General features: G+C 44.3%; 5 protein-coding genes and 4 pseudogenes across 5 annotated transcripts; 6 read left to right on the plus strand and 3 right to left on the minus strand.

Moving 5' to 3' along the window:
• The first annotated feature begins 30577 nt into the window (after window positions 1–30577).
• LOC131482918 (SS18-like protein 2) lies at window positions 30578–30812 on the plus strand. The gene has a single exon (XM_058679149.1). The coding sequence runs from the start codon at window positions 30582–30584 to the stop codon at window positions 30810–30812; it is 231 nt and encodes a 76-aa protein (XP_058535132.1). The 5' UTR covers window positions 30578–30581.
• Window positions 30813–102495: 71683 nt separating this feature from the next.
• Window positions 102496–103288, plus strand: LOC131482919 (transcription factor SOX-2-like; annotated as a pseudogene).
• A 27275-nt stretch (window positions 103289–130563) lies between these two features.
• On the plus strand, window positions 130564–131256 carry LOC101522856 (protein SOX-15-like; annotated as a pseudogene).
• Window positions 131257–156228: 24972 nt separating this feature from the next.
• Window positions 156229–459374, plus strand: LOC131482920 (zinc finger protein 334-like). The gene is made up of 6 exons (XM_058679150.1): window positions 156229–156327; window positions 170229–170286; window positions 457987–458113; window positions 458246–458338; window positions 458947–459003; window positions 459295–459374. Exons 2-6 carry the CDS (start codon window positions 170251–170253, stop codon window positions 459372–459374), a joined length of 393 nt encoding a protein of 130 aa, XP_058535133.1. The 5' UTR covers window positions 156229–156327; window positions 170229–170250.
• LOC131482875 (zinc finger protein 420-like) lies at window positions 198185–199414 on the plus strand. The gene has a single exon (XM_058678831.1). It carries the CDS (start codon window positions 198185–198187, stop codon window positions 199412–199414), a length of 1230 nt encoding a protein of 409 aa, XP_058534814.1.
• Window positions 252925–253709, minus strand: LOC131482845 (ceramide glucosyltransferase-like; annotated as a pseudogene).
• LOC131482908 (zinc finger protein OZF-like) lies at window positions 301731–399865 on the minus strand (annotated as a pseudogene).
• A 5620-nt stretch (window positions 459375–464994) lies between the features above and the next one.
• LOC131482921 (zinc finger protein 883-like) lies at window positions 464995–467166 on the plus strand. Its single transcript, XM_058679151.1, has 3 exons — window positions 464995–465243; window positions 465364–466934; window positions 467016–467166. Exons 1-3 carry the CDS (start codon window positions 464995–464997, stop codon window positions 467164–467166), a joined length of 1971 nt encoding a protein of 656 aa, XP_058535134.1.
• Window positions 467167–501770: 34604 nt separating this feature from the next.
• Window positions 501771–523052, minus strand: LOC101516079 (zinc finger protein 260-like). Its single transcript, XM_058679152.1, has 3 exons — window positions 522773–523052; window positions 503923–504011; window positions 501771–503393 (listed from the first exon to the last, which is right to left on the minus strand). The coding sequence occupies exons 1-3, from the start codon at window positions 523050–523052 to the stop codon at window positions 501771–501773; spliced, it is 1992 nt and encodes a 663-aa protein (XP_058535135.1).
• Between the last annotated feature and the right edge of the window lie 27041 nt (window positions 523053–550093).

A 550093-nucleotide genomic window follows, 5' to 3' on the forward strand; every position in this document is an offset into this window, starting at 1 on the left:
AGGGGAAGAGGAGGGAAGAGGAAAGCACTTCTTGAGAGAAAACTAGGTAGTGGTGTGCTTCTTGAAATTGGAGACACCCAGTTAGTAACTTGAATGTTGTCCCAACCCTTGGTTACTGAAGCAGGATGTATAAGTGGAAAAAAGGACCCACTCCTCTGTTTTCTCCAAATTCCTGTGAATCCCATCCTTTCACCCTATTCCACAATCCTACATTTCTATACTAAGTTAAAGAAAAGAATCACTGAGCTTTCCTGGTAACATTTGGTTCAGTGCACAATGTGAGACTTCAAAAAGATTTCTAGCTATTATACAAGAGCTGTGTGGCTGGACTTAGCAAAGAGAAGACTCCACAAGTTTTGTATTAAATTTGTGGAAATAATCCGTGGCATCCCGTGCCTCTGCACAAACATGAACACACTCACCCACACACATAATCCCCAGTCACTGCCTACCTCCAGCAACACTTCCAGATTGATTGTGCTTTTAGGAAGTAGGGGGTAGACATAGGAAATATAAAAGTTTAGGACTTTAAAGTCTCTAATCACCAACTGCCATTTTCACTTTTGCTATCATGTCATTTTTCATTTTAGTCTCTGGGTCTTTATATTTTGAGCACTGTTGCATTGACAGTCCCCAGAAAAGGCCAATTTTCTTCATGACTTAATACTCTGTAAGCGGATCATGAATCCCATCTACCTGACATGGGACCAAAGTTCTGGCCTCCTTTTTCATGCTTCACATTGAGTTATTGTCATTGGGGGAGGGATGAGAGTCCAGGCACAAAAAAAATATTCACTTTGGTTTGAGTTTTAATGCAGCATTTTGAAGAGGTGTTCACATGAGTCCCCCCAAGGGCAAAGTGAAAGAAACATATTCACAATGGGCAATAATGTCTGCCATCTCACCCAGAAAAAAGGGTGAGACTTGTGGCTTCCTTCTCCCAATGTTATGGGCTAGGCAGCCAGTTCAGGGTCACCAGCTTGGGAGCCACACTCCCACTCCATCTAGGATTTCCCTTCTGCCCACCTGTGACACTCACCTATCATCACCTGGAACTGAGAGAGGAAGTGGTATTGCATTTTTTTGTAACAACTCCCCTCGCAAGCCTCCATAAAGGCCCATGATAGGGAGAGGCTTTCTGTCTTGGTCACATGTTTCTGAAGAATCTAGATGTTTTGTGCTTTTGTGATTCTACCTTAATTGCTTGGCTGGGAGCTGTGTGAACTCCTGGCCTGACAGTCTATGTGACAGCCACCCAGCAGGACACCTGCCAGGTCATGTACGTAGACCACTCCTCAGGAAGGAGGTCCCTTGTGTTTGATAAGAGTCATTGCCCTATAGCCCATCAATTTGTACCTTTTGAAAGTTGTTTGCTTCCAACCTACTATTACAAGCCTCTCAACTTGCTCATTTTGAAAGTTAACAGCTAAAACATTACAATCTTAACTGTATAATTATATGGAATTGTCCTGGCATGGGTTGGGGGCAGAACAGGCTGAATCAGTTCACATCATCCACTGGCAAATCCAAGCACCAGAACAGAGTGTGGGTCAAGCCAGAATTGGTTGCAACAAAAACCAGTACACATTACGGAATGCCAAGGTGAGGTGACGTATGCCAGATGTGAACACAGCATCCAACCAGCACACGTGAGAACAAGGAATGGAGGGGGCGGAGCTGGCAGGGGGAATATGTGAGTGGGGGTTTCCCTAGCTGGCCAGCTACTCCTACTGGAGATCATGAGCTGGGATGAGGACAGATCAGACAAGGCAGGGTACAACACCTGTGGGCCTCATGTAGACTAGATCAGAGAAAGGCTAGGCTGGGCGGATTATTCCTGCTGGTGTACACTACATCACAATGGTTGAGGGTTGTTTGGGCTTAGCCACAGCAACAGCTGGCAGAAGCTGGCACCGGGTGCTAATTCTGTCAAGTAGAACCACAGAACCACCTGGAGAGTGCATAATCCGGAGGTGGGAGTAGACTGGGAGGGAAATAGAAGGATCCTCTCTCTTGGGTTACCACTAACAGAGGAAGGCACAGAAACAAGGATAGGAGCAGGGGTGGCTAGACAGAAAGGCACCCAACAACATACATGAGGGCTGAATAGTTGAGCTGGTTAGATGGAACTAAGCTTTAATACCCACTGACATGTATGAGAGCTGAATGGGGTGTGGTACAGACTGGACTAGTCTGCTACACATACTGGAAAACCAGGGTAGGGGGCAAGCCTGGTGGGGGTTATTGTGGGTTGCTCTGACTAGGCTGCAACTCCCACTTGTTTGTGTGATGGCTGAGTATAAAGTGCGAATGATTCAGGCTAGACTGCAGCACCCATTGGTTCCAGTAGAAAACAGGGTTGGAAACAGAACCAACCCAGCAATTGCAACCACAAGCTGATTGAGGTTATGGAGTGTGCCGGGCCCTGTGCTTGCTAGTATACACAAGAATCTGGTCTGGAAACACCTCATACAAAGTTTCTTTGCGGATCCCCCCAATCAAACTGTCAGACTCAGAACCCTAACCATGAAAAGACAAGAGGACAGAACAAGTCAATCAACCACTTCAGCTATACGTTGCCAGTGAAAAACTGGGCAAATGGAGCCTCTATGAAGGACTGTGTCAATCAGTGGTTTCTTCAATGCCCTCATCATGCTTGGAGTGGCGAGACTGGCAGCAATTCATACCTGTTGAACTATCAAAACCACTTGAGCAAGACCCTCAGAGCATGCCCCACATCACGGACCTGGGATGGGTTGGAGACTGGGTGGGCTTCTCCCATAAAATCTTTTACCTCAGATATATGAAGGAAACAATATGGAAATAATAGTCTTACCCATTTTCCAGTAACCCTGGAACTTCTTTACCCTAATTAACTATGTAACAATTGTCAAAAATACAATTAAAAAATGGGAAAAGGAAAAAAAATTTTGTATTTATATTTACTGGAAATTTAGATATACAGAGAGGATGTGAGACACACAGGAAGATCTTCCATGTGGTGATTCACTTCCCAAAAATTTGTAACTTTCAGAGCTGAGCAGCTTTAAAGCCAAAAACCAGGAGCTTCTTCTGGGTCTCCCACGCAGCTGTATAGTCAGAAGCGTGTGGGGTGTCCTCAACAGTTTTCCCAGGCCAAAGGCTACTGAGGTCCATGCAGTTCACGTGAAAGACATGAAGTTGTGAAGAGAACTTTTCCATTGAAGGCAAGGCTGCAAGGAATTTCCCGTGTCTACAACCATCTGAAAAGCAGTTCTACCTCTCTTTGCATAGACACCAGACAACCCCACAGAGATTTCTGTAATCTATTTAGGCATTGTCAGACACTGTGGAGTTGCTTTTTACGATCAATATGAGCTTGGAAGATGATGTTACTTATAATGTCTTAGCAAAAAGGCCTTTTACTATTTTTGCTCTCTCGGATGCCCACTAATCATATGAAAAATCGAGGGAGTTAAGTCCCTACAGACAGCAGGAACATATGCTTAGGGTTGTCCTCCCACATTGACCATATCCTAATCAAGGATGTTAAGTCCCTAGTTGTAGTGGAAATCTATTCTTTCTGTCTTTCCTTAATCTTTAGGTCCCTCCTTCTGTGATACACTTCCTCCATTAACTAATTCAAGACCAAGTTGTAGACTCAGGAGTGTAATAGGAATATGTTACTGACTGACATGTACTATGTATTGAGAACTTCCTGACAACAGGATTAGGGCGGCTGATATCCTGCCTCAAGGGGAAACAATTGGCAGAACTATCCTTAGGAATGCCCCATTGACCAGGTGTGAAGAGTGGGTGCCAGAATTGGTGAAGGATTTTGTATAAAAAAATAGAGGACAGTTTTTAAAATTGTCCATTATGATCCTGAAACTGTAGCGGTCCATTTATTTTCTATGCCTACTCCAAGCACCCTTCTCAATTTCTGAACTTCACTTGAGCTGGACTCTGGCAATAGGCAGAGAGCTGGCTGTTAAGTGGGGCTGCCAGGGCACAAAACATTGTTCATATATGATCCCAGTGCATGCAAGGTGAGGGCCAGCCACTAGGTTACCATGTCATGCCATAAGGTTTAATCTTTACAAATGACTTATGAGGGCCTTTCGATGACCCCCTGTACATTTCATACATGAGTTGAGAAAAGCCAGTTTCTTGAACTTTCTCACTCATGTGCCTGCCTAGCTCTGAGAGCTGAACAGCCATAGAATGGCCGGTGCAGATTTGAAGCTGTGTAGTAGCAGCTATTTCATTGCTGGTTGAGAGCCAACCAATGCAATGGGAAGTGTCTTACCCATAGGTTCCTGTCCAGACAAGGAATGCTCAGGGCACACTCAAAAATCTGAGACCCTTCTGATAATGTTTGCTGTCTCCATTCAAGAGGCACACCATCTCCTGGCTCTCTCCCAAGAAATGCTATTTGATTCCCTCTGCTTTCTACATTCACCTGGTCACTTTGCAAATAAAACTACTGTCTGCAAATGAAAAAAAAAAAAAAAAAGAGAGAGAGAGAGAGAAAGAATGAAATCCTATTTCTCAAGTCTCATTTTTGTACAATTTCCCTTTCACGTTGTGTTTCAATTATGCCCAGAGCTAATGCTAAGCATCTTTGTGGCAATGCAGCTCTCTTTTCAGTTATTATAAAATTTTTGGAATTAAAACTTGCCTGAAGATTATTTCTTGACCTTTCTGATTAGCTCCAAACAGCTCATTCTTTCCATGGGGATCTGAAATGAGGAAAAGAGTAACCATATCTATGAATCACATCTAAATGTTTCTTTTCAAATGTTCCAGTGAAGCCAATGAGATTTGTTGCCAATCTAGATACAGCACATTTTAATATTAGTGAAATGTGGACATTTATGAGCATTTTTAAATAGGCATTACATCTCATCCATTAATGCCTTAACATAATACCTATTTTTTTAAAATAAAAATTTCAGTTACGTGAGATTGCGTATTTAACTTAAAGCAGGATATGACAGAAAATATGGTATAAAATTTCAAAATAAGGTTTGGAGTATCTTACATCCTATCTTAGCTCTAGTTTATCTTTTCCTGGCTACTCTGCTATCAATACAACTTCCTGAAAATGTATCTTGGGAGGTGGCAGATGTGATTCAAGTGTTTGCGATCATGAAAAGACACATATATTCTTCTAAATTAATGGTGACAGGCTGGCAAATTGCTAGAATAAACCTATTCATGGAGAATATAGAATTCCTATGTCTCACCAGCTGTCCTTCTGGAAGAAACTCAGAGTAAAAATCAAATATAATTCCAGTCAACATTTACTAAGCTATGTATCAATTCCCCTGTCCATTAAGTGCTGACCTACCTGGAAATCTCTGCTTCACAGGTTTCTCCACTGTCCATGGTGCTGATCCTTGCTCCAACCTGAAGATCACATCAGGCTTTGTCATGGAGTACCCTGTTCATGGAGAATGATGCAGATTTTCCAAAATCACCATTAGTCTTACCAACTACTACACTTTATAAGCTCTTCTTTCATTAGTAAACTATACAGAAGTGTTCTGCTTAGGCATGACAGAACTTCACTCACCCAAGGACAGCAGATTGTTATATGTCTCAAGCATCACCTCCTTATACAGGGTCTGCTGAGTACTGTCCATTGTCTGCCATTCTTCCTGGGTAAAGTCCACAGCCACATCTTCAAATGACACCAACACCTGTAACAGCACATGTCTCCTCAGTTCTGGATCATTAAACAGAAACAGTGACTGTGCATTTTTTATATATTTAATTTGCAACTTCTATGGACAGAATTTAATTTACAATTCATACAGCATCATAGAATAACAGTTAAATAAAAATACCTTGTGCTGTATTACTTTTGCAATTCCAATATTACAAAAGAATATTTCTTATTCTATTAAAGATTGGGGCTAGCTCTATTTGGAATGTTTTGTAGAAATCTGTGGTGAAGCCATCTGGGCCTGGGCTTTTCTTTGTTGGGAGATGTTTAATCATTGACTCGACCTCTGCTTTGGTTATGTGTTTGTTCAGGTCTTCTGTTGCCTCAGAGGTAAGTCTTGGTAAGTGGTGGAAGTCTAGGAACCTTTCTATTTCCTGGTTGTTTTCTGATTTGTTGGAGTATAGTTCCTTGTAGTAATTTTTAATAATTTTTTAATGCTTGCAGTGTCTGTTGTTATGTTGCCTTTTCATCTTTTTTTATAAGGTTTTATTTATTTATTTTTTATTACAAAGTCAGATATACAGAGAGGAGGAGAGACAGAGAGGAAGATTTTCCATCTGATGTTTCACTCCCCAAGTGAGCCATAACAGCTGGTGCTGTGCTGATCCGATGCCGGGAACCAGGAACCTCTTCCAGGTCTCCCACACAGGTCCCAAAGCTTTGGGCCATCTTCCACTGCTTTCCCAGGCCACAAGCAGGGAGCTGGATGGGAAGTAGAGCTGCCGGGATTAGAACCGGCACCCATATGGGATCCCGGGGCATTCAAGGTGAGGACTTTAGCCACTAGGCCACGCCGCCAGGCCCGCCTTTTTCATCTTTGATGCTGCTAATTCTCGCTTTCTCTCTCTTTTTTTTAAAAGATTTATTTATTTTCATTACAAAGTCAGATATACAGAGAGGAGGAGAGACAGAGAGGAAGATCTTCCATCCGATGATTCACTCCCCAAGTGAGCCGCAACGGGCCGGTGCGCGCCAATCCGAAGCTGGGAACCAGGAACCTCTTCCAGGTCTCCCACACGGGGGTTAAGGGACCCAAAGCACTGGGCCATCCTCAACTGCTTTCCCAGGCCACAAGCAGGGAGTTGGATGGGAAGTAGAGCTGCCGGGATTAGAACCGGTGCCATATGGGATCCCAGGGCGTTCAAGGCGAGGACTTTAGCTGCTAGGCCATGCCGCTGGGCCCACTTACTCTTGTTTTTTCCTTTGTCAGTCAGGCCAGTGGGATGTCTGTTTTATTTATCTTCTCAAGAAACCAGCGTTTTGATTCACTGATATTGTGTATAGTTTTTTTATTTCTATTTGATTTAGTCGTTCCCTTGTTTTGATAATTTCTTGTATCCTATTGTTTGTTAATTCTGCTGCTGTTTTTCCATTTTCTAGATGTGTGTGCTTAATTCCTGTATTTGATAACTTTCTTGGGCCTTGACATGAGCACTAATTGCAATGAGCTTACTACATAACACTGCTTTAGTGGTGTCCCGCAAGTTTTGGAATGTTGTATCTGCTTTTGCGATGGTTTCCATAAATTTTTTATCTCATCTTTAATTTCTTCTCTAACATATTCTTTCTCTAATAGCATATTGTTCATCCTCAAAGATTTTACATAATTCCTGGGATATTTTGAATTCTTGATCTCCAATTTTATTCCATGGTGGTCTGAGAAGATTCATGGTATGATTGTGATTTTTTTGAAGTTAGTTATACTTGCTTTGTGTCCTATCATGTAGTCTATCCTGGAGAAGAAGCTATGCACTACTGAAAAAAACTGTATAACCTCGAGCCTAAGAATGAAAGGTTCCATTAATGTCTACTAAGTCCAGTTGTTCTATTGTTTGTGTGAGCTCTGTAGTTTCTCTGTGGAGCTTTTGTCTCATTGATCTGTCTATTGGTGCTAATGGGTGTTCACATATCGCATGATTTTTGTGTGTTCATCTGCATATCCCTATTATTCTATAAGAAATTGCTTCACGAACTTGGGTGCATGTGAATTTGAGGCATACATATTACGGAAGGAAATCACTTACTGTTGGATCATTCCATTCAACAATATCAAGTGCCCTTCAGTGTCCTTTTCGATGTTTGTCACATTGAAGTCTGTTTCATCTGAAATCAGGACCACTACGCCAACCTTTTTTTCTCATCCACTGGTGTGAAATATCTTTTTCTATCCCTTCAGTTTCACTTTCTTAGCATATTTTCTGGTTAGATGTGTCTCTTGCAGGCAACAGATAATTGGATTTTGTTTGTTGATCCAATCTGCTAATCTATGTCTTTTGACTGATGAATTGAGGCCACTTATGTTAAGAGTTGATACTGAGAGACTGCGACTTTGTCCTGCTATGTGTCTGTGTGTTTGTGCGTGTTGGTATCTGATTGTTTTGCCTTGTGTGGACTTCAGTGCAAAGGTTTTCTCATGTGCCACCCTTACTTATGGTTTCCTATTTTTTTTTCTGGGATTAGCACATTTATAAGGAGATTTTGTAGGACTAGTTTTGTGTTGGCATATTCTTCCAGTTTCTCCTTGCTATGGAAGTATCTAATTTCAAATACAAATAAGATCTTTGCTGGGTATATTATTTTTGGTTGACAGTTGTTCTGTTTCAGGATTTGAAAGATTTTATTCCATTCTCTCTTTGCTTGGAGCATTTGAACTGAGAAATTAGCAGTGATCCTGATTGGCCTGTCCCTAAATGTCAGCTTGTCGATGTTTCGTGCTAGTCTCAGAATCCTTTCTTTGTATTCATTGGAGGGGAGCTTGAGTACCACATGTCTGCATGATTGTCTCTTTGGGTCAAATCTGTTGCGGGTTCTCTGATCTTCCTGAATTTGGGCTGGGTTCAGGATCTAAGCCTTTTGGAAGTTCTCCTGCATAATTTCACTGAGCACTGGTTACATACCTGTCTCTCTTTCTACTCCTTCTGGAAGGCCTATAATTCTGATATTTGATTTCTTCATGTTGTCATTCATTTCCTGTATGGCCTTATTGGCCTTGTTCAAATGTATCTCCTGCTGATTGATGATCTGCCTATTTTCATTCTGGGAATCTTCCAATTCAGAGATCCTGTCTTCTGCTGCATTAATTCTGTTGGATAGGCTCTCAACTCTGTGCTGCAGGTCAAGGATTTCATTTGTTGACTAATTTTGTTTCTGTGTTCATGTAGCTTTTGAATTCTTTAAGCTCCTCCCATCATTTTACATCGTCTCTGAAGAGTTTTATAATTATTTTCCTGAATTTCTTGTCTGATAGGTCATCAATTTCTTCATCTGTCATCTCTGTTATTGACCAGTCCTTTTGGCGACTTTTTGGGTTGGCACTGGCTCCTTCCTCTGACTCATTTCTTTTCCTATGAGTTCGCTGCATGTTTATGTGATCTGCTATTGCCGGCTTCTAATCCCTGACCTCTGCTGCCACCTAGTGCTGACCTGAGGTCTTGCTGACCTAGATTTTTCTTTTTCATTGTTTGTGGTGCCTGGGTTCCCCTGCCCCTTCTTCTTCAGTTTGCGGCATTGTGGGCTCCTTAAAACAGGGCAATATTTACGGTAGGTATTGAATCTCCCTTCTGTGGGGTACTCGTGGCCCTGGAATTGGCGCCACCCAGTGCTTGGGACTTCCAGGTCCCAGGTTCACCCAGGTTCTTTGTTTCTGTGCCTAGTCACCATCTCCAGCCCATCTGACCTGACCCAAGCTTGCCATAAATTCCTTAGTTCAGGCACCCTTCACCATGTTATGTTCCTAAGATTCGCCTACCCCTCACCTGCTAAAAGCGGCCACTTCCTTGTGTTAGAGGCTCCCTGAATTTTGCTCACCAGATTTTGCTCAAGTCTCTGCAGCCTGGGGCACCCTCCTTGTCCTTCTCAGGTTGCTGATCCTAGTCATTTGTGTCTGTTTTACTGCTGTGTTCCACCTTTCTCAGTCCTGGCTGCACTGGGAGATTTACCACAGTGTTCCCCGTGGTTCTTTTCCTTTCAGGCTCACTTTAGGTAATAACATGTTTTAAATTCACATTGTACTCAAGATCTTAATTTTTTATTAAGTGATTAAAACAATAGTAAGATGACCAATTTAATAGGTAAGTAGTATAAATATGATGAAATGAAAAGATATGCTTTAATCATACAATTTTCAGACACAGATTATTAAAACTAGGGTAGAATATCATAATTCGCTATTTAACAAACATATAAATCAAAAGTGATAAATCATGTTTGCAGCAATACTGATATATACCACTGGTCCCCCCTTTTGTTGTTGCTTGTGATTTCTTTTTGCTACTCTACAGAACAATTTCATGTTTGTATATGTGTATTTAGAATATTTCACTCAACATCTTGGCATCTAGTTATACTCATTTTGGTCTAATACACAGAATTCTGTTTCCACAACTGAATAACAGCCGGTTGTACACACATACTACATATTGCTTACTCAATTATCTAATGATGGACACCTCAATTCATTCCATATCAGTGTATTATGAATAGTGCTGTTATAAAAAAGATGGCATTTCTTTTACAAAATGTGTTAATAACTTTCAGAAAATATGACTAGTAATGAGATTACTCAAATGTACAGTAACCTCCTTTAAATTTAATCCTTTTAATTTTATTTAAGCTTTTTAATAATTTTAATCTTTTTTTAAAAAAATATTTGTTTTGTATTTATTGCAAAGCCAGATACAGAGATAAAGAACTACAGAGAGGAAGTTATTCCATCCGATGATTCACTGCCCAAGTGGCCTCAACGGCTGGTGCTGCGCCAATCTGAACACAGGAGCAAGCAGCTCTTAAGGGTCACCCAAGCAGGTGTAAGGTCCAAGGCTATGTGCCAACATCGACTGTTTTCCCAGGCCACAGGCAGATAGCTGGATGGGAAGCAGGGATGCTGGGATTAGAACCAGTGTTCATATGGGATCCCAGCACATTCAAGGCACGGAGTTTAGCTGCTAGGCTACAATGCTGGGCCCAGAAATCTTATTTCTAAACATTCAAGAAATTTTATGCTATTTTCCACGTGCTGACTTAATCTATAACTCCATCAGCATTGTATAAATAGTCTCATTTTTTACTTCCTCACCAGTATTTGTTACCCTTTCTTCCAAAAAATAATAGCCCTTCTGACAGGGTTGCTTAATTGGCTTTCCTTTATATGTCAGCTGACTTTTTTTTCACGTGCACATTGAAGGATCTCTTCATTATGTTCAACTGAAGAGAACTTGAAGATCATATGTATTGGTGAAGATCACTTTTGGTCAAGCCTGTTGGGAGTTCTGTGCCCCTCTTAGAACTTTCTCCAGATTAGGGAAATTTTCCTTTATTATTTCTTTAAATACATTTGCAAACTCAGTTTCTCCTTCTGCATCTTCTGGGACTACCATAACCCTCATGTTTGGTCTTTTAATATTGTCTTTCAATTTTTGAATACTTTCTTTGGCCTGATCCAGCTTTAATTCCAGGTTTTTGTTTGCTTCCCCATGATGACAGGAATATATATTCCAATTCTGAGATTATTTCTTCTGCTAGCTGGTTTCTATTTTGGAGACTCCCCACTGTACTTTTAATTTGCTCTACTGTGTTCTTAATTTCTCATATACTAGCCTTGATTTGCTTTATTGCTTCCTTAAATTCTTTGAACTCTTGCATGAGCTTCTCATTTTTGATCAGAATCAAAAATGTCCCCCATTTTCTCGATGTCTTCCTCAGCTAACTCTGAGGTTGGCATAGGGTTTTGCTCCTTTGCAGGGAAGTATTCAGTAATATTCATTGTGTCTTTGTCTCTTCTTTTGCTCTTGATCATTGTACTTCTGGTTACCAGAGTCTTCTCCTTGGGGCAGGTTTCTATGCTGCGTCACCCACAGGTCTACAATGCGATTTTACTTATTGCAGTTGGTACACAACTTTTTGCTTGCAGTCACTTGTGCCACAACCTTCAGCGAGTTCCAGGTCTGGGTTCTTAAGTCTGATTTCCACTGTGGTCTCCACAGTCCCAGCTCTTGGCTCACCACTCTCCACATCCTGTGATACCATGCTGAGGCTGCAATGTTGTCTCTGCAACCTTTCTCCCACTTCTGGTTTTAGCAGGTCCCATGATTGGGTGGCACTGATCTTGCCAGAACCTGTTGGATGTTAGATCTGGGTGCCACACGGACCTATTTTGACACATATGATGCCACTGTCGCTATATTTTCCTGCGGGACCAGTGCAATCTACTGACATCAGAGAGTTTTTGCGAGCTCAGAACATGCACAGTTCACTGTTGTCCCCTGCAGTCCCAAAGCTATTGCCACAGTGTGCAAAATGGCACCTCACATACCACCATTACAGTTCTTGATCTGCTGGCCATCATATCCGAGGGCTACCCAGACCTGCCCCAGGTGCAACCTATAGAATGCCACATCGTTGCAGTTCACTGAGTCAGAAATGCACTCACTCCCAGCTCAGTTCATGCTCCATCCCTTCTCTTGCCCTTTCCTCCTTACACAAAATGGCGCCCAATTCAGCTCTAGGGGGCTGACTGGGCTATGAAATCCACCCTGTTCTCACACTGCCCATCTGAGACCTGCTGCTTTGTCTCTGCTCCTGGTCAAATAAAACAGACCAGCAGGACGGACAGGTCTTTGTCTGGGTTTACCTCCCAAGCTCCCAGTGATAGTCCCTTCCCATCTGATTGCTGGTGGAGTTCTGGCTGCTGGTGGAGTTCACATCACAATGCTGGAGTGTCAGTCAATGCACCACCACATTGCTGTGCCTGCTGCTTTCCTGTGTCTGTCAGGCTCCAGGTCCAACTCTGCTGTTGTTCTGTCCTTTCCAGTTTCCTGAAATATCTCCTCTCTGTTTCATCCTGATTAAATGTTTTTTCTGTCCATTTAAACATGTCCTTCCCTTATTCTGCAATCTTGATTTTCTTGCAGGTTCCAACATTTGAAAGCAAAGGCCAAGACAGGTGAGGGACTATGCCAAGCTGGGTCAGAGAAACCACTGGCACAAGCAAGGTCTATGGCTGGGAACAGGCCTCGCTGGGGAGCTAAGTGTATATCCTGACTAGGCTGTGGTTCCTACTGGTAAGAGTGAGGGCCAGAGTAGGGGCTGTTATCTGGTCTGGACATGGTTGAAGTCTCTTTTGGCACAAGTGTGGACTAGATCTAATATGTGCCAGACTGAGCTAGACTCCAGCACACACTGGTGCTCGTGAGAACAAGGTTTATGTATGACGAACTAGGGTACATCTCTCCCTGCTGAGCTATGTATGAGCTATGTCTGGATGTGGACCATCCTGGGCTGGGCTGTAATACCCAACAGAAAAAAACAGGATGGGTTGAAGGCCAATCAGGAATGGCCACTGTTCCTGCTGAGGCAGGAGATAGACAAAGTAAGGCTGGACCATGAACCTGCTGATCCGGCATTGGGATAAGTTCTCATGGAAGAGCTTGTACAATTCCTCTGTTGGGACACAGTCCCTGCAGGTGAGAGCAAGAATCACAACAGGGAGCAAACTAGACCAGGCCAGGTTATGGTGCCCAAGGGCATACCATTGGCTCAGGTCTGGGGTAAGCCAGGCTGGGCCAGTCCATATCACCCACTGGCAAATCTGAGAGCCAGAATGATATGTGGTTCATGCTGTTCAGGGCCACAACACCACACAATTCACATTAGGGGTGGGACTGGCGGTTGGTTGTACTGGCTAGGCATAGCTCTCAAATATGTGAGCTTGAACTGGGGGCATGCTCGGTCGGGCCAGGCTCTAACACTCAATACCAAAGGTGAACTATGCTATGCCAGACTGGGCCACAGCACATAACCATCACATGTGAAATCCACGGGAAAACAGGCAAACCCAGAAGGGGGCTGCAGGGAGAATTCCTACTGAGCCACTACTCCCAATGGTGAATGTGAGAGCTGGTATTTGGGCAAACCAGTCCAGGCAGGGCTATAACACATGTTGGCCTGCATGTTTAATGGAACAGGGAACATCCAAGGTGGGCAGACTGTACCTATTGGTATGTGTATAAGCCAGAGTGGGTGAGGGTTGGGTTGGATGGGCTTTGTCACAGCATCACCTAGCAGATGATGGATCTGGCAGAAGGGGTGAGGCAAATTATTACAAACTAAACTGCAGAAACTCCTGGAGAGGACAAGATCAAGGAATGAGAGAGAGCCCATAAGGGAAACAGTGAACACCTCTCTAACAGACTGCTACACTCATTGGTTTGTATAGAAGAGAAGGCTGCAGACAGATCTGACCCAGCAATATCAACCACCAACATGTGCATAAGATGATTTGAGTGATGGAATGTTCTGGACCCTCTATTGGCATGCACACACAAGAATTAGGTCTGGGATCACATCAGATCAAGTTTCTTTGGGGACACCACCCCCCCAACCAACTGAATCACTGGATTCAGAACTCCAACCATGAAGAAAACTGCAGGTTCCATGGACTGACAATGGAGGGTATTTGATAGAACCAGGCCTCCGCAGTGGCTTTGATGGAGCAGTGAACAGCATGTTCAGGCACACATGGAGGATATGGCATAACATTGGAGCATTAGAGGATACACTATACCGTAACAGAGCATGAAGAACAGAACAGATCCACTACCCCAGACAAGTGCTGGAGGTGAATAGGTGGGCAAACAGAGACTAGGAGGAACTGTATCAATCTGTGGATTCTGGACACATTTCATTATGCTTGGAATGGTGAGATTGGCAGTAATTCCAAACTGTTGAACTATCAAAACCTCATCAGCACAACTCTCAGAGCATGCTACACATCAGTGATCATGGAATGGTTGGGAGGCTGTGTGTGGCTTCTCCCTTTATCTTCTCCATTTCCCCAGATACAGGAAGAAAAAGAAAGAGACCATGGAAATGGTGATCTCACCTAACTTCCTGTAGCCTTGACCAACCACTCTAAAGAACAATGTAAAAACCACCAAAAATTAAAAAAAAAAAAAAATTAAAAAAAAATTAAACAGTCCCCAATCCACAGAGAATAAAGTATAGTGGTTTTTTTTTTTTAATTCCTAAAAAAAAAAAAACCAATTTACTTACTTAAAAGTGAGAATTACAAAGCAGCAGTCAAAGCCAGCCAGACAGAAAGATCTTCCCTCCACTTGTTTACTCCCTATGGGGCCACAAGAGGCAGCAAGGTCCAGGACAAAACCAGGAGCCTGAACTCCATTCTGATGCTCCACAGGGGTGCAGGTGTCCAAGGAACTGACACATTTTCTGCTATCTCCCAAGCACATTAGCAGGGAAGTAGATCAGAAAGTGAACATCAGGGACTTAGCTAGTTCTTATATGGAATGCTGGCATTGCATTCAGCAGTGTAACATGTTATCTCAAAACATGCCACAGGGATGGTTTAAATAGATCTGGTAATCAAAAGTCAGATTTCTTTTCCCACTGTACCTTCTACTCATCCCATACCTGATATCCAATGATGTTATCTGGTATTTTGTAGAATGTAAATGTCACTGCTGAAAAACTAACCTTGAACCTAGATGGAAAGATACTTACACTACTTTTACAATGTCACTATTCACTTGACAGGATGAATGACAGAAAAACAGATGTTTTGTGCAGTTCTTGTTTTTTTTTTTTTTCTGATTGTGTTTACTAGCTGTGTCTGTGTCAGACTGACTCCAGGTCTCCCTCTTGTATCTCACCTGTGGGTGGGACATATGCAAGGACTTATACCACCACCACATGCTTCTCAGATGCTTGTTAGTAGGAGGCTGGATTGAAAGGGTGGAGTAGGGTGGACTAGAATCATGTGCACTGTAATTATATGCATTCACCCCACCACACTGACACACCCTTACACTGTTTTGTTCATTTTAATACCGCGGTCAACTTATTGCCAATATATCTCAGACAGGGCAAATCACAGTCATCTAGTGGCTTATGTCCTCACCTTGGAACATGCCATGGTTCCATATGGGCGCAAGTTCTAATCCCGGCAGCTCCACTTCCCATGCAGCTCCCTGCTTGTGGCCTGGGAAAGCAGTTGAGGACGGCCCAAAGCCTTGGGACCCTGCACCCATGTGGGAGACCCAGAAGAATATTTGGGCTCCTGGCTTCATTTTGGCAAACACGGGCCATTTCCGTCATTTGGGGAGTGAATCATTGGACAGAAGATCTTCCTCTCTGTCTCTCTTACTCTCTGTATATCTGACTTTGCAATACAAATAAATCTTTTCTAAAAAATAAATCTTTAAAAAAATATATATGTATAAATATAACACAGAAAACCTGGAGAGGAAGTTTCAATCACCTTTCACAGTTGCAATCTTTAGTTATCAAAATTTTACCTTCTTTCTCTCACATTTTTTTTTCATTTTAGCTTAAAAATTATCATCATGCTTCTCAGATACAATGTAAAGCAAGCTGAGAAGTAAACAAACAACTTACTGAAGGTGTGTTGGTGTTCTCCCGCCTGGGAAGCATGGAGCAGGCTGCAGGGCTACACCTGCAAGAGAAGGTGGAGACAGGGAGTTATGCATTGGTCTTGATTGTTCCTAGACTCTTCAGTGGTTCCCACTGTGCTAAGCAACGTCAACTTGGAGGCAGACACAGTGGCTGGAAAATAAATGTCATCAGCTTCCCTGGACAAGAATAGTGCCCTACAAGTGCCAAGAAGGCATCCTTGAAACAGTATCAATAATTTCAATAATTGGCAGTGATTAAAGCAAGTAATCATTAGGTCAATGCAAACAATTACCATTTACTTAAAGCTAATGTTACTGGGACTGGCACTGTAGCCTAGTGACTAAATTCCTCACCTTGCACATACAGAGATCCCATATGTATGCTGGTTTATATCCTGGCTGCTATATTTCCCACCAAGCACCCTGTTTGTGGTCTGTGAAAGCAGTCAAGCACAGAACAATACCTTGTGAGACTGCACCTGTTCAGGAGACTCACAAGAAGCTCCTGCCTCTTGGCTTTCATTTTGGCTCAGCTCTGGCCACTGTGGTGACCTAGGAAATTAGGCAGCAGATGGAAGATCTTTCTGTCTCTGCTACTGTAAATCTGACTTTCCAATGAAAATTTTTAACAAATTAAACAAATCATAATGTTACTGCAAAGCACTAACATTTTTTCAACAACTATTGTTCACATTACAAAATGCCAGAGAAAAACATATTGTCACTAAAACGTATGCTTCAGAAAAATAGCTGGATGGTATTAAGTACTTCAATATTTCTACATTCAAAGTATTTCTCTCTATAACTATATATGACAATTGAATGTAATATTTACTCTATAAAGTTTTCTAGTAATTTTTCCAAATGTAAGTTCCCATCTTCAATGACACTTTCCAGTTCCTGAACCCTCAACAACACTTGACTTTGCCATTTTATTTGACTTAGCCCATAGGACACCCATAAATATGACAGCAACATAATTTGAAAAGTGGTTTTACTTTACCTCATCGAATAGTTACATCATGGCAGCAGCCAAAGATAATCATCAGACTCAAATGAGTGAATGTCATGATACAGGAAGCTGGGTTGCTATTTGGGATAGATCAGATCTGATACCCAAATGCCTTATTTATACCTACTGGCTATGTTAACACTTTCAATGCGGTATCCTGTTACTGTGCCTGGAACACAGTAGGGGTTCCAAGGATGTCCTTGGAAACCTAGATGGATTCCTGTTGATGGACTAAGCATGGCAGAGCCCTGACATCTTGGGAGTGAATCAACCCATTGATGGAACATCTCTCTTCTTTCTACAATTTACCTTTGAAACATATATAGTATTTATGAAAATGATTGCAAAGAAACATACTGTATCGAGAACAACATATTTTTAGTTCATTTTGTGGGTATATCTTGGTGAGTAATAAAGAATTACATTTCAAATTCAATTAAGAGAACTTCACAAAGACACTTGAACAACTGACATTTTTATACATATTTGGGCATTCTATTTCCTTTTTACCCCTCTATTTTATTTTTAATTTTCTAATACTAATCCATGGGCTCTGGGATTTCCTTTATCCCTTGGCTCTGCAATATTCTATGCCGTATGACCAGCAGTGATCTAATACACTACACCACAATACAAGCACCAAAGGTTAGCCTTTTTGACTCTAGCCATTTTTACTGCTAAAAATGTTCTCATGTACCTTAGGTGTCTGATCATATATATTTTTTTAATATCTTCCAACTGATGATTCACTCCCAAAGTAACTGCAATGGCTGGTATGCACTGATGTGAATCCAGGAGCCAGGAAATTCTTCCAGGTCTCCCACACAAGTGCAGGGTCACAAGGCTTGCGGCCATCCTCGACTACTTTCCCAGGCCACAAGCAGAGAGCTGGATGGGGCTACCAGGGTTAGTACTGGTGCATATAGGATCTCGGCATGTTCAATGTGAGGATTTTAGTCTCTAGGCCAGCATGCCGGGTCCTGATTGTAGTTTTTTTTGAAAAAGAATTTATTCATTTTATAGCCCATTCTTCAAAGACAAGCACATTAATATATCCTAACCCAAAAACTGTGGACCTGAAACAATCACTGTAATTCATGTCATTGATGTGTGACCATCCCTTATGGTTTCAATTATATTCAAATGCAAAATACCCTATAGAGGAAAATCAGGTTTAATGCAGATTAGAGTTTGACCTAGTAAAAGGCACCTGAAAATTTTGAAATAATTTATTGCATCCATTTACAATGTTAAAAATCACCTAAGAACTCACCACAAAATTACAAATTATATTCCTTGTTTTTTCAATTATGACCATCACCATCAATTGTTTTTCTGCAAAGCCTTTCCTTTTCCTACCCCATTTTAAAAATTATATTTTTGACAATCTTTACATAGTTAATTAGGATAAAAATGTTCAAGGGCTTCATGTATCTGAGGTAAAGGGGGATTTTAAGGGAGAATCCCCAACCAGTCTCCCACCCAACCCAGGTCCCAAATGTGTGGCATGCTCCGAGGGTCTTGCTCAAGTGGTTTTGATAGTTCAACAATTCTGAATCGCTGCCAATTTCACCACTTCAAACACAAAGAAATTGCTACAGAATCCACTGATTGACATAGTCCTTCTTAGAGTCTATGTTTGTGCAGTTTTTTCTCTGCCAACATACAGCTGAGGCACACACCACCATCAATTTTTAGCTACTTTTACCTTGTAAAAACTGCTGGAGTTAATCATAGTGGCAAACTTTCTGCTAGGGAGCAACACAACCCAGAGTGCCTGTCTGAAAGAAAGCACCATGACTGATTCCATTCTACCTGCCTGCACAAATCCACCCTGAGGAATCACTGAAATATGAAGTTCAAGTAGACATTTCAGTTATGTTGAATACTTAGATTTAACACATAGCTTCCAGCTAGTAACAAATATTTATTTATTTGAAATGCAACAGAGCTTACATCTGGTGGTTCAGGCTAACCACACTTATAAGAGCCAAGCTTAGTCAAGCCAAATTTAAAAAGGAAGAACTCTTTTGTTACAGATTATTATTACTCTACTGCTACTACTACTACTACTACTACTACTACTACTACTACTATTATTATTATTATTATTATTACTATCATTTGGAAAGTCAGGTATACAGATGAGTTAAGCCTAAGCTAGAAATGAGGGATTCTATCCATGCTCCCCGAGGGATAGTTAGAAACCCAGTTTGGTGGCATAGTTTTGCTGTCTATCCAAGGAAGCTGTAATTAGAAGTAGCCATATCCCGAGCTAGCAATCTTGAAGGATAACATGCACATCTATATAACTTAATAAACTAGCTGTGATGCCATACATGCCTCATTAGTTCCCAATTTTAACTTAATCTAATATGGTACAAGAATCTGAATAGGGAACCAGCTTCTGAGAGTAATTTCTCTCCATGCTCTCTGTCCTGGCCTCTAAAAAACACACAACAAGATGGCACCAGCATCCATGGTTAAGCATCCACCATCGGTTTTGTCGCCCAATATGGATGCTGCTTCAACTTGGGCTGCTGTCCGTACAATCCAGCTCCCTGCTAATGGCTAGCAAAGAAGTAAGGATGGTCCAATCCTTGAGCACCTGTGCTTGTGTTGGAGGGCTAGGATAAACACCAAGCTCCTAACTAGCACCAACCACCTTCAGCTAGTGAGGACAGTTAGGGAGGGAACCACCAGATGGAAGATTCCTCTCTGTCTCTGCTTCTTTCTGTTTCTTTTTCTGTAATGCTGCCTTTCAAAAAAATACATTTTAAAAGAATGTTTATTTCAAAGAAAAAAAAAAAAAAAGGAAAGGAAAGAAAAGAAAGGAAAAGACAAGACCAGTCCTCTCGGGACTTCTCCCTAATACCTTTAATACTTCCAATCCAATGTCACTGCAAATGTACTTGTTCTATAGAGATTCACCCATAGTGGACGCTGCATATGGTGAAGATGGGATCTAGGTGTCCTCAGGATCATTAAGAGCCTCATCACCCTGGCAGGCCCTGGGCCCATACCTCTCAGCACCACTAAGCCTGAGCATGGTTCTAGCAACAGGCAACTGAGCACAGGAAAAGCAGAGATGTCATCTTCTGGCAGTCAGCAGGAGGTGGAGGGCTGGTTTCTCAGTTGCAATTGCCTGGAGTGCAGTTCAGGGAGCAACCAGTTCGAGGGTCAAATAACACTAAGTCTCCCTGCCTTGGTCAAATCTTTTACTTCAAATATGCTTCTTTTTAAAAGAAGGTAATGCCAGAAACTATGTTAACTGAGAATGTTTCAAAATGCCTTAGGTTCCTTTAGAAAAGGATGCACATGGACACAGGAAACACCACGTGAGGGTACAGGAAGGTGGAGGCTGTGAGTCGGCCAGGGAGAGACCTCAGCAGAAACCAAATCTATTACCACCTTGCTCTTAAATATCCAATCATTACAAACACAAGAAATGAATTACTATGATTCAAGACAGACATTCTATAGTGTATTTTTATGGCAACTACAGTACACTCTTATTTTCCACTATACTTCTTATTGCCAATAAGAAAGAACCCACCATCAGAGCAATATAGAAACCAAAGGTTATGACTTTAGATACCTAACACTTAAAATAACAACAGCAACAACAAAGTCAAATAAGCAACTTAATTACTGATCTCAAAGTCCCAGAAATATTTAAAGAACAAGACAACAAAACAAAACAAACAAACAAACAAAAAAACAATCTAGGAGTAGTTAAAGAAAATTCAAAATAATGATTGGTGAAGAAATGAATAAACTGTATTAAGCAATATTGAAGACATTGGAAACACTAAATTTTTTAAAGACAAAATTAATAAACCTTTAGCAAGATTAAGAAAAATTAGGGCTCTGCATTGTAGAATAGCAGCTAAAGTCCTCTCCTTGCAAGTGCCAAGATACCCTATGGGCACCAGTTCTAATCCCGGCAGCCCTGCTTCTCATCCAGCTCCCTGCTGTGGCCTGGGAAAACAGTCCGGGACGGCCCAAAGCCTTACAATCTTGGACCTGTGTGGGAGACCCAGAAGAAGCTCCTGGTTGATGCTTATGGATCAGTGCTGTTCATGCTGCTGTGGCCACTTGGGGAGAGAATCAAAGGATGGGAGACATTCTTCTCTGTCTCTCTACCTCTTTGTATATCTTATTTGCAATAAAAATAAAATCCAGGGCCATGTGCAGCGGCCTAGTGGCTAAAGTCCTCGCATTGAAGGCACCAGGATCCCATATAGGCACCGGTTCTAATCCCGGCAGCCCCACTTCCTATCCAACTCCCTGCTTGTGGCCTGAGAAAGCAATTGAGGATGGCCCAAAACATTAGGATCCTGGACCTGTGTGGGAGACCCAGAAGTGCTCCAGGCTCACGGCTTCAGATTGGCACAGCTCGGGCTGCTGCGGTCACGTGAGGAGTGAATGAGCACAAGGAAGTTATTTCTCTCTGTCTCTCCTAATCTCTGTCTCTCCTAAAAATAAATCTTAAAACTAAAAAAAATCTAAAAAAAGAAAGAAAAAAGTAGATTTAAGTACATGAAGTAGAAAATGAACACATTAAAACTGCACTCACAGAAGTATAGTGGATCAGGGCTATCTGGACCAAGTGGGTTCTGCCACTGCTTGTGATGTGACCCTCCCCTGTTGATGCCACTCCAAGTCCTGGCTGCTCCATTTCTGGTCCAGGTCCCTGCTAATGCATGTTGGAATTCAGAGGATGTCCCAAGGGCTTGAGTCCCTGTGCTGATGTGGGGGAACTGGAAAAATCTAATTATTGCTGGTTTCATCCTGGTCCTGCTTTAGTCATTGCCGTCACTTGCAGAGGGATAAAGCAAATGGAGATCTTGCATTCTAACTGTCTCTCTTCCTCTATAACTCTGCCTTTCATACTGACAAAATTGATCTTTTTTTTTTTTTGAAAAAAAAAAAGGAATACAATAGATCGCTAGGGATTACCAACACTAATTATAAACTAATAAGTTCATCATTTCTGGATACTTAGTATTAGCCTACGAAAGTGCTTCAGAAAGACATTAAAAGCTGACAAAACTAACAGTAGTAACAATGAATCAGAAATAAATTAAAAAAAAAAAAGAAAATCTCTTCAAACCAAAGGTCAACAGCAGGTGTTTCCAATTCTAAATTATACCAAAGTCACAACAAATTTTCTAGAAGTACTGTAAAAAATTGAAAGGGAAAAAAAGCAGTTCCAAATTTATCCTGGGCCTAACAATATTTAGATTCCAAAACTAGACTGAATCAACAGTGGGTGACTTAACTTGCATCGGACTGTGTTTCAAATTGAGAAACATGATGTAATTGCTCAGTCAAAATGCAATCTCCATTGTAGTATGATTAGACTTCAGTGTATTTATTTCTTAATGCTTCTTCTGAAATAACTTCATGCCCCGGAAGTCTAGACTAAAAAATCATTAACCAGTATGCAGGATAAAAATAAAGCTAAAAATCCTAACATAATACACATAAAGTGAATTCAACACACCAATAAATGCACACATGATAACCAAAGCTCATCTAGTCCAAGGATGTAGAAAATGGGGCAACAAATGCAAATCAACATACCAAATGCTTCACATAAGCAGGATGAAGGATAACATTATCAAAACCATCTTACTGAAAACATTCAGTAAAATGCTACATTTATTTCATAATATTGTGCATACATAAGTTGAGACAAATATTCAAAGATGCCTCAACTGAGGTATATTGACATATTTCTTTCAAGATACGCAATCAAATACGAATGCCAACATTTCACTGTTATTAAATATTTTCCCAAAGAAAGTAAATAAGAGAAGGAAATAAAATGCACAGAAATTGGAATAAAGAGACTCAACTTTATTTGCTTTTGAATGCTTTTTTCCTGATTTTGATAATTAAACTTAATGAACACCAAGACTGTATTCAGCTATTAAAAATAAAATATTCTTATTTGCTGCAAAAGAGGTGAAACTTGACATGATAAACTCAGGAAAATGTACAAATAGATCTATCTATCTATCTGTGCTGCTCTGGTGCCAGCAACAAGAAAACTGCCCCAGACCCTTAGGAGGAGCTTCACTGAGGACTCAGCTGGGCGCTGGAGACGCTGTTGCTCAAGTCAAAACATACCTTCACATAAAGAAAAAGGAAATCCTGCCCAACATGAAGGTCAAACTGTCCTGGGCACTCCCCCCTCCTCACTGCACAATGGGTTCAACTGGGAGGCCTAGTGTTCAAGGTCAGTGCTGCAGAGTGAGGACCCCAAGGGCCCCCTCCTGGCCCCCACCCACCCTGGGGACTCAGGAGATGCTCTCACACACTCACCCTTCCCAGCTTCTCACGAGTCGGGGGTCCTGCAGAGGCTCCTGCGGGGAGGGAGCTCACAGGGCAGCACTGGCTCAGCCACCTGCGCCTCTCCGCCAGCACAACCAGCAACATGGCTATGGCAGCGCCCACAACAACCTCCTGCCTGCTGCCACAGGGCTTCCTGGGAGTACCTGATTGGATCGCTCCCACAGACCTTGACTATGCAGGACGTCACAATGTGCAGCCAATCACAATGGGCACTCAGGTTGGATTCTGGAGGGAGGGGAAGTGAGGGGATGGCTTCACCTCAGGCTGGGAGTGGCCTCCTCTCTTGCAGCTTGAGCCTTCCAACAGCAGGGGCCGCTGTCGCCTCTCACATCAGTCCACCTCCTGGCCTCTCCTTCCCTCTCTGCTTCATGTTCAAGTTTGGTAACCCAAATATAGATGACAAGAGGCTGCAGATACACCTCACCGAATTTTCATTAGTTTCTGGGACTTTTCTTCTTTATATTGCCATTTTTTTATTAGTTCATTGCATATTTTAAACTGCAGAACAGAATGTTTGAAAATATTATATACACATTTAAGACTCTTTTATTCTACTCATGTTTATTTCACGATTTGTATATTTTTATTTTCATAGTGTTCCATATCTGTTTCTTATTAGTACATATTAATTTGATTCTCTATCTTGATCTCCTGCCCAACCCATCTTGCTTGAATCTCTCCGCTGTTTAAATTTGGCTTTCCACGAAAGTACCATTAGTGTTCATTGATAGTTTTGCTGCTTAAAACTTGACAATTCGGCTGCCATTTCTTTTCTGTGTTTAATTTCCTGATTACACATTCATAACAATTTGTGAGAAATAAAGGGAGAAGAGGGCGTCTCCCTATTTAATCTAGGAAAAAAAAAACCTGTAGTGTTACATGTGGATATACTATATTTATTTCCTGTTATGCATGGTATATGTATTTATTACTTGGTTTCCATAATGTGTGGCTTTTGGTTTTTTATTTATAACATATTTTTTGTAAGAATTTAAAAAAATTATATTGGAATGTCAGATATACAGAAAGGAGGAGACAGAAGGGAATATCTTCCTTCTGCTGATTTGCTCTCAAAGTGGCCACGATGGACAGAGCTGTGCCTGTGTGAAGCTAGGAGCCCAGAGCTTCTTCCCAGTCTCCACATCGATACAGGCTCTCATGGCTTGGGCCATACTCAACAGTTGCACAGCCACAGACAGGAAGAAGGATGGGAAGTCGGGCTGCTGGGATAAGAACTGGTACCCAAATGCAATCCCGCCACCTACAGGGCAAGGGCCTAGGCCACTAGGCTACTACACCAGGTCCTGTTTTAAAGCATATTACTCTTAAGTATTTCACAATATCCTCTCATAATCTTGAGATAGATTAAAAGTTTTATGAAAGATGATGATTATATCGCATAATTGTTTGTATTTCTGAAATTGATTATTTACATGGCATTTTATTTTTTAATGATGCCCACTAATTTATTTGGATATTTAGTTATTTATTGAAAACACAGATTTACATAGAGAAGAAGAGACAGAGAAAAAATGCTTGAATCTGCTTGTTCCCTTCACAAGTGGACACAATAACCAGAACTGAGTTGATGAGAAGCCAGGAGCCTCATCCAGGTACTCCATGTGTGTGCTCAGGGTCCCAAGGCTTTGGGCCATCATCTATTGCCTTCAAAGTCCACAGCAGGGAGCTAGATGGGAAGTGGAGCTGCCGGGCCATGCACTGGTACACATATGGGATTTCAGCAACGCAAGCAGAGGATTTAGCAACTGAGCCATCATGTCAGATCCTTAATTTTTGATAATTTTGTTAATGGATTGCCACAATGGCTGGTTTTCAGTATATACAACCAAACTCATTGGAGGCTATAAATGGATCCCCACCTACTGTGCTGGTTTTTGTGACATGTTCTATATTTCTTTCTGTGTTTTACAAACTTATGCAAGCCTTGTCTGCCTCTTCATATCTTGAACCCTATATGCCTGTAGCTAGGCCTGGTTTTCTGTATCTCTGATCTTATTCCTGGGACTATAGGTTATCTGCAGTTTCAACATCTCACATGAAGCTGGCCTGTGTTCATCCTTGCAGTTTGTCATTATAGAAATCTATCATTTGTGCCTGGCACAGTAGCCTAGTGGCTAAACGTCCTTGCCTTGCACTAGCAGGGATACAAATTGAGCAATGGCTCTTGTCATGGTGGCCCCAGTTCCCATCCAGCTCCCTACTTGTGGCCTGGGAAAGCAGTGGAGGATGGTCCAAAGCCTTGGAAATCTAACCTTTGTGGGAAACGTAGAAGTTCCTAGCATCTGGGTTAGGATCAGCTCAGCTCTGGCTATTGCAGCCACTTGGATATTCCTTGTGACTACAGCAGAAGCCAGCTGCCTGTAAAGCAATATTATGGGGGGGGGGGGAGAATTGCAGGGCCTATAAAACCATGTCACATAATGCAATGTAATCAAAAAAAAAAAAAAGAGAGAGAAAAATGTAATGCAACAACAAGGTGGAGAAATCTACCAGAGGAAGAGGGTACTGGGAGCAGTTGGGGCATCCACAGAGCCTATGAACCTGTGTCACATAATGCAATGTAATAAATAATACATATTATAATATATATATATATATAATAACAAAAAAGAAAGAGTATTGTGAAAAACTAAAAAAAGCAATATTATTTACTCTGACCAATAATTGATATTTCCCTCCACCCTCTCCCATCTCTCTAAGTCACACTGGGCTCCACCTACTTCTCACATCTCACTCCTTCCTTCACCCTCCTCTGTCTGAAGTTCCCTAGCTAGCTTTCCTCACTGAGAACCTGAGCGGCCACAACCACTTCTCCCCCTCCTCCTCCCTCTTCCTCTGCTTGAAACTAGTTTTTCCAAGATTTAAGCTTTTTTTTTTCTCTTTTGTAGACTTCACCCACACCCACCCCTAATCCAGAGGGATGGGGTACAGGACAAGCTAAGTAACAACTACTTACAAACAAAACAAAACAAAAATGTTACTTCCCAAACAGGTTCAGTAAATTCCTGGAAGAGAGCCTTCCCAAAGCAATGCATATTCAACTACAGATTTCTACACCTTAAATTTTGATTTAAACAGAGCAATATTTGTTAAATGTGAACTTAAGAATACCTAGCCTCTTGTATCCTATGAACAATGTTTGTACCTGGTTAAATGCAACCTTTGACGCAATCTCTAAATATGTAGCCATTATATCAAGGATAAACTGGCATTAAATTAAACTCTATCGCACTGTTACATTGTTCCAAGCTAATAGGGGAACTCACGTTCTCTATCTTGTAGATTTTATATTAGTATGCAAAATGGTTACATGCATGGTAATATGTTCTTGATGAGGAAGACTTTGAAACAAAAATAATCTATACATGACAGAGTTGATGATAGTCCTTAAGGTATAACTTGTAGCATTTTCTAAATAGTTACCATTGACACATGAAATTGAAGTCTGATTCTGTGATAAATAAACTACGTTTTACAATATACATGTTATTGCAACATCTCCTTTTAAATGCTCTTTATGGCAGCAACCTGAGGACCCAAGCTGCCCACCAGCCACTCTTCCAGGGCCAAACTAGACAAGCTGGTGCACTCTGCACCCACTGTCTGCCTGTCATCTGATTCACTGCCAAGTCATCCTTGCTGGTGTCCCTGTTTTCACAGGACGATAGTCATTGCCTCCATGGCCAGTCCCAATTGTGCTCTATAGAGGGCGCACCTCTAACTGATGCCCTCCACTGCCCCACTTGCTCATCCAGGGCCAGGCTTGGTGAGCAGGTTTGAGTGCGACTCTAGCCCATGAGCACTGCCACTCCATCCACCAGCTGCTGCTGAGAGCCAGGCAGGCTTAGCCAGCGGTCCCACTCCCTCAGCAGGCAGTGCACCCATAGCCATTCCAGGGTTTGGCCCGTTCTGCAGGCCCCAGTCTGCATACCTGAGTCCCCCACCCCATAGCCTCACCAGAACTCCCAGTGGGTTCTCCCACACCCCTGGCCTGCTGCAAGCTGCTCCAGGGCCAGGCTGGCTGGGCAGCTCCAACACTCACTTCTAGGCTGCCCACCCCCACAGACTTCCTGCTGCTCCGGGACAAGGCAGGCTAGAGTTGCAAGGAATTTGGAGCAAAACAATGCAGCAACCTGTTTCTTGTTTCACATGAAACAGTTTTCATGCAGAGAACTCCAGTTTGCAAAGCAGGATTTATTTCATAAGAGGAAGGAAAATGGCTTCTGTCCCAGTGGCAGGAGGGACTCCAAGAGAAAAGACCCAAGAAAATCTAGGAAATGGTGTCTTTTCAGCACCATGCTAGCGGGATCACAAGAGTCACCCCAGTAGAGAGAAAGAAACTCCAGAAAAGACAGTGAGGCTTGGAACTTCCTTCTGCCACTAATGTGAGGTAGGCAACTGGCTCATGGTCATGAGCTTGGAAGCCACGCCCACCCCGACATCTCGGCATTCTCTTCTGCACACCTGTGATGCTCCTTTACAAGCACCAAACCTGAGAGGGGCAGAATTGCATTGTTATAGCATCACTTCCTTCGCAAGCCCCCATGAAGGCCCATGAGAGGGAGGGGCTCAAACTTTTGGTCACGTGCTTCCCTAACACTTGTACTCCGACTTGTTCTCTGGCTTCCCATGGAAAAACTGCGAGGACAAGTAGTCCTGGAGTATGAACTCTGTGTGTCTGTATTCACCCTCTGTTCACTGCTTAGAGGGAACAGTAAATATGCTAATGCTAAGATGCTTTGTATTTCGTTTTTTATTATTTATTTATTTATTAAAGATTTATTTTATTTTATTACAAAGTCAGATATACAGAGAGGAGGAGAGACAGAGAGGAAGATCTTCCGTCCGATGATTCACTCCCCAAGTGAGTTGCAACAGCCGGTGCACCCCGATCTGAATCCGGGAACCTGGAAAATCTTGCGAGTCTCCCATGCGGGTGCAGGGTTCCAAAGCCTTGGGCCATCCTCGACTGCTTTCCCAGGCCACAAGCAGGGAGCTAGATGGGAAGTGGAGTTGCAGGGATTTGAACCGGCGCCCATAGGGATTCCAGGGTGTTCAAGGTGAGGACTTTAGCCGCTAGGCCACACCACTGGGCCCTCTTTTTTTTTTTTTAGCACAAAGTCAGATATACAGAGAGGAGAAACAGAGAGGAAGTTCTTCCATCCGATGATTAACTTGCTGAGTGACCACAATGGCTGGTGCTGAGCCAATCCAAAGACAGGAGATGGGAACTGTTCTGAGTCTCCCACTTAAGTGTAGGGTCCCACAGCTTTGGACCATGTTTGACTGCTTTCCCAGGCCACAAGCAAGGAGCTGAATGAGAAGCCAGGTTGCCAGGTTTAGAACCGGAGCCCATGGGTAATACCAGCGCATTCAAGTCGAGGACTTTAGACACTAGGCCACTGCGCTGGGCCCTGCTTTGTATTTCTAATTTACATATTTTCAAGAGTTGCAGGATAGGTGAGGCCTGGCAGTAATGGAATGTGGGCTGAGAAACCAGGGAAGGTGGATGTCTGCTGCTTTGTCAGTGTGTCCCTGTATGTCTCTTGGAATAACTTATATTGCTGGGAAAGCGGGAACGTAGGTCTTCATTTTCATGGGTGAGCTTCAGGGTAATGCCTCTTGGTGTTTCAGGGTAAAACCTCTTGGTGTTTCCTTTCAGACTGGATTGTCACATGGACTTGTGATTTGCTAATTTCAAGTGGGCCCCATAATCACCAATCTTGGCTTACAAAGACTCCTTAAAACACGCTAGATAGTCTGGAGTGGTCTTGCTTGCACCCCACAACACCATCCTGAACCAGAATGCTCAAGTGCAATTCCTTTGACAAGGACCAGAGCTGAGATTTGGGGGAGCTGGGGTGAGCCCTGTCTCACTGCTTTGGATGTGGCAACAGCTCTAAGAGATGGGGATTGATTTGCTGATTCTATCCTTTTGTTCCCTCCCAAAGAAGAGTTGCTCCAGGAAGGATAAGGAAATAGGGGAAAACCCAGTTCTTACAGTTTACAAGATAATTTTACCAGGTACCAGGGGATTCGAACTGCCTACTGTGCAGTCTGACTCCTCACATACTCCTCCAGTGCTTTTAAGCACACACCAGCCCTCTGCTTGTTCCAGGGCAGGCAGGCTAGGACAGCCTCCCCTTTCATTAAGCATGCCTGCCCCGCTGCCAAGCTTGTTGCTTAAAGGCCACAGGAGCTCTGGCAGTGCCCACCATACCCCCAGCCTGCCTGCTGTGGCTATAAGGCCAGGCCTTCTGAAAACACCCTAGGTTTGATTGGAGTGATCTTGCCCACACCCCAAAAACATTGCTAGTGCTTCAAGACAGGAAGATAGCCTTTGCTAATCTCTTCAATTACTTACTTCACTCATTTACAATAAATAAGTGAATTAATAATAAAAGGTATGTTCATTCTGCCGGGCAAAAAGACATTGGAAAATCCTGGAGATGAGTTTTGAGTGTAACACATGGGAAATCGATGTACAGGACAGCACCTCCAAATACAACAGAGAAGCAGGGACTGTGATGAAGGACAGTGGACAGAATTGGACATCAGTGATTCCTGCAGCTGCACCTGCTCATATCTAATGTTTCCCCCTCGTACATGTGCCAAACCCTCTGTGCTGTTATGTGAATTATTTCATTTTTAATACTCACAGGAACTGCATGAGGTCAAAACTACTTACTTTACACCAAAGAAATACAAGTTAGGGCCCACTTTTTTCCAATAAGAGACCAATAAAGAAGTCCACATCCCATGTTGGAGTTCTTAGGTTTGATTGCATGCTCTGAATCTAGCTTGTTGCTATTACACGCTCTGGGGAGGCAGACTCAGTGTTCAAAATGTTAGCTGCTGCTGGGCTCCACACACCCAGATTGAGTTCCTGGCTTTCAGCTCTGGCCAGCTCTGGCATGCCAGTCATGTGAACAGTGAGCCAGCAGGTGGAAGAACTCTGTTGTATTATCTCTGTCTTCCTCTCACATAAGTATTAACAAACTGAGATTTAAGAAAGAAGAGTTGCTGAGTGTCTGCCAGGCTCCCTGGCATGTCAGTGGCCTTCATTCCTGACTGGCTGTGGGGCAGTGCTGAAATCAATCAGGAGACGACCCAGCGGCTCCTGGAGGAGAATGATCAGCTCATCCGCTGCATCATGCAGTACCAGAACAAGGGCCAAGCCCACGAGTGTGTCCAGTACCAGCATGTGTTACATAGAAATTTCATTTATCTAGCTACCATTACAGATGCCAATCCAGCCAGTACCTCACAAGCCAAATAACCTTCCAGTTGGCTATTGTGAAAAGAAGCCAATATAATCCCTCTCCTACAAAATGGACACAAAATCTTTGCGAATTCAACTACTCAGAATGTGAATGAAATCCCTATTGTAAAAATATGAAGATTAGGGCCCGGCGGCATGGCCTAGCGGCTAAAGTCCTCACCTTGAAAGCCCCAGGATCCCATATGGGCGCCGGTTCTAATCCTGGCAGCTCCACTTCCCATCCAGCTCCCTGCTTGTGGCCTGGGAAAGCAGTCGAGGACGGCCCAAGGCTTTGGGACCCTGAACCCGCGTGGGAGACCCGGAAGAGGTTCCTGGTTCCCGGCTTCGAATCGGCACGCACTGGCCCATTGCGGCTCACTTGGGGAGTGAATCATCGGACGGAAGATCTTCCTCTCTGTCTCTCCTCCTCTCTGTATATCTGACTTTGTAATAAACTGAATAAATCTTTAAAAAATATGAAGCTTAATAACTTAATTATGTTTTCAATGTAAACACTGATTTTCATAATCAAGCAGAACCCTCAAGAGATTGGCTCAGATGTTGTCTTTCCTGAAACCAAAGTACGTTTGGAAACGACGGGCATCGTCATGGCCACATTTTTGTTGCACCTTAAGAAGTTTCAGCTGGGTTTGTGTGGTCAGACTCTGGCCTTGCCAAATGGACATGCCATTGTGCCTTCCTTCCTGCCAGTTTGTAAATACACACCCCTGACTGTTTTCAGGCTTGAAATAAAGCTTGCTTTTCCAGAAAAAAAAAAGTAAGATGAGTAATTTGCCCATGGTATATAATCAGTAAGTGGCAATGTGAGATGAACTTTCACTATTAAAATTTCATTTTAATCCCATTTTATACTACTTTCTAATCACTGAAGGGAAGAAAATGGTCACATCAGGCAAGTGACCCCCAACACAAACACACAGCTATACTGAAGCAACATCCAGACTGCAGAGACCAAGAGATCAAACAAGGTAAAGTTCAGTACATTGGTGGTAAGAGAACAACTGCTGGGTGGGAGACCCTGGAGGTGCTCCTGGCTCCTGGCCTTGGATCAGCTCAGCTCTGGCTGTTGCTGCCACTTGAGAAAAAGAACCAGTTGATGAAAGATTTTTCTTTCTCTCTCTCTGTAATCTGACATTCCAACAAAAACAAATCTTTAAAACAAACACCACCAGTGATGTTACTATGATTCTCCCATAAAACACACACAAACACACACACATGTTCCATCACTCTCTCTGCTCTATATTTATCTATATCTATATATATAGAGAGAGATATAAAGTTATAGATAGATAGATAGATAGATATAGATATAGATATACCAGCCTCCTTTGAGTCCTGTATGGATATATAGATATAACTATATAGATAGATAGATATAGATATATAGCAGAAAGCTTGACAGAAAGAAAACACTTTGTCCCAAAGCACTTGAATGGAATGGGAGAACAGTTACTTGCATTTCTTCCCTGCTGTGGATGTGCACATCACACAGATCCAGACTGCACAGCACCAAGTGGCCCATCAGGCTCTGTGTTGGCCCTTCTTGCACTGGCACAGCACTACCCACCACTCCTGGAGACTTTAAGGGAAGTTCTAAAATAACAGCTTCTTTTTTTGTTTGCTTGCTTGTTTCTTTCTTTAATGGTACTGTTACTGACCGCCTGCCCGCTGCTGGAATAATATCAGCAAATTGTTCAGAATTGTAATAGAAACTTTATTGGAAAATCCACTCCTGGGCCCCCTTTACGCAGAAGGGAAAGAGCAGGGAGGCGAAAAGGGCAACTGAGATACAGGCGGAGGAGTTTTATAACCCCCCGACACATGGGCAGGGAAAGGGACTGTCCGTGCCCCCAACTATGTAAGGAATGTCCATTCAGGTGTGCCACTGGTCAGTTGGAATCCCGTCAGGTTAGTGCCGTAACTGGCTCCTGTGGCACCTTGGTTCCAGGCTGAAGCCTGGGAAATACGTCAGGCTGGAGCAGACCAGCACCTGTCTCCAGTGCCCTGGGCAGCCATCAGGTACCTTGAGAATCTGATATGTGGGTCAAAGAACCCCACCTTTTTAAAAAGATTTTATTTATTTTTATTGCAAAGTCACATATACAGAGAGGAAGACAGACAGGAAGATCTTCCAATCAATGCTTCACTCTCTAAGTGACCACAATGGCCGGTGTTATGCCGACCTGAAGCCAGGAGCCAGGAACTTCCTCCAGGATTCCCACACAGGTGCTAGGTCCCAAGGCTTTGAGTCTTCCTCAAATGCTTCCCCAGGCCACAAGCAGGGAGTTGGATTGGAAGTGAGCTGCTGGGATTAGAACCTGCGTCTGTATGGGATCCTGGCGCATTCAAGCCGAGGATGCTAGCTGCTAGGCCATTGCACAGGGCCCAAAATAATAGCTGCTATACAATCCCTCTGAGCCTGTACTAATCCTCCACCAGCCTCACAACCACAACCTGCTGGCCCCCCGGCAATGAGTTCTACAGTTGTGGGGCTAGGAATTGCTGCCTAGGTAACTCCACGTTCAGCCCACTATACTTCTGGGTTGCAATTCAATCCTGAACACTCCCAACGACACAGTAACATTTCCTTTGAAGGTAAGCGAGGGTACTGAGACCTGGTAGTTTGGGGGAGAGGGACCAAATGATCTTCATGAGTCAGACTGATAATATCAGCCTCCTTTGAGTCCTATGTAGAACTTGTTATCACTGAACAATGTTGAGCACTGAACACCAGTCCATGCAAAAGCTAAGCCTGGGGGCTGGGTGGTTGTCTAGCAGGATCAGATCTTAGTACCTGACAGAATGATGGATAAGGATATGGGTCACATTGGGCAGGGCCATAACATTAACCAGCACATAAGAGAACGATTTCCAGGATAGATTCTGTGGAGCATGTAGACCAAACCCTGTGGAAATACTAGTCCCATGTAGGCCAAACCCTGTGGAAATACTAGTCCCACTGGTTAGCTCAAGAGTTTGGGCAGTGATGGACTAAGCTAGGTGTGATCAAGGAGCCTGCCATCACTCATGGGTAAAGGAATCAACAACAGTGTGGGCTGGTAAAGGCAGCAGCACTCAAATGTGCATCCTAAATAGGGTGTGGGGTGGTCCAGGCTACAATGTTCACCAGCTCATACAAGTCCAAATGGAAGGCTGGACTATGCCCAACAATGGCCTAACACCCACTGGCATGTATGAGAACTGGGTCTGGGAGTGGGTCAAGTGGAGGAACTTAGAAATTACCCTGGTGTGTCCATAGCTACTGCTGGTGAACACAGGGTCTAGGCCTGAGGGTTGGACAAGCTGGCAAAAGAAGTTCCAATGGCAGGCTAATGCGTGGGTCAGCAAAGGAATGGGATGGACCAGGCAGGTCCAAGAAAACCTTTGTTTACAAGCAAAAATATAAACCATGATGGAGCCCAAGTCATGCCGAGCTAGGCTCTTATACTTACTGGTCTGCACGAGTCAGGGATGCTAGACCACAGCATCAAAGGCAAAGACTAAGATAGGTGAGGGGCTGTGCCAAGCTGAGTCAAAGCAACCACTGACATATGTGCAATGTATGGCTGGAAACAGGCCTGCGTCAGGAGCTAAGGGGACATCCTAGCTAGGCTGGGGTCCCAACTGAGGAGCGCAGGGGATGGAGTGAGGGCTGCATTCTGGTCTGGGTATGGCTGCAGTCTCCCTTGACACAAGTGTGGACTGGGACTGGACGCACCAAGCCGGGCTAGACTCCAACACACATCTGGTGCTCTGGAGGACCAGGGTAGATATAGGTTGGACTAGGCTAGGTCTCTGCCCCTACTGAGCCATGTGTGAGCTGTGTTTGCATATGGATGAGCCTTGGCTGGGCTGAAACATCCAACGATAAGAACCAAAATGGATTGAGGGCCAGTTAGGGAAGACCAATGTTCCTGCTAGGACAGGAGGTGGCCTGAGTAGGGCTGGCTCTTGGACTAACCAGTATGTGTGAAATCTGGCATTGGAAAAGGTTCTGATGGAGCAATCTGGGCAACTCCTCTGTCAGTACAAAACCCTGCAGCTACCCACAAGAAGCACAACAAGGAACAGCCCCAGACCAGGGCAGGGAAAGATATCCACTGGCATACATTTGGCACAGGTCAGGGGTGGACCAGGCTGAACCAGTTCACATCAGCCATTGATGAATCCAAGCAACAGAACAGAGTGGGTCGTGCCAGATATGGTCACAACACATACCAGCACACATTACAGCTGGGATAGGGTACAAGCTGGGCTGGGCTTGACTGTAACCCTCACCAGCTGGAATTTGGGGTGAGCTGGCCTAGGCAGGTTACAGCACTCACAAGCAAAGGCTGAGATATGGTGGGCCATGCCAGACTGGGCTACAGCACTAGTAGGAACCAGACAGGGAGGGGGTAAAGCTGGTAGGAGGAATGTGGAGGACCCCCTGCTGGAACATCTCACCCACTGGACAACATGAATTGGGATGGGGACAGACCAGACCAGGTAGGGCTATAACACCTGTGGGCTTCATGCAAGCCAGAGCAGAGAAGAGCCAGGATTGGTTGACTGTCCCTACTGAGGCAAACAAAGCAGAATGGGTGAGGGTCGGATTGGTTTTAAAAAGCATCAGAAGGGCCCGGCAGCAGGGCCTAGCAGCTTAAGTCCTCGCCTTGAACGTTCCAAGATCCCATATGGGCGCCAATTCTAACCCCTGCAGCCGCACTTCCCATCCAGCTCCCTGCTGTGGTCTGGGAAAGCAGTCAAGGATGGCCCAATGCTTTGGGACCCTGTGGGAGACCCAGAGGAGGTTCCTGGTTCCCGGCTTCGGATCAGCGCATCAACCTTTGCGGCTCACTTGGGGAGTGAATCATTGGACAGAAGATCTCCCTCTCTGTCTCTCCTCCTCTCTGTATATCTGACTTTGTAATGAAAATAAATAAATCTTAAAAAAAAACAAAAAACATCAGAAAGCAGATGCTGGCATAGGTGGCTAATCTGTCAAGTTAAACTACACAACCATCTGGAAAGTGCATGATCTGGGAGTGGGATTGGCCTAATAAGGAAAAAGTGGGCACCTCCTTCTTGGGTTACCACACCCAATGGAAAGCATGAAATCCTGGACTGGGGCAGGGGTGACTCAACAGAATGGCACCCAATAGTATGTGTGTGGGCTGGATAGTGGACCTGGTTGGGGTGAACTAGGCTTCAATGCCCTTTGACATGTATGAGAGCTGAATGGGATATGGGACAGACTGAACTAGTCTGCTGCACATAATGGCAAGCATGGGAATTAGGGCAGGGGATGGTTCTGGTAGGGGTTATTGTGGCTGGCTGTAACTAGGATGCAGCTCCCACTGGTTTAGGTGAGGGCCAAGTGTGTGCTGGGCAGCATCAGGCTGGATTGCAACATTCATTGGTTTCAGTGGAAGACAGGACTGGAAACAGAAGTGACCCCACAGCTGATTGGGGTGATGGACTGTGCAGGGCCCTGTACTTGCAAGACACACAAGAAACTAGTCCAGCAGAACAATACCCAAGAAGAGAAGTGCAGGTTCCATGGTCTGCTATGAAGTGCAAGTACCAGAGCCGAGCCTCCTCAGAGGCTCAGAATGGAGCATTGGAGCATTGGAGAGCATAACCAGGTACACATGGAGCATATGGCAGTCTATCGGAACCAGCAGAGGGTACCTGGCACCACAACAGAGGACAGAATAAATCAATCCACTACCCCAGCCATATGTTGCCAGTGAAAAACTGGGCAAAGACTCTAAGGTGGACTACATCAATCCGTGGATTCTGCAGCGACTTCATTGTGATTGGAATGGTCAGACTGGCAGGAATTCCTAAGTGTTGAAGTATCAAAACCACTTGATCAAAACCCTCGGAGCATGCCCTACATCGGGGACCTAGGATAGGTGGGAGGCTGGATGGGACTTCTCCCTTTATCTTCCCCTTTACCCCAGACACAGAAGAAGAAAAAAAAGAGGGCCCGACGGCGTGGTCTAGTGGCTAAAGTCCTCGCCTTGAATGCCCCAGGATCCCATATGGGCGCCGGTTCTAATCCCGGCAGCTCCACTTCCCATCCAGCTCCCTGCTTGTGGCCTGGGAAAGCAGTTGAGGAAGACCCAAAGTTTTGGGACCCTACACCCATGTGGGAGACCCGGAAGAGGTTCCCGGCTTCAGATCAGCGCGCACCAACTGTTTCGGCTCACTTGGGGAGTGAATCATCGGACAGAAGATCTTCCTGTCTGTCTCTCCTCTCTGTATATCTGACTTTGTAATAAAATAAATAAATCTTAAAAAAAAAAAAACCGAGAATGTGGAAATAATTGTCTTACCCGCTCTCCTGTAGCCCTTGAACCTTTGTGCCCTCATTAACCATGTAAAGATTGTAAAAAAAAAAAAAAATGAGACACACATCCTGGTATCTTAATAAAGGAAAGAAAATGCAATCTACAACAGGAGATGTGGACATCTAGTAGAGTGGATGAGAAACTGCTTTGGAGACACTCACCCTACACTGGACTTCCTGTGTTTGTGTTATCACTCCACAACCAATTCCATCTTGCTGCTAACACACTCCCTTGGAAGCAGGCAGGGAATTTCTCAAGTATGTGAGTCATTGAAATTGCTATCATGGACACAGATTTAGTTCCTGGCTCCTGTTTTTGCCTTGAACATGTCACAATCTTGCAGGACTTTAAGGAGTTAACCAGATGATAGATCACTTTGCCTCTATGAGTAGTACAAATAAAATAAATGAACAAAAATTATTTCTAAAATAAGATAAAAAAGGTTTTTTAAAGATTTATTTTTTACAAAGTCAGATATACAAAGAGGAGGAGAGACAGAGAGGAAGATCTTCTGTCCCATGACTCAATCCCAAGGGACCGCAAAGACCAGTACTGTGCTGACCAAAAGCTAGGGGCCAGGAACTTCCTCCAGGTCTCCCACTCAGGTACAGGGTCCCAAGGCTTCAGATTGTCCTCAACTGCTTTTCCAGGCCACAAGCAGGGAGCTGGACAGAACAGGACTTTCCGGATTAGAACCTGCGCCCATATCGGATCCTGGTGTATTCAAGGCAAGGACTTTGGCCACTAGGCCACAGTGCTAGGCCCAAGAAAAGTAATCTAAAAACAACAATTGACATGGCTGCATAATGCAACTTTTCACACACAATTTAGAGGACCACAGGCTTCTTCCCAGTGATTCTAAATAAAGCATCACATTATTGAAGGGAATTCTCATAGACCAACTAGGGAAGGTACACACTGACTGGCAGTAATCAGGACAAGTTAATGCTTCAGTATCAGTGCCCAGCCAGTGGGAACAGCTACTGAGCAATGTGATCAGAGATCTCAGCTAACACTACATGAAGACAATAAAGTCTACCAAGTCCTAGAGAAACACAAAATAAGTGCTCATGGAGGAAATATTAGACTCCAATCCTTATACCCTAACAATACTTCATACACCATCAGAATTTACCCACCGTTTGCAACCTAAGAATATTGACCCATATGGAAAACACTTGACATAATTAGCATATGAGAAATAAAAAGCAAGAAAAATGTCATCACCAGTATCAAACGCTAAAGCAGGGCTCAGCCCTGTGACCTAGCAAACAGTCCTCGCCTTGAATGTGCCAGGGTCACATATGAGTGCCAGATCTTATCCCGGCAGCCCTGCTTCTGATCTAGCTCCTTTCTTGGATGCTGGGAAAGCACTCAAGGGTGGACCAAAGCCTTTGGGCTCTGCACACACAAGGGAGACCTGGAAGAGCCTCCTGCCTCCTGCTTTGAATTGGCATGGCTCCGGCCATTGCGGTCACTTAGGCAGTGCATCATCAGACAGAAGATCTTCCTCTATGTCTTTTCTCTCTATATCTCTGACTTTGCAATGAAAATAAATAATTCTGAAAGAAAAAAAGAAAGAAAGAAAGAAAGAAAGAAAGAAAGAAAGAAAGAAAGAAAGAAAGAAAGAAAGAAAGAAAGAAAGAAAGCTTCTTTAAACCCCTAACGCAAAGGCCAGCATTGGGGTATAACATGTAAAGCTACTAACTGCAACACCAGCATCCCATATGGAATCAGCTGTTCCACTTCCAGCCCAGCTCTCTGTTCATCTCCTGGGAAAAGCAGTGGAAGATCATCCAAGTGCCTGGGCCCTGATCACCCATATGCAAGGCCTGGAGGAAGCTGCAGGCTACTGGACTCAGCTTGGTGCAGCACTGGTTATTTTAGCCACCTGCAGAGTGAGCCAGTGGGTAGAAGATCTCTGTCTTTTACTTTTTAACTCTAACTTGAAAATGAACAAATAAAACAAACAAAAACATTTTTAAAAAAGAAAAGAAAAACATTTTTAAGGTTAATTTATTTATTTCAACGAGGGAGATGGAGATTCATTTTCTGGCTCACTTCATGTTTGGCAGCACTCTCTGGGCCAAACCAAAGCAAGGAAATTAGAGCTTCTTCTGGGTGTCCCACAAGGGGGCAGGAAACCAAGCATTTGGGACATGTTACACTGCTTTCCCGGACTTTGTAATGAGGAGCAAAATTGCAAAGGAAGCAGCCACATCTTGAACCCCTATGCAGGTGGCAGCTTGATTCACTGTGATACCACATTACTGAAAAATACAGTTTAAGACATCACAAACATCAAGCATCAGACAGTACTAGGATGTAGTCGTCCCTGGGGACGGAAGATCAAAGAGATCAAGGCCTGAACTGAAAAAGGCTTTTTTCTAGATGAGTATGCAGTTTATACTGTTTACAGTCTCACTGAAAACTTCACAGAAATTAAAGTTGTCAAGAATTTAGTTTTCTTTCTCTGAGACCATTGCATAAACTCTGATCCCATGCAAGAGAACAAAGATGTGACATGCCAATCAGGGCACAGCATTCCTGCCTAAGTGAGCAAACTGGAAATCAAAGCACCAGGACATGACAGAGAATGAGCTCTGGGAAGCAGCCTGTTTACACTTCACAGGGAGACCCACACTCAGCAGCTTCCCCATGTTCCCAGGCCTTGGGGATCACTCTCACTGAGGACACAGTGCCCAGGGGGGCTCACTGCACTGATGGAGAGAATCCTAAGCAGCCAGAAATGTGGCAGTGTGGACCTGGGAACTCCTCACAGCCTGCAGTGTCTCCTCCAGCATCTTCACTCTTTGCTGCAACCACACATTTAAGATCAAGTGAACGCTGTGGCCTCTGTGATTTTTTTTTTAACACCAAATATGTTTGCTTAATACCAATTTGCCACCAAGAATTAGTCACAACACAATTAAACTATTTCATCATCTGCAATTAGTAGAGGCCTCAGGGCCAAGGCTCAATCTCTATACACAGGAGCAGGCTAATGTTAGTGGATAGCAGGTGTTAGCTCTTCTGGGTCTTATGTCCCTTTTAAGAAGTTACCTAGGATGCCCAGCACAGTATCCTACTGGTTAGAGTCCTCCCCTTGCATGGGCCAGGATCCCAAGTAGATGCTGGTTGTAATTCCTGTGATTCCACATCCTATTCAACTCCCTGCATGTGGACCGGGAAGGCAGTGGAGGACAGACCAAAGCCGCCAAAATTTCACCTTCACCAAAATCATTTGTTGGTACAAATTATCCTCTGACTAAACCAACTTGTGGCTGCAAAATGAAACTGCTGTGTATCCCAATCTCACCACCCTAGGATTTACCTGGGCCTTTGCCAAGGTTTTACTCCCTAGGTAGCCAAGGCTGAGAGAACCCAGAGTACATCAATCATTTCTCTAGATGACATTAATATGTCACCAAGGAATGGAGCTCTGGATGGGTAAAGAATATATGAATGCTCCGAGAGGCTATCTATATAAAACAGATGGACCACTATAGACGCCCTCCAGTTTTAGGGCATCAGCTGCCACTCTGAATAGCAACCTCCAATCTACTGCTGTCTTTCAATGGGACTGAGTGAGCCACAGGATGAGATAGTCTGTTACACTTTTGGGCCTGGTGCAGTGGCTCAGCAGCTAAAGTCCTTGGCTGCAGCGTGCCGGGATTCCATATGGGCCCCGGTTCTAATCACAGCAGCTCCACTTTCCATCCATTCCCTGTTTGTGACCAGGGAAAGCAGTTGAGGAAGTCTCAGCTCCGTGGGACCCTGAACACCTGTGGGACACCTGGAGGAAGCATTGTGCTCCTGGCTTCGGATCTGCACAGCACTGGCAGTTCCGGTCACTTGGAGAGTGAGTCATCGGATGGAGATGTTCTTCCCTGTCTCTCCTGTCTGTATTTCTGGTTTTCTAATAAAAACAAATCAAGTTTTTAAATTAAAAAAAAACATGCAATAAAAAACCAATTGTTCTGAAGTCAGAAAAACAAGAGTGCAGTGGGGACCCTGTAAATGTTTCAATGGGGGATCATATGTTTGGACATTCTAATAAAATGTATGCACTTAAGTTAGATAAAAGGAGAAGAACTAAAATTTGGAAGATTAATTTAGTTTTTTTCTTGTTTACTGGGCAGACCTTTTCATCCACTCTCTCACTTCCCACATTCCTGCAACAGCCACAACACCAAAAATAAGTCAGGTTTTGCACACTGGTCCCCAAGGCACTGTCTCTACCTCCCAGCCTGGCCAGTAGCTGCACACTGCATTTGCACAGAAATGAAACCCAGGTATTCTGATGGAGACACAGGAGTCCCAATGTCATCTTAACCACTGTTACACACACCCACACAGGGCAGGGATGCCTTCCTGTGCTGTGTCAGGTGGGCATTCATTGCTTTTCTCCAAAGCCTTTTGTTCATAGTAAACAGTTCTTTTAAAGAGCATACACTTATTTTGTGGGGACAAAAAAGGACAGATTAGTAAAGTTGAATGAACTTTGTCTTGGGAGGAAATAGCGCATACTGTTGCAGATTCCCAGGGCAGATGTCAGCACTTGGCATTCAGGAGGAAGATCTGGACATTTAGGGGTTTATTCCCTGCCTTAATGTGCTCTGGCTCATCATCCTCTAAAATTCAGGTTACATCTAACCAAATTATAAGAACTTGAGAAGAGGGGACAGGTGGTAGCATATCAGAGGCCATCGGGTTAAGGTACTTCAGGAAACTGGCACCTGAAAGGTTTATTGCTCAGGGTTTCTTACAAAGCCCCTTTGCGAGAGTCCCTGTGCACTCCCTTGGCTTGTCTACAAGGGCGCTGTGCCAAGCACAGCACCAGCACCACATGCTGCCCCTCAACCTTGCAGCAAAACTTGGAGGAAAACAAGGCTGTTGGTTCTAACTGCTGGAGTCTGTGCTGCTCTGGTGTCAGCAACAAGAAAACTGCCCCAGACCCTTAGGAGGAGCTTCACTGAGGACTGAGCTGGGGGCTCCAGACGCTGTGGCTCAAGTCAAAGCATACCTTCACATAAAGAAAAAGGAAACCCTGCCCAACATGAAGGTCGAACTGTCCCTGGGCACTCCCCCTCCTCATCCTCCCTGCACAATGGGTTCAACTGGGAGGCCTAGTGTTCAAGGTCAGTGCTGCAGAGTGAGGACCCCAAGGGCCCCCTCCTGGCCCCCGCCCGCCCGCCCCGGGGCCTCAGGAGATGCTCTCACACACTCACCCTTCCCAGCTTCTGATGAGTCAGGGGGTCCTGCAGAGGCTCCTGCAGGGAGGGAGCTCACAGGACAGCACTGGCTCAGCCACCTGTGCCTCTCCACCAGCACAACCAGCAACGTGGCTATGGCGGCGCCCACAACAACTTCTTGCCTGCTGCCACAGGGCTTCCTGGGAGCTCCTTACTTGACTGCTCCCAGGACTACTCATGACACCATAATGTGCAGCCAATCACAATCACAATCACAAAGGGCAGTCAGCTAGGATTCTGGAGGGAGGGGGAGTGAGGGGCGGGGCTTCACCTAAGCCTGGAAGGGGCCTCCTCTCTTGCAGCTTGAGCCTTCCAACAGCAGGGGCCTCTCCTTTCCTCCCTGCTTCAGGTTCAAGTCTGAAAAATCAGAAACAGATCCCAGGGATCTGCAGGCGAACCTCACTGAATGTTCAATAGATTCTGAGACTTTTCTTCTTTACAATGGCTTTTTTTACCCATTAGTTCATTTGACTTTTTAAAATGCAGATCTGGTCCCGGCGATGTGCCCTACTGGCTAAAGTCCTTGCCTTGAATGCACCAGTATTTCATATAGGTTCCAGTTTTAATCCCAACAGCCCTGCTGTCTGCCCATCCTGCTCCCTGCTTGTTCCATGGGAAAGCAGTTGAGCACAGCCCAAAGCCTTGGGATCTGGAGGAATTTCCTGGATCCTGGCTTTGGATCAGCCCAGCTCCAGCTCATGTGATCACTTGGGGAGTGAATCAAAGGACGGAACATCTTTCTGTCTCTCCTCCACTCTATATCTTACCTTGCAATGAAAATCGGTAAATCTTAATTTAAAAAATGTGTAACTGAAGAACATTTGAAAAATATGACATAAAGTAATTTTTTCAGTCTCATTTCTCAAACTGTTGTTTATTTCCTGGACAATATTTTATGTTTTCACAGTGTTCCTTATCTGTTTCTTATTACTACATAGTAACTTGATGGTATATATTGATCTCCGGTCTGAAAATCTTGCTTAATTCTCTCATCAGTTTAAGTTTGGTTTTCCATAAAAGGCCCATTAGTGTATATTGATAGTTTTGTGGCTTAAAACATGACCATTCTGCTACAATTTCCTTTCTGTGTTTTATTTCCTGATTTCACATTCACAACAATGTATAAGAGACAAACCAAGAAGAGGGCTTGTCCTGATTCAATCAAGCAAAAGAAAACCGGCAGTGACATATGTAATTCATATTATATTTCCTATGTTACATTATGATATGTTTTGTTATATTATGTTATGTTATGTTATGTTATGTATTTTTGTAACTTAGTTTTCACAACTTATGGCTTTTGGTTTCTCTTTTAAAACATTTGTTTTAGGGATGTTTTAAAATTTTTTGTTGGAAAATCAGATATACATAGAGGAGGCGTGACAGAGGACAATCATCCATCTGCTGATTCACTCCATAAGTGGCCAAAATGGCCAGTGTGGGGCTCCTGCAAGTCTCTCATAGGTGTACAGGGTTCCAAAGCTTTTGGCTGTCCTCAACTGCTCTTCCAGTCCACAAGCTGGGAACTGCATGGGAAGCAGGGCTGCTGGGATAAGAACTGGTGCCCAAATGCAATCCCAGCACATACAAGGTAAGGACTTAGGCCTTTAGGCTATTACCACGGCACCTATTTAAATACATCTTGTGAACGATTACAAGTTTCATGAAGAATTGTGTTTATATTCCAGAAATTGATTATTTACATGGCATTTCTTTCTTAATGACTTCCAATAATTTATTTTGATATTTAGTTATTTAGTGGACAGACAGATTTACATAGAGAAGGAGAGACAGAGAGCAAAGGCTTGAATCTGCTTGTTCCCTTCACAAGTGGACACAACAGACAGAACTGAGTTGATGAGAAGCCAGGAGCCTCATCCAGGTACTCCATGTGTGTGCAGGGTCCCAAGGCTTGGTACCATCCTCGACTGCTTTCCCAGGCCACAAGCAGGGAGCTAGGTGGGAGGTGGAGTTGCTGGGTATGAACAGGTACCATTACGGGATCCCAGCACATATGCAAGCAGAGGATTTAGCAACTGAGCCATCATGCCAGACCCCTAATTTTTGATAATTTTCTTAATGGATTGCCACAATGGCTGGTTTTCACTAAATACAACACAAACTTGAGACTCTTATTGGATCCCCAGCTACTGTGCTGGTTTATGTGACATGTTCTGTGTTTCTTCCTGTGTTTTAGAAACTTATCCAAGCCTTGTCTGCCTCCTCATGTCTCGAGCCCTATATGCCTGTAGCTGGGCCTAGATGTGTATATCTCTGACCTTGTTCCTGGGACTACAGGTTTTCTGCAGTTTTAACACCTCACATGAATGTGACCTGTGCTCATCCTTGCAGTTTGTCATTAAAGAAATCTATCATTTGTGCCTGGCACAGTAGCCTAGTGGCTAGAAGTCCTTGCCTTACACTAGCAAAGATCCCATCTGAGCAATGGTTCCAGTTCTGGTTTCCCCACTTCCCATCCAGCTCCCTGCTTGTGACCTGGAAAAACAGTGGAGGATGGTCCAAAGCCTTGGAACTCTTACCAGCATGGAAAACCTGGAAGAAGTTCCTGGCTCCTCGGTTAGGATCAGCTCAGCTCTGGCTTGTGCAGCCACTAGGATATTCCTTGTGCCTACAGCATAAGCCAGCTGCCTGTAAAGCAATATTATACAATCTGATCAATAAGCAATATTTCCCTCCACCCTCCCCCATCTCTCTAAGTCACACTGTGCTCCACCTACTTCCCACATCTCACTCCTTCCTTCACCCTCCTCTGTCTGAAGTTCCCTAGCTAGCTTTCCTCACTGAGAACCTGAGCGGCCACAACCACTTCTCCCCCTCCTCCTCCCTCTTCCTCTGCTTGAAACTGCAGTTTTTCCAAGATTTAAGCATTTTCCTTTCTCTTGTGTATGCTTCAGCCACACGTAACCCTAATCCAGAGGGATGGGGTACAGGACAAGCTAAGTAACATCTACTGGCAAACATATCAAAATGTTACTTTGAAAGCTTGTTCAGTAACTTGCTAGAGCAGAGCCCTCCAAAAGCAGTGAATAGTCAACCAGAGATTTCTACACCTTCAATTTTGATTTAGGCCCTGGCATATTGGTCTAGCGGCTAAACTTTTCACCTAAAATGCAATGGAACCCCTTATGGGCACTAGTTCTAATCCTGGAGGTCCCACTTCCCATCCAGCTCCCTGCTTGTGGCCTGTGAATGCAGTTGAGGATGGCTCAAAGCCTTGGGACCCTGCACCTATGTGGGAGACGTGGAAGAAGTTCCAGGCACCTAGCTTCGGAATGGTGCAGTCCAACCATTGCGGTCACTTGCGGAGTGAATCATCAGACAAATCTCTGTGTTTCTTCCTCTCTGTATATTTGAGTTTCCTATAAAAATAAAATAAGTCTTTAAACATTTTTTATTTGAGATAAATATTGTCTAAATAAAAACATAAGAATAACTAGCTTCTTGTGACCTATGAACAATGTTTGTTCGTGATTAAATGCAATTCTTTGCTTTTTTGTAAAACATTGATTTATTTTTATTTCTAAGTAAGATACAGAGACAGGAGGAGAATCTAACCTGTACCCTTTTATGTAAACAGATTCTGTTGAAATCAGATAATTTCTGCCTTCAAGGCATTCTTGACAGGCATTCAGAAATTCATAAGCTTCAAATTCTGGCACTTTATTTAACTTCTGTAACAAGATAAATATTGGAATTAGCACTTGTTATTTTTTTTTAAAGATTTATTTATTTTTATTACAAAGTCAGATATACAGAGAGGAGGAGAGACAGAGAGGAAGATCTTCCATCTGATGATTCACTCCCCAAGTGACCGCAATTGCAGTGGCTGATGCTGCTTCGATCTGAAGCCAGGAACCAGGAACCTTCTCTGGGTCTCCCACATGGGTGCAGGGTCCCAAAGGTTTTTTGCCGTCCGCGACTGCTTTCCCAGGCCACAGCTGGGAACTGGATGGGAACTGGAGGGGCTGGGATTAGAACCAGTGCTCATATGGGATCCTGGCGCATTAAAGGTGAGGACTTTAGCCACTAGGCCATGCTGCCAGGCCTTTGGAATTAGCACTTGTAAAAATAGTTCAGGCAAGTTATGAAAGCCAAGTGCAAATGTCCTTTCCTTGCACATGCTGGGATCCCATATGGGTGCCAGTTCATGTCCCAGCTGCTCCGCTTTCCATCCAGCTTCCTGCTTGTGGCCTGGGAAAGTTGTGGAGGATGGCCCAAAGCCTTGACACCATGCAGTCACACAGGAAACCTGCTGAAGGCTCCTGGCTCCTGGCATTGGATCATCTCAGCTCCAGTGGAGGCTGCCACTTGGGGAGTGAACCAGCAGATGGAAGACCTTCCTCCATGTTTCTCATTATCTCTGAAATCTGACTCTCTACTTGGAAGCAAATAAATCTTTTTTAAAAATAATCTTTTTATAATGCACTTTGAAGCATGTATAAATCTCTGTGATGTTGAAATCATGTGAAACAAAAATGTGTACATGTATAAAATATGCATTTAAATTAACTTCAAAGGGCTGAAGTAATATATACACCTATTCAATGTAAATTTTGAAAGGTTTATTGACAGGTACACTTTTAGACAAGTATGATGAGTCTCTATATAAAGCCCAATAAACCAACCAGAAATGCAATTGTGTTCTCAGTGCTGACTGAATGACTGGGCTAATTTTCAACTCCAACTGAGAAGTATGCCTGTGGCTCTGACAGAACCAGTATTAGCTCACAGCACTGCTGTGGAATCAGTCAGCACCCAGCTGGGTCGCTGGACCAGACGCTGCCCTGCCCACATCTTACCATTGATGCTGAACAAGCAAGGCAGTGGTCCAATGATGGCCAGTCAAGTGAAAGGCCAGGGACTGGGAGGAGGGGAATCCAGGAGATCCCTGACACTGATGGAATTAGAAGTTTGGACATCCTGTTCTGGATGTAATAAGTTACATCCTAAATGTGATTATAAGTAGCAGTCGGGCCTGGTGGCGTGGCCTAGTGGCTAAAGTCCTCATCTTGAATGCGCCGGGATCCCATATGAGCACTGGTTCTAATCCCAGCCCCTCCACTTCCCATCCAGCTCCATGCTGTGGCCTGGGAAAGCAGTAGAGGATGGCAAAAAGCCTTTGGGACCCTGCACCCATGTGGGAGACCCAGAGAAGGTTCCTGGTTCCTGGCTTTGGATCGACGCAGCATCAGCCACTGCAGTCACTTGGGGAATGAATCATCAGATGGAAGATCTTCCTGTCTGTCTCTCCTCCTCTGTGTATATCTGACTTTGTAATAAAAATAAATAAATCTTTAAAAAAAAATAAGCAGCAGTCAAGTGAATGATTTTCACCACAGCCTTTGCCTCTTTTTGGTGCAAGGCTGTCTGCCAGTGCCACTGTCCTGGTAGCTGGTTTCCCCTGGAAGGTGCCAGTGACTTCAACCCCTAGTGACCATGCCAGTCACTGCATGTGCAGGCTTGCTCAGCAGCTGAGCGGCTCACCTCTAGGTTGCTGTCCCTGAGTGCCATTCCAGGATAAAAGTGTTTGTGCCTAGGTCCCCAGTGACCCTAACCCGCATGCCAGCCCTTCTAGGGACAGCTGGGCTGTGCTGGCCCACAGTGAGTCTCTACAATGACCCCTCCCACAAGCCGTCTGCACCACGGCCAGGTGGCCATGGCCAGCGCCCCAAGTGCTCACAGCCACTGCTGCACCTGTCCTGGGCCAGGACAGTTTTGCCAAAGTCCCTAGCACCGCTTCTCAGCCTACCCTGATACCCCACATGCTGCTCTAGGGCCAGGTTGGCCTGGCCACAGCCAACCCCCCCAGAGGAAGAGGTGAACCTCTTTTCCCCCTTCCCCTATGAACCTGTAGCATGTCTGCCCGGTCACAGCTCTAGTGCCAGGCGAGCTGGGCAAGGATCCTGTTCATTCACACAGCCTCTCCCTGGGTCGGGTATGCTGGGCTGGCCACTGGCCACCGGGTTCCAATCACTACGCCCCCTGCTCCAGGGTGGAGCCAGTCTCTCCCAGCCCTCCTGCATGACACTCTGCCTGCATTCCAGGGCCTGACCTGCCCACCCACCTTCACTTCCTTCTAGCACTCCTGCCCTGTCCCCTGCTGCAGGAACAGGCCTACTTGGAAGGAGACCCCTAACTTCCAGTCCTCCTGGCCCTCTGCTGCCCAGGTGGCTTTGAAGGCAAACAGAATCAGTCAGCACTGCCTGCTCACCCTGCACCTCTTGAACCCATCAGGATGGCACTGCAGGGTCAGGCCAGCATAGGTGGAGCCCACGCTGCTCTAGCCTGCCTGCTGAGTGCTCCAGAGCTTCAAGGACTAGGTCAACGATCCCCATGCATCTGGCCTTCCCACTCACTATTTCTGCTGCTCCAAGGTCAGGCAAATTCTGCCTGCAATCCACCACCACCCACCAAACACACACACAAAGGCTGGCTGCTCTACTTGCTGCAGAACCAGGTAGGCTCTGCCAGCCACCCAGCACCCTCAGCAGGCTGCTCACCCACCTGCTGCTCCAGGAACTCACCCAGCACAGGCAGCTCATACACCACTGCTGAAAGGACCTACCGTTTCAGCCAGCATCCCCGAACCCCCAGTCTGCCTGCTGTCCATTTCGCCAACAACCAATCCTCCAGCCCCTCTTCCCGGCTTGTCTGCAAGTCACTCAAGGTTCAGGTGGACTCAGCTGGTGCCTCACGCCCCTCTAGGCCTTCCTCTTTCACAGCCCCCTCCTGAGGTTCTAGGGCTAGGCCTATTCAGAGGTTGCTTCACGGGACCCAGGAAGCACGCCATCCACTCTAGGGTCACGTCATCCAAGCCACCCAGGCCAGTGCATCCTGAACAGCACCCTTAGCTCATAGACTGAGCAACCCTTACACTGTTTGCTCCAGGGTTAGGCAGGCTCAGCTAGCATCACACACCACACGCCCCCTCTCTGGGCCTTTGCCTGGGCCCTATCAGACAACATGCCACGCACCCCCAGTCCTCCCACTGTGCCAGCTGCTCACTTAGACCACACCCTGTGAGTCCACAGACGGCCCACCATCCACTGTCTCTTCCAGGACCATGCTACCCTGATTGCCACTGCAAAACCAGGCCGAGGCCAGACCCCATCAGCTGCAACCCACCTTCCTGGTGCTTCAGGGCCACGTGTGCTTGAACAGTGACTCCACTCTGCCAACTGTCCATTCTTGGGCCAAGAGGGCTTAGCTGGTATGTGTGCTCCAGGGACAAAGGTCACAACAACAACCAAAGACCAAAGGCACCCACTGGCAGCTTTTCCAGGGCCAATGCACTCTACACCCGCTGTCCTCCCACCATCTACTTCAAAGCCAAGTTATCCTGGCCAGTGTCCCTGCTCCCACAGCCATGTAATCGTCCACTTCAGGGCCGAATTGTGTTGGAGGGAAGGCTGCACCTCTAACACGCTCCCTCCATTGCCACACTTGCCCATCCAGGGCCAGCCTTGGTGAGCCAGCGCCAGTGCACCTCTAGCCCAAGCGCACTGTCACACTGTACACCATCTGTTGCCGAGAGCCAGTCAGGCTCAGTCAGTGATCCTGTTCCCTCAGTGCTGGGTCCCTTCTGCCGGCCACCCTGCATGCCTTGAGTCCCCCACCCCACAACATGCCCACCCTGTCACCTTAATTATCTGTCAAGTGGTGTGTTCCACATCCAGAGCCTGAAAGGCAGCCCCAACATTCAACTCTAGCCTGTCTGCCCATGAGGACTTCCTGCTGCCCCAGGGCAAGGTGGGCTAGAGTTGCAAGGCATTTGAAGCATAACACTGCAGCAACAACCTTGTTTTTTTTCTCATAAGACACAGTTTTCATACAGACATCTCTAGCTTGCAAAGAAGAAGTTATTTCATAAAAGGAAGGAAAATAATTGCAGCACTAGTGGCAGGATGGGGCTCCAAAGGAGGAAAGCCCAAAATAAAATGGTAGAAATGGTGTCTTTTATGCACCGTCGAGGGGAGGGTTTCACATGAGTCACCCCAACGAAACAGAGAATGAAACTTATTCGCAATAGGCAATAATGTCTACCACCATCCCAGAAAAAAGAGGGTCAGACTTGTGGCTTCTTTCTTGTGGTTAGGGTAGGCAGCCAGTTCAAGGTCTGCTGGAGTCCAGCTCCAGCCTGGGTTTCGGAACTCGGGAAGGGTGCATGGATGAGGCGCAGAAAGAAAGAGACGGACCACTAGAATTCCATGATGATAGTGGACTATGCAATAAAGCCGTCCGCTTTATTTATACAGTCAGTCAAACTCTGGCTCAGACTTTTTACGTCATGATCAAATGGGTGTTGCTAAAGATAATTCTGCTGTTTGTCTCACCTAAGGAAAACTCAACCAGTAACACATACCTCTTGAATCAGCTAAGGGAGGAATGTGTCCCGAGGCAGGACCCAAAAGATCAAAGAGAGAAAGAATGGGTTTCCCCTATACCTGGGAAGTTAGCACCCTTGATTAACATATCGTCAATGGGAGAGGAAAGGCTGTAAACACGTCCCCCGCAACCTGGGGACTGGACACCTTTGACTAACATAGCAATGGTGGCAGCCGTAGCAGTAGTAGGTTAAAACCTTTATGCTAGAAGCGAATATCAGTAACATTAACTTCCAAGCTCGCACAGATACCATACATCAACAGTTAACTCCGCAGGGGCAGACAGTGCCTAGGCAGATTACTGAAAACTCAGTGGGGAAGTCGGGTGTCCGGCAATGGAAAGCGGGCTGCATTCAGGTGATCAAAACAACGTCCCGCCGGAGCCCTGCTCAGCGGGGAGTTCCTTCGCGGCCTTGCCCGCAATGGAAGCAATGTTTCTCACACCTTCCTGTTTTTCTACATCCATCACATGGACCCCGGCAAAGGTCACCAGCTTGAAAGACACAGCCCCCACTCCATCTAGGCTTTCCCTTCTGCCCACCTGGAACACTCATCTATCATCACCTGGAACCTGAGAGGGGGAGGTATTGCATTGCTGTGCAACCACACCCCTCACAAACCCCAATAAAGGCTCCTGAACAGCTGTGGCTCACTCTCTTGGTCAAGTGCTTCCATTGCTCCAACACTCTGACTCTTGGCCTCCCCAGAACCTGCTTGTTCTCTTGATTCCTGCAGACAATCTCTGAGGACAGGTAGCCCCTGTGAATGGCCCCTGTATGTCTGTATTCCTCATTTTCTTTTCACTCTTTGAGCATGACAGTGCAGATGTTAATTCTAAGATGCATTGTATTACTAACTTGTCTACTTTCCAGAGTTCCAGGAGAGATGAGGCCTAGCAGTAATGGAATGTGGGCAGAGAAGGCAGGGAAATGCAAATGTCTGCAGCCTTGTAAGTCTGTCCTAGCTGTTCACTGTATGTCTCTTAGGATAACTTATATTGCTGGGGAAGCTGGAACACAGGTCTTCAGATTAACAGACAGACTTCAGGGTAATGACCATTTCTGCCTCTCAGGATTTAAGACTGGATTGTCACATGGACTTGGCATTTGTTAATTTCTAGTGGGCTCTGTTATCACCAAACTTGGTTGACAAAGACTCCTTAATAAACCTGAGATATGTCCGGCATGATCTTGCTTGCACCCCAAACAACATCCTGGAGATAAGCTGAAAGCTGAAGTGCAGTTCCTTTGACAGTGACCCAGAGACAAGGTTAGTGTGAGCCACATCTCACTGCGTTTGATATGGCAACAGCTGTGAGGGATGATTAATATGCTGATTCTATCCCTGTGTTCCCTCCCCAGAGGAAGGTAACAGGAAGGACATGGAAATAGGGGAAGACCCTGTTCTCACATTTTAAAGGATAATTTTACCAGGGACCAGAGATCCAGTCTGATTCCTCACACACTACTCCAGCGCCTTCATGTCCACAACTGCCCTCTGCTTGCTACAGGGTCAGGCAGGCTAGGACAGCATCTCCTTTCATTAAGCATGCCTGCCCACCATCCTGCTTGGCCCTTAGGAAGTATTCCAGCTCACGAGGTGTCCACTGTGGCCCCCAGCCTACCTGCTGGTGGCTATAGGGACAGGCTAGGTGGAAAAGCTTTCATAAGCCTCTAACACGCAGGCCCTCCAACCCTGCTCACCGCTTGAACCCTAGGCCAGCTCTGTGGACCACAAACGCACACAAAGCAACCCCCCCCCAGGTGCATTGTTGGCTGCTTCAGGTCTAGGCTGGCTCTTCCACAGACCCTGCCACCCCTGCCCTCCATTTTGCTCCTCAGGGCTAGCCTCACTCTCCCTGGACCCACAATGTCTCTAGAATTCCCACCTTGGTTGCTGCAGCAGACACAGGTCTTCTGGACAGGAAAAACCTGTGCTTCTACTTTGCCTGTCACACCTCCCTTAGGCTCCAGGTGGCTCTGCCTGCCACTCCAGTGACAGACTGGCATGGCCAGAATAACATGCCACAAAACACACCCACCCCACCAACCAGCCTTGGCATGTCAGGTCAGATGGGCCCAGATGGCACTTTCCGTGCTCCCAGTCTGCTTGTCAAACACTCCAGGGTTTGGAAGGCTCTGCCACCATCCGGTCAACCCCAAACATGCCTGTAGCAAGCCTGTCCGTCTGCCCCATCGGCAGCTCAAGACCAGTCTGGCTCAGCCAGCAACCTGCTGCCTCTGACAGCCGCTGAACCACCAGACTCCTCAGGACTGGTCAGAACTGCTCAGCTGCCAACCCCCTGGCACTCTGCCTCTGACGAACAGCCCTGATAACATGCCTATTGTTCCAAGGCCAGGACAGACTACTTGGGCCAGTGTACAAGCACTCCCTCCTGCAGGCACCACAATCTTTCTGAAGTTCCAAGCCTACTTTTCCTGTGCCCACTGTGCCTCTAGCACTCCTGCCAGTGCCTCTAACGCCAACCCCCCATGAGTCTACTCCAGGGTCAGACCAACATCCCCATGCCCCCGGTCCCCCTCCTCCACCACCTGTTTCAGGGCCATACAGGCCCTCCCAGCATCCCCACACACCCAGCACAACAGCCCTGCTCGTCTGCTGGCTGTTGCAGAACCGGGCCAAATTGGATGGCAACCCTACACCCAGGAGCACTAGCCAGCCACTCCAGGTCCAGGTGTGCTCAACCAGCCATGTCCCCTACCACCACTGCCACCCCAGCACTGAATGCCATCTGCTGCATCGCCAGAGCCTCAATATCTAGCATCTGCCTGACAGCAGCTGCCCAGGACCAGACAGAGTCAGTCAACAACGCACACAGCCAGCACACCAAGCAGACCACTGGCCCACCTGCTACTTTCCCTCTGCCAGTCGCAAATCTAGAACTCCCACCCTGCCTATTCCTATAAGCACAGGCTGGCTGCACTGGCCACCCTAAGACTCTAGCCTGCCCAGCCCATGGCAGTGCCTGCTGTTACAGAGTCAAGGCAGTTTGGGCAGCGCCCATGCCAGATGCCCACTCCAGGGCCAAACCACATCACTAACATCAATAAACCTTCTATGCCACTGCACTCCACATTCCCAGCAAGCCTGAAAGCCACCCCAGGGCCCGGATGAATTAGCTGAATCCCAGCTTGCTGCTCTAGGGCCACACCTGTTCTGTGGGTGCTTCACAAGCCCTGAGCACCCACGACATTCACCCCAACCTGAAGACATGGCTATGGTGCCCTCACATGTAGCCTGCCACTGTCCAGCTTGGTACTCCAGGACCAGGCAGACTTGGCCAGTGACACAGTACCATCTTCAGGGGACTCACCTGCCTGCCACCCCAAAGCCAGCTTTGTTCACCCTGCACCCACCATGCATCTCCCACTTCCACCATAACTGCTACTCCAGATCGAGGTAAGGGACTAACTCTGGAATTAGGGGCTGGAGTCTTCCACAGGGCCCATGTTACTTCCCTCAATCCCCTGCCCTGCCCTGTTCCCCATAAACCAGCTGTCTGGGTTATGGTCTTCCAGAGATGGGTACAGGTTCCCTGTGGGTAGTTTCCTCTGTTTTTCCTCAATGGCCCCTGCCTTTGCTGTCCGTGTGTGTGGCTGGATGCGGAGACTCATCACCCTTACTCTGGTGGTGCTTGCAAGATGGACTCCTGGTGCCATTTCCTGTGTGACTTCATCTCACAGCCTGCTGTGACCAGAGCAGGGATTGACCCAGGGCCAGCTGCACACTCCTCTCTGCCTGTCTCAGGCCATGCTGATGGGCACCTGCACCTTCCTGGACATCACAGTACAGGGAACAAGGGACCGTCCACTGAAGGCATGGCAGATTGATTGATTGAAGGGCATAGTAACACAGGGAAAGAGATCTTCCATCAGCTGGTTTATCAACTGTTTCAGAAACTTGGGGGTATTACAGCGAAGTGTTAAGGCCATTAACATAATCAAAAAGAGAGATTATTTGCAAAATGTCTTAGTTAAGAAAAAGTCAAATAATATGTTATGATCCCAGATAATATTACTGGTGGAATAAACAACATCAAACTGATTGACGATAAAGACCCTGAATCAAAGACACCAGCTTGGACCCAGCACAATAGCCTAGTGACTAAATCCTAGCATGGCGTGCCTGGGATCCAATATGAGTGCCAGTTGGTGTGTCAGCAGCTCTACTTAACTTCCAGCTTCCTGCTTCTGGCCAGAGAAAGCAGTAGTGTTTGGGCAAAAGCCTTGAAACTCTATACCCATGTGGGAGATCTGGAACAGGCTGCAGGCTCCTGGCTCCTGGCTTCAAAACGGCTCAGCTCTGGCTGTGGCTGCCACTTGGGGGGTAAACCAGTGGATGGAAGATATTTATTTCTCCTTCTTTCTGTAGATCTGACTCTACAATAAAAATGAGACAAACCTGTAATGTCACTAATATTCTCCTGCAACACACACACATTCTCTCTCATATACATGTATATTTAATAGAGAGTCTGTTAGTTAAGAAAACACTTGGATCCAAAGGGATCAAAATGCAATAGGAGATCAGTTACATATGTTTGGTCCTTATGGTAGATTGCACATCACAAAGATCCAGACTGCACAGCACCAAGTGGCCCATCAGGCTCTGTGTTGGCCCTTCTTGCACTGGCACAGCATTACCCACCATTACTGGAGACTTTAAGCGAAGTTCTAAAACAACAGCTTCTGTACAATCCCTCTGAGCCTTTATTAATGCTCCAGCAGCCTCACCACCACAGTTGGTGTGCTCCTCTAAGACAATTCCTTAAGGCTGACTGCAAAGCTGCAGCACCATTTTATGGCCGTTGTGAGCCACAGCAAGAAAGAAGTGATTGTATCGGGGAGAATCTGATTATGGAAAATCATTTCATCAGCAAAGTATCTGATGTTATAATACACTGTACTCTAGGCAGGCATCAGGCTCCACTCCCTCAATGAAGAAAGCTGCAATCAAAGGACTTCTCAGCTATACACTCTAAGACCTGGACTTAACAAAACACAGGCAAACCAAACACCTTAAAATGGCTGAGGAAGAGCAAGAGACAACTGCTTAACAGGGCCACTGCTGCCAAAAGGTTTCTCTCAGAAGTCAGAGAGGAGTTCACATCTCTGCTTTCGCAAACACATTTTTTTTTTCAACTTCTGCATGTGCAGAATAAATGAGGCTTCACTTCCTTCTGCTGCAGAGAAAAACTAGAAGAGCAGAGGGACAAAGGTTTCAGTAAGGTACCCCAAAGTTCAAATTTCCAGATCTAATTATGTACAAGGTAAGTAAATTGTCTAATTTCCTAGGCAATTCCGTTTCTTTAACTGTAAGTTAGGGATATCATCAAAACACTTAATGTGGTCAGGGGCAGGATTAATGAGATAACACAAATAGTGTTTGGCTTGCTGCCTGATTTGCACTAACTCCCTTTTCATTATCTAATTTATTGTTTGTGTCTCCAGGGACAGGCACTGTGGCACACCACGCAGAGCTGCTGGCTGCTTGTGGCACCCACTTCCCATATGAGCACTGCTTCAAGTCCTGGATGGTCCACATCTGATGCAGCTCTCTGATGTGCCTGAGAAAGCAGTGGGGAATGGCCAAGAGCTTGGGCCCTGCACCCATGGGGAAGGCCCTGAAGAAGCTCCTGAATCTTGGTGCTGAACCAGCCCTTTTTCAGCCATTGCAGCTATTTGGTTTGGGGAGTGAACTAGCACATGGAAGACCCTTCTTTATCCCTCTCTTTATTGTTCCAAATACAAAAACAAAGTGAAAAATTCACTGCCCAGCATGGAGGCCTAGCAGCTGAAGTCCTTACGTTGAACATATGAGTGCTGGTTCTAACCTTGGCAGCAGTGGGACCAGCCCAAAGCCTGGAATTCTGCAGCCATGTGGGAGACCCAGAAGAAGCTCTTGCTCCTGGCTTCAGGTCGGCTCAGCTCCAGCCATTGCAGTTACTTGGGGACTGAATCATCGGATGAAAAATCTTTCCCTCTGTCTCTCCTCCTCTCTATATTTCTCACTTTGTAATAAAAATAAATAAATCTTTTTGAAAAACTCAAGTTTTAAACAAAGGCATCTTTTTAAAATATGGAAATTCATGCAGTTTTTCATAAACTCCATTTGCATAAATTTCCAAACACTGCTTCATATGCATGCACTTAAAATGCAAATGAACTCATTATTATCTTCTTCATAATCATTGTTGAAGTATCGATCTATATTATTTTGTTGACCAGGAGCTAAGGAAAGTAGATATATTGCAATGGCCAAATCTTATGGATTACTTCTACTATTTAAGAACTTATCTGACTGGGCTCTAGCATGTGGCCTGCAGCCACCTAGAAAAACAGGTTTTTGAAATCCCAGTATTCTTTCTGCATTTCCTGTTTTGTTTTTGCTTGCTTGTTTCAGGTTAACTGTATCATGCCCATATTTCTCCACAGAAACAAACAGAGTAAAAAACTCTAGAATGAAAAGTGTTCATTTCCCCATTCCACATACAGAAATGGCATCTCCTCTGCATACCACGCACTGTTACCAAATGCACAAAAAATGAAAACCTCAGGTATAGCCAGCTTTTATCAAGCCACCCTGTATCTGAATTTCAGAGTGTTGGGCATACACTAGTATTTCATAAACATGCAAATGTTGGAAGACTAATTTAGTAAAATTCTCACTACCAAGCCCAGCATGGCAGCAATAGTGGCTCAAGTACTTGTCCTGCAAGCAGCAAATTCCATATGGGTCATGGTTCATGTCCCGGCTGCCCCACTTCCCACCTAGCTCCATACCTGTGGCCTGCGAAAGGAGTTGGAAATGGCAAAAGCCTTGGGACCTTGAACTTGTGTGGGGGATACGAAAAAGGCTCCTGGGTCTGATTACTTCAACTCTGGCCTTTGCAGCTACTTGGAGAATCAACTAGCAGATGGAAGACATGTATCTCTGTCTCTCCTCTTTTCTGTAAATCTGACTTTGCTAAAAATTTTTTTTAAATCTTAAAAATAATTCTCAATACAAAGAACTTGCACTTTTATGAGAAATACAAATCTTTAAATACACCTTGAAATAAATTTGCACAAAATCAAAAAACAAGAAATGTTATCATTTACCATCAGGGTGTGTGACCCAAAAAGTCAATTGGACTGTGTCCTAGTTTCTTCATTAAAACAACACACACACACTCTCCTACTATGTTCTCATTGCACTGAATTGATGCATTCAAAGGAACTCTGGGAAAAGCTGGCTCCATGCTGTTAACATTTCCTGCCCCTAAACTCTGAACAAATATCTTTATACATTTTTCATCCTCTAATAGTTCATTTCAGTAAGAATATACAGTGGCTGGCACTATGGCATAATGTGTAAGGCACCATCTGCAGCACCAGCGTTCTATGGCATGCTCCACTTATGATCCAGCTCCCTGCTAAGGTACTTGGGAAAGCAGCACATCATGGCCCAAGGACTTGGGTCCCTGCACCCATGCAGGGGACCTGGAAGAAGCTATGTGCTCCTGGCTTAGGACCAGCCCAGCTCTAGCCATTGTGTTGATTTAAATGGGAAGTGAACCATTAGATGGAAGACTCTCTCCCTCATTTAGTCTCCCTATGTAACTCTTGATTTAAAAATAAAAGAAATGATTTTTTGAAAATCAAATGTTTCAGAGATCTCTGCCTTCCACACCTTCCATCCTACCTTGTAATAAACAAACTCAATGCAAATAATTTGGGCCCAGCACGGTGGGTCAGTGATCAAATCCTCACCTTGCATGAGCTGGGATCCCATAGGAGTGCAAGTTTGATTCCTGGCTGCTCCACCTGCCTGTCAGATTCCTGCTCATGGCCTGGGAAAGCAGAAGAGGAGGAAAAAGACTCTTATCCCAGACATTGAGCACAAATGATACTTTTTAGTAAACAAATCAAATACACGCACATTTTTTTATTACCATTTCTGCCACCAGAATTAGCCCACTTGCAAATATTCAAAGAAAAAACTTATGAAACTAGTGACAAATACACTCACAAATTGAGAAGTGCTCTAGGCCACCAAAATTTCACCTTCACAAAAATTCTTTCTTGGTACAAAATATCCTCTAACTAAAGCAACTTGTGGATGCAAAATGAAACTGCTGTGTATCCCAAGCTCACTACCCTAGGATGTACCTGGGCCTTTGCCAAGGTTTTACTCTCTAGGTAGCCAAGGCTGAGAGAACCCAGGGTGCATCAATCATTTCTCTAGATAACATTAATATGTCACCAAGGAATGGAGCTCTGGATGGGTAAAGAATCTATTAATGCTGCAAGAGGTTAACTTTATAAAACAGATGGACCACTATAAACACCCTCTAGTTTTAGAGCATCAGCTGCCATCTGAATGGTAATCCACAATCTACTGCTATCTTTCAGGGGGAATGAGTGAGAAAGAGGATAAGATAGCCATGTCTGTTTGTTACAAACCGTTTCGAAACTCAGACACACAAAATGATTGTAGTGAGGACCATGAAACTGTTTGAATGAGGGATCAAAAGCTGAGGAGTTTCTAACAGCTTCATTTAGTATTTTCCTTATTTACTGGGCAGATTTTTTCATCCACTCTCTCACTTCCCACATGCCTGCCACAGCCACAAGGCCAAAAATAAGTCAGGTTTTTCACACTGCTACCCAAGCCACTGTCTGCTGCCTCCCAGCCTGGGCAGTAGCTGCACACTGCATTTGCACAGAACTGAAACCCAGGCATTCTGATGGAGACACAGGAGTCCCAATGTCATCTGAACTACTGTCACACACACCCACACAGGGCAGTGAGGCCTTCCTGTGCTGTGTCAGGTGGGCATTCATTACTTTTCTCCCACGCCTACTGTTCACAGTAAACAGTTCTTCTAAAGACCTAATGATTATTTTGTGAGACATAAAAAAAAAAAAAGAAAGAAAAAGACAATTTACTGAATTGTATCTTGCAGGAAATAATGACTCCTGTTGTGATTTTTCAGGATACAGAGCAGCACTTGGCATTGAGGCAAGAGTTCTGGACATTCACAGATTTATTCCCTGCCTTAATGCTCTCTGCTGAACCTGACTTATTCCCTCTACAACTCATGGGGACATTTAATCCCAATTGTGAGAACTTAAGGGAATGGGTGACAACATACCAGAAGCCATCAGGATAAATCAGTAGTGCTGCCTTTACCGCTTCATCGTCAGGTTCTTCTAGAGAAGCCCCTTTGCGTGAGTCCCCGTGCACTCCCTTGGCTTGTCTACAAGGGCGCTGTGCCACCCCAGGCCTCTGCCAAGCACAACACCAGCACCACATGCTGCCCCTCAACCTTGCAGCAAAACTCGCAGGAAAACAAGGCTGTTTGTTCTAACTGCTGGAGTCTGTGCTGCTCTGGTGTCAGCAACAAGAAAACTGCCCCAGACCCTTAGGAGGAGCTTCACTGAGGACTCAGCTGCGGGCTGGAGATGCTGTGGCTCAAGTCAGGAAAATAAGAACAAAATAGAAAGCAAATCCTGCCCAACATGAAGGTCGAACTGTCCCGGGCACTCCCCCTCCTCACTGCACAATGGGTTCAAGTGGGAGGCCTAGTGTTCAAGGTCAGTGCTGCAGAGTGAGGACCCCAAGGACCCCTCCTGGCCCCGCCCATCCACCTGCCCCGGGGCCTCAGGAGATGCTCTCACACACTCACCCTTCCCAGCTTCTCACGAGTCGGGGGTCCTGCAGAGGCTCCTGCAGGGAGGGAGCTCACAGGGCAGCACTGGCTCAGCCACCTGCGCCTCTCCACCAGCACAACCAGCAACGTGGCTATGGCGGTGCCACACAACAGCCTCCCGCCTAGTTTCACAGGGCTTCCTGGGCGCGCCTGATTGGACCGCTCTCACTACTACGCATGACGTCATAATGCGCAGCCAATCCAAATCACAAAGCAAGAAAGACAGTCAGCTAGGATTCTGGAGGGAGGGGGAGTGAGGGGCGGGGCTTCACCTCAGGCTGGAAGGGGCCTCCTCTCTTGCAGCTTGAGCCTTCCAACAGCAGGGGCCCCTCTCACATCAGTCCACCTCAGATACACCTCACTGAATGTTCCATAGCTTTGGGACTTTTCTTCACATTGGCTTTTTTACCCAGTAGTTCATTTTTGAAATGCAGATCTGTGCCTGGCGAGGTGCCCTGGAAGCTAAAGTCCTTGCCTTGAACACAGCAGAATCCTGTATGGGTTTCGCTTCTAAGCCCAGCCCATCCTGCCTGCCCATCCTGCTCCCTGCTTGTGCCATGGGAAAGCAATTTGAGCACAGCCCAAAGCCTTGGGATCTGGAGGATTTTCCTGGATTCTGGCTTTGGATCGGCACAGCTCCCACTGATCTGACCACTTGGGGAGTGAATCAATGGACAGAACATCTTCCTCTCTGTCTCTCCTCCACACTGTGTATCTAACTTTGCAATGAAAATAAGTACATTTTTTAAAATATATAGATATATAACTGAAGAATGTTTGAAAATATGATATAAATTAATCTTTTCAATCTCATTTCTCTGAGTGTTGTTCAGTTCCTGGTCTGTATTTCTTCTTTTCATAATGTTCCTTGTCTGTTTCTTATTAGAACATAGTAACTTGACTGCATATATTGATCGCCTGTCCAGAAACCTAGCTTGATTCTCTTATCATTTTAAGTTCGGTTTTCCAACAAAAGGCCCGTTAGTGTACATTGATAGTATTGTGGCTAAAAACATGACCATTCTGCTCTAATTTCCTTTCTGTGTTTAATTTTCTTATTACACATTCATAGCAATGTATAAGAGACAAAGTGAGGACAGGGTTTGTCCTGATTCAATCAAGCAAAAAAACCTGCAGTGACACATGTAATTCATATTTCCTATGTTATATTATGATATGTTATGTTATGTTATGTACTTTTGTAACTTAGTTTCCACAACTTATGGCTTTTGGTTTCTGTTTTAAAACATTTCTTTTAGCAATGTTTTAAAAATGTTTGTTGGAAAGTCAGATATACAGAGAGGAGGAGAGACAGAGGAAGATCTTCCACCCGCTGTTTCATTCCCCAAGCAGCCACAAAGGCCAATGCTGCGCCAGTCTGAAGCCAAGAGCCCAGAGTCTCCTCAAGGTCTCACATGTGGGTGTAGGACACCAAGGCTTCAACTGCTTTCGCAGTCCACAAGCAGGGAACTGGATGGGAAGCAGGGCTGCTGGGATTAGAACTGGTGCCCAAATGGAATCCCAGCATATACAAGGCAAGGAGTTAGGCCTATAGGCTATTACCCGGGACCCTATTTTAATGCATCTTACTCCTAAGTATTTCAGAAAATCCTCTCATAATCTTGTGAATGATTACAAGTTTTATGAAGGATGGTGATTATATCACAGAAATAGATTAATTGCAAGGCATTTCTTTCTTAATGACTTACTATTTTTATTTGATATTTACTTATTTATGTATTTATTGGAAAGACAGATTTACATAGAGAAGGGGAGACAGAAAAAAATCTTGCATCCATCTGCTGGTTCCCTTCACAAGTGGCTACAACAACCAGTACCGCACAGATCTGATGTCAGAATCCTCATCCAAGTATTGCATGTGTGTGCAGGGTCCCAAGGCTTGGTACCATCCTCGACTGCTTTCCCAGGCCACAAGCAGGGAGCTGGATGGGAAGTGGAGCTGCTGGGTATGAACAGGTACCAATACAGGATCCTAGCACATATACAAGCTGAGGATTACTCACTGAGCCATTGTTCCAGACCCCTATTATTTGGTAATTTTGCTAATGGACTGCCACAATGGCTGGTTTTCACTAAATGTAACACAAGCTTAAGACTATAAATGGACCCCACCTACTGGGCTGGTTTATGTGACATGTTCTGTGTTTCCTCCTGGGTTTTAGAAACTTATACAAGGCTTACCTGCCTTCTCATGTCTCGAGCCACATCCCCCTCCTGAGTTTCTAGGGCTAGGCCTATTCAGAGGTTGCTTCACGCGACCCAGCATGCACGCCATGCACAATAGGGTCACGTCATGTAAGCCACCTAGGCCAGTGCATCCTGCACAGCACCCTTAGCTCCCAGGCTGCACAGCCCCACTCACTGTATGCTCCAGGGTTAGGTAGGTTCAGCTAGCATCACACATCCCGCACCCCAACTCTGGGCCTTTTCCTGGGCCCTATCAGAGACAGCATGCCATGCAATCCCAGTCCTCCCACTGTGCCAGCTGCTCACTCAGACCACATCCTGTAAGTCCCCACACTACCCACCATCCACTGTCTCTTCCAGGGCCATGCTACCCTGATTGCCACTGAAAAACCAGACTGAGAACACAACCCATCTGCTGCAACCCACCTGCCAGGAGCCCCAGGACCATGTGTACTTGAACAGCGACTACACCCTGCCTGCTGCCCAATCCTGGGCAAAGAAGGCTTAGCTAGTACTCCCATGTGTGCCCGGCACACACACTGTTATGATCCAGGGACAAGGGTCACAACAACAAGCCAAGGACCAAAAGCACCCACTGGCTGCTTTTTCCAGGGCCAGGCAGGAGCAGCCGGTACACACTACACCCGCTATCCTCCCACCATCTACTTCAGAGCCAAGTTGTCCTGGTCAGTGTCCCTGCTCCCTCAGCACTGTAGTCGTCCACTTTAGGGCCGAATTTTGCTGGGGGAAGGCTGCACCTCTAACATGCTCCCTCTGTTTCCCTACTTCCCCATCCAGGGCCAGCCTTGGTGAGCCAGCGCCAGTGCACCTCTAGCCCAGGCACATTGTCACACTGTCTACCATCTGTTGTTGAGAGCCAATCAGGCTCAGTCAGTGTTCCTGCTCCCTCAGTGCTGGGTCTCTTCTGCCGGCCACCCTGCCCTATTGGCCACAGGCTGCATGCCTTGAGTCCCCCACCCCACAACACCCCACTGCATTAGATTACTTCTCCTTCCAGTGGTGTGTCCCACATCCATAGTCCTTCTGCAAGTTTTGTATTATTAACGTATTTACTTTCCAGAGTTCCAGGAGAGGTGAGGCCTAGCAGTAATGGAATGTGGGCAGAAAAGGCAGGGAAATGGGAAGGTCTGCAGCATTTTAAGTCTGTCCAGGCTATTCACTGCATGTCTCTTAGGATAACTTATATTGCTGGGAAAGCTGGAACATAGGTCTTTAGATTAACAGACAGACTTCTGGGTAATGACCATTTCTGCCTCTCAGGCTTTCACTCAAATGTATTGCCACATGGAATTGGCATTTGCTAATTTTTAGTGGGCCCTGTTATCACCAAACTTGGTTAACAAATATTCCTTAGAACACCCTAGACTTGTCTGGCTTGATTTTGCTTGCACCCCACAACACCATCCTGGAGATAAGCTGAAAGCTGAAGTGCAGTTCCTTTGACAGTGACCCAGAGACAAGGTTAGTGTGAGCCACATGCCACTGCGTTTGATATGACAACAGTTGTGAGGGAGGATTAATATGCTGATTCTATCCCTGTGTTCCCTCCCCAGAGGAAGGGAACAGGAAAGACATGGAAATAGAGGAAGACCCTATTCTCACATTTTTTTTTCCAGTTCTCACAGTTTAAAGGATAATTTTACCAGGGACAAGAGATCCAGTCTGACTCCTCACACACTACTCCAGCGCCTTCATGTCAACAACCGCCCTCTGCTTGCTCCAGGGTTAGGCAGGCTAGGCCAGCCTCTCCTTTCATTAAACATGCCTGCCCACCATCCTGCTTGGCACTTAGGAAGCATTCCAGCTCAGGTGGTGGCCACCATATCTTCCAGCCTACCTGCTGGTGCTATAGGGCCAGGCCAGGTGGAACAGCATCCACAAGCCTCTAACACGCAGGCTCACCATCCCTGCTCACTGCTTCAGGCCTAGGCCAGCTCTGTGGACCAACCACACACACAAAGCACTCCCCCCAGCTGCCCTGTTTTCTGCTTCAGGTCTAGGCTGGCTCTGCCACAGACCCTGCCACCCCTGCCCACCATCTTGCTCCTCAGGGCTAGCCTCACTCTCCCTGGACCCACAGTGCCTCTAGATGTCCCACCTTGGTTGCTGCAGCAGGCACAGGTCTTCTGGGCAGGAAAATCCTGTGCTTCTACTTTGCCTGTCATGCCTCCCTCAGGCTACACCTGGTGGCTCTGCCTGCCACTCCAGGGACAGATAGGCTTGGCCAGAATAACATGCCATAAAACACAGCCACCCCACCAATCAGCCTTGCCGGTGCCAGGTCAGATGAGCCCAGATGGCACTTTTCGTGCTCCCAGCCTGCTTGTCAAACACTCCAGGTTTGGAAGGCATCCTGTCACCCCCACACATGCATGTAGCATGCCCGTTCATCTGCCCCATCAGCAGCTCAAGATCTGTCTGACTCCGTCAGCAACATGCTCTGTCTGAAAGATGCTGACCCACCAGACTCCTCAGGACTGGTCGGGACTGCTCAGCTGCTGACCTTTTGCTACTCTGTGCTTTTGACTATCAGCCCTGATAACATGCCCACTGATCCAAGGCCAGGACAGGCCACTTGGGCCAGCATACAAGCACTCCATCCTGCAGGCACTACACTCTTTCTAAAGCTCCAAGCCTGCTTGTCCTGCTCCCACCATGCCTCTAGCACCTCTGTCAGTGCCTCTAACACCAATCCCTCACAAGTCAGCTCCAGGGCCAGACCAACTCCCCCGTGCCCCACGTCTCCATCCCTCCACCACCTGCTTCAGGGCCATACAGGCCCTTCCAGCATCCCCACACACCCAGCACAACTGCCCTGCTGGCCCGCTGGCTGTTGCAGAACTGGACCAACTTGGATGGCAACCCTACACACAGACCTACCACCCAGCTTCTACAGGACCAGGTGTGCTCAGCCAGCCATGCCTGCACCACCACCACAGCCCCAGCACTCAATGCCATCTGCTGCATCACCAGGGCCAGAAACCCAGCACCCCCAGCACAACTAGCCAGCCTGACCTGCCTCACAGCAGCTGCCCTAGGGCCAGGCACAGTCACTCAGCCACCCGGCACACCCAGCAGGCCATTGACCCACCTGCTGCTTTCCCAGTGTCAGTTGCAAATCTAGCACTCCCACCCTGCCCATTCCTACAAGCACAGGTTGGCTGCACTGACCACCCTGGGACTCTAGCCTGCCCAGTCTGGCAGTGGCCGCTGTTACAGAGCCAAGGCAGTTTGTACAGAGCCCCCTCAGTCCTTGAACCCCAGCTCGCCACTCCAGAGCCAGGCTACATCACTAACAACAATAAAACACCTACTCCACTCCAACCCACATTCCAAGCAAGCCTTCAAGTCACTCCAGGGCCAGGATGACTTAGCTGAATCCCAGCTTGCTGCTGTAGGGCCAGACCTGTTCAGTGGATGCTTCACAAGCCCTGAGCACCCACGCCGGCCACCCCAAGACTGGGGATATGGTGCCCTAACGTGTAGCCTATCCACTGCCCTGCTTGGTACTCCAGGACCAGGCAGACTTGGCCAGTGACACAGTGCCATCTTCAGGGGACTCACCTGACTGCCAACCCAGAGCCAGCTCAGTTCACCCTGCACGCACCATGCATCTCCCACTTCCACCATAACTGCTACTCCAGATCCCGGTAAGGGAATAACTCTGGGATAGGGACTGGAGTCTCCCAGGGCCCATGTTGCTTCCCTCCATCCCCTACCCCTCTCCTATTCCCCACCAACCAGCGGCCTGGGCTATGGTCTTCCAGAGATGGGTATAGGTTACCTGTGGGTAGTTTCCTGTTTTTGCTCCCTGGTCCCTGCCTTTGCTGTTCATGTATGGCTGGATGCGGAGAATCATCACCCTTACTCTCGTGGTGCTTGCAAGATGGACTCCTGGTGCCATTTCCTGTGTGACTTCATCCCACAGCCTGCTGTGACCCAGTGCAGGGTTTGACCCAGGGCCAGCTGCACACTCCTCTCTGCCTGTCTCAGGCCATGCTGGTGGGCACCTGCACTTTCCTGGAGGTCACAGTACAGGGAACAAGGGACCCTCCACTGAAGGCATGCAGATTGATTTGAAAGACATGGTAACAGAGGGAAAGAGATCTTCCATCAGCTGGTTTATCAACCGTTTCAGAAACTTGGGCATATTGCAGCAAAGTGTTGAGACCATTAACATAATCAACAAAGAGAGACTGGTTGCAAAATGCCTTAGTTAAGAAAATGATCAGGACCCGGCGGCAAAGCCTAGCGGCTAAAGTCCTTGCCTTGAATGTCCCTGGAATCCCATATGCACTCCGGTTCAAATCCCGGCAGCTCCACTTCCCATCCAGGTCCCTGCTTGTGGCCTGGGAAAGCAGTAGAGGATGGCCCAATGGATTGGGACCCTGCCCTCGGGTAGGAGACCCGCAAGAGGTTCCTGGTTCCCGGCTTCGGATTGGCACAGGATTTAGGCATCCCAACTGAGGTTTTCATTGTTGTGGCAAGAGCCCACCCAATAGTTGTTTAAAAAGAAAAGAAAATAAACAAATGATATGTTAATATTCCAGAGAATCTTAATGGTGGAATAAACAACATCAATCTGATTGATGGTAAAGACCCTGAATCAAAGTAACCAGCTTGGACCCAGCACAATAGCCTAGTGGCTAAATCCTAGCCTGGCATGCTTGGGATTCAATCGGGGTGGCTGTTTGTGTGTCAGCAGCACTACTTACCTTCCAGGTTCCTGCTTGTGGCCTGAGAAAGCAGTAGTGTTTGGGCAAAAGCCTTGAAAATCTGTACTTAAGTGGGAGATCTGGAATAGGCTGCTGGCTCCTGGCTCCTGGCTTCAGATCGGCACAGCTTTGGCTGTGGCTGTGGCTGCCACTTGGGGACTGAACCAGTGGATGGAGGAGATTTATCTCTCTCCTTCTCTCTGTAGATCTGACTCTACAAATAAAAACAAAAAATTTATGATGTCACTAATATTCTCCTGCCACACACACACATTCTCTCTCAACCTCTCTGTTCATATATATGTACATTTAGTAGATAGTCTGTCAGTTAAGATAACACTTGGATCCAAAGGGATCAAAATGCAATAGGAGATCAGTTACATATGTTTGTTCCTTATGGTAGATTTACACATGACAAAGATCCAGACTGCACAGCACCAAGTGGCCCATCAGGCTCTGTGTTGGCCCTTCTTGCACTGACACAGCACTACCCACCATTATTGGAAACTTTCAGGGAAGTTCTAGAACAACAGCTTCTGTACAATCCCTCTGAGCCTTTATTAACGCTCCAGCAGCCTCACCACCACAGTTGGTGTGCTCCTCTAAAACAATTCCTTAATCTGATGACAAAGTGGCAGCACCATCTTGTGGCTACTATAAACCAGAGCAAGGAGGAAGAGGAGAGGTTGTATGGGAGAGAACCTCAGACTGTGGCAAATCACTGAATCAGCAAAGTATCTGATGTTATAATACACTGTCTCCACTCCCTCAGTGAAGAAAGCTGCAATCAAAGAACTTCTCAGCTGCACACTCTAAGACCTGGACTTAACAAAACACAAGCAAACCACACGCCTTAAAATGATTGAGGAAGAGACAAGAGACAACTACTTAACAGGGCCACTGTTGCCGTAGGGTTTCTCTAAGAAGTCAGAAAGGACTTAACATCTCTGCTTTCACAAACCCAGTTTTTTTAAATCTCTGCATGTGCAGAATAAAGGAGGCTTCACTACCTTCTGCTGCAGAGATAAACTAGACAACGGGAGGGACAAAGGTTTCAGTAAGGTACCCTGAGGTTCAAATTCTCACCTCTAAGAATGTACAAGCTAAGTAAATTGTCTAATTTCCTACGCAATTCACTTTCTTTAACTGTAAGTTAGGAATATCATCAAATAGTTAATATGGTTATGGGCAGGGTTAATGAGATAACACAAACAGAGTGTTTGGCTTGCTGCCTGATTTGCATTAAGTCTCTTTTCATCTAATTTATTGCTTGTGTCTCCAGGGACAGGCACTGTGGCACACCACATAGAGCTGCTGGCTGCTTGTGGCACCCACTTCCCATATGAGCACTGCTTCAAGTCCTGGATGGTCCACATCGGATGCAGCTCTCTGATGTGCCTGAGAAAGCAGTGGGGAATGGCCAAGAGCTTGGGCCCTGCACCCATGGGTGTGGAGAGCGGGACTATGCCCCAAGATGGCGCTTGTTATTGTCTTCTCAAGGCACAAAGGCAGTAAATAAGTTTTAGGAAGTTGTAGAGGATTGGTTCAAGGTCTCATGCAGTCTGCATGGTGTGCGCATGATCAGATTTGTGATTGGTGTGTATGTGCGTGATCAAGGCTGTGATTGGTGTGTTTGATGCGTGGCCAAGCAGCCCTGTTGCAATTGGCTGTTGATAGGGTTTTAACCTAAGTTTGAGAGAGAACAAAGAAGAGAAGAAGAACAAAGAGGTGTAGTGGTAGAGAGTAGCAGTAGTAGTAGAAGAGGAAGCCTGTAAATATGCTGTAGTTACTGCCCTTCTGTATTATACTTGGATTTCTTGTTTTGTTATGTTATGTTATGTAATTAGTTTGTCCTTCAATAAATCCTCATAAGAGCAAGCACCTGTGTCGGAGTTTCACTCGCTGGACGAGGGACCCCGTTACATGGGGAAGGCCCTGAAGAAGCTCCTGAATCTTGGTGCTGAGCCAGCGCTATTTCAGCTATTGCAGCTGTTTGGTTTGGGGAGTGAACTAGCACATGGAAGACCCCTTTCTTTATCCCTGCCTTTAGTGTTCCAAATACAAAAACAAATTGAAAAATTCAGGGCCCAGCATGGAGGCCTAGCAGCTAAAGTCCTCACCTTGAATATGCCAGGATCATCTATGGGTGATGGTTCTAACCTTGGCGGCTGTGGAGGACAGACCAAAGCCTGTGACCCTGCACCCATGTGGGAGAGCCAGAAGAAGCTCTAGCTCCTGGCTTCAGATCGGCTCAGCTCGAGCCATTGCAGTTTCTTGGGGAATGAATCATCAGATGGAAGATCTTCCCCTCTGTCTCTCCTCCTCTCTGTGTATCTGACTTTGCAATAAAAATAAAGAAATCTTTTTTAAAAACTAAGATTTTAAACAAAGACATCTTTTTAAAATATGCAAAGTCATGCAGCTTTTCATAATATCCATTTGCATCAATTTCCAAACACTGCTTCATATGCATACACTTAAAATGCAAAATGAACTAATCATTATCTTCTTCATAATCAATGATGAAGTATCGATGTATATTATTTTGTTGACCAGGAGCTAAGGAAAGTAGATATATTCCGAGGTTCAAAGTCTTAGGGAATACTTCTGCTATTTAAGAACTTACCCAACTGGGCTCTAGCATGTGGCCTGCTGCCACATAGAAAGACAGGCTTTTGAAATCCCAGTATTCTTTCTGCATTTCCTGTTTTATTTTTTTTTTTTTGCTTGTTTCTAGTTAACTGTATCATGCCCATATTTCTCCACAGAAACAAACAGAGGAAAAGACTCTAGAATTAAAAGAGTTCATTCCTGCATTCCACATACAGAAATGGCATCTCCTCTACATACCATGCACTAAGGGTTAGCAAATGCACAAAAATGAAAACCTCAGGTATAGCCAGCTTGTATCAAGCCACCCTGTATCTGAATTTCCAAATGTTGGGCACTCACCAGTATTTCATAAACATGCAAGTGTTGGAAGACTAATTTACTAAAATTCTCACTGCCAAGCCCAGCACGGCAGCATACAGGGGTCAAGTACTTGTCCTGCATGCAACAATTTCCCATATGGTTCATGGTTCATGTCCCAGCATTCAACATGCAAGTGTTGGAAGTACTTGTCCTGCATGTAACATGTCCCAGCTGCCCCACTTCCCACCTAGCTCCATACTTATGGCCTGGGAAAGCAGTTGAAAATGGCCCAGAGCCTTGGGACCTTGAACTTGTGTGGGGGATACGAAAAAGGCTCCTGGGTCTGGATCACTTCAACTCTGGCCTTTGCAGCTACTTGGAGAATCAACTAGAAGATGGAACACATGTATCTCTGTCTCTCTTCTTTTCTGTAAATCTGACTTTGCAAAAAAAAAAAAAAAAAAAAATTTAAATCTTAAAAATAATTCTCAAAACAAAGTACTTACAATTTTATGAGAAACACAGATCTTTAAATACACCTTGAAATGAATTTGCACAAAATCAAGAAACAAGAAATGTTATCATTTACCATCAGGGTGTGTGACCCAAAATGTCAGTTGTTTTGTGTCAGTTTCTTCATTAAAACAGTACACACACACTTTCCTACTATGTTCTCATTGTACCTAAGTGAGGCATTCAAAGGAACTCTGGGAAAAGCTGCCTCCTTGCTGTTAACATTTCCTGCTCCTAAACTCTCAACAAATATCTTTATACATTTTTCATCCTCTAATAGTTCGATTCAGCAAGAATATACAGTGGCTGGCACTATGGCATAATTTGTAAGGCACCATCTGCAGCACCAGCATTCTATGGGATGCCCTACTTATGATCCAGCTCCCTGCTAAGGTACTTGGGAAAGCACCACATCATGGCCCAAGGACTTGGGTCCCTGCACCCATGCAGGGGACCTGGAAGAAGCTATGTGCTCCAGGCTTAGGACCAGCCCAGCTCTAGCCATTGTGTTGATTTAAATGGGAAGTGAACCATTAGATGGAAGACTCTCTCCCTCTCTCAGTCTCCCTATGTAACTCTTGATTTCAAATTAAAGGAAATGATTTTTTGAAAATCAAATGTTACAGAGAGTTCTGCTTTCCACACATTCCACCCTAGCCTGTAATAAACAAACTCAATGCAAATAATTTGGGCCCAGCACAGTGGGTCAGTGATCAAATCCTCACCTTGCATGAGCTGGGATCCCATAGGAGTGCAAGTTTGATTCCTGGCTGCTCCACTTCCCTGCCAGATTCCTGCTCATGGCCTGGGAAATTAAAAGAGGAGGCACCAAAGCCTTGGGACACTGCACCAACAGGGGAGCAGAAGAAAAGGCTCCTGGTTTTTTTTTTTCATTGTGGTCACTTGGAGAGGGAACCAGGGAATAGAAGATCTTTATCTCAGAATATAGAGAGAGGAGGAGACAGAGAATAATGTCTTCTGTCTGCTGGTTCACTCCACAATTGACCACAATGGCTGGAGCAGAGCTGATCTGAAGCCAAGAACTAATTTCTAGTGGCAAGTGAGATATTCAGAGAGGAAGAGAGAGAGAAAGAGGGCTAGAGAGAGAGAGAAAAGAATCTTTCACCCACTGGTTCACTTCTCCGGCGGCTGCAGTGGCTGAAGCTGAGCTAATCCAAAGTCAGCAGCCAGAAACTGTTTTTTGGTCTCCATGTGGGATCAACATTGCAAGGCTTTGTGCCATCCTTGACTGCTTCCCAACGCCATAAGCGAGGAACTGGATGTGCAATCCAGCCCCCAAAACATAAATCGACACCCATATGGAATCCTGGCACATGCAAGTACTTTAGCCACTAGGCTACCATGCTGGATCCTAAACAGTAATCTTGAAGAAAAATGAAAATGATTTGAGGAAGCACACAAGGGAATGGTCAGCTATGAGTGAGAGCCAGAGAGTGGCCTGAATGCATTGGGGGAGAGCTCAGCTCCATCTGCCACCCAGATAGAGACCAGAAAATATTACACCAGCAGTTTTCAAAGTTTCCGTTACACTGAGAAAAGGGGAAAAAAAAGAATAAACAATCCGCCACTTCTTTTCAGATAGTCAAGATCTGACATGTGATTCTAACAATTATATAAAATATAAAAACAAATGATAAAGAAAATATCACTCAATTTCCTTCCTCTCAGAAATTGTCCTGGAATTCTGCTGCCCTGGTTCAAGCTGATGCCTACAACACTGCCATCCCACATCAGAGCACTGGTTTGAGTCCTGGCTGCTCCACTTCCCACTCCAACTCTGATAATGCTCCTGAGAAATGTCCCTGCACCCACGTAGGAGACCTGCATGAAACACCTGTTTTCTAGCTTTAGCCTAGCCTAACCACGACTGTCCTGGTCAACCAGGGAGTAAAACCAGCTGATGGAAGATCTCTTTCCCTCTGTTATCATGCCCTTCAAATCAATCAATCTGCCATGCCTTCAGTGGAGGGCCCCTTGTTCCCTGTGCTGTGACCTCCACAAAAGTGCAGGTGCCCACCAGCATGGCCTGAGGTGGTCCAGGGTCAAACTCTGCGCTGGGTCACAGCAGGCTGTGGGATGAAGTCAAGCAGGAAATGGCACCAGGAGTCCATCTTGCAAGCACCACCAGAGTAAGGGTGATGAGTCACCACATCCAGCCACGCAGAGAGGCAGCAAAGACAGGCTCCAAGGAACAAAAACAAAGGACATTACACACAGGGAAGCTCGACCCACTTTTTAAATTGTAGCACTGATGTTCAGAGGCTGGGGTAGAGGGGAAGGGGGGGAGAGGGAGGGAAACAGCAGGACCCCTGCAATACTCCAGTCCCTGACCCGGTGGGAGGCATGGGATAGATGGAAGCAGGATCTACCACTGGAAGAACCCAGTCCCCAACATGGCCCTGGAAAGCAGGTGTGGTAGGGATGTGGGAGATGCATGGTGGGTGCAGGGCAAATGGACCTGGCTCTGGAGCTGCAGGCAGGCAAGCAGCCTGATGCAGACACCATGTCACTGGCCAAGGCTTCCTGGTCCTGGAGCAGCAGGCAAGGTGACTAGAGGACTACAGGTGCAGGGATCCTGGCTGTGCCCCCAAACCTGGAGCAGATATAGTTGGTGCTGGGGGCTGGTGGAGCACCCACAGAACAGGTCTGACCCTAAAGCAGAGGACTGGGCACCAGCTTAGGCAGCTTGGTCCTGGAGTGGCTTACAGGTAGGCTGGGAACTTGGGAACATTTTTTCACAAGACAGGAAATAGGTTGTTGCAGTGTTTCATGTTGATTTCCCTACCACACTAGCCTGCTTTGACCTGCAGCAGCGGGAAGGCTATGGGGGCGGGCAGGCTAGAAATGAGTGTTGTGGGGCTGAGCCCTCCTGGCCCTGGGGGAGATTCTAGGCAGGCTAGGAGTGTGGGAGATGACACTGGAGGGTCTGGTGAGGTGGCAGAGTGGACATGTTGTGGGGCAGGGGACTCAAAGCGTGCAGGCTGGGGCTGCAGGGTCATTGGCAGTAGAGGCCTACCCTGGAGCGGCTGGCACGCACACTGCCTGCTGAGGGAGCAGGATCACTGGCTGCCCTTCTTTTTCCTCTCCTCCCTGCAATTCAGTCTGGCCCTGAAATGGAGGACTACAGTGCTTCGGGAGCAGGAACACTGGCCAGGATGACTTGGCTATGAAGCAGATGGCAGGAAGAGGGGGGGCTCACATAAATAAATTAAAAAATAAATGAATAAATAATAAATAACAATAAATAAATAATAATAATAAAATAAATTTAAAAATAATAAATAAATAATAAATAACTAAATAAAATGAAATTTTTAAAGACTCTTATCCCAGACATTGAGCACAAATGATACTTTATAGTAAACAAATCAAATACGCACATTTTTTATTACCCTTTCTGTCACCAGAGTTGGAAAACTGAAAATATTCAAAGAAAAAACTTATAAAACCAGTGACAAATACGCTAACAAATTGAGAAGTGCTCTAAGCCACCAAAATTTCACCTTCACAAAGATTCTTTCTTGGTACAAATTATCCTCTGACTAAAACAACTTGTGGATGCAAAATGAAACTGCTGTGTATCCCAAGCTCACTATCCTAGGATTTACCTGGGTCTTTACCAAGGTTTTTGAGAGAACCCAGAGTGCATCAATCATTTCTCTAGATGACATTAATATGTCACCAAGGAATGGAGCTCTGGATGGGTAAGGAATATATTAATGCTCCAAGGGGCTATCTATATAAAACAAATAGGCCACTATAGACACCCTCCAGTTTTAGGGCATCAGCTGCCACTCTGAATGGTAACCCCCAATCTCCTGCTCTCTTTCAGGGGGAATGAGTGAGAAAGAGGATAAGATAGCCATGTTTGTTTGTTACAAACCATTTTGAAACTCAGACACACGAAATGAGTGTAGTGAGGACCATGTAACTGTTTGAATGAGGGATCAAAAGCTGAGGAGTTTCTAACAGCTTCATTTAGTATTTTCCTTATTTACTGGGCAGATTTTTTCATCCACTCTCTCACTTCCCATATGCCTGCAACAGCCACAAGGCCAAAAATAAGTCAGATCTTTCACACTGCTACCCAAGCCACTGTCTGCTGCCTCCCAGCCTGGCCAGTAGCTGCACACTGCATTTGCACAGAACTGAAACCCAGGCATTCTGAGGGAGACACAGGAGTCCCAATGTCATCTGAACCACTGTCACACTGTGCTGTGTCAGGTGGGCATTCATTACTGTTCTCCCACGCCTATTTACAGTAAACAGTTCTTCTAAAGACCTAATGATTATTTTGTGAGACATAAAAAAAAAAGAAAGAAAAAGACAATTTACTGAATTGTATCTTGCAGGAAATAATGACTCCTGTTGTGATTTTTCAGGATACAGAGCAGCACTTGGCATTGAGGCAAGAGTTCTGGACATTCACAGATTTATTCCCTGCCTTAATGCTCTCTGTTGAACCTGACTTATTCCCTCTACAACTCATGGGCACATTTAATCCCAATTGTGAGAACATAAGGGAATGAGTGACAACATACCAGAAGCCATCAGGATAAATCAGTAGTGCTGCCTTCACAGCTCCTTCGGCAGGTTCTTCTAGAGAAGCCCCTTTGCCTGAGTCCCCGTGCACTCCCTTGGCTTGTCTACAAGAGCGCTGTGCCACCCCAGGCCTCTGCCAAGCACAGCGCCAGCACCACATGCTGCCCCTCAACCTTGCAGCAAAACTCGCAGGAAAACAAGGCTGTTTGTTCTAACTGCTGGAGTCTGTGCTGCTCTGGTGTCAGCAACAAGAAAACTGCCCCAGACCCTTAGGAGGAGCTTCACTGAGGACTGAGCTGGGGGCTGGAGACATAGGAAAATAAGGGCAAAATAAAAAATAAATCCTGTCCAACATGAAGGTCGAACTGTCCCCGGGCACTCACTGCACAATGGGTTCAACTGGGAGGCCTAGTGTTCAAGGTCAGTGCTGCAGAGTGAGGACCCCAAGGGCCCCCTCCTGGCCCCCGCCCGCCCGCCCCGGGGCCTCAGGAGATGCTCTCACACACTCACCCTTCCCAGCTTCTCACGAGTCGGGGGGTCCTGTAGAGGCTCCTGCGGGGAGGGAGCTCACAGGGCAGCACTGGCTCAGCCACCTGCGCCTCTCCACCAGCACAACCAGCAACGCGGCTACGGAGGCGCCCACAACAGCCTCCTGCCTAGTTTCACAGGGCTTCCTGGGCGCGCCTGATTGGACCGCTCTCACGACTACGCATGGCATAACAATGCGCAGCCAATCACTATCACAAAGCACAGAAAGGCAGTGAGGAAGGATTCTGGAGGGAGGGGGAGTGAGGGGCGGGGCTTCACCTCAGGCTGGAAGGGGCCTCCTCTCTTGCAGCTTGAGCCTTCCAACAGCAGGGGCCGCCTCAGATACACCTCACTGAATATTCCATAGCTTTGGGACTTTTCTTCACATTGGCTTTTTTACCCAGTAGTTCATTTTTTAAATGCAGATCTGTGCCCGGCGAAGTGCTCTGGGAGCTAAAGTCCTTGCCTTGAACACAGCAGGAGCCTATGTGTGTTTCAGTTCTAATCCCAGCCCATCCTGCCTGCCCATCCTGCTCCCTGCTTGTGCCATGGGAAAGCAGTTGAGCACAGCCCAAAGCCTTGGGATCTGAAGGATTTTCCTGGATTCTGGCTTTGGATAAGCCCAGGTCCCGCTGATGTGATCACTTGGGGAGTGAATCAATGGACAGAACATCTTCCTCTCTGTCTCACCTCCACACTGTATATCTTACTTTGCAATCAAAATAAGTAAATTTTTAAAATATTTATATAACTGAAGAATATTTGAAAATATGATATAAATTAATCTTTTCCGTCTCATTTCCCTGGCTATTGTTCAGTTCCTGGTCTGTATTTCTTGTTTTCATAATGTTCCATATCTATTTCTTATTAGTACATAGTAACTTGATGGTATATTTTGATCTCCTGTCCAGAAATCTAGCTTGATTCTCTCGATTTTCCAACAAAAGGCCCATTAGTGTATATTGATAGTTTTGTGGCTTAAAACATGACCATTCTGGCGCCTGGCGGCATGGCCTAGCAGCTAAAGTCCTCGCCTCGAACGCCCCTGGAATCCCATATGTGTGCCAGTTCTAATCTCGGCAGCTCCACTTCCCATCCAGCTCCCTGCTTGTGGCCTGAGAAAGCATTGGAGGGCGGCGCTAAGCTTTGGGACCCTGCACCCGTGTGGGAGACCCGGGGGAGGGTCCTGGTTCCCAGCATCGGATCGGCGCACACCGGCCCGTTGCGGCCTACTTGGGGAGTGAATCCTCGGATGGAAGACCTTCCTCTCTGTCTCTCTTCCTCTCTGTATATCTAACTTTGTAATGAAAAATAAATAAATCTTTAAAAAAAAAAACATGACCATTCTGCTCTAATTTCCTTTCTGTCTTTAATTTTCTGATTACACATTCATAGCAATGTATAAGAGACAAAGTGAGAAGAGGGCTTGTCCTGCTTCAATCGAGCAAAAGAAAACCTGCAGTGACACATGTAATTCATATTTCCTATGTTATATTATGATATGTTGTGTTATGTTATATTATGATATGTATATTTGTAACTTAGTTTACACAATTTCTGGGTTTTGGTTTCTGATTTAAAATATTTCTTTTAGGGATGTTTTAAAAGTGTTTGTTGGAAAGTCAGATATACAGAGAGGAGGAGAGACAGAGGAAGATCTTCCACCCGCTGATTCACTCCCCAAACAGCCACAAAGGCTGATGCTGCACCACTCTGAAACCAGGAGCCCAAAGCCTCCTCCAGATCTCCCATAGGGGTATAGGACACCAAAGCTTTAGTCCACAAGCAGGGAACTGGATGGGAAGCAGGGCTGCTGGGATTAGAACTGGTGCCCAAATGCAATCCCGGCACATACAAGGCAAGAATTTAGGCCTTTAGGCTATTACCCAGCACCTACTTTCATACATCTCACTCCTAAGTATTTCAGAAAATCCTCTCATAATCTTGTGAATGATTACAAGTTTTATGAAGGATGATGTTTATGTCACAGAAATTGATTGATTGCAAGGTATTTCTTTCTTAATGACTTACTATTTTTATTTGATATTTACTTATTTATGTATTTATTGGAAAGGCAGATTTACATAGAGAAGGAGAGACAGGAAAAAATCTTGCATCCATCTGCTGGTTCCCTTCACAAGGGGCTACAACAGCCAGGACCGAGTAGATCTGATGTCAAAATCCTCATCCAGGTATTGCATGTGTGTGCAGGGTCCCAAGGCTTGGTACCATCCTTGACTGCTTTCCCAGGCCACAAGCAGGGAGCTGGATGGGAAGTGGAGCTGCTGGTATGAACAGGCACCAATACAGAATCCCAGCACATATACAAGCCGAGGATTAGTCACTGAGCCATCGTTCCAGACCCCTATTATTTGGTAATTTTGCTAATGGATTGCCACAATGACTGGTTTTCACTAAATGTAACACAAATTTGAGACTATAAATGGACCCCACCTACGGGGCCTACTGGGCTGGTTTATGTGACATGTTCTGTGTTTCCTCCTGGGTTTTAGAAACTTATACAAGGCTATATTGTACTCCCTATCAAGATCAAATCTGGTAATTCATAGACAACAGACTCAAAGCGGCACTAAACAACAATAAAACTACTATATCAATGCATGAGGGGGGAATCGGGTGCGATCCTGACAACCTCTTAACAGGAGGTCATGTGCGTGGAGCAGGAGGAGCACTCTAGAGTGGAGCAGGTGGTAAGGAGGAAGCTTGGATCCCAACCATGAAGACTCCCAGACCTTCACCACAAACTATTAATACGAGCAACAAGGGCTATATCCCAACTGCCAAGGAGGCCACAGGGAATTGGATGCCCTCGGAGGCCAAGTACTCTGAGGTCACCCACCCCCAACCGGAGCTTCCGCAGGGGATGGAAGAAGTCCAAACACTACCCTGCAGAAACCAACGTCATCGGAAAGACAACCAGAAGCCCTGAGCAGTTTGCAGAAACAGAAGAACAATAAACGTCCTTCGGGACCAGGGAGGAGAGCTTTCTCTGGTCTGAGCCTGGCTCCACCTCTGGATCCCCACCCTCCCTCGCAATGATCCTCACAGCAAACAATCATACAAACTAAAAAACCCTAAAATAAATAAACAAACAACAGAAAGTAGAGCTTGAAATCCGACAGGAAAGAGCTGGCATGGATTGGCTCATGCCTCGCTGGGTGGGACACAAAGATCAGTTACTCCTCACCATGGTGTTGAGGATTTTCCTGCACACCCCCCCCCCCAAAAAAAAAATGTTTTGCACCTTAAATGTCGAAAAATATCTTGTTAGAGTTACAAGCCAGTCCAAATTATCCCAAAATCTGCCAAGATCAACAAAATTATACTTCAACACAACAAATGGCTAAATACTAAAATGAAATAGACATGAGACAGCTGAATGGTACCCTATTGGCATTTTAAGGTATATAGCAGCCGGTCCTGTCCTGTATATAAACTAAAATTGAGATGTCAATGAGCTAATCATAGGTTGTGGTTAGGACTTGCTTTTTTTTTTTTTTTTTTTTTTAACATACTGGTTACTCAAAACCATGTCAATTCCATAATATTGCAAATTGCTGTTGATGTTATATAGGGATTCTTAATTGACTGTGATGATATTCTACCAGCTCTAACTTGGACCAGAAATGGTCTCCCCAAGAAGCTGTTCAACCCATCTGGACAATAAGTAGCTGGACTCCATGCTTGGTATATGTTTGCAATGAAACAATCTTGATTGAATTTGAACTGTAATACTGCATCAAGGTGGAGGAATCCACCAGTGGGGAGGGGAGAGGGAGGGGAGGGGGAGGGGTGGGGGAATTCCCAGAGCCTATGAAACTGTCACATAATGCAAAATAAATAAAAATATATATAAAAAAAGAAAAAAGAAACTTATACAAGGCTTACCTGCCTTCTCGTGTCTCGAACCACAGCCCCCTCCTGAGGTTCTTGAGCTAGGCCTATTCAGAGGTTGCTTCATGGGACCCAGCATGCATGCCATGCACTCTAGGGTCACGTCATGCAAGCCACCCAGGCCAGTGCATCCTGCACAGCACCCTTAGCTTCCAGGCCATGCAGCCCCACTCACTGTATCCTCCAGGGTTAGGCAGGTTCAGCTAGCATCACACACCCCACATCCCAAACTTGGGGCCTGGGCCCTATCAGAGACAGCATCACACACCCCCAATCCCAGTATTCCCACTGTGCCAGCTGCTCACTCAGACCACATCCTGTAAGTCCCCACACTACCCACCATCCACTGTCTCTTCCAGGGCCATGCTACCCTGATTGCCACTGAAAAACCAGGTTGAGAACACAACCCATCTGCTGCAACCCACCTGCCTGGCGCTCCAGGACCATGTGTGCTTGAACAGCGACTACACCCTGCCCGCTGTCCAATCCTGGGCCAAGAAGGCTTAGCTAGTACCCCCATATGTGCCCGGCACACACATTGTTGTGCTCCAGGGACAAGGGTCACAACAACAATCCAAGGACCAAACGCACCCACTGGCTGCTTGTTCCAGGGCCAGGCAGGAGCAGCCGGTGCACTCTACACCTGCTGTCCTCCCACCATCTAATCTACTTCAGAGCCAAGTTGTCCTGGTCAGTGTCCCTGCTCCCACAGCACTGTAGTCGTCCACTTCAGGGCAGAATTGTGCTGGGGGAAGGCTGCACCTCTAACATGCTCCCTCTGTTTCCCCACTTGTCCATCCAGGGCAAGCCTTGGTGAGCCAGCGCCAGTGCACCTCTAGCCAAAGCGCACTGTCACACTGTCCACCATCTGTTGCTGAGAGCCAGTCAGGCTCAGACAGTGATCCTGCTCCCTCAGTGCTGGGTCCCTTCTGCCGACCACCCTGCCCTGTCGGCCACAGGCTGCATGCCTTCAGTCCCCCACCCCACAACATGCCCACCACATCAGATTACTTGTCCTTCCAGTGGTGTGTCCCACATCCATAGCCCTTCTGCAAGTTTTGTATTATTAACGTGTTTACTTTCCAAACTTCCAGGAGAGGTGAGGCCTAGCAGTAATGGAATGTGGGCAGAGAAGGCAGGGAAATGCGAAGGTCTGCAGCCTTGTAAGTCTGTCCTGGCTGTTCGCTATATGTCTCTTAGGATAACATATTACTGGGGAAGCTGGAGCATAGGTCTTTAGATTAACAGACAGAATTCTGGGTAATGACCATTTCTGCCTCTCAAGCTTTCCACTCAGACTGGATTGCCACATGCACTTGGCATTTGTTCATTTCTAGTGAGCCCTGTTATCACCAAACTTGGTTAATAAAAATTCCTTATCACCCTAGACTTGTCTGGCATGATCTTGTTTGCATCCCACAACACCATCCTGGAGAAATAAGCTGAAAGCTGAAGCGCAGTTCCTTTGACAGTGACCCAGAGATGAGGTTAGTGTGAGCCGCATCTCACTGTGTTTGATATGGCAACAGCTGTGAGGGATGATTAATATGCTGATTCTATCCCTGTGTTCCCTCCCCAGAGGAAGGGAACAGGAAGGACATGGAAATAGGGGAAGACCCTGTTCTCACAGTTTAAACGGGCCAGGAGATCCAGTCTGACTCCTCACACACTACTCCAGCACCTTCATGTCCACAACCACCCTCTGCTTGCTACAGGGTCAGACAGGCTAAGATAGCATCTCCATTCATTAAGCATGCCTGCCCACCATCCTGCTTGGCACTTAGGGCTCACACCAGCTCAAGTAGTTCGCACTGTGTCCCCCAGCCTACCTGCTGGTGGCTATAGGGCCAGGCCAGGTGGAACAGCATCCACAAGCCTCTAACATGCAGGCCCTCCAGCCCTGCTCACTGCTTGAGCCCTAGGCCAGCTCTGTGGACCAACCACACACACAAAGCACTCCCCCCCCCCACCCAGGTGCCCTGTTTGCCACATCAGTTCTAGGCTGGCTCTGCCAGGGAACCTGCCACCCCTGAACTCCATCTTGCTCCTCAGGACTACCCTCACTCTCCCTGGATCCACAGTGCCTCTAGAAGTCCCACCTTGGTTGCTGCAGCACACACAGGTCATCTGGGCAGGAAAAACCTGTGCTTCCACCCTGGCTATCACGCTTCGCTCAGGCTACTCTGGGTGGTTCTGCCTGCCACTCCAGGGACAGACAGGCTTGGCCAGAATAACATGCTGCAAAATGGAGTCACCAGACCCACCAACCAGCCTTGGCATGCCAGGTCAGATGGGCCCAGATGTCACTTCCTGAGCTCCCAGCCTGCTTGTCAAACACTCCAGGGTTTGGAAGGCTCTGCCATCATCCTGTGAACCCCAACATGCCTGTCCATCTGCCCCATCGGCAGCTCAAGGCCAGGCTGGCTCCGTCAGCAACCTGCTCCCTCTGACAGCTGCTGACCCACCAGACTCCTCAGGACTGCACACCCCCTTGGCACTCTGTGCCTCTATCAGACCTGATAACATGCCCACTGTTCCAAGGCCAGGACAGGCCGCTTGGGCCAGTGTACAAGCACTCCATCCTGCAGGCACCACACTCTTTCTGAAGTTCCAAGCCCACTTGTCCTGCACCCACCATGCCTCTAGCACTCCCGCCAGTGCCTCTAGCGCCAACCCCCTAGGGGTCTACTCCAGGGACAGGCCAACTCCCCATGCCCCGATCTCCCTCCCTACACCACCTGCTTCAGGGCCATACAGGCCCTTCCAGTATCCCCACACACCCAGCACAACTGCCCTGCTTGTCCCTGGCTGTTGCAGAACTGGACCAACTTGGATGGCAACCCTACACACAGGACTACCAGCCAGGCTCTCCAGGTACAGATGTACTCAACCAACCATGCCTACACCACCACCACCCCAGCATTCAATGCCATCTGCTGCATCACCAGGGCCTCAAAACCCGGCATCCCCAACACAACTAGCCAGCCTGACCTGCCTCACAGCAGCTGCCGTAGGGCCAGGCACAGTAACTCAACCACCCGGCACACCCAGCAGGCCATTGGCCCACCTGCTGCAGTCCCTGTGCCAGTCACAAATCTAACACTCCCACCATGCCCATTCCTACAAGCACAGGCTGGCTGCGCTGGCCACCCTGGGACTCTAGCCTGCCCAGTCCGTGGCAGTGGCTGCTATTACAGAGCCAAGGCAGTTTGGACAGTGCCCACTCTGCCCTTGACCCCCAGCTCCCCACTCCAGGGCCAGGCCACATCACTAACATCAATAAATCCCCTATGCCACTGCACTCCACATTCCCAGCAAGCCTGCAAGCCACTCCAGGGCCAGGCTGACTTAGCTGAATCCCAGCTTCACGCTCTAGGCCAAGACCTGTTGTGTGGGTGCTCACAATCCCTGAGCACCCACGCCATTCACCCCAAGACTGAAGACATGGCTATGGTACCCTCACGTGTAGGCTGCCCACCGCTCTGCTTGGTACTCCAGGACCAGGCAGACTTGGCCAGTGACACAGTGTCTGTTTCAGGCCACTGGCCAGACTGCCACCCCAGAGTCAGCTCTGTTCACCCTGCACCCACCATGCATCTCCCACTTCTACCATAACTGCTACTCCAGGTCCAGGTAAGGGACTAACTCTGGGATCAGGGGCTGGAGTCTCCCAGGACCCATGTTGCTTCCCTCCATCCCCTACCCATCTCATGTTCCCCACCAACCAGCTGTCTGGCTATGGTCTTACAGAGATGGGTACATCATCTATTTTATTGCTTGTGTTTCCAGGGACAGGCACTGTGGCACACCACATACAGCTGCTGGCTGCTTGTGGCACCCACTTCCCATATGAGCACTGCTTCAAGTCCTGGATGATCCACAGCTCATGCAGCTCTCTATTGTGCCTGAGAAAGCAGTGGGGAATGGCCAAGAGCTAGGGCCCTGTACCCATGTGGAAGGCCCTGAAGAAGCTCCTGAATCTTGATGCAGAACCAGCCCTGTTTCAGCCATTGCAGCTATTTGGTTTGGGGAATGAACTAGCACACTGAAGACCTCTTTCTTTATCCCTCCCTTTATTGCTCCAAATACAAAAACAAATTTAAAAATTCACGGCCCAGCATGGAGGCCTAGCAGCTGAAGTCCTTACCTTGAGCATATGAGTGCTGGTTCTAATCTTGGCAGCAGTGGGGCCAGCCCAAAGCCTGTGACCCTGCACCCATGTGGGAGACCCAGAAGAAGCAATAGCTCCTGGCTTTAGGCCGGCTCAGCTCCAGCCATTGCAGTTGCTTGGGGAATGAATCATCGGATGGAAGATCTTCCCCTTTGTCTCTCCTCCTCTCTGTATATCTGACTTTGCAATAAAAATAAATAAATCTTTTTAAAAACTCAAGGTTTAAACAAAGGCATCTTTTTAAAATATGGGAATTCATGCAGTTTTTCATAATATCCATTTGCGTAAATTTCCAAACACTGCGTCATATGCATACACTTAAAATGTAAATGAACTCATCATTATCTTTTTCATAATCAATGTTGAAGTATCAATCTATATTGTTTTGTTGACTACGAGCTAAGGGAAGTAGATATATTCCTTGGGCCAAAGTCTTAGGGATTATTTCTGCTATTTAAGAACTTACCCAACTGGGCTCCAGCATGTGGCCTGCAGCCACCTAGAAAAACAGGCTTTTGAAATCCCAGTATTCTTTCTGCATTTCCTGTTTTGTTTTTGCTTGCTTGTTTCAGGTAAACTGTATCATGCCCATATTTCTCCAAAGAAACAAACAGAGTAAAAGACTCTAGAATGAAAAGAGTTCATTCCCCCATTCCACATACAGAAATGGTATCTCCTCTACATACCACGCACTAAGTGTTAGCAAATGCACAAAAATGAAAACCTCAGGCATAGCCAGGTTTTATCTAGCCACCCTGTATCTGAATTTCAGAATGTTGGGCACTCACTAGTATTTCATAAACATGCAAGTGTTGGAAGACTAATTTAGTAAAATTCTCACTACCAAGCCCAGCACGGCAGCCTAGTGGCTCAAGTACTTGTCCTGCATGCACCAAATTCCATATGGGTCATGGTTCATGTCCCGGCTGCCCCACTTCCCACCTAGGTCCATACCTGTGGCCTGGAAAAACAGTTGAAAATGGCCCAGAGCCTTGGGAACCTGAACTTGTGTGGGGGATACGAAAAAGGCTCCTGGGTCTGGATCACTTCAACTCTGGCCTTTGCAGCTACTTGGAGAATCAACTAGCAGTTGGAAGACTTTTGTCTCTGTCTTTCTCTCCTTTCAGTAAATCTGACTTTGCTAAAAATTTCTTTTAAATGTTAAAACAATTCTCAGTAGCAAGAACTTACAGTTTTATGAAAAATACAAATCTTTAAATACATCTTGAAATGAATTTGCACAAAATCAAGAAACAAGAAATGTTACCATTTACCATCAGGGTGTGTAACCCAAAAAGTCAATAGGACTGTGTCACAGTTTCTTCATTTGAACAGTACACACACACACATGCATACGCGTGCTCACACACACTCTCCTACTATGTTCTCATTTTACTTAAGTGATGCAGCCAAAGGAACCCTGGGAAAAGCTATCACCATGCTGTTAACATTTCCTGCCCTTAAATTCTCAATGAATATCTTTATACATTATTCATCCTCTAATATTTCATTTCACTAAGATAATACAGTGGCTGGCACTATGGCATACTGTGTAAGGCACCATCTGCAGCACCAGCGTTCTATGGGATGCTCCACTCATGATCCAGCTCCCTGCTAAGGTACTTGGGAAAGCAGCACATCATGGCCCAAGGACTTGGGTCCCTGCACCCATGCAGGGGACCTGGGAGAAGCTATGTGCTCCTGGCTTAGGACCAGCCCAGCTCTAGCCATTGTGCTGATTTAAATGGGAAGTGAACCATAAGATGGAAGACTCTCTCCCTCTCTTAGTCTCTCTGTGTAACTCTTGATTTCAAATTAAAGGAGATGATTTTTTGAAAATCAAATGTTACGGAGAGTTCTGCCTTCCACACATTCCACCCTAGCCTGTAATAAACAAACTCAATGCAAATAATTTGGGCCCAGCACAGTGGGTCAGTGACCAAATCCTCACCTTGCATGAGCTGGGATCCCATAGGAGTGCAAGTTTGTTTCCTGGCTGCATCACTTCCCTGCCAGATTCCTGCTCGTGGCCTGGGAAAGTAGAAGAGGAGGAACCAAAGCCTTGGGACATTGCACCAACAGGGGAGTAGACGAAAAGGCTCCTGGCTTTTCTTTTTCATTGAGGTCACTTGGAGAGGGAACCAGGGGACAGAAAATCTTTTTCTCAGATATAGAGAGAGGAGGAGAGACAGAGAATAAGGTCTTCTGTCTGCTGGTTCACTCCACAATTGACCACAATGCCTGAAGCAGATCTCATCTGAAGAGCCAATTTTTAGTGTCAAGTGAGATACAAGGAGAGGAGGGGAGACAGAGAGAGAGAAAGAATCTTCCACCCACTGGACCACTCCTCCAACAGCTGCAATGGCCGAAGCTGAGCTGATCCAAAGTCAGCAGCCAGAAACTGTTTTTTGGTCTCCATGTGGGATCAACATTGCAAGGCTTTGTGCCATCCTTGACTGCTTCCCAACGCCATAAGCGAGGAACTGGATGTGCAATCCAGCCCCCAAATCATAAATCGACACCCATATGGAATCCTGGCACATGCAAGTACTTTAGCCACTAGGCTACCATGCTGGATCCTAAACAGTAATCTTGAAGAAAAATGAAAATGATTTGAGGAAGCACACAAGGGAATGGTCAGCTATGAGTTAGAGCCAGAGAGTGGCCTGAATGCATTGGGGGAGAGCTCAGCTCCATCTGCCACCCAGATAGAGACCAGAGAATTTTACACCAGCAGTTCTCAAAGTTTCCCTTACACTGAAAAAAGGAAAAAAAGAAACCCCCGCTTCTTTTCAGATTATCAAGACCTGACATGTGATTCTAACAGTTTTAGAAATTGTAAAAACAAATGATGAAGAAAATATCACTCATTTTCCCTCCTCTCAGTAATTGTCCTGGAATTCTTCTGCCCTGGTTCAAGCTAATGCCTCCAACACTGCCATCCCACACCAACACATTGATTTGAGTCCTGGTTGCTCCACTTCCTATTCCAACTCTGATAATGCTCCTGAGAAATGTCCCTGCACCCACGTAGGAGACCTGGATGAACCACCTGGTTCCTAGCTTTAGCCTAGCCTAACCACGACTGTCCTGGTCAACCAGGGAATAAAACCAGCTGATGGAAGATCTCTTTCCCTCTGTTACCATGCCCTTCAAATCAATCAATCTGCCATGCCTTCAGCGGAGGGTCCCTTGTTCCTTCTACCGTGGCCCCCAGGAGGGCACGGGTGCCTGACAACACGGCCTGAGACAGGCAGAAAGGAGTGTGCAGCTGGCCCTGGGTCAAAACCCTGCAGGCTGTGGGATGAAGTCACACAGTAAATGGCACCAGGAGTCCATCTTGCAAGCACCACCAGAGTAAGGGTGATGAGTCACCACATCCAGCCACGCAGAGAGACAGCAAAGACAGGGGCCACAGATCAAGAACAAAGGACACTACACACAGGGAAGCTCGACCCACTTTTTAAGATTATAGCACTGATGTTCAGGGGTTATAGTAGAGGGGAAGGGGAGGAGAGGGAGGGAAACAGCAGGACCCCCCTGGAATACTCCAGTCTCTGATCCAGTGGGGGGCAGGGGTAAATGGAAGCAGGCTCTACCCCTGGAAGAACCCAGTCCCCAACTTGGCCCTGGAAAGCAGGTGCAGTAGGGATGTGGGAGATGCATGGTGGGTGCAGGGCAAACGGACCTGGCTCTGGAGCTGCAGGCAGGCAAGCAGCCTGATGCAGACACCATGTCACTGGCCAAGGCTTCCTGGTCCTGGAGCAGCAGGCAAGGTGGCTAGAGGACTACAGGTGCAGGGACCCTGGCTGTGCCCCCAATCCTGGGGCAGATATAGTGGGTGCTGGGGGCTGGTGGAGCATCCACCAAACAAGTCTGACCCTAGAGCAGAGGACTGGGCACCAGCTAAGCCTGCCTGTCCCTGGAGTGGCTTATAGGTAGGCTGGGAACTTGGGGTGGGTGGGATGGGGGATTTATTGGTGTTAGTGAGCTGGCCTGGCCCTGAAGTGGATGGCTGGCAATTGAGAGCAGAGGAGACACCACCCAAATCAGCCTGGTTCTGGAACAGCAGCTGCGGTGGTGGACCAGGAAGGCTAGAGTCCCGCAGTCAACAGTGCAACTAGCCTGTCCTCGTAGCAATGGTGGAGTTGGCATGTTAGATGTGCAGCTGGCACAGAGAAAAGTGGCAGGTTGGCTAGATCCCAAACTCGCCTGACCCTGGGGCAGTGAGAAGGGAGGAAGGAATGAATGACTAGATTTGTAGGGGTGCCGGGGTTGGGGCTCTGGAGGAACATAGGATGCTATTGAGTGCTGGGGGAACTTGGCTGGCTGAGTATGGAGATTCTGGAAGAGCTACCATGATTCAGGAGCAGGTGGTAGAGCTCAGACAGGTCGGGGGTGCAGGGGAACCGGCCAGGCCCTGGAAGGGCCTCATGGGGGCTTGCTAGATTCACTGACAGGAGTGCTAGAGGAACAGTATACACAGGGCAAGCAGGGCTCATAATGGAGCTGCAGGCAGAGCATGGTGCCTGCAGGATGGGGGGTGCTTGCACACTCGCTAAGCTGACCTGTCCTGGCACTGGAGCAGTGGGCATGGTGGCAGGGCTGGCAGCCAGAAGCACAGGGTGCAAAAAAAGCAGTAGCATAATGTTTCTGGTTAGGAAGTGGCTGGTCGATCAATAACTGTAAGGAGAGGGTTGCTGGCTGAGCCAGCCTGGCCCTCGAGTTGTGGACAGGGTGGGCAGGACAGGCCACGCCTTCCAAACCCTGGAGGGATTGATAAGCAGGCTTGGGCATGGAAGTTCCACCTGGGATCATCTGACCTGGCATTGGCAAGGCTGAGTGGCGCAGTGGGTGTGTTGTTGTACATGTTGCTCTGGCCAAGCTGCTCCATCAGTGGAGCAACAGGCAGAGCACCTGGAGAAGCCTGAGGGACTTGTGACAGGTGGGCTAGAAGCATAGGCTTTGCCAGCTCTGAAAGCTGTGTTTGCTGCAGCAGCCAAGGCGGGAATATAAGAGGTGCTGAGGGTCCAGGGAGAGTGAGCCTATTCCTGAGGAGCAAGATGGAGGACAGGGGTGGCAAGGTCCCTGGCAGAGCCAGTCTAGAGCTGACACCCTCCTGCAGTGTTACAGCTCACCCAATATGCACCCATTGTAAAGATGGCAACCTCCTGTGGCTGTCCAACGCTCCTGTTTCCTAAGGCTATATAACTCACTCTTTCCACAAAAATCTATCTAACTTTCACACTGATGCCACTCTCTGAAAGACAAAGAGCTGACCCATGCTGGTTGATCTGTTTACCTGCCTCCTTCATAAACTTTGCTGTTTAGCAAACAGGCTGGAACCACAGGGTTGCGGGCAGAAGGGGCCCAGCCCTGGGCTGCACTTCTTGAAAAGGGGCTCAGGCTGCAGACATCCACCTTTCCCTGGTTTCTCTGCCCACATTCCATTACTGCCAGGCCTCACCTCTCCTGGAACTCTTGAAAGTACAAATTAGAAATGCAAGGCATGCTGGAATTAGCATCTTCACTGTCCCACCCACACTGTGAACATAGGGTAAGGAATACAGACATACAGGGGACATCCACAGGGGCTTCCTGTCCTCAAAGACTGTCTGCAGGAATCGAGAGAACAAGCAGGTACTGGAGAGACCAAGAGTCAGAGTGCCAGAACGATGGCATCATGAGACCAAGAGAGCGAGCCCTCCCTATCAGGGGCCATTGTGGGGCTTGGGAAGGGCATGGTTACACAACAATGCAATACCTCCCCCACTCAGGTTCCAGGTGATGATAGGAGAGTGTTAAATGTGGACACAAGGGTGGGCCTATGTGCTGGGGTGGGGTTTTGCTTCCAAGCTGGTGACCATGAACAAGCTACCTACCCCACAACATTGGGAGAAGGAAGCCACATGTCTCACCTCTTTTTTCTATGCAACTTAGCAGACATTACTGCCAACTGAGAATAAGTTTCTTTCTCTCTGCCCTTGGGGTGAGTCATGTGAACCCCTCCCTGAGATGGTGCATAATAGACAATTTCCACCATTAACTCAGGTTTTTCCTCCCTTGGTGCCCCTCCTGTTGCTAGGGCAGGCCACCTTTCTTCTGCTTCTTAAATAAACCCTGCTTTGCAAACTGGAACTGTCTACATGAACCTTTTTCATGAGACAGGAATAGGTTATTGCAGTATTTTGTGTTGACTTCCCTACCACACTAGTCTACTTTGCCCTGCAGCAGCAGGAAGGCTATGGGGTGGGTAGGCTAGAAATGAGTGTGGTGGGGCCAAAACCTTCTGGCCCTGGAGGAGCTTCCAGGCAGGCAAGGGGTGTGGGAGATGACATTGGAGTGTCAGGTAAGACAGCAGAGTGGGTGTGTTGTTTGACTTGGGACTCAAGGTGTGCAGGCTGGGGTGCTAGGGTCACCAGCTAAAGGGGCTCAGCCCTGGAGTGGCTGGCAAGCACACTGCCTACTGAGTGAGTGGGATCACTGGCTGTGCCTGACTGGCTCTCGAGCTGCGGACAGTGGATGGTGTGGCAGTGCTCCTGGGCTAGAGGAGTGCTGGTGCTAGCTACCTGAGCCTGGCCGTGGATGGGCAAGTGGGGCAACTGAACACATATGTTAGAAGCAGGCCCTTCTTTCTGCTCTCCTCCCATGCAATTCCACGAAATGGAGGACTAAGTGCCACAGGAGCAGCAACACCTGCCAGGATGACTTGGCTATGAAGCAGATGGCAGGAAGAGAGGCGGCTCACAGTGCACCCACTTCTCCACCTTGTCCCTGGAATAGCAGCCAGTGGGCTCCTTGGGCTCTGGGCTTACTGTCATGACCCATTGGCTCTGGAATGCAGTGTGTGTACTAGGGCAGAAGGGGATACTGACCAAGCAGCACATGTGGCTGTGCAGCCTGTGAGCTAGGGCTGAGGGGTGCACTGGCCTAGGCGGCTTGGGCGACATGTTCCTGGAGCAGAAGGAGTATATGCTCAGGACTGTGAAGTGCTGTCTGAACAGGCCTGGCCCTAGATCAGCAGAAGAGGGCAATGGTAAGGTTGGGTTAGAGGTGTGTGGAGCACCAATTGAGCCCACCTGACCCTGCAGTGGCTTGCAGGCAAGCTGGGAATGGGGAGCGGTGTTAAGGGGAGCAGGGTTGTAAGCAGAGTGGACATATGTCAGGCTGGAGGCACAGGGGATGCCAGCTAAATGTGCAACAATGGCCTATGAGGTACCTGGCAGGGCAAGCCAACCTTGCCCTGTAGTGGAAGGTGGGCAAGCAGCCTGTTGGGGGTGCCAAGTGACTGGCAGAGTCCACCTGGTTCTACTGCATCAAGTGGAACAGCTGGGCAGGTGTGCTGAGGTCTTGGGAAGAGTGGGCCTGGCCCTGGAGCACTTCGAGGCCTAGAGGCATAGGGGTCATCAGACTGGCCCTTTTGGCTCTGAAGCAAGTGACAAGTGGGTAAAGACAGTGGGGACACCATGCAAGCTGGCCAGGCCCTGGAGTGGCCATCCTGGGGCGTGTTAGAGGTGCAAGAGAGGAGGCAAGCACTAGCTGATTCTTTCTGTTCTTGAGATACCTGCGGCAAGGAGGGTCAGGTGGGCTAGAGGTAAGGTGTCTCTCTCCAAGCAAGCCTGTCCCTGCAGCAGGGGACAAGGCAGGAGTGCTAGGGGAAGTGTAGGGGCTGGGAGGGGGGGGGTCTGGTGTTGGAATGTAGGCAGAGTGTGGTACATGAAGGCTGGGGTCCATGTACTCTGGCCCAGGAAGCCTGGCTTCACCCTGGACAACAGGTCATTGTGTTGGGTGGGGTGCAGGGGAGGCAGAGATTATTAGTCCAGGCTACCAAGCATGGCAGTGGCTGGTGGGCAAGAGGCTGTCTGAAAAAATAGGTGGCCGAATTGGCCTGGCCATAAAGCTGTGGACTGGGTGGGCGTGCTACAGCTACACTGGGGATGTAGGCAAGGGATGGGCGCAGCCTAACAGCCTGGGCCTGGATCCAGCTCCAGTAGGTTGGCAGGGTGTGCTTGCCGAGGAGCAGGTTGCTGTGTCAAAGATGACCTAGCCCTAGAGAGCCTGCAGAGTGACGGGGGGACTGAGAAGCAGCACAGGGGACACCGATAGAGCTCTCTCGGAGCAGGCAAGGGAGGCTGTGTGCAAGTAAGGCACTGGTTGAGATCATCTGGCCCTGGGGCAGTGGGCTTATGGGAGGGGGCATAGTAGAGACTCACTGTGGGCCAGCATAGCCCAGCTGGACCTGGATTGGCAGGCATGTGGTTTAGGGATGTTGGTGATGTTGGCAGGACCTCATGAGCCTGGAATGGCAGGCGGGGCGGGCTGGCTACAGATGCACCTTGCAGTGGCTCAGCCATGAAGTGAGCAAACTAGAAATCAAAGCACCAGGACAGGACAGAGAATGAGCTCTGAGAAGCAGCCTGCTTACACTTCCCAGGGAGTCCCCACTTACCTGATCTTCCACAGTCCCATCTTAGCTCTCCGATGCGACCACACATTCAAGATCAAGTAAACGCTGTGGCCTCTGTGATTTTCTTTTAACATCAGATGTGTTATATTTGCCTAATACCAATTTACTGCCAACAACTAATCACAACACGATTCCATTATTTCATCATCTGCAGTTAGTAGAGGCTTCAGGGTTAAGCTTGAACTCGACACACAGGTGCAGGTTAATGTTAGTGGACAGCAGTGTTAGCTCTTTCAGGTCTTTTGCTCCTTTAAGAAGCTATCTAGGGGGTCTATGTCAGTATCTCTGCAGTTAAAATCCTCCTCTTGCATGGGCCGGGATCCCAAGTAGGTGCCGGTTTTAACCCCAACGACGCTGTTTCCCATTCAACTCCCTGCTTGTGGCCTGGGAAAGCAGTGGACAGCTAAAACCCTTGGGACTCTGCACCCATGCGGGAGGCCCAGCAGAGGCTCTGGGTTCCTGGTATTGGATTGGCACAGCTCAGGCCTTGCAGTCACTTGGGGACTGAATCAATGAACAGAAGATCTTCCTCTCTGTCTCGCCTCCTCTCTGTGTATCTGCTTTCCAAGCAAAAATAAAATGGAATTTTAGAAACGACTCTTATCCCAGACATTGAGCACAAATGATACTAGCTTTTTTTAAACCAGTCAAATACACTCACAATTTTTTACCCTTTCTACCACCAGAATTGGAAAATTGCAAATATTTGTAGGAATTGCACGACAACAGTCAAAGATATGCTCACAATTTGATAAGTGCTCTAGGCCACCAAAATTTCACCTTCACAAAGATTCTTTCTTGGTACAAATTATCCTCTGACTAAACCAACTTGTGGCTGCAAAATGAAACTGCTGTGTATCCCAAGCTCACTACCCTAGGATTTACCTGGGCCTTTGCCAAGGTTTTACTCCCTAGGTAGCCAAGGCTGAGAGAACCCAGAGTGCATCAATCATTTCTTTAGATGACATTAATATGTCACCAAGGAATGGAGCTCTGGATGGGTAAAGAGAATATTAATGCTCCAAGGGGTTAGTTATGTGCAATAGATAGAACACGATAGATGCCCTCCAGTTTTAGGGCATCAGCCGCCACTCTGAATGGTAACCCCCAATCTACTGCTGTCTTTCAGGGGGAATGAGTGAGAAAGAGGATAAGATACTCATGTTTGTTTGTTACAAGGTGTTTTGAAACTGAGGAAAACAAAAAGAATATATTGAGGAACCTGTTAATGTTTGAATGGAGGGTCAAAGTTGAGGAGTTCCTAACAGCTAATGTAGATTTTTCTTAGTTACCGGCAGGCTTTTTCATCTAATCTTTCATTTCCCACATTCCTACAACAGCCACAAGACCAAAAATAAGTCAGGTTTTGCACACTGCTACCCAAGCCACTGTCTGATGCCTCCCAGCCTGGGCAGGAGCTGCACACTGCATTTGCACAGAACTGAAACCCAGGCATTCTGATGGAGACACAGGAGTCCCAATGTCATCTTAACCACTGTCACACACACCCACACAGGGCAGTGAGGCCTTCCTGTGCTGTGTCAGTTGGGCATTCACTGCTTTTCTCCCATGCCTACTGTTCACAACAAACAGTTCCTCTAAAGACCTAATGCTTATTTTGTGAGATAGGGAAATAAAAAGACAACTTATGGAATTGTATCTTGGAGGAAATAGTGACTCCTCTTGTGATTTTTCAGGGCAGAGAGCAGCACTTGGCATTAAGGCAAGAGTTCTGGACATTCACAGATTTATTCCCTGCCTTAATGCTCTCTGCTGAACCTGACTTATTCCCTCTACAACTCATGGGGACATTTAATCCCAATTGTGAGAACTTAAGGGAATGGGTGACAACATACCAGAAGCCATCAGGATAAATCAGTAGTGCTGCCTTAACGGTTTCTTCGTCTCATTCTTCTAGAGAAGCCCCTTTGCGAGAGTCCCCGTGCACTCCCTTGGCTTGTCTACAAGGTCGCTGTGCCACCCCAGGCCTCTGCCAAGCACAGCGCCAGCACCACATGCTGCCCCTCAACCTTGCAGCAAAACTCGGAGGAAAACAAGGCTGTTGGTTCTAACTGCTGGAGTCTGTGCTGCTCTGGTGTCAGCAACAAGAAAACTGCCCCAGACCCTTAGGAGGAGCTTCACTGAGGACTGAGCTGGGGGCTCGAGACGCTGTTGCCCAAACCAAGAAAATCAGGCCAATTAAAAAAGAAGTCGCAATGAGGTAGAAAATTAAAATAAAATAAAATAGAAAATAAAAAATGGAAATCCTGCCCAACATGAAGGTCGAATTGTCCCGGGCACTCCCCCCTCCTCACTGCACAATGGGTTCAACTGGGAGGCCTAGTGTTCAAGGTCAGTGCTGCAGAGTGAGGACCCCCTCCTGGCCCCCTCCTGGCCCCGGCCCGCCCGCCCCGGGGCCTCAGGAGATGCTCTCACACACTCACCCTTCCCAGCTTCTCAAGAGTCGGGGGTCCTGCAGAGGCTCCTGCGGGGAGGGAGCTCACAGGGCAGCACTGGCTCAGCCACCTGCGCCTCTCCACCAGCACAACCAGCAACGTGGTTATGGCGGCACCCACAACAACCTCCTGCCTGCTTCAACGGCTTCCTGGGCGCGCCTGATTGGACTGCTCTCACGAATACGCATGATGTCACAATGCGCAGCCAATCACAATCACAAAGCACAGAAAGGCAGTGAGGAAGGATTCTGGAGGGAGGGGGAGTGAGGGGCGGGGCTTCACCTCAGCCTGGAAGGGGCCTCCTCTCTTGCAGCTTGAGCCTTCCAACAGCAGGGGCCGCTGTCGCCTCTCACATCAGTCCACCTCCTGGCCTCTCCTTCCCTCTCTGCTTCAGGATCCTGTTCAAGTCTGAAAACACACAGAAATGTAGGACAATAGTCTGCAGATACACCTCACCGAATGTTCAATACTTTCTGGAACTTTTCTTCTTTGTATTTGCCAAGGTTTTTTTTCCATTAGTTCATTTCAGTTTTTGAAATACAGATTACACATTCACAATAATGTGTAAGACACAAACAGAGAAGAGGGCTTGTCCAGATTCAATCTAGCAAAAGAAAACTTGCCCTGATAGATGTAATTCATATTATATCTATATTTCCTATTTTATGCATATATATGTGTTTCTGTTACTCGGTTTCCAGAATTTGTGACTTTTGGTTTCTGTTTTAAAACATCTTTCTATGGGATATTTAATTTTTTTTTTTTGTAGAAATGTTAGAGATAGAGAGAGAAGGAGAGACGGTGAAGAAGGTCTTACATCCACTAATTCACTCCCCAAGCAGCTGCAACAGCCGGTGCTACACCAGACTGAAGCCAGGAGCCCAGAGCCTCTTCCAGTTGTCCCACAGAGCTGTAGGGTTTCAATATTTTGGGCTGCCCTAAACTGTGCTCTGAGGCCACGACCAGGGAGCTGGATGGAAAATAGTGCTGCTAGGATTAGAATTGGTGCCCAAATGCAATCCCGTCACGTATAAGGCAAGCACTTAGGCCACTAGGCTACTGCGCTGGAACCGTTTTAAAATAACTTCTAAGTATTACAGAACATCTCATAATTTTTTATTATTCATTAAATTATAAATTATTAAATTTATTCATTAATTACATTGTATTACGTGACACAGTTGAATCTCATAATCTTGTGAACGATTACAAGTTTTATCAAGGATGATGTTTATATCCCAGAAATGAATTATTTGCAAGGCATTTCTTTCTTACTGACTTTTAATATTCTTTATTTTGATGTTAATTTATTTATTTATTGGAAGACAGATATACATAGAGAAGGAGAGACAGAGAGATAAATCTTGATTCTGCTGGTTCCCTTCACAAGTAGACACGACAGCCAGAATTTACTTCATCTGAAGTCAGGAGTCCCATTCAGGCATTGTATGCGTGTGCAGGGTCTGAAGGCTTGGTACCATCCTCGACTGCTTTCCCAGGCCACAGGCAGGGAGCTGGATGGGAAGCGGAGCAGCTACATATGAATGGTGCACACATGGGATCCCAGCACTTGCAAACTAACACTTTAGCCACTGAGCCATTGTGCCAGACCCCTAATTTTTGCTAATTTTGTTAATAGATTGCCACAATAGCTAGTTTTCAGTATATACAAACACTCCTATGAGGCTATAAATATACCCTCACCTATTGTGAGTACCTTTGGAAACTTTACTGGTGTTGGAAACCTGGAAGAAGTTCCTGGGTCCTCGGTTAGGATCAGCTCAGCTCTGGCCATTGCAACCACTTGAATGTTCCTTGTGCCTACAGCATAAGCCAGCTGCCTGTAAAGCAATATTATTTGCTCTGATCAATAATCAATATTTCCCTCCACCCTCTCCCATCTGTAAATCACACTGTGCTCCACCTACTTCCCACATCTCACTCCTTCCTTCACCCTCCTCTGTCTGAAGTTCCCTAGCTGGCTTTCCTCACCGAGAATCTGAGTGGCCACAACCACATCTCCCCCTCCTCCTCCCTCTTCCTCTGCTTGAAATTGCAGTTTTTCCAAGATTTAAGCATTTTCTTTTCTCTTTTGTATGCTTCAGCCACACGCAACCCTAATCCAGAGGGATGGGGTAAAGGACAAGCTAAGTAACATCTACTTACAAACAAAACAAAACAAAATGTTACTTGCTAAATTTGTTCACTAAGTTGCTAGAACAGAGCCCTCCAAAAGTAATAATAATAATAAAAAGAAACAAACAAAAAAAACACACCAAGATTTCTACACCTTAAATTTTGATTTAAGCCCAGCTTGGAGGCCAAGCAGCTACAGTCCTTACTTGGAAAGCATCAGGATCCCATATGGGCACTAGTTCTGCTTCCTTACTGCTCCCTGCTTGTGGCCTGGGAAAGCAGTCGAGGATGGCTCAAAGCCTTAGTACCCTGCATGCACATGGGAGACCTGGAGGAAGTTCCTGGATCCTGACTTTGGTTTGGCGCAGCATCAGCCATAGTGGTCAGTTAGCGAGTGAACCATCAGATGGAAGATCTTCCTCTCTGTCTCTCCTCTTCTCTGCATAACTGACTTTGCTCTAAAAATAAAATAAATCTTTTTTTTAAAGATTTATTCATTTTATTACAGCCATATATACACAGAGGAGGAGAGACAGAGAGGAAGATCTTCCATCCGATGATTCACTCCCCAAGTGAGCCACAACGGGCCGATGCGCCCCGATCCGAAGCCGGGAACCTGGAACCTCTTCCGGGTCTCCCACGCGGCTGCAGCGTCCCAATGTATTGGGCCGTCCTCAACTGCTTTCCCAGGCCACAAGCAGGGAGGTGGATGGGAAGTGGAGCTGCCGGGATTAGAACCGGTGCCCATATGGGATCCCGGGGCTTTCAAGGCGAGAACTTTAGCCCCTAGGCCACGCCGCCGGGCCCAAAATAAATCTTTAAAAAATTATTTTTGTTTAAGTGAGATAAATATTTTCTTTTGTTAATTATTATTTCATTTTATTACACGATTTCATAATCTCTGGGATTCCCCCAATCCCTCCCCAAACCCTCCCCCAAATTGAATTCCTCCAAATTGTTACAGTAGTACAGTTCTTTTCCAGTCATGATTCTGTCTTTATAAGCAAGGTCCATGCAGAGAGTCCAGCATCCCATTGTCCAGATGTATTCAACAGTTTCATTGGGTGACCCTCCTTGGTCCAAAAGTAGAGCTGGCAGAGCATCATCCCCTCCAATGAAAAGCCACTACACAACTTCAGCAACAGGAAGAAACATGGAAATTCACAACATCACGAATTTGGTTAGCATGGTATTAAGTGACCAATTTGTTAGAAATCGCAAGATCTTAACCATATCATTTAACTACTCCATTGACATCTCAATTTTAGTATATACACAATCAGTTGCTCTAAGCCTTAAAATGGTTACATGGTATGACTCAGCTGTCTCCTGTCTATTTTCATTTTTATACTTAGCAGCTTATACTATTCAAGTGTGATGCTTCCTGAACTTCACAAATGTTAGGATAGTCCAAACAGGCTTATAACTCTCATAAGTCATATGTTAACTATTGAGCAGCAGAGCAATTTTAGGAGGGGTGTGCAGAGAAAGCTTCAATACCTTAGTGAGGAGTAACTGATCTTTGTGTTCTAACTAATAAGGTATATGGAATTCCAAGCTGACTTTTTCCTAACTATTCTAAGCTTTCCTTATTGGTCTCTCTCTGTCTACCTGATCTGTCTTTTTGGGGGGGAGGGGAGGATTGTGGAGCAACCCTGATGGTTATTGCAAGAGAGTGTGAGGAGCCAAAGTTGGAACTAAGTAAGGACCAGAGAAAGCTCCTCTCCTGAGTCCCGATGGAAATTCACTGTTCTTGTGTTTCTGAGGACTGCTCAAGGCTCCTGGCTGTTGTTCCAAAGACGTTAGATCCTGCGAGGAAGGACCTAGGCTTCTTCCATCCAGTGTGGGAAATCTGATAGGGAATAGTTGACCTCAGAGTTCTCAGCCTATGAGGGCACCCCAATTGCCTGTGATCTCCTTGGCAGTTGGGTTATAGTCCTTGGTGCCAATACTGATATTTCTTGTTGATGTACCAGGTTCTGGGGTTAGGATACAAGCCTCCTCCTGTCCTTCTGTTCCACTCTGGGGTCCCCTCCTGCTCTGCACATATGACTTCCTGTTAAGAGGCTGTCAGGATCGCTCTTGGATCCTACTGTATGTCTTTATACTTTTTGCTAATGTCAAATGCAGGTTCAAGTCTGGAGTCTGTAAATTACCTGTTACAATCTTGATAGATTATATTTAATTTCTTTCTCACACATTCTAAGAAGGTGCAAGATTCCTCTGCTCTCCTGACCCACTGAAGATTAACATAGGGTATTAAAAGCAAATCAAGAACTTCAGTTCGGCCCGGCGGCATGGCCTAGCGGCTAAAGTCCTCGCCTTGAACACCCCAGGATCCCATATGGGCGCCGGATCTAATCCCGGCAGCTCCACTTCCCATCCAGCTCCCTGCTTGTGGCCTGGGCAAGCAGACAAGGACGGCCCAAAACTTTGGGACACTGCACCCGCATGGGAGACAAGGAAGAGGTTCCTGGTCCCGGCATCGGATCAGCGCGTACCGGCCGTTGCGGCTCACTTGGGGAGTGAAACATCGGACGGAAGATCTTCCTCTCTGTCTCTCCTCCTCTCTGTATATCTGGATTTCCAATAATAATAAAATCTTAAAAAAAAAAAAAAGAATGTCAGTTCTTATATATATATACATACATACATATATATATATATATATATATATATAATTTTGAAAATTTGGATTATGTGTTACAGTTTTATATACACTGGAATTTTCCCCCAAAGTCCCACCCCCGACAAATTTTCCCCATTTTACTGCAGTGGCATAATCCTTCATGAGGAATTATAATTCCATCAGTCTCTTAGTTTACCCGAACTTTGCTGGAACAGACAAATGCAGACAGTCTAGCATTCCATTGTCTACACTTGTCCAACAGTTTCATTGGGAATTCATCTGTCATCTGGATGCAGGAATAAATGTTGCATTTTATCCCTACATCTGGATATGGTAGACCCCAGTACCCCATCACTATACATTTCCATAATTGAGAAACCATAAAACAAGGTCAAAAACTGGTATGAGCTAGAACAACAGCCTCAACTACAACAACAAAATACAGCTCCATGAAAAAACACGCCACTGAGTAACTAACACATGGGTGACAAGACGGAGATACAAAACTCAGTTCAGAAAAATGATGCACCATATAGTCCATGAGCCAGCAATGAATTTGACAAGAGAAAAGAGAGTATTTTTGCCGGGATCCCATGTGAGCACCAGTTCTAAACCCAGCAGCTCCACTTCCCACCAGCTCCCTGCTTGTGGCCTGGGAAAACAGTGAAGGATGGCACAGATGCTTGGGACCCTGCACCTGTGGGGTAGACCTGGAGGAAGTTCCTGACTCCTGGCTCCAGATTGGCACAGCACCGGCTCTTGTGCTCATTTGGGGAGTGAATCATCGGATGGAAGATCTTCCTCTCTGTCTCTCCTCCTCTCTGTATATGCGACTTTGCAATTAAGATAAATAATTTTTTTTTAAAAGAGAGAGTATTTGGAATAAATAAAACTGAAATAAAAAAACTTCAAAACACATGGGATGCAGCCAAAACAAAACAAAACAAAACAAAACAAAACAAAACAAAAACAGTGTCGATTGTATTACTGAAGTTATACATTCCACGCTGGTTTCCTTATATGAGAGAGAACATTATGGTATTTGTTCTTTTGTGACTGACTCATTTCACTGACCATAATGGTTTCTAGTTGGGACCACCTAGTTGTAAATAGTATAATTTCATTGTTCTTAATAGCTGAATAATATTCCATGGATTAGATGTACCCCAGTTTCTTTAACCACTCTTCTTTGAATGAGCATCTAGATTGTTTCCATGTCTTTGCTATTGTAGCTTGTGCTACTGTAAATAGGATTACAGATCCCCTTCTCACATGCAGATATCATTTCCATTGGGTATATTCCTAGCAGCAGGATAGCTGGGTCATATGGCAGATTTATTTGCAATTCTCCAAGCACTCTCCATACTGATTTCCACAGTGGTTGTATTAGCCTACACTCCCATCAGCAGTGAAGGAGGGTGCCTTTCTCCCCACATCCAAAGTATCTGGCACAAATGGCCAGTCCCAGCCTGTCTTCACCTCCTGAGCTCCCCATGTGAACTCAAGCTCCCATTTGGCTGCTGCAAGGGCTGATCTGTGGCTGCCTCTGGATCCCTGGTTATCCTTTGTGTCCAGATCACAGCTCACCAGTGGCTTCTGGGTTTACTGTTCCCTAAACACTGCTCAGCGATCGTCGCCTCCTCCCTGTGTCCGGGGGTCTTCAAATAACTCCCTGTTGACTTCCTGGCCCCTAACTTTTCCTGTAATCTGCTCTCTGTTCTTTACCCTATCTAATAGTTTTCCATCATCTCAAACATGTCTACACCCTTTGCCGACCAGTGAGATTTTCTAAATGTAAACTTAAGAATTCCTAGCCTCTTGTGCCCTAAGAACAATGTTTGTGCCTGATTAAATACAACTGTTCTTTTTAAGATTTATTTGATTTTGATTGCAAAGTCAGGTATACAGAAAGGAGAGACAGAGAGGAAGCTCTTCCATCCGATGATTCATTCCCCAAGTGACCACAAAGGCTGGTGCTTGCCCATAAAAAGCCAGGAGCCAGGAACTTCCTCCAGGTCTGCCAGAGGAGTGCAGGGTCCCAAGGCTTTCCCGGGCCACAAGCAGGGAGCTGAATGGGAATCATGGCCGCCTGGATTAGAACCAGCGCTGGACGGGTGTCTATTAACTTGTTCAAAATATTATGAGGAGTTGTAAAGGCAGAGAAGAGAGTGTTTGCAAAAGGGGGAGAGTAGGCTGCAGTCTCTTTAAAAACTGAGGGAACAAGAAGCAGAGAGAAAGAAAGGCAGAAAGAAGTTTGAGTCCGGGGCTTAAGCCTTTCCCCCCCCCAAAAAAAATTCACAACAATAACAATAATAATCACAGCTGGCAGCTGCGGCATCGGCCAGAGGTGGAGGGAAACTCTGCTTTTTTGATTCCGATTACAGTTTGCTTCTCTCTCTCTCTCTCTCTCTCTCTCTCTCTCCGCCATCTCTGTCCCCTTTCTTCCTCCCCTCCCCAAATTGCTCTCCTCCACCTGGTCTCCTCAAACCCTGCTATCTCCAATCACCCCCGCCCGCCTCCCCTACACCTCCTCCTCCTCCTTCTGTCGCCCCCCGGTTCCCCGCCGCGCCCAGAGTCTCCGGCTTCCAGGGGGCCGGGCCCACGCGGACAGCGCCTGCAAGGACAACAGATGGAGATGGAGCTCAAGCCGCTGGGCACACAGCCGAATTCTGGGGGAGGCTGAGGCAATGGCAACACCACGGCGGAGGCGGGCGGCGGCAACCAAAAGGCCCATGAAGGCCTTCATGGTGTTTTCCCATGGGCAGTGTCCAAGATGACCCAGGAGAACCCCAAGATGCACAACTTTGACATCAGCAACCGCCTGAGCCCCGAGGGGAAACTTAGTGGGAGATAAGCAAAGCGGCCATTCACCACAGAGGCCAAGCGGCTGCGGGCGCTACACAAGAAGAAACAGAGATTATAAATATCGACCTTGGGCGAAAACCAGGAAGCTCTTGAAGAAGGATAAGTACATGCAGCCTGGCGGGCTGCTGGCTCCCAGAGGCAACAGAATGGCCAGCGGGGTTGGGGTGGGCGCCGGGCTGGGGGCAGCTATGAACCAGCGCATGGACAGCTACACCCACGTGAATGGCTGGAGCAATGGCAGCTACAGCATGATGCAGGACCAGCTGGGCTGCCCGCAGCACCTGGGCCTCAACACGCATGGCGCGGCTCAGATGCAGCCCTTGCACCTCTATGATGTCAGGGCGCTGCCTACAACTCCATGACCAGTTCGCAGACCTACATGAACAGATCTCCCACCTACAGCATGTCCTACTCACAGCAGAGCACCCCTGGCATGGCACTAGGCTTCTTGGGCTAGGTGGTCAAGTCCAAGGCCAGCTCCAGCCCCTCCGTGGTTACCTCTTCCACTCCAGGGCGCCTGCCAGGCCGGGAACCTCCAGAACACGATCAGCGTGTACCTCACCAGCGCCAAGCCAACTGCTCATGTCGCAGCACTACCAGAGCAGCCCGGTGCCCAGCACGGCCATTAACAGCACACTGCCCCTCTCGCACATGTGAGGGGGGTCCACCAGACAGCGGACTGGAGAAGGATGGGGGGCGGGGTTAGAGGGGAGGTTGGAGGTGATAGTGAGGTTGGGAGTATGGGTGAAGACATTTTCAGAGGAAAAGGAAACAAACAAACAAAAACCCGGGAAATGGGAGGCGTACAAAAGTAGAGTGAGAAGGAAGCATGACGAAAAAAACAAGCGCATGCAACACAAATCCTGGTATGTGACAAAGAACATTTCATTACTCACAGCAAATGACGGCTTCAGAGGAGACCACCAATCCCTTCTACGCTCAATGCAAAACAATTTTTTCTGAAGAAAGCATATTTACTAGGTTGTTTCCATCTACTCAATGAAAAATTATTCAGCTGTCAAGAATGATATTATTCTATTTTAAACCAGGTGGTCCCAACTAGAAACCATTTTGCTCAGTGAAATGAGTCAATCACAAAAGAATAAATACCATATACTCTCTCTCATATAAGGAAGCCAACATGGAAAGGGTAACTCCAATAGTCCAATCTATACTGTTTTTTGAGTGTCTGTTTGTTCTTCTGGCTGTATCTCATATGTTTTGATGTTTCTATATTGGTTTGCTTGCTTCCAAATAATTCCTTTTCTCTAATAGAATTCATCAAGTGCCCATGAAGTATACAATGGCATCATAGTTCCTAAGAGAATTCTGTGTTTCCTTTTAGTTAAGCATGTGTTGCTTACTCAGAGGCACATTATTTTATCAAGGTGCTACAATTTGTTGTTGATGTTGTTATTGTTGCTATGATTGATGTGGCTGTTATGAAATAATGTCAATTCGAAAAATAGTAAAAAAAAAAAAAGTAATTTTCTTTGATGGTTTAATCATATTATGTCCCATTAATAGGAATATTTTCTTTTTTAAAAAATGATGAGTTCAAATTGTATGAAAGGGCCTTTCTTTGATGATGATGGTCATGGTTTTTATTTGCAAATTGTTATGATAATATTTTTGTTGTTTAGATAGGTATTAGAAAATGAATTAACCTTCCATTTAAGGGATATAAAATATATTGTCTTGATGTATTATCATTTTAAGTTTTGCCAGGCAAGACTTAACAACATTTTCTCAAGAATCTATCTTTGTTTATGTGTTAAGCTGCTTTATAATTTTACTTTGTATGTTGCTCCGATCATTTTTGGTATTTGAGGTATAATAATAATATATGTTAAATAAAAAAAAAGAAGCTAATGGGAACCAACATGACGTCTTGGATGCAAGAACCCAGACTGTGTGTGTCTAGGTGTGACTGATGTCCCTGAGTGGGGTGTGGAGGATGGAGTGCCCTGCCTTGAGTGCCTACCCAGCCGGGCTTCCTAAGGGACCCTGGACAACAGAGAATACTGGATAATGCAACACTGGGCTCAGCACTGAGTGACCCCCGTCACAAGCTTTGATTGGGTACAAGCACTGGTTTCTGCACTGGGAGTAAGTAAACTCGGTGCCAGAGCAGCAATGATTCAGCTGTTTGTCTTGGCCTGTGAAAACATCACACCAAGGACCCAGTGCAGAAGCCCAGGGGCTAAAAGTCCTTGCCTTGCAAGCACCAGGATCCCATATGGGCATGGTTTTGTGTCTCCACAGCCCCACTTGCCATCCAGCTCCCTGGTCTTGGACTGGGAAAGCAGTCAAGGCCAGTCCAAAGCCTTGGGACCCTGCACCTGTGTGAGAGACATGAGAGGTGCTCGTGCCTCCTGGCTTCAGATGGGGTCAGCTGCGGTGGTTGCGGCTGCTTTGGGAGTCAATGATCAGACAGAAGATCTGCCAGTCTCTCTTCCTCTCTGTACATCTGCCGTTCAAGAAAAATAAGTAGACTGAAAAAGATGGCCGACTGCAGAGAGCTGGTGTAGGGTGGAGTAGGGAAGGAGGGGAGCCGATCCAGCAGAGAAACAGGCCAGGAGGCGCGAAACTGTAGGAAGAAGAACGAGAAGGTCACTGGAGTTCACTAAAGCAAGAAGATCTACACAGCGTGAAGGAACAGCCGCAAAAAGTAGGAAAGAAAATACAGCACGCGGCGAGAAACCTGGTGAGTCACGATCCCAGGCAGGGGGAAGGCGGCAGAGGCTCAACCGCCCCAGGGAAAACAGAGGCGACTGGAAGGATAGGCGCCCACACCGACAGGGGCACCAGTCCCCTGGAAGGCAGGAGCCCCCAGAGGAGGCTACTGGACTGATCATTGGGTGCATTATCCCTGCAGAAGTGGAGGAAAAGCTGGGGAGATTTCCCAGAGGCTTGCCTACCCGCTGCTCAGCGGCTCTGGGAGAGTGCAGAGGGAACAGGAGCAGCACTGTGGGACTGGGGCTCAGAGATCCCCATATCGGCTCCGAGCTGTGGACTGGCTGCGGGAGAGTCAGTGGATCCTGTTGCTGGACTCGCCCAGAGCCCCAGAGGCTGGGCAACGCTCGACAGGGCCTCACGTCCTGGGCAGAGGAGCAGACTAGTGGGGGCACATCTCACCTAAAGGGCTCTGTGCCTCCAGAGATCCGCTTCCATCCTTGAGAGAGTGCAGCTGAGGAAGTGGCTTCTTCAGGGCGGAGTCCCCAGCTGGGCTCAGCTAGAGAGGCCAGACCGGAGCGGAGCGGGCTCAGCTGAACTGGCCGGACAGGTTTTCCCAGCAGGAGCCTGCTCGGAAAGACCTGCCTGTGGTGTTGCAGCCCTCAGTGGAGCAGCGCTTCCGAGTTTGGCACTGGGGCCGTGGAGATTTCCAACCCAGCACAGGCCGGGGTTGGGGATTTTAGGCTCCGAGCAGCAGGAGCCCTTGCTGTGCTAACCTCAAGCCCTGAAGGAGAGTCTCGGCTCAGCACTGAGGCAGAGACCCCCGCTGTATTAGCCTTGTGACCCAAAGACCAGGCGCGGCTCGGCAGAGTGAATCTGTAGGGCACTGCCTTTGAGAGGGAGCCACAGGGGAAGGGGCCTGGCACTAGGGCTGGCCCACAAAGCCTCCTGACCCAACTCGGGGCTGTGATCTACAGACCCTGAAAGCAGCTGGTGACTCAGGCAGTAAGCCCTGCTGGGCTCAGCCGGAGACCCCAAACCAGAGCCGGCTCAGCTGAATCACCGCTAAAATCTCAAAACAACAAGAAGTAAAAACACAATGAGGAGAAGTATCAGAAAAAGCAATGACCCAGAGGAAAGATCAAGCACTCCCTCCCAATACAACCAAAAACTAATCCCAATATCTGAGATGCAAGATGAAGACATAGAGGAACTATCAGATAAGGACTTTAAGAAGCTAATGATGAAATTCGTCAGAGAGAGTGAAAAGCGCTGGGAAGAGTCTAAGGCATTCGAAAACCATATCACTGCAGAAATAAATCAAGTCAAAAAGGGAATCCTTGATATAGAGAACAAAATTGAAAGCCTAACCAACAGAATGAACACAGCAGAAGACAGAATATCAGAATTGGAAGACAATCAGAATGAAAGGCAGCAGCTCATCAAACAGTTGGAGACAAATCTAGAGAAAGCCAATAGGTCCATACAGGAAATGAAAGACAACCTCAAAAAATCAAATATTAGAATAATAGGCCTTCCCGAAGGAGTGGAAAAGGAGACAGGCTTGCAACGAGTGCTCAATGAGATAATACAGGAGAACTTCCAGAATACTGGAAATATAAATCTAGCACAAATCCAGGAAGGACAAAGAACCCCCAGTAGATACGACCCAAACAAATCGTCTCCCAGACATGTGGTCCTCAAGCTACCTTCAAGTGAATACAAGGAAACCATTCTAAGACAAGTAAGAAAAAAGGATAAGATTACTTTCAGGGGAAGGGAAATCAGGATCACAGCCGACCTATCAGAAGAAACGCTCCAAGCAAGGAGAGAATGCGGTAAAACCTATCAAATCCTGAAACAAAACAACTGCCAACCAAGAATAATGTACCCAGCAAAGCTCTCATTTATATTTGAGAATGAAATCAAATACTTCAACAGTAAAGAGAAACTCGAAGAATACATCAACACGAAACCAGCTCTGGAAAATCTCCTCAGGAAGGTGCTAAACCCAGAAAGAAAAAATACAAACCAAAATCAAAGATGGCAAATGGGAAGACCTCCCCACTAAAATCCATACAAGAAAAGTCAACCAATCAAAAACTCTAATAGTCGCAAATACACACTTGCACACTTACACTCATGGCAGCCCAAAACCAATTCCTCTCAATATTATCTCTAAACACAAATGGCTTAAACTCACCAATCAAAAGGCATAGATTAACGGAATGGATCATCAAACAGCACCCAACTATATGTTGCCTACAAGAGACACATCTAACCAGAAAATCCTGTAAGAAATTTAAAGTGAAAGGATGGAAAAAGACTTTTCATGCCAATGGACGAGAAAAAAAGGCTGGTGTAGCTGTTCTAATCTCAGATGACCTAGACTTCAAGCTGACAGACATCAAAAAGGACAGAGAAGGACATTATATATTGGTGAAGGGACTGATCCATCAAGAAGTAATTACAATCGTGAACATATATGCACCTAATTCCAATGCGCCTAGCTTCGTGAAGCAACTACTTACAGACTTAAGGGGAGACATAGATACACACACAATAATAGTGGGCGATCTTAACACCCCACTAACAACTATAGACAGATCAACAAAACAAAAACTCAACAAAGAAACAACAGAGCTCGTACAAACATTAGAACAACTGGACTTGGTAGACATTTATAGAATTTTTTATCCTAAGACCACAGATTATACATTTTTTTCAGCAGTACATGGCACCTTCTCCAAGATCGACCACATGATAGGACACAAAGCAAACCTAAATAACTTCAAAAAGATAGAAATCATACCATGTACCCTCTCAGACCACCACGGAATGAAACTGGAAATCAGCAATTCAAAATGCCCAAGGAAATATAGAAACTCTTGGAGGTTGAACAATATGCTATTGAACGAACAATGGGTCAGGGAAGAAATTAAAGATGAGATCAAAAAATTTATGGAAACCAATGAAAACTCTGATACAACATTCCAAAACTTGTGGGACACTGCCAAAGCAGTGCTACGGGGTAAACTCATCGCAATTGGAGCTCATGTCAAGGCCCAAGAGAGGCGCCAAATACAGGAACTAACCACACACCTCCAGGAATTGGAAAAGCAGCAGCAGATGAGCCCCACACACAACAGGAAACAAGAAATCATCAAAACAAGGGAGGAAATCAACCAGATAGAAATAAAAAAAACCATACACAAAATCAACAAATCAAAAAGCTGGTTTTTTGAAAAGATAAACAAAATAGACACCCCGCTGGCCCGACTGACAAAGAAAAAACAAGAGAAAGCAAGAATTAACAGCATCAAAGATGAAAAAGGCAACATAACAACAGACATTACAACCATTAAGAACATAATCAGAAATTACTACAAAGCACTGTACTCCAACAAATCAGAAGACCACCAAGAAATGGAAAAGTTCTTAGACTCATACAACCTGCCAAAACTTAGCCCAGAGGCAACAATCAACCTGAACAAACCCATAACTGAAGCAGAGATTGAATCAGTGATTAAAGACCTCCCAACAAAGAAAAGCCCAGGCCCAGACGGCTTCACGCCAGAATTCTACAAAACATTCCGAACAGAACTAACCCCAATCCTCTACAAACTCTTCAAAACAATAGAAAAGGAAGCAACCCTTCCAAACTCATTCTATGAAGCCAACATTACCTTAATCCCAAAACCGGGCAGAGATCCTACAGAGAAGGAAAACTACAGACCTATCTCTTTGATGAACATTGATGCTAAGATTCTCAACAAAATCCTAGCCAACAGAATTCAAAAACACATCAGACAGATCATTCATCCAGATCAAGTAGGATTCATCCCTGGAATGCAGGGATGGTTCAACATTCGGAAATCCATAAATGTGATACACCACATCCAAAAACTGAAAAACAAGAATCACATGATAGTATCAATAGATGCAGAAAAAGCTTTCGACAAAATCCAGCACAACTTCCTGCTAAAGACCCTAACCAAGGTAGGCATAGATGGAAAAATCCACAACATAATCAAAGCAATATATGCAAAACCCAATGCCAGCATCATACTGAATGGAGAAAAACTGGAACCCTTCCCACTGAGATCTGGAACAAGATAGGGATGTCCGCTTTCTCCGCTGCTATTCAACATAGTTCTAGAGGTACTCGCTGAGGCCATAAGACAAGAAAAAGAAATCAAAGGAATCCAAATGGGAAATGAAGAAGTCAAGCTTTCACTATATGCAGATGACATGATTCTTTATATGGAAGAGCCAAAAGGCTCAACACAGAGACTACTAGAACTTATACGAGAGTTCGGTAGAGTGGCAGGGTACAAAATTAATGAACAAAAATCAACAGCCATAGTGTATGCTAACAGCCCCAAGTTGGAAAAAGATCTAACCAGCAAGATACCATTCAAAGTAACAAAGGAAAGCATGAAGTATCTGGGAATTAACCTAGCCAAAAATGTTGGAGACCTATTTGAGGAAAACTACAAACTACTTAAAAAAGAAATTGAACAAGATCTAGAAAGATGGAGTAACATCCCATGCTCCTGGATAGGTAAAATCAATATCATTAAAATGTCTATACTGCCAAAGGCAATATATACATTCAACGCAATCCCAATCAAATTGCCCAAAACATTCTTCACAGATCTGGAAACAATGATTCAAAGGTTCATCTGGAAACACAAAAAACCACGAATAGCTAGAACCATTCTCAAGAACAGGAAGTTAGCAGGGGGAATCACAGTCCCAGACCTCTGGACATACTATAGGGCAGTGGTTATCAAAACAGCCTGGTACTGGCAAAAAAATAGAGAAGAAGATCAATGGAGCAGAATAGAAACACCAGATGGGAACCCACACAGATACAGCCAAATAATCTTTGACAAAAAGACAAACGACAACCCAGGCAAATGGGAAGGTCTGTTCAATAAATGCTGTTGGGACAACTGGTTGATAGCCTGCAGAAACAAAAAGATAGACCCACATCTCTCACCATATACTAAGATCAAATCCAAATGGATAAAAGATTTAAACCTACATCCAGAAACCTTCAAACTTTTGGAAGCAAATGTTGGAAATACACTGGAACACTTAGGGGTAGGCCCTCACTTCCTAAAAAAGACTCCAAATGCAGTAGAAATCGAGACCAAAATAAACAAGTGGGACCTCATCAAACTAAGAAGCTTCTGTACAGCTAGAGAAACAATCAACAAAGTAAAAAGGCAACCCACAGAATGGGAGAAGATCTTCGCACACGACTTAGGTGATAGAGGGCTGATCTCCAGAATATACAAAGAGCTACAAAACAACCAAAATGTCAAAACAAACAAGCCACTCAAGAAATGGGCACGGGAAATGGGCAAACACTTCACAAAGGAACAAACCCAAATGGCAAATAAACATATGAAAAAATGCTCAAGTTCCCTGGCAATAAGGGAAATCCAAATTAAAATATCAATGAGGTACCACCTAACGCCAGTAAGACTGGCCCACATGAATAAAAGCACCAACGACACTTGTTGGCGAGGTTGCGGGGAAAAGGGAACCCTGCTGCACTGCTGGTGGGGCTGCAGGCTGGTACAGCCTCTATGGAAATCAGTATGGAGAACATTCAAACAACTCAAATACAACATACCGTATGACCCAGCAATAGCACTCCTAGGAATATATCCAGAACACTTGTTTTATGAGAAACCAACATGCACTCCTATGTTCATAGCAGCACAATCAGTAATTGCAAAAACATGGAAGCAGCCAAAATGCCCATCAACAGAGGATTGGATAAGAAAGCTATGGTTCATCTACTCCATGGAATACTACTCAGCTATTAAAAAAAACAAAATGCAGTTCTTTGTGGCCAACTGGGCCAAACTGGAAACCATAATGCTAAGGGAAATGAGCCAATCCCAAAAGGTTAAATACCACATGTTTGCCTTAATTTGATATGATGTTATGTATAACAAGTTATGTTATGAATGTTATATGTTGTGTATAAACCAAAATTGAAATGTCAATGAGGTGGTCACAGAAGGTGGATAAGAAATCGCATTTACTTTTACCATATTGGTTACTCATTACTATGTCAATTAATTCCATAATGATGTAAATTTTTGCAGATGGTATGTTGGAGCTTTTAATTGATCAGGATGATACTCTGCTGGCTCTGTCTTCAGACCAGAGAGGGTATACCTAAGAAGCCGTTGAACTTGACTAGACAATAAGATGCTGGACTCTATGTTTGGTATATGCTTGCAATGGGGGAATCTCAACTGAACTTGAACTGTGGTTATGCAACAAGGTGGAGGAATCCACCATGGTGGGCGGGTTTGGGGAGGGGTGGGGAGAATCCCAGTACCTATGAAACTGTGTCACATAATACAATGTAATTAATGAATTTAAAATAAAATTAAAAAAAAAAAAAAAAAGAAAAATAAGTAAATCTTTTTTTTTTTTTTTTTTTTAAAGATTTATTTTATTTTTATTACAAAGTCAGATATACTGAGAGGAGGAGAGATAGAGAGGAAGTGGAGCTGCCGGGATTAGAACCAGCAGCCATATGGGATCAAGGCGAGGACCTTAGCCACTAGGCCACACTGCCGAGCCCAAGAAAAATAAGTAAATCTTAAAAAAGAGAAAAATTCTCACTTTCCTATAGCCCTTGAACCTTTTTACCCTAATTAACTATGTAAAGATTGTCAAAACTATAATAATATTAATAGAAACATTCCCCAGTATATTAAAAAAAGAGAGAAAAATTTAATGTGGTGGGCACAAAAGATCACCACAGAGCCCTTGGCACTTGCTCTCTGTTTAGTCCACATTTTCTTTCTGTGTTCAATAGAACGGCCTTGTCTCTGCTGCCTCGGGGGAAGCGCATCTCCCCAGGTCCGCTGTGCAGGCTGTCCTCCAGGTGACCAACGTGTGAGCCTGTTGTTCTGGAAGGTCTTCAGGTGAGCCTGCTCTCCTTCAGTGCGTTGATGGTCACGTAATGGGGTGATAGACGCTGGGAGTGTTTCCTGGTGTCACCTCAAAGATTGGAATGTACTGGGTGGGATCCAAACTTCACCCCAGGGCTGAAGAGGGAACTGAACCTAGATGACAGGTGGAGGAGGGTGGAAACTTGAACTTCAGTCTAAATCATGGGATTATCAAAATGACTCCATGCAAGCCCTTCCCAGGTGATCTGATTATGTTAATAGGCTCCAGGGAACACATTCCAATCCAATGAGTTCACTGTTGACAGGCCCTGGGGGTTTCTCAAATGAACTCACAGGGCAATATCTCTTTCTACACAAACTACCTCAAGAGAAAAATACCGGGGATGGGGGTGAAGCTATTCGCAGCACAGGGATGAAAGGCATAAACAGATGCAGGGAGAGGGACACCCCCAGGTCTGCTTTGGATGGTGCCTAAGAGTGACCAATCAGAAGAGCAACTGCATGTGGGATGAGTCTAGGCGGCAGTTAGGCTGTCAGTTGACAGGAAGCACCGCCTCTTCCGCTAAGCCCTGCCCACCTCAGATACTTAAGGCCCTTGCCAAGGCAATGAGCTGGGATTCTCTCTGAGGAAAGTGAACTGCAGAGCCGGTTTCTGCGCTGCACAGCTTCCCAGAGCATCCTGCGAGCATCCTGCAACTTTGAATCGTGACACGGATCGACAGAGCACTTGGGTGAGTGGGCCTGTCTTTTGTGTTCTGCATATTCCCGCGTTTTTGAGAGAGGCTCTCCAGTAAGCCTCAACCAAATAACAACACACACAAAACCACACCCAAACACACAACCAACACACACACACAACCAAAACAAACACACAGTCAACAAACACACACACACACATACACACACATACACACACACATACACAGCCTGTCTGTATCCCACCACAGCCCAAAACCGGTAGCCACAGGCTCAAAAATCTTTTCACGCCCCTTACTTGTAGATTTGAACACAGGCCGGGGAATTGCAGCTTACTTCCTATAATGTCTTTCTCAATGAAAACTAGGAATCACTCTAGTTTTTCTGAAGGCTCATCCAGGCCTGACTCCCCAGATATTACAACAGAATCACCAACAGGATATTTCGAATATCCCAGTGACGCCAACACTGTGCGAACACCCTCCACAGGGAGCACAAACCGTGACGCCAATTCCCTAATGGCTTCACGCCACAGGTAATTGGCACCAACACAACCATTCTCATCGATGTATCATACTTTATCTTTTGGAATCTCCTCCCCTAGGACAACCAATAGTGCATTATCATTCCGAGGTTACAATGTGGCACCTAGCTACTCCCAAACTATGACCACACCCCTTCAGCCTGAGTCAGACAACCCACGCCATAGGATTCCTGCCAACTCAGGGAACTTAAGATCTCCCAGTCCCATGTGCCTCACTCTCTCTTCCTTCTCGTCCTGCTCCTTGAGTAGCAGTTGTATCATTGTGGGGGAATCAGCCCCCCTGAATGAGGGAGCTCCTAGTGTGGCAGGAAATTCACCCTGTTCCTCCCCCATGAACCCTCTCCCACCACTGTCTCCTCAGTCTCCCAGCTACTCGCCTACCGTCCCGAGATGTCCCCGTCAGGACACCAAGCAGAGGCAGTTCTGCCTTGAGGAGAGGCAGGCTCAGTGGGAGCAGTAGACTTGGCCCTCATGTCTTCCATGGAGGAGACTGGGGTTCCATCTGAATGTTCTTCTGAAGGCTCACCAGAGACTGACTCCACGGTCTTCAACCCACCTGAATCCCCTCACAATCCTTTCTTGAATCCCAGCAACCCCTTCACCATTCCAGATTCCCCCATGGGAAATCCCACATCTGCTACCATTTCCCTAATGGCTTCACACCACCCGTCATTGTCACCAACACGACCAAGCACATCTATACAAAATTTTCCCCTTCTGGTACCTCCTCCCCTAGGACAACCAATTCTGCAGTGTCATCCGGTAGCCATAACGTGGCACCTAGCTACTCTCCAACTATGCCCACACCCCTTCAGCCTGAGTCAGACAACCCATGCCATAGGATTCCTGCCAACACAGGGAACTTAATATCTCCCAGTCCCATGTGCCTCACTCTCTCTTCCATCTCGTCCTGTTCCTTGAGTAGCAGTTGTATCATTGTGGGGGAATCAGCCCCCCTGAATGAGGGAGCTCCTAGTGTGGCAGGAAATTCACCCTGTTCCTCCCCCATGAACCCTCTCCCACCACTGTCTCCTCAGTCTCCCAGCTACTCGCCTACCGTCCCGAGATGTCCCCGTCAGGACACCAAGCAGAGGCAGTTCTGCCTTGAGGAGAGGCAGGCTCAGTGGGAGCAGTAGACTTGGCCCTCATGTCTTCCATGGAGGAGACTGGGATTCCATCTGAATGTTTTTCTGAGGGCACACCAGAGACTGACTCCACAGACTTCACACCACCTGAATGCCCTCAGTATTCCCCCTTGGTTCCCAGCAACACCTTCGCTGTGCGAGTATCCTCCACAGAGAGCCACACATGTGTCACCATTTCCCCAATGGCTTCACACCACCCATCATTGTCATCAACACCACCATACCCATTGATACATCATTCTTCCGCTTCTGGCACCTCCTTCCCTAGGACACCCAATTCTGCAGTGTCATTCCCAGGGCCATACTCTGAGTCCTCAGGGGTCTCCACTATGTACCACATGTTCACCCTTCCCTCAACGTGCAGCCCAACCTCTACCCAAGGGGAATTTCCCAGCTCCCAAGAGCAGTTGTGCAATGACTTGGATAATCTGAGCAACATCACACATGACTCACTTGGGGATGCCCAGACCAACCGAGAGCACCCCATCCAGTCTTCCGTCCCCTCAACCCAACCCCACAGATTCTCTCCCGTGGCACCTAGCTACTCCCCAACTGTGACCACACCCCTTCAGCCTGAGTCAGACAACCCATGCCATAGGATTCCTGCCAACTCAGGGAACTTAAGATCTCCCAGTCCCATGTGCCTCACTCTCCCTTCCATCTCGTCCTGTTCCTTGAGTAGCAGTTGTATCATTGTGGGGGAATCAGCCCCCCTGAATGAGGGAGCTCCTAGTGTGGCAGGAAATTCACCCTGTTCCTCCCCCATGAACCCTCTCCCACCACTGTCTCCTCAGTCTCCCAGCTACTCGCCTACTGTCCCGAGATGTCCCCGTCAGGACACCAAGCAGAGGCAGTTCTGCCTTGAGGAGAGGCCAGGCTCAGTGGGAGCAGTAGACTTGGCCCTCATGTCTTCCATGGAGGAGACTGGGGTTCCACCTGAATGTTCTTCTGAAGGCACACTAGAGCCTCACTCCCTGGTGTTTACTTCTGCCTCCTCTGACTATGCCCCCTCATGTTCCAGTGCCCCATCTTCATTTGAACCCCGTTGTTCCTCTCCTTTTGCTCCTGGTCCATCACTGCCATCCCTCCTTCTATCTCCCATTTCACACTGCTCTACCCCAAGTGACTGTATGTTTAAGGAGAAGTTTGCTCTCCTGTCTCAGGGACCTGCTCTTTTCTCAGGCTTTTCAGATGGTTCTTCCACTATCCCCACTATCCCAGCATTCCCAAACCTTAATCCCCTTGCTGTTTCAACTAGCTATGCCCCAACAGTCCATGGATTTCCACCTGAGTCAGACCACCAGTTTCACGGATCTGCTTTTGAGTCAGGGCCTTCAAGAACTCCCTGTCCTGTGTCCCTCAGTGTCTCTTCTATCTCGTCCTCTTCATTGCCCACCAACATGACAGATGAGGGGGAGTCAGCCCTCCAGACTCAGGGAATTTCTGGTGTTTCCAGAACTTCACAATGTTCCTCTCCCCCGACTGTCATCACATCACACCCATCTCTCCGTCTTTCCTCCAACTCCTCTTGCACTTGCCCCACTGGCCCCACAATTCTGGGTGAATCAGCCCTGCTGAACTCAAGAAGACTCAGTTCTGCAGGAATTTTAGGCCCCTCCTCCCCATTGTCTGCCCTCACATCTCCAGCTCTCAGAGAATCTTCCATGTCCCTTAGCAACTCCCCAAGTGACCCCATGTGGACCATGGCTTCCAACCTCCAGGCACAGGCTACACTCGCCTCTCCTCATTTCCCAAGGGAGAATGCCCACCTGACAGGGCCGATACCTGCACCCCTGCAGGCCACTCTCACTTGCTTTGCCACATCCACTCCTTCTTACCCCAGAGTCCCTGGAGACTCTGCCATGCCCCACCTCTATGCTCAGATTCATCCATCTCATGGATTGCTTCTTGAGAGAGCCACACACACCCACAACCCCAATCCCAGTGTTCCCTGCAACAGAGACCATTTCAGTGGTCGCCCTCACACTCACAACTGCCCTGCCACTTGTTACTGTCATGGGGTGGCTCGCAGAAGAGGTGCTGGTAGCAGGCACCCTCATCACCCTGGCCGCTATGCTCCTTGAGCACCCAGGGTCATCTCCCTAGCTAATGGCTGCCAGTGCCCATGCAGCCAGCAAGCCCCAGCTGCCTTCATGCCTGCAGGCTACCCTGCCAGTGTCATGGCTGGCTTTATCCTCTTTGGCTGGCACTGACACTGAAGGAGGAGCTCCAGCAGAAGATCTCTGCTTGAGAAAGATGATCCTGTCCCCACTTATCATGCTTCTTTCATTTACATGATGTATGTTTCCTTTCTGGCTTCAGCAGAAATGACAGAGTTCACAACATTCCAATCCTGTTCTTGCTGTCATTGGGCAAGACTCTATTGGGTCCTGTGGTGTGATCATGTTAAGTTCTGTTTTGAATTACACCTGTGCCAGGTGACTAGTACTCTTGGGGTTCTCGTGGATGATTTTTGTGTAAATTGATGAGGAAGTCTGTGCATTGATTTCCTCTGTGCAGACTGATACCGTCTTGCAGTTTTTGTCTTTTATGGATGGATATGTTAGATTCATTGGGTTTGTGATGCTAAATCCACTTTGAAATTGGAGGTCATATCCTAGACGGTCTTGCTTTACCTCTGCATGCCGTACAGAGGAGCGCTACACACTGATTCTGATTTGGAAGTCCTGATTGCCAGCAGTGCAGAGGAGCTCGTGCTGAAAGACCTCTCAACCCCAAACTACAGAAACATTTGGTGTATATGTTGGCATGATTACAGAGAAAGATACCCACCCCTCTCTAAGGTCTGGCGATCTAAGTATCCATCTTGAAATTCCTTCAGAGTAGAATGAGTTTTTCATCTCAGAATCAAGGAGATATGACGGAATAAGACATGACTTGCAAATTTGTTTTCTGAATAATTAACTGAGAACTTAAGAATTTAACCTTTCTGTATGAACAACCTAGGAAAACGTTGACAAAAGTATCCAATGTTTCCTACAGATTTTAAGACTTGAGTACATGTATGGGAAACATGTATCTCTTAGATTTATGCATTTGAATGATATATGCACTAAGAGTAAAAAATGATAGATCAACATGGTATATTTTCAGTTATGAATTTAATCAAACAGATGTAGAAGCTAAATTTGATTTGATATTGAATGTGTAACACACAAGTATATTGTTTCCCCAGTAAACTAGATCACGAATGTGTAAATGACCTAAAAACATTTTGAATTCTTTCTACCATATGTCCAAAACAGCCTATATGTCACATGAATTACAAACATATTGAGCTATGTAGCAGTTTTAATTTATGAGTGTTCTTTTTTCAGCCAATTAGAATGTGTTCCTTCAATAAATTTTACCTTGTAGGAACACAGTAAGCACACATACAATACACATGATATGACAGAACAAATACTTTTTGTAGTATATATATTTTTAAGTCTTTAGTTCTTTAGCTGATGTTTGAAAATGACCACCAGTTGACACTGCTTTTATTAATGTGAATTAGCCCTATTTAAATGGTTGTGTGTTTTGAAGATGAGTACAGAACTGCAATTCACAAACACTTTAAGCATCCATGACTGAAGCATAAACTCATGAGCCAACAACAGGAGGGAAGCATTGACTCCATAGAGCGTTTTGAATGCAGCTGTAGGCTTTTAAAGCCACTTGCAGGATTTTGACCTCAGCGCCTTTGCTTTTTTTATTAAGACAGTAACTAAAACTGGTAGCAATGCATGATTGTCAGACTTTTTGACATTTGGACATTTGTATCAGAATGTTTCATATTAGTATAAGTTCAAATGTGCCCCCACCTGGCATCTGGGCAGTACCTTTGGTATAATCCCAACTGCCTGTTTGTGAATTTTCTCGACGGGCTGGGAAATACAGCCTTGGGTTGTACTTGGCCTTGTCTTACAACTTTTGTTAAAGTTTGATTGCAAACTTTGTGATTTTTTTTTTTCTGGCTAGCTTGCATAATATTTTTAGTTGTCTTAAGCTGAATAGAATTATTTTGAAAATATTCAGTTATTTGAAAGAGAGAGATTTCTCTCATAGGCTGGTTCACTCTTCAGATGCTTACTACAGTGAGAGTTGCTCCTAGCTGGGAGCAGGGATGGTAGGGACCCATAGATTGGAGCGGGACTGGCTGCCTCCCAGAGGGTACATTAGCAGGAAGCTGGAATTAGGCCTGCACCAGGAGCATAGCCCAGTTCCTCTGATTTGGATGCACATATCAAATGGCACCATAACTTCTGTGCCAAATGCCTACCATTGCTCCGACCCTCACATTAGCCAAATGCATACATGTTTGTCATGCTATTGGTAGTGACTTTTCCATGTAATGAATGTGCTTGCCTTTTGCCAGTTTGGGCATTATATTTCTTTAAAGGTGATCTGTCAGCTTTTGAATTTGTTTTGTAAATGCAGTCTTTATTTGCACTTGTGGAAAATATTTACATTTATCATGCTTTTTTCTGAGTTGTTCTCTACTATGTGTTTAAACTGTCATGTCCATTTAACACATTTGATCGATTGTTTTGGTGATTTCATTTTTTTCTAAAACATAATGTTTGCAAAAATTGTCCTACATTTCTGTACTATCATTTGAAATATCATATTTATTTAAATCTTTATTCATAGCAAATTAGCAGGTTTTGGCTATCCAAAAAATAAGGGCCTAGATAAAGCATAAAAGATTGTCTTTTTTCATTATTATTTTTTGATGATATTGACAGAGTTGTTCAGGGTGGAAAGTCTCAACTGTTAGGGGAAAGTGGGTGATACCATTGTTTCCAGATTTTCTTTTTCTTCTTGCTGCATCTGGCAGTAGAGAGCAGACCATGGGATAAGCCACACCCAGCCTCCTAAATGCCTTAGAACTCAGGGATGGGTAGCAGCCACCGTATGTCACCCAAGGGTCCCTGATGTGGTCCCTTCATACCTTGTCTCAGAAATGCTCTAGGTAAAACCAACTCATCCATGTCACATGCAAAAGAAATTTATGACCTCAAGTCTCACATCAATCATGAAACAAAGCATACTTCTTTTCTTAAAAAATATTTTTCTTTGATTTTTAAATTATATGTTACAGTTTCATTTAGACTGTGATTGTCCTCTGCCAAACTTCCACCTCCTGACAGATTTCCCCCGTTTTACTACAATGGTGTAGTCCTTCAGAAGGAATCACAATTCTATCAGTCTCTTATTTAAGTGCACCCCGACATTGTTGGTACAGGCAATGTCAGACAGTCCGGCATCTCATTGTCTACACATGTCCAACAGTTTCACTGGAAATCCATGTCTCGTTTGGAAGCAGGAATGCATGGTTACTCAGTGGCATGTTTTTTCATGGTGCTGTTATTTGTTGTTGTTGTTATTTGTTGTGCCTGGTGTTCTAGCTCATACCAATTGTTGACTTGTTTCATGACTTCTGAATTATGGAAATGTATAGTGATGTAGTACTGGGCTCTACCATATCCAGATGCGGGGGTATAATGCAAAGTAAATTTCAACCTATGATTTTCAGTTGGTTGTGGCTGTACTGCTTAGGCTCCTCCCATGGTGTTTTGGTAGATAGGTTGGGTGTTACTCAGTTCAGATCCTTTCACGTGTAGGCTTGTCCACTGTCAGGGTAAGGTCATAGTTCTTCTGCAGCTCAGTATTTGCTAAGTGAGTGCTTTATAATAGTGTTCAAACAGTTTTCAGAAGGTATCACCTTTTTTTAAACTTTCTAAAAAATGATGAAAATCTCAGTTTGGAAACATTTTATTGAGACATTGATTAAAAGTTCTGAAAATGATCCCTTCCTTTAAATACATTAACATACCACCAAGCAGCCTCTTACAAACTCCAGAGATCTGTGCGTGTGTTCCCTAATATTTAGATCTCGTCAGAGCTTGCTAAACATGATCTCAACAATCTGAAATAGTCATCAAGGACTTTTATTTTAGAAAGAGGCAGCTCTGGACTGAAATACAATTCAAAAAAAATACTGAATTAGATATTTGTGGAAGCACTATGTTTGCTTCAGTAAACGTAAAAGAAATAGCACCACTTGGTCAAGTTAGTTTTCAATTTTAGAAAACTAACACTTTAACAATATTCATTACACCCTACCATGCTGTTGAGTGTAATAATATTCATACTACCACCCATGGGCCCAGCTCCTCCTCCCACTTCCCCACCAGCACCAGAGTCTGGAACCAGGGGACTGGCCTGCCCCTCCCGCACTCCTGCTCCTGCCTTTTCCCTGTCCTGCCCTGTTGTTTCAACCTTTTTTTCTCCAGGGGAGGGATGTTAGGGGGGTAAACTAATAAACATCTCTAAAGGAGGGGAAAAAAAGAAGAGCAAAAAGCCTAAAAAAAAAAAAAAACTAACTTGTAACGAGTTCACAGCAATAAGCCTTTTCTTAAATGATTTTTTACTGTTATTAGAAAGTCAAATATACAGAGAGGAGGAGAGACAGGAGAAGATATTCCACCTGATGATACACTCCCCAAGTGACTGCAATGGCACAGCCAGTGCTGTACCGATCTGAAGCCAGGAGCCAGGAACCTCCTCCAGCTCTCCCACACGGGTACAGCGTCCCAAATCTTTGGGCCATTCTCCACTACCTTCTCAGGCCACAAGCAGGGAGCTTGATGGGAAATGAAGCTGCTGGAATTAGAACTGGCCCCCATATGGGATCCTGGCACATTCAGGGCAAGGACCTTAGCTGCTAGGCCATGCTGCCTGGCCCAGCAATAAGCTTTTTCTCTCAAAATTTTAAATTGACCTGGGTTAGCATAACTTTTCAGTTACTAATTTCAAGCAAGGATTACATTGCTGAGCTTGGTTCCAAAATGGGTGTGCGTGTGTGTGTGTGTGGTGCCACACAGAGTGTGCCTCAACATTTGTCTCTTGAAAAAGTTTGAAATTGTCATCATGTGTTATTATCTATGTTTATTGATCAAAACATGTTTTTGATCTTGTTAATTAACTTTTAGAGTCCTTGTTAGAGCGTTCTTTCCTTGTTTCAAATGTACAGCTGACTTCACTCCTTTGGTAAATGTTTTTAGAGTTTTTATTTGACAGTTTTCACTTTACAATGATATGTGATTAATCTGGTGTTTCCAACCCCTTTCTTCACCCCTCCTCTTGTCTCTCTCTTTCTGACACTGAGGACTCAGAGTGCACAGTTTGATCTCCAGACCTTAACAGTGTGGCTAAATTGTTGCCCTAATCATCTCCTCATGGACATCACCTTAAAACTGTCAGGATGTGTCCATGACTACAAATTTCTAGCTCACTGCATTAAAGAATTGAGGGATAGAATTGAACATCCCCTGGGCTGACACCCCAAGGCTGCCTCTGTGGCCCACTTCAACCAGGGCCCAGGGGAAGAGTAGTGAGCTAGACAACAGGAGACCTGTTCATGTGTCTTTATCCAGTAACCTGGTCTCAGGGAGACCCAGCAAGGCCAGTCCACCCTCAAGTCACACCTGCTTGCAACTTGGGAGGCCAGAAGACTGGACAACCAGCTACCAATCATAGAAGTGGCTTTCAAAGCATCTTATCAGCTCTGCCAAGAGCCAGGCCACTAGGAATGGGACTTTACTGGGGCTCAAAAAATCCCTGGATCAACCATGGTTGGCCACCAGCTAGAAAGCCCTTCACTCTGCCCAGCCCCTGAAGTGTTCATTGCCATGGAGAAACAGCCTACAGTCAACAGCATTACAGGTAAAGCTGTATATTCCATTCAGAGTCATCATCTGTTCTGTATCAGCCTCCCTTTCAAGGCCAAATTTCCTCTCTGTCCAGCCAGGCAATGGGAGTCAACGGGAGGTCTCCCCATGGAGTTTCACACTTCCTTTATGTCATCTCTTCCGGCACCCCACATGAAGAGAGAGATGGTCCTGAGCCTCTCACATGCTTAACCAACTTAAGAATATTCCTGGGTGCTTCAAGACTTAAAACTTGAGTGCACATGTATGTGAGAAATCAGAATCAGTGTTTGCTAGCTGTCACTGTAGCCTTGAATGTCACTGTCAACTGGAGCCCTGGCCTTACTGTAGGCCCTTACTTTGCTCCTGCTATGCTCTCAAAGACCAAAGCAATCACCCTAGCTCTTGCTTGCAGCCAGAGTCCCCATGAGCAGGGGGAGAAAAAGAGCATAGGACCAACAGCAGGCTAGTTTATCTCCACTAGAATACAGTCAGAAACGTTTCTCTTTCCCACAACCATATATGTTATTTTGTTGCTTCTTTTTCTATCTTGTTTCTTTCTTAAAGCCTTACTGGACAGTCTTCACCAGTCGTTCACACATGTTCCAGCCCAAGTCTCCCCACTAAGATCATACAACAAAAGGCTGGAATGTTTGGACTGAATACAAGTGACCGTAGCTCCCTGCCAAAGCCAAATGGACACTTCATCCGAAAATGATGGGAATGCGGAGTCTGCTCAGAAGGTCAACACTTGCCACAATGATCCATCTGCCAGCACAGAGGCACCGCGAGAATCTCCTCAAGACCCACCCTCAGAGATTGCATATTCCAGTGAGCTTCAGGAGGAACTCCAGCCATCCTTTCTTTTATTTATTTATTTATTTATTTAAGATTTATTGATTTTATTACAAAGTCAGATATACAGAGGAGGAGAGACAGAGAGGAAGATTCTCTGTCCGATGATTCACTCCCCAAGTGAGCCGCAACGGGCCGATTGGCGCCGATCCAAAGCCGGGAACCAGGAACCTCTTCCGGGTCTCCCATGCGGGTACAGGGTCCCAAGGCATTGGGCCGTCCTCGACTGCTTTCCCAGGCCACAAGCAGGGAGCTGGATGGGAAGTGGAGCTGCCGGGATTAGAACCGGCATCCATATGGGATCCTGGGGCGTTCAACGCGAGGGCTTTAGCCGCTAGGCCACGCCGCCGGGCCCTATTTATTTATTTTTAATTACATATGTTATGTGACACAGTTTCATAGGTACTGGGATTCTCCCGAACCCTCCCCACACTTTCCCCCCTTGGTGGATTACTCCACTTTGTTACATAACCACAGTTCAAGTTCAGTTGAGATTCCCTCATTGCAAGCATAGAGTCCAGCATCTTATTTTGCAGTCTAGTTCAACTGTTTCTTGGGGAGACCCTTCCAACATGCCATCAGCAAAAATTTACATCATGATGGGATTGACACAGTAATGAGTTATCAGTATTTTAAAAATAAATGCGAGTTCTTAACCACATTCTGTGACTGCCTCATTGACATTTCAGTCTTAGTTTATACACAGCATATAACATAACATTTTTAACATAACATGTTTTACATAACATCATATCATCTTAAATTAAGGCAAACATGTGGTATCTAACCTTTTGGGATTGGTTCATTTCCCTTAGCATTATGGTTTCCAGTTTGGCCCATTTGGCCACAAAGAACTGCATTTTGTTTTTTTTTTTTTTAATAGCTGAGTAGTATTCCATGGAGTAGATGAACCATAGCTTTCTTATCCAATCCTCTGTTGATGGGCATTTTGGCTGCTTCCATGTTTTTGCAATTACTGATTGTGCTGCTATGAACATAGGAGTGCATGTTGGTTTCTCATAAAACAGGTGTTTTGGATATATTCCTAGGAGTGCTATTGCTGGATCATACGGTATGTTGATTTTGAGTTGTTTGAATGTTCTCCATACTGATTTCCATAGAGGCTGTACCAGCCTGCAGCCCCACCAGCAGTGGAGTACGGTTCCCTTTTCCCCGCAACCTCGCCAAGTGTTGTTGGTGCTTTTATTCATGTGGGCCTTATTGCCAGGGAACTTGAGCATTTTTTCATATGTTTATTTGCCATTTGGGTTTGTTCCTTTGTGAAATGTCTGCCCATTTCCCGTGCCCATTTCTTGAGTGGCTTGTTTGTTTTGGCATTTTGGTTGTTTTGCAGTTCTTTGTATATTCTGGAGATTAGCCCTCTATCACCTACGTAGTGCGCGAAGATCTTCTCCCATTCTGTGGGTTGCTTTTTTACTTTGTTGATTGTTTCCCTTGCTGTGCAGAAGCCTCTTAGTTTGATGAGGTCCCATTTGTTTATTCTGGTCTTGATTGCTATCGCCTTTGGTGTCCTTTTTAGGAAGTCAGGACCTACCCCTAGATCTTGCAGAGTATTTCCAACATTTTCTTCCAAAAGTTTGAAAGTTTCTGCATGTAGGTTTAGGTCTTTTATCGATTTAGATTTGATCTTAGTGTATGGTGAGAGATATGGGTCTATCTTTTTGTTTCTGTAGGCTATCAACCAGTTGTCCCAACAACATTTATTGAACAGACCTTCCCATTTGTCCTTTTGTCAAAGATTATTTGGCTGTATCTGTGTGGGTTTCCTTCCGTTGTTTCTATTCTGTTCCACTGATCTTCCTCTGTATTTTTGTGCCAGTACCAGGCTGTTTTTATACCCACTGCCCTATAGTATGTCCAGAGGTCTGGAACTGTGATTCCCCCTGATAACTTCCTGTTCTTCAGGATGGTTCTAGCTATTCGTGTTTTTTTTTTGTGTTTCCAGATGAACCTTTGGATCATTGTTTCCAGCTCCATGAAGAATGCTGTGGGTACTTTAATTGGGATTGCGTTGAATGTATATATTGCTTTTGGCAGTATAGACATTGTATGAAAACCAATGAAAACTCTGACACAGCATTCCAAAATTTGTGGGACACAGTCAAAGCAGTACTACAGGGTAAATTGATCGCAATAGGAACTCATGTCAAGGCCGAAAAGAGGCACCAAATACAGGAACTAAACACACACCTCCAGGATTTGGAAAAATAGCAGCAGAAGAGCTCCACACACAACAGGAAACAAGAAATCATCAAAACAAGGGAGGAAATTAATCAGAGAGAAATCCAAAAACTATACACAAAATCAATGAATCAAAAAGCTGGATTTTTGAGAAGAGAAACAAAATAGACACCCCGCTGGCCCGACTGACAAATAGAAAAACAGGAGAAAGCAAGAATTAACAGCATCAAAGATGAAAAAGGCAACATAACAACAGACACTGCAATCATTAAAAACATAATCAGAAATTACTACAAAGCACTGTACTCCAACAAATCAGAAGACCACCAAGAAATGGAAAAGCTCTTAGACTTCTACCACCTGCCAAAACTTAGCCCAGAGGCAACAAATGACCTGAACAAATCCATAACTGAAGCAGAGATTGAATCAGTGATTAAAGGCCTCCCAACAAAGAAAAGCCCAGGCCCAGATGGCTTCAATGCACAATTCTACAAAACATTCCAAACAGAACTAACCCCAATCCTCCACAAACTCTTCAAAACAGTAGAAAAAGAAGCAACTCTTCCAAACTCATTCTATGAAGCCAACATTACCTTAATCCCAAAACCGGACAGAGAACCAACAGAGAAAGAAAACTAGGGACCTATTTCTCTGATGAACATTGATGCTAAGATTCTCACCTAAATCCTAAACAATATAATTCAAAAAATCATCTGGCAGATCATTCATCCTGATTCAGTAGGATTCATCCCTGGAATGCTAAAAACCCTAACCAAGGTAGGCATAGATGAAAAAATCCACAACATAATCAAAGCAATATATGAAAAACTCAAAGCCAGCATCATACTGAATGGAGAAAAACTGGAACCCTTCCCACTGAGATCTGGAACAAGACAAGGATGTCTGCTTTCTCCACTGCTGTTCAACATATTCATAGAAGTACTCACTGAGGCCATAAGACAAGAGAAAGAAATCAGAGGACTCCAAATGGGAAATGAAGAAGTCAAGCTTCCACTATATGCAGATGACATGATTCTTTATGTAGAAGAGCCAAGAGACTCAATACAGAGACTGCTAGAACTTATACGAAAGTTTGGTAGAGTGACAGGATACAAAATTAATGAACAAAAATCAATAGCCATCCTTTCAAAGGGACTTTTGATGAGTAACCCCTCCCTTCCCTTTACTCTTGTGTCACCACTCAATGTCTAGCCAATCCATTAATCAGTTTCTTTTGCAGGGCTAGCAGCCTCCCATTCTTCCCCCCACCAAACTGAAACCACCACCAAGAGAACACCGTGCCCAAACTCAGCTTGAAGAATCAAAAGGGAGAAATGTCCTTGACTCCTACTGGCCTCCACAGCCACCTGACCTCACTCTTTGTGGACTTTGGATGGCAGCTCAATGTGGGGCCCTGACAGTTGCTGCTACTTTTCATTGAATACCTGGACATCACTCTGACCCAATCACCACCACTCAATTCGGCCTCCTTTCTCCCAACCCCTAAGGAGCCACTCACTACACACCCCTGTCCTCAAATTACTGATTTTTATTTGTCTCCTAGGGACAGCCTACAGGATAAACTTCTCCCATCACCTGATCTCACACTCTTCGTGGATGGCAGTTCAGTGTGCAGGCCTGATGAACATCACTGTGTGACCTATGCGACAGTGACCTTGGACTCCATGCTTGAGGCACAGTGCCTCCCCCAAGGAACTCCTCCCAAAAGGGCTGAACTGTATGCACTGATTCAGGCGTGAACATTAGCTCAGGGAAAATGAGTCAATATCTACACTAACTCCAAGCATGCTTTTCTCATTGCTCACTCACACTCAGACATCTGGCAGGAGAGAGGATTCCTCCCCACCAAGGGTAATCCTATTGCTAATGCCTCTTTGATGAACAGATTTCTCCAAGTTCTCTGTCTCTAAACACAAGAGATAATTCTTCACTGCCGGGGACACCAGTCTTCAATGTACCCAGTGACACAAGGCAACAAGAAGGCTGACCAAACTGCAAAGCATGTGGCAAACCCAAGAGCAAGTACCCCATAATCTTCCTTTCTACTTCCCTTAAGCCTACCTACTCTCAACAGGAACGACAGGACCTGCTCACTTCCGGTGCCCAGGAACATCAGAGGCTGGATCTTCACGGGCAACAAGATAGCACTATCTTCTCATGCTGCCCTGCTCCTCCTCACTGATATCCACAATTCTCTGCATGTGGGGCCTGACTCCTTATTCCGGTTTCTTACCTCATTATTCTCGTGCCCTAATACATGTGGACTTCTCAAACAGATCCATGCTTCATGCCCAACTTGCTCCGTATTTTCCTCACAGGGAGCACTTAAACCAAGGGCACCCACTCAAAAACTTAGAGGTGATCAACCTGGGGAGGACTGACAAATAGATTTCACCCATATACTGACACAGAAGAAATTCATTACCCTACTTAAAAACAGGACTCCTTTTCCAGTTGGGTAGCAGCATTTCCAATGGCCAAGGAGACATTAGCAATGGTGGCAGAAACCCTACTTAACAACATCATTCCCAGGTTAGGATTGCCTCTGTCTATCCAGTCTGCCAATGGGCCGGCTTTCATGTCACAGATCACCCAACAAGTCTCAGAGGACTTATCCATCACCTGGAGCTCAGATCCTCATGGGTGGATGGATTCCCCTGGGCTCTAATATACATCAGGGTCAGGCCTAACAAGCCCCTTGGATGGAGCCCATTTGAGCTGATGTATGGCTGACCCTTCCTGCTTACCCACCAGCTCCCTACAAAGTCTCCTCCCTTGGCTAACTGTTTCCCTTCTCTGACTCTGATTCTCAAGCTTCTCCAAGAACATGCAGACCCGTGTCTCCCGTGTCCTGACCTGAATGCATCAGTGGACCCGGATGCCCTTCCTCTCCAACCCGGAGACTCGGTTCTACTCAAGACTCTTCACCCAGACTCACTACAGCCACGGTGGACTGGGCCTCACATGGTGATCCTTACCATGCACACTGTGGCCAAACTTCTTGGTCACACCTCCTGGTGCCATTGTTCCCATCTAAAACCTTTCCAAACCTCTATCTCATCTCAGTGGAAGGTGCAACAGACAGGGCCTACCACACTAACCATTCAATGCCAAAGTGCCTCCCCTGCCTCCGACCCTACTCCTAATAATTCTCTACCTCACATTAACCAAACAGATGAAATAATTCGCACAATTCAAGCAGCAACTTCAGTCTCGATATTAAGGCATCCACACTCATATCATGGCTTATTCCAATACTCTTTCTGCTAGTAATTATATGTCTCTTATGAACCCTTGCCCCTTGTTTTCCAAGGTTCTTTCAGAGGAAAATTCATAATGCCCCATGGACTGCCTTCAACTAGATGCTGCTCCACCCCTACACTCTGGTGCCCATGGAGCTTCTTCCGGACCTCACACAGAGACAACAACCCCCTTCAGCAGGAAGCAGCCAGATCAATTTCTTCGCCCTCTTTCCTATTACCAAGAGGCTGGAATGATGGCTACCAAGGTGGCCAGAGATGGGTGGAATTTACCTCCAAAAAACCCAGAATGAATGGTGGAATTCTGGCGGGCCCCTCAGGCACTGAGACCACTGTTGCAGCAATGAGGGGTACAGACCCATATTCCCCCACCAATAAGGGCCGAGGCGACCCCCGTTTCAGTTTCCATGTCAAGGAGAGTTTAAAAGGGCCCCTTCCCCATCTCTTCCATGCTCTTCTTCCTCTGTAGCCCACACCTTCCTGTCTGTCCTTTCTGCTGCATGGGGAAGTGAAGCCCGTGAAATAAAGGCCATCTAAATTATTTTCATATATTTGGCTGAGTTACTCTTTCCCTGGTAGTACGCGAATCTAACATTTGGTGAGCGGCGAATCTAACAATAGTTGATGCATGCATACACTCAACTGAAATCTTTAGCATTAATATTTTTAAGATTTATTTTGTTTTTATTGCAAAGTCAGATATACAGAGAGAGACAGAGACAGAGAAGAAGATCTTCCATTCATGGATTCACGCCAACAGTGACTGCAACATCCAGTGCTGCGTGGATCTAAAGTCAGGATTCCTCCAGGTCTCCCGCATGGGTGCAGGGGCCCAAGGCTTGGGACCATCCTCAACTACTTTCCCAGGTCAGAAGCAGTGAGCAGAAAGAGTAGTAAAACTGCCGGGGTTAGAACCGGTGCCCATATGGAATCCCAGCACATTCAAGGCAAGGACTTCAGCAGCTAGGCCACCGCACCTGGGCCAGCATTATTACTTAATATAAATAGTTTTGTAATATCCAATAAAACCATGGTTTTCCTACATGAGCTAAATATTCTGTTAGAGGGATAACAAAATCACTAAAATGAGAGCTATTGTTACATTATCTTAAGGAAATTCATTTATTTAACTGGTTAGGATTTTGACTTTAGTAACCGCATACAATTTGTTAGTAGGCTTGTGAGTTTTATGTACAGTGTTGATTCTGAAATAGAATTTCAGATGTGGTGTATTTCCTGAATTTAGTAGCATTCATGTGGAAGTCACTTTCATTGAAAAGAGAGTCCAGCTGCTAGGCCTGACTGCTCATATAGCTCAGCCTTGTGTGGTGAGGGGCTGTGGTGGCCTGTGGGAAGTGTTAGGGGCTGGGAAGAACAGGACACCAGCTTGGCCTCAGGGAGAAAGGGGTGTTGGAGGCCACGCTCTGGGAGGCGCTGGGAAGGAGTCAGTGTTTAAAGCTGTGTGCCCATCTGGCAGCCAGCCTCAGATCCAGCCCAGGTGCGAGAGGCCTGTGGCACCAGGGCGCCTTGGCAGCGGCTGGGATGGAGCAGCGCTTCTCACCTTCCCAGAAGGTTTGTCAGTCGGATCACAGCAGCAAGGACGGGAGCCGGTGGGCGGACTTTGAAAAAACAGTTAAGAACACCTCTCCAGGGACACCAGTCAGCAGGTCCTGCTTCTGACTCTACAAGGCGTGCCAGATTGGCTGGGAGCAAAGACTCCATTTCAAGAACTCCGGACTTGTAGGTGGCCTGAGCCTTCCAAGAACCCGGCTTTCCTTGTCTGTGACTCAGTTTGGGGAGGACACATATAAGGGTCCACAGCTCACCTGGAGGGGACCGCCTTTAGGACGCCTTTCTGCCTCCCCATGGCACTACCTGGATCCTCTCACACCCAGGCCTAGAGCCTGGAGCCTCCTGCTCCCACAGGAGACACCAACTCCCCAATTTTGGGACTCCAGGAGCCAAAGGGCGCTGGCGCCCCGGGAGCCCCGGTCTGTGCTGGGTTGCCCCAGGAAAAGGTGAAGCAGCCCATGAACGCCTTCATGGTGTGCAGCTCCGCTCAGCGCCGCCAGATGGCGCAGCAGAACCCCAAGATTCACAACAGAGATCTCCAAGCGCCTGGGCGCTCAGTGGAAGCTGCTGGGGGAGGACGAGAAGCGGCCCTTTGTGGAGGAGGCCAAGCGGTTCCACGCCCGGCACCTGCGTGACTACCCCGACTACAAGTACCGACCTCGGCGCAAGACCAAGAACACCAGCGCTGGGCTAACGAGCTCCTGCCAAGGAAACGGCAGCCAGCCCTGGGGACCAGGTTTCGTGACCACCCCAGTGAGCAGGGTTTTTTGGTACCAACGCCCCATCTATTCAGCCTACCTGCCGGGTCAGTACAGCTCCTCCCACTACAAAGCCGAGGCGCCCCCGCCCTGCTCTGTCCCTCAGAACGACCCAGAGCAGCTCAGAGCCCAGCTGCTGCCTTCCTACAACCCCTACCCATCCCTGCCTCCCCTGCTCACTACAGTTCCCCGCTGCCCGGCGCTCCCCTGCCCCTCACCCACCTCTGACCCACATGGATGTGGATCTAACAGTAGGACCGCCCCCCCCGCCCCCCACACCTGTTTCTATAAAGCAGTCTTGAATTAGCCAAAAAAAAAAAAAAAAAAATAGAGTCCAAACATTTGGGGTGTCTTCCATGACCTCTAATCTTATGATACAAATCTTTTAACAGGCTGATACCAGGACTCTATGGTCATAAAAACAACTCAACTGTAGTCAGTTTTCCTGCTCCATTAGGAATAGTGTATCTGACAGTAGGAAATTGTATGTGTGTGGAACAAAGCCATTCATTTCGAGATGACTGCTAGAGTTTAGACTGTCATGAGAATAGTTGGCTTGCAAAGCTCCCTGATCATTTGTCAAAAAACATTTTGTGTATTTATTTCCACAGAGAATTGCATATTTTGGTGCTCAATCACTCCAGCCAGCAGAGCCAGTACCATGGACAGGGCGAGAGTCTGGGGATGAAACACCCACAGGAGACCAGTGATGGTAGAAGCCTCTGTGAAGTCTCCCATCACTGCTCCTTGCCCTCTCTTTATGTACTCTCCCCTCCACATCTTCATTTAGCAGGAGATTGGATACAAATGAGTCCAATTAGTCTAGGTGTTTTGAGCCACAAGCCCAGTTTCCGTTGCTGCCCAGCTTAACGAGCGCTAATTAACTCCTTAGCCGACAACACTCAATAGATCCTAAAATACCTATTTAACCTTCAGAGCTTCTCATTCAGCAAATGCCAATACACTTGCTTAGTTTGCTTATTTGTTGCTATAATTACATCCTTTTTTTGTCAAACTTGTTCATGTTTCATTTTAAGTTGGGAGCTAGAAATGCTATAGTAAACTATATATTGTTCTAATTCTCCCTGATAGCAATTGTTTCAGCACCTGTTTCATTCTTTCAAAAATCTATTTTGCATCCTGTTCTCATATCTGGACTAGTGTTGTATTTTATAGCCACTTCCTTTATCATGGCCATTTACTTCATATTTATGTTTGATATTTGTCATCTGCTATAAATATAGCAATAAATGGTCCATTTGTATAGACTGAGATTATTATTTACTATATTGATACAGCAATTAAGAACAAAGCAAAACAAACATAAGAAGCTTTTGGTATATTTAAAATCTTTAAGTTCAGGATCAAGGTCAAGGAAATTTTAACCAAAAGCAGGCACAAGAAAAACTGATTATGTCACGAAATTATCAATGTTGATATTTCTGATGATATGGCCTAAGTAATTGTTATTATTCTCAATATATTTATAATCAATAAACTATTTTATAATCAAAATTAGAACTTCAACTTTGGAAATGTTGGATCACCATCTGTAACCTTTACCAACAGGTGTTTGTTGAGCTGAATGCCTTTCTTTAGGGGAAGCAGGAATGAAGGCTGTGGTTCAACTGTGTCTCTGAAGAACCCCAGAAGCACAGGCAATTCAAGCAAAAATAAACCAGTGTGATTGCCTGAAGCTCAGGAGCTTTTGCACTGTAATGGAAACCTTCCACAATGTGAAGGGGACAACAAGAGTGAGAGACACATTGCATTATTATGTGACTGCAACTCAACAACAAAAATGAACACCAAATGTGCCCAACTGGAAACCATAATGCTAAGGGAAATGAGCCAATCCAAAGGGTTAGATACCACATGTTTGCCTTAATTTAAGATGATATGATGTTATGTATAACATGTTATGTTATGTATGTTATGTTTTATGTTGTGCATAAACTAAAATTGAAATGTCAATGAGGTGGTCACAGAAGGTGGTTAAGAACTCGCATTTATTTGTTTTTTTTTATTTATTCATTTTATTACAAAGTCAGATATACACAGAGGAGGAGAGACAGAGAGGAAGATCTTCCGTCCGATGATTCACTCCCCAAGTGAGCCGCAACGGGCCGATGCACGCCGATCCGAAGCCGGGAACCTGGAACCTCTTCTGGGTCTCCCACGCGGGTGCAGTGTCCCAATGCATTGGGCTGTCCTCAACTGCTTTCCCAGGCCACAAGCAGGGAGGTGGATGGGAAGTGGAGCTGCCGGGATTAGAACCGGCGCCCATATGTGATCCCGGGGCTTTCAAGGCAAGGACTTTAGCCGCTAGGCCATGCCGCCGGGCCCAAGAACTCGCGTTTATTTTTAACGTATTGATTACTCAATACTATGTCAATTAATTCCATAACAATGTAAATTGTTGCTGATGGTATGTTGGAGCTTTTAATTGATCGGGATGATACTCTGCTGGCTCTTCTTTTAGACCAGAGAGGGTCTCCCTAAGAAGCTGTTGAACTTGACAGACAATAAGATGCTGGACTCTGTGTTTGGTAAATGCTTGCAATGAGGGAATCTCAACTGAACTTGAACTGTGGTTATGCAACAAGGTGGAAGAATCCACCATGGGAGGGGCAGGCTTTGGGGAGGGGGTGGGGGAAGAATCCCAGTACCTATGAAACTGTGTCACATAACAGAATGTAATTAAGGAATAAATTTTAAAGAATAATAAATAATTGTTCCCCAAAAACGATGAACAACACAGTTAAGAAATGGTTAAAGGACAGAAACAGGCAATTATCAAAGGATGAAATAGAAATGGGCAAAACTCAATTAAACATGCCATCGAAAAAATGCAAATAAAAACCACAGTGATAATTTTAAATCCCTCCAGAATTGCTCCCACCTGAAAATCAAACACCAACTAATGCTAATGAGGATGTGTGGGAAAAGTTACCCCGCCCACTGACTGTGTGATGCAAATCTGTGCAACCATTTTGGAAGACAGTTTAGAGATCTCTTACAAATCTGAAAACAGACCTAAAGACTCAGCCATCACACTCCTGAAATTTACCCACGTGACATCCACATTCAAATTACTGGACATGTTTATTGCAGCTCAGTTCACAAGGAGTAAGCTAGAGAATCAACCCAATTTCACCCAGAGATGACTAGATAAAGAAAATGTGGTCTATATAAACTTTGAAATACAATACACAGTCATCAAAAGCATGAGACACTATCTTTTGTGACCAAAAGATTAAAATGGAAACCATGATGCTTAGTGAAACAAGCAAATCACAAAATGACCAATATCAGCTGTGTTCCCTGAGCTGTGGTAGATAAACGCAGAATACAAAAAATACAAACACACAGCGTTCTGTGTGAGCAAATGGGCATTTTGAGATTTGATTTTCACAATGTTCTTCATTCTTGAGAAATTCTTTCTCTCTTTATTTGTTGAATGCTTTACCTAATGGTGCTTCAAGCCTAGAAATTGGAAGAGAAATGAAGTATTTCATTGGGAAAGTTTTTAAACAATGAGAGGAGCATGGTGGGAACATGAGCAGGAGGAGAGGGAGGGAAGAAAATATCATTTGCTTCTAAATTTCAATTGTTAAATGCACCAACAATGTTCACCTGACAAACATGCAATCTAAACAAGAAGAGCAAAGCCATGAATGAAGTAGCAGAGTAAACTCCATGTGAGAACTTGAGCAGAGAGCAGCGCATAGAAGCAGGTGTGTGAAGGCAGTGTAACCTCTGTGCTAAAGATGAACATGCCACCATGATGCACACGTCAACACTAATATAAAATAGAGTTAGTAAAAACAAAAGAAAAAAATGAAGGACATGTCTGTATCCGTATTGTTGCAAATGCAGTTTTGTGAAGTTTTTTTTTTAAGTAACATAATGTAACTGACAGAATATATTTCATTTCTTTTAAATGTAAACAACTATATCATGTTTTTCACAATTCAGGATATGTCAGTATTTCGTGTGACTGCACCACACTTGAATCATCCATTTTTTTGCCTGTAGAATATTCTTTAGTAGTTTTAAGTTTGTGCTATCATGAAAGATAGAATTGGATTTTTAGTTACATATCTGTAGGAGAAAATACTCTACATTAAAACTTCCCACTTCAACAATGCTCAATTTTCCAAACTGCTTGCCTTTAATTGTATCTTCATGGTAATTGTTATGGGGCGCAGCCAGTGATAGCCAGCACCCATTGACAGTGGGGAAATGAAATTTGGCTGAGTCCCCTATCCTCTGTCCTGAAGGTGGGTCCTAACAGCAATGGAATGCTAATTCCATCCTCAACCACTTCCCCCACATCCTAAATGAGCCAGGTTACTGGAAGTCCAATTAATCTAAGTGTTTTTAGCTACAAGCCCAGTTCCTGTTCCTGTCCATCCTAACGAGCACTATTCAACACTTCAGACCACAACACTTAGGTATTCGCTCCTGCCCACCTGTGACTCATCTATCAACTGAGAGGCGATGGTATTGTGCTGTTGTGTAACCACTCCCCTCACAAGCCCCTTTAAAAGGCCCAGGAAGCAGGGGCACTCACTCTCTTTCTGGCCAGGTGCTTCCATTACTCTGGCACCTCGACTCTTGGCTGACCCAGGAGAGGTAATCCCCTGAGCATGGTCCATGTGTACTGCTTAGATGAGGCAATGGTTATAATAATGTTGTTTCTGGTCTGTGTACTATCTGGAGTTCCAGGAGGGGTGAGGCCTAGCAGTAGTAGAATGTGGGCAGAGAAGCCAGGGAAAGGTGAATGTCTGCAGCTCTGTAAGTGTGTCCAGGTTCTTTGTGAGTGTGTCCAGGTTATTTCTTGCATGTCTCTTAGGATAACATATGTTGTTGGGGCAGCTGGGACATAGATTTTCAGCTTAATGATTGGAAATCAGGATAATGACCACTTGTTCCTTTTAGAATCATGATTGGGTGGATTATGATTGGTGGATTGCTGTATGCACTTGTGATTTGCTATTGTGCTCTGTTGTCTTCAAGCTTGATTAATAAAGACTCCTTAACAAACCTTAGACATGTCTGGTGTGATCTCACTCGCACCCTGCAACAGTAATGTGTATGTGTTCTAATTTCTCCAAATTCTCAGTAAGTATAGGAAAGTCTATTTCTTTGATTTTTTTCCATTTGATTGGATATACAATGTCCTAATGTTGTCCACTGTTATAATTAATAAAAGAAAGATTCTTTTCATGTACATTGTGAAAAAAGCTGTGTTAAAATTTATGCTAAGGTCCCAGTGCAGTAGCCTAAAAGCTAAAGTTCTTACCTTGTATGACCCGGATTCCCATATGGGTTCTGGTTCTAATTCCGTAAGCAGCCCTGCTTCCCATCCAGCTCCCTGCTTGTGGCCTGGGAAAGCAGTCAAGGATGGCACAAAGCCTTGGGACCCTTACCCATGTGGGAGACCCAGAAGAAGCTCCTGGCTTTGGATTAGCTCAGCTCTGGCTATTGTGGCCACTTGGGGAGTGAATCAACAGAAGGAAGATCTTCCTCTCTGTCTCCTCTCTGTATATCTGACATTCCAATAAAAATCAAATAAAAATCTAAAAGATGAAAATGAAAGAAATTTCAATGTTGCATAGAAATGAGTCCTTGCACTCCAATACAGCTCCCTATTCACATGCCTAGGAAAGCAGTAGGTGAGTGCTCAGATACTTGGGCCCTGTCAGCCCTGTAGGGATCTGAATGGGGCGCCCAGCTCTCAGCTTTGGGGAATGAGTCAGCAGATGGAAGATTGTCTCTCTATCTCTCGCTCTCTCTCTCTCTCTCTCTCTCTCTCTCTACCTCTTTCTCTCTCTCTCCTTCAGATAAGTAAGTACTTGAATCCTGTAATAGTCCTTTGTTTTATTCTGAGAAAGAAAAACAAAAATGAGCCTTTCTCCTTACTTGGTTGTGGACTAAGACTATTAGCACATAAGACTTTGTAAAGAAATAAATACATAAATAAATGGATAAATGAATAAAGAAAGGCTAAAATGCTTATGAATAAAATGACACAAGCCATGTGATTAATCATCCTAAACTACTTAGGAAGACAAAGTACTGAAACATTCCTCAGTAAAGTGACACTTGACATTAGCAAACTGTTGATTTGTCTTTGATTTGTCTTTGTCTTTCTGACATTAAAATGTGCACCTGACCTAAACAGACAGAGTTAAGAATTGTGTTGCTAAGCTGCCTTTGGCCCCACCTGCTGTCCCATGGAGCTGTCCCAATGTCAAGCTTGGCTGCCACACTCCACTGCAGGGACCTTCCTTCTCCTTTACCCGACGCACTTCTGAACTTGAAAATTAGACAACAGCATTTACAGAAGTTATAATGAAGTTTAACTTACAGGCAAGTGTTTATTCCATGTTATTACAAAAATAAAATGTTGAAATTAGTTTTAGTCAGTGACATGCCAATGTAATGTGAAAAACAATTTTAGAGGTAAATTATTGGCATCCTTGTCTCTGCACAATATTCTAGTGAATTAAATAATTTAATGTGGCATATTAGCTCAATGGCATTAGCACCTCTGCTTGTTTCAAATCCAAATTAGGGATGTGCTGACCTATCACAACTCCTATGCACAAACTACACTGTAGTTCTTCACACCCCTGTGAGTTCATATCAATCATTTGGAAATAATTTTTTTTTCTTCTCAGAATGAGCTGTCACTGTTACTTTGAATTTTGGCACTTAAACTGGACTTGATCCAAATTTTCAGCAAGCCATTTGATTCATTGTATCAGAAAGCAATTGATTTGCAAAATATATTTGTTATTTTGCTTTTGAAGCAAATACAATAATGTGTGTGCAAAGATTTCAGTAAAATTTTAAGGTAGCTATCGCAGATATATATTTAAATTCTTATCATCTCCTGTCTTCACGTTTTTTCATTCAGTTACAAATAATCAGCTGAGGGGTTTTGTGTGTTGGAGGCTTTAAATCATTTTTATTTGAAAGCAGATACAGATAGAGAGAGACAGATAGAAAGATATTCCATCTGCTGTTTAATCCCCAAGTGTTTGCAATGGCTAGAGCTGAGCCAATCCGAAGTGAGGAGCCAAGAGTCTCCTCCAGGTCTCCCATGAGGGTCCAGGGCCCAAAGGCTTTGGGTCATCCTCGACTGCTTTCCTGGACCACAAAGAGGGAGCTAGAAGGGAAGTAGAGCAACCAAGATACTAATGCTCACATGGGATCCTGGCACTTGCAAGGCAAGGACTTGAGACACTAGGCCTCCGCGCTGGGGCCCAACCTAATTTACTCTTTAAGACTGTGTTCAACCCTGGCCTGTGTCCTATCCAACTCCTCCTCTCTTACCAATTCTGTTTGGGACTAGTGGTGTGAGCCTCTAGCATCCCACATGGCTGCTGGTTGCTCCACTTCAGACTCAGGCACCTGCTAATTAACCACGCTATTGAAAACTGGCAGAAAGTGGCCCAAAACTTTAGACCCTGTACTTCCTGAAAGGAGAGCCAGGCTCCTGGATTGGCTTGGCCACTAAGGCCACAGAGATGTGAATCAATGGATGAAAGATCTCTCTCTCTGTTTTTTTTTTTTTTTTTAATAATCCATTTTATTGTATTGTTGTTGACAATCTTTACATAGTTAACTATAGTTGCAGGAAAATCAAGAAAGAGAAAAAAAAAAAAAAGGTTCAGGGGGATAGGGAGGTGGGCAATGCTATTATGTCCATATTGTTTCCATCATGTATCTGAGGTAAAAGGGGATATTGAGGGAGAAGCCCCACCCGGTTTCCCGCCCACCCCAAGTCCCGGATGTGGGGCATGCTCTGAGATATGTGCTCAAGTGGAGTTAATAGTTCTCCACTTATGAGTCACTGCCAGTTTCGCTCGATGAGGTGGTCCACTGATTGATATGGTCCATCATGAAGTCTCCATTTGTCCCATATTTCGCTGCCAACATGTAGCTGAGATGAATGATTGTCCTATTCTGTCTTCTGTCTTTTCTTGGTTAGAATTCTGAGTCCAGCAGTTCAAGTGGGGAGATCTCCAAAGATACTTTGAGGTATTCCCAGACCAGATTCTTGTATGTTCTAGTAAGCACAGGGCCCGGCACAGTCCATCACCCTGATCAGCTGGTGGTTGCAATTGCTGTGTTGGTTCTGTTTTCAGTCCCGAGTTGCACTGGAACCAATGGGTGTTGCAGTCCAGTCTGGTTCGGCCCTTACATCAACCAGTGGGAGCTGTAGCCTAGTTGGGGCGACCCACAATAACCCCCACCAGACCGCCCCCTACCCTGGTTTGCCAGTATGTGTAGCAGAAGACCAATCTGTCCCCCATCCCATTTGGCTCTGGTACTTGTCAATGGGTATTAAAGCTTGGTTTTATCTAACCAACTCAACCATCCAGCCCTCACAGATATTGTTGAGTACCTCTCTATCTAGCCATCCCAGCCCCCGTCCTAGTTTTCATGCCCTCCCACGGGAATAGTGACCCAAGAAGGGGGAACCCACTTTTTCCCTCCCAGGTCTCTCTGTCCCGGTTTATGCACTCTTTAGGTGGTCCTGTGATTTGACTCGACAGAATTAGTCCCCAGTGCCAGCTTCTGCCAGCTGATGCTGTGGCCCTGATCTTGTCCACATGCAGCGCACAGGTGTTGTAGCCTTGCTTACTCGGGTCTGTCTCTATCCCAGCCAACACTCTCCAGTGGGAGTGGTTGTCCAGCGAGGGGACCAGCCCCTTAACCCCCCCGCCAGCTCTGCCCCTCCCTTCCTGGATCTCACGTGTGCTGGATGGTTGCTGCATTCATATCCAGTACAGGCAACCACGCCCTGGCATTCCAGAATGTGTACTGGTTTTGTCGCAACCAAACCCGGCCCATTCCACACTCTGGTCTGGCGATCGGATTTGCCAGAGGATGACATGAACTGATTCAGCCTGGTCTGCTCCTGATCCATGTCGAATGCATGCCAGTGGGAAACTTTCCATGGCCTATTCTGGGCTGTTTCCAATCATGCTTCTCGTGCTTACCTGCAGGGACTGTGTCCTGCCAGAGGAGTTGCCCAGGCTCCTCCATCAGAACCCCTCCCAATGCCAGATTTTGCGCTTGCCAGGGGGTTCTTGAGCCAACCCTACTCAGTTCACCTCCTGTCCTAGCAGGAACAGTGGCTTTTCCTGGCTGGCTTTCACCCCATTCTGACTCTTGTTGTTGGATGTTTCAGCCCGGCCATGGCTCGTCCATACCCACATACAGCTCACACATGGCTCAGAAGGGGATTGAGACCCAGCCTAGTCAGTCCCACATCTACCCTGTTTCTCCATAACACCAGATGGTGCTGGGATCTGAACCGGCCTGGTGCATCCAATCCCAGCCCACACTAGTGCCTCGGGTGACTGCAACTGTTTCCTAGATAGAACGCAGCCCCCATTCCAGCACATACACCCCTTGGTGGGAACCTCATCCCAGCTGTGGCATCCCAGATTGGGACCGTTCCTAGCCGTAAATCACGCACCTGCACGTGGTTGCTCCGAGGACCATTGGGTGCCAGCCTGCTACACAAGCTGGAGCTTATCTTTTAATTGATAGGTGTTCAAAGCTCAGCATTATTAAGGGATTGGAAGTTCTTCAAAGGAAGAGTTACTGGCATTGGGAATCTTTAGGATTGACTCAGTTCCCAGAAACAGTGGGGTCACTCTAGAGCTATCTCAGCAGCGATTCAGATGTCCAATACCCCAGAGCTCCCCGGCCGGGTGGCCAGCAGGCACAGCCTGGCGCCAAATGGCACACTGGCCACCCGGGCCCAGCCTGCCATGAGCCATGGGCACATGGCGGACTGGGTTCGGGATCCGAGCTAGACGTCCTCTCCCGCAGCCCTCGGCTCGCCTCTGGCAGCCGGAGGTTAAATCCTGCAGGCCCAAGGTTGCGCCCCTCCCCAATCCCGTTCACCCACCACCCAATGAGGGTGGTGGGTGGATCCCGGACATGCCCAGTCACGGAGGCCTCCCCCCTCGGCGTACTCACCCCAGAAGGAAGCAGGCCGCACTCAGGCATGTCCGGGCCCAGCCCGCCATGAGCCATGGGCACATGGCGGGCTGGGTTCGGGATCCGAGCTAGACGTCCTCTCCCGCAGCCCTCGGCTCGCCTCTGGCAGTCGGAGGTTAAATCCTGCAGGCCCAAGGTTGCGCCCCTCCCCAATCCCGTTCACCCACCACCCAATGAGGGTGGTGGGTGGATCCCGGACATGCCCAGTCACGGAGGCCTCCCCCCTCGGCGTACTCACCCCAGAAGGAAGCAGGCCGCACCCAGGCATGTCCGGGCCCAGCCCGCCATGAGCCATGGGCACATGGCGGACTGGGTTCGGGATCCGAGCTAGACGTCCTCTCCCGCAGCCCTCGGCTCGCCTCTGGCAGCCGGAGGTTAAATCCTGCAGGCCCAAGGTTGCGCCCCTCCCCAATCCCGTTCACCCACCACCCAATGAGGGTGGTGGGTGGATCCCGGACATGCCCAGTCACGGAGGCCTCCCCCCTCGGCGTACTCACCCCAGAAGGAAGCAGGCCGCACCCAGGCATGTCCGGGCCCAGCCCGCCATGAGCCATGGGCACATGGCGGACTGAGTTCGGGATCCGAGCTAGACGTCCTCTCCCGCAGCCCTCTCTCTCTGTTCTTTTGAATTTCAAATACATTTTTAAAAATCTTTAAGAAACAAGAAATATGTGTCTAAGTTTTTAATTCATTCATATAAAATACTTATTGACCCTCTACTATATGATAATACTATGTTGGACACTAACATCAAAGAAGATAAACATATTTGTGCACTGCTGAGGTTCATAGTCTAACATGAGATAATAGACATGAGTATAAAAATAACACAAATGTCAGGTACAGAAATATTCATGTATTTTGAGAATAATCAGATATGAATCAAGGAGATAAGATGATTTTTCTGATGAAGAAATACTAAAACTGCAAACTGACAGATGAAAAGACATCAAAAAACATTTTAGACTTTGTATGTGAAGTGAACAAAGTGCATTTATAATTCATGTTACAGAAGTAGGAGCAGAGCGATTCTCCCCAGCTTCCCTCTAAGGTTCAGATTTTTCTAGGAGTGCACCAGGCAGGAGAAACCCATGCCTAAAGTATATGCACAAAAAATTGACATAAAGTGTTTTGTGAACAAAACACAGTGTTATATTTAGAATATATTGAGGTAAAGAATAGAAAAAATGTAAAATCATGCATTTGAAGAGGAGTCCACACTTGACATTATGGGATAATTAATTTGTATGATTTGGTGTCCACAGAAATATATTTTGCAGATTATTGACATTCTTCAAGAAAAGAAAAGAAATAACATTGAGATTTAAAGGGATCAAATGATTTTTCCTGTAATGGATATGAGTGGATGCTTTATTAGAATGAGATTCAATGTGGAAATGACATTTAAAATAGAATTAGAGTTGAGAGGTGTACAAATAACTAGAATGTTCAGTTGCTAATGATGATAAAATGAAATAATGTTTAAAAGATTTATTTTTGTGTTGCAAAGTCAGATATAAAGGAGTAGAAACAGAGAGGAAGATTTCTGTCTGATAATTCACTCCCCAAGTGGTCACAAAGACCGGAGCTGCACCTATCCGAAGACAGGATCCCTGAGCCTTCTCCAGGTCCCCTATGCTGTGCAGGGTACCAAAGCTTTGGGCCATCCGCAATTGCTTTCCCAGGCCACAGGCATGGAGCTGGATGGGAAGCACTGGTGCTGGAATTAGAACCAGTGCCCATATGGGATCCTGGTGCATACAAGACGAGAACTTTAGGAACCATGCTACTGCACCAAGCCTAATGTATTTGTATCATTTTATATGAACAAATCCAGGATCCAACGTTCAAAATCAAAGAGCACTAGACAATGCTTTTTGGGTTTTTGTCAAGTAAAATATAAATCACTCTAGAACTATGCCAGCTCCTATTGCAATCTAACCACTTAGAAAAAATGAAGAAAGATGATGAGGTATTGGTGCTATGAGCCTCAGCATCATTTGGGCATGCGTGCCAGGGAACAGGGAATATCCACTCCATGTCTCTCACGACCAACACTGATACTCCAGTCATGAAACATCCCTAACATGATTGCAACCCAACTCTCTGAGAACTGAAGAAACACCTTTTTCAACACACAACCATTTCAAAGTCATCAAATGACCTTGGACCCCCAAGGAGCAGCTGAAAACTAGACAACTGTGGCACCTGCTGACATCACTGACATTGAGCAAAACTCGAGAAATCACTCAGAGACTTCACTTTGGGTTCACTAGAACCAAAGTCAAGACTGACAACTCAGTTTATCTTTCAAAAATCTTTAATAAAATCTACCAGTAAAGAAGGAACTATTAGATATCCATGTAGGGCCCTAGGAAACACAAAGAACCAAAGAAGCACCTCCAAAGAGTACAAGTTCACCACAAAGATATGCTTCTCTGAAGGAAATTAGGAAAATGCCTGAAAATTCAAAAACAAAGGAAGTAATCCTAGCAAAATTCAGTGAGATTCAATAAGTTAGAGATACTCAAGGAAGAAAATGAAAGTGATATGAGAAATTCAAGAGAAGAAAAATTTTCAAAAGAACCCAACAAAACATTTGAAGCTTAGAGACTAATGCTGTGACGCGACAAGTAAAGATGGCACCCGCGGTACTGATATCCCTGATGGTCACTGGCTTAATCCCAGCTGCTTCTCTCTCTCTCTCTCTCTCTCTCTCTCTCTCTCTTTAACTTTTATTTGTTGGAAGGTCAGATCTACAGAGAGGAGAAGAGAAAGAGAAGATCTCCCATCCACTGATTCACTCCCCAAGTGGCCACAATGGAACTGCGATGATTCCAAGCCAGGAGCCAAGAACTTCTTTCGGGTCTCCCATGTTGGGGCAGAATCCCAACTCTTTGGGCCATCCTTGACTGCTTTACCAGGTCAAATGCAGGGATCTGGAAGGGAAGTAGGGCTACTTGCAATAGCTCAACCTCCATTCGGCCTCAGATATTTAGGCAGGTCGGGATGGGGTGGGAAGCGTAGGATTGCTGGATTCGCAAGGGCGAGGGTGACCCCCACTGTTGGGGGTCCCAGAGTGGCTAGGCGAGCGCACCTGGTCCTGGGGCAGCCAGTATGACTGCAGGGAGGCAGGGCAGGCTGCCTGCACACGCAGAAGGCAGGGAAGGAGGTTGGGGTGGAGCGCCAGGCCTGCCACCCTGGCCATAGAACATACTGGGTGCTGGGGGACGCATAGCTGGCTGAGTATGCCTGGTCCTGGAGTGGCTGGCAGGGCAGGCTGGGCCCGGGGTTGCCATCCAAGGTGGCCTGGTTCAGACAAAACAATCAGACCAGCAGGGCGGTTGTGTTGGGTGTGCAGGAGTACGGGAAGAACTGGCATGGCCCTGGCATGTGGCGGATGATGGGTGGGACTGGGCATGGGGGAGCTGACCTGGCCCTGGAGCAGCTTAGTAGGGGGCAAGCTAGAGGCAGGAGTGGGGAGGGAGAGGAACTGGCAGGAGTGCTAGAGGCAGGGTGGATGCAGGGCCAGCTCTGGGCAAGCAGATCTGGCCTGTTCCTGAAGCAGTGGTCATGGTGGTTGGGCTGGCAGTCCAGAGGCCCTGGGGGATGCCAGCTTAGAATGCTCAGCCTGGGAGCAGTGGTGGGCAATTGACTGAGTGAGCAGGATGGTGGCCAAACACTCTTGGCCCTGGAGCTGTTGTTGATGGGGTGGGCATGACGGACTTGCGTGGGGTTAGCAGGATGACTGCCAAGCCAGATGAAGCATGGAGGGACTGGTAGGGGAGCTGGGGACACTGCAGGCATTGGTTGAGCTCATCTGACCTGATAGCTCCAAGGCTCCAAGGCTGGTCTGTGGAGTGGGTGTGTTGTAGGGACTCTAGCCAAGCTGACCAAGCCTTAAGGTAGCCTGAGGGGTGGACTAGAAAGCAGGTTTTACTGGCCCTGAAGTGGTAATCCAGACAGCCCAGCCCTAGGGGAGGAGGCAGCAGGGATGGTGGGCCATCGTGGGGCGCTGTCCAAGTGTGCCATGCCCTGAAACAGTGGGCACCAGGGGAAGTCTGGGGACACAAGGGATGCATTCTGAGCAGGCCCAGACTCAGAGTGGCCATGTTGGGGTGCAATATAGGTGTGGGGATGGGGAATGGGGTGGAGTCAGCTGAACTTGCATAACCCTGGAGCAGCATGGGGTTTGTGGGGCCTGGGTGGAAGGGGTGTAGGGTGCATTGGCCTAGGTGGCTTGGACTGCTTGACCTTGGAGCCAATGGCTTGATTGCTCCAGGCCGGTGGAGTTCCTGGGCCTAGAGCAATGGGAAAAGGCAATGGTGCTGGAGGGATAGAGGCACATGGAGCATCAGATGAGCCCATCTCGCCCTGAAGAGGGTTGCAGGCAGGCCGGAATGGATGTGTGTGTGTGTGTGTGTGTGTGTGTGTGTGTGTTAGGAGGGTGTTGGAGAGCCGCCCTCGTCCTGGAATACACGGTGGTTGGGCTGGGGGCAAGAGGGTGCCAGCTGAAAAGGCCCATCCTTGCAGCATCAGGCATGCCTGGCTTGCTAATGATTGGCAGGCACAGGGGAAACCACCTGATTTGGAGTGGCAGGTGGGCCAGCAGCCTGCTGCAAGTGCCAGGTGGCTGACTGAACCCGGCAGGGTGGATGTGCTCGGTGTGTCAGGGTGCCAGGCCCTGGAGCATGGGGCATAACAAAAGGGATAGAGGTGCAGGGGCATCGGCCTATCTATTGTGGCTCTGGAACTAGTGCCAAGCGGGCTAAGGGTGCATGGGGTGCCATTGAAGTTGGCCTGGCCCTGCAGGGGCCAATGGAAAAGGACGCTACCGGTACAAAATGGGTAGAGAGTGCTGGCTGATTGTGCCTGCCCTCGAGCCACCTGTTGGGCATTGGGACAGGCAGGGTAGTCAGGGCTCACAGGCTAAGCAGGTCTGTCACTGCAGCAGCTGACATGGCAGGAGTACCAGAGGCACTGTAGGCGCTGGGTAAACAGGTCTGGCCCTGAAGTGCAGGCAGAGTGAGGGCTGGAGCACAAGTACACTGGCCTAGCCCGTGGGGCCTGACTCTGGAGCAGCAGACATAGTGGAGCGACCAGCAGGCCAGAGGCCCTGAAAGACACCAGCTGAACCTGCCCAACCAAGGAGCTGTCAGTGGGTGAGTGGCTGTCTGGTGAGTAGGTTGGTGGCCCAGCATGCTTGGCCCTAGAGCTGTGAACAGGGTGGGCATGCTAAAGGCATAATGCAGGGGGTGAGGGGTGAAGGTGGTGAGGGCTGCTGCCAAGCTGGCCTGGCCCTGGAGAGCCAGGCAGATCAACGGGGTGCGTCTGCTATGGGAGGATTGTTGTGGTCCTGTCGATCTGGCCCTAAATCAGTTTGCTAGAACGCAGGGTGGGTCCCAAGCCAAGCCAGTGTGGCCCTGGGGTGACGGTCCATGGCTGTGTGTTGCGGAGGGAGGTGCAGGGAGCATTGTTCACACACACCCGGCCCTAGTGCAGTGAGCTTGGGTAAGGTGGCATGTTAGAGGCTCATGCTGTGTCAGCACCAGCTGACCCTGAAACAGCTGGCAGGCAGATTGGGATATGGGGGGCATTGGCACAATCCCTGACTCTGGAGTAGCACAGAGGGTGACCGTGCTGTAGGACTGGCACCTCTCTCAGGGCACCTGGCCCTGGAGCAATGGGCGGGCTAGAGGTTCAGGGCTTGCAGCTGAGTGGGCCTGGACATGGAGTGATTGACATGGCCACCAGTAGGTCGAGATCGCTCTCGACATCTATGATAAGACAGCTGTGGCATCAGTGGCACTGGCAGAGGCAGCCATGGGCCAGAAAGAGGCAGAGGCTGCGGTGAAGAAATCATTCATTTGCGGGCCCGGCGGCGTGGCCTGGCGGCTAAGGTCCTAGCCTTGAAAGCCCCGGGATCCCATATGGGCGCCGGTTCTAGTCCCGGCAGCTCCACTTTCCGTCCAGTTCCCTGCGTGTGGCCTGGGAAAGCAGTCGAGGACGGCCCAAAGCTTTGGGACCCTGCACCCGCGTGGGAGACCTGGAAGAGGTTCCTGGTCCCGGCGCCGGATTGGCGAGTACCGGCCCGTTGCGGCTCACTTGGGGAATGAATCATCGGATGGAAGATCTTCCTCTCTGTCTCTCCTCCTCTCTGTATATCCGGCTTTCCAATAATAATAAAATCTTAAAAAAAAAAAAAAAAGAAAAGAAATCATTCATTTAACTACTGTTTACAATCACCTTTACAAAGTAACTGATTATAAGCCTCCTAATAAACAGTGAGGTTTTTGTCTGTAATATGTTCTCCTCAAATGAATCTTGCTTATTTTGTAGGATTCATTCTAAGCAAAGTGGTGTTCCTTTGTAGAATCACAGTGTGTTCTCTCAGGGGTCCTATTTGGTAGCAACAGAAATCTTTCCAACAATGATCCCTGTGCTCACGTTGTACCATTTCTCATGGAGTCCACATCCAGAACAGGATGTCTGAGCTTCTAATTCCATCAGTGTCAGGGATCTCCTGGATTCCCCTCCTCTCCGCCCCTGGCCTTTCACATGACTGGCCATCATTGGGCCACTGCCTTGCTTGTTCAGCATCAATGGTATGATGAGGGCAGGGCAGTGTCTGGTCCAGTGACCCAGCTGGGTGCTGACTGATTCCACAGCAGTGCTGTTAGCTAATACTGGTTCTAACAGAGCCACAGGCATACTTCTCAGTTGGAGTTGAGAATTAGCCCAACCATCCAGTCAGCACTGAGAACAACACAATTGTGTTTCTGGTTGGTTTATTGGACTTTATATAGAGACTCTTCATACTTGACTAAAAGTGTACTTGTCAACATTTTAAAATTCACATTGTGTATTTACATTATATTGTGCATTTATAAATTCACATTTTATGTTTATATAATAAATATAAGGCAGGAAGATGTAGGGCTGCTGAACAGAGACTTGGTATATTATTTCAGCTGTCTGAAGTTATTTAAATATATATTTTATGCATGAATGCATTTTTTTTTCACATGCTTCCAACATCACAGAGATTTGTAAATACTTCAAAGTCCTTCTAAGGTGCATCAGGAAAAGATTCTTATAAAACCTATTTAGGCAACAGATCCCCTAAGAGAAATGAAATATCACCATTGTTTTTTAGTAATACCTCCCTGCCAAAGCACCAGTTCCAACCGGGGCCACCAGAAACATGAGAACAGGTGACCATGTGGGGCCTTAGTTATGTGTTGTGGGACAGCCTCCTGGAGCTCAGCCAGCTGAATGAACAAAGTGACCCATGTGACATGCTGTGGAAAAGTCACACTTACAGCCTGGACATCCCAGGGACTGCATGAGGAAATTGTTGGCTGTTACAACTTCATGTACCCTTGTCCTGAAGATGCAACCATGAGAAAGGAGGTGGTGTAACTGTGGGGATGGATCTCTGGTTGGCAGCTGATGTGCAGATATTTGGCAACACAGCGACACAGATCTGGTTGTGTTTGGAAAGTGAGTGCTTCTTCATTTGCAGTTTTTGGAGCAGTCTTTGTGGAAGCACAACATGGTGAAGATATGTTCCACTGTTACAGAGTGTGAGAGAGATCATGCCAGACCCACGTGTAGGATGTTAGGAGGAGTCTTTGGCGACAGCAGCTCCTGCTACAATCCAGGAACCACTGCACCACATGGAGAAGTCAGGGGTTTTTAAGCTCTCACCCTCCAATCAGTTTGAAAGGTGCACAGTACAATGTCTTATACAATACAATACTTCCGATTGACTTCAATAACTGGTGGCAGGAAGGGAGGGGTGGGAGACACTGAGGGCTTCTCCCTAAGGATGAAATAAACATTCCATTGCTGTTAGGTTCCACCATCAGGAACTCTTTTGAGAGTACATAATTAGAAATATAAAGGACATTAGCATCTTCATTGACTCCCCAAATTGTGAACAGAGGGTGGGGGACACAGCCACATTCCATGGTTGACTGTGTTAAGGGGTGCTGGCTATCACTGTACCCCATAACACAACCAAGGTACTTTACAAAAACACAATAGTGGTCATGACATTCACACATCATGGGGCTGAAGTTTCAGTGGATAGCAGCTTTGATGTGGAGGCTGCTGTCTGGGCAACAGAGGCCATCAAGGACTGCATGAGGGAGTACTAATTGCTCTTTACTTGGTTTTAGTATTAAATCAGTTCCTGTTCACAGGGACCTCAATGAGTTTTGGCAGGTAGAATCAGCTGGTAATCTTTGTTTTCTCAGTCTTCCATTGCATTGGGATTATTTGAGCAATCACTGTGTCAATAATCAATTCATCAATATTGTGCCTATTCCAACCAGATGTTTTAAGCATTTTTGGCATCTATGAAAGTCATTTAAAAGCTCAGAAGTTTCAAATTTGTGGACTTTGGTATTCCCAAGGAGGCCTGCTGGTAATGTCAAAGGATTTATGCCTAATTTTGTGGGGATGACCACTGATTAGGCTCTTTGGATCATATTAAGAGATACTGTCAAGATGTTAAGTGGTACAACCTTAGGATATAATAGTAAAAGGTTAATGTGGGGCCTACGCCATGGCCAAGTGGCTTAAGCCCTCTCCTTGAAAGCCCTGAGATCCCATATGGGCACCGGTTCTAATCCTGGAAGCTCCACTTCCCATCCAGCTCCCTGTGTGTGGCCTGGGAAAGCAGTTGGGAATGCCCCAAAGTCTTGGTACCCTGCATCTGTGTGGGAGACCTAGAAGAAGTTCCTGGCTGCTGGCTTTGGTTTGACACAGCTGTTGTGCTCACTTGGGGAGTGAATCATCAGATGGAAAATCTTCCTTCCTCTGTCTCTCCTCCTCTCTGTATATCTGACTTTGTAATGAAAATAAAGTAAATCTTTAAAAAAATGATAATATAACAAGCTGTTAGCAGTACAAATGTTCAAACCTCACACAGGTCTAATGATCTGGTTGTATTATTTGTCACAATTGTTATCTTAATGAGAATGGCCTAGAGGCCTAAAGAGTACAAGTGTGTGTAAAGTCCTATCGTGAGTTTCACAGTGCTGTGTGAAATGTAGATGTCTGTTTCATATAGTTCTAATCATGGGTGCTGCATTTTCTAGGTTCCAATAGACCTATTGCATTCATTGGTGATAAAGTTGAAAGTTAAAGACTAAGCTACAGATTCCAGGGGAAAGTATCGTTAACTCAGGTTACTAAGAGCAAGGTGTAATTGCAAATAACTGGCAAGTTTAAAACACTTAACAGATTTTTAGAAAGCTGTTACAAACACTGTATTGTTTTGTAATGTGTGCTACCTGGTATACATCTACATGTCTATGTGGCAAGCTTTTGATATCTTTAATTGAGTAGTAGGTAAAAATGTTACCAATGTGGTCTGTTTTAACTGACTTATAGATAAAAATGCTAAAAATGAAGATTACTAAGCTAAATCTTTTCTTTTGGATTTAAATAAATCCCTGATAGATTGGGGGCATAGAATAATCTCCCACCTTACTAAAATGTTTGAGAAAGACTTTAAGTATATTCCATTAGATCCTAACTGTGTAGAGAGGAACAGGTGATGTAGGGATGACAGTTCTTTGCAATGGGACCTGAGAGCACCCTGGGCAACCTCTGAAAGGTGGCCACCATGTTTTTGTTTTGTTGTTGTTCATTTGTCTGTTTTTTTTTTTTTTTTTTTTTTAGATTTATTTTATTTTTATTACAAAGTCAGATATACTGAGAGGAGGAGAGATAGAGAGGAAGTGGAGCTGCCTGGATTAGAACCAGCAGCCATATGGGATCAAGGTGAGGACCTTAGCCACTAGGCCACACTGCCAAGCCCTGTCTGTTTGCTTTTAATCACAGAGATCAGGAGAGGATCCTGTGGCAGAGCAGGAGGATAAGAGAGGTGTATACTCCTGGTCCCAGTGAGATATCTGGAAGCCTCCCAAGTTCTTCTCACTGCAGAAGCAGTGGACACTTTGCCAAGGACTGTCAGAAAGTATTCCCAGCACCATGTCCCACTTGCTAAGGAGGTCCTTGGAAATTGGACTGTCCTCAAAGGCCAAGAACTTTGGGGTCAGGCATTTCCTATTGGAACTCCCACATGGACAGATGCAGCTCAGGAACCTCTGCAGGTTCAAGGCCCTCCACAAGCTTTGGTGACACCTCAGATCAGCACCAAGCCCCAGGTGGTTCTCATAGTGGAAGGGAAGATGAAGTTTTCCTCTGGGCAAAGGAAAGCAGATTTCTCTGTCCTTAGTTCTAGTTTTGGATCCCTTCCCTCTCTTACAGTCACCATAAGGGCCTCTCAGGAATCCCAAATTAGCTCAGGTGACAGAAAAAGACAAATCCAGAAGCTTTGTACATCTAGGTAAAAGTTAGCTTGTACTGGCTCAGCCTGTACCACTGACCAGGCTCTCAACAGGGCATGTTTTCCCTCTTTCTCTTCAGTTTTTGCTAGGCCTCATTGCTCTGAGGCAGTGTTCATGTCCTCCTCATTTACTAAATCATTAGGGATTTCTCTGCTCATTTACTCAAGTTTCTTCCATACACCAATTTTCAATACATGCCTTTGTTAGAACTATGCAACAAGTTAATCACTTACCTCTGCCCTAAGGTGCAAAGTTCTGTAAAGTCTTCCTAGAATACCACAAACTGCTGGATTATTATAAATAACAACTAGTTTAAATCTTTTCCAATCTATGCAACAATCCAGATAAGGCTTGTAATGAAACGTTTTTCGTTCTGTACTTTATATTCTTGGCTGAACATCTTCCCTAGACTGTTAAGGTTTACAACGATGGGGAAAGCATATATATTTTTCTTTTCTTTTTTTTTTAAGATTTATTTATTTTATTATAAAGTCAGATATACAGAGAGGAGGAGAGACAGAGAGGAAGATCCTCCATCTGATGATTCACTCTCCAAGTGAGCCGCACTGCGAAGCCGGGAACCAGGAACCTCTTCCGGGTCTCCCACACAGGTGCAGGGTCCCAAGGCATTGGGCCGTCCTCGACTGCCCTCTCAGGCCACAAGCAGGGAGCTGGATGGAAAGTGGAGCTGCTGGGATTAGAACCGGCACCCACATGGGATCCCGGCGCGTTCAAGGCGAGGACTTTAGCCGCTAGGCCACGCCCCCGGGCCCAAGTATATATATTTTTCTAAAACTACTGTAGCATTTTCAAAAGTCAAATGAGTTTAGATAATGATTTACAATTCTGTAAGTTTCTCAAAATAGTTTTTTTATATAAATTACAGTTGTAATGCTAGACAAAAAAGTAACTGCATGGACACTTTTTTTTTAATTTACTTATTTTTATTGTGAGGTCAGATATACAGAGAGGAGGAGAGACAGAGAGGAAGATCTTCCATTTGATGATTCACTCTCCAAGTGGTTGCAATGGCTGGTGCTGAACCATTCCAAAGTCAGGAACCAGAAACTTCCTCCAGGTCTCCCTCAGGGGTACAAGATCCCAATGCTTTGGGCTGTCCTTGACTGCCCTCCCAGGGCACAAGCAGGGAGCTGGATGGGAATTGGGGCTGCTGGGGTTAGAAGCGGTGCCCAAATGGGATCCTGTTGCACTCACGTTGAGGACTTTAGCCACTAGGCCTTTACAGCAGGCCCTCCAGGGATATTTTAAAGTTGACATACATTTACCTGACCTGTGATGAGTTTATATTCTAATGCTACATGCTAATACCTTCACTGTTTCTGTGCATGTCTTCTAATTGGCGGATTGCAATTTCATACAGCAAATATAATTTCACATGTTCCACTGTGTTGAGTTCAATTTTAAAATTTGTGACTTCAACATGTCAACTTAAACTAAAGTGCCCAGATCAAATGTTTACTAGAACAAAGGTTGAAACCTGACATTTTTTTTTTACTTGTAAGTTCTAACCCTCAAGTATTCAAATTGGGATTTCCAATTGAACTCATTACATACTAGGTTGGGAGAGATTATAATTGTCTAATGTTTTGTAATATAGGCTTAATTTGCATCCACTTTCCTCTAGCCCTAGCACATTTTTCACAGATTACATTAAAAGTTATATCCAGGGCCCAGTGTAGTTGCCTAGTGGCTAAAGTCCTTGCCTTGCTCATGCCGGGATCCCATATGGGCACCTGCCCTAATCCTAGCAGCCCAGCTTTCCATCCAGCTCCCTGCTTGTGGCCTGGGAAACAGTTGAAGATGGCCCAAAGCCTTGGGACTCTGCACCCATGTAGGAGATTCAGAAGAGGCTCCAGACTCTTGGCTTCAGATGGGCACAGCTCTGGCCATTGTGGCCACTTGGAGAGTGAGTCAATGGACAGAAGAGCTTCCTCTCTGTCTCTTCTCCTCTCCGTAAACCTGACTTTGCAATAAATATAAAATAAATATTTTTTAAAAAGATCAATTTAATCATACACAAATGTTGTTCATAGGGTACAAGAGGCTAGCTATTATGTTTGTTGTGGGATTTGAGTGAGATCACTCCGGACACGTGTAGGGTTTATTAAGCAGTCTTTATTAACTGAGCTTGGTGATAACAGGGCCTACTAGAAAGAACAAATTACAAATACATATAGCAATCCAGTCAATCAAAACCCCAAGAGGAACAAATGGTCATTAATCTGAAGTCTATCCATTAAACTGAATATCAATGTCTCAGTTTCCCCAGCAATGTAAGTTATCCTAAGAGACACACAGCAAATAATCTGGACACACTTACAAAGCTGCAGACATTCACTTTTCCCTGGCTTCTCTGCCCACATTCCATCACTGCTAGGCCTCACCTCTCCTGAAACTCTTGATGCTACACAATTAGAAATGCAAAGCATCTTAGAATTAACATCTTTGTTGTCCCACCCAAGCACTGAACAGAGGGTAAGGAATACAGACATAAATATTTGAACTCCACAGTCAGACCATACAACCTGTAATTCTCTCTGTGATTGGAGTTCTGAATCCATTCATTGAGTTGTCGAAGGGAGGGGATCCACAAAGAAACCTCATTTGGGGTAACCCCAAACCTGTTCCTGTGTGTGCTTGCTCATACAGGTCTGGCAGAATCTGTCATCCAAATCCACAAGTGTACACACTGGTGGTTGCAATTGCTGGGTCAGTTCTGTCTCCAGCCCTGGTTTCTATTGAAATCATGGGTGTTGCAGCACAGCCCTGTCCTGCCCCGCACACACTGAGCCTTCATGTAAACCACCAGCAGCTGCAGCCTAGTCAGAGAGACTCACAATAACCTCCACCAGGCCTGCCCCCTGCCCTGGTTCCCATGCTTGCTGGTATGTACAGCAGACTGATTCAGTCTGTCCCCCATGCCATTCAGCTCTTGTATATGTCAATGGGTACCTAAGGCTAGTTTATTCCAAAAAGCCCCACTCTCCACTTCAGTGCCACTATCCAGTAACCACTATCCAGTGCTTGTAGCTGCCACTCTGCCTAGCCATGCTTGCCCCAGTCCTGGTTCTCATGCTCCCCATTGGGAGTGGCAACCCAAGAAGGAAGTGCCCACTGTTTCCCTACTGGACCCTCTCACACTTTCAGGTCTTGTACTCTCCAGGTGTTTCTGCAATTAAACTTGACAGAATTTGCCAGTTGGTGCTGGGGTTAAGCCCAGCCAACCCACACCCACTCTGGCTTATGCATACACCACTATGTACAGTCCGCCCAGCCTGGCTTTCCACTGATTCAGCTCACATGAGGCAAACAGGTGTTGTAGCCCTGCCAGGTCTGGTCTGCCACCATCCAAGCTCTTAGGCTCACCAGTGGGAGGAGTGGTCCAGCATGGGAGCCCTCTCAGTCCTCCTACAGGGCTCACCCCTCTCCTCACCATCCCGGGGCTCACATGTGCTGCTTGAGCACTGTGGCCCAGACTGGCATGGCCCACCTCATCTTGGCATTAGCCAGTGGATGTTTTAGTCTGACCAGGCCTGACACATCCCCAGTTCCAGCTAATGCTGCGGGTAATACAGACTAGGCCAGCCCAACCAGTTCCCTACTATCAGCCCTAATGTGAACTAGCTGATATTGCAGCCCTAACCAGCATGTCCCACACACGATTCTGGTTCTCAGATCTGACAGCCTGGTTCAACCCCTGACCTAAGCCAAATGCATGCCAGTGGGTATCCTAACCTGGCCTGGTCTGGGTTGCTTCCTGTCTTAGTTCTTAGGCTTACCTGTAGGAACTGTGTTCCTACAGAGGCGTTCCCCAGGCTCCTGCATCAGAACCCCTCCCTGGCAGATCTCACGCACACCAGTGGGTCCAGGCCCAGCCCTACTTAGTCTACCTCCTGTCCTAGCAGGAACAGTGGCCTTTCCTGACCAGCCCTCACTTGTTCTCATTCTTATTGTTGGGTGCTACAGAAAAATAAATGAATCTTATAAAAAATTAGTCCAAGTCATTAAAAAGGACACACCATGCAAATAATCAATTTCAGGAATATGAACATCATCCTTTATAAAACATGTAAGCTTTCATTAGATTAGAACAGAATTTTCTGAAATATTTATGAGTAAGATATTTTAAAGCAGAAACCAAAAGCCACAAATTGTGGAAACCAAGTCACTGAAATACATGTATTTCATAAACAGGAAACACAAACACAATGTTTACCACATATAACACTTGAAAGTCTTTGGACGAAATTTTGACAAGCCTTCTCTCTTGGTCTCTTAAGTATTGTTGTGAATATATAATCACAATTTCCTGTCTGTGAATTTAAACACAGATAGGAAATGGTAGCATAGTGGCAGGATTATCAAAATATATTACTACAACAATTTATTGATTAATATATTGTAGCATAGTGTCAGAATTATCAATATATACTAATGGACCTTTTATGCAAACCAAACATAAACTGATGAGAGAATCAAGCAAGATTTCCAGGTACGAGATCAAGATATACAATCAAGTTACTATGCACTATTAAGAAACAATGTAGAGCAATATGAAAATTTAAAAATATACAGAAAAGAAAATAATCGTCACAGAAGTGAGATTTAAAGGTTAATTTATACTGAATTTTCAGTTCTGTATATTAAAAGGCGTATTACCTAACGTCGGAAAGCCACTACAAAGACGTCCCGGAATCTATTGAATATTCTGTGATTTGTAATTTGAGACTATTGTCACAGGTTTTTGGGATTCTAGACTTGAACAGGATCCTGAAGCAGAGAGAGAAGGAGAGGCCAGGAGGTGGACTGATGTGAGAGGCGACAGCGGCCCCTGCTGTTGGAAGGCTCAAGCTGCAAGAGAGGAGGCCCCTTCCAGCCTGAGGTGAAGCCCCGCCCCTACTGCCCCCCCCCCCCGAATCCTACCTCACTGCTCCTTTACTCCTTGTGCTTCTGATTGGCTGCGCATTTTCTGACGTGCTCATGGTCTGTGGGGACGGTCCAATCACGCGCGCCAAGGTAGCCCTGTGGCAGCAGGCGGGAGGTTGTTGTGGGCGCCGCCATAACCACGTTGCTGGTTGTGCTGGTGGAGAGGCGCAGGTGGCTGAGCCAGTGCTGCCCTGTGAGCTCCCTCCCTGCAGGAGCCTCTGCAGGACCCCCGACTCGTGAGAAGCTGGGAAGGGTGAGTGTGTGAGAGCATCTCCTGAGGCCCCGGGGCGGGCGGGCGGGGGGCAGGAGGGGCCCTTGGGGTCCTCACTCTGCAGCAGTGACCTTGAACACCAGGACTCCCAGTTGAACCTATTGTGCAGTGAGGAGGAGGGAGTGCCCGGGACAGTTCGACCTTCATGTTGGGCAGGATTTCCTTTTTATTGTTTAAAGATCTTGAGTTGAACAACAGCGTCTCCAGCCCGCAGCTGAGTCCTCAGTGAAGCTCCTCCTAAGGGTCTGGGGCAGTTTTCTTGTTGCTGACACCAGAGCAGCACAGACTCCAGCAGTTAGAACAAACAGCCTTGTTTTCCTCTGAGTTTTGCTGCAAGGTTGAGGGGCAGCATGAGGTGCTGGCGTTGTGCTTGGCAGAGGCCTGGGGTGGCACAGCGACCTTGTAGACAAGCCAAGGGAGTGCACGGGGGCTTATGCAAAGGGGCTTCTCTAGCAGAACCTGAGGAAGGAGCTGTTAAGACAGCACTACTGATTTATCCTGATGGCTTCTGGTAAGTTGTCACCCATTCCCTTAAGTCTCATGATTGGGATTAAATGTGCCCATGGGTTGTAGAGGGAATAAGTCAGGCTCAGCAAAAAACATTAGGCAGGGAGCAAATCTCTGAATGTCCAGAACTCTTGCCTCAATGCCAAGTGCTGCTCTCTGCCCTGAAAAATCACAACACTATGCACTATTTGCTGCAAGATACAATTCAGTAAGTTGTCTTTTTTTTTTCTATCTCATGAAATAATCATTAGCTCTTTAGAAGCACTGTTTGCTGTGAACAGTAGCCATGGGAGAAAAGCAGTGAATGCCCACCTGACACAGCACAGGAAGGCCTCACTGCCCTGTGTGGGTGTGTGTGACAGTGGTTAAGATGACATTGGGACTCCTGTGTCTCCATCAGAATGCCTGGGTTTCAGTTCTGTGCAAATGCAGTGTGCAGCTACTGCCCAGGCTGGGAGGCAGCAGACAGTGGCTTGGGTACCAGTGTGAAAAACCTGACGTATGTATCTTCAACCTGTGATCCTCTATTGAAACTTTTACATGGTCCTCACTAACTCTTTTTGTTTTTCTGAGTTTCAAAATACTCTGTAACAAAAAGCATGACTAACTTATCCTCTGGTTCACTCATTCCCCCTGGAGGAGAGCAGTAGATTGGGGGTTACCATTCAGAGTGGCAGCTGATGCCCTTAAACTTGAGGGCATCTGTTGTTTTCCATTTTTATTTAATATAGCTAAGCCCCTCGGAGCTTTGCTAATTCAGAACTCCATTCCTTGGTGACATATTAATGTCATCTAGAGAAATGATTGATGCACTCTTGGCTCTCTCATCCTTGGCTACCTACGGAGTAAAACATTGGCAATGGCCCAGGTAAATCCTAGGGTAGTGAGCTTGGGATACACAGCAGTTTCATTTTGCATCCACAGGTTGCTTTAGTCAGAGGATAATTTGTACCTAGAAAGAATCTTTGTGAAGGTGAAGTGTTGGTGGCCTAGAAAACTTAACAGTTTGTGAGCGTATTTGTGACTGGTTTCCTAAGTTATTTCAGTGAATATTTGCAGTGGTCCTGTTCTGGTGGCAGAAAGGTAAAAAAAAATGTGAATATATTTGGTTTAATAAAAAGTTAATATTATTTGTGTTCAATATCTGGGACAAGGGTCTTTTAAGTTTCATTTTATTTTTACTGGAAAGCAGATATGCAGAGATGAGGAAAGACAGAGAGGATGACCTTCTGTTCATTGATTCAATCCCCAAGTGACTGCAAAGGCCTGAGCTGTGCTGATCCAAGCCAGGAACCCAGAATCTGGTTCTTAGTCTCCCATGTGGGTGCAGGGCCCCAGGGCTTTGGGCTGTTGTGAGCTGCTTTCTCAGGCCACAGGCAGGGAGTTGAATGGGAAGCCGGGTCACCAGTATTAGTAATGGCATCTACATGATATCCTGACCGCTGCAAGGAGTGGATTTTAGCAGCTAGGATACTGCTCTGGGCCCTCTACATAACTTCTTAAAGGGGACAAAAGACCAGAAAGAGCTGACACCTGCTATCCACTAACGTTAACCTGCACCTGTATATAGAGATTGAGCCTTGACCCTGAGGCCTCTGCTAATTGCAGATGATGAAATAATTGAATTGTGTTGTGATTAGTTGTTGGTAGTAAATTGTTATTGAGCAAAAATAGCACAAATGATGTTATAAAACCAGTCTCAGTGAATGCAACCTTAAGTTGTAGTTAAATGTTCTGCATCAGACAGCTAAAATGCTGGAGGAGACACTGCAGGCTGTGAGGAGTTCCTGGACCCACACTGCCACATTTCTGGCTGCTTATGATTCCCTCAGCTAGTGCAGTGAGCCCCCCTGGGCACTGTGTCCTCAGTGAGAGTGATCCCCAAGGCCTGGGTGTGTGGGGAAGCTGCTGAGTGTGGGTCTCCCTGTGAAGTGTAAGCAGGCTGCTTCCCAGAGCTCATTCTCTGTGATGTCCTGGTGCTTGGATTTCCAGTTTGCTCACTTAGGCAGGAATGCTGTGCCCTGATTGGGATGTTACATCTTTGCTCTCTTGCATGGAACCTGAGTTTATGCAATGATCTCACAGAAAGAAAAGTAAATTCTTGACAACTTTATTTCTGTGATTTTTCAGTGAGAGTGTAAACAATATCAGCTGCGTACCTATCGAGAAAATGCCTTTGTCAATTCACGTCTCGGTCTCTCTGATCTTCCAATCCCAGAGGTGACTAAATCCTAGTACTGTCTGACAATTGATGTTTGTGATTCCGTAAACTGAAGTTTTTTTAAGTGTTATGGTATGGTAAATAAATCTTCAAAATATGTCTTTGTTTATTTTAAGAAAATTTTGTGTGTTTTATTTGTGTATGTTCAAATGAGAATTCAAGTAAGAGACAGGGCCCAGCAAGGTGGCCTAGCAGCTGATGTCGTTGCATAGAGCACTGCGTGATCCCATATGGGTGCAGATTCTAATCCCTGTGGCCCCGCCTCCCATCCAGCTCCCTGCCTGTGGCCTGAGAAAGCAGTCCAGGATGGCCCAAAGCCTTGGGACCCTGCATCCCTGTGGGAGACCCAGAAGAACTCCTGGCTTCAGATTGGCACAGCTGAACAGTGGCTGCACAGCCATTGCAGTCACCTGTGGAGTAAATTAGTGGACAGACTATATTTCTGTCTTTTCTCTTCTGTCTCTCTCTCTATGTATATATATGTGACTTTGTGATAAAAATTAATAAATCTTCGAAGAAAAATAGGAGGCTGTGGTCATCTTCCCACTGGTTCACTATGCAGGTGGCTAAAATAGCTAGTGCTGCACCAAGCTGAGTCCAGGGGCCTGCAGCTTCCTCCAGGGCTTGCATGTGTGTGATCAGGGCCCAGGCACTTGGATGATCTTCCACTGCTTTTCCCAGGAGATGAACAGAAAGCGGGGCTGGAAGTGGAACAGCTGATTCCATATGGGATGCTGGTGTTGCAGTTGGCAGCTTTATATGTTATACCCCAATGCTGGCCTTTGCTTTAGTTTTTGATGTGATGACAGTACTTGTCTTGGTTTTAATTTCTCATATGCTAATTCATTGCAAATGTTTTACATATGGCACAATATTATGTTACAGACTGTGCATAAACTCTGAAGTGTATGAAGTATTTGTAGAGTAGAAGAATTACAGTCCAACATTTCCTCCATGTACACTTATTTTGAGTTTTCTAGCATTTGGATTGACTTTATTTTCTTCATGTAGTGTTAACTGAGATCTCTGACCACATTGCTCAGTAGCTGTTCCCAGTGGCTGGGCACTGATACTGCAGCATTAGCTTGTCCTGATTACTGCCAGTCGGTGTGTACCTTCCCTTGCTGTTCTGTGAGAATTTCCTTTAAAGAATGTGCTGCTCTATTTAGAATCACTGGGAAGAAGCATGTGATCCTGAAAACTGTGTGTGAAACACTGCACCAAACATCCGTGTCAATTTTCATTTTGAAAATTTTTTTCTCTTGTCATTTTAAAAAAAGTATTAGTATATTTCATTTATAAAATTTATGGAGAGTGATCTACCATCTGCTGGTCAACTCCTTAAATTCCTGCAAGATTGTGACAAAGTTGAGGCCAAAACAGGAACCAGGAACTAAATCTGTGTCCATTTTAGCAGGTGAAAAGACTCGCATACGTGAGAAATTTCTTACTTGCATCCAGAGAGTGTGCTAGCAACAAGATGGAATTTGTTGTGGAGCCATAACACAAACACAGGAAGTCCAGTGTAGGGTGAGCGTCTCTTAAGCAGTTTCTCATCCACTGTACTAGATGCCCACATCTCCTCATTTTAACTGAATATTTTAGATGGTGCATATTCTGTCCTCTATGAAGATATCAAGGATGTATCTCCTGAATTTGTGGGTGTTTCCATAGAGTCTGTAAAGTATATTTACAAATAATCTAAACCCAATTATAAATAACACTGTCTCATTTCTGTAGAATTTCAGGTGTACTCCCAATTTCTTGAGAAGTTCAGGAATAGTCTCAACTGTTTTATCCTATGCTGTGTACAACTTTTGTCATTCTTTTTACTTAATATCAAGAGCAACAATCTTGTTCATTTTTAGTAGTATCCTTTTGAATAAAGATGTATATGTTAAAAGGCATCAGAATGGAGAAAGTAAATGTTTGTACCGTCATTTGATGTCAAACACTTTCAGTGACCCAACATTCAAAAATCACGTTGTACTTTTTGATTAATTTTTCTATTATTTGTTGAAAAGCATGTGAGAGACATCATTTGTAATGTGATGTTCACTTTCTGATGTGGTTCCCTGCTAGTGTGCTTGGAAGATAGAATAAAATGTCCTTGGACACCTGCACCCCTGTTGAGGATCAGAATGGAGTTCAGGCTGCTGGTTTTGGCCTGGACCTTGCTGCCTCTTGTGGCCACATGGGGAGTAAACAAGTGGAGGGAAGATCTCAGTCTGTCTTTGGCTCTTGCTGTGTAATTTTCACATTTAAGCAAATAAATGAATTGTTTTTAAATAATCAAAAAGGTAAGAGTAAGGAAAATTCCAGGGACTATGGAAATTTATCATAAAACGATAATAATGAAAGATAAAAAAATTTGATTAAGACTATATAAAATCCTGGGAAAAGAAAAGAACCTAGCATGATGGCCTAGTTGCTACAGTCCTAATCTTGCATGTGTCAGGGCACAAATTATTGTCCTGGCTGCTCCAATTACTATCCAGCTTTTTGCTTGTGACCTGGATAACATTGAGGACACCCCAAAGTCTTGAGACCCTGCATGTGCATGAGAGACCCAGAAGAGGCTCTTGGCTCCTGGCTTCAGATCAGCTCAACTCTGGCTGTTGTGGCCACGTGGGGAGTGAACCAGTGGATGGGAAGTCTTTCTCTCTTGTCTCCTCTCTGTAAATCTGAATTTCCAGTGAAAATGAATAAATACTGTACAAAACAAAAATAGAATAAAGAATTTAAAAAGCTCTAAATGTATTTTTATACTGTGTAGATTGGTACAGTTTAAATTTTTTAGATAATGTTACTGTGAAGGCATGATTCTGATTTCCTTTTTTTATATTGTTAAGATTTGTTTTATTACAAAGTCAGATATACAAAGAGGAGGAAAGACAGAGGAAGAAAGATCCTCCATCTGATGATTCACTCCGCAAGTGAGCCACAACGGGCCGCTGTGTGCTGATCCGAAGCCGGGAACCAGGAAACTTCAGGTCTCCCATGCGGGTGCAGGGAACCATTGCATGGGCCGTCCTCGACTGCTTTCCCAGGCCACGAGCAGGGAGCTGGATGGGAAGCAGAGCTGCCAGAATTAGACCTGGTGCCCATATGGGGTCCTGGGGCATCCAAGGCGAGGACTTTAGCCACTAGGCCATGCTGCTGTGCCCAGATGAATTTTATTTCTGAAACTTCTACATAATTTGGATCACGAAGTATTTCAATACTATTGCAAGGTACAGTGCAGTGTTTGTATACATATACCACCTAAGCTGAGTAAACCAGGTGCCCAGGCTTTCCATGTATCTTTCTTGTATAGTAAACAGGGTGCTCCCTTCCAGTTTCCTGCATAAACTTCTCGTATTGTGAACTGTAGTCACCACACACTGGGATGGGACACTGGATCCTGTTCCTTCTGTCTCACTTTCTTTGCTACCTGTTCTACCTCCTTCCTTTCCCCAGGCCTCACTCTTCTCAGTCTGTACAAATCACCACTCAAAGTGCAGCTGGGAAATTTTGACTTTTATATATATATATATAACATGCTAGATCTATTTGTACATTTTCCTGAGTTTATTCTATCCAGTTTCATTTCTTTTACAGCGAATAACAATATTTTATTTTTAGTGGCTGAATACAGTCTTGGTGTCCATTAGGTTTCATTATCAACAAAATCAGGGAAAAAGTATTCAAAAGCAAATAAAGCTGAGTCTCTTGATTCCAATTTCTGTTCATTTTATTTCCTTCTGTTATTTACTTTCTTTGGGAAAATATCAGCAGTGAAAAGTTGACATTCTTATTTGATTGCGGTTCTTGTAAGAAATATACCAATATACCTCAGTTGATGTATATTTGAATATTTGTAGGTTTGCTCAACTTATCTATCTACATTATTGTAAAATAAATGTAGCATTTTACTGAATGTTTTCAGAAAGATGTTTTTAATAATGTTATCCTTCATCCTGCTTGTGTGAAGCATTTGGTGTGTTGATTTGCATTTGTTGCCCTATTTTCTACATCCTCAGGCTAGATACGCTTTGATTATCATGTGTGCATTGAATGGTGCTGTTGAATTCACTTTATGTGTATTATGTGAGGAAATTTTACTGGTTTATGATATTTTTAAAGTTTTTTTTTTTTACATTTTATTAATATTGCTCTGATTTTATGATACTGCAGCATATTCCCTTATGCCCTTCCCATACCTCTCCCCCCCACCTAGTTCCTCTTACTAACATTTAGTTCTTCATACTCAGTCATATGTCCATCATTGTGGGCATGGACAATTGCAGAGAGTCCAGAATCCTATTGTCAAGATATAGTAAACAGTTTTGTTGTAAGTCCATCTTTGTCTGGAAATAGAGATGCATTAATTCTGTTCTCGCACTGCCCATCTGAGATCTGCTGCTCTGTCTCTGCTCCTGGTCAAATCAATCGGACCAGCAGGATGGACAGGTCTTTGTCTGGGTTCACCTCCCAAGCTCCCAATGAAAGTCCTTCCCCACCTGGTTGCTGGTGGAGTTCAGATCGCCATGCTGCAGGAGTATCAGTCACTGCAACATCACAACGTTGTGCCTGATGCTGTCCTGTGTCTGTCAGTCTCCAGGTACCCCTCTGCTGTTGTTCTGTCCTTTCCTATTTCCTGAAATATGTCCTCTCTGCTTCATCCTGATTAAATGATCTTCCATCCATTTAAACATGTCCTCAAAGAATTCTGCCATCCTGATTATCTCGGTTTATGATTTTTTAAACTAGACTTCCAGGGTATGAAGTTATTTTATAAGGAGCATTAAGAAATAAATACACTGAAGTCTAATCATGCTACAATGGAGATTGCATTTTGACTGAGCAATTACATTGTGTTTGTCAATTTGAAACACAGTCAGATCTAAGTTAAGTCACCCACTGTTGATTCAGTCTAGTTTTGGAATCTAAATATTGCTAGGCCAAGGATAAATTTGGAACTGTTTTTTTTTTTTCATCTTTCAATGCTTTATAATAATTCTAGAAAATTTGGTGTTAATTTGGTATAATTTAGTAATGGAAACACCTGCTGTTGACCTTTGATTTGAAGGCATTTTATTTCTGATTCATTGTTACTTACTGTTAGTTTTGTCAGGTTTTTAGTGTCTTTCTGATTCACTTTGGTAGGCTAATACTAAGTATCGAGAAATGATGAACAACTTATTTGGTTATAATTACTGTTGGTAATCTCTAGTGATCCATTGTATTTCTTTTTTTCTTTCCGGTAAAGATCAATTTTGTCAATAGGAAAGGCGGAGTTATAGAGAAAGAGAGAGAGTTAGAATGCAAGGCCTCCATCGGCTTTATCCCTCTCCAAGTGACTGCAATGGCTAAAGCAGGACCAGGTTGAAACCAGGAGTCAGTGAATTCTTCCAGTTCCCCCACATCAGCACGCAGACTCAAGCCCATGGGGCATCCTCTGAATTCCGACATGCATTAGCAGGGACCTGGATCAGAAATGAAGCAAGCAGGACTTGGAGTGGCATCAACATGGGATTGTCACATCGCAAGCAGTGGCAGAACCCACCTGGTCCAAATAGCTCTGATCACTATACTTTTGTGAAAGCAGTTTTAATGTGTTCCTTTTCTACTTTTATATACTTAAATCTGTCTTTTATCTTTATTTTTTAAGCTTTTTTTATGTTAAAGATTTATTTTTATTGTAAAGTCGTATATATATCATATATATATCATATATACCATATATCATATATCATATATATATTAGGAGAGACAGAGAGAAATAACTTCCTTCTGCTCGTTTACTGCTCAGGTGACCACAACGGCTTGAGCTGTGTTGATCTGCAACCATGAGCCTGGAGCACTTCTGAGTCTCCCACACAGGTCCAGGATCCTAAGGTTTTGGGCCATCCTCAACTGCTTTCTTAGGCCACAAGCAGGGAGCTGGATGGGAAGTGGGGCTTCCGGGATTAGAACCTGTGCCTCTATGGGATCCTGGCGCCTTCAAGGCGAGGTCTTTTTTGTTTGTTTGTTTGTTTGTTTGTATTTATTATTCATTAATTACATTGTATTAGTTTCATAGGTACCTGGGTCTCCCACACAGGTCTAGGTTCCTAAGGTTTTGGGTCATCCTTGTCTGCTTTCTAAGGCCACATCTAGCAGAGAGCTGGATGGGATGTGGGGTTGCTGGGATTAGAACTGGTGCCTATATGGGATCCTGGTGCCTTCAAGGCGAGGTTTTTAGCCACTAGACCACTGCACAGGGCCCTAGATTTTACTTTTATTGCAAATAAGATATACAAAGAGGCGGAAAGAGAGAGAAGAATGTTTTCCATCCATTGATTCTCTCCCCAAGTGGCCACAGCAGCATGAGCAGCAGTGATCCATAACCAGGAGCCAGGAGCTTCTTCTGGGTCTCCCACACAGGTCCATGCTTGTAAGGTTTTGGGCCATCCTTGACTGTTTTCACAGGCCACAGCAGGGAGCTGGATGAGAAGCGGGGCTGCAGGGATTAGAACCTGCACCCATATGGTATCTTGGCACTTGCAAGGTGAGGACTTTAGCCGCTAGTCTACCATGCAGGGCCTTAATTTTTCTTAATCTAGCTGAAGGATTATTAATTTGTCTTTAAAAAATTCAGTGTTTCCATTGTCTTCAGTATTGCTTAATATAGTTAATTCATTTCATTTCTTCACCAATCATTATTTTGAATTTCCTGTAACTACTCCTAGGTTGTTTTGTTTTGTTTTGTTTTGTTTTAAATTTTTCTGGGACTTTGAGATCAGTAATTAAGTTGCTTATTTGACTTTGTTGTTGCTGTTGTTATTTTAAGTGTTAGGTATCTAAAGTCAGAACCTTTGGTTTCTATATTGCTCTGATGGTGGGTTCTTTCTCATTGGCAATAAGGAGTATAGTGGAAAATAGGAGTGTACTGTAGTTGCCATGAAAATACAGTATAGAATGTCTGTCTTGAATCACAGTAATGCATTTCTTGAGTTTCTAATGATTGAAAGCTTAAGAACAGGTGGTAATAGATTTGGTTTCTGCTGAGGTCACTCCCTGGCCGACTCACAGCCTCCACCTTCCTGTACCCTCCCGTGGTGTTTCCTGTGTCCATGTGCATCCTTTTCTAAAGGAACCTAAGGCATTTTGAAACATTCTCAGTTACCGTAGTTTCTGGTAGTTCCATTCTTTAAAAAACATATTTGAAGAACATTCAAGATTTGATCAAGGCAGGGAGACTTAGTGTTATTTGACCCTAGAACTGGTTCCTCCCTGATCTGCACTCCAGGCAATTGCAACTGAGAAACCAGCCCTCCACCTCCTGCTGACTGTCAGCAAATGACATCTCTGCTTTTTCTGTGCTCAGTTGCCTGTTGCCAGAACCATGCTCAGGCTGAGTGATACTGAGAGGTATGGGCCCAGGGCCTGCAAGAGTGATCAGGCTCTTTATTAATCCTGAGGACACCTAGATCCCACCTTCACCATATGCAGCGTCCACTGTGGGTGAATCTCTAGAGAAGCAGCACATTTGCAGTGACTTTGGATTGGAAGTATTAAAGGTATTAGGGAGAAGTCCAGAGAGGACTGGTTTTCTTTTCTTTTTTCATTTCTTTTCCTTGAAATAAACATTATTTTAAAGTGTATTTTTATTTGAAAGGCAGCATTACAGAAAAAGAAACAGAAAGAAGCAGAGACAGAGAGGCATCTACCATCTGGTGGTTCCCTCTCTAACTGTCCTCACTAGCTGAAGTTGGGCTGGTGCTAGTTAAGAGCTTGGAGTTTATCCTAGCCTTCCACACAAGCACAGATGCTCAAAGACTTGGACCATCCTTACTTCTTTCCTAGATATTAGCAGGGAGCTGGTTTGCAAGCAGAGCAGCCCAAGTTGCAGCAGCACCCATATGGGATGACAGCACTGATGGTGGATGCTTAGCCACAGGATGCTGGTGCCATCTTGTTGTGTGTTTTTGTTTTAGAGGCCAGGACAGACAGCATGTAAAGATTACTGTCAGAAGCTGGTTCCCTTCCCAAATTGTTGTACCATATTAGATTAAGTTAAAACTGGGAGTTAATGAGGCATGTATGGTAGTACAGCATGTTTATTAGGTGATATGTATACCCATGGTATCCTTCAAATTGCTAGCAAAGGATTTGGCTACTTCTAATTAGCAACTTTCTGGATAGACAGCAAAAATGTCCCACCAAACTGGGTTTCTAGCTATCCCTATGGGAGCATGGATGCAATTCCTCATTTCTACCTTTGGCTTTAGTCATCTGCATACCTGTCTTTTTCCAAATAATAATAATAATCTCTAACAAAAAAGAGTTCCTCCTTTCTAATTTTGGATTGACTCAGCTTGGCGCTTGTAAGTGTAGGTAGCATGAACCACCAGATGTAAGCTCTGCTTGCAATTCAAATAAATAAATATTTGTTACTAGCTGGAAGTTATGTGTTAAATTCAACATAACTGAAATGTCTGCTTGAACTTCATATTTCAGTGATGCCCCAGGGTGGAGCTGTTCAGGCAGGTAGAATGGAATCAGGCATGGTGCTTGCATTCAAACCAGGCACTCTGGGTTGTATTGCTCCCAATCAGAAACTTTACCACTGTGATCAACTCTAACGGTTTTTACAAGGTATAAATAGCTAAAAATTGATGGTGGTGCTTCAGCTATATATTGGCAGTGAAAAACTGGGGAAATGGAGACTCTATGAAGGACCATGTCAACCAGTGGGTTCTGCAGCAATTTCTTCGTGCTTGGAGTGGTGAGATTAGCTGCAATTCATAACTGTTCAACTATCAAAAACACTTGAGCAACACCCTCAGAGCATGCTACACAACAGGGACCTGGGATGGGTGGGAGACTGGGTGGGGTTTCTCCCTTACAATCCCGCTTTACCTCAGATACATGAAGGAAACAATGTGGAAATAACATTCTTACCCACTTTCCTGTAACCCTTGAACCTTTTTACCCTAATTAACTATGTAAAGATTGTCAAAAATATATCTTAAAAAATGGAGAAAAAAAAGAAAGGCTTTGCAGAAAAAAAATTGATGGTGGTGATGGTCATAATTGAAAAACAATGAATTTAATTCGTAAATTTTGTGTTGAATTCTTAGGTGATTTTTAGCACTGGAAATGGAAGAAATAAATCATTTTAAAAATTTCAGGTGCATTTTACTAGGTCAAACTGCATTCTGCATTAAACGTGATTTTCCTCTATAGGGTATTCTGCATTTAATATAAATGTAAGCATAAGGCATTGTCACACATCAGTGACATGAATTACAGTGATTGTTTCAGGTCCAGAGTTTTTGGGGAAAGGGAACATTAATGTGCTTGTCTTTGAAGAATGGGTTATAAAATGAAGTAATAAAAAAAAAAAACTATTATCAGGGCCCAGCTTGCTTGCCTAGAGGCTAAAGTCTTCACATTGAACATGCCAGAATCCCATACGCATCAGTACTAATCCCAGCAGCCCCACTTCCCATCCAGCTCCCTGCTTGTAGACTGAGAAAGCAGTCAAGTACAGCCCCAAGCATTGGGGCCCTGCACTCGTGTGGGAGATCTGGAAGAATTTCCTGGCTCCTGGATTTGTATCAGTGCATACCAGCCATTGCGGTCACATGGAGATTTAATCATTGGGTGGAAGATATTAAAAAAATATGATCAGGGCCCGGCGGCGTGACCTAGTGGCTAAAGTCCTCGCCTTGAAAGCCCCGGGATCCCATATGGGCACCGGTTCTAATCCCGGCAGCTCCACTTCCCATCCAGCTCCCTGCTTGTGGCCTGGGAAAGCAGTCGAGGACGGCCCAAAGCTTTGGGACACTGCACCCGCATGGGAGACCCAAAATAGGTTCCTGGTCCCGGCATTGGATTGGCACGTACCGGCCCGTTGCAGCTCACTTGGGGAGTGAAACATCGGATGGAAGATTTTCCTCTCTGTCTCTCCTCCTCTCTGTATATCCGGCTTTCCAATAACAATAAAATCTTTAAAAAAAAAATATGATCTGACACCTAAGGTTCATGAGAACATTTTTACTAGTAGTGAGTCAAAAAGGCTAGTCTTTGGTGCTTGCGTTGTGGTGTAGCGTGCTAGATCACTGCTGGTCATATGGCATAGAATATTGCAGTGCCCAGGAACAAAAGAAATCCCAGAGCCCATGGAATTGTATCATAAAACTAAAAATAAAATAAAGAAGAATAAACGGAAGTAGAATGCCCAAATATGCATAAAAATGTCAGTTGTAGAAGTGTCTTTGTGAAGTTCTTTTAATTGAATTTGAAATGTAATTCTTTATTACTCACCAAGATATACCCTCAAATCAACTTAAAATATGTTGTTCTAGATACAGTATGTTTCTTTGCAATCATTTTCATAAATACTATGTATATTTGAAAAGTAAATTGTAGAGAGAAGAGAGATGTTCCATCAGCTGTTTGATTCACTCCCAAGATATCAGGGTCTGCCATGCTTGGTCCAGCAACAGGAATCTATGTAGGTTTCCCAGAGGGTTCTTGGAACCCACCCACTGTGTTCCAGGCATAATAGCAAGGTGAGGAATTTAGTCACTAGGCTGCAGTGCCAGTCCCAGTAACATTAGTTTTAAATAAATGGCAATTATTTGCATTGACCTAATGATTACTTGACTTTAATCACTGTCAATTTTTGGAATTATTGATACTATTTTCCGGATGCATCCTTGTCCCTTGTAAGGCACTGTTCTTGCCCAGGGAAGCTTATGGCTTTTATTTTCCAGCCACTGTGTCTGCCTCCAAGTTGACATTGCTTAGCACAGTGGGAACCACTGAAGAGGCTAGGAACAATCAAGACCAATGCATAACTCCCTGTCTCCACCTTCTCTTGCAGGTGTAGCCCTGCAGCCTGCTACATGCTTCCCCGGCGGGAGAACACCAACACACCTTCAGTAAGTTGTTTGTTTACTTCTCAGCTTGCTTTACATTGTATTTGAGGAGTATGATGATAGTTTTTAAGCAAAAATGAAAAAAAATTGTGAGAGAAAGAAAGTAAAATTTTAATGACAAAACATTGGAACTGTCAAAGCTGGTTGAAACTTCCTCTCTAGGTTTTCTGTTTTATATATATATAGCTATATCTATCTATCTATATATAGATAGATAGATATAGCTATATATATATATATAGCTATATATATATATAGTTATATATTTATTTATTTATTTAAAGATTTATTTTTATTGCAAAGTCAGATATACAGAGAGACAGAGAGACAGAGAGGAAGATCTTCCGTCCAATGATTCACTCCCTAAGCGACAGAAAAGGCCCATGCTTGCCAAAATGAAGCCAGGAGCCCAAATACTCTTCTGGGTCTCCCACATGGGTACAAGGTCCCTAGGCTTTGGGCCATCCTCGACTGCTTTCCCAGGCTACTAGCAGGGAACTGGATGGGAAGTGGATCTGCCGGGATCAGAACTGGTGCCCATATGGAATCCTGACATGTTCAAGGTGAGAACTTTAGCCACTAGACTACTGCAATTTGCCAGTCTGAGATATATTGACAATAAGCCGACAGCAGTATTAAAATAAATAAAACAGTGTAAGGGTGTGTCAGTGTGGTGGTGTGAATGCATGCAATTACAGTGCACCTGATTCTAGTCCACCCTACTCCACCCTTTCTATCCCAGCCTCCTACTGATGCCTCTGAGAAGCATCTGGTGGTGGTATAAGTCCTTGCATATGTCCCACCCACATGTGAGATACAAGAGGGAGACCTGGAGTCAGTCTGACACAGCCACAGCTAGTAAATGCATTCAGAAAAAAAATTGCACAAAACATCTGTTTTTCTGTCATTCATCCTGTCAAATAAATAGTGACATTGTAAAAGTAGTGTAAATATCCATCTAGGTTCAAGGTTAGTTTTCCAGCAGTAGTATTTACATTATACAAAATACCAGATAACATCATTGGATATCAGGTATGGGATGAGTAGAAGGTTTAGTGAGAAAAGCAACCTGACTTTTGATTACCAGATTTACTTAAGCCATCCTTGTGGCATGTTTTGAGATAACATGTTACACTGCTGCATGCAATGCCAGCATTCCATATAAGGACCAGTTAAGTCCCTGATGTTCACTTTCTGATCTACTTCCCTGCTCATGTGCTTGGCAGATAGCAGAAAATGTCCCAGTTCCTTGGATGCCTGCATCCCTCTGGAGCATCAGAATGGAGTTCAGGCTTCTGGTTTTGTCCTGGACCTTGCTGTCTCTTGTGGCCACATGGGGAGTAAACCAGTGGCGGGAAGATCTTTCTGTCTGGCTGGCTTTGACTGCTGCTTTGTAATTCTCACTTTTAAGTAAGTAAATTGTTTTGTGTTGTTTTTTTTTTTTTTTTTTTTTTTTTTTTTTTTAGGAATTAAAAAAACCACTGTACTTTATACTTTGTCAATTGGGGACTGTTGAATTTCTTTTTAAAATTACTTTTATTTTTGGTGATTTTTTTACATTGTTGTATGGAGTGGTTGGTCAAAGCTATAGAAAGTTAGGTGAGATCACCATTTCCACATTCTCTTTTTCTTCCTGTATCTGGGGGAAGGGAGGAGATAAAGGGAGAAGCCACACACAGTCTCCCAACCATCCCATGATCCCTGATGTGGGGCATGCTCTGAGGTTTTGATAATTCAGCAGTTCTGAATTACTGCCGATCTCACCATTCAAGCACAATGAAATCTGTCCAGAATCCACTGGTTGATATAGTCCAACTTAGAGTCTCCATTTGTCCACGTATTCACCTTCAGCATTTGTCTGGGATAGTTGATTAGCTTGTTCTGTTCTTCATGCTCTGTTACGGTACAAGTGTCCTCTGCATGCTCCAATGTATTACCATATCCTCCTTGTGCACCTGAATATGCTGTTCACTGCTGCGTCATAGCCACTGAGGAGGCCTGGTTCTAACAAATACCCTCCATTGTCAGTCCCTGGAACCTGCAGTTCTCTCCATGGTTGGAGTTCTGAATCCAGTGATTCAGTTGGGGGGGATCCCCAAAGAAACTTGATCTGATGTGATCCCAGACCTGATTCTTGTGTGCATGCCAATAGAGGTTCCAGCACATTCTATCACACCAATCAGCTTAAGCACATGTTGGTGGTTCATATTGCTGGATCAGATCTGTCTGTAGCCCTCTCTTCTATACATAGCAATGAGTGTTGCAGTCTATTAGAGAGGTGCTTACTATTTCCCTCATGGGCTCTCTCCCACCCTGGATCTTGCACTCTAGGTGTTTCTGCAGTTTAGCTTGGAAGAATTTGCCCCACCCCCTCTGCTGGAGCCATCATCTGCTAAGTGATACTGTGGCAAAGCCCATCCAACCCAATCCTAACCCACTCTGGCTTATGCACATACCAGTAGGTACAGTCTGCCCACCTTGATTTTCCCTGTTCCGTAAACATGCAGGCCAACAAATGTTATAGCCCTGCCCAGACTGGTCTGCCCAAATACCAGCTCTCACATGCACCATTGGGAGTAGTGGCTCAATGGGGGAGCTCCTTGCAACCCCCCCCCGGGTTTGCCTGCTTTCCCATGAGTCTCACTTTTAATGCTTATGTGCTGTGGCCCAGTCTGGCATAGCACAGTTCACCTCAGCATTTGCCATTGAGTGCTACAGCGTGGCCTGGCCCAGCTTGCCCCCAGTTCAAACTCTCATAGGTGGGAGCTACAGCCTAGCCAGTCCGACCAGCTGCCAGTCCCATCTCTAATCTGAATTGTGTGGTGTTGCGGCCCAATTTGGCATGATCTACATACTATTTCTGGCTCTCAGATTTGCCAGTGGGTGATATGAACTGGCCTAGCCTGGTTTGCCCCAGACCTGAGCCAAAAGCATGCCCTTGGGTACCATAACCTGGCCTGGTCTAGGCTGTTCCCTGTCATGGTTTTTGCTCTTACCTGCAGGGACTGTGTTCCAACAGAGGAATTGTACAATCTCTTTCATGAGAACTTATCCCAATGCTAGATGAGTGGGTCCATAGTGCAGACCTACTTCGTCTATCTCCTGTCTTAGCAGAAACAGTGGCCTTTGCTGATTGGCCCTCAACCCATTCTGTTTTTTTCTGTTGGATATTACAGCCCAGCCCAGGATAGTCCACATCCAGTTCATACATAGCTCAACAGGGAGAGATGTAGCCTAGTCCATTCTGCATTAAGCCTTGTTCTCACAAGCACAAGTGTGTGCTGGAGTGTAGCTCAGTGTGGCACACACCAGACCTAGTCCACACTTGTGCAAAAGGGACTGCAGCCATGTCCAGATCAGATAACAGCCCCTACTCAGGCCCTCACATTTACCAGTAGGAACCACAACCTAGTCAGGGTATACCCTTAGCTCCCCAGCCAGGCCTGTTCCCAGCCATAAATCTTGCTTTTTCCAGTGGTTTTTCTGACCCAGCTTGGCATAGTCCCTCACCTGTCTTGGCCTTTGCTTTCAAATGCTGGAGCCTGGCCGTACCCAGCCTGCCCCCAGTCCTAACTCATACTTGTGGTTACTGTAACCTAGACCTGCTCAGTCTACACTTATCCTTGGCCTATGAAAACTGGTAGATGTGTCACCCTAGCCTGGAATGACCTGTGCTCCGGCCTGGTTTCTTCACTTGCTGGTGAGGTAAAATTTTTGGGCCCTGCCTGGTCTGCCCCCTTGCATAACCAACCCACACATTTGCCAGTAGGTGGAGCTAACTTGCCCACCTTGCCCAACCCCCAGACCTGGATAGTGTGCTCACCAGCAGGAGCTATGACCCAGCAGGAGAGTTTCCCAAGTTCTCCCACTCTGCCTACTCTCAGACCCAGATCTCACTCATGTCAGTGGGTGCTCGGTCCTTGCCTGGCATAGCCTGCCCCTCCATCTTGGCCTTGTGTGAGCTTATGAATGTTGCGGCCTGGCCTACTGTACTCCCTCTTTTAGGATGCATATGCTGGTGTTACAGCCTAGACCTGCCCGGATTATTCTCAGTGTCTGTACCCGTGAGTGATGACAGGTTCTATGATCACACCTCGCTCAACCCATCACCCTCCCAGCTCTTGAGCTAACCAGTGGGACTTGCATTTCCACAGGTTTAGGCCCACATATCCCCCACAGAATCTACTCCTGAACCTGGTTCTCCTACATGCTAATGTCATTGCCCTGCCTAATATGACCCATCCCTGTTCCGGCATTCAGTCAGGCAGTGGGATCTAGCCTTGTCAGACAGATCCCCAGCCCTAACTTTTGCATGGATTAGCAAGTGATAGTCAGCAATATTCCTTACTAAGAATCCCTACTCAGGACTCCCATATGGGCTGGTGAATCAGTCTGACCCATACAGTGCTTCTGGTCTCTCCCCTCCAAACCACCATGTCTCAGTCCCCTCATTTTCCTGCAAGTACAGTTGCCCTGTCACTGGGTGTCCCTCAGGATTCATTCATTACCTACATGTACAGTGGCCTTATCCATGAATGTCCCTGGGTAACAATTCCACACCACAAGACTCTAAAGCTCACCCTTGGGTGAAGCTAGCAGCAGGTGAAGCCTGGTTCCAGTTGCTGCTTTGGCTACCCACAATCCCAGAATTCCTTCAGCACTTGGCATCAGTGGCAGCTGCTAGTGCTCCAAGTACTGAGTGTAAGCTAACTCAGGCACCCCCAGCAGCCCCCATGCTGCTGGCAGCTCCATTAACACAGCCCGAGGTCCTTTCCACATATCATAAAGAAAAAAAGAAAAAGAAAAAAGAAAGAAAAAGAATGTGCTACTATGCTGACACACTGGTATTGTTAACACATATTTGGCATTAACCAGGCCCAGGATGCCCACCAGCTCTTAGCTACTTTTCTCCCACCTGAGTAACACTTACCTAGGTACAATGCAAACTAGGCAGCTGCCTAGAGCTGGGGTGTTTAATATCTTCTAAATAGATTTTAGTGTGAAGGGATGGTTGTGATTTTTTTAAAAAAATCTAGTGAATTTTGATCAACATGTGCTTGAATATTATCACTGGGTACATGTGGTATTTAAATATATCTATAGGGGTCCTCCGTTCCAGTTGCCTTATCATTGTGAACTGCAGTCACCATGCACTGGGATGGAACACTGGATCTTGTTCCTTCTGTCTCTCTTTGCTACCTTTCTACCTCCTTCCTAGCCCTGGTCTTCACTCTGACCAACCCGTAGCAATCACAATTCTAAGTTTGCAGCTATTTTTTAACAGTTATATATGATAACATGTTAATTTTTTTCTACATTTGCCTTATTTCATTCCACTACATCCATGTTCATCTATTTGGTAACAACTAAGAATTTGTTGTTTTTATGACTGAATGCAGTCTCTTGGCATTCATTGGGTTTCACTATTAATAACATCAGGGGAACCAGTGAAATCTAGAATCACAACTAATTTACTATCTTTTTTAGTATACTAATTTAGTATATTTTTATTTCTGTGACTTTTACTTCTTTACCTTGTCCACTTTATTTGGGCAAATATTAACTTACATAACAATAAAAAGTTGTCATTCTAATTTGGTCATGTATCTTAGAGGAGATGCTTTTGGTTTTTTGCCTTCAGTTGTGTGATGGCTATAGGTTTGTTATCTGTAGATATTATTTTATTGAGGCCTATTTCTGTGGACTTCAACTGAGGCATATTTGGATATATTTATGTATTTGTAGATTTCCTCAACTTACATATATGTTATTACAAAATAAATGTAGAAGTTCATTGAATGCATTCTGTAAGGTGATTTCAATGATGCTTATTCTTCATTGTGTTTATGTGAACTATTTGGTTTGTTGATTTTCATTAATTGGCCCATTTTCTACATTCTCTAGTTAGGTGCACCTTGGCTAGTACATGTGAGCTTATTGTTGTGATGTTTCATTTTTACATGTGTTATAGGAATATATTTATTAAAGATTTTATTTATTGCAAAATCAGATATATAGAGAGGAGAGACTTAGAGGAAAATCTAAGGTCTGATGGTTTACTTCCCAAGTGGGGAAGCGTGGGCTGCTGGGGTTAGAACCAGTGACCACATGGGATCTTAGCTCATGCAAGATGAGGACCAGTGCCAGGCCAGTGCCCCGGACCCTATGATAAGAATTTTACATCTATTTTATCAGGTGTATTGGCCTATGACTTTAATGATATTAAGCTGGATTTCTGAACTATGAGTAATCATTTCAGAAGAAACATTAAGTAAATATATACAGAACTAATTGTATAGCAATGGAGATTACATTTTTGCTGAGCAATTCCATCTTTCTATTTTTATTGTTATTTTTAAGATTTATTCATTTTATTACAGCCAGATATACACAGAGGAGCAGAGACAGAGAGGAAGATCTTCCATCCGATGATTCACTCCCCAAGTGAGCCGCAATGGGCCGATGCACACCGATCTGATGCCGGGAACCAGGAACCTCTTCCGGGTCTCCCACGCGGGTGCAGTGTCCCAATGCATTGGGCCGTCCTCAACTGCTTTCCCAGGCCACAAGCAGGGAGCTGGATGGGAAGTGGAGCTGCCAGGATTAGAACCGGCGCTCATATGGGATTCTGGTGCGTTCAAGGTGAGGACTTTAGCCACTAGGCCATGCCGCTGGGCCCCATCTTTTATTTTTAACCCTATTTTAAACAGTAAGTCATAGTTGAAGATCATTCTACTGCTAATTCAGTCTAGTTTAAGAATTCAAGTATTGTTAGGCTCAGCCTAATTTTGGAATGCTTTTCGTCGTGTTAGTTTTTTAATGTAATTCTAGAAAATATGGTGTTAATTTGGTAGAGTCTAGCAGTGAAGACACCTAGTGTTCACCGTTGCTTTGAAGAGATTTATTCCTGATTCACTGCTAACTGCCTGTTGGTTTTCTCAAGTTTTTTGATGTCTTTCAAATTCAGTTTGTAGGCTACTGTTAAGTATTCAGACATTAAGCGTGATTTTTTTTACTATTTATTTGTTTGTAACTGCTGTTGACTGTCCCTAGTGATCCATTGCACATCCTGTTTTTTTCCTGTTTTGTTTTTTGTTTGTTTTGTTTTGTTTATTCTTGTAAAGACTTATTTTATCAGACCTGGTGCAGTGGCCTAGCAGCTAAAGTCCTCACCTTGAACATGCTGAGATCCCATATGGGCACTCATTCTAATCTTGTCAACCCCTCGTTCAAAGCAGCTCCCTGCTTGTGGCCTGAGAAAGCAGTCAAGGATGGCCCAAAGCTTGGGAAATCTGCACCCGTGTGGAGATCCAGAGGAATTTCCTGGTTCCTGGCTCCGGATCGATGCAGCTCTAGCTATTGCTGTCACTTTGGGAATGAATCATAAGATGGAAGATCTTCCTCACTGTCTGTTCTCTCTGTATATCTGACTTTGCAATAAAAAAGTAAAAAAAAAAAGTCTTTAAAAAATCTTTTATTGGTATATAAGGCAGAACTATAGAGGAAGAGGGAGAGTTAGAAAGATTTTCCTTCTATTTTATCGCTTTCCAAGTGACCATGGAGGTTAAAGCAGGACCAGATTGAAGCTTCTTCCCAGTTCTCCCAGATCAGTACAGGGAATCAAGCACTTGTTACATCCTCTGCATTCACACAGGCACTAGAAGGGAGCTGGATCAGAAATAAAGCAGCTGGGCCTGAATGATAACCTAGTGGGTAAAGTCCATGCTTTGCACATGTTGGGATCCTGTATCGGTGCTGGTTCTAATCCTGGCAGCCGCACTTCCCATCCATCTCCCTGATTGTGGCATGGGAAAGCAGTGGAGGATGGCCCAAACACATGGGGCCTTGCACATGTGGGAGACCCGGAAGAAGCTCTGGGTTCCTGGCTTCAAATCTGCTCAACTCCAGCCTTTGTGGCCACTTGGGGAGTGAATTAGCAGATGGAAGATCATCCTCTCTGTCTCGCCTGCTTTTTTTTTTTTTTTGTATATCATGCTTTCCAATAAAAATAATGTTTATATAAAAAAAGAAAAAAATGCAGCAGCTCTTTCATCTCACAAGCAGTGACAGAACCCACTTTGTCCAGACAGCCCTGATCCACTCCTCTACTGTGATACCAATTGTAATATGTCCTTCTTCCCTTTGATGTTATGTACTTGAGCCTACTTTTTGATTAATCTAGTAAAAGGTTTATTGATTTTGTTTTCCTTTTAAGAACAATGAATGTTTCCTTTATCTTCAGTATTGCTGAATAGAGTTTTTTTTCATTTCTTCATTAATCTGTATTTTGAATTTCCTGTTTCTACTCCTAGACTTGGCTTCTTATTTTTCGGAGAGTTGGAGATCAGTGCTTAGGATGCCATTTGACATTTTAGTTGTTATTGTTCAGGTGTTGACCATGTAAAGTGAAAACTTTTGATTTCTATATTTCTCTGATCATGGTTGGTTCTTTCTCATTGGCAATAGGAAGTATAGTTAGAAATAAGAGTGTGCTTTGGTTGCCATAAAAATATGCTGCAGAATGTGTGTATTGAATTGCAGTTTTTAATTTCTTATGGTTCTTTCTTTAAATTTTATTTTGATGATGTTTACACAGTTGAGAAGGGAGCATGCATGCACATGTGGATACTGATTAAGCTAGGAAGGATTGAGAGTTAGGGGAAGGAGGATGTAACCATTGTTTCCAAATTTTCTTCTTTTTGTGTCTGGGGGATGGTGGAGAGAAGGAGAAAAGCCACTCCCAGAATCCCTACAATAGAACCGTGGATGTAGAATGGCCATCTTATTTCCAGGTTCTCTGATGTGGAGCATGCTCTGAGGGTTCTGTTCAAGTGGTTTCCATAAGAAATCCTCCCACGGTCCATTGGTTGACATTTGAAATAGTTTCCATTCAGCCAGATCTTTAGTGTCAATGTTTGCCTGGGGTAGTTGTCCAATCTTTTCTGCCCTCCTTCATCTGCAGGCTCCAACAGACTGCCATATCCCCTATGTGCATCTGAGCATGTTCATTCAACAAATGAGGAGGCCCAGTTCTGATACATGAACTCCAAAGTTAATGCACAGATTCCACATTTGTCCAAATTTTTGAAGTTCTGTGTCCATTGGATCAGTGGTCAGTATCCCTGAAGAAACTATTTGAGGTGATCATAGACTTGTGTTTGTATTGCAAGGATGGGGTCAGCACAGTCTATCACCCACATCAGCCTATGCACACACAGGTGATTGCAGTTGCTGGATAAGTTTGTCTCCAGTCCCATCTCTTATGCAAACCAGTGGATGCTGTGGTGGAGGCCAACCGTGCCCATCCCACATTCAGCTCTCATGTACACCAGTTGGGAACTGCATCCCAATCAAAGTGATACCCTATAATGCCTACTAGGTCTGCCCCCCACCATGGTTCCTTTGCTTGTTGTTTTGAGCAGCAGACTGCTCTGTGCTGCAGCGTGGACCAGTGTGTCCTGTTCCCAATCCCAGTATTCATGAGTGTCAAAGGGTTCCATGGTCCTGTGCTGCTCAATTCTTTACAACTCTCGGCTCTTGAGCCAGCCTTCAGAAATGCAGTTCCACAAGTTGAGCCCTCATATTCCCCACAGGATCTATCCCCCCAGAGCTAGTTCTTGTCATGCCTGTGGGTATCATGGCCCAGCCTATCATTATCTGCCCCTTCTATGAAACTTGTTGGCAGTAGTGTAATCTTTCCCTGCCAGACAGGCCCCCAGCCCTACCTTATGTGTGCATTGGTGGGTGGTGGTAGTCCATGTTAACCATCCCAGTTCAGGTCTCCCATGTGGGCATGTGTACTCACTCATCTGACCCAGAAATGTCCTCAGTTATGGCTTCCAAACCACTAGGTGTTAGCCCCCTCATTTACCTGCAGGTAAAGTGGCTTTTGTCAGTAGAAGTCCTTCAGAAGTCATTCCTTAGCTGCAACATACTCCTTCAGTGGTCCTGCCTCCCACACATCCCCCTTACCCCTTCTCCTGAGCAATCTGCAATTCCTGCTCTGGAATCAAGCATCCCAGCCTAGCTGCTTGAATGCAGCTTTAGACATCCTGGCCTTTGCTGAGAGCATAAACATGAGCTTGTACCCAGTGTCACCTCTTGGCTGGTGGTGGAAAAGGCATTACCCAGCCTGGCTACTTGAAGGCAGCTTGAGCCATTCTGGCCTGGGCTAAGTGCCAAACTGGATCCTGGACCACAATGGCCAACTTTGGCTGAGGTGAGGGACACAGCATGGTCTGGTTGCTTAAAGGCAGCTTGAACCATCCTGGCCTTGGCATGTGCACAAAGAGGACCCTAGCCCCAATGGCCTCTTTCGTCTGGTTGTTAGAAGGACAGAACAGGGCCTGGCTGCTTGAAGACAGCTTGAGTTATTCTTGCCTAGGTTGTTTTAACGAAGGACATTGCAATGGATATAAAGTGGCATATCATTGTGGGATATAAAGTGGCATATCATTGTGGTTGCCAGTTTCATTCACTTAATGATTAATCATGCTGAAAATCTTTTTGTGTGAATTAATTTGCCTTTTGATTATCTTCTTTGTAGAAATATTTTTAGTTCTTTGTCCATTTTGGTATCTGCTTTTATTGCTTTTGAGTCTCAGGATTTTCCTGTCAACATGCCCAAAACCACCAAGGGGATGCAGTGTCAGAGTTCTTGGGCTGCAAGAACCACCGGGAACAGTCTGCGGGAGCATGTCCATCTATTGTAAAGTGAACACAACTCACCAGGAAGAGAGAAAGCAGAAGGGCAGTCCCAGACAGCCCTCCCACACAACAATGACACTGTAATTGACTAGAAGGCATGTCTGTCCCTTTAGAACCTCTAATCATGTGACAGGTCAAGTACTGCAAACATGGCTCTAAGCCATGGCTCAGGTCATAGGCAGGCAGGCTGTTAGTCATCCCCACCAGGTAGCATTTGAGTTGACAGTCATAGTTAAACTGTAATACATGCTTATTTAATTTGTGACTGATGCACAAATTAAAGGAAGATCATCCTATAAATCTACTATGCATTGAGCTTGATAACTTTTTCAGTGTCGCAACTATGTTTACCATTGGCATAAGAATTTTTTTTAAAAAAGGATTTATTATTTTTTTGGAAAGGCGGATATACATAGAGGAGGAGAGACAGAGAGGAAGATCTTCCATCCGATGATTTCTCTCCCCAAGTGAGCGCAACAGCTGGTCCGTGCCAATCTGAAGCCAGGAACCAGGAACCTCCTCCAGGTCTCCAGATGGGTGCAGGAACCCCAGGCTTTGGGCCGTCGTCAACTCCTTTCCCAGCCCACAAGCAGGGAGCTGGGTGGGAAGTGGAGCAGCCAGGATTAGAAGCAGCACCCATATGGGATCCCGGGGTGTTCAAGGCGAGGACTTTAGCCACTAGGCCGTGCCGCCGGGCCCTGGTGTAACAATTCTTAAACCCAGCCCACACTGAATGTGCTATAATGTGTCAATAGGAGTGAAATCTTGATGACTACAAATAAAAGTATAATGCCATTGTTAAGGTACAATTTGCTAAATGTGTTTTCTCATTTTTATTGATTGGAAACTCAGATTTACACGAAGAAGGAGAGACAGATCTTCCATTCACTGGTATAATCCCAAAGTGGCTGCAATGGCCGGAGCTGCCAGAGCTGAGCCAATCTGAACCCAGGAACTTCTTCCAGGTCTCCCATTCAGGTGCACAATCCCATGGCTTTCGGCCTTCTTGTCTAATGCTTTTTGAGGCCACAAGCAGGGAGCTAGATGGAAAATGACCAAGCAGAATATGGTCCAATTCCATAGGAAGAAGAAATAGAAAACTTGGAAACAATGATCATGTCAACTTTTCCCTAAGCCTTGAACCTTCCCACCCTGATCACATATGTAAACATCATTCACAATAATCATAGAAAATTCATATATGTATATATTTTTGAGAGGCAGATATACAGAAAAAAGGGGCCACAAAGATTCTCCATGTACTCTCTGAAAGAGTTGCAATGGAAGGAACTGAGCTGATCAGAAGCCTGGAGTTTCTTCTTGACCTAGTACACAGGTTCAGGGTCCCAAGGCTTTTGGCTGCCCTTTACCACATTCCCACACTACAGGCAGGGTGCTGGTTAGGATGTGGATTAGCCAGAACACACACTGGCACCTTTATGGCATCCTGGTGCGTGCACTGTGAGGGCTTTCACCACTAGGCTATTGTTTCAGGCCCCTTTTCCAATTTCTCTATCTCTGGTTTTCAAATAAATAAATGATTCAAAAACAGGGAAACAAAAAATTCCAAATCTAAGTAAAAGCCGCGTTTCATTAAGAAATATTAGGGGCCCGGCGGCGTGGTCTAGCGGCTAAAGTCCTCGCCTTGAAAGCCCAGGGATCCCATATGGGCGCCGGTTCTAATCCCGGCAGCTCCACTTCCCATCCAGCTCCCTGCTTGTGGCCTGGGAGAGCAGTCGAGGATGGCCCAATGCATTGGGACCCTGCACCCGCGTTGGAGACCCAAAATAGGTTCCTGGTCCCGGCATCGGATCGGCGCGTACCGGCCCATTGCGGCTCACTTGGGGAGTGAAACATCGGATGGAGGATCTTCCTCTCTGTCTCTCCTCCTCTCTGTATATCCGGCTTTCCAATAACAATAAAATCTTTAAAAAAAAAAAAAAGAAATATTAGGGTTTTTGGCTTTTGTTTTTGCTAGAGAGATTGTACTTGTATTATAAGTTTTTTGGATTATTAGGGATTCTCTTATCTTTGTTTTTAAATATATTTTTTGTTTTTACTTTTATTGCAAAGTCAGATATACAGAGAGGAGAGGAGACAGTGAGGAACATCTTTGATCTGATGAGTCATTGCCCAAGTGACAGCAACAGCCGGAACTATGCCAATCCAGGGCCAGGAACCAGCAGATTCCTCCAGGTCTCCCATGTGGGTGCAGGTTTCCCAAGCTTTGGGCCATCCTCGACTGCTTTCTCAGGGCAGAAGCAGGGAGCTGGAAGGGAAGTGGAGCTGTGTTGATTAGAACTGGTCGCCTTATGGGATCCTGGTGCCATCAAGGCACGGACTTTAGCTGCTAAGCCACCACGCTGGCCCTCTATATCACTCAAAAATTTGTCAAATATCAAGACACAGGAAGTTCCATTTGTTGTTCAAATTCGCAACTTTTATGTTTCAAGCTCCATGTGACCTTAACAACATAAACATTCTCTCTTGGGTGTAGAAACGATCAAAGGACTTCAGTAGATAGTTCTCAAAATGTAGCCTTTGGGAAATGTAAATCAACATCACAACCCTGTCAGAATGTTTTTTTTTTTTTTTTTCAAAGAAAGGGTAACAAATACTGGTAAGGAAGTATAAAATGAGAATATTTATACAATGCTGATGGAGTTATAGATTAAGTCAGCACGTGAAAAATAGTATAAAATTTCTTAAATGTGTAGAAATATGATTGCTGGTTCAGCATGGTAGCCTAGCAGCTAAACTCCTTGACTTGAATGTGCTAGGATCCCATATAGACACTGGTTCTAATTCCTGTAGCCCTGCTTCCCATCAAGCTATCTGCCTGTGGCCTGGGAAAATAGTCAAGAATGGCGCATAGCCTTGGACTTTACACTTGCATGGGTGAACCTTAAGAGCTCCTGGCTCTTGTCTTCGTATTGGCACAGCACCAGTCATTGAGACCACTTAGGCAGTAAATCATCGGATGGAATAACTTGCTCTCTGTAGCTCTTTGTCTCTGTATTTGATTTTGCAATAAAGACAAAAAAATCTTTTAAAAGAAGATTAAAATTTTAAAAAGCCTACATAAAATTTAAAGGATTTAATTTAAATGAGATTACTGAACTTGAACTGTGGTAATGCAACAAGGTGGAGGAATCTACCATGGGAGGAGGGTTTGGGGAGGGGTGGGGAGAATCCCAGTACCTAGGAAACTGTGTCACATAATACAATGTAATAAATGAATAAATTTAAAATAAATAAATAAAAAGAAAAAAATTTTAATGAGATTACTGTAAATCGGAGTAATCTCACTACTAGTTGTATTTTCTGAGTTATGAACACATTGTGTAAAAGAGATACTATCTTTTTAATAACAGTACTATTCATAATACACAAGATGTGGAATGAGTTGAGGTGTCCATGATTAGAAAATTTTGTAAGGAAAAAGTAGTATCTGTGTACAACGGGCTGTTACTCAGTTGTGGAAACAAAAATCTGTGTATTATACGAAAATGAGTGTAACTAGAGGCCAAGATGTTGAGTGAAATATTCTAAGCACAGCTATACAAACATGAAATTGTTATGTAGAGTAGCAAAAAAAAAAATCACAAGCAACAACAAAAAGTGGGACTAGTGGTACATATCAGTATTGCTGCAAATATGATTTGTCACTTTGGATTTATATCTTTGTTAAATAGTGAATGATGATATTCTACCCTAGTTTTAATGATCTGTGCCTGTAAATTGTATGATTGAAACATTTTTTTATTTCATTATATTTATACTACTTACCTATTAAATTGGTCATCTTACTATTGTTTTAGTCACTTAATGAAAAATTAAGATCTTGAGTACAATGTGAATTTAAAACATGTTATTTCAATTGTTTAAGAAAATAATGAGGGAGGGGAGTCCAGTTGGCCAACGGAGTTAGACTGATGTGACCCAGGGACCTAAAAGTTAGGGACTGAAGTGAGCCTGAAAGAAAAGAACCACGGAGAACACTGTGGTAAATCCCCCAGTGCCGCCAGGACTGAGAAAGGTGGCACACAGCGGTAAAATAGATGCGAATGACTAAGATCAGCAACCTGAAAAGGACAAGGAAGGTGCCCCAGGCTGCAGAGATTTGAGCGAAGTCTGGTGAGCGAACTTCAGGGAGCCGCTAACACAGGGTATTATCCGCCCTTACCAGGAGGTGAAGGGGCAGGCGGATCTAGGGAACAAAACATGGTGAAGGGTGCCTGAACGAAGCAATTCATGGCAGTCTTGGATCAGGGCAGACTGGCTGGAGAGGGTGACTAGGTACAGAAACAAAGAACCTGGGCAAACCTGGGAGCTAGAACTCCCCAGCACTGGGTGGTGCCAATTCCAGGGCCACGAGAACCCTACAGAAGAGAGATCCAATAGCTACCATAAATATCACCATGTTTTAAAGAGCCCACAATACTGCAGACTGAAGAAGTAGGGGAGGGGAACCAAGGCACCACAGAAGGAGAAAAACATCTAGGTCTGCACTAGGTGGCAGCAAAGCTCAAGGATTAGAAGGCAGCAATATCAGATCACATAAAATGCCAAGAGGTCACAGGAAAAGAAATGAGTCAGAGGAAAAAGCCATTGCCACCCCAAAAAGTCACCAAATGGCCTGGTCAATCACAGAGATGACAGCTGAAGTAATTGACGACCCATCAGACAAGGAATTCAGAAAAATAATTATAAAACTCTTCAGAGACAATGAAAAATGATGGGAAGAGCTTAAGAATTCAAAAGTCACATGAACACAGAAACAAAATTAGTTAACAAATGAGATCCTTGAACTGCAGCACAGAGTTGAGAGCCTATCCAACAGAATTAATGCAACAAAAGACAGAATCTCTGAATTGGAAGATTCCTAGAATGAAAATAGGCAAAACATCAATCAGCTTGAGAAACATTTGAACAAGGCCAATAAGGCCATACAGGAAATGCATGGCATCAAGAAGTCAAATATCAGAATTATAGGCCTTCCAGAAGGAGTGGAAAGAGAGATAGGTATGTAGCGGTGCTCGACGAAATTATACAGGAAAACTCCCAAAATGCTTGGAACATGAACCCAGCCCAATTCCAGGAAGGTCAGAGAACCCCCAACAGATTTGACACAAAGAGTCCCTCACCCAGACATGTGGTACTCAAGCTCCTCTCCAATGAATACAAAGAAAGAATTCTGAGAATAGCATGAAGCATGGACAAGCTTACATTTAGGGGCAGGCAAATCAGGATCAGTGCAGACTTCTCAGATCAAGCACTCCAAGCAAAGAGAGAATGGAATAAAATCTTTCAAATCCTGAAACAGAACAACTGTGAACCAAAAATAATGTACCCAGCAAAGATCTCATATGTATTTGAGAATGAAATTAGATACTTCCATAGCAAGGAGAAACTGGAAGAATATGCCAGCACAAAACTAATCCTACAAAATCTCTTTATAAATGTGCTAATCCCAGAAAAAGAAGGAAACCATAAGCAAGGATGGCACACGGGAAGACCTAACCACTGAAGTCCACACAAGGCAACACAATCAGATACCAACACCCACAAAAACATACGCACATGGCAGGACAAAATTGCAGTCTCTCAGTATCAACTCTTAACATAAATGGCCTAAATTCATCAGTCAAAGGACATAGATGAACGGATTGGATCAACAAACAGAACCCAAATCTCTCTTGCCTACAAGAGACACATCTAACCAGAAAATATAGGAACTGAAACTGAAGGGATCGAAAAAGATATTTCACGCCAGTGGATGAGAAAAAAAGGCTGGTGTATTGGTCCTGATTTCAGATAATGCAGACTTCAATGTGACAAACATCAAAAAGGACACAGAAGTGCATTTGCTATTGTTGAACGGAATGACCCATCAGTAAGTGATTACCATCCTTAATATGTATGCCCCAAATTGAGATGCACTCAGCTACGGGAAGCAATTACTTATAGACTTATAGGAAGATACAGATGAACATACAATAATCATGCGATATGTTAACACCCATTAACACCAATAGACAGATCAACAAGACAAAGGCTCAACAGAGAAACTACAGAGCTCACACAAACAATGGAACAATTGGACTTAGTAGACATTTATAGAACCTACATCTACACTTTTTCTCAGCAGTGTATGGCCCTTTCTCCAGGATAGACCACATGATAGGAAACAAAGCAAGGAAAACTAACTTAAAAAAAACTGGAATCATACCATGCACCTTCTCAGACCACCACAGAATGAAATTGGAAATCAATAATTCAAAATGTCCCAGGAAATATATAAACTCTTTGAGGTTGAGTAATATGCTATTAAACAAAGAACGAGTTAGAGAAGAAATTAAAGATGAGATAAAAAATTATGGAAACAAATGAAAACTCAGATACAACATTCCAAAACTGGTGGGACACCACTAAAGCAGTGTTATGTGGTAAGCTCATTGCAATTGGTGCTCATGTCAAGGCCGAAGAAAGGCACCAATTACTGGAATTAAGCACACACTTCTAGGAAATGGAAAATCAGCAGCAAAATGACCCCACAAACAATAGGAAACAAGAAATTATCAAAACAAGGTAGGAAATAAACCAAATAGAAATAAAAAACTATGTTAAAAAATCAATGAATCAAAAAGCTGGTTTCTTGGGAAGATAAATAAAATAAACACCCCACTGGCCTGACTGACAAAGAAAAGATAAGAGAAAGCAAGAATTAGGAGCATCAAAGGTGAAAAAGGCAACATAACAACAGACACTGCAACCACTAAGAAAATAATTAGAAATTACTACAAGGAACTGTACTCTAACAAATCAGAAAACCACCAGGAAATGGAAAGGTTCCTAGACTTCCACCACTTACAATGGCTTACCTCAGAGGCAACAGAAGAACTGAACAAACCCATAACCCCGGGCCCGGCGGCGTGGCCTACCGGCTAAAGTACTTGCCTTGAAACCCCGTGATCCCATATGGGCGCCAGTTCTGATCCCGGCAGCTCCACTTCCCATCCAGCTCCCTGCTTGTGGCCTGGGTAGGCAATTGGGGATGCCCCAATACATTGGGACACTGCACCCGCGTGGAGACCCGGAAGATGTTCCAGGTTCCTGGCTTAGTATCGGGGCACACCAGCCTGTTGCGGCTCACTTGGGGATTGAATCATCGGACGGAAGATCTTCCTCTCTGTCTCCTCCTCTCTGTGTACATCTAGCTGTAATCAAATGAATAAATCTTTAAAAAAAAAAAACCCATAACCCAAGCAGAGATAGAGTCAGTGATTAAATATCTCCCAACAAAGAAAAGCCCAGGCTCAAATGGCTTCACCACAGATTTCTACAAAACATTCCAAATAGAGCTAACCCCAATCTTCTACAAGCTCTTCAAAATAATAGAAAAGGAAGCCACCCTTCCAAACTCATTCTATGAAGCCAAATGACTTAATCCCAAAACCAGGTAAGGAATTAACAGAGAAGGAAAACTACAGACCTATGTCTCTGATGAATATTGATGCTAAGATTCTCAACAAAATCCTAGCCAATAGAATTCAAATAAGCATCAGACAGATCATTCATCCAGACCAAGTAGGATTCATCCCTGGTGTGCAGGGATGGTTCAACATACAAAAATCCATAAATGTGATACACCACATCCAAAAACTGAAGAATAAAAATCATTTAATAATATCAATAGATGCAGAAAAAGCCTTCGACAAAATCCAACACCACTTTATGTTAAAAACCCTAACCAAGGTAGAGGTTTTTACAGGGAGGTGCTGGGTGAATCCCAGAGCCTATGAAACTACGTCACATAATGCAACATAATTAAAAAAATAACTTGAATTTCCTCTGAATAAAAAGTTGATGAGTTGAGAAAAAATTAAGAAAACTGTGACCACATATAAAAAAAAACAGGGAAAAGGGATGATTGAAATGAAGTATCATGCTGTTAAAATGATATATATCAGTTACACTAGCTGTGTTTAATGTTTAAAGCAGTAAATAAATAACTGGAATACAGGAACAACCCAGCTAACTCCTTAATACTAAAGAGCTTTCAAAACATAAAAAAAAAGGACTCAGTTTGTTACAGCGTGGCCTTTGTGTTATATGTATATTTTCTGTTCAGCTGGCAGACTATGACTGGCTGATACCAACTAATGATCAGAAGAAGATAGTTGTTTAAGAGACTATCATTTGTTTCCCTCCTAAACTGTAGTTTATATGTAGAAATTAAAACTGCAGTTTAATTATGTTATTCCACAGAAAATCAATAAAAACAGACTTTAAATATGTGCATACACACAAGTGAAAAAATATATATTTTATATATTTATACACTGGAATTACATGCATATGTATTCCATAATTTTTTTACTTTTGTGTATGTACATATATATGTATTATTGATACATATGATCATCTATTATTTATATTTAATTCCAATATAAGCTGTAGGAAATATTTAATCATGCAAGTACAGTTTAAAAATATTTTCAGTATTTCATTATTTCACTTTGAAATGAGAAAATTGAAGTGAATTATTGCTTTATAATATTTTTAAGTACCTCCGTATGTTTGAGGAAATCATTAGCAAGCTACTTAAAAAACTTCTCATTATCTTGTACAATTCTAAGCATATATCTTTTTTTTAAAGATTTATTTTATTACAAAGTCAGATATACAGACAGGAGGAGAGACAGAGAGGAAGATCTTCCATTCAATGATTCACTCCCAGAGTGAGCTGCAACAGCTGGTGCTCCGCCGATCTGAAGCCAGGAACCAGGAACATCCTCCGGGTCTCCCATGCAGGTGCAGGGTCCCAAAACTTTGGGCCATCCTCGACTGGTTCCCAGGCCACAAGCAGGGAGCTGGGTGGGAAGTGGAGCTGACGGGACTAGAACCGGCGCCCATATAGGATCCCGGTGCGTTCTAGGTGAGGACTTTAGCCGGTAGACCACACGGTCTGACCCTAAGCGTATGTCTTAGTTATCTAATCTAGCATGTTATTTAGCTCATGTGTATCTAAAGATTGCACAGTGAACTCATTTTATGCTCACTGTAGAAAGAGATCTGACACAGGATAATAATGGAATTGTAGCTTCAGAATTGCAAACGTAATACAGGACAAAAGATTTTATTTGGTTTTTACCTTATTTGCCACATACATAGTAAATTAAGCTGCATTCATAGAAGATGCAAATTGAACACCCCCAGCAGAGTTAAACTCAGCTTAGTATTATAGGTCCTGAGTTAAAATTTTGGTTCAGTGTCAATATGATTATTTATCTTAATTTAGTTGAAAAGCAGATTGGTAATAACAGACAGAGTGATATCTTCCACTTGAAGAGCTATTCTAGCAATGCCTTCAACGGTTCATTATAGTGAGAATCTTTAGAGAAAACAACCTTTATGAGAATAAGGAATATTTGTTGTAATATTAGATTTGCAAAAGTAACACAGCAGAAGATATTTTCATTTAACTTTTACTCTGTGATGCTGTATGAATTGTAAATTAAACTACATTCACAAAAGTTGCAAATTAAATATACAGAGAATGTACTGTTAGTGTTTCTCTTTAACAATCCAGAACTGAGGAGACATGTGCCATTACAGGTGTTGGTGTCATTTGAAGATGTGGCTGTGGACTTTACCCAGGAAGAATGGCAGACAATGGACAATACTCAGAGGACCCTATATAGGGAGGTGATGCTTGAGACCTATAACAATCTGCTGTCCTTGGGTGAGTGAAATTCTGTCCTGCCTAAGCAGAATACTTCTTATAGTTTGCTACTGAAAGAACAGTTTATAAAGTGTAGTTGGTAGGACTAATGGTGATTTTGGAAAATCTGCATCATTCTCCATTCACAGGGTACTCCATGACAAAGCCTGATATGGTCTTCAAGTTGGAGCAAGGATCAGCACCATGGACAGTGGAGAAATCTGCCAAGCAGAGACTTGCAGGTAGGTCAGCACATATTGGACAGAGGAATTGATACATAGCTCAGTAATTGTTGACTGGAATTATATTTGATTTTTACTCTGAGTTTCTTTCAGAAGGACAGCTGGTGAGACAGTCATTCTATAGTCTCCATGTATAGGTTTATTCTAGCAATTTGCCAGCCTATCACCATAAATCTAGAAGTACATATGGGTCTTTTCATGATCCCAAACACTTGAATCACATCTGCCACTTCCCAAGATACATTTTCCTGAAGTTGTTTTTGAAGCAGAGTGGCCAGGAAAAGGCAAACTAGTGATGAGATGGGATGTAAGATACCCCAAGCCTTATTCTGAAATTTTATACCATATTTTCTGTCATTTCCTGCTTTAACTTAAATATGCAATCTCATATAATTAAAATTTTCATTTTAAAAATATAGGTATTATGTTAAGACATTAATAGATGAGATGTAATGCCTATTTAAAAATGCTCATAAATGTCCACATTTCACTAATATTAAAATATGCTCTATCTAGATTGGCAACAAATCTCAATAGCTTCACTGGAACATTTGAAAAGAAACATTTAGATGGGATTCATGCATATGTTTACTCGGCTTCTCATTTCAGATCCCCATGGACAGAATGAGCTGTTTGGAGCTAATCAGAAAGGTCAAGAAATAATCTTCAGGCAAGTTTTAATTATAAAACTTATATAATAACTGAAAAGAGAGCTGTATTGCCACAAAAATGCTTAGCCTTAGCTCTGGCCATAATTGCAGCACAATATGAAAAGGATATTGTATAAAAATTAGACTTGAGAAATAGGATTTCATTCTTTCTTTCTACTTTTTTTTTTCATTTGGAGACAGTAGTTTTATTTGCAAAGTGACCAGGTGAATGTCGAAACCAGAGGGAATCAAATAGCATTTCTTGGGAGAGAGCCAGGAGATGGTGTGCCTCTTGAATGCAGACAGCAAAATTTTTCAGAATGGTCTTTGATTTTTAAGTGTCCCCTGAGCATTCCTTGTCTGGACAGGAATCTGTGAGTAAGACACTTCCCATTGTATTGGTTGTCTCTCAACCAGCAAGGCAATAGCTGTTACTACACAGCTTCAAATCTGCACCGGCCATTCTATGGCTGTTCAGGTCTCAGAACTAGGCAGTTACATGAGTGACAAAGTTGAAGAAACTGGCTTTTCTCAGCTCATGTATGAAATGTAGAGGGAGTCATGCAAAGGCCCACATAAGCCATTTGTAAAGATCAAACCCGTGGGTATGGCATGGTAGCCTAGTGGCTGTCCCTCACCTTGCATGCACTGGGATCATATATGGACACTTGTTTGTGCCTTGGCAGCCCCGCTTCACAGCCAGCTCTCTGCCTATTGCCAGAGTCCAGCTCAAGTAAAGTTCAGAACTTGAGAAGGGTGCCTGGAGTAGGCATCGAAAAATAAATGGACCACTACAGTTTCAGGATCATAATACAGTTTTAAAAACTGTCCTCTTTTTTTAATCAGAAGCCTTCACAAACTCTGGCACCCACTTTTCACACCTGGTCAAGCAGGCATTGCTAAGGATAGTTCTGCCAATTGTTTCCCCTTGAGGCAGAATATCAGCCGCCGTAATCCTGTTGTCAAGAAGTTCTCAATAGATGGTACATGTCAATCAGTAACACATTCCTATTACAACCCTGAGTCTACAACTTAGTCTTGAAATAGTTAAGGAAGTGTATCACAAAAGGAGAGACATAAAGATTAGTGAAAGAGGGAAAGAATAGATTTCCACTACATTTAGGGACTTAACATCCTTGATTAGGATATGGTCAATGTGGGAGGACAACCCTAAGCATAGGTTCCTGCTACATGTAGGGACATAAAACCCTTGATTTTCATATGATGAGTGTGACAGCCGAGAGAGCAGAAATAGTAAAAGGCCCTTTTGCTAAGACATTATCACCAACATCATCTTCCAAGCTCACACTGATTGTAAAAGGCAACTCCACAGTGGCAGATAGTGCCTAAATAGATTACAGAAATCTCTGTGGGGTTGTCAATTATTTATGCAAAGGGAGGTAGAACTGCTTTTCAGGTGGTTGTAGGCACAGGAAATTCCTTGTGGCCTTGCCTTCAATGGAAAAGTTCTCTTCACAACTTCGTGTCTTTCACATGAACCGCATGGACCACAGCAGCCTTTGGCCTGGGAAAATGTTGAGGACACCCCACAGGCTTGTGACTATACACCTGCATGGCAGACCCAGATAAAGCTCCTGGTTTTTGGCTTTAAAGCTGCTCAGCTCTGAAAGTTACGAATTTTTGGGAAGTGAATCAGCACATGGCAGATCTTCCTATGTGTCTCATATCCTCTCTGTATATCTAGATTTCCAGTAAATAAAAACATTTTTTTTTCCTTTTTCCATTTTTATTGTATTTTTGACAACCGTTACATAGTTAATTAGGGTAAAGAATTTCAAGGGTTACAGGAAAATGGGTAAGACTATTATTTCCATATTGTTTCCTTCATATATCTGAGGTAAAAGGAGATTTTATGGGAGAAGCCCACCAGTCTCCCTCCCATCCCCAGTCGTTGATGCGGGGCATGCTGCGAGGGTCTTGCTTAAGTGGTTTTGGTAGTTCAATAGGTATGAATTGCTGCCAGTCTCACCACTGCAAGCACAATGAGATCGTTGAAGAATCCACTGATTGACATAGTCTTTCATAGAGTCTTCGTTTGCCCAGTTTTTCACTGCTAACACATAACTGAGGTGGTTGATTGACTTGTTCTGTCCTCTTGTCTTTTCATGGTTAGGGTTCTGAGTCTGGCAGTTCAATTGGGGGGATCCGCAAAGAAACTTTGTATGAGGTGTTTCCAGACCAGATTCTTATGTGTACTAGCAAGTACAGGGCCTGGAACAGTCCATCGCTTGAGGTTGCAATTGCTGGGTTGGTTCTGTTTCCAACCCTGTCTTCTACTGGAACCAATGGGTGCTGCAGTCTAGCCTGAATCCTGCCCACTTCATACTCAGCCCTTACATAAACCAGTGGGAGCTGCAGCCTAGTCAGAGCAACCCACAGTAACCACCACAAGGCCCGTCCCCTACCCTGGTTTTCCAGCATGTGTAGCAGACTAGTCCAATCTGTACTGTACCCCATTTGGCTCTCATACATGTCAGTGTGTATTTAAGTCTAGTTCAATCTAACCAGCTCCATTATCCAGCCCTCATGTATGTTGTTGGGTTCATTTCCGTCTAGCCACCCCTGCTTCTACCCTTGTTTTTGTGCCTTGCTGTGTTAGTGGTAACCCAGGAGGGAGGATCCCACTATTTCCCTCTCAGCCCACTCCCACTCCTGGATTATGCACTCTCCAGGTGGTTCTGTGGTTCTGCTTGACAAAATTAGCATCTGGCATACGTTATCTCACCTTGGCATTACGTAATGTGTACTGGTTTTTTTGCAACCAATTCTGGCTCAACCCACACTCTCTTCTGGTGCTTGGATTTGTCAGTGGATGACATGAACTGATTCAGCCTGGTCTGCCCCCAACCCATGCCAGGACAATTCCATATAATTATACAGTTATGATTGGTCAGTTTTAGCTGTTAACTTTCAAAATAAGCAAGTTGACAGGCCTGTAATGGCAGGTTTGAAGCAAGCAACTTTCAAAAGCTACAAATTGATGGGCTATAGGGCAAGGACTCTTATCAAACACTAGGGTCCGTCTTCCTGAGGAGTGGTCTACCTACATGACCTGCCAGGTGTCCTGCCGGGTGGCTGTCACATAGACTGTTAGCCCAGGAGTTCACACAGCTCCTAGCCAAGCAATTAAGGCAGAATCACAAAAGCAGAAAACATCTAGATTCTTCAGAAACATGTGACCAAGAGAGAAAGCCTCTCCCTATCATGGGCCTTTATAGGGACTTGTGAAGCGAGTGGTTACAAAAAAAAAAAATGCAATACCACCGCCTCTCAGTTCCAGTGATGTTAGGTGAGTGTCACAGGTGGGCAGAAGGGAAAGCCTAGATGGAGTCAAGCTGCTGACCCTGAACTGGCTGCCTAGCCAAAAATTGGGAGATGGAAGAAACAAGTCCCAACCTTTTTTCTGGGTAAGGTGGTAGACATTATTGCCCATTGTGAATAAGTTTCTCTTTGCCCTTGGGTTGAATCATGTGAACACCTCCCTGAGATGGTGCATAAAAACTCAAACCAAAGTGAATATTTTTGGTGCCTGGACTCTCATCCCTTCTTCAATGAGGAAGAGCCGACATGAAGAATGAAAAAGGAGGCCAGAACTTTGGTCTCATGTCAGGTAGTTGGGATTCAGGATCCACTTAGAGAGTATCAAGTCATGGAGAAAATTGGCCTTTTGGGGGATGTCAATCCAACAGTTTTCAAAATATAATGACCCAGAGACTTGCTTCTAAAATGAAAATTGACATGATAGCAAAAGTGAAAAAGACAGTTGTTGATTAGAGGCTTTAAAGTCCTAAACTTTTATAATTCCTATCTCTACTCCCTTCCTCCTAAAAGTACAATCAGTTTGGAGGTTTAGCTGGAGCTAGGCAGTGACTGGGGATTACGTGTGTGGGTGGGTGTGTTCATGTTTGTGCAGAGGCATGGGATGCCAAGGGTCATTCCCACAAGTTTAGTACAAACCTTGTGGAGTCTTCTCTTTGCTAATTCGAGACACACAGCTCTTGTATAAGATCCAGAAGTCTTTTTCAAGTCCCATAATGTGCACCGAACCAAATGTTACCAGGAAAGCTCAGTAATTCTTTTCTTTAACTTAGTATAGAAAAGTAGGATTGTGGAAGAGGGTGGAAGGATGGGATTTACAGGAATTGGGAGAAAACAGAGGAGTGGGTTCTTTTTTCCAGTTATGCATCCTGCTTCAGTAAACAAGGGTTGGGACAACATTGAAGTTAGTAACTGGATGTCTCAATTTCAAGAAGCACACCAACACCTAGTTTTCTGTCTAGGAGTGATTTCCCCTTGCCTCCTCTTCCCCTACTCACATGACCACTTTGTAAATAAAACTTCTCTGTCTCTAAAAGGATGAATTAAAAAAAATGACTTTGAGATCCAGTTTCTGTATCCACCTCCTGAATGTGAGCAACTGGTATTTAGTAGAAACCTATGTATTTTCTATATTGTCATGTACACTTTCTGTTCCTGGGAGGACCTGAGCCACATTGGAGTCCATGCTTGGGACCCTAGGTTCAGCCACTATGGCCATTTGATGAGCTGGGCCTTGGCCTGCCTGGGCTGAAGAGGATTTGCTCTTCCTGGTGAGTACAGTGGGAGCAGATGCCTTGGGAACATGGCAGGCCTAGGCTCCACCCACCTCCAACATCAAGAGGTGGGTGGGACTGGGGGAGTGTGACCTAATAATTTTTTCTTCATGAGTTGGGTTTCTGTATAGTGTGTGTGTGTGTGTGTGATTTAATTGCACTCAATGTGTGTGCGTGTATTAGATCATTAAGGAGAAATTAGTGTGATCATTTCCAAATTTTCTATTTTTCCTTCCTGTTTTAGGTCAGGGTTAAATGGTATTCAGAGAAGGTATACCAGGTCTCCCAACTATCCTAGTACTTCAGGATGGGTACTGGACCCCTGATACCAAACCAGGGTGTCAATGTGGCACACACTCCACGGTTTCTGTCCAGGTGGTTCTGATAGTTCTGAAATGATGTTCATCTCACTGATTCAAGCAAGAGAGAACCCTTTCAATGTTCATTGGCTGGCATGGTTGACCTTGGAGTCTCTTTTCTCCCAGATATTTGCTGTCATCATATGGCTGGGGTAGTTATTCAATCTCTTCTCTCCTGCTTTCTCTTGGATAGTCCAGATGTGCTTTCCAGGCTTCAGTGGGCTTCCATCTCCAGGTGGAGCCAGGCCAGTTGTCCAATACTCCTTTTCAACTGAGGAGTACCAGTTCTTGCAAGTGCCTCAAGACCTCGAGCCAGTCAATCCTGCCCCAGTGGAGCCCCAACCTCAGCACTCACTGAGCTAGCACCACCATGCAGGCATCTAAAGTATCCAAGCCAGGTGACCTGAGGCCTGCCACACCCTCTACTCCCAGGACTCGCAGTCCCAGGACCCATTGCACTGGCCAGCCAAGGACCCAGGCCAAGCAACATAAACCACCACACATACAGTCACTGGGGCTCATAAACTGAGCTCATCACACAGCTGTCCCCAAGGGACCAGACAAGGCTGCCAGGGCCCCACTGGATCTCCTGCGCCCAGGGATCATGTGTCCAGCACCAACATCACCCTGACTGCCATGGCTTGCCTCAACTCATTTTCCACCAGCATATATTGCAGCCTGGCTTAGTCTAGTCTTCCCCCAATTCTACTTCATGTTGCTGTGTGCTGAAGCCTATCCAAGTACAATCCATCTGGATGTTTAGCTGGAGCTAGGCAGTGACTGGCGATTATATGAGAGTGTGTTTGTGTTCCTCTTTGTGCAGAGGCATGAGGTGCCAAGGGTCATTTCCAGAGGTTTAGTACAAAATTGTGGAGTCTTTTCTTTGCTCTGTCCAGCCTCATGGCTTTTGTATTAGAGCCAAAATTCTTTTTTAATTCCCATATTGTGCACTGAACCAAATGTTACCAGGAAGGCTAGGTGATTCTTTCCTTTAACATAGTATAGAAAAAGATAATGAAAAGCAGTTGTAAACCAAATTTTTACAGTTAATTGACCAGTTAAACTTGGAAGAGGTAAGGGGGAAAGCAACTCCCAACGAGGAGCTCAAAGATCTGGAGCATTTTGAATGGAGACAAAATGATGTCATAGTTTCTTTTAAATTTGCTTTTCCCACAGGAAGCCTAACGAAATACCATTTGAAAATAAGCATGCCTCTAATGTCCCTGAGAACAACCTCGAGAGTAAGGAAATTCTCAGTCAGTTTGACAACATTGACATTTGTCAGCAGTCCTTTGAACACAATGAAAATGAGAAAACTTTCAGCGGGAAGAAGATAGTCCTTATGTGTGAGCAAGTTTATCCCAAAGACCGATGTAATCAGCAACCTGTCAGTGTGGGACAAGCAATTCATGTTGGCTACTATAAATCTTGCCTTACCACCAAACAGAGAACTGACACAGGAGACAATTTGTGTGTGTCCAATGAATGTAAAGAAAACATGTACCAGAAGTCAGAACTCATTAGAGATCAGATCTTTCAAAGAGCAGAGAAACCTTATGAATGCAATGAGCACAGAAAAGCCTTTCACCAGCAATTATCTCTCATGAGACCACAGAGACTCCACACAAGAAAAAAATCTTATGAATGTAATGAGTGTGGAAAAGAGTTTCTTCACAAGTCAAGCCTGATCATACATAGGAGGGTCCACACAGGGGAGAAACTTTATGAATGCAGGGAGTGTGGAAAAGCTTTTTCTCATAAGTCAAACATGAATGCACATCATAGATTGCACACTGGAGAGAAACCTTATGCATGTATTGAGTGTGGGAAATGGTTTTGCTCTAAGCAACACCTCATTGTACATCAGAAAATCCACACTGGGGAGAAACCTTATGAATGTAGAGAATGTGGAAAAGGCTTTTCTGATAAGTCACAGCTCCTTAGACATCAGAGAATCCACACAGGGGAAAAACCTTATGAATGTAGTGAGTGTGGAAAAGGCTTCTCTGATAAGTCAAGCATGATCATACATCAGAGAATCCACACTGGGGAGAAACCTTATGAATGTAGTGTGTGTGGAAAAGCTTTTATTTGTAACTCACACCTCATTACTCATCAGAGAATCCACACTGGGGAGAAACCTTATGAATGTAGTGAGTGTGGAAAAGCTTTTATTTGTAAGTCACACCTCATTACTCATCAGAGAATCCACACTGGGGAAAAACCTTATGAATGTAGTGAGTGTAGAAAAGCTTTTATTCGTAAGTCACACCTCATTACTCATCAGAGAATCCACACAGGGGAAAAACCTTATGAATGTAGTGAGTGTGGAAAAGGCTTCTCTGATAAGTCAAGCATGACTATACATCAGAGAATCCACACTGGGGAAAAACCTTATGAATGTAGAGAGTGTGGAAAAGGCTTTTCTGATAAGTCACACCTCCTTAGACACCAGAGAATCCACACAGGGGAAAAACCTTATGAATGTAGTGAGTGTGGAAAAGCTTTTATTTGTAACTCACACCTCATTACTCATCAGAGAATCCACACAGGGGAGAAACCTTATGAATGTAGTGAGTGTGGAAAAGCTTTTATTCGTAAGTCACACCTCATTACTCATCAGAGAATCCACACTGGGGAAAAACCTTATGAATGTAGTGAGTGCAGAAAAGGCTTCTCTGATAAGTCAAGCATGATCATACATCAGAGGGTCCACACTGGGGAAAAACCTTATGAATGTAATGAGTGTGGGAAAGGCTTTCCTTGTAAGCCACACCTTATTAGACATCAAAGAATTCACACTGGGCAGAAAAAAACCTTATGGATGAAGTGAATGTGGAAAGGGCTTTTCTAATATGGCACAACTCATTAGGCATCAGAGCGTCCACACAGGGGAAAAACCTTATGAATGTAGAGAGTGTGGAAAAGCTTGTTCTCAGAAGTCACACCTAATCAGACATCAGAGGGTCCACACAGGGGAGAAACCTTAAGAATGCAGTGTGTATCTTCAAGCCTTTACTTACGAGACAGGTTTCATTTGACATCAGAGTGTCCATACAGGATAAGAACCACTTGAATATAATGAGTGGAAAATCTGGTTGCAAGCAGTCAAGTTTTATTAAACATCTGAATTCACTTGGGAAAGCATGAATGTTTTACATGTGTTTTAAAATTCATTCGCAAACCTTTTCAACACAGTAGAAAGCCTACATGCTTCAATAAGTAGCATATTCACAGAAATGAGCAAACACACAGCATTGACTGAAAAATCATTTTTCTGAGTCAATCGCTAGCAGAGTCACAGACCTCAGAACTACAAAACATGTCAACCGAAAGACTAGCCACCATAAACCTGTTATGGTCTGTTGAAGCTTACAAACTGAATGAAAAGGCAACCGTTCGCAAAAGTGCAAATATAAAACATTGTAATAGGGGAATGGATGTGGAAACATACTTTGAAAGTCTCAGCAAGTGTTAAATAATAAACATGAGGAGTATTATTTTATTTCAGAAGAGAGGGTATTGCTAAAATAATTAAGATGCAATTTGCATGTGATCTCCCTGTTAGGTGGTAAATGTGAATGCTGTTTTCAGATTAAATGTTGATAATAAATGTTCAGTATGTAACTTTTATTTCAAATGCCATCTTTGTTATTTACACATTTATCTTTTTTGAATCGCAATATTCCTCATCCTATTACAGAATTTTATTGGAACCACAGATATCAAATGATGCATGTGGCAGTTTTAGTGATGAACACCCAGATTTGAAGGATGAATCTTTTCCAGAGGCAAAATTTTCTTGTTATGTCTGGCCAAATGTGGATCCTATTTGGCCTCTATCTCCTTGAATAATAAGTATGGGAGATCACTCCTGCCTCTCTGCCAGCTTATCTCATACAACATGTCATAGGCACATGGCACATTGTGTCTCTGAGGCAAAGCCCTGGCAGTGGTCTCAGCTAACAGAGACTCCATCTTTGCCTGTTCACTCGGCATACATCCAGAGTAGTGGGCTGTATTTCAATTTCTGCCCCTGCAAAGTTGTGCTAGAATTTCCCTGATAAGCAACTCTGAGAAGTTAAGTGCAGCCCTCATCTTGTTTACCATTCACACGTAATGATCATGCCCAAAGGTATGGCTTTCAGCCCAGGTGCTAGCTTATCTTGGTCTACCTGCACATGGCCTAAAACACTAAGCTATCAACCCTGCTTACAGAATGTAACTGGTGACTAGATTAGAGTGTCCAGAGAGATAGGCATGCCTACTGGCCAGTTTTAATAACAGTGTAGGGTGGGAGTACTGTTGATACCACCCTTCTGCCTTTCCTCTCCACTGTATATATGCTTGTATGATCTTCCCAATAAATGGACACCCTTCACCAGTTTCTCTCTGGTGGTTCTGCAGCCAAGCAACACCATTGTCATGGTCCTCAGGAATCTTGGGCCTGCTGGTCAAAAACACCCAAGACTCTAGAAGGCATATCTTAGAGACAAAAGAATTGTCTGACATCAGAGCCTTGGAGTTCCTCTTTCAGGTGGAGGTAATGTGTCAGCTACCACCACAACTGCTCAGATTCACACAGTAAGTTTCTTGCCATTGTATGAGCTAGTAGATGTCAGCTTGTGCCTGAAGTCTTTCAATTGTAAGAGTGAGCACCAGGACCAGCATTGTTACATAGTAGGTAAGCTGTCCGAGATTCTAGCCAATCCACCATGGTTTTGCTCTTGGCTTCTGGTTTCACAACAGCAGCTCGGCTACTGCAATTGAGCCCTTGGGGGTATGAACCAGTGGATGGCAGATATCTCCCTGCTTCTGTCTTTCTCACTCTAGTTCTGTCTTTCAAAGAAAAAAAATTGAAGAGTGGTTCCCATGACTGGTGTTGAGGGAAATGTGAAGCCCATTGACTTGCATCTCATGTGCTACAACCTGGAGCACTTCTACTACTTAATATTTAGAGTTGACGCCCTATCAAGACCAACAATGATGAGCACTGAGGGTAAGAGAGACAATTTTTTTTTTCAAGTTACATATCATTTTTATTGAGGCTAATGTTTTTTTTGTTTGTTTGTTTTAATTAATATTTAGCATTATGTGACAGTTTCATAGGCTTTGGGAATCCCCTTCCCCCTCCCCCTCCCCTCCCCCCTGGTGGATTCCTCCACCTTGATGCAGCATTACAGTTCAAATTCAATCAAGATTCTTTGCTTGCAAACATATATTAAGCATGGAGTCCAGCTACTTATTGTCCAGATGGGTTGAACGGTTTCTTGGGGAGACCATCTCTGGTCCGAAGTCAGAGCTGGTATAATATCATCACAGTCAATTAAGAGTCCCCAATATAACATCAGCAGCAATTTGCAATATTATGGAATTGACATAGTTTTGAGTAACCAGTATGTTAAAAAAAAAAAAAAAAGAAAAAAAAAAAGAGACAATTTTGTTTTCAACATGTGTCATGTAGGGCCTGGTGGTGTGGACTAGCAGCTAAAGTCCTCGCTTTCAACGCCCTGGGATCCCATATGGGCGCTGGTTCTAATCCCGGAAGCCCCGCTTCCCATCCAACTCCCTGCTTGTGGCCTGGGAAAGCAGTCGAGAATGGGTTAATGCTTTGGGAATCTCCACCCATGTGGGAGACCTGGAAGAGGTTCCTGGCTCCTGGCATATCAGCATAGCACTGGCCGTTGCGCTCACTTGGCGTGTGACATTGTAGGGAAGTTCAACTACAGAATGAAGTTCTACACATCTACCTGCTTTCCACCAGATTGCTCATGTGAGGACCCAGCTGTTAGTTCTTTGCTATTGTTGCTTATCAGCTTGTGGCTCGGGTCCTCAGTAGGACACTAATCAGTGAAATTTATTGAATTTTTTTGCAGGTCCTGTTTTAAAATATTCCCAGTCTCTCACAGCATCCTAACATTCTTTCATTTTTGTAATTATATTGTAGGAATGTGTGGAATAGGGTGGAAGAATGAGATTCACAGGAATTGGGAGAAAACAGAGGATGGGTCCTTTTTTCCAGTTATGCATCCTGCTTCAGTAAACAAGTGTTGGGACAACATTCAAGTTAGTAACTCATTTTCCACCAGCATGTATTTCAGCCTGGCTCAGTCTAGTGTTCCCCCAATTCCACTTCATGTTGCTGTGTGCTGAGACCTATCCAGGAACAGCATGTCCCCTGTCTCAGCCCTGATGTGAATTGCCTATTGTTGTGGCCTGATACAGCACTGATCCTTCTCCCCATGCTGGTTCTCAGATCCGCTAGACGATGTTAGGTAATGACTCACCTGTGCTTTTTGCATCTTTTGTAAGAAATCATTCTCTGTTCCTATTTCTTGGAGAGTGTTTCCTATGTTTTCATTTATTAGTTTGATGGTTACTTGGTATAGATTTAGTTCTTTGATCCATTTAGAGCTTATTTGTGTATAATGTGACAGGTATGGGCATTTTTTTGTTATTCTGCAGCATACTATGCACTTGTCCCAACAGCGTTTGTTCAATAGGCCAGGATTTTTACCTGGACTGTTTTCAGTTGTGTTGTCAAATATTACTTGGCCATACATGTGTGGGTTCCTTTCTGGGGTTTCAGTTCTGTTCCACTGATCTTCTTCTCTGTTTCTGTACCAGTAACAGACTGTTTTGATGAGCCCTGCTCTTTTGTATGTCTTGAGGTCTGGAACTGAGATTCCTCTAGGTTGATTTTTATTCTTCAGGATAACTTGGCTATTCATGGTTTCATGTGATTCCAGATGAATCTTTGTATCATCTTTTCTGTTTCTGAGAAGAATGCTGTTGGGATTTTGATTGGGATTGCATCAAACCTGTATATTACTATTGGTAATATGGCAGTTTTGATTATGTTTACTGTGCCAATTATGTTTACTGATGCTATTGATGCATATTTTCTCTCTCCTCCATTTTTTAATAGTTGGGCTAGTGGGGAGTCTATTTTGTTGATGTTTCTCAAAGAATCAGCTCTTTTATTCATTGCTGTTATGTACATACAGTTCTCTTGGTCTCTATTCGGATTATTTCCTCCCTTATTTTGATTATTTCTTTTTTCTTAGTATTCTTGAGATTGCTTTGCTGTAGCTTTTCTATTTCCTACAACTGTAAGATTAAGTGATTTACTTGATGCTTTTCTAGTTTCTTAAAACAAGCATTGAAATGAACATTGCTCTTTCCATTGTCTTGATTGTGTCCCATAAGTTTTGATATGTTGTATTGATGCCTTCACTTGCTTCAGGCTGTTTTTTTTAATTTCCCCTATGATTTCCTCTCTATCTAATTTCTCATTTAGTAACATTATGCAGTCTCCACGTGTTTGCAAGTTTTCCTAAGTGTTTTGGCTTCTTGGTCTCTTGCCTCACTTCATGATGGTCACAAAATATGCCTGGTATATTATTGATTTTTAAAAATTTGGTGATGCTTGTTTTGTGGCCTATAATATGGTCAATTCTGGAGAAGGTTCCATGAACTGACAAAAAAAAGTGTATTCTCTTTTATAGAATTAAAGGCTCAGTTGATATCAACTAAGTGCATTTGTTCTAGAGTTTGGGTGAGTTGTGTGTTTTCTTTGCTGAGTTTTTGCTTTTTTAAAATCTGTCCATTGATATTAATGTGGTATTAAGTTCACACACTATGATTATATTGAATCTATTTCTCCCTTTATGTCCATTAATGTTTGTTTCACACAACCAAATGTCTTGGCATTTGACGCATATACATTTATTATGGTGACTTCTTCTTGGTGAATGGATCCTTTGAACATTATATGGTATCCTTCTTCATCTCTTAATGTTTTTCACATTGATATCTGTATCATCTGCTATAAGAATGACTACCCCTGCAAAATTTACATTACCATTCTTTTGGAGTATCTTTTTTCATCCTTTCACTTTCAGCTTCCTCTGATCTTTGTTAGTGAGATGTATTTCCTGTAAGCAGCAGGTGGAAGTGTTTTGTTTTTTGGTCCAGTCTTGCAATCTATGATGTGTGATTGATGTTTTTAAGCCATTTATATTCAATGTTAATATGGATAAGTGGCAAAATCCTCCTATCATTTTAGTGATGGGTTGTCCTTTGATTTAGTCTTCTGTTAGCCTTGTAGTGGGATGTTCTCCATTTTTCGCTTTGGTTTTTGTTCTTCTATCTTTCACTAAAACATATATTGAATATCAGCTGCAGGGCAGGTTTGGAGTATTCGAATATTTGGAGTTCTTCTTTACTGTGGAAGAATTTTATTTCATTTTCAAAGACAAAGGAGACCTTTGTAGGAAACATTTTTCTGGGCTAACACTATTTCCCTTTTAGTATCTGAACTATGTCACTTCATTATCTTCTCAATTGCAGTGTTTCCTCTGAGAGATCAGCAGTGAGTTTGCCTGGTGTTCCTCTATAGGTCACTTGATTTTTCTCACATGAACATCTAAGGATTTTTTTCCTAGTTCAACTGAGGAGAGCTTGATTATCATGTATCATGGTGATCAACACTGTTGGGAGTACAGTGCCCCTTCTGCATGCTGTTTCCCAATTCTTTCTCTAGATTAGGGAAGTTTCCATTTATTATTTCAATGAATAATCCTTAAATCCCAACTTCTCTTTCTGTGTCTTCTGGAGCTCCCATAATTCTTATGCTGGGCCTGTTAATTGTATTTTTATATTCTTGGATACTTTTTTTTAACCTTGACCTGGTTCTATTCTAGCTTGTTTTTTTTTTTTTGTTCCTCCTGGTGACAGGAAATATTTTTCATTTCTTGCTCTACTGTATTTTTAACTTCTGAAATGTCAGCTTTCATTTAATTTATTTCCTCTGTGACAAATTCTATAAATTCTTTGAACTCTTGTTTTCAAGATTTATTTATTTTATTACAAAGTCAGATATACACAGAGGAGGAGAGACAGACAGGAAGATCTTCCATCCGATGATTCACTCCTCAAGTGAGCTGCAACGGCTGGTGTGCGCCGATCTGATGCCGAGAACCTGGAACCTCTTCCGGGTCTCCTGTGTGGGTGCAGGGTCCCAAAGCATTGACCCATCCTTGACTGCTTTCCCAGGCCACAAGCAGGGAGCTGGATGGTAAGTGGAGCTGCCAGGATTAGAACCGGCACCCATATGGGTTCCCAGGGCATTGAAAGCGAGGACTTTAACCGCTAGGCCATGCCACTGGGCCCTGAACTCTTGTATTATGTGCTTTTCAGTGTTGGTCAGAAGCTTTATACTAAGTTTTCTGAATTTTGTGTTCTCCATTTTGTCAATGTCTTCCTCAGTTAATTCTAAGGGTGGTAGAAGCTTCTGTTGCTTTACTGAGGAGTCTTCGGTAACATTTATTGTGCCTCTGTCTTGTCTCTTAACTTTTGACATTGTAATCCTGTTTGGTGGATTTTTGCTCCTTAGTTTGTATTTCTAAGATATATTACCAAGAGATCTACAAATCAATGTTTAAGTTCAATCAGTTGGCTTAGGAAGACGCCAACTATCCCAGATAACTGGTTTGTCTGCAGCACTGATCTTATCTAAACACAAGATGACGCCCAGTGGGCACTGATATCTAAACACAAGATGGTGCCCAGCGGGGCACTGCCAGGAAACTGGTGCTGTTGGCCTTCTGATCCAGGGACCACACAGATTATGTAGGATGGTAAGCTGGTGCTGTCCTCAACGTGGGATCAGCTGGGTGTGACTAGTTGGAAACTTGCCCACTCCAGCGTTCGATATCTGTGCTGTTGGCTTCAACCTGCCACCAATCTGCCCTGAGGAGTACACAGCTCCCTTTTAGTTTGTTGTTGGGCCAGATTATTAAGCAGGATATGTCAGTTTCAACCTACCTTCACATCTGGAGCTCCAGGAGCAGACCCAAGCTCCCATCTGGCTTCCACAAGGGTTAATTCTGTTGCTACCACTGGATCCCTGGGTATTGTTGGAGTTTACCTCACAGCTCACCTGTGGCTGGTAGGTTTTTTGCTCCCTATAACACTGCTCCTGCACCGTGGCCTCTTCCCTGTGTTTAGGTGGTCTCCAGGTACATCCGTGTTGACTGCCTGACCCCTATGTTTTTCTGCAATCTGCTCTCTGTTCTTTACCCTGTCCAGTGTTTCTCTGTCATCTCGAATATGTCTGCACCCTTTGTCCAATGTGGCAGATTTATTTGCAATTCTCTAAGCAAACTCCATACTGACTTCCATTTAGATTTGTTCTTTTGCACAATGTCTGTTCATTTGTATTGCCCATTGTTTCAAAGTATTTATTTATTTATTTATTTATTTATTTATTTATTTATTTACTGTTCCTGGTTTTATGAAGCTCTTTGTAAATCCTGGGTATTAGCCCCCCATCACTTGCATAGTGCGCTAAAATTTTCTCCCATTCTGTTGGTTGCTTCTTCACCAACAGGTAAGTAACCCTATGGGGTGCAACAGGCATTTCCTGTCCAGGTATGCTCAAACAGCTACTCCACACAGCCCACAGTCCACTCCTGGGCCAAGAGGGATTAGCTGGTATCCCCATTCATCCCCAGCACACACACATCATGCACTCCAGCACCTAGCGGTTTGTATAGTGAGCCAAGGGCCCAAGGTGCCCACCAATAGCTATTCTAGGGCCAAGCTTGACAAACCGGTGCACTCTGTTCCTGCTATCCACCTGACATCTGCTTCATAGCCAAGTCATCCTGGGCAGTGTCCCTGATCCCACAGCTCAATAGTCATCCACTTCTGGGCCAGACTGAATTACGCTTGAGGAGAAGATATTCCTCTAACATGCCCCATCCATTTCTGTACTTACCCATCCAGGGATAGGCTCAGTGAGCCGTCATCAACTCACCTCTAGCCTATGAGTGCGAGCACACTGTCTACCTTCCACCACTTGAAAGTCATTCCAGCTCATGCAGTGATCTTGCTCCTTCAACAGGCAATGTGCTTGCCAGCCACTCCAGGGCTGGGTCCTTTCTGCTGGTGACCCTGGGGCCAGAGCCTGCATCCCTGGAGTCCACCACCACACAACATCCTGTCACCTCACTAGTCCTACTAGTCAGATGTCCTACATCTATAGCCTGCCTGCAAGCTGTTCCAGTGCCAGGGCATCTGTGCAGCCCCAACATTCACCTCTAACCTGCCCACCGCTTCAGAATTTCCACTGCTCGAGAGCAAGGCAGGTTAGATTTGCAGGGAATTCAAGCAAAACACTGTAGCAACATCATTTCTTGTTTCACAGGGGAGAATTTTCATGTGGACAACTCTAGTTTGCAAAGCAGGATTTATTTAAGAATAAGAACCATAGTAGTTTTTCTATTATTTAGTGCTGCTTTGAGTCTGTTGTCTATGAATTACCAGATTTTATCTTGATAGGCTATATTGTACTTTTTGCTCACTCTACTATACCAATGCATTAGGGGGAAATCGGGTGCGATCCTGACACCCTCTTAACAGGAGGTCATGTGCATGGAGCAGGGGGGCACTCCAGAGTGGAGCAGGTTATGGTAAAGAGGAAGCTTGGATCCCAACCATGAAGACTCTCAGATCTTCACCACAAACTATTAATATGAGCCACAAGAACTATATCCCAACTGCCAAGGAGGCCACAGGGAATTGGATGCCCTCGGAGGCTGAGTACTCTGAGGTCTCCCACCCCCAACCGGAGCTTCCGCAGGGGATGGAAGAAGTCCAAACACTACCGTGCAGAAACCAACATCATCGGAAAGACAACCAGAAGCCCTGAGCAGTCCGCAGAAACGGAAGAACAATAAACGTCCTTCGGGACCAGGGAGGAGAGCTTTCTCTGGTCCGAGCCTGGCTCCACCTCTGGACCCCCGCCCTCCCTTGCAATAACCATCGGGATCCGAAAACCCCTCATAACATACAAACAATCATACAAACTAAAAAACCCTAAAATAAATAGACAAACAACAAAAAGTAGAGCTTGGAATCTGACAGGAAAGAGCTGGCATGGATTGGCTCATGCCTCGCTGGGTTGGACACAAAGATTAGTCACTCCTCACCATGGTGTTGAGGATTTTCCTGCATACCCCCCCCAAAAAAAATGTTCTGCACCTTAATTGTCAACAAATGTCTTGTTAGAGTTAAAAGCCAGTGTAGATTATCCTGAAATCTGCCAATATCAGCAAAATTATACTTCAACACAACAAATGGCTAAATACTAAAATGAAATAGACACAAAACAGCTGAATGGCACCTTATAGCCATTTTAAGGTATAGAGCAGCCGGTTCTGTATATGAACTAAAATTGAAATGTCAATGAGCTAATCATAGGTTGTGGTTAGGACTTGCCTTTTTTTTTTTTTTTTTAACATACTGGTTACTCAAAACCTTGTCAATTGCATAATGTTGCAAATTGCTGTTGATGTTATATTGGGACTCTTAATTGACTGGGATGATATTCTACCAGCTCTAACTTCGAACCAGAAATGGTCTCCCCAAGAAACTGTTCAACCCATCTGGACAATAAGTAGCTGGACTCTATGCTTGGTATATGTTTGCAAGGAAAAAATCTTGATTGAATTTGAACTGTAATACTGCATCAAGGTGGAGGAATCCACCAGGGGGGAGAGGCGTGGGGAGGGGTGGTTGGATTCCCAGAGCCTATAAAACTGTCGCATAATGCAAAATAATTAATAAAAAAAAAAAAAACCACAGTGATTACTGCCTTAGCAGATGCATGGCACTCCAAAGGAGGAAAGTCCTAAGAACATGGTGGAAATAGTGGGTTTTTTTATGCACCATCTTCGGGAGGTGTTCACATGAGTCACCCTAAGGGCAAAGAGAAACAAACCTATTCACAATGGGCAATAATATCTACCACCTCACCCAGAAAAAAGGTTGAGACTTGTGTCTTCCTTCTCCCAAATTTGTGGGCTTGGCATCCAGTTCAGGGTCACCAACCTGGAAGCCACACTCCCACACCATCTAGGCTTTCCCTTCTGCCCAACTGTGACTCTTACCTATCATCACTGGAACTGAGAGGGGTGGTATTGCATTTTTGTTTGGTAACCACTCCCCTCGCAAGTCCCTATAAAGGCCCATGATAGGGAGAGGCTCAGTCTCTTGGTCACATGTCTCTGAAGGATCTAGATGTTTTCTGCTTTTGTGATTCTGCATTAATTGCTTGGCTGAGGGCTGTGTGAACTCCCGGCTTGACAGTTTATGTGACACTCACCAGGCAGGACACCTGGAAGTGCACGTAGGTAGACCACTCCTCAGGAAGGAGGACCCTGGTGTTTGATAAGAGTCCTTGCCCTATAGCCCATCAGTTTGCACCTTTTGAAAGTTGCTTGCTTCAAACCTACCAACACAAGCCTGCCAAAAGCTCATTTTTTTTAAAATCTATTTTATTGTATTGTTGTTGACAATTTTTCCATAGTTAATTACAGTTAAAGGCAAAAAAAAAAAAAGGTTCAGGCGGATAGGGAAGTGGGCAATACTATCATGTTCACATTGCTTCCATCATGTATCTGAGGTAAAGGGGGATACTGAGGGAGAAGCCCCACCCGGTTTCCTGCCCACCCCAAGTCCTGGATGTGGGGCATGCTCTGAGATATGTGCTCAAGTGGTGTTGATAATTCTCCAGTTATGAATCACTGCCAGTTTCGCTCGGTGAGGTCGTCCACCGATCGATATTGTCCATCACAAAGTCTCCGTTTGCCCCATATTTCGCTGCCAACATATACCTGAGATGAATGATTGTCCTGCTCTGTCTTCTGTCTTTTCTTGGCTAGAGTTCTGAGTCCAGCAGTTTGATTAGGGAGATCTCCAAGATACTTTGAGGTATTCCCAGATTAGTTTCTTGTATGTTCTAACAAGCACAGGGCCCGGCACAGTCCATCACCCCGATCAGCTGGTGGTTGCAATTGCTGTGTTGGTTCTGTTTTCAGTCCCGAGTTGCACTGGAACCAATGGGTGTTGCAGTCCATCAACCAGTGGGAGCTGCAGCCTAGTCGGGGCAACCCACAATAACCCCCACCAGACCCGCCCCCTACCCTGGTTTGCCAGTATGTGTAGCAGAAGACCAGTCTGTCCCCCATCCCATTTGGCTCTTGTACTTGTCAATGGGTATTAAAGCTTAGTTCTATCTAACCAACTCAACCATCCAGCCCTTACAGATGTTGTTGAGTGCCTCTCTATCTAGCCATCCCAGCCCCCATCCTAGTTTTCATACCCTCCCACAGGACTAGTGACCCAGGAAGGGGGAACCCACTTTTTCCCTCCCAGGTCTCTCTGTCCCTGTTTATGCACTCTTTAGGTGGTTCTGTGATTAGACTTGACAGAATTAGTCCCCAGCGCCAGCTTCTGCCAGCTGATGCTGCGGCCCTGATCTAGTCCACATGCAGTGCACAGGTGTTGTAGCCCTGCTTAGTCGGGTCTGTCTCTATCACGGCCCACACTCTCCAGTGGGAGTAGCTGTCCAGCGAGGGGACCAGCCCCTTAATACCCCCACCAGTTCTGCCCCTCCCTTCCTTCCTGGATCTCACGTGTGGTGGTTGGGTGCTGCATTCATATCCAGTACAGGCAACCATGCCCTGGCATTCCATAATGTGTACTGGTTTTGTCGCAACCAAACCCGGCCCATCCCACACTCTGTTCTGGTGATCGGATTTGCCAGTGGATGACATGAACTGATTCAGCCTGGTCTGCTCCTGACCCATGCCGAATGTATGCCAGTGGGAAACTTTCCATGGCCTATTCTGGGCTGTTTCCTATCATGCTTCTTGCGCTTACCTGCAGGGACTGTGTCCTGCCAGAGGAGTTGCCCAGGCTCCTCCATCAGAACCCCTCCCAATGCCAGATTTTGCGCTTGCCAGGGCGTCCTTGAGCCAACCCTACTCGGTTCACCTCCTGTCCTAGCAGGAACAGTGGCTTTTCCTGGCTGTCTTTCACCCCATTCTGGTTCTTGTTGTTGGATGTTTCAGCCCGGCCATGGCTCGTCCATACCCACATACAGCTCACACATGGCTCAGTAGGGGATTGAGACCCAGCCTAGTCAGTCCCACATCTACCCTGGTTCTCCATAACACCAGATGGTGTTGGGATCTGAACCGGCCTGGTGCATCCAATCCCAGCCCACACACTAGTGCCTCGGGTGACTACAACTGTTTCCTAGATAGAACGCAGCCCCCATTCCAGCACATACACCCCTTGGTGGGAACCTCAACCCAGTTGTGGTGTCCCTTTACCTCCCCAATTGGGCCTGTTCCAAGCCGTAAATCACGCACCTGCCCGTGGTTGCCCTGAGGACCATTAGGTGCAAGCCTGCTAGACAAGCCGGAGCTTATCTTTTACTTGATAGGTGTTCAAAGCTCAGCATTATTAAGAGATTAGAAGTTCTTCAAAGGAAGAGTTATTGGGATTGGGAATCTTTAGGATTGACTCAGAACCCAGAAACAGTGGGGTCAGCCTGGAGCTATCTAAGCAGCAATTCAGACATCCATTACCCCAGAGCTCCCCGGCCGGGCGGCCAGCAGGCACAGCCTGGCGCCCAATGGCAAACTGGCCGCCCGGGCCCATGAGCGCATGGCAGGCTGGGGTTGGGATCCGAGCTAGATGTCCCCTCCTGCAGCCCTCCAGTCGCCTCTGGCAGCCCGAGGTTTAAACCTGCAGGCCCAGGGTTGCGCCCCTCCCCAATCCCATTCACCGCCCAATGAGGACGGTGGGTGGGCCCCGGACATACCCAGTCACAGAGACCTCCCTCCTCTGTGTACTCACCCCGGAAGGAAGCAGGCCCCGCACCCAGGCATGTCCGGACCCAGCCCACCATGAGCCATGAGCACATGGCGGGCTGGGGTCAGGATCCAAGCTAGACGTCCCCTCCTGCAGCCCTCCCTAAAAGCTCATTTTGAAAGTTAACATGTAAAACTGACCAGTGATGACTATATATATGGAACTGTCCATAATTGTATAAGAACCCTGTGCGATTTAACCTTTGCCCTTGTTTTGCTCTCTTTTTCTGCCCTGCTGTTCCTACAGCAACCTTGGCTGGGGGAAGTGGCTGGGAGACCTAGCTTAAACTGAATAAACCACTTATGCCTTATCGCTGACTTCAGACTCAATGCTTTTCTGGGGATTTCAAAAATCTGGCACAACACTACCATTATTCTGGCACTCTGACTCTTGGATTCCCCAGGACCTGCTTGCTTTTTGGCTTCCTACAGACAGACTCTGAGAATAGGTAGCCCCTGAGCATAGCCCTTGTGTGTCTGTATTCCTCACACTCTGTTCACTGCTTGAGCATGACAGTAAAGATGTTAATTCTAAGGTGCTTTTTATTGCTCACTTGTGTACTTTCAAGAGTTCCAGGAGAGGTGAGGCCTAGCAGTAACGGAATGTAGGCAGAAAAGGCAGGAAAATATGAATGCTTGCAGACTTGTGAAGTGTATCCATGTTGTTTGTTGTATGCCTCTTAGGATAACTTATATTGCTGGGGAAACTGGTCTTCAGATTAACAGACAGACTTCAGGGTAATAAGCATTTCTTCATCTCGGGGTTTCCATTCACACTGTATTGTCACATGAACATGTCATTTGTTAATTTCTAGTGGGCCCTGTTATCACCAAGAGTGGCTAATAGATTTCTTAAAAAGACTGCTCTTTTTTTAAACCAGAATTAATTAATTAATTATAGGCCATTGGGTCTGGGTGCCACACGGACCTATTTTGACCTGTATGATGCCACAGTCAGTATTAATTTCCTGCAGGACCACTGCAACCCGTGGAGCATAATCAGTTCTGGTGAGTTCCTGATGAGCTCAGCACATGCACAATTCACTGTTGTCCCCTGCAGTCCTAAAGTGTCTGACATGGTGTACAAAATGGCACCTGATGTATCACTACTAGAATTCTTGATCTGCTAGTCATCAGATCCGAGGGCTACCCAGACCTGTCTTGGGTGGAACCTGTAGAATGCCACATTAATGCAGTTCACTGAGTCAGAAATGAGTTTACTCTGAGCTCAGATTATGCTCAGTCCTTTCCCTTGCCTTTCCTCCTTATGCAAAATGGCAACCAATTCGGCTCTAGGGGGCTGACTGGGCTGTGAAATCCACCCTGTTCCTACACTTCCACTCTGGGATCTGCTGCTCTGTCTCTGCTGCCACTCAAATCAAACAGACCAGCAGGACGGACAGTTCTTTGTCTGGGTTCACCTCCCAATCTCCCAGTGCAAGTCCTTTCCCACCTGGTTGCTGGTGGAGTTCCAGCTGCTGGTGGAGTTCAGATCACCTGTTAGCTGAATGCTGCTGGAATATCAGTCACTGCTTCACCACTCCATTATGTCCGCTGCTTTCCTGTGTCTGTCAGTCTCTAGGTACCCCTCTGCTGTTATTCTGTCCTCTCCTATTTCCTGGAATGTGTCCTCTCTACTTCATCCTGATTAAATGTTTTTCCCTCCATTTAAAGTGCCCTTACCCCATTCCACCGTCTTGATTCTCCCATATTGTAGACTTTTTAAATGTAAGCTTTCTTGCACCCTGCAATACCATCCTGAAGCTAAACTGAAACCTTAAGTGTCATTCCTTTTGGAGTGATTCAGAGATGAGATTTGTGTGAGCCATATCCCATTGCTTCTGATATGACAACAGCTCTCAGAGATGGGGGTTGATATGTTGATTCTGTCCCTTTGCTGCCTCCCCAGAGGGAGACCCTGCACCAGGAATGGTATGTAAATAGGGGAAAGCCCTGTTTTTATATTTTGAGGTTTAATTTTACCAGGACCATAAGACCCTAACTGCCTGCTATCTAGTCTGACTCCTCACACACTACTCCAAAACCCTCACATCTATAACCACCCTGCTTGCTCCATTGCTCCATGCCAGTCAGGCAAGGTGGCCATCCCCCTCTTTTATTAAGCATGCCTGCCCCACAGTCCCATCACTCAAGGGCCATGCCATCTCCATAAGGGCTCACTGCATTCCATCCCCAGCCTTCCAGCTGATGGCTATAGGGCTAGGCCTGGTGGGCCAGCATCCACAACTCACTACCATTTGGGCCTGCAGGCAAGGCTGCTGCTTCAGGTCTAGAACAGCTCTGCAGACAACCATGCATACAAAGCACCCTCAAATGCTGCGCTGCTTGTCGCTTAGATGTAGGCTGGCTCTGCCAAGGACCCTGTGACCCCACCCTCCATCTTGCACCACAGGGCTGGGCTCACTCTTCCTGGGCCCACAGAGTCTCTAGCATTCTAGTCTTGATTGCTGCAGCTGGCACAGGTTTTCTCAGCTGGCAATATCTGCACTTAAAATCCTCTTTCCATGTCCACCTCAGGCTATTGTAGGCATTCTACCTGCTGCTCCAAGGACAGAGCAGCTCAGCCAGAGTAATAGACCACACAAAATCCCCAACCTGCTGACCACCCTTGGCGCTGCCAGATCAGATCGGCCCAGGCAATGCCTCCCATGTCCCCAACCCACCTATCCAATACTCCAGGGTTCTCAGAAGGCTTGGCTACCATCCCATCAAACCCACACATGCAAGCAGCAAGCCTCTCTGCTGCATCCTGTCCACAGCACAAGAACAGGGCTGGCTCATCCAGCATCCCACTCCCTCCAACAGGTGCTGACAGATGCCTTCTTCACCATCCCTCTGGCAACCCAGAAACAGCCACTTTTCACTTTTGAGTGAGAAGACCCAGAGAATGGTAAGACTGAACAGCTCACTTGGACTCAGCTCCCACAAGGATTCAAACATTCATCCATGGTCTTTGATGGACCCTTTCATTGGGACCTTGTTGCCTACTGCCATCAACACCCCCAGGTAACTCTTTTACAGTATAGTGATTATCTCCTCCTTGCAGCTGCTTCTCATGCAGACTGTCTTGAAGCCACCAAGGACTTACTGGGCCACCTACAGACTCTTGGATACTTGGTCTCAGCCAAAAAGGCCTAGTGGTGCCTAACCCAAGTAACATACTTAGGGTATCTACTTCAGGGGTTACCACTACTTATTTGGGCAGGCAATGCATCCATCATCATCACCATCCCTGAGCCCACCAATAAACAACAGATAACCTTTCCATCTGTTTGTGGATGAATGAAAGAGAATTGTTTGGGGGGGGCGTTACTTACCAAAATGTTAGGGCCCTGGTGGTACCCTGTGGCCTCTCTGTCCAAAAACCTGGAATCTGTAGTGGCTGGGTGGCCTGCCTTTCTATGCCAGATAGCCTCCATAGCCCTCCTGGTAAAAGACTTGGATAAACTAACTCTGGGGCAAAACCTCCATCTCACAGGCCCACATGAAGTCAAGCTTCTCCTCATGGCCCCTCCCAGTCGCTGGCTTTCCAATTCCAATATAACTCACTATCAAACTTTGCTCCTTGACCAAGTCAGCATTAACTTCTTGACCACTTCTGCCCTTAACCCAGCCACCCTCTGGCTCTTCAGTTACTCAACTGCTCCATCCCTGCCAGGAGATGATAAGCTCCTCTCTGACCTTTGACCAGACCTCAACGACGTCTCATAGTCCTGGCTGGATTTCATTTCATTTAGTAATGGCAGCAGGTTTAATCAGGATGGAATATGTGTGGCTGTGGCAGCAGTGACTTCACCCACTGAAGTCTTACGGCAGACTGCCTTGCCACCAAGCATCTCACCTCAAAAGTATGAGCTTATTGTCGTCACCCAGGCTTCCAAAATGTGCACTAATAAGACTGTTAATATCCACACTGACAGCCTATATGACTTTGCTACAGCTCAAGTATTTGGCGCCATCTACTGGGAACTAGGCCTCCTTAGAGCCAAGGCAAACAAAGACGAAATTCTCTGCTATTTGGTTCCTAACACAGTCGTGATAATACTGTACTAGATACCAAAACGGGAAACCGCCTTGATGACACGGCTACCGAGAAGCGGCCACGAGGGCAACTGCCATACTCCCTCTATTTACTAACTCAATTCTTCCCTCACATCCATATTATTCCAAAGCTTTAGAATAGACAGGAAAGATAGGGGGGAGACCAGGCAGCAAGAACAGAATGGGTACCAAGACATGGATGGTGGAATGCTTCTTCCAAAAGCTCTGGGGCAACATCTGGCCCAGCAACTCCATCAAAGCTCACATTTAGGAAAAACAACGCTTGCTGAGCTCCTCAGAAAAGGATTTAAGGTGCAAGGACTAAATGCATTAGTGGAAGGAGTAGTAGAACATTGTGTGACTTGTTCCCAGGTTAACCCAGGGCCACGGCCAGCAACCAACTGCAATCAGACATAGGGGAATAGAGCCAGGCAGGTTGTAGGAAGTTGATTTCACTGAAATGAAGCCAAGAAAATATAGATATAAATACTTACTGTGTTGATAGTTGCATTCCCAGGATGGGCAGAAGTTTTCCCTACTAAGACTGAAATTGCAACCATGACTGCTGAAAAGCTATTACATCAGAATATTCTTAGGTGTGGGCTGCCTTTCCATATAGGCTCAGTTCATGGCCCTGGCTTTATTGCCCTGGTGTCACAAGCAATAGCCCAATGTGTGGGATAAATGGGAAATTACATTGTGCCTATAGACCCCAAAGCTCTGACCAGATAGAGAGTAAATCGGCCCCTAAGAGAGACCTTGGTAAAATTATTCCTAGAGACTCATGACAATTGTGTGGGCGTGCTGCCTTTTGTGCTATTTAGAACAAGATGTACCCCCAGCATTAAGGTGTTCACTCTTTTGAGACCATGTTTGGGAGACCCCCCCAACCATTTTGCCCAAGATAGGAGAAGAAACTGTGCAAATTATCAGTCATGGTCACCTTTCTTTTTTTAGATTTTTTTTTTTTTTTTTTTTTTTGGAGAGGTGGATGATATACAGAGAGAAGTAGAGGAAGATCTTCCATCCAATGGTTCACTCCCCAAGTGGCCGCAACACCTGGAGCTGAGCTAATCCAAAGCCAGGGCCCAGGAGCTCTTAAGGGTGTCCCACATGGGTGCTGGGTCTCAAGGCTTTGGGTCATCCCCAACTGCTTTCCCAAGCCACAGGCAGGGAGCTGGATGGGAAGCGGGGCCACCGGGAATAGATACAGTGCCCATATGGGATCCCAGCCCATGCAAGGCGAGGACTTTAACCACAGCGCTAACATGCTAGGCCCCATGGTTAGCTTTTAAGTTCCTTGCAGAAAATCCTTTGAATTTCCAGAAAATCCAAAAGGAACTGATGTCTGACCTGGAGGCAGCTTTCTGGCCACCCAGTCTAACAGCCCTGTTTCCAATGAGGTGACCATGTTTGGATCAAGAGACATCAAGCTGAAGCCCTGCAACCATTCTGGAAAGTACCATGCTCTATAATCCTAACCACTCCAACAGCCATTAAGGTAGACAGGACTAAGGTGTGAAATCACCACTCCCTGGTCAAAAAGGACACCAGCCCCAGGGAGCAGCCAGCAATGGCCACCATCCCACAGGATACCAGCCTAGTGGAGCAACTGTCAATGGTCACAGATCCTCACACATCAGGTAAGAAATGGAGAAATCATCAGACACTCTTGGGACCCACTGAAGATAAGACTTACCAAAGAAACTCTTTAGCACCTCTGTTTGTAATATTGATGTTGTTGATCTTAAATAAAAATAGGATGGATAGGGCTATATCACATTCCCTACATCAATTGATTAACTACTTTTGTGAGTTAAGAAAAACAGAGGATGGGACTGCAGTTAAGCAGGTATCCACCTATGGGCCACTATATATCGGTCTATTCTCTGTCAACTATTTGGAAGATACTGGAATAGTCCACAAGCAATCTATGGGTGTGGGAGGCAAGGCAAGAAACAACATTTTTATTGCCCAGTTTTCTGTATGCCCCAGTCATGAAAATGCACACTGTGGAGGTACTGGGGACTATTACTGTTGTGCTTGGGGCTGTAAAATGATAGCCTCCTGGCAGCCCCGAATTCCAGACAGTTATATTGCCTTGAAAAGAGAAACAACTCTGGGATCTTTTAAAGTAGGTAAAGTAACCCTATAGCTATTCAGGTTAAAAAACTACAAGATTTCATCTCAAACACAAGACTCACATGGAGACCATGGGTACTTATTATTTTTGGGACCCAGAGGCAATATTTACCATACAATGTTACAGCCCTAAAATGCCGATCAACTCAGTTGTCCGCAGTAGACAGATTGCACCACATGTGCTGCTGGTGCAGCCACAGGCTTCAGTTACCTCTTCCACAGGGATAATTACAGCAGTAAGAGCAACAGGCCAATCCTCAGAATATAAGTCAGTTACCCACAGAGATCTCTATTAAATATGTTAGACTCAGTTTTTCTTTTCCTTAATGCAACAAATTCCAGTGACACCTGGGACAGTTGGCCATGTGTTAACCCTGAACCACCATATTATATAGGCTTTGCCACCCACAGCAATGTAGAGCAACTACCCCTCCATATCCACAATGTAAGTGCTGAACAAGCCCATGCCTAGGGGCTTTGCCAGCTGGGGCAAGGAATCCAAACTCACTCTTGGGGACCTTGAAGGATGAGTTACCTTGATATCGGTAACTCTCCCTATCAAAATTCATGCAGCCAAATGCACAAACTCAGCCTTGGGGACCTTCAAGAAGATAGTTACTTAGTAGCTGCAGAAGGATCATGGTTTGCTTGTAGTGTAAGAATGACCCCCTACTTTTCACGGACAGGATTCTCACATACCAACATAGCAATGGGTGCCCTTTTCCACATAATTCCCCAAATACCCTATTTGAGGAAGAGGGAAGAATACACTGGGAGCTGGCCCACACATAAAAGAGCTGCCTCAGCCCTAGTACCAGTTATGGTTAGATTGAGAATAGGTGGCTCCACAGCTCTTGGAGGAGCTGCCCTCATAACTGGGAGCCAAGACTTCACATATTAGTTAATGAGTGGATATGGACCTCTCTAAGAAACTTCAATGTCCGACTAAAATCCTCCTTAAATCCTTGGCCAAGGTGGTCCTCCAAAGCAGTTGAGGACTAAATCTGCTTTTAGAACAAGGAGCCGTTTGGGCCTGGCAGCGTGGCCTAGCGGCTAAAGTCCTCACCTTGAACGCCCCGGGATCCCATATGGGTTCCGGTTCTAATCCTGGCAGCTCCACTTCCCATCCAGCTCCCTGCTTGTGGCCTGGGAAAGCAGTTGAGGACAGCCCAAAGCTTTGGGACCCTGCACCTGCGTGGGGAACCCGGAGGAGGTTCCAGGTTCCCAACTTCGGATTGGCGCGCACCGGCCCGTTGCGGCTCACTTGGGGAGTGAATCAAAGGATGGAAGATCTTCCTCTCTGTCTCTCCTTCTCTCTGTATATCTGGTTGTAATAAAATGAGTAAATCTTTAAAAAAAAAAAACCAAGGAGCCCTTTGTACAGCCCTGAGAGAAACCTGCTGCTTCTATACACATCACTCTGGAGTAATCAGAAATGACTATGTCTAGTCAGAAACTCTCAAGGAAAGAAAAGAGCTAAGAGAAAATCAACAACATTGACTTGAGAGCCTATTCTCTTGGTCACCTTGGCTCACCACTTTGATTATGGCCATCTCTGGCCCCCTTCTGCTTTTGCTTTTAGGATTACTGATAGGCCCTTGTGTTGTTAATTGCTTGAATGACTCTATAAAACTGAATCAATACTGTTAAACTAATGGTACTCAGATCTCAATATAACCTAATTCATGTTCATGATGATGATGAGTCAAGGGTTTGACTCTAGTTACTAGAAGAGGGGGAAATGTAAAACCCAATCACAATCTGCAGTTGTTAGAGTGTGGGTAAAATGCTATTGTTGGGCAGTGTGAGATTCCTTTGTACTGAAGAACTGCTACTTTGCTAGGCCAGGAGGTGCCCAGACTTTGGGAGGATTCCGCTTTAGTGATAAATCTGTTCTTTGCTGCCTTGCAACTTTGTGAAGCCAAAGGCGCATTTCTTCTCCGGTCCCAAGAACAGGAGGAAGATATTAGTGTGAGAATGGGATGAGCCATAAAGATAGTGGGTATGGGAACGGAACAGGCTCCCTGTGCCTGAAGGCCCTAAAATAATGAACATGTCTAAGGTTGTTATTTTTGATGTATTTCCCAGCCCCAAAGGGCCTATATAAGCTACTGTCTTGGGCTGTTCGGAGTCCTACCGCCCTGCTAGGCTGGCCATTGCTGGCCCCAAGTGTGGTCTGACCCCAGCATGCTGGCGCAATAAACTCTGTTTGCTGTTTGCATTGCCAGCGAGACTCTTTGTCATTTTCTGGGAGTTGACTAGCTCGCACCCTGACGTCTGGGGGCTTTGGCCCAGACTCTAACATAGTCACTTTGGTTCAGGCCTGCACAAGATTGCTAACCTGCTCTCTACACTTCTGTACATAATGCTTTGCCAGCTGCCTGACTTTTTGGGTCAGATCACAAGGGGCAACATGCCCTGTCTGCAATTCTTGGTTTCAGGGAATGATTTATTCACCCATTATTCCTATGGACGCCTCCTGTGGCTACCTTGGCCCACCCATTGTTGTTATGGCAGCCTCCTGTGTCTGTCCAACTCACCTGCTTCCCATGACTGTATAACACTTTTTTTTTAAAGATTTATTCATTTTATTACAGCCAGATATACACAGAGGAGAAGAGACAGAGAGGAATATCTTCCGTCCAATGATTCACTCCCCAAGTGAGCCGCAAGGGGCCAATGCATGCCGAACTGAAGCTGGGAACCTGGAACCTCTTCCGGGTCTCCCACATGGGTACATTGGGCCGTCCTCAACTGCTTTCCCAGGCCACAAGTAGGGAGCTGGATGGGAAGTGGAGCTGCCAGGATTAGAACTGGCGCCCATATGGGATCCTGGGGCCTTCAAGGTGAGGACTTTGGCCGCTAGGCTAACGCCGCCGGGCCCGACTGTATAACACTTTATATAAAAGCCCTTCTAACTCTCATATTGGGGTCACACTCTAAAGGAAAGAAGAGCTGACCGCAACCAGTTAGTTTACCTGACTACTGAATAAACTTTACTGCTTAGCAGAGTAGTCTGGGCTGCAATTCCTGGGGAGAGGCTCAGCTTGGATACAAGATTTGATGGAGAACTGGATCAGTTTGGGTCCTTGGAGATCCTTATCGATGGAAAATGACACACTTTTAGAGTACCAGTGTTGATTAAGCCCTAACATTCACTATACTTACAGCAAACATGCACACGCACACTCAGTAGTCACCCAGACCCCTACACTCACAATCTGCTAGCTTCCATGGAGGCTGAACATCCTCCCTGGCAGGGCATGTGGGGAGAAAGACCACAAAAAGCAGAACTTGAGCCACTCACCAAATGTCTCCACCAGGCAGGGGGATCTGTCTTTCACCGTGGCTTTTTTAGAATGCTGAGGCTGCAGGATTCTGGGCTGTTATGACCAGGCAGCTGCTGATTGGACAGCTTGCATGGCCATAGAACCCCGTGGGTTCAGAGATGCAGCTAATCGGAATTCTCCCTGTCACCAGGACAGTCACACTGGGTTATGTGAGTGCAGCGAGAGTGAGGGCCGAGGCTGCAGACCAGGTTCAGAGGTCTGACCTCTTGTTGTAGGGTTTTAGAGCCAGAATAAGGCAGTAACCTCAATTCTTGTCTCATGGGAAAGAAGAATTTTCATGCAGACACAGTTTAGTTTTAAAGCAAGATTTATTAGAAGAGCTGTGAAGATAGACTCCCATCTTTGTTATGGGAAGGGTCTTCAAGAGAGAAAGAATCTGTACCTCTTGCCATAGTGGTAGGCAGGAAGAGAAAAAGACCCTAGGCCTCTGCCATAGCAGCAGGAGAAAGACAGAAAAAAAACCAAGTTAATGGTGGGGATAGTGTCTTTTAAAACGTGACTTCCGGGCCCGGTGGCGTGGCCTAGCGGCTAAAAGTCCTCACCTTGAAAGCCCCGGGATCCCATATGGGTGCCGGTTCTAATCCAGGCAGCTCCACTTCCCATCCAGCTCCCTGCTTGTGGCCTGGGAAAGCAGTTGAGGACGGCCCAATGCATTGGGACACTGCACCCATGTGGGAGACCCGGAAGAGGTTCCAGGTTGTCGGCATCGGATCGGCGTGCACCGGCCCGTTGTGGCTCACTTGGGGAGTGAATCATTGGATGGAAGATCTTTCTGTCTCTCCTCCTCTCTGTATATCTGGCTTTGTAATAAAATAAATAAATCTTTAAAAAAAAAAGAAAACGTGACTTCCAAGGAGTTTCTTTATAAGCAAAGAATTCGTTTGCTTGGTGCTTGGCCATTGGACAAAAGGCCCAAAAAGGTGTTATTGATGAACTTCCTCTGTCCTTTGTAATGATAATAAGGTTAGTCTGACACTACCTGGAACTGATATGTTAATGTCATCCTTATTTCTTGGAGAAGTGTGCTTCTTATATGTTAAAAATGCACCTGTCTCTTGGGAGAAACATACTAAGGTGAATCCAAGAAGTGGTGGAGAAAATGCCATTTTATTTAGAGAAAAAATGACTAAGGGACCCAGAATACCTAACTGCCTACTAACTGCCTACTACCCAGACTGACTCCTCTCTCACTTTCACCTGGTCATGGCCCACCAAAGTTGGTGTCCTATAACCTTTTTGTTGGTCCAACTCATCCATCCACATGTCTGCCATCTCACTATTATTTGGTGCTTGGCAGAACCTGTGGCTGCTGGGTGGCAATTCTGTGAATATCAAACTTCAACAACCATCCCCCCACAATCTTCTTTTGGAACTTCTTTGCACATTCTCCACCCATTTGGTTCATTTTATCATGGGTGTTATTTACAGGGTTGTTGTAAACAATGCTTACAGATCTTACATACATATCCCCTTTGGTTGCATTTTGCATAAAAATAGTCCCCTTTCCTTCCCTCACCCCCACCCTTCTTCTTCTTTTTTTTTTTATTTTTGATGGAATAGTATTGTTTGTCTTTACTTGGTGCATTGCATTATTCTGCAAATTGTAATTCTTCCTCTTTTGGATCTAGTCATCATGTGAATTGGTTAATTTACGGTTTGGAATATGTAAGGTATCCTCAACTTTATTTACTTATTTATTTATTTATTTATTTATTTATTTATCCAGTAGGCACTTAGGCTGTGTGCCTTCTGCTTCTTTGTTGTTTCCATGATTACTTTCTCATTGTATACCTGGAGCCTGTTTAGTAGAAGAGGCAAGTTTATTTGCACACAATCGCAAGAAAACACTTTCAATAATGTTATGTTTCTTGTGTTATATGTTGTAGGCTTATTTGTGACAATCTGTATGAGATTAAGAGTAAAGATTTAAAATTTTCATTCAATTCAGTGTATTTTTGGTATGGTTGTGGAAATGGATTCAAGAAGTTATTTGTTTATTTGTTTTTGCTTCAGGAAGATTATAGGCTGTTGCTTTCCATTTGTTGGATCAGGTCCAATGGCCAGTTTGTGGAAGATCATTTTCAATTTTGTAGGATACTCTTTGCCTTGCTGTTTGATTTCTCTAGTGTTGCTTCAAGGTGGAGTCTCAGGCCTGGTGTTTTCTGTTTGTTGATTGTGTCCATGTCCACATTTCCACTGTAACATGCAGTGTGGTTGTGAGGAGATGCAACCCATTCTGTGTCTGATCCCAGGGGAAACATTCTCAATAATCCTGCATCACTAGGATTATGTTATAGGCTTATGCATCCAGACTGAGTCTCTCCCCAACAATTACGCCCTTTACAACTCTGTTAAGCAGCAAAATTTTCTGAGGAGACAGAAAAACAGACCTAGTGGCTGGAGTCAGCACTCCTTTCAAGGTGGGAGTTAGTTGAGTTTTTATACAAAGTGTTATACAGCCATGTGAAGCAGGTGAGTTGGGCAGCTACAGGAGGCTGCCATGGGGACAATGGGTGGACAATTGGTAGACTACAACAACCACAGGAGCCTGCCATGGGGATAATGGGTGGGCTTGGGAAGCCACAGGGCATAGCCATAGAAACAATGAGTGAATAAATTACAAAATATTGATTTCTCGAACTGAGGGTTGCTAGCAGGGCATATTAGCCTAGTGATCTGGTCCCAAAAGCAGGAAATTGGCAAAACATTTTGTATAGAAGCATAAAGAGTGCATTAGCAAACGTAAGTAGGTCTGAACCAAAGTGAATCCATTTTGTGACAGGATATCACATTCTCACCCTATTCTAGTAACTAGAGGCAAGCCTTTGGCACATTGTCATTTGCAGAAATGCAGTTAAAATGAGACCTGAGGACCATAAATTTAGCAGTATTAACTTTTTTATCCATTGAACCCTGCAATTAATATTAATACAGCCCATTAGCAATTCTAAGAGCAAAAGCATTAGGCTGCAATCAATGTGGTGAGCAAGGTGACTAGAAGAAACTCTCAAACCAATTTTGGTCATCTTCTCTTCGCTTTTCTCTTTCCTTGAGATAATTTCTGTCTAGAGATAGACTATTTTTAGTTATTCCAGACTGATTTGCATAGAAACAGCAAGTTTTTCTCAGAGTCATTCAAAGGCCTCCTTGTTTTAAGTACAAGTCCCCAACTGTGTTGGAGTGCCACCTGGGCCAAGGAGTTTAGGGAAGATTCTAAGCTAGCCATATTAATTTGCTTATCTAATGTTCGGAAATTTTGGCTCCAGTTTTCCATTTTTAATGAGGTTCAGTTCCCACAACCTGATTTCTTCTTTCATGGTGACTCTTTTGATGGGGCTCTTTTCATAGAAATGCCTAACAAATTGCTGCTGTACAGGGGACAAGGGTCAGTAGAAACCCACTGGTGACCATGGGATACACTAAGTCTTTAATTTTCACCCTGTCACATTCCCCACTGTTTTTTTCCAGGGAAGTCAAATCAAGAGCTCCCTGTTCTGATTATTAATATACTGAGAGTGGGTCCTTAGCCTCATTAGCTTTACTGCCTGGTCATAATGAGTTATAAATTTGTTACACAGTTTATAACACACAGGCCTACAAGTAGTTCTTGAAACATTTGTATTAGAGGGCTAGCCAGGGCAGACAGGAAAATAGTAAGCCAGGTTAAACTCCACCTAAGGGTTCCACTCAAAGGCAGAGACATCTTAGTCCTTAAGTATAATTAACTAGTTGGTGCAGGGAGAGCCCATTCTGATTTGCCCCCATGAGCAGTTAGGGTGAACAGAAATACAAGTATCAGAAATTCTTTCAGGAAAGAATTATCTTTAAAAAAGATTTATTTATTTTTATTACAAACTCAGATACACACAGAGGAGGAGAGACAGAGAGGAAGATCTTCCATCCGAGGAGTCATTCCAAAAGTGACTGCAAAGTCCAATGCTGCCATGGTCCGCAGCCAGGAACCAGGAACCTCCTAGGGGTCTCCCACATGGGTGCAGCATTGCAGGGGCTTGATGGGAAGTGGAGCTGCCGGGAATAGAACAGGTGCCCATACGGGATCCTGGCACATTTAAAGCGAGGACGTTAGTTGCTAGGCCACCACACCAGGCCCAAGAAAGCCTTATCTTCACAGGTCTTCCATGGCATTTACAATCCATTTTCCCAGCATTGAGTCTACATGTGGTGGATCCAGTCACATTTCCCTGCAAATTTTGTTACTGCTGGTGTGTAAGTCAGAATTACTGGCAGGGGCTCAGTCTACTGTGGCTCAAGGGTAGCAGACTTTTGTTTCTTAATCCATACCAAGTCCACATACTGGAGATCACAGGAATTGGAGTGAGATACTGTCCTTATTGTTCCTGGATGTGCCGCCTTTACCAGGCCGTGAATCTGTTGAAGGACAACCCATAGAGTCTGTAATGACTTAAGGAGGGAATCGTTATTTGACTCAGTCCCCTGTTTGGGGAATACAGGTGGTTGCCTGCTAGACATGATATCGTACAGGATGAAGTCTTGCACATAAGGAATACAATGGGCTCACAGGAGGGCAAAGGGAGGGAGGCTTATGCAGTTTTGCCAGTCTCTAATTTTAATTTAGTTTATGTTCCATTAAGGGAACTCCAAGGCCTATATGCACAGTGTAATCTTCAATTGTGTGATTTGAAGGATGAATATCAGGCCATTGTTGAACCCCATGGTTAGAGGATGGCCAAAGTTCAGGACAGTTTTAGAGACAAACATCTTGGCTACTACCTGAGCTGTTTCTGTGTTGTTGGTGAATATCTCTATCGAGCCAGAGAAGGTGTTTTAGCCCAAGGAGGTACTGGCACCACATTTTCCAAATAGAATCTCAGTGAAACTAATCTCCTAATATTTTTCTGGAGGGCTTCATCATAGTCCAGTTCCTGGAATTGACTCACTTCGTGGTCCTGGGTTTATCTGGATGCAGATGTAACATTGAGGAGAGACCTGTTCAGTTTTTAAAAAATTTAGTTCAGTGATGTAGCGGTGACTCTGTTTAAACTCAGTCCCAATGTTTCCAGCAATATAATTTGTCATCAGCTATGTTTCTCCTTTGGAGTCGATCTCTGTCCTATGAGTTTATTTGAGATCCATTTGTTCACTCAAGTACTGAGGAGTCTGTGGCAGTGTTCATTCCTGTAGAACTAGGGGCATATAAAGGGGGCCCCACTGGCTTTTATGCAACGTCTTTGGTTGCTTGGTAAGTTTCCTTTCTTGATAAAGGGCCCCATGGACATGGGCAGTGGCAAAGGCATATCTGAAGTCCATATAGATGCTTATAGCTTCTTCTTTGGCCAATCTCAGAGCCTGGGTCAGGGCAATTAATTCATCCTTCTGGGCAACTGTTTCATGTTGTAGTGCTTGGGCCCATATGATTTGATCATGTAAGATGAGCACTACACCACATACCTGATCCTGTTCATGATGTAACTGCGTTCATCTAAAAACAGAATTTTCTTCATGTCAGGCCATGGAATGTCCATCAAGTTGGCCCTCAGGTTTGCTGGAGAATTTAGGCTGTCTTGGCAATCATGTGTTGGCTCAGATTGCAGAGATTCAATGGGCACTCCAGCAAAACAAGGAAAGAATGAACAACAGTTCCTTTTCCAAAATTTGTTATTCCAACTTTGTTTAAGGGTGGGTCTTTTGGGCTACCTCCACCAATTCAGATAACAGCTTTTTCTTTCTTTATTTTTTTAAAGATTTATTTTATTACAAAGTCAGATATACAGAGAGGAGGAGAGACAGAGAGAAAGATCCTCGGTCCGATGATTCACTCCCCAAGTGAGCCGCAATGGCTGATCTGAAGCTGGGAACCAGGAACCTCTTCTGGGTCTCCCACGGGGGTGCAGGGTCCCAATGCACTGGACCAACCTCTACTGCTTTCCCAGGCCACAGGCAGGGAGCAGGATGGGAAGTGGAGCTGCCAGGATTAGAACCGGCGCCCATATGGGATCCTGGGGCGTTCAAGGTGAGGACTTTAGCAGCTAGGCCACGCCGCCGGGCCTGGGATAACAGCTTTCTCTTAAACTCTTTTACTTTTTGTAACTGATGTTAAAACATCATGAGCCAATTGGAATACAAAGGGTACATTTATAGTTCACCTGTTCTCAGGCACCTAAGGATCTATCAGGGTGTGCATGTATAATACCTCTAGGAGACACATAAGAAGCACCACATGGGGGTTTATCGGGCCTCTGAGCAGTCTTGCATACATTACAAAGTTTGGCTGGCTTTCTACCTGCCACTTGGGGCTTTCTCAGTAGAATCCGGTAATATTGGTTAAGAGCTCCCTTACCTTGATTGGCGATTTAAGTCCCAGTCAATTGGACAGTGGGAAGGTAGCTTGGAGCCAGGTCAGCTCAGTAGTGGGCCACCATTCTGCTGCAGTTTTAACTTCAGCATTTTTCTTTGAAAATGATTCTTTACAAAAGTTTTGTTCCTTTTCAATAAGATAGCGATAGTAACAACTATTTTTAGTCTTAATGACATAGCATACTTTCACCTCTTGGTAATACGTTGCATACAATTCAAATAGCTAATACCTTCACAAAATACAAACAACAAACAAAAGCCACACACACACACAGTGTTCTGACTCTTGTTTTTCCCATTACATTTTGAGATCTTCATGGTTCCAGGGGCCCATCTGGAAATCCCAAAGTCAGAGAAAACAATCCTAGCAAATATGCAAAGGAACACAAAATAACATTTACGTATTTAATCAGGTTATAGATTACAGTTACACTTTACAGTTACACATCAGATTTTTTTGGCTAATAAAGTGAACACTCAGTACTTCAAAATAAAAATATATATCCAGGGCAAACTTTCCTTCCTTAAAACTCATGTTTTCCCAACTAGAGCTTCACAGTTCTATTAATTTCAGTAACTTAATGATTTTGCATTAATTAATTCAAATATTATCATATTATTGACTCAGTTCTTAAATCTTCTGTGATTTTTATTGCATTTTTTCCACTCCAGGGCAATGAAGTCATTTTTTTGCAGGGATCTTTTTCTGAACCCTTTTCATTTTTGAGGACACAACAATCATTTTATATAAAAGAGCATGTCAGAATTAACATCATATTTGGAACAGTAGTCTTTTACCTTTGCCCAACTTATACCTGTTAACTATGCCAAGATGACTTAGAAAACATACATCAGTCAAGTTCATTTATATTTTAACACTAACAATTTTGAAATTTTTCTGAAACAACTTTTAGTTGGAAAAGAGTGGCACAAAACTAAGTTTCATTACTAGGCCATTTTTCATTTAATCTCAAGAAACCCTGAGGCTAAGCCGTGTTATTGTAAGAGAAAAACTTTTATTTTGGGCCTGGCATGTTAGAATAGTGGTTAAAGTACTATCCTTGAATGCACTGGAATACCATTTGGGCAAGAGTTCTAATCTTGGCAACCACACTTCCCATCCAGCTCCCTGCCTGTGGTCTGGGGATGCAGTTGAGGAAAGACCAAAGCTTTGGAACTCTACACCTGTTGGAGACCCGGAGGAAGATCCTGGCTACTGGCTTCAGATTGGCTCAGTTCCAGCTGCTGCGGTTGCTTGGGGAATGAATCATCGGAGGGAAGAACTTCCTCGCTCTCTCTCCTCCTCTCTGTATATCTGCATTTCCAATAAAAATAAATAAATCTTAAAAAAACCTTTTATTTTGCAAATTGCACATATACCTTAGTAGACTATTAGAATAGAGCTCTGATTGGCAGTTGATACTTTGCTACCAGACCTGTTAAACTGAATATTTTGAACAAAAAGGCAGACATTAAGACAATGGCCACCGCAATTTCACAATTCAGAAAACTGAAAAGAACTTAAAACCCGACAAACCATACTTTCCCACTGTTGTATGTTCAGATTTCAGGGCAAAACAACACTCAGAACAAAACGTACATACAACAACAAATTGGAAGTCAGTCACTCTCAGTCACAAAATTTCTGAAAGTCAAAAGCATTAGTAGCAAAGTCAACCCCTGTGCATTGCTTGACTTCATTGAAGTTCCTGAAAAACAAACAAACAACAACAAAAAAAAAAACAGGCAAGGGAAGGGTCAACAGGATGAGATGATACGCTTTGTCCCACTCGATGACAAAAGAGAAACAGGTGCCAAAGAACAACAGAACACAGACACCAGATAGACAGACTCAGATGCACAGAACGAGCAAAATATCTCTGTTTTTTTTTTTACGTTTTATTATTATTGCTATCATTTTATGATACAGCTTCATATTCCCTTATCCCCGCCCCAATTCACTCCCCCCCACCTAGTTCCTCTATATCATTACTAACATATAGTTCTTCATACTCAGTCATATGTCCATCATTGTGGGCATGGACAATGGCAGAGAATCCAGCATCCTATAGTCAAAATATAGTAAACAGTTTCAATGTAAGTCCATCTTTGTCTGGAAGCAGAAATGCATACCACACTGCATCCTCCCATCTGAATTTTCATCTCCATTTCACAACTACTGTACATCCCCTTAAAATAAAAGTCATGATACAAAATCAACAATAGAAAAAAAAATAGAAATTTACAATGCCATGAAGTTAAAGACATGCTACTAGATATGACAGTCTCCATTACACAACTACTATACATCCCCTTAAATGAAAAGTCATGATACAAAATCAACAATAGAAAGAAAAATAGAAATTCACAATGCCATGAAGTTAAATGGCATGTTACTAGATATGATCATCTCCATTACACAGCTACTATACATCCCCTTAAATGAAAAGCCACAAAACAAAATCAGCATCAGGGAGAAAAAAGAAATTAACAACACCAAGAAGTTAGATAACATGCTATTAAACAACTCATGTGCAGCTGAAGAAATGAAAATCAAGAACCTTCTTGAAGAAAATGATGCCACTGCATGAACTACGAGTCATTGATGATTTAATCAGAAGAAAGTGTTTTGAAGAGATGAAACCAACAGAAAACAACAAAACACATGTGATACAGTTTCTGCTGATCTTTGTTGAAGTGTGTCTCCTCCAGACAATAAACGGATGGGTTTTGTTTTATAATACAGTTTACTAATCTATGACGTTTGATTGAGCTTAAGCCATTTACATTCAGAGATTAATATACATGGATGTTACTATGGTCCTGTCATTTTAAGAATGTGTTGTTCATTGGTTTAGTCTTCTGTTGTTATTTTATTGGGATGTTCTTCCCATTTGCCCTTGGTTTTTGTAGGTGCTATTCCTCTTTTCTGTCAAGAGAACATCTTGAAGTATCATTTGTAGGGCAGGATTGAGAGACACAAATTCTTTTAACTTTTATTTATTGTGGAAGAATTTTATTTTATTTTCAAAGACAAAAGAAAGCTTTGCTGGATATGTAATTCTAGCATGACAATTTTTTTTTTCTTTTAGAATCTGGAATATGTCACTCCATTCTCTTCTTGCCTGTAGAGTTTCCTGTGAGAGATCCCCTGTGAGTTTAATTGGCATTCCTTTATGTGTCAACTGATTTTTTTCACTTGCACATTTAAGGATCTTGTCCTTATGTTCAATTGAAGAGAGCTTGATGATCATATCTGGTGGTGAAGATCACTTTTGATCAAGCCTTTTGGGAGTTCTGTGACCCTCCTGGATCTTGTTTCCCAATTCTTTCTCCAGATTAGGGAAATTTTCCTTTATTATTTCATTAAATACATTTGCAAACTCAGCTTCTCTTTCTGCACCTTCTGGGACTCCCATAACTCTAATATTTGGCCTCTTAATAATGTCTTTCAATTCTTGAATACTTTTTTTGGCCTGATACACCTCTGCTTCCAGCTTTTTGTTTGCTTCCCCCTGGTGACAGGAAATACCTTCCAATTCTGAGATTCTTTCTTCTGCTTGCTTCATTCTATTTTGGAGACTCCCCACTGTACTTTTAATTTGCTCTAATGAGTTTTTAATTTCTGATATACCAGCCTTTATTTGCTTTGTTGCTTCCTTAAATTCTTTGAACTCTTGCATGAGCTTCTCCTTGTTGATCAGAATCTTTAAAATGAGTCTTATGGATTCTTTGTGCCCCATTTTTTCAATATCTTCCTCAGTTAACTCTGAGGTTGGTGTTATGTTTTGCTCCTTTGCAGGGGAGTTATCAGTAATATTCATTGTGCCTTTGTCTCTTCTTTTGCTTTTGGTCATTGTACTTCTGGTTAGCAGATTCTTCTCCTTGGGGCAGGTTTCTAAGCTCTGTCACCCACAGGGCTGCAGTTTGATTTTACTTATTGCGGTTGGTATACAACTTTTTGCTTGCAGCCAATTGTGCCACAACCTCCAGTGAGTTCCAGGTCTGGGTTCTTATGTCAGATTTCCACTGTGGTCTCCACAGCCCCAGCTATTGGCTCACAACTCACTACCTCCTGTGATACCGTGCTGAGGCTGCACTGTTGTGTGTACAAGCTTTCTCCCACTTCCGGTTGTAGCAGGTCCCAAGATTACAGAGACACTAGGTGTCCCATATTGCTAGGTTGTTGGTGGTGCTGATCTTTTCTTTTTTTAAAGATTTATTCATTTTATTACAGCCAGATATACAGAGAGGAGGAGAGACAGAGAGGAAGATCTTCCGTCTGATGATTCACTCCCCAAGTGAGCCGCAACGGCCGATGCGCGCCGATCCGAAGCCAGAAACCTGGAACCTCTTCCGGGTCTCCCACATGGGTGCAGTGTCCCAATGCATTGGGCCGTCCTCAACTGCTTTCCCAGGCCACAAACAGGGAGCTGGATGGGAAGTGGAGCAGCCGGGATTAGAACCGGAGCCCATATGGGATCCCGGGGCTTTCAAGGTGAGGACTTTAGCAGCTAGGCCATGCCGCCAGGCCCAAGTGGTGCTGATCTTGTCAGAACCTGTTGGACGTTACATCTGGGTGCCACACGGACCTATTTTAGCCAATACAATGCCACAGTCAGAATTATTTTCCTGTAGGAACAGTGACATCAGCGAGTTTTCGCGAGCTCAGCATATGCGCAGTTCACTGTTGTCCCCTGCAGTCCCAAAGCTATTGCCACAGTGCCCAAAATGGCGCCCGATGTACCACTACTTCAGTTCTTGATCTGCTGGCCATCAGATCCGAGGGCTACCCAGACCTGCTCTGGGTGGAACCCACAGAATGCCTCGTCGTTGCAGTTCACTGAGTCAGAAATGAGCTCATTCCCAGCTCAGCGCATGCTCCGTCCTTTCCTTTGCCCTTTCTCCCTTACGCAAAATGGCGCCCAATTCAGCTCTAGGGGGCTGACGGGGCTGTGAAATCCATCCTGTTTTTGCACTGCCTGTCTGTGATCTGCTGTTCTGTCTCTGCTCCTGGTCAAATCAAACGGATGGACAGATCCTTGTCTAGGTTCACTTCCTGAGCTCCCAGTGAAAGTCTCTTCCCACCTGGTTGCTGGTGGAGTTTCAGCTACTGGTGGAGTTGAGATCACTGTGCTGGAGTATCAGTCACTGCAAAACCACACTGCTGTGCCCGTTGCTTTCCTGTGTTGGTCAGTCTCCACGTACCCCTCTGCTGTTGTTCTGTCCTTTCCTATTTCCTGAAATATGTCTTCTATGCTTCATACTGATTAAATGTTTTTCCTTCCATTTAAACTTGTCCTTACCCTATTCCACCATCTTGATTCTCCCCGCAAAATATCTCAACTACTGCTGACAGATAACCAGGAGTCTGAGGTCACGTCCCACCCACAGACTTGGTTGTGGAAGTTGTGTTCAGCCTTCTGACAACCCAGATGGTTTGACCCCCAAACAGACTAAATCAGCAAGAGCCAATATCCACTCACTGGTGAGGTTCCCAGATGACTGCAACTCAGTAAGCAGGTTAGACCAACCAAGCTGAATTGAGGGCCACTCAATAGAAGAGAAAGTAATTAATTTATTCTTAAAAACAGTCTCTGGATCCAGATTACTTCTCTTTGAAGTCCTTGAAGTGTTGCTTCTACAATTCCAGAGGGCCAAGCATGGAATTTGTTTGTCCCAGGGTGTTAAACAAGCAAAAAAACACACAAACAACACAAAAACAGATGAAACTCAGAATTAAAGATCTCGAGGGTCTATTGACTTGGATCGGCACCTGTACCCAGTACAATATTTTAGAGTCCTGTGCCTGGTGGTGTGGCCTAGCAGCTAAAGTCCTCGCCTTGAACGCACGAGGATCCCATTTGGGCACCGGTTCTAATCCCAGCAGCTCCACTTCCCATTCAGCTCCCTGCTTCTCGCCTGGGAAAGTAGTCAAGGACGGCCCAAAGCTTTGGGACCCTGCACCCGCATGGGAAACCTGGAAGAGTTTCCTGGTTCTCGGCTTCGGATCGGCACAGTACCGGCCGTTGGACTCACTTGGGGAGTGAATCATTGGATGGAAGATCTTACTCTGTCTCTCTTCTCTGTATATCTGACTTTGTAATAAAAATAAATAAATCTAAAACAAAACACACACACACACAAATCCAATGTTTTACTGTCCTTACCTGACACTTCCTGAACCAGACCAGAGGAGTCCACCAGTGTCCCAGCAGGAGTCCTGACTAGGGGTAATGTGCTGTGCCCAGCTTGGCCCTCTAAGTCCCAGTGGTGCACTCAGACAGACAAATGACTTGCAGCTCCTCAAGGGGTCTCCAGCTGATTTTTAAATATGACTTAATCTGTCATTCCCACACTTCCAAGAGAGAGAGGATGGCTGGTGCAAGAGATGGAAAAATTCCCAGCCAATGCACCAAATGTTGTATCCCAAAGAAGTGCAGCCCAGACAACCCTGCAAAGCAGCAAAATTTTTTGAGGAGGCAAGTAAGTTATCCTGCTGGGGTCAGCTATCCTTTCATTCAGACAGTGATTCCGCCATCTGAGTTAGGTGATTTTTTTTAAACAGAATGAGTTATACAGCCATGGGAACCAGGTGAGTAGAGTCACAGTTTTCTGCCATGGGATCAATGGGTAGACAAGGTCTAAGCTATAGCAACCACAAGAGACTGCCATGGAGACAATGGCTAGACAATTTTTAGGGTCTAGCAAAGGCAGCAGACTGTCATGGTGACAATGGGTGGGCTCAGGAAGCCACAGGGGGCAGCCATAAGAACAATGAGTGAATCCATCATACAATATTGATTCCTGGAATTGAGCGGTGCTAGCAGGGCATGCTAGCCTAGTGATCTGGATCAAAATGCAAGAAACTGGAAAAGCATTTGTGGAGAAGTATAAAGAGCAGGTTAGCAAACTTGTGTAGGCTTGAACCAAAGTGACCCCATTTTGTCACAAGATCTTACACAGGAGTCTCAGCCAGGGTCCCTGGGCCTCTAGCCCTCCTGCTGCCATGCCACCTGCTCCAAGACCAGGAAAGCTCACTAGTGACATGGTGTCTGCCACAGGTTGCTCTCCTGCCTGCGACTCCAGATCCTGTTCCACTCACCTTGTGACCCCCCATGAATCTCTAAAGCCCCTGCTGTTCACACCTGCTGCTCCAAGGCCAGTTGAGGGTTGTGTTCTTCCAGGGGTAGGGCCTCCTTCTAGTTCCCGTACCCCAAAGTCAGGCACTGGAGCCTTCCCGGGCACAGCTGTTTCCCTCTCTGCCTGTTCACTCCTGTCGCACCCACGCCCATCATTGCTATGATCTACAAGGTGGGTCCAGCTTCCCTGGGTGGAGTTTCTTCTGATTTTTGCTCTGTGGTCCCTGCCTTTACTGCCTCTGTGCATGGCTGGATGTGGAGAATTGTCACCCTTGTTCTGCTAATGGTTGCAAGATGGACTCCTGGTGCCATTTCCTATGTGACTTCATCTCAGCTGCCTGTGGCCCAACACAGAATTTGATGCAGGACCAGCTGCACACTCTTCTCTGCCTGTCTCAGGCCATGCTGTCAGACACCTATGCCCTCCTGGAGGCCACAGTAGAAGGAACAAGGGACCCTCCACTGAAGGCATGACAGATTGATTTGATTTGAAAGACAAGATAACAGAGGGAAAGAGGCATTTTATCAGCTGGTTTTACTCCCTGATCGACAATCAGGGTGAGGCTAGGCTAAAGCTAGGAACCAGGTGCTTCATCCAGGTCTCCCATGTGCATACAGGGACATTTCCCAGGTGAGTTGGGTAGGAAAGTGGAGCAGCCAGGACTCAAACTGGTACTCTGATGTAGGATGGTGATGTTGTAGGCATCAGCTTGAATCAGGGCAGCAGAATTCCAGCATGATCCCTGAGTGGAGGAAAAATGAATGACATTTACTTTATCAGTTGTTTTTCTAGTTTCTAAAATCATTAGTCACAATTTACACCTTGATAATTTGAAAATCATTTGTATTTTTTTGTTTGTATACTTTTTTTTTCTCAATATAAGGGAAACTTTGAGAACTACCCGTGTATAATTTCCTGGTCTCTATCTGGGAGGTCAGATGGAGCTGAGCTCCCCCCAACACATTCAGGGCACTCTCTGACTCTAACTTGTAGTGGACCATTTTCATGTGTACTTCCTCAAATGATTAATTTTCCTTTTTCTTCAAGATATACTGTTTAGAGCCCTGCATGGAAGCCTAGTGGGGGAAGTCCTGGTCTTGCATGAGCTGGGATCCCATATGGGCACAAATTCATGTCAGAGCTGCTTCATTTTCCATACAGCTCCCTGCATGTAGCCTAAGAAAGCAGTCAAGGATGGCACAAAGCCTTGGGATCCTGCACCAACATGGGAGACCTGGAACAACGTCCGGTCTCCTGCATTTGGATCAGTTCTTGCCTTTGTGGCTGCTTTGGAAGTGGACCAGGGAATGGAAGATGTTTTTCTTGGTCTCTCTTCCTCTCTATACATCTCACTGTCCAATAAAAATTAGCTCCTGGCTTCAGATCAGTTCTGCCCCAAACATTGTGGTCATTTGGTAAGTAAATCAGTAGATGAAAGATCTTTTTTTTCTCAGATATACAGAGAGGAAAAGAAACAGAGAAAAAAATCTTCCATCCACTGGTTCACTCCCCAGCTGGCCAGGTGACTGGAGCTGAGCTAATCCAAAGCCAGGAGCCTCTTTTTCAACTCCTCTGTGTTTGCAGTCCACCAAGGATTCTGGCCCTCCTCTTCTCCTTTCCCAAGCCACACACTGGGAACTGGAAAGAAAGTAGGGCACCCAGGATATAAACTGGCACTCCTATGGGATCCCAGCTTATGCAAGGTGAAGATTTGGTCACTGAGTCATTGGGCCAGGTCCAAATTATTTGCATTGAATTTGTTTATTACAGGATTGGATAGAATGGATGGGAGGAAGAGCTCTGCAAAAACATTTGAGATTTAAAAGAAATGTATTTAATTTGAAATGAAGTGTTACAAAAACAGACATACAGAGGGAGAGGGTCTTCCATCCCCTCTTACATTCCCCATTTAAATCAACACAATGGCTAGAGCTGGGCTGGTCCTAAGCCAGGAGCACATAGCTTTTTCCATGCCCCCTGCATGGCTGCAGGGACCCAAGTCCTTGGGCAATGATGTGCTGCTTTCAGTATACAAAAGCAAAACAAATGAAGCAGGGAGCTGGATCATAAGTGGAGCATCCCATAGAACACTGGGGCTGCAGATGATGCCTTACACATTATGACATGGTGCCAGCCACTGTCTATTCTTACTGAAATGAGATATTGGAGGATGGATAATGTATAAAGGGTTTGAGGGATAGAAAATATTGACAGCATGGTGTCAGCTTTTTCCAAGTTTCCTTTGGTTGTATCACTTTGATGCTATAAGAGCATAGTGGTAGTGTGTGTGTGTGTGTGTGTGTGTGTGTAGGGAGAGAGATGAGTCAGAGAGAGAGAGAGAGAGAGAGAGAGAGAGAGAGAGAGAGAGAGAACACACAGGGGTAACCAAATCAGCTGCTTCAAAACCTTGGGAGTGTACAGCAAAGTATTGAGGCCATTGACATTATCAACAATGAGAGAATGTTTGTGAAAATTCTTAAGCCTTTTAAAGAAGATAAAATGAAAAGTTAATATTCCGGAGAAGATTCATGGTGAATAAATATCATTAAACTGATTGGCACAGTAAAGAACTTTAGTCAAAGACAACAGCTTGGGCCCATTACAATGGTCTAGTGGGTAAATCCTAGCCTGGAAGGTCTGAGATCCAATATGTGTGCCAGTTAGTGTGCCAGTAGCCCCATTCCTTTCAAGCTCCATGTTTTCCATGTGGCTGGGAAAGAATAGAGGATAGCTCAAAGCCTTGAAACTCTGCACCCTGGGAGACCTGGAAGAGGTTACTGGCTCCTGGGTCCTGGCTTCGGATCAGCTCTGCTTTGGGTGTTGCTGCCACTTGGGGAGTGAACCAGTGGATGGAAGATCTTTCTGTCTGTCTCTCCTTCTCTTTGTAGAGTTGACTTTTCAATAAAAGCAAAACAAATTAAGAAAAAAAGCATCTGTAATGTCACTGGGATTCTCCCGTAACACACATACACATATGCACACACGCACATAGACACACATGCACTTTTTTATACATCATTTATGTATAATATAGATAATATAAATATTAATATTTGAATAAAAATAGAAATGTAAAAGAGATTGCATGGATTATATGTAATATCATATATTATTTGTATATTTAATATATAACATATATTACTTTACATTATGTATATGTAATACATATGTATTGATTATATATTTAAATATATGCATATTTATTTATTTACTGGGAAGTTTGACAGATAAGAAAACACATTGATCCAAAGGGCTTGAATGGAATGGGAGGACAGTTACTTGTATTTCTTCCCTGCTGTAGATGTGCACATCACAAAGATCCAGACTGGACAGCACCAAGTGGCGCATCAGGCTCTGTGTTGGCCCTTCTTGCACTGGCACAGCACTACCCACCATTACTGGAGACTTTCAGGGAAGTTCTAAAATAACAGCTTCTATACAATCCCTTCTGAGCCTTTACTAATGCTCCACCAGCCTCACCACCACAGTTGGTGTGCTCCTCTGACAATTCCTTAGGGCTGACTGCAAAGCTGCAGCGCCATCGTGTGGCCATTGTAAGCCAGAGCAAGAAGGAAGAGGAGAGGTTGTATGGGAATCTTAGACCATGGCAAATCACTGAATCAGCAAAGTATCTGATGTTGTAATACCCTGTATTCTAGGCAGGAATCAGGCCCCACTCCCTCAGCAATGACCTCTGAAATCAAAGAACTTCTCAGCTGCACACTCTAAGGCCTGGATGTAACAAAACAAAAGCAAACCAAAGTGCTTAAACTGGTTGAGGAAGAGACTAGAGACAACTATTTAACATCAACACTGCTGCTACAGGGTTTCTCTAAGAAGCCAGAGAGGACACAACATACTTGCTTTCATAAGCCCAATCTTTTTAAAACTTCTGCATGTGCAGCAAAAATGAAGCTTCACTTCACTCTGCTTGAAAGAGTAACTAGACCAGGGAAGAGACAAGGATTTCAGTAAGGCACCTCCAGGTTCAAATTCCCAGCTCTAATAATGTACAAGCTAAGTACATTGTTAATTTATTTTAAATTAATTATTATTATTTTAATTTAATTTAAATTAATTTATTTATTTACATTATCTACTTTATTTAGCAATTCCATTTCTTTAATTGTAAGTCAGGGGTACCATAAAATATCTTAATGGGTATTGACAGAGTTATCTAAATAGCACTAATAGAGTGGCTTGCTGCCTGATTTGCACTAAGTCCCCTTTCATCTTATTTATTGTTTGTGTTTCCAGGGACAGGCACTGTGGCACACCACATAGAGCTGCTGGCTGCTTGTGGCACCCACTTCCCATATGAGCACTGCTTCAAGTTCTGGATGGTCCACATCTGATGCAGCTCTGATGTGCCTGAGAAAGCAGTGGAGAAGGGTCAAGGGCTTGGGGCCCTGCACCCATGTGGAAGGTGCTGAAGAAGCTCCTGATTCCTGATGTCAGACCAGGCCTGCTTCATAATTTGCAGATAGTTGAGGAGTGATTCAGTATTTGGAAGACCCCTTTCCTTGTCCTCCCTCTATTTTTCAAGTACAAAATAAATTTTAAAATTTTAAAAATTCAAATCATGCCAACTGTATTTTGAACAAAGGGCTCTTTTAGAGAAATTGAAATACATGCAGTATTTCATAACTCCAAATTCCCAAAAATTTTTGAGGACTCTTCATATGTGTGAATTTAAAATGCAAAATAACTTATAATCATCTTGTTCACAAACACTGTTGAAGTATCCACCTATATTACTCTTATTGAGCAGGAGCTAAGGAAAATTGACATATTCCAATGTCCAATGTCTTAAGGATCACTTCTGCTGTTTAAGAACTCATATGGGGCCTGGCTGCATGGCCTAGTGGCTAAAGTCCTCACCTTAAACATGCTGGGATCCCATATGGGCGCGGTTCTAATCCTGGCGGCTCCGCTTCCCATCCAGCTCCCTGCTAGTGGCCTGGGAAAGCAGTCGAGCACGGCCCCATGCTTTGGGATCCTGCACCCACATGGCAGACCTGGAGGAAGGTCCTGGCTCCCGGCTTTGGATCGGCATAGCACCGGCCACTGCGCCCACTTGGGGAGTGAATCATCGGATGGAAGATCTTCCTCTCTGTATATCTGACAGGCTTTTGAAATCTACCTATTCTTCCTGCCCTTCTTGTTTTTAAATGCCCATTGTTCTCTACAGAGACAAACAGAATAAAAGACTCTAGCAAGGAAATAATTCATCCATCCATTCCACATACATGAACTAACATCTCCTCTACATGCCAGGCACTAAGTGTTACCAAATGCACAAAAAATGGAGACCTCAGTTACACCCAGCTTTGACCTAGCCACACTATATCTGAATTTCAGAATGTTGGGCATACACTAGTATTTCATAAACATACAAGAGTTGGAAAACTAATTTAGTTGAATTCTCACTACCAAAAACTTCCATCTTTTAAGAGAACTATAAATCTTTGAATACACCTTGAGGTGAGTTTGCACAGTTAAGAAAAAAAAATATCATTTACCATCAGGGTGTGTGATCCAAACGGTCAGTTGGTCTGTGTCTTAGTTTCTTCATTTGAACAGTACACACACACACACACACACACACACACACACACACACACACAGAAACACACTCATAAAATAGCAATCACACTTTATTTGTTAGTTCTCTTTTCCTCTCAGGTTTAAGATCAAATTCATGAAATAATAATTAACTCACTTCACATTTAATTAAAATTTAGTCAATGCAACTAAAAGAAAAAATAACTGATTCAGAAAGACAGTAGCCCTGTCAACATGAAGCGTATACTTTTTTTTAAGATTTATTTATCTTTCATTGCAAAGTCAGATATACAGAGAGAAAGATTTTCCATCTGATAATTCACTCCCAAGTCTGCAATAGTCAGAGCTGAGCTGATCTGAAGCCAGGAGCCAGGAACTTCCTCTGGGTCTCCCGTGTGGGTGCAGGGTCCCAAGGCATTGGGCCATCCTCAACTGCTTTCCCAGGCCATAAGCAGAAAGCTGGATGGGAAGTGGAGCCACCAGGATTAGAACAGGTGCCCATACATGATCCTGGTGCATTCAAAGTGAGGACTTTAGCCACTAGGACACCACGCCAGGCCTGAAGCTTGCATCTTAGTGAAGAATCCAAACAGCAAACAATACACTATATAAACATGCAATCTGTCAAACTTTGCTGAAAGTAATCAGCACTTCTGTGAGCAATTTGGAAAAAAACAGACAAGCTGAAGGAAGGTGTAAGACAGTATTTTCAAGTCCAGGTCTCCATCCCCCCACCCCCCAAATTAACATATTTCTTAAATGAACAAGGACACATGTACAAGATGTTTAATGTAGCAATGATCACTTTGATCATATACTTATATGATATACTAGAAATAGCAGCTGTGTTGTCCCACTTCAGGGGACAACACTCACATTACACTCAAATCAGTTAAAACAAATGGAATGTGCAACTCTTTAATATGGGCAAAGCTCAAAAAAAAATACAATTATTAAGAAGGTAAAGGGCCTGGCCCAGTAGTCCAGCAACTGGAATTCTCGCCTCACACCCGATGGAATTCCTGTTCCAATCCCTGTAGTCACACTTCCCATTGAGGTCCCTGGTTGTGGCCTAGGAAAGCAGTTGAGAACAGACCAAAATTTTGGGACCCTGCCCCCATGTGGGAGGTCCCAGAAGAGGCTCTAGGCTCCTGGCTTCAGATTGACTCGGCTCCAGCCTTTTCGGCCACTTGGGGAGTGAATCAATGGATGTAAAATCTTCCTCTTTGTTTCTCATCCTCTATATATATGACTGTCCAATAAAAATAAATCTTAAATAAAAAAAAAAGAAGGCATGGCCAATTACACCACCATCTGTGATGGTCCCCAGGTAAGTGTGGTTCAGCTGGCCCACTTCCAATTTAGCTCCTTAGTAAAGTGCACAGAAAGCCTGACCAGAGGTTCAGGCTCCAGGCTTTGAGTTGGCCTGGCCCCGCCATTACAGCCAGTTGGGAAGGGAGCAACAGATGGGAGAGCTCTCTGTCTTTAACCCTGCTTTTTAAATAAGCAAAGAAATCTTAAAAAAAAAAAAAAAAAGCTGGGCCCGGCGGCGTGGCCTAGTGGTTAATGATCTTGCCTTGAAAGCCCCAGGATTCCATATGGGCACCTGTTCTAATCCTGGCAGCTCCACTTCCCATCCAGCTCCCTGCTTGTGGCCTGGGAAAGCAGTTGAGGATGGCCCAATGCTTTGGGACCCTGCACCCGTGTGGGAGACCCGGAGGAGGTTCCAGGTTCCCGGCTTCAGATCGGCACGCACCAGCCATTGCGGCTCACTTGGGGAGTGAATCATTGGATGGAAGAGCTTCCTCTCTGTCTCTCCTCCTCTCTGTATATCGAACTTTGTAATAAACTGAATAAATATTGAAAAAAAAGCTTAGCAAATACTCTGTGTGTCAAATCTAATACCATACAAACAAATTTGCATATTCCTTATGAATTTCATATCTGCTATAAATGTAAAAACTTATGGTAATAATACACAACAATTTTGAAATAGAATTTACCTGAGCTGAGGGCAGATGGGGAAAAAAAAGTTGCTTATATCAGAATCATTTTGTCAGAAACAGAGAAAACCAGAGCCTTTAATAAAAGAAATCCTAACATCTGTTTGATATTGAAGTAGCCACACAGACAATGATCTGTTGTTCATATTTCTGAGTACTTGAACTTGTCGCAAAACTCAAATAAAGCTGAAAAGAACCCCAGGCACTTAGCTTCCATGTAGTGCACACTTTACTTGTTTAAATGTGTTGATGCAGTCTGAAAAGTATAAGTGTCTCTTAAAGCTTTCTATGCTCTCTGTCTCAAAGGCGATGGCAAATTTGACATCTGGAACCATCCCCTTCTTCCACTGAATGCTCGCTTGAGACACCAAGCATGGTCTGTATCTGCATGCACCTCTTCATTACACTGCATTGGCTCCAGTAACACAGCTCAACCATTGTGGCCACTTCGCTGTTCCCTTAACATTGAACTCCTCTGCATTTGTATTTTACAAGGTGTTGGTGAGAACAATGGATAGGCACTCAGTAATAAAGACTCAAAGCCACAAAGATAGACAAGGGAAGATGGAGACTCTACCTAATCCTGATCAGCCAACTAAGGGCTTTGCAAGCAAACTCTCCAAACTCCCAAAGACTAAGCAATACAGGCAAGCACCAAGTCTCCAAGAACAGTAGAAATGAAAGTATTAGTTGCAAATGAAAACACACTCCAAAAATGCACCTTTCCATCTTGCAAAAAGACAAAATGATCATTTACTGCTGGAACAATAAATGGAAAAATATGTAGCCAGTATGCATGTAGGAAACAGTCTGTGCCAAGGCTGTTACAAGTTCCAGTAAAATAAGCAATTGCAGTGAACAGTGGGCTAAGCCAGAAGCCCTGGAAGCTGTAAGATTCCTTAATAATTGTAACAAATCACTACTAGTAAATGCTGGATTGTTGTATTCTCAGTGCAATCCATCACCCTGTCCTACGCAGACCTCATTCCTCTCACTCCCCTAAAGTAGCAGTCCAGTTGCAAAGTCTGTGCTCAGCCAACATGTGAGGACTTGGAGAATACATTTTTATGCAAGCTAAAGCCACAAAAGACACTTTCCCCACCTGCTGTGATGACAATATAAAGACAAACAACCAATGTCAGTGGGGTTACACAGAAATCTTTACATATTGCTGGTAGAAATGCCCAATACTTCAGCCCCTTTGGAAGACAATTTGGCAGTTCTACAATTTCACTGCTGGAGAAATGGAAATACACATCCATACAAAAACTGGCACAAAAGATCCATATCAACATTATTTGTAAAGACACAGGTCCGAGAGGCGAGCCGAGGGCTGCGGGAGAGGACGTCTAGCTCGGATCCCGAACCCAGTCCGCCATGTGCCCATGGCTCATTGAGGTCTGGGCCCGGACATGCCTGGGTGCGGGGCCTGCTTCCTTCTGGGGTGAGTACACCGAGGGGGGAGGCCTCCGTGACTGGGCATGTCCGGGGCTCACCCACCACCCTCATTGGGTGGTGAACGGGATTGGGGAGGGTCGCAACCTTGGGCCTGCAGGATTAAACCTCCGGCTGCCAGAGGCGAGCCGAGGGCTGCGGGAGAGGACGTCTAGCTCGGATCCCGAACACATTTGGCGCCAGGCTGTGCCTGCTGGCCGCCCGGCCGGGGAGCTCTGGGGTATTGGACGTCTGAATCGCTGCTGAGATAGCTCTAGAGTGACCCCACTGTTTCTGGGATCTGAGTCAATCCTAAAGATTCCCAATGCCAGTAACTCTTCCTTTGAAGAACATCCAATCCCTTAATAATGCTGAGCTTTGAACACCTATCAAGTAAAAGATAAGCTCCGGCTTGTCTAGCAGGCTGGCACCTAATGGTCCTCGGAGCAACCACGTGCAGGTGCGTGATTTACGGCTAGGAACGGTCCCAATCTGGGATGCCACAGCTGGGATGAGGTTCCCACCAAGGGGTGTATGTGCTGGAATGGGGGCTGCGTTCTATCTAGGAAACAGTTGTAGTCACCCGAGGCACTAGTGTGGGCTGGGATTGGATGCACCAGGCCGGTTCAGATCCCAGCACCATCTGGTGTTATGGAGAACCAGGGTAGATGGGGCACTGACTAGGCTGGGTCTCAATCCCCTTCTGAGCCATGTGTGAGCTGTATGTGGGTATGGACGAGCCATGGCTGGGCTGAAACATCCAACAACAAGAGTCAGAATGGGGTGAAAGCCAGCCAGGAAAAGCCACTGTTCCTGCTAGGACAGGAGATTACCTGGGTAGGGTTGGCTCAAGAACCCCCTGGCAAGCGCAAAATCTGGCATTGGGAGGGGTTCTGATGGAGGAGCCTGGGCAACTCCTCTGGCAGGACACAGTCCCTGCAGGTAAGCGCGAGAAGCATGATTGGAAACAGCCCAGAATAGGCCATGGAAAGTTTCCCACTGGCACACATTCAGCATGGGTCAGGAGCAGACCAGGCTGAATCAGTTCATGTCATCCTCTGGCAAATCCGATCACCAGAACAGAGTGTGGAATGGGCCGGCTTTGGTTGCGACAAAACCAGTACACATTATGGAACGCCAGGGCGTGGTTGCCTGTACTGGATGTGAACGCAACACCCATCCAGCACACGTGAGATCCAGGAAGGGAGGGGCAGAGCTGGCGGGGGGTTAAGGGACTGGTCCCCTCGCCTGACAGCCACTCCCACTGGAGAGCGTGGGCTGGGATAGAGACAGACCCGACTAAGCAAGGCTACAACACCTGTGCACTGCATGTGGACTAGATCAGGGCCACAGTATCAGCTGGCAGAAGCTAGCACTGGGGACTAATTCTGTCAAGTCAAATCACAGGACCACCTAAAGAGTGCATAAACCGGGACAGAGAGACCTGGGAGGGAAAAAGTGGGTTCCCCCTTCTTGGGTCACTATTCCCGTGGGAGGGCATAAAAACTAGGACGGGAGCTGGGATGGCTAGATAGAGAGGCACTCAACAATATCTGTGAGGGCTGGATGGTTGAGTTGGTTAGATAAAACTAAGCTTTAATACCCATTAACAAGTACCAGAGCCAAATGGGATGGGGGACAGATTGGTCTTCTGCTACACATACTGGCAAACCAGGGTAGGGGGCGGTCTGGTGGGGGTTATTGTGGGTCGCCCCAACTAGGCTGCAGCTCCCACTGGTTGATGTAAGGGCCGAACCAGACTGGACTGCAACACCCATTGGTTCCAGTGCAACTCGGGACTGAAAACAGAACCAACCCAGCAATTGCAACCACCAGCTGATCAGGGTGATGGACTGTGCCGGGCCCTGTGCTTGCTAGAACATACAAGAAACTAATCTGGGAATACCTCAAGGTTTCTTTGGAGATCTCCCCAATCAAACTGCTGGACTCAGAACTCTAACCAAGAACAGACAGAAGACAGAATAGGTCAATCATTCATCTCAGCTACATGTTGGCAGCGAAATATGGGACAAATGGAGACTTCATGATGGACCATATCAATCAGTGGACCACCTCATCGAGCGAAACTGGCAGTGACTCATAAGTGGAGAACTATTAACACCACTTGAGCACATATCTCAGAGCATGCCCCACATCCGGGACTTGGGGTGGGCGGGAAACCAGGTGTGGCTTCTCCCTCAGTGTCCCACTCTACCTCAGATACATGATGGAAACAATATTGACATAATAGCATTGCCCACCTCCCTATCCCCCTGAACCTTTTTTTTTTCTTTTTCTTGTTTTTCCTTCAACTATAGTTAACTATGTAAAGATTGTCAACAATACAATAAAATGGATAAAAAAAAAAAAAAAGACACAGGTGCACTTGCTGCCTCCAACTCCAACATCGTATTGGAGTGTTACTTGGTGTCCTGCTCCAGTTTCTATGCAACAGCCTAGTAATGCACCCAGGAAAAGTAGAAAATGGTTTAAGTACTTGCCACCCATATGTTAGACTAGAATGGAGTTCTATGTTCCTGACTTTGGCCTAGTCATTGCTCCAATTTGGGGAGTGAAGTGGTAGGTAGAACATTTCTTTCTCAGCATCAGAGAAGGATCCAAAGCCTTGGGAACCTGTACCAACTTTGGAGACCTAGTTGAATCTGCTGGTTCCTGTCTTTGGATCATTTCAGCTCCAGCTGTTTCTGTCATTTGGGGAATGACCCAATAGATGGAAGATATTTCTCTTTCTCCTTCTCTCTGTAAATCTGATTTTCCAATAAAAATATATAAATCTTTAAAAAAATCTTTCTTTCCATTTCAGAACACCTAGTGGGAAACCTTGCAGGGCTTAAATCTCCCAGCCCTGGTCCTTGGACCTGCCTGCAAGCAAAAAAAGGTGAAGCAGTAGACAGAGACCCTGATGCACATGTAGAATATGGCAGCTCATTTGGCTCTGTAGCAGAAAAAGAGAACAGAGCAAAATGGACAACTATCACAGCAAACAAGGATAGCATAAATCTGGGTGAAGGGAGACTTGAGGTTGACTGCATTAGTTGATGGATATTGGGAGGGTTGCCTCTCCCCTGGATCAGAAAAGTGTACAGCATTTCAGAACTACCTAAACCACTTGATCAGAACCCTCAGAACATGTTCTACATCAGGACCCTGGGTTGATATTGGGTTGTGGTTCCCCATCCATGGATATTGGGTCATTTGGGAGGCTTGGTGTAGCTTCCTCCTTTAACTCTTCCCTCCCCCAGAGACAAAAAGAAATAGAGAATTTGGAAACAATGATTTCACCCACTTTTCCCTCACCCTCAGTCCTTCCCACCATGGTCAACCATGTAATCATCATTAAAAATAAAAATTAAAAAAAAATCAAAGGAAAGTAACTCAACTGCTGCATAAAATCATTGATAAAAATGAAAAAAGCTTAAATATCACCTACAACATATTCCCTCAGCAGTTCTCCCACCCACATAGTCGCTTACCCCCTTTCTGAACAATCCACAGTCCCTGCACTTGGGAACATATGGGTTCCCCAGGCCAGTTTTCCAGTGCAGTGGGGTGGTCTGCTGGCCTGGAGTTCTGCCCCATCACTAGGGTTCCAAGTTCCTGGCATGTGGGCTGGCCTAGGATCTTGTCTCCCTACCCACCCAAGATCCAAGCACACTCAAAGTTCCTTAAACTTTGTCCACCAACATGCTGGGCCAGCATGCTAACATACTACTCTTCCCTCCACCTTCCCCACACTTCCAGGGACCAAACACATGGGGGAAATGCTCAGACCCCTAGTGGCCCACCACCTACACTGGCACAAAGGCAGCAGACACCAGCACTCACACACAGGAAATTTAAACTTCTCTGAACGTTGTTAGTATCTGATAGAGAGAGAGAGAAACAGGGAAGTGTAGTTTAACCACTTGGGTCTTGTACCCATGAAGGAGACCTGCAAGTAGCTCCTAGCTTGTATTTTGGACCAGTTCAGCTCCTGGTGTTTCAGACATCTGGGGAGTGAACCAGTGGCTGGAAAATATTTTTCTATCCACACCCTACCAAACTGGAAATCAGCCTTTTACACAGCTAAGTCTCAAAAGAGAAAGACTTATTCTTTGTGAAAGTTACTTGAATAGTAGAAGAATGCTAACTGTATTTGATGAAACCTATTATCTGCTACAAATCCATGAATAAGGGTCTGGTGCGATAGCATAATGGTTATGGTCCTCACCTTGCACGCACTGGGATCCCATATGGGTGCCAGTTCTTTTGTTTTATTGTATTCAAATTTTTATTTTTTGAACAAAAAACTTAAGACAATGATTTTAAATAACAAAACATGGAATATTATAGAAGGTTTTTTCAATTTATTAAATTTGGACTCTTACAGTTCTGTTGATAATTCCTTCAGCATGTTTGTTATTCCTGACATTTTATCATCACTCCAAACTGGCTAAACAAAGAAACAATCTGTCTACATATGTGAAGCTTCACTTAAGGGAAGTACTCCACTATCACATAAAGCACACACATATATGTATTTTTGTAAATATTAAGAAGTCTGTCCAGCCATTTTGGTTTTGCAGTTACATTGCCCATACCGAGCTTAGCAAAAGGGTAAGTAACAAGCAAGATTTTCACATTGGCAGTGCAAGGAATGGCATTAACCAAACTTCATCCAATGAATCATTTACCAACATGGGCAGCAAAACGCGACTCATATCACAATAACTAAGAAAATTAAACAGGTAGTGGATCACAGCTAGACTGGTTTTCATTGTGCAACTTTGCTCAGGGAACAATGCTACGCATTTCACAGAGAAAAAGGAATATGCATCCAAGCCTTTGTTCATGAAGAAAATGCCCTTCGAACAAATTCATCATAAGGCAAAAAAAGAAAAAAAAACATAAAAAACAAATTCAAAACTTAAAGCAGTTTGTCCCAGAGAAAAAGTTGAATGTGTCTACATAGTATAGCCACATTTATAGATGTACTGCAATTTAAACCATGCATCTAGTCGTGGTTTTCTATAAACACCTAGTTATTGCCTATATGCTACACATGATGCCTGGACATGTGGAAGTGCAGATGCGTAAGGTTGAAAGCTGCCGCATTGCCCATACAGAGCCTTGCTGGAGGCATTTACTGGGACAATATGCCATGCAGGCCCCAAGAGAGGGCCAAAGACCACTTCAGAGAATATCAAATGAAAGGCTTATGCACTTTTCTTTACATTAAAAAAACAAAACAAAACAAGTCCAGTTCACCACAAGTTGAGTACAACCTGACAAGCAGAGGGAAGCACAGCATGCATTTACAAAGAGCTTGGATCTAGTCTATTGTATCATAGAAACTGAAATACAAAAATCCAACTTAAATAAGACAAGACAAATCATAATAGCAAAAAAAAAAAAAAAAAAAAAAAAAAACCACACAGTCGACTTAGTTCAATACAGATTAAGAGTAAATCTCATCCTATCCCCATCTCATTGAACTCTACTGCAAATTTTTTATGACAATTATTTAATTTTTTTTAATCTATTTTATTGTATTGTTGTTGACAATCTTTACATAGTTAATTACAGGTAAAGAAAAAAAAAGAAAAAAAAAGGTTCAGGGGGATAGGGAAGTGGATAATACTATTATGTCAATATTGTTTCCATCATGTATCTGAGGTAGAGTGGGACACTGAGGGAGAAGCCCCACCCGGTTTCCCGCCCACCCCAAGTCCCGGATGTGGGGCATGCTCTGAGATATGTGCTCGAGTGGTTTTAATAGTTCTCCAGTTATGAATCGCTGCCAGTTTTGCTCGATGAGGTCGTCCACCGATTGATATGGTCCATCATAAAGTCTCCGTTTGCCCCATATTTCGCTGCCAACATATAGCTGAGATGAATGATTGACCTGTTCTGTCTTCTGTCTGTTCTTGGTTAGAGTTCTGAGTCCAGCAGTTTGGGGAGATCTCCAAAGAAACCTTGAGGTATTCCCAGATTAGTTTCTTGTATGTTCTAGCAAGCACAGGGCCCGGCACAGTCCATCACCCTGATCAGCTGGTGGTTGCAATTGCTGGGTTGGTTCTGTTTTCAGTCCCGAGTTGCACTGGAACCAATGGGTGTTGCAGTCCAGTCTGGTTCGGCCCTTACATCAACCAGTGGGAGCTGCAGCCTAGTTGGGGCGACCCACAATAACCCCCACCAGACCGCCCCCTACCCTGGTTTGCCAGTATGTGTAGCAGAAGACCAGTCTGTCCCCCATCCCATTTGGCTCTGGTACTTGTCAATGAGTATTAAAGCTTAGTTCTATCTAACCAACTCAACCATCCAGCCCTCACGGGTGTTGTTGATTGCCTCTCTATCTAGCCATCCCAGCTCCCGTTCTAGTTTTCATGCCCTCCCACGGGAATAGTGACCCAAGAAGGGGGAACCCACTTTTTCCCTCCCAGGTCTCTCTGTCCTGGTTTATGCACTCTTTAGGTGGTTCTGTGATTTGACTTGACAGAATTAGTCCCCAATGCCAGCTTCTGCGGCTATGCCCAAACAACCCTCACCCACTCTAATTTATGCTTGCACCAGCAGGAATAATCAGCCCAGCCTGGCTTTTCCCTGGTCTAGTCCACATGCAGCGCACAGGTGATGTAGCCTTGCTTAGTCGGGTCTGTCTCTATCCCAGCCCACGCTCTCCAGTGGGAGTAGCTGTCCAGCGAAGGGACCAGCTCCTTAATCCCCCCCTGCCGGTTCTGCCCCTCCCTTCCTGGATCTCACATGTGCTGGTTGGGTGCTGCATTCATATCCAGTACAGGCAACCACGCCCTGGCGTTCCATAATGTGTACTTGTTTTGTGGCGACCAAATGTGGCTCACCCCACACTCTGTTCTGGTGATCGGATTTGCCAGTGGGTGACATGAACTGATTCAGCCTGGTCTGCTCCTGACCCATGCTGAATGTGTGCCAGTGGGAAACTTTCCATGGCCTATTCTGGGCTGTTTCCAATCATGCTTCTTGTGCTAACCTGCAGGGACTGTGTCCTGCCAGAAGAGTTGCCCAGGCTCCTCCATCAGAACCCCTCCCAATGCCAGATTTTGCGCTTGCCAGGGGGTCCTTGAACCAACCCTACCCAGGTAACCTCCTGTCCTAGCAGGAACAGTGGCTTTTCCTGGCTGGCTTTCACCCCATTCTGATTCTTGTTGTTGGATGTTTCAGCCTGGCCATGGCTCGTCCATACCCACATACAGCTCACGCATGGCTCAAGAGGGGATTGAGACCCAGCCTAATCAGTCCCACATCTACCCTCTGGTTCTCCATGGCACCAGATGGTGTTGGGATGACAATTATTTACTTTAAAAAGATATTAAATACCTGTATCATGAAATTACATTCTTATTAACAGTAAGATGTACTAGGTAAGAAAATAGCTCATGTGTGAAATGTGTCTGAAATGCATTTTTCCTTACAACTATCAACCATCCACTCACACTAAAACAAAACCACCCTCCAACCCCCCTCCCGCTGGCCCCCCCAAAAAGTTGAGGAAAGTTGAGGCGAGCTGGATGAGGAGCAGGAAGGAAATATTCAGCTATACTAATTGCAGCACAGTGATTAGCAATGGTTCAAGACAGAACCAAAAAGCGTTGGTCAATCCATGGCTATAAGTAAAAACCAAACTCAGCTACTTTTGGTTCATTGCAGTGAGACCGAAAAATATCTCTCACAGCTTCATATAAATACTAGATTCCAGCTCCTTTATTAGTATTGTTTTTAAAAGTTTTTGTTTGTTTTTACAATGTTTGGCTACCTATTTACAACTTATATTTGCTCTGCAACAACTACAAGAGGTAGGCATAAAGCATGAAAACTTTTCTCCATTAACCTTGCGTGGGTTGTTCATTGCATATTGCTGTTCACTGTAGACATAAGAAGTCACTCTCTTCTTGTCTTTTTTAAACCCCTAAAGCTGTTGCCATCCCACCAGTGAATGTTCTAAAAGAGAATACTACTCCTAAATAAGAAACTTTCTCTACTGAAGGATACTGTCATAGTGTCTGTTGCAGAACAGTCATATATATATGTGTGTGTATTCATTTTAAAAATAAACAACACTAAAAAAATACAAACCCAGGTTTCTAGAACCAATTCTCTTGATTCTCTACTTCCATAAAATAAAGTGTACCATTTGGCCAAGACTACAGATTTTTTTTTCACAGATGCAAGTGCCATGCAAAATAAGTTAAAGAACAGATACCAGGGCCCAGCGGCATGGCCTAGCGGCTAAAGTCCTCGCCTTGAACATGCCGGGATCCCATATGGGCGCTGGCTCTAATCCCAGCAGCTCCACTTCCCATCCAGCTCCCTGTTTGTGGCCTGGGAAAGCATTTGAGGACAGCACAAGCCTTTGGGACCCTGCACCCGTGTGGGAGACCTGGAAGAGATTTCTGGTTCCCAGCTTCGGATCTGCGCGCACCGGCCTGTTGCAGCTCACTTGGGGAGTGAAACATAGCATGGAAGATCTTCCTCTCTGTCTCTCCTCTTCTCTGTATATTTGACTTTGTAATAAAAATAAATAAATCTTAAAAAAAAAGAAATTGAATACGAGCCAGAGTTTTGCATTGCAACTTGAGTGGACATTGCAAACCTCTAACTTTGGTCAGCTATGGCTTTGGCCATAAAGTGATCTTCGGCAATGTACTGAGCAAAAGCTTTAAGTCCTCCTGCTTGGTCTAACACCTTTCTTCATTAAGCATGACATTCCTGTTACACATTTGAAACCAGTCACATTGACAGAGATATAGGACCTTGGATGTAAAGTTCCAAAATACACCTGTTCCAAGGCGGCAGCAAAGCCCTGTCTGCAACACAAGGCAGCCCGTGAACCAAACCCATTTTTCTGTCATTTAATTAACCATGTCAGTCAGTGTTCTGGAATTACTCACATTCCACTATCACAAATCCATATAAGATCATACTTTGCCACTTCATATCCTGGCATTAAGTTAATAATTTTCAGATTGATGCCAACCTTTTTGCCACCTATGGACAATCTAGCATCAACATTTGGCTATTTCCCAAAAAGCTTCTTGCAGACATCAATGGATGAGTCACCATGGTCTTGTACACAAAGGAGCACTTCATATTTGGGATAATCCAATCCAAAGAAGGTTTCCAAGTTGTTGATCAGGTTGGGATCTACTCCTTTCAGGGGTTTCAGAAGACACACCTGGGAGCTTGCTACAGGGCTGCTTGTCAGTTGCCTTCTTGTTGATGTGTAATCTGGTGTAGGTGATGGTCATGAAATGCATCAGCCATAGCACCAAGAAGAGGACAAATCCGAAGTCGGCCAGTCCCTCCAGGGCCAGGGTCAGCAGTGCCATCCCCCCGGCCCGTAGACCTGGCCCAGCCCGCTCCCGCCAAAGCTGACACCCACTCTAGCTTTCGCACCTGAGGAGGACAGGGTGGGCGCCTGATGTGGGGGCGTGGGAAGCGAGAAGAAATGGGTGCCAGTTCTAATCCTGCCAGCTCCACTTCCCAACCACCTCCCTGCTTGTGGCCTGGGAAAGCATTCGAGGACGGCTCAAAGCCTTGGGACCCTGCACCCACATGCGAAACCCGGAAAGAAATTCCTGGCTCCTGGCTTCTGGCTTCAAATCGGCACAGCACTGGCCATTGCGGCCGCTTGGGGAGTGAATCATCGGACAGAAGTTCTTCCTCTCTGTCTCTCCTCCTCTCTGTATATCTGCCTTTCCAATAAAATAAATAAATCTTAACAAAAATCAATGAATAACAGTGATAATTTTTTAAAGCGGGAGCAAACAAAAATCTTTGGGAACCAACTAGAGCAACTAATCATTCAAAACACTGGCAAATAGAAGAAAAGAGGGGAACAAATTTCTTACCTTTCCCATAGGATCTGTCCCTCAAGGTGATGAGGAAAGAGCTCCTATTAACTGTGAAGGAATAATTAAATTTGGACACCACCATTTTGCAACCTCTAATGAGATGATGGAACAAACAATGATGATCAGCAGCTGCTAAGCAGCTGACTAGACTGAATGAATCAGGCTGCTGTGAATCGGCACCCTGTGCTTGCCAACAAGACAAGCAACAATAAAACACAAGCTGCAAACAATTTAGTCTTGGGCCTCGCTCTACACCAACCATATGTGGGCATAACAATAAAGAGATGCAGGACACTATCAAAAGACATCCTGAGATGCCATCAGCATCTTCATAAACTGCATAACATAAGAGGCATGATGTCCTATAGCATTTCTGGGTCACAGAGAGGACAGATGATTAGTATACTATGTAGAACTTGTGTGGATCCTGGCTCGAACCAATTCTACTGTTGTATTTAGACAAGATAATTGGGGATAACATAAAAACTCCTCAAATAATTGATACATTTTAAGAAAGTACTGGCCTTTAAAGCGTGTTTCCATTATGGTTTGCTAAAATAGATTTATTATTCAGAATATTTTTTGAGATTTATATATTTATTGGAAAGGCAGATGTACAGAGAGAAGAAGGGAAAGACAAAAAGATCTTTCATCTGCTGGTTCACTCCCCACGTGACAACAAAGGCTGGAATTGAGCTGATCTGAAGCGAAATCCAAGAGATTCTTCTGGGTCTCCCATGCAGGTGCTGTGTCCCAAGGTTTTGGGCTGAGCTTGATTGATTTCCCAGGGCATAAGCAGGGAACTGGAAGGTAAATGAAACAGCTGGGGTATAGATTGGCACCCATATGGGATCCTGGCCCATATAAGGCAAGGATTTTAGCCACTAGGGTGACATGCTGGACTCCATATCAAAATTTTAGAGGGAGAAAAACCGCTTTCCTGACAAAGCTGTTCAGAGTTAAAAATGTTCCATTACTCCCATCTCTGTCTTAGCAAAGCTTTCATTAATCAAGCATTTTAATTATTTTACTTGAGAGACCTTCCATCCTCTAGTTCCATCTCCAAATGACTACAATGACCCACAGTGAGCCAGTCCAAAGCTGGGAGCCAGGAGCTTCTTCCACGAGTCCCACTTGGGCACAGGGGCCTAAGGCCTCAGGTCATCTTCCACTGATTTCCTAGGCCATTAGCAGGGAGCTGGACCAGAGGTGGAGCAGCTGGGATTCAGACTAGTGCCCATATGGAATGTCAGGGCTGACACCACAAATGGAGGATTAGCCTGATAAGTCACTGTGCTAGTTCTTATGCTTCCCTTTTTAAAGGAGTTTCGTTGTTGTCTGGATAAAAAGGGACACAGTGGGCATGTGTTTCTAACACTGGGCTTTCAAGTCAGGGCAAGTTCCTGGTGAAAACTTTCCTTAAATCCTTCCCTGTCCAAAGGATTTCAAGAGATTATTCTGGTCTTAGAAAAGCAACCAATTTGTACTCCCACTCTCTAGAGCATGCTCACTAAGTTCATGTTTCTTGTTATCCCTATACCTAAAGCTTGCTAAGATCACCCCGTGCTTCTGCAGAAATACTTTGCCATTATCCTTACCTACAATGTCAAGCTACACTTAGATATCACAATGATGGACTTATGACTGTGAAAGACTATCCTATTGTAATAATGGATGGGAAATCAGTGGATTGGAGAGGGGATTTGGGGATGGTGAAAAGAAGGAGGAAGATAGAAAGACAGGAATACCTGTGCTCTGATTTTCTGAGCGTGTTAAGGAATCCAGCACATCTGCTGTTCTCCTTTGGTCAGCAGGTGGTGCTAACTCTGACCTCACCCATGGAGTCAGTGCCTTGAGTTCTTCACTAACCACAGTTTCCCATCTGCTGAAGGAGCACTTCCTCTACCCATCAGGACAATGGTGTAGCAAGAGCTGTCTGATGAATAGCTGTGTTACCCTAAACTTTATTTAAAAGAATGTATCTGTAAGAGCAGGGCAATTTCATTCCAACAGGAATTCAGACTTGAAAATAATTGGCCATTTTGGGAAGGGGAGGAGAAACAATTCAACAGGAAGGCTGAATGACCAAGTGAACACTCTTTCAGAGGCCATTGCTACAACACTGTGCTTACCAGCACAAACACAACCCTGCTAGCTACGCTGTTAGAGCGTTGCAATTAGCCAGGCTGGTGAGATCATTAAAGATGGACATCGCCATTTCATCTGCTTTTTCATTCATAATGCAACCTATCAAGATCCAAGTTTCTGTAAGACACACAAACTGCTAACAGACCTCTAACAACCAGGCAGCCAACAACATGGCAAAGCCATAAGCAAGTGAAAAACCCTCCCATCTCCTCATGGAAAGAATCACGAGTAATGAATGTAGGAGACCACAGCCAATCTCCACGCCTATCTTTATTTAAGTTTTAAGTCAAGCTATTTTTTAAAGATGTATTCATTTTTATTGGAAAGTCAGATTTACAGAGAGAAGGAGAAGCAGAGAGAAAGATCTGTCTGCTGGTTCACTCCCCAAGGGTCTGCAATTATCTGATCCCAGGAGCCAGGAGATTCTTCCAGGTCTCCCAGGTGGGTACAAGGTCCCAAGGCTTTGAGCCATCCTCAAAGGCCTTGCCAGGTCCCAAGCAGGGAGCTGGAAGTGGAGTGGAGCATCTGGGAAAAGAACCGGCTCCGATATGGGATCCTGGGGCATGCAAGGCGAGAACATTTACCACTAGGCTACAGTGCTAGGCTGATCCAGGCTTATCTTACAGCCCCTTCTCAGCTCCAACTCACTTTTGCTCACTTTCTAACACAGAAGGAATGTTCATTGGTGTCTGTGGAAGGCACTGCAACTTTCTAGCTCATGTCCAAACACAGCAAATAAAAATGCAAGCACAGATCCCCTAAGGCAGAAGTGTAACATAATGGTCCAGATGAGCCCCAAGGTCAGTTTGGGGTTGCCATCTGCAATGTAATTGTTGCCAATATTCATCAGCTTCCTCTGAAAAAGAAAATCTCACAATGCTGTACTTTTTGTTCAGTTTTTACATATTTTCTTTACTGATATTTAATTTTTTTCATTAATGATATACAATGAAATAATCTATTCGACGTTTGCGCCAATGATTTTTAATTTTTTTTAATTTTTAAATTTATTTTTATTGAAAGGGCAGATATACAGAGAGGGGGAGAGACAGAGAGGAAGATCTTCCATCCAATGGTTCACTCCCCAAGCGGCCGCAATGGCTGGAGCTGAGCCAATCCAAAGCCAGGACCCAGGAGCTCTTACAGGACTCCCATGCGGGTGCAGGGTCCCAAGGCTTTGGGCTGTCCTCCACTGCTTTCCCAGGCCACAAGCAGGGAGCTGGCTGGGAATCGGAGCTACTGAGAATAGAACCGGTGTCCATATGGGATCCCAGCGCATGCAAGGCAAGGATTTTAACGATTATGCTATTGTGCCAGGCCCTCCTATAATTTTTAACACATGTATGCATTCATGTATTTTATCACTCACAAAATAGTCCCTGTGTTGCAGTGAAACCCTAACTCCTGTATCATTCACTCATTTCTTTCTGGTCCCTGGTTTTGCTTTGTCTACAATTTCAAATAAATCGAATGACGTTGTAGGCAAACTAGATACTGAATTTTTGTTACACAGCACAATACCCTTAAGATCCCCCTCCAACTTCTTGCTCCATTTTCTTATTGCATAGTGTTCCACTGTAGGAATGGAAAACCCTGGGCCCATCCATTCATCCACTGGTAGTGTTGTTTCCAGCACTTGGCAATTATAAATAAAGCTCCTATATTTATGTGCAGGTTTTTGTGTGAGCATGTGTTTTCATTTCTGCAGGATAACATCCTAAGTGTTGGACTATTGGTGCACAGGGCAGATGTTTACCATCATAAGAAACTGCAGAGGGGCCAGTGTGATGATTCAATTGGCTAATCCTCCACCTGCAAGTACCAATACCCCATATGTGTGTGCACGCTTGTGCTGGTTGCTTTATTGCCCATCCAGATTTTTGCTTACACTCTAGGAAAAAAGCAGAGGGTGGCCCAAGGTCTTGGGTCTGACACTCACATGGGAGACCTGAATGTAACTTCTGGCTCCTGGACTCAGTTCAGCTCAGCTCCAGCCATTGCTGCCATCTGGGAGCTAAACCAGTGGATGGAAGATCTTTCTCTGTCTCTCCTTCCCTCTGTAAATCTGCCTTATTAATAAAAATAATATTTTTTTTAAATAAAGGAACTGCAGAATCATTGTAGGAGTGGCTGTGTCATTCTCGGTTCCACCATCAAAGCACCTGCGAGCTTGTGGTACTGTGACCTGAGTTTTTATTAAGCCATCCAAGCTTTGACTTTATAGATTGAGAAAGAAATGCCTCTTCTCCATCACCAGGCTCTGAACTCTTCACACCATCATGTCCCCATGTCCCACCTCTGTCACAGAAAAGTACATCTGCCATGACCCTCGTAGCACCCAACTTGTGCCTAAACTGATTCCAGCAACACAATGTGCACACACACAAGGCCTTCTGTGACTCAGAGTTCCTCAGGACATGGAATCACAAAGACAAGAGCAATGCAAGGTAAGCCACTGTGCTTCTACCTAAACCCTGCTAGCTCTTTTCTCCCACCTCAGAGAGCTCCTGTGCAATCGTAACTGTCCTTGAGTTGTCTTTCCTTTTTTCCTTCCATTTAACTAAATGGGTGTGCTTCCAAAGACTCTAGTGCGTTCTCAAACAGGAGCCTTACTTCTTCCTGATGCCAAAGGTCACCTGAGCATTTTTTTTCATTTTCTGTATTTCAGCATCTGCTTCTAAACTGTGGGTAGGTGGAATAGAGGTGAAAGAATTCAGTTTTTATTTTTTTTTAAGAATTACTTTATTTTTATTTGAAAGACACAAAGAAAGAAATCGAGATTTTCTTTTGTGCTGGTTCACTCCCTAGTGACCACAACAGCCTGAGCTGAGCCAATCCAAAGACAGGAGCTTCTTCCAGTTCTCCCCTATGGGTGCGGGTACACAAGAACCTGAGCCAACCTCTGCTGCCCTCCCAGGCCATAAGCAGGGAGCTGGACTGGAAGTGGAGCAGCTAGGACTGGAACCAGCATGCATATCAGATGCTGGTGCCACAGGCAGAACATGAGCCTACTACACCACGGTGTTGTCCCACAATTCAGATGTCCTAATCAATAACCAACCATCCACAGTTGGTGGGTTGGGGGTGCTACTCAAGTCCAAATGCCACAGTCTCACCTGTTCCCTTTGTGAATTCTACCTCTTTTGCCAAATCATGTTTCAATCCCCACTGCTCCTTCCTCAGTGACTTCAACACCACATCTGTTCTCCCTCCTACATCATCATCCTCCATCCTGATGTGTACTTGTAGCACTCATGTCTATGACCCAAACTATCCCCTTCCCTCGCACCTACCTTCTCCATGCTGATGCTTTGCATTTTACTGTACTTTGTCCACTGCACTGCTATGAGCTGGATCTTAGCACTACTAAGAGCTGCTCCAGAATTCCCCTGCCATTCAGCCACTCCATGGGGCACTCTTTGCCATGCTTCCACTATTTTCTTTAGTATATTAGCAGGAATCCAGGCTGGAAGTAAAGCATACAGGGCTCATTTGGGATGTGAATGTTACAGGCATCAGGTTAACCTACTGCACCACAATTCTAGGCCAAGGAAATCTTTTAAAACTGATTTATTTATTATTATTAGGAAGCCAGATGTACAGAGGAGAGACAGAGAGGAAGATCTTCAGTCTACTCATTCACTCCCCAAGTGGCTGATATGTCTGGATATGAGCCGATGTGAAATCAGGAGTCAGAAGCCATGAGCTTCTTCCTGGTCTCAAACTTTGGTGAAGGGCCACAAAGATTTGGACCATCTCCTACTACTTTCCCAGGTGACAAACAGGGTGCTGGATGGGAAGCAGGATCACCAGCATTAGAACCAGTGCCCATATGGGATCCCGGTGCGTGTGAGGTGAGGGCTTTAACCACTATGCTATCATGCTTTCCTGGCCAAGAAAAATCTTAAGATAATGTGACCTGTCCTCACATAGCCTATAGTATACTGTAGTAGAAAAACAATAATAAAGTAAGAAGTGAAATAATTGCCTATGAGAGTGTACAGAAAGAGAATTTGCCAAGTTGACAGTCACTGATCAGACGGAGAAAAATGAAGTGACTCCAAAAATACACATGCTGTTTAATATCACATTGATCTGTGCTTAGCATCATGTTGCTTGGCAACTTGAGCTATACAAAATCTTGTCCACACAGAATATGCTGAGTAGATGAATCTCTGACTCCTCCATATATCTTCCTCACCTCCACAAACCATATCTGTACCTCCGCCTTTTTCTTCTTATTCTCTCCTTAGATCTCAGAAAAACAAGCATCTTTCTTTAATTTGAGGGAGGCAAATGGGCTAGAAAGCAGTCAGGACAGTGGAAGGATCACTGAACAGCACATCCAGAAACCTGAGTTAACATCTCAGCTTTGCTCTGCCTTTGTGATTCGGGGAAAGCGATTTCACCTGCTCAGATCTGATTCCTTATGTATAACCTGAAGAAAATGGACTGGTGCATCCTTAAGCTATCTTCTTTGTCAAACATTGTAACCCCACCACCCCTTTACTTTTAATACCTTCTCGTCCTGTGTCTAAAAGCACAACATTTTTTTCCCTTACTGAGGAAGAGAAAACCTTTTTCTCTTTTCCTGTATTTAAATGTCCAATATTTTCTTTGCTGCTCTTCAATACAGGCAATTGAATCACCAACGCTTAAGAGCTCATAGGTTTTTCCTGGAGAAGGTGCCATGCACTGCTGAGAAGAAGGTGTAGTCTGTGGCTTTAGGATGAAATATTCTATAGATGTCTACTAGGTCCAGTTGTTCTATTGTTTGTGTGAGTTCTGTGCCTTCTCTGTTGAGCTTTTGCTGCGTTGATCTATCTATTGGTGTTAGTGGGGTGTTCAGATCTCCCAGAATTATCGTATGTTCATCTATGTCTCCCTTTAAGTCCAAAAGTAGTTGTTTCACCTAGCTGGGTGCATCCGGGCTAGGAGCATAAATGTTAAGAATGGCGATTGGTTCTTGTTGGATCCTCCCTTTCAAGAAGATGTAGTGCCCTTCCCTGTCCTTTTTGACGTTCGTTACTTTGAAGTCCGTATCATCTGAGAATAAGACTGCCACGCTTGGCATGGAATATTTGTTTCCACCCTTTCACTTTTAGTTTCCTGGAGTTTCTTCTGGTTAGATGTGTTTCATGCAAGCAGCATATAGTTGGGTCCTGATTTTTAACCCAGTCTGCTAATCGGTGCCTTTTGAGTAATGAATTTAAGCCATTTGTGTTGAGAGTTAATATTGAGAAATTATAATTTTGCCGTGACATATGCCTGTGTTTTTGAGGTTGTTGGTAATTGATTGTCCTTTCTGTGGATGGACTTTATTGAGATCTCCCTGATTGCCATCCTTGCTTATGGCTTGCTTCCTTTTTCTCTGGGAGTAGCGCATTTCTAAGGAGATTTTGTAGAGTTGGTTTTGTGTTGGCATATTCTTCTAATTTCTCTTTGCTGTGGAAGTATCTAGTTTTGTTCTTGTATACAAATGAAATCTTTACTGGGTAGAGTATTCTTGGTTGACAGTTGTTCTCTTTCAGTACTTGAAAGATTTTGTTCCACTCCCTTCTTGCCTGGAGCGTCTGTTCTGAGAAGTCAGCAGTGATTCTGATGGTCCTGCCCCTAAATGTAAGCTTCTCTTTGGTTCGTGCTAACCTTAGGATTCTTTCTTTGTATTCATTGGAGGGTAGCTTGATTACCACGTGTCTTGGGGAGGATCGTTTTGGGTCAACTCTGTGGGGAGTCCTCGGGCCTTCCTGAATTTGGATTGGGTTCATGTTCCAGGTATTTTGGAAGTTCTCCTGGTTGTATGCCTGTCTCTCTTTCCACTCCTTCTGGGAGCCCCATGATTCTGATATTTGACTTCTTGATGTTGTCGTTCATCTCCTGGATCGTCTTGGTCGCCTTGTGTAGTTGTGACTCTAGTTGGTTAATAATCTGCCTGCTTTCATTCTGGGAATCTTCCAAGTCGGATATCCTGTCTTCTGCTGCTGTAATTCTGTTGGCTAAGCTCTCAACTTTGTGCTTCAAGTCTAGGATCTTGTTTTTGAGTGATTTTGTTTCTGTGATTATGTGGTTTTTGAAATCTTTGAGCTCATCTCATCGTTTTTCATTGTCTCTGAAGAGTTTTATAATTATTTTTCTGAACTCCTTATCAGATACGTCTTCAATTTCTTCATCTGTAATCTCTGCGATTAACCAGGCTTTATGGTGGCTTTTTGGGGCTGGCACTGGCTGTTTCTACTTCGCTAATTCTCTTATTTCATTTCATATTTGTGGCCCAAGGTGTTGCTGGATTCTCACCCTTGACCTCTGTTGCCATCTAGTGGGTGGCCTGAGGTCTTGCTGGCCTAGGTTTTTATTTTTCTTCTGGACCAGGAGTTTTTGCTTTGTTGTTTCCCTTCTGGGTTTCAGGTTTCAGCGCCTCAGGTTTCAGCCTAGGCGCCCGGGTCTCCTCTCTTGGTTTGTTTTTTTTTTTTTTTTTTTTTTTTGGCTTGGTTTGGTTTGGTTTGGTTTGCTTTGTTTTTTTGTCTGATGCACAGGATCTGGCAGACCTCGCTCCACCGCCTCTTTCGCCCGGCCTGGGTTGGCCCTGAATTTAGATTAGCTGTGATCCTGGGAAGTACACTCTCACTGCCACAGCTGCTGGCTACTGGGCTTCAGGGTCCTAATGCCCTACCAGTACCGTGGCATTTCTTTATGAGGGAGTGTGTGTTGTATAGCCATCCGCGTCTTTACCTGGGCCCCACCAAGGTCATGAAAATCGCCACCACTTCTAGAGGTTTCAGTGCTCCTGCAGTTTCTAGCCGCCACTGGAGGGGCTTTGTGCAACGATTTCCTAAAGTTGCCCGTATATTCTCCAGTTAAAATTCCCGCTGGCCTTTCCCCTGCTGGGTTCTTAACTCACCCTTTTTGAGCTGAGCCGCCCGAGCTGCGGAGTGCTGCCTTGGTTTTTTTGTTGTTGTTAATTTTGGTTGATTCTCCAGATTGCTGCTCCTTCTTCTGGCACTTTTTGGCCCTCTCTCTCTGCCTTCCCCCTTACATCAACCCTCCATGGTTGGCCATTTTTTCCCTCTAGCCTCAGCCATTTTTAAAGTGAAACCTGTGTGCCTACTGTAGACAAGAGGAGCATTGGAGAAGTGAATGTCTTCAAAAGCCCAAAAGGACAGAGGTTCTCCATATCAACACTGAGTGATGGGGCCTAGGCTCTAAAGCCCCCCTCCAAGGCTCTGGTAACCTTACCTATTGGGGGCAAAAGACTGACTTCCTAATTGATATCAGTGCAAATTTTTCAGTATGCAAACAGAACCAAGGTCCCACCCAGGTAAATACAACTGTTGTACAAGGAACTACAGGGTTGCAAATATGTGATTGGACTACTGATCCCACTGTTGATTGTCCCTGAGTGACTGCAGCAAGCTTTTCTTTAGTAAGTGGCCACTGATCAACCCAGACAGGGTTTGTAGTAGTCCAAGTAATTTTATCTGCATGTGATTGTGGTGTGGGTGTCGGGAGTACAGGAGAAGCAGTTGCCATTATGGAAAATGGGATGTATGGCCAAGGCCTGTGTGATTGTTTTTTGAGGATGGTTGGATGGGCAGGGGCCATCCTTGGAAATTTTTTTCCTAAACCTTGGCTGGGAAGGAATCCTTGAAAAAGCATTTGGGGAGCATATAATTACATTCATCTGAGATAGGATGCCCCTCCCCCCAAAATTAAGGGGCAATCCTGAAACGACAAAGGGTTGGACTTGTCCCTGGCTACCCTCATTGTCTTGTTAAAATTTTTGAACTCTGGGGTTTGATGTTTGTCCTATACCTTGGATAGGTGTAAGGGAGTCGGGAAGGGCCAGGTTTTTGGCCAGTGGTGGGTGGAGATGATAGATGCATCTGTCCTGGAGTCAAGAAGACCTGTAAAGGTCTTCCCATCAAGTTTTAGTGTGAGGGTGGACAGGAGTTAGTAATTTCTCAGACCCAAAAAAAATCTGTGGACCCTATTTCTGAAGGGAATCTATGGAGTTGTTTGTAATCATCATTTAGTTGGGTAAGGGGTAGAATAATAAGTTGGGCTATTTGCTGGCCTCGGAGGAGAGTGTGGACTGCTTGGGACACCTGTAGGAGGATATGTATTTCTCCCTGAGAATTGGGGTCCACGACTCCAGGAAAAGTAATAATCCTTTTTGTGTGGCCAAGGCTTAGCCCAAAATCAGTCCAAAGGTATCTGGTGGCAGGGGGCCGAAAACGCCAGTAGGCATGGTATAGACCCCGTCCTCAGGTGTCAGGAGGGGCCGAGGTCCAGTCCTGGGCTTGTTTTGGTTCCCCACCAGAGGTCTGAGACATATAAGTGTGTGGCGGATGGGGGTGAGTGTTTGAAGTCTGTGGGTGGAGTGCCAGCCCATTAACCCCGGGAGCCGCCATTGAAGGGGTCCAAGGCGACCCCGATGCGAAGTTTCTCTGTCCTTTAGGGGGTAGTGGGCATCCCTGAGCATCTGTTTTGGAATGACATTCATTCTTTCAATGGTGTCCTCTTAAGCACCAAGGACAAAGGGTGACAGGAGCAGGGCACGAGGTTGTGGGTGGGAGAAGAACGGGCAATTGGGCACCCTGGGGGTTAGCATGGGGATGGGGGCACTCCCTGGAGAAGTGACCTGGTTATTTGCAGTTAAAGCAGGTCTTTTGTTGCTGTCTTTTGCCTGCCTTCTGTAGGGCTGCCCCAATAGCAAGACCGATGGCATGGCTCATCTCAACTTCAGCACAGAGGCCTACGTAAGTGGAGAGGGGATCTTTGCAATGGTGTTTGAGAATATCCTGACAGATTGGGTTGGAATTTTAGAATGCGAGCTGTTTAATGAATGGAGGCTCCAAACAAATGCTCGGCAGTTTCAGAGAGCCTGTTGATAATGGTACTATATGGTTCATCTGGCCCTGGTATAATTTTTGTAAGTGATCCGGTAGCAATGCCTTTTGGAGGGAGCTTTTTCCAGGCTCCTAAATCTCCTTGACGGATCTGTGCAAGCAGTCCAGTAGGGAAGGCGGCTAGCACTTCAAGGGTATCAAAAGGAGGATCCCCTAGAATTGTGCCGGCTGTCCACAAATGGGACTCAGGCTTTAAGCTATATTTTTGGGCCATGTCTTTAGCCATCTCTGTAAATTCTGGTTTCCAAAGGACAAAGTCTCCTCCATCTAGGGTAGCTCTAGGTAATTGGTGCCACTCGTTTGGAGTTAGCCATGCTTCAGTGGTATTTTCAGGAAGGGCTAGGGTAAAGGGGGCTGTGGCACCATAATTAATGATGGCTGACTTAAGTTTTTCTATAACTTTAGCGTCAAGAGGCGTATAGCGCATGGGGGGATGAGGGGGATTGTTCTTGGGGGCTCTAGCTTCAGAGGACTCGGGAGCATCCCTTTCCTCATCTTTGGAGTTCTCCCCGTCTTGGGAGATTTCAAGCGGCATGCAGGGGATTTGATTGCCGCTACAAAGGGATAGTGGAAGGTGAGAAGAGGTTGATTTTTATTCCATTTAGTGGGTCTGGTATGAGGGGATACTAAGGTAGAGAGTTTTAAGTGAAGTTCCTTGAGTTTACTAATAAGTTGGATTTGTTGTTCCTTTATAGAGATTAAGGTTTTTAAGTGGTCGAGGTTCTGCAAGGTTTGGGAGCAGTGGGCTGACACGTTGCCCTGAAAAACAAGGTCTCCTATCTCAGGCTGATATGGTGGTGGGGCTAAAACCAGCGGCTAACTTCATTAAGAGGCTTGTGGCAAGCAAGTAAGGGAGCACTATCACGCAACAGGGGCCAATCTTCCGCGTGATAGCAGGTGGCTTCCTCCTCAAGGGTGACCGCATCGGATGAGTTTAAAGGTTCATTATTAGGGGAAAGTAGAGAGTAGAGTCTCACAGGAGCAGAGGGCTTTTTTCAGGGGTTCGGGGCAGGGGATCTTAACTTTGACTTTGGGGCACGGGGGTTCGCTTTTACGGCTGGGAGGTCTGGAGGGTTGGTTTGATAAAGCTAACTGAAGGAGGGGAACTGAAGAGCTGTAGTGGGAATTAGGGAGAGGGGTTGAGGGTTTAGAACCTTTTTCTGAGTTTGGCCAGGAAAGGCAAGCAAGGGTTTTTTCACCCTCTTTTACCAAATCAGTGAGATCCAACCATTGTTGATGTACCCTAAGGACATCATTAATAAGATTCCAATAGCTAAAGGCAATAACAGGTATTCTTTGTGGCCCCCATGCTTCGTAAAAAACGTGAAGTGCATTGCCTATGCACCTCCACTGATTTTCATCAATGGTACCCTCTTGAGGGAACCATGGGCAAAGATCTACTACAAAGGCAAAAAACTTAATTAATTGCTTTTTCTTAACCTGAGTTCCATGCATTTTGAGGGATTCTTTAATCCCTTGAAGGAAGGCATCATCCTTACTTAATGCTTGCCCCATTGCTCACTGTTTAGGTGGTGGTCATGAACCGGAGACATAGACAATAGGGTAAGGTCGTCAGAATGTCCTCCCTAGCCAGTTTCGCGTTTGGTGGATGCCAGGGACACCTCAAGCATAGTAAGGGCTGTCCTTCTAGTGACCACTGATGTCCCCCAATCTTCATGAGCTTTGTTCCACATTGGGCACCAGTTGTCCCGTCCCACAGGACATCAACACGCGACAAAGACCCTGCAAGATTGAGGGATATGGACAAGAGACTCGGAGGAAATGATCACAAGACAGGAGTCTGATAAAGTGGCATTTTTTTAAAAGATTTATTCATTTTATTACAGCCAGATATATACAGAGGAGAGACAGAGAGGAAGATCTTCCGTCTGATGATTCACTCCCCGAGTGAGCCGCAACGGGCCGATGCGCGCCGATCCGAAGCCGGGAACCTGGAACCTCTTCCGGGTCTCCCACGCGGGTGCAGTGTCCCAATGCATTGGGCTGTCCTCAACTGCTTTCCCAGGCCACAAGCAGGGAGCTGGATGGGAAGTGGAGCTGCCGAGATTAGAACCGGCGCCCATATGGGATCCCGGGGCTTTCAAGGCGAGGACTTTAGCCACTAGGCCACGCCGCCGGGCCCTAAAGTGGCATTTTTTATTTTCTCAAGCCGGCTGATATACTCAGTTGGGCGGGATGTTGGGAGAGGGGAGGATAGGGTAGGCAGGCAATTAGGTGTAGCCAAATGCTAGTGCAGTCAGGATTCCAGGAGCCACAGGGGGAGGGTGTTAGACCTGATAAAGCAGGATGTTGGCAGGGTGAAAGGGTAATAAGACCAAGGGATGCAGAGTTCCAGGGAGGGTTGCTATGGTAATCAAGTCTCCTGGTGTGGGGAGGTTAACTATTCCCTGGGGATAATCTTTAGGGAGTAGCTATGTTCAGGGCAAAAAGTTAGTTGTATGTTTAACTCTAATATATGTTCCTGGTCATGGGAGCTGCTTAGGTCTTTGTCTGTGGCTTCATGGCCCCTTGCCTGTATGTATGGCTTCCCACAGAAAATCAGAGTTAGAGACAGAGAGATCCCCCATTTGTTTGTTCCCTTCCCAACTGGCTGTCATGGCTGGTGGTAGGCCAAATCAAAGCCAGGGGCTTGAAACTCTGTCCAGGCTTCCCACGCTGTTTACTAAGGAGCAGGATTGAAAGTTTGGCAGCTGTTACCTGAACCAGCACGTATATGGGAGAACAATATCACAGATGGTGGTGTAACTGGCCATGCCTTCTCATTTTTAAAGATTTATTTTAATTGGACAGTCAGAAATATAGTGAGGAGGACAAAGAGGAAGATTTTCCATTAATTGATTCACTCCCGAAACAGCCGAAAAGGCTGGAGCTGAGCCAATCTGAAGTCAGGAGCCTAGAGCCTCTTGTGGGCCTCCCACATGGGTGCAGGGTCCCAAAACTGGTCCATCCTCAGTCCATTTCCCAGGCCACAAGCAGGGACCTCAATGGGAAGCATGACTAAAGGAATTGGAACAAGTGACTATAGGGAATTCCAATGGGTGCCAGGTGAGAACTCCAGTTGCTAGGTTACCAAGCCAGGCCCTTTGCCTTCTTAATAATTATATTTTTTTGAGATTTGCCCATATTAAAAAGTTGCACATTACATTTATTTTAACTGATTTGAGTGTAACATGATAGTTGACCCTGAAGTGGGACAACATAGCTGCTATTTCTAGTATATCGTATCAAAGTGATCATTGCTACATTAAATATTTTGTACATGTGTCCTTGTTCATTTAGAGAATAAGTTTATTTTGGTGGTGGGGGAAATGGAGACCTGGACTTGAAAATGCTGTCTTGTACACCTTCCTTCAGCTTGTCTGTATTTTTCCAAATTGCTCTCAGAAGTGCTGGTTACTTTCAGGAAAGTTTGACAGATTGCATGTTTATATGATGGATTGTTTGTTGTCTGAATTCTTCACTAAGATGCAAGCTTCAGGCCCGGCATGGTGTCTTAGCAGCTAAAGTCCTCACCTTGAATGCACCAGGATCTCGTATGGACACCAGTTCTAATCTTGGCGGCTCCGCTTCCCATCCAGCTCCCTGCTTGTGGCTTCAGAAATCAGTTGAGGATGGTCCAAGTCCTTAGGATCCTGTCCCCACAAGGGAGACCCAGAAGAGTTCCCGGCTCCTGGCTACAGATTGGCACAGCACCGGCCATTGCAATCACTTGTGGAGTGAACTTTTGGATGGAAAATATTCTTCCTCTATGTCTCTCCTCCTCTCTGTATATCGCCTTTCCAATAAAAATAAATAAATCTGTAAAAAAAAAAAAAGAAAGAAAGAAAGAAAAAAGCACTTCCCTTAAAGTCTCCAGTAATGGTGGGCAGTGCTGTGCCAGTGCAATAAGGGGTAACACAGAGCCTCATGGGCCACTTGGTGCTGTCCAGTCTGGATCTTTGTGATGTGAACATCTACAGCAGGGAAGCAATATAAGCAACTGTTCTCTCATTCCATTCAAGTGCTTTGGATCAATGTTTTCTTATCTGTCAAACTTTCTAGTAAATAAATAAATACATATATTTAAATATATATAATCATTGGTTGATTGACTTGTTCTGTCCTCTGTCATTTGATGCTTATCTTCCAGAGACCGAAAGCTCGATTGCACGGATCCTAAAAGAAACCAGGGGGGAGGTGGTAGCTCCTGGGCCTGGAAAATAGCCAGGGACCCCCTCACTGCCTTGCGGCGGTGGTCCTGGCATGCTGAGTCCTCATTCTCGGATCCGGCCTGGCTGGGATGCCCCCCAGGACCACACAGAGTCCTGTGGGGCAGCCCAATGGCTTCTGCTCCTGGTTCCAAGGTTCCAATCCTTCCCAAACTCGCCCCGCCTCTTAGCATATGGCCGTGGGGCGGAGCTAGCCCTAAGGCCCTGTTCGTTCCCCAGGTTCCCTCATGGCGTGCTTACCCAGAGGGGAGGTGGTAGCTCCTGGGCCTGGAAAATAGCTAGGGACCCCCTCACTGCCTTGCGGTGGTGGTCCTGGCATGCTGAGTCCTCGTTCTCGGATCCGGCCTGGCTGGGCCACCACCCAGGACCACACAGAGTCCTGTGGGGCAGCCCATTGGCTTCTGGTCCAGGTTCTAAGGTTCAATCGGTGGATTCTCCAACGACCGCATTGTGCCTAAAGTGGTGAGACTGGCAACAATACAGTTCTGTAGAACTATAAAAAGCACTTTGCCGGCTCTGTCATTGGACCAGAGATGGTCTCCCCAAGAAACTGATGGACATTTTTGGACAATGGGATGTGGGTCTTCTTGCCTGGTCGATGCGCGCAGTGGGGAATCCCAGCTGAATTTGATCCGTGGTGGTGCAACAGGTTGAGGAATACATTATGGTGGAGGTGGGGGAGAATCTCAGGGCCTATAGAACCATGACACATAATGCAATGTAATAAAAAAAATATATATATATATATAATCAATATATGTGTATTACATATACAGAATGTAAAGTGCTATATTATATATTAAATAATATACAAATTATATATAATAGACATAAATAATCCATGCAATGTCTTTTATATTCATATTTATATTTCTACTCAAATATTCATATTTATAATACTATATATTATAGATAGATTATGTTTACATAGAGAAAAAGAGTGCGTGTGTATGTGTATGTGTGTTGTGGAAGAATCCCAGTGACATTACAGGTGTTTTATTCTTAATTTCTATTATTGAAAAGTCAAATCTACAAAGAGAATTAGAGACAAACAGAAAGATCTTCCATCCACTGGTTCACTCCCTAAGTGGAAGTAGCACCCAAAGCTGACCTGATCTGAAGCTAGGATCCAGGAGCCAGTAACTTTTTCCAGGTCTCCCAGGGTGCTGAATTTCAAGGCTTTGAGCTATCCTCTATTGCTTTCCCAGGCCACATGGAAAACACGGAGCTTGAAGGGAAGTGGGGCTGCTGGCACACTAACTGGCACACATATTGGATCTCTGATCTTTCAGGCTAGGATTTAGCCACTAGGCTTTTGTGCTGGGGCCAAGCTCGTGTCTTTGACTTAGGTTCTTTACTGTGTCAATCATTTTGATAATATTTATTCGCCATGAAGATTCTCCAGAATATTAACTTTTCATTTATCTTCTTTTTTTTAAACTGGCTTAAGAATTTTTGCAACCACTCTCTCATTGTTGATAATGTTAATGGCCTGAATATTTTTCTGAACACCCCAAGATTTTGAATCAGTTGATTTGGTTACCTCTGTGTGTTCTCTTTCTCTCTGAATGTCTCTCTGTATGTCTCCTCTCTCTCTCCCTTCACACACACACACACACACACACACACACTCACACACACACTCTACCATTATGCTCTCATTGCATTGAAGTTATGCAACCAAAGGAACCCTGGAAAAAGCTGAAACCATGCTGTTAATATTTTCTGCCCCTCAAACTCTTTATATATTATCCATCCTCTAATATATCATTTCAGTAAGAATGGACAGTGGCTGGCACCATGGCATAATGTGTAAGGCACCATCTGCAGCACCAGTGTTCTATATGCGATGCTCCAACTATGATCCAGCTCCCTGCTAAGGTATTGGGAAAGCAGCGCAACCTGGCCCAGGGGAGACCTGGAAGAAGCTGTGGACTCCTGGCTTAAGACCAGCCTAGCTCTGGCCACTGTGACAATGTAAGTGGGAAATGGAAGAATTTCTGCCTCTGTATGTCTCTCTTTGTAACTCTTGATTCTAAATTACATGTATTTTTAAAAATCTCAAATGTTTTTGGAGAGTTCTTCCTCCCACCCACTCCACCCAATTCTGTAATAAATAAACTCAATGCAAATTATTTGGACCAAACCTTCACCTCCAATGAGCTGAGATCCCACAGGAGTTCCAGTTTATGTCTTGGTTGCTGCACTTTCTTTCCAACTCCCAGTGTGTGGCTAGGAAAAGGAGAAGAGGAGGGCTGGAAATCATCATGGACTGCATCCACAGGGGAGTTGCAGAAGAGGCTCCTGGTTCTGGATCAGTTCAGCTCCAGCCACTGCGGCCACCTGGGGAGTGAACTGGTGAATGGAAGATCTTTTTCTCTGTTTCTTTTCTTCTCTGTATATCTGAGACAAAAAGATCTTTCACCCACTGGCTCACTTACCAAGTGACCACAATGTTTGGAGCAGAGCTGATGTGAAGCCAGGAGCCAATTTTTATTGCATAGCGAGATACACAGAGGAAGAGAGACCAAGAAAAACATCTTTCTTCCACTAGTCCACTCCCAAAGTATCCACAAAGGCAAAAATTTATCCAAATCCAGGAGCCAGGAGCTTGTTCCCAGTCTCCTATGTGGGTGCAGGATCCCAAGGCTTTGTGCCAGCCTTGACTGCTTTCTTAGGCTACATGCAGGAAGCTGTATGGAAAATAAAGCAGCTCTGACATGAATTTGTGCCCATATGGGATCCCAATGCGTTCAAGGCTAGGGCTTTAACCACTCCTCTATCATACTGGGCCCCAAATACAAGTTTTTCTCTTACAATCACAGAGCTTAGCCTCAAGGCTTCTTGAGATTAAATGAAAAATGGCCTAGTAATGAAACTTAGTTTTGTGCCACTCTTTTCCAACTAAGAGTTGTTTCAGAAAAATTTCAAAATTGTTCGTGTTAAAGTGTAAATGCACTTGACTGATGTATGTTTCCTAAGTCATCTTGGCATACTTAACAGGTATAAATTGTGCAAAGGTAAAAGACTACTGTTCCAAATATGATGTTAAATCTAACATTCTCTTTTATTTAAAATGATTGTTGTGTCCTCAATAATGAAAAGTGTTTGGAAAAAGAAAATTTTGAATGTCTTGTGAAATATTTTCCCTGCAAGAGAATGGCTACATAACCCTGGTTTGGAAAAAATGCAAAAAAATCACAAAAGATTTAATAATATGATAATACCTGAATCAATTAATGCAAATGTATTAAGTTATTAAAATTAATAAAATAAAACTGTCAAACTCTAGTTGGGAAAACCTGAGCTTTAAAGGAGTAAAGGTTGCCTCTGGATATAAATTTTTATTTTGAAGTATTTGAGTGATCACTTTATCAGTGAAAAAATCTGATGTGTAATCTGTAAACTCTAACTGTAATCTATAACTTGATTAAATGTGTAAATGTTATTTTGTGCTCCTTTGCATATTTGTTAGGATCGTTTTCTCTGACTTTGGGATTTCCAGATAGGCCCCTGGACCCCTGGAGATCTCAAAATACAACACGAAAACCAAAAGAGTCAGAAAACTGTGTTTGTCTGGTTTTTGTTTTATGTTTGTTTGTTATGAAGGTATTGGCTATTTGGATTGTATGCAAAGTATTACCAAGGTATGAAAGTATGCTATGTCATTAAGGCTAAAAATGATTCTAATGGTCCTATTGTTACTATTGATATCATATTGAAAAGGAACAAAACTTTTGTAAAAAACCTTTTTACTTCTGAGAATTATTATTTTCAAAGAAACACTCTGAAGTTAATCCTGCAGCAGAATCGTGGCTCTACTACTGAGCTGGCCTGGCTCCAAGCTGCCTTCCCACTGTCTACTCGACTGGGAAATAAATCACCAATTGAGGTAATGGAGCTCTTAACCAGCATTGCCAGATTCTACTGAGAGAGGCTCAAATGGCAGCTAGAAAGCCAACCAAACTTTCTAAGGTAAGCAAGATGCTCAGAGGCCCAATAACCCCCTGAGATGTTTCTTATGTCTGCTAGAGGCATACGACTTGTACACCCTGATAGATCCTGAGGTGCCTGAGAACAGGTGCAGTATAAATGTAGCCTTTGTGTACCAGTTGGCTCCTAATGTTTAACATAAGTTAGCAAAGGTAAAAGAGTTTAAGAAAAAGCTGTTATCTGAAATGGTGGGGGTAGCTCAAAAGACCCATCCTTAAACTAAAACATGAATAATGAATTTTGGACAAGGAACTATTGTTCATTCTTTCCTTGTGATGCTGGAATGCCCATAGAATCTTTGCTATCTGAGCCAACACATGATTGCCAAGACAGCCTAAATTCTTCAGCAAACCTGAGGGCCAACTTGATAGACATTCCATGTCCTGACCTGCATAAAATCCTATTTACAGATGAAATCAGCTACATCATCAACAGGATCAGGTACATGGTGTAGTGGTCATCTAACATGATCAAATCATATGGGCCCAAGCACTACAACATGAAACAGTTGCCCAGAGGATGAATTAATTGCCCTGACCCAGGCCCTGAGATGCGCCAAAAAAAACCTATAAGCTGTTGCCAGTGCCCATGTCCATGGGGCCCTTTATCATGATATGAGACTTACCAAACAACCAAAGAAATTGCATAAAAACTAGTGGGGCCTCCTTCAGATGCTCCTAGTCCTATAGGAATGAACACTACCACAGACCCCTCAGTATTTGAGTGATCAAATGGATGTGAAATGAACTCATAGGACAAAGATCGATTCCAAAGGAGAAACATAGCTGATGAATAATTTCACTGAGATTCTCCTGGGAAAATATGGTACCAGTACCTCCTGAGATGAGACACTTTCTCTGGCTCGGTAGAGTCATTCACCAGCAACACAGAAACAGCTCAGGTAGTAGCCAAGATGTTTGTCTCTGAAACTGTCCCCAGCTTTGGCCTTCCTCTAACCATGGGGTTCAACAATGGCCTGATATTCATCCTTAAAAATCACACAATTGCTAGTACAGATCTTAAATATTAATTGGAAGTTACACTGTGCATATAGGCTTTAGAGTTCCCTTAAGGAAAATTTTAACTAAAAATTAGAGACTGGCAAAACTGGATGAGCCTCCTTCCCTTTGCCCTCCTGTGAGCCCATTGTATTCCTTATGTGCAAGACGTCACCCTGTTGTCTAGGAGGCAACCACCCAAGCAGGGGACTGAGTTAAATAATGATTCCCTCCTTAAGTCATTACAGACTCTATAGGTTGTCCTTCAGCAGACTCACAGCCTGGTAAAGACGGCACATCCAGGAACAATAAGGACAGTATCTCACTCCAATTCCTGTGAACTCCAGCCTATGGACTTGGTGTGGATTAAGAAACAAAAGCCTGCCATCCTTGAGCCACACTGGACTGTATCCCTGCCAGTAATTCTGACTTACACACCAACAGTAACAAAATTTGCAGGAAAATGTCACTGGATCCACCACATGTAGACTCAATGCTGGACACATGGATTGTAAAGGCCACAGAAGACCTGTGAAAATAAGGCTTTCTTGGGCCCGGTGTGGTGGCTTAGCACCTAACGTCCTCGCTTTAAATGTGCCGGGATCCCGTATGGGCACCTGTTCTATTCCTGGCAGCTCCACTTCCCATCAAGCTCCTTCCTTGTGGCCTGGGAAGGCAGTGAATGGTGGCCGGAGCCCTTGCGATGCTGCACCCATGTGGGAGACCTGGAGGCGGTTCCTTGCTCCTGGCTTCAGATCAGTGCAGCACCAGACTTTGCAGTCACTTAGGGAATGAATCATCAAATGAAAGATCTTCCTGTCTGTCTCTCCTCCTCTGTGTGTATCTGACTTTGCAATAAAAATAAATAAATCTTTTTTTTAAGATAATGCTTTCCTGAAAGAATTCCTAATACTTGTAATGCTGCTAAGCCTAACTGCTCGTGGGGGCAAATAAGAATGGGCTCTCCCTGCACCAACTAGTTAATTATACTTAAGGACTAAGACTTCTCTGCCTTTGGGTGGAACCCTTAGGTGGAGTTTACCCTGGCTTGCTACTTTCCTCTCTGCCCTGGATAGCCCTCTAATACTAATGTTTCCAGAACTACTTGTAGGCCTGTGTGTTATAAACTGTTTAACAAATTTATAACTGATTATGACCAGGCAGTAAAGCCCATGGTACTAAGGACCCATTCTCAGTATATTAATAATCAGAACAGGGAGCGCTTGATTTGATTTCCCAGAAAAAAAAAAAAAAAACAATGGGGAATGTGACAGGGTGAAAATTATAGAGTGAGTGTATCCCATGGTCAGCAGTGGGGTTAGACTGACCCTTGTCCCCTGCGGAGTAGCAATTTGTTAGGCATTTCTATAAAAAGAGCCCCATGAAAAGAGTTCCCATGAAAGAAGAAATCAGGTAATGGTTACTGAACCCCATTAAGAATGGAAAACTGGAGCCAAAAATTCCAAACATTAGGTAAACAAATTAATATGGCTAGCTTAGAATCTTCCCTGAACTCCTTGGCCCAGGTGGCACTCCAACATAGTTGGGGACTTGTACTTAAAACAAGGAGGCCTTTGAATGACTCAGAAAAACCTGCTGATTCTATGCAAATCAGTCTGGAAAAACTGAAAATAGTCTATTCCTAGACAGAAATCATCTCAAGGAAAGAGGAAAGCATAGAGAAGATGAACAAAATTGGTTTGAGAGTTTCTTCTAGTCACCTTGCTCACCAGATTGATTAAGGCTTTATGCTTTTGCTCTTAGGATTGCTAAATAGGCTGTATTAATATTAATTGCAGGGTTCAATGTATAAAAAAGTTAATAATGCTACATTTATGGTCCTCAGGTCTCATTCTAATTGCTTTTCTGCAAATGACAATGTGCCAAAGGCTTGACTCTAGTTGCTAGAATAGGGTGAGAATGTGATTTCCTGTCACAAAATGGAATCACGTTGGTTCAGATCTACTTGCGTTTGTTAATCCACTCTTTATGCTTCTGTACAAAATGTTTTGCCAGTTTCCTGCTTTCTGGGCCAGATCACTGGGCTAATATGCCCTGCTAGCAACCCTTAATTTGAGGAACTAATATTGTATAATTTATTCACTCATTATTTCTTTTCTATGGCTGCCCCTGTGGCTGCCCAAGCCCACCCATTATCCCCATGGCAGGCTCCTGTGGTTATTATAGCCTACCAATTGTCCACCCATTGTCCCCAAGGCAGCCTCCTGCAGCTGCCCAACTCACCTGCTTCCCATGGCTGTATAACACTTTGTATAAAAACTCAGCTAGCTCCCACCTTGAAAGGAGTGCTGACTCCAGCCACTAGGTCTGTTTTTCTGTCTCCTCAAAAACTTTTGCTGCTTAACAGAGTTGTCGAGGGTGTAATTCTTAGGGAGAGACTGAGTCTGGATGCAGCAAATAAGCCTATAACATATAGCCCTAGTAATGCAGGATTATTGAGAATGTTTCCCCTGGGATCAGACACAGAATGGGTTGCATCTCCTCACAACCACACTCCATGTTGCAGTGGAAATGTGGACATGGACACAATCAACAAGCAGAAAACACAGATGTGAGAATCCACCTTGAAGCAGCACTAGAGAAATCAGTCAACAAGGCAAAGAGTATCCTACAAAATTGAAACTGATCTTCTACAAACTGGCAATTGGACCAGATCCAACAAATGGAAATCAACAGCCTGAGAATCTTCCTGAAGTAAAAACAAATAATTAACTTCTTGAATCCATTTCCACAACCATACCAAAAATACATTGAATAGAATAAAACTTTTAAATCTTAACTTTCTTAATCTCATACAGATTGTCACAAATAAGCCTACAAAATATAACACAAGAAACAGCATTATTGAAAATGGTTCTCCTGGGATTGGATGCAAACAAGGCTGCCTCTTCTACTGAACAGGCTCCAGGTATACAATGGGAATGTAATCATGGAAACAACAAACAAGCAGAAGACACAAAGCCTAAGTACCTACTAGAAACATAAATAAATAAATAAATAAATAAATAAATAAATAAATAAACAAACAAATAAATAACTCTCAGGATACCTTAGATAATCCAAACGATGAATTAACCAGTTCACATGATGACTTCCTCCAAAGGGGGAAGAATTACAATCTGCAGAATAATGTAATGCGCCAAATAAAGACAAACAATGTTATTCCATCAAATTTTTTTTTTAAAAAGGGGGGGATTGGTGAGACTGGAAAAGGAGTCTATTTACATGTGAAATACAACCAAAGAAAACATGTATGTAAGATCTGTAAGCGTTGTTTACAGCAACCCTGTAAATAACACCCTTGGTATAGTGAACCAAATAGGTGGAGAATGTGCAAAGAAGTTCCAAAAGAAGATTGTGGGGGGATGGTTGTGGAAGTTTGATATTCATAGAATTGCCACTCAACAACCACAGGTTCTGCCAAGCACCAAATAATAGTGAGAGCGCGGACATGTGGATGGATGAGTTGGACCAACAAATAGGTTATAGGACACCAACTTTGGTGGGCCATGAGCAGGTGAAAGTGAGAGAGGAGTCAGAATGGGTAGCAGGCACTTAGGGTGTTCTGGGTCCCTGAGTCATTTTTTCTCAAAATGAAATGGCATTTTCTCCACCATGTCTTGGATTCACCAGAACACGTTTCTTCCAAGAGACAAGTGCATATTTACCATATCAGAAACACACTGCCCCAAGGAACAAGGGTGACATTAACGTATCTATTCCCCATCTAAAGCACCAGCCCAATTCTGTCTTGGCCATTGCCAAGGGTGTAGTGTCAGACTGGTCTCATTATCATTACAAAGGACAAAGGAAGTTCACCAGGAACACTTTTTGGGCCTTTTGTCCCATGGTCAAGCACCATGCAAATAGGAATCATTTGTTTGTGGAGAAACTCCTTGGATGTCATGCTGTAAAAGACACTTTCCCCACCATTAACTTGGGGCTTTTCTTTCTCCTGCCACTACGTCAGAGGCCTAGGGTCCTTTTTCTCTTTCCTCCTGCCACTATTCAAGAGGTACAGGTTCTATCTCTCCTATAACCCCTTCCCATCATAAGGATGGGAGTCTCTCTTCACAGCTTTTCTGATAAACCTTGCTTTAAAACTAAACTGTGTCGGGCCTGGCGGCATGGCCTAGCGGCTAAAGTCCTCGCCTTGAAAGCCCCTGGATCCCATATGGGCGCTGGTTCTAATCCCGGGAGCTCTACTTCCCATCCAGCTCCCTGTACACTTCCCTGCTTGTGGCCTGGGAAGGCAGTTGAGGATGGCCCAATGCATTGGGACCCTGCACCCGCGTGGGAGACCCGGAAGAGGTTCCAGTTTCCCGGCTTCGGATCGGCGCGCATCAGCCCATTGTGGCTCACTTGGGGAGTGAATCATCGGACGGAAGATCTTCCTCTCTGTCTCTCCTCCTCTGTGTATATCTGACTATAATAAAATGAATAAATCTTTAAAAAAAAAAACTGTGTCTGCATGATAATTCTTCTTTCCCATGAGACAAGAATTGAGGTTACTCCATATTCTGGTTCTAAAACCCTACAACAAGAGGTCAGAACTCAGAACCTGAACTGCAGCCTTGGCCCTCACTCTTGCTGCACTCACATAACCCCATGTGGCTGTACTGGCAACAGGGATCATTCTGATTGGCTGCATCTCTGAAGTCACAGGACTATGACCATACAAGCTGTCCAATCAGCAGCTGCCTGGTCGTAACAACCCACAATTCTAAAGCCTCAGCATTCTAGAAATGCCATGGTGACAGACAGGCTCCTCTGCCTGGTGGAGACATTTGGTTAGTGGCTCAGATTCTGCTTTCTGTGGTCTTTCTCCCCACATGCCCTGACACGTGAGGATGTTTAGCCCCCATGGAAGCCAGCAGATTGTGAGTGTATGGGGCTGGGTGACTACTGTGAGTGTGAGTGTGCAAATATTTTGAATGTTAGGGCTTTTTCAACACTGGTATCATGAAAATGTTTCATTTTCCATCGATGAGGACCTCCAAGGATCCAAACTGATCCAGTTCTCCATTAAAATCTTGCATCCAAGCTGAGCCTCTCCCCAGGAAGTGCAGCACAGACTACTCTCCTAAACAGTAAAGTTTATTCAGGGGCCAGGTAAGCTAACCAGCTGTAGATCAGCTCTCCTTTCCTTTAGAGAGTGACCCCAATGTGAAAGTTAGAAGGGTTTTGATGTAAAGTGTTATACAGTCATGGGAAGCAGGTGAGTTGGGCAGTCACAGGAGGCTGCCATGGGATCAGTGGGTGGTCCAAGGTAGCCACAGGAGGCCTCCATAGGAATAATGGGTGAATAAATCATTCCCTGAAACCAAGAATTGCAGACAGGGCATGTTTCTCCTTGTGATCTGGTCCCAAAAGCAGACAGCTGGCAAATCATTTTGTACCGATGTGTAGAGAGCAGATTAGTAATCTTGTGCAGGCCTGAACCAAAGTGACTCCAGATTGTGATTGGATTTTACATTTCCCCCTCTTCTAGTAACTAGAGTCAAACCCTTGACTCATTATCATCATAAACATGAATTAGGTAATATTGAGATCTGAGGACCACGAGTTTAACAGTATTGATTCTATGTTTTATAGAGTCATTCAAGCAAGTAACAACACAAGGACCTATCAGTAATCCTAAAAGCAAAAGCGGAAGGGGGCCAGCAATGGCCATAATGAAAGTGCTGAGCCAAGGTGACCAAGCAAATAGGCTCTCAAATCAGTTTTGTTGATTTTCTCTTAGCCCTTTTCTTTCCTTGAGACAGCTTCTGACTAGAGATAGTCATTTCTAATTACTCCAGAGTGATATGTATAGAAGCAGCAGGTTTCTTTCAGGGATGTACAAAGGGCTCCTTGTTTTAAACACAGATCTAGACCTCAACTGCTTTGCAGGACCACCTCAGCCAAGGAGGATAAGGAGATCTTAAGTTGGACACTGATGTTTCTAATTCAGAGAGGTCCACATCCACTTGTTTACATAATATGTGAAGCGTTGGCTCCCAGTTATGAGGGCAGCCCCTCCAAGAGCTGTGGAGCCAGCTATTCCCAATCTAACCATAACTGACACTAGGGCAGAGGCAGCTCTTTCATCTGTGGGCCAGCTCCCAGTGTATTCTTCCCCCTCCCCTCAAATAGTAGCCAATTCGGGAAATTATGTGGAAAAGGGCACCCATTGCTTTGTTGTGTGTGTGATAATCCTGTCCGTGAAAGGCAGCAATTGATTCCTACAGTACAAGCAAGCCATGATCCTTCTGGAGCTGCTAAGTAACTATTTTCTCCAAGGTCCCCAAGGCTGAGTTTGTACATTTGGCTGCATGAAATTTGGTAGGGGGAGTTACCGATATTAAGCTCATTATTTAAGAAACAGTAACTCATCCTTCAAGGTTCCCAAGAGTGAGCTTGGATTCCTTGCCCCAGCTGGCAAAGCCCCTGGACATGGCCTTGTTCAGCACTTACATTGTGGATATGTTGGGGTAGTTGCTCTACATTGCTGTGGGTGACAAAGCCTATATAATATGGTGGTTCAGGGTTGACACATGGCCAACGGTCCTGGGTGTCACTGGAATTTGTTGCATTAAGAAAAAAAAACTGAGTTTAGCATATTTAATAGAGATCTCTGTGGGTAATTGACTTATATTCTGAGGGGTGGTCTGTTGCTCTTAGTGCTGTAACTTGCCATGTGGAAGAGGTAATTGAAGCCTGTGGCTGTGCCTGCGGCACATGTGGTGCACATGTGGTATAATCTGTCTGCTCGGGACAATTGAGTTGATTGGCATTTTAGGGCTGTAACATTGTATGGTAAATATTGCCTCTGGGTCCCAAAAATAATAAGTAGTCATGGTCTCCATGTGAGTCTTGTGTTCGAGGTGAAATCTTGCAGTTTCTTTTTTTAACCTGAATAGCTATAGGGTTACTTTATCTATTTTACAAGGTCCCAGAGTTGTTTCTCTTTTGAAGGCAATATAACTGTCTGGGACTCGGGACTGCCAGGAGGCTATTGTTTCACAGCCTCAAGCACAGTAGTGATAGTCTCCAGTACCTCCACAGTGTGCGTTTTCTTTATCAGGGCATACATAAAGTTTCTTGCCTTGCCTCCCACACCCATAGATTATTAGTGGACTATTCCAGTATCTTCCAAATAGTTGACAGAGAACAGACCGATATGTAGGGACCCCATAGTTGGATACCTGCTTAACTACAGTCCCATCCTCTGTTTTACTTAACTCCAAAGTATAGTTAATCATTGATGTAGGGAATGCAATAGAGTCCCATCCATCCAATTTCTATTTAAGATCAATAACATCAATATTACAGAGGTGCTAAAGAGTTTCTTTGGTAAGTCTTATCTTCAGTGGGTCCCAAGAGTGTCTGATGATTCTCCATTTCTTACCTGATGTGTGAAGACCTGTGACCATGCCAGTTGCTCCACTGGGCTGGTTTCCTGTGGGTTGGTGGCCATTGCTGGCTGCTGCCTGGAGTTGGTGTCCTTTTCGACCTGGGAGTGGTGAATCCACACCTTGGTCCTGTCTACCTTAATGGCTGTTGGAGTGGTTAGGATTATAGTGCATGGTCCTTTCCAGAGTGGTTGCAGGGTTTCAGTTTGATGTCTCTTGATCCAAACCTGATCATCTCATCGGAAACAAGGTTGTTATACTGGGTGGCCAGAAAGCTGCCTCCACATCAGACATCAGTTCCTTTTGAATTTTCTGGAAATTCAAAGGATTTTCTGCAAGGAAATTAAAAGCCAGTCATGGAGCCTAGCACAATAGTGCTGTTGTTAAAGTCCTCGCCTTTCATGTGCATGGATCCCATATGGGCACTGGATCCAATCCTGGTGGTCCCGCTTCCCATCCAGGTCCCTGTCTGTAGCCTGGGAAAGCAGTTGAGGATGGCCCAAAGCCTTGGGATCCAGCACCCACATGGAGACCCTTAAGAGCTCCTGGCTCCTGGCTTCAGATTAGCTCAGCTCCAGGTGTTGTGGCCACTTGGGGAGTGAACCATCTGATGGAAGTTCTTCCTCTACTTCTCTCTGTATATCTGTCTCTCCAAAAAAAAAAAAAAAACAAATCTTAGAAAAAAGTCACCATGACTGATAATTTACAGGGTTTCTTCTCCTATCTTGGTCAAAATGGTTGGGGGGCTCTCCCAAACATGGTCTCAAAAGAGTGAACACCTTAATGCTGGGGGTACATCTTGTTCTAAATAGCACAAAAGGCAGCATGCCCACACAGTTTTCGTGAGTCTCTAGGAATAGTTTTACCAAGGTCTCCCTTAGGGGCCGATTTACTCTCTACCTGGTCAGAGCTTTGGGGTCTAAGGCACAATATAATTTCCCATTTATGCCACACATGGGGCTATTGCTTGTAACACCAGGGCAATAAAGTCAGGGCCATGAGCTGAGCCTATATGGAAAGGCAGTCCACATCTAGGAATAATCTAATGTAATAGTTTTTCAGCAGTCATGCTTGCAATTTCAGTCTTAGTAGAGAAAACTTCTGCCCATCCTGATAATGCATCTATCAACACAGTAAGTATTTATGTCCATATTTTCTTGGCTTAATTTCAGAGAAATCAACTTCCCAAATCCTCCCTGGCTCTGTTCCCTTATGTCTGATTGCAGTGTGTTGCTGGTCCTGACTTGGGTTAACCTGGAAACAAATCACACAATATTCTACTACTCCTTCCATTAATGCATTTAGTCCTTGCACCCTAAATTCTTTTCTGAGGAGCTCAGCAAGCCTTGTTTTTCTAAATGTGTGCTTTGATGGAGTTGTTGGGCCAGACGTTGCCCCAGAGCTTTTGAAAGATACATTCTACTGTCCATGTCTTGATACCAGTTCTATTCTTGCTGCCTGGTCCCCCCCCCCCCCCGCCGTCCTTTCCTGGGTCTATTCTAAAGCTTTGGAAGAATATGGATCTGAGGGAGGAATTGAGGTAGTAAATAGAGGGAGTATGGCAGTTACCCTCGTGGATGCTTCTTGGTAGCTGTGTCATCAAGGCAGTTTCCCTTTTTGGTGCACAGTACAGTATTATCGTGACTGTGCTAGGAACCAAATAGCATCTAATAGGTCGTGAGAATTTGTCTCACGAATTTGTCTTTGTTTTTGTTTGCCTTCGTCTGTAAGGAGGCCTAATTCTCAGTAGATGGAGCCATATACATGAGCTGTAGCAAAGGCACACAGGCTGTCAGTGTGGCTATTAGCAGTCTTATTAGTGCACATTTTGAGAGCCTGGGTGACCACAATAAGTTCATGCTTTTGAGCTGAGGTGCATGGTGGCAAGGCAGTCTGCCATTAGACTTCAGTGGGTGAAGTCACTGCTGCCTCAGCCACACATATTCCATCCTGATTAAATTTGCTGCCATCACTAAATAAAATGAGGCCTGGCCAGAACCATGAGATATCATTGAGGTTTGGTCGAAGGTCAGAGAGGAGCTTATCATCTCCAGGTAGGAGTGGAGCAGTTGAGTAACCGAGGAGCCAGAAGGGTGGCTGGGTTAAGAGCAGAAGTGGTCACGAACTTAGTGCAGGGTTGGTCAAAGAGCAAAGTTTGATAGTGAGTTATGTTGGAATTGGAAAGTCAGTGATTGGGAGGGGCTATGAGGAGCAGTTTGACTTCATGTGGACCAGTGAAATGGAGGTTTTGTCCCAGGGTTAGTTTATTCAAGTCTTTTACCAGGAGGGCTATGGAGGCTGTATGCAATAGAAAGGCAGGCCACCTGCCACCACAGATTCCAGGTTTTTGGACAGATAGGCCACAGGGTACCACCAGGGTCCTAACATTTTGGTAAGTAACCCCCCCACCCAAGCAATTCTCTTTTGTTCATCCACAAACAGATGGAAAGCTTATCTGTTGTTTATTGGTGGGCTCAGGGATGACGATGATGATGATGGATGTGTTGGCTGCCCAAATAGTGGTGGTCCCTGAAGTAGATACCCTAACTATGTTATTTGGGTTAGGCACAACTGGGCCTTTTTGGCTGAGACCAAGTATCCAAAAGTCTGTAGGTGGCCCAGTAAGTCCTCAGTGGCTTCAAGACAGTCTGCATGAGAAGCAGCTGCAAGGAGATTATCAATATACTGTAAAAGGGTTACCCGGAGGTGATGATAGCAGTAGGCAGCAAGGTGCCAATGAAATGGTCCATTAAAGAGCATGGATGAATTTTTGAATCTTTGTTGGAGCTGAGTCCAAGTGAGCCTTCCAGTCTTACCATTCTCTGGGTCTTCTCACTCGAAAGTGAAAAGTGGCTGGCTCTGGGTTGCCAGAGTGATGGTGAAGAAGGCATCCGTCAGCACCTGTTGCAGGGAGTGGGATGCTGGATGAGCCAGCCCTGTTCTTGTGCTCTGGACAGGGTGTGTGGGGGGAAGAGGCTTGCTGCTTGCATGTGTCAGTTTGATGGGATGGTAGCCCAGCCTTCTGAGATCCCTGGAGTATTGGATAGGTGGGTTGGGGACATGGGAGGCATTGCCTGGGCCTATCTGATCTGGCAGCGCCAAGGGTGGTCAGCAGGTCGGGAATGTTGTGTGGTCTATTACTCTGGCTGAGCTGGTCTGTCCTTGGAGCAGCATGTAGAATGCCTAGAATAGCCTGAGGTGGACATGGAAAGAGGATTTTAATTGCAGATATTGCCAGCTGAGAAAACCTGTGCCAGCTGCAGCAATCAAGTCTAGAATGCTAGAGACTCTGTGGGCCCAGGAAGAGTGAGCCCAGCCCTGAGGTACAAGATGGAGGGTGGGGCCGCAGTGTCCTTGGCAGAGCCAGCTTAGAAGTCACAAGCAGGGCAGCAATGGGGGGTGCTTCAAATGCATGATGATCTGCAGAGCTGTTCCAGACCTGAAGCAGCAGCCTTAGCTTCAGGACCCAAATGGTAGTGAGTTGTGGATGCTGGCCCACCAGGCCTAGCCCTGTAGCCATCAGCTGGAAGGCTGGGGATGCAATGCAGTGAGCACTGCTAGAGTTGGCATGGCCCTTAAGTGATGGGACTGTGGGGCAGGCATGCTTAATAAAGAGGAGGCTGGCCACCTTGCCTGACTGGCATGGAGCAGTGGAGCAAGCAGGGTGGTTGTGGACATGAGGGTGCTGGAGTAGTGTGTAAGGAGTCAGACTGGATAGCAGGCAGTTGGGTCTTATGGTCCTGGTAAAATTAAACCTCAAAATATAAAAACAGGGCTTTCCCATCTTTGCATGCCATTCCTGGTGCAGGGTCTCCCTCTGGGGAGGGGGCAAAGGGACAGAATCAACATATCAACCCCCATCTCTGAGAGCTGTTGTCATATCAAAAGCAATGGGATATGACTCACACAAATCTCATCTCTGAATCACTCAAAAAGGAATGGCAATTTAGATTTCAGTTTAGCTTCAGAATGGTATTGCGGGGTGCAAGCAAGCTTACATTAAAAAAGTTTAGGATATGAGAGAATCAAAACGGTGGAATGGGGTAAGGGCACATTTAAACGGAGGGAAAAACATTTAATCAGGATGAAGCAGAGAGGACATATTCCAGGAAATAGGAGAGGACAGAATAACATCAGAGGGGTACCTGGAGACTGACAGACACAGGAAAGCAGCAGACACAACGGTGTGGTGTTGCAGTGACTGATACTCCAGCAGCTTTCGGCTAAGGCCATTTGAAATCCACCAGAAGCCGGAACTCCACCAGCAACCAGGTGGGAAAGGCCTTGCACTGGGAGCTTGGGAGGTAAGCCCAAAGAACTGTCTGTCCTGCTGGTCTGTTTGATTTGAGTGGCAGCAGAGACAGAGCAACTGATCCCAGAGGGGAAGTGTAGGAACAGGGTGGATTTCACAGCCAGTTAGCCCCCAAAGCTGAATTGGGTGCCATTTTGCATAAGGAGGAAAGGCAAGGGAAAGGACTGAGCATAAACTGAGCTCAGAGTAAACTCATTTCTGACTCAGTGAACTGCATCAACATCGCATTCTACAGGTTCCACCCAAAACAGGTCTGGGTAGACCTCAGACCTAATGGCTAGCAGATCAAGAACTCTAGTAGTGGTACATCAGGCTCCATTTCGTATACCATGGCAAACGCTTTGGGACTGAAGGAGACAACAGTGAACTGTGCATGTGCTGAGCTCACCAGAACCCACTACGTTCCACGGATTGCACTGGTTCTACAGGAGAATAATACTGATTGTGGCATCATACAGGTCAGAATAGGTCCGTGTTGCACCCAGACCTAATGGCCAACAGGTTCCAGCAAGATTAGCACCACTAGCAACCTTTTTTTTTTTAAAGATTTATTCATGTTATTACAGCCAGATATACACAGAGGAGAAGAGACAGAGAGGAAGATCTTCCGTCCGATGATTCACTCCCCAAGTGAGCCACAATGAGCTGATGCACGCCGATCCGATGCCAGGAACCTGGAACCTCCTCTGGGTGCAAGGTCCCAATGCATTGGGCCGTCCTCAACTGCTTTTCCCAGGCCACAAGCAGGGAGCTGGATGGGAAGTGGAGCTGCCGGGATTAGAACCGGTGTCCATATGGGATCCCGGGGCTTTCAAGACAAGGACTTTAGCCACTAGGCCACGCCGCCAAGCTCTAGCAACCTAATTATATGGGACACCTGGTGTCTCTAATCCTGGGACCTGATCCAACCAGAAGTGGAAGAAAGCTTGTACAGACAACAGTGCAGCCTCAGCACGGTATCACAGGAGGTGGAGAGTGGTGAGCCAGGAGTTGGGGCTATGGAGTTCTTTGTGGAAATCTGACATAAGAACCCAGACCTGGAATCGCTGGAGGGAGTGTCACAATTGGCTGCAAGCAAAGAGTTGTGTACCAACTGCAATAAATAAAATCAAACTGCAGACCTGTGGGTGACAAAGCTTAGAAACCTACCCAAAGGAGAACACTCTGCTAACCAGAAGTACAATGACCAAAAGCAAAAAAAGAGACAAAGACACAATGAATTTTACTAAAAACTCCCCTGCAAAGAAGCAAAACCCTATATCAACCTCAGAGTTAGATGGGGAAGACATCAAGAAAATGGGGCACACAGAATCCATAAGACTCCTTTTAAAGTTTCTGATCAACAATGAGAAGTACATACAAGTGCTCAAAGAATTTAAGGAATATTTTACACAAACAACAGCAGCAATAAAGCAAATCAAGGCTGATATATCAGAAATTAAAAACTCAGTAGAGCAAATTAAAAGTACAGTGGGGAGTCTCCAAAATAGAATGAAGCAAGCAGAAGAAAGAATCTCAGAATTGGAAGATATTTCCTGTCATCAGGGGGAAGCAAACAAAAAGCTGGAAGCAAAGCTGGATCAGGCCAAAAAAGTATTCAAAAATTGAAAGACACTATTAAGGGGCCATATATAAGAGTTATGGGAGTCCCAGAAGGTGCAGAAAGAGAAACTGGTTTTACAAATATATTTAAAAAAATAAGAAAGAAAAATTTCCCTAATGTAGAGAAAGAAGTGGGAAACAAGATCCAGGAGGGGCACAAAACTCCCAACAGGCTTGAACAAAAGGGATCTTCACCAAGACACATGATCATCAAGCTCTCTTCAAATGAACATAAGGAAAAGATCCTTCAATGTGCATGTGACAAAAATCAGTTGACATATAAAGGAATGCCAATTAAACTCACAGGAGATCTCTCACAGGAAACTCTACAAGCAAGAAGAGAATGTAGTGATGTATTCCAGATTCTAAAAGAAAAAAAATTGTCGGCCTGGGATAACATATCCAGCAAAGCTTTCTTTTGTCTTCAGAAATGAAATAAAATTCTTCCACAGTAAAGAAAAGCTAAAAGAATTTGCCTGTTTCAAACCTGCCCTACAAATGATACTTCAAGATGTTCTCTTGACAGAGAAGAGCAATAACACCTACCAAAACCAAGGGCAAATGGGAAGAACATCCCGGTAAAATGACAACAGAAGACTAAACCAATGAACAACCCATTCCTAAAATGACAGGAACAAAGTAACGCCCATGTATATTAAACTCTGAATGTAAATAGCTTAAGCTCAATCAAATGTCATAGATTAATACACTGGATTAAAAATAAAACTCGTATATTTGTTGTTAGAAGAGACACATTTCATCAACAAAAATCAGCAGAAACTATATCACATGGGTTTTGATATTTTGTGTTAGTTTCATCTCTTCAAAACACTTTCTTCTGATTAAATCATTCAATGATTCATAGATCACAGAGTAGCATCATTTTCTTCAAGAAGGTTCTTGATTTTCATTTCTACAGCTGCATATTAGGCATTTAGTAGCATGTGATTTAACTTTTTGGTGTTGTTAATTTCTTTTTTTCTCCCGGATGTTGATTTTGTTTTGTGGTTTTTCATTTAAGGGGATGTATAGTAGCTGTGTAATGGAGACTGTCATATCTGGTAACATGTCATTTAACTTCATGGCATTGTAAATTTCTATTTTTCTTCTAGTTGTTGACTTTGTATTTTGATTTTCATTTGAGGGGATGTACAGTAACTATGAAATGCGGACTAACATATACAGAAGTGAAGATACAATGCAGTATGCATCTCTACTTCCAGACAAAGAAGGAGTTACAATGAAACTGCTTACTATATCTTGACAATAAGATACTGAACTCTCTGCTATTATCCATGCCCGCAATGATGAATAAATGACTGTGTATGAAGAACTATACTTTAATAATCATGTAGAGAAACTTGGTGGGGTGTGAATTCTGGCTGGGATAAGGGAAATTCCAGGAGCCTATGGAACCCTATCATAAATAAATAAATAAATAAATAAATAAATAAATAAATAAATTCTGGTTAAAAAAAAAAGAACAGTCTTTTAAAGGAATCTATTAGCCACTCTTGGTTATAACAGGGCCCACCAGAAAGTAACAAACGACAAGTTCATGTGACAATCCAGTCTGAATGAATACCCTGAGATGAAGAAATGATCATTACCCTGAAGTATGTCTGTTAATCTGAAGACCTATGTCCCAGTTTCTGCAGCAATATAAGTTATTCTAAGAGACACACAACAAACAGCATGGATACACTTCAAAAGGCTGCAAGCATTCATATTTTCCTGCCTTTTCTGCTACATTCCATTACTGCTAGGCCTCACCTCTCCTGGAACTCTTGAAAGTACACAAGCGAGCAATAAAAAGCACCTTAGAAGTAACATCTTTACTGTCATGCTCAAGCAGTGAGCAGAGTGTGAGGAATACAGACATACAATGGTTACGCTCAGGGGCTACCTATTCTCAGAGTCTGTCTGTAGGAAGCCAAAAAGCAAGCAGGTACTCGGGAATCCAAGAATGAGAGTGCCAGAGTAATGATAATGTTGTGCCAGATTTTAGAAATCCCCAGAAAATCGAGTCTGAAGTCAGCAATAAGGCTTAAAGGTGGTTTATTCAGTTTAACCTAGGTCTTTCAGCCACTTCCCCCAGCCAAGGTTGCTGTAGGGACAACAGGGCAGAAAAAGAGAGCAAAACAAGGCTAAAGGTTAAATAGCATAGGGTTCTTATACATTTCAGGACAATTCCATATCATTATACAGGCATGTTTGGTCAGTTTTAGCTGTTAACTTTCAAAATGAGCTTTTGGCAGGCTTGTATTGGTAGGTTTGAAGCAAGCAACTTTCAAAAGCTACAAATGGATGGGGTATGGGGCAATGATTCTTATCAAACACCAGGGACCTCCTTCCTGAGGAGTGGTCTACCTACGTGAACTTCCAGATGTCCTGCCGGGTGGGTGTCAAGTAGTCTGTCAGGCCATGAGTTCACACAGCCCCCAGCCAAGAAATTAAGGCAGAATCACAAAAGCAGAAGACATCTAGATTCCTCAGAAACACATGACCAAGAGAGCGAGCACCTCCCTATCATGGGCCTTTATAGGGACTTGCAAGGGCAATGGTTACCAAAAAAAATGCAATACCAACCCCTCTAAGTAAAAGGTGTTGATAGGTGAGTGTCACAGGTGGGCAGAAGGGAAAGCCTAGATGGTGTGGAGGTGTGGCTCCCAGGCTGGTGACACTGAACTGGCTGCCTAGCCCATAATATTGGGAGAAGGAAGACACAAGTCTCAGCCTTTTTTCTGGGTGAGGTGGTAGACATTATTGCCCATTGTGAACAAGTTTGTTTCTCTTTGCCCTTAGGGTGACTCATGTGAACACCTCCCCAAGACGGTGCATAAAAAAAACACTATTTCCACCATGTTCTTGGGTCTTTCCTCCTTTGGAGTGCCATGTTTCTGCTAAGGCAGGAATCACTTTGGTTCCTATTCTTAAATAAATCCTGCTTTGCAAACTAGAGTTGTCCACATGAAAATTCTCCCCTGTGAAACAAGAAATGATGTTGCTGCAGTGTTTTGCTTGAATTCCCTGCAAATCTAACCTGCCTTGCTCTGGAGCAGTGGAAATTCTGAAGGGCCAGGCACGTTAGAGGTGAGTGTTGGGGCTTCAGAGATTCCCTGGCCCTGGAACAGCTTGCAGGCAGGCTATAGATATAGGACATCTGACTGGTAGGACTAGTGAGGTGACAGACTGGGTGTTGTGGGGCGAGGGACTCCAGACATGCAGGCTCTGGCCCCAGGGTCACCAGCAGAAGGGACCCAGCCCTGGAGTGGCTGGCAAGCACACTATCTGCTGAAGGAGCAAGATCACTGCCTGAGCTGGAATGACTTTCAAGTGGTGGAAGGTGTACAGTGTGCTGGCTCTCATAGGCTAGAGGCGAGCTGATGACGGCTCACTGAGCCTATCCCTGGATGGGTAAGTGCAGCAATGGATGGGGCATGTTAGAGGAATATCTTCTCCTCAAGCGTAATTCAGTCTGGCCCTGAAGAGGATGACTGTTGCGATGTGGGATCAGGGACACTGTCCAGGACGTCTTGGCTATGAAGCAGATGTCAGGTGGACAACAGGAACAGAGTGCACTGGCTTGTCGAGCTTGGCCCTGGAATAGCTATTGGTGGAGGCCTTTGGCCCTTGGCTCACTGTAGTAACCTCTAGATGCTGGAGTGCATGATGTGTGTATGCTGGGGATGCATGGGGGTACCAGCTAAGCCCTCTTGTCCCAGGAGTGGACTGTGGGCCGTGTGAAGTAGGTGTTTGAGCATACCTGGACAGGAAATGCCTGGCAGGTCTGTTGCACCCCATAGGGTTACTTACCTGATGGTGAAGAAGCAACCAACAGAATGGGAGAAAAATTTAGCACACTACACAAGTGATGGGGGACTAATATCCAGGATTTAGAAACAGCTTCAGAAAACCAGGAACGGTAAATAAATAAATAAATAAATAAATAAATAAATAAATAAATACTTTGAAACAATGGGCAATACAAATGAACAGACAATGTGCAAAAGAACAAATCTAAATGGAAATCGGTATAGAGTGTGCTTAGAGTATTGCCAATAAGTCCACCACATAGGACAAAGGGTGCAGACATATTCGAGATGACAGAGAAACACTGGAGGAGGTAAAGAACAGAGAGCAGATTGCAGAAAAACATAGGTGTCAGGCAGTCAACACGGATGTACCTGGAGACCCCCTGAACACAGGGAAGAGGCCACAGTGGTGGAGCAGTGTTATAGGGTGAAGAAAACCTACCAGCCACAGGTGAGCTGTGATGTAAACTCCAACAATACCCAGGGATCCAGTGGTAGCCTCAGAATCAGCACTTGAGGCAGTCAGGTGGGAGCTTGGGTCTGCTCCTGTAGCTCCAGAGGTGAAGGTAGGCTGGAACTGACATATCCTACTTAATAATCTGGCCCAACAAGAAGCTAAAAGGGAGCTGTGTACTCCTCAGGGCAGATTGATGGTGGGTTGGAGCTACAAGCACAGATATCAAACTCTGAAGTGGACAAGTTTCCAACTAGTCACACCCAGCTGATCCCACGTTGAGGACAGCACCAGCTTACCATCCTACATAATCTGTGTGGTCCCAGGATCAGAAGACCAACAGCACCAGTTCCCTGGCAGTGCCCCGTTGGGCACCATCTTGTGTGTTTAGATATCAATGCCCACTGGGCATCATCTTGTGTTTAGATAAGATCAGCGCTGCAGACAAACCAGTTATCTGGGACAGTTGGCGTCTTCCTAAGCCAACTGATTGAACTTAAACATTAATCTGTAGATCTCTTGGTAATATATCTTAGAAATCAAAACTAAGGAGCAAAAATCCACCAAACAGGGTTACAATGTCAAAAGTTAAGAGACAAGACAGCGGCACAATAAATGTTACCGAAGACTCCTCAGCAAAGCAACAAAAGCCTCGACCACCCTCAGAATTAACTGAGGAAGACATTGACAAAATGGGAAACACAGAATTCAGAAAACTTAGTAAAAAGCTTCTGACCAATACTGAAAAGCACATAATACAAGAGTTCAGGGCACAGCGGCATGGCCTAGCGGCTAAAGTCCTTGCCTTGAGCGCCCTGGGATCTTGTATGGGCACCGGTTCTAATCTTGGCAGCTCCACTTCCCATCCAGCTCTCTGCTTGTGGATGGCCCAATGTTTTGGGGCCCTGCACCTACGTGGGAGACCCTGAAGAGTTTCCTGGTTCCCGGCCTCAGATCGGCACGCACTGGCCGTTGCGACTCACTTTGGGTGTGATTCATCAGATGGAAGATCTTCCTCTCTGTCTCTCCTCCTCTCTGTATATCTGACTTTGTAATAAAATAAATAAATCTTTAAAACAAGAGTTGAAAGAATTTATAGAATTTGTCACAGAGGAAATGAATTAAATGAAAGCTGACATTTCAGAAGTTAAAAATACAGTAGAGTAAGTGTTGGAAAATATTTCCTGTCACCAGGAGAAACAAAAAGACAAAAAATGTAGAACAGAGCCAGGTCAAGGTTAAAAAAAAAAAGTATCCAAGAATATAAAAATACAATTAACAGGCCCAACATAAGAATTATGGGAGCTCCAGAAGACACAGAAACAGAAGTTGGGATTTAAGGATTATTCATTGAAATAATAAATAAGAACTTCCCTAATCTAGAGAAAGAATTGGGAAACAGCATCAAGGAGGGGCACAGTACTCCCAACAGTGTTGATCACCATGATACATGATAATCAAGCTCTCCTCATTTGAACATAAGGAAAAAATCCTTAGATGTACACGTGAGAAAAATCAAGTGACCTATAGAGGAACTCCAGTCAAACTCACAGATGACCTCTCAGAGGAAACACTGCAATGGAGAAGATAATGGAGTGACATATTTCAGATACTAAAAGGGAAAAAGTATCCGCCTAGAATAACGTATCCTACAAAGCTCTCCTTTGTCTTTCAAAATGAAATAAAATTCTTCCACAGTAAAGAAAAATCCCAAATATTCGAATTCTCCAACCCTGCCCTGCAGCTGATATTCAATATATGTTTTAGTGAAAGAGAAAAAGAACGAAAACCAAAGCGAAAAATAGAGAACATCCCACTACAAGGCTAACAGAAGACTAAATCAAAAGACAACCCATTACTAAAATGACAGGAGGAGGTTGCCACTTATCCATATGAACATTTAATATAAATGGCTTAAAAACATCAATCACATGTCATAGATTGCAAGACTGGATCAAAAACAAAACACTTCCAGCTGGTGCTATAGGAGACATATCTCACTAACAAAGATCAGAGGAAGCTGAAAGTGAAAGGTTGAAAAAAGATACTCCAAATGAATGGTAAGGAAAATTTTGCAGGGATAGTCATTCTTACAGCAGATGATACAGACATCAATTTGAAAAACATTAAGAGATGAAGAAGGATACCATATAATATTCAAAGGATCCATTCACCAAGAAGAGGTCACCGTAATAAATGTATATGTTTGAAATGCCAAGACATCTGGCTGTGTGAAACAAACATTAATGGACATAAAGGGAGAAATAGATTCAATATAATCATAGTGGGTGAACTTAATACCACATTAATATCAATGGACAGATTTTAAAAAAGCAAAAACTCAGCAAAGAAAACACACAACTCACCCAAACTCTAGAACAAATGGATTTAGTTGATATCTACTGAGCCTTTAATTCTATACAAGAGAATACACTTTTTTTTATCAGTGCATGGAACCTTCTCCAGAATTGACCGTATTATAGGCCACAAAACAAGCATCACCAAATTTTTAAAAATCAACAATATACGATGCACGCATGTTTTCAAACCATCATGGAGTGAGGCAAGAGACCAAGAAGCCAAAAAACTCTGGAAAACTTGCAAACACATGGAGACTGAATAATGTGACTAAATGAGCAATGGGTTAGAGAGGAAATCAAAGGTGAAATTAAAAAAACAGCCTGAAGCAAGTGAAGGCATCAACACAACATATCCAAACTTATGGGACACAATCAAGGCAATGGAAAGAGCAATGTTCATTTCAATGCTTGTGTTAAGAAACTAGAAAAGCATCAAGCAAATCACTTGATCTTACAGTTGTAGGAAATAGAAAAGCAACAGCAAAGCAATCTCAAGAATACTAGGAAAAAAGAAATAATCAAAATAAGGGAGGGCAATAAACCAAATACAGACTAAGAGAACTGTACATAAGAGCAATGAATAACAGAGCTGGTTCTTTGAGAAGCATCAACAAAATAGACTCCCCACTAGCCCAACTATTAAAAAAATGAGGGAGAGAGAAAATATGCATCAATAGCATCAGTAAACATAATTGGCACAGTAAATATAATCAAAACTGCCATATTACCAATAGTAATATACAGGTTTGATGCAATCCCAATCAAAATCCCAACAACATTCTTCTAGGTAACAGAAAAGGTGATACAACAGTTCATCTGGAATCACATGAGACCATGAATAGCCAAGTTATCCTGAAGAATAAAAATCAACCTAGAGGAATCACAGTTCCAGACCTCAAGACATACTACAGAGCAGCGGTCATCAAAATAGTCTGGTACTGGTACAGAAACAGAGAAGAAGATCAGTGGAACAGAACTGAAACCCCAGAAAGGAGTCCACACATGGACGGCCAACTAATCATTGACAAGACATCTGAAATAACTCCAGGTAAAATTCCTGGCCTATTCAACATGTGATGTTGGGACAAGTGCATAGCAGGTTGCAGAATAAGAAAACAAGACACATATCTGTCACATTATGCACAAATCAGCTGTAAATGGATCAAAGAACTAAATCTATACCAAGTAACCATTAAACTAATAAATGAAAACATAGGAAGCACTCTCCAAGAAATAGGAACAGAGAAAGATTTCTTAGAAAAGATGCAAAAAGCACAGGTGAGTCATATCCTAAAATCCTCTAGCAGATCTGAGAACCAGCATGGGGAGAAGCATCAGTGCTCTATCAGGCCGCAACAATAGGCAATTCACATCAGGGCTGAGACAGGGGGCATGTGGTTCCTGGATAGGCTGCAATACACAGCAACATGAAGTGGAATTGGGGGAAGACTAGACTGAGCCAGGCTGAAATACATGCTGGTGGAAAATGAGTGGAGGCAAGCCATGACAGTCAGGGGAATGTTGGTGCAGGACACATGATCCCTGGGTGCAGGAGATCCAGTGGGGCCCTGGTAGCTTTGTCTGGGCCCCTGGGCACAGCTGTGTGATGAGCCCAGTTTATGAGCCCCAGTGGCTGTATGTGTGGTGGTTTATGTTTCTTGGCCTGGGTCCTTGGCTGGCCAGTGCAATGGGTCCTGGGACTGCGAGTCCTGGGAGTAGAGGGTGTGGCAGGCCTCAGGTCACCTGGCTTGGATACTTTACATGCCTGCATGGTGCTGCTACCTCAGGGAGCGCTGAGGGTGGGCTCCACTGGGGCAGGATTGACTAGCTCATGGTCTTGGTGCACTTGCAAGAACTGGTCCTCCTCAGTTGAAGAGGAGTATTAGACAACTGGCATGGCTCCACCTGGAGATGGAAGCCCACTGAGGACTGGAAAGCACATCTGGACCATCCAAGAGAAAGGAGGAGAGAAGAGACTGAATAATTACCCCAGCCATATGATGACAGCCAATATCTGGGAGAAAGGAGACTCCAAGGTCAACCATGACAGCCAATGAACATTGAAAGGGTTCCCTCTTGCTTGAATTGGTGAGATGGACATCATTTCAGAACTATCAGAACCACCTGGACAGAAACCTTGGAGTGTGTGTCACATTGACACCCTGGTTTGTATCAGGGGTCCAGTACTCATCCTGAAGTACTAGGATGGTTGGGAGGCCCGGTATAGCTTCTCTGAATATCAATTAACCCTGACCTAAAACAGGAAGGAAAAATAGAAAATTTGGAAATGATCACACCAATTTCTCCTTAATGATCTAATACACCACACACACACACATGTTCAGTGCAATTAAATCACACACACACACACTACACAGAAACCCAACTCATGAAAAAAAATAATTAGGTCACACTCCCCTAGACCCACCCACCTCTTGATGTTGGAGGTGGGTGGAGCCTAGGCCTGCCTTGTTCCCCAGGTATCTGCTCCCAGTGTACTCACCAGGAAGGGCAAAGCCTCTTGAGTCCAGGCAGGCCAAGGCCCAGCTCATCAATTGGCCATAGTGGCTGAACCTAGGGTCCTAAGCATGGACTCTAATGTGGCTCAGGTCCTCCCAGGAACAGCAAGTGTACATGAGGATAGAGAAAATATGTAGGCTTCTACTAAATACCAGTTGATCACATTCAGTAGGTGGATATAGAAACTGGATCTCAAAGTCATTTTTTTTTTAATTCATTTTTTAAGAGACAGAGAAGTTTTATTTGCAAAGTGGTCATGTGAGCAGGGGAAGAGGAGGCAAGGGGAAATCACTCCTAGACAGAAAACTAGGTGTTGGTGTGCTTCTTGAAATTGAGACACCCAGTTAGTAACTTGAATGTTGTCCCAACCCTTGTTTACTGAAGCAGGATGTATAACTGGCAATAATGACCCACTCCTCAGTTTTCTCCCAATTTTTGTGAATCCCATCCTTCCACACTGTTCCGCACATTCCTACAATGTAATTAGAAAAATCAAAAAATGTTAGGATGCTGAAAGACTGGGAATATTTTAAAACAGGAACTGCAAAAAATTCAATAAATTTCACTGTTGCAGGAAGCTCTCTGATTAGTGTCCTACTGAGGACCTGAGCCAGGAGCTGATAAGCAACAACTGCAAAGAGTTAACAGCTCGGTCCTCACATGAGCAATCTGGTGGGAAGCAGGTAGATGTGTAGAACTTCATTCTGTAGTTTAAGCAAGGTACTGATTACACGACACATTTTTTAAAAAGATTTATTTTTATTACCAAGTCAGATATACGGAGAGGAGGAGAGACATAGGAAGATCTTCCATCCAAGGTTTCACACCCCAAGTGAGCACAACGGCCAGTGCTATGCTGATATGCCAGGAGCCTGGAACCTCTTCCAGGTCTCCTACATGGGTGGAGTATCCCAAAGCATTGACCCATCCTTGACTGCTTTCCCAGGCCACAAGCAGGGAGTTGGATGGGAAGCGGGGCTTCCAGGATTAGAACAAGCACCCATATGGGATCCCGGAGTGCTGTGGTCCATGCAGTAGGTGTGAATAACACGAAGGTGTGAAGAGAACAGCTCCCTGCTTGGCAGGGCCAGGGGAACTTCCAGCTACTTGGCAGGGCCAAGCAGATTCATATCTGACCACCTTGACACAGTTTTGACCCCCTTTCGCATGGGCACTCAACCATCCCACTAAGAATTTTGTAATCTATTGAGGCATTGTCTGCCTCTGTGAGATGGCTTTTACAACCAACATGAGCTTAAGAGTTAATGTTACTGATAATGTCTTGGTGAGTGGGCCTTTAACTGCACACAGGAGTACAATCAAGCCCATGCTGTTTCCAGACACCTTATTGTGTCCCTCCCATTGCCATAAAATCTGGCTCAGACATTTAGCATGCTTTCTGGAAAATTGCTTGATAAGAATTTTACAAACTAACGGAAATAATGGGAGTATGGTTTAAAACTACCATGACAAAAAATATAGCTACTGGGACCCTAAAAGCTATCCTGTTACTGTGACCCTAAAGGCCATCCTGCTAGGACAAAAAATATAGCTACTATGACCCTGAAGGCTATCCTGTTACTGGGACCCTAAAGGCTATCCTGCTAAGGCAAAAAAAAAAAAAATATATATATATATATATATATATATATGTATATATATATATATATATATATATATATATATATATATATATTTACTGTGACCTTAAGGGTTAGCCTGTCCTTGCAACTCTTTAGAACATTGAAAATGTAGTTGCTTTAGCTGCTTTCATAATTTCTAACTAGAGGAAATATAGGCTGATTTCACTAACACCACAAAGATATACTTATATTGTTTGATCACTTATGAGGTTGTAGAACCTGCAGTTGTAGAGGAACTTAATGTTTGAAACCTTTTGTCTTAGATTTTTGTTTTTTCTCTTTTGATGTATTTCTCCCATTAAGTGATAGGTAAGTTTTAGAATAAGAATTGTAGTAAGAGTATATTACTGAATAAGGTGTGTTGTCTACTGAGAAATTCTTGGCTGCAACGTTGGAATGGATAATGCCATGTCTTAAGGTGAAACAATCTGTAGAATTGTCTTTGGAAACACTCACTTGTCCATTGTAGAATTGAAACTTAAATGGAGTAAACTTGGCTCATTGCTAATTACAATTCTTTCCGCCGTTATAACTCTTGCTTTACTTGTTCATTTAACAAACTGTGTGAGCTTGCAGACCTAATGGCCTTTAGTGCCAATGGCCTTTAATCCCCATAGACCAAGACTCCGGACTTACTAACCCATACATAATTCAAGGTAGGGGTCTGGTTGTCACAGGTGGCACCAAGGTTAGAGCCCAGACATGAGGAGAGCGGATGAAGACTGGTAAGACAAGATAAGCAAGGAATGTGGAATCCTTCCTCAATCATCTCTCAGGAAGGTGTAAATTGTGCCCCCCTGAGGCTATGTCAAAATGCCCGTAAAAGAAAACCTTGTACTGCTTCTGTATAAATAAAGCGGACAGCTTTCTCACAATGGCCACAATCATCTTGGAATTGCAGTGGTCCATTTCTCTTCTTCTTCTTTCTACGCCTATTTCACGCACCCTTCTTGCGCTCTGAACTGAGCTGGAGCTGGTCTCCGACACAGGGACGTTGAAGGGGAGGACTTTAGCCACTAGTCCATGCCACCAGGCCCTGCATGACACATTTTGAAAAAAAAAATTGTCTCTCTTACCCTCAGTGCTCATCATTGTTGGTCTTGATAGGGCCTCGACTCTAAATATTAAGTAGTAGAAGTGCTCCAGGTTGTCGCACATGAGATGCAAGTCAATAGCTTCGCATTTCCCTCAACACCAGTCATAGGACCCATTTTTCAATATTTTTTTTCTTTTAAAGGCAGAATTACAGTGAGAAAGACAGAAGCAGGGAGATATTTGCCATCCACTGGCTCATACCCCAATGGCTCAATTGCAGTACCTGAGCTGTTGTGAAACCAGAAGCCAAGAGCAAAACCATGGTGGATTGGCTAGGATCTCGGACAGCTTACCTACTATGTGACAATGCTGGTCCTGGTGCTCACTCTTACAATTGAAAGACATCAGGCACAGACTGACATCTACTAGCTCATACAATGGCAAGAAACTTACTGTGAGAAGCCATGATACGTGAAATCAGTGTGAATCTGAGCAGTAGTGGTGGCAGCTGACGCATTAACTCCACCTGAAAGAGGAACTCCAAGAATCTGATGTCAGACAATTCTTTTGTCTCTGAGATGTGCCTCCTAGAGTCTTGGCTCTTTTTTGACCAGCAGGCCCAAGATTCCTAAGGGCCATGACAATGGTGTACCTTGCATGCAGAACCACCAGAGACAAACTGGTGAGGGATGTCCATTTATTGGGAAGATCATACAAGCATATTTACAGTAGAAAGGGAAGGTAAAATGGTGGTCTCAATAGTACTCCCACCCGACACTGTTATAACTAGCCAGTAGGCATGTCTATCTCTCTGGACACTCTAATCAAGTCACCAGTTACATTCTGTAAGCAGGGTTGATAGCTTAGTGTTTTAGGCCATGTGCAGGTACACCAAGATAAGCTAGCACCTGGGCTGAAAGCTATGCCTTTGGGCATGATCATTATGTGTGAATGGTAAACAAGATGAGGGTTGCACTTAACTTCTCAGAGTTGCTTATCCAGGAAATTCTAGTACACCTTTACGGGGACAGAAATTGAGATACAGCCCACTACTCTTGATGTATGCCAAGTGAACAGGCCAAGATGGAGTCTCTGTTAGCTGAGACCACTGCCAGGGCTTTGCCTCTGAGACACAATGTGCCATGTGCCTATGGCATCCTGTATGAGATAAACTGGCAGAAATGCAGGAGTGATCTCCCATACTTATTATTCAAGGAGAGATAGTGGCCAAATAGGATCCACATGTGGCCAGATATAACAAGAAAATCTTGCCCCTGGAAAAGATTCATCCACCAAATGTGGGTGTTTATCATTACAATTGCCACATGCATCATTTGCTATCTGTGGTTCCAATAAAATTTTGTAATAGGATGAGGAATATTGCGATTCAAAATAAGATAAATGTGTAAATGACAAAGTGTTACATACTGAACACTTATTATCAACATTAATCTGAAAACAGCATTCACATTTACCACCTCACAACAAAGGGAGATCATGTACAGATTGCATCTTAATTATTTTAACAACAAATACCCTCTCTTCTGAAATAAAATGATACTATTCGTGTTTATTATTTAACACTTGCTGAGACTTTCAAAGTATGTTTCCACATCCATTCATTCAACTTTTACAATGTTTTGTGTTTGCACTCTTGCTAATGGTTGTTTTTCATTGATTTTGTAAGTTTCGACAGACCATAACAGATTTATGGTGGCTAGTCTTTTGGTTGACATGCTTTTGTACTTCTGAGGTCTGTGACTCTGCTAGCGATTGACTTAAGAAAAATGATTTTTCAATCAATGCTGTGTGTGCTCATTTCTGTGAATATGCTACTTATTGAAGCATGTATGCTTTCCACTGTGCTGAAAAGATTTGCGAATGAATTTTAACACACATGTAAAACATTTTGCTTTCCCACATGAATTCAGATGTTTAATAAAACTTGACAGCTTGCAACATGATTTTCCACTCATTATATTCAAGTGGTCCTTATCCAGTATGAATAATCTGATGTCGAATGAAACCTGTCTGGTAAGTAAGGCTTGAAGATACACACTACATTCTTAAGGTTTCCCCCCCGTGTGGACTCTCTGATGTCTGATTAGGTGTGACTTCTGAGACAAAGCTTTTCCACACACTCTACATTCACAACGTTTTTCCCCAGTGTGGACTCTCTGATGCCTAATGAGTTGTGTCATATTAGAAAAGCCTTTTCCACATTCACTACATCCATAAGGTATTTTCTACCCAGTGTGAATTCTCTGATGTCTAATGAGGTGTGACTTCCGAGGAAAAGCTTTTCTGCACTCACTACATTCATAAGGTTTCTCCCCAGTATGGGTTCTCTGATGTATGATCATGCTTGACTTATAAAGAAAAGCTTTTCCGCACTCACTACATTCATAAAGTTTTTCCCCAGTGTGGATTCTCTGATGACTAATGAGGTGTGACTTACGAATAAAAGCTTTTCCACACTCACTACATTCATAAGGTTTTTCCCCAGTGTGGATTCTCTGATGACTAATGAGGTGTGCCTTCCGAAAAAAAGCGTTTCCACACTCACTACATTCATAACGTTTTTCCCCTGTGTGGATTCTCTGATGTCTAATGAGGTGTGACTTCTAAGGAAAAGCTTTTCCACACTCACTACATTCGTAAGGTTTTTCCCCAGTGTGGATTCTCTGATGTATGATTAAGCTTGATTTATAAAGACAAGCTTTTCCGCACTCACTACATTCATAAGGTTTCTTCCCAGTGTGGATGCTCTGATGAATGATGAGGTGTGACTTCTGAATAAAAGCTTTTCCACACTCACTACATTCATAAGGTTTTTCCCCAGTGTGGATTCTCTGATGTCTAATGAGGTGTGATTTACGAAGAAAAGCTTTGCCACACTCACTACATTCATAACGATTTTCCCCAGTGTGGATTCTCTGATGTGACCTAATGCTTGAATTATCAGAAAAAGATTTTCCACACTCACTACATTCATAAGTTTTTTCCCCTGTGTGGATTCTCTGATGTCTAAAAAGCTGTTGCTTATCAGAAAAGCCTTTTCCACACACACTACATTCATCAGGTTTTTCCCCAGTGTGGATCTTCTGATGGCTAATGAGGAGTGACTTAGGAATAAAAGCTTTTCCACACTCACTATATTCATAAGGTTTTTCCCCAGTGTGCAATCTATGATGTGTATTCATGTTTGACTTATGAGAAAAACCTTTTTCACACTCCCTGCATTCATAAGGTTTCTCCCCTGTGTGGACCCTCTCATGTATGATTAGGCTTGATATATGAGGAAACTTTTCCACTCTCCTTACGTTCATAAGGTTTTTTCCTTGTGTGGAGTTTCTGTTGACCAATTCGCGATAATTGCTGGTGAAAGGCTTTTCCACGCTCATTGCATTCATATGGATTCTCTGCACTTCGAAGTATCTGATCTCTAATGAGTTCTGACTTCTGGCACATGTTTGCTTTACATTCATTGGACACATACAAATATTCTCCTGTGTCAGTTCTCTGTTTGGTGGCAAGGCAAGATTTATAGTAGCCAACATGAATTGCTTCTCCCTCGCTGACAGGTTGCTGATTACATGGGTCTTTGGTACAAACTTGCTCACACGTAAGGACTATCTTCCTCCCGCTGAAATTTTTCTCATTTCCATTGTGTTCAAAGGACTGCTGACAAATGTGGATCTTGTCAAACTGACTGAGAATTTCCTTACTCTCAAAGTTGTTCTCAGGGACATTAGAGGCATGCTTCTTTTCAAATGGTATTTCATTAGGCTTCCTGTGGGAAAAGCAAATTTAAAGTAAACTATGATATCATTTTATCTCCATTCAAAAAGCACCAGATCTTTGAGCCCCTCCAGGGAGTTGTTTTACTCTTTACCTCTTCCAAGTTCAACTGGTCATTTAATTGTAAAAATTTGGAATACAATTGCTTTTCATTATGTTTCTATACTATGTTAACGGTAAGAATCACTGAGCATTCCTGGTAATATTTGGTTCAGAGAACAATATGGGAACTGAAAAAGAATTTTGGCTCTAATACAAGAGCTATGAGGCTTCACAGAGCAAAGAAAAGACTCCACAAGTTTTCTGCTAAACCTCTGGAAATGACCCTTGGCACCTCAAGCCTCTGCACAAAGAGGAACACAATCACTCACTCACATAATCCCCAGTCACTGCATAGCTCCAGGTAAACATCCAGATGGATTGTACTTGGATAGACTTCAGCGCACAGCAACATGAAGTGAAGTTACAGGAGAGTCGACTGAGCCAGGCTGAAATACATGTTGGTGGAAAATGAGTGGAGGCAAGCCATGGCAGTCAGGGGAACGTTGGTGCTGGACACATGATCCCTGGGTGCAGGAGATCCAGTGGGGCCCTGGTAGCCTTGTCTGGGCCCTTGGGCACAGCTGTGTGATGAGCCCAGTTTATGAGCCCCAGTGGCTGTATGTGGGGTGGTTTATGTTGTTTGGCCTGGGTCCTTGGCTGGCCAGTGCAATGGGTCCTGGGACTGCGAGTCCTGGGAGTAGAGGGTGTGGCAGGCCTCAGGTCACCTGGCTTGGATACTTTACATGCCTGCATGGTGCTGCTACCTCAGGGAGCACTGAGGGTGGGCTCCACTGGGGCAGGATTGACTAGCTCATGGTCTTGGTGCACTTGCAAGAACTGGTCCTCCTCAGTTGAAGAGGAGTATTAGACAACTGGCATGGCTCCACCTGGAGATGGAAGCCCACTGAGGACTGGAAAGCACATCTGGACCATCCAAGAGAAAGGAGGAGAGAAGAGACTGAATAATTACCCCAGCCATATGATGACAGCCAATATCTGGGAGAAAGGAGACTCCAAGGTCAACCATGACAGCCAATGAACATTGAAAGGGTTCCCTCTTGCTTGAATTGGTGAGATGGACATCATTTCAGAACTATCAGAACCACCTGGACAGAAACCTTGGAGTGTGTGTCACATTGACACCCTGGTTTGTATCAGGGGTCCAGTACTCATCCTGAAGTACTAGGATGGTTGGGAGGCCCGGTATAGCTTCTCTGAATATCAATTAACCCTGACCTAAAACAGGAAGGAAAAATAGAAAATTTGGAAATGATCACACCAATTTCTCCTTAATGATCTAATACATGCACACACATACATATTCAGTGCAATTAAATCACACACACACACACATGCTACACAGAAACCCAACTCATGAAAAAAAATAATTAGGTCACACTCCCTTAGACCCACCCACCTCTTGATGTTGGAGGTGGGTGGAGCCTAGGCCTGCCTTGTTCCCCAGGTATCTGCTCCCAGTGTACTCACCAGGAAGGGCAAAGCCTCTTGAGTCCAGGCAAGCCAAGGCCCAGCTCATCAATTGGCCATAGTGGCTGAACCTAGGGTCCTAAGCATGGACTCTAATGTGGCTCAGGTCCTCCCAGGAACAGCAAGTGTACATGAGGATAGAGAAAATATGTAGGCTTCTACTAAATACCAGTTGATCACATTCAGTAGGTGGATACAAAAACTGGATCTCAAAGTCATTTTTTAAATTTATCTTTTAAGAGACAGAGAAGTTTTATTTGCAAAGTGGTCATGTGAGCAGGGGAAGAGGAGGCAAGGGGAAATCACTCCTAGACAGAAAACTAGGTGTTGGTGTGCTTCTTGAAATTGAGACACCTAGTTAGTAACTTGAATGTTGTCCCAACCCTTGTTTACTGAAGCAGGATGTATAACTGGCAATAATGACCCACTCCTCAGTTTTCTCCCAATTTTTGTGAATCCCATCCTTCCACCTTGTTCCACAATCCTTCTTTTCTATACTAAATTAAAGAAAAGAATCACTGAGCATTCCTGGTAACATTTGGTTTGGTGCACAATATGGGACTTGAAAAAGATTACCGGCTCTTATACAAGCGCTGTGTGTCTGGTGTTAGCAAAGGGAAGACTCCACAACGTTTGCACTAAACTTGTGGAAATGACCCTTGGCATCCCGTGCCTCTGCACAAACATGAACACACCCACCCACACACTTAATCCCCAGTCACTGCCTAGCTCCAGCTAAACATCCAAACTGATTGTACTTTTAGGAGGAAGGGGGTAGAGATAGGAAGTATAAAAGTTTAGGACTTAAAATCTCTAATCACCACTTTTTCACTTTTTCACTTTTTCCATCATGTGAATTATCATTTTAGAAGCAAGTGTCTGGGTCATTATATTTTGAAAACTGTTGGATTGACATCCCCCAAAAAGGCCAATTTTCTTCATGTCTTGATACTCTCTAAGGATACCAGTCATGGGACCAAAGCTCTGGCCTCCTTTTTCATACTTCACGTCAGGTCTTCCTCATTGAAGAAGGGATGAGAGTCCAGGCACCAAAAAATATTCACTTTGGTTTGAGTTTTTATGCACCATCTTGGGGAGGTGTTCACATGATTCAACACAAGGGCAAAGAGAAGCAAACTTATTCACACTGGGCAATAATGTCTACCACCTCACCCAGAAAAAAGAGTGAAACTTGTGGCTTCCTTCTCCCAATTTTTGGCTAGGCAGCCAGTTCAGGGTCACCAGCTTGACTCCATCTAGGCTTTCCCTTCTGCCCACCTATGACACTCACTTATCATCGCTGGAACTGAGAGGTGGTGGAATTGCATTTTTTGTATCCACTCACTTCACAAGCTCCTATAAAGGCCCATGATAGGGAGAGGCTTGCTCTCTTGGTCACATGTTTCTGAAGAATCTAGATGTTTTCTGCTTTTGTGATTCTGCCTTAATTGCTTGGCTGAGAGCTGTATGAACTCCTGTCCTGTCAGTCTATGTGACAGCCACCCAGCAGGATACCTGGCAGGTCACGCAGATAGACCACTGTTCAGGAAAGAGGTCCCTGGTGTTTGATAAGTCATTGCCCTATAGCCTATCAATTTGTAGCTTTTGAAAGTTGCTTGCTTCAAACCTGCCATTACAGGCCTGTCAACTTGCTCATTTTGAAAATTAACAGCTAAAACTTACCAATCATAACTGTATAATTATATGGATTTGTCTTGGCATGGGTTGGGGGCACAACAGGCTGAATCAGTTCACATGCAAATCCAAGAACCAGAACAGAGTGTGGGTTGAGCCAGAATCGGTTGCCAAAAAAAACAGTAAACATTATGGAATGCCAAGGTGAGATGATGTATGCCAGATGCTAATTCTGTCAAGTAGAACCACAGAACCACCTGGAGAGTGCATAATCTGGCAGTGGGAGTGGGCTGGGAGGGAAATAGTGGGATCCTCCCTTTTGGGTTACCACTAACACAGGAAGGCACAGAAACAAGAATAGGAGCAGGGGTGGCTAGACAGAAAGGCACCCAACAACATACATGAGGGATGGATAGTGAAGCTAGTTAGATTGAACTAGGCTTTAATACACACTGACATGTATGAGAGCAAAATGGGGTGCGGTACATATTGGACTAGTCTGCTACACATACTGGCAAACCAGGGAGGGGGCGGGCCTGGTGGGGGTTACTGTGGATTGCTCTGACTAGGCTGCAGCTCCCACTGGTTTGTGTGAGGGCTGAGTATGACATGGGCAGGATTCAGGCTAGACTGCAGCACCCATTGGTTCCAGTAGAAGAAAAGGTTGGAAACAGAACCAACCCAGCAATTGCAACCACCAGCTGATCGGGGTTATGGACTGTGCTGGGCCCTGTACTTGCTAGTACACACAAGAATCTGGTCTGGGAACACCTCAGACAAAGTTTCTTTGGGGATCCCCCCAATTGAACTGCCAGACTCAGAACCCTAACCATGAAAAGACAAGAGGACAGAACAAGTCAATCAACCATCTGTTTGCCCAGTGAAAAACTGGGCAAAAAAACCCTCTTTGAAGGACTATGTCAATCAGTGGATTCTTCAATGACCTCATCGTGTCTGCAGTGGTGAGACTGGCAGCAATTCATACCTGTTGAACTACCAAAGCCACTTGAGCAAGACCCTCAAAGCATGCCCCACATCAGGGACCGGGGATGGGTGGGAGACTGGTGGGCTTCTCCCATAAAATCTCCTTTTACCTCAGATACATGATGGAAACAATATGGAAATAATAGTCTTACCCATTTTCCTATAACCCTTGAACTTCTTTACCCTAATTAACTATGCAACAATTGTCAAAAATACAATAAAAAAATGGAAAAAGGAAAAAAAATTTCTGCTTATATTTACTGGGAATTTAGATATACAGAGAGAATATAGACACATAGGAAGATCTTCCATGTGTTGATTCACTTCCCCAAAATTTATAACTTTCAGAGCTGAGCAGCTTTAAAGCCAAGAACCAGGACTTTTTCTGGGTCTCCCACGCAGATGTATAATCACAAGCCTGTGGGGTGTCCCCAACAGTTTTCCCAGGCCAAAGGCTGCTGAGGTCCATGTGGTTCACGTGAAAGACACACAGTTGTGAGGAGAACTTTTCCATTGAAGACAAGGTCACAAGGAACTTCCTGTTCCCACAACCACCTGAAAATCAGTTCCACCTCCCTTTGCATAGACACTAGACAACTCCACAGAGATTTCTGTAATCTATTTAGGCATTGTCTGCCACTGTGGAGTTGCTTTTTAGAATCAGTGTGAGCGTGGAAGATGATGTTGGTGATAACGTCTTAGCAAAAGGGCCTTTTACTATTTCTGCTCTCTCGGCTGCATCACTCATCATATGAAAATCAAGGGTGTTAAGTCCCTACATGTAGCAGGAACCTACGCTTAGGGTTGTCCTCCCACATTGACCATATCCTAATCAAGGATGTTAAGTCCCTAGATGTAGTGGAAATCTATTCTTTCCCTCTTTGCTTAATCTTTATGTCCTTCCTTCTGTGATACACTTCCTCCCTTAACTATTTCAAGACTAAGTTGTAGACTCAAATTGTAATAGGAATGTGTAATAGATTGACATGTACCATCTATTGAGAACTTCTTGACCATAGTATTAGGGCTGCTGATATCCTGCCTCAAGGAGAAACAATTGGCAGAACTATCCTTAGGAATGCCTGCTTGACCAGGTGTGAAAAGTGGGTGTCAAAACTTGTGGAGGCTTCTGTATAAAAAAAGAGGACAGTTTTTAAAATTGTCTATTATGATCCAGAAACTGTAACGGTCCATTTATTTTCTATGCCTACTCCAAGCACCCTTCTCAAGTTCTGAACTTCACTTGAGCTGGACTCTGGCAACGGGCAAAGAGCTGAATGTTAAATGGGGCTACCAGGGCACAAACCAGTGTCCATATATGATCCCAGTGCATGCAAGGTGAGGGCCAGCCACTAGGCTACCATGCCATGCCCTTGGGTTTGATCTTTAGAAATGACTTATCTGGGCCTTTCGATGACCACCTGTACATTTCATACATGAGTTGAGAAAAAGCCAGTTTCTTCAAATTTGTCACTCATGTGGCTGCCTAACTCTGAGACCTGAAAAGCGATAGAATGGCCGGTGCAGATTTGAAGCTGTGTAGTAGCAGCTATTTCCTTGCTGGTTGAGAGACAACCAATGCAAAGGGAAGTGTCTTACTCACAGGTTCCTGTCCAGACAAGGAATGCTCAGGGCACACTTGAAAATCAAAGACCCTTCTGAAAAATTTTGCTGTCTCCATTCAAGAGGCACACCATCTTCTGGCTCTCTCCCAAGAAATGCTATTTGATTCCCTCTGCTTTCTACATTCACCTGGTCACTTTGAAAATAAAACTTCTGTCTCCAAATGAAAAAAAAGTAGAAAGAATGAAATCCTATTTCTCAAGTCTCATTTTTATACAATTTCCATTTGATATTGTGCTGCAATTATGGCCAGAACCAATGCTAAGCATCTTTGTGGCAATACAGCTCTCTTTTCAGTCATTATATAATTTTTATAATTAAAACTTGCCTGAAGATTATTTCTTGACCTTTCTGATTAGCACCAAACAGCTCATTCTTTCCATGGGGATCTGAAATGAGGAAAAGAGCAACCATATCCATTAATCACATCTAAATGTTTCATTTCAAATGTTCCAGTGCAGCCAATGAGATTTGTTGCCAATCTAGATACAGCACATTTGAATATTAGTGAAATGTGGACATTTATGAGCATTTTAAATAGGCATGACATCTCATCTATTAATGCCTTAACATAATACCTATATTTTTAAAATAAAAATTTCAATTATTTGAGATTGCGTATTTAACTTAAAGCAGGATATGACAGAAAATATGGTATAAAAATTCAAAGTAAGGTTTGGGGTACCTTACATCCCATCTCATTACTAGTTTGTCTTTTCCTGGCTACTCTGCTTCAAAAACAACTTCCTGAAAATGTATCTTGGGAAGTGGCAGATGTGATTCAAGTGTTTGGGATCATGAAAAGATCCATATATACTTCTAGATTTGTGGTGACAGGCTGGCAAATAGTTAGAATAAACCTATACATGGAGACTATAGAATGACTGTCTCACCAGCTGTCCTTGTGAAAGAAACTCGAAGTAAAACTCAAATATAATTCCAGTCAACATTTACTGAGCTATGCATCAATTCCCCTGCCAATTATGTGCTGACCTACCTGGAAGTCTCTGCTTGACAGATTTCTCCACTGTCCATGGTGCTGATCCTTGCTCCAACTTGAAGATCACATCAGGCTTTGTCATGGAATACCCTGTTCATGGAGAATGATGCAGAATTTCTGAAATCACCATTAGTCCTACCAACTATTACACTTTATAAACTCTTCTTTCATTTGTCATCTACAGAACACAGAATTATTCTGTTTGGGCATGACAGAGTTTCACTCACCCAAGGACAGCAGATTGTTATAGGTCTCAAGCATCACCTCCCTATACAGGGTCCTCTGAGTATTGTCCATGGTCTGCCATTCTTCTTGGGTAAAGTCCACAGCCACATCTTCAAATGACACCAACACCTGTAACAGCACATGTCTCCTCACTTTTGAATCATTAAAGAGAAACACTAGCAGTACATTCTCTGTATATTTAATTTTCAACTTCTGTGAATGTAGTTTAATCTACAACTCAGACAGAATCACAGAGTAACAGTTAAATGAAAATATCTTGTGCTGTGTTACTTTTGCAATTCCAATATTACAACAGAATATTCCTTATTCTCATAAAGATTGTTTTCTCTACAGATTCTCATTCTAATGAACTGTTGAAGGCATTGCTAGAATAGCTCTGGAAGTGGAAGATATCACTCTGTTATTGCCACTCTGATTTTCAACTAAATTAACATAAATAATCATATTGACACTGAGCCAAGCTATTAACTCAGCAGCTATAATACTAAGTTGAGTTTAATTCTTCTGTGTGTGTTCAATTTGCATCTTCTATGAAAGAAGCTTTATTTACAATGTATATGGCAAATAAGGTAAAAATAAAACCTTTTGCCCCGTATTACGTTTGCAATTCTGAAGCTACAATTCCATTATTATCCTGTATTAGATTGTTTTCAATAATGAGCATAAAATGAGTTCACTGTGCAATCTTTAGATATACATGTGCTAAATAACATGCTAGATTAGGTAATTAAGATATATGCTTCATATTGCACAAGATAATGAGAAGATTTTTGAGTAGCTTACTAATGATATCCTCAAACATACTGAGATGCTTAAAATATTATAAAGGAATAATAAACTTTCATTTTCTTATTTTAAAGTGACATAATGAAATACTGAAAATATTATTAAGCTGTGGTTGCATAAGTAATTATTTCCTACAGCTTATATTGGAATTAAATATAAATAATATGATCATATATATCAATAATGCATATCATATAAGTACATACACAAAAGTCAGACAAATTATGGAATACATATGCATGTAATTCCAGTGAATAAATATATAAAACAATATATTTTTTTCACTTTTAAGTATGCAGATATTATAACTCTCTACTTTGTTTCTGATTTATTTTTTATGGAATAACATAATTAAATGGAAGTTTTAATTTCTACATAGTAAACTACAGCTTAGGAGGGAAACAAATGATAGTCTCTTAAACAACTATCTTCTTCTGACAATTAGTTGGTATCAGCCAGTCATAGCCTGACAGCTGAATAGAAAATATACATATAACACAAATGCCATGCTGTAACAAACATAATCCTTTTTCTTTCTACGTTTTGGAAGCTCTTTAGCATTAAGCAGTTATCTGGGTTTTTCTTTTATTCCAATTATTTATTTACTACTTTTAACATTAAAACAAATCTAATGTAACTGATATGTATCATTTAACAGCATAATGCTTCTTTTCAATCTTCACTTTTTCCCTGTTATTTTTTTTTATGTGATCACAGTTTTCTTATTTTTTTTCTTAACCCATCAATTTTTTATTCAGAGGAAATTCAAGTTTTTTCTTTTAATTATGCTGCATTATGTGACACAGTTTCATAGGCTCTGGTATTCCCCCGGCACCTCCCTGTAAAAAAACCACTACCTTGATTAGGGTTTTTAACATAAAGTGGTGTTGGATTTTGTCAAAAGTTTTTCCTGCATCTATTGATCTTGTTTTATGATTTTTGTACTTCATTTTTTGACGTGGTGTATCACATTTATGGATTTCCATATGTTAAGCCATTCCTGCATTCCCGGGGTGAATCCTGCTTGGTCTGGATGAATGATCTGTCTGATGCTTTTTTGAATTCTATTGGCTAGGATTTTGTTGAGAATCTTAGCACCAATGTTCATCAGATTGGTCTGCAGTTTTCCTTCTCTGTTAATTCTCTATCTGGTTTTGGGATTAAGGTTAGTTTGGAAGAGTTGCTTCCTTTTCTATTATTTTGAAGAGCTTGTAGAGAATTGGGGTTAGCTCTGTTTGGAATGTTTTGTAGAATTCTGTAGTGAAGACATCTGGGCATGGGTTTTTCTTTGTTGGGAGATGTTTAACCACTGACTCTATCTCTGCTTTGGTTATGGGTTTGTTCAGGTCTTCTGTTGCCTCTGAGGTAAGCCTTGGTAAGTGGTGGAAGTCTAGGAACCTTTCCATTTCCTGGTGGTTTTCTGATTTGTTGAAGTACAGTTTCTTCTAGTAATTTCTAATTATTTTCTTAGTGGTTGCAGTGTCTGTTGTTATGTTGCCTTTTTCATCTTTGATGCTCCTAATTCTTGCTTTCTCTTGTCTTTTCTTTGTCAGCCAGGCCAGTGGGGTGTCTATTTTATTTATCTTCTCAGGAAACCAGCTTTTTAATTCATTGATTTTGTATATACTTTTTTATTTCTATTTGGTTTATCTCCTCCCTTGTTTTGATAATTTCTTGTTTCTATAGTTTGTGGGGTCATTTTGCTGCTGTTTTTCCATTTCCTGGAGGTGTGTGCTTAATTCCAGTATTTGGTGCCTTTCTTGGGCCTTGACATGAGCACAAATTGCAATGAGCTTACCACATAACACTGCTTTAGTGGTGTTCCATAAGTTTTGGAATGTTCTATCTGAGCTTTCATTGATTTCCAAAAATTTTTTTTATCTCATCTTTAATTTCTTCTCTAACCCATTCTTTCTTTAATAGCATATTGTTCAACCTCCAAGACTTTATATATTTCCTGGGACATTTTGAATTGTTGATTTCCAATTTCATTCTGTGATGGTTTGAGAAGATGCATGGCATGATTGCAGTTTTTTTTTTTTTTTTGAAGTTAGTTAGACTTGCTTTGTTTCCTATCATGTGGTCTATCCTGCAGAAGGTTCCATACACTGCTGAGAAAAAATGTAGATGTAGCAATGAAAGGTTCTATAAATGTCTACTAAGTCCAATTGTTTCATTCTTTCTGTTAGCTCTGTAGTTTCTCTGTTGAGCTTTTGTCTTGTTGATCTGTCTATTGGGGTTAATGGGTGTTCACATACCGCATGATTATTGTATGTTCATCTGTATCTCCCTATTAGTCTATAAGTAATTTCTTCACATAGCTGGGTGCATCTCAATTTGGGGCACACATATTAAGCCTGGTAATCACTTCCTGATGGATCATTCCTTTCAACAATATCAAATGCACTTCTGTGACCTTTTTGATGTTTATCACGTTGAAGCCTGCATTATCTGAAATCAGGACCACTACACCAGCCTTTTATTCTCTTCCACTGGCGTGAAATATCTTTTTCTATCCCTTCATTTTCAGTTTCTTAGCATATTTTCTTGTTAGATGTGTCTCTTGTAGGCAAGAGATATTTGGGTTCCGTTTGTTGATCCAATCCATTAATCTATGTGTTTTCACTGATGAATTTAGGCCATTTATGTTAACAGTTGATGCTGAGGGCCTGACAGTGTGGCCTAGTGCCTAAAGTCCTTGCCTTGAATGCCCTGGATCCCATATGGGCGCCGGTTCTTACCCCGGCAGCTCCACTTCCCATCCAGCTCCATGCTTGTGGCCTGGGAAAGCAGTTAAGGACGGCCCAATGCATTGGGACCCTGCACCCGTATGGGAGACCCAGAAGAGGTTCCAGGTTCCTGTCTTCAGATTGGGGCAGCACCAGCCCATTGTGGCTCACTTGGGGAGTGAATCATTGGATGGAAGATCTTCCTCTCTGTCTCTCCTCCTCTGTGTATATCTGACTGCAATATAATGAATAAATCTTAAAAAAAAAAGATGGAATTGCTCAGTAAAAATGCAATCTCCATTGCTGTACAATTAGTTCTGTATATATTTACTTAATGTTTCTTCTGAAATGATTGCTCATAGTCCAGAAACCCAGCTTAACATCATTAAAGTCATAGACCAATACACCTGATAAAATAGTTGTAAAATTCTCATCACAGGGTCCAGGACACTGGCCTTGTGGCTTAAAGTCCTCATCTGGCATGAGCTGAGATCCCATGTGGTCACCAGTTCTAACCCCAGCAGCCCACACTTCCCCACTTGGGGAGGAAATCATCAGACCTTAGATTTTCCTCTAAGTCTCTCCTCTGTATATACCTGATTTTGCAATAAATAAAATATTTAATAAAAATATTCCAATAACGCATGTAAAAATGAAACATCACAACAATAAGTTCACATGTACTAGCCAAGGTGCACCATACTAGAGAATGTAGAAAATGGGCCAATAAATGAAAATCAACAAACCAAATACTTCACATAAACACGATGAAGGATAAGCATCGTTGAAATCACCTTATAGAAAGCACTCAATGAACTTCTACATTTATTTTGTAATAACATATATGTAAGCTGAGAAAATCTACAGATACATAAATATGTCCAAATATACCTCATTGAGGTACACAGAAGTAGGCCTCAATAAAATAATATCTACAGATAACAAACCTACAGCCATCACACAACTGAAGGCCAAACAACCAAAAGCATCTCCTCTAAGATACATGACCCAATTAGAATGACTACTTTTTATTGTTATGTAAGTTAATATTCACCCAAATAAAGTGGACAAGGTAAGGAAGTAAAAGTCACAAAAATAAAAACATACTAAATTAGTATACTAAAAAATATACTAAATTAGTTGTGATTCTTTATTTCACTGGTTCCCCTGATGTTATTAATAGTGAAAACTAATGAATGCCAAGAGACTGCATTCAGTCATTAAAAACAACAAATTCTTAGTTGTTACCAAATAGATAGATGAACAGGGATGCAGTGAAATGCAATAAGGCAAATGTAGAAAAAAAAACTAACATGTTATCTTATATAACTGTTAAAAAAAAAAGCTGCAAACTTAGAATTGTGATTGCTACGGGTTGGTAAGAGTGAACACCAGGGATAGGAAGGAGGTTGAAAGGTAGCAAAGAGAGACAGAAGGAACAAGATCAAGTGTTCCTTCCCAGAGCATGGTGACTATAGTTCACAATGATAAGGCAACTGGAACGGAAGACCCCTATAGATATATTTAAATACTACATGTACCCAGTGATAATATTCAAGCACATGTTGATCAAAATTCACTAGATTTTTAAAAAAATCACAATCATCCCTTCACACTAAAACCTATTTAGAAGATATTAAACACCCTAGCTCTAGGCAGATGCCTAGTTTGCATTGTACCTAGGTAAGTGTTACTCAGGTGGGAGAAAAGTAGCTAAGAGCTGGTGGGCATTCTGGGCCTGGTTAATGCCAAATATGTGTTAACAATACCAGTGTGTCAGCATAGTTGCATATTCTTTTTCTTCTTCTTCTTTTTTTCTTTTTTTTCTTTAAGATATGTGGGAAGGACCTCAGGCTCTGCTAATGGAGCTGCCAACCTCATGGTGGCTGCTGGGGGTGCCTGAGTCAGCTCACACTCAATACTTGGAGCACTAGCAGCTGCCATTGATGCCAAGTACTGAGTGAATACTGGGCTTGTGGGTAGCCAAAGCAGCAACTGGCACCAGGCTTCAGCTGCTGGCTTCACCCAGTAGTCAGCTTTAGAATCTTGGGGTGTGGCATTGTTACCTCGGGAAATTCATGGATAAGGCCACTGTACGTGTAGGTAAGAAATGAATCCTGAGGGATACCCAGTGACAGGGCCACTGCACTTGCAGGAAAATGAGGGGACTGAGACATGGTGGTTTGGAGGGGAGAGACTAGAAGCACTATTTGGGTGAGACTGATACACCAGCCCATATGGGAGTCCTGAGTAGGGATTCTTAGTAAGGAATATTGTTGACCAGCACATGCTAGTCCGTGCAAAAGTTAGGGCTGGGGATCTGTCTGACAAGGCTAGATCCCATTGACTGACTGAATTTTGAAACAGGAATGTGTCATATTAGGCAGGGCTATGACATTAGCATGTAGGAGAACCAGGTCCAGAAGTAGATTCTGTGGGAGATATGTGGGCCTAAACCTGTGGAAATGCAAGTCCCACTGGTTAGCTCAAGAGCTGGGAGGGTGATGGGCTGAGCTAGGTGTGATCATAGAACCTGTCAACATTCATGGGCACAGAAACTGAGAATAATCCGGGCAGGTCCAGGTTACAGCACCAGCATATGCATCCTAAAAGACAGTGTGCAGCAGGCTGTGCGACAACATTCATAAGCTCTTTTTTTTTATTCATTGATTACATTGTATTATGTGATACAGTTTCGTTGGAACTGGGAATCACCCCACCCCTTCCCCCGCCCTTCCCCCATGTGGAATATTCCACCTTGTTGCATATCCACTGATCAAGTACAGTTGAAATTCTCTCTTTGCAAGCATAAACTAAAAATAGAGTCCAACATCTTATAGTCCAATCTAGTTCCTCAGCTTCCTGGGGAGACCCTGTCCAGTCCGAGGGCAGAACCATCAGATTATCAACCCGATCAATTAAAGGCTCCAACATACCATCAGCAAAAATTAACTTCGTTGTGTAACTAATAGTTATAGTATTGAGTAACCAGTATGTTAAAAGCAATTGCAATTTCTTAACCACCTTCTGTGATCACCTCATTGTCAATTCAGTTTTAGTTCATGCACAACATATAATATACATAAAATAACATGTTTTACATAACATCATATCCTTTTAAATTAACGCAAACATGTGGTATCTGACCTTTTGGGATTGGCACATTTCCCTTAGCATAATGGCTTCCAGTTTGGCCCATTTGGCCACAAAGAACTGCATTTTGTTTTTTTTAACAGCTGAGTAGTATTCCATGGAGTAGATGAACCATAGCTTTCTTATCCAGTTTTCTGTGATGGGCATTTCGATTGCTTCCATGTTTTTGCAATTACTGATTGTGCTGCTATGAGCATAGGGGTGCATTTTGGCTTCTCATAAAACAGGTGTTTTGGGTATATTCCTAGGAGTACTATTGCTGGATCATATGGTAAGTTGATTTTGAGATGTTTGAATGTTCTCCATACTGATTTCCATAGAGGATGTACCAACCTGCAGCCCCACCAGCAGTGGAGTAGGGATCCCTTTTCCCCGCAGCCTCGCCAACAAGTGTTGTTGGTGCTTTTATTCATGTGGGCCAGTCTTACTGGCGTTAGGTGGTACCTCATTGATGTTTTAATTTGGATTTCCCTTATTGCCAGGGAACTTGAGCATTTTTTCATATGTTTATTCCATTTGGGTTTGTTCCTTTGTGAAGTGTTTGCCCATTTCCCGTGCCCATTTCTTGAGTGGCATGTTTGTTTTGACATGTTGGTTGTTTTGTAGCTCTTTGTATATTCTGGAGATCAGCCCTCTATCACCTATGTCGTGTGCAAAGATCTTCTCCCATTCTGTGGGTTGCTTTTTTACTTTGTTGATTGTTTCTCTAGCTGTACAGAAGCTTCTTAGTTTGATGAGGTCCCAATTGTTTATTTTGGTCTTGATTTCTACTGCTTTTGGAGTCTTTTTTAGGAACAGAGGGCCTACCCCTCAGTGTTATAGTGTGTTTCCAACATTTTCTTCCAAAAGTTTGAAGGTTTCTGCATGTAGGTTTAGATCTTTTATCCATTTTGATTTGATCTTAGTGTATGGTGAGAGATGTGGGTCTATCTTTTTGTTTCTGCAGGCTATCAACCAGTTGTCCCAACAGCATTTATTGAACAGACCTTCCCATTTGCCTGGGTTGTCGTTTGACTTTTTGTCAAAGATTATTTGGCTGTATTTGTGTGGGTTCCCATCTGGTGTTTCTATTCTGCTCCATTGATCTTCTTCTCTATTTTTTTGCCGGTACCAGGCTGTTTTGATATCCACTGTCCTAAAGTATTTCCAGAGGTCTGAGACTGTGATTCCCCCTGATAACTTCCTGTTATTGAGAATGGTTCTAGCTATTCGTGGTTTTTGTGTTTCCAGATGAACCTTTGAATCATTATTTCCAGATCTGTGAAGAATGTTTTGGGCAATTTGATTGGGATTGCGTTGAATGTATATATTCCTTTTGGCAGTATAGACATTTTAATTATATTGATTCTACCTATCCAGGAGCATGGGATGTTACTCTATCTTCTGAGGTCTTGTTCAATTTCTTTTTAAAGCAGTTTGTAGTTTTCTTCAAATAGGTCTCCTACATTTTTGGTTAGGTTTATTCCCAGATACTTCATGCTTTTCTCAGTTATTTTGAATGGTATCTTGCTGGTTAGGTCTTTTTCCATCTTTGGGCTATTTGCATACACTATGGCTGTTGATTTTTGTTCATTAGTTTTGTACCCTGCCACTCTACCAAACCCTCGTATGAGTTCTAGCAGTCTCTGCATTGAGTCTCTTGGGTCTTCTATGTAGAGAATCATGTCATCTGTGTATAATGAAAGCTTGACTTCTTCGATTCCCATTTGGATTCTTTGATTTCTTTTTCTTGTCTTATGGCCTCAGCGAGTACCTCTAGGACTATGTTGAACAGCAGCGGAGAAAGTGGACATCCTTGTCTTGCTCCAGATTTCAGTGGGAAGGGTCCTAGTTTTTCTCCATTCAGTATGATGCTGGCATTGGGTTTTTCATATATTGCTTTGATTATGTTGTGGATTTTTCCATCTATGCCTGCCTTGGTTAGGGTTTTTAGCAGGAAATTGTGTTGGATTTTGTCAAAAGCTTTTTCTGCGTCTATTGATACTATCATGTGGTTCTTATTTTGCAATTTTTGGATGTGGTGTATCACATTTATGGATTTCCTTATGTTGAACCACCCCTGCATTCTAGGAATAAATCCTACTTGATCTGGATGAATGATCTGTCAGATGATTTTTTGAATTCTATTGGCTAGAATTTTATTGAGAATCTTAGCATCGATGTTCATCAGAGAAATAGGTCTGTAGTTTTCCTTCTCTGTTGGGTCTCTGTCCGGTTTTTGGATTAAGGTAATGTTGGCTTCATAGAATGAGTTTGGAAGAGTTGCCTCTTTTTCTATTGTATTGAAGAGTTTGTAGAGGATTGGGGTCAGTTCTGCTCGGAATGTATTGTAGAATTCTGTAGTGAAGCCGTCTAGGCCTGGGCTTTTCTTTGTTGGGAGATCTTTAATCACTGATTCAATCTCTGCTTCAGTTATGGGTTTGTTCAGGTCATTTGTTGCCTCTGGGCTAAGTTTTGGCAAGTTGTATAAGTCTAAGAACTTTTCCATTTTTTGGTGGTCTTCTGATTTGCTGGAGTATAGTGCTTTGTAGTAATTTCTGATTATGTTCTTAATGGTTGCAGTGTCTGTTTTCATGTTGCCTTTTTCATCTTTGATGCTGTTAGTTCTTGCTTTCTCTTGTTTTTTCTTTGTCAATCGGGCCAGTGGGGTGTCTATTTTGTTTATCTTTTCAAAAAACCAGCATTTTGATTCATTGATTTTGTGTATAGTTTTTTTTTGTTTGTTTGTTTCTATCTGATTAATTTCCTCTCTTGTTTTGATGATTTCTTGTTTCCTATTGTGTGTGGGGCTCTTCTGCTGTTGTTTTTCCAATTCCTGGAGGTGTGTGTTTAGTTCCTGTGTTTGACGCCTCTCTTGGGCCTTGATATGGGCTCCAATTGTCATGAATTTACCCCGCAGCACTGCTTTGGCCATGTCCCATAAGATTTGGAATGTTGTGTCAGAGTTTTCATTAGTTTCCATAAATTTTTTGATTTCATCTTTACTTTCTTCTCTGATCCATTGTTCGTTTAATAGAATATTGTTCAGCCTCCAAGAGTTTCTGTATTTCCTTGGGCGTTTTGAATTGCTGATTTCCAGTTTCATTCCGTGGTGGTCTGAGAGGGTACATGGTGTGAATACTATCTTTTTGAAGTTGTTTAGGTTTGCTTTGTGTCCTATCATGTGGTCGATCCTGGAGATGGCGTCATGCACTGCTGAAAAAAATGTATAATCTGCAACCTTGGGGTAAAAAGTTCTATAAATGTCTACCAAGTCTAGTTGTTCTATTGTTTGTATGAGCTCTGTTGTTTCTTTGTTGAGTTTTTGTTTTGTTGATCTGTCTATTGTTGTTAGCGGGGTGTTAAGGTCACCCACTATTACTGTGTGCATATCAATGTCTCCTCTTAAGTCTGTAAGTAATTGCTTCACGTAGCTAGGCACGTTGGAATTTGGTGCATATATATTCACAATGGTGATTACTGCCTGATGTATCAGTCCCTTCACCAATATATAATGACCTTCCCTGTCTTTTTTGATGTCTGTCAGCTTGAAGTCTATATCATCTGAAATTAGAATAGCTACTCCAGCCTTTTTTTCTCGTCCATTGGCATGAAATATCTTTTTCCATCCCTTTACTTTCAGTTTCTTAGAGGCTTTTCTGGTTAGATGTGTCTCTTGTAGGCAACAGATTGTTGGGTTCTGTTTCATGATCCAGTCTGTTAATCTGTGTCTTTTGATTGGTGAGTTTAGGCCATTTGTGTTTAGAGATATTGAGAGAAATTGACTTTGGGCTGCCATGAGTGTGTTTAAGTGTGCAAGTGTGTATTTGCTACTATTAGAATCTCTGCTGGTTGACTATCCTCTTATGGATTTTAGTGGGGAGGTCTTCCCATTTGCCATCTTTGGTTTTCATTTTTTCTTTCTGGGTTTAGCACCTTCCTGAGGAGGTTGTCTAGAGCTGGTTTCATGTTGATGTATTCTTCTAGTTTCTCTTTGCTGCTGAAATATTTAATTTCATTCTCAAATACAAATGAGAGTTTTGCCGGGTACATTATTCTCGGTTGGCAGTTGTTTTGTTTCAGGATTTGAAAGGTTTTACCCCACTCTCTTCTTGCCTGGAGTGTTTCTTCTGAGAGATCTGCTGTGATTCTGATTTGCCTGTCTCTGAAAGTAATCTTGTCCTTTTTTCTTGTCTTAGAATTGTTTCCTTGTATTCACTTAAAGGCAGTTTGAGGACCACATGTCTGGGTGAGGAAGCTTTGGGTCGAATCTATTGGGGGTTCTCTGACCTTCCTGGATTTGTGCTGGATTTATATTTCCAGTATTCTGGAAATTCTCCTGCATTATCTCATTGAGCACCCGTTGCAAGCCTATCTCCTTTTCCACTCCCTCTGGAAGGCCTATTATTCTAATATTTGATCTTTTGAGGTTGTCTTTGATTTCCTGTATGGACCTATTGGCTTTCTCCAGATTTGTCTCAAAACTGTTTGATGAACTGCTGCCTTTCATTCTGAATGTCTTCCAATTCTGATATTCTGTCCTCTGCTGTGTTCATTCTGTTTGTTAGGCTTTCATTTTTGTGTTCTATATTGAGGATTCCCTCTTTGACTTGATTTATTTCTGCAATGACACGGTTTTTTAATTCCTTGGACTCTTCCCAGCACTTCTCACTGTCTCTGATGAATCTCATCACTAGTTTCTTAAATTCCTTATCTGGTAATCCCTCTATGTCATCATCTTGCATCTCAGGTATTGAGATTAGTTTTTGGTTATTTGGGGTGGAAATGCTTGATCTTTCTTCTGAGTCATTACTTTTTCTGATACTTCTCCTCATTGTGTTGTTGTTTCTTGCCATTTGGGGATTTTAGCCTCTGACTTGCTTGTCCGGAGCCGTTGCCCTCGGTGCTGTAGCTTATAGGAAGTGTGACCCAGCAACTGCTGTATGGAGTGTTGGCCTAAGTATACTTCTTCTTACTCTATTGGGGACAGCAGATGATGGTGAGGTGGGTGTTGATTGGCTTCATTTGTGCCTGGGTTTATACCTCTGCCACTTGTCTCCATTGTAGCTAGTTGGTTGGGTGTTGTCCTATTTGTGCCAATATGGATAGGGTGTAAATGATATAGTTTGTAACCTTGGGCTTCTTCTCTTTGCTCTGGGTAGATGTAGAGCTTGCTGTTTCACACCCAACTATACCATCATAGGTGTAGTCCCCTGTTGGGAAACCCCCTGCTGTGGCCCTGCTTGCCTGTGTTTCTTCCCGGTTCAGGAGATCTGCTGGGTGGTGCCACCGACTCTGGGGCTCTAGCTAAGCACAGCAGGAGGTTCTGCCTGAGATTCCAGCTGCTTGTTGCTCGGAGTTTGTGGACCACAGCCCTGAGCTGGGTCAGGAGGCTCTATGTCCCAGTCCTAGTGCCAGGCCTTCCCCCTGCAGCTCCCACTCAAAGTCGTTGCCCCACTGGGATTCACACTGCTCCACACCTCTGTCTGGGGTAGTTGACTCTGCTGAGCTGTGTCTTGCCTGTTGGGCTCAGGGCCTCTGTGCCACCTCAGGCCACAGGTCTACAGAGCTGCATCCCGCCTCTTGGGCTTCGGGCGGGAGCCGTGTGTAGCTGGGGCCCCTCCGCCACCTCAGGCCACAGGTCTGCAGAGCCCCGTCTTGCCTCTTGGGCTCGGGGTCTCTGCGCCACCTCAGGCCACAGGTCTACAGAGCCGGTCCTGCCTCTTGAACTTGGGGCGGGAGCCGCGTGTAGCTGGGGCCCCTGTGCCACCTCAGGCCACAGGTCCTCAGAGTCTCCTCTTGCCTCTTGGTCTCAGGGCCGGCCGTGCCTAGCCGGGACCGCTGCGCCCCTTGGGGCCACAGGCCTGCCCAGCCGCATCTTGCCTCATGGGCTGGGGACCCGTGCTGCACACTGCCCGGGTCTCTGTCCTGGGCCCCTGCCTCCTGTGGTTTGGAATCTACACCCTAGGCTGGGTTGGAAAGATCTGTCAAGTTCTTCTCCCTGGAATTCCCTACAGCAGCTCCGCTGCCAGGCCAGCAGGCTTTGTTTAGCAGCCTCCAGCTTCTATCCGCTGGGAGAACTTGCCCCACAGTTCTGCAGAACTGGCTTTGCTTTGGGGTCTCCTGCTGATCTGAGCACAGCAGGGAATCTGCTCGAGTTCACAGTCCTGCCCTGCCCCTTTTACCTATCCTCACAGTTCTGTGTCTCCTGGTTTGTTTCTCTGCTGGATCGGTGCCCCTCTGTCCCCACTCTGCACTACGGTTGGCCATCTATGGTTGGCCAGCTCTCTATGGTTGGCCATCTTCCCCGATGTTCCCATAAGCTCTTATAAGGCCAAGATGGAGGGGCAGGCTATGCCGGGCAAGGGCCTAGCACCCACTGACATGAGTGAGATCTGGGTCTGAGAGTAGGCAGAGTGGGAGAACTTGAGAAACTCTCCTACTGGGTCGTAGCTCCTGCTGGTGAGCACATGATCCAGGCCTGGGGGCTGGGCAAGGTGGGCAAGTTAGCTCCACCTGTTGGCAAATGTGTGGGTTGGTTGTGCAAGGGGGCAGACCAGGCGGGGCCAAAAAATTTTACATCACCAGCAAGTGAAGAAACTGGGACAGAGCACAGGTCATTCCAGGCTAGGGTGTCACATCTACCAGTTTTCATAGGCCAAGGATAAGTGTAGACTGAGCAGGTCTAGGTTACAGTAACCACCAGTAAGAGTTAGGACGGGGGTAGGCTGGGGCCAGCCAGGCTCCAGCATTTGAAAGCAAAGGCCAAGACAGGTGAGGGACTATGCCAAACTGGGTCAGAAAAACCACTGGAAAAGGCAAGATTTATGGCTGGAAACAGGCCTGGCTGGGGAGCTCAGGGTATACCCTGACTAGGTTGTGTTTCCTACTGGTAAATGTGAGGGCCTGAGTAGAGGCTGTTGTCTGGTCTGGAGATGGCTGCAGTCCATTTTGGCACAAGTGTGGACTAGGTCTGGTGTGTGCCACACTGAGCTAGACTCCAGCACTCACTGGTGCTTGTGAGAACAAGGCTTAATGTAGGATGGACTAGGCTACATCTCTCCCTGTTGAGCTATGTATGAACTGGATGTGGATGATCCTGGGCTGGGCTGTAATATCCAACAGAAAAAAACCAGAATGGGTTAAGGTCCAATCAGGAAAGGCCACTGTTCCTGCTAAGACAGGATATGGATGAAGCAGTGCTGCACCATGGACCCAATGATCTGGCATTGGGATAAGTTCTCATGGAAGAGCTTGTGCAATTCCTCTGTTGGGACACAGTCCCTGCAGGTGATAGCAAGAACCATGACAGGGAATAGCTTAGAGCAGGCCAGGTTTATGGTACCCAAGGGCATACCTTTGGCTCAGGTCTGGGGCAAACCAGGCTAGTTCATATCACCCACTGGCAAATCTGAGAGCCAGAAATAGTAATGTGGCTCATGCCGAATTGGGCCACAACACCACACAATTCACATTAGAGATGGGACTGGTAGCTGGTTGGACTGCCTAGGCTATAGCTCCCACGTATGCGAGCTTGAACCGGGGGCAAGCTGGGCTGGGCCAGGCTGTAACACTCAATGGCAAATGCCGAGGTGAACTATGCTATGCCAGACTGGGCACAGCATGTAACCATCACAAGTGAGACCCATGGGAAAGCAGGCAAACCCAGTAGAGGGCTGCAAGGAGCTCCCCCACTGAGCCACTACTCCCAATGGTGCATGTGAGAGCTGGTATTTGGGCAGACCACTCCAGGCAGGGCTATAACATTTGTTGGCCTGCATGTTTAATGGAACAGGGAAAATCCAAGGTGGGCAGACTGTACCTACTGGTACGTCTATATGCCAGAGTGGGCGAGGGTTGGGTTGGATGGGCTTTGCCACGGTATCACTTAGCAGATGATGGCTCCAGCAGAGGGGGTGGGGCAAATTCTTCCAAGCTAAACTGCAGAAACTCCTGGAGAGTGCAAGATCCAGGAATGGGAGAGAGCCCATAAGGGAAATAGTGAGTACCTCACTAATAGACTGTAACACTCATTGGTTTGTATAGAAGAGCGGGTTGGAGACAGATCTGATCCAGCAATACCAACCACCAACATGTGCTTAAGCTCATGGGCGTGATGGAATGTGCTGGACCCTCTGTTGGCATGCACACACAAGAATCAGGTCTGGGATCACATCAGATCAAGTTTCTTTGGGGATCCCCTCCACCAACTGAATCACTGGATTCAAAACTCCAACCATGGAGAGAACTGCAGGTTCCAGGGACTGACAATGGAGGGTATTTGTTAGAAACACACCGACTCAGTGGCTATGATGCAGCAGTGAACAGCATTCTGAGGTGCACACAGAGGATATGGCAATACATTGGAGCATGCAGAGAACACTTGTTACCATAACAGAGCACGAAGAACAGAACAAACTGATCAACTACCCCAGACAAGTGCTGGAGGTGAATACGTGGACAAATGGAGACTCTAAGATGGACTGTATCAACCAGTGGATTCTGGACAGATTTCATTGTGCTTGAATGGCGAGATAGTCAGTAATTCAGAACTGCGGAACTATCAAAACCTCAGAGCATGCCCCACATCAGGGATCATGGAATGGTTGGGAGACTGGGTGTGGCTTCTCCCTTTATCTCCTTCCTTCCCCAAGATACAGGAAGAAAAAGAGAATGTGGAAATGGTGATCTCACCTAACTTTCTATAGCTTTGACCAACCACTCCATACAACAATGTAAAAAAATCACCAAAAATAAAATTAATTTTAAAAAGAAGAAATTAAACAGTCCCCGATTGACAGAGTATAAAGTACAGTGGATTTTTTAATTCCTAAAAAAAAAAGAAACAGAAAACAATTTACTTACTTAAAAGTGAGAATTACAAAGCAGCAGTCAAAGCCAGCCAGACAGAAAGATCTTCCTGCTACTGGTTTACTCCCCATGTGGCCACAAGTGGCAGCAAGGTCCAGGACAAAACCAGAAGCCTGAACTCCAGTCTGATCCTCCACAAGGGTGCAGGTGTCCAAACAACTGGGACATTTTCTGCTATCTCCCAAGCACATTAGCAGGGAAGTAGATCAGAAAGTGAACATCAGGGACTTAACTGGTCCTTATATGGAATGCTGGCATTGCACGCAGCAGTGTAACATGTTATCTCAAAACATGCCACAAGGATGGCTTAAGTAAATCTGGTAATCAAAAGTCAGGTTGCTTTTCCCACTGAACCTTCTACTCATCCCATACCTGATATCCAATGATGTTATCTGGTATTTTGCATAATGTAAATACCACTGCTGGAAAACTAACCTTGAACCTAGATGGAAAGATATTTACACTGCTTTTACAATGTCACTATTCATTTGACAGGATGAATGACAGAAAAGCAGATGTTTTGTGCAATTTTTTTTCTGAATGCATTTACTAGCTGTGGCTGTGTCAGACTGACTCCAGGTCTCCCTCTGGCATCTCACCTGTGGGTGGGACATATGCAAGGACTTATACCACCACCAGATGCTTCTCAGAGGCATCAGTAGGAGGCTGGATTGAACGGGTGGAGTAGCCAGGACTAGAATCAGGTGCACTGTAATTGCATGCATTCACACCACCACACTGACACACCCTTACACTGTTTTATTTATTTTAATATTGCTGTCGGCATATTGTCGATATATCTCAGACAGGGCAAATTGCAGAAGTATAGTGGCTAAAGTTCTCACCTTGAACATATCAGAATTCCATATGGGCACCAGTTCTGATCCTGGCAGCTCCACTTCCCATCCAGTTCCCTGCTTGTGGCCTGGGAAAGCAGTCAAGAATGGCCCAAAGCCTTGAAACCCTGCACCCATGTGAGAGTCCGAGAAGAGTATTTGGGCTCCTGGCTTCATTTTGGTAAGCAAAGGACATTTCAGTCACTTGGGGAGTGAATCATTGGATGGAAGGTCTTCTTCTCTGTCTCTCTTACTCTCTGTATATCTGACTTTGCAATAAAAAAAATTTTATTAAAAAATAAATAAATCTTTAAATATATATGTATGTATATAAAACAGAAAACCTAGAGAGGAAGTTTCAATCAGCTTTGACAGATCCAATGTTTAGTTATCAAAATTTTACCTTCTTTCTCTAACTTTTTTTTCATTTTTGCTTAAAAACTATCATCATGCTCCTCAAATACAATGTAAAGCAAGCTGAGAAGTAAACAAACAGCTTACTGAAGGTGTGTTGGTGTTCTCCCGCCTGGGAAGCATGGAGCAGGCTGCAGGGCTACACCTGCAAGAGAAGGTGGAGACAGGGAGTTATGCATTGGTCTTGATTGTTCCTAGCCTCTTCAGTGGTTCCCACTGTGCTAAGCAATGTCAACTTGGAGGCAGACACAGTGGCTGGAAAATAAAAGCCATCAGCTTCCCTGGGCAAGAATAGTACGTTACAAGGGACAAGGAGGCATCCTGGAAATAGTATCAATAATTCCAATAATTGATGGTGATTAAAGTCAAGTAATCATTAGGTCAATGCAAATAATTACTCCTTATTTAAAACTAATGTTACTGGGACTGGCACTGCAGCCTAGTGACTAAATTCCTCACCTTGCTATTATGCCTGGAACACAGTGGGTGGGTTCCAAGAACCCTCTGGGAAACCTACATGGATTCCTGTTGCTGGACCAAGCATGGCAGAACCCTGACATCTTGGGAGTGAATCAAACAGCTGATGGAACATCTCACTTCTCTCTGCAATTTACCTTTCAAATATACATAGTCTTTATGAAAATGATTGTAAAAAAATATACTGTATCTAGAACAACATATTTTAAGTTGATTTGAGGGTATATCTTGGTGAGTAATAAAGAATTAGATTTCAAATTCAAGTGAGAGAACTTCACAAAGACACTTGTACAACTGACATTTTTATACATATTTGGGCAGTATACTTGTTTTTTTTCCCCCTTTATTTTATTTTTAGTTTTATGATACAATTCCATGGGCTCTGGGATTTCTTTTGTTCCTGGGCACTGCAATATTCTATGCTGTATGACCAGCAGTGACCTAGCACGCTACACCACAACACAAGCACCAAAGACTAGCCTTTTTGACTCATTGCTAGTAAAAATGTTCTCATGTACCTTAGGTGTCTGATCATATTTTTTTTTTTAAAGATTTTATTATTATTGGAAAGCCAGATATACAGAGAGGAGGAGAGACAGAGAGAAAGATCTTCCATCCAATGTTTCACTCCCCAAGTGAGCCGCAATGGGCCGGTATGTACCAATCTGATGCCGGGAACCAGGAACCTCTTCTGGGTCTCCCACGCAGGTGCAGGGTCCCAAAGCTTTGGGCCGTCCTCTCCTGCTTTCCCAGGCCACAAGCAGGGAGCTGGATGGGAAGTGGAGCTGCCGGGATTAGACCCGGTGCCCCTATGGGATCCCGTGGCTTTCAAGGCGAGGACTTTAGCTGCTAGGCCACGCCGCCGGGCCCTGATCATATTTTTTTTAATATCTTCCACCCGATGATTAAATCTCCAAGTGACTGCAATGGCTGGTATGCACTGATACAAATCCAGGAGCCAGGAAATTCTTCCAGATCTCCCACACGAGTGCAGGGTCCCAATGCTTGGGGCTGTACTCGACTGCTTTCTCAGTCTACAAGCAGGGAGCTGGATGGGAAGTGGGGCTGCTGGGATTAATACTGATGCATATGGGATTCCGGCATGTTCAATGTGAAGACTTTAACCTCTAGGCTAGCAAGCTTGGCACTGATTGTAGTTTTTTTTTATTATTATTACTTCATTTTATAACCCATTCTTCAAAGACAAGCACATTAATGTTCCTTTCCCAAAAAACTCTGGACCTGAAATAATCACTGTAATTCATGTACTGATGTGTGACCATGTCTTATGCTTACATTTAGATTAAATGCCGAATACCCTATAGAGGAAAATCACGTTTAATGCAGAATGCTGTTTGACCTAGTAAAATGCACCTGAAATTTTTAAAATGATTTATTTCTCCATTTACAGTGCTAAAAATCACCTAAGAACTAAACACAAAATTTACAAATTAAATTCATTGTTTTTCAATTATGACCATCACCACTATCAATTTTTTTTTCTGCAAAGCCTTTTTTTTTTTTTCTCCATTTTCTAAGATATATTTTTGACAATCTTTACATAGTTAATTAGGGTAAAAAGGTCCAAGGGTTACAGGAAAGTGGGTAAGACTGTTATTTCCACATTGTTTCCTTCATATCTCTGAGGTAAAGGCGGATTTTAAGGGAGAAGCCCCACCCAGTCTCCCACCCATCCCAGGTCCCTTATGTGTAGCATGCTGCGAGGTGTTGCTCAAGTGTTTTTGATAGTTGAACAGTTATGAATTGCAGCTAATGTCACCACTCCAAGCACGAAGAAATTGCTGCAGAACCCACTGGTTCACATGGTCCTTCATAGAGTCTCCATTTCCCCAGTTTTTCACTGCCAATATATAGCTGAGGCACCACCATCAATTTTTAGCTGTTTATACCTTGTAAAAACTGTTAGAGTTGATCACAGTGGTAAAGTTTCTGATTGAGAGCAATACAACCCAGAGTGCCCGGTCTGAATGCAAGCACCATGCCTGATTCCATCATACCTGGCTGCACAAATCCACCCTGGGACATCACTGAAATATGAAGTTCAAGCAGACATTTCAGTTATGTTGAATACTTAGATTTAGCACATAGCTTCCAGCTAGTAACAAATATTTATTTGAAATGCAAGCAGAGCTTACATCTGGTGGTTCATGCTACACACACTTACAAGCGCTAAGCTGAGTCAAGCCAAAATTAGAAAGGAGGAACTCTTTTTTGTTACAGATTATTATTATTATTTGGAAAGTCAGGTATGCAGATGACTCAAGCCAAAGCTAGAAATGAGGAATTGCATCCATGCTCCCATAGGGATAGCTAAAAACCCAGTTTGGTGAGACGTTTTTGCTGTCAATCCAGGAAGTTGCTAATTAGAAGTAGCCAAATCCTGTGCTAGCAATCTTGAAGGATACCATGGGTATACATATCACTTAATAAATGTGCTGTGATGCCATACATGCCTCATTAGCTCCCAGTTTTAACTTAATCTAATATGGTATAACAATTTGGGTAGGAAACCAGCTTCTGAGAGTAATTTCTCTCCATGCTCTCTGTCCTGGCCTCTAAAACAAAAACACACAACAAGATGGCACCAGCATCCTGTGGCTAAGCATCCACCATCGGTGCTGTCATCCCATATGGGTGCTGCTGCAGCTTGGGCTGCTCTGCTTGCACTCTAGCTCCCTGCTAATGGCTAGGAAAGCAGTCAGGATGGTCCAAGTCTTTGAGCACCTGTGCTTGTGTGGAAGGCTAGGATAAACTCCAGGCTCTTAACTAGCACCAGCCACCTTCAGCTAGTGAGGACAGTTAGGGAAGAAACCACCAGATGGTAGATGCCTCTCTGTCTCTGCTTCTTCCTGCTTCTTTTTCTGTAATGCTGCCATTCAAATAAAAATACATTTTAAAAGAATGTTTATTTTGAAGAAAAGAAAAGAAAAAAGAATAGAAAACCAGTCCTCTCTGGACTTCTCCCTAATACCTTTAATACTTCCAGTCCAAAGTCACTGCCAATGTGCTGCTTCTATAGAGATTCACCCACAGTGGACACTGCATATGGTGAAGATGGGATCTAGGCGTCCTGAGGACCAATCAAGACCCTCATCACCCATGCAGGCCATGGGCCCATACCTCTCAGCACCACTCAGCCTGAGCATGGTTCTGGCAACAGGCAACTGAGCACAGAAAAAGCAGAGATGTCAGCTGCTGGCAGTCAGCAGGAGGTGGAGGGCTGTGTTCTCAGTTGCAATTGCCTGGAATGCAGATCAGGGAGGAACCAGTTCTAGGATCAAATAACACTAAGTCTCCCTGCCTTGACCAAATCTTGAATTTTCTTCAAATATGTTTTTTAAAAAAGGGAAGTACCAGAAACTACGGTAACTGAGAATGTTTCAAAATGCCTTAGGTTCCTTTAGAAAAGGATGCACATGGACACAGGAAACACCACGGGAGCGTACAGGAAGGTGGAGGCTTTGAGTCAGCCAGGGAGAGACCTCAGCAGAAACCAAATCTAATACCACCTTTTCTTAAGCTTTCAATCATTAGAAACTCAAGAAATGCATTACTGTGATTCAAGACAGACATTCTATAGTGTATTTTTATGGCAACCACAGTACACTCTTATTTTCCATTCTACTTCTTATTGCCAATGAGAAAGAATCCACCATCAGAGCAATATAGAAACCAAAGGTTATGACTTTAGATACCTAACACTTAAAATAACAACAGCAGCAACAAAGTCAAATAAGCAACTTAATTACTGATCTCAAAGTCCCAGAAAAATTTAAAGAACAAGAAAACAAAACAAAACAAAACAACCTAGGAGTAGTTACAGGAAATTCAAAATGATGATTGGTGAAGAAATGAAATGAATTAACTATATTAAGCAATACTGAAGAGAATGGAAACACTGAATTTTTTAAAGACAAAATTAATAAACCTTTAGCGAGATTAAGAAAAATTAAGTCCCTGCATGGTAGACTAGGGCTCAAAGTCTTCACCTTGCAAATGCCAAGATACTATATGGGCGCCGGTTCTAATCCGGGCAGCCCTGCTTCTCATCCAGCTCCCTGCTGTGGCTTGGGAAAACAGTCAAGGATGGCCCAAAACCTTACAACCATGGACCTGTGTGGGAGACGCAGAAGAAGCTCCTGGCTCCTGGTTATGGATCAGTGTTGCTCATGCTGCTGTGGCCACTTGGGGAGAGAATCGATGTATGGGAAACATTCTTCTCAGCCTTTCCGCGACTTTGTATATCTTATTTGCAATAAAAATAAAATCTAGGGCCCGGCGGCATGGCCTAGCAGCTAAAGTCCTCACCTTGAAAGCCACGGGATCCCATATGGGTGCCAGTTCTAGTCCTGGCAGCTCCACTTCCCATCCAGCTCCATGCTTGTGGCTGGGAAAGCAGGAGAGGACGGCCCAATGCATTGGGACACTGCACCGGCGTGGGAGACCTGGAAGAGGTTCCTGGTCCTGGCATCAGATCGGCACACACCGGCCGTTACGGCTCACTTGGGGAGTGAAACATTGGATGGAAGATCTTCCTCACTGTCTCTCCTCCTCTCTGTATATCCGGCTTTTCAATAACAATAAAATCTTAAAAAATAATAATAAAAACTAAATAAAATCTAGGGCCCTGTGCAGTGGTCTAGTGGCTAAAGACCTCACCTTGAAGGCAACAGGATCCAATATAGGCACAGGTTCTAATCCCGGAAGCCCCACTTCCCAGCCAGCTCCCTGCTTGTGGCCTAAGAAAGCAGTTGAGGATGGCCCAAAACCTTATGATCCTGGACATTGTGGGAGACCCAGAAGTGCTCCAGGCTCAAGGTTTCAGATCGACACAGCTCAGGCCGTTGCGGCCACCTGAGGAGTAAATGAGCAGAAAGAAGTTATTTCTCTCTCATGTTAAAACTGCTTTCACAAAAGTATAGTGATCAGAGCTATTTGGACCAGGTGGGTTCTGCCACTGCTTGTGATTTGACCATCCCACGTGGATGCCACTCCAAGTCCTGGTTGCTTCATTTCTGATCCAGGTCCCTGCTAATGCATGTTGGAATTCAGAGGATGTCCCATGGGCTTGAGTCCCTGTGCTGATGTGGGGGAACTGGAAGAATTCACTGACTCCTGGTTTCAACCTGGTCCTGCTTTAGCCATTGCAGTCACTTGGAGAGGGATAAAGCAGATGGAGGCCTTGCATTCTAACTCTCTCTCTTTCTCTATAACTCTGCCTTTCCTATTGACAAAATTGATCTTTACTGGAAAGAAACAAAGAAATACAATGGATCACTAGAGATTACCAACAGTAATTATAACCAAATAAGTTGTTCATCATTTCTGGATACTTAGTATTAGCCTACCAAAGTGAATCAGAAAGACACTAAAAACCTGACAAAATTAACAGTAAGTAACAATGAATCAGAAATAAAATGCCTTCAGCCAAAGGACAACAGCAGGTGTTTCCATTACTAAATTCTGCCAAATTAACACCAATTTTTCTTGAATTATTGTAAACCATTGAAAGGGAAAAAAACAGTTCCAAATTTATCCTGGGCCTAACAATATTTAGATTCCAAAACTAGACTGAATCAACAGTGGGTGACTTAACTTATATCTGACTGTGTTTCAAATTGACAAACACAATGTAATTGCTCAGTCAAAATGCAATCTCCATTGTAGCGTGATTAGACTTCGGCGTATTTATTTCTTAAAGCTCCTTATAAAATAACTTCATACCCTGGAAGTCTAGTTTTAAAAAATCATAAGCCGAGATAATCAAGATGGCGGAATTCTTTGAGGACATGTTTAAACGGACGGAAGATCATTTAATCAGGGTGAAGCAGAGAGGACATATTTCAGGAAATAGGAAAGCACAGAATACAGCAGAGGGGTACCTGGAGACTGACAGACACAGGACAGCATCAGACACAACGGTGTGGTGTTGCAGTGACTGATACTCCAGCAGCATGGTGATCTGAACTCCACCAGCAGCCGGAACTCCATCAGCAACCAGGTGGGGAGGGACTTTCATTGGGAGCTCAGGAGGTGAACCCAGACAAAGACCAGTCCGTCCTGCTGGTCCGATTGATTTGACCAGAAGCAGAGACAGGGCAGCAGATTTCAGACAAAGATGGACTTACAACAAAACTGTTTACTATATCTTGACAATAGGATTCTGGACACTCTGCAATTGTCCATGCCCGCAATGATGGACATATGACTGAGTATGAAGAACTAAATGTTAGTAAGAGGAACTAGGTGGGCGGGGGGGGTTTGGGGAGGGAATAGGGAATATGCTGCAGTATCATAAAATCAGAGCAATATTAATAAGATGTAAAAAAAAATTTAAAAAATCATAAACCAGTAAAATTTCCTCACATAATACACATAAAGTGAATTCAACAGCACCATTCAATGCACACATGATAGTCAAAGCGTATCTAGCCTGAGGATGTAGAAAATAGGGCAACAAATGCAAATCAACACACCAAATGCTTCACACAAGCAAGATGAAGGATAACATTATTAAAAATATCTTTCTGAAAACATGCAGTAAAATGCTACATTTATTTTACAATTATGCACATAGATAAGTTGAGCAAACCTACAAATATTCAAATATACATCAACTGAGGTATATTGGTATATTTCTTCCAAGATCTGCAATCAAATAAGAATGCCAACTTTTCACTGTTGTTTAATATTTTCCCAAAGAAAGTAAATAAGGAAATAAAATGAACAGAAATTGGGATCAAGAGATTCAACTTTATTTGCTTTTGAATTCTTTTTCCCTGATTTTGTTGATAATGAAACCTAATGAACACCAAGACTGTATTCAGCCACTAAAAATAAAATATTGTTATTCGCTGTAAAAGAAATGAAACTGGATAGAATAAAATCAGGAAAATATACAAATAGATCTAGCATGTTATACATATATAAAACTCAAAAACTCCCAGCTGCACTTTGAGTGGTGATTATTACAGACTGAGAAGAGTGAGGCCTGGGGAAAGGAAGGAGGTAGAACAGGGAGCCAAGAAAGTGAGACAGAAGGAACAGGATCCAGTGTCCCATCCCAGTGTGGTGACTGCAGTTCACAACAGGATAAGCTGATGCAGGAAACTAGACGGAGCACCCTGTTTTCCGTAAAAGCAAAGATACATGGAATGCCTGGGCACCTGGTTTATTCAGTTAGCCTGTATATGTACACAAACACTGCACTGTACCTTGCAATAGTATTGAAGTACTTTGTGCTCAAAATTATGTAGAAGTTTTAGAAATCAGATTAATCCAGGCCCAGCGATGTGGCCTAGTGGCTAAAGTCCTCGCCTTGCATGCCCCAGGACCCCATATGGGCACCAGATCTAATCCCAGCAGCTCCACTTCCCATCCAGCTCCCTGCTTGTGGCCTGGGAAAGCAGTTGAGGACGACCCAAAGCTTTGGGAACCTGCACCCGCATGGGAGACCCGGAAGATTCCTGGTTCCCAGCTTTGGATCAGCACACACTGGCCATTGTGGCTCACTTGGGGAGTGAAACATCGGATGGAGGATCTTCCATCCTCTATCTTTCCTCCTCTCTGTATATCTGACTTTGTAATAAAATAAATAAATCTTTAAAAATAAAAAGAAATCAGAATCATCCCTTCACAGTAACAATATCTAAAAGATTTAAACTGTCCGGATCTACACAATATAAAACACATTTAGTGCTTTTGAAATTCTTTATTCTATGTTTCTTTTGTACAGCATTTATTCATTTTCACTGGAAATTCAGATTTACAGAGAGGAGACAAGAGAGAACGACTTCCCATCCACTGGTTCACTGCCCACGTGGACACAACAGCCAGAGTTGAGCTGACCTGAAGCCAGGAGCCAAGAGCTTCTTCTGGGTCTCTCATGCACACGCAGGGTCTCAAGACCTTGGGCTGTCCTCTACTGTTATCCAGGTCACAAGCAGAGAGCTGGATAGTAATTGGAGCAGCCGGGACAAGAACTTGTGCCCTGACACATGCAAGATTAGGACAGTACCAACTAGGCTATCATGCTAGGTTCTTTTCTTTTCCCAGGATTTTATATAATCTTAATTAAATTTTTTTATCTTTCATTATTATTGTTTTATGATAAATTTCCATAGTCCCTGGGATTTTCCTTACTCCCACCTTTTTGATTATTTAAAAACAATTCATTTATTTGCTTAAATGTGAAAATTACACAGCAAGAGCCAAAGACAGACAGACAGATCTTCCCTCCACTTGTTTACTCCCCATGTGGCCACAAGAGGCAGCAAGGTCCAGGACAAAACCAGGAGCCTCAACTCCATTCTGATCCTCCACAGGGGTGCAGGAGTCCAAAGAACTGGGTCATTTTATTCTATCTTCCAAGCACACTAGCAGGAAACCACATCAGAAAGTGAACATCACACTACAAATGATGTCTCTCACATTCTTTAAAACAAATAATAGAAAAATTAATCAAAAAGTACAGCGTGATTTTTGAATGTTGGATCACTGAAAGTGTTTGACACCAAATGACGGTACAAACATTCACTTTCTCCATTCTGATGCTTTTTAACATATAAATCTTTATTCAAAACGATACTACTAAAAATGAACAAGATTGTTGCTCTTGATATTAAGTAAAAAGAATGACAAAACTTACACAGCATAGGATAAAACAGTTGAGACTTTTCCTGAACTTCTCAAGAAATTGGGAGTATACCTGAAATTCTACAGAAATGAGACAGTGTTATTTACAATTGGGTTTAGATTATTTACAACTATACTTTACAGACTCTATGGAAACACCCACAAATTCAGGAGATATATCCTTGACATCTTCATAGAGGACAGAATATGCACCATCTAAAATATTCAGTTAAAATGAGGAGATGTGGGCGTCTAGTAGAGTGGATGAGAAACTGCTTAGGAGACGCTCACCCTACACTGAACTTCCTGTGTTTGTGTTATGGCTCCACAACAAATTCCATCTTGTTGCAAACTCACTCTCTGGATGCAAGCAAGAAATTTCTCAAGTATGTGAGTTTTTGCACCTGCTAAAATGGACACAGATTTAGTTCCTGGCTCCTGTTTTTGCCTCAACTTTGTCACAATCTTGCAGGAATTTAAGGAGTTAACCAGCAGACGGTAGATCACTCTCCATAAATTTTATAAATGAAATATACTAATAAGATTTTTTAAAATCAGAAGACAAAAAGAAATAATTTTTAAAAAAGAATTGGCACTAATGTTTGGTGCAGTGTTTCACACAGTTTTCAGGATCACATACTTCTTCCCAGTGATTCTAAATAGAGCAGCACATTCTTTAAAGGAAATTCTCATAGAACAGCAAGGGAAGGTACACACCGACTGGCAGTAATCAGGACAAGCTAATGCTTCAGTATCAGTGTCCAGCCAGTGGGAACTGCTACTGAGCAATGTGGTCAGAGATCTCAGTTAACACTGCATGAAGAAAATAAAGTCAATCCAAATGCTAGAAAACTCAAAATAAGTGTACATGGAGGAAACGTTGGACTGTAATCCTTCTACTTTACAAATACTTCATACACTTCAGAGTTTATGCACAGTCTGTAACATAATATTGTGCTATATGCAAAACATTTGCAATGAATTAGCATATGAGAAATAAAAACCAAGACAAGTACTGTCATCACATCAAAAACTAAAGCAAAGGCCAGCATTGGGGCATAATGTATAAAGCTGCCAACTGCAACACCAGCATCCCATATGGAATCAGCTGTTCCACTTCCAGCCCCGCTTTCTGTTCATCTCCTGGGAAAAGCAGTGGAAGATCATCCAAGTGCCTGGGCCCTGATCACCCACATGCAAGCCCTGGAGGAAGCTGCAGGCTCCTGGACTCAGCTTGGTGCAGCACTAGCTATTTTAGCCACCTGCATAGTGAACCAGTGGGAAGATGATCAGTCTCCTATTTTTCTTTAAAGTTTTATTAATTTTTATCACAAAGTCACATATATGTAGAGAGAGAGAGAGACAGAAAAGACAGAAATATAGTCTGTCCACTAATTTACTCCACAGGTGACTGCAATGGCTGTGCAGCCACTGTTCGGCTGTGCCAATCTGAAGCCAGGAGCTCTTCCGGGTCTCCTACGGGGGTGCAGGGTCCCAAGGCTTTGGACCTTCCTAGACTGCTTTCTCAGGCCACAGGCAGGGAGCTGGATGGGAAGCGGGGCCACAGGGATTAGAATCTGCACCCATATGGGATCACGTAGCACTATATGCAGTGACATCAGCTGCTAGGCCACCTTGCCGGGCCCTGTCTCTTACTTGAATTCTCATTTGAACATACACAAATAAAACGTACAAAAAATTTTTAAAATAAACAAAGACATATTTTGAAGATTTATTTGCCATACCATAACACTTAAAAAAAACTTCAGTTTACGAAATCACAAACATCAGTTGTCAGACAGTACTAGGATTTAGTCACCTCTGGGGATGGAAGATCAGAGAGACTGAGACATGAATTGACAAAGGCATTTTTTCAAGAGGTACGCAGCTGATATTGTTTACAGTCTTGCTGCAAAATTGCAGAAATAAAGTTGTCAAGAATTTACTTTTCTTTCTGTGAGACCATTGCATAAACTCAGGTTCCATGCAAGAGAGCAAAGATGTAACATGCCAATCAGGGCACATCTTTCCTGCATCAGTGAGCAAACTAGAAATCAAAGCACCAGGACATGACCGAGAATGAGCTCTGGGAAGCAGCCTACTTACACTTCACAGGGAGACCCACACTCAGCAGCTTCCCCACACACCCAGGCATTGGGGATCACTCTCACTGAGGACGCAGTGCCCGGGGGAGCTAACTGCACTGATGGAGGGAAATCTAAACAGCCAGAAATGTGACAGTGTGGACCCGGGAACTCCTCACAGCCTGCAGTGTCTCCTCTATCATCTTAGCTCTCTGATGCAGAACATTTAACTACAACTTAAGGTTGCGTTCACTGAGACCGGTTTTATAACATCATTTTCTGCTATTTTTGCTTAATAGCAATTTACTACCAACAACTAATCACAACACAATTCAATTATTTCATCATCTGCAATTAGGAGACGCCTCAGGGTCAAGGCTCAATCTCTATATACAGGTGCCGGTTAATGTTAGTGGATAGCAGGTGTCAGCTCTTTCTGGTCTTTTGTCCCCTTTAAGAAGTTATGTAGAGGGCCCAGAGCAGTATCCTAGCTGCTAAAATCCACTCCTTGCAGTGGTCAGGATATCATGTAGATGCCAGTACTAATACTGGTGACCCGGCTTCCCATCCAACTCCCTGCCTGTGGCCTGAGAAAGCAGCTCACAACAGCCCAAAGCGCTGGGACCCTGCACCCACCTGGGAGACTAAGAACCAGATTCTGGGTTCCTGGCTTGGATCAGCGCAGCTCAGGCCTTTGCAGTCACTTGGGGATTGAATCAATGAACAGAAGGTCTTCCTCTCTGTCTTTCCTCGTCTCTGCATATCTGCTTTCCAGTAAAAATAAAATTAAGCTTAAAAGACCCTTGTCCCAGATATTGAACACAAATAATATTAACTTTTATTTAAACCAGTCAAATATATTCACATTTTTTTTTACCCTTTCTGCCACCAGAATAGGACCACTGCAAATATTCACTGGAATAACTTATGAAACCAGTCACAAATACACTCACAAACTGTTAAGTTTTCTAGGCCACCAACACTTCACCTTCACAAAGATTCTTTCTAGGTACAAATTATCCTCTGACTAAACCAACTTGTGGATGCAAAATGAAACTGCTGTGTATCCCAAGCTCACTACCCTAGGATGTACCCAGACATTTGCCAAGGTTTTACTCCCTAGGTAGCCAAGGCTGAGAGAACCCAAAGTGCATCAATCATTTCTCTAGATGACATTAATATGTCACCAAGGAATGGAGTTCTGAATTAGCAAAGCTCCGAGGGGCTTAGCTATATTAAATAGAAATGGAAAACAACAGAAGCCCTCAAGTTTAAGGGCATCAGCTGCCACTCTGAATGGAAACCCCCAATCTACTGCTTTCTTTCAGGGGGAATGAGTGATCCAGAGGATAAGTTAGTCATGTTTTTTGTTACACAATATTTTGAAACTCAGAAAAACAAAAAGAGGTAGTGAGGACCATGTAAAAGTTTCAATAGAGGATCACAAGTTGAAGATAAATACGTCAGGTTTTGCACACTGGTACCCAAGCCACTGTCTGCTGCCTCCCAGCCTGGGCAGTAGCTGCACACTGCATTTGCACAGAACTGAAACCCAGGCATTCTGATGGAGACACAGGAGTCCCAATGTCATCTGAACCACTGTCACACACACACACACAGGGCAGGGATGCCTTCCTGTGCTGTGTCAGGTAGCCATTCACACTTTTCTCCCATGCCTACTGTTCACAGTAAACAGTGCTTCTAAAGAGCTATAGATTATTTCATGAGATAAAAAAAAAAGACAACATACTGAATTGTATCTTGCAGCAAATAGTGCATAGTGTTGTGATTTTTCAGGGCAGAGAGCAGCACTTGGCATTGAGGCAAGAGTTCTGGACATTCAGAGATTTGCTCCCTGCCTAATGCTCTTTGCTGAGCCTGACTTATTCCCTCAACAACTCATGGGCACATTTAATCCCACTCATGAGACTTAAGGGAATGGGTGACAACATACCAGAAGCCATCAGGATAAATCAGTAGTGCTGCCTTAACGGCTTCTTCCTCAGGTTCTTCTAGAGAAGCCCCTTTGCCTGAGTGCCCGTGCACTCCCTTGGCTTGTCTACAAGGTCGCTGTGCCACACCAGGCCTCTGCCAAGCACAACGCCAGCACCACATGCTGCCCCTCAACCTTGCAGTACAACTCGGAGGAAAACAAGGCTGTTTGTTCTAACTGCTGGAGTCTGTGCTGCTCTGGTGTCAGCAACAAGAAAACTGCCCCAGACCCTTAGGAGGAGCTTCACTGAGGACTCAGCTGGGGGCTCCAGACACTGTGGTTCAAGTCAAGACCTTTTTTTTTTTTTTAAGATTTTTTTTAATTATTAGTATTGGAAAGCCGGATATACACAGAGGAGAGACAGAGAGGAAGATCTTCCATCCCATGTTTCACTCCCCAAGTGAGCTGCAATGGGCCAGTGCGCGCCGATCCGATGCCGGAAACCAGGAACCTCCTCCGGGTCTCCCACGTGGGTGCAGGGTCCCAAAGTTTTGGGCAGTCCTCCACTGCTTTCCAGGGCCACAAGCAGGGAGCTGATGGGAAGTGGAGCTGCCGGGATTAGAACCAGCGCTCATATGGGATCCCGGCGCTTTCAAGGCCAGGACCTTAGCCGCCAGGCCACGCCGCCGGGCCCCAAGTCAAGCGCTTTAAACAATAAAAAGAAAATCCTGCCCAACATGAAGGTCGAACTGTCCCCGGACACTCCCACCTTCTCACTGCACAATAATGGGTTCAACTGGGAGTCCTAGTGTTCAAGGTCAGTGCTGCAGAGTGAGGACCCCAAGGGCCCCCTCCTGGCCCCCGCCCACCCGCCCCGAGGCCTCAGGAGATGCTCTCACACACTCACCCTTCCCAGCTTCTCACGAGTCGGGGGTCCTGCAGAGGCTCCTGCGGGGAGGGAGCTCACAGGGCAGCACTGGCTCAGCCACCTGCACCTCTCCACCAGCACAACCAGCAACGTGCCTATGGCAGCGCCCACAACAACCTCCCGCCTGCTGCCACAGGGCTTCCTGGGCGCGCGTGATTGGACCGCTCCCCACAGACCATGAGCACATCACAAGGCGCAGCCAATCAGAAGCCCAAGGGGTCAAGGGGCAGTGAGGTAGGATTCTGGAGGGAGGGGAAGTGAGGGGCGGGGCTTCACCTCAGGCTGGAAGGGGCCTCCTCTCTTGCAGCTTGAGCCTTCCAACAGCAGGGGACGCTGTCGCCTCTCACATCAATCCACCTCCTGGCCTTTCCTTCCCTCTCTGCTTCAGGATCCTGTTCAAGTCTAGAATCCCAAAAATGTGTGACAATAGTCTCAAATTACAAATCACAGAGTATTCAATAGATTCCGGGACGTCTTTGTAGTGGCTTTTTGACGTTAGGTAATACGCCTTTTAATATACAGAACTGAAAATTCAGTATAAATTAACCTTTTAATCTCACTTCTCTGACGATCATTTTCTTTTCCATATATTTTTAAATTTTCATATTGCTCCACATTGTTTCTTAGTAGTGCATAGTAACTTGATTGTATATCTTGATCTCGTACCTGGAAATCTTGCTTGATTCGCTCATCAGTTTATGTTTGGTTTGCATAAAAGGCCCACTATTATATATGGATTATTCTGCCACTATGCTACAATATATTAATCAATAAATTATTGTAGTAATATATTTGATAATCCTGCCACTATGCTACCATTTCCTGTCTGTGCTTAAATTCACAGATAGGAAATTGTGATTATATATTCACAACAATACTTAAGAGACCAAGTGAGAAGGCTTGTCAAAATTTCATCCAAAGACTTTCAAGTGTTATATGTGGTAAACATTGTGTTTGTGTTTCCTGTTTATGAAATAGATGTATTTCAGTGACTTGGTTTCCACAATTTGTGGCTTTGGGTTTCTGCTTTAAAATATCTTACTCGTAAATATTTCAGAAAATTCTGTTCTAATCTAATGAAAGCTTACATGTTTTATGAAGGATGATGTTGTTCATATTCCTGAAATTGATTATTTACATGGTGTTTCCTTTTTAATGACTTGTACTGATTTTTTATGAGATTCATTTATTTTTCTGTAGCACCCAACAATAAGAAGGAGAATGAGTGAGGGCTGGTCAGGAAAGGCCACTGTTCCTGCTAGGACAGGAGGTAGACTAAGTAGGGCTGGGCCTGGACCCACTGGTGTGCGTGAGATCTGCCAGGGAGGGGTTCTGATGCAGGAGCTTGGGGAAGTCCTCTGTAGGAACACAGTCCCTACAGGTAAGCACAAGAACTAAGACAGGAAGCAACCCAGACCAGGCCAGGTTAGGATACCCACTGGCATGCATTTGGCTTGGGTCAGGGGTTGAGCCAGGCTGTCAGATCTGAGAATCAGAATCGTGTGTGGGACATGCTGGTTAGGGCTGCAATATCAGCTAGTTCACATCAGGGCTGGTAGTAGGGAACTGGTTGGGCTGGCCTAATCTCTAGTCCCCCGCAGCATGAGCTGGAACTGGGGATGAGTCAGGCCTGGTCAGATTAAAACATCCACTGATTAATGCCAAGGTGAGGTGGGCCATGCCAGTCTGGGCCACAGTGCTCAACCAGCACATGTGAGCCCCAGGGTCGTAAGGAGAGGGTTGAGCCCTGTAAGAGAGGGGCTCCCATACTGGACCACTCCTCCCACTGGTGAGCCTAAGAGCTGGGATGGTGGCAGATCAGACCTGGCAGGGCTACACCTGTTTGCCTCATGTGAACTGGATCAGTGGAAAGCCAGGCTGGGCTGATTGTACATAGTGGTAAATGCATAAGCCAGAGTGAGTGTGGGTTGGCTGGGCTTAACCCTAGCACCAACTGGCAAATTCTGTCAAGTTTAACTGCAGAAACACCTGGAGAGTACAAGACCCTAAAGTGGGAGAAGGTCCAGTAGGGAAACAGTGGGCACTTCCTTCTTGGGTTGCCACTCCCAGTGGGGAGCATGAGAACCAGGACTGGGCAAGCATGGCTAGACAGAGTGGCACCTGCAAGCACTGGATAGTGGTTACTGGATAGTGGCACTGAAGTGGATATTGGGGCTTTTTGGAATAACCTAGCCTTAGGTGCCCATTGACATATACAAGAGCTGAATGGCATGGGGGACAGACTGAATCAGTCTGCTGTACAGACCAGCAAGCATGGGAACCAGGGCAGGGGGCAGGCCTGGTGGGGGTTATTGTGAGTCTCTCTGACTAGGCTACAGCTGCTGTTGGTTTACATGAAGGCTGAGTGTGTGCTGGGCATTACAGGGCTCTGCTGCAACACCCATGATTTCAATAGAAACCAGGGCTGGAGACAGAACTGACCCAGCAATTGCAACCACCAGTGTGTACACTTGTGGATTTGGATGACAGATTCTGCCAGACCTGTATGAGCAAGCACACACAGGAACAGGTCTGGGGTTACCCCAAATGAGGTTTCTTTGTGGATCCCCTCCCCTCGACAACTCAATGAATGGATTCAGAACTCCAATCACAGACAGAATTAGAGGTTCTATGGTCTGACTGTGGAGTTTAAATATTTATGTCTGTATTCCTTACCCTCTTTTCAGTGCTTGGGTGGGACAATAAAGATGTTAATTCTAAGATGCTTTGCATTTCTAGTTGTGTAGTATCAAGAGTTTCAGGAGAGGTAAGGCCTAGCAGTGATGGAATGTGGGCAGAGGAGCCAGGGAAAAGTGAATGTCTGCAGCTTTGTAAGTGTGCCCAGATTACTTGTTGCATGTCTCTTAGGATAACTTACGTTGCTGGGGAAGCAGGGACATAGATCTTCAGTTTAATGGATAGACTTCAGAGTAATGATCATTTGTTCCTCTTGGGGTTTTGATTGACTGCATTGCTGTAGGGATTTGTGATTTGTTCTTTCTAGCAGGCCCTGTTATCACCAAGCTCAGTTAACAAGACTGCTTAATAAACCCTAGACTTGTCTGGAGTGATCTCGCTCAAATCCCACAACAAACATAATAGCTAGCCTCTTGTACCCTATCAACAACATTTGTGTATGATTAAATTTATCTTTTTAAAAAAATATTTATTTTATATTTATTGCAAAGTCAGGTTTACAGAGAGGAGAAGAAACAGAGAGGAAGCTCTTCTGTCCATTGACTCACTCTCCAAGTGGCCACAATGGCCAGAGCTGTGCCCATCTGAAGCCAAGAGTCTGGAGCCTCTTCTGAATCTCTCACATGGGGGCAGGGTCCCAAGGCTTTGGGCCATCTTCAACTGCTTTCCAGGCCATAAGCAGTGCTTTCCCTGGATAGAAAGCAGGGCTGACAGGATTAGGATAGGTGCCCATATGGGATCCCAGCATGAGCAAGGCAAGGACTTTAGCCACTAGGCAACTGCACTGGGCCCTAGATATAACTTTTAATGTAATCTGTAAAAAATGTGCCTGGGCTAGAGGAAAGTGGATGCAAATTAAGCCTATATTACAAAACATTAGAAAATTATCATCTCTCCCAAGCTAGTATGTAATGAGTTTTCAGTTGGAAATCCCAATTTGAATACTTGAGGTTTAGAACTTACAAGTGAAAAAAAAAATGTCAGGTTTCAACCTTTGTTCTAGTAAACATTTGACCTGGGCACTTTAGTTTAAGTTGACATATTTAAGTCACAAATTTTGAAATAATTGAACTCAACACAGTGGAACACGTGAAATTGAATTTGCTGCATAAAATTGCAATTCGCTAATTAGAAGACATGCAAAGAAACAGTGAGGGGATTAGCATGTAGCATTAGAATATAAACTCATCACAGGGCAGGTAAATGTATGTCAACTTTAAAGTATCCCTGGAGGGCTTGGTGTGAAGGCCTAGTGGCTGAAGTCCTAAATTTGAATGTACTAAGATCCCATATGGACACCGGTTCCAACCCCAGCAGCCCCAATTCCCATCAGCTCCCTGCTTGTGCCCTGGGAAAGTATTCAAGGATGGCCCAAAGCCTTGGGATCCTGTACACAAGTGGGAGACCTGGAGGAAGTTACTGGCTCCTGACTTTGGACTGGCTCAGCACCAGTCATTGCAACCAGTTGGGGAGTGAATCCGTGGAGGGAAGATCTTCCTCTCTGTCTCTCCTCCTCTCTGTATATCTGACTTTGTAATAAAATAAAGAAATCTTTAAAAAAAGAGTCTATGGAAGACATTCAGCCTGGAACATTAAGCACAGCATAAAAAACATTTCATTACAAGACTTATCTTCATCGTTGCATAGATTGCAAATGATTTACACAGGTTGTTAGTTATAATAATCCAGCAGTTTGTGGTATTCTAGTAAGACTTCACAGAACTCTGCACCTTAGGGCAGAGACAAGGGACTAACTTGTTGTGTAGTTCTAACAAGTCATATATTGGTGATTGGTGTACAGAAGAAACTTGAGTAAATAAGTAGATAAATCCCTAAGGATTTAATAAATGAGAAGGACATGAACACTGCCTCTGAGCAATGAGGCCTAGCAAAAACTGAAGAGAAAGAGGGAAAACATGCCCTGTTGAGAGCCTGGTCAGTGGTACAGGCTGAGCCAGTACAAGCTAACTTTTACCTAGATGTACAAAGCTTCTGGATTCGTCTTTTTCTGTCACCTGAGCTAATTTGGGATTCCTGAGAGGCCCTTATGGTGACTGTAAGGGAGGGAAGGGATCCAAAACTAGAACTAAGGACAGAGAAATCTGCTTTCCTTTGCCCAGAGGGAAACTTCATCTTCCCTTCCACTATGAGAACCACCCGGGGCTTGGTGCTGATCTGAGGTGTCACCAAAGCCTGTGGAGGGCCTTGAACCTGCAGAGGTTCCTGAGCTGCATCTGTCCATGTGCGAGATCCAATAGGAAATGGCTGACTCCGAATTCTTGGCCTTTGAGGACAGTCTAATTTCCAAGGACCTCCTTAGCAAGTGGGACATGGTGCTGGGAATACTTTCTGACAATCCTTGGCAAAGTGTCCACTGCTTCTGCAGTGGGAAGAACTTGGGAGGCTTCCAGAGGTCTCACTGGGACCAGGAGTATACACCTCTCTTATCCTCCTGCTCTGCCACGGGGTCCTCTCCTGATCTCTGTGATTAAAAGCAGACAAATGAACAACAACAGAAGAAAAACATGATGGCCACCTTTAAGAGATTGCCCAGGGTGCTCTCAGGTCCCATTGCAAAGAACTGTCATCTCTACATCACCTGTTCTTCTCTACACAGCTAGGATCTAATGGAATATACTTAAAGTCTTCCTCAAACATTTTAGTAAGGTGGGGGATTTTTCTTTGCCCCCAATAGATCAGGGATTTATTCAAATCCAAATGAAAACATTTAGCTTAGTAATCTTCATTTTTAGCATTTTTATAAGTCAGTTAAAACAGATCACATAGCTAACATTTTTACCTACTAGTCAATTAAAGAGATCGAATAGCTTGCCACATAGACATGCAGATGTGTAACAGGTAACACACATTACAAAATAATACAGTATTTGTAACAGCTTTCTAAAAATCTGTTAAGTGTTTTAAACTTACCAGTTATTTACAATTACACCTTGCTTTTCGTAACCTGAGTTAACGATACTTTCTGTTGGAATCTGTAGCTTACTGTTTAACTTTCAATTTTATCACCAATGAATGCAATAGGTCTGTTGGAACCTAGAAAATGCAGCACCCATGATTAGAACTATATGAAACAGACATCTACATTTCACACTGCACCATGAAACTCACGATAGGACTTCATACACACTTGTACTCTTTAGGTCTCTAGGCTATTCTCATTAAGATAACAATTGTGACAAATAATGCAACAAGATCATTAGACCTGTGTGAGGTTTGGACATTTGTACTAGTAGCAGCTTGTTATATTATCATTTCTTTTTTTTTTTTCAAGATTTATTTTATTTTCATTACAAACTCAGATATACAGAGAGAAGGAGAGACAGAGAGGAAGATCTTCCATCTGATGATTCACTCCCCAAGTGAGCACAACAGCTGGTGCTGTGTCAATCCAAAGCCAGGAGCCAGGAACTTCTTCTAGGTCTCCCACAGAGGTTCAGTGTCCCAAGGCTTTGGGCCATCCTAGACTGCTTTCCCAGGCCACAAGCAGGGAGCTGGATGGGGAGAGGGGCTGCCAGGATTAGAACCGGTGCCCATATAGGGTCCCGGCACTTTCATGGTGAGGACTTTAGCCGCTAGGCCATGGTGCTGGCCCCACATTCACCTTTCATTATTATATCCTAAGGTTGTACCACTTAACATCTTGACAGTATCTCTTAATATGATCCAAATAGCCTAATCAGTGGTCATCCCCACAAAATTAGGGTTAAATCCTTTGACATTCCCAGCAGCCTCCTTGGGATTACCAAAGTCCACAAATTTGAAACTTCTGAGTTTTTTTTTTTAAAGATTTATTCATTTTATTACAGCCAGATATACACAGAGGAGGAGAGATAGAGAGGAAGATCTTGCGTCCGATATTTCACTCCCCAAATGAGCCGCAACGGGCCGATACGCGCCGATCCGAAGCCGGAAACCTGGAACCTCTTCCGGGTCTCCCACGTGGGTGCAGGGTCCCAATGCATTGGGCCGTCCTCAACTGCCTTCCCAGGCCACAAGCAGGGAGCTGGATGGGAAGTGGAGCTGCCGGGATTAGAACCAGCGCCCATATGGGATATCGGGGCTTTCAAGGCGAGGACTTTAGCCGCTAGGCCATGCTGCCAGGCCCGAAACTTCTGAGATTTTAAATGACTTTCATAGATGCCAAAAAGGCTTAAAATATCTGGTTGGAATAGGCACAATATTGATGAATTGATTATTGACAGTGATTGCTCAAATAATCCCAATGCAACGGAAGACTGAGAAAACAAAGATTACCTTAATAGAACAAAAACTATACATGTGGCTTGTCACCAAGCCAAACAAACTAAAACACTTGGAAGAGAGCTACCACATTGGTTCATCCCACACCTTAAAGCAACTTAGGAGTTAGAAATGAAACTTACTGGAGCTAGCTGGCTACAACATTTTAGTCCCCAATACAAAGAAAATCACTTAAAAGGAGATGTTTAAAAACTTGGCTTTGACAAAGGATAGGTTTCTAATTCCATGTACTAAAGACAAATATTTAGAAAATGCTTTATGCAATATGATCAATTATACCACACATCCTTTAAGAATTTGCTATTTCCTAGGCCTGGCATGGTAGGCTAGTGTTTAAAATCCTTGCCTTATACCTGCTGGGATCCTACATGGGTGCTGGTTCTAATCCCGGCAGCCCCACTTTCCATCCAGCTCTCTGCTTCTGGCCTGGGGAATCAGTTGAGGACAGCTCAAGGCCTGGGGACCCTACACCCTTGTGGGATATCAGGAAGAGGCTCTGGGCTCCTGACTTCAGATTGGCTCAGATCCAGCCATTGCAGACGCTTGGGGAGTAAATCAATGGACAGAAGATCTTCCTCTGTGTCTGTCCTCCTCTCTCTATATATGACTTTGCAATAAAAATAAATAAAAATCTTTAGAATTTTTTTTCAAACAAACAAAAAGCAAAAATAAAATAAAATAAAATAAAATAAAATAAAATAAAATAAAATAAAATAAAATAAAATAAAATAAAATAAAATAAAATAAAATGTGTTGTTTTCCTGTGGGACAAAATATCTTACAAATAATGCTTTTTGCAAATAAGAACAAGAATACAAGTAATTACAATTTGAAATAACTTTACAATTAGAAGACATCTTGACCAATAAACATAGGCACCAGTGTACATTAGCTATTTTGAAACTTTTTGAAACAAAGACGGTTGTCCCGTGCAAATATTCATTCACTTTATTTAAAAAAAAAACACCTTTATTTGCTTTAAAAACGTAAGACTTCTTGTACAATAAAGCATAAGCATGTTTCATCTACAAAGTCAGAATATCTTCCTCATGGAACATGCAGGAAGAAAGGAAAAACACACACATGGCAAAGTAGCCATAGATTACCTCTAAAATAATTAAGGCTTTCAGCCAGAAAAATTAATCTTTTGAAAACAAAAGTATATGAATAACAAAAAGCCATATTTCACACCTGGTACTAACAATAAACATTCATAGTACAAAATTATCTGTTAAAATCAAATTCCTATATATTGAAAGTATTAATATCATCAAAATTCCCATCATACTTAAAGCAATTTACAAGCTTATTGCAATCTCTAAATACCAAAGACATTATTTTTTTCTCATATCTAGAACATTTTTTTAAACTATTTTTCGGGTTGACATCATTTCATAAAGCCACATCAATCACAGCATGAATAACAGCAACAACAACGTCAAAAACAAATTGTAACACCTTGATTAAGTAATGTGCCACTGAGTAGGCAGCACATGCTTAACTAAAAGGAAACACAGAAATCTCTTAGGAACTATGTTTCCATCGCATACTCCATGGGCACTTGATGAACTCCACATTTCCATGTTGGCTTCCTTATATGAGAGAGAATATATGGTATTTATTCTTTTGTGATTGACTCATTTCGCTGAGCATAATGGTTTCTAGTTGGTACCACATGGTTTTAAATAGAATAATATCGTTCTTCTTGACAGCTGAATAATATTCCATTGAGTAGATGTACCACAGTTTTTTTAACCATTCTTTCTTAGACACACATCTGGTTTGTTTCCATGTCATTGCTATTGTGGATTGTGCTGCTGTGAATATAGGATTACAGATCCCCTTCTCGTATGCAGATTTCACTTCTGTTGGGTATATTCCTAAGAGCGGGATTGCTGGGTCATATGGCAGGTTTATTTGCAATTTTCCAAGCACTCTCCATATGGATTTCCACAATGATTGTACTAGCCTACACTCCCACCAGCAGTGAAGGAGTGTACCTTTTTCCCCATATCCACACCAGCATGTGTTGTTTTTTGAATTCTGAATGTAGGCCAGTCTCACAGGAGTTAGGTGGTACCTCAAGGTGGTTTTCATTTGTATCTCTCTGTTGGCTAGAGAACCTGAGCATCTTTTCATATGTTTGTTAGCCATTTGTATCTGTTCTTTTGAGAGATGTCTGTTCATTTCCTTTGCCCATTTTGCTACAGGGTTTGTTTTTTCACTATCCCTGGGTTTCTGAAGCTCTTTGTAGATCCTAGATATTAGTCCCCTGTCACTTGTGTAGAATGCAAAATTTTTTTCCCATTCTGCTGGTTGCTTCTTCACTTTTTTAATTGTCTCCTTTGCTGTACAGAAACTTTTTAGTTTGATATAGTCCCATTTGTTCATTTTGGATTTGATCGCCATTGCTTTAGGTGTCTTTTCTAAAAAGTCTTTCCCTGTTTCTATATCTTGGAGTGTGCTTCTCATGTTTTGCTTTAGTAGTTTAATGGTTTCTGGGTGTAGGTTTAAATCCTTGAGCCAATTAGAGCTGATTTTTGTATAGTGCGACAGGTATGGATCCTGCTTCTTTATTATGCAAGCTGCTATCCAGTTGTCCCAACAGCTTTTATTGAATAGACCAGGTTTTTTACCTGGATTGTTTTCTGTTTTCTTGTCAAAGATTAGTTGACTATACATGTATGGATTCCCTTCTGGTGTTTCTATTCTGTTCCACTGATCTTCTTCTCTGTTTCTGTACCATTACCAGACTGTTTTGATAACCACTGCTCTATAGTATGTCTTGAGGTCTGGAATTGTGATTCCTCCGGTTTGATTTCTATTTTTCAAGACAGCTTTAGCTATTTGTGGCCTTTTGTGGTTCCAGATGAACTTCTGAGAAAAATGTTGCTGGGATTTTGATTGGGATTGCATTGAATCTATATATTGCTTTCGGTAATATGGCCATTTTGCTAATGTTGGTCCTGCCAATCCAAGAACATGGTAAGGTTCTCCATTTTTCAAGGTCTTCTTCTATTTCTTTTTAAAATGATTTATAGTTTTCATCATAGTGGTCTTTCACATCTTTAGTTAACTTAATTCCTAGGTATTTAAGATTCCTTTCCTCTATTTTAAAGGGAACTGTACTTACAATTTCTTTCTCAGCAGCGGAATTATTTGTATACACGAGTGTCATTGATTTGTGTTCATTAATTTTGTATCCTGCTACTTTGCCAAAGTCTCTTATGAGTTCCAATAGTCACTTTAATAGAACAAAAAACTCACATGCAGAATTTGCTCCTCTTTATAGCACAGCTCTAGGTATACAGAGTGACATTAAGGCAACAAATTTGGCATAATTTTATAACCTCACAATGTGCTTCGCATGATCTAAATTATTCCAAATGACAATCATACCATCCAAGTTGAGTCTCATTCTTTGAGAGTTCCAGATATCCTGTCAGAAGTCCCAAAGTCAGGATGCTTGTTTCAGGGCCTGGCACAGTGGTCTGTGGCTAAAGTCCTCACCTTGAAAGTGCTAGGGTTCCATACGCGTGTCGGTTCTAATCCTGGTGGCCCTGCTTCCCATCCAGCTCCCTGCTTGTGGTCTGGGAAAGCAGTAGAGGACGGCCCAAAGCTTTGGGACCCTGCACCTGTGTGAGAGACCTGGAAGAGCTCCTGGACTGGCTAAGCATCGACCATTGCAGTCATTTGAGGACTGAATCATCAGACAGAAGATCTCCCTCTCTGTCTCTCCTCCTCTCTGTATATCTGACTTTGCAATAAAAACAAATCTTAAAAAAAAAAAGATACTTGGTTCAGAAATTTGAAGAATTCAGAGGTCCACAGAAATTGTTCAAAATAATATAGACTTGATAGGGCATGCTCACAGACACTATAGGCCAGATCTGATCAGAGTTAGGATAACATGAGAAACTGATAGAGAGCTAATTTCTAAAAGCAAACAACAGAAAGTGCAGAAAGACTTGCAAGATGCACGCAAGCTCATTACTGAAATCAGTTGCAATAGCATGGAAAAACCTTGATTCAGCACATGAACCGATCATTTATAACAGTGAGACACATCCTGAGAAAAAAGCATAGGATTACATACTCCTATAGTCGAGGGGCAGAGTAACCTGCAGCAAAGGGGGAAAAAGTTCCCAGACTAGGAAGGGTTAATAAATGCAGGCCTCTACCCAGCTGGTTTACTGCTAATTCTCTCCATTCTTTATTTCACAAGCATGCCAGGCTGTAGAAAAAGGAAATCTGGCACTTTAAACTCTGGTGCTCAGAAGAATCCCAGTGTCTTAGGTGGCACCCTGAGTCTTGTTTAGCAGCCCCCATATTCCTGCCCATGCTAGTTCTGGGGCTCTGACCTGGCCAAGACTCTCCTCGTTTTGCACTGAGACATACTCATCAGAATAGCATGTGCCAGGAGTGGCCATCAGAGAAGGCGGTGCTTGTCGACTGACTTGGTAAGCGCTGGCTGTGGGACAGGGTGGCAGGTCTGATTTAATGTTGCTTCCAGAGAGTGACAATATAGAGGACTCAGATGCCCTGGAAGAGAAGAGCTGGGGGCTGGACAGACACAGGGTCAGGCATCTGGCTGCAGGGCAGCCCTGCTACTGGTTCTGAGCCTTAATCCACCTGTGGTGGACCATCACTTCCTGAGTGACTGATGATTCTTTCTAAAGCACTTTCTGAATCTCAGTTGCAGTAGGACCTCACAATTAATGACATGGCATGACTCAACACTATGGAATCACATGGAACAGGTTAGCTGCAATGGCAGAGGCCTGTGAGAATCTGTTGAGAAGTCTCCAGGAAGGAGGAGGGGGAGGGCCTCCTCGCCCAGAGTGCACTGTTGCTTCCAGTGACTCCTTGGATGTGCCTTCCTTTCCTGCCTTCCTGATAAGCATCTGCGCTCTGGTTGATAGATTAGCCAAGAACAAAGCTCTGCCCCAGATCAAAATAGCTTGGTTAACTTTGCTGGAACTCCCTCCCTGTAGGAGTAATGTATTTAAATCACTAACAAATTTCGTAGTGTGACAACATTCTGAGTTTGAACTATTTCAATTAATCCGAGCAATGTAGCTTCAGTTTAAGCTAATGTAATTAAATCTGAGCCAGATAACAAATGTTTCACAGAAGTTTAACCTGTTTGAACTAAGTTTCAATTGTTGCTCTGCCGAACATTTAAAAACTGAAACCCTGGAAATAAATAATTGCCAGTTGCTCATAAGAGCACTGTGTTCCTCCCTTAGATCACACCCCTCCCCAGGCACCCACAACATTGCTTCCAGCAGTAGGGGGTCCTGAGCACAATGTGCTTTCTGCACCCGTTTGTCATGGCTTTCGTGATCTCTTCTTTGGTGATATAGGCATCTCCTTTTACCCTAATACCAGTTTTCAAGTAACTACAACTTCTTCCCTAGAATTCAAAAACATTCAACAGGAAGTATTCCCAGGTTTTCATCAGCTCTCTGGACATTAACACGTGGATGCAGCAGGAGAAAGCTAACAGCCGTCAGAATGAGGCTCTACCAGCTGATTCTACCTGCCAAAACTCATTGAGGTCCCTGTGAACAGGAACTGTTTCAATACTAAAACCAAGTAAAGAGCAATTAGTACTCCCTCATGCAGTCCTTGATGGCCTCTGTGGCCCAGACAGCAGCCTCCACGTCAAAGCTTCTACCCATTGAAACTTCAGCCCCATGACGTGTGAATGTCCTGACCACTATTGTGGTTTTGTAAAGGACCTTGGTTGTGTTATGGGGTGCAGCCAGTGATAGCCAGCACCCCTTAACACAGTCAACCATGGAATGTGGCGGTGTCCCCCACCCTCTGTTCACAATTTGGGCGAGTCAGTGAAGATGTTAATGTTCTTTATATTTCTAATTATGTACTCTCAAAAGAGTTCCTGATGGTGGGGCCTAACAGCAATGGAATGTTAATGTCATCCTTAGGGAGAAGCCCTCAGTGTCTCTTACCCCTCCCTTCCTGCCACCAGTTATTGAAGTCAATCGGAAGTATTGTATTGTAAGACATTGTACTGTGCACCTTTCAAACTGATTGGAGGGTGAGAGCTTAAAATCCCCTGACTTCTGCCACGCGGTGCAGTGTTTCCTGTATTGTAGCAGGAGCTGCTGTCGCCAAGCTTGGGCAATAAAGACTCCTCCTAACATCTTGCACTTGGGTCTGGCATGATCTCTCTCGCACTCTGCAACAATGGAACATATCTGCACCATGTTGTGCTTCCACAATGACTGCTCCAAAAACCGCAAATGAAGATGCACTCACTTTCCAAACACAACCAGATCTGTGTCACTGGTTGGAAGATAAAAACCTATACTAATGTTGCCAAATATCTGCACATCAGCTGCCAACCAGCGATCTTTCCCGACAGTTACACCATCTCCTTTCTCTTGGTTGCATCTTCAGGACAAGGGGACATGAAGTTGTAACAGTCAACAATTTCCTCATGCAGTCCCTGGGATGTCCAGGTTGTAAGTGCGGCACTTCCACAGCATGTCACATGGGGGCGCACTGTTCATTCAGCTGGCTGAGCTCCAGGAGACTGTCCCATAACAGATAGCTTGGGCCCTACATGCTCACCTGTTCTTGTGTTTCTGGTAGCCTCAGTTGGAACTGGTGCTTTGGCAGTGAGACAGCACTCGAAAACAATGGTGATATTTTACTTCTCTTAGGGGATTTGTTGCCTAAATAGGTTTTACAAGAATGTTTTCCTGAGGTCCGGCGGCGTGGCCTAGTGGCTAAAGTCCTCACTTTGAACGCCCCAGGATCGCATATGGGAGCTGGTTCTAATCCCAGCAGCTCCACTTCCCATCCAGCTCCCTGCTTGTGGCCTGGGAAAGCAGTTGAGGACGGCCCAATGCTTTGGGACACTGCACCCGCGTGGGAGACCTGGAAGAAGTTCCTGGTTCCTGGCATCGGATCGGCGCGTATCAGCCCGTTGCAGCTCACTTGGGGAGTGAATCATTGGACGGAAGATCTTCCTCTCTGTCTCTCCTCCTCTCTCTGTATATCTGACTTTGTAATAAAAATAAATCTTAAAAAAAAAAGAATGTTTTCCTGATGGAACTTAGAAGGACTTTGAAGTATTTACAAATCTCTGTAATGTTGGAAGCATGTGAAACAGAAATGCATTCATGCATAAAATAAATATATATTTTTTATATTTTTATCTTAATTTTATTTTTTTAATTGATTACATAGCATGAAGTGACACAGTTTTATAGGTACTGGGGTTCTCCCCACCCTCCCCAAACCCTCCCCCCCATGGTCGATTTCTCCACCTTGTTGCATCATCACAGTTCAAGATCAGTTGAGATTCTTTCATTGCGAGCACATACCAAGCATCGAGACCAGCATCTTATTGTCCAAATTCAACTGCTTGCTGGGGAGACCATCTCAGTTCTGATGGTAGAGCCAGCAGAGTATCATCCCAATCAATTAAAAGCCCTGACATAACATCAGCAACAATTTATAATGTTACAGAATTAATTGACATAGTATTGAGTAACCAACACATTGAAAAAAAAATGCAAGTTCTTTACCACATCCTGTGACTCCTTCGTTGACATTTCAAATTTAGTTTATACATGACTGGGTCCTATACACCTTAAAATGGCTATAGGTTACTATTCAGCTGTCTCGTGTCTATTTACATTATAGTCTTTAATATTCTATAGAGTTAAAGCATAATTTTGCTGAACTTGGCTTTTTTTTTGGGGGGGGGGAAGTCTAGACTGACTTATAACCCTAACAAGACATATGTCAATAATTGAGGTGAAAAAATATATATTTAAATAGCTTCAGACAGCTGAAATAATATACCAAGTCTCTGTTCAGCAGCCCTGCATCTTTCTGCCTTATATTTATTATACAAACATAAAATGTGAATTTATAAATGCACAACATGAAGTTTAAAATGTTGACAAGTACACTTTTAGTCAAGTATGATGAGTCTCTATATAAAGTCCAGTAAACTAACCAGAAACACAATTGTGTTGTTCTCAGTGCTGACTGAATGGCTGGGCCAATTCTCAACTCCAACTGAGAAGTATGCCTGTGGCTCTGACAGAACCCAGTATTAGCTAACAGCACTGCTTTGGAATCAGTCAGCACCCAGCTGGGTCACTGGACCAGACGCTGCCCTGCCCACATCTTACCATTGATGCTGAACAAGCAAGGCAGTGGTCCAATGATAGCCAGTCAAGTGAAAGGCCAGGGGCAGGGAGGAGGGGAATCCAGGAGATCCCTGACACTGATGGAATTAGAAGCTCAGACATCCTGTTCCGGATGTGGACTCCATGAGAAATGATACAACGTGAGCATAGCGATCATTGTTGAAAGGGTTTCTGTTTCCACCCAATAGGACCCCTGAGAGAACACACTGTGATTCTACAAAGGGACACCACTTCACTTACAATTAATCCACAAAATAAGCAAGATTCATTTGAAGAGAACATATCACGGACAACAACCTCACTGTTTATTAGGAGGCTTATAATCAGTTACTTTGTAAATGTAATTGTAAACAGTAGTTAAATGAATGATTTCTTCACCACAGTCTCTGCCTCTTTCTGGCCCATGGCTGCCTCTGCCAGTGCCACTGATGCCACAGCTGTCTTATCATAGATGTCGAGAGCAATCCCGACCTACTGGTGGCCATGTCAATCACTCCATGTCCAGGCCCACTCAGCTGCAAGCCCTGCACCTCTAGCCCGCCCATTGCTCCGGGGCCAGGCACCCTGACAGAGGTGCCAGTCCCACAGCACGGTCACCCTGTGTGCTACTCCAGAGTCAGGGATTGTGCCAATGTCCCCCATATCCTGCCTGTCAGCTGTTTCAGGGTCAGTTGGTGCTGGCACAGCATGAGCCTCTAGCATGCCCCCTCTCCCAAACTCACTGCACTAGGGCCAGTTGTGCGTGAGCAGTGCCCCTTGCCATTCCCCCCAACCCACACAATGCCATTGACTGTCACTCCAGGGCCACACTAGCTTGGCTTGCGACCCCTGCACCACTTCTCGGTGTACCCTGCCTTCTAGCAAACTGATTCAGGGCCAGATAGACAAAACCAGAGCAACCCTTCCCACAGCGATACACCCTGTTAATCTGCCAGGCTCTCCAGGGCCAGGCCAGCTTGGATGTACCCCTCACCACCTTCACCCCTCAGCCCCTACATTATGCCTTTAGCATGCCCACCCTGTTCACAGCTCCAGGGCCAAGCATGCTGGGCCACCAACCTGCTCACCAGACAGCCACTCACCCACCAGCAGCTCCTTGGTTGGGCAGGTTCAGCTGGTGTCTTTGAGGGCCTTTGGCCTGCCAGTCTCTCCACTATGCCTGCTGCTCCAGAGTCAGACCACACGGGCTAGGCCAGTGTACTTGTGCTCCAGCCCTCACTCTGACTGCACTTCAGGGCCAGATCTGTTTACCCAGCACCTACAGTGCCTCTAGCACTCCTGCCATGTCAGCTGCTGCAGGGACAGACCTGCTTAGCCTGTGAGTCCTGACTATCCTGCCTGTCCCACTGCCCAACAGGTGGCTTGAGGGCAGGCAGAATCAGCCAGCATTCTCCACCCATCCTATACCGGTAACATCCTTTCCCAATGGCCCCTGCAGGGCCAGGCTAACTTCAATGGCACCCCATGTAGCCTTAGCCCACCTGGCACTAGTTACAGAGCCACAGCTAGGCTGATGTCCCTGCGCCTCTATCCCTTCTGATACACCCTCTGCTCCAGGGCCAGGCACCCTGACACACCCAGGACATCCACCCTGCCTGGTTCAGTCAGCCACCTGGCACTTGCAGCAGGCTGCTTGCCCACCTGCCGCTCCAGATCAGGTGGCTTGTCCTGTGCCTGCCAATCATCAGCAAGCCAGGCATGCCTGATGCTGCAAGGATGGGCCTTTTCAGCTGGCACCCACTTACCCCCAGCCCAACCACCGTGTACTCCAGGGTGAAGGTGGCTCTCCAACAGCCCGATAACACACACATACACACACACACATCCATTCCCAGCCTGCTTGCAAACCTCTCCAGGGCCAGGTGGGCTCAGCTGATACTCCACGCGCCTCTATCCCTCCAGCACTGCTGCCCTTTCCCATTGCTCTAGGCCCAGGTACTCCACCAGCCTGGAGCAAGCAAGCCATCTGCTCCAGGGTCAAGCAGTCCAAGCCACCTAGGCCAGTGCACCCCGCACCCCTTCCACCCAGGCCCCGCAAACCCCATGCTGTTCCAGGGTTAAGCAAGTTCAGCTGACTCCACCTCCATCCTCCACCCCCGCACCTATATTGCACCCCAACATGGCCACTCTGGCTCTGGGCCTGCTCAAAATGTGTCCAAGGCATCCTCAGACTTCCTGTGGTGCCCACTGCTTCAGGGCATGGCACACTTTGACAGTGCCCCATGGATGGCCCACTATCCCCTGCTCCATTTCCCAGGGCTGGGCTGTCTGGATTACCACTTTAGGGCCAGTAAAACCTGCCTTTCTAGCCCGCATTCCACACCACCCCTCAGGCTACCTTAAGGCTTGGTCAGCTTGGCTAGAGTCCCCACAACACACCCACCCCACAGACCAGCCTTGGAGCTACCAGGTCAGATGAGCTCAGGCTGGGCCTCCAGTGTCCCCAGCCCCCACCAGTCCCTCCATGCTTTGGCTGGCTTGGCAGTCATCCTGCTAACCCCATGCAAGTCCGTCACGCCCACCCCATCAACAACAGCTTCAGGGCCAAGAGCACTTGGCCACCAACCTGCTCACTCAGCCAATCGCCCACCACCACTCCCAGGCTGGACACTCTTAAGCTGGCATCCCCCAGAGCCTTTGGACTGCCGGCCCAGCCACCATGACCACTGCTTCAGGAACAGGCCAGATCTGCTCGCCCAGCGCTGGCCCTGCATCCACCCTGCCTCTAGCACTCCTGCCAGCTCCTCTTCCTCCCCACTCCCACCTCCAGCTTACCCCCTACTAAGCTGCTCCAGGGCCAGGACAGCTTCCCTACGTCCAGTCCCGCTCGCCATCCACTACAAGCCAGGGCCATGACAGTCTTCCAGTACTCCTGCACACCCAACACAACCGCCCCACTGGTCTGACTTTTGTTGTTGAACCAGGGCGGCTTGGATTGCAACTCCAGGCCAAACCCGGCCTGCCAGCCACTCCAGGGCCAGGCATACTCAGACAGCTACATGTCCCCCAGCACCCAGTATGTTCAACGTCCAGGGTAGCAAGCCTTGCGTTCCACCCCAACCCCCTACCCTGCCTTCTGCTTGTGCAGGCAGCCTGCCCTGCCCCTAGCCACTGTGCGACCCCAAAAAGCGGCTTCTCCACCTGCTGCTCACCCTAAGCCAGCACAATCTAGCAATCCTACACTGCCCACCCCACCACGCCCCACCTAAATGTCTAAGGCCGAATGGATTTTGAGGCTATTGCAAGTAGCCCTAATTCCCTTCCAGCTCCCTGCTTGTGACCTGGGAAAGCAGTCAAGAATGGCCCAAAGAGTTGGGACTCTGCCCCCATGTGGGAGACCTGAAAGAAGTTCTTGGCTCTTGGCCTGGAATCATCGCAGTTCCACTGTGACCACTTGGGGAGTGAATCAGTGGATGGGAAATCTTCTCTTTCTCTTCTTCTCTCTGTATATCTGAATCTCCAACAAATATAATTTTTTAAAAAATATTTTATTATTATTATTATTATTATTGGAAAGCCTGATATACAGAGAGGAGGCGAGACAGAGAGGAAGATCTTCCATCCGATGTTTCACTCCCCAAGTGAGCCGCAACGGGCCGGTACACGCCGATCCGATGCTGGGAACCAGGAACCTCCTCCAGGTCTCCCATGTGGGTGCAGTATCCCAAAGCTTTGGGCCATCCTTGACTGCTTTCCCAGGCCACAAGCAGGGAGCTGGATGGGAAGTGGAGCAGCCGGGACTAGACCCGGCGCCCATATGGGATCCCAGGGCTTTCAAGGTGAGGACTTTAGCCGCTAGGCCATGCCACTGGGCCCAACAAATATAATTTAAAGAGAGAGAGAGAGAGAGAGAGAAGCACCTAGGATGAAGCCAGAGACCATCAGGGATACCAGTACCGCAGGAGACATCTTCACTTGTCGTGTCACAGCACTAGTTGCTAAGCTCCAAATGTTTTGTTGGGTTCTTTTGAAAATTTTTCTTCTCTTGAATTTCTCATATCACTTTCATTTTCCTCCTTGAGTATCTCTACCTTATTGAATCTCACTGAATTTTGCTAGGATTACTTCTTTTGCTTTTGAATTTTCAGGCATTTTCCTAATTTCCTTCAGAGAAGCATATCTTTGTAGTGAACTTGTACTCTTTGGAGGTGCTTCTTTGGTTCTTTGTGTTTCCTAGGGTGTCGCCGCCGTCCAGCAGCAGCCACACTAAAAACGCCGAGTCATACTCTTGGAGGTCCGGGAAAAACTGGTAAAAGCGGCTGCGTTTAAAAACCTTTTCTCCGGTGCTCCTGTCCCCATCTGTCTAAGCTTTCCTACCTGCTTCTTCCACCACCCTTCCTCCCATTTCCACCACCCTTCTTCCCACATTTCTTCCCATTTCCGTATTCTCCCCATATGGGCCACTAGAATGTCACAAGCCAAAAAGGGAGAGATGAACAAAAAAGACAGGGCAAACCAAAAGGGGTTTATTGCCGAAAGCGAGCTGCTTATATACAGTTCTTCTACCTATCACTTCTGCCTATGGTTCACGGGACACTATCTGATAGGCAGCAATCGCAGCGAGGGAGAATTAGCCGATCCTTGTGACTTTCTGCCTGCCTACTGGTGGGATAAGTCTCGCCTCCTGGCACTCGGCCAGCTGCCATCTTGAAGCCCCTCATTCGTGTGGGGTCAGCTGCTCCCCACACTAAGGCCCTACATGGATATCTAACAGTTCCTTCTTTAATGGTAGATTTTATTGAAGATTTTTGAAAGATAAACTGAGTTGTCAGTCTTGGCTTTGGTTCTAGTGAACCCAAAGTGAAATCTGAGTGATTTCTCGAGTTTTGCTCAATGTCAGTGATGTCAGCAGGTGCCACAGTTGTCTAGTTTTCAGCTGCTCATTGGGGTTCAAGGTCATTTAATGACTTTGAAATGGTTGTGTGTTGAAAAAGGTGTTTCTTCAGTTCTCAGAGAGTTGGGTTTTAATCATGTTAGGGATGTTTCATGGATGGAGTAACTGTCTTCGTGGTGAGAGACATGGGGTTGATATTCCCCATTTCCTGGCATGCATGCCCAAATGATGCTGAGGCTCATGGCACCAATACCTCATCGTCTTTCTTCATTTTTCTAGGTGGTTAAATTGCAATAGGAGCTGGCATAGTTCCAGAGTAATGTATATTTTACTTGACAAAAACCCGAAAATCATTGTCTAGTGCTCTTTGATTTTGAACATTGGATCCTGGATTTGTTCATATAAAATGATACAAATACATTAGGCTTGGTGCAGTAGCATGGTGGCTAAAGTTCTCACCTTGCATGCGCCAGGATCCCATATGGGCACTGGTTCTAATCCCATCACCCATGCTTCCCATCCAGGTCCATGGCTGTGGCCTGGGAAAGCAAATGTGCATGGCCTAAAGCTTTGGTACCCTGCACCAGCATAGGAGACCTGGAGAAGGCTCTGGGATCCTGGCTTCAGATAGGTGCAGCTCTGGTCTTTGTCACCACTTGGGGAGTGAATTATCAGACAGAAGATCTTCCTTTCTGTTTCTACTCCTATATATCTGACTTTGCAACACAAAAATAAATCTTTTAAAAATTATTTCATTTTATCATCATTAGCAACTGAACATTCTAGTTATCTGTACACCTCTCAACTCTAATTCCATTTTAAATGTCATTTCCACATTGAAACTCATTCTAATAAAGCATCCACTCATATCCATTACAGGAAAAATCATTTGATCCCTTTAAATCTACATGTCATTTCTTTTTTTTTTTTAATTTTCCAGAGCATTTTATTTTATTTTATTTTATTTTTTATTATCAGCTAACTCTTTATTTTTTTCTATTTATTTAGTCATTAATTACAGTATATTACATGACACAATTTCATAGGTAATGGGATTCTCCCCCCTTCACCCCAAACCCCTCCCCCATGGTGAGTCTCTCCACCTTGATGCATAACCACAGCCCAAGTTCCACCGAGACTCCCTAATTAAAAGCTCACACCAAATGTCAATAACCTGCAAAATATATTTCTGTGGATATCAAATCACACAATTTAATCATCCCATAACGTCAAGTGTGGACTCCTCTTCAAATGCATGATTTTATATTTTTTGTATTCTTTACTTCATTATATTCTAAATGTAACACGGTGTTTTGATCACAAAATACGTTACATCAATTTTTTGTGCATATAATTTGGGCATGGGCTTCTCCTCCCTGGTGCACTCCTATAAAAATCTGAACCTTAGAGGGAAGCTGGGGAGAATCGCTCTGCTCCTACTTCTGTAACATGAATTATACCTGCACTTTGTTCACTTCACAAAGTCTAAAACTTTTTTTGATGTCTTTTCATCTGTCAGTTTGCAGTTTTAGTATTTCTTCATCAAAAAAATCATCTTATCTCCTTGATTCATATCCAATTAGTCTCAAAATCAATGAATATTTCTGTACCTGACATTTGTGTTATTTTTATGCTCATGTCTTTTATCTCATGTTAGACTATGAACCTCAGGAGTGCACAAGTATGTTTATCCTCTTTGATGTTAGTGTCCAACATAGTATTATCATATAGTAGAGGGTCAATAAGCATTTTATATGAATGAATTAAAAACTTAGACACATATATCTTGTTTCTTAAAGATTTTTAAGAATTTATTTGAAATTCCAAAGAACAGAGAGAGATCTTTCATCCATTGATTCCCATCTCTGTGGCCTTAGTGGCCAGGCCAATCCCGGAGCCTGGCAATGCTTTCAGGAAGTACAGGGTCTAAAGTTTTGGGCCACTTTCTGCCAGTTTCCAATAGCACAGTAAATTAGCAGGTGCCTGAGTCTGAAGTGAAGCAACCAGCAGCCATGTGGGATGCTAGAGGCTCACACCACTAGTCCCAAACAGAATTGGTAAGAGAGGAGCTGTTGGATAGGACACAGGCCAGGGTTGAACACAGTCTTAAAGAGTAAATTAGGTTGGGCCCTGGCGCGGAGGCCTAGTGCCTCAAGTCCTTGCCTTGCAAGTGCTGGGATCCCATGTGAGCACTATTATGTGTCTTGGTTGCTCTACTTCCCTTCCAGCTCCCTGTTTGTGGCCTGGGAAAGCAGTTGAGGATGACCCAAAGCCTTGGGACCCTGGACCCTCATGGGAGACCTGGAAGAGACGCTTGGCCCTAGCTTTGGATTGGCTCAGCTCTAGCCATTGCAACCACTTGGGGATTAAACAGCAGATGGAATATCTTTCTCTCTGTCTCTCCTCTATCTGTATCTGCTTTCTAATAAAAATGATTTAAAACCTCCAACACAAAAAACCCCTCAGCTGATTATTTGTAACTGAATGAAAAAACATGAAGACATGAGATAATAAGAATTTAAATATATATCTGAGGTAGCTATCTTAAAATTTTACTGAAATCTTTGCACACACATTATTGTATTTGCTTCAAAAACAAAATAACAAATATATTTTGTAAATCAATTGCTTTCTGATACAATGAATCAAATGTCTTGCTGAAAATTTGGATCAAGTCCAGTTTAAGTGCCACAATTCAAAGTAACAGTGACAGCTCATTCTGAGAAGAAAAAAATGTTATTTCCAAGTGATTGGTATTAACTCACAGGGTGTGAAGAACTACAGTGCAGTTTGTGCATAGGAGTTGTGATAGGTCAACACATCCCTAATTTGGATTTAAAACAAGCAGAGGTGCTAATGTCATTGAGCTGATATGCCACATTAAATTATTTAATTCACTAGAATATTGTGCACAGAAAAATATGCCAAGAATTTACCTCTAAAATTGTTTTTCACATTACATTGGCATGTCGTTGACTAAAACTAATTTCAACATTTTATTTCTGTAATAACAGGGAATGAACACTTGCCTGTGAGTTAAACTTCATTATAAGTTCTGTAAATGCTGTTGTCTAATTTTCAAGTCCAGAAGTGCGTCAGGTAAAGGAGAAGGAAGGGTCGCTGCAGTGGAGTGTGGCAGCCAAGCTTAACATTGGGACAGCTCCACGGGACAAAAATTGGGGCCAAAGGCAGCTTAGCAACACAATTCTTAACTGTGTCTGTTTAGGTCAGGTGCACATTTTAATGTCTGCAATGTGTTCCCACAAACACAAATCAACAGTTTGCTAATGTCAAAGCATAAAGAGAACTTATATAATCTGTACAATTTTAACTAATTCTATTTCTGTAAAGATTCCAGTACCACAAACAAGCATCACTTTACTGAGGAATGTTTCAGTAGTTTGGCTTTCTTAGTACTTTAGGATGATTTATAACATGGCTTATATCATTTCATTCATCAGCATTTTAGCCTTTCTTTATTCATTTATCCATTCACTTATGTATTTATTTCTTTACGAAGTCTTATGTGCTAATAGTCTTAGTCCACAATCAAGTAAGGGGAGTGTCTCATTTTTGTTTTTCTTTTTCAGAATAAAAGAAAGGATTATTACAGGATTCAAGTACTTACTTATCTGAAGGAGAGAGACAGAGGTACAGAGACAATCTTCCATCTGCTGACTCACTCCCCAAAGCTGAGAGCTGGGCGCCCCATTCAGATCCCCGACAGGGCTGACAGGGCCCAAGTATCTGAGCACTCACCTACTGCTTTCCTAGGCATGTGAACAGGGAGCTGCACTGGAGTGCAAGGACTCATTTCCATGCAACATTCAAATTTCTTTTGTTTTCATCTTTTAGGTTTTTATTTCATTTTTATTGGAAAGTCAGATATATAGACAGGAGAGACAGAGAGGAAGATCTTCCTTTTGCTGATTCACTCCCCAAGTGGCCACAATAGCCAGAGCTGAGCCAATCCAAAGCCAGGAGCTTCTTCTGGGTCTCCCACATGGGGAAGGGTCCCAAGGCTTTGCACCACCCTTGACTGCTTTCCCAGGCCACAAGCAGGAAGCTGGACAGGAAGTAGGGCTGCTATCAGAATTAGAACCAGAACCCATAAGTGAATCTGGGTCATACAAAGTAAGAACTTTAGCATTTAGGCCTTACTTTCAATTTTAACACAGTTTTTTTCACACTGTACATGAAAAGAATCTTTCTTTTATTAATTATAACAGTGGACAACATTAGAACATTGTATATCCAATCAAATGGAAAAAAAATCAAAGAAATAGACCTTCCTATACTTACTGAGAATTTGGAGAAATTAGAACACATACACATTACTGTTGCAGGGTGCGAGCGAGATCACACCAGACATGTCTAAGGTTTGTTAAGGAGTCTTTATTAATCAAGCTTGAAGACAACAGAGCACCGTAGCAAATCACAAGTCCATACAGCAATCTACCCAATCATAATCCACCCAATCATGATCCTAAAAGGAACAAATGGTCATTATCCTCAAGTCCAATCATTAAGCTGAAAACCTATGTCCCAGCTGCCCCAACAACATATGTTATCCTAAGAGACATGCAACGAATAACCTGGACACACTCACAAAGAACCTGGACACACTTACAAAGCTGCAGACATTCACCTTTCCCTGGCTTCTCTGCCCACATTCTACTACTGCTAGGCCTCACCCCTCCTGGAACTCCAGATAGTACACACACCAGAAACAACATTATTATAAACATTGCTTCTTCTAAGCAGTACACAGGGACCATGCTCAGGGGATTTCCTATCTTGGGTCAGCCAAGAGTCGAGGTGCCAGAGTAATGGAAGCACCTGGCCAGAAAGAGAGTGAGTGCCCCTGCTTCATGGGCCTTTTAAAAGGGCTTGTGGGGGGAGTGGTTACACGACAGCACAATACCATCCCCTCTCAGTTGATAGATGAGTCACAGGTGGGCAGGAGCGAATACCTAAGTGTTGTGGGCTGAAGAGTTGATTAGTGCTCACTAGGATGGAAAGGAATAGGAACTGGGCTTGTAGCTAAAAACACCTAGACTAATTGGACTTCCAGTAACCTGGCTCATTTAGGATGTGGGGGAAATGGTTCAGGATGCAATTAACACTTCATTGCTGTTATGACCCACCTTCAGGACAGAGGATAGGGGACTCAGCCAAATTTCATTTGCCCACTGTTCATGGGTGCTGGCTATCACTGGCTGCACCCCATAACAATTACCATGAAGATAAAATTAAAGGCAAGCAGTTTGGAAAACTGAGCATTGTTGAAGTGGGAAGTTTTAATGTAGGTGAACATCGTTGGTGCATTTAACAATCCAAATTTAGAAGCAAATGATACTTTCTTCCCTCCCTCTCCTCCTGCCCATGTTCCCACCATGCTCCTCTCATTGTTTAAAAACTTTCACAATGAAACACTTCATTTCACTTCCAATTTCTAGGCTTGAAGCACCGTTAGGTAAAGCATTCAACAAATAAAGAGAGAGAGAAAGCATTCCTCAAGAATGAAGAACATTGTGAAAATCAAATCTCAAAATGCCCACTTGCTCACACAGAACGCTGTGTGTTTGTATTTTTGTATTCTGCGTTTATCTACCACAGGTCAGGGAACACAGCTCATATTGGTCATTTTGTGATTTGCTTGTTTCACTAAGCATGATGGTTTCCAGTTTCATCTTTTGGTCACAAAAGATAGTGTCTCATGCTTTTGATGACTGTGTATCGTATTTCAAAGTTTATATAGACCACATTTTCTTTATCTAGTCATCCCTGGGTGAAACTGGATTGATTCTCTAGCTTACTCCTTGTGAACTGAGCTGCAATAAACATGTCCAGTAATTTGAATGTGGATGTCACATGGGTAAACTTCAGGAGTGTGATGGCTAAGTCTTTAGGTCTGTTTTCAGATTTGTAAGATATCTCTAAACTGTCTTCCAAAATGGTTGCACAGATTTGCATGATGCAGGCAGTGGCCAGGGTAACTTTTCCCACACATCCTCATTAGCATTAGTTGGTGTTTGATTTTCAGGTGGGAGCAATTCTAAGTGGAGTGATTTAAAATGATCACTGTAGTTTTTATTTGCATTTCTCTGATAACATTTTTTCGCTCTTTTTCCCATTTCTATTTCATCCTTTGAAAATTTCCTGTTTCTGTCCTTTAACCATTTCTTAAGTGTGTTGTTCATTTTTGTTGTTGAGTTGCAGTCACATAATAATGCAATGTGTCTCTCACTCTTGTCCCGTTCACGTTGTGGAAGGTTTCCATTACAGTGCAGAAGCTCCTGAGCTTCCGGCAATCACACTGGTTTATTTTTGCTTGAATTGCCTGTGCTTCTGGGGTTCTTCAGAGACACAGTTGAACCACAGCCTTCATTCCTGCTTCCCCTAAAGCAAGGCATTCAGCTCAACAAACACCTGTTGGTAAAGGTTACAAATTTTGATCCAACATTTCCAAAGTTTAAGTTCTGATTTTGATTATAAAAAGTTTATTGATTATAAATATATTGAGAATAATAGCACTTAGGCCGTATCATCAGAAATATCAACACTGATAATTTTGTGACATAATCATTTTTTCTTGTGCCTGCTTTTGGTTAAAATTGCCTTGACCTTGATCCTGAACTTAAAGATTTTAAATATACCAAAAGCTTCTGATATTTGTTTTGCTTTGTTCTTAATTGCTGTATCAATAAGTAAATAATAATCTCAATCTATACAAATGGACCATTTATTGCTATAATTTATAACAGATAACAAATACCAAACATAAATATGAAACAAATGGCCATGATAAAGGAAGTGGCTGTACAGTATGACACCGGGCCAGATATGAGAACAGGATGCAAAATAGATTTTTGAAAGAATGAAACAGGTGCTGAAACAATTGCTATCAGGGAGAATTAGAACAATGCATAGTTTACAATAGCATTTCTAGCTCCCAACATGAGAATAAAACATGAACAAGTTGGGTGAAAAAGGATGTAATTATAGCAACAAACAAGCAAACCAAACAAGTGTATTGGTATTTGGTGAATGAGAAGCTCTGACTGTTAAACAGGTATTTTAGGATCTATTGAGTGTTGTGGGCTAAGGAGTTAATTAGCGCTCGTTAAGCTGGGCAGCAACAGGAACTGGGCTTGTGGCTCAAAACACCTAGACTAACTGCACTCATTTGGACACAATCTTCTGCGAAATGAGGATGTGGATGAAAGCAGAGTAAATAAGGAGAGGTCAAGGAGCAGTGAAGGGAGACTTCACAGAGACTTCTATCATCACTGGTCTCCTGTGGGTGCTTTATCCCCAGACCCTCTCCCTTTCCACGGTACTGGCTCTGCTGGTTGGAGCGATTGAACACCAAAATACGCAATTCTCTCTCTCTTTCTTAAAAACGAGTTTTTTAAAATTATTTTTTTTATCAATTATTTTGCATCATGTAATGTGGGCTCTGGGAATCCCCCCACCCCTCTCCACGCCTCTGCCCCCTGGTGGATTCCTCCACCTTGATGCAGTATTACAGTTCAAATTCAATCAAGATTCTTTGCTTGCAAACGTATACCTAAGAAGCCGTTGAACTTGACTGGACAATAAGATGCTGGACTCTATGTTTGGTATACGCTTGCAATGGGGGAATCTCAACTGAACTTGAGCTGTGGTTATGCAACAAGGTGGAGGAATCCACCATGGTGGGAGGGTTTGGGGAGGGGTGGGAGAACCCAAGTATCTATGTAACTGTGTCACATAATACAATGTAATTAATGAAGTTAAATAATAAATAATTAAAAAAAAAAAAAAACGTATACCAAGCATAGAGTCCAGCTGCTTATTGTGCAGATGGGTTGAACAGTTTCTTGGGGAGACCATTTCTGGTCCGAAGTTAGAGCTGGTAGAATATCATCCCAGTCAATTAAGAGTCCCAATATCACATCAACAGCAATTTACAACATTATGGAATTGACATGGTTTTAAGTAACCAGTATGTTAAAAAAAAAAAAAAAAAAAAAAAAAGCAAGTTCTTAACCATGACCTATGATTAGCTCATTGACATTTCAATTTTAGTTTATATACAGAACCGGCTGCTATATACCTTAAAATTGCTATAAGGTACCATTTTGCTGTCTTGTGTCTCTTTCATTTTAGTATTTAGCCATTTGTTGTGTTGAAGTATAATTTTGCTTATCTTGGCAGATTTTAGGATAATCTAGACTGGCTTGTAACTCTAACAAGACATTTGTTGACATTTAAGGTGCAGAACATTTTTTTTTGGGGGTGTGTGTGCAGGAAAATCCTCAACACCAAGGTGAGGAGTGACTAATCTTTGTGTCCCACCCAGCGAGGCATGAGCCAATCCACATCAGCTCTTTCCTGTCAGATTCCAAGCTCTACTTTTTGTTGTTTGTTTATTTATTTTAGGGTTTTTTAGTTTGTATGATTGTTTGTTTGCTATGAGGGGTTTTCAGAGCAATCCTGATAGTCATTGTGAGGGAGGGTGAGGGTCCAGAGGTGGAGCCAGGCTCGGACCAGAGAAAGCTCTCCTCCCTGGTCCCGAAGGACCTGTATTGTTCTTCTGTTTCTGCGGACTGCTCAGGGCTTCTGGTTGTCTTTCCGATGACATTGGTTTCTGCACGGTAGTGTTTTGACTTCTTCCATCCCCTGGGGAAGCTCCGGTTGGGGGTGGGTGACCTCAGAGTACTCGGCCTCCAAGGGCAACCAATTCCCTGTGGCCTCCTTGGCAGTTGGGATGTAGTCCTTGTTGCTCATATTAATAGTTTGTGGTGAAGGTCTGGGAGTCTTCACGGTTGGGATCCAAGCTTCCTCCTTACCACCTGCTCCACCCTGGAGTGCCCCCCTGCTCCACGCACATGACCTCCTTTTAAGAGGTTGTCAGGATCGCACCCGATTCCCCCCTCATGCATTGGTATAGTAGTTTTACTGTTGTTTAGTGCCGCTTTGAGTCTGTTGTCTATGAATTACCAGATTTGATCTTGATAAGCTACATTGTACTTTTTCCTCACTCTTTTTATGGTCCTGAAAGACTTCCCTGCACTCCCTCCCCATTACAGGTTAATATAGCATATTGAGGGTATAGTAGGTTTTACAGTTTTTTGATGTAGATCTTAAGTATTCTGACATTAATTGTTGGTTTATAGATTATATCGCATTATCTTGTTGCATTGGATACAGGTTGTTAGAGATTGCACTAATATTACATTATACAGGTACTATTTATTTATTTATTTATTTATTTTTACAAAGTCAGATGTACAGAGAGGAGGAGAGACAGAGAGGGAGATCTTCTGTCCGATGATTCACTCCCCAAGTGAGCTGCAATGGCAGGTGCTGTGCCGATCCGATGCTGGGAACCAGAAACCTCTTCCAGGTCTCCCACGCGGGTGCAGGGTCCCACTGCATTGGGCCATCCTCAACTGCTTTCCCAGGCCACAAGCAGGGAGTGGATGGGAAGTGAAACTTCTGGGATTAGAACCAACGCCCATATGGGATCCCGGGGCATTCAAGGCGAGGACCACGCTGCCGGGCCCATATTCAATTCTCTATGCAAATAAATGCGCAAAATGTTTTTTGACAAATTATCAGGGAGCTTTCCAAGCCAACTATTTTCATGACAGTCTAGACTCTGGCAGTCATCTCGAAATGAATGGCTTTGCTCCACCCACAAAAGGTTTCATAGGGTCATATACACTATTCCTAAAAGAGCAGGAAAACTGACTACAATTCTGTTGATTTTATGATCATAGAGTCCTAGTATCAGCCTGTTATCAGATTTGTAACACAAGACTATAGGTCATAGAAGAAACCCCAAATGTTTGGACTCTCTTTTCAATAAAAGTGACTTCCACATGAATGCTACTAAATTTGGGAAATACACCATGTCTGAAATTCTATTTCAGAATCAACACTGTACATGGATCAGTTTCCTGTTGCTTGCCAAACATAAATTTGAAATTCATGGAAGAACTAGTGCTAGTCCTATAATGTTGAACTGTCAGTGTAACCGTTTAAAAATGCAACCTAGAAAACTCACAACCTACTAACAAATTGCATGCAGTTACTAATGTCAAAATCCTAACCAGTTAAATAAATGAATTTCCTTAAGTTAATGTAACAATATCTCTCATTTTGTTACCCCTCAAACAGAATATTTAGCTCATGTAGGAAAAACATGGTTTTATTGGATATTACAAAACTATTTATGTGAAGAATAATGCTGGCCCCGGTACGGTGGCCTAGCTGCTAAAGTCCTTGCCTTGAACGCGCTGGGATTCCATATGGGCACCGGTTCTAAGTCCGGTAGCTTCACTACCCTTTCAACTCACTGCTTCTGGGAAAGCAGTTGATGATGGCCCCATGCCTTGGGACCCTGCACCCGTGTGGGAGACCTGGAGGAATTCTGACTTCAGATCCACACAGCACTGGATGTTGCAGTCACTGTTGGGGTGAATACACAGATGGAAGATCTTCCTTTCTGTCTCTCCTCTCTCTGTATATCTGATTTTGCAATAAAAATAAAATAAATCTTAAAAATATTAATGCTGAAGATTTCAGTTGAATGTATCCATGCATCAACTATTGTTAGATTTGTCACTTACCAAATGTTTGATTCGCTGACCACCAGGGAAAGAATAACTCAGCCAAATATATGAAAAGAATTTAGATGGTGTTTATTTCAGGGAACCATGGTCATGGGCTCTCCTTTCCCTTGCTGCAGAAAGGACAGAAAGGAAGGTGTGGGCTGCAGAGGAAGAAGAGCATGGAAGAGATGGGGAAGGGATCCTTTTAAACTCTCCTTGACATGGAAGCTGAAATGGGGGTTGCCTTGGCCCTTATTGCTGGGAAAATATGTGTCTGAGCCCCTCATTGGTGCAACGGTGGTCTCAATGCCTGAGGGACCAGCCAGAATTCTGCCATTCATTCCGGGTTTGATTGGAGGCAAACTCCACCCATCTCTGGCCACCTTGGTAGCCATCATTCCGGTCTCTTGGTAATAGGAAAGAAGGCGAAGAAGTCGATCTGGCTGCTTCCTGCTAAGGGGGTTGTTGTCTCTGTGTGAGGTCCAGAAGAGGCTCCACAGGCACCAGAGTTTAGGGTGGAGCAGCATCTAGTTGAAGGCAGTCCATGGGGCTTTATAAATTTTCCTATGAATGAAGCTTAGAAAACAAGGGGCAATAGTTCGTAAGAGACCTATAATTACTAGTGGAACAAGTATAGGAATAAGCGATGACATGAGTGCGTATCCCCAATATTGAGACTGAAGCTGCTTCTTGAATTGTGCGAATTATTCTGTCTGTTTGGTTAACGTGAGGTAGAGAATTAGGGTCAGAGGCAAGGGAGGCACTTTGCCATTGAAATGTTAGTGTGGTAGACCCTGTCTGTTGCACCTTCCACTGAGATGAGGTAGAGATTTGGAAAGGATTCAGATGGGAACAATGGAACCAGGAGGTGTGACCAAGAAGACTAGCCACAGTGTACATGGTAAGGATCACCATGTGAGGTCCAGTCCACTGTGGTTGAAGTGAGTCTGGTTGAAGAGTGTTGAGTAGAACCGAGTCTCTGGGTTGGAGAGGAAGGGCATCCGGGTCCACTGACACATTTGGGTCAGGACACGGGAGACACAGGTCTGCATGTTCATGGAGAAGTTTAAGAATCAGAGTCAGAGAAGGGAAACAGTTAGCCAAGGGAGGAGACTTTGTGGGGAGCTGGTGGGTAACCAGGAAGGGTCAGCCATACATCAGCTCAAATGGGCTCCATCCAAGGGGCTTGTTAGGGCTGACCCTGATGTGTATTAGGGTCCAGGGGAATCAATCCACCCATGAGGATCTGAGCTCCAGGTGATGGGTAAGGCCTCTGAGACCTATTGGGTGACCTGTAGATGAAAGCCAGCCCATTGGCAGATTGGATGGACAGAGGCAAACCTAACCTGGGAATGATGTTGTTAAGTAGGGTTTCTGCCCCCACTGCTGATATCTCCTTGGCCATTGGAAATGCTGCTACCCAACCTGAAAAGGAATCCTGTTTTTTTTTTTTTTTTTTTTTTTTTTAAGATTTTATTATTATTGGAAAGCCGGATATACAGAGAGGAGGAGAGACAGAGAGGAAGATCTTCCATCCAATGATTCACTCCCCAAGTGAGCCGCAATGGGCCGGTACGCGCCAATTCAATGCTGGGAACCTGGAACCTCCTCCGGGTCTCCCACATGGGTGCAGGGTCCCAAAGCTTTGGGCCATCCTCTCCTGTTTTCCCAGGCCACAAGCAGGGAGCTGGATGGGAAGTGGAGCTGCCAGGATTAGAACCGGCGCCCATATGGGATCCCGGGGCTTTCAAGGCCAGGACTTTAGCCGCTAGGCCAGGCTGCCGGGCCCCGGAGTCATGTTTTTTAGTAGGGTAATGAATTTCTTCTGCGTGGGCATATGGGTGAAATCTATTTGTCAGCCTCCCCAGGTTGATCACCTCTAAGTTTTTGAGTGGGTGCCCTTGGTTTAAGTGCTCCCTGTGAGGGGAATATGGAGCAAGTTGGGCATGAAGCATGGATCTGTTTGAGAAGTCCACACATATTAGGGCATGAGAATAATGGTGTAAGAAACTGGAATAAGGAGTCAGACTCCACATGCCGAGAATTGTGGATATCAGCGAGGAGGGGCAAGGCAGCATGTGAAGAGAGTGAGATCGTGTTGCCCGTGAAGATCCAGCCCTCTGATGTTCCTGGGCACCGGAAGTGAGCAGGTCCTGTCGTTCCTGTTGACAGTAGGTAGGCTTAAGGGAAGTAGAAAGGAAGATTATGGGGGCATTTGCTCTTGGGTTTGCCAGACGCCTCACAGTTTGGTCAACCTTTTTGTTGCCTTGTGCCACCGGGTCCAAGGAAGATTGGTGTCCCCGGCAGTGAAGATTTATCATTTGTGTTTGGACACAGAGAACTTGGAGAAATGTGTTCATCAAAGAGGCATTAACAATAGGATTACCCTTGGTGGGGAGGAATCTTCTCTCCTGCCAGGTAGCTGAGTGTAAGTGAGCAATGAGAAAAGCATGCTTGGAGTTAGTGTAGATATTGACTCATTTCCCCTGAGCTAATGTTAATGCCCGAATCAGTGCATACAGTTCAGCCCTTTGGGGAGGAGTTCCTTGGGGGAGGCACTGTGCCTCAAGCATGGAGTCCAAGGTCACTGTCGCATAGGTCACACAGTGATGTTCGTCAGGCCTGCACACTGAACTGCCATCCACGAAGAGTGTGAGATCATGTAATGGGAGAAGTTTATCCTGTAGGATGTCCCTAGGAGACAAATAAAAATCAGTAATTTGAGGACAGGAGTGTGTAGTCAGTGGCTTCTTAGGGATTGGGAGAAAGAAGGCTGGATTGAGTGGTGGTGATTGGGTCAGAGTGATGTCCGGGCTTTTAATGAAAAGTAGCAGCAACTGGCAGGACCCCTCATTGAGCTGCCACCCACAGTCCACAAAGAGTGAGGTCAGGTGACTGTGGAGGCCAGTAGGAGTCGAGGACATTTCTCCTGTTTGATTCTTCAAGCCGAGTTTGGGCATGGTGTTCTCTTGGTGGTGGTTTCAGTTTGGTGGGCGAAGAATGGGAGGTTGCTAGTCCTGCAAAAGAAACTGAATAATGGTTTGGCTAGACATTGAGTGGTGACACAAGAGTGAAGGGAGGGGTTACTCATCAAAAGTCCCTTTGAAAGGATGGCTAGAGTTCCTCCTGAAGCTCACTAGGATATGCAGTCTCTGAGGGTGGGTCTTGAGGAGCTTCTTGGGGTGCCTCTGTGCTGGCAGATGGATCATTGTGGCAAGTGTTGACCTTCCGAGCGGGCAGGGAACTAGGGTCACTTGTACTCAGTCCCAACATCGCAGCCTTTTGTTGTATGATCTTAGTGGGGAGACTTGGGCTGCAACATGTGTGAATGACTGGTAAAGACTGTCCAGTAAGGCTTTAAGAAAGAAACAAGATATAAAAAGAAGCAACAAAATAATATATATGGTTGTGGGAAAGAGAAAGGTTTCTGTCCGTATTCTAGTGGAGATAAACTAGTCTGCTGTTGGTCCTATGCTCTTTTTCTCCCCCTGCTCCTGGGGACTCTGGCTGCCAGCAAGAGCTAGGGTGATTGCTTTGGTCTTTTCTGAGCTTAGCAGGAGCAAAGTAAGGGCCTACGGTAAGGCCAGTGCTCCAGTTGACAGTGACATTCAAGGCTGCAGTGACACCTAGCAAACACTGATTCTGATTTCTCACATACATGTGCACTTGAGTTTTAAGTCTAGATGCACCAAGGAAAATTCTGAAGTTTGTTAGGTGTGTGAGAGGCTCAGGACAATCTTTCTCTTCATGTGGGGTGCTGGAAGAGATGACATAAAGGAAGTGTAAAACTCCATGGGGAGACCTCCGTTGACTCCTGTTACCTGGCTGGACAGAGAGGAGAGCTGGCCTTGAAAGGGAGGCTGATACAGAACAGATGGCGACTCTGGATGGATTATACAGCTTTACTTGTGATGCTGTTGGCTGTAGGCTGTTTCTCCATGGCAATGAACACTTCAGGGGCTGGGCAGAGTGAAGGGCTTTCTAGCTGGTGGCCAACCATGGTCCTGACCCAGGGCTTTTTTGACCCCCAGGAAAGTCCCATTATTAGTGACTTGGCTCTTGGCAGAGCTGACAAGATGCTTTGAAAGCCACTTCTATGATTGATAGCTGGTTGCCCAGTCTTCTGGCCTCCCAAGTTCAAGCAGGTGTGACTTGAGTGTGGACTGGCCTTGCTGGGTCTCCCTGAGACAGGTTACTGGATAAAGCCACATGAACAGGCCTCCTGTTGTCTAGCTCACTACTCTTCCCCTGGGCCCTGGTTGAAGTGGGCCACAGAGGCAGCCTTGGGGTGTCAGCCCAGGGGATGTTCAAGTCTATCCCTCAATTCTTTAATGCACTGAGCTAGAAATTTGTAGTCATGGACACATGCTGACAGTTTTAAGGTGATGTCCATGAGGAGATAATTAGGGTAATAATTTAGCCACACTGTTAAGGTCTGGAGATCAAACTGTGCACTCTGAGTCCTCAGTGTCAGAGAGAGAGACAAGAGGAGGGGTGAAGAAAGGGGTTGGAAACACCAGATTAATCACATAACATTGTCAAGTGAAAACTGTCAAATAAAAACTCTAAAAACATTTACCAAAGGTGTGAAGTCAGCTGTCACATTTGAAACAATAAAAGAACGCTCTAACAAGAACTCTAAAAGTTAATTAACAAGATCAAACACATGTTTTGATCAATAAATGCAGATAATAACACATGATGACAATTTCAAACTTTTTCAAAAGACAAATGTTGAGGCACACTCTGTGTGGCACCACACACACACACACACACACACACACACACACACACATTTTGGAACCAAGCTCAGCAATGTAATCCTTGCTTGAAATTAGTAACTGAAGAGTTATGTTAACCCAGGTCAATTCAAAATCTCGAGAGAAAAAGCTTATTGCTGGGCCAGGCAGAGTGTCCTAGCAGTTAAGGTCCTTGAACTGAATGTGCCAGGATCCCATATGGGTGCCAGTTCTAATTCCAGCAGCTTCATTTCCCATCAAGCTCCCTGCTTGTGGCCTGAGAAGGTAGTGGAGAATGGCCCAAAGATTTGGGACACTGTACCCGCGTGGGAGAGCTGGAGGAGGCTCCTGGCTCCTGGCTTCAGATCGGTACAGCACCAGCTGTTGCCACTGCAGTCACTTGGGGAGTGAATCATCAGATGGAATATCTTCCTGTCTCTCCTCCTCTCTGTGTATCTGACCTTCCAATAAAAGTAAAAAAAAAAAAAATCATTTAAAAAAATGATTATTGCTGTGAACTCGTTACAAGTTAGGTTTTTTTCCCCCCCTCAGGCATTTTGCTCTTCTTTTTTGTTCCCTCCCTTAGAGATGTTCATTAGTTTACCCCCCTAACATCCCTCCCCAGGAAAAAAAAAAAGGTTAAAACAGCAGAGCAGGACAGGGAAAAGGCAGGAGCAGGAGTGGGGGAGGGGCAGGCCAGTGCCCTGGTTCCAGACTCTGGTGCTGGTGGGGAAGTGGGAGGAGGAACTGGGCCCATGGGTGATAGTATGAATATTATCACACTCAGCAGCATGGTAGTGTGTAATGAATATTGTTAAAGTGTTAGTTTTCTAAAATTGAAAACTAACTTGACCAAGTGCTGCTATTTCTTTTATGTTTACTGAAGCAAACATAGTGCTTCCACAAATATCTAATTCAGTATTTTTTTAAATTGTATTTCAGTCCAGAGATGCCTCTTTCTAAAATAAAAGTCCTTGATGACTATTTCAGATTGTTGAGATCATGTTTAGCAAGCTCTGATGAGATCTAAATATTAGGGAACACACGCACAGATCTCTGGAGTTTGGAAGAGGCTGCTTGGTGGTATGTTAACGTATTTAAAGGAAGGGATCATTTTCATAACTTTTAATGAATGTCTCAATAAAATGTTTCCAAACTGAGATTTTCATCATTTTTTAGAAAGTTTAAAAAAAGGTGATACCTTCTGAAAACTGTTTGAACACTATTATAAAGTACTCACCTAGCAAATACTGAGCTGCAGAAAAATTATGACCTTACCCTGTCGACCAGCCTACACGTGAAAGGATCTGAACTGAGAAACACCCAACCTATCTACCAAAAACACCATAGGAGGAGCCTAAGCAGTACAGACACAACCAACTGAAAATCATGGGTTGAAATTTACCTTGCATTATACCCCCACATCTGGATATGGTAGAGCGCAGTACTCCATCACTATACATTTCCATAATTGAGAAGTCATGAAACAAGTCAACAATTGGTATGAGCTAGAACACCAGCCACAACAAATAACAACAACAACAAATAACAGCGCCATGAAAAAACGTGCCACTGAGTAACCATGCTTTCCTGCTTCCAAACGAGACATGGATTCCCAGTGAAACTGTTGGACATGTGTAGACAATGAGATGCCGGACTGTCTGACATTGCCTGTACCAACAATGTCAGGGTGCTTAAATAAGAGATTGATAGAATTATGATTCCTTCTGAAGGACTACACCATTGTAGTAAAATGGGGGAAATCTGTCAGGAGGTGGGAGTTTGGCAGAGGATAATCACAGTGTATATGAAACTGTTAAATATAATTTAAAAATCAAAGAAAAATATATTTTTTAAAAAAATATGCTTGGTTTCATGATTGATGTGAGACTTGAGGTCATAAAGTTCTTTTGCATGTGACATGGATGAGTTGGTTTTACCTAGAGCATTTCTGAGACAAGGTATGAAGGGATCTTTGCCTAGAACATCACACCACATCAGGGACCCTTGGTTGACAAACGGTGGCTGCTACCCATCCCTGAGTTCTAAGGCATTTGGGAGGCTGGGTGTGGCTTATCCCATGGTCTGCTCTCTACTGCCAGATGCAGCAAGAAGAAAAAGAAAATCTGGAAACAATGGTATCACCCACTTTCTCCTAACAATTGAGACTTTCCACCCTGATCAACTCTGTCAATATCATCAAAAAATAATAATGAAAAAAGACAATCTTTTATGCTTTATCTAGGCCCTTATTTGTTGGATAGCCAAAACCTGCTAATTTGCTATGAATAAAGATTTAAATAAATATGATATTTCAACGATAGTACAGAAATGAAGGACAATTTTTGCAAACATTATGTTTTAGAAAAAAATGAAATCACCAAAACAATCAATCAAATGTGTTAAATGGACATGACGGTTTAAACACATGGTAGAGAACAACTCAGAAAAAAGCATGATAAATGTAAATATTTTCCACAAGTGCAAATAAAGACTGCATTTACAAAACAAATTCAAAGCTGACAGATCACCTTTAAAGAAATATAATGCCCAAACTGGCAAAAAGCAAGCACATTCATTACATGGAAAAGTCACTACCAATAGCATGACAAACATGTATGCATTTGGCTAATGTGAGGGTCGGAGCAATGGTAGGCATTTGGCACAGAAGTTATGGTGCCGTTTGATATGTGCATCCAAATCAGAGGAACTGGGCTGTGCTCCTGGTGCAGGCCTAATTCCAGCTTCCTGCTAATGTGCCCTCTGGGAGGCAGCCAGTCCCGCTCCAATCTATGGGTCCCTAATACCCCTGCTCCCAGCTAGGAGCAACTCTCACTGTAGCAAGCATCTGAAGAGTGAACCAGCCTATGAGAGAAATCTCTCTCTTTCAAATAACTGAATATTTTCAAAATAATTCTATTCAGTTTAAGACAACTAAAAATATTATACAAGCTAGTCAGAAAAAAAAATCACAAAGTTTGCAATCAAACTTCAACAAAAGTTGTAAGACAAGGCCAAATACAACCCAAGGCTGTATTTCCCAGCCTGTTGAGAAAATTCACGAACAGGCAGTTGGGATTATACCAAAGGTACTGCCCAGATGCCAGGTGGGGGCACATTTTAACTTATACTGATATGAAACATTCTGATACAAATGTCCAAATGTCAAAAAGTCTGACGATCATGCATTGCTATCAGCTTTAGTTGCTGTCTTAATAAAAAAACAAAGGCCCTGAGGTCAAAATAGTGCAAGTGGCTTTCAAAGCCTACAGCTGCATTCAAAACACTCTATGGAGTCAACGCTTCCCTCCTGTTGTTGGTTCATGAGTTTATGCTTCAGTCATGGCTGCTTAAAGTGTTTGTGAATTGCAGTTCTGTGCTCTTCTTAAAAACACACAACCATTTAAATAGGGCTAATTCACATTAATAAAAGCAGTGTCAACTGGTGGTTATTTTCAAACATCAGCTAAACAACTAAAGACTTAAAAATATATATACTACAAAAACTACTTGTTCTGTCATATCATGTGTATTGTATGTGTGCTTACTGTGTTGCTACAAGGTAAAATTTATTGAAGGAACACATTCTAATTGGCTGAAAAAAGAACACTCATAAATTAAAACTGCTACCCACTTCCCTAGCCCCCTGAACCTTTTTTTTTTAACTGTAATTAACTGTAAAGATTGTCCACAACAATACAATAAAATAGATTAAAAAAAATTAAAACTGCTACATAGCTCAATATGTTTGTAATTCATGTGACATATAGGCTGTTTTGGACATATGGTAGAAAGAAATCAAAATGTTTTTAGGTCATTTACACATTCGTGATCTAGTTTACTGGGGAAACAACATACTTTTGTGTTACACATTCAATATCAAATCCAATTTAGCTTCTACATATGTTTGATAAAATTTGTAACTGAAAATATACCATGTTGATCTTTCATTTTTTACTTAGTGCATATATCATTCAAATGCATAAATCTAAGAGATACATGTTTCCCATACATGTACTCAAGTCTTAAAATCTGTAGAAAACATTGGATACTTTGGTCAATGTTTTCCTAGGTTGTTCATACACAAAAGTTAAATTCTTACGTTCTCAGTTAATTATTCAGAAAACAAATTTGCAAGTCATGTCTTATTCCATCATTTCTCCTTGATTCTGAGATGAAAAACTCATTTTACTCTGAAGGAATTTCAAGATGGATACTTAGATTGCCAGACTTAGAGAGGGATGGGTATCTTTCTCTGTAATCATGCCAACATATACACCAAATGTTTCTGTAGTTTGGGGTTGAGAGGTCTTTCAGCAAGAGCTCCTCTGCACTGCTGGCGATCAGGACTTCCAAATCAGAATCAGTGTGTAGCGCTCCTCTGTACGGCATGCAGAGGTAAAGCAAGACTGTCTAGGATATGACCTCCAATTTCAAAGTGGATTTAGCATCACAAACTCAATGAATCTAACATATCCATCCATAACAGACAAAAAACTGCAAGATGGTATCAGTCTGTACAGAGAAAATCAATGCACAGACTTCCTCATCAATTTACACAAAAATCATCCAGGAGAACCCCAAGAGTACTAGTCACCTGGCACAGGTGTAATTCAAAACAGAACTTAACATGATCACACCACAGGACCCAATAGAGTCTTGCCCAATGACAGCAAGAACAGGATTGGAATGTTGTGAACCCTGTCATTTCTGCTGAAGCCAGAAAGGAAACATACATCATGTAAATGAAAGAAGCATGATAAGTGGGGACAGGATCACCTTTCTCAAGCAGAGATCTTCTGCTGGAGCTCCTCCTTCAGTGTCAGTGCCAGCCAAAGAGGATAAAGCCAGCCATGACACTGGCAGGGTAGCCTGCAGGCATGAAGGCAGCTGGGGCTTGCTGGCTGCATGGGCACTGGCAGCCATTAGCTAGGGAGATGACCCTGGGTGCTCAAGGAGCATAGCGGCCAAGGTGATGAGGGTGCCTGCTACCAGCACCTCTTCTGCGAGCCACCCCATGACAGTAACAAGTGGAAGGGCAGCTGTGAGTGTGAGGGCGACCACTGAAATGGTCTCTGTTGCAGGGAAGACTGGGACTGGGGTTGTGGGTGTGTGTGGCTCTCTCAAGAAGCAATCCATGAGATGGATGAATCTGAGCATAGAGGTGGGGTATGGCAGAGTCTCCAGGGACTCTGGGGTAAGAAGGAGCGGATGTGGCAAAGCAAGTGAGAGTGGCCTGCAGGGGTGCAGGTATCGGCCCTGTCAGGTGGGCAGTCTCCCTTAGGAAATGAGGAGAGGAGAGTGTAGCCTGTGCCTGGAGGTTGGAAGCCATGGTCCACATGGGGTCACTTGGGGAGTTGCTAAGGGACATGGAAGATTCTCTGAGAGCTGGAGATGTGAGGGCAGACAATGGGGAGGAGGGGCCTAAAATTCCTGCAGAACTGAGTCTTCTTGAGTTCAGCAGGGCTGATTCACCCAGAATTGTGGGGCCAGTGGGGGAAGTGCAAGAGGAGTTGGAGGAAAGAGGGAGAGATGGGTGTGATGTGATGACAGTAGGGGGAGAGGAACATTGTGAAGTTCTGGAAACACCAGAAATTCCCTGAGTCTGGAGGGCTGACTCCCCCTCATCTGTCATGTTGGTGGGCAATGAAGAGGATGAGATAGAAGAGACACTGAGGGACACAGGACAGGGAGCTCTTGAAGGCCCTGACTCAAAAGCAGATCCGTGAAACTGGTGGTCTGACTCAGGTGGAAATCCATGGACTGTTGGGGCATAGCTAGTTGAATCAGCAAGGGGATTAAGGTTTGGGAATGCTGGGATAGTGGGGATAGTGCAAGAACCATCTGAAAAGCCTGAGAAAAGAGCAGGTCCCTGAGACAGGAGAGCAAACTTCTCCTCAACCATACAGTCACTTGGGGTAGAGCAGTGTGAAATGGGAGATAGAAGGAGGGATGGCAGTGATGGACCAGGAGCAAAAGGAGAGGAACAACGGGGTTCAAATGAAGATGGGGCACTGGAACACGAGGGGGCATAGTCAGAGGAGGCAGAAGTAAACACTAGGGAGTGAGGCTCTAGTGTGCCTTCAGAAGAACATTCAGATGGAACCCCAGTCTCCTCCATGGAAGACATGAGGGCCAAGTCTACTGCTCCCACTGAGCCTGGCCTCTCCTCAAGGCAGAACTGCCTCTGCTTGGTGTCCTGACGGGGACATCTCGGGACGGTAGGCGAGTAGCTGGGAGACTGAGGAGACAGTGGTGGGAGAGGGTTCATGGGGGAGGAACAGGGTGAATTTCCTGCCACACTAGGAGCTCCCTCATTCAGGGGGGCTGATTCCCCCACAATGATACAACTGCTACTCAAGGAGCAGGATGAGATGGAAGAGAGAGTGAGGCACATGGGCCTGGGAGATAATAAGTTTCCTGAGTTGGCAGGAATCCTATGGCATGGGTTGTCTGACTCAGGCTGAAGGGGTGTGGTCATAGTTGGAGAGTAGCTAGGTGCCACGTTATGGCTACCGGATGACACTGCAGAATTGGTTGTCCTAGGGGAGGAGGTGCCAGAAGGGGGAAAATTTTGTATAGATGTGCTTGGTCGTGTTGGTGACAATGACGGGTGGTGTGAAGCCATTAGAGAAATGGCGGCAGATGTGGGAATCCCTATGGGGGAATCTGGAATGGTGAAGGGGTTGCTGGGACGCAAGGAAGGATTGTGAGGGCATTCAGGTGGGTTGAAGACCTTGGAGTCAGGCTCTGGTGAGCCTTCAGAAGAACATTCAGATGGAACCCCAGTCTCCTCCATGGAAGACATGAGGGCCAAGTCTACTGCTCCCGCTGAGCCTGGCCTCTCCTCAAGGCAGAACTGCCTCTGCTTGGTGTCCTGACGGGGACATCTCGGGACGGTAGGCGAGTAGCTGGGAGACTGAGGAGACAGTGGTGGGAGAGGGTTCATGGGGGAGGAACAGGGTGAATTTCCTGCCACACTAGGAGCTCCCTCATTCAGGGGGGCTGATTCCCCCACAATGATACAACTGCTACTCAAGGAGCAGGACGAGATGGAAGAGAGAGTGAGGCACATGGGACTGGGAGATCTTAAGTTCCCTGAGCTGGCAGAAATCCTATGGCGTGGGTTGTCTGACTCAGGCTGAAGGGGTGTGGTCACAGTTGGGGAGTAGCTAGGTGCCACGGGAGAGAATCTGTGGGGTTGGGTTGAGGGGACGGAAGACTGGATGGGGAGCCCTCGGTTGGTCTGGGCATCCCCAAGTGAGTCATGTGTGATGTTGCTCAGATTATCCAAGTCATTGCACAACTGCTCTTGGGAGCTGGGAAATTCCCCTTGGGTAGAGGTTGGGCTGCACGTTGAGGGAAGGGTGAACATGTGGTACATGGTGGAGACCCCTGAGGACTCAGAGTATGGCCCTGGGAATGACACTGCAGAATTGGGTGTCCTAGGGAAGGAGGTGCCAGAAGCGGAAGAATGATGTATCAATGGGTATGGTGGTGTTGATGACAATGATGGGTGGTGTGAAGCCATTGGGGAAATGGTGACACATGTGTGGCTCTCTGTGGAGGATGCTCGCACAGCGAAGGTGTTGCTGGGAACCAAGGGGGAATATTGAGGGCATTCAGGTGGGGTGAAGACTGTAGAGTCAGGCTCTGCTGTGCCCTCAGAAGAACATTCAGTTGGAATCCCAGTCTCCTCCATGGAAGACATGAGGGCCAAGTCTACTGCTCCCACTGAGCCTGGCCTCTCCTCAAGGCAGAACTGCCTCTGCTTGGTGTCCTGACGGGGACATCTCGGGACAGTAGGCGAGTAGCTGGGAGACTGAGGAGACAGTGGTGGGAGAGGGTTCATGGGGGAGGAACAGGGTGAATTTCCTGCCACACTAGGAGCTCCCTCTTTCAGGGGGGCTGATTCCCCCACAATGATACAACTGCTACTCAAGGAGCAGGATGAGATGGAAGAGAGAGTGAGGCACATGGGCCTGGGAAATCTTAAGTTCCCTGAGTTGGCAGGAATCCTATGGCGTGGGTTGTCTGACTCAGGCTGAAGGGGTGTGGTCATAGTTTGGGAGTAGCTAGGTGCCACGTTATGGCTACCGGATGACACTGCAGAATTGGTTGTCCTAGGGGAGGAGGTGCCAGAAGGGGGAAAATTTTGTATAGATGTGCTTGGTCGTGTTGGTGACAATGACGGGTGGTGTGAAGCCATTAGGGAAATGGCGGCAGATGTGTGAATTCCCATGGGGGAATCTGGAATGGTGAAGGGGTTGCTGGGATTCAAGAAAGGATTGTGAGGGGATCCAGGTGGGATGAAGACCGTGGAGTCAGTCTCTGGTGAGCCCTCAGAAGAACATTCAGATGGAACCCCAGTCTCCTCCATGGAAGACATGAGGGCCAAGTCTACTGCTCCCACTGAGCCTGGCCTCTCCTCAAGGCAGAACTGCCTCTGCTTGGTGTCCTGACGGGGACATCTCGGGACGGTAGGCGAGTAGCTGGGAGACTGAGGAGACAGTGGTGGGAGAGGGTTCATGGGGGAGGAACAGGGTGAATTTCCTGCCACACTAGGAGCTCCCTCATTCAGGGGGGCTGATTCCCCCACAATGATACAACTGCTACTCAAGGAGCAGGACGAGATGGAAGAGAGAGTGAGGCACATGGGGCTGGGAGATCTTAAGTTCCCTGAGTTGGCAGGAATCCTATGGCGTGGGTTGTCTGACTCAGGCTGAAGGGGTGTGGGCATAGTTGGAGAGTAGCTAGGTGCCACGTTATGGCTACCGGATGACACTGCAGAATTGGTTGTCCTAGGGGAGGAGGTGCCAGAAGGGGGAAAATTTTGTATAGATGTGCTTGGTCGTGTTAGTGACAATGACGGGTGGTGTGAAGCCATTAGAGAAATGGCAGCAGATGTGTGAATTCCCATGGGGGATTCTGGAATGGTGAAGGGGTTGCTGGGATTCAAGAAAGGATTGTGAGGGCATTCAGGTGGGTTGAAGACCGTGGAGTCAGGCTCTGGTGAGCCTTCAGAAGAACATTCAGATGGAACCCCAGTCTCCTCCATGGAAGACATGAGGGCCAAGTCTACTGCTCCCACTGAGCCTGGCCTCTCCTCAAGGCAGAACTGCCTCTGCTTGGTGTCCTGACGGGGACATCTCGGGACGGTAGGCGAGTAGCTGGGAGACTGAGGAGACAGTGGTGGGAGAGGGTTCATGGGGGAGGAACAGGGTGAATTTCCTGCCACACTAGGAGCTCCCTCATTCAGGGGGGCTGATTCCCCCACAATGATACAACTGCTACTCAAGGAGCAGGACGAGATGGAAGAGAGAGTGAGGCACATGGGACTGGGAGATCTTAAGTTCCCTGAGCTGGCAGAAATCCTATGGCGTGGGTTGTCTGACTCAGGCTGAAGGGGTGTGGTCACAGTTGGGGAGTAGCTAGGTGCCACGGGAGAGAATCTGTGGGTATGGGTTGAGGGGACGGAAGACTGGAAGGGGTGCTCTCGGTTGGTCTGGGCATCCCCAAGTGAGTCATGTGTGATTTTGCTCAGATTATCCAAGTCATTGCACAACTGCTCTTGGGAGCTGGAAAATTCCCCTTCGGTAGAGGTTGGGCTGCACGTTGAGGGAAGGGTGAACATGTGGTACATAGTAGAGACCCCTGAGGACTCAAAGTATGGCCCTGGGAATGACACTGCAGAATTGGGTGTCCTAGGGAAGGAGGTGCCAGAAGCGGAAGAATGATGTATCGATGGGTATGGTGGTGTTGGTGACAATGATGGGTGATGTGAAGCCATTGGGGAAATAGCGGCACAAGTGCGGCTCTCTGTGGAGGATGCTCGCACAGCGAAGGTGTTGCTGGGAACCAAGGGGGAATACTGAGGGCATTCAGGTGGGGTGAAGACTGTAGAGTCAGGCGCTGCTGTGCCCTCAGAAGAACATTCAGATGGAACCCCAGTCTCCTCCATGGAAGACATGAGGGCCAAGTCTACTGCTCCCACTGAGCCTGGCCTCTCCTCAAGGCAGAACTGCCTCTGCTTGGTGTCCTGACGGGGACATCTCGGGACGGTAGGCGAGTAGCTGGGAGACTGAGGAGACAGTGGTGGGAGAGGGTTCATGGGGGAGGAACAGGGTGAATTTCCTGCCACACTAGGAGCTCCCTCATTCAGGGGGGCTGATTCCCCCACAATGATACAACTGCTACTCAAGGAGCAAGATGAGATGGAAGAGAGAGTGAGGCACATGGGCCTGGGAGATCTTAAGTTCCCTGAGTTGGCAGGAATCCTATGGCGTGGGTTGTCTGACTCAGGCTGAAGGGGTGTGGTCATAGTTGGGGAGTAGCTAGGTGCCACATTGTAACCTTGGAATGATAATGCACTATTGGTTGTCCTAGGGGAGGAGGTGCCAGAAGGGGGAAAATTTTGAATAGATGTGCTTGGTCGTGTTGGTGACAATGACGGGTGGTGTGAAGCCATTAGAGAAATGGCAGCAGATGTGTGAATTCCCATGGGGGATTCTGGAATGGTGAAGGGGTTGCTGGGATGCAAGGAAGGATTGTGAGGGGATTCAGGTGGGTTGAAGACCGTGGAGTCAGGCTCTGGTGAGCCTTCAGAAGAACATTCAGATGGAACCCCAGTCTCCTCCATGGAAGACATGAGGGCCAAGTCTACTGCTCCCACTGAGCCTGGCCTCTCCTCAAGGCAGAACTGCCTCTGCTTGGTGTCCTGACGGGGACATCTCGGGACGGTAGGCGAGTAGCTGGGAGACTGAGGAGACAGTGGTGGGAGAGGGTTCATGGGGGAGGAACAGGGTGAATTTCCTGCCACACTAGGAGCTCCCTCATTCAGGGGGGCTGATTCCCCCACAATGATACAACTGCTACTCAAGGAGCAGGACGAGATGGAAGAGAGAGTGAGGCACATGGGACTGGGAGATCTTAAGTTCCCTGAGTTGGCAGGAATCCTATGGCGTGGGTTGTCTGACTCAGGCTGAAGGGGTGTGGTCATAGTTGGGGAGTAGCTAGGTGCCACATTGTAACCTTGGAATGATAATGCACTATTGGTTGTCCTAGGTGAGGAGATTCCAAAAGATAAAGTATGATGCATCGATGAGCATGGTTGTGTTGGTGCCAATGACCTGTGGCGTGAAGCCATTAGGGAATTGACGTCAGGTTTTGTGCTCCCTGTGGAGGGTGTTCGCACAGTGTTGGCGTCACTGGGATATTCGAAATATCCTGTTGGTGATTCTGTTCTAATATCTGGGGAGTCAGGCCGGGATGAGCCTTCAGAAAAACTAGAGTGATTCCTAGTTTTCATTGAGAAAGACATTATAGGAAGTAAGCTGCAATTCCCTGGCCTGTGTTCAAATCTACAAGTAAGGGGCGTGAAAAGATTTTTGAGCCTGTGGCTACCGGTTTTGGGCTGTGGTGGGATACAGACAGGCTTTGTATGTGTGTGTGTATGTGTGTGTATGTGTGTGTGTGTGTTTGTTGACTGTGTGTTTGTTTTGGTTGTGTGTGTGTGTTGGTTGTGTGTTTGGGTGTGGTTTTGTGCGTGTTGTTATTTGGTTGAGGCTTACTGGAGAGCCTCTCTCAAAAACGCGGGAATATCCAGAACACAAAAGACAGGCCCACTCACCCAAGTGCTCTGTCGATCCGTGTCACGATTCAAAGTTGCAGGATGCTCGCAGGATGCTCTGGGAAGCTGTGCAGCGCAGAAACCGGCTCTGCAGTTCACTTTCCTCAGAGAGAATCCCAGCTCATTGCCTTGGCAAGGGCCTTAAGTATCTGAGGTGGGCAGGGCTTAGCGGAAGAGGCGGTGCTTCCTGTCAACTGACAGCCTAACTGGCGCCTAGACTCATCCCACATGCAGTTGCTCTTCTGATTGGTCACTCTTAGGCACCATCCAAAGCAGACCCGGGGGTGTCCCTCTCCCTGCATCTGTTTATGCCTTTCATCCCTGTGGTGCGAATAGCTTCACCCCCATCCCAGGTATTTTTCTCTTGAGGTAGTTTGTGTAGAAAGAGATATTGCCCTGTGAGTTCATTTGAGAAACCCCCAGGGCCTGTCAACAGTGAACTCATTGAATTGGAATGTGTTCCCTGGAGCCTATTAACATCATCAGATGACTTGGGAAGGGCTTGCATGGAGTCATTTTGATAATCCCATGATTTAGACTGAAGTTCAAGTTTCCACCCTCCTCCACCTATCATCTAGGTTCAGTTCCCTCTTCAGCCCTGGGGTGAAGTTTGGATCCCACCCAGTACATTCCAATCTTTGAGGTGACACCAGGAAACACTCCCAGCGTCTATCACCCCATTACGGGACCATCAACGCACTGAAGGAGAGCAGGCTCACCTGAAGACCTTCCAGAACAACAGGCTCACACGTTGGTCACCTGGAGGACAGCCTACACAGCAGACCTGGGGAGATGCGCTTCCCCCGAGGCAGCAGGGACAAGGCCGTTCTATTGAACACAGAAAGAAAATGTGGACTAAACAGAGAGCAAGTGCCAAGGGCTCTGTGGTGATCTTTTGTGCCCACCACATTGAATTTTCCTCTCTCTTTTTAATATACTGGGGAATGTTTCTATTAATATTATTATAGTTTTGACAATCTTTACATAGTTAATTAGGGTAAAAAGGTTCAAGGGCTATAGGAAAGTGAGAATTTTTCTCTTTTTTAAGATTTACTTATTTTTCTTGAACGGCAGGTGTACAGAGAGGAGGAGAGACTGGAAGATCTTCTGTCTGATCATTCACTCCCAAAGCAGCCGCAACCACCCCAGCTGATCCCATCTGAAGCCAGGAGGCACGAGCACCTCTCATGTCTCCCACACAGGTGCAGGGTCCCAAGGCTTTGGACTGGCCTTGACTGCTTTCCCAGGCCAGGACCAGGGAGCTGGATGGCAAGTGGGGCTGTGGAGACACAAAACCACGCCCATATGGGATCCTGGTGCTTGCAAGGCAAGGACTTTTAGCCCCTGGGCTTCTGCACTGGGCCCTTGGTGTGATGTTTTCACAGGCCAAGACAAACAGCTGAATCATTGCTGCTCTGGCACCCAGTTTACTTGCTCCCGGTGCAGAAACCAGTGCTTGTACCCAATCAAAGCTTGTGACAGGGGTCACTCAGTGCTGAGCCCAGTGTTGCATTATCCAGTATTCTCTGTTGTCCAGGGTCCCTTAGGAAGCCCGGCTGGGTGAGCACTCAAGGCAGGGCACTCCACCCTCCACACCCCACCCTTGGAACATCAGTCACACCTAGACACACACAGGCTGGGTCCTTGCATCCAAAACGTCATATTGGTTCCTATAGCTTCTGAAATAACCTAGTAAATATGCTATCTTTGAAGAAAATTGTTTAGTAATAAATTGTTTCATTCAAATAAAAGCATAAAATGTAACCACTGATACTGACTATTAACAGTTAAAAATATTCATACTAGCTATTGTTAATGCAGTTTGAGGAATATTCCATCAGGGCCTGGCTCCGGGCCTTGCCCTGTCCAGCCTTGAGAATTCCAATCGTTTGTTAGCAGGAAATCCCAGATAGAAGCTTTCTCTCTGTTTCTGTCCTTTCATGTCTCTGCCTAACTCTTTCCAAATAAGTAAATACATTTTAAAGGCACCTAAGGATAAATGACCTTGTGCTGACTCAAATGCTAATTGAAATGCTACCTTGGAAAATTACAAAGTATTGTCATAAAAAACAATGGGTTTGGGCCCTACACGATGGCCTAGTGCCTAAGGTCCTCCCTTTGAACTTGCTGGGATCCCATATGGGCGCCGGTTTTAATCCCAGTCACTCCACTTAACATCCAGCTCCCAGCTTGTGGCCTGGGAAAGCAGTCTAGGTCAGTCCAAGCTCTTGGGACCCTGCACCTTTGTGAGAGACCTGAAGAAGTTCCTGGCTCCTGGCCTCGGATCAGTGCAGCACTGGCCATTGCGGCCAGTTGGGGAGTGAATGATCAGACAGAAGATTTTCCTCTCTGACTCTCCTCCTCTCTGTATATATAACTATCCAACAACAACAAAAAATCTTTTTTAAAAAATGCAACTAAAATAGAAAAGAATCAGATTATGACAATGTATATCTATTCCTTCACTATCTGAGCCGTTTTCTGTTTTTTTTTGTTTTGTTTTGTTTTGTTTTTTAATCCCATCTGTGTTCTGTTCTAAGAGTCCTTCTACTTCCATCCATCTCTTATGGGTCAGTCAGGATTCCCACTGGCGTCTTCCCTGAATCAACTTGTGACTCGCCACAAGGTTGTTTGTTCTTATTGTTTTTGTTGTTTGTTTTTTGTTTTTACGATTTTATTTATTTATGGGCCTGGCACAGTGGCCTAGCAGCTAAAGTCCTCACCTTGACCGCTCCAGGATCTCATATGAACACCGGTTCTAATCCCAGCAGTTCCACTTCCCATTCTATACTGCTCCCTGCTTGTGGCCTGGGAAAGCAGTCGAGGACGGCCCAAAGCTTTGGGACCCTGCACCCACGTGGGAGACCTGGAAGAAGTTCCTGGTTCCCGGCTTCGGATCAGCACAGCACCGGCTGTTGTGGCTCACTTTGGGAGTGAATCATGAGATGGAAGATCTTCCTCTCTGTCTCTCCTCTTCTGTGTATATCTGACTTTGCAATAAAAATGGATGAATCTTTTAAAAAAGATTTTATTTATTTCCAATACAAAGTCAGATATACAGAGAGGAGGAGAGACAGAGAGGAAGATCTTCTGTCTGATGATTCACTCCCCAAGTGACCACAACGGCTGGTGCAGTGCCAATCTGAATCCAGGAGCTTTTGGCCATCCTCATCACAGGCAGGGAGCTGGATGAGAAGTGAAGCTGCTGAGATTAGAACCGGTGCCCATATGGAATCCTGGCACTTTCAAGGTGAGGACTTTAGCCGCTAGGTCACGGCGCTGGGCCCACCACAAGGTATTGACTGAGTCCCTGTTTGGCCCTGGTACCCATTTCCACCACCTCAGGCTGCACATTGCTGTCTTGAGAGGTTTTTCTCGCAGTGCTCTCTTGCCTGGGTGAAAGTTGTTCCCTTCCCCGCATCCCCAAACCCCACGGAGCTTCGGACACTTTTCCTTGCAATTTTGCACTTCCTGCTGTCTGCTCTGATTCATTCTGTCCCTATCTCATCACACACTCGGATATACCAACTGTCCATGGTCAGTCATCTTTCCCCACCTTCTTTTCATCAAATTACATCACAGGTTGAAACTTTGAGATTGTGTCTCTTAAGTGTGTAATACACAAGTTAGCATCACATGATGTTGCCAAAATTATGAGCCACATTTAACACTCATAGATTCCAAAATACCATTTCCACTAAGTTTTTTTTCTAAAATAGTATTCCAAGATAAAACAGCACCATTGGGATAAAAGTCAAAAAGCAAAGTCTTTTAAGTCTGGCTTTTGAAGTTGTCAACAAAAAAACAAACAAACAAACAAACAAAAACACTGAAAAGAACATCTAAACCATGTTTGGCTGTGTAGTTCACCTAAAGCAAATGAAAATCCAATACAAATCTAGTCAGTGTTGCCTGTAAGTGTTTAAAATGCAAAGTTCCACTCTCAGTCTGTAAAACTTAGTAAGCAAGTCATAAAAGTGACTGCCACGCTATCGCACTAAGACCTGACAGTAAGATCTCTCAGTTTGTATTAGTAGATGTGTCTAATAAAAAAAGAGCATAGAAAAAAGACTTTTTACATTAAAAGCTACCAATCTTTTTTTATATAATTTTTTAAATTATATTTTTAACAATCTTTAAATTGTTAATTATGGTAAAAGGGTACAAGGGCTACAGGGAAGTGGGTAAGACTATTATTTCCCTATTATTTCCTTCATATATCTGAGGTAAAGGGAATATTCAGGGGGAAGCCCCACCCAGTCTCCCACCCATGCAAGGTCCCTAATGTGGGTCATGCTCTGAGCTCCTTGCTCAAGTTTTTTTTTTAAGATTCATTTATTTTATTTATTCATTCATTTTATTTATTTATTTATTTATTTATTTATTTATTTTTAAAGATTTAATTACTACTGGGAAGCCGGATATACAGAGAGCAGGAGAGACAGAGAGGAAGATCTTCCATCCGATGTTTCACTCCCCAAGTGAGCCGCAACATGCCAGTGCGTGCCGATCTGATGCCGGGAACCAGGAACCTCCTCCGGGTCTCCCACGCGGGTGCAGGGTCCCAAAGGTCTGGACCATCCTCGATTGCTTTCCCAGGCCACAAGCAGGGGGCCAGACAGGAAGTGGAGCTGCCGGGATTAGAACCGGCGCCCATATGGGATCCCAGGGTGTTCAAGGCAAGGACTTTAGCCACTAGGCCACGCCGCCGGGCCCAAGATTCATTTATTTTTATTACAAAGTCAGATATACAGAGAGAAGGAGAAAAAGAGATTAAAATCTTCTGTCCAATGATTCACTCCCCAATTGATCACAGCGGCCGGTACTTCACCAATCCCGAGCCAGGACCAGGAACTTCTTCCAGATCTCCCACGTGGGTGCAGGGTCCCAAAGCTTTGGGCCGTCCTCAACTGCTTTCCCAGGCCACAAGTCAGGAGCTGAATGGGAAGTGGAGCTGCCGGGATTAGAACTGGTGCCCATATGGGATCCTGGCATGCTCAAGGCGAGGACTTTAGCTGCTAGGCCATGCCGCCGGGCCTGCTCAAGTTGTTTTGGTAGTTCACCAGTTATGAATCACTGCCAATCTCTCCACTCCAGGCATGATGAGGTTCTTAGAGAATCCACTGATTGACATAGTCCATCATAAAGTCTCCATTTGTCCCGTATTTCGCTGCCAACATATAGCTGAGGTGGTGGATTGATCTGTTATTTCTACTATCTTTTCTTGGTTAGAGTTCTGAGCCCTCCACTATGATTGGGGGATCCCAAAAAGAAACTCTGAGGTGTTCCCAGACCAGATTCTTGTATGTACTAGCAAGTACAGGGCCCGCCACAGTCCATCGCCCTGGCAACTGGTGGGCTGCTACAAGGACAGGCCGGCTCTCCCGAGCTCATTGTTTCAAGGACAGGGCAGTTTGGACTGCGCCCCCCTGAGCCCTTGCCAACCCACTCGCCATCCACTCCAGCACCAAGCAGCTCACTAACACCTTCTAACTCCCTTCTCCACCCCCTCCCCCACACACACACCTTCCTAAACTGCCTGCAGGCGGCTCCAGGACCAAGCAAGCTTACCCAGTGTCATTCTGGCTGCTTTTGTGTCAGACTTATTCAAATGGAGATCCAAGAGCCCCAAACACGCATTGTTGGTTTATTAAAAAGGTTGAGTTCTAGTTTATTTGATATTATGATATTATTATGTGCAGCTAATTCCCGCAACCTGATTCTTTACCATGAGCTGAAAACACCAGATGCAACAAGGTGTCTTAGGAAGTTTATTCCAGTGGGGAAGGAACAGGATGGAGGGGAAGGGGAAAGGGAGGAGGGGTAGGGTGGCTGGAAGAAGAGGAAGAGCAAAGAAGAGAGAGAATCATGCCTGGGTACCTTTTGGTCTGCCAGGTGTGGGGGGTGATGATTGGGAGGGATTGAGGGCAGGCCCCAGGGGATTGGCAACTGCAGGTGAATGCCTATTGATGACTTGTGAGTGAGCGGGTTTGGGGAAGAGGCTGAAAGATTGGGGGTGGAATTCTCAGGTGGAATGCCAGGTTACATCTGATTGGTGGATGGCTGGACTGGCATGAATTTCCTGTGCTCTGAGCAAGAAGTAATGGCGCAGAGTCCAGGGTAGGATATTCGAATAAATTCTTCCACTCATACCATCAGATCCAGGGCCTGGGGGGCTCGGCCAGGGTCCCCACACCTCTAACCTGCCCTCCCACCACCCTACAGCTGCTCCAGGATCAGGCAGGCTTGGCCAACAATATGGCTTCTGCATCAAGTCAATCTCCGGCCTGCTGCTCTGGAGCAGGGTCTGCTTGCCCTCACCCACAGTGCATCTGCCACGACCAGCTTATCCACTGCTCCAGGGCCGGGTCCTTTTGGCCCACGAACCCTCCACACACACCCAGCATGACCATCCCACTGCCCCACCAGCTGTTCCAGAGCCAACCTGATTCAGTCTTCCAAGGGCAGGTCTTATTTCTCTTGGATTGGGGCTGACGTCTTCCAGGGGTTCCTGGAGCTTTCCCCAACTAGGTCTGCCACTGGGGTTTTCTATGGGCAGGTCCTGCTTCCTCTGGAGTCTTTCAAAGGTGTCTCTATTTCCCATGGGTTGGGGGCTAGGGTCTTCCCTGGTGGGGGGTCTTCTTTCCCCCAAAGGGTGGTGGCTGAGGTCTTCCAGGGGAAGTCCATCCCTCGCACTTCAGGGATCGATTCTGCTTTCTTTTGGTTGAGGGCTGGGGTCATCTTGGGAATGTCCTCTTCCCCCACGGGGTTGGGCGCTTGGCTTCGTCCATGTTGGGTGCTGTAATCATGCAGGGGCAGGTCCTGATTGCCCCTGACTCAGGGATTCAGTTTTTGCAGGGATGGACCATGCTTCCACCCACTGGCGTCAAGGGCTGGAGCCTTCCAGGGGCCTTGATGCCATTTTCCCTTCTCACTGCCCCACCCCCATCAGAATAATGGTCTTCCTGGGGCAGGAAACAACCCACAGGGAAGCTGGACCCACCCCTGGAAGACCCGAACTTTCTACGCAGGGCTAACCAGGACCTACCTCTGGAAGACTCCAGCATCCCATCCAGGGAGACAGGACCTGCCCCTGGGTAGTTTCCTGATTCTGCTCTGTGGTTCCTGCCTTTGCTGCCTCTATGCATGGCTGGATGTGGTGACTCATCCCCTTACTCTGTTGGTGCTTGCAAGATGGACTCCTGGTGCCACTTTCTGTGTCACTTCATCCCACAGCCTGTTGTGACCCAGCACACGGTTAGACCCAGAGCCAGCTGCACACTCCTCTCTGCCTGTCTCAGGCCATGCTGGTGGACACCTGCACCTTCCTGGAGGTCACAGTACAGGGAACAAGGGACCTTCCACTGAAGGCATGGCAGATTGATTGATTTGAAAGACATAGTAACAGAGGGAAAGAGATCTTTCAGAGTTAGGCTAGGTTAAAGCTGGGAAGCAGGTACTTCAGCCAGGTCTCCCAGGTGCAATAAACAGGGAGTTGGATCAGAAATGGAGTAGCCAGGACTCAAACTGGTGCTCTGATATGGGATGGCAATTTGAAGATGTAAATTTGACCCAGGGCACCGTAATTTCAACACAACTTCTGAGTAGTGAAAGAATGAATACTATCTTCTTTATCATTTGTTTATATTGATCCAAAGGGCTTGAATGGATGGGAAGACAGTTACTTGTATTTCTTCCCTGCTGTAGATGTGCACATCACAAAGATCCAGACTGGACAGCACCAAGTGGCCCATCAGACTCTGTGTTGGCCATTCTTGCACTGGCATGGAACTACCCAGTGTTATTGGCAACTTTCTGGAAAGTTCTAAAATAGCTTCTTCTTCTTCTTCTTCTTCTTTTATTTTTATTAATTATATCTTGAGACTCAGATTTGTAGGCTATGGCATGCAAAGTGCCTCCTGAGTTCATCTGACCTGGCAGTGCCAAGGCTGGTTGATGTGGTGGGTGTGTTGTGGGGCATGTTACTGTTGCCAAGCCAGTCTGTCCCTAGAGCAAGCTGCAGGCAGATTGCCTGGAGAAGCCTGAGGGAGGCATGACAGGCTGGCTAGAAGCACAGGCTTTGCCAGCTCTGAAGACCTGTGTTTGCTGCAATAACCAAGGTGGGAATGCTAGATGTGCTGTGTACCCAGGGAGAGTGAGCCTATTCCGGAGGAGCAAGATGGAGAACAGGGGTGTTAGGGTTCCTGTCAGAGCCAGCCTAGAGCTGACAGCCTCCTGCAGTGCTATAGCCCACCCATTGTCCACCCATTGTAAACATGGCAGCCTCCTGTGGCTGTCCAACTCACCTGGTTCCTAAGGTGGGGTCAGCCATCTCACTCTTTTTATAAAAACCCATCTAACTCTGACATTGATGTCACTCTCTGAAGGAAGGGAGAGCTGACCCAGGCCGGATGGTCAGTTTGCTTGACGCCTTCATAAACTTTGCTGTTTAGGAAACAGGCCCTGGCCACAGGATTGTGGACAGAAGGGGCCCAGCACTGGGCTGCACTTGTTGAAGAGAGGCATAGGAACCCAGCCAGGTGGCCTAGAAGCTAAAGTCCTTGCCTTGAACATGCCAGGATCCCATAGGGACACCGGTTCTAATCCCGGCATCCCCACTTCCCATCCAACTCCCTGCTTGTGGCTTAAGAAAACCTTGGGATCCTGCTCCCGTGTGTGAGACTGGAGAAATTTACTGGCTCCTGGCTTCAGATTCATTGAGTACCAGCCATTGCGGTCACTTGGGTTTGAATCATCAGACAGAGGATCTTTCTCTGTCTCTCCTCCTCTCTGTCTATCTGACTTTATGATAAAAACAAAATAAATTCAAGGGGGAAAAGAAAGAGAGAAAGGTGCTTGGACTGCAGACATCCGCCATTCCCTTGCTTCTCTGGCCACATTTTGTTACTGCTAGGCCTTACCTCTCCCAGAACTCCAGAAAGTACACAAATTAGAAATACAAAGCATCTTAGAATTAGCATCATTCCTGTCCCACTCAAGCAGTAAACAGATTGTGAAGAATACACACATACACGGGCCATGTTCATGGGCTACCAGGAGAACTAAGTCCAACCAGGTACTGAGGAGACCAAGAGTCAGAGTGCCAGAGCAATGGAAGCATGTGACCAAGAGAGTGAGCCCTACCCATCAGAGTCCACTGTGGGGGCTTGTGAAGGGAGTGGTTACACAACAATGCAATACCAGCCCTCTCATGTTCCAGATAGGTGAGCATCCCAGGTGGGCAGGAAGAAACATCCAGGTAGTGGGATGGGGTGTGGCTTCCAAACTGGTGACCCTGAACTGCCTGCCTAGCCCACAACATTGGGAGAAGGAAGACACAGATTTCAACTTTTTATTTCTGGTTGATGCAGCAGACATTACTGCCCATTGTGAAAAAGTTTCCTTCTCTCTGCCCTTGGAGTGACTCATGTCAACCCCTCCCTAGATGGTGCTGAATGAACACAATTTCCATCTTTTTCATGGGTGTTTCCTCCCTTGGCGTCCCTCCTGCTGAAGTGCAGGCCACCTTCCTTCTGCTTCTTAAATAAACCCTGCTTTGCAAACTAGAGTTGTCTACATGAACATTATTTCATGAGAAAAGAAATAGGTTGTTGCAGTGTTTCGTGTTGATCTCCATACCACACTAGCCCACTTGGCCCCGCAGCAGCAGCAGCAAGGCTATGGGAGCAGGCAGGCTAGAAATAAGTGTGGTGGGGCTGATCCCTTCTGGCCCTGGAGGAGCCTCAGGTAGGCTAGGTGTGTCGGAGATGACACTGGAGGGTCAGGTGAGGAGGCAGAGTGGGCATGTTGCATGGCACGGGACTCAAGGTGTGCAGGCTGGGACTGCAGGGTCACCAGCTAAAGGGGCCCAGCCCTGGAGTGGCTGGCAAGCACACTGCCTGCTAAGGGAGTGGGTTCATTGGCTAAGCCCAACTCACTCTCCAGCTCCGGACAGTGGGCAGTGTGGCAGTGCTCCTGGGATAGAGCCCAGGCTGTCTAACCGAACCTGACCCTGGATGGGCAAGTATGGTGATGGAAGGTGTTATGTTAAAGAAGCCCTTCACAACCTCCCTCCTGTCCATGCAATTCAGCCTGGCCCTGAAATGGAGGACTACAGTCAGTAGGAGCAGGGACACCGGCCAGGATGACTTGGCTATGAAGCAAATGGCAGGCAGAGAGGGGGTGCACAGTGCACTGGCTTGTCCAGCTTGTTCCTGGAATAGCAGCCAGTGGGCTCCTTGGGCTCTGGGCTTACTACCATGACCCATTGGCTTTAAAACACATTGTGTGCATACTTGGGGCACATGGGGGTACCGACCAAGCAGCATGTGGGGCTGAGTGGCCTGCTAGCTAGGACTGAGGGGTGCACTGGCCTAGGCAGCTGGGACAAAGTGGCCCTGGATCAGATGGAGTACATGCTCAGGGCCAGGAATGCTGTCTGAACAGACTTGTTCCTAGATCAGTGGTAGGGGGCAATGGTGAGGTTGGGTTAGAGGCACGAGGAGCAATAGCTGAGCCAACCTGACCCTTGAGTGACCTGTAAGCAAGCTGGGAAGGTGGGACAGGGTCAAGGGGGGGCAGGATTGTTAGCAGAGTGGACATCTTTGCAGGCTGGGGGCACAGGGGATGCCAGCTGAACTGGCCAATCCTTGCAGTGGTGGTCTATGAGCTTCTTGGAAGGGCAAGGCCCCACATGCAACTTGGTCTATGAGCAGTCTGTTGGGGGTGCCAGGTGGCTGGTAGTGCCCACCTGGTTCTACAGCAGCAAGTACAGCAGTGGGGCAGGTGTGTTGGTTTCTTGGGCTGAGTGGGCCTGGGCCTGGAGCAGCCGGAAGCCTAGAGGTGCAGGGGTCATCAGCCTAGCCTTGGGATCCTGTAGCCTCATGGAGGACCCGGAAGAGCTCCTGTCTCCAAGCTTCATATTGGTTCAGCTCCAGCCATTGTGCTCACTTGGGGAATGAATCATCCGATGGAAGATCTTCCTCTCTGTCTCTCCTCCTCTCTGTATATCCACCTTTCAATTAGAAAAAAAAAAGTTGTGTGCAGTTTTCATTTACTTCAGATCTATACAAGGTCCATTCCCCTGGCCCTCCCCAGTCCACCCACCAATTTTTTTTTTTTCTGTACAAAAATAGTCCCCCCAAAAAAGAAGTCCAGCATCTCTACATCTTTTATAAAGTTCTCTTGTCAGCAGCGCAGGTTTTGCGTTGGGCGTAGAAGGGATTGGTGGTCTCCTCTGAAGGTGTCATTTGCTCTAATGAAATGTTCTTTGTCACATACCAGGATTTGTGTTGCATGCGCTTGTTTTTTTCGTCATGCTTCCTTCTCACTCTACTTTTGCGCTCCTCCCATTTCACGGGCTTTTGTTTGTTTCCTTTTCCTATGAAAATGTCTTCCCCCAACTCCCCACCCCACTATCACCTCCAATCTCCCCTCCTGCCCCGCCACCCATCCTTCTCCAGTCCGCTGTCTGGTGGGCCCCCTCACATGTGCGAGAGGGGCAGTGTGCCTTTAATGGCCGTGCTGGACACTGGGCTGCTCTGGTAGTGTTGCGACATGTGCAGTTGCTTTAGTGCTGGTGAGGTACACGCTGATCGTGTTCTGGAGGTTCCCGGCATGGCAGGGCTCCCTGGAGTAGGAGGAAGAGTTAACCACTGAGGGGCTGGAGCTGGCCTTAGACTTTACCACCTAGTCCAAGAAGCCTAGCGCCATGCCAGGTGTGCTCTGCTGTGAGTAGGACATGCTGTAGGTGGGAGAGCCATTCATGTAGGTCTGCGAGCTGGTCATGGAGTTGTATGGCAGTGTGCTGACATCATAGTGGTGCAAGGGCTGCATCTGAGCTGTGCCATGGGTGTTGAGGCCCAGGTGCTGTGGGCAGCCCAGCTGGTCCTGCATCATGCTGTAGCTGCCATTGCTCCAGCCATTCACGTGGGGATAGCTGTCAATGCGCTGGTTCATAGCTGCCCCAGCCCGGTGCTCACCCCAACCCCGCTGGCCATTCTGTTGCCTCTGGAAGCCAGCATCCCGCCATGCTGCGTGTACTTATCCTTGTTCAAGAGCTTCTTGGTTTTCGCCTACAGCTGATATTTATAATCTCTGTTTCTTCTTGTGCAGCGCCTGCAGCCGCTTGGCCTCTGTGGTGAACTGCCGTGGGGGGGGGGAGTGGCACAGAAGGAGGAGCAGGAGGTGGAGGGAAGGGGGCGGGCGGGGGTGATTGGAGATAGCGGGGTTTGAGGAGACCAGGTGGAGGAGAGCAATTTGGGGAGGGGAGGAAGAAAAGGGACAGAGATGGCAGAGAGAGAGAGAGAGGCGAACTGGAATCGGGATCAAAAAAGCAGAGTTTCTCTCCGCCTCTGGCCGATGCCACAGCTGCCAGCTGCGATTATTATTATTATTGTTGTGATTTTTTTGGGGGGGGGGAAGGCTTAAGCCCCGAACTCAAACTTCTTTCTGCCTTTCTTTCTCTCTGCTTCTTGTTCCCTCAGTCCTTAAAGAGGCTGCAACCTACTCTCCCCCTTGTGCAAACACTCTCTTCTCTGCCTTTACAACTCCTGATAACATTTTGAACAAGTTAATAGACACCCGTCCAGCGCTGGTTCTAATCCCGGCGGCCGTACTTCCCATTCAGCTCCCTGCTTGTGGCCTGGGAAAGCCTTGGGACCCTGCACCCCTCTGGCAGACCTGCAGGAAGTTCCTGGCTCCTGGCTTTTTATGGGCAAGCACCAGCCTTTGTGCTCACTTGGGGAATGAATCATCGGATGGAAGAGCTTCCTCTCTGTCTCTCCTTTCTGTACACCTGACTTTGCAATCAAAATCAAATAAATCTTAAAAAGAAGAGTTGTATTTAATCAGGCACAAACATTGTTCTTAGGGCACAAGAGGCTAGGAATTCTTAAGTTTACATTTAGGTTCTTGGCAGCGTGGCCTAGTGGCTAAGGTCCTCGCCTTGATCCCATATGGCTGCTGGTTCTAATCCCGGCAGCTCCACTTCCTCTCTATCTCTCCTCTCTGTATATCTGACTTTGTAATAAAAATAAAATAAATCTTTAAAAAAAAAAAGTTTACATTTAGAAAATCTCACTGGTCGGCAAAGGGTGTAGACATGTTTGAAATGATGAAAATTATTAGATAGGGTAAAGAACAGAGAGCAGATAAAAAGTTAGCGGCCAGGAAGTCAACAGGGAGTTGTTTGAAGACCCCCAGACACAGGGAAGAGGCGACGATCGCTGAGCAGTGTTCCGGGAACAGAAAACCCAGCAGCCACTGGTGAGCTGTGATCTGGACACTAAGGACAACCAGGGATCCAGAGGCAGCCACAGATCAGCCCTTGCAGCAACCAGGTGGGAGCTTGGGTTCACATGGGGAGCTCGGGAGTTGAAGACAGGCTGGGACTGGCCAATCCTGCCAGATACTTTGGATGTGGGGAGAAAGGCACCCTCCTTCACTGCTGGTGGGAGTGTAGGCTAATACAACCACTGTAGAAATCAGTATGGAGAGTGCTTGGAGAATTGCAAATAAATCTGCCTAATGACCCAGCTATCCTGCTGCTAGGAATATACCCAATGGAAATGAAATCTGCATGTGAGAAGGGGATCTGTAATCCTATTTACAGTAGCATAAGCTACAATAGCAAAGACATGGAAACAATCTAGATGCGCATCCAAAGAAGAGTGGTTAAAGAAACTGGAGTACATCTACTCCATGGAATCTTACTCAGCTATTAAGAACAATGAAATTATACTATTTACAACTAGGTGGTCTCAACTAGAAACCATTATGGTCAGTGAAATGAGTCAGTCACAAAAGAACAAATACCATGATGTTCTCTCTTATATAAGGAAACCAGTGTGGAATGTATAACTTCAATAATTCAATCGACACTGTTTTTGTTTTGTTTTGTTTTGTTTTGTTTTGGCTGCATCCCATGTGTTTTGAAGTTTTTTTATATCAGTTTTATTTATTCCAAATACTCTCCCTTTTAAAAAAAATTATTTATCTTAATGGCAAAGTCGCATATACAGAGAGGAGAAGAGACGGAGAGGAAGATCTTCCCTCCACGGATTCACTCCCCAAGTGAGCACAAGAGCCGGTGCTGTGCCAATCTGGAGCCAGGAGCCAGGAACTTCCTCCTGGTCTACCTCACGGATGCAGGGTCCCAAGCATTTGTGCCATCCTTCACTGTTTTCCCAGGCCACAAGCAGGGAGCTGGATGGGAAGTGGAGCTGCTGGGATTAGAACTGGCGCTCACATGGGATCCCGGCTAAAACATTCTCTTTTCTTTTGTCAATTCATTGCTGGCTCATGGACTATATGGTGCATCATTTTTCTGAATAGACTTTTGTATCTCCGTCTTGTCACCCATGTGCTGGTTACTCAGTGGCGTGTTTTTTCATGGAGCTGTATTTTGTTGTTGTTGTTGAGGCTGTTGTTCTAGCTCATACCAGTTGCTGACCTTGTTTCATGGTTTCTCAATTATGGAAATGTATAGTGATGGGGTACTGGGGTCTACCATTTCCAGATGTGGGGATATAATGCAACATTTATTCCTGCATCCAGATGACAGATGAATTCCCAATGAAACTGTTGGACAAGTGTAGACAATGGATGCTAGACTGTGTGCATTTGTCTGTTCCAGCAATGTTCGGGTAAACTTAAATAAGAGACTGATGGAATTATAATTCCTCATGAAGGATTATGCCACTGTAGTAAAATGGGGAAAATTTGTCTGGGGTGGGACTTTGGGGGAAAATTCCAGTGTATATAAAGCTCTAACACATAATTCAAATATTCAAAGTTATATATGTATATATATGTATATAATAGAACTGAAATTCTTGATGTGCTTTTAATACCCTGTGTTACTCTTCAGTGGTTCAGGAGAGCAGAGAAATCTTGCACCTTCTTAGAATGTGTGAGAAAGAAATTAAATATAATCTATCAGGATTGTAACAGGTAATTTACAGACTGCAGACTTGAACCTGCATTTGACATTAGCAAAAAGTACATAGACATGCAGTAGGATCCAAGAGCGATCCTGACAGCCTCTTAACAGGAAGTCATATGTGCAGAGCAGGAGGGGACCCCAGAGTGGAACAGAAAGACAGGAGGAGACTTGTATCCTAACCCAGATTCCCGGTACATCACCAAGAAATATCAGTATGGGCACCAAGGACTATATCCCAACTGCCAAGGAGCTCACAGGCAATTGGGGTGCCCTCATAGGCCGAGAACTCTGAGGTCAACTATTCCCTATGAGATTTCCCACACTGGATGGAAGAAGCCTAGGTCCTTCCTCGCAGGATCTAACGTCTGTGGAACAACAGCCAGGAGCCCTGAGCAGTCCTCAGAAACAGAGGAACAGTAAATTTCCATCGGGACTCAGAAGAGGAGCTTTCTCTGGTCCTTACTTAGTTCCAACTTTGGCTCCCCACCCTCTCTTGCAATAACCATCAGGGTTGCTCCACAATCCCCCCTCCCCCCCAAAAAATTAGATCAGGTAGACAGAGAGAGACCAATAAGAAAAGCTTAGAATAGTTAGGAAAAAGTCAGCTTGGAATTCCATATATCTTATTAGTTAGAACACAAAGATCAGTTACTCCTCACTAAGGTATTGAGGCTTTCTCTGCACACCCCTCCTAAAATTGCTCTGCTGCTCAATAGTTAACATATGACTTATGAGAGGTATAAACCTGTTTGGACTATCCTAACATTTGCAAAGTTCAGGAAGAATCACACTTGAATAGTATAAGCTGCTAACTGTAAAAATGAAAAAAGACAGGAGACAGCTGAGTCATACCATATAACCATTTTAAGGCGTATAGTAACTGATTGTGTATATACTAAAATTGAGATGTCAGTGGAGTAGTTAAATGATATGGTTAAGATCTTGCAATTTCTAACAAATCGGTCACTCAATACCATGCTAACTAAATTCATGATGTTGTGAATTTCCATGTTTCTTCCTGTTGTTGAAGTTGTGTAGTGGCTTTTCATTGGAGGGGATGATGCTCTGCCAGCTCTACTTTTGGACCAAGAAGGGTCACCCTATGAAACTGTTGAATATATCTGGACAATGGGATGCTGGAATCTCTGCGTGGATCTTGCTTGTAACTACAGAATCATGACTGGAAAAGAACTGTACTACTGTAACAATTTGGAGGAATTCAATTTGGCGGAGGGTTTGGGGAGGGATTCAGGGAATCCCAGAGATTATGAAATCGTGTAATAAAATGAAATAATAATTAACAAAAGAAAATATTTACCTCACTTAAACAAAAATAATTTTTTAAAGATTTATTTTGGGCCTGGCGGCATGGCCTAGCGGCTAAAGTTCTCGCCTTGAACGCCCCGGGATCCCATATGGGCGCTGGTTCTAATCCCGGCAGCTCCACTTCCCATCCAGCTCCCTGCTTGTGGCCTGAGAAAGCAGTTGAGGACAGCCCAATGCATTGGGACACTGCACCCACGTGGGAGACCCGGAAGAGGTTCCAGGTTCCCGGCTTCGGATGGGCGCGCACCGGCCCATTGCGGCTCACTTGGGGAGTGAATCATCGGACGGAAGATCTTCCTCTCTGCCTCTCCTTCTCTGTGTATATCTGACTGTAATAAAATGAATAAATCTTTAAAAAAAGATTTATTTTATTTTTAGAGCAAAGTCAGTTATGCAGAGAAGAGGAGAGACAGAGAGGAAGATCTTCCATCTGATGGTTCACTTTCCAAGTGACCACTATGGCTGGTGCTGCGCCAAAGCAAAGTCAGGATCCAGGAACTTCCTCCAGGTCTCCCATGCACTGCACGTGCAGGGTACTAAGGCTTTGAGCCATCCTCCACTGCTTTCCCAGGCCACAAGCAGGGAGCAGTATAGGAAGCAGGACTGCCGGGATTAGAACTAGTGCCCATATGGGATCCCGATGCTTTCAAAGTGAAGACTTTAGCTGCTAGGCCTCTAAGCTGGGCCTAAATCAAACTTTAAGGTGTAGAAATCTTGTTTTATTTTTTTTCTTTTTTTTTTTTATTACTTTTGGAGGGCTCTGTTCTAGCAAGTTAGTGAACAAGTTTAGCAAGTAACATTTTGGGGTTTTTTTTGTTTGTAAGTAGATGTTACTTAGCTTGTCCTTTACTCCATCCCTCTGGATTAGGGTTGCGTGTGACTGAAGCATAGAAAAGAGAAAAGAAAATGCTTAAATCTTGGAAAAACTGCAGTTTCAAGCAGAGGAAGAGGGAGGAGGAGGGGGAGAAGTGGTTGTGGCCGCTCAGGTTCTCAGTGAGGAAAGCTAGCTAGGGAACTTCAGACAGAGGAGGGTGAAGGAAGGAGTGAGATGTGGGAAGTAGGTGGAGCTCAGTGTGATTTACAGATGGGAGAGGGTGGAGGGAAATATTGATTATTGATCAGAGCAAATAATATTGCTTTACAGGCAGCTGGCTTATGCTGTAGGCACAAGGAACATTCAAGTGGCTGCAATGGCCAGAGATGAGCTGATCCTAACCCAGGAGCCAGGAACTTCTTCCAGGTTTCCAACACTCGTAAAATTTCCAAAGGTACTCACAATAGGTGAGGATATATTTATAGCCTCATAGGAGTGTTTTTATATACTGAAAACTAGCTATTGTGGCAATCTATTAACAAAATTAGCAAAAATTAGGGGTCTGGCACAATGGCTCAGTGGCTAAAGTGTTAGCTTGCAAGTGCTGGGATCCCATGCGTGCACCATTCATATGTAGCTGCTCCGCTTCCCATCCAGCTCCCTGCCTGTGGCCTGGGAAAGCAGTCGAGGATGGTACCAAGCCTTCAGACCCTGCACACGCATACAATGCCTGAATGGGACTCCTGACTTCAGATGAACTCAATTCTGGCTGTTGTGTCCACTTGTGAAGGGAACCAGCAGAATCAAGATTTATCTCTCTGTCTCTCCTTCTCTATGTATATCTGTCTTCCAATAAATAAATAAATTAACATCAAAATAAAGAATATTAAAAGTCAGTAAGAAAGAAATGCCTTGCAAATAATTCATTTCTGTGATATAAACATCATTCTTGATAAAACTTGTAATCGTTCACAAGATTATGAGATTTTCAACTCTGTCACATAATACATTGTAATTAATGAATAAATTTAATAATTTATAATTTAATGAATAAATTATAAAAAAATTATGAGATGTTCTGTAATACTTAGAAGTTATTTTAAAACCGGTTCCAGCACAGTAGCCTAGTGGCCTAAGTGCTTGCCTTATATGTGACGGGATTGCATTTGGGCACCGATTCTAATCCTAACAGCACTATTTTCCATCCAGCTTCCTGGTCGTGGCCTTGGAGCACAGTTTAGGGCAGTCCAAAATCTTGAAACCCTACAGCACTGTGGGAGAACTGGAAGAGGCTCTGGGCTCCTGGCTTCAGTCTGGTGCCGCACCGGCCGTTGCAGCTGCTTGGGGAGTGAATTAGTGGATGTAAGACCTTCTTCGCCGTCTCTCCTTCTCTTTCTATCTCTGACATTTCTACAAAAAAAAAAATTTAAATATCCCATAGAAAGCTGTTTTAAAACAGAAACCAAAAGTCACGAATTCTGGAAACCGAGTAACAGAAACATATATATATGCATAAAATAGGAAATATAGGTATAATATCAATTACATCTATCAGTGCAAGTTTTCTTTTGCTAGATTGAATCTGGACAAGCCCTCTTCTCGGTTTGTGTCTTACACATTATTGTGAATGTGTAATCTGTATTTCAAAAAGTGAAATGAACTAATGGAAAAAAACCTTGGCAATATAAAGACAAGTTCCAGAATCTATTGAACATTCGGTGAGGTGCATCTGCAGACTCTTGTCCTACATTTCTGTGTGTTTTCAGACTTGAACAGGATCCTGAAGCAGAGAGGGAAGGAGAGGCCAGGAGGTGGACTGATGTGAGAGGCGACAGCGGCCCCTGCTGTTGGAAGGCTCAAGCTGCAAGAGAGGAGGCCTCTTCCAGGCTGAAGTGAAGCCTCGCCCCTCACTTCCCCTCCCTCCAGAATGCTACCTGCCTGCCGTTTGTGATTGTTATTGGCTACGTGCTGTGATGTCATGCGTAGTCGTGGGAGGGGTCCATTCACACACAACTAGGTAGCCCTGTGGCAGCAGACAGGAGGTTGTTGTGGGCGCCGCCATAGCCACGTTGCTGGTTGTGCTGGTGGAGAGGCGCAGGTGGCTGAGCCAGTGCTGCCCTGTGAGCTCCCTCCCAGCAGGAGTCTCTGCAGGACCCCCGACTCGTGAGAAGCTGGGAAGGGTGAGTGTGTGAGAGCATCTCCTGAGGCCCCGGGGCGGGCGGGGGCCAGGAGGGGGCCCTTGGGGTCCTCACTCTGCAGCACTGACCTTGAACACTAGGCCTCCCAGTTGAACCCATTGTGCAGGGAGGAGGGGAGAGTGCCCAGGAACAGTTTGACCTTCATGTTGGGCTGATTTCCGTTTTTTATTTTCTATTTTATTTTATTTTATTTTAATTTTCTACCTCATTGCGACTTCTTTTTTAATTGGCCCGATTTTCTTGATTTGGGCAACAGCATCTCCAGCCCCCAGCTCAGTCCTCAGTGAAGCTCCTCCTAAGGGTCTGGGGCAGTTTTCTTGTTGCTGACACCAGAGCAGCACAGACTCCAGCAGTTAGAACAAACAGCCTTGTTTTCCTGCGAGTTTTGCTGCAAGGTTGAGGGGCAGCATGTGGTGCTGGCGTTGTGCTTGGCAGAGGCTTGGGCTGGCACAGCGACCTTGTAGACAAGCCAAGGGAGTACAGGGGGACTCATGCAAAGGGGCTTCTCTAGAAGAACCTGAGGAAGGAGCTGTGAAGGCAGCACTACTGATTTATCCTGATGGCTTCTGGTATGTTGTCACCCATTCCCTTAAGTTCTCACAATTGGGATTAAATGTGCCCATGGGTTGTAGAGGGAATAAGTCAGGTTCAGCAGAGAGCATTAAGGCAGGGACTAAATCTGTGAATGTCCAGAACTCTTGTCTCAATGCCAAGTGCTGCTCTCTGTCCTGAAAAATCACAACAGGAGTCATTATTTCCTCCAAGATACAATTCCAGAAGTTGTCTTTTTATTTCCCTATCTCACAAAATAGGTTTTTAGAGGAACTGTTCGTTGTGAACAGTAGGCATGGGAGAAAAGCAGTGAATGCCCACGTGACACAGCACAGGAAGGCATCCCTGCCCTGTGTGGGTGTGTGTGACAGTGGTTAAGATGACATTGGGACTCCTGTGTCTCCATCAAAATGCCTGGGTTTCAGTTCTGTGCAAATGCAGTGTGCAGCTACTGCCCAGGCTGGGAGACAGCAGTCAGTGGCTTGGGTACCAGTGTGAAAAACCTGACTTATTTTTGGTGTTGTGCCTGTTGCCTTCATGTGGGAAGTGAGAGAGTGGATGGAAAAATCTGCCCAGTAAATAAGAAAAATTCTAAATGAAGCTGTTAGAAACTCCTCAGCTTTTGATCCCTCATTCAAACAGTTACATGGTCCTCACTACACTCTTTTTGTGTGTCTGAGTTTCAAAACGGTTTGTAACAAATAAACATGGCTATCTCATCCTCTTTCTCACTCATTCCCCCTGAAAGAGAGCAGGAGATTGTGGGTTACCATTCAGAGTGGCAGCTGATGCCCTAAAACTGGAGGGCATCTATAGTGGTCCATCTGTTTTATATAGATAGGTCCTCGGAGCATTAATATATTCTTTACCCATCCAGAACTCCATTCCTTGGTGACATATTAATGTCATCTAGAGAAATGATTGATGCACTCTGGGTTCTCTCAGCCTTGGCTACCTAGGGAGTAAAACCTTGGCAAAGGCCCAGGTAAATCCTAGGGTAGTGAGCTTGGGATACACAGCAGTTTCATTTTGCAGCCACAAGTTGGTTTAGTCAGAGGATGATTTGTACCAAGAAAGAATGTTTATGAAGGTGAAATTTTGGTGGCCTACAACACTTCTCAATTTGTGAGCATATTTTTGACTGGTTACATAAGTTATTTCTGTGAATATTTGCAGGGGTCTAATTCTGGTGGTAGAAAGGGTAATAAAAAATGTAAGTGTATTTGATTTGTTTACTAAAGAGTTATTATCATTTGTGCTCAATGTCTGGAATAAGAGTCTTTTCAAAAATATCATTTTATTTTATTTTATTTTGGAAAGCAGATACACAGAGAGGAGAGACAGAGATGAAGATCTTCTGTTCATTGCTTTACTCCTGAAGGGACTGCAAAGGCCTGAGCTGTGCCAACCCAAAGTCGGGAGCCCAGAGACTCTTCTGGGTCTCCCACATAGGTGCAGGTTCCCAAGGCTTTGGTCTGTCCTCCACCCTTCCCCAGGCCACAGGCAGGGAGTTGAGTGGGAAGGAGGATCGTTGGGATTAAAACTGGCACCTACATGGGATCCCGGCCCATGCAGGAGGACGATTTTAACTGCTAGGATATTGCGCTGGGCACCCTACATAACTTCTTAAAGGGGACAAAGGACCCGAAAGAGCTGACACCTGCTGTTCACTAACATTAACCTGCATCTGTGTATAGAAATAGAGCATTGACCCTGAGGCCTCTATTAATTGCAGATGATGAAATTATTGAATTGTTCTATAATGAGTTGTTGGTGGCAAATTGGTATTAAGCAAACATAACACATCTGGTATTAAAAAAAAAAAAAATGACAGAGGCCACAGCCTTCACTTGATCTTAAATGTGTGTTTGCAACAGAGAGCTAAATGTTGGAGGAGACACTGCAGGCTGTGAGGAGTTCCCAGGTCCACACTGTCACATTTCTGGCTGCTTAGGATTCTCAGTTAAGTCAGTGACCTCCCTGGGCACTGTGTCCTCAGTGAGAGTGATCCCCAAGGCCTGGGAATGTGGGGAAGCTGCTGAGTGTGGGTCTCCCTGTGAAGTGTAAGCAGGCTGCTTCCCAGAGCTCATTCTCTGTCATGTCCTGGTGCTTTGCTTTCCAGTTTGCTCACTTAGGCAGGGATGCAGGCCTGTCTGCTGAGCCACTGTGGGCTGCATCTGTAGCCAGCCTGTCCCGCATGCCACTGCAGACTCATGAGGTTCTGACGGCGTCCCCAACAACCCTAACCCACATGCCAGCCCTTCCAGGCCCAGCTGGGCTGTGCTGCCCCACAGTGAGTCTCTAGCATGCCCCCTCCCACAAGCCCACTGCATCAGGGTCAGTTGATCTCAGCCAGCACCCCATGTGCTCACAGCCACCCTCGCCTGCTCCAATAGAGCTCTGTCACTCTGCAGGCTGCTCTAGGGCTAGGTCATCTTTGCCACAGCGATCTGCCCCACAGCAGGTACACTCCGCCAACCTGCTGGCACTGGATCCAGGCCCAGGCTGTTAGGCTGCACCCACTCCCTGCCTATATCCCCAATGAGGCTGTAGCACACCCACCCAATCCACAGCTTTATGGCAAGGCCAATTTGGCCATCTAGTTCTTCAGACAGCCTCTTGCCCACCAGCCACTGTCACGCTCGGTAGTCTGTGCTGGTTCTACCTCTCCTGCACCCCCACCCCACCCGACACAATGACCTATTGTCCAGGGTGGAGCCAGGCCTCCTGGGCCAGAGTACATGGACCCCAGCCTTCATGTGCCACACTCTGCCTACATTCCAACACCAGACCCCCCCCAGCCCCACCAGCACCTACACTTCCCCTAGCACTCCTGCCTTGTCCCCTGCTGTAGGGACAGGCTTGCTTGGAGAGAGACACCTTGTCTCTAGCCCACCTGACCCTCCTTGCCACAGGTATCTCAAGAGCAGGTAGAATCAGCCAGTGCTTGCCTCCTATCTTGCACCTCTAACACGCCCCAGGATGGCCACTCCAGGGCCTGGCCAGCTTGGACAGGACCCCCACTCCCTTTGCTCGGTTGCCACCTGCTCTTGAGTTAAAAGGGCCAGTCTAATGATCCCTACACCTTAGGCCTCGAAGTGCTCCAGGGCCAGGCCCACTCTTCCCAAGACCCCAGCACACCTGCCCAGCTGCTCCACTTGCTGCTGTAGAACCAGGTGGGTTCTGCCAGTCACCTGACACCCCCAACAGGCTCTTTGCCCACCTGCCACTCCAGGGCAAGGTTGGCTTGCCCTGCCAGGCAGCCCATGGACCACTCCTGCACATTTAGCTAGTATCCCCTGTGCCCCCACCCTGACATATGTGTGCTCAATTTACAACCCTGCTCCCCTTAACCCCACCCCTGTTTCCTAGCTTGCCTGTAAGCCACTCCAGGATCTGGTGGGCTCAACCTGTGCACCACACACATCTAACCCTCCCTCAGCATTGACCCTACTGCTGATCTAGGGCCAGGCCTGTTCAGACAGCACTTTACAGCCCTGAGCATGCACTCCACCTGCTCCAGGACCACATCACCCAAGCCACCTAGGCCAGTGCACCCCTCAGTCCTAGCTGGCAGGCCGCTCAGCCCCATGTGCTGCTTGGTTGGTATCCACATGTGCCCCCAGTACACACACCGTGCATTCCAGAGCCAGTGAGTCATGGCAGTAAGGCCAGAGCCCAAGGCACCCACTGGCCACTATTCTGGGGCCAAACTGGACAAGCAGGTACACTGAGCCCCCTCTCTTCCTGCCATCTGCTTCATAGCCAAGTCATCCTGGCCAGTGTTCCTGCTTCCGAAGCACTGTAGTCCTCCATTTCAGGGCCAGACTGAATTTCAGGGAGGAGAGAGGAAAGAAGGCTCAGCCAGTGATCCCGCTCCCTCAGCAGGCAGTGTGCGTGCCAGCCAGAAACTCCAGGGTAGGCCTCTACTGCCAGTGACCCTGCAGCCCCAGCCTGCACGCCTTGAGTCCCCTGCCCCACAACATGCCCACTCTGCTACCTCACCAGACCCTCCAGTTTCATCTCCCACACCCCTAGGTGCCTAGACTCTCCTCCAGGGCCAGGAGGGCTCGGCCCCACAACACTCATTTCTAGCCTGCCCGCCCCCATAGCCTTCCCGCTGCTGCAGGTCAAAGCAGACTAGTGTGGTGGGGAAATCAACGTGAAACACTGTAACAACCTATTTCCTGTCTTGTGAAAAAATGTTCCCAAGTTCCCAGCCTACCTGTAAGCCACTCCAGGACCAGGCTGGCTTAGCTGGTGCCCAGTCCTCTGCTCTAGGGCCAGACCTGTTGCGTGGGTGCTCCACCAACCCCCAGCACCCACTTTAACTGCTCCAGGATTGGGGGCACAGCCAGGGTCCCTGCACCTGTAGTCCTCTAGCCACCTTGCCTGCTGCTCCCGGACCAGGAAGCCTTGGCCAGTGACATGGTGTCTGCATCAGGCTGCTCGCCTGCCTGCAGCTCCAGAGCCAGGTTTGCTTGCCCTGCACCCACCATGCATCTCCCACATCCCTACCACACCTGCTTTCCAGGGCCATGTTGGGGACTGGGTTCTTCCAGGTTAGATCCTGCTTCCATCTACCCCCTGCTCCTCCCACCGGGTCAGGGACTAGAGTATTGCAGGGGTCCTGCTGTTTCCCTCCCTCCATCCCCTTTCCCTCTACCATAACCCCTGAACATCAGTGCTATAATTTAAAAAGTGGGTTGAGCTTCCCTGTGTGTAGTGTCCATTGTTTATTTCCGTGGCCCCTACCTTTGCTGCCTCTCTGCGTGGCTGGATGTGGTGACTCATCACCCTTACTCTGGTGGTGCTTGCAAGATGGACTGCTGGTGCCATTTCCTGTGTGACTTCATCCCACAGCCTGCTGTGATCCAACACAGGGTTTGACCCTGGACCACCTCAGGCCATGCTGGTGGGCACCTGCACTTTTGTGGAGGTCACAGTACAGGGAACAAGGGACCCTCCACTGAAGGCATGGCAGATTGATTTGAAAGGCATGGTAACAGAGGGAAAAAGATCTTCCATCAGCTGGTTTTACTCCCTGGTTGACCAGGACAGTCGTGGTTAGGCTAGGCTAAAGCTAGGAGCCAGGTGGTTCATGCAGGTCTCCTATGTGGATGCAGGGACATTTCCCAGGAGCATTATCAGAGTTGGAGTGGGAAGTGGAGCAGCCAGGGCTCAAACCAGTGCTCTGATGTGGGATGGCAGTGTTGGAGGCATCAGCTTGAACCAGGGCAGGGGAATTCCAGGACAATTTCTGAGAGGAGGGAAAATGAGTGATATTTTGTTCATCATTTGTTTTTATATTTTGTGTAATTGTGAGAATCATATGTCAGATCTTTATTTTTTAAAGATTTATTTGTTTTTATTACAACGTCAGATGTACAGAGAGGAAGAGAGACAGAGAGGAAGATCTTCCATCCGATGATTCACTCCCCAAGTGAGCGCAATGGTCGGTTCTGCACCGATCCGAAGCGGGGAACTAGGAACCTCTTCCTGGTCTCCCACATGGGTGCAGGTTCCCAATGCTTTGGGCTGTCCTCGACTGCTTTCCCAGGCCACAAGCAGGGAGCTGGATGGGAAGTGCAGCCTCCGGGATTAGAAACAGCACCCGTATGGGATCTCGGGGCGTTCAAGGTAAGGACTTTAGCCTCTAGGCCACACTGCCGGGCCCAGAATCATATGTCAGATCTTGATAATCTGAAAAGAAGTCGGGATTTTTCTATTCTTTTTTTTTATTCTTTTCTTTTTTTTCAGTGTAAGGAAAGCTTTGAGAGCTGCTGGTGTAAAGTTTTCTGGTCTGTCTCTGGGTGGCAGATGGAGTTGAGCTCTCCCCCAATGCATTCAGGCCACTCTCTGACTCTAACTCGTAGTGGACCATTCCCTTGTGTGCTTCCTCAAATCATTTTCATTTTTCTTCAAGATTACTGTTTAGTACCCAGCATGGTAGCCTAGTGGCTAAAGTACTTGCATGTGCCAGGATTCCATATGGGTGTCTGTTTATGTTTTGGCTGCTGGATTTCACCTCCAGTTCCCTGCTTATAGCCTTGGGAAGCAGTCAAGGATGGCACAAAGCCTTGAAATGTTGAACCCACATGGAGACCAGGAAGCAGTTTCTGGCTGCTGGCTTTGGATCAGCTCAGGTTCAGCCATTGAGGCTGCCGGAGGAGTCAACCGGTGGGTCAAAGATTCTTTTCTCTCTCTCTCTTCCTCTCTTTTTGTGTGTCTCTTCCTCTCTCTCTTCCTCTCTGTGCATCTCACTTGCCACTTAAAATTGGCCCTTGGCTTCAGATCAGCTCTGCTCCAGCCATTGTGGTTAATTGTGGAGTGAACCAGCAGACAGAAGACCTTATTCTCTGTCTCCTCCTCTCTCTATATCTGAGAAGAAGATCTTCTGTCTCCTGGTTGCCTCTCCAAGTGACCACAAAGATAAAGAGAAGCCAGGAGCCTTTTCTTCTACTCCCCTGTTGGTGTAGTGTCCCGAGGCTTTGGTTCCTCCTCTTCTGCTTTCCCAGGCCACGAGCAGGAATCTGGCAGGGAAGTGAAGCAGCCAGGAAACAAACTTGCACTCCTATGCGATCCCAGCTCATGCAAGGTGAGGATTTGATCACTGACCCACTGTGCTGGGCCCAAATTATTTGCATTGAGTTTGTTTATTGCAGGCTAGGGTGGAATGTGTGGAAGGCAGAACTCTTCATAACATTTGATTTTCAAAAAATCATTTCTTTTACTTTTAAATCAAGAGTTACGCAGAGAGACTAAGAGAGGGAGAGAGTCTTCCATCTAATGGTTCACTTCCCATTTAAATCAACACAATGGCTAGAGCCGGGCTGGTCCTAAGCCAGGAGCACATAGCTTCTTCCAGGTCCCCTGCATGGGTGCAGGGACCCAAGTCTTTGGGCCATGATGTGCTGCTTTCCCAAGTACCTTAGCAGGGAGCTGGATCATGAGTGGAGCATCCCATAGAACTCTGGTGCTGCAGATGGTGCCTTACACATTATGCCATAGTGCCAGCCACTGTATATTCTTACTGAACTGAACTATTAGAGGATGAATAATGTATAAAGATATTTGTTCAGAGTTTAGGGGCAGAAAATATTAACGGTATGTGCTAGCTTTTCCCAGAGTTCTTATGGCTGTATCACTTCAGTGCAATGAGAACATAGTAGGAGTGTGTGTGTGTGTGTGTGTGTGTAGTGTTGAAATGAAGAAACTATGACACAGTCCAGTTGACTTTTTGGGTCACACATCCTGATGGTAAATGACAACATTTCTTGTTTCTTGATTTTGTGCAAATTCATTTCAAGGTGTATTTAAAGATTTGTATTTCTCATACAAGTGTAAATTCTTGGTAGTGAGAATTTTTTTAAAGTTTTAAAATTTTTTTTTGCAAAGTCAGATTTACAGACAAGAGGGGAGAGATAAAAGTCTTCCATCTGCTAGTTGATTCTCCAAGTAGCTGCAAAGGCCAGAGTTGAAGTGATCCAGACCCAGGAGCCTTTTTCATATCCCCCACACAAGTTCAAGGTCCCAAGGCTCTGGGCCATTTTCAACTGCTTTCCCAGGCCACAGGTATGGAGCTAGGTGGGAAGTGGGGCAGCCGGGACATGAACCATGACCCATATGGAAAATTGGTGCCAGCAGGAAAAGTACTTGAGCCACTAGGCTGCCGTGCTGGGCTTGGTAGTGAGAATTTTACTAAATTAGTCTTCCAGCATTTGCATGTTTATGAAATACTAGTGTATGCCCAACATTCTGAAATTCAGATGCTAGGTGGCTAGATAAAAGCTGGCTATACCTGAGGTTTTCATTTTTGTGCATTTGGTAACACTTAGTGCTTGGGATGCAGAGGAGATGCCATTTCTGTATGTGGAATGGGGGAATGAATTCTTTTCATTCTAGAGTCTTTTTCTCTGTTTCTGTGGAGAAATATGGGCATGCTACAGTTAACTAGAAACAAGAAAACAAAAATAAGTTATTGCCTCTTGTCTCTTCCCGAATCAGTTTAAGGCATTTGGTTTGCTTGTGTTTTGTTCAGTCCAGGCCTTAGAGTGTGCAGCTGAGAAGGTCTTTGGTTGCAGCTTTCTTCACTGAGGGAGTGGAGCCTGATGCCTGCCTAGAGTACAGTGTATTATAACATCAGATACTTTGCTGATGAAGTGATTTGCCATAATCAGAGTCTTTCTCATACAATCACTTCTTGCTGTTCCTTAGAATGGCCACAAGATGCTGCAGCTTGCAGTCAGGCTTAAGGATTGTCTTAGAGGAACACACCAACTGTGATGGTGAGGTTGGTGGAGCATTAGTAAAGGCTCAGAGGGATTGTATAGAAGCTGTTTTAGAACTTCCCTGAAAGTCTCCAGTAATGGTGGGTAGTGCTGTGCCAGTGCGAGAAGGGCCAAGTGTTCTTTTTTTATTATTAATTATTTTGCATTATGTGACAGTTTCATACGCTCTGGGAATCTCCCCATGCCCCTTCCCCCTGGTGGATTCCTCCACCATGATGTAGTATTACAGTTCAAATTCAATCAAGATTCTTTCCTTGCAAACATATACCAAGCATAGAGTCCAGCTACTTATTGTCCAGATGGGTTGAACAGTTTCTTCTGGAGACCATTTCTGGTCCGAAGCTAGAGCTGGTAGAATATCATCACAGTCAATTAAGAGTCCCAATATAACATCAACAGCAATTTGCAACATTATGGAATTGACATGGTTTTGAGTAACCAGTATGTTAAAAAAAAAAAAAAAAAGCAAGTTCTTAACCACAACCTATGATTAGGTTATTGACGTTTCAATTTTAGTTTATATACAGGACCGGCTGCTATATACCTTAAAATGGCTATGAGGTACCATTCAGCTGTCTCGTGTCTTTCATTTTAGTATTTAGCCATTTGTTGTGTTGAAGCATAATTTTGCTGATCTTGGCAGATTTTAGGATAATCTAGACTGGCTTGTAACTCTAACAAGACATTTGTCGACAATTAAGGTGCAGAATATTTTTTTGGGGGGGATGTGCAGGAAAATCCTCAACACCAAGGTGAGGAGTGACTAATCTTTGTGTCCCACCCAGCAAGGCATGAGCCAATCCACGCCAGCTCTTTCCTGTCAGATTCCAAGCTCTACTTTTTGTTGTTTGTCTATTTATTTTAGGTTTTCTTTAGTTTGTATGATTGTTTGTTTGCTATGAGCGGTTTTCGGAGCAATCCCGATGGTCACTGCGAGGGAGGGTGGGGATCCAGAGGTGGAGCCAGGCTTGGACCAGAGAAAGCTCTCCTCCCTGGTCCCGAAGGACGTTTATTATTGTTCTGTTTCTGCGGACCACTCAGGGCTTCTGGTTGTCTTTCCGATGACGTTGGTTTCTTTACGGTAGTGTTTGGACTTCTTCCATCCCCTGCGGAAGCTCCGTTTGAGGGTGGGTGACCTCAGAGTACTCAGCCTCCGAGGGCATCCAATTCCCTGTGGCCTCCTTGGCAGTTGGGATGTAGTCCTTGTTGCTCATATTAATAGTTTGTGGTGAAGATCTGGGAGTCTTCATGGTTGGGATCCAAGCTTCCTCCTTACCACCTGCTCCACTCTGGAGTGCCCCCCTGCTCCACACACATGACCTCCTGTTAAGAGGTTGTCAGGATCGCACCCAATTCCCCCCTCATGCATTGGTATAGTAGTTTTACTATTGTTTAGTTCCGCTTTAAGTCTGTTGTCTATGAATTACCAGATTTGATCTTGATAGGCTATATTGTACTTTTTTCTCACTCTTTTTATGGTCCTGAAAGACTTCCCTGCACTCCCTCCCCATTACGGATTAACATAGCGTATTGAGGGTATAGTAGGTTTTAGAGTTTTTCGATATAGATCTTAAGTATTCTGACATTAATTGTTGGTTTATAGATTATATCGATTATATAGATTATAGGCAAAATTAATATCATCAAAATGTCTATACTACCAAAAGCAATATATACATTCAATGCAATCCAAATCAAATTACCCACAGCATTCTTCATTGAACTGGAAAAAATGATACACAGATTCATCTGGAAAAACAAAAAACCATGAATAGCCAGAACCACTCTGAAGAACAGGAACTTAACAGGGGGAATCACAGTACCGCATCTATGGACATACTATAGGGCAGTGGTTATCAAAAGAGCCTGGTACTGGCACAAAGATAGAGAGGAAGATCAGTGGAACAGAATAGAAACAACAGATGGAAACCCAACAAATACAGTCAATTAATCTTTGCCAAGTGTTTTATTAACTGACAGACTCTCTGCTAAATATACATATTTATGTAGAGAAAGGTTGGGAGAGAATATGTGTGTGTTGCAGGAGAATATTAGTGACATTACAGGTTTTGTTTTATTTTTATGATAGAGTCAGATCTACAGAAGAAGGAGAGATAAATATCCTCCATCCACTGGTTCACTCCGCAAGTGGCAGCCACAGCCAAAGCTGCGCCAATCTGAAGCCAGGAGTCAGGAGCCTGCAGCCTGTTCCAGATCTCCCGCATGGGTGCAGAGTTTCAAGGCTTTTGCTCAAACACTACTGCTTTCTCAGGTCACAAGCAGGAAGCTGGAAGGTAAGTAGAGCTGCTGACACACAAACTGCCACCCATATTGAATCCCAGGCATTGCCAGGCTAGGATTTAGCCACTAGGCCTTTTTTTCTAGGTCCAAGTATGTTACTTTGATTCAGGGTCTTTACCATCAACCAGTTTGATGTTTTTACTCCACCATTAAGATTCTCTGGAATCTTAACATATCATTTGATTATTTTCTTAAGTGACTAAGACATTTTGCAAACAATTTCTCTTTGTTGCTGATGTTAATGGCCTCAACACTTAGTTGTAACACCCCCAAGTTTCTGAAACAGTTGATTAACCAGCTGATGGAAGATCTCTTTCCCTGTGTTACCATGCCTTTCAAATCAATGAATCTGCCATGCCTTCAGTGGAGGGTCCCTTGTTGCCTGTACTATGGCCTCCAGGAAGGTGCAGGTGCCCACCAGCATGGCCTGAGACAGGCAGAGAGATGTGTGCAGCTGGCAATGGGTCAAACCCTGTGCTGGGTCACAGCAGGCTGTGGGATGAAGTCACACAGGAAATGGCACCAGCAATCCATCTTGCAAGCACCACCAGAGTAAGGGTGATGAGTCACCACATCCAGCCACACACAGAGACAGCAAAGGCAGGGGTCATTTTGCAAAACCAGAGAAAACTACCCACAGGGAACCTGTACCCATCTCTGGAAGACCATAGCCCAGACAGCTGGTTGGTGGGGAATAGGAGAGGGGTAGGGGATGGAGAGAAGTAACATGGGCCCTGGAAGACTCCAGCCCCTGATCCCAGAGTTAGTCCCTTACCTCGACCTCGAGTGGCAGTTATGGTGGAAGTGGGAGATACATGGTGGGTGCAGGGTGAACAGAGCTGGCTCTGGGGTGGCAGTCTGGCCAGTGGCCTGATACAGACACTGTGTCACTGGCCAAGTCTGCCTGGTCCTGGAGTACCAAGCAGGGCAATGGGCAGGCTACATGTGAGGGCACCATGGCCATGTCCCCAGGCTTGGGGTGGATGTTGTGGGTGCTCAGGGCTTGTGAAGCACCCACAGAACAGGTGTGGCCTAGAGCAGGAAGCTGGGATTCAGCTACATTAGCCTGGCCCTGGAGTGGCTTGCAGGCTTGCTGGGAATGTGGAGTGCAGTGGGATGGGGGATTTATTGGTGTTAGTGATGTGGCCTGGCCCTGGAGTGGGCATCTGGGGGTCAAGGGCAGAGAGGGCGCTGTCCAAACTGCCTTGACTCTGTAACAGCAGCCACTGCCATGGATTGGGCAGCCTTGAGTCCCAGGGTGGCCAGCGCAGCCAGCCTGTGCTTGTAGGAATGGGCATGGTGGGAGTGCTAGATTTGCGACTGGCACAAGGACTGCAGCAGGTGGGCTAATGTCCTGCTGGGTGTGTCGGGTGGCTGAGTGACTGTGCCTGGCCTTAGGGCAGCTGCTGTGAGGCAGGTCAGGCTGCCTAGTTGTGTTGGGGTGCCGGGTTTTGAGGCCCTGGTGATGCAGCAGATGGCATTGAGTGCTGGGGTGGTAGTGGTGGTGCAGGCATGGCTGGCTGAGCACACCTGGACCTGGAGTGGCTGGCTGAGCACATCTACCTGGAGAGGCTGGTGGGCCTGGGAGTAGGGTTACACCCAAGTTTGTCCGGTTCTGCAACAGCCAGGGGACCAGCAGGGCAGTTGTGCTAGGTGTGTGGGGATGCTGGGAGAGCCTGTGTGGCCCTGATGCAGGTGGTGCACGGAGGAGACCGGGGGCATGGGGATGTTGGTCTGACCCTGGAGCAGACTCGTGAGGGGTGGCGCTAAAGGCACTGGCAGGAGTGCTAGAGGCATGGTTGGTGCAGGACAAGCAGGCCTAGAGCTTCAGAAAGAGTGTGGTGCCTGTAGGATTGAGTGCTTGCACACTGGCCCAAGTGGCCTGTCCTGGCCTTGGAACAGTGGCATGTTATCAGGGCTGATAGTCAGAGGCACAGAATGCCAAGGAGGTTGGCAGCTGAGTAGTCCTGAGCAGTCCTGAGGAGTTTGGTGGTTCAGCGGCTGTCAGAGGGAGCAGGTTACTGGCTGAGCCAGGTTGGCCTTGAGCTGCTGATGGGGCAGATGGACAGGCATGCTACAGGCATGTGTGTTGTTGACAGGATGGTGGCAGAGCCTTCCAAACCCTGGAGGGTTTGACAAGCAGGCTGAGAGCACGGAAAGTGACATCTGGGCCCATCTGACCTGGCATGCCAAGGCTGGTTAGTGAGGTGGCTGTGTTTTGTGGCATGTTATTCTGGCCAAGCCTGTCTGTCCCTGGAGTGTCAGGCAGAGACACCAGGTGTAGCCTGAGGGAGGCGTGAGAGGCGGGCTGGAAGCACAGGATTTTCCTACCCAAAAGACCTGTGCCTGCTGCAGCAACCAAGGTGGGAATGCTAGAGGCGCTGTGGGTCCAGGGAGAGTGAGGCTAGCCCTGAGGAGCAAGATGGAGGGCAGGGGTGGCAGGTTCCCTGGCAGAGCCAGCCTAGGCCTGAAGCAGCCAACAGGGCAACTGGTAGACTGCTTTGTGTGTGTGGTTGGTCCACAAAGCTGTCCTAGGCCTCAAGCAGTGAGCAGGGCTGGAGGGCCTGCGTGTTAGAGGCTTGTAGATGCTTTTTCCACTGGCCTGGCTCTATAGCCACCAGCAGGTAGGCTGGGGACATGGTGGGCACCACCTAAACTGTTTTGAGCCCTAAGTGCCAAGCAGGATGGTTGGCAGGCATGTTCAATGAAAGAGGTGCTGGCCTAGCCTGCCTGGCCCTAGATCAAGCAGAGGGCAGTTATGGACATGAAGGCGCTGGAGTAGTGTGTGAGGAGTCAGACTGGATCTCTGGTCCCTGGTAAAGTATCTTTCAAAATGTGAGAACAAAAAAAAAAAAAAAAAAAGAAAAAAAGAAACACAAACAAAAAAAAAAAACCAAAAAACAAAATGTGAGAACAGGGTCTTCCTCTATTTCCATGTCCTTCCTGTTCCCTTCCTCTGGGGAGGGAACACAGGGATAGAATCAGCATATTAATCATCCCTCACAGCTGTTGCCATATCAAACGCAGTGAGATGTGGCTCACACTAACCTCATCTCTGGGTCACTGTCAAAGGAACTGCGCTTCAGCTTTCAGCTTATCTGCAGGATGGTGTTGTGGGGTGCAAGCAAGATCATGCCAGACAAGTGTAGGGTGTACTTAGGAATCTGTTAACCAAGTTTGGTGATAACAGGACCCACTAGAAATTAACAAATGTCAAGTGCATGTGACAATCCAGTCTGAATGGAAAGCCTGAGAGGCAGAGATGGGCATTACCCTCACGTCTGTCTGTTAATCTAAAGACCTATGTCCCAGCTTCCCCAGTAATATAAGTTATCCTAAGAGACATACAGTGAACAGCCTGGACAGACTTACAAGGCTGCAGACCTTCCCATTTCCCTGCCTTCTCTACCCACATTCCATTACTGCTAGGCCTCACCTCTCCTGGAACTTTGGAAAGTAAACATGTTAATAATACAAAGCATCTTAGAAGTAACATGTTTACTGTCATGCTCAAAGAGTAAACAGAAAATGAGGAATACAGACATATAGGGGCCATGCACAGGGGCTACCAGTCATCAGAGATTGTCTTCAGGAAGCCAGAGAGCGAGCTGTACTGGGGAGGCTTAGAGTCAGAGTGTCAGAGCAATGGAAGCACTTGACTAAGAGAGTGAGCCACAGCTGTTCAGGAGCCTTTATTGGGGTTTGTGAGGGGAGTGGTTACACAGCAATGCAATACCTCCCCCTCTCAGGTTCCAGGTGATGATAGGTGAGTGTCCCAGGTGGACAGAAGGGAAAGCCTAGATGGAGTGGGGGCTGTGTCTTCAAGCTGGTGACCCTGATCAGGCTGCCTACCCTAGCCACACAAGATTGCGAGAAGGAAGCCACAAGTCTGAGACTCTTTTTTTAGGGCAAGGTGGTAGACATTACTGCCCATTGTGAATAAGTTTCATTCTCTGTACCTTTGGGGTGACTCATGTGAAACCCTGCCTGAGACGGTGCATAAAAGACACTATTTCCACCATTTTCTTCAGCACTTTCCTCCCTTGGAGCCCGTCCTGCCACTACAGCAGCAACTATTGTGCTTCCTCTTATGAAATAAATCCTGCTTTGCAAACAAGAGTTGTCCGTATGGAAATTGTGTCATGTGAGACCAGAAAGGAGGTTGTTGCTGCGGTGTTTTGCTTCAAATTCCTTGCAACTCTAGCCCACCTTGCCCTGGGCCAGGGGGAAGTCCTCATGGGCAGACAGGCTAGAGTTGAATGTTGGGGCTGCCCTTCTGGCTTGGTCCTGGAGCAGCTTGCAGAAGGGCTATAGATGTGGGACATGCCACTAGAAGAACAAGTAAGGTGACAGGGTGGGCATGTTGTGGGGTGGGGGACTCAAGGCATGCAGGGTGGCCGGCATAAGGGACCCAGCACTGAGGAAATAGGATCACTGACTGAGCCTGACTGGCTCTCGGCAACGAATGATGGTGTACAGTTTGACAGTGCGCTTGGGCTAGAGGTGCACTGGCACTGGCTCACCAAACCTGGCTCTGGATGGGCAAGTGGATAATGGAGGGAGCGTGTTAGAGGCGCACCCTTCCCCCAACAAAATTCAGCCCTGAAGTGGACGACTACGGTGCTGTGGGACACTGGCCAGGATGACTTGGCTTTGAACTAGATGGTGGGAGGACAACAGGTGTAGAGTGCAACGAGCGCTGGAAAAGCTGCCCTTGGGCGCCTGTGGTCCACCCTTGTCCCTGGAGCACAACAGTGTGCATGCCCAGCACAGATGGGGTTTAACAGCCAAGCCCTCTTGGCCCAGGGGTGGACAGCGGGCAGGGTGGAGTCACTGTTCAAGCACACGTGGCCCCGGAGCATCTGGTAGGCGGGTTGCAGCTGATGGGGTCTGGCCTCGGCCTGATTTTTCAGTGGCAATCAGGGTAGTATGGGCGTGGAAGAGACAGTGTATGGTGGGTAGTGTGGGGACTCCCAGGGTGTGGTCTGTGTGAGCAGCTGGCACAGTGGGAGGACTGGGGGTGCATGGCATGCTGTCTGATAGGGCCCGGGCAAAGGCCCAGAGTTGGGGCATGGGGTGTGTTTTGTTAGCTGAGCCTGGCTAACCCTGGAGCTAATGGTGGGCCGGGCTGCATGGCCTGCATGCTAAGGGTGCTGTGCAGGATATACTGGCCTGGGTGGCTTGAATGATGTGACCCTAGAATGGATGATGTGCGTGCTGGGGCCCGTGAAGCAACCTCTGAATAGGCCTAGCCCTAGAACCTCAGGAGGTGGCTGTGGAGGAGGAAGACCTAGAGGGGTGTGACATACCAGCTGAGTCCACCTGACCCTGGATGATTTACAGGCAACCTAGGAAGAAGGGGCTGGAGGATTGGTTGTTGGCAACATGGACAGCAGGCAGGCTGGGGGTTCGGGGGACACTGGCTGAATCAGCAGGTCCTTTCAGCAGTGGTGTATGAGCTGCCTGAGCAGAGCAAGCTCCTGGAGTGGCAGGTGGGTGAGCAGCCTGCTGTAGGCACTGGATGGCTGGCAGTGCCTACCTGGTTCTGCTGCAGCAAGCAGAACAGCCTGCCTTTGTGTGTGTGTGTGTGTGTGTGTGTGTGTGTTTAGTGGGTGCGGTGGGTTGCAGGTAGAATTTGCCAGAGTTTGCAGCAGTGGGCATAATGGGAAGGCTAGAGGCACGGAGATCATCTACGCTGTCCCTGAACGTCTGGAACACTCAACTCGGCAGGCAGGCTAGGAGAGCGTGGGCTCCATCTACGCTGGCCTGACCCTGCAGTGCCATCCTGATGGGTGCTAGAGGTACAGGGTGAGCAGGCAGTGCTGACTTGTTCTGTTTGCCTTCAAAGGCACCTGGGCAGCAGAGGGCAGGGAGGACTGGAAGTTAGGGGTCTCCTTCCAAGTAGGCCTGTTCCTGCAGCAGGGGACAGGGCAGGAGTGCTAGAGGAAGTGAAGGATAATGGGCGGGTCTGGCCCTGGAATGTAGGCAGAGTGTCATGCAGGAGGGCTGGGAGAGACTGGCTCCACCCTGGAGCAGGGGGCGTAGTGATGGGAACCCGGGGGCCAGTGGCCAGTGGCCAGCCCAGCATACCTGACCCAGGGAGAGCCTGTGTGAGTGAACAGGATCATTGCCCAGCTCGCCTGGCACTGGATCTGTGGACCAGGCAGACATGCTACAGGTTCATAGGGGAAGGGGGAAAAGAGGCACATGGCCAAGGTCACTGGGCCCTGGAGTGACAGGCTTGTCCATCAGGTTCACCTCTTCTTCTGGAAGGATGACTGTGGCCAAGCCAACCTGGCCCTAGTGCAGCATGTGGGGTGTGAGACTAGGCTGAGAAGCGGTGCTAGGGACTTTGGCAAAACTGTCCTGGCCCAAGAGGGGTGCAGCAGCAGCTGTGCGCACTTGGGGTGCTGGCCATGACCACCTGGCCATGGTGCAGATGGCTGTGGTAGGGGTCATTGTAGAGACTCACTGTGGGCCAGCACAGCCCAGCTGGGCCTGGAAGGGCTGGCATGCAGGTTAGGGTCACTGGGGACCTAGGCACAAGCACATTTAGCCTATAGTGGCATGAAGGGACAGCAACCTAGAGGTGAGCCGCTCAGCTGCTGAGCAAGCCTGCACATAAAGTGACTGGCATGGTCACTGGAGGTTGAAGTCGCTGGCACCTTCCAGGGGAAACCAGCTACCAGGACAGTGGCATTGGCAGTCTTGCATCAAAAAGAGGCAGAGGCTGTGGTGAAAATCATTCACTTGACTGCTGCTTATTTTTTTTTTTTTTAAAGATTTATTCATTTTATTACAGCCAGATATACACAGAGGTGGAGAGACAGAGCGGAAGATCCTCCGTCCGATGATTCACTCCCCAAGTGAGCCGCAACGGGCCGGTGCGCGCCGATCCGATGCCGGGAACCTGGAACCTCTTCCGGGTCTCCCACGCAGGTGCAGTGTCCCAAAGCATTGGGCCGTCCTCAACCGCTTTCCCAGGCCACAAGCAGGGAGCTGGATGGGAAGCGGAGCTGCCGGGATTAGAACCGGCGCCCATATGGGATCCCGGGGCGTTCAAGGCGAGGACTTTAGCCGCTAGACCACGCCGCCGGGCCCTGCTTATTTTTTTTTAAAGATTTATTTATTTTTGTTACAAAGTCAGATATACAGAGAAGAGGAGAGACAGAGAGGAAGATCTTCCGTCCGATGTTTTCACTCCCCAAGTGAGCCACCACGGCCGGTGCGCGCCGATCTGATGCTGGGAACCAGCAACCTCTTCCAGGGTCTCCCACGTGGGTGCATGGTCCCAAAACTTGGGGCTATCCTCGACTGCTTTCCCAGGCCACAGACAGGGGGCTGGATGGGAAGTGGAGCAGCTGGAATTAGAACCTGTGCCCATATGGAATCCCGGGGTATTCAAGGCGAGGACTTTAGCCACTAGGCCACGCCACTGGGCCCCCAATAAAAATTTTTAAAAATCCTTACAAGAGATATGTTATAAAACAAAAACCAAAAGCCACACATTATGGAAACCAAGTAACAGATATAAATATATACTGCATAACACAGGAAATATACATATAATATTAATTACATATATCACTCACTGCTGGCTTTATTTTGCTAGATTGAATCTGGACAAGCCCCCTTCTCTCTGTGTCTGTCACACATTGTTGTGAATGTGTAACCAGGAAATTAAACCCAGAAAGGAAATTGTAGCAGAATGTTCAAGGTTTTTTTTTTTTTTTTGTAAGATTTATTTATTTTATTGGAAAAGCAGAGATACAGAGAGAGGAGAGACAAAGAGGAAGATCTTGCATCCAATGATTCACTTCCCAAGTGGCCCTAAGGGTGTCCCAATCTGAAGCCAATAGCCAGGAACTTCTTTCCGGGTCTCCCTCACCTGTGCTGATTCCCAAGGCTTTGGGCCGTCCTTGACTGCTTTCCCAAGCCACAAGCAGAGAGCTGGATGGGAAGTGGAGCTGCCGCGATTAGAACCTGCCCCATATGGGATCCCGGGGCATTCAAGGAGAGCACCCTAACCATTGCTGGGCCCAATGCTCAAGTTTTACGCTGCAAAACTATCAATGTACAATAATGGCCCTTTTGTGGAAAACCAAATTTAAACAGAGCAGAGAATCAAGCAGGATTTCTGGGTAGGAGATCAACATACAGAATCAAATTAATGTGTGCTAATAAGAAACAGATATGGAACACTATCAAAATAAAAATACAGAGCAGGAAATGACCATGAGTAGCAGAAATGAGATTGAAAAGATTAATTTATATATTTTCAAGTATAGTTCAGTTGGACATTTTAAAAGTTCGAATGAACTAATGGGAAAAAAAGCAAATGCAAAGAAAAAAAGTCCCAGAATGTGTTGAACATTCAGCGAGGTGCATCTGAGACTCTGCCATCTGTTTCTGGGTTTCCAGACTTGAACCTGAAGCAGAGAGGGAAGGAGAGGCCAGGAGGTGGACTGATGTGAGAGGCGACAGCGGCCCCTGCTGTTGAAAGGCTCAAGCTGCAAGAGAGGAGGCCCCTTCCTGCCTGAGGTGAAGCCCCTCCCCTCACTCCCCCTCCCTCCAGAATCCTACCTCACTGCACTTTGTGATTGTGATTCTGATTGGCTGCGCATTGTGACGTCATGCGTAGTCCTGTCAGGGTCGAATCAGGTGCGCCCAGGAAGCCGTTGAAGCAGGCGGGAGGTTGTTGTGGGCGCCGCCATAGCCACGTTGCTGGTTGTGCTGGTGGAGAGGCGCAGGTGGCTGAGCCAGTGCTGCCCTGTGAGCTCCCTCCCCGCAGGAGCCTCTGCAGGACCCCCGACTTGTCAGAAGCTGGGAAGGGTGAGTGTGTGAGAGCATCTCCTGAGGCCCCGGGGCGGGCGGGCGGGGGCCAGGAGGGGGTCCTTGGGGTCCTCACTCTGCAGCACTGACCTTGAACACTAGGCCTCCCAGTTGAACCCATTGTGCAGTGAGGAGGGGGGAGTGCCCGGGGACAGTTCGACCTTCATGTTGGGCAGGATTTATTTTCTATTTTGCCCTGATTGTCCTGATTTGAGCCACAGCATCTCGAGCCCCCAGCTCAGTCCTCAGTGAAGCTCCTCCTAAGGGTCTGGGGTAGTTTTCTTGTTGCTGACACCAGAGCAGCACAGACTCCAGCAGTTAGAACAAACAGCCTTGTTTTCCTGCGAGTTTTGGTGCAAGGTTGAGGGGCAGCATGTGGTGCTGGCGCTGTGCTTGGCAGAGGCCTGGGGTGGCACAGCGACCTTGTAGACAAGCTATTTGAAAAAAATCCTTTGTCAGTTTAAGTCTTGGTCTCTTTTATCTTCCATCTCCAAAGGTGACTAAATCCGAGTACTGTCTGATAATTGATGTTTGTGATTTCTTAAACTTATATTTTTTAAGTGATATGGTATGGTAAATAGATCTTATAAATGTGTATGTTTTCTTTCTTTTTTTAATCTTTTATTTGTTTATGTTCAAATGAGAGTTCAAGCAAGAGAAAGGGCCATGTGCCTTGGCCTTGTGGCTAAAGTTCTTGCCTTGAGCGCCCTGGGATCCCATTTGGGCACCGCTTCTAATGCCGGCAGACTGCTTCCCATCCAGATCCGTGCTTATGGCCTGGGAAAGTAGTTATGGTCGGCCTAAGGCCTTGGGATCCTGCACTCCTGTGGGAGACCCAGAAGAGCCCCTGGCTCCTAACTTCAGATTCGCACAGTGCTGGCAGCTGCAGCCACTTGTGGAGTGAATCAGTGGACAGCAGATACTTCTGTCTCTCCTCCTCTCTCTGTATATATCTGTCTTTGCAATAAAAATAAATGAATCTTAAAAAAAAAGACAGAGATCTTCTACCCATTAGCTCACTACACAGGTGGCTAAAATAACCAGTGGTGCACCAAGCTGAGTCCAGGAGCCTGCAGCTTCCTCCAGGGCTTGCATGTGGGTGATCAGGGCCCAGTCACTTGGATGATCTTCCACTGCTTTTCCCAGGAGATGAACGGAGAGCTGGGCTGGAAGTGGAACAGCTGATTCCATATGGGATGCTTGTTGCAGTTGGCAGCTTTACATATTATACTGCAATGCTAGTCTTTTCTTTATTTTTTGATATGATGATAGTATTTTTCTTGCTTTTTATTTCTCATATGCTAATTCATTGCAAGTGTTTTGCATATGGGAAAATTTACGTTACAGATAGTGTATAAATTCTGATGGTGTATGAAGTATGGGCAGTGTAGAAGGATTACAGTCTAACATTTCCTCCATTTACACATATTTTGAGTTTTTCTAGAATTTGGCTTGACTTTTTCTTCATGTAGTGTTAATGGAGATCTCTAATCACATTGCTAAGTAGCAGTTCCCACAGGCTCAGTAGCTGCACTGTTGTGTTAACTCATACTCATTGCTGTCATTGAGTGTTCACTTTCTTTTGCCTTTCTCTGAGATTTTCCTTTGAAGAATGCACTGCTCTATTTAGAATCACTGGGAGGAAGAATGTGGTCCTCAGTATTGCATGTGAAAAGCTGCACCAAACATCCATGCCAATTCTTGTTCTTAAATTATTTTTTTCTCAGCATTTTTAAATAATTATTGTTAGTATATTTCATTTATAGAAGTCATGAAGAGTGAGTGATTGCTGGTTAGCTCCTTAAAATTCTGAAAATTGTGACATGTTCAAGGCAAAAACAGGAGCCAATAAATGTGTGTGCATTTTAGCAGGTGCAAAGACTCGCATACTTGAGAAATCTCTTGCTTGCCTCCAGAGATTGTGTTAGCAGCAAGATGGAATTTGTTGTGGAGCCATAACACAGACACAGGAAGTCCAGTGTAGGGTGAGCGTCTCCTAAGCAGTTTCTCATCCACTCTACTAGATGCCCACATCTCCTCATTTTAACTGAATATGTTAGATGGTTGCATATTCTGTGCTCTATTAAGATATAGCAAGGATGTATCTCCTAAATTTTTGTTTGAGTAGTTTCTCTAGATTCTGTTAAGTAAATTTGAAGATAATCTAAATCCAATTGTAAATAGCCCTGCCTCAGTTGTTTAAAAATTCAGATATACTCCCAAATTCTTGAGAAGTTCAGGTATAGTCCCAACTGTTTTCACCTATCCTGTATATAATTTTTGCCATTCTTTTTACTTAGTATCAAGTACAACAGTTTTGTTCATTTTTGGTAGTATCATTTTGAATAAAGATTTATATGTTAAAATGCATCAGAATGGAGAAAGTGAATGTTTGTACCATCATTTCGTGTCTGTTTTCTTTGAGTGACCCAACATCTAAAATCACATTGTACTTTTTATTTAATTTCTCCATTATTTGTTTAAAAGCATGTGAGAGACACCAGTTGTAGTGTGATGTTCACTTTCTCTTGGGGTTCCCTGCTAATGTGCTTGGAAGATAGAATAAAACGTCCCGGTTCCTTGGACACCTGCAACCTGTGGAAGATCAGAATGGTGTTCAGGCTCCTGGTTTTGGCCTGGACCTTGCTGCCTCTTGTGGTGGCCACATGGAGGGTAAACAAGTGGCAGGAAGATCTCAGTCTGTCTTTGGCTCTTGCTGTGTAACTTTTACCTTTAAGCAAATAAATGAATTGCTTTTCAATAATCAAAAAGGAGGGGGTTAGAAAAATCCCAGGACCTATGGAAATTTATCATAAAATGATAATAATAACAAAAGCTAAAAATAAAATAAAATTAAGATTACATTTTCTTGGAAATAAAGAACCTAACATGATAGCCTAGTTGCTACAGTCCTAATCTTGCATGTGTCAGGATCCCATAAGGGCACAAGTTCTTGTCCCAGCTGCTCCAATTACTATCCAGCTCTCTGCTTGTGACCTGGGATAACAGTAGAGGACAGGCCAAAGTCCTGAGACCCTGCATGTGCATGAGAGACCCAGAAGAAGCTCTTGGCTCCTGGCTTCAGATCAGCTCAACTCTGGCTGTCTTGGCCAAGTGGGCAGTGAACCAGTGCATAGAAGATGTTTCTCTCTGGTCTCTCTGTAAATCTGAATTCCCAGTGAAAATGAATAAATTCTTTCAAAATGAAAACACAATAAAGAATTTAGGAAGTATTGAATGTCTTTTATACTGTGTAGACTGGGACAGTTTAAATTTTTTAGATCTTGTTATTGTGATGGGATGATTCTGATTTTTAAAAGTTCTACAGATTTTTGATCAACATGTACTTGAATACTATCACAAGGTACAGTGCAGTATTTGTGTACATATACAGGCTAAGCTGAGTAAACCAGGTGCCCAGGCTTTCCGTGTATCTTTGCTTTTACAGCATACAGCATGCTCCCTTCCAGTTCCCTGCATAAGCTTATCCTGTTGTGAACTGCAGTCACCACACACTGGGACAGGACACTGGATCTTGTTCCTTCTGTCTCACTTTCTTTGCTCCTTGTTCTACCTCCTTCCTTTCCCCAGGCCTCACTCTTCTCAGTCTGTAATAATCACCACTCAAAGTGCAGCTGGGAGTTTTTTACTTATATATATAGCATGTTAGATCTATTTATACATTTTTCTGATTTTATCATATCCAGTTTCTTTTGTAGCAAGTAACATTTTATTTTTAATGGCTGCATACAGTTGTGGTGTTCATTAGGTTTCATTATCAACAAAGTCAGGGAAAAGAATTCAAAAGCAAACAAAGATGAGTTTCTTGCTTCCTATTTCTGTACATTTTATTTCCTTTTGTTATTTACTTTCTTTGGGAAAATATTAAATTGAATAACATGAAAAGTTGGCATTATTATTTGATTGTGTATCTTGAAGGAAATATATCAATATACCTCCAATTTAGTTATCTTTGAAATTTTGGTTTGTTCCACTTATATATGTACATTATTAAATGAAGCATTTTACTGCATGTTTTCAGTAAGATGGTTTTAATAATGTTATCCTTCATCCTGCTTGTGTGAAGTATTTGGTGTGTTGATTTGCATTTGTTGCCCCATTTTCTACATCCTTGGGCTAGATGCACTTTGATTATCATGTGTGCATTCATTGGTGTTGTTGAATTCACTTTATGTGTATTATATAAGGAATTTTACCTTTGTTTTTATTAAGCATACTGGTTTATGATTTTTATAAACTAGATTTATGGTTAAGAAGGTAATTTAGAAGAAACATTAAAAATAAACACACGGATGACTACTCATGCTACAATGGAGATTGCATTTTGACTGAGCAATTACATTGTGTTTCTCAGTTTAAAACACAGTCAGATGTAATTTAAGTCATCCACTGTTGATTCAGTCTAGTTTTGGAATCTAAATATTGTTAGGCCCACGGTAAGTTTGGAACTGTTATTTTCCTTTTTACTGTTTTACAATAGTTGTAGAAAATTTGGTGTTAATTTGGTACAAATTACTAATGGAAACACCTGGTGTTGACATTTGGTTTGAAGAGATTGTGTTTCTGATTCATTGCTACTTACTGTTGGCTTTGTCAGCTTTTAGTGTCTTTCTGATGCGCTTTTGTCAGCTAATACTAAGTACCCAGAGATGATTTACAACTTATTTGTTTATAATTACTGTTGGTAATCCCTAGTAATCAATTGCATTTCTTTTATTCTTTTTTCTTTTCTTTTCCCAGTAAAGATAAATTTTATCAGTGTGAAAGGTAGAGTTATAGAGAAAGAGGGAGAGTTAGAAAGCAAGATCTCCATTTGCTTTATCCCTCTCCAAGTGACCGTAATGGCTAAAGCAGGACCAGGTTGAAACCAGCAGTTATTAGATTTTTCCAGTTCCCCCACATCAGCACAGGGACTAAGCACTTAGGACATCCTCTGAATTTCAACATGCATTAGCAGGGACCTGAATCAGAAGTGAAGAAACAAGGACTTGGAGTGGCATCCACAGGGATGGTCACATCACAAGCAGTGGCAGAACCCACTTGGTCCAGATAGCCCTGATCCATTATACTACTACTTCTTTTTTTCACTCTCTTTTGTTGACAATCCTTACATAATTACGGCAGAAAGGTTCAAGGGCTACAGGAAAGTGGATAAGAGTATTATTTCCACATTTTTTTTTCTATCTGTGATAAAGGATGAGATTCGTCTATACTCCTGTGAGAGCAGTTTTAATATGTTCCATTTCTCCTTTTTTGTACTTCAATCTACCTTTTTCCTTTTTTAGATTTATTTCATTTTAAAGATTTATTTATCTTTATTGCAAAGTCAGGTATATATATAGAAAGAGTAGGAGAGACAGAAATATTTTCCTTTCTGATGATTCACACCCAAGTTACTGCAATGGCCTATGCTGCTCCAATCCGAAGTTAGGAGCAGAGCGCTCTTCTGGGTCTCCCACACACGTCCAGGGTCCCAAAGCTTTGGGCCATCCTGACTGCTTTCTCAGGCCTCAGACAAGGGGCTGGATGGCAAGTGGGACTGCTGGAATTAAAACCTGCATCCATATGTGATCCCGGTGCCTTCAAGGTGAGGACTTTAGCTGCTAGGCTACAACACCTAGGATTTATTTTCTTTTCATCTGAAACTTGGATATACCCAGAGGAGGAGAGAGAGGAAGATCTTCCATCCTTTGATTCACTTCCCAAGTGACCACAGCAGCCTGAGCAGCTCTGATCCAAAACCAGAAGCCAGGAGCTTCTTCTGATTCTCTCACACAGGTCCAGGGTTCCAAGGCTTTGGCCCGTTCTCGACTGCTTTCCCAGCCCACAAGCAGGGAGATGGATGTGAATCAGGGCTGCCAGGATCAGAACCAGTGCCCATATCGTACCTTAACTCTTGCCACACGAGGACTTTGGCTGCTAGTCCACCATGCAGGACCGTACTCTTTCTTAATCTAGCTAAAGGTTATTAATTTTGTCTTTTTAAAGAATCAATATTTCCATTGTCTTCAGTATTGCCTAATCTAGTTTATTCATTTCTTCACCAATCTTTAATTCCAATTTCCATTTGCTACTCCTAGATGGTTTTTTATTTTCCTGGGCCTTTGAGATCAGTACTTAAGTTGCTTATTTTACTTTTTGTTGTTGCTGTTGTTCTTTTAATTGTTAGGCATCTAAAATCATAACCTTTGGTTTCTATATTGCTCTGATGACGGGTTCTTTCTCATTGGCAGGAAGAAGTATAGTGGAAAATTTGGTTGTCATAAACTATACTATAGAATGTGTCTTGAATCAAAGTAATTAATATCGTATTCTTCTAATTGTTGAAAGTTTCAGAGCAAGGTGGTAAGAGATTTAGTTTCCACTGAGGTCACTCCCTGGCCGACTCAAAGTTTCTATCTTCCTGTGCCCTCACGTGGTGTTTCCTGTGTCCATGTGCATCCTTTTCTAAAGGAACCTAAGGCATTTTGAAACATTCTCAGTTAACATAGTTTCTGGTAATTACCTTCTTTTAAAAACATATTTGAAGAAAACTCAAGATTTGATCAAGGCAGAAAGACTTAGTTTTATTTGAAGTTAGAACTCATTCCTCCCCCTTCCCTCCTACATCATGACCAGATCAAGTGAAAACTGCACTCCAGGCAATTGCAACTGAGAACACAGCCCTCCACCTCCTGCTGACTGCCAGAAGATGACATCTCTGCTTTTTCTGTGCTCAGTTGCCTGCTGCCAGAACCATGCTCAGGCTGAGTGATGCTGAGAGGTATGGGTTCTAGGCCTGCATGGGTGGTGATGCAGCTCTTTATTGATCCTGAGGACACCTAGATCCCATCTTCACCATATGCAGAGTCCACTGTGGGTGACTCTCTATAAAAAGCAGCACATTTGCAGTGACTTTGGATTGGAAGTATTAAAGGTATTAGGGAGAAGTCCAGAGAGGACTGGGCTTCTTTTCTTTTTCTTTTTTGAAATAAACATTCTTTTAAAATGTATTTTTGTTTGAAAGGCAGCATTACAGAGAAGGAAGCAGAGACAGAGAGGGATCTTCCATCTGGTGGTTCACTCCCTAACTGTTCTCATTAGTTGAAGGTGGCTGGTGCTAGTTAAGAGCTTGGAGTTTATCCTAGCCTTCCAACATAAGCACAGGTGCTCAAGGACTTGGACCATCCTTACTTCTTTCCTAGCCATTAGCAGGGAGCTGGATTGTAAGCAGAGCAGCCCAAGTTGAAGCAGCATCCATATTGGGTGACAGCACAGATGGTGGATGCTTAGCCACAGGATGCTGCTGCCATGTTGTTGTGTGTTTGTGTTTTAGAGGCCAAGACAGAGAGCATGAAGAGAAAGAGTACTTTCAGAAGCTGGTTCCCTACCCAAATTGTTGTACCATATTAGAGTAAGTTAAAACTGGGTACTAAAGAGGCATGTATGACAGTAGAGCAAGTTTATCAAGTGATGTCAATACCCATATTATCTTTCAAGAATTCTTGCTCAGGATTTGGCTACTTTTAATTAGCAACTTCCTGGATAGACAGCAAAAAGATCCCACCAAACTGGGTTTCTAACTTTCCCTATGGAAGCATGGATAGAATTCCTCATTTCTAGCTTTGCCTTGACTCATCAGTATATCTGACTTTCCAATAATAATAATAATAATAAATCTGTGAGAAAAAAGGAGTTCCTCCTTTCTAATTTTGGCTTGACTCAGCTTGGCTCTTGTAAATGTGTAGCATGAACCACTAGATGTAAGCTCTTTTTGCATTCCAAGTAAATAAATAATTGTTACTAGTTGGAAGCTATGTGTTAAATCTAAATATTCAACATAACTGAGATGTGTGCTTACACTTCACAATTCAGTGTTGCCTTGGTGTGGATTTGTGCAGGCAGCTGTAATGGAATCAGGCATGGTGCATGTATTCAAACCAGGCACTCTGGGTTGTGTTGGTACCAAGCAGAAACTTTACCACTATGATCAACTCCAACAGTTGTTAGAAGGTAAAAATAGTTGAAAATTGATGGTGGTGATGGTCATCATTGAAGTACGATGAGTTTAATTTATAAATTATCTGGTGAGTTTTTAAGTGATTTTTGACATTGTGAAAGAATGCAATAAATCATTTCAAAATTTTCAAGTGTATTTTACTATGTCAAACTCCAATCCACATTAAACGTGGTTTTCCTCTATAGAGTGTTTTGCATTTGAATATAAGTAACCAGAAGGGATGGTCACACATCAGTTATAAGAATTACAGTGATTGTTTCAAGTCCTGAGTTTTTGGGGAAAGGAACCATTAATGTGCTTGTCTTTTGAGGAATGGGTTACAAAATGAATACTTTTTAAAAAATCTGTGATCAAATACCAATGGTACTTGGGAATATTTTTAGTAGTAATGATTCAAAAAGCCTAACCTTGGGTGCTTGCATATGGTGTAGTGTGTTAGATCACTGCTGGTCATCCTGTATAGAATATTCCAGTGCCAAGGGATAAAGGAAACCTCAGAGCCCATGGCATTGTATCATAAAATTAAAAATACCCTGCCACTCTACCAAACTTCCTTCTATTTTAGCAGCCTCTGTATTGAGTCTTTTGTATTTTGTATGCATAGGATCATATCATCTACAAATAGTAAAAGCTTGACCACTTCATTTCCCATTTCAATTCCTTTGGTTTCTTTTTCTTATCTAATAGCCTCTGTGAGTACTTGTAGTACTATGTTGAATAGCAGTTGTGATAGTGGGCACTCTTGTCTTGTTCCAGATCTCTGTGTAAAGGGTTCCAATTTTCCCCCTTTCAGTATGATGCTGGGTATTTCATATATTGCTCTGACTGTGTTGTGGGTATTTCCTTCCATGCCTACCTTGTTTAGAGTTTTTAGCATGAAGTGGTGTTGGATTTTGTTGAAAGCTTTTTCTGCATCTATTGATATTATTATGACTTTTGTTCTTCAGTGTTTGGATGTTTTGTATTACATTTATGGATTTACGAATGTTGAACCATCCCTGCATTCCTGGTATGAATCCTACTTGATGTGATGAATGATCTGTTTGTTTGTTTGAATTCCATTAGATAGGATTTTGTTGAGGATCTTAGCAGCAGTGTTCATCAGGGAGATCAGTCTGTAGTTTTTCTTCTCTGTTAATTCTCTTGTCGGTTTTGGGATTCAGGTGATGTTGACTTCATAGAATGAGTTTGGAAGGGTTGTAGAAGGGTAGTGGCCTTTCATTGGAGGGGATGATATTCTGCCAGTTCTACTTTCAGACCAGGGATGGTTTCTCAATGACACTGTTGAATTAATCTGGACAATAAGATGCTGGACTCTCTGCATGGTCCATGCCCGCAGTGAAGGAGTCATGACTGGATATGATCTGTACTACTGTAACAATATGGATGAGTTCAATATGGAGGGGGTTTTTTATAGGGGTGGGGGAATCCCAGAGCCTATGAAACTGTGTCATAAAATGAAATAAATAAATTAAATGCAAAAAATACATTAAAAGAAAAATATAGGGAAATAAAAGAAATAGAGTGTCCAAATATGTTTAAAAATGTCAGTTGTAGAAGTGTCTGTGAAGTTCTCTGAATTGAATTTGAAATGTAATTCTTTATTACCCACAAAAATATATCCACATATCAACTTAAAATATGTTGTTCTAGATAGTTTGTTTATTTGCAATCATTTTTTAAAATACTATGTATGTTTGAAAGGTAAATTGCAGAGAGAGAAGAGTAATGTTCCATCAGTGGGTTGATTCATTCCAAGATGTCAGGGTCCTGCCATGCTTAGTCCAGCAACAGGAATGCATCTAGGTTTCCCAGGGTGTTCTTGGAATCCACCCACTGTGTTCCAGGCACAGTAGCAGGATACTGCATTGGAAGTGTTACATGACCAGTAGGCATAAATAAGGCATTTGGGTATCAGATATGATCTATCCCAAACAGCAGCCCAGCTTCCTGGTTCATGACATTCACTCATTCGAGTCTCATGATTATCTCTTGCTGTTGTCTAATGTAACTATTTAATCAGGTAAAATAAAAGGATTTCTCAAACTATGTTGCTATCATATTTATGGATGTCCTATGGGCTAAGGCAAATGAAATGGCAAAGTCAAGTATTGTTGAGGGTTTAGGAACTGGGAAGTGTTATTGAAGACGTGGGAACTTTCATTTGGAACAATTACTAGAAAACTTTATAGATTAACTATTATATTCAATTTTCACATATAGTTATAGACAGAATTACTTTGAATGTACAAACATTGAAGTATTTAACAGCATCCAGTTATTTTTCTGAAACATAGATTTTAGTGACAATATGGTTTTTCTATACTATTTTGTAATGTGAACAATACTTGTTGAAAAAATAAGTTAGTGCTGGGCCTGGCGGCATGGCCTAGCAGCTAAAGTCCTCACCTTGAACGCCCCGGGATCCCATATGGGCACTGGTTCTAATCCCGGCAGCTCCACTTCCCATCCAGCTCCCTGCTTGTGGCCTGGGAAAGGAGTCAATGACGGCCCAATGCATTGGGACATTGCACACACGTGGGAGACCTGGAAGAGTTTCCTGGTTCCCGGCTTCAGATTGGCACACACCGGCCTGCTGTGGCTCACTTGGGGAGTGATTCATTGGATGGAAGATCTTCCTATCTGTCTCTCCTCTGTGTATATCTGACTTTGTAATAAAAATAAATCTTTAAAAAAAATGTTAGTGCATAGATGCAGAAAAAGCTTTCGACAAAATTCAGCACAACTTCCTGCTAAAGACCCTAACCAAGGTAGGCATAGATGGAAAAATCCACAACATAATCAAAGCAATATATGAAAAACCCAATGCCAGCATCATACTGAATGGAGAAAAACTGGAACCCTTCCCACTGAGATCTGGAACAAGACAGGGATGTCCGCTTTCTCCGCTGCTATTCAACATAGTTCTAGAGGTACTCGCTGAGGCCATAAGACAAGAAAAAGAAATCAAAGGAATCCAAATGGGAAATGAAGAAGTCAAGCTTTCACTATATGCAGATGACATGATTCTTTATATGGAAGAGCCAAAAGGCTCAACACAGAGACTACTAGAACTTATACGAGAGTTCGGTAGAGTGGCAGGGTACAAAATTAATGAACAAAAATCAACAGCCATAGTGTATGCTAACAGCCCCAAGTTGGAAAAAGATCTAACCAGCAAGATACCATTCAAAGTAACAAAGGAAAGCATGAAGTATCTGGGAATTAACCTAACCAAAAATGTAGGAGACCTATTCGAGGAAAACTACAAACTACTTAAAAAAGAAATTGAACAAGATCTAGAAAGATGGAGTAACATCCCATGCTCCTGGATAGGTAAAATCAATATCATTAAAATGTCTATACTGCCAAAAGCAATATATACATTCAACGCAATCCCAATCAAATTGCCCAAAACATTCTTCACAGACCTGGAAACAATGATCCAAAGGTTCATCTGGAAGCACAAAAAACCACGAATAGCTAGAACCATTCTCAAGAACAGGAAGTTAGCAGGGGGAATCACAGTTCCGGACCTCTGGACATACTATAGGGCAGTGGTTATCAAAACAGCCTGGTACTGGCACAAAAATAGAGAAGAAGATCAATGGAGCAGAATAGAAACACCAGATGGGAACCCACAGAAATACAGCCAAATAATCTTTGACAAAAAGACAAACGACAACCCAGGCAAATGGGAAGGTCTGTTCAATAAATGCTGTTGGGACAACTGGTTGATAGCCTGCAGAAACAAAAAGATAGACCCACATCTCTCACCATATACTAAGATCAAATCCAAATGGATAAAAGATTTAAACCTACATCCAGAAACCTTCAAACTTTTGGAAGAAAATGTTGGAAACACACTGGAACACTTAGGGGTAGGCCCTCACTTCCTAAAAAAGACTCCAAATGCAGTAGAAATCAAGACCAAAATAAACAATTGGGACCTCATCAAACTAAGAAGCTTCTGTACAGCTAGAGAAACAATCAACAAAGTAAAAAGGCAACCCACAGAATGGGAGAAGATCTTTGCACACGACTTAGGTGATAGAGGGCTGATCTCCAGAATATACAAAGAGCTACAAAACAACCAAAATGTCAAAACAAACAAGCCACTCAAGAAATGGGCACGGGAAATGGGCAAACACTTCACAAAGGAACAAACCCAAATGGCAAATAAACATATGAAAAAATGCTCAAGTTCCCTGGCAATAAGGGAAATCCAAATTAAAACATCAATGAGGTACCACCTAACGCCAGTAAGACTGGCCCATATGAATAAAAGCACCAACAACACTTGTTGGCGAGGTTGCGGGGAAAAGGGAACCCTACTCCACTGCTGGTGGGGCTGCAGGCTGGTACAGCCTCTATGGAAATCAGTATGGAGAACATTCAAACAACTCAAATACAACATACCGTATGACCCGGCAATAGCACTCCTAGGAATATATCCAGAACACTTGTTTTATGAGAAACCAACATGCACTCCTATGCTCATAGCAGCACAATCAGTAATTGCAAAGACATGGAAGCAACCAAAATGCCCATCAACAGAGGATTGGATAAGAAAGCTATGGTTCATCTACTCCATGGAATACTACTCAGCTATTAAACAAAACAAAATGCAGTTCTTTGTGGCCAAATGGGCCAAACTGGAAACCATAATGCTAAGGGAAATGAGCCAATCCCAAAAGGTTAAATACCACATGTTTGCCTTAATTTAAGATGACACGATGTTATGTATAACAAGTTATGTTATGAATGTTATATGTTGTGTATAAACCTAAATTGAAATGTCAATGAGGTGGTCACAGAAGGTGGATAAGAAATCGCATTTACTTTTACCATATTGGTTACTCGTTACTATGTCAATTAATTCCATGGTGATGTAAATTTTTGCTGATGGTATGTTGGAGCTTTTAATTGATCGGGATGATAGTCTGCTGGCTCTGTCTTCAGACCAGAGAGTGTATACCTAAGAAGCCGTTGAACTTATCTGGACAATAAGATGCTGGACTCTATGTTTGGTATATGCTTGCAATGGGGGAATCTCAACTGAACTTGAACTGTGGTTATGCAACAAGGTGGAGGAATCCACCATGGTGGGAGGGTTTGGGGAGGGGTGGGGAGAATCCCAGTACCTATGAAACTGTGTCACATAATACAATGTAATTAATGAATTTAAAATAAAATTAAAAAAAAAATGTTAGTGCAAATGCAGTAATATTATGATTTTATAATTTGTTAAAATTTTTCATTGGAAAGTCAGATTTACAGTACCAGAGACAGAAAGATCTTCCATCTGCTGCCTCACTCCCCAGGTCACCACAGTGGTTGGAGCTGAACCAAATGGAAGCCAGGAGCCAGGAGCTTCTTGTGAGTCTCCCATACGGGTGCAGTTTCACAAGGTATTGGGCGGTGCTTGACTGCTTTCACAGGCCACAAGTAGGGTGCTTGATGGGATATAGCAGCCAACATATGAGCAGCATCTATATGGGATCCCTGTATGTGCAAGGTGAGGAATTTACACACTAGGCTACAGTGTCAGGCCCAGTAACATTACTTTTAAATAAATAGCAATTGTTTGCATTGACCTAATGATTACTTGACTTTAATCACTGCCGATTATTGAAATTATTCATACTATTTCAAGGATGCCTCCTTGTCACTTGTAAGGCACTATTCTTGCCCAGGTAAGCTGACGGCTTTTATTTCTCCATCCACTGTGTCTGTCTCCAAGTTGACGTTGCTTAGCACAGTGGGAACCACTGAAGAGGCTAGGAACAATCAAGACCAATGCATAACTCCCTGTCTCCACCTTCTCTTGCAGGTGTAGCCCTGCAGCCTGCTCCATGCTTCCCAGGCTGGAGAACACCAACACACCTTCAGTAAGTTGTTTGTTTACTTCTCAGCTGGCTTTACATTGTATTTGAGGAGCATGATGATAATTTTAAAGCAAATGAAAAAAAAATGTGAGAGAAAGAAGGTAAAATTTCGATAACTAAACATTGGAACTGTCAAAGCTGATTGAAACTGCTTCTAAAGGTTTTCTGTTTTTTATCTATCTATCTATCTATCTATCTATTTAAAGATTTATATATTCTTTTAAAAGATTTATTTATTTTTGTTGTAAAATTAGATCTGCAGAGATAAAGAGAGACAGAGAGGAAGATCTTCCATCCAATGATTCACTCCCCAAGTGACTGAAATGGTCCATGCTTGCCAAAATGAAGCCAGGAGCCCAAATATTCTTCTGGGTCTCCCACATGGGTGCAGGGTCCCAAGGCTTTGGGCCGTCCTTGACTGCTTTCCCAGGCCACAAGCAGGGAGCTGGATGGGAAGTGGAGCTGACAGGATCAGAACTGGTGCCAATATGGAATCCTGGCATGTTCAACGTGAGGACATAAGCCACTAGATGACTGCAATTTGCCCTGTCTGAGATATATTGACAATAAGTTGACAGCTATATTAAAATGAATAAAACAGTGTAAGGGTGTGTCAGTATGGTGGGCTGAATGCATGTAATTACAATGCACCTGATTCTAGTCCTGGCTACTCCTTCCTCTCAATCCAGCCTCCTACTAATGCATCAGAGAAGCATGTGGTGGTGGTATAAGGACTTGCATATGTCACACCCACATGTGAGATACAAGAGGGATACCTGGAGTCAGTCTGACACAGACACAGCTAGTAAACACATTCAAAAAAAAAAAAAAACTGCACAAAACCTGTTTTTCTGTCATTGTTCCTGTGAAGTGAATAGTGACATTGTAAAAGCAGTGTAAGTACCTTTTCATCTAGGTTCAAGGTTAGTTTGCCCCTGACCTGAGCCAAAGGCATGCCCTTGGGTACCATAAACCTGGCCTGGTGTAGACTGTTCCCTGTCGTGGTTCTTGCTGTCAAATATAGGGACTGTGTTCCAACAGAGGAATTGCACAAGCTCCTCCATGAGAACTTATCCCAATGCTAGATCAGTGGGCCCATGGTCCAGCCCTACTTCATCGATATCCTGTCTAAGCAGGAACAGTGGCCTTTCCTGATTGCCCCTCAACCTATTCTGTTTTTTTCTGTTGGATATTACAGCCCAGTCCAGGCCCGTCCACATCCAGACACAGCTCATGCATAGCTCAACAGGGAGAGATGTAGCCTAGTCCATCTTGCATTAAGTCTTGTTCTCACGAGCACCAGTGTGTGCTGGAGTGTAGCTCAGTGTGGCATACACCAGACCTAGTCCACACTTGTGCCAAAAGACACTGCAGTCATGTCCAGACCTGATAACAGCCCCTACTCTGGCCCTCACATTTACCAGTAGGAACCACAACCTAGTCAGGGTAAAGCATTAGCTCCCAAGCCAGGCCTGTTTCCAGGCATAGATCTTGCTTGTGCTAGTGGTTTCTCTGACCCAGCTTGGCATAGTCACTCACTTGTCTTGGCCTTTGCTTTCAATTGCTGGAGCCTGGCCACACCCAGCCTGCCCCAGTCCCAACTCTTGCTGGTGGGTACTGTAACCTGGACCTGCTCAGTCTTTATCAAGCCCTGGCCCATGAAAATTGGTAGATGTGACACCCTACTCTGGAATGACCTGTGCTCTGGCCAAGTTTCTTCACTTGCTGGTGAGGTAAAATTTTTTTCCCTGCCTGGTCTGCCCCCTTGCAAAACCAGCCCACATGTTTGCCAAAAGGTGGAACTAAGTTGCCCAACTTGCCCACCTTGCCCAACCCCCAGACCTGGATTCTGTGCTCACCAGCAGGAGCTATGACCAAGCAGGAGATTTTCCCAAGTTCTCCCACTCTGCCTACTCCCAGACCCGGATCTCACTCATGCCAGTGGGTGCTAGGCCCTTGCCCGGCATAGCCTGCTCCTCCATTTTGGCCTTGTGTGAGCTTATGATTGTTGCGGTCTGTCCTGCTGCACACGCTCTTTTAGGATGCATATGCTGGTGCTGTAGCCTGGAAGTGGCCGGATTATTCTCGATGTCTGTACCCGTGAATGTTGAAAGGTTCTATGATCACACCTAGCTCAACTCATCACCCTCCCAGCTCTTGAGCTAACCAGTGGGACTTGCATTTCCACAGGTTTAGGCCCACATATCCCCCACAGAATCTACTTCTGAACCTGGATCTCCTACATGCTAATATCATTGCCCTGCCTAACCTGACCCATCCCTGTTCCAACATTCAGTCAGGCAGTGGGATCTAGCCTTGTCTGACAGATTCCCAGCCCTAACTTTTGCATGGACTAGCATGTGATGGTCAGCAGTATTCCTTACTAAGAGAATTCCTACTCAGGACTCCCATTTGGGCTAGTGTATCAGTCTGACCCATACAGTGCTTCTGGTCTCTCCCCTCCAAACCACCATGTCTCAGTCCCCTCATTTTCCTACAAGTGCAGTGGCCCTGTCACTGGGAATCCCTCAGAATTCATTTCTTACCTACACGTACAGTGGCCTTATCCATGAATGACCCTAGGTAACAATTCCACACCCCAAGACTTTAAACCTCGCCTCTGGGTGAAGCCAGCAGGTGAAGCCTGGTGCCAGTTGGTGCTCTGGCTGCCCGCAATCCCAGAATGGACGCAGCAGTTGGCATCAATGGCTGTTGCTAATGCTGCAAGTATTGAGTGTGAGCTGACTCAGGTATCCCCCAGCAGCTACCATGCTACTGGCAGCTACCTTAACACAGCCCAAGGTTATTCCCACATATCTTAAAAAAAAAAAAAAAGAAGAAGAAGAAGAAAAAGAATATGCAACTATGCTGACACACTGGTATTGTTAACACATATTTGGCATTAACCAGGCCCAGGATGCCTACCAGCTCTTAGCTACTTTTCTCCTACCTGTGTAACACTTACTTAGGTACAATGCAAACTAGGCAGCTGCCTAGAGCTGGGGTGTTTAATATCTTCTAAATAGATAATTTTAGTGCGAAGGGATGATTGTGATTTTTAGAAAAATCTAGTGAATTTTGATCAACATGTACTTGAATATTATCACTGGGTGCATTATTGTATTTAAGTATATATATAGCATTGGCTGAGTAATGCAGGTGCCCAGGCTTTCCATGTTATTTATTTATTTATTTATTTATTTATTTATTTATTTATTTATTAACAGCACACAGGGTCCTCTGTTCCTGTTGCCTTATCATTGTGAACTGTAGTGACCACGCATTGGGAAGGAACACTGGATCTTGTTCCTTCTGTCTCTCTTTGCTACCTTTCTACCTCCTTCCTAGCCCTGGTCTTCACTCTTACCAACCCGTAGAAATCACAACTATAAGCTTGCAGCTATTTTTAAACATTTATATATGATAACATGTTAGTTTTTTCTACATTAGCCTTGTTTTATTTCACTGCATCCATGTTCATCTATTTTGTAAGAAGTAAGAATTTGTTGTTTTTAATTATTGAATGCAATCTCTTGGCATTTATAGGTTTCACTATTAATAAGAGCAGGGGAAACAAATGAAATCTAGAATCAAAATTAGTTTAGTATCTTTTTTAGTATACTAATTTAGAATGTTTTTATTTCTGTGCGTATTACTTCCTTTTCTACTTTATTTGGGTAAATATTAAATTACATAATAATAAAAAGTAGTTATTCTAATTTGGTTACATATCTTACAGCAAATGCTTTTGGTTTTTTGGCATTCAGTTGTGTGATGGCTATAGGTTTGTTATCTGTAGATATTATTTTATTGAGGCCTATTTCTGTGTACCACAACTGAGGTATATTTGGATATATTTATTTATTTGTAGATTTCCTCATCTTACATATATGTTATTACAAAATAAATGTAGAAATTCATTTAATGCTTTCTATAAGGTGCTTTCAACGATGCTTGTCCTTCATCCTGTTTATGTGAAATCTTTGCTTTGTTGACCAATTTTCTACATTCTCTAGTTAGGTGCACCTTGGCTAGTTTATGTGAGCTTATTATTGTGATGCTTCTTTTATTTTACATGTGTTATATATTTTTATTAAAGATTTTATTTATTTCAAAATCAGATATATAGACAGGAGGAGAGACTTAGAGAAAAATCTTAGGTCTCATGGGGTTTCCTCCCCAAGTGGAGAAGTGCTGGCTGCTGGGGACCACATGGGATCCCAGCGCATGCAAGATGAGGACGTTACCCAGAAGGCCACCAGCCGCTATGATAAGAATTTTACATCTGTTTTATCAGGTGTATTGGTCTATGACATTGTAATGATTTTAAGCTAGATTTCTAGACTATGAGCAATTATTTCTGAAGAAGCATTAAGTATATACAGAACTAATTGTACAGCAATGGAGATTGCATTTTTACTGAGCAATTCCATCTTTTTTTAAAACCTATTTTAAACCGTCAGTCATAGTTGAAGATCTTCCTACTGCTGATTCAGTCTAGTTTAGGAATCCAAATATTGTTCGGCTCAGTGTAATTTTGGAATGGTTTTCTTTGTTTTAGTATTTTACTGTAATTCTAGAAAATTTGGTGTTAATTTGGTAGAATCTAGTAGTGAAGACACCTTGTGTTGACCTTTGGTTTGAAGAGATTTATTCCTGATTCACTGTTAACTGTCTGTTGGTTTTGTCAAGTTTTTTGATGTCTTTCTCATTCAGTTTGCAGCCTAATGTTAAGTATCCAGAAATTAAGCATTTTTTAATTATTTATTTGTTTAAAACTACTATTGACAGTCCCTAGCGACCCATTGCACATGCTTTTTTTTTTTTTTTTTTCTAGTAAAGACTTATTTTATCAGACCTGATGCGTTGGCCTAGCAGCGAAAGTCCTCACCTTGAACACACTGGGATCTTGTATGAGCACCCATTCTAATCTTGTTGGCCCCTTGTTTGATCAAACTCCCTGCTTGTGGCCTGAGAAAGCAGTCAAGGATGGCCCAAAGCTTAGGAAACCTGCACCCGTGTGGGAGACCTGGAGGAATTTCCTGGTTCCTGGCACCAGACCGACGCAGCTCTGGTCATTGCTGTCACTTTGGGAAAGAATCATTGGATGGAACATCTTCCTCACTGTCTCTTCTCCTCTCTGTATATCTAACTTTGCAATAAAATACTAAAAAAGTCTTTTAAAAATTATTTAATTGATATATAAGGCAGAACTATAGAGAAAGAGGGAAAGTTAGAGAGATCTTCCTTCTGCTTTATCCCTTTCCAAGTGACCATGGTAGTTAAAGCAGGACCAGATTGAAGCTTCTTCCCAGTTCTCCCAGATCAGTACAGGGAATCAAGCACTTGGGACATCCTCTGCATTCACACGGGCACTAGAAGGGAGCTGGATCAGAAATAAAGCATCTGGGCCTGGCACGATAACCTAGTGGGTAAAGTCCATGCTTTGCACATGTTGTGATTCTGTATTGGTGCTGGTTCTAATCCCGGCATCCCCACTTCTAATCCATCTCCCTGATTGTGGCATAGGATATCAGTGGAGGATGGCCCAAAACATGGGGCCTTGCACCTGTGTGGGAGACCTCGAAGAAGCTCTGGGTTCCTGGCTTCAAATCTGCTCAGCTTGGTCCATTGTGGCCACTGGGGGAGTGAATCAGCAGATGGAAGATCATCCTCTCTGTCTCTCTTCCTTTTTGTTTTATATATCATGTTTTGCACTAGAGTAATGTTTATAAAAATGAAGAAAGAAAAATGCAGCAGCTCTGACTTTCATCTCACAAGTACTGGCAGAACCCACTTTGTCCAGACAGCCCTGATCCACTCCTCTACTGTGATACCAATTGTAATATGTCCCTCTTCTTTTTGATGTTATATACTTGAACCTACTTTTTGATTAATCTAGCAAAAAGTTTATTGATTTTGTTTTCCTTTTAAGAACAATGAATGTTTCCTTTATCTTCAGTATTGCTGAATACAGTTTTTATTCATTTCTCCATTAATCTATATTTTGAATTTTTCCTTTTTCTACTCCTAGGGTTGGCTTCTTATTTTTCTGAGATGTGGAGATAAGTGCTTAGGAAGCTATTTGACATTTTAGTTGTTATTGTTCAGGTGTTGACCATGTAAAGTGAAAACTTGATTTCTATATTTCTCTGATCATGGTCAGTTCTTTCTCACTGGCAATGGGAAGTATAGTTAGAAATAAGAGTGTGCTTTGGTTGCCATAAAAATATGCTCCAGAATGTGTGTCTTGAGCTGCAGTAATTCATTTCTTATGGTTCTTTTTTGAAATTTTATTTTGATGATGTTTACACATTTGAGAAGGGAGCATGCATGCACATGTGGATACTGATTAAGCTAGGAAGGATCGAGAATTAGGGGGAAGTGGATGAGATCATTGTTTCCAAATTTTCTTTTTGTGTCTGGGGGATGGTGGAGAGAAGGATAAAAGCTACTCCCAGAATCCCCACAATAGAACCTTGGATTGTGGAATGGCCATCTTATTTTCCAGGGTCCTTGATATGGAGCATGCTCTGAGGGTTCTGTTCAAGTGGTTTCCATAGGAAATCCTTCCACGGTCCATTGGTTGACATTCCAACTAGTTTCCATTCAGCCAGATCTTTAGTATCAATGCTTGCCTGGGGTAGTTGTCCAGTCTTTTCTACCCTTCTTCATGTGCACGCTCCAACAGACTGCCATATCCCCTATGTGCATCTGAGCATGCTCATTCAACCAATAATTAGGCCCAGTTCTGACACATGAACTCCAAAGTTAATGCACAGATTCCACATTTGTCTAAATTTGTGGAGTTCTGTGTCCATTGGATCAGTGGTCAGTATCCCTGAAGAAACTCTCTGAGGTGATCATAGACTTGTGTTTGTACTTGCCAGTATGGGGTCAGCTCAGTCTGTCACCCACATCAGCCTATGCACACACACTGGTGGTTGCAGTTGCTGGATAAGTTTTGTCTCCAGTCCCATCTCTTATGCAAACCAGTGGATGCTGTGGTGGAGGCCAACCGTGCCCATCCCACATTCAGCTCTCATGTACACCAGTTGGTAACTGCATCCCAATCAAAGTGACACCCTATAACTCATGGTCTGCCCCTGCCATGGTTCCTTTGCTTGTTGTTTTGAGCAGCAGACTGCTCTGTGCTGCAGCCTGGACCAGTGTGTCCTGTTCCCAATCCCAGTATTCATGTGTGTCAGAGGGTTCCATGGTCATGTGTAGCTCAGCTCTTTACAACTCTCAGCTCTTGAGGCAGCCTTCAGAAATGCAGTTCCCCAGATTGAGCCCTCATAGTCCCCACAGGATCTACCCCCAGACCTAGTTCCTATGCATGCCTGTTGGTATCATGGCCCAACTTAACATTACCTGCCCCTTCTATGAAACTCATTGGCTGTAGTGTAATCTTTCCCTGCCATACAGGCCCCCAGACTTACCCTAAGTCTGCTGGTGGGTGGTGGTAGTCCATGTTAACCATCCCAGTTCAGGTCTCCCATGTGGGCATGTGTACTCGTCTGACCCAGAAATTTCCTCAGTTATAGGTGTCAAAGCACTAGGTGTTAGCCCCCTCATTTACCTGCAAGCAAAGTGGCTTTTGTCAGTAGAAGTCCTTCAGAAGTCATTCCTCAGCTGCAACATACTCCTTCAGTGGTCCTGCCTCCCAAACATCCCCTTACTCCTTCTCCTGAGCAATCCACAATTCCTGCTCCTGGAATCAAGCATCCCAGCCTAGCTGCTTGAATTCAGCTTCAGACATCCTGGCCTTTGCTGAGAGCGTAAACGTGAGCTTGTACCCAGTGTCACCTCTTGGCTGGTGGTGGAAGGGCGTAGCCCAGCCTGGCTACTTAAAGGCAACTGAGCCATTCTGGCCTGGGCTAAGTGCCAAACTGGATATGGACCACACTGGCCAACGTTGGCTGAGGTGAGGGGCACAGCATGGTCTGGTTGCTTAAAGGCAGCTTGAGCCATCCTGGCCTTGGCATGTGCGCAAAGAGAACCCTACCCCAATGGCCGCTTTTGTCTGGTTGGTAGAAGGACAGAACAGTGCCTGGCTGCCTGAAGGTAGCTTGAGCCATCCTTGCTTGGATTGTTTTAATGAAGGACATTGCAATGGATATAAAGCGGCATATCATTGTGGTTGCTATTTTCATTCACTTAATGATTAATCATGCTGAAAATCTTTTTGTGTAAATTAATTAGCCTTGTGATTATCTTCTTTGTAGAAATATTTCTAGTTCTTTGTTCATTTTGGTATCTGTTTTTATTGCTTTTGAGTCTCGGGGATTTTCCTGCCAACATGCCCGAAACCACCAAGGGGATGAGGTGTCAGTGTTCTTGGGCTGCAAGAACCACCGGGGATAGTCTGAGGTAGCATGTCCATTTATTGTAAGGTGAGCACAACTCACTAGGAAAAGAGATAGCAAAAGGGCATTGTTGGACAGCCATCCCACACAACAACGACACTGTAATTGACTAGAAGTCACATCTGTCCCTTTAGAACCTCTAATCATGTCACAGGTCAAGTACTGCAAACATGGCTCTAAGCCATGCCTCAGGTCATAGGCAGGTAGGCTGTTAGTCGTCCCCATCAGGTAGCATTTGAGTTGACAGTCATACTTATACTGCAATACATGTTTATTTAATTTGTGACTGATGCACAAATTAAAGGAAGATTGTCCTATAACTCTACCATGCATTGAGCTTAATAATGTTTTTAGTGTCGTAACTATGTTTACTATTGATCTAACAATTCTTGAACACAGTCCACACTGAATGTGCTGTAATGTGTGAAGAGGAGTGAAATCTTGATGACAACAAATAAAAGTATAATGCCATTGTTAAGGTACAATTTGCTAAATGTGTTTTCTCATTTTTATTGATTGGAAACTCAGATTTACATGAAAGAGAGACAGATTTTGCATCCACTGGTATAATCCCAAAGTGGCTGCAATGGCCAGAGCTGCCAGAGCTGAGCTGATCTTAAGCCAGGAACTTCTTCCAGGTTTCTCACTCTGATGTAGGGTTCCGTGGCTTTGAGCCTCCTTGTCTGATGCTTTCTGAGGCCACAAGCAGGGAGCTGGATGGGAAATGAACAACCAGAATATGATCCAGTTCCACAGGAACAAGAAATAGAAAACTTGGAAGCAATGATCACGTCAACTTTCCTAACCCTTGAACCTTCCCACCCTGATCACATATGTAAACATCATTCACAATAAACATAGGAAATTCACATATATGTATATTTTTGAGAGGCAGATATACAGAAAGAAGGCGATACAAAGATTTTCCATCTACTTTCACTCTGAAAGAGTTGCAATTGAAGGAGCTGAGCTGATCAGAAGCCTGGAGTTTCTTCTTGACCTAGCACACAGTTTCAGGGTCCCAAGGCTTTTGGCTGTCCTTTACCACATTCCTATACTACAGGCAGGGTGCTGGCTAGGAAGCAGATTAGCCAGAACACACACTGGCACCTCTATGACATCGCGGTGCATGTAATGTGAGGGCTTTCACCCCTAGGCTATTGTGCCAGGCCCCTTTTCCAATTTCTCTATCTCTGGTTTTCAAATAAATAAATCTTTCAAAAACAGGAAAACAAAAAATCCCAAATGTAAGTAAAAGCCGTGTTTCAATTAGAAATATTATGTTTTTTGATTTTTGTTTTTTTCTGGAGAGATTGTACTGGTATAATAAGCTTTTTGGATTATTAGGGTTTCTCTATCACTCTATTTTTTTTAGATTTATTTCTATTTTTATTGCAAAGTCAGATATACGGTGAGGAGAGGAGACAGTGAGGAACATCTTCGATCTGATGAGTCATTGCCCAAGTGACAGCAACAGCTGGAGCTGTACCGATTCAGAGCCAGGAACCAGCAGATTCTTCCAGGTCTCCCTCGTGGGTGCATGTTTCCCAAGCTTTGGGCCATCTTCAACTGCTTTCTCAGGCCACAAGCAGGGAGCTGGAAGGGAAGTGGAGCTGTGTTGATTAGAACTGGTCGCCTTATGGGATCCTGGTGCTATCAGGGCAAGGACTTTTGTTGCTAGGCCACCACGCTGGGTCCTGTATATCACTCTTAATAATTTGTCAAATATCAGGACACAGAAATTTCCATGTGTTGTTCAAACTGGCAACTTTTATCTTTCAAGCTCCATGTGACCTTAACAATATAAACATTCTCTCTTGGGTGTAGAAACGATCAAAGGACTTCAGCAGATCTTTCTCAAAATCAATGTCACAACGAGGTATTGCAACCCTGTCAGAATGGCTATTAGTTTTTGGAAGAAAGGGTAACAAATACTGGTAAGGAGGTAAAAAATGAGAATATTATATGCTGATGGAGTTATAGATTAAGACAGCACATGAAAAATAGTATAAAATTTCTTAAATGTTTAGAAATATGATTTCTGGTTCCAGCATGGTAGCCTAGCAGCTAAGCTCCTTGCCTTGAATGTGCTGGGATCCCATATGGACACTGGTTCTAATCTTGCCAGCATCCCTGCTTCCTATCCAGCTATCTGCCTGTGGCCTGGGAAAATAGTCTAGTATGACACATAGCCTTGGACCTTACTCCTGCATGGGTGACCCTTAAGAGCTCCTGGCTCATGTTTTCAGATTGGCACAGCAGCAGCTATTGAGACTACTTGAATAGTGAATCTTCGGATGGAATAACTTCCTCTCTGTAGCTCTTTGTCTCTGTATCTGACTTTGCAATAAAAAGAAAAAAAATCTTTTTTAAAAAGATTAAAATTACAAAAAGCTTACATAAAATTAAAAGGATTAAATGTAAATGAGATTACTGTAATTTTCAGTGAACTCACTACTAGTTTTATTTTCTGAAAGTTATGAACACATTGTGTATAAGAGATGCCGAATTTTTTCTAACAGCACTATTCATAATACATAAGATGTGGAATGAATTGTGATGTCCATCATTAGATAATTGAGTAAGGAAAATGTAGTATCTGTGTACAACGAGCTGTTATTCAGTTGTGGAAATAAAATTCTGTGTATTAGACCAAAATGAGTGTAACTAGAGGCCAAGATGTTGAGTGAAATATTCTAAATACAGATATACAAATATGATATTCTGTTATGTAGAGCAGCAAAAAAGAATCACAAGCAACAACAAAAGGGTGGACCAGTGGTATATATCAGTATTGCTGCAAACATGATTTGTCACTTTTGATTTATATGTTTGTTAAAGAGTAAATGATGATATTCTACCCTAGTTTCAATGATCTGTGTCTGTAAATTGTAAGATTGAAACATTTTTTAAGTTTCATTATATTTATACTACTTACCTATTAAATTGGTCATGTTACTATTGTTTTAATCACTTAATGAAAAATTAAGATCTTGAATACAATGTGGATTTAAAACATGTTATTTCTATTGTTTAAGAGAATAACAGGGGAGGGAAGTCAAGATGGCCAACGGAGTTAGACTGATGTGACCGAGGGTCCTAAAAGTCAGGGATGGGAGCAGCCTGAAGTGAGCCTGAAAGGAAAAGAACCATGGGGAGCACTGTGGTAAATCTCCCAGTGCAGCCAGTACTGAGAAAGGTGGCACACAGCAGTAAAACAGTTCGAAAAACTAGAATCAGCAACCTGAGAAGGACAAGGAGGGTGCCCTGGGCTGCAGAGACTTGAGCGAAATCTGGGAGCAAAATTCAGGGAGCCACTAACACAGGGTATTGTCCACCCTTAGCAGGAGATGAGGGGCAGGCGGATCTCGGGGACAAAACATGGTGAAGGGTGCCTGAACTAAGCAATTCATGACAGGCTTGGATCTGGGTAAACAGGATGAACAGGGTGACTAGGCACAGAAACAAAGAATCTTGGCCAACCTGGGACCTGGAAGTCCCCAGCACTGGGTGGAGCCAATTCCAGGGCCACAAGAACCCCACAAAAGGGAGACCCAATAGCTACCGTAAATATAGCCCTGTTTTAAACAGCCCACACTACTGCAGAGTGAAGAAGTAGGACAAGGGAACCCAGGCACCACAAAGAAGGGGGAAAAATCTAGGTCAGCATTAGGTGGCAGCAGAGGTCAAGAATTAGAGGCCAGCAATATCAGATCACACAGATATGGGGCAAGGTAACAGGAAAAGAAATGAGTTAGAGGGAAAAGCCAGTGCCACCCCAAAAAGTCACCAAAAGGCCTGGTCAGTCACAGAGATGACAGATGAAGAAATTGATGACCTATCAGACAAGGAATTCAGAAAAATAATAGAAAACTCTTCAGAGACAATGAAAAATGATGGGAGGAGTTTAAGGAGTTCAAAAGCCACATGAACACAGAACCAAAACTAGTCAAAAAATGAGATCCTTGACCTGTAGCAGAGTTGGGATCTCTGAATTGGAAGATTCCCAGAATGAAAATAGGCAGAACATGAATCAGCTGGAGAAACATTTGAACAAGGCCAATAAGGGTATACAGGAAATGAACGACAACATCAAGAAGTTGAATATCAGAATTATAGGCCTTCCAGAAGGAGTGGAAAGAGAGACAGGTATGCAACTGGTGTCGATGGAATTATACTGGAGAACTTTGAAAACACTTGTAACATGAACCCTGCCCAAATCCACGAAGGTCAGAGAACTCTCCAACAGATTTGACCCAAAGAGATCCTCACCCAGATATGTGGTACTCAAGCTCTCCTCGAACGAATACAAAGAAAAAATTCTGAGACTAGCACGAAGCATAGACAAGCTTACATTATGGGTAGGCCTATCAGGATCACTGCTGACTTCTCAGATCAAACACTTGAAAAAAAAAAAAAAAGAGAATGGAATAAAGTGTTTCAAATCCTGCGACAGAACAACTGTCAACTAAAAATAATGTACCCAGCAAAGATCTCATTTATATTTGAGGATGAAATTAGATATTTCCCTAGCAAGGAGAAACTAGAAGAATATGCCAGCACAAAAACAGTCTTACAAAATCTCCTTAGAAATGTGCTTATCCCCCCAAAAAAAGAAACAAACCATAAGCAAGTATGGCAAATGGGAAGACCTTGCCACTAAAGTCCATTCAAGCAAAGACAATTAGACACCAACACCCACAAAAACACACGCACATGGCAGTACAAATTAGCAATAAATCAGTATCAACTCTTAACATAAGTGGCCTAAATTAATCAGTCAAAAGACATAGATTAATAGATTGGATCAACAAAAGGATCCAAGTGTCTGTTGCCTACAAGAGACACATCTAACCAGAAAATATTGTAAGAAACTGAAACTGAAGGGATAGAAAAACATATTTCATGCAGTGGACGAGAAATAAAGGATGGTGTAGTGGTCCCAATTTCAGATGATATAAACTTCAATGTGACTACATCAAAAGGACATGGAAGTGCATTTTATATTGTGGAAAGGAATGATCCATCAGGAAGTGATTACCATCCTTTACATCTATGCCCCAAATTCAGATGCACCCAGCTACGTGAAGCAATTACTTATAGACTTATAGGGAGATACAGATGAACGTACAATAATCCTGCCATATGTGAACACCCGTTAGCACCAATAGACAGATCAATAAGACCAAAGCTCAAGAGAGAAACTACAGAGCTCACACAAACAATGGAACAACTGGACTTAGTAGACATTTATAGAACCTTTCATTCCTAGGCCGCAGGTTAAACATTTTTTTTCAGCAATGCATGGAACCTTCTCCAGGATAGACCACATGATAGGAAACAAAGCAAGTAAAACTAACTTCAAAAAAACCCGGAATAATACCATACACCTTTTCAGGCTGCCACGGAATGAAATTGGAAACTAACAATTCAAAATGCCCCAGGAAATATATAAACTCTTTGAGGCTGAGCAATGTATGATTAAACAAACAATGGGTTAGAGAAGAAATTAAAGAAGAGATAAAAAAATTTATGAAAACCAATGAAAACTCAGATACAACATTCCAAAGCTTGTGGGACACCACTAACGCAGTGTTATGTGGTAAGCTCATTGCAATTGGCGCACATCTCAAGGCCCAAGAAAGGCACCAAATACAGGAATTTAGCACACACCTCCAGGAAATGGAAAAACAGCAGCAAAATGACCCCACAAACAACAGGAAACAAGAAATTATCAAAACAAAGGAGGAGATAAACCAAATAGAAATAAACTATATACAAAATCAATGAATCAAAAAGCTGGTTTCTTGAGAAGATAAATAAAATAGACTCCCCACTGGCCCGACTGACAAACAAAAAAAAAAATAAAACCAAGAAAAAGTGAGAATTAGCAGCATCAAAGATGAAAAAGGCAACATAACAACAGACATTATAATCACTAAAGAAATAATTAAAAATTACTACAAGGAACTGTATTCCAACAAATCAGAAAACTACCCAGAAATCTAAAGGTTCTAGACTTCCACCGCTTACCAAGACTTACTTCTGAGGCAACAGAAGACCTGAACAAACCCAAAACTGAATCAGAAATAGTCAATGATTAAAGATCTCCCAACAAAGAAAAGCCCAGGACCATGTGTCTTCACTACAGAATTCTACAAAACATTCCAAGCAGAGCTAACTCCAATCCTCTACAAGCTCTTCAAAATAATAGAAAAGGAAACAACTCTTCCAAACTCATTCTATGAAGCCAACATCACTTTAATCACAAAACATGGGAAGAAGAAAAAATACAGACTGATCTCCATGATGAACATTGATGCTAAGGTTTTCAACAAAATCCTAGAATTCAAAAAGCATCAGACAGATCATTCATCCAGACCAAGTAGGATTTATCCCGGGAACGCAGGGATGGTTAAACATATGGAAATCCATAAATGTGATACACCACATCCAAAAACTGAAGAACAAAAAAATCATATAATAGTATCAATAGATGCAGAAAAAGCCTTCGACAAAATCCAACACCATTTTATGTTAAAAACCCTAAACAAGGTAGGGTTTTTTTTTTTATAGGGAAGTGTTGGGGAATCCCAGAGCCTATCAAACTGTGTCACATAATGCAATGTAATTAAAAAAAAAAACCTTGAATTTCCTCTGAATTAAAATTTGATGAGTTAAGAAAAAAATAAGAAAACTGGGATCACATAAAAAAAATAACAGGGGAAAAGGGAAGATTGAAAAGAAGTACCACGCTGTTAAAATGATATATATCAGTTACATTAACTCTGTTTTATTGTTAAAAGTCATAAATAAATAACTGGAATAAAAATGAAAACACAAGGCCCAGCATCGTGGCCTAGAGGAAAATGTCCTTGCCTTGAACACCCTGGGATCCCATATGGGCACCGGTTCTAGTCCTGGTAGCTCCACTTCCCATCCAGCTCCCTGCTTGTGGCCTGGGAAAGCAGTCGAGGATGGTCCAATGCATTGGGACCCTGCACCCACGTGGGAGACTCGGAAGAGGTTCCAGGTTCCCAGCTTCAGTTCTGCGTGCACCAGCTGTTGCACTCACTTGGGGAGTGAATCATTGGATGGAAGATTTCCTCTCTCTCCTCCTCTCTGTATATCTGAATGTAATAAAATAAATAAATCTTACACACAAAAAAAGAATCCTTTGACCGAATATCAAAGGGTTTAATAACAAAAAAAAAAAAAAGAAAAAGAAAAACCCAGATAACTGCTTAATGCTAAAGAGCTTCCAAAACATTAAAAAAAAAAAAAAAGGATTAGGTTTGTTACAGCATGGCATTTGTCTTATATGTATATCTTCTGTTTTGCTGGCAGGCTATGACTAGCTGATACCAACAAATTGACAGAAGAAAAATTGAAAATAAGAAAATAAGAAAATTGAATTTTATTATCGCTTTATAATATTTTTAAGTATCTCAGTATGTTTGAGGATATCATTAGTAAGCTATTCAAAAATCTCATTATCTTGCGCAATATTAAGCATTTATCTTAATTACCTAATCTAGCATGTTATTTAGCTCATGTGTATCTGAAGATTGCACAATGAACTAATTTTATGCTCATTATAGAAAACAATCTGATGCAGGATAATAATGGAATTGTAGCTTTAGAATTGCAAACGTAATACGGGACAAAATGTTTTGTTTTTACCTTATTTGCCATATAGATTGTAAATTAAGCTGCATTCCTAGAAGATGCAAATTGAACACACACAGAAGAATTAAACTCAGCTTAGTATCATAAATGCTGAGTTAATTTTTTGGCTCAGTGTCAATATGATTGCTTATGTTAATTTAGTTGAAAATCAGAGTGGCAATAACAGAGTGATATCTTCCGCTTGGAGAGCTATTCTAACAATGCCTTCAACAGTTCGTTAGAATGAGAATCTTTAGAGAACACAACCTTTAATAGAATAAGGAATATTCTGTTGTAATATTAGAATTGCAAAAGTAATACAGCACAAGATACTTTCATTTAACTGTTATTCTATGATGCTGTATAAATTATAAATTAAACTGCGTCCATAGATGTTGCAAATTTAGTACACAAAGAATGCACTGTCACTGTTTCTATTTAATAATGCAGAACTGAGGAGACATGTGCTGTTACAGGTGTTGGTGTCCTTTGAAGATGTGGCTGTGGACTTTACCCAGGAAGAATGGCAGACAATGGACAATACGCAGAGGACCCTGTACAGGGAGGTGATGCTTGAGACCTATAACAATCTGCTGTCATTGGGTGAGTGAAACTCTGTCATGCCTAAGCAGAACACTTCTGTATAGTTTGCTAATGAAAGAAGAGTTTATAAGGTGTAGTAATTGGTAGGACTAATGGTGATTTCGTAAAATCTGCATCATTCTCCATGAACAGGGTACTCCATGACAAAGCCTGATGTGATCTTCAAGTTGGAGCAAGGATCAGCACCATGGACAGTGGAGAAACCTGTGAAGCAGAGACTTCCAGGTAGGTCAGCACATAATTGGCAGGGGAGTTGATACATAGCTCAGTAAATGTTGACTGGAATTATATTTGAGTTTTACTTCGAGTTTCTTTCAAAAGGACAGCTGGTGAGACACAGGCATTCTATAGTCTCCATGTACAGGTTTATTCTAGCAATATGCCAGCCTGTCACCATAAATCTAGAAGTATATGTGGGTCTTTTCATGATCCCAAACACTTGAATCACATCTGCCACCTCCCAAGATACATTTTCAGGAAGTTATTTTTGAAGCAGAGTAGTCAGGAAAAGACAAACTAGTGCTGAGAAAGGATGTAAGATACCCCAAGCCTTATTTTGAATTTTTATACCATATTTTCTGTCATATCCTGCTTTAAGTTAAATACACAATGTCACATAATTGAAATTTTAATTTTAAAAACTACGTATTATATTAAGGCATTAATAGATGAGATGTAATGCCTATTTAAAAATGCTCATAAATGTCCACATTTCACTAATATTAAAATGTGCTGTATCTAGATTGGCAACAAATCTCATTGGCTTCATTGGAACATTTGAAAAGAAACATTCAGATGTGATTCTTAGATATGGTTACTCTTCCTCATTTCAGATCCCCATGGAAAGAATGAGCTGTTTGGAGCTAATCAGAAAGGTCAAGAAATAATCTTCAGGCAAGTTTTAATTACAAAAATTATAGAATAACTGAAAAGAGAGCTGCATTGCCACAAAGATGCTTAGCATTAGCTCTGGCCATAATTGCAGCACAATATGAAAGGGAAATTGTATAAAAATGAGACTTGATAAATAGGATTTCTTTCTTTCTTTCTACTTTTTTTTTTTCATTTGGAGACAGAAGTTTTATTTGCAAAGTGACCAGGTGAATGTAAAAAGCAGAGGGAATCAAATAGCATTTCTTGGGAGAGAGCCTGGAGATGGTGTGCCTCTTGAATGGAGACAGCAAAATTTTTCAGAAGGTTCTTAGAGAGGTCCTCTCTGGTCCGAAGGCAGAACCAGCAGAGCGTCAACCTGTTCAGTTAGAAGCTCCAACCTACCATCATCCACAATCGAGGCACAATGAGGCTGGTGCAGAGTCCACTGATTGACATAGTCCATCAGAGTCTCCCCTTGTCCAGTATTTCACTGCCAACATATAGCTAAGGTGGTTGATTGATCTACTCCTTCTTCCATCTTTTCTTGATTAATGTTCTATTTCCTCCATTTTGATGAAGGGAGTCCCCAAAGAAAGTTTGAGGTGTTCCCAGATCAGGTTCCTACATGTGCTAGTAAGCACAGTGCCCGCCATAGTCCATCACCCCGATCAGCTGGTGGTTGCAACTGCTGGGCTGGTTCTGTTCTCAGCCCCAACCTCCACTGGAACCAATGAGTATTGCAGTCCATCCTGGTTCTGCCCATCACACACTCGGCTCTCACCTAAACCAGTGGGAGGTGTGCTGGTTGGGTGCTGCGTTCCTAACAGGCACAGGCAGCCTCACCCTGCCATTTTGTGTTGTGTACTATTTCTATCACAACCGAACCTGGCCAGACCCCCACCCAGCTTCAGCATTCGGACTTGCCAGTGGATGACGCGAGCTGTCAGCCTGGTCCGCCCCCAACCCGAGCGAAATGTATGTAAGTGGGACACTTCCCATAGCCCCTCTGTGTTGTTTACCTCCATGCTTCCTGTGTTTATTTGTAAAGTCAGTGTCCTGTCAGAGGAACTGTTCAGGTTCCTCCATCAGACCCCTCTGGTGTCAGGTTTCATGCATACCAGCAGGTCCATGGGCCAGCACCGTTCATTTCGTCTCTTGCCCCAGCAGGAGCAGCGGCCTTTCTTAACTGGTCTTCAACCCATTCTTGTTCCTGCTGTTGGAAGTTTCAGCCCAGCCATGGCTCGTCAATACCCACATACAGCTCATATATGGCTCAGTTCGGGGGTCTTAGATTTCTAAGTGTGCCCTGAGCATTCCTTGTCTGGACAGGAACCTGTGAGTAAGACACTTCCCATTGTATTGGTTGTCTCTCAACCAGCAAGGAAATAGCTGCTACTTCACAGCTTCAAATCTGCACCAGCCATTCTATGGCTGTTCAGCTCTCAGAGGTAGGCAGCCACATGAGTGACAAAGTTGAAGAAACTGGCTTTTTCTGAACTCATGTATGAAATGTACAGGGGGTCATCCAAAGGCCCACATAAGTCATTTCTATAGATGAAACCCAAGGGCACGGCATGGTAGCCTATTGGCTGTCCCTCATGTTGCATGCCCTGGGGCATATATGGACACTTGTTTGTGCCCTGGCAGCCCCACTTAACATTCAGTTTTCTGCCCGTTGCCAGAGTCCAGCTCAAGTGAAGCTCTGAACTTGAGAAGAGTGCTTGGAGTAGGCATAGAAAATAAACGGACCACTGCAGCTTCAGGATCATAGCAGACAATTTTAAAAACTGTCCTCTTTATTTTATACAGAAGCCTTCACCAATTCTTTTCACACCTGGTAAAAGGGGGCATTCCTAAGGATAGTTTTGCCAATTGTTTCCCCTTGAGGCAGGATACCAGCCGACCCAATCCTGTGGTCAAGAAGTTCTCAATAGATGGTACATGTCAATCTATTACACATTCCTATTACATTCCTGATTCTACAACTTAGTCTTGAATCAGTTAAGGGAGGAAGTATATCAGAGAAGGAGGGACATAAAGATTAGTGAAAGAGGGAAAGAATAGATTTCCACTGCATCTAGGGAATTCACATCCTTGACTATGATATGGTCAATGTGGGAGGACAACCCTAAGCATAGGTTCCTGCTACATGTAGGGACCTAACACCCTCAATTTTCATATGATGAGTGGGGCAGCCAAGAGAGCAGAAATAGTAAAAGGCATTTTGGTAAGATGTTATCACAAACATCATCTTCCAAGATCACATTGATTTTTTTATTTTTGTGGGTAATACTATTATGTCCATATTGTTTCCATCATGCATCTGAGGTAAAGGGGGATATTGAGGGAGAAGCCCCACCGGATTTTCTGACCACCTCAAGTCCCGGATGTGGGGCATGCTCTGAGATATTTGCTCAAGTGGTTTTAATAGTTCTCCAGTTATGAATCGCTGCCAGTTTTGCTCAATGAGGTCATCCACTGATTGATAGGGTCCATCATAAAGTCTCCGTTTGCCCCATATTTCACTGCCAACATATAACTGAGATGAATGATTGACCTGTTCTGTCTTCTGTCTTTTCTGGTTAGAGTTCTGAGTCCAGTAGTGTGATTGGGGAGCTCTCCAAAGAAACTTTGAGGTATTCCCAGAACAGATTCTTCTTTGTTCTAGCAAGCACAGGGCCCGGCACAGTCCATCACTCCAATCAGCTCGTAGTTGCAATTGCTGGGTTGGTTCTGTTTTCAGTCCCGACTTCCACTGGAACCAGTGGGTGTTGCAGTCCAGTATGGTTCTGCCCAGCACATGCTCGGCCCTTACATCAACCAGTGGGAGCTGCAGCCTAGACAGGGCGACCCACAATAACGCTCACCTGGCCTGCCCCCTACCCTGATTTGCCAGTATGTGTAGCAGTAGACCAGTTTGTCCCCATCCTATTTGGCTCTTGTACTTATCAATGGGTATTAAAGCTTAGTTCCATCTAACCAACTCAGCCATCCAGCCCTCAAGGATGTTGTTGAGTGCCTCTCTGTAGACACCTCAGCCCCCGTCCTAGTTTCCATGGCCTCCCACGGGAGTAGTGACCCAAGAATGGGGAACCCAATATTTCCCTCCCAGGTCTCTCTCAATCCCGGTTTATGCACTCTTTGGGTGGTTCTGTGATTTGACTTGACAGAATTAGTCCTCAGTGCCAGCTGATGCTGCAGCCAAGCCCAAACAACCCTCACCCACTCTAATTTATGCTTGCACCCACAGGAATAATCAGCCCAGCCTGGCTTTTCCCTATTCTAGTCCACATGCAGCGCACAGGTGTTGCAGCCTTGCTTAGTCTGGTCTGTCCCCATCCCAGCCCACGCTCTCCATTGGGAGTAGCTGTCCAGTGAGGGGACCAGCCCCTTAATCCCATGGTGGAGGAATCCACCATTGGGGCAGGGTTTGAGGAGGGGTGGGGAGAATTCCAGTACCTATGAAAATATGTCACATAATACAATGAATAAAAAAAACATAAAAAAGAAAAAGGAGGCCAGAGTTTTAGTCCCATGTCAGGTAGTTGGGATTTAGGATCCATTTAGAGAGTATCAAGTCATGAAGAAAATTGGCCTCTTCTGGATACTGTCAATCCAACAGTTTTTAAAATATGAAGACCCAGAGATTTGCTTCTAAAATGAAAATTGACATAATAGCAAATGTGAAAAAGGCAGTTGGTGATTAGAGACTTTAAAGTCCTAACCTTTCATACTTCCTATCTCCACCACCTATCTCCTAAAAGCACAATCAATCTGGAGGATTAGCTGGAGGTAAGCAGTGACTGGGGATTACGTGTGTGGTTGGATGTGTTTATGTTTGTGCAGAGGCACGGGATGCCAAGTGTCATTTCCACAAGCTTACTACAAACCTTGTGGACTCTCCTCTTTGCTAAGTCCAGCCATACAGCTCTTGTATAAGAGCCAGAAGTCTTTTTAAAGTCCTATGTTGTGTACAGAACCAAATGTTACCAGAAAAGCTCAGTGATTATTTTCTTTAACTAGTATAGAAACGTAGAAGTGTGGAATAGGGTAGAAGGATGGGATTCACAGGAACTGGAAGAAAACAGAGGAGTGGGTCCTTTTTTCCAGTTATACATCCTGCTTCAGCAACCAATGGTTGGGACAACATTCAAGTTACTAAATGGTGTCTCCAATTTTAAGAAGCACACCACCACCTAGTTTTCTCTTGAGAAGTGCTTTCCTCTTTCCTCCTCTTGCCCTGCTCACATGATCACTTTGCAAATAAGACTTCTCTGTCTCAAAAAAGATCGATTTAAAAAATGACTTTGAGATCCAGTTTCTGTATCCACATCCTGAATGTGAGCAACTGGTATTTAGTAGAAATCTACGTATTTTCTCTATTCTCACGTACACTTGCTGTTCCTGGGAGGACCCGAGCCAGATTGGAGTCCATGCTTGTGATCCTAGGTTCAGCCACTATGACCATTTGATGAGCTGGGCCTTGGCCTGCCTGGACTCAAGAGGCTTTGCCCTTCCTGCTGAGTACACTGGGAGTGGATACCTTCGGAACAAGGCAGGCCTAGGCTCTACCCACCTCCAACATCAAGAAGTGGGTGGGACTGAGAGTGTGCGACCTAATCATTTTTTTTTCATGAGTTGGGTTTCTCTCTCTGTGTGTGTGTGTGTTATTTAATTGCACTCAATGTGTGTGTGTGCATGCATTTAGAGAATTATGGAGAAATTGGTGTGATCATTTCCAAATTTTCTATTTTTCCTTCCTATTTTGGGTCAGGGTTAAATGATATTCAGAGGAGCTATACCAAGCCTCCCAACCATCCTAGTAGTTAAGGATTGGCACTGGACCCCTGATACCAAACCAGGATGTCAATGTGGCACACCCTCCAAGGTTTCTGTCCAGGTGATACTTATACTTCTGAGATGATGTCCATCTCAACAATTCAAGCAAGAGGGAACCTTTTCAATGTTCATTGGCTGACATGGTTGACCTTAGTGTCTCCTTTCTCCCAGATATTTGATGTCATCATATGGCTGGGGTAGTTATTCAATCTCTTCCCTCTCCTTTCTCTTGGATGGTCCAGATGTGCTTTCCAGGCCTCAGTGGGCTTCCATCTCCAGATGGAGCTGTGCCAGTTGTCCAATACTCCTTTTCAACTGAGGATTACCAGTTCTTGCAAGTGCACCAAGACCTTGAGCCAGTCAATCCTGCCCCAGTGGAGCCCCACCCTCAGCGCTCACTGAGCTAGCACCTAGCACCACCATGCAGGCATGTAAAGTATCCAAGCCAGGTGACCTGAGGCCTGCCACACCCTCTACTCCCAGAACTCACAGACCCAGAACCCATTGCACTGGCCAGCCAAGGACACACACCAAGCAACATAAACCGCCACACATACAGCCACTGGGGCTCATCACACAGCTGTGCCAAAGGGTCCAGACAAGGCTATGAGGTCCCCACTGGATCTCCTGCACCCAGGGATCATGTGTCCACCACCATCATCCTCCTGAGCTCCTTGTCTCCACTCATTTTCCACCAGCATATATTGCAGCCTGGCTCATTCTAGTCTTACCCCAATTCCACTTCATGTTGCTGTTTGCTGAAGCCTATCCAACTACAATGCATCTGGAGGTTGAGCTGGAGCTAGGCATTGGCTGGGGATTATGTGGGTGTGTGGTTGTATTCCTCTTTGTGCAGAGGCATGAAGTGCCAAGGATCATTTCCAGAGGTTTAGTACAAAACTTGTGGAGTCTTCCCTTTGCTCTGTTTAGCCTCATAATTCTTGTAAAAGAGCCAAAATTCTTTCTCAAGTCCCATATTTTCCACTGAACCAAATGTTACCAGGAAAGCTCAGTGATTCTTTCCCTTAACATAGTGTATTAAAAGATAATGAAAACCAGATGTAGACCAAATTTTTACAGTTAATTTACCAGTTGAACTTGGAAGAGGCAAGGGGGAAACAACTCCCTGGAGGGGCTCAAAGATCTGGTGATTTTTCAATGTAGAGAAAATGATATCACAGTTTCTTTTAAATTGCTTTTCCCACAGGAAGCCTGATGAAATAGCATTTGAAAAGAGGCATGCCTCTAATGTCCTGGAGAACAACCTTGAGAGTGATGAAATTTTCAGTCAGTTTGACAAGATCCAGATTTGTCAGCAGTCCTTTGAACACAATGGAAATGACAAAACTTTCAGCGGGAAGAAGATAATCCTTATGTGTGAGCAAATTTATTCCAAAGATCCATGTAATCAGCAAGCTGTCAGTGTGGGAGAAGCAATTCATGTTGGCTACTATAAATCTTGCCTTACCACCAAACAGAGAACTGACACAGGAGAATATTTGTATGTGTCCAACGAATGTAAAGAAAACATATACCAGAAGTCAGAACTCATTAGAGATCAGATCATTCGAAGTGCAGAGAATCAGTATGAATGCAATGAGCACACAAAAGGCTTTCACTGGCAATCATCTCTAATTGGTCAACAGAGACTCAACACAAGGAAAAAATCTTATCAATGTAAGGAGTGTGGAAAAGAGTTTCATTGTAAGTCAAGCCTAATCATACATGAGAGGGTCCACACAGAGGAGAAATTTGATGAATGCAGGGAGTGTGGAAAAGGTTTTTCTCGTAAGTCAAACATGAACACATGTCACAGAATGCACACTGGGGAAAAACGTTATCAATGTAGTGAGTGTGGAAAAGGTTATCTTCATAAGTCAAGCATAATTGTACATCAGAGAATCCACACTGGGGAAAAACCTTATGAATGTAGTGAGTGTGGAAAAGCTTTTATTCGTAAGTCAAGCATGACCATACATCAGAGAATCCACACTGGGGAAAATCCTTATGAATGTAGTGAGTGTGGAAAAGCTTTTATTCGTAAGTCACAGCTCATTACTCATCAGAGAATTCACACTGGGGAAAAACCTTATGAATGTAGTGAGTGTGGAAAAACTTTTATTCATGAGTCACTCCTCATTAGCCACCAGACAATCCACACTGGGGAAAAACCTTATGAATGTAGTGAGTGTGGAAAATCTTTTATTCGTAAGTCAAACCTCATTACTCATCAGAGAATACACACAAGGGAAAAACCTTATGAATGTAGTGAGTGTAGAAAAGCTTTTATTTGTAATTCACAGCTCATTACTCATCAGAGAATCCACACTGGGGAAAAACCTTATGAATGTAGTGAGTGTGGAAAATCTTTTCTTCATAAGTCAAGCATGATCATACATCAGAGAATCCACACTGGGGAAAAACCTTTTGAATGCAGGGAGTGTGGAAAAGCTTTTGTTCATAAGTCAAGCATTAGATCACATCAAAGAATACACACAGGTGAAAAACCTTTTGAATGTAGTGAATGTGGAAAAGCTTTTAATCAGAAGTCAAACCTCATTACTCATCAGAGAACTCACACTGGAGAGAAACAGTATAAATGTAGTGAGTGTGGAAAAGCTTTTCTTCATAAGTCAAGCATGATCATACATCAGAAAATCCACACTGGGGAAAAACCTCATGAATGTAGTGAGTGTGGAAAAGCTTTTATTCGTAAGCCACACCTCATTAGACATCAGAGAAACCACACTGGGGAAAAACCTTATGAATGTAGTGAGTGTGGAAAAGCTTTTACTTGTAAGTCAGACCTCGTTACTCATCAGAGAACTCACACTGGAGAGAAACAGTATAAATGTAGTGAGTGTGGAAAAGCTTTTCTTCATAAGTCAAGCATGATCATACATCAGAAAATCCACACTGGGGAAAAACCTCATGAATGTAGTGAGTGTGGAAAAGCTTTTATTCGTAAGCCACACCTCATTAGACATCAGAGAAACCACACTGGGGAAAAACCTTATGAATGTAGTGAGTGTGGAAAAGCTTTTATTTGTAAGTCAGACCTCATTACTCATCAGAGAATTCACACAGGGGAAAAACCTTTTGAATGTATGTAGTGTGGAAAAGTCTTTCCTTGTAGCCACACCTCATTAGACATCAGATAATCTACACTGGAGAAAAAACATGATTGTAGTGCGTGTGGAAAAGGCTTTTCTAATGTGGCACAACTCATTAGGCATCAGAGAGTCCACACAGGAGAGAAACATTATGAATATTGTGTGTATCTTCAAGCCTTTACTTACCAGACAGGTTTCATTCGACGTCAGAGTATCCATACAGGATAAGAACCACATGAATATAATGAGTGGAAAATCCTGTCGCAAGCTGTCAAGTTTTGCTAAACATCTGAATTCACGTGAGAAAGCAGAAATGTGTAACATGTGTGTTAAAATTCATGCACAAACCTTTTCAGCACAGTGAAAAGCATACATGCTTCAATAAGTAGCATATTCACAGAAATGAGCAAACACACAGCAATGACTGATAAATCATTTTTCTGAAGTCAATTGTTAGCAGAGTCACAGACCTCAGAACTACAACAGCATGTCAACCAAAAGACTAGGCACCATAAACCTGTTATGGCGTGTGGAAGGTTCCAAGGTGAATGAAAAAACTGCCATTAGCAATAGTGCAAATGCAAAACATTGTAAAAAGGCAATGGATGTAGAAACATACTTTGAAAGTCTCAGCAAGTGTTAAATAATAAACATGAGGAGTATCATTTTATTTCAGAAGAGAGGTTATTTGTTGCTAAAATAATTAAGATGCAATTTGTATGTGATCTCCCTTTGCTGTGAGGTAGTAAATGTGAATGCTGTTTTCAGATTAAATGCTGATAATAAATGCTCAGTATGTAACACCTGTTTCAAATTCCATCTTTGTCATTTACACATTTATCTTTTCCATAATCGCAAAATTTCTCATCCTATTTCAGAATTATACTGGAACTGTAGATATTAAATTATGCACGTTGAATTTGTAATGATAAGCACCCAGATTTGAAGGATGGATCTTTTCCAGAGGCAAGATTTTCCTGTTATATCTGACTAAATGTAGATCCTATTTGGCCACTGTCTCTCCTTGAATAATAAGTATGGGAAATCACTCCTGCATCTCTGCCTGCTTATCTCATATGGGACACCATAGGCACATGGCACATTGTGTCTCTGAGGCAAAGTCCTGGCTATGGTCTCAGCTAATAGAGACTCCATCTTGGCCTGTTCACTCAGCATACATCCAGAGTAGTAGGCTGTATCCCAATTTCTCTGTCCCCGAGGCAAAGCAGTGCTAGAATTTCCCTGATAAGCAACTCAAAGTAGTTAAGTGCAACCTTCATCCTGTTTACCAGTCACACATAATGATCATGCCCAAATGTATAGATTCCAGCCCAGGTGCTAGCTTATCTTGGTCTGCCAGCAAATGGGCTAAAGCACTAAGCTTCCAACCCTGCTTACAGAATGTAACTGGTGACTTGATTAGAGTGTCTAGCGAGATAAGCATGCCTACTGACCAGTTACAATAACAGTGTAGGGTGGGAGTACTGTTGAGACCACCCTTCTGCCTTCCCCCTCCACTGTATATATGCTTGTATGATCTTCCCAATTAATGAACATCCCTCACCAGTTTTTCTCTGGTGGTTCTGCAAACAACCTACACCATTGTCATGGCACTCAGGAATCTTAGGGACTGCTGGTCAAAAACAGCCAAGACTCTAGGAGGCATATCTCAGAGACAAAAGAATTGTCTGACATCAGACTCTTGGAGTTCCTCTTTCAGGTGGAGTTTATGTGTCAGCTGCCACAACTTCTGCTCTGATTTCCACTGATTTCATGTATCACGGCTTCTCACAGTAAGTTTCTTGCCATTGTATGAGCTACTAGATGTTGGCCTGTGCCTGAAGTCTTTCAATTATAAGAGTGAGCACCAGGACCAACATTGTTAACATAGTAGATAAGCTGTCTGAGATCCTAACCAATCCACCATGGTTTTGCTCTTGTCTTCTGGTTTTACAGCAGCTCAGCTACTGCAATTGAGCCATTGAAGCATATCAACCAGTGAATTGAAGATATTTCCCTGCTGCTGTCGTTCTCACACTGATTCTGCTTTTTAAAACCAAAAAAACAAACAAAAAATACTTAGGAGTGGGTCCCCTGACTAGTTTTGAGGGAAATGTGAAGCCCATTGACTTGCATCTCATGTGTGACAAGCTTGGAGCACTTCTGCTACTTAATATTTAGAGTCAAGGCCCTATTAAGACCAACAATGATGAGCACTGAGGGTAAGAGACACATTTTTTCTTTTTTTTTCTTTCTTTATTACATTGTATAATGTGACATACTTTCATAGGTACTGGGATTCTCCTCACCCCTCCCCAAACCCTCCCACCATGGTGGATTCTCCACCTTGTTGCATAACCACAGTTCAAGTTCAGTTGAGATTCCCTCATTGCAAGCATATACCAAACATAGAGTCCAGCATCTTATTGTCTAGTCAAGTTCAACGGCTTCTTAGATAGACCCTCTCTGCTTTGAAGACACAGCCAGCAGAGTATCATCCTGATCAATTAAAAGCTCCAACATACCATCAGCAAAATTTACATCACCATGGATTTAATTGACATAGTAATGAGTAACCAATATGTTAAAATAAATGCGAGTTCTTAACCACATAATGTGACCACCTCATTGCTTTCCCCTGGTGACAGGAAATATCTTCCAATTCTGAGATTCTTTCTTCTGCTTGCTTCATTCTATATTGGAGACTCTCTACTGTGCTTTTAATTTGCTCTACTGTGTTCTTAATTTCTAATATATTAGCCTTGATTTGCTTTAGTGCTTCCTTAAATTGTTTGAACTATTGTATGTGCTTCTCATTGTTGATCAGAAGCTTTAAAATGAGTTTTCTGAATTCTGTGTCCCCCATTTTCTCAATGTCTTCCTCATCTAACTCTGAGGTTGGTATAGGGTTTTGATCCTTTGCAGGGGAGTTTTTACTAATATTCATTGTGCCCTTGTCTCTTCTTTCACTCTTGGTCATTGTACTTCTGATTAGCAGAGTCTTCTCCCTGGGGTAGGTTTCTAAGCTGCATCACCCACAGGTCTGCACTTTGATTTTATTTATTTCAGTTGATGCACAACTCTTTGCTTGCAGCCAATTGTGACACTCCAACAATTCCAGGTCTGGGTTCTTATGTTAGATTTCCACAAAGAACTCCCGTAGCCCCAACTTCTGGCTCACCACTCTCCACCTTCTGTGATATTGTGCTGAGGTTGAACCGTTGTGTCTGCAACCTTTCTCCCACTTTCAGTTGGAGGAGGTCCCAGGATTAGAGAGACACCAGGTGTCCCATATTGCAAGGTGGTTGTTGTCGGTGCTGATCTTGCTGGAACCTGTTGGCTGTTAGGTCTGGGTGCCATACAGACCTATTTGGACCCATACGATGCCACAGTGAGTATATTTTCCTGAGGGACCAGTGCAATCCGTGGAACATAGTTCTGGTGAGATCAGCACATGCGCAGTTCACTGTTGTCCCTTCAGTCTTAAAGTGTTTGCCATGGTGTACATAATGGCACCTGATGTACCACTACTAGAGTTCTTAATTTGCTGGCCAACAGGTCTAAGGGCTACCCAGACCTGTATTGGGTGGAACCTGTAGAATGCCACATAGATGCAGTTCACTGAGTCAGAAATAAATTCACTCTGAGCTCAGTTTATGCTAAACCCAGAAAGAAAAAATATAAACCAAAATCAAAGATGGCAAATGGGAAGACCTCCCCACTAAAATCCATACAAGCAAAGTCAACTAATCAAAAACTCTAATAGTCGCAAATACACACTTGCACACTTAAACTCATGGCAGCCCAAAACCAGTTCCTCTCAATATTATCTCTAAACACAAATGGCTTAAACTCACCAATCAAAAGGCATAGATTAACGGAATGGATCATCAAATAGCACGCAACTACATGTTGCTTACAAGAGACACATCTAACCAGAAAATCCTGTAAGAAATTTAAAGTGAAAGGATGGAAAAAGACATTTCATGCCAATGGACGAGAAAAAAAGGCTGGCGTAGCTGTTCTAATCTCAGATGACCTAGACGTCAAGCTGACAGACATCAAAAAGGACAGAGAAGGACATTATATATTGGTGAAGGGACTGATCCATCAAGAAGTAACTACAATCGTGAACATATATGCACCTAATTCCAATGCGCCTAGCTTCGTGAAGCAACTACTTACAGACTTAGCAGGGGGAATCAAAGTCCCAGACCTCTGGACATACTATAGGGCAGTGGTTATCAAAACAGCCTGGTACTGGCAAAAAAATAGAGAAGAAGATCAATGGAGCAGAATAGAAACACTTGCCGGAGTCCAGCTCCAGCCGAGAGTTCGGAGCTCGGGAAGGGTGCGTGGAGTCGGCGATAAAGAAAGACACAGACACTGACACTTGATGCGTTCTCACCACAGCCCAAGAAAAAGCTGTCCTTTTTATTTACTCAAAACTTCACAAGCTTCTGCACAAGCAACTAATTGTTCTATTTTTTTACTTCAAGACTAAGGGGGCATGTACAGACATTCGGTCATTCCGTCTGCACTTCAGGGCTAAGCAAGTGTCCCCAGAGATAATTCTTTAAAACACTGTATTTATATTCTTCAAAGCAAGCCATTATTCATTCTTCAACAGTAGCCATGGAGCGGCAGCCAGGACTCCAAGGCCAAGGCACATGCGATTACCTGCTAATCAGTAGTACATTCCTACTACATTTCTATTTCTACAACTTGCCCATTATTCAATGGGAAAATAGTTTACAAGGGAAAAAATATAAATCTAAAAACAAAAATTACAAATATTAAATCCCTCTACAACTATAGACCCTGCAACCCCATAAATAAAACAATAATCAAAAACACTCTTCTTTAATAAAAGCATCCTTAATTCCTCTAGCTAAAAATTATAGAAGCAGCTAAAACAGCTACATTTTCTATGCTCCAAAAAATTGCAAAAACAGGCTAGCCTATAAAATAACAATAACTATACTTATTGCCATAGCAATTTCAGCTCTCACTCCCATCACTTGCATTCCCGTGGGTCCACTGGGTGCTACCTGACTGGCCAGGCCCTGGAAAGGAGGCAGATCCGCCTCACCTGTGACCTCCTGTCTTCCTGCTGCCTCCTGGCCTTGAACCAGTCATTATTTTAGGGCAGGACACTCGTGCAGTGCTCCCAACAAAACACCAGATGGGAACCCACACAAATACAGCCAAATAATCTTTGACAAAAAGACAAACGACAACCTCGGCAAATGGGAAGGTCTGTTCAATAAATGCTGTTGGCACAACTGGTTGATAGCCTGTAGAAACGAAAAGATAGACCCACATCTCTCACCATATACTAAGATCAAATCCAAATGGATAAAAGATTTAAGCCTACATCCAGAAACCTTCAAACTTTTGGAAGAAAATGTTGGAAACACACTGGAACACTTAGGGGTAGGCCCTCACTTCCTAAAAAAGAGTCCAAAAGCAGTAGAAATCGAGACCAAAATAAATAATTGGGACCTCATCAAACTAAGAAGCTTCTGTACAGCTAGAGAAACAATCAACAAAGTAAAAAGGCAACCCACAGAATGGGAGAAGATCTTCGCACACGACTAGGTGATAGAGGGCTAATCTCCAGAATATACAAAGAGCTACAAAACAACCAAAATGTCAAAACAAACAAGCCACTCAAGAAATGGGCACGGGAAATGGGCAAACACTTCACAAAGGAACAAACCCAAATGGCAAACAAACATGTAAAAATGCTCAAGTTCCCTGGCAATAAGGGAAATCCAAATTAAAACATCAATGAGGTACCACCTAACGCCAGTAAGACTGGCCCACATGAATAAAAGCACCAACAACACTTGCTGGCGAGGTTGCGGGGAAAAGGGAACCCTACTCCACTGCTGGTGGGGCTGCAGGCTGGTACAGCCTCTATGGAAATCAGTATGGAGAACATTCAAACAACTCAAATACAACATATCGTATGACCCGGCAATAGCACTCCTAGGAATATATCCAGAACACTTGTTTTATGAGAAACCAACATGCACTCCTATGTTCATAGCAGCACAATCAGTAATTGCCAAAACATGGAAGCAACCAAAATGCCCATCAACAGAGGATTGGATAAGAAAGCTATGGTTCATCTACTCCATGGAATACTACTCAGCTATTAAAAAAACAAAATGCAGTTCTTTGTGGCCAAATGGGCCAAACTGGAAACCATCCTGCTAAGGGAAATGAGCCAATCACAAAAGGTTAAATACCACATGTTTGCCTTAATTTAAGATGACACGATGTTATGTATAACAAGTTATGTTATGAATGTTATATGTTGTGTATAAACTAAAATTGAAATGTCAATGAGGTGGTCACAGAAGGTGGATAAGAACTCGCATTTACTTTTACCATATTGGTTACTCATTACTATGTCAATTAATACCATGGTGATGTAAATTTTTGCTGATGGTATGTTGGAGCTTTTAATTGATCGGGATGATACTCTGCTAGCTCTGTCGTCAGACCAGAGAGGGTATACCTAAGAAGCCGTTGGACTTGACTGGACAATAAGATGCTGGACTCTATGTTTGGTATACGCTTGCAATGGGGGAATCTCAACTGAACTTGAGCTGTGGTTATGCAACAAGGTGGAGGAATCCACCATGGTGGGAGGGTTTGGGGAGGGGTGGGGAGAATCCAAGTATCTATGAAACTGTGTCACATAATACAATGTAATTAATGAATTTAAAATAAAATTAAAAAAAAAAGAGTTATGGGAGACCAGAAGATGCAGAAAGAGAAACTGGTTTTACAAATATATTTAATAAAATAATAAAGAAAAATTTCCCAATTCTGGAGAAAGAAGTGGAAGCAAGATCCAGGAGGGCCACAGAACTCCCAAAATGCTTGGCCAAAAGAGATCTTCACCAAGACACATGATAATCAAGCTCTCTTCAACTGAATATAAGGAATAGATCCTTAAATGTGCACGTGAAAAACATTAGTTGAGATATAAAGGAATGTAAATTAAACTCATAGGAGATCGCTCATGGGAAACTCTACAGACAAGAGAATGGAGTGACATATTCCAGATTCTAAAAGAAAAAAATTGTCGGCCTAGGATAACATATTCTTTTGTCTTTGGAAATGAAATAAAATTCTTCCACAGTAAAGAAAAGCTAAAAGAATTTGCCTCTTGCAAACCTGCCCTACAAATGATACTTCAAGATGTTCTCTTCACAGAGAAGAGGAATAGCACCTACCAAAACCAAAGGCAAATGGGAAGAACATCCTGGGATAATGACAACAGAAGACTAAACCAATGAACAACCCATTCCTAAAATGACAGGACCAAAGTACCACCCATACATATTAACCCTGAATGTAAATAGCTTAAGCTCAGTCAAATGTCATAGATTAGTACACTGGATTATTAAAAAAAAAAAAACCTCATCTATTTACTGTCTAGAAGAGACACATTTCACTAACAAAAATCAGCAGAAACTATATTGCATGCGTTTTGATATTTTCTGTTAGTTTCATTCCTTCAAACCACTTTCTTCTGATTAAATTCTTCAATGACTCATAGATCATAGAGTAGCATCATTTTCTTCAAGAAAGTTCTTGATTTTCATTTCTTCAGCTACATGTTAGTCATTTAGTAGCATGTTATTGAACTTCTTGTTGTTATTAATTTCTTTTTTGTTCCTGATGCTGATTTGGTTTTGTGGTTTTTCATTTAAGGGGATGTACAGTAGTTGTGTAATGGAGACTCATATCTAGTAACATGTCATTTAACTTCATGGCATTGTAAATTACTGCTTTTCTTCCAGTTGTTGATTTTGTATTATGACTTTTCATTTGAGGGGATGTACAGTAATTGTGAAATGGAGAGTAACATATCCAGAAGAGAGGATACAATGTAGTATGCATCTCTACTTCCAGACAAAGGACTGCTTACTATATTTTGACAATAGGATGCTGGATTCTCTGCCATTATCCATGCCCACAATGATGGATATATGACTGTCTATGAAGAACTATACTTTAGTAATCATATAGAGAAACTAGGTGGGGGTGTGAATTGGGGCTGTGATAAGAGAATTTCCAGGAGCCTATGGAACTGTATCATAAATAAAGAGATAAATAAATAAATAAATAAATAAATAAATAAATAAATCCTGGTTTTAAAAATAAAGTCATTTTAAGGAATCTATTAACCACTCGTGGTGATAACAGGGCCCACTAGAAATTAACAAATGACAAGTTTATGTGACCATACAGTGTGAATGGAAACCCCGAGATGAAGAAATGATCATTACCCTGAAGTCTGTCTGTTAATCTGAAGACCTATATCCCCGCTTCACCAGAAATATAAGTTATCCTAAGAGACACATAGCAACCAACATGCATACACCTCAAAAGCCTGCAAGCATTCATATTTCCCTGCCTTCTCTGCCTACATTCCATTAGTGTTAGGCCTCACCTCTCCTGGAACTCTTGAAAGTGCACAAGTGAGCAATACAAAGCACGTACAATTAATATCTTTACTGTCAAGCTCAAGAGTGAGCAGTGTGAGGAATACAGACACACAAGGGCTACGCTCAGGGGCTACCTATTCTCAGAGTCTGTCTGTAGGAAGCCAAAAAACAAGCAGGTTCTGGGGAATCCAAGAGTCAGAGTGCCAGAGTAATGAGAGTGTTGTGCCAGATTTTTGAGATCCCCAGAAAATCATCGAGTCTGAAGTCAGCAATAAGGCATAAAGGTGGTTTATTCAGTTTAACCTAGGATTCCCAGCCAGTTTCCCCAGGCAAGGTTGCTATAGGAACAGCAGGGCAGAAAAAAAGCAAAACAAGGGCCAAGGTAAAAGAGCCTAGGGTTCTTATATATTTCAGGACAATTCCACATAATTATACAGTCATGATTAGTCAGTTTTAGCTGTGAACTTTTAAAAAATAAAAGTTGGCAGGCTTGTATTCGTAAGTTGCAAGCAGGCAGCATTCAAAAATATGAACTGATTGGCTATAAGGCAATGACTCTTATCAAACACCAGGGGCCTCCTTCCTGAGGTCTACCTACGTGAACTTCCAGGTGTCCTGCCGGCTGGCTGTCACGTCGACTGTCAGGGCAGGAGTTCACACAGCCCCCAGCCAAGCAATTAAGGCAGAATCACAAAAGCAGAAAACATCTAGACTCCGCAGAAACATGTGACCAAGAGAGCAAGCCTCTCACTATCATGGGTCTTTTTAGAGGCTTGAGAGGGGAGTGGTTACAAAAAAATGCAATACCACCCCCTCGCAGTTCCAGTGATGATAGATGAGTGCCACAGGTAGGCAGAAGGGAAAGCCTAGATGGAGTGGGGGGTGTGGCTTTCAAGCTGGTGACCCTGAACTGGTTGCGTAGCCCATAACATTGGGAGAAGGAAGCTGCAAGTCTTAGCCTTTTTTTTGGGTGAGGTGGTATACATTATTGCCCATTGTGAATAAGTTTCTTTCTCTTTGCCCTTGGGGGGACCCATGTAAACACCTCCCCAAGATGCTGCATAAAAACCACTATTTCTACAATTTTCTTTGTTCTTTCCTCCTTTGGAGTGCCATGCTTCTGCTAAGGCAAGAATCACTTTGGTTCCTATTCTTAAATAAATCCTGCTTTGAACTGGCAGGGGGATTAAGGGGCTGGTCCCCTCACTGGACAGCTACTCCCAATGGAGAGCGTGGGCTGGGATGGGACAGACCAGACTAAGCAAGGATGAAACACCTGTGCGCTGCATGTGGCCTAGATCAGGGAAAAGCCAGGCTGGGCTGATTATTCCTGTGGGTGAAAGCATAAATTAGAGTGAGTGAGGGATGTTTGGGCTTGGCTGTAGCATCAGCTGGTAGAAGCTGGCACTGGGGACTAATTCTGTCAAGTCAAATCACAGAACCATCTAAAGAGTGCATAAACCGGGACTGAGAGAGACCTGGGAGGGAAAAAGTGGGTTCCCCCTTCTTGGGTCACTACTCCCGTGGGAGGCCATGGAAACTAGGACGGGGGCTGAGGTGGCTAGACAGAGAGGCACTCAACGACATCCGTGAGGGCCAGATGGTTGAGTTGGTTAGATGGAACTAAGCTTTAATACCCATTGACAAGTACAAGAACCAAATTGGATGGGGGACAGACTGGTCTTATGCTACACATACTGGCAAACCAGGGTAGGGGGTGGGCCTGGTGGGGGTTATTGTGGGTCGCCCTGTCTAGGCTGCAGCTCCCACTGGTTGATGTAAGGGCAGAACCAGACTGGACTGCAACACCCATTGGTTCCAGTACAACTCGGGACTGAAAACAGAACCAACCCCGCAATTGCAACCACCATCTGATCGGGGTGATGGACTGTGCCGGGCCCTGTGCTTGCTAGAACATACAAGAATCTGGTCTGGGAATACTTCAAAGTTTCTTTGGAGATCTCCCCAATCACACTACTGGACTCAGAACTCTAACCAAGAAAAGACAGAAGACAGAACAGGTCAATCATTCATCTCAGTTATATGTCGTCAGCGAAATATGGGGCAAACCGAGAATTTATGATGGACCATATCAATCAGTGGACGACCTCATCGAGCGAAACTGGCAGCGATTCATAACTGGAGAACTATTAAAACCACTTGAGCAAATATCTCAGAACATGCCCCACATCCGGGACTTGGGGTGGGCAGGAAACTGGGTGGGGCTTCTCCCTCAGTATCCCCCTTTACCTCAGATACATGATGGAAACAATATGGACGTAATAGTCTTACCCACCACCCTATATCTCCTGAATCTTTTTTTAACCATAATTAACTATGTAAAGATTGTCAACAACAATACAATAGAATAAATTTTAAAAAATCATAATGATGAAAAAAAATCCTGCTTTGCATACTAGAGTTGTCCACATGAAAATTCTCCCCTGTGGAACAACAAATTATGTTGCTGCAGTGTTTTGCTTGAATTCCCTGCAAATCTAACCTGCCTTGCTCTCGAGCAGTGGAAATTCTGAAAGGGTGGGCAGGTTAGAGGTGAGTGTTGGGGCTACACAGATGCCCTGGCCCTAGAACAGCTTGCAGGCAGGCTATAGATGTAGGAAATCTGACAGGAAGGACTAGTGAGGTGACAGGGAGTTGTGTGGTGGGGAACTCCAGGCATGCAAACTCTGGGCCCAGGGTCACCAGTAGAAGGGATCCAGCCCTGGATTGGCTGGCGAGCACAATACCTGATGAAGGTGCAAGATCACTGCCTGAGCTTGAATGACTTTCAAGTGGTGGAAGGTGGACAGTGTGCTGGCTCTCATAGGCAATATCTGAGCTGATGACGGCTCACTGAGCCTATCCCTGGCTGGGTAAGTGCAGCAATGGATTGGGCATGTTAGAGGAATATCTTCCCCTCAAGCTTAATTCAGTCTGGCCCTGAAGTGGATGACTATTGCTCTGTAGGATCAGGGACACTGCCCAGGACATCTTGGCTATGAGCAGATGTCAGATGGACAACAGGCACAGAGTGCACTGGCTTGTCAAGCTTGGTCCTGGAATAGCTATTGGTGGATGCCTTTGGCCCTTGGCTCATTCTAGTAACCTCTAGGTACTGGAGTGCATGATGTGTGTGTGCTGGGGATGCATGGGGTACTGGCTAAGCCCGCTTGGCCCAGGAGTAGACTGTGGGCTGTGTGGAGTAGCTGTTTGAGCATACTTGGACAGGGAATGCCTGGCAGGTTTGTTGCACCCATAGGGTTACATACCTGCTGGTGAAGACGTAACCAACAGAATTGGATAAAAATTTAGCACACTACACAAGTGATGGGGGACTAATACTCAGGATTTACAAAGAGCTTCAAAAAACCAGAAACAGTAAATAAATAAATAAATAAATAAATAAATAAACTTTGAAACAATGGGCAATACAAATGAACAGACATTGTGCAAAAGAACAGATCTAAGTGGAAATCAGTATGGAATGTGCTTAGGGAATTGCAAATAAATCTGCCACATAGGACAAAGCGTGCATATTTGAGATGACAGAAACACTGGACAAGGTAAAGAACAGAGAGCAGATTGCAGAAAAACATAGGGGTCAGGCAGTCAATATGGATGTACCTGAAGACCCCCTGAACACAGGGAAGAGGCAACAGTGGTGGAGTGGTGTTACAGGGTAAAGAAAACCTACCAGCCACAGGTGAGCTGTAATGTAGACTTCCACAATACCCTGGGATCCAGTGGTAGCAACAGAACCAGCCTTTGTGGCAGTCAGGAGGGAGCTTGGTCTGCTCCTGGAGCTCCAGAGGTGAAGGTAGGTTGGAACTGGCATATCCTACCTAATAATTTGGCCCAGCAACAACCAACAAGGGAGCTGTGTAAACCTCAGGGCAGATTGGTGGCAGATTGGAGCTGACAGCACAGGGATCAAACGCTGGAGTGGGCAAGTTTCCAACTAGTCACACTCAGCTCATCCCACATTGAGGACAGCACCAGCTTATCATCCTTCATAATCTGTGTGGTCCCCGAATCAGAAGGCCAACAGCACCAGTTCCCTGGCAGTGCCCTGCTGGGCACCATCTTGTGTTTAATTAGATATCAATGCCCACTGGGCACCATCTTGTGTTTAATAAGATCAGTGCTGCAGACAAGCCAGTTATCTGGGACAGTTGGTGCCTTCCTAAGCCAACTGATTGAACTTAAAAATTGAATTGTATATCTCTTAGTAATAGATCATAGAAAACAGAACTAAGGAGCAAAAATCCACCAAACAGGATTACAAAGTGAAAAGTTAAAAGACGAAACAGAGGCACAATAAATGTTACTGAAGACTCCTCAGTAAAGCAGCAAAAGCCTCTACCACCCTCAGAATTAACTTAGGAAGACATTGAACATATGGGGAACACAGAACTCAGGAAACTTAGTTTACAGCTTCTGACCAACACTGAAAAGTACATAATACAAGAGTTCAAAGAATTTAAAGAATTTGTCACAGAAGAAATGAATTAAATGAAAGCTGACATTTCAGAAGTTAAAAATACAGTAGAGCATGAGTTGGAAGATATAAAAATACAATTAACAGGCCCAACGTAAGAATTATGGGAACTCCAGAAGATGCAGAAAGAGAAGTTGGGATTTAAGGATTATTCATTGAAATAATAAATGAAAACTTCCTGAATCTAGAGAAAGAATTGGGAAACAGCATGCAGGAGGGGCACAGTACTCCCAACAGAATTGATCACCATGATACATGATAATCAAGCTCTCCTCAGTTGAACATAAGGAAAAAAATTCTTTGATGTGCACATGAGAAAAATCAAGTGACCTACAGAGGAACTCCAGTCAAACTCACAGATGACCTCTCAGAGGAAACACCATAGTCGAGAAGATAATGGAGTGACATATTTCAGATTCTAAAAGGGAAAAAGTGTCAGCCCAGAATAACGTATCCTACAAAGGTCTCCTTTGTCTTTGAAAATGAAATAAAATCCTTCCACGATAAAGAAAAATCCCAAATATTCAAATCCTCCAAACCTGCCCTTCAGCTGATATTCAAATATGTTTTAGTGAAAGAGAAAAAGAACCAAAACCAAAGCCAGGAGTGGAGAACATCCCACTAAAAGGCTAACAGAAGACTAAAGGACACCACATTACTAAAATGGCAGGAGGAGTTTGCCACTTATCCATATGAATATTGAATGTAAATGGTTTAAAAACATCAATTACACGTCATAAATTGCAATACTGGATCAAAAAATAAAACCCATCCATCTGCTGCTTACAGGAGACACATCTCACTAACAAAGATCAGAGGAAGCTGAAAGTGAAAGGATGAAAAAAGATATTCCAAACAGATGATAATGATAATTTTGCAGGAGTAGCCATTCTTGTAACTGATGCAGACATCAATGTGAAAAACATTAAAAGAGACGAAGAAGGATACCACATAATGTTCAAAGGATCCATTCACCAAGAAGAGGTCACCATAATAAATGTATATGCATCAAATGCCAAGACATCTGGCTGTGTCACCATAATAAATATATATGCACCAAATGCCAAGACATCTGGCTGTGTGAAGCAAACATTAATGGACATAAAGGGAGAAACAGATTCCAATATAATCATAGAGGGTGACCTTAATACCACATTAATATCAATGGGCAGATTAAAAACAGCCAAAACTCAGCAAAGAAAACACACAACTCACCCAAACTCTAGAACAAATGGACTTAGTTGATATCTACTGAGCCTTTAATTCTATACAAAAGAATAAGCTTTTTGTCAGTGCTTGGAACCTTCTCCAGGATTGACCATATTATAGGCCACAAAACAAGCATTACCAATATTTTAAAAATCAGTAACATACCATGCATATTTTCAGACCACCATAGTGTGCGGCAAGAGACCAAGAAGCTAAAAAGCTGAGGAAAACTTGCAAACACATGGAGATTGAATTATGTTACTAAATAAGCAATGGGTTAGAGAGCAAATCAAAGGGGAAATTTAAAAAAAAAAAAAGCCTGAAACAAGTGAAGGCGTCAACAGAAGATATCAAAACTTATGGGACACAATCAAAGCAATGGAAAGAGCAATGTTCATCCCAATGCTTGTGTTAAGAAACTAGAAAAGCATCAAGTAAATCACTTAATCTTACAGTTGTAGGAAATAGAAAAGCAACAACAAAGCAATCTCAAGATTACTAGGAAAAAGGAAATAATCAAAATGAGGGAGGAAATAAACCGAGTATAGATCAAGAGAACTGTACATAACAGCAATGAATAAAAGAGCTGGTTCTTTGAGAAACTTCAACAAAACAGACTCCCCACTATCCCAACTAATAAAAAAAAAGGGAGAGAGAAAAATATGCATCAATAGCATCAGAGAAGAAAAAGGAAATATAATAACAGATACGTGAAATCTACAGAGAAGTATTAGGAATTATTATAAGCAACTGTATGCAAACAAATCAGAAGATGCAGAAGAGATGAATAGATTTTTGAACACGTACAGTCCACAAAAATTGAATCAAGAATCAATCAACAATCTAAATAGACCTACAATGTGCACTGAGATTGAATCAGTAATTAAAGCCCTCCTAGCCAAGACATGACCTGGACCAGAGGGCTTCACTGCTGAATTTTACCAAACATTTAAAGAGGATATTACCCCAATCTTCCACCAACCTTTCAAAACAATGGAAAGAGAGTCAGTTCTTGTAAACTTTTTCTGAAGCCAATACCACCTTAATAGTGAAGCCAGAAAGAGACACAACAGAAAAAATGAACTACAGACCGAAATCCTTGATGGACACAGACAAAAATTCTCAACAACATACTAGTCAACAGGATCCAACAGTTTATCAGGCAGATCATTCTCACAGACCAAGTGGGATACATTCCAGGTGTGCAGCAAAGGTTGACCACTCAAAAATCAATGTGATACATTGCATTAATGCAATGAAAAATAAAAATCATATGATCATCTCATCATGTTGAAAAGCCTAAGCAAGAGAGACATAGAAGGGACATTCTACAACACAATCAAAGCAATTTATGAAAAACCCTAATACAAACAGCATTCTCAATGGGGAAAGATTGGAAGCCTTCCCACTAAAATCTGGAACTAGATATGAATATCCACTGTCACCACTGCATTTCAATATAGTATTGGAAGTCCTTGCCAGAATTATTAGGCAAGAAGTAGCAATTAGGGCCTGGCGGCGTGGCCTAGTGGCTAAAGTCCTTGCCTTGAACACCCGGGATACCATATGGGCACCAGTTCTAATCCCGGCAGCTCCACTTGCCATCCAGCTCCCTGCTTGTGGCTTGGGGAAGCAGTCGAGGATGGCCCAATGCTTTGGGACCCTACACCAGTGTGGGAGACCCGGAAGAGGTTCCAGGTTCCCGGCTTCGGATCAGCGTGCACCGGCTGTTGCGGCTCACTTGGGGAGTGAAAAATTGGACGGAAGATCTTCCTCTCTGTCTCTCCTCCTATCTGTATTTCTGATTTTGTAATAAAAATAAATAAATCTTTAAAAAAAAAAGAAAAAGCAATTAAAGGAATCCAAATTGCTACTGAGGAACTGAAATTACCTCAATTTTCAGATGACATGATTCTCTACACAGGAGAAGCAAAAGAGTCAGTGAACACCCTACTGAAACTAATAGGAGAGTATGGCATGGTAACAGGACACAAAATTAGTGAAAACAAATCAAGGGCACTAGTACAGAAAATTCTTAATTCCTAAGAAATTTTAAGTACAGGGCCTGGCACGATAGCATAGTGGTTAAAGTAGTCACCTTGAATTTGCCAGGATCCCATATGGATGCCAATTACAGTGCTGGCAGCCCTGCTTCCTTTCAGCTCCCAGACTGTGCAATTGAAATGAAATTGAGGGCAGCCCAAAGCTTTGGGACCCTGCTCATGCATGTGAGACCCCGGGGAAGCTCCTGTCTCCTGGTTTCAGGTGGGCTCAGCTCCATTGCATCCACTTGGGAAGTGAACAATTGGACAGAACATTTTCCTCTCTGTCACTCCTCCTCTCTACATGCTCACCTTTCCAAGAAAAAATTTTAAAAATCTTTAAAAAAAGAAATTGTAACTATAGTCTCCTTAAAAATAATGGAGAGGAATCTTAAATACCTAGGAATTAAGTTATAAAATACATAAAAGAACTCTCTGATGAAAACCTTAAACCATTAAAAAAGGAAATAGAAGAACTTTGGAACATGGAGAAACTTACCATGTTCCTTCATTGGCACAGTAAACATAATCAAAATGATCATATTACAAAAACTTATCAACATATTCAACTCAAGCCCAATCAAAATCCCAACAACATTTTTCTCAGAAACAGAAAAGATGATACAAAAGTTAATCTAGAATCACATGAGACGATGAATAGTCTAAGCTATCCTGAAGAATAAAAATTAACCTAGAGGAATCACAGTTCCATACCTCAAGACATACTACAGAGCAGGGTTCATTGAAATAGCCTGGTACTGGTACAGAAACAAAGAAGATCAGTGGAACAGAACTGAAACCCCAGAAAGCACATGTAGGGCCAACTAATATTTGACAAGACAACTGAAAACAGTCCAGGTAAAAATCCTGGTCTATTCAACAAATGCTGATGGGACAAGTGCATAGCAGGCTGCAGGATAAGAAAACAAATTCCATACCTGTCACATTATACACAAATAAATGGACCAAAGAACTAAATCTATACCAAGTAACCATTAAACTATTAAAGGAAAGCGTAGGAAGCACCCACGAAGAAATAGGAACAGAGGAAGATTTCTTAGAAAAGAAACCATAAGCACAAGTGAGTCATTTCCTAACATCATCTAGCAGATGTGAGAACCAGCATGGGGAGAAATATCAGTGCGGTATCAGGCCACAACAATAGGCAATTCACATCAGGGCTGAGACAGGGGGCATGTTGTTCCTGGATAGGTTGCAATACACAGCAACATGAAGTGAAATTGGGGGAAGACTAGACTGAGCCAGGCTGCACACATGCTGGTGAAATGAGTTGAGGCAAGCCATGGCAGTCAGGGGGATGTTGGTGCTGGACACATGATCTCTGGGTGCAGGAGATCCAGTGGGGCCCTGGTAGCCTTGTCTGGGCCCTTGGGCACAGTTGTGTGATGAGCCCATTTTTTGAGCCCCAGTGGCTGTATGTGTGGTGGCAGTTTATGTTGCTTGGCTTGGGTCCTTGGCTGGCCAGTGCAATGGGTTCTGGGTCTGCGAGTCCTGGGAGTAGGGGGTGTGGCAGGCCTCAGGTTACCTGGCTTGGATACTTTACATGCCAGCCTGGTTGTGCTAGCTCAGTGAGCGCTGAGGGTGGGGCTCCACTGGGGCAGGATCAACTGGCTCATGGTCTTGGTGCACTTGCAAGTATGGGTACTCCTCAGTTGAAAAGGAGTATTGGACAACTGGTGTTGCTCCACCTGGAGATTTAAGCCCACTGAGGCCTTTAAAGCACATCTGGACCACCCAAGAGAAAGAAGGAAAGAACAGATTGAATAACTGCCCCAGCCATATAATGACAGCAAATATCTGGGAGAAAGGAGACTCTAACGTAAACCATGTCAGCCAATGAACATTGAAAGGGTTCCCTCTTGCTTGAATTGGTGAGATGGACATCATTTCAGAACTATTGGAACCACCTGGACAGAAACCTTGCAGTGTGTGCGAGATTGACTCTCTGGTTTGGTATCAGGGGTCCAGTACCCATCCTGAAGTACTAGGATGGTTGGGAGACCTGGTATAGCTTCTCTGAATATCATTTAACCCTCACCTAAAACAGGAAGGAAAAATAGAAAATTTGGAAATGATCACACCAATTTCTGCTTAATGATCTAATACACACGCGCACACACAATGAGTGAAACTAAATCACACACACACACACACACACACACTACACAGAAACCCAACTCATGAAAAAAAATGATTAGGTCACACTCCCTAGTCTCACCCACCTCTTGATGTTGGAGGTGGGTGGAGCCTAGGCCTGTCTTGTTCCCAAGGTATCCACTCCCAGTGTACTCACAAGGAAGGGCAAAGTCTCTTGAGTCCAGGCAGTCAAAGGCCCAGGTCATTAAATGGCCATAGTGGCTGAACCTAGGGTCACAAGCATGGACTCCAATCTGGCTCAGGTCCTCCCAGGAACAGAAAGTGTACATGAGCATAGAGAAAATGCATAGATTTCTACTAAATGCCAGTTGATCACATTCAGGATGTGGATACAGAAACTGGATCTTAAAATCATTTTTTTAAATTTATCTTTTTAGAGACAGAAATTTTATTTGCAAAGTTATCATGTTAGCAGAGGAAGAGGAAGCAAGGGGAAAGCCCTTCTCAAAAGAAAACTAGGTGGGGTGTGCTTCTTGAAATTAGAGACACCCAGTTAATAACTTGAATGTTGTCACAACCCTTGTTTACTGAAGTAGGATGTATAACTGTTTTCTCCCACTCCGCTGTTTTCTCCCAATTCCTGTGAATCCCATCCTTCCACCCTATTCCACACTCCTACATTTGTATACTACATTAAAGAAAAGAATCACTGAGCTTTCCTGGTAACATTTGGTTCGGTGCTCAATATGGGACTGGAAAAAGACTTCCTGCTCTTATACAAGAGCTATGTGGCTGAATTGAGCAAATAAAAGATTCCACAAGGTTTATACTAAACTTGTGGAAATGACCCTTGGCACCTCATGACTCTGCACAAACACGAACACACGCACTAAACCTCGCAGCAACGTAATCCCCAGCCACTTCCTAGCTCCAGCAATACCGCCAGACTGATAGTGCTTTTAGGACATAGGGGGTAGAGATAGGAAGTATAACAGTTTAGGAATTTAGAGGCTCTAACCACCAACTACCTATTTTCACTTTTGATATCACGTCAGTTTTCAGATTAGAAGCAAGCCTCTGGATCCTTATATTTTGAAAACTGTTGGATTGACAGTACCCAGAAGAGGCCAATCTTCTGCATGACTTGATGCTCTCTAAGTGGATCTTGAATCCCAACTACCTGACATGGGACCAAAGTTCTGGCCTCCTTTTTCATGCTTCACATTCGCTTATCATCATTGGAGGAGGAATGAGAGTCCAGGCAGCAAAAAATATTCACTTTGGTTTGAGATTTTATGCACCATCTCTGGGAGGTATTTACATGAGTCTCCCCAAGGGCAAAGAGAGAAACTTATTCACAATGGGCAATAATGTATACCACCTTACCCAGAAAAAAGGCTAAGACTTGCGGCTTCCTTCTCCCAATGTTATGGGCTACGCAACCAGTTCAGGGTCACCAGCTTGAAAGCCACACCCCCACTCCATCTAGGCTTTCCCTTCTGCCCACCTGTGGCACTCACCTATCATCACCTGGAACTGCGAGGGGGTAGTATTGCGTTTTTTGGTAGCCATTCCCCTCGCAAGCCCCAATAAAGGCCCATGATAGGGAGAGGCTTGCTCTCTTGGTCACATGTTTCTGCGGAGTCTAGATGTTTTCTGCTTTTGTGATTCTGCCTTAATTGCTTGGCTGGGGGCTGTGTGAACTCCTGCCCTGACAATCTACATGGCCCCAACCCGGCAGGACACCTGGCAGTTCACGTAGGTAGACCACTCCTCAGGAAGGAGGTCCCTGGTGTTTGATAAGAATCATTGCCTTATAGCCAATCAGTTCATACTTTTTGAATGCTGCTTGCTTGCAACTTACCAATACAAGCCTGCCAACTTTTATTTTTTAAAAGTTCACAGCTAAAACTGACCAATCATGACTGTACAATTATATGGAATTGTCCTGGCATGGGTTGGGGGCAGACCAGGCTGAATCAGTTCACGTCATCCACTGGCAAATCCAAGCACCAGAACAGAGTATGGGTCGAGCCAGAATTGGGCACAGCAAAAATCAGTACACATTATGTTATGCCAAGGTGAGATGATGTATACCAAATGTGAACAAGCACCCAAGCACCACACGTGAGAACCAGGAAGGGAGGCGGAGGAGCCAGTAGGGGGATATGTGGCTGGCGGGTCCCTTACTGGACAGTTACTCCTATGGAGAGCATGAGCTGGGATAGGGGCAGATCAGACAAGGCAGGGCTACAACACCTGTGGGCTGCATGTGGACTAGATCAGGGAAAAGCCAGGCTGGGCTGATTATTCCTATTGGTGCAAACTACAATCACAGTGGGTGAGGGCTGTTTGGGTTTAGCTGCAGTAGAAGCTGGCGGAAGCTGGCACTGGGTGCTAATTCTGTCAAGTCAAATCAGAGAACCACCTGAGACTGCATAATCCCGGAGTGGAAGTTGAAATAGTGGGATCCTATTTCTGGGTCACCATTCCCACAGGAAGGCACAAAATCCAGAACAGGGGTTGGGGTGGTTAGACAGAAAGGCACCCAACAACATCCATGAGGGCTGGATAGTGGAGCTGGTTAGATTGAACTAGGCTTTATTACCCACTGATATGTATGAGAGCCCAATGGGATGGTTGACAGACTGGACTAGTCTGCTACATATTGGCAAAGCAGGGTAGGGGCGGGCCTGGTGGGGGTTACTGTGGGTCACTCTGACTAAGTTGCAGCTCCCACTGGTTTGTGTGACGGCCGAGTATGAATTGGGCTGGATTCAGGCTAGACTGCAATATTTATTGGTTCCAGTAGAAGACAGGGATGGAAACAGAACCAACCCAACAATTGCAACCACCAGCTGATTGATGTGATGGCCATGTACTTGCTAGTTCACACAAGAATCTGGTCTGGGAATACCTCAGACAATGTTTCCTTGCGGATCCCCCCAATTGAAAAGCTAGACTCAGAACCATGAAAAGACAGAGAACAGGACAAGTCAATCAACTACCTCAGCCATATGTTGGGAGTGAAGAACTGGGCAAACGAAGACTCTATGAAGGATTATGTCAATCAGTGGATTCTTCAACGACCTCAGCATGCTTGGAGTGGTGAGACAGGCAACAATTCATAACTGTTGAGCTACCAAAAACACTTGAGCAAGACCCTCGGAGCATGCCCCACCTCAGGGACCTGGGATGGGTGGGAGACTGGGTGGGGCTCCTCCCTTAAAGTCCCCCTTCACCTCAGATATATGAAGGAAACAATATGGAAATAATATTCTTACCCATTTTCCTGTAACCCTTGAACTTCTTTCCCCTAATTAACTATGTAACGGTTGTCAAAAATAAAATAAAAAAATGGAAAAAGGAAAAAAATGTGTGTTTATATGTACTGGAAATTTAGATATACAGAGGCAATGTGAGAAACATGGGAAGATCTTCCATGTGTTGATTCACTTTCCAAAAATTCATAACTTCCAGAGCTGAGCAACTTTAAAGCCAAGAACCAGGAGCTTTTTCTGGGTCTCCCATACAAGTGTATAGTCACAAGCCTGTGGGGTGTCCACAACAGTTTTCCCAAGCCACAGGCTGCTGAGGTCCCTGCGGTGGGTGTGGAAGACACGAAGGTGTGAAGAGAACTTTTCCATTGCAGGCAAGGCTGCAAGGAATTTCCTGCTGCATGGTGGGGCCCAGCCGGATGTCTCTACAACTATCTGAAAGCAGTTCCACCTCCCTTTGCATAGACACCAGACAACCCCACAGAGATTTCTGTAATCTATTTAGGCATTGTCTGCCATTGTGTAGTTGCTTTTTACGATCAATGTGAGCTTGGAAGATGATGTTGGTGATAACGTCTTAGCAAAAGGGCGTTTTAATATTCCTGCTCTCTCGGCTGCCCCTCTGATCACATGAAAATCAAGGGTGTTAAGTCCCTACATGTAGCAGGAACCTATATTTAGAGTTGTCCTCCCACACTGACCAAATGCTAATCAAGGATGTTAAGTCCCTAGGTATAGTGGAAATCTCTTCTTTCCCTTTTTCACTAATCTTTAGGTCCCTCCTTTTGTGATGCACTTCCTTCCTTAACTGATTCAAGACTAAGTTGTGGAATCAGGATTGTAATAGGAATGTGTTCCTGATTGCATATACCATCTATTGAGAAATTCCTGACCACAGGATTAGGGCGGCTGATATCCTGCGTCAACGTTAAACAATTGGCAGAACTGTCCTTAGGAATGCCTGCTTGACCAGGTGTGAAAAGTGGGTGCCAGAGTTTGTGAAGATTTCTGTATAAAATAAAGAGGACAGCTTTCTCACACAGTCCATTCTGAACCTGAAACTGTACTGATCCATTTATTTTCTATGCCTACTCTAAGCACCCTTCTCAAATTCTGAACTTCACTTGAGCTGGACTCTGGCAAGGGCCAGAGAGCTGGATGTTAAGTGGGGCTGCCAGGGCACAAAGCAGTGTTCATAATCCCGGTGCATGCAAAGTGAAGGACAGCCACTAGGCTACCATGCCATGCCCTCGGGTTTGATCTCTAGAAATGACTTATGTGGGCCTTTCAATAACCCCCTCTACACTTCATACATGAGTTGAGAATAACCCAGTTTTTTCAACTTTGTCACTCATGTGGCTTCCTACCTCTGAGAGCTGAACAGCCATAAAATGGCCGGTGCAGATTTGAAGCTGTGTAGTAGCAGCTATTTCCTTGCTAGTTGAGAGACAACCATTACCAATATAAATATAAATACCTGCTTTTCCTAATGTGCCAATCTTGGCCTCTGGATCTGTCAATACTTTACTATGAACTTATTGCACCAGCTGTAAGAGGCCAAATAAGGGTAACAAATGCAGTGAGAAGCAAAGATAACCCACAACACATGGACAAAGTTGTTGAAAATAATTCCAAAGCATAGCGAGCATCATCATCATACCATGGTTCAGTCAAATTTACAGGTAACATTACATACGAGGGCCTTCTCATGATACCAAAAGTACCAGGCATCAGGGAACAATTAAGAGAATTGGTGACAATGCACTTAGTACAAATTACAGTGTAAACAGAGCCATCTCAGGGAAGCTGAAAGGGACTTAAGACTCCATATTGTAAGGGAGGAATGTTACTTATCAGCAGTCCTTTTGGAAGTAACTTGAGTCCTGCATGGGGATGTTTTCGATGGTAGAGGGTAGTCAGCAGATGTGCATGTGATGTGTCCTCATGGCAGGCATTGATCTCCTGTGCATACTTTGCCTTTAAAACATTTCTGGGTGGAAGTGTCTGTTGACCTCAGCAATGGTAGCACTGTGGCTAGAGAAACTCTGTTGTTTTGGCCAGAGGGAGGCAAGAAGGAGAGCCTAGCTCACTACTGTTCCTCTGGGCCTCTGGGAAAGTGGGCTGTAGAGGCAATCTTTGGGATGTCAGGTTTACAAGTTAGCCACACCTATATAAATTCTGGAGATCTAATTGTATATTCTGAGAGGCCTTTTGGAGTTTTTAGAGAGGAAGTAGAAGAGAAGTGAAGGAAAAGTTAAAAATAATTATATAGATCACTCTCAGTAACAATATCAGGTGAAAACTATTAAATAACAGCTGTAGAAAATATTTGCCCAAACATCTAATGTTTGCTATAAATTTAAAATAAAGGTACACACTTAGACAATACATTGAAAAGGGCAATGAGAACATAAAATGAGAAACTGGTTATAAGTGAACTTGAGCAAAAGCATATGGGTGACTTAAAATATTTTCAATGATAGTCTGAGATTTAAATTATGTGAGCCAAAAAAAATATTAGCTTAGGACAGCACAATAAAGTAGTTTCAGTAATGATCTAAGATCTTCAGACATTTTAAAATTATAAATTGGTTAGAATTACCCTGTTATTTGTAGTAAAATAAGTTTGCATGGTTATTCAGATGGTTTACAAATATAGATGGAGAATACCAAATGGTGTATAGTAAAGATTTTACCAAGATGGCTTTGGGAGCATATATCAGACAAGTATATCTGTTCTTTAAATATAAAAACTTTGAGTTAGTTAAAAGTATAGCATTTCCCAACTAGCAAACGCAGACAGTAATGTATAATAGCAATTAAAAAAAATTTTTTTGCAATAACTCTAGCTGGGAAAGAATGGCATAAAACTAAGATCTATCATGTGCCCATTTCTCATCTGACCTCAAGAAACATTGAAGACAAACAATAAAACACACACATATACACCACCATTTTTTTTAACTATAGTGGATTGTAAGAGTAAAACTTCAAACAATTTTAACAAAAAAAAACATACAGCAAGACAGACATAGGTGGCCACCACACTCATGCAATTTTAAATAGCTAATAAGCTATGTCTTCTTATATGGACCATGACTCAAGAAGTTGTGTTGCATCCAGCCCTCTCAAGTCCCAGATGAGTACTCAAAACAAGCAAATTTGGATGATGAGGTTCCTGTATATAGGCAGAGGTAGGTGCAAATCCTGCGAGCCAGGAAGCCAGGACTGGCAGTGGGGCCATGTTAATCATCACGGTGGCCTCCCCAGACTACTGAGTCAGGCTCTAGAACTCAGGATGGCTACTACCCTCTGACTGAGGCCTCCAAAATATTACACAGTGCATGAGAGATCATATCAGATAAATTTAGGATTTATTAAGGCGCCTTTATAAACCAAACTTGGTGATAGCAGTACCCAATAAAAAAAATTACTAAGTGAAAAGCCAACAATGATAATTCAGTCTGAACTGAAACCCTGAGAGAAAAAAATTGGTCATTACTGAAGACTCTGATTTCAGTTATCTTAGCAACATAAATTAATCCAAGAGATATACAGTTAACAGCCTAGACATATTTACAAAACTGTAAACATTTATCCTTTTCTGGCATTTTTGTTGTTAAGCATTACCTGTCCTGGAACTTTTTGGAAATACAGAAATTTGAGTTAGACTTCTGTAAAAAAAAAATTTTATACTAGCAGTATTTTGATATGACAAAATTCTGCTCCACTTAGCATCTGACAGTATCTTTAATATAATCCAAAAGCCTACTCAGTTGTTCTATCTGCAAAATGAAACTTTTGAATTTTTAAAAATGCATACCAAGGACATCAACATTTATAATATCTAGTTGAAATAGAATCTTTTTATATAACACAATATAGGTTAGATGTAATTATTGGCATTAAGTGATCATCTTAAATACCTATAAAATAGCGCATGACTTACCAATCTTAAGCAATGTGAACATACTGAAAGGCAGAAAACGCAAAGATCACTTCAATATAGAATCTTATATTCTGAGACACTTCAGCAAAGTCAGGTCTGGAGTTCACTGGAGCTAACTAGAAAAATTTAATCATTAATTAGATAAAAACAGTTAAGAGGAGATGTTATAGTAATATGTGCTTTTAAAACTTTGTTGTTATAACAGAGGATCAGATTTTAATTCCATGAATCAATGATGAATATTTTAGAAAACGCTGCAAGAAGTATTTTAAAGACTATATCTATAAATATAAAGACTAGCAGATAAAAGCACATGGGTACATCCCATACCTGGAAAAAATTCAACAGTGGATTAGATGTTACTTTTATATTAAATTATGTCTGGTGTTATTACATTTTTAAAGGAATACCTTAAATAATACTTTAAGAGTTATATTCATAAAATTCAAGAATTCAAAATAAAAATTTAATAGAGTTTAAAAAGAGATTTTAATTATGAAAGCACATTGTTTATAAAGTACAAGAGGCTGCATATTCTTCTGTGGGCCCAGTTTATTTTATCTTCTACCTCTCTGCTTTTGGCTTATAAAGGTTGGAGGTACGAGGCTTCACAGAGAAAAAAAAAGTAAAGCGTCCTGGAGAAACTGCATCTGTGCGATGAGTATCCTAAGAAAGAGGAGCAGGAGGGGGTCAGAAGTGAGCATACCTGCTGGGGAGGAGGAAGAACTTCTGTATAGGATGCTTGCTGCTGCAAAATGACAGGGGCGTAAAAATGTAAAGTGGACAAGATTGTCTAATTAGTCGATCTGGAATCCAAGTCAGCAAGTCCAAGCCCTGTGGAAAAATGAAAGCATTTCCTCCTCCAAAAGTTAAGAGGAAATTGTGTCCCTTTCATTGGCCCTTAAGGACTTTTTCAAAATCTATGATTAGAGAAGCTATTCTGTTAGATGACCATCTGTAAAGACTAAAGAAGCAGGTCAAGGAAACAAAAAGGGTTAAAGACAAAGGGGTTAAGGAACAAATCTTTTGAAATATAACCGAATGACTTAACAAAATGTAAAAGAGATTTTTTTTAGCTGACTGCTTTGAAATTGTGTCTACAAGGGTTGAGTGCTATTTGTCTTGTCTCATCCTTGGATATTAAAAAAGTAAGCTGTTTAGAGCTATAAAGATTAATTTTTTTATTTACATCTTTGCAAAAAAAAAAAGCTCCTTATTCTTATGACATCTCTTTGTAATTAAGGTGGAGATCAAAGCACAATAAGGTATAATAACTTTTTTTATATGGGAGATGTAGCCACTCTAAAGACCCTTGTTGTCACAAGCATCCAGTTGGGATATGAACAGTAGGTAGTATAATTAATTGTCAAGGAAGATATCAACCTTTAATTAGCATTTTCACAATCAATATCAGATTTTAAGTCTGTTACCGTTCCATGGGCACAGCTTGGGTAAGATATTGCCACCTTTTAAACCTCTGATTGTTCAGGGCCCAGGACTGGCCCCGCCAGGAGTTTCCTGACCATAGGCATTGGCCATCATGATCAATTTTAGATTTACATTTACATACTTTTGCCCAATGTACACCTCTATGACATTTAGGACTTATCTTTAGGCATTGATCCTTAGCAGTATTAGTGCCACATTTTTGAGGTAAAAGAGATGCTGTTCAGCATTGTTTTGGAAAGTGGCTGGGTTTCCCACAATTAAAACTTATAGCATTCATTTGTTTCTGAATAACAGTGGTTTGAAACCCTGTAAGGTGAGCAGGATGTTTGAAACTCTGTATGTTACCACAGGCCTTTAGATAACCCATAACTTGTTCACCAGATTTTTGGGTATTTCATTTCCTACAATCTTTCCACATATGTCCCGATTTGCCACAATTATGACATTTAAGTCTATTTTGCTTTAACGCATTGCTTAATGCAGCACTCAACATTTTGGTTTTGTACCTTTCAGAGACAGTATCCATACATGACCCCATTACTTGGGGGGCACAGGACAGGGCCCTCCTATTATCCTGCTTCTGATCCTGTACAGGCTGATTACTCAATTTAGATCGACTGTGAGGCAATAGAACTGTTCCATTTTTGTGGAATTTACACTGACAAGCTTTTTGCCAATGAAATCCCTTCTCACACCGTGGACAGACAGCGCGAGGAATATTTAAATTGGGTTTAGCAGTGTCCATATAAGTTTTTCCTGTTTGAAATTTTGGGATGAATTTCTGGCAGGACAACTGTGGCTAAAATGCCCTACTCCACCACAAGAGTAGCAATTGTTTCTTTTTTTACTTCTTTGATTGCCTCTTGTGTTCTTTAAAATCTGAATGGCAGTTTGACCTTGAAGAGCTGCAGCAATAGTTAACCCTTGCATGTAAGATGGAGTTACCTTGGCACAAACTCGAACATAGTCTGACAACATTCCTGCCCTTCTCACTGGCTGAATTAAGGTTTGGAAAGTTGAAGCAGCATTTTCAAAAGCTAGCTGTTTAACTATGAGATCTGTAGCTATATTGTTAATTACTGTCCAGCTCACCGCTTCTGTGGGCCTAAGCTACAAAATCTTCAAAAGGCTCCTAAGGCTTCTGTTTAACATTTACAAAACCTGAAGTCTTTTGATCTGGAGACGGCAGGCATTTCCATGATCCTATTGCCATGGAGGAGATAAGCTGTAATGTCTCCTTAGATAGAGTAACTTGTTCTGAAATGTCAAGATGAGTGCCCTGTCCTAACAGCATTTCTAAGGTAAGAGAAGGTTTGCCATACCTCACAGTAGTCTTGGCCCATAGTCAGAGACAGCATCCTTTAGTTCTTTAATAAGCTTATAAGGCAACAGTTCCCATTCAGGTTCATTCTATTCATAAATAACAGGAAAACAGAAAAAATCACCTTCCTTATGTGCCTGCTGCATATCTCCTCTAAAGCCAGTCTTTGCTGGATCTGGTCTAGCTGGAAAGGGCTCACAAGGCTTAGCAGAATACCTTGGAGGCTTATCATCAACAGCAGGAGACCTTTTACCATGCATTTCAGCCATTTGCTCTTCTTCTGATCTAAATATTTCTGGTTTCAAAAGATCTTCTTCATCTGTTAAACCTTCCTGATCAGTTTTACAATATTTTACATTATCTTCAGGACAGACGCTTTGTATTGAGCCATAACTAAGGCCTAAGCCTCCCTTCTCAGGGTCAAGAAGGAGGGTATGTTCTCTTGTCAGGGCTGAAGGCACGGAATAAGGCTCAGGGCCCACATCTAGTGCATGCCATAAAACATTCCAGATGGTATATGCAGAGGATGGCATGCCCACTCTTTCATTATTCCGATACCACCTTTTCATATCATTCCCTACCTGATCCCATGTGTGTAAGTCTAAAGCGCCCTGCTCAATAAAGCACGGGATAACTTTTTGTACAGATTGTAAAAATTCTAATAATTGCTTTTTGCTAACTTTAATGCTCTTCCTCTGTAAGGTATGTTTAATAAGATCAGCATATAAACTTCTTTCACTAGAACCACTCTGGCCCATTTTTACAGCACAGAGGGTACACAACTTCTCAATATAAGTTCTGACTATTCACCCCTCCTAACCTGACCTTCTGTCAGGGGCCTGTAGCACCCTGGGTGAAGTCCTATCCATGCCTCAAACAAAAGGAAAGACCTACCTTCATCGAGCACTCACGTTGGGTGCACCTTGCCAGAGACCAGCTCCAGCTGAGTTCGGAACTCGCGAAGGGTGTGTGGTTGAGGCACAAAAAGAGAAAGAGATAGACCACTAGGATTCCATGATCATTGTGGACTATGCATTAAAGTTGTCCGCTTTATTTATACAGAATCAGTCAAACTTTGGCTCAGAATTTTTACGTCATGGTCATTCTATATCTAGTCTTGAATCAGCTTAAGGGAGGAAGTGTATCACAGGAGGCAGGACCCAAAGATCAAAGAAAGAGGGGAAGAATGGGTTTCCCCTACACCTGGAGAGTTAGCACCCTTGATTAGCATAAGATCAATGGGGGAGGAGGATCCTATGCATAGGTTTCTGCTATTCTTTTGATTGGCATAGGATCAAAGGGGGAGTTAACACCCCTGATCAGCAAATTGTCAATGAGGGCAGCTGTGACAGCAGTGGTGAAAAACCTCTTGGCTAAAAGCGATATCACAACATCAGCTTTCAAGCTCGCATTGATACTATATGTTAATTCCGCAGAGGCAGACAATGCCTAAATAGATTACAGAAATCTCAGTGGGATTGTCCGGTGTCCATGCAAAGGGAAGCGGAGCTGCATTCAGGTGATCATAGAGATATTGCCGTCAGAGCCCTGCTACACAGCAGGAAGGCCCTTGTGGCCCTGCCAGCAATGGAACAAGACTCTTCACAACTTCCTGTCTTCCACACCCATCACATGGACCCCAGCATTTCTCCATACTGATTTCCATAGAGGCTGTACAAGCCTGCAGTCCCACCAGCAGTGAAGTAGGGTTCCCTTTTCCCCACATCCTCACCAACAAGTGTTGTTGGTGGATTTTTTTATGTGAGCCATCCTTACTGGCGTTAGGTGGTACCACATTGTTGTCTTAATTTGGATTTCCCTTATTGCCAGGGATCTTGAGCATTTTTTCTTATGTTTGTTTGCCATTTGTGTTTGTTCCTTGCTGAAATGTCTGCCCATTTTTCGTGCCCATTTCTTGAGTGGTTTGTTTTGGTGCTTAGGTTGTTGTGGAGATCTTTGTATATTCTGGATATTACTCCCCTATCAGCTATGTAGTGCACAAAGATCTTCTCCCATTCTGTGGGTTGCTTTTGACTTTGTTAAATGTTTCCCTTGCTGTGCAGAAGCTGCTTAGTTTGATGAAGTCCCATTTGTGTATTTTGGTCTTGATTGCTAGTGCTTTTGATGTCCTTTTTAGGAAGTCGGGGCCTACACCTCAATCTTGCAGAGTGTCTCCAACATTTTCTTCCAAAAGTTTGAAGGTTTCTGGATGTAGATTTAGATCTTTTATCCATTTAGATTTGATCTTAGTGTATGGTGAGAAATGTGGGTCTAGTTTCGGCAGGCTATTAACCAGTTGTCCCAACAGCATTTACTGAATAGACCTTCCCATTTGCTTGGATTGTCAACTTTTTGTCAAAGAGTATTTGGCTGTATCTGTGTGGTTCCCTTCTGTTGTTTCTATTCTGCTCCATTGGTCCCCCTCTCTATCTTTGTGCCGGTACCAGGCTGTTTTGATAACCACCACCCTATAATATGTCTGTGATATAGTATAGAGGTCTGGGACAGTGATTTCCCCTGTTGACATCTTATTCTTCAGGATGGTTCTAGCTTTTAGTGACGTTTTGGGGTGGCACTGGCTCCTTCTTCTGCCTCATTTCTTTTCCTGTGGCCTCGCCCCATATCTATGTGATCTGATATTGCTGACTTCTAATCCTTGACCTCTGCTGCCCCCTAGTGGCTAACCTGAGGACTTGCTGACTTAGTTTGTTTTTCCTTCTTTGTGGTGCCTTGGTTCCCCTCCCCCTACTTCTTCAGTCTGCAGTATTGTGGGCTCTTTAAAACAGGGTGAAATTTATGGTAGCTATTGGATCTCCCATCTGTGGGTTCCTGTGGCCCTGGGATTGGCTCAGCTCAGTGCTGGGGAGTTCTAGTTGCCAGGTTCACCCAGGATCTTTGTTTCTGTGCCTAATCACCCTCTCCAGCCCATCTGCTCAGATCCAAGCCTGTCATGAATTGTTTAGTTCAGGCACCCTTCATCATGTTTTGTTCCGAAGATCAGTTCAGGCACACTTCACTGCATTTTGTTCCCAAGTTCCGCCTGCCTCTCACCTCCTGCTAAGGGTGAACACTTTCCTGTGTTAGCGGCTCTTTGAGGTTCACTCCCTGAATTTTGCTCACCAGATTTTACTCAAGTCTCTGCAGCCCGGGGCACCTTCCATGTCCTTCTCAGGTTGTTGATCCTAGTCATTTGTGTCTGTTTTACTGCTGTGTGCCACCTGGTGGCACTGGGGGATTTACCACAGTGTTCCCCGGGGTTCTTTTCCCCTCAGGCTCACTTTAGATTGCTCCTGTCCCTAACTTTTAGGACCCTCAGTCACTTCAGTCTAACTTTGTCAGCCATCTTGACTCCCCTCTTCTGTTATTCTCTTAAACATTTCAAATAACATGTTTTAAATTCACATTGTACTCAAGATCTTAATTTTTCATCAAATGATTAAAACAATAGTAAGATCAATGCAATCGGTAAGCACTATAAATATAATGAAATGAAAAGATATGTTTCAATCATACAATTTGCAGACACAGATCATTAAAACTAGGATAGAATATCATCAATCAGTATTCGACAAAGATACAAATCAAAAGTGACAAATCATGTTTGCACAATACTGATATATACCACTACCCCCTTTTGTTGTTACTTATTTTTTTGCTACTCTACATAACAGAATATCATATTTGCATATCTATATTTAGAATATTTCACTCAACATCTTGGCCTTTAGTTACACTCATTTTGACATAATAGACAGAATTTTGTTTCCACAGCACAATAACAGCCCGTTGTACACAGATACTACATTTTCCTTATTCAAATATCTGATGATGGACACCTCAATTCATTCAATATCTTGTGTATTATGAATAGTACTGTTTTTAAAATGATGGTAACTCTTTTACACAATGTGTTCCTAACTTTCAGAAAATACAACCATAACTGGCACTAGGGCAGAGGCAGCTCTTTCATCGGTGGGCCAGCTCAAAGTGTATTCTTCCCCCTTCCCACAAATAGTAGCCTATTCAGGGAATTATGTGGAAAAGGCTTCCCATTCCTGTGTTGATGTGTGATAATCCTGTCCATGAAAGGCACATTACACGACACATTGTTTAAAAAGATTTATTTGTTTGTTTATTTATTTATTTTTATTACCAAGTCAGATATACGGAGAGGAGGAGACACAGAGAGGAAGATCTTCCATCCGATGATTCACACCCCAAGTGAGCCAAAATGGCCTGTGCTGACCCGGAACCAGGAGACTGGAACCACCTCCAGGTCTCCCACATGCATGGAGGATCTCAAAGCATTGGCCCGTCTTTGACTGCTTTCACAGGCAACAAGCAAGAAACTGGATGGGAGTGGGGGTGCCAGGATTAGAACCAGTGCCTACATGGATCCTGGATCGTTCAAGGCAAGGACTTTAGCCGCTCGGACACTCTGCCGGGCCCTATATGACACACCTTGAAAAAAACATTGCCTCTCTTACCCTCAGTGCTCATCATTGTTCGTCTTGATAGGGCCTCGACTCTAAATATTAAGTAGCAGAAGTGCTCCAGGTTGTCGCACATGAGATGCAAGTCAATGGGCTTCACATTTCCCTCACTTCAATATTTTTTATTTGAAAAGCAGAATTACAGTGAGAAATACAGAAGCAGGGAGATATCTTCCGTCCACTGGTTCATATCCCCAATGGCTGAATTGCAGTAGCTGAGCTGTTGTGAAACCAGAAGACAAGAGCAAAACCATGGTGGATTGGCTAGGCTCTTGGACAGCTTACCTACTATGTGACAATGCTGGTCCTGGTGCTCACTCTTACAACTGAAAGACTTCAGGCACAGGCTGACATCTAGTAGCTCATACAATGGCAAGAAACTTACTGTGGGAAGCCATGATGCATGAAATCAGTGTGAATCTGAGCAGTAGTGGTGGCAGCTGACACATAAACTCCACCTGAAAGAGGAACTCCAAGAGTCTGATGTCAGAGAATTCCTTTGTCTCTGAGATATGCCTCCTAGAGTCTTGGCTGTTTTTTGACCAGCCGTCCCCAAGATTCTTGAGGGGCATGACAATGGTGTAGCTTGACTGCAGAACCACCAGAGAAAAAGTGGTGAGGGAAGTCCATTTATTGGGAAGATCATACAAGCATATATACAGTGGAGGGGGAAGGCAGAAGGGTGGTCTCAACAGTAATCCCACCCTACACTGTTATTGTAACTGGCCAGTAGGCATGCCTATCTCTCTGGATACTCTAATCTAGTCACCAGTTACATTCTGTAAGCAGGTTTGGGAGCTTAATGTTTTAGGCCATGTAGACCAAGATAAGCTAGCACCTGGGCTGAAAGCTATACCTTTGGGCATCATCATTACGTGTGACTGGCAAACAGGATGAGGGTTGCACTTAACTACTTAGAGTTGCTTATCAGGGATATTCTAGCAGAGCTTCCCAGGGAGAAATTAGGATACAGCCTACTACTCTGGATGTATGCCCAGTGAACAGGCCAAGATGGAGTCTCTGTTAGCTGAGACCACTGCCAGGGCTTTGCCTCGGAGACACAATGTGCCATGTGCCTATGGCGTCCTGTATGAGATAAGCAGGCAGAGATGCAGGAGTGTTTTCCCATACTTATTATTCAAAGAGAGACAGTGGCTAAATAGGATCCACATTTGGCCAGATATAACAAGAAAATCTTGCCTCTGGAAAAGGTTCAATCTTCAAATTTGGGTGTTTATCACTACAACTGCCACATGCATCATTTGATATCTGTGGTTCCAATATAATTCTGTAATAGGATGAGAATTTTTGTGATTCTAAATAAGATAAATGTGTAAATGACAAAGATGGAATTTGAAACAGGTGTTACATACTGAGCACTTATTATCAATATTTAATCTGAAAACAGCATTCACATTTACTACCTCACAACAAAGGGAGATCACATACAAACTGCATCTTAATTATTTTAGAAACAAATACCCTCTCTTCTGAAATAAAATGATACTCCTCATGTTTACAAATGTGAGACTTTCAAAGTATGTTTCCACATCCATTGCCCTTTTACAATGTTTTGTATTTGCACTCTTGCTAATGGTTGTTTTTCATTCACTTTTTAAGCTTTGACACACCATAATAGCAGGTTTATGGTGGCTAGTCTTTCGGCTGACATGCTTTTCTGGTTCTGAGGTGTGACTCTGCTAATGACTGACTTCAGAAAAATGATTGTTCAGTGAATTCTGTGTGTTTGCTCATTTCTGTGAATATGCTACTTACTGAAGCATGCATGCTTCCCACTGTGTGAAAAATGTATGTGTATGAATTTTAACACACATGTAACACATTTCTGCTTTCCCATGTGAATTCAGATGTTTAATAAAACTTGACTGCTTCCAACAGGATTTTCCACTGATTATATGCACGCAGTTCTTATCCTGTATGGATACTCTGATGTCGAATGAAACCTGACTTGCAAGTAAAGACTTGAAGATACACACTACATTCTTAAGGTTTCTCCCCTGTGTGGAACCTCTGATGTATGATTAGGTGTGACTTCTGAGAAAAAGCTTTTCCACACTCACTACATTCATAAGGTTTTTCCCCTGTGTGGATTCTCTGATGCACCATCAGATTTGACTTACGAGAAAAAGCTTTTCCACACTCACTACATTCATAAGGTTTTTCTCCACTGTGGATTTTCTGATGTCTAAAGAGCTGTGGCTTATCAGAAAAGCCTTTTCCACACTCACTACATTCATAAGGTTTCTCACCTGTGTGGATTCTCTGATGTCTAAAGAGCTGTGGCTTATCAGAAAAGCCTTTTCCACACTCACTACATTCATAAGGTTTTTCCCCTGTGTGGATTCTCTGATGTATGATCATGCTTGACTTCTGAGAAAAAGCTTTTCCACACTCACTACATTCATAAGGTTTTTCACCCGTGTGGATTCTCTGATGTCTAAAGAGCTGTGGCTTATTAGAAAAGCCTTTTCCACACTCATTACATTCATAAGGTTTTTCCCCTGTGTGGATTCTCTGATGTATGATGATGCTTGACTTCTGAGAAAAAGCTTTTCCACACTCACTACATTCATAAGGTTTTTCCCCTGTGTGGATTCTATGATGTCTAAAGAGCTGTGGCTTATCAGAAAAGCCTTTCCCACACTCACTACATTCATAAGGTTTTTCCCCAGTGTGGATTCTCTGATGTATGATGATGCTTGACTTCTGAGAAAAAGCTTTTCCACACTCACTACATTCATAAGGTTTTTCCCCAGTGTGGATTCTCTGATGCACCATCAGATTTGACTTGCGAGAAAATGCTTTTCCACACTCACTACATTCATAAGGTTTTTCCCCAGTGTGGATTTTCTGATGTCTGAAGAGCTGTGGCTTATCAGAAAAGCCTTTTCCACACTCACTACATTGATAAGGTTTCTCACCTGTGTGGATTCTCTGATGTCTAAAGAGCTGTGCCTTATAAGGAAAGCCTTTTCCACACTCACTACATTCATAAGGTTTTTCCCCAGTGTGGATTCTCTGATGAGTATTGAGGTTTGACTTAAGAGAAAAAGCTTTTCCACATTCACTACATTCATAAGGTTTTACCCCAGTGTGGATTCTGTGATGGATAACGAGGTTTGACTTACGAATAAAAGCTTTTCTACACTCACTACATTCATAAGGTTTTTCCCCAGTGTGGATTCTCTGATGTCTAATGAGGTTTGGCTTATAGGAAAAGCATTTCCCACACTCACTACATTCATAAGCTTTTTCCCCAGTGTGCATTCTGTGATGTGCATTCATGTTTGACTTACGAGAAAAACCTATTCCAAACTCCCTGCTATCATTAGTTTTCTGCCCTGTATGGACCCTTTCATGTATGATTAGGCTTGATTTACCAGGAAACTCTTTTCCACACTCATTACATTCATAAGATTTTGTCCTTGTGTGGAGTCTCTGTTGCCAAGTTAGTGATAATTGCTGGTGAAAGGCTTTTCTGTGCTCATTGCATTCATACGGATTCTCTGCACTTTGAAGGATCTGACCTCTAATGAGTTCTGACCTCTGGTACATGTTTTCTTTACATTCATTGGACACATGCAAATATTCTCCTGGGTCAGTTCTCTGTTTGGTGGTAAGGCAAGATTTATAGTAGCCAACATGAATTGCTTCTCGCACGCTGATAGGTTGCTGAATACATGGGTCTTTGGTATAAACTTGCTCACACATAAGGACTATCTTCTTCCCGCTGAAAGTTTTCTCATTTTCATTGTGTTCAAAGGACTGCTGACAAATGTGGATCTTGTCAAACTGACTGAGAATTTTCTCACTCTCAAGGTTGTTCTCAGAGATATTAGAGGCATGCTTCGTTTCAAATGGTATTTCATCAGGCTTCCTGTGGGAAAGCAAATTTAAAAGAAACTATGATATCTTTTTCTCTGCATTCAAAAGGCACCAGATCTTTGAGCCCCTCCAGGGAGTTGCTTTCCCCCTTTCCTCTTCCAATTTCAACAGGTCAATTAACACTAAAAATATGGTCTACAACTGGTTTTCATTCTCTGTTTCTATACTAAAAAAAAGAATCACTGAGCTTTCCTGGTAACATTTGGTTCAGTGCACAATATGGGAATTGAAAAAGAATTTTGGCTCTTACACAAGAGCTATGAGGCTGAACGGAGCAAAAAGGAGACTCCATGAGTTTTGCACTAAAGCTCTTGAAATGACCCTTGGCACTTGATGCCTCTGCACAAAGAGGAAAATAGCCATACACTCACATAAGCCCCAGCCACTGCCTAGCTCCAGCTAAACATCCAGATGGATTGTACTTGGATAGGCTGCAATACACAGCAACATGAAGTGGAATTGGGGGAAGACTAGACTGAGCCAGGCTGCAACACATGCTGGTGGAAAATGACTGGAGGAAAGCCATGGCAGTCAGGGGGATGTTGATGCTGTACACATGATCTCTGGGTGCAGGAGATCCAGTGGGGCCCTGGTAGCCTTGTCTGGGCCCTTGGGCACAGTTGTGTGATGAGCCCAGTTTTTGAGCCCCAGTGGCTGTATGTGTGGTGGCAGTTTATGTTGCTTTGCCTGGGCCCTTGGCTGTCCAGTGCAATGGGTTCTGGGTCTGCGAGTTCTGGGAGTACAGGGTGTGGCAGGCCCCAGGTCACCTGGCTTGGATACTTTACATGCCTGCATGGTGCTGCTAGCTCAGTGAGTGCTGAGAGTGGGGCTCCACCGGGGCAGGATCGACTGGCTCATGGTCTTGGTGCACTTGCCAAAACTGGTATCCCTCAATTGAAAAGAAGTATTGGACAACTGGTGTGGCCCCACATGGAGATGGAAGCCCACTGAAGCCTGGAAAGCACATCTGGACCATCCAAGAGAAAGGAGGAGAGAAGAGATTGAATAATTGCCCCAGCCATATGATGACAGCCAATATTTGGGAGAAAGGAGACTCAAAGGTCAACCATGTCAGCCAATGAACATTGAAAGGGTTCCCTCTTGCTTGAATTGGTGAGATGGACATCATTTCAGAACTATCAGAACCCCTGGACAGAAACCTTGCAGTGTGTGCCACATTGACTCCCTGGTTTGGTATCAGGGGTCCAGTACCCATCCTGAAGTACTAGGATGGTTGGGAGGCCTGGTATAGCTTCTCTGAATATCAATTAACCCTTACCTAAAACAGGAAGGAAAAATAGAAAATTTGGAAATGATCACACCAATTTCTCCTTAATGATCCAATACATGCACACATGCATTGAGTGCAACTAAATCACACACACACACACACACACACACACACACACTACACAGAAACCCAACTCATGAAAAAAAATGATTAGGTCATACGCCCCAGTCCCACCCACCTCTTGATGTTGGAGGTGGGTAGAGCCTAGGCCTGCCTTATTTCGAAGGTATCCACTCCCTGTGTGCTCACCAGGAAGGGCCAGGCCTCTTGAGTCCAGGCAGGCCAAAGCCCAGCTCATCCAGTGGCCATAGTGGCTGAACCTAGGGTCGCAAGCATGGACTCTAATCTGGCTCAGGTCCTCCCAGGAACAGAAAGTGTACATGAGGTTATAGAAAATACATAGGTTTCTACTAAATACCAGTTGATCACATTCAGGAGGTGGATACAGAAGCTGGATCTCAAAATAATTTTTTAAATTTATCTTTTTAGAGACAGAGAAATTTTATTTGCAAAGTGGTCATGTCAGCAGAGGAAGAGGAGGGAATGAGAAAGCATTTCTTGAGAGGAAACTAGGTGTTGCTGTGCTTCCTTTTTTTGTTTATTTTGTTTTGTTTTGTTTTAGATTTATTTTATTTTTTTTTATTACAAAGTCAGATATACTGAGAGGAGGAGAGATAGAGAGGAAGTGGAGTTGCTGGGATTAGAACCAGCGGCCATATGGGATCAAGGCGAGGACCTTAGCCACTAGGCCACGCTGCCGAGCCCTGCTGTGCTTCTTGAAATTGAGACAGCCAGTTAGTAACTTAAATGTTGTCCCAACCCTTGTTTACTGAAGCAGGATGTATAACTGGAAAAAAGGACCCACTCCTCTGTTTTCTCCCAATTCCTGTAAATTCCATCCTTCCACCCTATTCCACAATCCTACTTTTCTATATTAAGTTAAAGAAAAGAATCACTGAGCATTCCTGGTAACATTTGGTTCAGTGCACATTATGGGACTTGAAAAAGACTTCTGGATCTTATACAAGAGCTGTGTGTCTGGAATTAGCAGAGAAGACTCCACAAGGTTTGCACTAAACTTGTGGAAATGATGCTTGGCATCCCAGGCCTCTGCACAAACCTGAACACAACCACCCACGCACATAATCCCCAGTTACTTCCTAGCTCCAGCTAAACCTCCAGACTGATTGTACTTTCAGGAGGAAGTGGGTAGAGATAGGAATTATAAAATTTTAGGACTTTAAAGTCTCTAATCAACAACTGCCTTTTTCAATTTTTCTATCATGTCAATTTTCATTTTAGAAGTAAGTCTCTGGTTCATTATATTTTGAAAACTGTTGGACTGACATTCCCCAAAAAGGCCAATTTTCTTCATGACTTGATACTCTCTAAGTGGATCCTGAATCCCAACTACCTGACATGGGACCAAAATTCTGGCCTCCTCTTTCATACTTCACATCGGCTCTTCCTCACTGAAGAAGGGTTGAGAGTCCAGGCATCAAAAAATAATCACTTTTGGGCCCGGCGGCGTGGCCTAGCGGCTAAAGTCCTCACCTTGAAAGTCCCGCGATCCCATATGGGTGCCGGTTCTAATCCCGGCAGCTCCACTTCCCATCCAGCTCACTGCTTGTGGCCTGGGAAAGCAGTTGAGGACGGCCCAATGCATTGGGACACTGCACCCGCGTGGGAGACCCGGAAGAGGTTCCAGGTTCCCGGCATCGGATCGGCGTGCATCTGCCCGTTGTGGCTCACTTGGGGAGTGAATCATCGGATGGAAGATCTTCCTCTCTGTCTCTCCTCCTCTGTGTATATCTGGCTGTAATAAAATGAATAAATCTTAAAAAAAAATAATCACTTTGGTTTGAGTTTTTATGCACCATCTCGGGGAGGTGTTCACATGATTCAACCCAAGGGCAAATACAAAAAAAGTTATTCACAAAGGGCAATAATGTCTACCACCTCACCCAGAAAAAAGGGTGACTTGTGGCTTCCTTCTCCCAATGTTATGGGCTATGTAGCCAGTTCAGGGTCAGCAGCTTGACTCCATCTAGGCTTTCCCTTCTGCCCACCTGTGACTCTTACCTATCATCACTGGAACTGAGAGGGGGTGGTATTGCATTTTTTTTTTTTTGTGACCACTCGCTTCACAAGTCCCTATAAAGGCCCATGATAGGTAGAGGCTCGCTCTCTTGGTCACATTTTTCTGAAGAATCTAGATGTTTTCTGCTTTTGTGATTCTGCCTTAATTGCTTGGCTTGGAGCTGTGTGAACTTCTGGCCTGACAGTCTATGTGACACCCACCCGGCAGAACACCTGGAAGTTCACGTAGGTAGACCACTCCTCAGGAAGGAGGTCCCTGGTGTTTGATAAGAGTCATTGCCCTATAGCCCATCAATTTGTAGCTTTTGAAAGTTGCTTGCTTCAAACCTGCAATTACAGGCCTGTCAACTTGCTCATTCTGAAAGTTAATAGCTAAAACTGAACAATCATAACTGTATTATTATATGGAATTGTCCTGGCATGGGTTGGGGGCAGACCAGGCTGAATCAGTTCACGTCATCCACTGGCAAATCCAAGCACCAGAACAGACTGTGGATCGAGCCAGAGTGGGCTGGGAGGGAAATAGTGGGATACTCCCTCTTGGGTTACCACTAACACAGCAAGGCACAAAAACAACTAGGAGCAGGGGTGGCTAGATAGAAAGGCACCCAACAACATACATGAATGCTGGATAGTGGAGCTGGTTAGATTGAACTAGGTTTTAATACCCAGTGACATGTATGAGAGCTAAATGGGATGTGGTACAGATTGGACTAGTCTGCTATACATATTGGCAAACCAGAATGGGGGTGGGCGTTGTAAGGGTTACTGTGGGTTGCTGACTAGGCTGCAACTCCCACTGGTTTGTGTGACCATTGAGTATGAAGTGGGCAGGATTCAGGCTAGACTGCAGCACCCATTGGTTCCAGTAGAAGACAGGCTTGGAAACAGAACCACAAGCTGATTAGGGCGATGGAGTGTTTCAGGCCCTGTACTTGCTAGTATACACAAGAATCTGGTCTGGAAACAACTCAGACAAAGTTTCTTTGCGGATGCCCCCAATCAAAAAGCCAGACTCAGAACCCTAACCATGAAAAGACAAGAGGACAGAACAAGTCAATCAACCACCTCAGCTACACTTTGCCAGGGAAAAACTGGGCAAATGGAGACTCTATGAAGGACTGTGTCAATCAGTGGATTCTTCAAAGACCTCATCGTGCTTGCAGTGGTGAGACTGGCAGCAATTCATACCTATTGAACTAACCAAAACCACTTAAGCAAGACCCTCACAGTATGCCCCACATCAGGGACCAGGGATGGGAGGGAGATTGGTGGGCTTCTGCCATAAAATCTCCTTTTATCGCAGATATATGAAGGAAACAATATGGAAATAATAGTCTTACCCATTTTCCTGTAACCCTTCAAATTCTTTACCCAAATTAACTATGTAACAATTGTCAAAAATACAATAAAACATGGAAAAAGGAAAATAAAATTTGTGTTTATATTTATTGGAAATCTAGATATACAGAGAGGATATGAGACACATAGGAAGATCTTCCATGTGCTGATTCACTTCCCAAAAAATCATAACTTTCCAAGCTGAGCAGCCTTAAAGCCAAGAACCAGGAGCTATTTCTGGGTCTCCCATGCAGGTGTATAGTCACAAGCCTGTGGGGTGATCTCAGCAGTTTTCCGAGGACAAAGGCTGCTGAGGTCCATGCGGTTCATGTGAAAGACACGAAGGTGTGAAGAGAACTTTTCCATTGAAGACAAGGCCACGAGGAATTTCCTGTGCCTACAACCACCTGAAAAGCAGTTCCACCTCCCTTTGCACAGACACAGAACAACCCCACAGATACTTATGCTATCTGTTTAGGCATTGTCGGCCACTGTGGAGTTGCTTTTTTACGATCAGTGTGAGCTTCCAAGTTGATGTTGGTGATAACGTCTTAGCTAAAGGGCCTTTTACTATTCCTGCTCTCTTGGCTGCCCCACTCATCATATGATAATCAAGGGTGTTAAGTCCCTACATGTAGCAGGAACCTATGCTTAGGGTTGTCCTCCCACATTGACCATATCCTAATCAAGGATGTTAAGTCCCTAGGTATAGTGGAAATCTATTCTTTCCCTCTTTCCTTAATCTTTATGTCCCTCCTTCTGTGATATACTTCCTTAACTATTTCAAGTCTAAGTTATAGACTCAGGAGTGTAATAGGAATGTGTTACTGATTGCATGTACCATCTATTGAGAACTCCCTGACCACAGGATTAGGGAGGCTGATATCCTGCGTCAACGTTAAACAATTGGCAGGACTATTCTTAGGAATGGCTGCTTGACCAGGTGTAAAAAGTGGGTGTCAGAGTTTGTGAAGGCTTCTGATGAAAAAAAGAGGACTGTTTTTAAAATTGTCTGTTATGATCCTGAAACTGCAGTGGTCCATTTATTTTCCATGCCTACTCCAAGCACCCTTCTCAAGTTCTGAACTTCACTTGAGCTGGACTCTGGCAACGGCCAGTAGCTGGCTGTTAAGTGGGGCTGCCAGGGGCACAAACAAGTGTCCATATATGATCCCAGTGCATGCAAGGCGAGGGACAGCCACTAGGCTACCATGCCATGCCCACGGGTTTGATCTTTAAAAATGACCTATGTGGGCATTTCGATGACCCCCTGTACATTTCACACATGAGTTCAGAAAAACCCAGTTTTTTCAACTTTGTCACTCCTATGACTGCCTAACACTGAGAGCTGAACAGCCATAGAATGGTCAGTGCAGATTTGAAGCTGTGTAGTAGCAGCTATTTCCTTGCTCGTTGAGAGACAACCAATGCAATGGGAAGCGTCTTACTCACAGGTTCCTGTCCAGACAAGGAATGCTCAGAGGACACTTAAAAATCAAAGATCATTCCAAAAAATTTTGCTGTCTCCATTCAAGAGGCACACCGTCTCCTGGCTCTCTCCCAAGAAATGCTATTTCATTCTCTATGCTTTCTACATTCACCTGGTCACTTTGAAAATAAAACTTCTGTCTCCAAATGAAAAAAAAAGTAGAAAGAAAGAAAGAAATCCTATTTATCAAGTCTCATTTTTATACAATTTCCCTTTCATATTGTGCTGCACTTCTGGCCAGAGCTAATGCTAAGCATCTTTGTGGCAATACAGCTCTCTTTTCAGTTATAATATAATTTTTATAATTAAAACTTGCCTGAAGATTATTTCTTGACCTTTCTGATTAGCTCCAAGCAGCTCATTCTTTCCATGGGGATCTGAAATGAGGAAAAGAGTAACCATATCTATGAGTCACATCTAAATGTTTCTTTTCAAATGTTCCAGTGAAGCCAATGAGATTTGTTGCCAATCTAGTTCCAGCACATTTTAATATTAGTGAAATGTGGACATTTATGAGCATTTTTAAATAGGCATTACATCTCATCTATTAATGCCTTAATACAATACGTAGTTTTTAAAATTAAAATTTCAATTATGTGACATTGTGTATTTAACTTAAAGCAGGATATGACAGAAAATATGGTATAAAAATTCAGAATAAGGCTTGGGGTATCTTACATCCTTTCTCAGCACTAGTTTGTCTTTTCCTGACTACTCTGCTTCAAAAACAACTTCCTGAAAATGTATCTTGGGAGGTGGCAGATGTGATTCAAGTGTTTGGATCATGAAAACACCCATATATACTTCTAGATTTATGGTGACAGGCTGGCATATTGCTAGAATAAACCTGTACATGGAGACTATAGAATGCCTGTGTCTCACCAGCTGTCCTTTTGAAAGAAACTCAAAGTAAAACTCAAATATAATTCCAGTCAACATTTACTGAGCTATGTATCAATTCCCCTGCCAATTATGTGCTGACCTACCTGGAAGTCTCTGTTTCACAGATTTCTCCGCTGTCCATGGTGCTGATCCTTGCTCCAACTTGAAGATCACATCAGGCTTTGTCATGGAGTACCCTGTTCATGGAGAATGATGCAGATTTTACGAAATCACCATTAGTCCTACCAATTACTACACCTTATAAACTCTTCTTTCATTAGCAAACTATACAGAAGTGTTCTGCTTAGGCATGACAGAGTTTCACTCACCCAATGACAGCAGATTGTTATAGGTCTCAAGCATCACCTCCCTGTACAGGGTTCTCTGTGTATTGTCCATTGTCTGCCATTCTTCCTGGGTAAAGTCCACAGCCACATCTTCAAAGGACACCAACACCTGTAACAGCACATGTCTCCTCAGTTCTGGATCATTAAATAGAAACAGTGACCGTGCATTCTTTGTATACTAAATTTGCAACATCTATGGACGCAGTTTAATTTATAAGTTATACAGCATCATAGAATAACAGTTAAATGAAAGTATCTTGTGCTGTATTACCTTTGCAATTCTAATATTACAACAGAATATTCCTTATTCTAGTAAAGGTTGTGTTCTCTAAAGATTCTCATTCTAACGAACTGTTGAAGGCATTGTTAGAATAGCTCTCCAAGCGGAAGATATCACCCTGTTATTGCCACTCTGATTTTCAACTAAATTAACATAAGCAATCATATTAACTCAGCATTTATGATACTAAGCTGAGTTTAATTCTTCTGTGTGTGTTCAATTTGCATCTTCTAGGAATGCAGCTTAATTTACAATCTATATGGCTTTCAATTGACTGGGATGATACTCTGCTGGCTCTGTCTTCAGACCAGAGAGGGTATACCTAAGAAGCCGTTGAACTTGACTGGACAATAAGATGCTGGACTCTATGTATGGTATACGCTTGCAATGGGTGAATTTCAACTGAACTTGAGCTGTGGTTATGCAACAAGGTGGAGGAATCCACCATGGTGGGAGGGTTTGGGGAAGGGTGGAAGAACCCAAGTATCTATGTAACTGTGTCACATAATACAATGTAATTAATGAAGTTAAATAATAAATAATTAAAAAAAAGAGTGCTGCTTATATTAGGGTTTTTCATAAATTGCTTTGATTGTGCTGTAGAATGTTCCATCTATGCCTATTTTGCTTAGAGTTTTTAACATGACGAGGTGTTGCATTTTAACAAATGCCTTCTCTGCATCTATTGAGATGACCATATGGTTTTTATATTTCATTCCATTAATATGATGTATCACAGTTATTGATTTGTGAATGGTCAACCATCCCTGCACACCTGGGATGTATCCCACCTGGTCTGTGAAAATGAACTGCCTGAAGAACTGTTGGATCCTGTTGGATAGTATTTTGTTCAGAATTTTTGTGTTCATCAAGGATCTTGATCTGTAGTTAACTGTTTTTGTTGTGTCTATCTGGCTTTGGTATTAAGGTGATATTGGCTTCATAAAATTTTGGAAGAATTGCCTCTCTTTCTATTGTTTTGAAAAGTTTGTGGAAGATTGGGGTAATCTCTTTTTTAAATGTTTGGTGAAAATGTTTGGCAAAATTCTTTCACTAGAACATCTTTGAATATCAGCTGTAGGGCCAGTATGGAGATTTCAAATATTTGGAGTTTTTCTTTACTGTGGAAGAATTTTTTTTTTCATTTTTAAAGACAAAGGAGAGCTTTGTAGGATACGTTAATCTGGGCTGACATTTTTGTCCCTTCTAGAATCTGGAATGTCACTCCATTATCTTCTCGACTGCAGTGTTTCCTCTGAGAGGTCAGCTGTGGGTTTGATTCGAGTTCCTCTATTGGTCACTTGATTTTTCCACGGGCACATTAGATTTTTTTGCTTATGTTCAACTGAGGAGAGCTTGATTATCTTGTATCATGGCGATCAACTCTGCTGGGATAACTGTGCCCCTCCTGGATGCTGTTTCCCAATTCCTTCTCTAGATTAGGGAAGTTTTCTTTTATTATTTCAATGAATAATACTTTAATTCCAATTTCTCTCTCTGCATCTTCTGGAACTCCCATAATTCTTATGTTGGGCCTGTTAATTTTATTTTAAAATTCTTGGATAATTTTTTACCTTGACCTGGCTCTATTGTAGCTTTTTTATTTGTTTGTTTGTTTCTCCTGGTGACAGGAAATATCTTCCAATTCTTGCTCCACTGTGTTTTTAACTTCTGAAATGTCAGCCTTCATTTAATTCATTTCCTCTGTGACAAATTCTTTAAATTCTTTGAACTCTTGTATTATGTGGTTTTCAGTGTTGGTCAAAAGCTTTATACTAAGTTTCCTGAATTCTGTCTCCCTGATCTTTTCAATATCTTCCTGAGTTAATTCTAATGGTGGTAGAGGCTTTTGCTGCTTTACTGGGGAGTCTTCAGTAATGTCTGCCTTAGTTAATTCTGAGGGTGGTAGAAGGTTTTGCTGCATTACTGAGGAGTCTTCAGTAACATTCATTACGCTGTCTCTTCTTTTAACTTTTGACATTGGAATCCTGTTTGGATTTTTGCTCCTTAGCTTGGATTTCTAAGATATATTACCAAGAAATCTACAAATCAATTTTTAAGTTTAATCAGTTTCCTTAGGAAGACGCCAACTATCCCAGATAACTGGTTTGTCTGCAGCACTGATCTTATCTAAACACAAGATGACGCCCAGTGGGCTCTGTTATCAAAACACACAAGATGGTGCCCCGTGAGGCACTGCCAGGGAACTGGTGCTGTTGGCCTTCTGATCTGGGGACCACACAGATCATGTAGGATGATAAGCTAGTACTATCCTCAATGTTGGATCAGCTGGGTGTGGCTAGTTAGAAACTTGCCCAATCCAGCGTTTTATCCCTGTGTTGTTAGCTCCAATCCGCCACCAATCTGCCCTGAGGAGTACACAGCTCCCTTTTTGTTCATTGCTGGGCCAAATTATTAGGTAGAATATGCCAGTTCCAGCCTACCTTTACCTCTGGAGCTCCAGGAGCAAACCGAAGCTCCCACCTGGCTACCGGGAGCGCTGATTCTATGGCTACCTCTGGATCCCTGAGTATTGTTGGAGTCTATATCACAATTCACCTGTGGCTGGTAGGTTTTCTGTTCCCTGTAACACCACTCCACCACAGTTGCCTCATCTCTGTTTTCAGGGGGTCTCCAGATACCTGCTTGTTGACTGCCTGACCCCTATGTTTTTCTGTAATCTGCTCTTTGTTCTTTACCCTGTGTAATGTTTCTCTGTCATCTTGAACATGTCTGCACCCTTTTCCCACATGGCAGATTTATTTTCAATTCTCCAAGCACACTCCATACTGATTTCCACAATGGTTGTACACTCTATATTCCCTCCAGCAGTGAAATGAGGGTATCATTCACCCCAGCAGGTACTATTAATGGAGTTCTGAATTTCGGCTGGTCTCCCTGGAGTTAGGTGGTACCTCAATATGGTTTTCATTTTTATCTCTCTGTTGGTTAGGGAATCTGAGCATCTTTTCATATGTTTGTCAGTCATTTGGATCTGTTCTTCTGCACAATGTCTGTTCATTTGCATTGCACATTATTTCAAAGTCTTTTATTTATTTATTTTTTTACTGTCCCCAGGTTTCTGAAACTCTTTGTAAATCGTGGATATTAGTCCCCTATCACTTGTGTAGTGTTCTAAATTTTTCTCTCATTCTGTTGGTTGCTTCTTCACCAGCAGGTAAGTAACCCTATGGGGTTCCACAGACCTGCCAGGCGTTCCATGTCCAGGTATGCTCAAACACCCACTCCACACGTCCCACAGTCCACTCCTGGGCCAAGAGGGCTTAGCTGGTACCCTCACGTATCCTCAACACACACAACATGCACTCCAGCACCTAGGGGTTACTACAGTGACCCAAGGGCCCAAGGTGCCCACCAACAGCTATTCCAGGGCCAAGCTTGACAAGCTGGTGCAATCTGACTGTTGTCCACCTGACATCTGCTTCTTAGCCAAGACATCTTGGGCAGTGTCCCTGCTCCAACGGCACCATAGTCATCCACTTCACGACCAGACTGAATTGCGCCTGAGGGGAAGATATTCCTCTAGCATGCCCCCTCCATTGCTCCACTTACCCAGGCAGGACCACGCTCAGTGCACATCATCAGCTCACCTCTAGCCTATGATAGCACTGCCACAATGTCCACCTTCCACCACTTGAAAACCATTCCAGCTCAGGCAGTGATATTGCTGCTTCAGCAGGCAGTGCATTTGCCAATCACTCCTGTGATGGTTCCCTTCTGTTGATGGCCCTGAGGCCAGACCCTGCATGTCTGATGTCCCCCACCACACAACACACCCACCCTATCACCTCAATTGTTCTTCCAGTGGGATGTCCCACATCTGTAGCCTGCCTGCAAGCTGCTCCAGGGACAGGACAGCTGGGAAGCCCCAATACTCACCTCTAACCTGCCTGCCCCTTCAGAATTTCTGCTGCTGCTCCAGGGCAAGGCAGGTTATATTTGCAGGAAATTCAAGCAAAACACTGCAGCAGCATCTTTCATTGTTTCACAGGGGAGAATTTTCATGTGGACAACTCTAGTTTGCAAAGCAGGATTTATTTAAAAGTAGGAACCAAAGTGATTCCTGCCCCAGAGGAAGCATGGCACTCCAAAGGAGTAAAGACTCAAGAAAATGCTGGAGGTGCCCAGCGGCGTGGCCTAGCGCCTAAAGTCCTCACCTTGAAAGCCCCGGGATCCCATATGGGCGCCGGATCTAATCCCGGCAGCTCCACTTCCCATCCAGCTCACTGCTTGTGGCCTGGGAAAGCAGTCAAGGATGACCCAAAGCTTTGGGACCCTGCACCCACGTGGGAGACCCGGAAGAGGTTCCTGGTCCCGGCTTCGGATCGGCGAGTACCGGCCCATTGCAGCTCACTTGGGGAGTGAAACATCGGATGGAAGATCTTCCTCTCTGTCTCTCCTCCTCTCTGTATATCCGGCTTTCCAATAACAATAAAATCTTTAAAAAAAAAAATGCTTGAAACAGTGGATTTTTTTTTTTATACACTCTCTCGGGAAGGTGTTCACATGAGTCACCCCAAGGGCAAAGAGAAAGAAACTTATTCACAATGGTCAATAATGTCTACCACCGCACCCAGAATAAAAGGGTGAGACTTGTGACTTGCTTCTCCCAATGTTACGGGCTAGGCAGCCAGTTCAGGGTCACCACCATGAAAGCCACACCCGCACACAATCCAGGCTATCCCTTCTGCCCACCTGTGACATTCACCTATCATCACCTGGAACTGAGAGGGTGTGGTATTGCATTTTTTTGTAACCACTCCCCTCGCAAGCCCCCATAAAGGCCCATGATAGGGAGAGGCTCTCACTCTTGGTCACATGTTTCTGAAGAATCTAGATGTTTTCTGCTTTTGTGATTCTGCCTTAATTGCTTGTCTGGGAGCTGTGTGAACTCTTGGCCTGACAGTCTATGTCACACCCAGCAGAACACCTGGCAGGTCATGTAGGTAGACCACTCCTCAGGAAGGAGGTCCTTGGTGTTTGATAAGAGTCATTGCCCTATAGCCCATCAATTTGTACCTTTTGAAAGCTGCTTGCTTCCAACCTACCATTACAAGCCTGCCAACTTGCTCATTTTGAAAGTTAACAGCTAAAACTGACCAATCATGACTGCCGGAGTCCAGCTCCAGCTGAGTCCGGAGCTCGGGAAGGGTGCGGGGATGAGGCGTGAAGAGAGAAAGAAAGGAGACGGACCACCAGATTCCTTGATCGTAGTGGACAAAAAGAGAAAGCTGTCCTCTTTATTTATACAGAAGCAGTACAAAGTTTTTCTTAGGGGCATATTGACATAGCTTCATTGGGGCACAATTTACAACTTCTTGAGAAATGATTGAGGAAGGATTCCATATTCCTTGCTTATCTTGGCTTGTCAGTCTTCATCTGCTCTCCTCAGGTCTGGACTATAACCTAGGCGCCGCCTGTGTCAACCAGACCCCTATCTTGTATGAGTTAAAAGGTCTGGGGCCTTGGTCTATGGGGATCGGGGTTATTGACATTAGTTGGCCATTAGGTCTGTAAGCTCACACAGTTTGTTAAAACAAGGGAAATAACAGCGGAAAGAATTGCAGTTAGCAATGAGCTAAGTTACTCTATTTAAGTTTCAACTCTACAATGGATGAGTGAGTCTTTCCAAAGACAATTCTACAAATTGTTTCAGTATTAGACAAGGCATTATCCATTCCAACGTTGCAACCAAGAGTTTCTTAGTAGACAACACATCTTATGCAGTAATACACTCCTACTACAATTCTTATTCTACAACTTATCTATCACTAAATGGGAGAAATACATCAAGAGAGAAAAAACATGAAGATCTAAGACAAAAAGTTATAAACATTACATTCCTCTACAACTGCAGGCTCTACAACTTCATAAGTGATCAAACAATAATCAAAAATATATCTTTATGATATTAGTGAAATCACCCTGTATTTCCTCTAGCTAAAAATTTATGAAAACAACTAAAACAGCTACATTTTCTATATTCTAAAGAATTGCAAGGACAGGCTAACCTTTAAGACCACAGTAACCATATTTTTTTGCCTTAGCAGGATAGGCTTCAGGGTTACAGTAGCTATATTCTTCGTCATAGCAGAATGACCTTTAGGGTCACAGTAACAGGATAACTTTTAGGGTTCCTCTTATCAAGCCCTTTCCCAGAAAGCATGCTAAATATCTGGGCCAGATTTTATGGCAATGGGTAAACAGCACAGACTTAATTATACTCCTATGTGTAGTTAAAGGCCCACTCACCAGGACATCCTCAGTAACATTAACTCTTAAGCTCACATTGGTTGTAAAAGCCATCTCACAGGGGCAGACAATGCCTCAATAGATTTCATAGTGGGGTGGTTGAGTGCCCATGCGAAGGGGAGTGAAAACTGCATCAAGGTGGTCAGAGATTAATCCACTTAGCCCTGCTAAGCAGCTGGTAGCTCCCCGGGCCCTGCCAGTCAGGGAGCTGTTCTCTTCACACCTTCGTGTTATACACACCTACTGCATGGACTCCATCACATGACTGTATAATTATATGGAATCGTCCTGAAATGTATAAGAACCCTATGCTGTTTAACCTTGGCCCTTGTTTTGCTCTCTTTTTCTGCCCTGCTGCTTCTGTTGCAACCTTGGCTGCGGCTGCCCCTGCCACAGCCAACTCTGCTGCTGGGGGAGGTGGCTGGGAGACCTAGGTTAAACTGAATAAACTGTCTTTATGCCTTAACACTGACTTCAGACTATGATTTTCTGGGGATCTCAAAAACCCAGCAGAACATTTGCGGGCTCAACCAGGACCAAGACCGGGGATGTGCGGTGTCACCTAACTTTTCTCCTTTTCTTTGCCAGCTAATTCTGTCTTCTTTTTCCTTTTTTATTTTGATGTATTACCTTTTTCAGCTGAATTTTTCTTTGTACCCAATATGGGGGCAGAAAGCTCTGAATGGGTTAAGTGTTTGCGCCTGGTGAGTGGGCTGGAAGACCTCTCCTGGTAAGACAACTTTTTGCCTAAGGAGGAGTGGGTATGTGTACTCCAAACGATTTTTGCTTTAGTAGGTCTACGTTGTTAACTGAGTCTCCCTGTCTTTAAACTGTTGAATGTCTTTGTGTCTTCCATGTATAAGTTAAATGCTTGGGTAGTTAAATTGGCTACAAAAGCTTGAGCTGTGAAATAGTTAAATTAGCTGCAAAATCTTGAACTGTGAGAATTTTGTGAGAGTTCTTATTATCTGAATTAAATTGAACCTATGGGTGGGTGCCAGGCCGGAGCTGTCTTCATGCTTGGATACCTGATTCTAGCCACCACATACACACGGAGAGCTGTTCCCCGGCCTGCCTGAGCTCCAGAAGCTGTTTTCTTCATAGTGAGTGCACAGAAGGAGGAAGTCTGAAGAACAAGGTGGGCCCATGCCCCGCACATTTCCATCATGGCATGGTGAATGGGACTGGGGACGGGGCGACCTCGGGGTCTGGGGGTTAAAACTTCCAGCATGGGCTTGGCAGCGTGGCCTAGTGGCTAAGGTCCTCGCCTTGATCCCATATGGCCGCAGGTTCTAATCCCAGCAGCTCCACTTGCTCTCTGTCTCTCTCCTTCTCTCAGTATATCTGACTTTGTAATTAAAAAAAAAAAAAAAAAAAAAAAAAAAAACCTTCCAGCAGCCTGGGCCTGGCGGCATGGACTAGCCACTAAAGTCCTCACCTTGAACACACTGGGATCCCGTATGTGTGCCGGTTCTGATCCCTGCAGCTCCACTTCCCATCCAGCTCATTGCTTGTGGTCTGGGAAAGCAGTCAAGGATGGCCCAAAGCTTTGGGATCCTGTACCCATGTGGGAGACCTGGAGGAAGTTCCTGCCTCCTGGCTCCTGATTGGAACAACACCAGCCGTTGCTGTCATTTGGAGAGTGAATCATCTTCACTCTCTGTCTCTTCTGTCTATATATATCTGACTTTGTAATATAAATAAATAAATCTTAAAAAAAAAAAAAAAAAAACTTCCAGCAGCCTGCTGGCTACTGCTGGATGCCAGTCCGGGGACCTCTTCATGCTCAGAGCTGTGATTCCCGCCACCATGTGCACATGGTGAGCTATCACTGGTCAGCCAGCTTTGGGGTTTGGGGCTTTGAATTGCTGCTTAGGTAGCTCCCTCTTGAGGCCACTGTGATTCTGGGATGTGAATCCATCCTAAAGATTCCCAATGACAAAGTAACTTTTCCTTTGAAGGTAAGTGAGGGTACTGAGACCTGAGTTAGAGGAGTGGGACAAGATAATCTTCATGGGTCAGACTGACATATCAAACTCCTTTGAATCCTGTGTAGAACTTGTAATCACTGAACAATGCTGACCATCGAACACCAGTCCATGCAAAAGCTAAGGCTGGTGGCTAGTCTAGCAGGATAATATGCTATTATCTGACATGATGATGGTTCAGGAGATGGGTCACATTAGGCAGGACCATGACATTAATGAACAAATGATAAAACCATATCTGGGGGTAAATTCAGTGGGGGATGTCTGGGCCCAATCCTGTGGAAATTCTAGCCCCACTGGTCAGCTCAAGAGTTGGGGTGGTGATGGACTAAGCTAGGTGTGACCAAGGAGCCTGCCATCACTCATAGGGGAAGGAACCAACAATAGTCTGGACAGGTCTAGGCAGCAGCACCCAAATGTGCATTCTAAATAGGGTGTGGGGTGGGCCAGGCTGCAAAGTTCTCCAATTTAACACAAGACCAAATGGAAGGCCAGACTATGTGTGGCAGTGGCCTAAAACCCATTGGCATGTATGAGAACTGGGTCTGGAAGTTGGTCAAATGGAGGAACTAGGGAAACTCTCCGGGTGGGTCATAGCTTCTGATGGTGAACACATGTTCCAGACCTGGGGGTTGAACAAGCTGGACAAAGCAGCTTCAACAGCTGGCCAATGTGTGAATTGGTAATGGAATGGGGTGGATCAGGTATGGCTGAGCAAACCTCAGCTCACAGGCAAAAATAGAGATCAAGATGGAGCACAGGTCATGCTGAGCTAAGCTCTTTCACTTACTGGTCTGCATTAGCCAGGGACACTAAGCCACAGTGTTTAATGCAGGAGTCGGGACAGGTGAGGTGCTGTGACAAGCTGAGTCAGAGCAACCAGTGGCATGCGTGTGATCTATGGCTGGGAACAGGCCTGGCTGGGGAGCTAAGGGGACACTTCAGCTGGCTTGAGGTTCCCAACAAGAAGTGTGTGGGCTGGAATTGGGGCTGGGTTCTGATCAGGAAATGGTTGTAGTTTCCATTGTCACAAGTGTGGACTGGGACTGGATGCTCCATGCTGGGCCAGACTCCAATACTGTCTGGTGTTCTGAAGGACCAGGGTAGATGTTGGATGGACTAGGCTAGGTCTCCACCCCTACTGAGCCATGTGTAAGTTGTATGTGGGTGTGTACTAGATGTGGTTAGGCTGGACTGCAACACCCATTGGTTCACATGGAAAAGAGCACTGGAAACAGAACTGACCTAGCAATTTCAACCATCAGCTTCTTGGGGTGATAGACAGTACCGGGAACTTTTTTCCTTTGCAAGTACAAACAAGAACCTGGTCTCAGTTCACCTCAGACAGTTTCTTTTGGGATCCCCCCAATCAAACTGCCAGACTCAGTTCCTTAACCATGAAAAGACAGAAGACAGAACAAATAGATCAACTACCTGAGCCATATGTTGGCAGTGAAAAACAGTGCAAACGGAGACTCTAAGACGGGCTGTCAACCAGTAAATTCTGCAGTGATTTCTTCATGCTGGAAATGGTGAGACTGGCCTCAATTCATAGCTGTTGAACTATCAAAACCACTTGAGCAAGACCGTAGGAGCATGCCCCACATCCGGTACCTGGGATTTGTAAGGGACTGGGTGGGGATTCTCCCTTTACCTCCCCCTTTACCACAGAGGCTGGAAAAAAATGTGGGAATAATAGTCTTACCAACTTTCCTGTAGCCCTTGAACCTTTGTGCCCTAATTAACTATGTAAAGATTGTTACACATAAAATAAAATAATGAAGATAAAATTGAACCTATGGGTGACACTCCTAAAGTTCAACGTGAACAGCGAGAGAACGTTGCTCCAAATTAATTTTCTGAGCAAGAGGAATGGCCGAACATCTGTGGAGGATAGTTTGGGAATCAATAGCTGACATTATAGCATCTAGGAAGATGCCTAAGTCAGCTCTGTCGGCTGGGATCTCTAGGTGACGACTGGGGTCTTCAAAGTTTGATGTCCCTGGGTCCAAGTGCCTAACCTGACGGTTCAGAGTCTGTGTCGTCTCCCAAGTTTTGCTCTGTATGGATCCGCTTGCCAGGGTTCTGAGTCTGATGGTTTGGGGGTGACCTTTTTTTTTTTAAGATTAATTAATTTGTATTACAAAATCATATATACAGAGAAGAGAGATAGAGAAGATCTTCCGTCCAATGATTCCGTCCCCAAACTGAGGGCAACGGCCAGTGTTGTTCCAACCCGGAACCAGGGGATAGGAACTTCCTCCAGGTCTCCCATATGGGTGCAGGGTTCCAAGGCTTTGGGCCATCCTTGACTGCTTTCCCAGGCCACAAGCAGAGAGCTGGATGGGAAGTGGAGTTGCCAGGATTAGAACCAGTGCCCATATGGGATCCTGGCACATTGAAGGTGAAGAATTTAGCCACTAGTCCATGCCGCCAGGCCTGGGGGTGACCTTCTAACTGGTTTCTGCATTCAAAGGATCTGTAAGTCAGTTAGTTGTTCCTAGTGTGATGGGTCAGGGCCTGTGTCCTCTCCCAAGTTGCGAGCCAAACGGACATGCCTGCCTGGGATCCGAGTCCGATGGGTTTTTGAGCGACATTCTAACTGGGCTCCAGATTCCACAGAGTGTATAGTGGTTGATCTGAGCTTGGGAGGTTAGGGCCAGTGTCCTCTCCCAAGTACCAGATTAGAAGGACCACCTGAGGAATATGCAGTTGAAAAAAATCTAATCATTCGCCCCTGCTCGGTGCTAATTACTGTATTCCTGCTTCTGCAACCCCTTCTTTTTCTTGCTCTGCTAAGAGGCTATGTGACCTCAGGCCTGACAATTTAGGGGCAGTTGCCCAGGTACCCTGAGGGGACCGACCTGCCTACGTGACACTTGTCCCATCACCCCGATAGGAAACCCCACTTACCCTTTGAACTGACCAATAGTGTAAAGGTCCTATACAAATGAAGGATACTAAAACCTAACCCTCTGATTGGCTGATTTTTGTATAAAAAACCTAAGATTTGGAGACTCGGGGTCTTCTTGCTAAAATAAACACTCCTGACGACCTCTGACTCCTGGTGATCCTTCTGGGAAGCAGTGGCAGCAGCGGCGACGCCAACCCTGGCGGCGGCGGCGGCTGTGGCGGAAGCGGCTCTGGTGTTGACTGTGATTGCAGCGGGCGGCTGCGGCACCTACATAGGGGGTGGCTGCAGCGGAGGTGATAGCAGCAGAAGGCAGCGGCAGCGGCAGCGGCAAGAAGAGAAGCAGCGGCGGAACCAGTGATCGTGACCGTGACCACAGCGGTGGGGACGGCCATAGGTCGTCCCTGGCTGTAGAGTTGCAACGCCGAACAAGAGACGAGGAGGCGCCTGCAGAGCTGTACGCGGACCGGCCCGCCATTGTCCAGTGCCGCCGAGCTGTAACACTGTTCCAGGTCATGGCCAATTACGACCGAAAGAGCTGAGACCATGGCCCCACCTCCGTCTGCTCGCTTCCCACCTGTGGTGCCTGGCTGTACCGCGGTCCAGGAAGCCCCACCTGGGCTCACCTGCCTGGCTGTGCCCCTGTTAGGAGAGCCCTGCTTGCTTGCCGCCCAGCCATCTGCCAGCTAGCCGGGGAACTGAATCCATCCAGCTACCCTGACGCCGGTTGCCTGCACAACACACCCACCCCTTTTGCCCGAGTTCCAAAATCCGAGGGGTTGGAAGGTGCCCTTTCCACCTGAGTTCTGGATTCAAGGGACTGTGAGTAGAATGATACCAGTTAGCCTAGGATATGTGTGTGTGAAAACTCCCTCTGCTCCCAGGTGTAGCTTGTAAGGCACAGCTTAGCTCCTAGGCATTGATATGTATATTTAGCATGATCTGGTGGGAGCAAGCTCTTCACCACCACCCTACTGGGGACAGGCTTGTGTTAATTTAACTCGTTCTAGCCTGAGAGATTATCATCCCTTTGTCATCAAATCTGACCTACTTGTTAGCAGTGTTAGAGTGTGGGGAAAATGTTAGAATGTTAGAATGGAATGTTATTGCTGGGCAGTGTGATGTTCCTTTGAGCCAAAAAACTGCTATTTTGCTAGGACAGGAGGCGCCTGGACTCTGGGAAGAATCCACTCTAGCGATGAATCTTTTCCTTGCTGCCCTGCAGCCTTGTGATCCATCAACTAACCCAGGTACAGGAGGGCAGAGGGAGGTGCAATTCTTCTCTATTCCCAGGAACAGGAGGAAAATAAGGGTGTGAGAATGGGATGAGTCATAAAGATAATGGGTGTGGGAATGGAACAGACTGATTGCACCAGAAGGCCATAAAAATTAACATGTCTAAGGTTGTTACTATTAATGTTTGTCTCAGCCAAAAATGGCCTATAAAATCTTCCGCCTTTCGCTTGTTCATGGTCCGACATCTGCTTGGCTGGCCCGCACGCCCCAGGTACAGTCTGACCTCAGCATGCTGGCACAATAAACTGTTTGCTTTTTGCATTACCAGTGAGACTCATTGTCATTTTCTGGGAGTTGAATAGCTTGCACCCTTACGTCCCAGTGAGCTCTAGCCTGGACCCTAACACATGCTCAGTTAAATGAACATTTAACCAACTTATTTGAATCTCCAAATTGTTCAAACTTCTGAACCAAGCCTCCTGACTTTGGGAATTCCATAGGATCCATGAACTCTCAAAGATAGAGACAAAATTTGAATAATTTAATTGCTTTTTGAAATAATTTCAATTATAACCTCATAGTATGAAATTATGTGACATTGGTTGCTTCTGATATTCTATTAAAGTAATGGACATTTACATGGCTACAGAGAATGTATATTTAGATTTATGTTTATTAGAATATGCTATAATCACAAAATTGATTCAGGTTATAAGTTACCTGTGTCCTTATTTATGAAGAAGTATTGTTTGTGAGATTTTGCCTTACAGGAAGACAATCAATACTTACAGAATGTGTGATAAAATTGTCTATATTGTGTACATCTTCTAAGTACTTATCCTGTTTAAAGCAGTACAATTGAAATTAAAGTTTGATCCCTTGTCAGAAAACAACAGCATTTTAACATCTCCTTTTAAGTTATTTTCATCTTATTGATAACTAAAGTAAGTAAGTTCTTAGGCAGCCTGCTAAGACAACAGCCAAACTGAAGTTCTTCCTTACCCTTGACTTCAATAAAACAGAGGATAAGAAGATGCTCCCAGCCAATCAGCCCTGGGAAAGGGAGGCACATGCTTGGAGCCAGCCTTTGGAAGAATGTGGGTGTTTGACTTTGTCACTGTCACTGTGGTTCTTATCTGCCTTCTTTTGAGAAAGGGGAAGTTTCCAAATCAGTTGGAAGAAGGTAATGGGATGATAGGCAGTTAGGGTCTCTGGGTCCTGGTAAAACTGACTTGTATACAATAGAACATCTTAGCACTAAGAGACTCTTGAATGTTAGTATTTCCAACAATACTTGTACATTGTTAATTGTATCATTACATTCCTAATTCAAACATTTGATTAGCTATTAAAAACAGGGGGGGGATGAAGAACCTAGATGCTTTCTGCTTTTGTGATTCTGCTTTAATTGCTTGGATAGGGGCTGTGTGAACCCTGGCCTGACACTCACCCGGCAGGACACCTGGAAGTTCACGTAGGTAGACCACTCCTCAGGAAGGAGGTTCCTGGTGTTTGATAAGAGTCATCACCCTTTAGCCCATCAATCTGTACCTTTTGAAAGTTGCTTGCTTCAAACCTACCAAGAGAAGCCTGCCAACTTGCTCTTTTTTGAAAGTTAACAGCTAAAACTGACCAATCATGAATGTATAAATATTTGGAATTCTCCTGAAATGTATAAGAACCCTATGCTGTTCAACCTCAGCCCTTGTTTTGTTCTTTTTTTCTGCCCTGTGTTCCTGCTGCAACCTTGGCCAGAGGATGTGGCTGGGAGAGCTAGGTTAAATTGAATAAACCACCTTTATGCCTTAACACGAACTTGAGGCTCTATGATTTTCTGGGGATCTCAAAAATCCAGCACAACACTCCCATCACTCTCGCACTCTGACTCTTGGCCTCCTCAGTACCTGTTTGCTTTCTGGCTTCCTGCAGACAGACTCTGAGAATAGGTAGCCCCTGAGCATGGCCCCTGTAGGTCTGTATTCCTCACACTCTGTTCACTGCTTGAGCATGACAGTAAAGATGTTACTTCTAAGGTGCTTTGTATTGCTCACTTGTGTGCTTTCCAGAGTTCCAGGAGAGGTGAGTCCTAGCAGTAACGGAATGTAGGCAGAGAAGGCAGGGAAATATGAATGCTTGAAGACTTATGAAGTGTGTCCATGTTGTTTGTTGTATGTCTCTTAGGATAACATATTGCTGGGGAAGCTGGGACATAGGTCTTCAGATTGACAGACAGACTTCAGGGTAACGATCATTTCTTCATCTTGGGGTTTCCGTTCACACTGGATTGTCACATGAACTTGTCATTTGTTAATTTCTAGTGGGCCCTGTTATCACCAAGAGTGGTTAATGGATACCTTCACTTATCCTAGACTTTTCTAATGTAAGCTTGCTTGCACCCTTCAATACCATCCTGAAGCTAAACTGAAAGCTAAAATGCCATTCCTTTGAGGGTGACACAGAGATGAGATTTGTGTGAGCCATATCTAATTGCTTTTGATATGGCCACAACTCTAAGAGATGGGGGTTGATACGTTGATTCTGTCCCTTTGTTCCCTCCCCAGAAAGAGACCTTGCATCAAGAAAGATATGCAAATAGGGGAAAACCCTGTTTTTACATTTTGATGCTTAATTTTACCAGAACCATAAGACCCTAACTGCCTGCTATCCAATCTGACTCCTCACACACTACTCCAGCACCCTCATGTCCACAACCACCCTTGCTTGCTCCATTGCTTCAGAGCCAGTCAGGCAAGGTGGCCAGCTCCTCTTTTATTAAGCATGCCTGCCTCACAGTCCCATCACTTAAGGGCCATGCCAGCTCCAGCAGTGCTCACTGCATTGCATCCGCAGCGTTCCTGCTGATGACTACAGGGCCAGGCCTGGTGGGTCAGCATCCACAAGCCACTACCACGTGGGTCCTGCAGCCATGGCTGCTGCTTCAGTCCTAGGCCAGCTCTGCAGACCACCCATGTATACAAAGCACTCCCCACTGCTGTCCTGCTTGCCATTTCAGGTTTAGGCTGGCTCTGCACACGACCCTGCAGCCCAACCCTCCACCTTGCCCCCTCAATGCTGGGCTCACTCTTCCTGGGCCCACAGAGTCTCTAGCATTCTAGTCTTGATTGCTGCTGCTGGCACAGGTTTTCTCAGATGGCAATACCTGTATTTAAAACCCTCTTGCCATGCCCTCCTTACACTGTTTTAGGCACTCTACATGCTGCTCCAAGGGCAGACCTCCTCAGCTAGAGTATTATGCCACACAACATTCCCAACCTGTCAACCAGCCTTGGCGCTCCCAACTCAAATGGGCCCAGGCAATGCCTCCCATGTCCCCAACCCACCTATCCACTGCTCCAGGGCTCTCAGAAGGCTTGGCTACCATCCCCTCAAACTCACACATGCATGCAGCATCCCTTTCCCCCCCATCCTGTCAACAGCTCCAGGACAAGGTTGGCTCATCCAGCATCCCACTCCCTCCAACAGGTGCTGACTCACCAGCTGCTTCTGGACAGGGACCGTTTGACTTTGTGCCTGTGGCCAGTGGCTCATCAACATTCCCACTGTTCCAGACTTGGGACTGGCCAGCTCGGGCAGCATACACTTGGCCCAGTCCACAGGCATAGGGCTTTGCCTGAAGCTACAGACCTGCTTTCCCTGCACTCATCATGCCTCTAGCACTTTGCCAGTGTCTCTAGTAGTTCCCCCATTTAGGACACCCCAGGGCCAAGCAATCTCCCCATGCCCCATGCCCACCCTCCACCACCTTCTCCAGGGCCATGCAGGCCCTTCTTGCATCCCGGCATACCCAGCATAACTGCCTGCTTGCTGCTGAAGAACCAGGCCAGCTTGGGTGGCATCCACAGACCTAGCCCACTTGCCTGCCACTCCAAGGCCAGGTGTGCTCAGGAAGCCATGTCCCCCTACCACTGAACAAAATTCTGTCTCCTGTACTTTCAGGGCCTCAAGCCTGGCATGCCCAGTGTATCTAGCCAGCCTGACTCTCCTCATAATGGCTGCCCCAGGGCCAGACACAGTCACCCAACCACCCAGCACCCCCAGCAGATTGCTGGCCCCCCAGCTACTCCCTCTGTGTCAGCTGCACATCTAGCACATGTGCTCTGCCCCTTGCTGCAAGCACAGGCTGGATTCACTGGCCACTCCATGGCTCTGGCCCGCCCAACCCACGGCCACGTCTGCTCTTCCAGGACCAGGCTGATTCATTCACTGCCCCATTGCCCTAGGCCTCCAGTCATTCACTCCAGGGCCAGGTTGGCTCACTAACATCACTAAAAACCCCATCATCTCATCCCATATTCCCAGCCTGCCTGTAAGCCACTCCAGGGAAAAGCAGCCTTAGTTGGCACCCAGTCTGCTGGTCCAGGACCAGAGCTGTTCTGAGGTTGCTCCACCAGCGCCCAGCATGCATGCCATTCACTCCAGGAAAGGGGGACTCAGCTGGAGCCCCAAACTCTGACCCACCCACTTCCCTGCCAGCTGCTGCAGGACCCGGCAGGCCTGGCCAATGACAGAGTGTCTGCTTTAGGCTGCTCACCTGCCTGCCTTTCCAGAGCCAGCTCTGTTCGCCCTGTGCCCACTGTACATCTACTATGCCCGCCACACCTGTTATTCCGGGGCCAAGCCAGGGGCTAGCATCTTCTGGGGTGGATTCTGCTTCCAGCCCCTCATCCCAGGGTCAGGGGCTGGAGTCTTCCAAGGTCCTCACTGTTTTCCTCCTTCCCCTACTGCTCCCTTATTCCTCCATATTACCCTGCCCATTTGGGCTATGGTCTTCCAGGCATGGGTCCAGCTTCTATGTGAGTAGTTTTCTCTTTTTACTCTGTGGTCCCTCCCTTTGCTTTCTACTGAAGGAATCCAAGACACACAAAAGCTTCTGACATATTTGTGTCTTCCACAGTTTGTCTTCACTGACCAGATAACCCGCTTCATACATGGGACACCCCCAATTCTGTGCAAAACCATTCTCTGGAGCTCTTTTCCATTTATGATTTATGTCCTGTTTTCTACCAATGATCTTTATGACTGGAAAAAAAATCATTTTTTTTTTTTTGAGAAGCCAAAGGCTCTTGTTTATTTCCTGGAGACCATCTTCCTAACCCATCAGCGCACTTGGAACAACCATCAGCAGCTACTTCAGGCACTCTTCACTACTGAGAAGTACAGCACAATTCTCCATGAGGCCCAGAAATTAGTGCCCAGTGCAAATGGCCAATGAAACAATGACCCTCAGACAACAGAGCATTTTTCCCTTGACACACCCTGATCGGGACCCAAATAATTCTGAAATCTGAATGCAGCAAGCATTAAACCTTTTTTGTGAGACTCTCCTGAGTGGTCTCCATGGGGTGGCACAATGTCCTACAAACTTATCAAAGGTAAGTGAGGTTATTCAGGAACCCTTGGCATCACTGGTGGCATTGCTTGAAAGGGTTTTTGATGCCTAGCATGATTTTACTCCTATTGCCCCCAAGGCACCTAAAACAGACAGGCTTTAAGCATAGCAATTATGATGCAGGCTACTCCAGATATCAGAAAAACAAAAATGTAAATGATAGATGGGTTTGAAGGCATAAAGCTTACAGAATTGGTCGGAATAGCTCCCCAAAATATTTAATCATTGGGACTCCTCATAGGATTAAACAAACTAGGAAGTCATTCAGGGCAATAATTGCTGCATTGAGACACAAGCCTACTGATGGATCACAAGGGCGTCAAAGCCTCCCTATCCCTGGACAGAGAAGTTCTTATGATAAGCCTAGGCCATTTCTAAAGTGAAACCTGTGTGCCTACTGTAGATAAGAGGGGCATTGGAGAAGTGAATGTCCTCAGAAGCCCAAAAATGACAGAGGTTCTCCATGTAGACACTGAGTGATGGGGCCTAGGCTCTAAAGCCCCCTCCAAGGCTCTGGTAACCTTATCTGCTGGGAGCAAAAAGACTGACTTCCTAACTGATATTAGTGCAAATTTTTCAGTATGCAAACAGGACCAACTTACTACCCAAGTAAATACAACTGTTGTATGAGGAGCCACAGGGTCTCAAATATATGACTGGACTACTGATCACACTATTGATTTGTCACTCACCCCTTCCTAATAGTGCCTCAGTGCCTATAACCCATACTTAAGGGGCAGGACCTCCTTCACAAACTAAGAAAAATGAACCCTCAAAAATCATGATCACTGTGCTGTTAGGCGAGGAGTATCAGATGGCCAAGAAGCCCAACTTAAATCTAGGGGACAAAACCAGCAAACTCCCATGGTTACAGGAGCCTTTTCCTTGAGTTTAGGCTGAATCTAACCCTCCTGGTTTAGCATCTGACCATTTCCAAGTCTAACAATATTCAGTGTCCAAGTCAAGAGGGGAAACTGAGCACCTCAAAAGACTGTTGGATTTTGGCATTTTAATTCCTTGTATGTCACCATGGGATAGATACTTCTATTTTCTTGTATGCAAACCTAACTTCCAGGATTTCAGCCAGTTCAAGATCTAAAGGAGGCAAATATCAGAGTTATGGCCATCACCCCACTGTGCCCAACCCTTATATTCTCCTTAGTCTCCTGCCTCCAGACTGCATTTCTCTTATTTATCTGTATTTGATTTTAAGGATGCCTTCTTCACCATCCCTCTGGCAACCCAGAAGCAACCACTTTTCACGTTCGAGTGAGAAGATCCAGAGAATGATAAGACTGGAGAGCTCACTTGGACTCAGCTCCCACAAAGATTCAAAAATTCATCCATGCTCTTTGATGGGCCCTTTCATTGGGACCTTGTTGCCTACTGCCACCAACACCCCCAGGTAACCCTTTTACAGTATATTGATCATCTCCTCCTTGCAGTTGCTTCTCATGCAGACTGTCTTGAAGCCATCAAAGACTTGCTGGGCCACCCAAAGACTCTTGGATACTGGGTCTAGGCCAAAGAGGCCAAGTTGTGCCTAACCCAAGTAACATACTTAGGGTATCTGTTTCAGGGGCCACCACTATTTGGGCAGCCAATGCATCCATCGTCATCATGATCATCCCTGAGCCCACCAATAAAGAACAGATAACCTTTCCATCTGTTTGTGGATGAACGAAAGGGAAAACCTGGGGGGGGGGGGAAGTACTTACCAAAATGTTAGGACCCTGGTGGTACCCTGTGGCCTATCTGTCCCAAAAACTGGAATCTGTGGTGGCCAGCTGGCCCACATTTCTATGCCAGATAGCTTCCATAGCCCTCCTGGTAAAAGACTTGGATAAACTAGCCCTGGGACAAAACCTCCATCTCACAGGCCCACATGAATTTAAGTTGCTCCTCATAGCCCCTCCCAATCGCTGGCTTTCCAATTCCAATGTAACTCACTATCAAACTTTGCTCCTTGACCAACCCTGCATTAAATTCTTGACCACTTCTGCCCTTAATCCAGCCACCGTTCTGGCTTCTCAGTTACTCAACTGCTCCAATCCTGCCAGGAGATGATAAGCTCCTCTCTGACCTTTGACCAGATTTCAGTGACATCCAGTGGTCCTGGCTGGATCTCATTTCATTAAGTGATGGCAACAGGTTTAATCAAGATGGAATATGTGGCTGAGGCAGCAGTGACTTCACCCACTGAAGTCTTAAGGCAGACTGCCTTGCCATTAAGCACCTCAGCTCAAAAGGATAAACTTATTGTCGTCACCCAGGCTCCCAAAATGTACACTAATAAGACTGTTAATATCCACACTGAGAGCCTATATGCCTTTGCTACAGCTCATGTATATGGCCCCATCTACTGGGAATTAGGCCTCCTTACAGGTGAAGGAAAATAAAGACGAAATTCTGCTATTTGTTTCCTTACACAGTCGCGATACTACTGTACTGGACACCGAAAAGGGAAACTGCCTTGATGACACGGCTACCAAGAAATAGCCATAAGGGCAACTGCCATACTCCCTCTATTTACTAACTCAATTCTTCCCTCAGATCCATATTATTCCAAAGCTTTAGAATTAACACAGGAAAGGTGGGGGGGAGGGAACCACACAGCAAGAACAGAACTAGTACCAAGACATGGACGGCAGAATGTTTCTTCCAAAAGCTCTGGGGCAACATCTGGCCCACCAACTCCATCAAAGCACACATTTAGAAAAACAAGGCTTGCTGAGCTCCTCAGAAAAGAATTTATGGTGCAAGGACTAAATGCATTAGTGGAAAGAGCAGTAGAACATTGTGTGATTTATTTCTAGGTTAACCCAGGGCCACGGCCAGAAACAAACTGCAATCAGACACAGGGGAACAGAGCCAGGCAGGATGTAGGAAGTTGATTTCACTGAAATGAAGCCAAGAAAATATGGATATAAATACTTACTGTGTTGATAGATGCATTCTCAGGATGGGCAGAAGTTTTCCCTACTAAGACTGAAATTGCAATCGTGACTGCTGAAAAACTATTACATGAGACTATTCCTAGATGTGGGCTGCCTCTCCATATAGGCTCAGCTCATGGCCCTGACTTTATTGCCCTGGTGTTACAAGGAATAGGCCAATGTGTGGGGTAAATGGGAAATTATATTGTGTTGAGAGACCTCAAAGATCTTACCAGGTAGAGAGTAAATTGGACCCTAAGGGAGACTTTGATAAAATTATTGCTAGAGACTTGCGAAAATTGTGTGAGTGTGCTGTCTTTTGTGCTATTTAGAACAAGATGTACCCCCAGCATTAAGGTGTTCACTCTTTTGAGACCATGTTTGAGAGACCCCACAACCATTTTGCCCAAGGTAGGAGAAGAAACCCTGCAAATTATCAGTCATGGTCATTTTTTTTAAGATTTTTAAAAATTTTTTTGAAAAGTGGATATGCAGAGGGAAGTAGAGGAAGATCTTCCATCCGATGGTTCACTCCCCAAGTGGCCACAACACCTGGAGCTGAGCTAATCTGAAGCCAGGAACCAGGAGCTCTTAAGGGTCTCCCATGCGGGTGCTGGGTCCCAAGGCTTTGGGCCATCCTCAACTGCTTTCCCAGGTCATAGGCAGGGAGCTGGATGTGAAGCGGGGCCAACAGGATTAGATCCAGCGCCTATATGGGATCCCAGAACGTGCAAGGTGAGGACTTTAACCACAGTGCTATCATGCCAGGCCCCATGATTAGCTTTTAAGTTCCTTGCAGAAAATCCTTTGGATTTCCAGAAAATCTAAAAGGAACTGATGTCTGACCTGGAGGCAGCTTTCTGGCCATCCAGTCTAACAACCTTGTTTCTGATGAGGTGATCAGGTTTGGATCAAGAGACATGAAGCTGAAGCCCTGCAACCACTCTGGAAAGGACCATGCACTATGATCCTAACTACTCCAACAGCCATTAAGGTAGACAGGAACGAGGTCTGCATTCACCACTCCCAGGTCTAAAAGGACACCAACCCCAGGGAGCAGCCAGCAATGGCCTCCAACCCACAGGACACCAGCCCAGTGGAGCAACTGGCAATAGTCACAGGTCCTCACACATCAGGTAAGAAATGGAGGATCATCATCAGACACTCTTGGGACCCACTGAAGATAAGACTTTAGCACCTATGTTTGTAACATTGATGTTGTTGATCTTAAATAAAAATAGGATGGATGAGACTATATTGCATTCCCTACACCAATTGATTAACTATACTTGGGAGTTAAGAAAAACAATGGATGGGACTGCAGTTAAGTAGGTATCCAACTATGGGGCCCCTACATATCGGTCTGTTCTCTGTCAACTATTTGGAAGATACTGCAATAGTCCACAAATAATCTATGGGTGTGGGAGGCAAGGCAAGAAACAACTTTGTTAATGCCCAGTTTTATGTATGCCCCAATAATGAAAACACACACTGTGGAGGTACTGGGATGTGCTGGGGACTACTACTGCTGTGCTTGGGGCTGTAAAACAATAGCCTCCTGGCACCCCCGAAACCCAGACAACTATATTGCCTTCAAAAGAGAAATAACTCTGGGACCTTGTAAAGTAGGTAAAGTAACCCTATAGTTATTCAGGTTAAGAAACTACAAGATTTCATCTCGAACACAAGACTCACATGAAGACCCTGACTACTTATTATTTTTGGGACCCAGAGGCAATATTTAACATACAATGTTACCACCCTAAAATGCCAATCAATTCAGTTGTCCGCAGTAGACAGATTACTACACCACATGTGCTGCTGGTGCAGCCACAGGCTTCAGTTACCTCTTTCATAGGGCAAATTACAGCACTAATAGCAACAGGCCAACCCTCAGAATGTAAGTCAATTACCCACAGAGATCTCTGTTACATATGTTAGACTCAGTTTTTCTTTTTCTTAATGCAACAAATCCAAGTGACACTCGGGACTGTTGGCCATGTGTCAACCCTGAACCAGCATATTATATAGCCTTTTCCACCCCCAGCAATGTAGAGCAACTACCCCAACATAACCACAATGTAAGTGTTGTGCAAGCCCATGCCCAGGGGCTTTGCCAGCTGGTACAAGGAATCCAAGCTCACTCTTGGGGGCCTTGAAGGATGAGTTACCTGTTTCTTAAATAATGAGTTTAATATCAGTAACTCCCCCTACCAAAATTCATGCAGCCAAATGTACAAACTCATCCTTGGGGACCTTGGAGAAAATAGTTACTTAGTAGCTTCAGAAGGATCATGGCTTGCTTACACTGTAGGAATCACCTCCTGCCTTTCACGGACAGGATTATCACACACCAACACAGGAATGGGTGCTCTTTTCCACATAATTCCCCGAATAGGCTACTATTTGAGGGGAGGGGGAAGAATACACTGGGAGCTGGCCCACAGATGAAAGAGCTACCTCTGCCCTAGTGTAAGTTATGATTAGATTGGGAATAGCTTAACCACATACTGAGACTAGTTAATTAACATTTCAATTGTAGTTTATATACAACTGGTTTCTATCCATCTTAAATTGGCTATAGGATACCATTCAGCTATCTCATGTCTATTTTCATTTTACTGCTTGGCAGTTTATTGTGTTGAAGCACAATTTTTACTGAAATTGGCAGATTTTAGGGTAGTCTAAACTGGCTTATACCTTTAGCAAAGCATGTGACACCCATATCATTCATTCATTACAACGTAAATTAACCCCATAACGTTGGAAACTGTTGTTGATGTTATGTTATGGCATTTAATTAGACGGAATAATATTCTGCCATCTATGTCTTCAGACCAGAGTTGGTCTCCCCAAGAAACTGTAAAACTGAGCTGGACAATAAGACACTGGACACTAAGCATGGCACATGCTTGCATTGAAAGAAAGAAGACTAGATTTGAACTGTAATACTGCAATAAGGTGGAGCAATCCACCATGGGGGGGTGTACGGGGAGGGGGTGGGGAAACATCAGAGCCTAAGAAATGCTGCTATAAAATGAAATGCAATAAAAATACATGTTTATACAAAAAAAAGGATTGGGAATAGCTGGCTCCAAACTTCCACATATTAGGTAAATAAGAGGATATGGAGCTCTCTGAATAAGAAACTTCAGTCTCCAACTTAAAATCTTGGTTAAACTCATTGGCTGAGGTGGTCCTCCAAAACAGTTGAGGGCTAAATCTGTTTTTAAAACAAGGAGCTCTTTGTGTGGCCCTGAGAGAAACCTGCTGCTTCTATACACATCACTCTGTAGTAATTAGAAATGACTATCTCTAGTCAGAAACTGTCTCAAGGAAAGAAAAGAGCTAAGAGAAAATCAACAAAATTGATTTGAGAGCCTATTCTGTTGGTCACCTTGGCTCACCACTTTGATTATGGCCATTTTTGGCCCCCTTCTGCTTTTGCTTTTAGGACAACTGATAGGCCATTGTATTGTTAATTGCTTGAATGACTTTATAAAACAAAGGATCAATACTGTTAAACTCATGGTCCTCAGATCTCAATATAACCAAATTCATGTTCATGATGATAATGAGTCAAGGGTTTGACTCTAGTTACTAGAAGAGGGGGAAATGTAAAATCCAATCACAATCTGGAGTCATTTTGGTTCAGGCCTGCACAAGATTGCTAACCTGCTCTCTACACTTCTTTACATAATGCTTTGCCAGCTGCCTGCTTTTTCGGCCAGATCACAAGGAGAAACATGCCCTGTCTGCAATGCTTGGTTTCAGGGAATGATTTATTCACCCATTATTCCTATGGAGGCCTCCTGTGGTTACTTAGGCCCACCCACTGATCCCATGGCAGCCTCCTGTGACTGCCCAACTCACCTGCTTCCCATGACTGTATAACACTTTACATAGAAGCCCTTTTAACTCTCATATTGGGGTCACACTCTTAAGGAAAGGAGAGCTGACCCCAGCTGGTTAGTTTATGTACTGAATAAACTTTGCTGCTTAGGAGAGTAGTCTGGGGCTGCACTTCCTGGGGAGAGGCTTAGCTTGGATGCAAGACTTTAATGGAGAACTGGATCAGTTTGGGTACTTGGAGGTCCTTATCGATGGAAAATAAAACACTTTCATGGTACCAGTGTTGAAAAGGCCCTAAGCTTCACTGTATTTACAGCAGATTTGCACACTCACACTCAGTAGTCACCCAGCCCGATACACTCACAATCTGCTGGCTTCCATGAAGGCTGAACATCCTCCCTGGCAGGGCATGTGGGGAGAAAGACCACAGAAAGCAGAACTTGAGCCACTCACAGCCTGTCTCCAGGCAGCGAAGGCTGTCTTTCACCGCGGCTTTTCTAGAAGGCTGAGGCTGCAGGATTCTGGGCTGTTATGACCAGATCGCTGCTGATTGGACAGCTTGTATGGCCATAGAATCCTGTGAGTTCAAAGATGCAGCCAATCAGAATGCTCCCTGTCACCAGGACAGTTACACTGGGTTATGTGAGTGCAGCAAGAGTGAGGGCCAAGGCTGCAGATCAGGTTCAGAGGTCTGACCTTGTTGTAGGGTTTTAGAGCCAGAATAAGGCAGTAACCTCAATTCTTGTCTCATGGGAAAGAAGAATTTTCATGCAGACACAGTTTAGTTTTAAAGCAAGGCTTAGTTGAAAACCTGTGAAGATACAGTTCCATCCTTGTGGTGGAAAGAGGCTTCAAGAGAGAAAGAACCCATACCTATTGCCATAGTGGCAGGAGGAAAAGAGAAAAAGACCCTAGGCCTCTGTCATAGTAGCAGGAGAAAGACAGAAAAAAAAAAAAAAAAAAAAAAAAACAAGTAAATGGTGGAAATAGTGTCTTTTAAAATGTGATTTCCAAGGAGTTTCTTTATAAGCAAAGAATTCCTGTTTGCTTGGTGCTTGGTCATGGGACAAAAGGCCCAAAAAGGTGTTATTAATGAACTTCCTCTGTCCTTTGTAATGATAATGAGACCAGTCTGACCCACTGGGAACTGATACGTTAATGTCACCCTTATTTCTTGGAGAAGTGTGTTTCTGATATGGTAAATATGCACTTGTCTCTTGGGAGAAATGTTCTCTGATGAATCCAAGACATGGTGGAAAAAATGCCATTTCATTTTGAGAAAAAATGGCTCGGGGACCCAGAATACCCTAACTGCTTACAACCCAGTCTGACTCCTCTCTCACTTTCACTTGGTCATGGCCCACCAAAGTTTGTGTCCTATAACCTTTTTGTTGGTCCAACTCATCCATCTGCATGTCTGCAATCTCACTATTATTTGGTGTTTGGAAGAACCTGTGGCTGCTGAGTGGCAATTCAATGAATATCAAACTTTCACAACCATCCCCGCACAATCTTCTTTTGGAACTTCTTTGCACATTCTCCACCCATTTGGTTCATTATACTGTTATGCCGGATTTTGAAATCCCCAGATAATCATCAAGTCCAAAGTCGGAGCTAAGGCAAAAAGGTGGTTTATTCAAGGTTAACTAAGGTTTGCCAGCCACCTCCCCCAGGCCAGCATGGCTAGGTGGGGGAGGGGCAGCCGCTGCAAGGTCCGCAGGGAAGGCAAAAAGAGTGCATGAGAGCCAGAGCAAGAGAGAGAGCCTGTACCCCCTAATTTTTATACATTTCAGGCTATTAATTATACAGTCATGATTTTGCAGGCTTCTATTGGTGGGTTTAAAACAAGCAACTTTCAAAAAGTACAAATCAATGGGCCATAGGGCAATGAATCTTAACACCAGGTACCTCCTTCTTGAGGAATGATCTGCCTATGTGACCTGCCAGGTGTCCTGCCAGATGTCATGTAGACTAGCAGGCCTGGAGTTCACACAACCCCCAGTCAAGCCATTAAGGCAGAATCACAAAAGGCAGAAAACATCCAGGTTCTTCATCCCCCCTCTTTCTAGTAACTAATCAAATCTTTGATTCAGTTACACACTTAGTAATACAATTAACAATGCACAAGTATCATTGAAAATACTAACATTCAAGAATCTCTTAGTGCTAAGATGTTACATGTATACAAGACAGCTTTACCAGGAACCAGTGACCCTAACTGCCTATCATTCCATGTGGCTCCTATATTCCCAAACAGATGACTGGACCCCAACTGTTTAGGGAAAGGGGACGTTGTGGTCCGTTCTTGACTACTTCTTGCTGAGAGAGGGAGACGTTGAGTAACAGCAGCAGTAGGGGGGGCCTATCTAGCAGTTCCTGATAGAACGTAGAAGTCATCAGGTGCTCGACGTACAGCTTGGCACTTGAAAGGCTTCTCTTTTGTGAAGTCTCGATAGCAAAACATAGCATAGTTATAATCCTTCCTAGCCTAGTAGGTTGTGAGTTCAGTTAGAAATTTCACTTTGAATACTTGAGCTCAAGATACTCGATGAACTCAATGGAACACATGAAACTCTTTCTGAGTTGCATAAATTGCTGATCTAGATTAATTAGATGGCACAGTAACAATGCAAGGATTAGCATGTAGGATCAGGATATAAGCCCGCTATGGACAGGTAAATGCAAGCTGACTTCTTGGAAATTATTGCATTTGACATTTGAAAATGCTACAGTAATTTTACATCTAGGTAGGTGATGTCTAGGTAGGTGATGTCTACCACAGTAATTAGAGGAGGGTGGAGTTTGTCTCAAATCAAACCTGGAATGCATGGCAGAACTCTGGTGGGGCCCCTCAGGTTGTGAAACCACTATATCATTAATGAGGGGCACAAACCCACATCACTTCATCAAAGAAGGGCCTAGGCACCCTCATTTCAGCTTCCGTGTCAAGGAGAGTCCAAAAAGGCCTTTTCCTCATCTCCTCCATGTTCTTCTTTCTCTGCAGCCTTTACCTTCAGGTCTGTCTGCCTGCTGCATGGGAAAGGGAAGCCCATGACCATGGCTCCCTGAAACAAAGGCCATCCAAATTCCCTTTAAATACTTGGCAGTTATTCCTTTCTTGAAAATTGGTGAATCTAACAGTAGGGAATAGGCAAGTGTTAGATTTTTCTAAACAATTATACTTTACCAATCGTTGAAAGCCCTAAGAGTTTCAGGATGACACACATACCCTAGAACATAAAGTGCAGCACTGAAAATATTCTGTTGCAAGACCTAGTTACACTGTAGATGGCAAAAGATTTAAACAGGTTTGTATTTACAATAACCCAGCAGTTTGTAGTATTTTGACAAGAATTTACAGAACTTCATACATTTTAAGGCAGAGGCAAGCAATCTACTGGTTATAGTCTGACAAGCCAAGTACTTACAATTGAAGAACACAAGATATTAATGTTAAATACTTACACAGTGTTGTAGCAATATCTTAAAATTTATAGCCAGATTCATTTCTGAAATTTCATGACTTTCACCTCTTAATGCTTAAACCTTTAAATGTTTTGCTTTACCTTTCCTTTTGCATCTTAGGATAACCATACTCCTGTAGGACAAAATATTTTAATAGCAATGTTCTTTTCAATAATTCTCACCAAGAACACATTCTCAGGCTTGCAACCATCCTTCATCTGCCAATTCTCTGGATCTGCATTCTGATACATTTAAAACTCCAAACCAAAATATTTTCTAAATAAAAGCAGGTTAAATTTTAAACACAATTGCTGTAAACAATCTTCAATTATGTTTCATATATAGCCAATCTAAGAAAACATCTTAAAATGCAAACCCACTTGGGAACCAGAAGCAGTTACCTCCTTCAAGCTGATTTGGGAACTTCCCCCTTCTCAAATTAAGAAAGATAAGCATCACAGTGGCAGGGACATAGTTAAAGTCCCAAACTTCACAGGCCAGGCTCCAAGCATGCCTCTCCCTTTGCCAGGGCCTGGAGCCTCTTCTTATCTTCTATTTTAGTGAAGTCAAGGGTGTAAAGAACTCCAGTTTGGCTGTTGTCTTAGGAGGCTGCCTAAGAATTTACTGAACCTGGTTAGCAGGGTTAGTCATCAATAAGATGAAAATAACTTAGAAGGGAGATGTTAAAACGCTGTGCTCTGACAAGGGATCAAACTTCAATTTCAATTCTATTCCTTTAAAGGTTAAATACTTAGAAAATGTGCACAATATAAACAATTTTACCACACTTCCTTTAAGAATTCGTTGTCTTCCTGTAAGGCAAAGTCTCAGAAACAATACTTCTTTGTAAACAAGAACAGATAACTTATAATCTGGATCAATTTGTGATTACAAAATATTTTAACCAATAAACATAAATCTCAATGTGCATTCTTTGTAGCCATGTAAATATTCATCACTTTAATAGAACATATGTAGCAACCAACTTGGCATAACTTCATAACATTGCAAGATTATAATCCAGATTGTTTGAAATTACAATCATCCAAATTGTCTCTCTTTGAGAGTTCTATGGATCCTATGAAATTCCCAAAGTCAGGAGACTTGGTTCAAAAGCTTGAACAATTTAGACATTCAAATAAATTGATTAAATGTACATTCATCTGATCATGCCAACAAGTAGTCCAGATTTGGGGACTGTAGGTGGTTGCCTCCTAGACATGATATCATGCAGGGTGAAGTCTTGTACATAAGAGATGCCATGGGCTCACAGGAGAGCAAAGAAAAGGCGGGTACTCAAATTTTGCCAGTCTCTAACTTTAATTAAAATTTCCTTTAAGGTTATATTTACCCTTTTTGTTCTTTTTTTCATTTTTTATTACATTTTTGACAATCTTTACATAGTTAATTAGGGTAAAAAGGTTCTGGTGCTCAGATTTGCCAGTGGATGATGTGAACTGATTCAGCCTGGTCTGCCCTCAACCCATGCCTAATGTATGCCAGTGGGAAACTTTCCATGGCCTGTTCTGGGCTGTTTCTTATCATGCTTCTTGTGATTACCTGCAGGGACTGTGTCCTGCCAGAGGAGTTGCCCAGGCTTCTCCATCAGAACCCATCCCAATGCCAGATTTCGCGTATACCAGAGGGTCCATGAGCCAGCCCTACTCAGTCCACCTCCTGTCCTAGGAGGAACAGTGGCTTTTCCTGACTGACCTTCAACCCAATCTGGTTCTTGCTGTTGGATGTTTCAGCCTAGCCATGGCTTGTCTGTACCCATATAGAGCTCACACATGGCTCAGTAGGGGTTGAGACCTAGCCTAGTCTGTCCGACATCTACCCTGGTCCTCCAGAACACCACAAGGTGTTGAAGACTGGCCAGTCTTGGTGTGTCCAATCCCAGTCCACACTTGTGCCAAGTGAGACTGCAACTGTATCCTGCTCAGGATGCAGCCTGCAATCCAGCCCACAAGCTGGAGTCAGGGACCTGAGCATGAAGATGCCCCAGCCTGAGACCACCCCCAGCAGCAAAGAGGCTGGCCAAATTTCCAGTCCATAGACTCTCAGTCCCACCCATCCCCAATCCCATCCCTTGCCCAATGGTGGAGGCTGGTGGGCCCTGTGCCCGGCTGGGCCCCCAAGACACTGCCCCTCATTATACTCACCCTGATGAGAATAGCCCCTGGATCCCAGGCAGCCCTGGGGACAGCTCACCACATGCACTATCCTTTTTGTTCTGGACTCCAAGTCCTGTACATACAGTGTAACTTCCAATCAATATTTAAGATCTTTACTAACAAGTGTGTGATTTTAAGGCCACTGTTGAACCCCACGGTTAGAGGAAGGCAAAATTGGGGGGCAGAGACTAACATCTTGGCTGCTACCTGAACTGTTTTTGTGTTGCTGGTGAGTGACTCTACTGAGCAAGAGAAGGTGTCTTAGCTCAAGAAGACACTGGTACCATGTTTTCCCAGTAGAATCTCAGTGAAATTAATCTCCCAATATTTTTCTAGAGGGCTTCCTCGTAATCCAGTTCCTGGACCTCACCTCATTGTCCTGGGTTTATCTGGATTAAGATGCAACTTGGAGGAGAGACCTGTTTAGATTTTTTCCTTTTTAATTTAGTCCAGTGATGTAATGGTGACTCTGTACAAACTCATTCCCAATGTTTCCAGCAATCCAATTTCTCATTACATATGTGTCTCCAGCCTTTTGAGTCAGTCTCTGTCCTGAGTCCATCTGAGATCCATTTATTCACTCAAATACTGAGGAGTGTGTGGCAGTGCTCAGTCCTTAGGACTAGGAGCATCTGAAGTGAGCCCCACTGGGTTTTATGCAGCTTCTTTGTTTGCTAAGTAAGTTTCCTTTCTAGATAGAGGGCCCCATGGACATGTGCAGTGTCAAAAGCATATCTGCAGTCCATATAGATGCTTATAATTTTTTATTTGGCCCATCTCAGGGCCTGGGTCAGGGCAATTAATTCATCCTTCTGGGCAACTGTTTCATGTTGCAGTGCTTGGGCCCATATGATTTGATCATGTAAGATGAGCACTACACCACATAACTGATCCTGTCAATGATGTAACTGTCAACAGGATTTTATCCAGGTCAGGCCATGAAATGTTCATCAAGTTGGCCCTCAGGCTTGCTGGAGAATTAGGCTGTCTTGGCAATCATGTGTTGGCTCAGATAGCAGATATTCTACTGGCACTCCAACCTCACAAGGAGAGAATGAGCAATAGTTCCTTTTCCAAAATTTGCTACTCCAATTTTGTTTAAGGGTGGGTCTTTTGGGCTACCTCCACCAATTCAGATAACAGCTTTTTCTTAAACTCTTTTAACTTTTGTAACTTATGTTAATCATCTGGAGCCAACTGGAATACAAAGGCTATATTTATACTGCACCTGTTCTCAGGCAACTCAGGAGCTATCAGGGTGTATAAGTGGTATACCTCTAAGAGATACATAAGAAACACCACAGGGGATGGCGGAATAGGTTAAGGACACGTTTAAACAGATGGAAAAGCATTTAGTTAGCATGAAGCAGAGAGGACACATTCCAGGAAATAGGAGAGGACAGAATGACAGCAGAGGGGTACCTAGACACTGATAGACACAGGAAAGCAGAGGACACAGTAGTGTGGTGTTGCAGTGACTGATACTCCAGCAGCATTCACCTAACAGAGGATCTGAACTCCACCAGCAACCAGGTGGGAAGGGACTTTCACTGGGAACTTGGGGACTGAACCCAGACAAAGAACTGTCTGTCCTGCTGGTCCATTTGATTTGACCAGGGGCAGAGACAGAGCAGCAGATCCAGATGGACAGTGCAAGAACAGGGTGGATTTCATAGCCCAGTCAGTCCACCTAGAGCCGCATTGGGCACCATTTTGTGTAAGGAGGAAAGGCAAGGGAAAGGAAAGAGCATAAACTGAGCTCAGAGTGAACTCATTTCTGACTCAGTGAACTGCATCAACATCGCATTCTACAGGTTTCACTCAAGACAGGTCCAGGTAGCCCTCAGACCTGATGGCCAGCAGATCAAGAACTCTAGTAGTGGCATGTCAGGTGCCATTATGTGCACTGTGGCAATAGCTTTAGGACTGCAGGGGACAACAGTGAACTGCACATGTGCTGAGCTGGTGAAAACTAACTGAGTTCCATGGATTGCACTGGTCCTGCAGAAAAATATGCCGACTATAGCATCATATGGGTAAAAATAGGTCCATGTGGCACCCAGACCTAACAGCCAGCAGGTTCCGACATGATCAGCACCACCAACAACCTAGCCATATGGGACACCTGGTGTCTCTCTAATCCTGGGACCTGCTCCAAGCAGAAGAGGGATTAAGGTTGCAGACACAGTGGTGCAAACTCAGCACAATATCATAGAAGGTGCAGACTGGTGAACCAGGAGGTGAGGCTACGGAATTCTTTGTGGAAATCTAACATAAGAACCTAGACCTGGAACTTGTTGAAGGTTATGTCACAATTGGTTGCAAGCAAAGAGTTGTGCACCAACTGCAATAAGTAAAATCGCATTGTAGAACAGTGGATGACACAGATTAGAAACCTGCCTCAAGGAGAAGACTCTGCTAACCAGAAATACAATGACCAAGAGCAAAAGAAGAGACAAAGGCACAATGAATATTACTGAAAACTCCCCTGCAAAGGAGCAAAACTCTATGTCAACCTCAGAGTTTGCTGAGGAAGACGTTGAGAAAACGGGGGACACAGAATCCATAAGACTCATTTTAAAACTTCTATTCAACAATGAGAAGCACATACAAGAGTTCAAAGAATTTAAGGAAGCAACTAAGCAAATCAAGGCTGGTATATGAGAAATTAAGAATACAGTAGAGCAAATTAAAAGTACAGTGGGGAGACCCCAAAATAGAATGAAGCAAGCACAAGAATCTCAGAATTGGAAGATATTTCCTGTCACCAGTGGGAAGCAAACAAAAAGCAGGAAGCAGAGCTGGATCAGGCCAAAAAAAGCATTCAAGAATTGAAAGACTGGTTTTACAAATGTATTTAACGAAATAATAAAGGAAAGTTTTCCTATCGGGGTCTTCCGTCCCACAGAAGAATTCACCTGACACTCCAGGCTGTTTCTTGAGGCACTTTATTTTTCCAACCAGTTCGTTTCCCAGCTAGTCAACTCGACTTCTTCTATCCCCCATTTTTCTTCCGTTTCTCTCTGCTTCATCCCCAGTCTCCTCATCACCCCTAGTCTTCTTCTGTCCATCTGTCCATCCCAGTCGTGCCCTGTCCTCCATCTCAGTCCATCTGTCCGTCCGTCTCCATCTTCTTCTTCCTGTCCTCTCCCCCCTCCTTCCTGGAACCCCCACCGCTATATACAATCCTAGTCCAATCAGCTTAAAGGTCACTGATGCACGTGGCAGGCACGCCAATCATAACTCTGATCACGCTTAGCACACGCACTAGGTATGCAGCTATGGGCCAATCAGAAGGCACTTCCTGAAACCTGTATACCGCCAAGCTCTGAGAGGAGGAAGGGTCTCAGCACCATCTTAGGGCACAGGTGCTGCGCTCCTGAGTGCTCCCTCTTTTTGTTAATAAGCAAGGGACCGTGCCTGTCTTAGGTGTTCCAAGTTAGGGATCTGCTTACCCATCATGGGCTAACCGTGTGGCTGTGAACACGGCGCCTGTCTTAGGTTGGTAAAGCCTTATCGGATACTTACCCATCTTTGACTACCAGTCCAGCATGCTTAACTGTACTTCCAGTGATTCTCTATTGTGAAGCACTAGCACTACCTGAACAAGCAACTACTGCTAATGTTGTTGGTGTCATGAGCGAACTAGGAGCTTGCGGATGCCTAGATCACAACAATAACCAACAATAAACTAAGACCCGCTAGGCCTGCCCACTGGTGTGCAAAGGATAAACCTCGAAAAATCCAGCTGGGGCCTGGCGGCATGGCCTAGTGGCTAAAGTCCTCGCCTTAAAAGCCCAGGGATCGCATATGGGCGCCAGTTCTAATCCTGGCAGTTCCACTTCCCATCCAGCTCCCTGCTTGGGGCCTGGGAAAGCAGTTGAGGATGGCCCAAAGCCTTGGGACCCTGCACCCATGTGGGAGACCTGGAAGAGGTTCCTGGTTCCCGGCTTCGGATTGGCACAGCACCTGCCCGTTGTGGCTCACTTGGGGAGTGAATCATCGGATGGAAGATCTTCCTCTCTGTCTCTCCTCCTCTCTGTATATCTGACTTTATAATAAATGTGATTAAAAAAAAAAAGAAAAAGAAAAACCCAGCTGGTCCAAAACCATAGAAACAATAAACATAAATGGGGATTGCACACATACGTAAGCAGGATCATGAATAACATTAGCACTACAATTAACCGATACACCCTCTTCCCAAACTCCCAAAGCATTACTGCTATAGATACAGTATCTTATCACAACATTATCAATGAATGCAAAAGCTGATATAGCAGAGCATCCACCCCTACTGATACACAATACCCAAGCATTCCAGGGCTGGGCAGATACAGATTGAACAGGAGTATCATATGTATAATTATATGCTGGGAAAGTGGAGTTCGTATAGGTGGGAAACAAATTGGTCACGGCAAAGCCAGGCACCACTCCTGGGAGTCACAGTAGTCTAGCAGTCTGTCCACTCAGAAGGCCACTTCCAAGGGTCCATACATCGTGGTAATGTCTGCTGCACTTCCTTCACAGTGTTGTTGCACTCACTCCATGGGCACAATCAGGGTCCTGATATGGTCTTGACCACAGAGGTCCTGTAGGTTTGATTGCCTCTGAATCCCCCTATAGTCTGATTTGCCAATAGGATGTAAACCTGGCAGTGTTGTTATCCAGAGGGTGTGCAGGCAGTCCAACGCCGACATTGCTGGTAAAAAAAATGGAGGCAAAATGGAAGAACTATTGGTCACCAGCAGGGGGGTTGGCCATGCCTTCACTATCATCCATAATTGAAGGTTCTGGCTGTGCCCCTTCTGCGTCTGAATGATCATCAGGGTTAGCAGCGTCTACCACATCCAAAGATTCATTTTGATGCGGCTTCTTCACTGCTCGCATCAGGCATTCAGGCACCCACAAATCCTGCAGAAAAACACAAACTGCACCTCGCGTCCGCCAAAGAACCGGATGCGGGCCCAAGCACTGTTTTGTTATTACAACTTTCCACATAACCCAATCTTTATAGGGGCCTGCACTGATAGCATGACGTTCAGCAGAACGGCCATCCAAATCCAAAATCAAAAAATTAAAAATATGTAAGACGAGAGCCAATTGATGCTTAGGGCTATTGGGAAATAGGGAGGCCCCTATTCCCCATTTTTGTTTTAATAACAAGGCTTTAAGAGTCGCATATGTGCGCTCTACAATGGCCTGGCCTATAGGATTATATGGAATACCTGTGGAATGATTAATACCAAAATCTGAACAAAACTTGGAGAAGGCCTTAGCTGTATAGGCAGGTCCATTGTCTGTTTTATAGCAGCGGGGAACACCCCAGGCTGCAAGGGCTTGCAGACAATGAGAGATCACGTCCTGGACCTTTTCTTCTGTATGAGCTGAGGCAAAAGTTACACCTGAATAGGTGTCAACTGAAACATGTACATATGAAAAGTGACCAAAGCTGGAAACATGGGTGACATCCATTTGCCATACTTTGGATTGTGTTTTTTTTTCTCCTTTTACCATTTTTTTTTCTCTACCCTTCCACGAATTTATTGTCTCTAGGCACCATGTATTAGCCTATTCATATGCTAACTGCTTTACCAAAGGCATTGCTGACTCCACCTCCCCCAAAATTCTCGAAGCAGTTTGAATGAGTCTAGCTACAAAATATACTTGCTTGTCCCATTGATCTTCAAAAATCCACCGTGGACCGTTTTTGTTTTCTGGGAAAATACAGACTGATCCTCACCCCCAAATGAGGATGGGATCTGGGGGTGTCTGCAGAATTTAGAGCTCAAGGCAACCTGCTTTTTCTGTTGATATGCAAATTATGTGTCCTGCGTTTGTAGCTGAGGATCCAGATAGCTGATGGGACAGATGCATTAATTTATCTGCCTTTTAAAATGTTTCCTAGAGAAGTTTGAACTTAATTCACAAAAGCTAGAACATGTTCTGACCAACAGACAGTAACACATTATAACAATTTTAAACAGTTTATAAGAAGACAAACATTAAGACACACATGCGCATGCACACACACACACACACACATACTTTTAAAAACTTAAAAAATTATTCTCAATCAAACTTAATAATAATTGTGTTCTGCAGAAACCAGTAGCTGAGGGGCTCAGCAGCATGGCCTAGTGGCTAAGGTCCTCGCCTTGATCCCATATGGCTGCTGGTTCTAATCCCGGCAGCTCCACTTCCTCTCTGTCTCTCCTCCTCTCAGTATATCTGAATTTGTAATAAAAATAAAATAAATCTTAAAAAAAAAAAACTATGTTCCGTGCCCGGCGGTGTGGCCTAGCGGCTAAATCCTTGCCTTGAATGCCCCGGGATCCCATATGGGCGCCAGTTCTAATCCCAGCAGCTCCACTTCCCATCCAGCTCCCTGCTTGTGGCCTGGGAAAGCAGTTGAGGATGGCCCAAAGCTTTGGGACCCTGCACCTGCGTGGGAGACCTGGAAGAGGTCCCAGGTTCCCAGCTTCAGATTGGTGCAGCACAGGCCACTGCGACTCACTTGGGGAGTGAATCATCGGATGGAAGATCTCCTCCTCTCTGTATATCCAGCTTTCCAATAAAAATGAATAAATCTTTAAAAAAAAAAAGACACTATGTTTCTCGGCAATGGGGAGGGAAAGCAGAGAAGTCTTCCATCTCCCTAGAATGTGTAAGGCAGATGTAAAGCATAACCTATCATGAGCATAACTGGTAACTTATAGACAACAGATTCAAATCAGCATTAGACAATAGTGAAACCCCAAAGACATAGGGGTTATCAAGAGTGATCCTGGCAACCTCTGAACAGGAGGTCATATGCACAGAGCAGGGGAATCTTAGAGAGGAGCAGGTGGACAACAGGAAACTTGTATCCCAACACTGGAGAGTTCCAGATACTCACCAAAGACTATCAGTATGGGCACCAAGGGCTACATCCCAACTGCTAAGCAGACCACCGGGAATTGGAGTGCATTCAGAGGCCAAGTACTCTGAGGTTACTCACTCCCATTTGAACCTCCCATATGGGATAGAAGAAGTCCAAATCCCTCCTTGCAGAGCCCAATGTCACCGGAACAACAGCCAGGATCCCTGAGTAGTCTACAGAAATAAAAGAACAATAAACTCCATTTGAGACTAGGAACAGGAACTTTCTCTGGTCCTTACTTAATTCCAACACTGGATCCCCACCTTCTCTTGCAATGATCATCAGGGTCGCCCTAGAGCCCCCCCCCTAAACAAAATTAAACAAACAACAGAAAATTAGAATAGACAGAGAACAGCAAGAAAAGCTTAGAACTAGACAGGAAACAATCAGTGGGGACTCACACATACCTTACTAGGTAGGACACAAAAATAAATTACTCCTAACTAGGATATGGAGGATTTCTCTACACACCACTTCTAAAACTGTTCTGTGCCTCAACTGCTGACATATGCCTTGTTAAGGCTATAAGCCAGTTTAGACTATCCGAAAATCTGCCAAGTTTAGTAAAAATTATGCTTCAACACAATAAACTGCTAAATACTAAAATGAAAATAGACATGCACAGCTGAATAGTATCCTATAGCCATTTTAAGGTACATAGAAGCCAGTTGTATACAAACTAAAATTGAAATGTTCATGAAGTAGTCTAAGCATGTGGTTAAGAATGCACATTGTCTAACATATCAGTCACTCAATACAATCTAAATTAACCCCATAATGTTGGAAACTGTTGTTGATATTACGTTATGGCTTTTAATTAGTCGGAATGATATTTCTGCCTGTTATGCCCTCAGACCAGAGTTAGTCTCCACAAGAAACTGTTGAATTGAGCTGCACAATAAGATGCTAGACTCTATGCATGGCACATGCTGGCAATAAAAAAAGAAGACTGAATTTGAAATGTAATACTGCAATAAAGTGGAGCAATCCACCATGGGGAGAGGGCACAAGGAGGGGATGGAGAACAACAAAGCCCATGAAACGATGTTATAAAATGAAATGCAATATATATATATATATATATATATATATATATATATATATATATACACACATGTATATATATATTGCATATATATATATAAAGAATTAACATCTTTACTGTCATGCTCAAGCAGTGAGCAGAGTGTGAGGAATACAGACATACAGGGGCTATGCTCAGGGGCTGCCTATTCTCAGAGTCTTGTCAGCAGGAAGCCAAAAAGGATGCAGGTACTGGGGAGTCGAAGAGTCAGCATGCCAGAGTGATGGGAGTGTTGCACTGATTTTTGAGATTCCCCAGAGAATTATTGAGCCTGAAGTCAGTGCTAAGGCATAAAGTTGGTTTATTCAGTTTAACCTAGGTCTCCCAGCCACTTCCTCCCGCCTGAGGTCGAACCAGGAACAGCAGGGCAGAAAAAGAGCAAAACAAGGGCCCAGGTTAAACAGCATAGGGTTCTTATACATTTCAGGACAATTCCATAT

The sequence above is a fragment of the Ochotona princeps genome, chromosome 21, assembly GCF_030435755.1.
Source record: "Ochotona princeps isolate mOchPri1 chromosome 21, mOchPri1.hap1, whole genome shotgun sequence".
Taxonomy (NCBI): Eukaryota; Metazoa; Chordata; class Mammalia; order Lagomorpha; family Ochotonidae; genus Ochotona; species Ochotona princeps.

Coding starts and splice junctions, on each gene's coding strand:
- LOC131482875 (XM_058678831.1), top strand. CDS start 198,185: ATGAGACCACAGAGACTCCACACAAGAAAAAAATCTTATGAATGTAAT.
- LOC131482921 (XM_058679151.1), top strand. CDS start 464,995: ATGATATCACAGTTTCTTTTAAATTGCTTTTCCCACAGGAAGCCTGAT. Junction 465,244..465,363: donor ATCCATGTAATCAGCAAGCT/GTCAGTGTGGGA, acceptor AACATATACCAG/AAGTCAGAACTCATTAGAGA. Junction 466,935..467,015: donor GAAAAACCTTTTGAATGTAT/GTAGTGTGGAAA, acceptor ACATGATTGTAG/TGCGTGTGGAAAAGGCTTTT.
- LOC101516079 (XM_058679152.1), bottom strand. CDS start 523,052: ATGGCGGGCCGGTCCGCGTACAGCTCTGCAGGCGCCTCCTCGTCTCTT. Junction 504,012..522,772: donor CAGCCGCCGCCGCCGCCAGG/GTTGGCGTCGCC, acceptor CTCTTTGTGCAG/AGGCATCAAGTGCCAAGGGT. Junction 503,394..503,922: donor TTCAGCCTCATAGCTCTTGT/GTAAGAGCCAAA, acceptor ACCACCAAACAG/AGAACTGACCCAGGAGAATA.
- LOC131482920 (XM_058679150.1), top strand. CDS start 170,251: ATGCTTCCCCGGCGGGAGAACACCAACACACCTTCA. Junction 170,287..457,986: donor AGAACACCAACACACCTTCA/GTAAGTTGTTTG, acceptor GTGCTGTTACAG/GTGTTGGTGTCCTTTGAAGA. Junction 459,004..459,294: donor GAAAGGTCAAGAAATAATCT/TCAGGCAAGTTT, acceptor GAATGGAGACAG/CAAAATTTTTCAGAAGGTTC.
- LOC131482918 (XM_058679149.1), top strand. CDS start 30,582: ATGTCAGTGGCCTTCATTCCTGACTGGCTGTGGGGCAGTGCTGAAATC.